The sequence below is a fragment of the Heterodontus francisci genome, chromosome 27 (genome assembly GCF_036365525.1).
Source record: "Heterodontus francisci isolate sHetFra1 chromosome 27, sHetFra1.hap1, whole genome shotgun sequence".
NCBI lineage: Eukaryota > Metazoa > Chordata > Chondrichthyes > Heterodontiformes > Heterodontidae > Heterodontus > Heterodontus francisci.
In genome coordinates this window covers 25440948-25955708 of record NC_090397.1, presented here as the reverse complement: position 1 = coordinate 25955708, position 514761 = coordinate 25440948, and the positions used below count along the sequence as shown (strand labels likewise).

Here is a 514761-nt window from a genome sequence, read left to right as displayed (position 1 = left end):
TGGATCTTGAAATGGACCAGCTGCAAGCTCTGCCACTTCCACAACTGCATGGGTGGCCTGTCCCTAAGCACTTTCTAGCACATGTACTAGCATCAGAGAATCTGGTTGTGTGCAATCCTGAGATACAATATTATCTGTCTCTTTAACTATGCCTCTGCTGCTAGGCACTGCCTCACCATGGATACTGATCAACTTAACAGATTTAATGGTGACAATGAGATCATTGAAGTCCTACTTCATGTTAACTGATTCTCAAACCTGTTAACCCAAGGAAAACATAGTCTCCTCTTATCTGAAAAGTTAAGGACAGCAGCCTAAGCATTTGCAGGAGATGCACGAGCTGTCCGTATGGTCCCTGAAAAGAATAAGACTTGCATTTATATCGCGCTTTTCACAACCACCGGGTGTCTCAAAGTGCTTTACAGCCAATGAATTCCTTTTAAAGTGCAGTCACAAGCCTGAAGGAAAAAACAACAGACAATTTGCACACAGCAAACTACCACAAATAGCAATGTGATAATGATCAGATAATCTGTTTTTGCACTTGATTGAGGGATAAATATTGGCCAGGACACCGGTGATAACTCCCCTGTTGTTCTTCAAGATAGTGCCATGGGATCTTTTTACATTCACCCGAGCAGGCAGATGGGGCTGTGTTTTAACGCCTTGTCTAAAAGGCAACACCTCCAACAGTGCAGTACCGAGGGAATTAAGGGTGTCAGCCTTGATTTTTGTGCTCGTGTCCTGGCATAGGACTTGAACCCAGAATCTTGTGACTCAAAGGTAAGAGTGCTACCAACTGAGCCACAAGCAGCTGTCTCTGGAGTGTGTACACACACTCCATGGTGGACTACATTATTACAAAACCTTGTTGGAAGATAACGCACCTGCAATTAGTGGACTTTGTACAAGCAGCCACATGGTCCCCAGTGACTGCACCAGTGCTTGATTCTCAGAAAGCATCCTTTTAAAAACAAGTCCCGCAAGGTCCAGACACATCAGCTGATGCAGGATGTGAGCTGGCCCTCTGAACAGCAGGCTCCCATTCCTAGTCAACCTCTACCAACTGTTTTAAAACATAGAAAACATAGAAAAATAAGAGCAGGAGTAGGCTATTTGGCACTTCGAGCCTGCACCACCATTCAAAACTATCATGGCTGATCATCCTTTAGCCTGTTTCTTACCCACTGCACTCCGAGATAACTCACTCTAAACCCCATGGGGTGGATGTATTTAACTGTTGCTTGGGAAGGACGGAGTGGGTGATGTCCTGCTCAGAAAGAGCCACGATGAAATAAACAATGAATTGGAGGAATTAAGAAGATAAAAAGTCAACTGTTAAACTGAACCACAAGAATATGGAGACTTGTACCACTGACAAAATGGAGTAGCATCCAAGTCACCCCTCCTGTAGTGACAATACACACCTCTGTCTGCTAAGGATGAAACTCGGTAACCTTGTTTGAAAATAGCTCTAGAGAGCACCCATTGAAATTGAAAGGAGCACCCTTGCATATTGATAACTCCTATCACCATGAAATGAACTAACAAAGGGTTCTGGAGACAGACTGACTCACAGCCCAAACCAAAGTGCTAATCAGACATAATAGATAGCCATGGTTTCCATATCCTGGACCATTGTGTGGTTACAGCAGGGGAGAGTGCCCTCTGTTACCTGGCAGAAACTCAAATGTGTTGGATTTTTACCTTAAAAGCTAGCCCTCTGCAAAGCGAGAAGAGATCAAGTCAAGACCACAGAAAGCCAATTTCCAGCCGGAGGCAGAGAGAAATCCAGCTAAACAAGAACTGAATAACTACTACAGCAGTGAAATTACAAAGTGACTTTGAGACACATCCATCTCTGAAGGCAAATCAAATTGACACGACCAACTTTGTGCTGTGTTTTAACCACTGGAACTCTACAACACCTCAGCAACTTCATGAATGCAAATATCCAGGCCTGCACCTTTTTTTAAAAAAAATACTTTTCTCCTGAGAAGATTCAACAATATTCTGTAAACCACAAACTCTTATCACTGTAGGCTCTAACTGCATCCTACTCTTTTCTCTATTGATCTATTCTTGTGTACGCCTGTGTGTGTGAATGTGTGAGTGGGTTAAGGTTGTAACTATTTTGGGAATTGCTTAAAATAAATTGTTACGATCAGGTGAGGGGTCAAAAGGTTCCCCTCTTGTTCCTCTCCTTGTTTTGACCACAACAGGGTTTATTTCTGTTAAACAGTGGATGTGCTTACCAATTCGGTGAGTGTTTAACCCTTTATGTGCTATGATCATAAAAGAACCAATCGGACAGGTTTTCTTGAGTTTAAACAAGAAAGAGGTTAGTTTATTGCACTTAAAGTCAAAACCCAATCTAAGTAAAAATAATAAACTACACTCCAACTTTCTCTCTCAAGAATAGTTTGGTTGAATTAGAGTCCAGAATAAATAAAAGAATATACAGTCTGTTGAGTCTGGTAATTCAGTTGTCTTCCAGTTGAATTCATGGTCCTGAAGTATAAGATTGGTAAAAGTGGCCACCTGGTTCAGGGCGGTAACAGTGATGTAGATGGCTTTTTCCCTGGAGTCTCTGCAGCAATGATAGACTTGTCTGTAGAGAAGGTTCAAAACTTACAGTATTACCTGGAGAGAGATAGACAGACAGCCCCACAGGAGTACTGCACTCATTAGCTCTCAAAGCCTGTCAGATATGTCCAAAAGAAACACCAAGTTTTCACAGAGATGGAGAGACTGTCACACAATTGTCTCAGTGTATTCTCTTTCTCACTTTAATGAGATCCAAGTCTAAGAAGTTCAACCACTCTTGTGTCTTATTGTTTCAATTATTGCCCCCTGGAGGTTCGTATCCACGAGGGTTACTGTTCCAAGATGGATTTGAATGTCTTGCTTAATGAAGGCGATACTAGATAATTAATTTAACTGCTCAAGCCATTGTTCTGGATGCGGGCTTGTTCAGACTTGCGTCTCCACATTGATACCTTGGAATCTGAGGTATTTCAATGCAAATTATGGTGGCTATCTTAGCTGCTGTCTTTTTAAAAGTTGAATTTAGGAATCCAGCATTCCTTTAAAAAATCTAATGTAGGTTTCCAACCGATGAATTAAAAAGCATCAGTCAGCATAGCACGTTTTCATGACAAAACAGTTAACTTCCTTTTTTTTTTAACTTACGAGAAAACATGTAAGTTATCTATTAATTTTTTCCATAAAAACATTCAGGGACTAATGCACTGTTTTTAAAAGCACGATTGCGATCATTCGAGAGGTGAAATGTGGAAGCCATCCGCACCACTTACCCCCCTGTCTGTAATAGTGACAACATGGGATAAAGTGCTAGCAAGCTTGATCATCTTGGGGCCTGGTTTGTCCTCCTGTGACATACACACACCTAGATAAAGAAGAATTAGAGTGGTTACAATGGTGTCCTCATAAGAAGCCTTTACATATGGTTTTCAGTAGACAAAGTGACATAGTAAAGTGCTTCCATATGTATTTTGTTACCATTGAGTGAATCAGAAAATAGGATGAGAAGGAAGAGCAGGAGAAGACCATCAAAGAAATTTCCTTTTTGTTCTTTTGACCTACTTAAAACCTATTACATTTCTAACCTTTCCCAGTTCTGATGAAAGATCGTCCTGAAATGTTAACTCAGTTTTTCTCTCCACAGATGCTGCCAGACCTGTTGAGTATTTCCAGCATTTTCTGTTTACATTTCTGAGTTCCAGCATCCACAGTATTTTGCTTTTGTATCAGGAAACTTCTTATATTGCTTCCAAGTGCACATTAGTGTGTTCATACCATTCAATGTTAGAGCCACCTTGCCATATTCTTTGACCAGTTCACCTGAAGATGTTTGTCCTGAAGAGCACTACTCTGCTGTGCCTCATTTCCTCCAGGAGAATCTCCATGGCTTAATTGGAGAAACTGGTTATTTTTTAACCTGCTGATCCGCTTGCAGAAATATTCAGAAGAAGCTAGCTTGCAAATAAGTAAACTAAGATAACTGTCAGTAAGTAGCTGGAGATTCTCCTTACCAACTGTGGGAAAGCTCCCAGTAATAATAATTTTCAATGCTGGATGTTATTATAATGACTCTGATCTTGAAAGGTAACAAAGGGAAAAATTAACGAAGGGTTAGTGCTCTTCCTGCTCTGATTTCTAGTTGAACAGATGCCTGATAGGAAAATCTGTGCTAGTGTACCTCATTATCTCTTCCAACTTGTGATAACTTGGCCTTGTCCATCTTAAATTTAATTGGCCATAGTTCTGCTACTTGCAAATTTTATCTGTGTCCTTCTGTAGTTTTTGGCTACCTCTTCAAATGACTGCTCCTAGCTTAGTATTATCTGTAATTTGGATCATTTTATATTTTATTTCTGAACATAGGCTTTTTTATGTAGACGAAGACTAATATGGACTCCAGTACCAATTCTACAGAAGCTCCACTCAGTCTGTCTCCTCGGCCTGACATCATTCTCCTGGCTAGTACCTGCTGCTTCCTCTCTTTCAACAGGTTTCTGATCCTTTCCAGGAATTACCAAGGATATCAAACTTCTCATTTTTAAAATAACTTGTGTTTATGTTTTGCATTTCTGTTCCTTATATTAAAAAGATGGAAGACCCTTTAAAATTAGCGAACATATCTCAGATATTACCTTAGTTTCACTGCTGAGGGAGATTGGCATAATTTCAAAAATCCCTTTAGTGCAGTTTTAAAAACTGGTGCTAGATACAGCCTCAGGAACACAAAATATTACTTATTTGTAATGCAACTGGGTTAATTCATACCAGCTTCATGACTCATTATCCTCTATTTTAGAAAATGGAACAATTGTTGAAGACTGCTATCTTCAGGTCTGAGAACTCAGCATGCATGTAAGACATAGAGCTAATTTTAAATGTATGTGTCTCCATTTTGCAAAAGGTAAAATTAGCCGTTCACAATCTTGCTACTATTAGTTCCTGCTCTAGCTCTGCTTTTCACAACTCTGTCAAGATCACACTGTATACTTACATTGGAATTCTGCATAAAGTGCTCTACGCTAAGCTGCTTGTATACTCAGGGCAGAATAGGTGGAACTGGTGATAATGAGGGACTGAAGAAATCAATCCCACTTCAAGTGGAAATGTTTTAGTGAAATAGTTGCCACTCTATCAGCATTTGCTGTCATTACTGCACTGAAATTGAGCAACTTCTGGGGAGAGAAATTAGTTAGTGTAGCACGTCTTCTGGCGGAGCTAAACAGACAATGTCGATTCCCTGGGCAAGCACCATTGCATACTATACGACCGTACGAATTAGGAAAAGTAGGCCATTCGGCCCCTCGAGCCTGCTTCGCCATGCAATAAGATCGTGACTGATCTGTTTCTGACTCAAATTCCACACTTCCATCTACCCCTGATACTCTTAGGTTCTTGTTAGGCAAGGAAATCAATCTACCTCTGCCTTAAAAATATTCAATGACCCCACCCCTACCACTTCTGAGGCAGAGAATTCCAACCCTCTGAGAGAAAAAATCTCTCCTTATCTCTATCCTAAAAGGATGACCCCTAATTTTAAAACCGTGTCCCCTAGTTCTATACTCAGCCACAAGAGGAAACATCCTTTCCACATCCACCTTGTCAAGACCGTTCAGGATTTTATATACTTCACTAAAGTCTCCCCTCACTCTTCTAAACTACAGTGAAAACAAGCCCAGTCTGTCCAACGTTTCCTCATAAGCCAACTTGCTCATTCCAGGTATCAATCTAGTAAACCTCCTCTGAACCGTCTCCAACGCATATACATCCTTCCTTAAATAAGGAGACCATAGGAAGATAGGAACAAGAGTAGGCCATTCAGCCCCTCGAGCCTGTCCCGCCAATCAACGAGATCATGGCTGATCCGCGGCCTAACTCCATATACCTGCCTTTGGCCCATATCCCTTAATATCTTTGCTTAACAAAAATCTATCTGTCTCAGATTTAAAATTAACACCTGTTCTAGCTTCAACTGCTGTTTGTCATAGAGAGATAGCACTGAAACAGGCCCTTTGGCCCACTGAGTCTGTGCCAACCAACAACTACCCATTCATACTAATCCTACATTAATCCCATATTCCCTACCACATCCCCGCCATTCTCCTACCACCTACCTACACTAGGGACAATTTACAATGGCCAATTCACCTATCAACCTGCAAGTCTTCGGCTGTGGGAGGAAACCAGAGCACCCGGTGGAAACCCACACGGTCACAGGGGAACTTGCAAACTCCGCACAGGCAGTACCCAGAACTGAACCCGGGTTGCTGGAGCTGTGAGGCTGCAGTGCTAACCACTGCGCCACTGTGCTGCCTCTAACCTCTACCACCCTTTGCGTGACAAAGTGCTTCCTAACATCTCTCCTGAACGGTCTGGTCCTAATTTTTAGACTATGCCCCTTAGTTTTAGAATCTCCAACCAGTGGAAATAGTTTATCTTTATCTAGCCTGTCTTTTCCTGTTAATATCTTGAAGACTTCAATCCGATCACCCCTTAACCTTCTAAATTCTAGCGAAAACAGGCCTAATTTGTGTAATCTCTCCTCGTAACTTAACCCCTGTAGTCCAGGTATCTTTCTTGTAAACCTACATTGCACTCCCTCCAAGGCCAATATATCCCTCCTTAGGTGTGGTGCCAAGAACTGCTCACAGTATTCCAAGTGGGGCCTGACCAGGATTTTGTACAGCTGCAGCATAACCTCTTTGTCTTTATACTCCAATCCTCCAGATATAAAGGCTAGCATTCCATTAGCCTTTTTGATTATTTTCTGCACTTGTTCGTGACATTTTAAAGATCTATGCACCTGAACCCCCAAGTCTCTTTGGACATCCACTGTACTTAACCTCTTCCCATTTAGAAAGTACCCTGCTCTATCCTTTTTTGGTCCAAAATGGATAACCTCACACTTGCCCGCATTGAAATCCATCTGCCACAGTTTTACTCACTCACCTAGTCTGTCAATATCTCTGCAATCTAGATGGTCTACAATGCCGCCTAACTTTGTATCATCTGCAAATTTGGATATATGACTTACTATGCCATCATCCAAGTCGTTAATGAATAATGTGAATAATTGAGGCCCCAACACAGACCCCTGAGGGACACCACTAGTTACATCCTGCCAATCGGAGTACTTACCCATTATCCCCACTCTGTCGCCTACCACTAAACCAACTTTCTAACCATGTCAATAATTTGCCCTCAACTCTGTGGGCTTCTACCTTAGTTAACAGTCTCTTATGTGGGACTTTATCAAATGCCTTCTGGAAGTCCATATAAATAACATCCATGGACATTCCCCTGTCCACTACCTTAGTCACCTCTTCAAAAAATTCAATGAGATTTGTCAGGCATAACCTTCCCGCCATGAATCCATGCTGGCTGTCCCTGATAACTGACATTTTTCCAGGTGTTCAGTCACCCTATCCTTGATTATAGACTCCAGCAACTTGCCCACCACAGATGTCAGGCTAACTGGTCTGCAATTTGCTTGGTTCCCCCTTTCACCCTTCTTAAAAAGTGGAGTGACATGTGCAACTTTCCAATCCAGAGGGACCACTCCTGAATCTAGGGAACTCTGAAAGACTATAGTTATGGCATCGACAATGTGCTCCCCTACTTCCTTTAACACCCTCGGATGGAAACCGTCAGGTCCTGGGGATTTCTCACTCCTTAGTTCCATTAATTTCCTTATTATTGATGATTTACTTACGTTAATTGTATTAAGTCCCTGTCCCCTATAGGCTATTAATTTTTTCGGGACTTCTGGCAAGTTATCCTCCTTTTCAACTGTAACTATTGAGGCAAAGTAATTGTTCAACATGTCTGCCATTTCCCCATTATCAATGACAATATCTCCAGTTTCAGCTTTTAGTGGGCCTACATTGCTCTTGACCACCCGTTTTCCCTTTATGTAACTATGAAATTTCTTCTTATTGATTTTGATGTCCCTTGCAAGTTTCCTTTCATAATCTCTTTTAGTAGCTCTTATAAGCTGCTTTGTGACCCTTTGCTGGTCTTTGTATCCATTCCATTTGGCCGGAAATGTGCTGCGTTTTGCATTTTTGTAAGCCATTTCTTTTTGTTTTATGCTATCCCTAATCTCTTTAGTTGTCCATGACTGTTTTTTCTGTGAAGTGGAGCTTTTTCCTCTCGTGGAAAATACTCGCTCAGTATTTCGTTAAATGTTTCTTTAAATATTCTCCACTGTTCTTCAGTTTGACCCATTAACAGATCTACCCAGTTTACCATGGACAGTCTCTGTCTCATCCCGGTAAAGTCAGCCTTACCTGAGTCTAAAATTCTAGTCGCTGAGTCGTTCTTTTCACTTTCAAACGCTACCTTGAATTCGATCATGTTGTGCTCACTATTTGATAAATGTTCACGCACAGTTGGGCTACTAATTAAATTTGGCTCATTACTCATAACTAAATCTAATATTGCCTGTCCCCTTGTTACATCTCGGACATATTGCTGTGGGAAACTATCCCAGACACATTCCAGAAATTCACTGCCTTTCTGACAGGTGCTAGTTTGCCTCTCCCAATCTATGTGTAAGTTAAAATCCCCCATTAATGCTACTCTGCCTTTGTTACACGCTTGCCTAATTTGTGCATTTATACAATCCAACACCTCAGAACTGCTACCAGGGGGTCTACACACAACACCCATTACAGTTTTAGATCCTTTTCTGTTCCTCAATTCCACCCATAAGGTCTCCACTGGATGCTTTCCCCTCATTATATCCTCCCTCACCAATGAGGTGATATTATTTCTAACCAGTAAGGCTACTCCACTCCCTCTGCCATTTTCCCTGTCCCTCCTGTAAACTTTATAACCAGGTATATTTAGTTCCCAGTCCCGACCATCCTGCAGCCACGTCTCCACAATGGCCACCACATCATAACTTTCCATTTGAATTTGCGCCTGCAGATCATCTAGTTTATTTCTTACACAACGTGCATTTGTAGATAGAACTCTTATTTGGGCTATACTCCCTAACCTTTCCCTCGACACTGATGCTTTATTCGCCTGTTTATTTTATCTCTCTTCTGGTTTAACCAGTATACTACTTGCAGTTTGGTAACAATCAGCCTCACCACTAACCTGCACTCCTACCTTCTCCTTTAACTTCCTGTTTTTCCATGTAACTGAACCCCCCCCCCCCGCCCCCCCCACTATTTAGTTTAAAGCCCTATCTACAGCCCTAGTTATACGATTCGCCAGGACTCTGGTCCCACCATGATTCAAGTGGAGCTGGTCCCATCGGAACAGCTCCCTCTTTCCCCAGTACTGGTGCCAATCTCCCACGAATTCGAATCCATTTCTCCCACACCAATCTTTGAGCCACGCATTTACCTCTTTAATCTTATTGACCGTTTGCCAATTTGCTTGTGGCTCAGGTAGTAATCCGGAGATTATTACCTTTTTGGTTCTGCTTTTTAATTTAGCCCCTAGCTGCTCATATTCCCTCAGCAGAACCTCTAACCTCGTTCTACCTATATCGTTGGTACCTACGTGGACCACGACAACTGGATCTTTCCCCTCCCACTCCAAGTTCCTCTGCAGCCCAGATGAGATATCCCGAACCCTGGCATCAGGTAGGCAACAAAGCCTTCGGGACTCTCGATCCTGACCACAGAGGACAGTGTCTATGCCCCTAACTATACTATCCCCGATTACGACTACATTTCTCTTTTCTCTCCCCACTTGAATGGCTCCCTGTACCACGGTGCTGTGGTCAGTTTGTTCATCCTCCCTGCAATCTCTGTTCTCGTCCACACAGGGAGCAAGAATCTCGAACCTGTTGGACAAGGACAGTGGCTGAGGCTCCTGCAGAGCTCCATCCTGAATCCCTCTACCTGCCTCACTCATAGTCACACTCTCCTGTCCCTGACCACTGGTCGAGTTCACGATAGTTAATCTCAGGGGTGCGACAGCCTCCTGAAACACAGCGTCCAGGTAACTCTCCCCCTCCCTGATGCATCGCAGTGTCCGAAGCTCAGACTCCAGCTCATCAACTCTGAGCCGGAGTTCCTCGAGCAGCCAACGCTTGTTACAGATATGTTCACTAGGAACCACAATGGGGTCCGCCAGCTCCCACATCATGCAGGTACAACACATCGCCTGGCCCTGCATCTCTATTTTATTTAATTAGATTTTAATTTGTTTTTTTAAATTTACGAACTGGTCTCTAGTTTTTAATCTGTAAAATATTTCTCCTATTCACCTTTAATCTGAAATCAACTTAGAATAGGGTAATTCAAATTAGCAGTTACTTACCAAGCAATGAACTTATGGTTTTCCTGTGACTCTTTGTTTTATTTTTCACCCTGTTTTTACTCCCTTCAATTACCCAAAAATTAGATTTACACTAGGTACCTTGATCCCCCCTCCCCCCTGCCCAAAAAAAAACACTACCTACTATATTAAAAAGAACTGTAGACCTTTCTCTTTACTTTAGTTACGAAACCAACTATTTAGAGTTATTCCCTAACAGTTGTTACTCACCAACCAATCACCTTGCAGCTTTCCTGTGATGTCACTGTTGACTTTTTTTTTTCAAAACACCGGCGTGCCTGGACTGCTCCCGGACGGTAAGTGGTTCGCTGAGTGAACTCCCACTCTGTCTCCCAGTCTCTTTGTGCTCCGGCTCCGCTCTTGCTGTGTCCCGCTCACTGAATGAACTCTCTCTCTCTCTCTCCCGGTCTCTTTGTGCTCTGGCTCCGCCCTCGCTGTGTCCCGCTCGCTGAATGAACTCTCTCTCTGTCTCTTGGTCTCTTTGTGCTCCAGCTCCGCTCTCGTGGTGTCCCGCTCGCTGAATCTGCACCCTGTATTCAAGATGTGGTCTCATCAATGCCCTGTATAACTGAAGCATAACATCCTTTTATTTTCAATTCCTCTCATAATAAAGGATAGCATTCCATTTGCCTTCTTTATTACTTACTGTACCTGCATACTAACTTTTTGTGACTCATACAATAGAACACCTAGATCCCTCTGAACCTCAGAATTCTGCAGCTGCTCTCCATTTAAGTAATACTGTGCTTTTTTATTTTTCCTGCCAAAGTGAATAACTTCATATTTTCCCGCCTGATAATCCATCTGCCAGATTTTTGCCCATTCGCTCAACCTATCTATATCGGTCTGCAACCTCCTTATGTCCTCTTCAGAACATATTTTCCTACCTATCTTTGTGTCATTTGCAAATTTAGCTACCATGTCATCGCTCCCATCATCTAAGTCATTGATATAAATTGTAAAAAGTTGAGACCCCGACACAGACCCTGTGGGATGCCGCTCATCACATCCTGCCGATCAGAAAAGGACCCATTTATACATACTCTCTGTTTTCCTCCTGCTTTGCACAATAACCTTTTATGTGGCACCTTGTCGAATGCCTTCTAGAAATCGAAGTACAGTACGTCAACGGGCTCCCCTTTATCCACAGCGCATGATGCTCCTTCAAAGAACTCCAATAAATTGGTTAAACATGATTTCCCTTTCATAAAACCATGATGACTATTTTCGATTACCTTGAGTTTTTCTAAGTGCCCAGCTATAGCCTCCTTCATGATTGGTTCTAGCAGATGTCAAGCTAACTGGCCTATAGTTAGTTAACTGTTTTCTGCCTCCTGCCCCCACCCCCCACCGAGGGGGTTATAACAGAGGGGTTATATTTGCTACTTTCCAGTCAGATGGAATCTTTCCAGAATCCAGCGAATTTTGAAAAGTTAACACCAATATATCTACAACCCGTTAGCCACCTCTTTTAAGACCCTAGGATGAAGCCCATCAGGACCCGGGACTTGTCAGCCTGTAGCTCCATCACTTTGCTCAGTACTGCTTCCCTGGTGCTTGTAATTTCACCAAGTTCCTCTCTTCCTTCCAGCTCCTGATTTACAGCTATTACTGAAATGTTTTTGTATCCTCTATAGTGAAGACAGAAACAAAATATTAGTTCATTTCATGCGCCATTTCCTTATGATCTGCTATTAACTCCCCTTTCTCATTCTCGAGAGGACCAACACTCACTTTACTTACTCTTTTCCTTTTTAAATACCTGTAGAAACTCTTGCTATCCGTTTTCACTTTTCTAGCTAGCTTCCTCTCATACTCATTGACGTTGAAGAAACCCACAGGCAGGTACACAAGTAGCAGCCTGCTGTGCAATGCGAACAAATTTCTCCCTATGCGGACTAAAGTGGACATCGAGAAGTTGCTGTCAGTGATTCTACAATTCACCAGAAGGTGCGCTGTTGAATTGATGAGGACTTCCATTCTTACCCTGTTAGTCTGGCTGTAAAAACCCTGAAAAAGTTGCACCTTGTTGAATGAGGTGTAATTGGGTTTTTCAAAGCATTACTAGCTTTATAATTACTGTTAAATACCCTTACTGATACTCAGAAGCTAATTTTAAATTTGTGGAATGTTAGGTTTCTCCATAACTATAAAAAAAAATCCATGTTTTTCAAAATTAAAAAGTGTTTTTCTTTGTTTCAGTTTCTATCTGAATCGAATCATAATTTATTTTGCTATCTGAATATTACTTGAAGAAAAATCTTCTCTATTTCATTTACAGTTTATTATCTCTATCTGGCTAATACCAAAACTGAAAAGGGCAAGAAATGTTTTGACAACTTTCTAACTGTCGGACAGTAGATAAAACAACAGATTGGGCTGTATTTTGCAGTCAGTGGTGAAAACATAGCATTCACTGCTGACTCAAAGAAATATCTAGATCTCTGTGGTGTGGATTTCCCCTTTCTGACAGCAGTTTAATTTTGGTGTCAAGTCAACGTGTCTAGGCATGCAGCAGCAGTGATGTCAGCAAGCAGGTAAGCAGCCAATCACATTGACACATTCACACACAACAACTCAGATCAATGTTCAACGGTTGCTTGGCTTTATGTAATGGATCATTAGTTCTCAAAAGTCATATAAAAAATGACTTTCATTTATATACTGCCTTGCATGTCCCCAAGATATGGCAAAGCACTTCACAGCCATTGAAATATTGATGTTTTGTAGGCAAATGCGACAATCTAATTTGTGCACATAAGATTCAGCAGACAACAATGTGATGGGGTTGCTTGAGAGCTAAATATTGATCAGGACAACTTCCTATTCTATTATTTTTCTTTGAAAAAATCCCATGGGATTTTTCGCATCCATCTGAATCGGCAGATGTGATGCCAGTTTAATGGCTCATCTGAAAAATGGCACTTCCAAAATTGCAGCATTCCATCAATACTGCATTTAAGTGTCAGCCTGGATTAAATCTTAAATCCTGAAGTGGGGGTTGAATGCACAACTTTCTGACTTCAAATAAATTAACTGAGCCAAGTTATTTTAACATTATGGTACTTCAACTATTCCATTTATTCAAATTATACTTTAGGCTATGTAATTTTTTGCATTATTTCTTCATATATGCTTAAGTTATTCTCATTATTTTTATATTGTTTCAAATATATTATAATTGAAGCTCTTCCTATAACTCTAAGATGTAAGCAAAACATAAATCTGAATTCCCATATATGAGCTTTTTGAGAGATTCCATTTGTAGTGCCTGACACAAAACAACTAACTGTGATGTCATGCTGAATGATGATTTTTAATTTATCAGTTGGAAACCTAAATTAAACTTTTAAAAAGAAAGCTGCTAATATGGCAATTTGCATTAAAATACCTCACATTCCAAGGTATCGAGGTTGAGCCACGTGTCTGAATGGCCCTCATCTAGAACAATGGCTTGAGCAGTTTGAATGCTACCTGGTATTTCCTTCATTAGCAAGATATTCAAAGCCATCTTGGAACATTAACACGAGTGAAGATGAACCACAAGGGGTAAATATTGAAACAGTAAGACCTGAGAGAGTTTGGAATTCTTAGACTTGGATTTCATTAAAGTGCAAAAGAGAATATGCGGGGACAATCATGTGACAGTCTCTCCAACTGTGTGAAAACTTGGAGTTTCTTTTGGACACATCAAACAAGCTTCTGAGTTTTAACCAGTACAGGACCCAAGGGGGTTGGTCTCGGTCTCTCTCTCTCTCTCTCTCACTGGTCAGGCAACACTAAGTTTTGAATCTTGTCTGCAGACTGCAAAACATCCAAGTCTATCATTGCTGCAGACAGAGACTCTAGGGAGAAAGCCATCTACATCACTGTCTGCAAGAAAACCCTGAACTTGATGGCCACCTCTACCAGCCAGGAACATCAAGACCATAAATTCAGTCAGAAGACAGCAGAATTACTAGACTCCACAGACTATATATTCTCATTTGTTCTGGACTCTAATCCAGCCAATCTATTCTTCTTCACTCTGTAACCTATTTGTGTGAGATTCTCGTGTGTGTGTGTGTATGTGAAAGTTGGAGCGTAGTTTATCATTTGTACTTAGATCAGATTTTGATTTTAAGTGCAATAAACTAACCTCTCTCTCTCTTGTTTAATGTCAAGTAAACCTGTCCGATTAGTTCTTTTATGATCATAGCACATAAAGGGTTAAACACTCACTGAATTGTTAAGCAGAAATAAACCCTGTTGTGGTCAAACAGGGAGAAGGACACGAGGAGGGCCTTTGGACCTCTCCTCACCTGATCATAACAGAAATTTGGGGGCTTGTATCTGGGATCAAAACCCAAAGGCAAACAAGAAATTGGAAGTGAGAAACCAAATTGATCCTCAGCAAAAATCATACAACTTCAATGCAGGTTTTCTTGTGCTTTTCACTGCTAGAGTACTAAAATGTCTACAGTTGAGGCCAGTACCTTCCTAGACCAGAGTGAAGTAACTTGTAACAGGTTAAAAGTTGAGTTGAGGAATGTAGCTGTGTCGTTAGGGATTACTATCTGTCGAAAAGCTAGGAAACCGGAAATCCTAAAACATGTGGCCAACCATTTTGCACTTGAACCTGAAGACCTGGAAACAGGTTTAGAGTCAGAAACAGGCATGGTAACATTAGCTAAGATACCGCTAGAACAGAGGAGACTAGAAATAGAATTTCAAGAAAAAGAAAGAGCTTTCCAGAAGGAGAAAGAAGAGTGTTTCAGGAAAGGGAAAAAGAGCTTTCTAAAGGGAGTTAAGGTAGCTGAAACAAACTAGGGGAAGACTCAATGCACCCAGTGAAGGCACCACTATTGAGGGAACTACCCCGAGCTCAGGAATAAGTGCTAGAAAAGGAGCCATGATGGAAAGCACAGCAGGTCAGGCTATGGCTTTAACTGCAGTAGTAAGACCCAGTAAACATACGCTGTGAGTGCGGGAAAACATAACAAAAGCCCTGAGAGTTGCCAGGATTTTGTGCCCCAAGGAAAAGCGACCCCGTACCCATCGAGTGATACAAGCAAGTCCATGGTCCTACTTAGGGATACAGTGACCACCCAATTCCTTCTACTGGGAAAAGGCATAACCTTTCCCCCAGAGAGTGTATTGAATGCTAGAGTGCTAGTAAACAGTATCGGAAAAAAGTATATGCCCATACCTTTATATCGGGTGCACCTGGAGTGCGAACTTGTTTCGGGACTGGTAACTGTGGGAATTGTCCCTAGTTTACCTGTGGATGGGGTCGACCTGCTCCTGGGTATTGATCTGGCAGGGGCAAAGGTGGTAGCTTCCCCAGTGGTTTTAGAGAGACCAAAAGAGGTCAAGGAGACAGCAGTTGCAGGAGAAGGTCCCTGGCATTTTTCCTGACTGTGTGGTGACTTGGTCCATGGTTAAACAAGCTTCGTCAGAAGAGACTGAACAGGCACTGCAGACAGGGAAGTTAGAGGGCCCAAAGGATGTGTTAAACAGGTCTTCCTTGGTTGAGGCTCAGCAAGCAGACCCAGGGTTAGTAATGTTAGCACAGACTGCCCAAACTGAAGCTGAAGCAGAGGGAGTCCCAGAGTGCTACTATTGAAAGAATGAGGTGCTGATGTGGAAGTGGAGAGCTCCTCACAGACCTGCAGAAGGAGAGTGGACAGTGGTTCACCAGATAGTGGTGCTGCCGAGGCACAGTAAAGCAGTACTAAGAATAGCCCACAAACCTCCAATGACTGGGCGTGTTACTCTTTGGAAAAACCCAGGCCTGCAAAAGACAGCATTTTGACTCGCCACAACTCTGCAAAGATGTGGTGGAGTTCTGTAAAACTTGCCACACGTTCTAGGTTGTGGGGAAGCACCAACCTGCAATAAAACCAGTACCCCTTATTCCTATACTGGCTTTTGGGGAACCCTGCAGCAGAGTGATGATGGATTGTGTGAGACCCCTGCTGAAAACAAAAGGGGGCTACCAGTATCTTCTCGCCTTTATGGATGTGGTTACCTGATTCCCAGAGGTCATTCCACTAAGAACTATCTCGGTCAAGGTAGTGGTGGAGGGGCTAACCCAATTCTTCACCAGTTTTAGGCTGCCTGCTGAGCTCCAGTCAGATCAAAGCTCGAATTTCATGTCTGGTATCTTTCAAAATGTCATAGGTAATCTGGGCATATCCCAGCTAAAGTTCTCAGCCTACCAGCCACAGTCACAAGGGGCTTTGGAATGATACTACCAGACCCTCGACAATGATCAAGGCATTCTGCTGTGCATACCCCCATGATTGGGACAAAGGGCTGGAATTTCTCCTATTTGCCATCAGGGGCTCAGCCGATGAATCCACTGGCTTTAGGCCCTTTGAATTAGTTTATGGACATGAGTTGAGAGGTCCTCTTAACTAATCAAGGAGAGGTTTTTGGGACACAGGGATGAGCCTTCCATGTTGGACTACATCTCCATGTTCCGGGAGCGGCTTATGAGAGCCAGTGCAGTGGCTCAGGAGCACCTAAAAACCTCCTGGACAGTAGTTGTAGAGGCAGGCAGATAAACATGCCAAGGCAAGAACATTTCAGCCTGGAGACCATGTGCTAGTACTACTCTCTATACAGGGTGAACCCCTGAAAGCCCAGTCGCCCCTATAGAGTAGTAAAGAGAATTGGTAGGGTGAACTATTTAATTGACACCTCAGATCATAGAAAAAAATAAAGGCCACATTAATATGTTAAAGCAATATCACAGCCAAGAAGGGAACCAACAAGCCTGGTCTGTCAGGCAGTTAGGGGAAAGTAGGACAAAAAGGACACTGGGGATGAGTTAGAGGGAGGCCTGGAGGATTCCCAAATCGAACCCCCTACTGTCCAGTTAGCCAACACCGAAATGTTAGGAAAACTAGACACTGTACTCTCCTATTTAAATGCAAAACAAAGAGAAGCCTTAACAAGGCTACTCATAGCATTTAAAGAAATCTGCAGGGACAAACAAGGGTACACAACCCTAACCCTACACAATGTTGATATAGGCGAAAACCCTCCCATACAACAGAAGGCCTATCGCCTAGGTCCCGGAAAACTGACCCAGGTTCGGGAGGAATTTCGGTATGTGCTGGAAAACAAGCTGATTGAGCCCAGCCAGACCAGCTGGAGTTTCCAGTTATGCTGGGGCCCAAGCCCGATGACTCAACAATGTTCTGTATTAATTACAGGAAAGTTAATGTAGTGACCAGAGCTGACACCTACCCAATTTCTCACCTGGAAGACCGTATTGATAGAGTAGGAAATGCCACCTACATAACCAATATAGACTTGCTGAAAGGATACTGGCAGGTTCCCTTGACACCCCAAGCCAAAGAGATCTCCGCTTTTGTCACCCTAGATGGCTTATTTCCGTGTCGAGTGATGCCCTTTGGATTAAGGAATGATCCAGCCACATTCCAAAGGCTGATGAACCTGATAGAGACTGGCCTACCCAACTGTGCAGTCTACCTCATGATTTGTTGGTGTGCAGTGACACCTGGGGGGGACCACCTGGACCAATTGTAAGCCCTCTTCCGAAGGTTACAGTCAGCTGGCCTAGTGGTAAATCTGGCAAAAAGTGAGTTTTCTAAAGCTCAAGTAACCTACTTCTTGTAGGTCTGGGCCGAGTACTGCCCAGAGCAGCTAAAGTACAGGCACTGATGGATTTTCCCATCTCCATGACCAACGGGGAAATAATATGATTTTTGGGGATGTGTGGGTTTTACTGCAGGTTTGTCCCAAACTTCAGCACTTTAGCTGCCCCACTGACAGGCTTACTGCAGAAAAGAGCAAAGGTAGTGTGGTCAGAGAGGTGCCAAACAGCTTTTGAGAGGCTAAAAGCCATCTTAACCAATAGACTGGTATTCGCCGCTCCAAATTTTAATAAACCATTTTAAGTGGCAGTTGATGCTAATAAGCTAGGGGTAGGTGACTTCCTGTTCCAAGATGATGTCAGGCATTGAGACACCAAAAAATTAAACCAGCACCAAAAGAGGTATTCCACTGTGGAAAAGGAAACACTCAATGTTGCTAGCTCTCCAGCAGGTTTATGTTCAAAATGGATATAGGGAGACTATAGTCTATACCCGCCATAATCCTTTAACCTTTGTGGGGAAATTCAAAAATCAAAATGCAAATCTATTTCAATGGAGCCTGCTTTTGCAACCCTACCACTTAAAAATTACCCACATTGCAGGAAAAAACAATATGCTAGCTGATGTGTTGTCCAGAGTCTAACTCAACGCAGAATCATCTCAGTTAAAAATTAAAGCAGAGCATAGCTATGGCAGTCTGAGATTAAGAAGTGAGAGTTTGAGAATAAAAGTGTGTGTACAGTTCTTTTTAAGCTACGACCTTATAATGAAATGCTCCTGTCGTCACATTTCATTCTGCGCGATGTGGAAGTGTCATCAATGTGCTATGCTGAATGATGCTTTTTAATTCATTGATCGGAAACCTAAATTAAACTTTAAAAAAGAAAGCTGGAAACCTAAATTCTACTTTTAAAAGGAAAGCAGCTAAGATGGCCACCACAAATTGCATTGAAATACTTCACTTTCCAAGGTATTGAGATGGAGATGCATGGATGAATAGCCCTCATTCGGAACAATGGCTTGAGCTGTTCGAATGCTGCCTGGTATCTCTTTCATTAGTAAGACATTCAAAGCCATCTTAGAACATTATCACTAGTGGAGATGAACCTCAGGGGGTAAACATTGAAACAATAAGACCTGAGAGAGATTGGAGCTCTTGGACTTGGATTCATTAAAGTGCAAAAGAGAATATGCTGGGACAATCATGTGACAGTCTCTCCATCTGTGTGAAAACTTGGAGTTTCTTTTTGACACATCAAACAAGCTTCTGAGTTTTAACCAGTACAGGACCCAAGGATGTTACAGGCGACACTGTAAGTTTCAAAGCTTGTCTGCAGGCTCCAAAATATCCAAGTCTATCATTGCTGCAGGCAGAGAGTCCAGGGAGAAAGCCATCTAAATCACTGTCTCCAAGAAAACCCTGAACCAGGTGACCACCTCAACCAGCCAGGAACTTCAGGACCACAAATTCATCTGGAAGACAACTGAATTACAAGACTCCACAGACCGTATATTCTCTTATTTCTTCTGGACTTTAATCCAACCAATCTGTTTGTCTTCACTCTGTAACCTATTTGTGTGTATGTGATTCTAGTGTGTGTGCATGCAAGTTGGAGTGTAATTTATTACTTTTACTTAGATTGTGTTTTGACTTTAAGTACAATAAACTAACCTCTTGTATGAACTCAAGAAAGCCTGTTTGGTTTTTTTATGACCATAGCACATAAAGGGTTAAACACTCACTGAATTGTTAAGCACATACACTGTTTAACAGAAATAAACCCTGTTGCAGTTAAACAAGGAGAGGGACACGAGGGGAGCCTTGTGACCCCTCCTCACCTGATCGTAACAGTAATGAAAGATTCATTATGTTCCAGTGTCATTTCTGAAAATCCAAAGAAACTTTAAGGCTAGTCCTTGTTATAACATCTCATGCATAATGCAAACATCTACAGTGAAAAACCAAACATCTGGCATGATCAGCTGTTACTTTCTATCCCAAATAGATCGATCGTGTAAGAAATGGGGTGAATTTAAGAAATGGCAAAACAACTGCATGTTTATTGGTATTAATTGAATGAATAATTAATGCTGTATTTCTATGGTTAGTGGAGGGACAGTTTATACTTTTATTTAGTCCAATGTAATCTAACTCCCAGTAATCATTTTGTTAAAAAAACACAATGTTATGTTAAATTTAGTTTCCTTTTGCCTTCAAGCATTTTTTATGCACAAGATACATTTTTGCTTGGAATGGCCTCTTCATCCAATCACCATGACATTGATGGATTTTTCCACAGCTTTGCCAGAGTAAATGGTAACATCTGTTCTGAGAAGGAATGAATCATCTCTTAAAAATACAAATAAAGTTTTCCCAGCAACTGCCCGCCACAGAGAACTGTAATACAACAAAATTCAATGTTAATTATAATAATCTTTAAATGTTTAGTGTCTTCCATGATTAAAGGTCATTTTTCTTTCCACAATACATAGATTTGAAAAGAAGCTGCTGCTGTGTTGATGAACAAAAAGGAAGTGGATAAAAAGAATGTGATTGAAGGTTATAGTTAAACCAATATTCCAAAGGACACAATAACTCCTTACTGTTGAGATTGGTAGATTTGGGGAAGGGGTAGACAAGAGTACATAATGGAGGGCCATTCACTAAGGCAGAATTATGAAATTGTGGTTTGATAGTTTGAATTATGACTCATTTCATAATTTACATTTGTTAAACAATAGTTCCACACCGTACATTTTTTCCAAGTATATGTACAACCTTTTGGTTTGGTGGTAATGTACTGTGTGGTGTAGTACATGGTCATACAGGTCAAGAAGGCTCCAGAATCAATCCCTGATCTTTGCATGGTTACTTGCGCTTAGCTGGTGTCAAATGTGCCAGTGGTAAATCGGTTTTAGTTTCCTTGGGCTACGGTAAAATCAATCAGGTTTCCTAAAATTAGCAGAAGATTTTGATTCACCAGTTTAAGAAGTCTAACTTCAACCCATGAATCTTATTCATACTTATAAAGCAAATCTGATATTTCCCACATTACATATCTATTCTTTGTTATTCAATTTAAACCTTTTGAAAAGACCTTTTTCAACACTTTTTTGTCCTGACTGATAAAAAAAAAATTCACAATGCTTGAAGAATTTCTTGTTAGTCAATTAGTAACTCTACAATTACTGTGATGTCCATCCAAATGCTATTACCTGAAATGATTTCTGACACCATGTTTATTTTTGAAGTATTTTTAGGTTCTTGTCAATACATTTATTTTAAGCAGGAAAATCAATTGTAGTAAAATGAGGTATGCAACCTTCATTGATTTATTCTGTGCACTGCCACTAGCATTGAACCTGCTAAATACAGCTTCTGCAATAAGAGTATCAATATTTTTGCGATAATGTGAAATATGTCAGTTATTAGTCATGTATAATGGATTAACTTTGTTATAAACAGTATATTACTTTGTTTGTACATATTGTATTTTAATATTTGTATTTTAGTTTCCAGTGCTTGTTAGCATCTTTTCATCTCTAAACCTTGGGTTTGAATTTATTGCAGATAGATGACATAGAAATTCATTGTTCGTTGAATACATCAGAACTAAAATGAGTTTTGGCTGTTTAAACCCAATTCTTAATTGGCAAGTGTCAGCACAAAACTGCCCGCAAACAAGCACTCATTTAGATGCACAAAAGGTATGTGGGAAATAGAAACATTCATTCTGGTGTAATGGAAATGCACTTTGGAGATGGGATAAAAGCACATGATTATGGCAAAAAACAGATATACACAGCATTGAGGCTGTTCAGTAGTTGGCCAAGGACTACTTGAGGCTGATACTTCATATTCAAAGTAGAAAATATTCCATTTATTAGGATTGGCATCTCGCAACATGAAGCAGATAAAGATTCACTAAATGAAAATAATTAAATGGGTTAGGTGATTCTAAAAGCCATAGTTTATGCATTTGTGTTGGTAAAATCCCACCTGATTGTCATTGTTTATCCAGAACGATGGGACTGAAATTTGCCGGCCCCTTGCGTACGCAGGTCGCGGCACTGGGGCCGGTAAAAGCCTGCAAGGAGAGGCCCGCCTCAACCCACGGCGTCAAGGAGAGCCCGCCGCATATTACCAGTGGCGGGGGGACCTTAGTTCAGCACCCCGCCCCCCCCCTCCCCCCCCCCCCCCACCCCAGCCACCTGGCAGTGGGCCCTTCATCAGCATATGCAAATTAACACTAAAGAGATGCAAATAAACTTACCTGCAGATGGTGGCCATCCCATGCCGATTTTACAGCCACCGTTAGTACTCAGCGCACATTCGGAACTCCTGGAGACGTGGAGGAGCTGGGAAAACAATTTTGATTGGATGTGGGGATGGTGGGAAGGGGTTGAAGCGCAAACGTTTGAAGGTTGGGGGGAAAGTTTGGGTAGGTAAAAAGGCAAGTGTTGGTCATTTTGGGCAATGAAAGGACCATTGGGCGGGTTGGGGAAGGGCCTCCATATCTTCATTATTCCTTAATAATAAATTACATTTATGTACCTTTAAATATTGAAATTAACTGTCAGGGCTTAAAGCCCTTTAAAAGTGGCGCCGGACGCCATTGCCGGGGACGTGACAGCCGCCCCCTCTACATCGTCAGGGACGGCCGCTCCACCCCCTCTATTTAAATGAGCCCCAATGTGTAATATCACGGGGGCTCCTCAGCAGCACATGTATCGGAAGGCTGCCAAGTTCAAAGCATGCCACCGTGGAGCGCAGCACCCGATTAAAATTCAGCCCCTGGTCTAATAATGTAAAACATATAATCCAAATGGATTTTTTTTTTCATTTTTAAGTAACTTGTTTCTCTTCAAAATTGAAAATTCAACACAATTATGTAAATATAACCTGCTAGCATAATAGTAATATGTCAAACAATTCATTTCCTTATGAGAAAATGGAAAGATGCTGCTTTTTTCTTCAAAGACTTTTGAAACACCATTCATTTTGGCTCCTGTTTTTAATTAGTTCTTGGGATGTGGGCATCATTGGCCAGGCCAGCATTTATTGCCCATTCCTAATTGCCCTTGAGAAGGTGGTGGTGAGCTGCCTTCTTGAACTGCTGCAGTCCATGTGGTGTGGGTACACACACAATGTTTTCTGTAGTGGTTTGAAACAACTGAGCGGCTTGCTGTGCTGTTTCGGAATGTAGGTAAGAATCAACCACATTGCTGTGGATCTAGAGTCATGTGTAGACCAGACTGGGTAAGGATAGCAGACTTCCTCCCCTGAAGGACATTAGTGAACCAGATGGATTTTTACAACAATCTGGTAATTTCATGATCTGTATTAATGAGACTAGTATTATATTCCAGATTTATTAATTGAATTTAAATCCACCCAGCTGTTGTGGTGGAATTTGAGCTCATGTCTCCAGAGTCTGGGCCTCTGAGTTATGAGTCCACTAACAGTACCACTGTGCTACCATGCCCCAAAAGGATATAGAATTGCACTTAGACTTGGATTCCTGCACTAGATTGCAACCTTAATTATCCTACCCACTCCACCCCCACTGGCCACCATGTGGAAGCATAATTGTAACCATGGCAGTATGATGTCGTGAATATGTGTCGAAACAATTGGAAGAGAAGCCCTCAAATGTCACATTTGGTCCACAACACTGGCAGTATTGTTTTAATTTGCTAACTGGTTTGAAATTCTCTCTTTATCATATTAAACAAACAGAGCATAATAACAAATGATTGTGTTCCATAAGTGAAACCTAAAAACTGTATTCCAAATATTATCATTGTTTGATTTTAGGAAGAAAAAATAGTCCAGACAATTAAAATATTCACATTTTCTTCAAAGCAATATTATAGGACACAACTAAATAAATCTACCAATGTAATAAAATGTTCTGCTGGCCATGTAGTAGGGATCAATATCCATTGTAAGTGACATCTGCCTTCCTAACAATCATTGATACCTGATGGCTTAGTGAGGGACATCTGTTCAATTGGATGCAGAAATGAGTTTCTGATGCTGCATTTATAATCAGAAAGCAAAGGCACGTCCTCTTTGGTTGCATTATTAAGGATTTCTCTATGTTTTACTGATTTCAAAAATATGTAGGATTAATAATATTGAGTGGCATAAATTGCAGTTCATTCTGAGGAAACAGCAAGCCCTTTAAGGTAAAATTCCTTTTAATAATCAATTTCATGGTAATTCACTTAAGTGAGGTCAGGTGCAAAATAATTTTCTTTGGTACCAGATCTTGCAGTGTCATGACTTCGCCATAAACTGTAGATGCAAATGGCAAAAACACTCAAGCTTATTCCAAGAGTTGTCCCATCTGCTCCAAGTTGACCTGAAGTCACCTGCCACCACAAGAACAGCAACACTGGCTGTGGCAGTGAAGGTCGCCACCACCTTTAACTTTTCTGCCTCTGAATCTTTTGAAGTTGCCAAGGGACAAAAAGACTTGCATTTATATAGCCCCATTCACAACTTCAGGACTTCACAGATGTTGCGGTGTATTTTATGAATCACCACCCGAAGACTCGGAAGTCGGGTTCTCATGCACGAGGGAGGCCATAGTCACATTGCTTGCATCACAATATATGATTTATTTTGAGACAAACAATATTGGTAGTCATTTCCCATTATTCCAACCACAAAATGTTCCAGGCTTCGTTTTAGCATACGCCTGCATTCTGCCTAACTGAGTCCTAATCTGTTTCTGCTAGTAAGGTAACTTCTTTATCTAATAATCGTTCTAATTGTGGCTGGCTCAAGCTTCCTGTGTGAAATTTAGTCATCGGTGTGTTATTCAGTATTTTTGCAATGCTAAGCTTATTAAGTTAGCCTTTTCGTTCCCACATCACAGCTAATGAAGTGTAGTCACTGTTGTAATGTAGGTAATATGGTAGCCAATTTGCAGCACACCATCACCTTCTCGAGGGCAATTAGGAATGGGCAATAAATGCTGGCCTAGCCAGCGACGCCCACACCCCATGAAAGAATTTTTTAAAAACACAACTTTCCAGAAACAACATGATCATTATGACCAGATTATCTGCTTTTTTTAGTGATGTTGATTGAGGGATAAATATTGGCCAAAACACCGGGGATAAGTCTGCTGCTGTTCTTCAAAATAATGCCGGGGACCTTTTACATCCACTTAAGAGAGCAGATGGGGCTTCGCTTTAACATCCAAAAGATAGCAACAGTGCAGCATTCCCTCAGTATCTCTGGAGTAGGACTTGAACCCATAACTTTCTGACTTAGAGGAGAAACTACAATCAACTGAGCCATTGAAAAGCAAAGTTTTTACTTTAAAAGTAGTTCAAGAGGGTCTGCTGAAAGCTCAGAACTTACTACAACCAAAATATAACTGCATGTGTTTAGCTAAATTTCTATTGGCATACAAAGTACAACCATTTAAGATAAAAACAGAAAGTGCTGGAAATACTCAGCAGATCTGACAGCATCTGTGGAGAGAGAAACATTGTTAACGTTTCAAGTCAGTGACCTTTCATCAGAACAGTCACAGACCTGAAAGTTAACTCGATTTCTCTCTCCACAGATGCTGCCAGACCTGCTGAGTATTTCCAGCACTCTGTTTTTATTTCAGATTTCCAGCATCCCAGTATTTTGCTTTTACACTATTTAAGGGGTAGTTGTTGACTTACTGACTATATTTCAGAAGCACAAAGAAATAGATGTATCCTTCTTTTGTACAAAAGCTATCGTCTATGAAAAAGTGCATGTAATGTTGGGACCACACCATCCATGTGCCTAATTGTTCTCATTTCAGAACTTTGTTCGTTGTCATTTTTAGAACCAAAATGAAGGTACCCGAGAGAAAGGGAGATCAAAAACAATTGGACAGTCATGGCAATATAACCCAGCTCTAACTAGGCCAGAAACTGTTTCTGTCTTACCTAACTCTTCAAGGTCCTTTCAATTGAATACAAGATGAAAATATCACATATTGTTTTTGTGTAGTTTACTTCTTTTATCTGGGTGCTGGATCTAAAAAACATAAACTTCTTGTCCAACATCCAGTACAGAATGAGCAGAAATTTCTTCCATTTAAATATTGGAAAGACAGAAGCAGTTGTCTTCAGTCTCTTCCCTAGCCACCAACCCCATCCCTCTCCCTGGCAACAGTCTCCAGGCTTGACTATACCTACATACTTTGACCTCCCACATTCTGCCCTCTAAACTTGAGGCCACTTCAATTGCAGTTGCCTGTGTCTTTCCTCACACCAAGTCCTATTCAACCATCTCCCCTGTGCTCACTGACCTACATTGACTCCCTGTTTGTTTAAAATCCCTCCATGTCTTCACCCCTCCTGATCTCTGTTATCTCCTACAGCCCCACACCCTCCAAGATACCTGCGCTCCTCTAATTCCAGCCACTTTCGCATCCCTGGTTTTAATTGCTCCGCCAATGGTGACTGTACCTTCAACTGCCAAGGTCCTAAGCTCTGGAATTCCCTCTCTAAACCTCTCCGCGCTGCTTCCTCTCTTTTCTCCTTTAAGACACTCTTTAAAGCCTAACTGTTTGTCATCTATTCTAATATTGCCTTAGTGACTCAGTGTCAAATTTATAACACTCCTGTGACAGCCCTGAGATGTTTTATTACATTAAAGGTGCTTTATAAATATACATTGTTGTTGTTTATTGTCTGTTTTAAATTACCATAGTTACCCATGACACATTACTTAACTAAACCCTCACCCATCTATATAGTTTCTCGGTGACATCATCCACAGCTTCCATATGTATGCTAACAACACCCAATTCTATCTCTTCACCAGCCCCTCAACCCGTCCACTTTCTCAGTTATTAGACTGCTTCCTGGCATTCAGTCATGGATGAGCTGCAATTGTTTTCTGGCTAAACACCAGTAAGACCAAAGCTACAAACTCTGGACCTATGCCACCGATTCCATCTCCCTCCCTCACCACTGTCTCAAGGTGAACTAGATCAGTTGTAACCTGGGCAACCCATTTAACCATGATCAGAATTTCTGATCACAATCTCTCCCTCACAATCTTCCACTTCTGTAACATTGACCCCACTGCACACACCTTAGCTCAACTGCCCATGAATCCTTCAACCACACACGTCACTTCCTGACTTGACTACTCCGATGCTCTGCTGAGCATCCCTCTATTGTCCATGCTCTGTAAACTTCAGCTCATTCAAAACTGTGTTGCCCTCAGCCAAATTCACCCATGTTTTCACTGATACAATGGCTTCCTGTCCCCAATACCTCATAATTTAAATTCTCATCCATGTATTTAAATTTCTTCTTTCACAACTTACCAAGATCTGTACATTGTCTTAGGCTTTTGCCATTCTTGCCCTTGTCCTGCAAATTGATCTACCTATGGCGTAGTGTCTTCAAGAAGTTAATTTCATACTGCTCTTTATTATACACAGCTCAGCAAACAATCTCAAAATTGTAGGAACCAAAAGTGTAGACCCAGAATATAAACCCCGCCACGTATTGCTGTGCATGGTTAGACATGTTCAAAGCACATTGCATACTTTAGCATTGACATCCATATATCATACAGTTGGCTCTACTTGTACCACTTGCACCAACCTGGCCAGCACTAACTCACACTATGGCTGGAATTTTATGCCCCTTTCCCCCGCGCCCCCTCAAAGAGCGGGATGGTGGTGCGGTGGAGTGGGGGGGGCATACAATGGAGCAGAAGGCTTGGGGGGGCCCTTCCCGACCCGCTCCTGCCTCTGCCGCAACTTTACATAGGGCGGCGGCAGCAAAAAAGCAGCCCACCCACCCCAGGATAATCAAGGAACTGGCACTTAAGGGCCTCCGCCCACTGCCACGGGGATTTTACCCTTGGATGGCGGGCAGCCCAGGCCCAAGAAAGCCGTCTGTTAAAAATAGGCGATTTTCCGATGGCCTGAAGGGGGGGGGGGGGGGGGAATCCTCCTGATCAGGCACCCCGTGCCCGATGGAGGGCTGCCCCTGATGCCCCAACAACCCCCTACACCAAATACACCCCCCTTCCCCCTAGTCAACCACCGTTGCTCGCTGGGGCCAGACCAATTGCCCCCGGCGGGCCCTCAAAAACTTACCCGTTCTCCGGGGCTCCCTGGCATCTTCCATCTTCAGCTGGGGTTGCAGTCCCAGCTGTCGCTCCCAGTGGCGCTGCTGGGACAGAGAGCTACTGGCCCGCTGACTGGCCAGCACCTCCATTAGGTGAGACTTCCTGCCTCAATGAGGTGGAGGACCCGCCTCAGACCGGTTAAAGGCTTGGGGATTGCAAAATGCAGTCCAGTTTCCCAGGCCAGCAGTGGCGGATTCACCACCGACTTTTCAGTTAGTGGACGGCTCCTGTCCACCGAGGGTAAAATTCTGGCCTTTGAGGTGGAATTAATCTGCGGGAGAAATTTACCTTTGTCAAATTTGTAAAGGAATTTATGCCTTTGTTCCTACAATATTATTGGAATTGGATGTGTTTAGTGTTTTAATCAGAACCACAGTAAGCTTTCGTTCTTCATAAGTTTCTTTGTTTTGCAAACTTAAAAATGGAATGCAATTTTGGAACAGGATGAATTTGATTATTCCCTTACTCAAGAAATCATAACACATTTGAACCAGTGGTTGGCGCTCAAAACCCATGAAGGTAACAACTTAGGAAAGCTCTCAGTACGAATGCTTTTTCAAGCAAAGTATTTATCAATATTCACCAGGGGCTTAATATTACCCGCGCTGTTTATGACAATCCTGTTTGATTTCTAGTGCACAAGTACATCAAAGGACAATGGAAGCATTCTTTTCAGCCGTCTATTTATCTCTAAATTACAATATTGTTTATTGCATTCAGTTTTTTTGTTAACATAACTTACTTCATACATCTTCCTACATCGGGTATGATTGCAGTCAGCTTTCAATTCCCTATCATTCGTGCTGTTAAATAATAGAGATAAATATCGCGGCAGTTTTGAGGCTTTCCGAAACTCAACAAAAACTGATGCCAATTCTTGTCACCATTGTATATTCAGTAATAAAAACAGAAAATGCTGGGTACACTTGGCAAGGTCAGGTAACATCTGTGGTGAAAACTGACAAGTTAACATTTCAGATATGGGCCCTTCGTCAAAACTGCCACAGATGCTGTCTGACCCACTGAGTGTTTCCAGCATTTTCTGTTTTAATAGATTTCCAGCGTCTGATGATTTTTTTTTGCTCTTTGAAAATTCCATTCTGTTCATTTGGCCTATTGCCAGTGCGCGGATCCTTATGTTTCTTTTTATGTGTATCGGTCCAAATGAAACACAGCTATGAAATAACATCAGATTGAAGTGTTTAAAATGTTAAAAGGATTGGCGAGGGTAGATACAGAGGAACTATATCCTCTGTTGGAGGAATCAAGAACCGGGGGACATAATACAATTAGAGTGAGCCCCTTCAGGAGGGAGATCAGGAAGCACTTTTTCATACAAAGGGTAACAGAAATCTTGAATTCTCTGTCCCAAAATGCTGCGGATGTGGGTCAATGGAAGCTTTCAAGGCTGATGAAAGCTTCTTGTTACTCTCTTATACTGTGACACTCCATCAAGGATCTGCACTAAGAAAGTCAGCAGTGCAACCACTACATTCTATAATAAAAGCAAAATACTGTGGATGCTGTAAGAAGAAGGGTCACTGACCCGAAATGTTAACTCTGCTTCTCTTTCCACAGATGCTGCCAGATCTGCTGAGTGGTTCCAGCATTTCTTGTTTTTATTACAACCACTACATTCTGTTATTTCACAACAATTTGGGTAATAGTGTCTAGTAAACTGGCAGTAACGGAGGTTAATATTTTGAAAGCCACTTGTTTTATCACTATTATTCTTGGCCATGTGAGCCGCATGGAAGATGGCAGGATCCCCAAAGACACATTGTACAGCGAGCTCGCCACTGGTATCAGACCCACCGGCCGTCCATGTCTCCGTTATAAAGACGTCTGCAAACGTGACATGAAATCGTGTGACATTGATCACAAGTCGTGGGAGTCAGTTGCCAGCATTCGCCAGAGCTGGCGGGCAGCCATAAAGACAGGGCTAAATTGTGGCGAGTCGAAGAGACTTAGTAGTTGGCAGGAAAAAAGACAGAGGCGCAAGGGGAGAGCCAACTGTGCAACAGCCCCAACAAACAAATTTCTCTGCAGCACCTGTGGAAGAGCCTGTCACTCCAGAATTGGCCTTTATAGCCACTCCAGGCGCTGCTTCACAAACCACTGACCACCTCCAGGCGCGTATCCATTGTCTCTCGAGATAAGGAGGCCCAAAAGAAAGAAAGAAAGAATTCACTAGTTTTAAGTTTCTTAACTAATATATCTACATTTTGTTTCAAAAACATTTGGAATCAATAACTTACTTTCAGGATGTCGCCTCCCTGCAGGAAATTCGGCCAAGAAGCATCACCATCTGGAGGTGTGCAACAAGTACAGGTGCAAAGTTGCTGAGGTAAGTTCATGAGAAAAGGAGGGGATGGTGGTTAAATGTACAAATAGGAGCTGGAAGAAAGAGGGATAAAACAGTGCCCCAAAGGCACTGGAACCGGACCCAAAGTGGAACAGAGGAACAACACCAGACAGAAATATAGGAACTGCATATAGGAAAAGATAAACAAATTTCAGAAAGGAACAGGGGAACATTCACACAGACAGGAACACCGATAGGAACATATGAAAAACACAGACAAAAGAAAAGGAACAACACTCAGACAGAAACAGAGGGATAGTCGGCCAGAAACAGAGGGACACTCAGACAGAAGCAGAAACAATATTCAGAAAGGAAGAGTGGAGCAACACAAAGGAAGGAACGTAGGAGTTAAACCTAACTAGGAATAAAAAAGTTACTCTCAGACAGATACAACACTTCTAGACAGGAACCCACATAGAATTTTCAGGCAGGAAGAACACCGGTGGGAACATGGGAGTTACAGTTAGATAGGGACAGAATAACAACATTTAACAACTTGTATTTATGGTGCCTTTAATGCAACAAAATGTCCCAAAGCACTTCACAGAGACTTTATCAAACAAAATATAACACCAATCCACATAAGGAGATTTTGGGACACATGATCAAATCATTTGGTCAAAGGGGTAGGTTTTAAGGAGCGTCTTAAAAGAGAAAAAGTGAAGTAGAGGGGTTTAGGAAGAGAATTCTAAAGCTTAGAGCCGAGGCAGCAGAAGTCAAGGCCACTAATGGTGGAGCAATTAAAATCGGGGATGCTCAAGAGGTCAGAATTAAAGGGGAGCAGATGACTCGGAGGGTTGTGCGACTGGAGGAGATTATAGGGATTATGAAGGGCATGGCCGTGAAGGGGTTTGAAAGCAGGGATGAGGATTTTAAAAGTGAGGCATTACTTAACCAGGAGCTAATGTAAGTCAGTGAGCATGGGGTGATGGGTGACTTGGTGCGAGTTAGGGCACGGGCAGCAGAGGTTTGGATGACTTCAAGTTTATGGAGGGTGGAATGTGGGAGGCCAGCCAGGAGAGCATTAGAATAGTCAACTCTAAAAGTAACAAAGGCATGGAAGGGGTTTCAGCAGCAGTTGAGCTAAGGCAGGGGTCGAGTCAGGTGATGTTACGGAGGTGGAAATAAGCAGGCTTAGTGATGGCCCAGATATGTTGTCGGAAGCTCATTTGGGGTCAAATACAACACAGAGGTTGCAAACAGCCTGGTTCAGCCTCAGACAATTGTTATGGTGAGGGATGGAGTCTGTGGCTAGGAACAGAGTTTGTGGCAGGGACCAAAAAAAATGGCTTCAATCTTCCTAATATCTAATTGGAGGGAAATATCTGCTCATCCAGTACTGGATGTTAGATAACCAGTCTGACAATTTAAAGACAGTGGAGGTGTTGAGAGAGGTGGTGGTGAGGTCGAGCTGGTTGTCATCATTTGTACAGGTGGAAACTAATGTTGTGCTTTCAGATGATGTTGCCAAGGGGCAGTTTGTAGATTAGAAATCTGAGGGGGCTAAGGATAGATCCTTGGGATTCAAACAGAAATAGAAGAGTAAATACATAGATAAGAACAACATGTTCATAAAAGTTGCACTTAGACAGGAACAATGGAGTTAAACCTATACAGGAACAATAGATGCATTCCCACACAGGAAAAGAGTAACAATCGTCTCACCTTCTGCTACTCTGAATAGCTACTCCTTACCCTTTACTCTTACTCTCTTTTTTCTAATAGAAATAGAGGTGTAATACCTAGATAAGAACAAATGAAAAAACCCCAGATAGGTTCATAGCAGTTACACTAAGACAGGAACAATAGAGTTATCTTTTGGGCCTCCTTATCTCGAGAGACAATGGATACGCGCCTGGAGGTGGTCAGTGGTTTGTGAAGCAGCGCCTGGAGTGGCTATAAAGGCCAATTCTGGAGTGACAGGCTCTTCCACAGGTGCTGCAGAGAAATTTGTTTGTTGGGGCTGTTGCACAGTTGGCTCACCCCTTGCGCCTCTGTCTTTTTTCCTGCCAACTACTAAGTCTCTTCGACTCGCCACAATTTAGCCCTGTCTTTATGGCTGCCCGCCAGCTCTGGCGAATGCTGGCAACTGACTCCCACGACTTGTGATCAATGTCACACGATTTCATGTCGCGTTTGCAGACGTCTTTATAACGGAGACATGGACGGCCGGTGGGTCTGATACCAGTGGCGAGCTCGCTGTACAATGTGTCTTTGGGGATCCTGCCATCTTCCATGCGGCTCACATGGCCAAGCCATCTCAAGCGCCGCTGACTCAGTAGTGTGTATAAGCTGGGGATGTTGGCCGCTTCAAGGACTTCTGTGTTGGAGATATAGTCCTGCCACCTGATGCCAAGTATTCTCCGAAGGCAGCGAAGATGGAATGAATTGAGACGTCGCTCTTGGCTGGCATACGTTGTCCAGGCCTCGCTGCCGTAGAGCAAGGTACTGAGGACACAGGCCTGATACACTCGGACTTTTGTGTTCCGTGTCAGTGCGCCATTTTCCCACACTCTCTTGGCCAGTCTGAACATAGCAGTGGAAGCCTTACCCATGCGCTTGTTGATTTCTGCATCTAGAGACAGGTTACTGGTGATAGTTGAGCCTAGGTAGGTGAACTCTTGAACCACTTCCAGAGCGTGGTCGCCAATATTGATGGATGGAGCATTTCTGACATCCTGCCCCATGATGTTCGTTTTCTTGAGGCTGATGGTTAGGCCAAATTCATTGCAGGCAGACGCAAACCTGTCGATGAGACTCTGCAGGCATTCTTCAGTGTGAGATGTTAAAGCAGCATCGTCAGCAAAGAGGAGTTCTCTGATGAGGACTTTCCGTACTTTGGACTTCGCTCTTAGATGGGCAAGGTTGAACAACCTGCCCCCTGATCTTGTGTGGAGGAAAATTCCTTCTTCAGAGGATTTGAACGCATGTGAAAGCAGCAGGGAGAAGAAAATCCCAAAAAGTGTGGGTGCGAGAACACAGCCCTGTTTCACACCACTCAGGATAGGAAAGGGCTCTGATGAGGAGCCACCATGTTGAATTGTGCCTTTCATATTGTCATGGAATGAGGTGATGATACTTAGTAGCTTTGGTGGACATCCGATCTTTTCTAGTAGTCTGAAGAGACCACGTCTGCTGACGAGGTCAAAGGCTTTGGTGAGATCAATGAAAGCAATGTAGAGGGGCATCTGTTGTTCACGGCATTTCTCCTGTATCTGACGAAGGGAGAACAGGAGAAAGGGAGAAGGGAGTTATACCCATACAGGAACAACGGATGCATTCCCACACAGGAAAATAGTAGGATATAGGAGTTTCACCTGGACAGAGACAACCCTGAAACACAAAAATAGCAACAGAATCTAGGCAGGAATAACACCAACTCATAAAGTGGAACAAATAACAATCAGATAGAGGGATTTACACTTAGACAGGAATAGCACCCTGAAAGGAAAAGGTGAGTCACACTCCAAAGGTAAAATTAGGAACATGAAAAGAGAATGATACCCAAATAGGAAAAAAACATCCCAGCAGTGACAAAGGCAATGGTCTGGATTTTGCTGTGATAATGATGGCGAAAATGTCAGAATAACATGGAAATCCAGAAGCTGCTGTCAGTGAGTTCACCATAGGGTGCACTGTAGAGATTCCCACAGATTGTCAACTCTCTTACAATCATGAGTTGACAAGAACATCTACTATACCACTGTCGGTCTTGCTGTAAAAACCCTGGAAAGGTTACTCCATGTTGTCAGAGGTCTTACTGGCCTTTTAATGGCATACTAACTTCCTAATTACTGCTAATTACTGCTAAACACCTGTACTAGCCCTGAAAAGATAATTTTATATTCATGGAATGTCAAAGTTCTCCACAATGATTAAGAATTCCATATATTTTTTTAAAAAATAACAGGCTGTTTATCTTTATTTTAGCTCTGTGAATACAGTCATATATTTATTTCACTCTCTGAGAATTGAAGTTAAAAGTGAAGGATTTTAAGTGGTTTGCTGTGTGTGAATACTTCCATTTGCTTGGTTGCCTACCTGCTTGCTGACATCACTGCTGCTGCATGCCATGACATCTCCTTGCATTGGCATCATATTTAAATGGCCATCCAAAAGGGAAAATTCCACCAGAGAGATCATGAGATCTTTGTTGACAGCTTTGCTGGCCTTGCCACTGCCCAAAAAATCTAGGTTAGTATATGTGCGTTTGAATGTATATATGTGTATGTGTGTGCATGTGAGCTTGAATTGAATAAATTTATGTTGTAAATTGTGAGGAATGTTGAATTGAATGCAGTGTCAGCTGCCTCTAAGTCAGACAGTTGTGGATCCCCCTCAAGGACCCGAGCACAAAAATCCAGAATGGCCTGGAGTGCAGTACAGAGGGAGTGTTGCACTGTCAGAGGTGTTGCCTTTCGGATGAGATATTAAACCAAGGCCCTGTTTTCCAACTAAAATAAAAGCAAAGTACTGCAGATGCTGGAAATCTGAAATAAAAACAGGAACAAGAAATGCTGGAAATACTCAGCAGGTCTGGCAGCATCTGTGGAGAGAGACGCAGAGTTAACGTTTCAGTTCTGTGACCTGATGTTCTGATGAAGGGTCACTGACCTGAAATGTTAACTCTGCTTTTCTCTTCACTGATGCTGTCAGACCTGCTGAGTAATTCCAGCATTTTCTGTTTTTGTCCCTGTCTGCCCTCTCAGGTGGATGTAAAAGATCCCATGGCACTACTTTGAAGAAGAGCAGGGGAGTTATCTCAGGTGACCTGGCCAACATGTATCCCTCAATCAACATCACAAAACAGATTATCTGGTCATTATCTTGCTGTTTGTGGGAGCTTGCTGTGCGCATACAGGCTGCCGCATTTCCTACAACAGTGACTACACTTCAAAACCACTTCATTGGCTGTAAAGTGGTCATGAAAGACGCTATATAAATGCAAGTTTTTTGTCCAATTATTTTTGTAATAAGGATTTATGGGGAAATCATTTTAAATGCAGTATGTAAATGAGTATGTTGAAACAGGAAATATACTAATGTTTTGCGGTTATGCAACATTTAGTGAATTAAAACTTTGATGCATTTGCATGCTACCATAGCTTTTCAGTTTAAAAAAAACATTTGATCCAAAAGAATTTGTTCATATGATTCTGCCAGAAAAGTTATTTTCATACCGCCCGCATATACATATCTCTGCAAAAGATCTCAAAATTGTTGGAGCCAACAATGTACCACCAGGATATAAACCTCTCCCATGCATTGTGCAGGTTTAGGCGTGTCGGAAGCACGTCGTATACTTTGGCATTGAAATCATGTTGATAAACCAGTTGAACATCCCTGCGATGGTTAATGATGTTAATGCGGAAGAACCAAACTTTAGACCAAAGCACGTAATCAAATCTATCTAAGTTAAACCAACTTTGGACAATGTGTTGTGCAGCCCTAAAATAACGAAATTAATATACTAGCTTAAATCGTTTTTGCTACAGATGATACACGACAACAGTTGGCCAATGCAGGGTTTCTCGCCATTAACTTCAGAACAAAAAGCCTGAGGAGTGAATTAATAAATGTACGCACTTTATGGATAGGGCGAATGATTTTTTAAATTATTCAGTGCGGGATTAGTTTATGCACTATCTAAAGAGAAGTGTAAATCTCGGGACAGTGCCCTGCAAAAATCCGAACATTGCCAGACTACAGTTTCACACAACGATTAAAGAGAATCGGAAACCTTTGCACAATTGGCACCATCGATTCCAAAAATTGTCCTAAAAGGATTCCAACTATAAATCTATCATAAATACTACACGGCGCTTTTACAACTCATTCAGTTGCAATCAATAACTACGGCCAACAATTGTACCTGACAACAGACTGTTCCTGCAAATAATCAATTAACAATATACTAGCAAGGGAGCGGCGAGTCTTTTTGACTACTTTTTTTGACTCATTACTTAGAGACTACCAGCCTCATTTAAACAAAAACTGTATTTCTTATCATTTGCACTTCTTTTTGAATACTTTTTTTCCGGTTTTCACGCAAGCATATAGAGGCAACATAATGAGTAAATAGATGTTTGTAAATTATTCTTCTTATCCCAAATTCAGACTTTAGTCGTCTGTGCTCTAAGAACACAAAGTAACAAATCAGCTATTTTTTGAAAATCGTACTTTCCCTCTAGCTATCGACCATTTATTCCCTCTGTATGCATTAATTTCCACTATATTTACTGTCGTTCGTGCCATTTTGCCTGTTGTGATCCATTTCACTTGCATCTGTAAAAAAAAATCAACTGTTCGTTAAGAATCCTTATTAAATGGAAAGATGTTTTCGATAGGCTTCCAATCGACTCACAGAATGGAATCAGTCCAAGAAATAAATCCAGATTCGCAAGGTACACGTAATCTAAATACAGCTTCAAAAGTAGTTTAAATTGACCTCGGACTTTTGGTGGGATAGTGGCCAAAACTGTAATGTTATAACATCAACCAGACCCAGTTTTAGTTTATTAAAGTGGAACTCGATGAGATCGAGAGTTCTCATGAAAGGTCAACGACCTGAAACATTAACTCTGTTTCTCTCTTTCCACAGATGCTGCCGGACCTGCTGAGTATTTCCAGCATTTTCTGTTTTTATTTCAGATTTCCAGCATCCGCAGTATTTTGCTTTTGTGTCGATGAGATTAATAATTTGGAATCATACATCATTTACAAAAAGTGTGGTCAGATATTTTGTTTATCAGAAATGTATTTGCTTCTGTTTATCTCGGAATAATTCCGCCTGCCCCAGTTCTTTCTCGTAAGCGACGTTTGGATGAATGTGGTATTTCCTTGTAGCCACTGGGATAACCCAAAGCCTGTAACCGGAAGTGGATTGGTCCTTTCAGCCTAACTTCATTCTTCACATAAATAATAATCATTCTTAACATACTCGACATTATTTTACTCTCACGAGAGCACAGAGTCACAGAGATTGCATCATGTCGAAAACGTAGCCTGAAAAGCATTAGTGAATCGAAAATATGTTACTTTTATTCGTTTTAGTACATTTGAAAGAAAAGCACATAGTGCAATGATAACTTGCTAGTGTCGATATAGGGTTCGCATGCTGTGTCAAATTATCTGGCGTTGTTTGGAGAAATTGAAAGAATCATTGCATTTCTGCAAACAGCTTTGAGATCTTAATTTCTTGTCGAGTGATCTTTCTATGAAAACAAAGTTTCAATTGTATAGAATGGACAGTGCATGTATGCTGTGCTGTGTCTAGATACGATTTTCTGTAATTTCTCTCAAAGCGGCATGCACAATGTAATCTGTTTCATGTCGGAAATATAGTGCGGTTTCACATCCTCTCTTTAAATTTCCCCGAAATCCCCCCTCCGCCTCCGCCAGTGAGGAAAATGCCTGTGCTCCTCCTTTGTGAGCTGGGTTAGTTGGGATTTTTGGTGCAGATACAGCTCAGTGCCGCCGTTGCCCTGCTCCTCCTCCTCCTCCTCCTCCTCTCCCTGCTCGCAGACGTTTTCTTGTGTTTGTTATGAAGTGACATCACTCGTGCACACACTAACCCGAGCCGGGGAGTGCAGCCGCTCACTGCTTCAGGGCTCGGCTGCGAGACGCCGTGGAAACGAAAGCTTCAGGAATATGGCGTCCATAGGAGACTTCGATCCCCTCCACACCAACATCCCGGCCACCAAAGTGGAGATCACCATCTCCTGCAGGTAATGTACATCCTACAACTCCCCCACTCTTTAGTAACAGGCGAGGAAATAGGCTCCAGCATATTGAGCAGAAAGTGCTATTTGCGATTCACTTTCACACCCACCCTTAGCGGTGGCTGTCAGCCCATATACTGATAATGACTTGGAGAAAGTCAAGTTAACTATAAGCAAGCGGGCTTCGTTCCTTTCTTCATAACATGTGCGAGTATTTGACGTATCTTTGTGCCTATCTGAACGATTGTTTAATGAGGTTAAAGATCTCAATCTGAGTTCTGGAAAGTTGACAGGAAAGTATGTCTGAGATTACAGGGGGAAAATGTTAACTTTACCGCATCTGCTGTTGTAATCTGCGATATTGCTTTTAAGACTGTTTATGATTTGTCTCATGTCTGAGAAAACTGGAAGTACACGAGTGCCACTCTGCTTCAAAGTGTACACCTCCTTGCTGTTAAATTACCGAAGCACGATGTGTGGAGATTATGATACACTGGTTGGCAAGAAGCAGGAGGAATTTCCTGGTTCAATGTGTTAACTCCTGCAGTGCCGGCTTCACAAAAATATTTTGTTCATTGTGCAACACAAAGTAGCGGAATCTTTTTAAACAAAGTGAAAACCGACGATTGAAACTATTTTTCAAGTCTGTTCCAATGCACAGGGGCAGGTTTGTGGAATCGGATAGGGATGTACATCCAGTGTTTAAACCTTCCGTCATCAGCATGTTGCCTCCTAGGAAACAAAGGTGATAGGCACCTCTTTACCTGCTGTGACGTTACATGCACTGGTTAAAAAGAACTATCTAAACTAATTATGTACACATTCCATCTTTTAAGGAAAACAAATCTAATTTTGGACTTTTGGGGTATCCCTGATGTGGATGGATGTGTACCAAATACCTCAATCTGTCCTCTCTCCGCCCCCTCTCCTCCCCACCCCCGTCATTGCCAGTTGTGTGTTTTAAAGCAATCCTCCAACATATACATTTTGATTTCACTCCATAAATAAACCAGTGTGTTGCCAGTCACAATTCAGAAACAATAGGCCACTTGTGTATGCTCTATCTTCTCCTTCCCAAACAGCAACTTAAACCAGTCTGGCAATTGAAGATTGGCAGCATGTTCCCAGATTTATGTAACACGTTGGACACTTTACCCCAGGAACATGTTTAACTAATGCTGGGGTGCCAGTAAGAATGTGACCAGATCTTGGCTTCAGCTTCGATGCTTCCTTACTCTGTTAATGATTGCATGGCAGTCGCCTAGATTGGCAAGAGCAGCTTATTTTTCAGTCCAGGCTCTGAGACCATGCAAGTTGAAATATGCAACCCTCTGGGTATAAGCTCGTCATGAGCTTTCCCCCTTTCCCCCAGCTATACATTTTCTGCTATTTGCAGTATCACAGCCACAGATGAGCAATCCCAAGATAGTACCTCTTTCTCTTAGTTAAGAAACTATCATCAATCCGGAAAGCAGCTCACCACCACCTTCTCAAGGGAAATTCGGGGTGGGCAACAAATGCTGGCCTAGCCAACGACGCCCACATCCCGTGAATGAATAAAATAAATAAATAAATAAATCTTGGCTGAATTAAGTGCTATTGCTTTCCCATTACAATCAGAGCTTCTGTGAGTAGCGGAGTGGCAACTTGCTTTTTTAATGCTTGTTTTAAACATCACCTCTGCTTTTTAAGAAGCATGTTTAGAATTTTTCTCACCCCTAGTTGACCCTTCTCAACTGTTTTTACTGTCTCAGTTGTACTCCCAATACAATTACTGTACATATTTTATGGTTGACTCTTGGATGTTAATGTTTCCTCTGATTTTTTTCTCTCGCTCTGCTTTGGAGAACTGCCTAGCATCTGGTAACCACCTGCCCAAATCAGGCTGGCAACTTGTTGATGTGGCAGACTACAGGCACCAGCCTATATAGGCCATTCTAATGACAGCATGCCTTGGAGTTCCAATGCATTAGTGACATTAATAATGTATTCAAACATTTAACCATCCAGCATCCTGTATTTTGGGTTAATTTTCATTTTTTCTCTTCAAAGGAAAATTTGATAGTATCATAATTAAATTCGTCCAGTTGATAAATTTTTTAGTGAAGAAGTTAATGCAAGTACAAATATAATTTTTTTTTGCGAAAATACCTAACGCAGAAATCTCACCTACTGGGGGTTAATTTTGAGACAATGTACAATTAAACATATTTACAGTACAGAACAAGAGAATGTTACTTAAATTTTAATGATGTAAATATCTCACTAACATTGTGCAACAATTATTGATGCACAATAATGCTCCAGTCCAGTTATTGTTGCAAGATAGGCTAGACTGGGTGTAAAATATCAATGTATGGGATAATGTACGAACATACATACATATAGACATATGAATTAGGAACAGGAGTTGGCCACTTGGCCCCTCGAGCTTGCTCCACCATTCAACAAGATCATGGCTAATCTGATTGTAACCTTAACTTCACATTCCTGCCGACCCCCAATAACGTTTCACCCCCTTGCTTATCAAGAATCTATCTACCTCTGCCTTAAAAATATTCAAAGACTCTGCTTCATTGCCTTTTGAGGAAGAGAGTTCCAAAGACTCATGACCCCCTGAGAGAAAGCATTTCTCCTCATTTCTGTCTTAAATGGGCGACCCCTTATTTTTAAATCGTGACCCCTAGTTCTAGATTCTCCCACAAGAGGAAACATCCTTTCCACATCCACCCTGTCAAGACCCCTCAGAATCTTATATGTTTCTATCAAGTCACTTCTTACTCTTCTAAACTCCAGCGGATACAAGACTAGCCTGTCCAACCTTTCCTCATAAGACAACCCACCCATTCCAGGTATTAGTCTAGTAAACCTTCTCTGAACTGCTTCCAACACATTTACATCCTTAAATAAGGAGACCAATATTGTACACAGTACTCCAGATGTGGTCTCACCAATGCCCTGAATAGCTGAAGTAAAACCTGCCTACTTTTGTATTCAATTCCCCTCTCAAGTGGTTAGCACCGCAGCCTCACAGCTCCAACAACTCGGGTTCGGTTCTGGGTACTGCCTGTGCGGAGTTTGCAAGTTCTCCCTGTGACCGCGTGGGTTTCCTCTGGGTGCTCTGGTTTCCTCCCACATGCCAAAGACTTGCAGATTGATAGGTAAATTGGCCATTGTAAAAAAATTGCCCCTCGTGTAGGTAGGTGGTAAGAGAATTGAGGGAAGGTGGGGATGTGAGAGGGGAAATGGGATTAATGTATAAATGGGTGGTTGATGGCCGGTGCAGACTCAGTGGGCCAAAGGGCCTGTTTCGGTGCTGTATCACTGTATGACTCTATGACTCAATAAACGATAACATTCTATTAACTTTCCTATTACTTGCTGTACCGGCATATTAACCTTTTGTGATTCATGCACCAGGACACCCAGATTCCTCTGCATTTCAGAGCTCTGCAATGTCTCACCATTTAGAAAATATGCTTCTTTTTCATTCTTCCTGCCAAAATGGAGAGTTTCACATTTTCTCACATTATACTCCATTTGCCAGGTCTTTGCCTACTCACTTAACCTATCTCTATCCCTTTGTAGGCTCCTTATGTCTTCTTCACAACTTATTTTCCTACCTCTCTTTGTGTCATCAGCAAATTTAGTAACTATACCTTTGGTCCCTTCATCCAAGTCATTTATATAAATTGTAAAAAGTTGAGGCCCCAGCACTGATCCCTGTGGCACTCGTTACATCTTGCCAACCAGAAAATGACCCATTTATGACTACTCTCTGTTTGTTTCCTGTTAGCTAACCAATCTTCTATCCATGCCAATATATTACCTCTACACCATGTGCTTTTATTTTCCGCAATAACCTTTGATGTGGCACCTTATTAAATGCCTTCTGGAAATCTAAGGACGGTACATCCAGCAGTTCCCCTTTATCCACAGCACATGTTACTTCTTCAAAGAACTCCAATAAATTGGTTAAACATGATTTCCCTTTCACAAGACCATGTTGACTTTGCCTGATTACCTTGAATTTTTCTAAGTGTCCTCCTATAACGTCTTTAATAATAGTTTCTAACATTTTCCCTAATACAGATGTTAAGCTAACCGGCCCGTAGTTTCCTGCTTTCTGTCTGCCTCCTTTTTGAATAAAGGAGTTATATTTGCCATTTTCCAATCTGATCGAACCTTCCCCGAATCTAGGGAATTTTGGAAAATTAAAACCAACGTATCAACTATCTCAGTAGTCACTTCTTTTAACACTCTAGGATGAAGTCCATCAGGACCCAATGACTTGTCAGCCCACAGCTCCAACAATTTCCTCAGTACCACTTCCCTGGTGATTGTAATTTTCTTGAGTTCCTCCCTCACTTCCATTTCCTGATTTACAGCTATTTCTGGGATGTTACTTGCATCCTCTATGGTGAAGACTGTTGCTAAATACCTGTTCAATTCATCTGCAATCTCCTTATTTTCCATTATTCCATTATCACTGGGCCAACAAACAATGAAGTCATATAACAGGAGAGGCAGCTCTGAAGGAACTGTGATTGCTTAGAAAAAAATGATGTGCAGTGCTGTAGCTAGGATTTCATCAGCCTGACTAAATGACATAAGGCTCTTAAAATTACTTCATTGTTTTCTGTCAAACTTATCATGCTATTATGACCACCTGTTTTCTGGAGAAGATGTGAATGCTAGACACATGGTTGACTCAATACATTGGACGTGTGATGCTATTGAGTGGTGAATATGGGTTTGTGTATGTGGTTTGCCATTACAATGTATTGCCATGCTGGTATGGATGGACACTGACCAAAAGTCACGGAGCAACTCATCTGTCTGGCTTCTTGTTCAGAATTGGCACATTGCTAAGAAAAAGAAAGTGAGAAATAATCCGAAAATCAAGACTAATATCTACTTAAAAAAATACTTTTTGTCATCAATGACTATTCCCTATGTAAATTTCAAGGAATATTTCAACAAGGTATGAAATAGATTAGGTATGATAGAAATGGTATGACTAGATTCTTATTGAAAACTGTTGTTTGAATCAATCTAGTTTGGTTTACACTGGAGACTGTAACTCACATTAGCTTTTGTAGTTCATGCCCAATCAATTTGTATCTTGATCAGGACACTGTAATAACACCCTGCTGTTAATTGAAAAATGCCATGGAATCTCAAATGTAAAATGAATAGGCTGACAAGGCCATAGTAAGCACCCTGACCAAAGGCCAACATCTCCAGCACCCCAGCACTCTCTCAGTTTTATTTTATTGAGGTTCTGTAGTTTCACAGCAGAATAACTAATTTGCAAATCAGAATATGCTCTACAAAGTTTCTCACTGTATTATCAGCATGTGCCTTATACTTCTAATCACTCCATTTTTAGATATCCATACATGCTCTTTGACTATTTACAGCAGACAAGTGTCAGTATAAAAATAATTCCTTTAGCCACAGTTGGATCATTTGCCTTGCATTACTGTGTGCAGCATTGGAATGAAAGAAAGACGACAACAGTACTTACACTGACTGTTTTATTGCTAGTAATCAACTGTAGATTATCTGTCACTCGTGACAGTTTCTGCGGTTTCATATATTGTATATAAAGGTAATTAGGAGTAGCACTAGCAGGTCAGAAAAATCATGAGCTCACTGCCTGTGATTTTTCATTCGTTATGGAGTGGAAGTATGGGCAATGTGCGTGTGATCTAATGATGTGCACTAGGGGTATGCGAGGCCCCTCTCTATGTATAAACCAAACGTGGAGGCATGTTAACCTTAAGATGGCCAGTAAGCAGTACTCCGTCTGGCAATTGGAGTTGGTTTTGTTACTGACATTCAGGCTGATCTGATGTACTCAGTGATTCAGAAAAACTTTGTTTTCGTGATGTGAGCAACATCATGTGTGTTCACATCTTTGTTTGTGAAAGAGAGAAATTAAGCAATTAAGGTGATGCAAGATAAATTGCCAATTCTGGCTGCAGTGAAGTTGGGGTAAATCAAAGACCAAATAGAACATTTAAGCACATGGAGGGGGATGGGAAAGGGCATGGTTGCAAAGGAATCTTAAGCTGTGACGAAAGTAAGTGCAGAACTGTGTACTTTCAGAAGCTATGCTGAAAGTGTGGGTCGGAAGGTGAAAGGGACATACGGTATAAAGCACGTTTTATATTACTGCTGATATAGCATAGCAGTTTAGTCCAGCTTCTCTTTAAGAATTGTGACATTTTGTATATGCTTCACTTGCTAAAATGACTGTAAATATGCTCAGTAACTCAATTCAAAGCCTGAATTTAAGGTGGTGTGTTGATGTTTCTGTCTGGAAACAAGTTGGTGGTGCAGGAAAGGTACAGAGGAAATCTAGGATTGGTGTGAGTCGTAAGGGTAACGATCTTTGTAGGGACAAAAATTCGAGAAGATACAGCTTCTGGATTGTTGGGTGTGTGAGGAATGCTTGCAATGAGCATAGCAAGAATTGCTATAAACTTGTATCACATTGGTAGAAGTTTGTTTGTGTTGCAAGTTTATCCTTTCTATATTCCAGGCTGAATTTGGAGCACAGGCAGCAACATTGGAACAACTGCACATGCATGATCTTGTGCATGTGCAGTCGCTCGAAAGTCATTTTGAGTGTGAGCTTACCCAAACATCAAGGGAAAGTTGATATATGCTACAGATATGAGCATCACATTTCTCTTCTTTATGGAGCACAGATTGCCTGTGGAGACATCAAAATGACCATTTATCTTTAGCCATTAGCAGTGTTTTGTGTCTAAAGTAGCAAGCTAAATCATCTTGAGTTGTGGTGTTCTTTCAGAGTCATGTGCTCCATCTTGTTTATCCACAGAAATGCCTTAGATGGTGAGCTTGCCATGAGAACCCTTCAAAGTATAAATAGAATAGCAGATATTTAGAATGAGAGAAATATAGCCAGTGAATACAGTAATTAAACTCATTTTTCTTCCTGAACATAAGTAATGTAATAGAAGTGCATATTGTTTCCTTGACCCTTCCCTGTTCTCTTGGTTGTCTTTGGTTCTCTTTTGATGATGAAACAATATTGTATGTTGAATTGACAAATATTAGAAAATATTTGTCAGTTCCGAAGAAGGGTCACTGACCCGAAACGTTAACTCTGCTTCTCTTTCCACAGATGCTGCCAGACCTGCTGAGTGAATCCAGCATTTCTTGTTTTTGTTTCAGATTTCCAGCATCCGCAGTATTTTGCTTTTATTGTATGTTGAATTGTTCATTTTCCATAATTAAAGTAATATTTTCATGGAAACAAATTTCTTTGTGAGCAACAAAAACTTAAGTTCCCTCTCTCGCTTCTTCTAATGGAGTTTCCTTTTTCAACATAACTAATTCTATACTCCACTGGAAAAATCTAATTGTAATCCTGCTTGTATTCATGCCAACTTTGAGAAAAGGAATTAAATCTCCTTTCTTCCCCTCAAGCTGTGGCACTTAAAATTGTCAGTACTCACTTAGTGACTTTACTGCCTGTGTTCCAATGAAATAACTGGTACCTCATTTTCAGTTACTCCTTGAGTGAATGAATTTTCATTTTAGTCTAGTGATTGTTTTGTACCTAATCAACATAAATGAAAATGCTCATTGTCTTCATGAAAAGTGCTCAACGGATCTTAATTTTTAATTGGTGGAAAGTGAATATCTGTGTCATTTTATTTATATTGATATCATTTCTAAGTGCTGAAATAGATTTTTCATGAAGATAGTGAAATTTCATGTCTTTTCTGAAATTAGCCATTATTAGCCACTAACCCTGCATTGACAAAACTGAAATCAGGACTGACCCGAAGGCTCATTTGGGTAAATGCACTGTGTGCTGTGAAACTAAGGCATGTAGATCAGGAAGGTTACCTTTATGATCTATAGTGTCTGTTTACTTCAATAATTTCAGTCAGCATTGTGGAGTGATGGGTTACTACAAATTGCTCCTGCTTCTAGATTGTTGCTGCTTCATTGCAAAGATTTCTTAACTTTGACATTATTTTCCTTTCTGGTTCTCTTACCTCTTCTCGAGAACAAGGGGAAGAATCAGCCACAGTTTGCTTTTGATCACTGTTATTCTGCTCCACCGCAGTAAAGTGTATGGACGAGGGGATTTGCATTAACTTCTCTAAGCACCCTCAGATGGTAGGTTCTTTTAATGTGCAAATTTGGTTCCTGTGATGTACATAGAACCCTGATTGCTATTGTAGGACAGAGCTGGTCGGAGCATGGGCAGTGCGCTCTGACCAGTTTTAAATGTGATGCAGCTGAAGAGGTCCCAAAAAGGCAAGTTTAAAATTATTTCTGTTGGGGCTACAGACGGAGCAGGAACATTTCTCTTGACTGCCACCTCCTGAGGTCCCTCCCTGACTACTGGACATGCCGTGCAGCTGGCTGTCCACTTGATATCCCACCAGCTTGAATCTGGAGAGCTGAATGGGGACATCCGTTTGCTGTGGGCTGCTTGCTGGTTCTATTTAAATGAGGCTTGGGCCTCAGAATGGCCCCTGCCTCTTTGCTGCCGGAAGAGGTGGGCAACCGGAACATTCTGTCAGTTGGCTGGCTAAAAGTTAAAATCTCTCCCAAGGTGAGGATACGATTAAAAATGGCCATAATACACCCCCTGGTTCAAATACACACTCAGTAGTCTCATGATACCCACTGCCTAGACCTAAACAGAAGAGTGGTGGAGTACTACACAATTCCTGACACCCGTGGAACCATATCCAACACAAACAAACATCTACAGGATTGGAGAGGAGATTAATATCAAAGAATGAAACAGTAAGAGCTTTAGCTAAATTAACCCAGTAGAAAGAATGCTTTTTTAGTTATAAAAGCATTTTTTTTTGTCTATTAGAATGTAATTTATAGTACATTCTAATTCATCTCAACATGGTTCTCCATTTAAGTCTTCATAGATGCAGAATCAAATATCCTATTTATGCTACTACATTTATTCCCAGAAGAAAGCTGTATTGAGGTCATACTAGTATAATATGGTAATGTTAACCCAATCAAGTCAAGTGTACAATATGAACATTGCCCAACCCAGTCAGTTTTTAAGCAGTGGTATCCACAGTTTTTAAGAGCAAGAGGTAAACACGCTGGGAGCTACATTAAATTGAATTCAGCCTTAAAAGTGTTTTTTAAAAATGTGCAACAGTGTAGAATTTTCTGCTGTTAGAATAAAGAAAACCTGCAGAAGTTAGAATAGTTGAATATGTTCCCAGTTTGTCACTATAATGTTTGCTCGGTGAAAGTAATCTGCAGTATGCCATTTTTAAATATTCATTTTGTTCTGATTCTTTGAGCTTTCATCAGCTCCAGTAAACATTACAGTTGACTGCTGATTCAATGAAGCCGCTGTAAATCAAGTTTATGCAAGTTACAGTCTATAGTTATTGACATGTTTTGATGTACATACACAGTACACGGCAGCAGGCCTTGTGTCTTAATTTTGCTTGGGTTTCTGTATTTCAACTTTAAGTAGACTGATTTTTTTTTATTTCAACAATAGTATATATGTGTACACTGTGCCAAAGATTTGCGGCTACTGTTGAGTCCTTTGACTCACTAGGTTATCTTCAATTTTCCACGATAATACATGTGCAAGAACATCATTATTACATTCTAGATGTTGAACATTTTTATTTTGATGAAGCCAGACATATTTTTGTGTTTAAAAAGGAAATCTTGCCATCAGGACCCTGTTTTAAATTTTAACTACAAAGAGTATTATTCATTTTTGTTTTGTTTCATCTGTTTTAGTAATTTTGTAAAATATTTTTCTTTGAAGCGATATCCTGTGACATCAGCAGTATTGCCTTGGAGGCTCTACTGAACCTGGCAGTATGAGAGAGCTGAATTAACACACACAGTTGATGTCAAATCATCCTTGAGTTAATGATGGTCTCCACTAATTTTAGCAGACAGCCTTGGTAACTCCTTCAATCTAATATCTTCAATTATGAAAGCAGCACAAGACACATTCAAGAGTTGCACAGAAAAAAAGCAAACGGTGTATACGTTAATTGAAATTCTAGGTACCTGCTTGATAGAACTTGATCTTGAATCTCCTTATTTAAAAAGGGCAGTAGTCATGCCTTTTCAGTGGGAGCAGTACTATTAGAGATGCAACAGTGCTCACAACTGACCTTGAAGAAAGATGCCCACAAAAGTCTAGCAATCTCCATTGCACAGATTTTCCCTTTCCTGACGTCAGCTTGAATCTGGCAGCAAGTCAAGGGGATCTCCAGCTGCCCAGCAACAGTGATGATATCAAGCAGGGTAAGCAGCCAATCACATTGAGGTATTCTCACAGACAGCAAACAAGGAAGTAAAATGCACTGATTCATATTTGAATATCATTTTACACATTGTGAAATAAATTATTGGAACATACAAATGGGATTAAGATAGAAGCTTAAATGTCATAAACCTTTAAAAAGTTATTCTTATATATGTTTTTTCTCATAATGGAGAAATTTGACATTCCACAAATATATAACAAGTTTTACGGGGCTGTAGAAGTTATTCAGCAGTAATTATGAACTCGGTCCACTGTTTAAAAACCCAGTTGCATCTCATTCAACAAGGTGTAACTTTTTCAAGGGATTTTCCAGTGAAACTAATGGCATAAGAGTGGAAGTTCTCATTCAGTGATTTTTAATTGATTGTAGTCTGCAGGGACTTAACAGCCAACCCTATGGAGAAGTGTACATTCACTGACAGGCATTTCTGGATTTTCATGTTTAACTGCTCATGTGTGGGCTCCAGAAGTTGCTGTCAGTTTCAGAGGAGTAATGGTAGTGAACGCTGATGGTTTCGCTGTTGTTATCTCAGGATCTGGGCCAACGACTTGCTGTTATTTGATGGATCTTCTTTCAAATGAGACATGAAACTGAGGCCTAGTCTGTTCTCTCAGGTGGACATAAAAAACCCCATGGCACTATTTCAAAGATGGGCAGGGGAATTTTCCCCAGTGTCCTGACCAATATTCATTCCCCAATCAACAGCACTAAAACAGATTAACTGGTTACTTTCACTTAGCTGTTTGTGGGAGCTTGCTGTGTGAAAATTGGCAGCTGTGTTTCCTATATTACCGCAATGACTGCACTTTAGAAGTACTTCATTTGCTGTAAAATGCCTTGGGGCATCCTGAAGTTGTGAAAGGCACTGGATAAATACAAGTCTTTTTTCTATATAGCTCTTTTAATGTTGTAAAATGTCCTAAGACACTTGACATGGGAGTAATCAGATAAGAATTGACACTGAGCCATAGAAGGAGATATTAGGGTGGGTGACCAAAAGCTTAGTCATAAAGTAGGTTTCAGGGAGTGTTTTAAAGGAGAAGTGAGAGGTGGAGAGGTTTAGTGAAGGAATTCCAGAACATAGGGCCTAGGCAGCTGCAGGCACAGCTGCCAATGGTAGGGTGCAAGGAATAGGGGTTGCATAAGTTGAGAATTGGAGGGCTAGAGGAGTTTACAAAGATAGGGAGGGGCAAGGGCACGGTGGAGGGATTTGAACACAAGGATGAGAATTTTAAAACCTCATTGCTGGGCTGAGAGCCAATGCAGATCAGTGAGCACAGGGTGATGGGTGAATGGGACTTGATGCAGGTTAGGGTACGGGCAGCAGAGTTTTGGATGAGCTCACCTTTATGGAGGGTGGCAGATGCGGAGCACTGGAATGGTTGAATTGAGCAGCACTGGCATGGGTGAGGGTTTCAGCAACAGATAAGCTGAGGCAGGGACAGAGATGGTTGATGTAATGAAGGTGGAATTAGGTGGTCTTTGTGATGGAGACAATAGAGGGTCAGAAGCTCAGCTCAGGGTCAAATGGGCCTGAGGTTGCAAATGGATTGGTTCAGCTTGCGACAGTGGCCAAGTCAGATGGAATCGATGGTGAGGGACTTGAAGACAATGGCTTCGGTCTTCCCAGCGTTTAATTGGAAGAAGTTGTGACTCTTCAGGACTGGATGTCAGATAAGCAGCGATGACTCAGAGGCGGTGAAGGGGACGAGGCCAGTGGTGGTGAGGTAGAACTGGATTTCATTACCGTATGCATGAAACATTAAGTCATGTTTTTGGAAGACATTGCCAAGGGGTGGCATGTAGATAAGAAATAGGAGGGGACCAAGGATAAATTCTTGGCGAACTACAGAGGTAACAGCACAGGTGTGGGAAGGGAAACCATCGCAGTAGATTCCCTGGCTACAACAAGATAGGCAAGAGTGGGATCAGGTGAGGGCAGTCTCACTCAACTAATCAATGGAGGAGAGGCTTTACTCATTAATTAAAATTATTTGTTCATTACTAGTTGACTACATAATGATCACTAATCTTCAAAAAGTTATTTAAAATATAAGGTGCATTGAGATGTTTCAATGTTTAAAATGCTATGTAAATACAAGTATAATAGTTTATCAGTTCACAAGATAATTTGAGATGAGGAAGACCATTCAGGCATAGTTTTTCCACTCAGAAACATAATGAAGTTCCCTCATTTCAGCATCCTTTTTTTTTAAAGATTTAAGTGCTTTTTGCTTCCACCACTCATCTTAGAAGTCTATTCCATCTTCTTCTTTGGCCTCCTTGTCTCGAGAGACAATGGGTAAGCGCCTAGAGGTGGTTAGTGGTTTGTGAAGCAGCGCCTGGAGTGGCTATAAAGGCCAGTTCTAGAGTGACAGACTCTTCCACAGGCAGATAAAATTGGTTGTCGGGGCTGTTACACAGTTGGCTCTCTCCTTGCACTTCTGTCTTTTTTCCTGCCAGCTGCTAAGTCTCTTCAACTCGCCACTCTTTAGCCCTGCCTTAATGGCTGTCTGCCAGCTCTGGCAATCACTGGCAACTGACTCCCACAACTTATGGTCAATGTCACAGGACCTCATTTCATGTTTGCAGACGTCTTTAAAGCAGAGACATGGGCGGCCGGTGGGTCTGATACCAGTGGCGAGCTCGCTGTACAATGTGTCCTTGAGGATCCTGCCATCTTCCATGTGGCTCACATGGCCAAGCCATCTCAGGTGCCGCTGGCTTATGGTGTATATGCTGGGGATTTTGGCCAACTCGAGGACTTCTGCGTTGGAGATATGGTCCTGCCACCTGATGCCAAGGATTCTCCGGAGGCAGCGAAGATGGAATGAGTTGAGAGGTCGCTCTTGGCTGATATACGTTGTCCTGGCCTCGCTGCCGTAGAGCAAGGTACTGTGGACACAGTGCCGTTTCCTGCTTCCGCCCCGAACTAGAAAACTTCATTAACTTTGCTTCCAATTTCCACCCTTCTCTCACCTTTACATGGTCCATCTCTGACACTTCCCTTCCCTTCCTCGACTTCTCTGTCTCCATCTCTGGGGATAGGTTGTCTACCAATATCCATTATATGCCCACCAACTCCCACAGCTACCTCGACTACACTTCTTCACACCCTACCTCCTGTAAGGACTCCATTCCATTCTCCCAGTTTCTCTGGCTCCGACGCATCTGCTCTGATGATGCTACCTTCCATGACGGTGCTTCTGATATGACCTCCTTTTTCCTCAACCGAGGATTTCCCCCCACTGTGGTTGACAGGGCCCTCAACCGTGTCCGACCCATTCCCCGCACCTCTACCCTCACCCCTTCCCCTCCCTCCCAGAACCGTGACAGGGTTCCCCTTGTCCTCACTTTTCATCCCACCAGCCTCCATATCCAAAGGATCATCCCCCGCCATTTTCGCCACCTCCAGTGTGATGCCACTACCAGTCGCATCTTCCCCTCCCTTCCCCTGTCAGCATTCCGAAGGAATCGTTCCCTCCGCGACACCATGGTCCACTCCTCCATTACCCCCACCACCTCGTCCTCGTCCCAGGGCACCTTCCCCTGCAATCGCAGGAGGTGTAATACCTGCCCATTTACCTCCTCTCTCCTCACTATCCCAGGCCCCAAACACTCCTTTCAGGTGAAGCAGCGATTTACTTGTACTTCTTTCAATGTAGTATACTGTATTCGCTGCTCACAGTGTGGTCTCCTCTACATTGGGGAGACCAAGCGCAGACTGGGTGACCGCTTTGCGGAACATCTCCGCTCAGTCCGCAAGCAGGACCCTGAGCTTCCGGTTGCTTGCCATTTCAACACTCCCCCCTGCTCTCATGCTCACATCTCTGTCCTGGGAATGCTGCAGTGTTCCAGTGAACATCAACGCAAGCTCGAGGAACAGCATCTCATCTACCGATTAGGCACACTACAGCCTGCCGGACTGAACATTGAGTTCAATAATTTCAGAGCATGACACCCCCCATTTTACTTTCATTTTTAGTTATTTTTTCTTCCTTTTTTTTACATTCTTTTTTTACATTTTTTACAATCTTTTTTTGCATTTATTTCATTTCATCTTAGTTTGTTCAGTTTGCTTACCCACTGTTTTTTTCAGGTTTTTTTTCAGGTTTGCACTTGCTGCTGTTCAATATTCAGTGTATTTACACCTAATCTGTACTAATGCTTTGTCTTTCAACACACCATTAACATATTGTTTGCCTTTGCTCCGTGACTTTTTGGTCAGCTATGTGGCCTGGTCCAATCTGCACCTTCTCCTTTGTTATCTCTTGCCCCACCCCCACCTCACTTGCTTATAATCTGTGACTTTTCTAATATTTGTCAGTTCCGAAGAAGGGTCACTGACCCGAAACGTTAACTCTGCTTCTCTTTCCACAGATGCTGCCAGACCTGCTGAGTGATTCCAGCATTTCTTGTTTTTATTACTGTGGACACAGGCTTGAAACACCCGAACTTTTGTGTTCTGTGTCAGTGTGCCATTTTCCCACACCCTCTTGGCCAGTCTGGACATAGCAGCGGACGCCTTTCCCATGCGCTTGTCGATTTCTGCATCGAGAGACAGGTTACGGATGATAGTTGAGCTTAGGTAGGCGAACTCGTGAACCACTTCCAGAGCGTGGTCGCCGATATTGATGGATGGAGCATTTCTGACGTCCTGTCCCATGATGAAGTCTATTCCATATATTGATCATTTTGTGTGTAAAGATTTTCCTGATGTCAATACTAGAACGACCTTTAACAAGTATGAATTTATGCCCCCTTGTCCTACCTTCATTATTTAGCTTAAAGTAGCATTACGGATTTGACTTTTCTATTCCCTTAACTATCTTGTATGAGAGCATGGGCAGAATTTTTGGGTCCTGCTGATGTCGGGAATGCAGGCGGATGGGGCCCAAAGATTATGAGGCTAGCTGGTGTGCCAACTTCCCAACCCCATTCCCAACGCAGCCGCTTTGGCCAACGTGGGTTTGGTGCCCAGGAAGGCCACCCACCCCCACGAGGCAGGCAGCCAGTTAGGCTCATTAACAGCCTTGTCAAAGATAAGTTAAGGAGGCCAACTGTGATTTTCCAATTGGTCTCCAGTTTCCTGACGCGACGGAGAGGGGTGCTGATCAACTACCTGGAGGGGGGCACCCAGTGGCAGGCTGAGGTGCCAGTGCTCCAGGCAGGCGTATAGGCCCTCCCTGCCTGCCTGGGTGTGGGTGCAGCCAAAGGCCACCCTGTAGAGGGGCTCCCCCACCCAACAATGGTGGTCTGGCTGCTTTTTCTGTATTTTATTTAACATTTTTAAAAAGTGGCTGAAAGGGCACCTTCTTGTTGAAACACCTTCTCAGTTACTTACCTTTTACTGCAGCCGTGTGAAGCTGAAAGGCCTCTGGCCCTCCAGCTTCAAGAGCCTGCCTGCCACTCTTAATTGGACAAGGAACCTATCTTCCTGCCAATTAAGGGCTCACGTGACAATCTTAACTTCAACGAGTTTCCCATCGGAGGCAGTTGTGGGACCCGAAAATAGTCCCGACTCTTGTTTCCTGTCTCTGTGGGGAAAATTCAGCCCCATCTCTCAGATAGCTCTTTTCTGGGTTAAAAGACCTAATTTTCCCAGCCTTTCCTCCTAACTTAAACCTGCAGCCCAAGGCTTTAGCCTTGTGGCACTTCTGTGTCCTATCTTCAGTGCTTGAATGGCTTCCTTGCGTCTTCACAGCCAGAACTGTTTACATTATTCAAGGAGTGGTCTGATCAGAGCACTGTAGATTTCGACCACAGCCTCCTCTGAACTTTATTCCACTGCTTTGGCTATGTAGTTTTGCATTTTTTGGCTTTGCTGATGCTTTACATTAGTTGGACATATGAGCATCAAGTCTAAGACTCGCAAGTCTCTTTTGATTTCAACACCACTCATGGAGTACATTTTTTTTCTTCCCACGTGCAGTCTTTTGTATTTGTATACTTTAAATTTTAATTTGCTGCTCACTTATGTATTTTGTCTGTTTCTTTTTGTCATTTCAAAGCAGTTTCCTCCGATTCTATTATCCCCCCCACCCCCTAGTTTGGTATCATCTGCAAATTTGACCACTTTGCATTATGTTTTTGAATCCAGGCCATTTCCATAATTAGAAATAAGAATGGTCCCAACACTAATGCACTCTGATCCACTCCACTCAATATCCCCCCTCCCCCCTCCCCTGCCCTAACTCCTTTAGTAGGTATTCACTGTTGTCTACCCTTCAGCTAATTTCTAATCCATTCTCAGAGTTTACCTCAAATCCCTAATGCTTTGAGTTTAATAGCCCTTTGTATGCAGCTTTGTCAAACGTCTTTTGCAAATCTGGAAACACTATGCCTTAGGGTTTTCCACAGTTAGAGGAATGTTATTTTCCTGAAGCTGTCAAGGAGGTTGTATGATCCCCTCTGAATCTACATTGACTGTTGTTTACCAGGTTATTATGGTACAGATAATCCTCAAGTTTACTCCTGATAATTGAATCCATTTTTTTATACAGAAATGGAAGCAAGACAAATTAATCTGCAATAGTTAATTATGTCCATTTTCTTCTTTTTGAACATAGGCATCATGTTAGGCTATTTCTAATCAATAGCACTTTACCAGTGTCCATATGTTTTGGTGCTTCTCAACGCTCTCTAGTCCCCCCCAACACACATATCACTTCTCTCAGGACTCTGATGAAAGGTCATCGATCTGAAACGTTAACTTTGTTTCTCTTTCCCCAGATGCTGCCTGACCTGCTTAGCATTTTCCGTTTTTATTACAGATTTCCAGCATCTGCAGTATTTTGTTTTTGTATACTTCCATAATACTTAGGCTGTGAAGTACTGTGAAAATTCCTGAGGTCGTGAAATGCACAATATAAATGCAAGTTCTTTTCTTCAAAGGGATTAGTAGTACTTGTTAATTAGATGTTGATTCGTGCATTACTGTTTGGGCATGGTGAATTTAATCAAATTAACTGTGGAATAGGTTTTTCTTGGTTGTTGTTTTGTTTAATGATTGTAATTATTTTGTCATAGTTGGTGTTATAATTGTTACTACTTTGTTTAATAATTTTCGAAATAAAAATACAACCTTCACAGGCATGCGGACAACAGTAGCCGAGAGAATTTGCAAACAATCTGCTCCCAGACCTCTGTCAGTGTTGCTCTGAGGCAGTAGATGGGAAGTTTGTGAAAGTGACATGTAATTGGCTATTCTGATTTTTTTCTTCCTTCTTTGCAGAGAAACTTCTACTTTCTGCTTGATGTTACTTCATTGGGTAATATGAACTTAGAGTTTGGGGATTGGAAACAGAAGGCAAACCTATATCCTAGTATTTCATTACACATTGGTGCTCACAGGCTCAGCATTACAGTAACACTCCAATAAAGAATTTTAATAAATTTGTAGACTATGGGACCTGTTTCCTCACTGGGTATACCATTTTACTATTAATAAATCTAGGTAGCTGTGACTCTGCGTTGTTGCCCAGCAGCTGTTTGGCCCAGTTTCCCAGTCTGCATGTGGTAAAGTCACAGATGCCATAGTTTAATATTGTGTCTCTTATATAAAAATTGTGTGATGGGAGTAGTTTGAGAGATCATTACCCAGACACTTGCAAAATTGCTTTTTTATTTAAAAAAAATGAGTAACGTGAGCATCTCTCTCATCTACATAATCATAGGTTTTATAGATATATTATATATATATATATAGAGAGAGAGAGCGAGAGAGAGCACATAACTCATTAGGTCTGTAGGAAAGGACATTGAGGGTGCACTTGCATTTCTGGCATACTGTCAGTATGAGAGATTTCGCTTTACACTTATGCTATACTTGCAGCATAAATGCAGCCTACATTCAAAATTTGGGCCTTATCTGAAACTGGAGCAAAGTGGAGTGAGAAACTGAACCTATGAAATTGCCTGAAGTATTTTTTCAACATCCTTGTGGCTGTCATTACTTTTCAATAATTAAATTATTCTTTCTGAAACTGAAAGATGTGTGCGAGTGGTGTCCGAGTGGTCTGTGTTGCTGCCATACTTATTATTTTAGCATAAAGAATCTGTACTTGCGAATTGAGGAAGTAATATTAAAATTTGCTCTTGTCACCAATTTGGGATTTATGGCAAATTGTGACGAGGGTTGTGAAAGACTAAAGGAGGCCATTGATAAGCTGAAGGGGTGGGCACATGGGGGATGCAGAAAATTCTGAAGTTACAGATTTTGGATGGAAGACTAGGACAAGGAATAACACCCTAAGTGGTAATATTTTCAATGGAATAGAGGGATCTTGGTGTCCAGATATATCATCATTAAAAGTGGAAGCACACATTGACTAAAAGAAGGCAAATAGAACTTCTAGTTTTCTATCTGGAAGCATGGAATACAAGAGCAAGAAGCTAATATTGAATGTGTACAAAACATTAGTTAGACCGCCGTTGGATGTTTATGCGCAACTTTGGCCACTTCATTGTAGATGAGGATATCAAAGAATGAAACGGATGTAGTGTGGTTTCACTAAAGATGAGCGGTTACAGTTATGAAGAGACACTTAAGAAATCAGGGCTTTTTCATTAGTGGTGAGAACAATAAGGTTAAAGATCACTAAAGATTCCCCCCTGCCCCAGCCCTGAAGTCACATCTTTCTCCAGTTTCACTCCCCTCATTTGTCCATGAGACCCACCTCCTACTCCCTTGATCCTATTCCCACTAAATTGTTGACCACCCAATTTCCCTTCCTGGCTTCCATGTTAGCTGATGTTGTTAACTGTTCTTTTTCTTCAAGTGTTGACCTGCTCTCCTTTTAAATCTCCCGTCATCGTCCCTCTCCTCAAAAGAAAAACCCTTGACCCCATCATCCATGCGAACTACCACCCCATCTCCAATCTCCCTTTCCTCTCAATTGTTTGAACGTGTTGCCACCTCCCAAATTCATACTCATCTTTCCTGGGACTCCATGTTTGAATCCCTTCACCCCTGCCACAGTACTGAAGTAACTGTTATCAAAGTTGCAAACAACATCTTATGTGACTGTGACAAAGGTAAACCAATCCTGCTTGTCCTTCTCGACCTGTCTGCAGCCTTTGACATGGTTAACCACACCATCCTCCTCCAGCACCTGTCCCCTGTTGTCCAGAGGGGTGGGGACTGCTGTCACCTGGTTCCAGTCTTACCTATCTAATCATAGCCAGAGTATCACTGACAATGGCTTCTCTTCTTGCTCCCATACAGTTACCTCTGGTGTGCTCCAGGAATCTATTCTTCGCCTCCTCCTATTTCTCATCTATATGCTGCCCCTTGGCAGCATCATCGCAAGCACAGCATTAATTTTCACATGTACGCTGACGACACCCAGCTCTACCTCACCATCACTTCTCTCGACTCCTCCACTGTTGCTAAATTATCTGATGTACTGGATGAGCATACATTTCTTCCAAGTAAACATTGGGAAGACTGAAGCTATTGTTTTCAGTTCACGCTCTAAACACTGTTCCCTAGCTACCAACTCCATCCCTCTCCCTGGCAACCGCTGGGGACTAAACTGGAGTGTTCGAACCTTGGTGTCGCATTTGACTCCAGGATGAGCTTTCAACCATATAGTCGCACCATCACTAAGACTGCCCATTTCCACCTCTGTAACATTGCCTGGCTTTGCCTCTGCCTCGGCTCATCTGCTACTGAAACCCTCATTCATCCCTTTGTTACCTCTAGACTTGACTATTCCAAAGCACTCCTGTCTGGCCCCCCACATTCTATCCTCTGTAAACTTGAGGTCATCCAAAACTCTGCTGCATGTGTCCTAACTAGCACCAAGTCTCCATTCACCTATCATCCTGTGCTCGCTGCCCTACATTTACTCCCAGTCAAGCATGATCTTAATTTTAAAATTTTCTTTTTTTTTTAAACCCTACCATGGCCTTGCCCCTCCTCCCTGTAATCTCCTCCAGCCCCACAACCCTCCGAGATAACTGCACTCCTCCAATTCTGGCCTCTTGACTATCCCTGATTTTAATTGATCTACCATCACCGGCTGTGCCTTCAGTTGCGTAGGCTGTAAGCTGTGAAATTCCCTCCCTACACCTCTCTGACTCTTGACCTCACTTTCCTCCTTTAAGATATTCCTTAAAAAGTACCTCTTTGACCAAGCTTTTGGTCATCTGCCCTAATATCTCCTTATGTGGTCTGGTGTCATACTTTGTTTTATACTGTTCTTGTGAAGTGCTTTAGGACGTTTTATTACATTAAAGGTGCTATATAAATATTAGTTGTTGTTAGCCGATGGAGCTCTTCAAGACTACTAGGGCCATGATAAAGTATGTAGAAGTTGTTGCATAGAAATATTGTTTTGCTGATCTGCAGGTGAGATGCAAATTTAAGATAATTTTAAAAAACTTGAAAGTAAGTAAAAAAAAATTCTTTCTGCAGAGGGTGGCTAAAATGTGGAATTCTCTGCCAGAAATGGTAATAAATTCTTAGTTTCTTGAAAACTAGTATTATTAAAATGCAAAGGGTACAAGGAGAAAAGTAGAGCTTTGACTAGCTGGGGTATATTTTCAACTTTACCAGCTGGGCGCCAAACATCACTTAGACAGAGTGTAGAGAGCAAAATCAAATGGGAAGTAATTAGGAAGGGGGAGGGTGTGATCAATAGGGAGGCGGAAATCAAGAGAGTGTTTTTTTCCCCAAAAATATACTTTATTCATAAAAATCTGTAAAAAATACATTACAAAACCGTTCCAAGTTGACGTTCCAGAAAGTGCAAAATAAATCAGTTTTCTTCAATACAGAACATGAGTTGCCTCACAACCCTTCCATTCCATTTTACATGCAATGTACTTTTGCATTACACAGCAAAACCATATTTTGGTGTATACACCCCAAGGGGTTTTACGCAGGTTCCAGCCCATCGGTTCACTATGCTGGGAGGACCTTACACAGTGGTCTTTCCCCATTGAGCCTTTGCGGAGGCTGCCCCAAGCTTTAGTGCATCTTTCAGCATGTAGTCCTGGACCTTGGAATGTGCCGGTCTGCAACACTCGGTCGTGGACAACTCTTTGCATTGGAAGACCAGCAAGTTTCGGGCAGACCAAAGAGCATCTTTCACCGAGTTGATGATCCTCTAGCAGCAGTTGATGTTTATCTTGGCATACGTCCCTGGCAACAGACCATAGAGCACAGACTTCTGTGTTACAGATCTGCTTGGGATGAACCTCAACAAAAAACACTGCCTCTCTTTCCACACTTGCTTTGCAAAAGCACATTCCAAAGGAGGTGGGCAACGGTCTCCACGAAGCATGACTGGCCACCCTTTTTTTAGTTTTACTTTGTATTTTTTTATTTGTATTTCATTTTATTTTAGTTTGTTTCATCATTACACCTTTTCTTTCCCATGTGCCTGCCCACTTTTTTTCATTTCCTTTCATTTTTTTTCATGTTTTTGCTTGTAGCTAGGGCTTTCATTATTCTGTCATTTTATGCCCTCTCTGCACTAATGCTTTGTATTTCACCACACCATTAACACACTCTTTGCCTTTGTCCCAGGACCTCCTTGTCAGTTATTCTCTGTGACCCTCTGTCCTATCAACACCTTCCCATTTGTTCTCTTTTGCCCCACCCCTACTTTATTTGCTTAAAACCTATTACATTTCTAACCTTTGCCAGTTCTGATGAAAGGTCACTGACCTGAAACGTTAACTTTGCTTCTCTCTCTACTGATGCTGCCAGACCTGCTGAGTATTTCCATAACTTTTTGTGTTTTATTTCAGATTTCCAACATCTGCAGTATTTTGCTTTTTTCCACATTCAAGTGAGTTTTTTTAAAGACAGATTTGCCTTTTTGGTGGTGCCCTACTGCACAGAAGGGCGGTGCTCGCTGCCTTTTGGAGAGACCAATTTTGCAAAGGTTGCAGGGGGGCGGGGGAGGGGGTGCGGCTCAAACAGACAATAGGCCCTGAATTTGCATACAGAAAGGGCTTATCCCCTCTTTCAGGTTCAAGCCCTGGACCCCTCTTTTTTTCCATCTGTACTAATATGGGAGGTGGTGCTTTTCCATCGTGGAATTTACACCTTTCATGGAAAACTGGATAGAATCAAAGAATTTCATTCCCAAAGCATCTGTACAATTCCCACAAAGCATATCACTGAAATTCAATTTAACTCAATCAGATCAGAAAATTCTCTTCTAAAGCATTGCATTAATGCAGTGCATATAATGTAATAAGGAGGACTGCATTCCAGTAATGCATCCCACACATTTTTCTATCTACTAATTGAATTGGGTAGAAAGTCCAGTGGGCTGTGCTGTGTGCACAGTTTCATTTGTGTTCAAACCATGCAATGCTTTATACTAAAGTGCTATAGAGGAAAATCTGTCCAAATTTTTGTTACAAGGCCTTACATCCCTGTTATTATAAAACAATGTATCCTTTGATTCACTGTGCACAATCCATTGGGGATCTGCTAATACGATAGAGAAAATTTACAGAGAGCTAATGCTGCATTTAGCTTACACTGATGCTGCCAATGGTAGATCTAAATTTAGTGGTAGTGCTGTAAGTTGAATGAGGTGATGCTGAGACCCACTTAAGGAGATGGTTTAGTTGTCAGTGTCGGAAGACGAGCAGTAAAAGGGCTAAAATGGAGGGAATTAAATTAGGACAGTTCTAAGTGGTGGTCTTGCAGTGCTTTCATTGCATCTGCTAGCCATCATTTTGATGTTGCCCTTGTCCTAATGAACAGGAAAATTGGTCTGAAGAACTAACATGTGTAGAACAATTGGAATCAAGTAATTCTGAGTGGTTTCCTTTTAACAGCATATCAAAGCCCAGAGATAGTATTGAACCTGTTAAAAGTCTAATGTTGGTATTACTGCCATCAAATCAAAGGTCCCCTCAATCCATTATTTTGACATGCAGTGTAATATAAATTTAGGGTATTCTAATAAGTTGCTCTGTCTTTTAATGGTCTTGCTGCAAGATGCCCTACAACCCTACAAACCAGAAACTGCAGCCCTGCGGTTTTCTACCTCTAGAGTACCCACATCTATTGCAGCAATGCCATCCCATTTTACTTCTCTCCAAGTCCTCAAGAAGATATTGTTTTGAACACACCATAGTCAAGCTGCACTCTAATTTTGAATGAACTAACTAGGGCTACTTATAGAAATTGGACAAAGGCATAAAGAATAGCACATACTTATATAAAATTAAAGCAATTATGGCCAGATCTATTAAAACAACACTTTGCTCCTGACTGCAGTCAATGTAGTAGGACTCTTTGCCTAAGATCTGTAACACATTCTAGCAATTATTTCAGTTACCTTGCACCCAGAAGCAGCTTAGCTCTCTGCTTTTTTAGTTCAGTTTACCTCCCTTTGTCTCACAGGCACTGCCTTAAATGGTCACCTGCCTGGAATACATATTAATGGCTGAGTGTTTCCTTTGCCAGCCACGTTTCCAGATTGGAAGATGTGGAGTTGGATGTTGTTCACATCATTGAAACAAGGTCTTCCTGCATTAGCATGTTAATGTTCCTTGGGAGCTAAAGTCAATAACCACCTTCTGAAATTTAGGCACACAGAAGCTGTGTGGCCATTTTGGACCTTCCCTGCTATAGCTTAACATTTGCACTAGCACAATGTATTCATTTATATTGATACACAAAGCTGATTCTGCTTTTATACAGTGACAATACCCACACCAAGTCTCCCTCTACATAGAAAGAACAGTCTTTAGACCTACTGTCGCCATATCCCTTGAAAACCAGGGGCATCTTGAACTGCCAGATATTTTTATGCATGACTACACATTTTAGACATGGAAATGTTTCTCAGGAAAGTATTCAAGTAGTTCTTTAAATTTGATAAATGAGTAGTATGTCTAAAATAGATTTGCTGCAATAGAATAGCCTTTGTTATTGTATTGATTGCAATCAGGCAAATTAACAGCAACCAGGTTCCTTTTAAAAGTCCCTTCAGTTTCTTACAGTGGAAATAAAAGCAAAAGAGCTCTTCTGCTTTTGTGCTTAGCCCACAATTTTCAAGGTGGGTATTCTGAAGGAACCACTGATATGAATTCCCTCCCTTCTGTGGTCTGACCCCATTTCCCAGGCATTGTGTCCTTAAGGGACAGACTGGATGGGTTCAGTATTGCTTCTGTCACTGTATTTGACCTGGAGACAGCTTGTGGGACTAACTTCTTTGAGGATGCAGGCCATTCTAAAAATCCATTAAAAACAATAAATAAGTATATAGAGAGGAAGGAAAAGATAAACAATAATTAAAAAAAACAAGCACAAGTTTTTAATAATTTTCTAGAATTTCCTAGTGTGCCAGGAATGTTTTCTGAAGTATTATGCTGAAATACTATCATCATAGTTGTTACACTGTCAACATAAAGCAATTCACAAACTTTCTTTCCGTTCAGCGGGAAATTCAGCAATTGGATTTTAAATGCCTATGCTGTCGGCTGCTAATGATTTTACCTGCCTCTCACTACAGGGAGTCATTGTAATTCAGCATTGTAAAAAACAGCCTCCTTACAAAACAAATTCCAATGTAAGCAGAGTGGTTACCTGATGGAACTGGGATTTTGGTACTCAGAAGTTTTTTTTGTATATTAATTGAGAATTGGATGTAACTGGTAGCAACTGTGAAAGGACAGATCTCTCATGCATTTTGCAGGAAATGCAGAAGACAAAATTGTGTCATCAGCCCAAGTTAATTAGAGTCTGTCTAATAACCATGCAGTTTGGAGCTGATTTTGCACTTGTATCTATGGTAAGCTAATGGCGGGGTCTTTTTATGTTGAACATCCTATGGAAATAATCTTCACTACCCTTTTATCTACCTGATCTTCTTCATTGACCAAATTGTTTCTGCTTTTTGGCTAATTTGGATAATCCTTCAGAATACCCACTAAATCAAAGTTGTGAGTTAATGCCAATATTTAGTTGTAAGGGTGGGATTTGGCACTCTGCTGCACTCAGTCTGAGCCTGGCTGAGCTGTGGATGTATTTGGCACGTAGCTGGGATGTCAGTATGAGAGGCCAACTTTCTGAGACTATCCATTCTGGCCAATCATATAATCAAACACGATGGCCGGAATTTTATGTCGTCCCAGCGGGTCGGATGGTGGCATGGAGGCGGCGTAAAATTGAGCGGCAGGCTCCGGGAGGCCTAACTGCCCCAATTCCACCTCCAACCAAGTTTACGGAGGTCTGGCGGGGGGGCGGGGTGGGGGGTGAGAAGCCGCCCACCCGCCCGCGGCCAATCAAGGCCCTTAAGTGGCCATTTAACGGCCACTTAAAGGCCCACACCCGCCTCCACGGGTATTTTACCCGTGGCTAGCAGGTGTGCCGGGGACGGGAAAGGCTGCCCAGCTATAGCTGCCGGCCTTTCCAGACCCTGGGGGGGGGGAGGGGGGCCTGGCAATCAGGCACAGGGTGCGGATTGAGGGCCACCCCCGCCTCCCAACCCAACCCCGGGATCCAAGACGCTTCCCTCCCCCCAAATGACCACCCTAGCCTCACCAGGGCACGACCGATTCCCCTGGTGAGGCAACCCAAACTTACCTTCAGTACCGGTTCCTTGGTATCCTCCTCGGCTGGTTGGGCTGCAGTCCCAGCAGTGGCCACCGCTCCCGGTGGCGCTGCTGAGACTAAGAGCTGGCAGCCCACTGGCTCACTGAGATGGGACCTCCTCCCTCAAGTGGGTGTAAGTCCCGCCTCGGGTCAATTAAAGCCTGGGGATCCATAAAATACGGGACGGATCCCAGGCTGGGCGGAAGCGGGTTCGGCACCAACATTTACGTCGGAGTCCGGCTCCCGTCCGCCTACTGTAAAATTCTGGCCTATATTTGGTATCTCTTTAAGATAGTTGTGAAAGGCTGCTTTCACGAACATCATTTGGTGAACAGATGTGCTATGTGTGTTTCTTTGAGTGATCAGTAGAATCACTAAATCAGTACTCCACTTGAAGTGGTAACAACAACAACTTTTATTCATATAGCGCCTTTAATGTAATAAAATGTCTCGGGCACTTCACAGGACCACTAGAAACAAAATTTAATATCAAGCCACATCAGGAGACATCGGGACACTTGACCAAAATCTCAGTCAAAGAGTTAGTTTTTCAGAAGTTTCTTAAAGGAGAGGCAATAAAAGTAAACCTTTCATCCAATTGGTAAAATTTCTGTATTTTAATTTTATATCTGATTTAGCACAAAGGGTAAATATGTATTAGAAATCACTAGTTAAAATGAAGCAGTCCTTCTTTGCTGAACTAGGATGGAGTCCATCGTCCACTTGTCAGTGAGAATATGGGGAAATGTTTTGATCTACAGGTGTGGCAGAATGTGGAAGCTTTGTGTTGAATTGAACACAGTTCTTCAGCTGAGCACTAACCAGTGTTTTATGAAGGTTTAGCATAACTTCTTGGCTTTTGTATTCTATTCTTCTTCAATTTCCTGCTGAACAGAAAATAGGTTTGTGAATTACTTTGTGTTGACAGTGTAACAGCAATGATGATAATATTTCAGCATAATACTTCAGGAAACATGGATCCCATATGCTTTTTTAACAGCCTTCACAACTTGTCCTGCCTCCTTTCAAAGATTTGTACACGTACACATCCAGGCCTCACTGTTTCTGCACCCTCTTTAAAATTGTACCATTTAGTTCATATTGTCTCTGCTCATCCTTCTTGCCAGCATGTATCACTTCCCACTTCTGTGTTAAATTTCATCTGCTATGTGTCTGCCCATTTCAGCAGTCTGTCTTTGTCTACTTGAAGTCTGTTACTATCCTCCTCAATGTTTGCCACATTTGAGTTTATCATCCGCAGACTTTGGAATTATACTGTCTATACCCAAGTACAGATCATTAATATATGTCAAAGAGCAGTGGGCCTAATACTGATCACTGGGGAACTCCACTGTATACCTCCCTTCAGACTGAAAAACAATGTTCACCACTACTCTCTGCTTTCTGTTCCTTAGCCAATTTTGTATCCATGCTGCCACTGTCCCTTTAATCCCATCAGCTTTAATTTTGCTAAATAGTCTAGCATGTGGTAACATAGAAAATAGGAGCAGGAGTAGGCCTTTCGGCCCATTGGGCCTGCTCTGCCATTCAAAAAAAATCATGGCTGATCGTCGAATTCAGTACCCTGTTCCCGCTTTCTCCCCATATCCCTTGATCCCTTTGGCATTAAGAAATATATCTGTCTCCTTCTTGAATATATTTAATGACATGGCCTCCATTGCCTTCTACAGTAGAGAATTCCACAGGTTCACCACTCTGTGAGTGAAGAAATTTCTCCTCATCTCGGTTCGAAATGGCATACCCCGTATCCTGAGACTGTGACCCCTGGTTCTGGACTCCCCAGCCATCGGGAACATCCTCCCTGCATCTAGCCTGTCTAGTCCTGTTAGAATTTTATAGGTTTCTATGAGATCCCCTCTCATTCTTCTAAACTCTAGTGAATATAGGCCTAGTCGACCCAATCTCTCCTCATACGTCAATCCTGCCATCCCAGGAATCAACCTAGTAAATCTTCTTTGCACTCCCTCCATGGCAAGAACATCCTTCCTCAGATAAGGAGACCAAAACTGCACACAATACTCCAGATGTGGTCTCACCAAGGCCCTGTATAACTGCAGTAAGACATCCTTGTTCCTGTACTCAAATCCTCTTGCAATGAAGGCCAGTATACCATTTGCCTTCCTAACTGCTTGCTGCATCTGAATGCTTGCTTTCAGCGACTGGTGTACAAGGACACCCAGGTCTCGTTGCACCTCCCCTTTCCCAATCTATCACTATTCAGATAATCTGCCTTTCTGTTTTTACAACCAAAGTGGATAACCTCACATTTATCCATGCTATACTGCATCTGCCATGCATTTGCCCACTCACCTGAATTGTCCAAATCACATTGGAGCCTCTTTGCATCCTCCTCACAGCTCACATTCCCCCTAGCTTTGTGTTGTCTGCAAACTTGGAAATGTTACATTTAGTTCCCTCACCCAAGTCATTAATATATATTGTGAATAGCTGGGGCCCAAGCACTGATCCCTGCAGTACCCCACTAGTCACTGCCTGCCACCTGGAAAAAGACCCGTTTATTCCTGCTCTCTGTTTCCTGTCTGTCAACCAATTCTCAATCCATGCCAGTATATTACTCCCAATTCCATGTGCTTTAACTTTGCACACTAACCTGTTATGTGAACCTTATCAAAAGTATTCTGAAAATCCAAATACACCGGATCCACAGGTTCTCCCTTATCTATTCTAGTTACATCCTCAAAAAACTCTAGTAGATTGTTAAGCATGATTTCCCTTTCATACCTGGTACTTTGTCAAATGCCTTTTGAAAGTTCATATACATGTCAACAATACTCCCCTCATCAACCCATCAAAGAACACAATCAAGTTAGTTGAACACGATTTGCATTTAACAGATCTATTTCATTTATTAGCCCATACTTTTTCCAAATGCCAATTAATTTTGGTCTGGATTATAGGGCCCAATTTTAACACTGTGTAAGTGGGTGCGATTTGATTGTGTTAAAAATTGGCTCTAAAAGTTTCCTTTCCACCTGTGGTTGCTGGGTTACCCCTCTCCCCTTTATTTTTGAACAGAGGAGTAACATTTGCACTCCTTCAATCCTATGGCACCAGTCCCATATCTAAGGAGGATTTGAAGATTGTGGCCAGAGCCTTTGTAATTTCTACTCTTTCTTCCCCGAGTAACCCAGGATGCATCCTATCTGGATCAAGTGGCTTTTGACTATGAGAACTCCCAACTTTTTAAGTACCTCCTCTGTATCTATTTTTTATTCTATCAAATATCTCTACAGCCTCCTCCTTAATTGCTACGTTGGCACCATCCTCTTCTTGCCTCCCCAAGAATATCTCTTTTCTGGTCCCTAACTGACTCCACCCTTTCTTTGACTACCTTTTTACTATTTATTTGTTTATAAAAGAATTTTGGGATCCCTTTTATGTTAACTGCTAATCTATTCTCATTCTTTCTTTTTGTCTCTCATTTCCTCTTTTAGATCTCCTCGGTACTTTCAGCTTGGTTCACTACTGTATTATGAAGCTTACAGTTGTCATACGCCTCCTTATTCTGTTTCATTTTAACCTCTACATCTTTAGTCATCCAGAGAGCTTTAAGCCTTTCCTTCCCCGCTCCCCCCCCCACGTAGTAATGTGTCTACTCTGCACCTGAATCATCTCCTCCTTGAAGGCCTTGCATTGTTCAATTACTGTTTTGACTACCAATTTTTGATTCTGATCTACCTGGTCCAGATCTCTTTTCTACTTAACTACTCCAGTTAAGTATTTTTACACTTGATTGTACCTTGTCCTTTTCAATAATTATTTTAAGCTATTATGATCACTGCTACCCGAATGCTGTCCCACTGAAATATGCTCCACCTGTCCCACTTCATTCTCCAGAACTAGATTCAGCTTCCCTCCATGTTTGGCTGGAAACATTCTGATCAAGAAAGTTCTGTTGTACACATTTCAAGAATTCATCCCTCTCTTTGACCTTTACACTTAACTATTGTCTTGCAGGCCCCCACCTGCCAAGAATGAAGCACTCATATTTTGTCACATGAACACTGATTTTTAAACTGTTACTGGAGTAAAGAAAGAACTTGTTTAAAAAAACCCACCAGAGCCTTGACTGGAAATACATTTGCATAGTAAGAGACAGTATCTGGAAAGGACAAAGGGGCCACTCCCTGCTCCAGTTTAATCCACAATTGACTTTTGATTACCAGACGTTGAAGGTGGAGAGGCTAGCATTCCAGGTTAACTGCTAAGATGGCCGAATACACAAACAGATGTGGTCAGGCCAGTTTAGTCACATGACATGCAGTTTTTTGAATTTGAACTTGCCACAGAGAATTTGAACTCAGAAAGCTGCTTCTCCTGGACTGTAAAGACCTCTCTCCTGTCTGCTCCCATCTCTTTCTCATGGAACTGAAGACCCATTGAAGACACATGAACCCCAAGAGAGAAAAGTCTCCAACAGTGAACAAGGTTTAAGAAGAATACTGGGCCCTAACGAAAAGCAAAAATTACCTACAAGCAGGAACTACCTACAAAAGGACTACAGTGAGCTCGAAGCATAGTAACAAGAAACTCTTCTGATATTGCCTCAAACCTCTCCACTTTATTTTTCTTCTCTTTTCTGTCTCTATTTGCCTGTGTGTATCACATATGCATGCTAGCTTGGGGCGCAGCCTGTATCCGTGGGCGTTGACTGAATTAAAGTTTAAATTTTTAATAAATTTCACTTTTCTTCTTTAAACCTGAGAAAACCTGGTTGTGCTCATTTCTTTGCCTTATAATTGGAAAGGATTCACCAAGGGGGAGCTCAAATCATGTAACGCTATCCTAGTCTATATTAGGATAATTGATGTCCCCCATTATCAATAGTCTGTAGTTCTGCAAAGGTTTTGACTCATAGGTGACTTAGTCTGCTTATGGAAACTGCCTTTTTGCTGTCATCACAAGTTAAGGAAGCCTGAATTGTAGAAATCATCTTTACTTGGACAGCAAAACAGCTCAGTGAGTATATTGGTCTCTGTGTAGAACAGTGCTTCAGGTAGCAATTGAAGTCGCTGATCAGGATAATGATACAACGCAAATTAGATCCTGTTAATGGTGAATGGCTGGAACACAAAAAGTGTGGAGTCTGTTTTCCTCGGAAAAAAATATAGTGGATTTTTATTAAATAAAAATTAATTCTTTTGCTTTTTCTGTTTGTCTCTTAACTCTCTCCCAGAATCCCACCTGCATTTTTTATTCTCTATCCCATTTCATATAAATGATTTAAATATACTTTATATTTCCTGTTTTTTACTTCTTGGTTTGGACTCTGTGGGCTGAATTTTCAAAATGGGGTCAGGATCCTGATGCCCCATTGATTTCTGGGTCCCGACCTCCATGCCTCAGCTACGTTGCTAATGCGTTGTGCTCTTTAATGTCCTAATTGGGCAAAAGTCAAGCTCTGTGCCCATTAATGGCACTGAACATCTGCAGGAGATGTCTGCAGAGCATGAGCAGCAAAGGCAGGCAGCAGCCATGATGGGGTCTGCTGCTGCCTTACTGATGAGAGCAAACACCTCCATGGAAGGCCCACGGAATATAAAGGTGTGGTAGCGCTTCCGAAATAAAAATAAACGTCCTGCGCTGGGCCCAGTGCAAGCTTCCCGTAGGCCCAAAACATTTCATCTCCCACCAAAAATGTTTGCTGCCTGCCTGAATTGAGCCCAACAGCTGGCATTAGACTGGTTAGGCTCATTGAAAACTGCTGTGCGGCCCCCACACCATAGCCCCTTAACTAGCTCCTCCATGAGCTCAAAGGGCTATTAGTTGGGGGTGAGCGCTTTCCCCGTGACCTCCCCCCACCCTCACATTGAAGATTGTGGACTGTCCCAGAGGCAACCCCGGGACTGAGATTTTCGAATCACATCCGCACTGGCTTCCGACCCCGTGGCCCTTTAAAAATGTGGCTCTGTGTGTCTCAGTGAGGATACTTAAAGTCTGTTCACAAATGCCACAGATTCCCTATAGAGGGCACCAGACTGAAACAGACACTGGATTAGTGGAAATCTCTGCTAACAAGTCTACAAATACTCTGGGCAGCTGTGCACGAGGTGAATGACAAAAGTTGTTGCTTCGCTGCTGAGAGCAAAATCTGGGTCAGTGTATAAAATGCCCTATTATGGACTGTACCCAATTCTTTCCTAGTTCCCCAGGAAGGCAGCCAACCACAGGCAAGGTTCTAGAAAATTTCCTCCTGCCTCCAAAGGTTAATCCAACTAAATTCCAGGATATAAATCCAACATTGTCATGTACCCCTGTGATTCTGACCTGTTGCATTTTACCGGAGATGTACCCATGTCCCCAGTAGTTTATGTTGGCAGGCAGGTAAATACAGATTGGTAAGCAGTAACTATTGGAACCCTTCTATTTTCAAGAAGCATTTAACTTTGAAGGTATTTGAATCCAAACTTTGCAGGCAGTTGCCAACCCATACTTAAAATATAAGACAACTCTACCACAATCTGTGTCACGGTCTGGCTGGCTGGTATCAAAGCTGGGATAAATTGAGCCTCATTTACTACCTGCTCAATTAAGAATGACTCACAGTTGGCTAGGGTGGCAGAACTGTCAGAAGCTGCACTACCAGTAAAAGATGAGGTAGCTTGAAGGATATATTTGTGCCCCTTAAAGAACATTTTCAATCGTTATTTTTAATTATATTTCAGAGGACAAAAGCAAAATACTGCAGATGCTGGAAATCTGAAATAAAAACAGAAACTGATGGAAAAACTCAGCAGGCCAGGCAGCATTTGTGGGGAGAGAAACAGAGTTAATATTTCAGGTTGATGGCCTTTCATCAGATGTTAACTTTGTTTCTCTCTCCAAAAGTGCTGCCTATTCTTTTTTATTCTTTCATGGTATGTGAGCGTCGCTGGCTAGGCCAGCATTTGTTGCCCATCTCTAATTGCCCTTGAGAAGGTGGTGGTGAGTTACCTTCTTGAATCACTGCAGTCCATGTGGTGTAGGTACACCCACAGTCCTGTTAGGAAGGGAGTTCCAGGTTTTTGACCCAGCAACAGTGAAGTAACGACGATATAGTTTCAAGTCAGGATGGTGTGCGACTTGAAGGGGAACTTGCAGATGGTGGTGTTTCCATACGTCTGCTGCCCTTGTCCTTCTAGGTGCTAGAGATCACAGGTTTGGGATGTACTGTTGAAGGAGGCTTAGCAAGTTGCTGCAGTACATCTTGTATATGGTACACATTGTTGCCATTGTGCGCCGGTGGGGAGTGAATGTTTAAGGTGGTGGATTGGGTGCTGATCAAGTGGGTGGCTTTGTCCTGGATGGTGTCAAGCTTCTTGAGTATTGTTGGAGCTGCACTTATCCAGGCAAGTGGAAAGTATTCCATCACACTCCTGACTTGTTCCTTGTAGATGGCTTTGGGGAGTCAGGAGTTGGTTTACTCGTCACAGAATTCCCAGCTTCTGACCTGCTCTTATAGCCACAGTATTTATATGGCTGGTGCAGTTAAGTTTCTGGTCACCGGTAACCGCAAGATGTTGATAGTGGGGGATTCAGCGATGATAATGTTGTTGAACGTCAAAGGGAGATGGTTAGATTCTCTCTTGTTGGAGATTGTCATTACCTGGCGGGAGTGTTTCCAGCATTTTCTGTTTTAATTTTATATTTCAGAGTGGTTGCTAAAATAAATATGTTAATGCATGACGCTCACAATCTATTTTTCACACATGAGACAGGCTGCATAATACGTGAATGGCACAAATATGTGAATTTTATGCAGTGTGAGGGAAAAAAACATGTTCCATTTGGACCATATTTTTTTCCTATAGTGTCAGAAGAATCTGCTGTTGACTATTCATCTATGTTTATCAGTGTGCTGAGGATTTCTCTGCTTCATAATAGCCTCATGAAACACAGTGGACAAGGTGGGAAAAAAGCGAGTTCTTTACTCATTTACTTTTAAAATGTCAAGCATTAAGAATGTAGCAGAATTATACAGCTGTCCAGAATAATCAAAAGTTTAGTAAAATTTCAAATGGTGACCACTGATATAATCGACATGAAGAGTGCATTCATTTGAGTTTTGTGTCCCAGGGCCTGATTATGGCAGAGATCTCTGTTGCAGCAGGAGAGGCGATGAGGTGCTGGTCAGAATTCCTACGTGCCCTAATGGTCTTGCTCCCTACACGGGAGAAAAGCTGCATTGGCAGCTGTGTAGAATTATTCAAATGAACTGAAGTAAAGATGTTGGGGGAATCCGTGCATTGGATTAGTCGTGAGTTACAGTGCATCATCCGTCTCCTTTTTTTAATTACCAAACAAAGCAATAACTTTGGGAAAACTATTGTGTATTTTGGCGAAAAAAATCTACTGGATATGAGATGTGGCAGTGAGAACTGTAATATAATAAAGAATGCCAATAATGTTTTTTTAAAGATTGGTTCGAGAGCCACTACACCAAGGATAACCTTCTCATTTAAGGTTGCTGTTCCCTTTTCATGCAGGAGTCCACACACACATTCTCTCATAATCAAGACTTTAGTATCCTAAATAAGAAATCTACTAATTTAGGGATAATCTAGCACAGTGTGAGGTGATGCCTTTTTGCAGAAGGGATAGGGTGAGGCAAAATAGACTTAATGGCACAGTTCTAAAGAGTGTGCAGGAACAGAGGGACCTGGGGGTGCATGTGCATCGACATATTGAGAGAGTGGTTAATAAAACATATGGGATCTTGGGCTTCATAAATAGAGGCATTGAGTACAAAAGCAGGGAAGTTATGCTGAATCTTTATAAAGCTCTGGTTCGGCCCCAGCTAGAGTATTGTGTCCAGTTCTGGTCACCTCTACTTTAGGAAGGATGTGAGGGTCCTTGAGAGGGTGAAGATTTACCAGAATAGTTCCAGGGATGGGGGATTTTAGTTAGTTACAAGGTTCTTTTGGAAAAGCTGGGATTGTTCTCAATCTCAATCAAAGGAGATTGAGGGGACATTTGATAGATGTGTACAAGATTATGACTGGTTTAGATAAGTTATACAAGGAAAACTGTTCCCATTAACTGATCGTACAAGGACGAGGGAACACAGATTGCAGGCTTTGGCAAGAGATGTCGGGGGAATGTGAGGAAGAACTTCTTAACACAGTGAGTGGTAATGACCTGGAACCCACTGCCTACAAGGGTGGTGGAAGCAGAAACAACCAATGATTTTAAAAGGAAATTGGATGGGCACTTGAAGGAAATAATCGTGCAGGGCTATGGGGATCGAGCGGGGGAGTGGGACTGACTGAATTGCTCCTCGGAGAGCCGGTATGGACTAGATGGGTCGATTGTCCTCCTTCTGTGCGTAAATGACTCTATGATATGCTCTTGAGAGGCCGATAGAGTTAAATTCCCATTTAATTGGATGACCTTTGCCCTATTTTGGATCTCAGAAAATTGCATGGATTCCTGTAGCCAGAGAAGTCCAAGTTGGTTATATATCCTTACACTATGTCACCAGAGCATTCCATAGACTGGCTAGTGACCATAAATCAAATGATACACATTTTCACAGTGATTCTGCTCTCTGTCAGCAGTATCTCAAATGTCACCTTTGCCTCTACAAAGTTTTTGCTTTCAGCCATTTCCCACACTCCAAGTTTCGATAGAGCTGTATCCACATTCGCAGCATATTCATGTGTATTTGTATGGAGATAACTGGCCATTCCAAGCTTCCAAATGAGATTCTTCCAAATGAATGGTTCAGTAAGTAGTCGATACCTTCCAATGGTTGGGCTTTTGATCAAACATGAGAAGTCTCAACTGATCGCCCCCACACCGACATTGTGTTTTATCGGCTGCATAGTTTTGCATTACTGGATTAGTAATATAGAGGCCAGGACTAATAAGCCAGAGAATGTGAGTTTGGGTCCCACCCTGACAGTTTGTGAAATTGAGTTAATTAAAAAAAATCTGGAAATAAAAAATTGCTATTAGTAAAAGTGACTACAAAGCTGTCAGATTGACTTTAAAATCCAACTGGTTTACTAATGTCCTTTGGAGAAGGAAATGTGCTGTCCTTACCTGGTCTGGTTAATATGTCACTCCAGTCCCACACCAATGTGGTTGATTGTTAACTGCCCTCTGAAGTAGCCTAGCAAGCTACTCAAAATGAGTATATCAAATCTGCTACAGTCCCTACCGAACAGTATTGTGGGAGCACCTTCACCACACAGAATGCAGTGGTTCATGGAGAAGGTCCACCACCATCTTTTCAGGACAATTAGGGATCAATAATATATGCTGGCCTTGCCCACATCCCGAGAATGAATAACAAACAGTTTTCCTGAATTGCAGTTGTGGTATTTGGGATTAATACCCTTGCCCCCTTAGAGGAAGGCACTGCGCAGATTTAGTTCTGGATAAATTGCTACATTGATGATATCTTTCACACAATGTGCCTTGGGAAGGAGGAGATGACAATGAGGGGTTCAAGATGGCAATCATGGAGGCAGCGATGGGGTGGGTTCATGAGAGATGGCCAGCTGCTGCCCATGGTTTTAATGTTGAACCAGGAGGCAGTGTACTGTATTTTTAAGAAACAGCTGTTGGGTTATTACCTCCAGCAGTCCCTTTTTTACTGGGGTTTGATGCCTATTTCAGGCATGGGACCTGGATGCCTCATTTGTAGCCTATGCCAACATGGCAGGCACCCCACTTCTGGCTCAGAGTAATGGCGCCAACTTCGGTGACAGTGAGAGGGAGCCAACAGAAGGGATCAGAACACTGCAGGAAAGACATCTAAAACAATCAACACATAAGATTTAGGCCTTCAGACTCTGATGGAAGAAATATAAAGAAAGAGAGAGGCTCTCATGAAAGCAAACCCCGAAGGAAAGTTTTGCAAGAGCCATGTGAAGGAGGTGGCATTGGCAGTAAATGTCACTTCTGTCATCCCCAGAGCAGCAGACAAGCGCAGGATGAAGTTCAATGGCCTCACCAGGACATGCAAGTTAAGAGAAATGCCACTGTCTCCTTTTTCTCTTGAGCAGTATAAGAATCATTACACTGATCACCCCCTACTTGTAGGTGGAGCACAAGGCTTCCTTCACATAGCACCATGTTTCATATGCTCTCTAACTCTTCTAATTACAGCATGGATTGTCAAGTCTCTTCATAAGCCCGATTTGCATTCAGCTTCTTATAATTCCATCCTGTCGTGTAATAGGGTTCTACGAGCATATACATGCTATTTGGGTGAAATTCCTCATATGTTAGTCTTCACCTAATACACTCATTCTGTTAAAGTAAGTTAACACACAATCCTTGTGAAAGGTTGATGGCCCCAAGTGACATAGCTGTGATATAAAAGAGCTAATCTTCTGTGAGAAGCAAGCCTTTAAACTACCGAGCAGATGCCCTGCTTCAGGTATGGGAGATAGAAAGATTGGTTAGCAAGTTGCGGGTGAGTGTGTGCCAACCTTGACTATCACCAGCTGCAGATCTTGAACGCACCAAGTTGGCAGAGAATTCCTGACCATTTACTGCCACCTCAGTCTCTCGGGTTATGCAAACCCATTCTTAGCTCTGTCATTGTTTCTGACTGATCCATCACGGCAACATAGAGCAGACGAGGATGACCTCATGGGTGAAGAAAAGGAGGGAAAGCATTTCTTTCTTGTAGATAATGTCAACTCCAGTGGAAATGATGAAGATGTTGAAGACAACCAGGAAACCTCACAGTTCCTAGGAATGGGAACCGGAGCCACGGATCAGTGGATGGGGTAGCTGTTGAACAGGCAGATACTGAGTGCAGAGAGTCTGTGAGGAAGGTTAGACAGTTGACAGGGCAAAGTTGCAGCCAGTATGATTGGTTGAAGTGTGTCTATTTTAACGCAAGAAGTGTCAGGAATAAGGGTGATGAACTTAGAGCATGGATCAGTACTTGGAGCTACGATGTTGTGGCCATTACGGAGACGTGGATATCACAGGGGCAGGAATGGATGTTGGATGTTCCGGGGTTTAGATGTTCCAAAAGGAATAGGGAGGGAGGTAAAAGAGGTGGGGAGTGGCATTGTTAATCAGGGATAGTCTCACAGCTGCAGAAAGGGAGGTCGTCGAGGAGCAGTCACTTTGTTGGGAGTTTTCTATAGACCCCCCAATAGCAACAGAGACACGGAGGAACAGATTGGGAGGCAGATTTTGGAAAGGTGCAGAAGTAACAGGGTTGTTGTCATGGGGGACTTCAACTTCCCTAATATTGATTGGAACCTCCTTAGTGCAAATAGTTTGGATGGAGCAGTTTTTGTCAGGTGTGTCCAGGAAAGTTTCCTGACTCAATATGTAGATAGGCCGACTAGAGGGGAGACTATGTTGGACTTGGTGCTTGGCAACGAACCAGGCCAGGTGGCAGATCTCTCGGTGGGAGAGCATTTCGGTGATAGTGATCACAACTCCCTGACCTTTACTATAGTCATGGAGAGGGACAGGAGCAGACGGGATGGGAAAATATTTAATTGGGGGAGGGGGAAATAAAATGCTATTAGGCAGGAACTGGGGAGCATAAATTGGGAACAGATGTTCTCAGGGAAATGCATGACAGAAATGTGGAGGTTGTTTAGGGAGCACTTGCTGCGACTGCTGGATAGGTTTGTCCCGATGAGGCAGGGAAGGGATGGTAGGGTGAAAGAACCTTGGATGACAAGAGATGTGGAACAGCTAGTCAAGAGGAAGAAGGAAGCTTACTTAAGGTTGAGGAAGCAAGGATCAGACAGGGCTCTAGAGGGTTACAAGGTAGCCAGGAAGGAACTGAAGAATGGACTTAGGAGAGCTAGAAGGGAACATGAAAAAGTCTTGGCGGGTAGGATTAAGGAAAATCCCAAGGCGTTCTGCACTTATGTGAGGAACAAGAGGATGGCCAGAGTGAGGGTAGGGCCGATCAGGGATAGTGGAGGGACCTTGTGCCTGGAGTCAGAGGAGGTAGGAGAGGTCCTAAATGAATACTTTGCTTCAGTATTCACTAGTGAGAGGGACCTGGTCGTTTGTGAGGACAGCGTGGAACAGGCTGATATGCTCGAACAGGTTGAGGTTAAGAGGGAGGATGTGCTGGAAATTCTGAATGATATGAGGACAGATAAGTCCCTGGGGCCAGACGGGATATACCCAAGGATATTACGGGAAGCGAGGGAAGAGATTGCTGCGCCTTTGGCGATGATCTTTGCGTCTTCACTGTCCACTGGAGTAGTACCGGATGATTGGAGGGTGACAAATGTTGTTCCCTTGTTCAAGAAAGGGAATAGGGATAACCCTGGGAATTATAGACCAGTCAGTCTTACGTTGGTAGTGGGCAAATTATTGGAGAGGATTCTGAGAGACAGGATTTATGATTATTTGGAAAAGCATGGTTTGATTAGAGACAGTCAGCATGGCTTTGTGAGGGGCAGGTCATGCTTCACAAGCCTTATTGAATTCTTTGAAGATGTGACAAAACACATTGATGAAGGAAGAGCAGTGGATGTGGTGTATATGGATTTGAGCAAGGCATTTGATAAGGTTCCCCATGGTAGGCTCATTCAGAAAGTAAGGAGGCATGGGATTCAGGGAAAGTTGGCTGTCTGGATACAAAATTGGCTGGCCCATAGAAGTCAGAGGGTGGTAGTAGATGGAAAGTATTCAGCATGGAGCTCGGTGACCAGTGGTGTTCCACAAGGATCTGTTCTGGGACCTCTGCTCTTTGTGATTTTTATAAATGACTTGGATGAGGAAGTGGAAGGCTGGGTTAGCAAGTTTGCCGATGACACGAAGGTTGCTGGAGTTGTGGATAGTGTGGAAGGCTGTTGTAGGTTGCAACGGGACATTGACAGGATGCAGAGCTGGGTTGAGAAGTGGCAGATGGAGTTCAACCTGGAAAAGTGTGAAGTGATTCATTTTGGAAGGTCGAATTTGAATGCAGAATACAGGCTTAAAGACAGGATTCTTGGTAGTGTGGAGGAACAGAGGGATCTTGGGGTCCATGTCCATAGATCGCTCAAAGTTGCCAACCAAGTTGATAGGGTTGTTAAGAAGGCGTATGGTGTGTTGGCTTTCATTAACAGGGGGATTGAGTTTAAGAGCTGCGAGGTTATGCTGCAGCTCTATAAGGCCCTGGTTCGACCACACTTGGAATATTGTGTTCAGTTCTGGTCGCCTCATTATAGGAAGGATGTGGAAGCTTTAGAGAGGGTGCAGAGGAGATTTACCAGGATGCTGCCTGGACTGGAGGGCATGTCCTATGAAGAAAGATTGAGGGAGCTAGGGCTTTTCTCATTGGAGCGAAGAATGATGAGAGGTGACTTGATAGAGGGGTACAAGATGATGAGAGGCATAGATAGAGTGGATAGTAAGAGACTTTTTCCCAGGGTGGAAAGGGCTATCACCAGGGGGCATAATTTTAAGGTGATTGGAGGAAGGTTTCGGGGAGATGTCAGAGGTAGGTTCCTTACACAGAGAGTGGTGGGTGTGTGGAATGCGCTGCCAGCGGTGGTAGTAGAAGCAGATACGTTAGGGGCATTTAAGCGACTCTTGGATAGGTACATGGATGATAGTAGAATGAAGGGTAGGTAGTTAGTTTGATCTTAGAGTAGGTTAAAGGTTCGGCACAACATCGTGGGCCGAAGGGCCTGTACTGCACTGTTCTATGTTCTATGTTCCTCTAACCATAACCTCTCCCATCAATCTCAACCCAAACACCCTACATTTCACCCCTGCATGACTTGCCTTCTCAGTAATATTCACCACTTTAGATACTTTCACTTGGTAGGCTTTATTTAGATAGTCTAACTGAGGAATTGGCAGCAAGTCTGACATACTTGGTGACACACATTTACATCTGATTGATGAAATTTACCATATTGATTTGCTCAATGATAGGTGATACCTGGGCATTGAGTAGTGGGGACTTTCAGTTTGCATTGAAAAATTGTGTATAAAGGGATGCATCATTGAACCTGTAGTATTCACTCTGCTGTTGCAGGACTATGCTACCCAGAGTGCAGTGTGACAACCCATGTCAATTGACAACCAGGCAGAAATATACAAGTGAACAAAAGTGAAGAATGAGCAGCAGGAAAAGAACAATCATTACTTAATCCAATTTAACCCATTACACCAAAATTCTGAACTAAAGCTGAGGGTTTTTAGGTTGCTATGGGAGACTGATGTTTGCAATGGAGCCAAAGGGGATGTTTACAGAGTGCTTCAGTGCTGAGTTGAGCTATTCTGGTCAGAGATTCATCTGTGGTTCAAGGTGAACAATCAAATTCTTAAAGTCCTGGTCATTGACAATGGGCTGGAGTAGGTCCTCAGGTAAAGTCACACGATGGGCCATAATGTGCTGTGGCAGGGCATCAATCTATCTGTCACAGATGCAGTTGTCCATGATAGCATTGGTAGGGTGACCACTGCACAGTCCTATGGAGATGAAGCCCTGTCTTCACACTGAGGACACCCTCCATCGTGCTGTGTGACACTATCACCATGCTAAATGGGAGATATTCACAACAATCTCGCAGCTCAAAAATGGACATCCATGAGGTGCTGTGGCAAATCTGTCACCCTTGTTCAATACAGAATGTAAAGACATTCCTATTAACTGCAGGCCAGTCAGTTTAACAGTAGTGGTGGGTAAGTTTTTAAAAACACTAATGGGGGGAAAAAATGGGCAATTGAAGAGTTTTGAGTTAATAAAGAAGAGTACTACAGATTTGTAAAAAAAGAGATCATGTTTGACTAATCTAATTGAACTTCTTGATGAAGTAACAGAGAAGATTGATGACGGGAATGCGGTGGATGTTGTCTCTGTGGATTTTGGGAAAGTGTTTGACAAAGTACCACATAAAAGGCTGTAAATAAAATGGGGGCTCAAGGAATAGGAGATTCAGTGTTCACTGGATTATAAAATTGGCTAAAGGACAGAAAACAGCGAGTTGTGGTAAATGGTTGTTTTTCAGACTGGAGGATGGTTGACAGCGGTGTTCCCCAAGGGTCAGTGTTAGGACCACTGCTTTTTTGCTATATATAAATGATGGATATTGGAATACAGTGTTAAATTTCAAAAGGCTGCTTAGACAGCACCTTCCAAACCCGCGACCTCTACCAACTAGAAGGACAAGGGCAGCACATACATGGGAACACTACCACCTGCAAGTTCCCCTCCAAGTCACACACCATCCTGACTTGGAACTATATCGCCGTTCCTTCACTGTCGCTGGGTCAAAATCCTGGAGCTCCCTTCCTAACAGCACTGTGGGTGTACCTACCCAACATGGACTGCAGCGGTTCAAGAAGGCAGCTCACCACCACCTTCTCAAGGGCAATTAGGGATGGGCAATAAATGCTGGCCTGGCCAGCAATGCCCACATCCCATGAATGAATTTAAAAAAAATTTTTGCTGATATACGAATCTTGGTGGTATGGCAAACAGCGAGGATGATTGCAACAGGACATATTTAGGCTAGCAGAATGGATAGACGAGTGGTAGGTGGAATTTAATACAGAAAAATGTGAGGTGATGCATCTTGGCAGAAGGGATAGGGAAAGGCAATATATGCTTACTGGCACAGTTCTTGAGAGTAATGGGTCAGAGGGACCAGGGGATTCATGGCCTCAACTATTTACAATCTATATTAATGACTTGGATGAACGGACTGATTGTAGCTAAATTTGCTGGTGATACGAAGATAGGTAGGAAAGCAAGTTACAGAGGAGGATACAAAGAGTAAGGTGAGAGTGACTGCCCTTGACATCAAGGCAGCATTTGACCGTGTATGGCATCAAGGAGCACTGGCAAAACTGAAGTCAATGGGAATCGAGGAAAACTCTCTGCTGGTTGGAGTCATACCTAGCGCACAGGAAGATGGTTGTAGTTGTTGCAGGTCAATCATCTGCACTCTAGGACATCACTGCAGGAGTTCCTCAGGTTAGTGTCCTAGGCCAAACCATCTTCAGCTGCTTCATCAATGACCTTCCTTCAATCATAAGGTCAGAAGTGGGGATGTTCGCTGATGATTGCACAATGTTCAGCACTATTCGTGACTCCTCAGATTCTGAAGCAGTCCATGTAGAAATGCAGCAAGACCTGGACAATATCCAGGCTTGGGCTGGTAAGTGACAAGTAACATTTGCGCCACACAAGTGGCAGGCAATGACCATCTCCAACAAGAGAGAATTTAACTATCTTCCCTTGACATTCAAGGGCATTACCATCGCTGAATCCCCCATATCAACATCCTAGGGGCTACCGTTGACCAGAAACTGAACTGGAGTAGCCATATAAATACTGTGGCTACAAGAGCAGGTCAGAGGCTAGGAATACTATGGCGAGTAACCTGCTTCCTGACTCCCCAAAGTCTGTCCACCAGCTACAAGGTACAAGTCAGGAGTGTGATGGAATATTCTCCACTTACCTGGATCGGTGCAGCTCCAGCAACACTCAAGAAGGTCGACACCATCCAGGACAAAGCAGCCCACTTGATTGGCACCCCATCCACAATCATTCACTCCCTCCATCACTGATGCACAGTGGCAGCAGTGTGTGCCATCTACAAGATGCACTGCAGCAACGCACCAAGGCTCCTTAGACAGCACCTTCCAAACCCACGACCTCGACCAACTGGAAGGACAAGGGCAGCAAATGCATGGGAACACCACCACCAGAAAGTTCCCCTCGAAGTCCCACACCATCCTGACTTGAAACTATATCGCTGTTCCTTCACTGTCGCTGGGTCAAAATCCTGGAACTCCCTTCCTAACAGCACTGTGGGTGTACCTACCTCACATGGACTGCAGCGGTTCAAGAAGGCAGCTCACCACTACCTTCTCAAGGGCAATTAGGGATGGGCAATAAATGCTGGCCCACATTGCATGATTGAATAAAAAAAAATAGTTTAAGTGAATGGGCAAAAATTTGCAGATGGAGTATAATGTGGGAAAATGTGAGGTTGTCCACTTTGGCAGGAAGAATAGAAAAGCAGAATATTATTTGCATGGAGAGAGACTGCAGAGTGCTGTGGTACAGAGGGACCTGGGTGTCCTTGTACATGAATTGCAAAAGTCAGCATGCAGGTACAGCAAGTAATTAGGAAGACAAATGGAATATTGACCTTTATTGCCAAGGGTTGGAATATAAAATTAGGGAAGTTTTGCTACTACTGCGAGGGCATTGGTGAGACCTCGCTTAGAGTACTGTGTACAGTTTTGGTCACCTTATTTAAGAAGGGACATATTTATATTGGAAACAGTTTGGAGAAGGTTCACTAGGCTGATACCTGGGATGAAAGGTTGAGCAGGTTGGGTTTATACTCATTGGAGTTTTGAAGACTGATTGAAATATATAGGATTCTGAAGGAGTTTGACAGGGTAGATGTTGAGAGGATGTTTCCCCTCATGGGGGAATCTAGAAATAGGGCTCCCAGCTTCAAATTAAGGGGGGTCTCCCATTTAAGATGGAGATGAGGAGGAATTTCTTCTCTCAGGATGTTAGTGTTTGGAATTCTCTTCCTTAGCGAGCAGTGGAGACTGAGTCATATTCAAGGCTGAGTTAGACTGATTTTTGATCTACAAGGGAGTCAAGGATTATAGGAGCAGGCAGGAAAGTGCAGTTAAGGTCACAATCCGGTCAGCCATGATCTCGTGGAATGGTGGAGCAGGCTCGAGGGGCCGAATGGCCACCTCCTGCTCCTATTTTTTACGTTCTTATAGATCTTTGAAGGTGGCAGGACATATTGGGAGATTCGTTAAAAGAATATGGGATTTTGGGCTTCATAAATAGAGGTATTGGGTACAAAAGCAGGAAGTTATGCTGAACCATTATAAAGCTCTGGTTCGGCTACAACTAGAGTATTGTGTCCAGTTCTGGTCACTGCACTTTTGGAAGGATATGAATGTCTTTGAGAGGGTGCAGAGGAAATTTACAAGAATGGCTCCAGGGATGAAGGAATTTAGCTACAAGGTTAGATTGGAGAAGCTGGGGTTGTTCTCATTAGAGCAGAGGAGGTTGACAAGATTATGTATACAAGATTATGACAGATTTAGATAAGGTAGACAAAGAAAAGCTGTTCTCATTAGCTGATGGTACAAGGACTAGGAGACATAGAGTTAAGGTTTTGGGCAAGAGATACAGGGGGAATGTGTCCTGGAACTCGCTGCCTATGATGATGGTGGAAATGGAGACAGACAATGATTTCAAAAGAAATTGGATAAGCACTTGAGGGAAATAATCTTGCAGGGCTACAGGGATAGAACAAGGGAATGGCACTGACTGGATTGCTCTACAGAGAGCCAACATGGACTTGATATGCCAAATGGCCTCCTCCTAGCCATAATGGCTCTATGTCTGTTTTAACAGTAACATAATTGTATTTCATTACAATCTGTAACCTCATGGCCCGACATATTCATCAATCTACAATTAACATCAAGCCAGCGGACCAACACTGGTTCAATGAGGAGAGTAGAAAAGCATACCAGGAGCAGCACCAAGCATACGTAAAAATGAGGTGCCAACCTGGTGAGGCTATAACACAAAAGCACACTCACCAAACAGTGGAAATAGCAAGCTATAGGCTGAGCTAAGCGTTCCGACAATTAGTGGATCAGATCAAAGCTCTGCAGTCCTGCCACATCCATTTGTGAATGGTGTTGGATAATTAAACAACTAACCGAAGTAGGAGGCCCCCTAAATGTTCCCGTCCTCAATGATGGTGGAACCCAGCACATGAGTGCAAAAGACAAGGCTGAAGCATTTTCAACCATCTTTAGCCAGAAGTGCAGAGTGGATGATCAGTCTCACCATCACAGAAGTCAGTCGTCAAGAAATTCCATTTACTCCACATGATATCAAGAAATTGCTGAGTGCATTGGATACAGCAAAGGTAGTTGGCCTCAATAACATTGCGGCTGCAGTGTTGGAGACTTGTGCTCCTGAACTAACCAAGTCCCTAGCTAAGCTGTTCCAGTACAGCTGCACCATTGACATTTACCCAACAAAATGGAAAATTGTCCAGGTACGTCCTGTTCACAAGAAGCAAGACAAATCCAAACCGTCTAAGTTTTGCCCTTTCACTGAACTCCCAATCATTAGCAAAGTGATGGGCGGTGTGTTGACAGTGCTATGAAGCAACACTAAGTCACCAATAACCTGCACAGTTTGGGTTCCGCCAGGATCACTAAGCCTTATTACCTGTTACAACCTTGGTCCAAACATGGACAAAAGAGCTAAATTCAAAGGTGTAGTGCAAGTGACTGCACTTGACATCAAAACAGCATTTGACCTACTGTGGCATCAATGATTTTAAAATAAATTAGATAAGCACTTGAAGTCAATGGCAATCGGGGGAAACTGGCTAGAGTCATACCTAGCACAAAGGAAGATGGTTGTGGTTGTTGGAGGCCAACCATCTTAGCCACAGGACATCACTGCAAGAGTTTGTCAGGGTGGTGTCCTAGGCCCAACCATCTTCAGCTACTTCCCTGCATCATAAGGTCAGAAGTCAGAATGTTCATTGATGATTGCCTAGTATTCAATTCCACTTGCAACTCTTCAGGTAATGAAGTGGACTGTGCTTGCATGCAGCAAGATCTGGACAACATTCGGGATTGGGCTGATAAGTGATAAGTAACATTCATACCACAAATGTCAGGCAATGCCCATCTCCAAAAAAAAGAAAGTCTAGCCATCTTCCCTTGACATTCAATGGCATTACCATCGTCACATCCCCCACTATCAACATCCTAGGGGACACTGTTGACCAGAAACGTACTTGGACCAGCCATATAAATACGGTGGCTACAAGAGCAGGTCAGAGGCTGGGTATTCTGTAGTGAGTGTCTTACCTCATGATTCCCCATATCCTTTCCATAATATACAAGGCATAAGTCAGGAGTGTGATGGAATACTCATCACTTGCCTGGATGAGTGCGGCTCCAACAGCACTTGAAGCTCCACATCATCCAGAGTAAAGAAGCCTGCTTGGTTGGTACTCCATCTGCTACCCTAAACATTCACTCCCTGCACCACTGGCGCACTGTGGTTGCAGTGTGTACCATCTATAAGATGCACTGCAGCAATTCGCCAAGGCTTCTTTGATAGTACCTCCCAAACCCACAGTCTCTTCCACCTAGAAGAACAAAGGCAGCAATCGCATGGGAACCCCACCACCTCCAAGTTCCCCTCCAAGTCGCAAGTTATCCTGACTTGGAAATATAGTGGCATTCCTTCATCGTCACTGGGTCAAATTCCTTGAACTGCCTAACAACACTACCTTCATCACTTGGAATGCAGTAGTTCAAAAATGTGGCTTATCACCGCTTTCTTAAGGGCAGTTAGAGATGGGCAATAGATATAGCCTTGCCAATGATGTCCACATTCTGTGAATGAATAAGAATAAAGAAAATCTAACAGTGAATGCCGTTAGTTAGACTTGCACATCTAGATTTTTAAATTTTTTGCATGTCAAGTTGCTGAAAGTGCGATACGATCATAAAACTCTTCTTTTAATCTAATACTATCCTTAACTTCTCTGGTTAGCTGCAGTTGTGCCACTTTTCCAGTGGAGTTTTTATTCTTCAAGGGAATGCATATTCTCTGACAATGATGAATTATTCCTGTAAATTATTGCATTGCTTATCTATTGTCATATCTTTTAATCTAATTTCACAATCCACCTCAGCCAACTTGCCTGTCATACCTCCTTAATTGCCTTTAAATTTGGACTGAACAATATCACTCCTTTCCCAGAGAATCCTTTACTCTTATTAACATTTATCAAGTTAGAAGGATGCTAAGACTGAAACGGACAAGACTTAACTTTCTGTGGTGAGTTTAATTTTGTATCTACTGCATAAATTGAGCAACTTCACGTCATTCAATACATTACAATGGTGAGGCAACCAGTGAGATGCCATTTTCGTGAAGCTAAAGCGGAGCAGTGCAACTTGGCAGCAACTTTTGGATATTTGAGTTTACCCAAACATCAGGCTGCCCGTCCAGTTCGCAAAAAAAGCCAGAACCATTGTTCAGTGCAAAGTGCAGACCTCCTAACCATCCCTGCTCCCCCCACCCCCCATCCCACCCCTGATGCAGCTTACTCCTTTCTTAGAATCCTACTTAGAATACTGAATGGAAAGTTCCCAAAAATTTGTCACGAGGTTCTCCTTGGCACTTTGTCTGTCTGCTGAAGAGGTTGGAAATTCCACCAGAAGACTGCAGAGCTGGGAGGAAACCCAGAAATACTAAGTTGGAACCCTCACTTATTGCCTTTTGTTGGGGAGATGGTGCCTTTAATTTGAAAAATACTCTTTTCTATGGGGGAGTCTAGGCTGTGATACTGGCCTAGATCCCTGGATGCTCTCTACACCTTCCCAGGAATCAGGGATGTGCATCTGGTTTGGCCAGGTGTACCTCTGCCAACAAAACACTGCTTCCTTACGGAGGATAGATTATTCAGTCACTGTAACAATAAGTGGCATTAATAACTATCCTCTACATGGCATAAATATTTGTCTTTATAAAACATTGTAATCTCCATTAACACATGGGAATATGAGATTATTGCTATCACAGAGACATGGTCGAGGGAAGGGCAGGACTGGCAACTCAATATTCCAGGATATAGAATCTTCAGGTGTGACTGGGGGTGGGGGGTGGGTGTAAAAGAGGAGGTGGTATTGCACTATTGATCAAGGAGTCAGGTACTGCAGTAAGGAGGAATGATATTTTAGATGGTTCCTCAAATGATAGTCAGCATGACTTTGTCAGGGGGAGATCATGTCTAACAAACTTGATTGAATTTTTTGAGGAGGTGACTAGATGTGTAGATGAGGGTAAAGCAGTTGATGTACATTAGAACATTAGAACATTACATTAGAACATTAGAACATTACAGCGCAGTACAGGCCCTTCGGCCCTCGATGTTGCGCCGACCTGTGAAACCATCTGACCTACACTATTCCATTTTCATCCATGTGTCTATCCAATGTCCACTTAAATGCCCTTAAAGTTGGCGAATCTACTACTGCTGCAGGCAGGGCGTTCCACGCCCTTACTACTCTCTGAGTAAAGAAACTACCTCTCACATCTGTCCTATATCTATCACCCCTCAACTTGAAGCTATGTCCCCTCGTGTTTGCCATCACCATCCGAGGAAAAAGACGCTCACTATCCACCCTATCTAACCCTCTGATTATCTTATATGTCTCTATTAAGTCACCTCTCCTCCTCCTTCTCTCCAACGAAAACAACCTCAAGTCCCTCAGCCTTTCCTCGTAAGACCTTCCCTCCATACCAGGCAACATCCTAGTAAATCTCCTCTGCACCCTTTCCATAGCTTCCACATCCTTCCTATAATGCGGTGACCAGAACTGCACGCAATACTCCAGGTGCGGTCTCACCAGAGTTTTGTACAGCTGCAGCATGACCTCGTGGCTCCGAAACTCGACCCCCCTACTAATAAAAGCTAACACACCATATGCCTTCTTAACAGCCCTATTAACCTGGTTAGCAACCTTCAGGGATTTATGCACCTGGACACCAAGATCTCTCTGTTCATCTACACTACCAAGAATCTTCCCATTAGCCCAGTACTCTGCATTCCTGTTACTCCTTCCAAAGTGAATCACCTCACACTTTTCCGCATTAAACTCCATTTGCCATCTCTCAGCCCAGCTCTGCAGCCTATCTATGTCTCTCTGTACCCTACAACATTCTTCGGCACTATCCACAACTCCACCGACCTTAGTGTCATCTGCAAATTTACTAACCCACCCTTCTACACCCTCTTCCAGGTCATTTATAAAAATGACAAACAGCAGTGGCCCCAAAACAGATCCTTGCGGTACACCACTAGTAACTAAACTCCAGGATGAACATTTGCCATCAACCACCACCCTCTGTCTTCTTTCAGCTAGCCAATTTCTGATCCAAAGCTTTAAATCACCTTCAACCCCATACTTCCGTATTTTCTGCAATAGCCTACCGTGGGGAACCTTATCAAACGCCTTACTGAAATCCATGTAATCTACATGGACCTCAGTAAGGCTTTTGATAAGGTCCCGCATGGGAGATTAGCCAAGAAAGTAAGAGCCCATGGGATCCAGGGCAATTTGGCAAAGTGGATCCAAAATTGGCTTATTGGCAGGAGGCAGAGGGTGATGGTAGAGGTTGTTTTTGCGATTAGAAGCCTGTGACCAGTGGTGTACTGAAGGGATCGGTGCTGGGACCCTTGCTGTTTGTAGTGTACATTAATGATTTAGACGTGAATATAGGAGGTATGATCGGTAAGTTCGGAGATGACGCGAAAATTGGTGGTGTCGTAAATAGTGAGGAAGAAAGCCTTAGCTTACAGAACGATATAGATGGGCTGGTAAGATGGGCAGAGCAGTGGCAAATGGAATTTAATCCTGAGAAGTGTGAGGTGATGCATTTTGGGAGGACTAACTAGGCAAGGGAATATACAATGGGTGGTAGGACCCTAGGAAGTACAGAGGGTCAGAGGGACCTTGGTGTACTTGTCCATAGATTACTGAAGGTAGCAGCACAGGTAGATGAGATGGTTAGGAAGGCATATGGGACACTTGCCTTTATTAGCCAAGGCATAGAATATAAGAGCAGGGAGTTTATGATGGAGCTGTATAAAACGCTAGTTAGGCCATAGCTGGAGTACTGTGTTCAGTTTTGGTCACCGCACTTAAGAAGGATGTGATTTCACTGGAGAGGGTGCAGAGGAGATTCACCATGATGTTGCCTGGGCTGGAGCATTTCAGCTATGAAGAGAGACTGGATAGGCTAGGGTTGTTTTCCTTAGAGCAGCAAAGGCTGAGGAGAGACCTGATAGAGGTATACAAAATTATGAGGGGCATTGATAGGGTAGATAGGAAGAAACTTTTTCCCTTAGTGGAGGTGTCAATAACCAGGGGCTTGCTTTAAGATAAGGGGCAGGAGGTTTAGAGGGGATTTGAGGAAATTTTTTTTAACCCAGAGGGTGGTTGGAATCTGAAACACACTGCCTGAAAGGGTGGTAAAGGCAGGTACCCTCACACATTTAAGAAATTTTTGGGTGAGCACTTGAAACAGCATAGCATACAAGGCCACGGGTGAAGTGCTGGAAAATGGGATTAGAATAGTTAGGTGCTTGATGGCTGGCACGATGGGCCTGTTTCTGTGCTGTATAACTCTGACTCTATGACTCCACCTCAATATAAGCAGTGCCCTGGGAGCTCTGCACGTAAGAAGGCAAGGAAAATCCAGAGCAGTGGAAGTATGTCAACTCTAGTTCATCACAAACACACGTACACACACACGCATACATACACGCAAGCACTGCATGACTCACTGGGGCACTAAATTCCATTGTCTTTCTCCCTATGAAACAGGATAAGCAGTGCTAAAGATCTGTGTTACTGTTCCTATAGCCTTCAGCCACAATTCTCCATCAAAGTGAAATAGCACAATTGAAGAAGACTCTCTTAAAATTGCATTCCTTTCTCGACTCTCCAATTTTGTTACATTTATTATTCATGGGACTTGGATTGATAGGCATCCCTTGTGAGTGAACCTGGACAATGAATGTCTCTGCACTGTTCACTGTTCACCAGAGCTTAGCCTGATCCTGCTCTCACTCTATGTCAACACACTGGCAAGGGTTGAAACCTAGGCACTCTGAGAGTAAGTAATTTTAATTTCCCTCTTGAGATTGGTGATGGGCAGAGACCGGGGATCTGTATGGCTCAGTGACATCATGTAAATGTATTTATTTTGGTAATTTATTTCCTCTTCTCAGAAGCCACTGATTCATGCTAGCAGTGGGGAATCATGGCTATCAACTTCCCTCCGATCCCTCACTCAAATACCTGTGCTACATCTGTGAGCCTCGATAGTGAGTGCAAGTGGAGGGCATCACTATTCAACTGATTTTGTCCTCATCTGAAGTCCACACACATATGTTCCAGCTGGGTAGTGATTAAGATTAGGAACCTTGGCTGCTTTTTTTTTTACAGCATCCCTTGTCCAGGGGCACTGAGTTCCAATTGTCGCACTCCAATTGCTGACTTGGATGAGATGAGCTTACAGCACAGACTGGGAGCTGGAGATTGAATTTATGGTCTGTTTGCTTTACACTGTAGTTTACTCGAATGTGACAACTGGAGCAGCTCTGGTTCAATTTTTAACTTTCTATTTTCCATTGCTTCCCCATCAAAGATAAATCTACCATTGCAGATTGTAAAGAAGAAATCTTTTTAAAAACTGTTGTAATGTTTCTCCTTTATTTGTCATAGGAAAAATAGGCCATGGGCTGTGTCACCTCTGTTGAGTGGAGAAGAACTAATAAAGCATAAGCATAATGAAGACATAGGGAGAAAGTTTTATTTCATTGCATGGGTGGCAATATGGCAAAATGCTCCCCTTGCCCATTATAGAGCCCACCCTGTTTTCATTTTGGCAAAATCCATAGAATAAAAATTGATGCGTTACATAACAGATGAATGATCGACTTTTGTCACATTGCCACCCATGTGGTGAAGATAAAAAAATTTACTCTATGGTCACATGGGTTCCTTCTGTGACGGGACAGAAATTGATATTGATGTTCCTATTTGCACCTGTTCACTTTTACATCGATGTTATGTATGGAGTATATCTTCTTCAAAAAAGTACCACACCAGGGCAATCCACTTTCATTCATTTTATACAACATACCACAGGTTGATTGCCTATTGATCCAGAAAAAGTCTCAGTTGTGCCTACCTCTTTTTACCTTCTTGAATTATTGTACTCACAGGCAGTCATCTTTAGTTCTTTTACATATTCTACCATGCGAGAAAGCCTTTCGGACAAGTCCAGCTTTGCAGCTACACTCTTGCCATGTCTTATTTGAGACTCCCCAATGTAAATTCCGCCTCAGTAGTTAAAGGCAGTAATTTATGTCTCTCTTTATCTTCCTTCGTCTATCTTCCACCTTCAATATCTTTGACCAGTATGTATTACTCCACAGTCCCTCCTGTGCTGAACATTTCTGAGGCAGTGTTCTGTCCTAGTTATGCTCATACAAAGCAGGCACTATATCCTCTCCAATGGCTTCCCTCCTTCTGCTACCAGTCACCTTCAGAGTATACCAGGGATTAACCTATGATTCCCTCCTATCATCATCTACACTCTACCTCTTGACAATATCCAGAAGCATAGGGTCAACCACTGCAGGAAGGATGATAACACCGAGCTCTACCTCTCTGCCTCCTCCTTTGATTCAAATGATGGCACTACACTCTCCAGCTGAGCTTAAGATATGGATGAGTCAAAAATTCTTCCAGTATGAAATTGGGAAAAGCAAAGCCAACCTTTTAGTTTTCCTTTTGGCCTTGACCCCATTTCTCTTGAGCTGTCACCTCAGACTGACTTGGAAGATATGTAATCTATGTACTACTGGATCAACAACACAGCTTCCTCCCACACATCTGCTCAATTACCAAGGCAACATTCTTTCACTACTGCACTACCTATCTCTTCTCCTCTGTCACCCAAAATCATAATGGGCACTAAATGCTTGGGCTGGGAGTCATCACCCTCCTGGCATCATGGGGGCATAAGAACAGGGGAAGGTTGCCAAGCCACCTGAACTATTGCATTCTCTGATGATCTCCTACTTGGCCACCTTGTCTTAATCCACTGCAGTCCTCAACTAATCTAAAAGATTCACATACCAGTAGTGAGCTGCACAGTCCTATTGTCTCCAACTCCACAGGCCCCATAGAGTTTACTTCAAAATCCTCACTTTCAATTCACTCTCTGTTGTCTTGCCTCACCCCATCTTTGATCTCCTATCTTACAGTCCCATATACACCTACCGCTTCTCTCATATCAAGTTCTCCTTGTGCCCCCTTACTGTGTTCCACCACTTGTAGTCAATTCTTCAGACATTATGGGCTGAATTTTTGGGTCCTGCTGGGGATGGGAACAAAGGTGAGCAGGGGCCGAAAATGCTGCTGGCAGTCGGCCTGCCAGGTTCCTGATGCTGGCCATTTTCACCAGCGTGGGAGGGGAGGGTGGCTGCACGATCCCATCCGATCCATTATGAAGGTCAATTAAGATGGCTTAAGAGCTCATTAAGAGCTTGTTAAAGGGGATGTTGTGATTTTCACAAGGGTACACAGGCTGCACGTGCTGTTTGGGGGAGATCAGCTGCATGGAGGTGGATGCACAATGGGGAGCCAGTTGTGACTGCCCAGGAAATTAGCTTGGTCCGATAAAAGGCTCAACAGTGCAAGAGGGACTCGGCCATTGGGAAATATGTGTTTTTGGTGCAGCACAGGTGGAGGAGAGAATGGGCAATAAATTCTTGGGCTCCTGGCATCGTGGGGCATAAGAACAGGGGCAAGGTTTCCAAGCACAATTGGGGTGCCACCTGAGCACAAGGAAGGCAGCAGCTGCCAATGGGGATACAACTCTCAGATTTTGGGTCTAGTAGCATAAGGAGCAACACCCTTCACAGGAAGGGCTCAGCCCCAGACATCAGGAGGGCAGGGGAGAGGGACATGGGGGCAGGAAGGACACGGAGGCCATACCCTCTGCATAGGATCTACTGCTGAAGACAGCTACCTGGAGGTGATCAAGAACCAGTGCCACAGGAGACTGCGACTCGTCTGGCAGATGGTCATAGACATCTGTGCCCTCATTATTGAAGGCCTCATACCTTGCAGCACTGGTCACTATGCCCGCCAGTGGCCCTCAAAGTCACTGTGGTCTTGAACTTGTTTGCTTCAGGCTTCTTCCAACATTCAGCTGCAGACCTTGGTGGCATCTCGCAAATGGCAGCACATCACTGCATCTCGCAGATCCCTGATGCCCTATTTGCCAGACCTGGAGTCAATTCATGACCGATGGGACCTTGCAGTCACAGAGGGCAGTGGGTTTCATTGCTTTCACTGGATTCCCCCAGGTGTAGGGCATCATCGATTGCACCCAAGTGGCCATCCAGGCATGCTGCGATTGCCCATCAGATTCATCAAGAGGAAGGGCTTCCACTCCCTCAACATTCAGCTGGTCTGAGACCACAAGAAGAGCCTGCTTCATATGTGCACATGCTTTTCTGGCAGTTACCATGGTTCCTTCATTCCCCGACGGCCCAAGCGGCCGCAGATCTTCACTCCAATCCCCAAAGTCCGTGGATGGATACTAGGGGACAAGTGATATCCCTTGAAGAGTTAGCTACTCACCCCTCTATGAGAGCCCCAGGTACAGGCGCTGATGTGATACAACCAAAGCCATCTGCTCACCAGGACCACCACTGAACAGGCCATTGGGCTTCTGAAGATGTGGTTCCGGTGCTTGGACTTTTTCCAAGGGGCACTGCCCACAGTTGCCTTTGCCTCTCTTGCCTCCTCCTGCTCTCTAGTGCTGTGTTCCTCACCCAATGTCACCCTATCTAATTTTGCACGAGGACCCACCTAGGTGACTGTATCTGCGCTGGTGGATGGTCCGTTTCTTCGGAGCATTTCTGCGTTTCTCGGCCTGATGATGATGAGGGAGAAGGTCTCCTTGGCTCAACGTCTGCAATTGTGGAAGGCATGAGAAAAGATCATGTGAGAGAGCCTTGTAGAGCAGAAGCCTCTGCAGTGCTGAGGCTTCCCAATGGAACTCTGTTTGGCATGCTCTCGGATGGGTGGAGTACAATGCAAACCCTTAATGACCACATTGCCCTCTCTAATTTGCACCATAGCTGACTTTCCCATAGTCTGTGATCCTGGCTATTTCCATCACTTCCTTCTCTATGGGTATCATGACTTGAAGGTAGAGGACACCGCCACCTGTTGGGCCTTCTCTCGGGCATTATGTGCCCATTTCTCCCGCAAGGACAAAAGAGAGCGAGGTAAGGCACTGCCATCCTTCATGGCCAATGCCAGATGCTCCTATTATTAGGAGGTGCATGTATCAGTGCTTATAGGTCCTCAGCAGCTCTTTGGCTCTGAGCCATTCTGAGGGGTTAGTAAGTGGCCTGTGCACACAACCCTCCCAAGTTCAAGAAAGGATGCGCCTTGAGACTCCTCAGCTTGTGTGTCTGCTGGAGGGTGAATACCCAGAGACCTATCCTGAAGATTGGAGGTAGCACTCGCTTTACCAGAGTGTTTCAGGTCATTGAACCACTTCCTACACTAGATCCAAGTTTTTCTCACCACGCTTCTTCTGCTGGCTGTGGCAGCAATGTCCATGCTTGTTTTACCTGGATGGGTAGCCACCTCCTGCCACCCTTCAGGAAGAGAATCTCCCTCGACTCCCTCATGGCCTCCAGCATGACCACCAGGTCCACATCTGGGAATTGAGGGGCTCCCCTGCCTCGGGTTCCAGGCCTCAGGCTGTGCTGTGATGTTGTGGAATTCAAGTCTCCTCTCCAGTCTGCTGTTAACAGCGCTCAAAAGGCAGCCATAGCAAAAGCTGCCATGGTCAGTTTAAATTGAGCCTGCACAGCCGCTAATTGGCTGTCAAACCTGTCTCTATAGCAATTAAGGTGGTGCACCCATCAAACTCGGGATCATTGTTTGCCCCCCGGGGGCCGGTTTGGGACCTGGAAATGGTCTCGAATTCCGTTTCCCGCCTCAAGCATTGAAAATCCAGGCCTATGTTGCTGTCCTTTGGAACAGTTTGTTTAGTTCATTCCATCTTGCCAACATCCATTTCTGCATTCAAGAACTTTCTGAAAACACTTCTTTTCAACTGTGCCTTTTCGTTGCCCACCTGAGCTTTCTTCAGTTTTCTCTTTTGCTCCCTCAGCTTAGTGCCATTTTTGTCCTTTTAATGTAAATCACCTTGAAATATCTTCCCCATGAAAATGCAAGTCGAGTTTCTTGACATTTTGTATCTCATGATTTCTTGAACATTAAATGTTTTGGACGCCACCTTGTTAATTACAAACTAATTAAGCTTTATTTTTGAGCCTCTAAGAATAACCAATTTAAAATAGAGGCAAAATATTACGACTTTTAGCTCTAGCATCAGGCAGGAGAATTGGTGAGCTCCAGATCATAGTAGTTGAAACTGCAAACCCCTTACATCTGGCTTCAGCTAATTGCCAGAATCTTACCAAAAATTGAATGGATTTTCCAGTAATCATACTTTCTCTTTATCAAGAGTCACATAGTATGTTGGCATGAGGAACACCTATGTATGCATTCTTATTGGAAAGGTCCAAAATCCTTAGAAATCCTTGCAACTGTTGTGGCCTGTGGGAATCAATCTCTGTGACAGCTTGTACATTGATTCATGGAGTGTATTTTTTTTAACTAACTTGTAGATTGAGTGCTGGCGTTAAAGAACATTTCACTAGAGTACATAGCCAAAGATTTGCCATTTAGGTTTGTAAAATATATATAAGATGGATGTGGTATTGTATGCTTTTATGAGAGGTTCTTATTTTGACTTAACTCTAAAAAGACGCAATTTGGAAATGCTAATGTTTGCATCATTTTTGGTACCAGACAAATTAGTCCTGCCTTTTGAAGTGGCAATACTGCATGTGGAATAACATCTACTTATTTTAAAGAGTGCCGGTGAGCTGAACACTTGCTGACCATATGGCCAGTTTTTGCAATAACCAGCTTGAGATTCTTTCCAAAATTAGGTGGGCAGAACACAGACAGCTGGTGTAAGCAGTTCCAATACATTACAAAATATGACCCATTCAGTCGTTTTCACTTGAGTCATTTCCCACTCGCCGGTGTTTTCCTCAGCTATATCTATGCTCAGCTCTCTTACCGATTTGGCAATTGTAATTGCAGGAAATCAATTAGTGGAATATACACTGTTCTTGCTTTCAAAGTAATTTCAGCAAAAGTTCATGCTTTTCCTTGTTTTTGATTTTTTAAATTAAAATACACATTTGAACTTTCAACGCTTTCACAAATAGTTTCCTGGTTGTGGGGGTGGGGGTGGTGGAGGTAGAGCTGGAGAGTGGCTTACAGAAACTTACGACATTTGCTGATAGGCTAATCTGGAGGCACAAGCTGTGAGCTTTCTTTTCAACTCTTGCAGCGATGGAGGCTCAGAAACCTCCATGGACTCAGGATACAGATATTTACAGAGAATGTACAACACAGAAACAGGCCATTTGGCACAATTGGTCTCTGCATCTAAGATAGGCACAGCTCACCAGTGAGAAACATTGTCGGAGGCATTTTGGGTACACAAACTGTATCGGTAAAATTAACATTTCTTTTGTAAATTTGATAATTTTTTATGCCTATTTTGTTACATCTTTATTTCCAATGTGAAGTTCTCACCTAAAAGGAGAGATAAAGATAGTGGTTGAAAAGAGTTTTTTTAAAAACTGAGCAATTTCTTTGGCTTCCCTCTACTATTTGCTAGTTTTTGTATACTGCTCATTCTGCACTGGTTGTTTTCCTCCATTTTTACTAGTTTTTATTGGAAGTTTATGCATCTGTTTTGCCACCTTGGTACATTCTGATTTGTCACTGCTATTATAGATACAAAACTTTAACCAATCAAACACAAACATTTGCATGAGTTGCTGGGGCCATTTTCAGCTCAGTCCGTTGGGTGGGACTGGGGCAATGGTGAGACTAAAATCAGAGTGTTGCACTTACCGCTCTGCTTCCGCGCGCCACCATTTTATGCAGGGCTGTTACAAAGTGGGGGGGGGAGGGGTGGTGTGGGGGCCAGGCAGTCACCTAAATCAGGTGGCAGCCTCATTAACTTATGCAAATTGGGATGCTGTGACATACATAGGATCCAGATTGCAATTTCGAGGTAGAGATGGATGCAGTAAGTGGTAATGAGCAGAATAACCACTGGTCCTCAGGTGCCTCACTGGAGGCTGCTCACAAGATGGCCCAGAAAATATATTTTTTGTTGGGGCCATGAGGAGCAAGGGTTTTGTTACCTGGAAACATGAACAATCAACTAGCCCACTGCCAGAGCAGCCAAGGAACTCTTGTTGTCACTTCTTCCCCTGCTCCAACTGTTGACTGGCTCAACTTGGGAGCCAGCAGATTACTGCTCTCAAGCAACCAATGAGATTTATTTTTATTTGCTCTTGGGATGTGAGCATTGCTGTGAAGGCCAGCATTTATTGCCCATCACTAATTGCCCTTGAGGAGGTGGTGGTTGGCTGCCTTTGTGCACCGCTGTAGTTCATGTGGCGTAGGCACACCAATTGTGCTGTCAGGAAGGCAGATCCAGGATTTTGACCCAGCAACAGTGAAGCAACAGTGATATCGTTCCAAGTCAGGATGGTGTGTGACTTGGAGGTGGTGGTGTTCCCTTACATCTGCTGCCCTTGTCCTTCTAGTTGGTAGAGGTCGCGGGTTTGGAAGGTGCCGTTGAAGGAGAGTTGCTGCAGTGCATCTTGTATATAATAAACACTGCAGCCATAGTATGCCAGTGGTGGAGAGAGTGAATGTTTAAGGTGGTGGGTGGGGTGACAATCAAGCAGGCTGCTTTGTCCTGGGTCATGTTGATTATCTTGAGTGTTGTTAGAGCTGCACTCATCTAGGCCAGTGAAGAGTATTCCATCTCACTCCTGACTTGTGCATTGTAGATGGTGAACAAGCTTTGGGCAGTCAGGGGGTGTATTACTTGCTGCACAATTTCCAGCCTCTGACCTAATTTTTTAGCTAGAGTATTTATATGGCTGGTCCAGTTTAGCTTCTGTTCAATGGTGACCCCAGGGATGTTGATAGTGTGGGTTTCAGCAGTGGTAATGCCATTGAATGTCAAAGGGTGGTGATTAGACTTACTCTTGCTGGAGATGGTCATTGCCTGGCACTTGTGTGGTACGAATGTTACTTGTCACTTAACAGCCCAAGTCTGAATTTTCCCCAGGCCTTGCTGCATTGAAACATATAAGATTCTGAGGGGGGCGTGGTAGTGTAGTTGCTGAGAGGATGTTTCCCCTCTTGGGGGAATCTAGAACTATGGGGCATAGTTTCACAATAAAGGGTCTCCCATTTAAGATGGAGATGAGGAGGAATTTCTTCTCTGAGGGTCATTAATCTTTGGAATTCTCTACCCAGAGAGCAGTGGAGGCTGAGTCATTGAATATATTTAAGGCTGAGTTAGACAGATTTTTGATCGACAAGGGAGTCAAGGGTTATGGGGGGCAGGCAGGAAAGTGGAGTTAAGGCCACAATCAGATCAGCCATGATCTTATTGAATGGCGGAGCAGGCTGGAGGGGCCAAATGGCCACCTCCTGCTCTTATTTCTTATGTTCTTATGCGGACACGGAATGCTTCATTATTTGAAGAGCTGTGAATGGAACTGACCACTGTGCAATCATCAATGAACATTTCCATTCCTGATGTTATGATGAAGGGAAGCTCATTGATGAAACAGCTGAAGATGGTTGGGCATAGGACATTGCCCTTGAGAACTTCTGTAGCGATATCCTGGGACTGAGATGATTAGCCAGCAACAACCACAACCACCTTCCTTTGTGCTAGTTATGACTCCACTGGAGAGTTTTTCCCTTGATTCCCATTAACTTCTGTTTTATTAGGGCTCCTTGATGTCACACTTGGTCTAATGCTGCTTTGATGTCAAGGGCAATCACTCTCATCTCACCTCTTGAATTAAGCTCCTTTGTCTTGACTTGGACCAAGGTTTTTATGAGGTCTGGCAGAACCCAAACTGATCCTCAGTGAGCAGTTAATGTTTTTAGTTTTAGTTTTAGAGATACAGCACTGAAACAGGCCCTTCGGCCCACCGAGTCTGTGCCGACCATCAACCACCCATTTATACTAATCCTACACTAATCCCATATTCCTACCACATCCCCACCTGTCCCTATATTTCCCTACCACCGACCTATACTAGAGGCAATTTATAATGGCCAATTTACCTACCAACCTGCAAGTCTTTTGGCTTGTGGGAGGAAACCGGAGCACACGGAGAAAACCCACGCAGACACAGGGAGAACTTGCAAACTCCACACAGGCAGTACCCAGAATTGAACCCGGGTCGCTGGAGCTGTGAGGCTGCGGTGCTAACCACTGCGCCACTGTGCCGCCCAAGTATTGCTTGATAGTAGTGTTGATGCCACCTTCCATTACTTTGCTGATAATTGAGAGTAGACTGATGGGCGATAATTGATGGGATTCATTTTGTTCTGATTTTTGTGGACAGAACATAACTGGGATTTTTTTTACTCTGTCAGGTAGATGCCAATGCTGTAGTTGTACTGGATCAGCTTGGCTAGGGGTGCAGCAAGTTCTGCAGCAAAGGTTGGGGCCCATAGCCTTTGCTGTGTCCAGCACCTTCAGCCATTGGTTGAAGACTGGCAACTGTGATGGTGGAGATCTCAAGAGCAGGCCAAATTTGACCATCCACTCGGCACTTCTGGCTGAAGATGGTTGCACGTGCTTCAGTCTTGTCTTTTGCACGGATGTGCTGGACTCTGCGATCATTGAGGATTGGGATGTTCATGGAGTCTCCTCCTACCATTATTTGTTTAATTGTCCACCACCATTCACGACTGGCTGTGGCAGAACTGCAGAGCTTTGATCTTATCTGTTGATAGTGCGATTGCTTAGCTCTCTCTGTAGCATAATGCTTCTGCTGTTTAGCATGAATGTAGTTCTGTGTTGTAGCTTCACCAGGCTGGCAACTCATTTTTAGGTACACCTGGTGCTGCTTCTGACATGCTCATCTATGCTCCTCATTGAATGGGGGTTGATTGTCTGGCTTGATGGTAATGGTAGAGTGAGGGATATGCTGGATGATGAGATCACAGATTGTGGTGGATACAATTCTGTATGGCAAAGGAATATGACAGAGCAAATAGGGTGTACAAAATATCCTCAATATGTAACTTATTTACAAATGCAGCAAGACCTGGACAATATCCAGGCTTGGGCTGATAAGTGGCAAGTAACATTCGCGCCACACAAGTGTCAGACAATGACCATCTCCAACAAGAGAGAATCTAACCATCTCCCCTTGACATTCAATGGCATTACCATCGCTGAATCCCCTACTATCAACATCCTAGGGGCTACCATTGACCAGAAACTGAACTGGAGTAGCCATATAAAGACCGTGGCTCCAAGAGCAGGTCAGAGGCTAGGAATCCTGAGGTGAGTAACTCACCTCCTGACTCCCCAAAGCCTGTCCACCATCTACAAGGCACAAGTCAGGAGTGTGATGGAATACTCTCCACTTGCCTGGATGGGTGCAGCTCCAACAACACTCAAGAAGCTCGACACCATCCAGGACAAAGTAGCCTGCTTGATTGGCACCCCATCTACAAACATTCACACCCTCCACCACCGACGCACAGTGGCAGCAGTGTGTACCATCTACAAGATGCACTGCAGAAATGCACCAAGGCTCCTTAGACAGCACCTTCCAAACCCGCGACCTCTACCAACTAGAAGGACAAGGGCAGCGAAAGCATGGTAACACCACCACCTGCAAGTTCCCCTTGAAGTCACACACCACCCTGACTTGGAACTATAGCGCCTTTCCTTCACTGTCGCTGGGTCAAAATCCTGGAATTCCCTTCCTAACAGCACTGTGGGTATACCAACCCCAAATGGACTGCAGCGGTTCAAGAAGGCAGCTCACCACCACCTTCTCAAGGGCAATTAGGGATGGGCAATAAATGCTGGCCCAGCTAGCGACGCCCACATCCCTGAATAAATAAAAAAAAATGTACTAGTCACACAGAGGCTGAATTTAGTGCGGCTGTTTGGAGCGTAAATGGTGGCATTGGGGGCCGGAGAATTGTATCAGAACCGTCTGCCCGTAAATCCAACGTCATAACGTCGGTTCCAGATTTAGTCAGTGTGGGAAACCATGGTTTCAGGTGGTTTGCAGTATTGCCGCCCCAATGCGACGGGAATGCATTTTAAATTGTAGAACACTTCGTGTTAACACATTAGCATCTAATTCATTGTGAATCAATGGGGGGCTTGGAACTGAGTGGACGATGGATGGCCCTCGTGCCTTTGGATCCCCAGCCGTTGAAAGCTGGTGGCACCAAGGTGAGGTCTCAATGCCGCGACAGATAGGCAGCCATGACCAGTACTGCAGAGGGGAAGAGGGGGGAGCAGAAGCCATTGTCGGCCTACAATGCTGTGTGCTCTGCATTGTGGGGGGTGTTGGTCTTGGTGGGTGGGGGGGGCTTGGTTTCAGGAGGGAGTATCGGGTGAGCAGGATCTCTGGTGGGAGTGCCAGGTGAGCAGGGTCTTGGGTGGGAGTGCCAGGTGAGCAGGATCTCGAGTGGGACTACTGGGTGAGCAGGGTCTCAGGTAGTCTGCAAGGGGTCGGGGGGGTGGTGGGGCTTGTTTTGGGTGGTTATATTGGAAGATCAAACTGTTGCGTGAGAGGGTTGGGAGGGTTGGATGCTATGCTGCTGGGTGAGAGGGTCGGCTATCATCAAGGGTGGGCACTGAGGGCCATTAGGGAGTCTTCCGGGAGAAGTAGCAAAGGTGCAGCTGCCAAGGCAGGTTCCTCTCTGCATCGGCAGCACTCTGGAACTGGTCCTGGCATGGGTTTCATACACCATGTCTTTGTGGATCCCTGTGGCGTGATGCACTGCATCCGACAGAGGGAGGGCCAGGAGGCAGCTGCGCCTGCCCATGAAGCTCCGCGATGACAGCAGCAGCAGCCGGCCATGTCAAGAAGGGCCCGCCTGCGCTAGAAAGTGTGTTGGGACTTGAATAAGCTACCTCCAGATGTCCAAGCGGCATTGTCAGCGAACACTACAACTCTCCAGGTAGGTCATCACTGATTTTGCTCCTTGCTGCAGGACAAGTTGCGACCTATGGAATTTGGTGGTCACCTTATACCCCTGGCCTTGAAGATTACCATGGCACTTAACCTTTATGCGTCTGGATCATTCCAAGGATCCACCGGGGTCTCCCAGGCAGCAGCCCACCGCTGCATCTAGGAGGTGATCAATGCTCTGTTCAAGAGGGCAGTGCTACCGGACGAACCCTGAAAGTCAGGCAGAGAGGGTCATTGGATTCATGCCATCGCTGGATTCCCCCAAGTACAAGGTGTGATAGATTGTACACATGTGGCCATCAAGACACCAACGGAGCAGCCAGCCACCTTCATCAACAGGAAAGGCTTTCTTTCCATCAATGTTCATTTGGTCTGCAACCAACAAAAGTGTTTCCTGCAGGTGTGTGTCCAGTTCCTGCGAAGCAGTCATGATGCCTACATATTTCAACAGTGTCAGGTGTCACAGCCTTGCAGACCTCCCTGCTTGCCTTCAGGGTTCTCAGAAACAAAAGCTACCCATTGAAAGCATGGCTACTGACGCCTGCGAGGAACTCTCGCATTGCAGTGGAGGAGAGGTACAACACTTGCCATGGCTCCACCCGAGCAACCATCGAGCTGGCCATTAGGCTGCTAAAGATGAGATTCCATTGCCTAGATTGATCCGGTGGAGCCCTGCAGTATACCCCAGCTATTGCTGTTGTCTCCTGTGCTCTGCACAATTTAACACTGCAGAGCGGGGAGGCCTTACATGACAAGGACATGATTGAACAACACTCCTTCACCGACAAAGGATGCGGAGGAGGGAGCAAAAGCACTGGATGTTGAAGCCCTTGCACTGGAGGCCAGGCAGATCGAGCGACGGGCCAAGGAGGCAAGAGACAATCTCAGATTTACCTGCTTCCAGCCACCATGATGGCCACTTACAGTAAAAACAATGAAGACTCACCTGAATGCATGCAGTCTTGTCGCCTCCTTTCTACTTGCCTTCCATGCCTAGTGGCCAGCTGAACCACACGCTATGGTTCATGGGAGACCCTATGCAAATGAAGGCTGTGCCTACATTGGCATCCACTAAGGGGAAGTCAGCAGCTCACAGTTAATACATGGTAGAATACTCACTTTTCCACAGTGACAGTTATTTGCAAAAACAAAAGAACTTTATGAGAAAGCAAATGTCAAATTGACGCGCCCGTGGAGCCCCAAGTGTCTTTAGGTGGTTTCCTTTATACGTTTGAAAGTGCGTCTTTGAGGTGTGACCCTAGCACTAGCAGCTGGGCTGGAGGCAGGCTGCTGATCATGCTGCCCTTTGGCCTGCGACTTCGGGGGCTGCCCTCTGGCTGCCTGAGGCCTGGAGGGCCCCAGCTGCCTGAGGGTCTCTTGCACTGTTGCAGGATTCTCCTCTGATGTTGCACTGCTGGAGCCAGGCTCACTGGAGGAGGGGCTGAGGAGGTGTTGTCCATACTCGGAGTGCTATGAGGAGAGCTCACAGCTGTGGGGGTCAGCCTCTCCTCCTCCCTTCCAAGGCTCACTTGAACCTCCCTGCTGACGAGAGAAGGACGAGGAGCTGGAGATGACTCCAGGAGCCTCGTCCTTCGCTCCCCTTGGCACTGCTGTGTAGAGCTCCTCCATGGATTTGGCTCCCCATAAGGGTTGCTAACCTCTCGATGGCATGGCAGCACTCATGACATGGATGGACTCCTCCATCAACCGCGCATGGCTGCGCATGGCCTCTGGTATCTCCGCCAGAGTTGCCTTATCTCTCTCTGCAACTCCAGCATGCCCTGTGCTCGCGACACCAGAGGCTCGTCATGAGTCTGGGGCTCAGCATGGGCCTGGCCACTAACAGTCCTCTGACTGTTAGACGCCTCAGCTGTCTCAACCAGCTGCTCAGGCATGTGCACAGTGCATTCACCAGCTTGTGACCCCGATTCTACAGCCAAGTGGAAACCCACCGAGATGAAAGTATCTGCACAGGTTGAAGGTGTAGGAGAGTCATGGTACAGTGCATCTTCTGTCTGTGGATCCTCCTCAGAGGTGTAATTATGTCCCCCTTCTTCTGGAGTCTCCTGCAGACACTGACCTGCATAAGAGAACACAAACATCTGTCACAAAGGCAAAATACTGTGGATGCTGGAAATCTGAAAAAAAAGAAAGCGTTGAAAATACTCAGCAGGTCTGGCAGCATCTGTGGAGAGAGAAGCAGAGTTAACGGTCGGGATTTTATGCTGATGACAAGGATCTCGATATCCAGTAAAAAGCGACACCGAGAACTCCGGGTCACCTTTTCTCTGGAAGGCCTGCCGGATCTAGTGCCAGTTAGGCACTCAAGTGGAGAGCAGCGGGACTTCAAAAGGGTCAAGGACCCCATCGCCGGAAGTCCCACACTCGGAGAGCTGCTGGCCAATCAGAGGCCGGCAGCTCTTCCACTAGCAGTGCCACGCGAAGGCAGTGGCTGCTGCGTGAGGAGCACCTATCGGAAGCCCAGAGGACAGGCACTGGACCCAGGCTCTGGATAGATCAGGACAGGAGGGGTCTTGCAGGGTGTGGGTCGTGGGGGAAGAGGATGAAGGTGGGCTGGTAGCAAGGGCAAGGTGGTGGCTTCCAGCGGGCCGCCCCCTTCCTGATGTCGGGTCCCTTGTTCAGGCCCTAAGTGCCTTTTAACGAGGAACCCGCCCCACCCGCCGCTGGAGCTGGGAAGCAGCCTGCATGGTTTTTCATGCCTTGTTTCCTGTGTGGTGACAGGGCCGCCTGTTGTACGGCTAATTGTGGCAACAGCAGTATGAGGCCCTTAATTGGGGATTAATTGCCAGTTAAGGGCCTCAATTGGCGGTGGGGCAGGAAGGCTGTTCACAGACCTTCCCGCCCTGGACTAAATTTTGGCAGAGGCGGGATTGTGGCGGGAACCCATCCCCCCCACTCCCCGCTGCCCCCCCCCCCCCCCAGCATCCCACCAAATTATATGCTCTCCCCTCCTCCAAACTTGCCACGGGAGAGAGCATAAAATTCCCCCCATTATTTCAGGTCAGTGACCTTTCTGTTTCTGTGTTTCTCTCTCCACAGATTGCTGCTAGACCTGCCAAGTATTTCCAGTGCTTTCTGTTTTTATTACAAACATCTGTGGGTTAGGCTGTGCAGATCTTGACATGCCAACCATGCGCGATGTGGGTCTACAGAAGTGTGGTCAATGTCGAATGAAGACAATCCTCACTCTCTTGTATGAAGATTCCAGTCTCACCATCTGCTGTTGAATGGCTGCCCTGGGCCCAGTGAGCTCCAGCACCTCCCCCTCAGCTGTGGAAAGAGGCTGGCTATCTGCTATTCCTCCACCAGTCCGTGAGGCCTCACTGGCGTTACGAGCCTGTTTGTCCTGCAAGTGGAAAGAGGAGCAGAGTAAGACTTTGCAGGAAGAGCAAGAGAACAGTTCTGTTAGTGGCAGCCTCTCATCCCCTGCTGGGGTTTCCTATCTGGCACCTCGCCATGTCGGCTCTCGGGATGTCTTTGGGCTGATGTGTGAAATGAGATGGCCTGTGGCCGAGATGCATCCATGCATTTGCCACGATGTGGTGATGCCTATCCCACTTTGCCATCGCCTTTGTGGTGACTCCTTCCCCATGTCACGCTGCCTCCCATGTAACCACATGCAAGCCCCAAAATGGAGAGAGGTGTAGAGCACTCACCTTGGCAGAATGAAGTAGGTCATTGACTCTCTTCCTGCACTGGACCCAGTTGCATTGGGTGAGTTCACAGCTGCTGACCTGACATGGTCCCTCTCAGCTTCCGGAGAACTCATGGCCTTTTGAGGCATTGGTCAGCACTACAGCAACAGAGGGACTCCAGACAGGGGTTGGTCCGGGGACGAGGAAATCAGCAGCACAGCAGTACAGCAGTAGCACATTGACTCCAGGCAGGGGGGGTTGGTAACACAGTATTACAGCAGCAGGGGGACTCCAGACAGGGGCAGGGGGAGGGGGGGTGGTGGTGAATCAGCAGCACAGCACTGTAGCAGCACAGGGACTCTAGACAGGGGGGTTAATAGCACAGCAGCAGCAAAGGCAAAGCTGCATCAAAGGTAAAGCAGCAGCAAAGTTAGTAAGTTTAAGCAGCACTGGCAGCTCTTTAAAGATGGTGCCAGTACCTGCACCATCTCCACTGACGACGCCATTGGCGCCTCACCGCCCGCCACCATCACATAATTGGACGGGCCCCACGCCTTCATTATAATTGGCTGCATGATTGCAGCAGGCCGCCCGCACACGTGACGAGCAGCGCTGGCGCCCACTTCCAGGTCCACCGCCAGGACCTGCAATGGGTTCACTAAATTCATCCCAGGGAGTCAAGATCATGTTTAGTTTTTTGGTAATGCGGGCTTAAAGAATGGGGGACAATAGGACACGGTGCATAGCCATAATTCAGACTTCATTTTAAAGTTATATGTTCTGTCCTTATTTTATATTTGCTTATTTGTATTTACATTGAAGAATTTAGAAAGCAGTAACATTGTATACAAGGGTTTTTTGCCACGCAGGTTGTGGAACTGGAAGATGCAAAACTGAGGCACTGCAGTGCCTCCACTGGCTAAAGGATGTGATTACAGTGTGAACATTTTCCGTAAGCAGTTTCCAATATAAATATAAAATAAAAAACAAGAAATGCTGGAAATACTCAGCAGGTCTGGCAGCATCTGTGGAGAGAGAAGCACAGTTAACGTTTCAGGTCAGTAACCCTTCTTCAGAAGTAGCAGATATTAGAAATGTGAAAGGTTATAAGCAAGTAAAGTGCGGGTGGGGCAAGAGATAACAAAGGAGAAGGTGTAGATAGGACAAGGTCGCAGAATAGCTGACCAGAAGGTCATGGAGCAAAGGTAAACAATATATTAATGGTGTGCTGAAAGACAAAGCATTAGTACAGATAGGGTGTTAACAGCCGCAAGTACAAACATGAAGAAAACAGTGGGTAAGCAAACTGAACAATCTCTTGCCCCACCCCCGCTCTACTTGCTTCTAACCTTTCACATTTCTAATATTTGCCAGTTCTGAAGAAGGTTCACTGGCCTGAAACGTTAACTCTGTTTCTCTCTCCGCAAATGCTGCCAGACCTGCCGAGTATTTCCAGCATTTCTTGTTTTTATTTCAGATTTCCAGCATCTGCAGTATTTTGCTTTTATTCCAATATAAATATGCTCATTGGAATTTATTATGGAAAAGTTGATACACACGTGATCAAAAACAGGAAGCACGGCTTTGTAGACTTCAAGTGAATACAGATATAAGATTTTGAATATATTTTGGATAATATGCAGTGAAGAATCTTTGAATGTGTTACCACTATGTGCAGTAAGTGGAACAGAGGTGGTGTAATGTCATTGAAAAGTTAATAATGTTTATAGGATACAGCATATACCTTTTAGGTCCTTTATAGGATTGGTATGCTAGTTTTTTTTAAGAGAAACAAAATTATCTGGAAAACTTTCAAACGCTGTATAATATGACAAAATTAAAAATATTTGTAATAATAACTTTCACTTATTTTAGTTTTTGTTACTGATGTGAACAGCCCATTAATAAAGCGGCTGTTTTATTATTGTCATGGTAAAGCTCCACTGACCACCTCCAGGCGCGTATCCATTGTCTCTCGAGATAAGGAGGCCCAAAAGAAAGAAAGAAAGAAAGAAAGAAAAGGTCCAAAACCGTGGGAAATATTTTTATTAAATGATCTGAAGCAGTGTCTGTAATGAAAAGATTTTCATACAATTTTGTGTTGCTTAAATTGCCAAATTCTAAGTAATATTTTTGCTTTCTAATGGTAGTAGCACACCCAATTTTACCCGCTAAACCCAGATGTTCTAAAATAGTTCCTGTACATTTGATGGATACCATAGTAAAATACAAAATGTTCTATAAAGGACTAGGACAATACCCTTAAAGGGCATTGAGATCAATATATTGTGATTCAGTGGCATGTTACAAACATTTCCCTGCAAATATTGACACAATCCCCGAGGGATACTCTGCAAAATTGGTACTCCTGGAGATTCCTGTCTTATCTTCTCAAAGGCAGTGTTAACTAGCGAAAGGAAAACAGTGTTAGCACGGCAGAAATTTTTTAATATTAATTAGTAGACTCCCATGGTGTAGTTCACAGGAAGTCAGAGGATATATATTATGTGAAGAATGAGTTATTGAGATGCTTTATCGAGTAGTAATAAAATTAATTGTTTTGAAAATTGGGATAACACCATGTGTTCATTTTTTTATGTAACTGTAGATTTAGGAAAAGAATGCTGGTAATTGTGCAGGAAAATATATTAATATATAGTGTATATAGTTTTATATAAAGAATATGTTATGCAAAATAGTTTATATAACGTGTCTAAAGTATTAAACATAATTTAATTGGCCACAATATTTGCAGGAAGGGAGTGGCATGCGTGTTTGTTTGGAGAAACCCCAGAAATGCCAGGAACACGGAGGTCCTGCTGAATTTAATGGCAGGACCTCATGATCATTTCTGTACTCTTTCTCACCCTCTAGTCGACCAGATGAACAGGCCTGGCTGCTGGGCGGGAAAGCCACTGGTAGAAAGCCGCAGTCGGGAACAGTTCGGGATGATCCCTGGAAACCCGGAATCATCGCAAATTGATGTGGGGGTCAGGACGGGAGGGGGGTGGTGGGGGGGTGGTGGTGGGGAGGGGGAGGTCGAACTGGCAATCAGGAGGCAGGGCACCATGAAACATTGCGTGTTGATGGGGCACAGGGATGGTGGTTTGGAGTTGCACCAGCAATCTGGATTCAGGGAAACATCACGGGTTCTGGGGGCGTACTCAGATCAGTAATCATGGGGGAGAGGTGGGAAATATCATGGGTTTGGAGATTGCATGGTGGGGGAAAATGAATTCATAACTGGGGCGGGAGGGAAACCAAGAAACATTGTGGGTTTGGAGTGGGGCTATGGCCAATTGTGGCAGAAGGTTTGCTTGAGGAGTTGGGGGAAAACACTCCTGCTTCCCCTGGCCCACAAGTAGTGATGTAAAAATAAATACTTCCTTACTGGATTCAACTGTTTCCACCTCCCTTTAGCTGCAGGTTTCATGAGCCCTGGGAATGTTGGCCAGCCGGCATTCAATTTAAATGGCTGCCAAAATATCAGGAACGGAACCTCATTTAAATATTGCAATGGTGGACCTGTTTCTTCAGAGTTGCTCACCACAATGTCCAGGAGATTAATTGTACCATTAGTTGTGCCATTCTGTTAATAAGGTTTTCAAAGTTGCAAAGTCGTTGATTCGAATATTCTCAGTTTTGCTAAATAAAGTATATTTGGCACATATTTATATTAAAGGCAAAAGAAATCTTACCTTATTTTGTAAAAGCAGTACGTCACTGGTTAAATTTTATGCAATGCAACTCAAAAACAAATTACGGAACATAAAACTAGAAAGTTGCATCCAAAATTAGGTAGAAAAGTGTATAAATATTGCTTAGATGTTAGACAACACTTCTGCAATATAAAAGTTAATAAAAATACCCTTTCTAAGTTTGTGAACTTTGTGCTGCTGACTACACAAAGGTACTTCTATGTAATTGTCCCTACTCAACTCTAGAGAAATCAAGATGCTAAATGAAGAATAAACAATGTTGTTGCATGTTGTAATATATTCTAGAGGTTTACAAAGTTATCCAAGCACTGAAATTGTGATACAGCTTTGACCACGCCAGATATCTTTTACATTTTCTTTCACAGCTTTCTATCGTGCTTCTTTAAGTGGTGGCTGGTGAACTTTATGACAGGTGAAGTACAGCTATACATACCTATCAAAGCCAACATGTTGCCATGGCTATGAGCCTTTCCTGTGTAATTCCACCACCAGCCTCAATTTTAGTTGTTTCAATATTGTGAGAATTGTATGTTTGAAAGCATCCAAGTAAGTGTCTTTCTGAAAGAATGTACATAAGAACTCTTTTACATTTAGCCACAATCCCCTTGAAATCTCTTAATGTTACTTAAAGACAGTGTTACGTGCTGAAAGCTATAAATTGATGAAGGGATCAAAACAGCAGCAGTAGGTTCTAGCAACAGAATTCCATCTAATTTTACTAGCCATAATCCAATACTGTGGCTTCAATTTTGGCAACTATAATTGAATTTGCAGTGTAAAAGGTGGTTCTGCACTTCTGCATAGCGACAGCAACATTGACCCCACCCCTCCCCCGCTCACCTATGCGCACATTTTCAGGTGAGGCAGTGCTTTACTTGCCTCAGCTGTCAAACCACTTCTGTCTGGTCTCTTTGTCAAAGGGTGACACTTTTTTTTCTTTGCTGTTCTCATTATGTCAACCACATTTTGCCAATCCACTGAGAATTGTGGGCTGGATTTTATTAGCGTGCCACGCTCCGCGATGGCGCACTGTGAGAGTGGTGGCCTTCCGACATGGAAGTGCTGCCGCACAGCCTCTGTGATATTACGCGCGGGGGCTGATTTAAATTGTGGGGGGGGCCACATCCGATGAAGTAGAGGGGACAGCCGCCGTGTCCCCGGCAATGCCGTCCGGCACCACCGTGCAGGCATCGTCACCATTTTTAAAGGACTTTAAGCCGTTCGCAGAGATTTTAATTTTTAAAGTTACAGTAATCCTGATTTTTTTTTAAAATAAACAATTATGGTATGGAGGCGCCTTTAAAGTTGGTGTGAGACTGCCGCCGCCTGCAGGTAGGTCAATTTACATCTCACTATTCTTCATTTAAATATTTCGATGAAGGCCCTGCTGCTTGGCAGCGGTGGGGGGGGCCGCACTGAGGTCCCCCTGCTGCTAGTATTATGCGGAGGGCCCTTCTCGACGTTGGGGTCGAGGCTGGTCTCTCCCCGCTGAATTTTACGGGCCCCCCCCCGCCGCGACACAGGGCATCGAGGGACTGGTAAAATTCAGCCCCATATATTTGGATAAAAGTGTATTTTATAATTTTATGAGGTGTGGCCAAGGCATTTATATGATTAGCTGATGGGAAGAGTGTTGCACTGAAAAGCCATGTAACGTTTTACATAGTATTTACAGCACAGAAACAGGCCATTCGGTTCAGCAGGTCCCTGCTGGTGTTAAAGCTGCACATGAACCTGCTCCCACCCTTCTTCATCTAACCCCATCAACGTATCCTTCTATTCCTTTCTCCCTCATGTGCCTATCTAGCTTCTCCATGAATGTATCTGTACTGTTAGCCTCAATTACTCATTGTGGTAGTGAGTCCACATTCTAACCAGTCTCTGGGTAAGGTTTTTCTATTGAATTCCCTGTTGGATATTTATTTATGGCCCCTGATTCTGGTCTCGCCTGCAAAAGGTAACATTATCTCTATGTCTGACCTATCAAACCATTTCAGAATCTTGAAGACCTCTATCAGGTTATCCCTCAGTCTTCTCTTTTAAAAAATCAAGAAGAACCCCAACTTATTTAATCTTTCCTGATAAGTTTAACATCTCAGTTCCGGTATCATTCCAGCACATCTTTTTTGCACCTTTTCCAGTGCATCTGTATCCTTTTTATAATATAGAAACCAGAATGGTTCACAGTCCTCTAAGTGTGGTCTAGAATCACAGAATGGTTACAGCATTGAAAGAGACCATTCAGCCCATTGAACCTGTGCTGGCTCTCAACAAGAGTACTTTAGTTGGTCCCACTCCCCCATCCTATCCCTCTAGCCCTGCAAATATTTTTCCTTTTATGTGCTTATCTAATTCCCTTTTGAAAACCATGATTGAATCTGCCTCCACTACACTCTCAGGCAGTGTATTCCGGATCGTTAACACTCGCTGCATAAAAAAAGCTTTCCCTCATGTCGTCATTGGTTCTCCTGCCAAACACTTTAAATCTGTGTCCTCTGGTTCTCGACCCTTCTGCCAGTGGGAACAGTTTCTCTTTAACTACTCTGTCCAGGTCCCTCATGATTTTGAACACCTGTATCAAATCTCCTCTCAATCTTCTCTATGGAGAACAATCCCAGCTTCTTCAATCTTCACTGTCCGCCTGCTACTTCATATGTTGCATGGGCAATTTTAAAATTCCCTCAACTGAAGTCAACATTTACTTTGCGAGAATCCATAACTGCTGTAGACAGAAACTGACTGTGTAAGCTCCTGTTGACAGATGAAATGTTTACTTTATAATTGCTGCACTGACTGCACTCTCAGAGGAATAGCAGTCTCACCAGCATGATCATATGGTTATGTGGCAAATAATTCTGGCTAGTTGAACAACTGGAGAGATTGACTTATTAAAATAAAGGTTACAACCTTTGATGCATTGAGACAAAGCACCACAGAAATGGGCCATTCGGCCCAACTGGCCCATTCTAGCATTTATGCTCCACACGAGCCTCCTCCTACCAATGTTCCTTCTAATTTCCCTTCGCTACATGTGGCCTGTTTCTTGCACTACTACACGGCCACGCTCATCTTAAAAGGACTGTTGCTTGTATTCCATCTGTTTGTCCCCTGCACGGCACATTCCCAATTGCTGTATGGCTGTGCACTAGCGCAGCTCAGAGGGAACATTGCTTCCCATCCCTTTGTCATATGTCATATTCAACTAAGGTGCAAGTAGATCCAATCTGAATGGATTGTTCTTCTAACACATTCACATTATACATTTGAAAGTTGTCATGATCAAGGAAGGAATTCTTGATTCAAGTTATGCATGAATTGGTGATGAAACACTTCAACTGTTGTAAAAGCTGAAATTTGGACACGATGACCATCCTTGCTTCATACAAATTCTGACAAGTGTATGAAAATATACTCCAAGGTGATTCTGAAATACAGCTTTGAATGCTGAATTTATAGAATCTGATGATGGGATTGAACAGGCTCACAATCAAGAACAATACTTCTGTTTTCTGGCCATTGAAACAGATTAAACAAAATCTGACATGACTATGTAATTCAAGGATTGTGAGTAATCATTAGCACAATTAGAATGGAATTACCGTAATAAAATAAACAAAAGCCAGTTGATATATGAAAATCAATCTTTTTTGTATTTCTTTTTGTTTCAGACAGATCTAACTATCATCCTTGAGAACACAAACACAGTGCATTTTGCTCACTTTCATTCAAAATATTTCCAGGTCAAGGAATGAAAACTAAGTGCTTGTTATTTTGCAGTTTGTAATGTGTGCTATTTTTAATAAGTGGGGGATGTTGACATGAGGTAGAAAGAAAGTAACCTGATCATTGAAGGATTCATGTCAGCCAAAGCCGAAGTGGTATGAATAAAGAAAACTGAGTCGTCTTCAAGAGATATCCAATGGTAGTCCATTTTATCATTAAGCATTTGCTTCATTAGAAGTAAAACCTTTATTTTGTAAAAATATAATTACATTAAATTTAAATGAGTTATATGTTAATGCCTAATTGATATTGTATCCATGCACTTATTCCAAAATGGTTAACGGTACCAGTGTATAGGCCAATGGTATGGGAAATTCAATATAATTGATGACTATAGCAGGAAGTACGGTTGGCACATCTTTAATACCAGCTGTCAACTATATGTTTGTGACAAGAGTGTTCAGTTTTTCGTTGTACTTAACTAATTACTGAAGTTGTATCTATAGAAGAACACATTTTGTTGCTATTAGCATTGGCTGCGTAGTATCACTTTCACTGCTGTATCAAAAAAAAAAATCAAGAAGCTTATGGGCTCAAGTTCTATTCCAGAGACTTAATGTAGGCTGACACTTTAGTGCCTTACTGAGGGAGTCATGCATTGTCCCAGGTGGCATGTTTTGAATGAGGTGGTAAACTGGGGCATCATTTGCACTATCTGGTGAACATAGGAGAACCCATCAGCATTATTCAAAGGAGAGCAGGGTAGTTTTGCTATTACGTTGGTCAACATTCATCCTTCAACCGACATCACTAGAGTAGAGTATTTGATCATTGTTGTTGGTGGGACCTTACTGTGTGCAAATTGGCTCTCATGTTTCCCTGTATTGCAACAGTGTTTCAAAAGTACTTAGTTGGCTTTGAAAGGCTTTGGGATTTCCTGGGGCTATATAAGTTCTTTTTTTTAATATGGTTTTGAGGTAATATGGATACACCTTGATTAAAATAAAATCACAAAAATATTGGTGATAAACAGTAGATTAGTCAACACATGAAAAAGAAAGACTGGTTAATATTTCTGGTTGAAACCACTCAAAATGTCTTTCTGTTTTAGAAGCTAACTGACCAGCTGTACCTCCACTTGAACAGTTGCATCTGCCTGTTTAGATGGAAGATAAAGGTCACAGGAAACTATTTGAAGCAAAGCAATGAGTTCTCTGTGTTCTGGCCAACATTCTTTTCTCAACTTACACCACCAAAATCAGATTAGTGTCATTTATCTCATGCGCCATTTGTCAGACTTTGCCTTAAGCAAACTGGCAGCCACGTTTGCTTCGTTAACAACAGTGGCTACAGTTGCAATTAATTGGACTTAAAACACTCAGGAGTATCCCAAAAACACGATCAAGTACTATACAATGCAATTTCTTCTATCTGTTCTTTCTGGCATTTTGTGCTTTTACTAATGGAATGCCCACAGAAAGACAATGTTTCCCTCAGTGTACTTTAGTAGTTATATATTGCAGGATCTGAAGCTTATGAAGCTAAATCTAATAATAGAAATGCACAACTATCGATTTAACTGTGACAGGTAGCTTTATAATAGGAAATGTCTAATAGGTGCCACCCAGAGGCATGACAGAATTATGACGCCCACATGTATTACATGCATAGCATATTTAATGCAATGTAGATAATTTCATATTACCAGCTTTTATGGTTTATCTTTGAATCATTGAGATAATCTGTCCTGCTCTGTTAGAAGTGAGAGATCTCTGTTGTTACATTGTCCGTCTGTCTCTGAAAACTAATTTTTTATCTCATTAACTTCTCTTCTTTGGACTTCTGCTCATCTGATTTTGGGGTCCTTTAAAAGAAATGAATGTGCTGGGAACTGTATGTTTTGTTCAGCATTGACTTCTTTTATCTCAATAATTTAAAATGCCATATTGGATTTCCAGCATACTTCACAATTGACATCCTATTATCAAACTGTCAGTATCTTTTCAGAATGAACAGAAGAAACCTTCATGCATTTGACTTTGTTCACAATGAGTCACATTGATAAATATTAACTAACTAGACTCTGAACCCTTACACTGGGCCATTTGGGATTTTAACGATGGCTTCAGTACTGGCCTAAATTCTGAATATTGCAACTATCTTTGAAAATGTAATTAGTGATCATTATTGTATAAATATGTTAGTATGTAACTGTAAAAAAGTTAACATACTAAATTGCATTTGTTGCATTGAATTTTATTCAGAAAATGCCAGGTATATGTGAAGCTGTAAATGAAAAAAATAAGTGATAAAGTTCAATTCTAGACTCCAGTTGCCTTTTGCAAATAGTGGGCAAACTACCATACATTATTGTATTCACCCATTTAAAACATGAACTGCAGTGGTTCAAGAAGGCAGCTTACCACTAAGGGAAGCTAGTGACAGGGAATAAATACTTGCCTTGCTAGTGACATCCATATCCCCAGAATCAATATTAAAAAAGAATCACTATTCAGTGAAGGTTCATCTTACTGGATAATTATAATAAACATTATAGAAACAATTAAATATTGCAATGCACTATTCTGTAATTATGTAATTACAAACATAGACTGTGAATATGGATTTTTATACATTGTCATTTGGCATCATTATACATAGTTAATTATGTTTATAAAAAACAGTAAGCATAATCTGTATGGGACCAGGTGCCAGATTTGATTAGAATATTGCTATTTTACCTGTAGACTTTGGTTTGAATCTGTGCCAAACTAATAAGAGTCTCTGAGTCGTAAGCAAAATTAGTTTGAGCAGTTTCATCTGGGATTCCAGTGATAAAAGCCCACAGCATAATGTTACATTTCTAGTTGCTTAATTGACCAGAATAGATAGGAATTTCTAGCAACCAGAAAAATGGTCATTAGACTCAACAAGATCATCCATTCCTTTATATCGATCTACTTGACCTGCTAGCCTGCTCACCATATTCCATTTGTCTCTAGTAACATGTTAGTTAACTTTCTGTACCTAATTATATGGTTTGCTTCATGGTGTTCACTGGCATCTCATCACCGAAGTCTATTGCACTTTAAATAAAACGGTTCTGCCTGACTTTTGTTTTTACAAATAACTTCCCAATTTTTATTTTGCCCCTGATGCTTGAAATTTTTGCCATAGTGAATGGTTTGCTGAGATCAGTTTCGTCAAGCTCAAAAATCTCACTCAGATAGTGTAGGGAAAAACATGCTTTGTGAGGCAATGTAGGAGTCCTGTGAAAATATTTTTGATCACAAGATCAGATGGTGTGCCTTTATGAGGAGCTCCATCTCATAGTTTTTCTGACAATTGGCAAACCTTGCCCATGGCAAAACTGAGTTCAAATATATGAGATTATAATTTGAAATAGGATTCCAATTATATGTGTTCCAACCTATACTAGGAAAGCTGCTGGGCTGTTACATATTTTTTCTTAGAGTGCAAATATCAAACATGAACTTGTGTTTAATGATATATTTTGTTTCCCTGCAGGAATCTTTTGGACAGAGATACATTTTCTAAGTCAGACCCAAGTAAGTAACTGGATATTTTTGAGTTTCAATTGTTTGCATGATTTTACATAGATATTGATCTGTCTGAGTCCGTAATCAATATTCTATAGTAGCAACAATACTCTGTAAACCACTTCTCAGTTGTTGTAAACCACAAGCTAGGTTAATGCATTTTTTCCCTCTTAAATAATTATTTTTAAGAAGGTTTATATTTTTACTTCGTACTGCACTTAAGTACTTTACCTAAACTGAAAAAATACTGGATTATTTATTCTGTGATTTTCATTCTTTATTCCTGTTATTTGATGAGGTATCACATGGTAGGCTCTTAGGAGATGTGGGGTCAAGTGGAGTCAGGGGACAAATAGCTAAATGGATAGCAAATTGGCTAATAAATGGAAATCTGAAAATAGGGGTAAAGGGTAGTTATTAAAATTGGAGAAAGGTAGAAAGCAGTGTTTCTCAAGGATCAGTGCTGGGACCATCGTTATTCACAATTTACATTAATGATTTGGACTTAGGAACAAGTATCTCAATATCACAATTTGCAGATGATACCTAAGTGGTGGGTATAGCTAACACTGAGGAGGAATGCAACATAATACAAGATGGCATTAAAAAACTTGCAGACTGAACAGTTAAATGGTAAATGAACTTTAACAGATAAATGTGAAGTGATGCATTTTGATAGGAAAAACAGAAACATCATCAACACTGTAGAAAATAAGGAACTGCAGAAGAGCAAAGGGATCTCGGGAGACAGGTGAACAAATCATTGCCGGTCAGCAAAGCAACTAGAAATGCTGACAAAGCACTGAGATTTATTTTCAGGGCTATACAATTTGAAAGTAGTGAAGTTATGTTAAACTAGTAGTTGACCCTAACATATAAACATATAACATTCTTAAGGGTCTTGACGTTGTGGATGCAGAGAGGCTGTTGCTCTGATTGGAAAGTCTAGAGTTGGCGTCATGATCTCAGGATAAGGGGTTCACCATTTAGGACTGAGATGAAGAGAAGTTTCTTCACTCAGAGAGTTGTGAATCTTTAGAATTTGATGAGTATATTCAAGACTGAGCTTGATAGATTTTTGGGCACTAAGGGAATCGAGGGATATGGGGCAGAGTGAGAAAGTAAAATTGATGTAGGAGTTCAGCCATGATCTTATTGACTGGCGGAGCAGGCTCGAGGGATCTTAAGGCCTACTTCTGCTCCTATTTCTTATATTCTATTGTTCTTGCAATTGAGCAGCACTGAGGAGGTGCTGTTGGAGATTTCATTCTTTGAATGAGTTATTAAGCTGAGGAGGCACTACAGCAGATGTTAAAATTCTTATGTATTATTTGTACCAGGGAGTTGTCTGTCTTGGCCAATATTCCTCCCTCAACCAACACCTCCGGAAAAGGTTAACTGGTCATATTTTATACCTTTGTTGTAGATTTCCCTCCTCTTTTGGCCTATTATTGATGTTTGGCTTTGGTACATCTCTCAGAGTAATTGTGTTCATACCTGCAGGTTCAATCTCATTTGACGTTTGATTTTCTCCCTTTCCTCTCCTCTGCCTGTCTAATTTAAAGGATTCTTGATAACTGCCTCAGTGTTCTGCATCAGACTTATTGTTCTTGCTTTATTTACTTCTGCCCCCATTTTGTTCCTTGTTTCTTTGCAGGTTTCGGTTTTAACTCATTTTTCTTTTGTTTTTGCTTTCGGATGGCAGCTATTCATCATTGTGCCGTTCACACCTCCTTTAGACACATCTTTTGTATTTTTACTTGTCTCATTACCACTCTCTTTGGCCTTGCACCGTCAACTCTCTTGTCATTTAATCTCTCCTGTCTTCCACCATATCAAAGACCTTCCTTTTCTTATTGCCACTTCCCCTCTTTCACTTGCTTAAAACCTGTTACGTTTCTAACTTTTCACAGTTCTGATAAAGGTCATTGACCTGAACCGTTAACTCAGGCAGTGCAGGGGGTCGTCACCCTGCTAGCATTGCATGGGCATGAGGAGGGGGTAAGGCTTTCAAACACAATTGTGAGGCCACCTGAGCACAAGGAAGGCAGCAGCTGGCAATGGGAACACGACTCTCAGATTTTGGGTCCAGTGGCGATGAGGGGCAACATCCGCCACAGGAAGAACAGAGCCCCAGTCATCAGGAGTGCAGAGGAGAGGGACGAGCTGCAGGAAGGCAAGGGAGGCCAAACCTTCAACATAGGCTGTACTGCCAAAGACAGAGCTACACTAGATGACTGAGAACGAGTGCTGCAGGAGACTGCGACTCTCCGGGCAGATGTCACATACATCTGTGTCCTCATCACGGAAGACCTCACACCCGCAGCACTGCTCGCCATACCTGCCAGTAGCTGGCCAAGTCACTGTAGCCTTGAACTTCTTTGCCTGTAGCTTTTTCCAAGGATCAGCTGTGGACCTCGGCGGCATCGCGCAAATGGCTGCACACCACGGCATCTCACAGGTCACTGATGTCCTATTTGCAAAAGCTAGGCAGTATATTCAGTTTAGACAGTTTAGACAGATGGCAGCTCGCAGGCACAGAGAGCAGTGGGTTTTGCCTTCATTGCTGGATTTCTTCAGGTGCAGGGCATCATCGATTGCACCCATGTGGCCATCAAGGCACCCAGGAAGCGGCCAGTGAGATTCATCAACAGGAAAGCCTTCTACTCACTCAACGTTCAGTTGGTCTGGGACAGCAAGAGCTTCCTGCATGCATGCACTTTCTTTCCTGGCAGCTGCTATGACTCCTTCATTCTCTAGCAATCCAGGCTGCTGGAGCTCTTCACTCTACAACACCCGCCCCCACCCACAAACTCAGTGGATGGATGCTAGGTGACAAGGGTTATCCCTTGAAGAGATGGCTACTCACCCATGTATGAGAACCTGTGACAGAGGCGTGCAACTGAAGCCATCTGCTCGCTAGGACAGCCATTGAGCATGTCATTGGGCTTCAGAAGATGCGGTTCCAGTGCCTGGACCAGTTGGATGGTGCCCTGCAGTACACTCCTGTAAGGATTTTCTTTAGTCTATGCCAGCATTTATTGCCCGTACCTAATTGCCCTTGAGAAGAGTCTCACGCATTGTGATGATCGGAGGAGGAAGAAGATGAGGAGGAAGATTCAGAACAGAGAGGTGTCCCTGTTGCACAGGGAGTTGGCCGGGCCCAGCACAGGCCACGAGGGTCTTGTCAGGGATCATCTGATTCAGGCTCGTTTCAGCTTGAGCCCCTCTGACCCAGGAGGAATGCCATGGTCTGGAACTCACCTTTGAACTGCCTGTGAGAACATTTCTACTGAGGTGGAGCCTGGAACAGATTAACTCTTATCGCCAATGAAGGATGCACATCTGCCCAGAGGTTTCAGTGTCACTGTTCACGGACCCTTGCTCCACTTCACCACTTCATCCTTCTTTTCTTGTCCCAGTATTAATAAAAGGAAATTCACATGTCTGGCTTCATGTGCCAATATTTACATGTTGCTCAAAAATACAAAACGTGCACAGGTACAGCTGAAAGAAACCCCAGTGAACCACTCAGTTCTCTGCCCGGCATGGTGGCCTCCATCTCTTGGCCACTTCTACATGGTGCGCCCCTTGTGACCTTGGATGAGGTGAAGGCATCCTGCTCACTTGTCTCTGCCTGCAGCTAAGATGCACATGGCGGTCGTCCTCGTCGTGGAGGTGCCAGTGGGGCACCTCCAGAGGCTGCTGCACCTGCGTCATTGCAGGGGTAGCCTCTGTCACTGGGCCCTGCTGTACAGATGTTCTTTCAATCAGAGGGGCCAAAAGGCGGATGATGATGATGGCACCCTGTGAGGAGTGGCACCCTCATCCTTCTCGGTGTCTGCCTCAGCCGTTGGCTGACGCTCTGGATGACTGGAGGGGAGCACCAGTTGGGGCACAACTGGCATCCCCTCCAAACATCTCTGTGCCATCAACGCCACTGACCAGTCAAGGCTACATAGTGCGACTTGCATTCTGTGAATGTCAGTGTGCAGTTCCTGCACGCACTCCGAGTGCTGCCACACATGACTCTCAATGGAGGAGCTCATGCTGAGCCATGATGGTGCACATGAGCTGAATGGACTCCTCCATTCTCAGCCCATGACCTCGCACTGCCTTGTGGGAGCACATCTGTTTCTGCTGGTCTAGGTAGAGCCTCCTTTACTGCGAGTCCTGAGGCTCTGCATCTATGCCCAGCTGAGCATGGCTGTGTCTGTCCTCCATCCTCCAAGGGGAGCCCACAGCTGCCTCTGCCTCTGTCAGCTCCACCTGCTCACTTGTGACGTGATCATCAACCAGTGTCAATCTATCTAAGCATGTGCGAGGACCCACCGATGTGAGTGTCTCTGCGCTGGTGGAGGGTGTACTTGTAAGATGTGATGGTGCTTGTTCTGAGGTCTGCTCTGGCAATGCTGAACCCAGTGATGGTCTAGGAATTGGTCTTTGCGTCTCCACTTCAGAGCCTATGGGAGGCACAAGAAGAGATCATGAGAACTAGCCTTGGAGAGCAGAAGCTTCTGCAGTCTGCGGTTTCTAAATGCAGCTGAGTCTTCGGCTTGCTGTCATATGGGCTGGACTACAATGCACTCCCTTAGTCTATGCATTCCATTTTTAATGATTCCAGGAAATTATAGGCCGGTGAGCCTTACGTCAGTGGTAGGGAAATTATTAGAGAGGATTCTTCGGGACAGGATTTACTCCCATTTGGAAACAAGCGAACTTATTAGCGAGAGGCAGCATGGTTTTGTGAAGGGGAGGTCGTGTCTCACTAATTTGATTGAGTTTTTTGAGGAAGTGACGAAGATGATTGATGAAGGAAGGGCAGTGGATGTTGTCTATGTGGACTTCAGTAAAGCCTTTGACAAGGTCCCTCATGGCAGACTGGTACAAAACGTGAAGTCACACGGGATCAGAGGTGAGCTGGCAAGATGGATACAGAACTGGCTCGGTCATAGAAGACAGAGGGTAGCAGTGGAAGAGTGCTTTTCTGAATGGAGGGCTGTGACTAGTGGTGTTCTGCAGGGATCAGTGCTGGGACCTTTGCTGTTTGTAGTATATATAAATGATTTGGAGGAAAATGTAGCTGGTCTGATTAGTAAGTTTGCGGACGACACAAAGGTTGGTGGAGTTGCGGATAGTGATGAGGATTGTCAGAGGATACAGCAGGATCTAGATCGGTTGGAGACTTGGGCGGAGAAATGGCAGATGGAGTTTAATCCGGACAAATGTGAGGTAATGCATTTTGGAAGGTCTAATGCAGGTGGGAAGTATACAATAAATGGCAGAACCCTTAGGAGTATTGACAGGCAGAGAGATCTGGGCGTACAGGTCCACAGGTCACTGAAAGTGGCAACGCAGGTGGATAAGGTAGTCAAGAAGGCATACGGCATGCTTGCCTTCATCGGTTGGGGCATAGAGTATAAAAATTGGCAAGTCATGCTGCAGCTGTACAGAACTTTAGTTAGGCCACACTTAGAATATTGTGTGCAATTCTGGTCGCCACACTACCAGAAGGACATGGAGGCTTTGGAGAGGGTACAGAAGAGGTTTACCAGGATGTTGCCTGGTCTGGAGGGCATTAGCTATGAGGAGAGGTTGGATAAACTCTGATTGTTTTCACTGGAACGACGGAGGTCGAGGGGCGACCTGATAGAGGTTTACAAAGTTATGAGCGGCATGGACAGAGTGGATCGTCAGAATCTTTTTCCCACGGTGGAAGAGTCAGTTACTAGGGGACATAGGTTTAAGGTGCGAGGGGCAAAGTTTAGAGGGGATGTGTGAGGCAAGTTCTTTACACAGAGGGTGGTGAGTGCCTGGAACTTGCTGCCGGGGGAGGTGGTGGAAGTAGGTACGATAGCGACGTTTAAGAGGCATCTTGACAAATACATGAATAGGGTGGGAATAGAGGGATATGGGCCCCGGAAGTGCAGAAGGTTTTAGTTTAGGCAGGCATCAAGATCGGCGCAGGCTTGGAGGGCCGAACGGCCTGTTCCTGTGCTATACTGTTCTTTGTTTGTTCTTTAATTCTCCTTCTTCACCAGGGGTGTCCATCTCACCTTCCCAGACTTCCTCAAGGTCAGCGACCCTGGCGATCTTCATGGCTCCCTCTTCCATGCTGGTGATAATGTATAAGAAGGGAACCCCTCCTCCTGTCTGGGCTTTTTCTTGGGCGTTGTGAGCCCGTTTCTCCTGCAAGGACAAAAGAGAGGCCAATACCAATGGCTCATTTTCATAAGAAGCTGCATGTATCAGTGCTGGCAGGTCCCCGACAGCACTATGTCTCTGAGCTATGTTGAGGAGTTAGTAAGTGCCCTGGTCTCTCATTCCTGTCATGTTCAGGAGCAGCATGCACCCTCCGGCTCCTCAGCTGGTGTGTCTACCGGAGGCTGAATACCCCAGAGGCCTGCCCTGAGGGTCTGGCGTTGCACTCACCTTGCCAGAGATAAGTCTTTGAACCTCTTCTGGTACTTCTGGACCCACACCGTCGGCTCACTGTGTCCACCACCTCAATCTAGGCTGGCTAGGTCTGGGAGGATGGCCTCTTCCTGCCTCCCTCCAGAAAGAGTACCCTCCTGCTCTCCCTCACTGCCTTGAGGAGGATCGCCCGATTAGCATCCACCAAAGTGAGGGCCAGCTCTGTCTTGGGTTCCAGCCGTCTGCCTCTCCATTAGTAACTATCACAACAGTTGATTCAGTGAAACGGCAGACACAATAATGACTGCCATGGTGGATTTAAATTGGGTCCGCTCGTTTTCTGTCCCACCTCCGTCCCTGCCCTTGCAGCCGCTAATTGGCCACCCAACACGTCCTACAGCCAATTAACAGTCTACCCCTGTGAAAATTGGAGGCTATGACTCCTTCCCCCCTGGGGCAAAGGGGAGCATCAGGACACGGAAACAGTCCCTATGTCCGTTTCCTGCCTTTGGAAGGAAAATCCTTCCCCTTGTTCCTGATGCTGCCCACTGAGACATTTGGTGAGAGGAACTCTCCTTGGTTGGAAAATCAAGTCTGTTGGCAAATCTTCTTGTGGCACAGGCTGTTGAGTTGCTCTTGTCCCCGGCTGATTCACAGCATCAGCAATGACTCCACCCGGCCTGCTGAGCGCATGGCTCATTCAGAAGTTAGCTGGGAAATTCAGCAGCCTGGAAATTTGCATGGGGTTGGCTTAGTCCTGGATCTATGCTGAATGCGAAGGAAGTGAATGCCACATCTGAACACCTGACACTGGCAGGCTAAAACTGAGTGATGCCCATATATTGTGAAGTGACTCCAAGTAAATGTCATTCATTTTGAAAACTGCAGCCACATTTTGCAAAATGAAACATGTCATGTACTCTACTCTGTCTACTATATAAGCTGCAAATTAATTTAACAGTTTAACTTAATTTAGGTTTTGTTTTGTGGCGTTTATTTCAGCTTTCTTTCATAATATGCTGACATTTGACGTGGTGAAAGATAAATTTTCAAAAACTCTGTTCTTGGTAAAAAGTCGTGCTCTATATGAATCAGAGAATCAGTAATGGGATCTCTAATGAGGGGTAAATCAGGAACATTGCAAATGTGGCATACTGTACTTTATAACTGAATAACTGATCTGTGCCTCCATCAAGTGAGATTCTCTGCGATAAACAGTCTCTGAAAAATGTACTCTCTTATCCTGCAATAATTGTTTTTGGTCGCTGCAACTTTCCACCTTCTAGAATTTCCTCGTGTATACAGAGTCTGTAGGAATGATCTATTAAACAATACTTTAATTGGTTTATATTTTCAGTCATCTTGGATTTAATGAAGTAGAACAAGTCAATTGCAACCCTTTAAAGATATCACATTCTTAGGATATAGGTAATTTTAGGCAAATTCTGCCCTGCCTAATCACAGATTCTGACACATGAGAATATGTTTGAGGTTCCAAATTTCTGTGCAGAATGTTAGAAAAATCCTAACTAAGAATTCTGAAGTTCGTGACAGCAGCTACTTGTGCTAATTTTAAGATCCTCTATTTGGTGGTTAAAAGAGTGAATGCAACAGAAATTGGAAGAACAAACTTTTATTTGAGATTTTAATGAGGGAATCACCTGGAAGTACAAGGTCTGATCGGGCTTTATTAGGTTATGTTTGACCAGTTTTTTTGATCTGGTAGATAAGGTTGAGGCAGTGGGTATTTATTTTAGAAATATGGTAAGAAAGATTTGGAAGGTAGAGTAATGGCACCAACGGTTGACTTCTATCCAAATTAATGACGCAGATTTTGCTGGAGTGAGGCATCTTGATGAGTGCCGTGTTAGACTTGCTTGTGCATGTTTAGGTTTTAAAAATTTTTGCCCATAAAGTTGCTGGAACTGCAAGCTGATAATAGTATGACAAGGGCAGCAGGGTATCTGCAACCTTGGTGAACAATGCGATGAACACTGTATTTCCTGAACCAATGAGATTTAAGGTTTGAGCAATAAACAAAAAGGAGGGTGAATTAGAGTGAGTGAATTTAATGTCCAAATAAGGTACAGAAGTGAGAAAGATTGGACTAAGAGAGAAAAAACACAGACAGTAAGGAAATGTAAGAATTTATTTTTTAATTTAAGATTTAGCATTTTTAAAATCTCCAACAACAACTCACAGCCTGAAGGAATGAGACTCCACACTTTTAATTGTTCATTTTCTGGGCAAGAGAGCTTAATTGGTAATCACTAATAATTATCAGTCATGCTGTTAAGGGTACTTACGCTGTTACTAGACTTAACCTTATGTGGGGAGTTTAATGGGAAATTAGCAACTTCATGAAAATCATGGGGCGTTGAAGGATGAGATGCCATTTTCGCGAAGCTAATGGTATAATGGTGCAAATCGTCTAGCAAACTGTGGCGATTTGTAATTTATGATGTATATCTTTCTTCACCACAGGGTTGCTGGCTGATTTGCAAATTAATGACGGAGAGCATTGGTTGTGTGCCATTTTTTTCCTGGCAAGTTCTGGGCCAATATGTTACAATTTATCTTGAATGGACTGTACCTTCTTACATAATCAAAAACTTAATTTCATGGTCTTAATAAAGCTGGATTTTCAGTAATTCATTATGCACTCTGAGGGCCCATTTAGAACAGCATATAGCCCAGTTCAAGGATACTATCATCAGTTACACTATTAAAAGCACTTACCTTTCCATTAGCAAATAAATCAGTTCCCTTACATGCAGATTAAAGTTAGATGCCACCTATTATATATCTTTGTAGTACCATGTAACTTCAGACCTTACCACCTGCATTATTCAGACTTTGGGACAAAACCACTTGGACTTTATTGCTTGTGCTCTATTTAGTCTGTTTTAGGAACTGATTTTAAACAATCTTGTTTTCCAGCTTTCTACTCGTACCATTTTATATTCTCCTTTAAATATTTAATCAGTATATATTTGACTGTTGTAATTGATTTAGCATTGATTACCACTTATGGCAATGCATTCTGCATTCTAATAATTTGGTGTGAAAAAGCTTCATTTTATCGCCCCCTTTATGTAATTAATGCTTACCTTAAGTTCATAGCCTCTTGTCTTTGATTATTCTACAAATGGAAATAATCTATTTTATCTTGTTCTTAGCTTGTCTATCCCTTTAAATCATTAATTCTGTCCTTAATCTTCTGAATTCATGAGAATACAGCCTGACTTTCTCTAGGCATTTCTTGTAACTTAAACCCATCATTCCTAGTATCAGCCTAATAAATTTGCATGGCATTGCACTACCTCCAGGGGTATTATATCCTTCCTATGGCGAGGAGCCGAAACATTACACAATATTACAGATGTTGCCTAATCATTGCTTTGTACAGTCTTGTCATGCAGGCCCCCACCTACCAAGAATGAGGCACATATATTTCGCCACATGGACATTAAATTTTAAAATTGTTGCTGGGAAGAAAGGAAGACCTAATACAAGGGGTTGCCAGGCTTCTGGCTAGAAAGACATGTTTTTCATGCTAGCAGATAGTGTTGGAACAAAGGAACCAGTCCCTGCTCCAATGTAATCCACAATGGACTTTTGATTACCAGACGTTGAGGGTGGTGGAGCTCGCATTCCAGGTTAACTGCTAAGATGGCCGTATACACAAACAGACGTGATCAGACCAGTTTAGTCACATGACTAACTGGCTGTTGGAGGTTTAATTTGAACTTGCCACAGAGCTTTGAACTGGCAGAAAGCTGTTTGCTCCTGGACTGACGACCTCTCGTGGATGACTTGCCGCAGACTCTCCTGTCGGCTTCCATCTCTTTCTCACAGAACTGAAAACCACTGAAGACATGTGAACCCAAAGAGAGAAAAGTCTCCTACAGTGAACAAGGTTTAAGATGAATACTGGGCCCCAACGAAAAGCAAGATCTACCTACAAGCAAGTACTGCAGCGAGTTCGAAGCACAGTAACAAAGAACCCTCTTCAGAGATTGCCTCAAACCTCTCCACTTTATTTTTCTTCTGGTCTTTTCTGTCTTTATTTGCATGTGCATATTGCGTGCGCATGCTAGTGTCGGGTGCGGCATGTATCCGTAGGTGTTAACCGAATTAGAGTTTTAAGTTTTAATAAATTTCACTTCTGTTCTGTAAACCTAAGAAAGCCTGTTTGTACTCATTTCTTTGCCTTATAATTGGAAAGCAGTGAATAAGGATTCACCAAGGGGGAGCTCAAAACAAGATATGTCTAAAAACAAAGCCCTGTTACAGTAAGACCAGGTGAAGGCTGAAAGCGAACCCCTAGATCTCTTTCTCACCTGGTTGTAACAAGTCTCATAATGGTTTCTTTGCTTTTATATTCAATACCCCTTGATACCACTCTCTAAATTCTATTTGCCGCCTTATTGGCTTTTTTTAAACTTGTCCATCCATTATTTATTCTTGTTCTGAAAACGTATTGACCTCACATCTTGTTGTATTAAATTGCAGGGAAGGCGGTGGAGTAGTGGTATTGTCACTGGACTAGTAACCCAGAGACCCAGGGTATTGCTCTGGGAACAGGGTTCAAATCCCACCACAGCAGAAGGTGGAATTTGAATTCAATTAATAAATCTAGAATTAAAAAGCTAGTCTAATGATGGCCATGAAACCATTGTTGATTGTTGTAAAAACCCTTCTGGTTCACTAATGTCCTTTAGGGAAGGTAATCTGCTGTCCTTACCTGGTCTGGCCTACATGTGACTCCAGACTCACAGCAATATGGTTGACTCTTACAAACCCTCTGAAATGGCCTAGCAAGCCACTCAGTTGTATCTAACCGCTACGAAGTCAATAGCACTGTGGGTGTACCTATCCCGCATGGACTGCAGCGGTTCAAGAAGGCAGCTCACCACCACCTTCTCAAGGGCAATTAGGGATGGGCAATAAATGCTGGCCTGGCCAGCGACGCTCACATCCCATGAATGAATTAAAAAAAAATTACCATTTCTACTAGCCTGTTTATGTCCTCCTGTGGTCTTTGCATTCTTCCTGGCTGTTTGGCATCATCAGCAAACTTTGATATTCACCACTTTATGTCTAACTCTGGATTTTATTTATTTTTTTATTTCTATATAATATTAAACATAAAATATAAATAAAAAATAAAAATAAATAAAATAAAATGAAAGTGTTGCCATTATTTCTTATTGAAGTTTCTATGTGAAGCATTAACATGCTGAATTTCAAATCTAGACAAACAAGCAAAAGCAGGGGTAAAAACCACGAGGGAGTGAAAAAGACACTCTGCCATTGAAGAAAAAAAGTCAAAGTCAAGTGCAAAAGGGAGAAAATACTTCTCATGTACACCATCCTTTTTCTGAGTTCTCTTGCTGATTTCTTGCAATAATGTGAATCAAAATATTTCACACTGATATTTTCAATAACTTTCTTGGTATGTTCACACCTGTATTTAGGATGTACTGGAAACTATCCAAAGTACAGGAAAATGTAAGATAAATTGTCTACAGGAGAAATCTAATTGTGTTTTGAGAACATTGCTAACATGGCATTGATATTTTCACTTCAGCTATTATATGGGTTCTCTGAGTGACACTGTTTCAACGCAACCTGTAGCAAGTTTTGTGTAGCTTTGCTCTGCTGATTTATATGTATTCGTCATTTAGGTTAAGAGATCCAAATATTTTACTCCAAAGACTATGTTCAATGGTCATAAACAATTCCTGAATAGTAAGCGACACAAAAATGTATCTTCTGTCAAACCTAACTAGTGTCTAGTTATCCACTTACATTCTATCAGGAATACCTTTGAAGGAGGCTACAAGCCAATTCCTGAATTTGATCTAAAATGGACTTCAATAAAGAGCAGGTTCTGAGTGGAAATAAGAGCCACTTTTGATAATTTTATGATGAAACCTAACCTCGCTGCTTGAAGTCTTTTCAGCTAATATCTTTATTTCTTCAGGCACTTTAGTGGTTGAACCCTTAGGAATTCGTCATCCAGAAATGGATAATATGGCACATCAGGACCCCTCCTGGGCGATACTATTTTTGAAAGTCTATCAATAGTCACTGCGTGGAAGCCTTGCTGTGAAAGACAAAGGAATATTACTGTTACCTCGTGTTTCCAAAAGGATTCCAAAACGTTCTGGAAATAATGGTCTAGCGAGAATGAGGAACTTAAAAAAGATCAGTATAAGTAAAGAAATAGTACTGGAGAAATTATTAGGACTAAGTGAGTGAAAAAAATCCCCTAGAACTGACGACATGCATCCTAAGGATTTAAAATAGGCAGCTGCAGAAATAGTGGATGCATTAGTTTTGATCGTCCAGAATTCCTTAGAGTTTAGAATAATTGGAAGGCAGCAAGCATAACCCCACTATTTAAGAAAGGAGGAAGAGAGCAAACAGGGAACTATAGTCCAGTTAGCCTGACATCAGTAGTAGGCACAATGCTGGAATCTATTATTAAGAACGTGGCAACAGGGCACTTAGAAATCATAATATGATTAAGCAGAGTCAACATGGATTTATGAAAGAGAAATCATGTTTGTGAAATTTGTTCAGAGCTTTTGAGGATGCAGCTGGTAAGATTGATAAGGGGAATGAGTGGATGAAGTGTATTTGGATTTTCAGAAAACGTTTTATAAGGTGCCACATAAGAGATTATTACACAAAAATGGACTCACGGGATTGGGGGTAATATTAGCATGGATTGAGGATTGGTTAATGGACACAAAACAGAGTAGGAATAACCGGGACATTTTGGGGTTGGCAGGCTATAACTAGCGGGGTACTGCAAGGATCTATACTTGGGCCTCAGCTATTTACAATCTATATTAATTATTTAGATGAGGGGACTGAGTGTAATGTATCCAAGATTGCTGACAATACAAAGTTAGGTGAGTAAGTAAGTGGTGAGGAGGACATAAAGAAGCTGCAGAGGGATTATAAACAGGTTAGGTGAGTGGGTAAGAACATGGCAGATGGTATGTGGTGAACTGTGAAGTTATCCACTTTGGTAGGAAAAATAAAAAAGCAGAATTTTTTTGAATGGTGAGGGACCTACGTGTCCTTGTACATGAATCACAGAGTTAACATGCAGGTACAACAAGGAATTAGGAAAGCAAATGGAATGTTAGCCATTGGTACAAAGGGATTGGAGTATAAGAGTGAAGACGTCTTACTGCACTTATATATGCCATTGGTAAGGCCACAACTGGAGTACTGGGCTGGATACTGTTGCTGGTGGGTCTCCTGGCACCAGGCCAAAAAGGTGAGGGGAACCCTACTTTGGCCTTTCGGAGCCCCCCCCCCTCTCACCACGGTGCGATTTAAAGGCACTCAGGCACTTAAGTGATTGGCGCCAGGATCCCCGTCCCTTTAAAGACGGGGGATCCCATTTCTGGGAGCTGCCAGGCAAACAGAAGGCGGGCAGCTCAGTCGTATTGGCAGCGCCACTGGAAGGAGTGGTCACTGCTGGGACTACAAGAGGCCTTGGATCCAGGCCCAGTGCTGGAGCTCAGACCCAAGACAGGTGTGGTGGAGTCGCTGGGGCCAGACCAGGAGGCCCTGGAGAGGTGGGGGGGTGGGGGGCGATTATTGCAGGGGGAGGAGGTGTTCACATAGGTGGACTATTTCCCAGTGGGAGGCCTCCGTGGGCCACAGATTATCCATGGAGGAGGCCCCCTACAAGCGCAACACTCTGCATGGCGGAGCCCCCTCCCCGCCAGTGACGCAGGAAGAGGCCCTTAAGTGGCTGGTAATAGACCATTTAAGAGCCTCAATTGGCCTCTGGGCTGGAAGGCTATCGTTGGCCCATCCCGCCCTGACTAAATTCCGGTGCGATGGGAAGGCAATGGGCCCTCTGTCCCCCTGCCGCCTCCTATTGAAATTTTGTGGCCCCGCCTCTGAACCCGTCTCCGGAGGGCCCATTAAATTCAGCCCATTGTTTGCAGTTTGTTCTCTTTATGTAAGGAAGGACATACTTGCCCTGGAGGGAGTGCAATGAAGGTTCAATAGACTGGTTCCTGGGATGAGGGGATTGTTCTATGAAGAGAGATTGAGTAGGCTAGGCCTATATTCCCTGGAGTTTAGAAGAATGAGAGATGATCTAATTGAAATATATAAAATTCTTAACGGGCTTGACAGGGTAGATTCTGCAAAAATGTTTCCCCTGGCTGGGGTATCTGCACGAAAGGGTCGGCCATTTAGGATTGAGATGAGGATAAATTTTTCACACTAAGTGTTGTGAATCTTTGGAATTCTCTACCCCAGTGACATGTGGATGCTCAGTCATTGAGTATATTCAAGACAGAAGTTGATAAATTTTTGGGTACTAAGGGAATCAAGGGATATGGAGAGAGTGCAGAAAGGAATGGTGAAGCAGGCTCGAAGGGCCAAATGGCCTACTCCAGCTCCTATTCTTAAGTGAGTGCAAGACATTTATTCTAAGAAGTAGGAATTATTATAACAATGAATATTTGCATTCTCATATTGTGGAAAAAGGACAAATTTCTTAAACAATATTTTGCCAATACTGTTTTTAAAAAAAGAGCTGTTTCCCTACAGAGAAGGAAGAAAATTCTTTGGCCTGGTTACCCAGGCCCACTTTTCCACATCTTTTCTGGTTGTTGTGTGGCATTGGCAAAAGGTTATTAGCAGATAACTTGACCACCATCTTCGCCAGGGAATGTTGATGTGTTGTGCATAGGACATAGGACATAGATCACTCTGGGAGTGCACTAGCACTTGTGAACGACACTGTGGAAAACCAGCGCAATGGCAGCCACCAATGTGCCATTAGTAGAATTTCAAAAGTCTTGCTTATTGCGCGCATTTCCCTTAACAGGGTAACACTTATTTCCTACAGGTAGTAGATAAGTTGTAATGTAACTTGTATTTTTTTTGAAAGATAGAAGAAGGTGATTATTTTCAACTGGCTATTTGTAAGTAAACCGGAACAGAAATTTTCTTAAATAATTGATTTTTTTTCAAGCACCATCTGAAGTAAGTGATGTTTATCAAAACATTGATTTCAGTTAGTGAGGTAGATTTGAGACAAATGAACAAAATTGTTCTGGATATTTTGAAGTTTAAATTTAAATAGTTCAACTCAAAGTTAACAAGGCTGGGTATGAGCTAATTACAGATATTGTTAATTTTCGAAGATGAATTATTGGGGAGCTGGAGGAGAGTTGGCCAGGCCCACAGGTCGGTATTGGGGAGTGGGTGAAGATCTGACACGAGTCATATGCTGCTATCAGTGAGTGGCAGGGTAGGCTGGCAGTGCTAGAAGAGCATGGCAGCTGGAAGGACCCAGTGGGATAACAGACCAAAGCACCACAGAAACCAAGACAGTTTCCTAATTTGAAAGATCAGTGGTAGAATGTGTTAAGACAGTAAAAAATGTACAAAAGTTTAAAATGCCTTCAAGAAAATTGTAGAGGAAGCTGCAAGATGTGCAAGGCCCCTATTCAGTAAGATTCAGTCTGGTGCATCTTTGACCCATAGTGTCACATATTTTGGAGGCACAAATCAGGAATGTGAGGACATAGTGTTAAGTTTATGTGGATAGATACACTGTAATTGTGACAGATGTGATGGAACAGCCTGGCGACACAGTAAATATTAGTTCCTGTAAGAACAGGAAGCATACACTGTTGTATGATTGCCTTTAAGAGTGATGTCCCATTAAGATCTTAGTATGCTAATGAGCTGAGTACCAGGATGTAATCATGTGACTCGAAGCCAGGGTCACTCTGCAACTGTGAGATCCAGAGTAAGGTTCTGTAAATAGTTAGCTCTGTACTGTATACAAAATCTTTTCGAGATCTTCAACCAATAGGACTCCACGCATCTCATTTATGTTGCATCAGACAGCATAAAATAACTCATTACATGGTGGCAGCTGTGGTGAGAAGACAAAGTCTAATGTTGAAGATCACGGTTAAAACAGCTCTGAAAATGACCTTTCCTACAGCCAGTAGAGAGAAAGTTCAAGAAAAATACTGGCTCAAACAGTGAAAAATGAAAAACTTACCTCAAGCTGTAGAAGACAAAGCACAGAATGACAGGCTGCAAGTACATGGGGTGAGTCATTGTGCCATCGGGTGGGGATGCAGCTTTAAAAAAAAAGCTTCAAAGTCCTTCAAAAGATCGTCGTATTTCAAAAGCTCCATGTAGAAAAAAAATGGGGAAGACACGACTCCTTTTCCAATCTGATTGAGGTTGTGCCATTAAGGGTGCGCCTGTTAGAAAAAACATGGGAAAACCCAGATCACTGCAGAGCCTTCACGCAGCCAAAGTTTTGGTTGGTCCCACTCACTGTGACGTTGTCCTGTATTTCAAGACCTGTGGAAGGCGTATGGTGCAAAAGGACACTGAGCTTGCCTGTGCAAGAAATTTGGCTCCAAAGATGTGGCCAGAGGTCACAGCAGGACACAAACAAGCAGATGACAGGCGCAGTAATAGGGCAACAGCAGCAAGGAAAACGCCGGAGACCAGCATAAACGCAAGCCGATACGTGAGGTCAAGTGCGAAACAGACCTGAGACAAGGCTTAGAGAGAAGCAATTCTCAGCCAGAAGACGAGAAGGTGTTTCACATTGTGAAATAGACGCATCATGTTGATGAAGTCAAACAACTGGAAGCTTTTGCTACCATTAACATCACGTGCCCAAAGAAGGCTGGCAAACATACACTCATGGTCAAGATTGACACCGGCGCTAGTGCAAATATCCTACCAGTCCAAATATTCAAAGATATGTACCGAAGTCATTGGAAATCAATGATACAACCGACAACTGCCAAGTTATCTGCATACAACGGGTCACCCATTCCTTGCAGTGGCACAGTAACAATGCAATGCAGCTATGGCAAGTTGACATGGAAACCACAAACATTCTACCTTGTAGACACGAGCGGACCAGCAGTGGCAGGACTACCTGTGTGTAAGGAACTCAACATCATGACCATCCATGAGATCACCAAGGTACCCATTACAGTAGAAGAGACCAAGGGTACCCACATTGAGTCAGCCCATGACCTACAACAAATGTACCGCACAGGTTCGATGCCATAGGAGATTTCAAAGGCGATGCCATACTGCACCTCAGAGAGGATGTAATTCCATCAATCGACACCCCCCCCCCCGGAAAGTGCAGCGTGCACATACAAGAGAAACTTAAGTGCGAGTTAGATGACATGGAACGCAGAGGCATCATCCGTCATGTGCATCATCACACAGACAGGTGCACCTCAATCACGTGTGTACTGTAGAAGGATGGAGCAATCAGGGTATGTCAAGATCTGCGGCATCCAAACCTCTCCCTAAAGAGATCCCCCACAAGATTGCGCCATTAGAGGAATTGAATCTCAAGTTCACAGGAGCCAAATTCTTCTCCAACTTGGATGCTAAACATGGATATTGGTCAGCACACCTAGCTAAGGAATCTCAAGAAGTCGCCACCATCAGGACACCATTTGAAAGATACTGCTTCCAGAGACTTCCCTTGAGCTTATCTGTCAGTCAAAATCTGTTTCAGCAGCATATGGACATAATTAAAGAAAACACACCTGGCTGCATATGCATTGCTGATGATATTGTGGTAATGGGCAAAACCAAAGAAGAGCATGATTGAAATCTTAATTCACTGATGGCAGTTGCTCATCATGAAGAGCTCATTTTTAACAGCAAGAAGTGCCAGGTGAATGTAAGTCAGATCAATTTCTTTGGCTCCATCTATTCAAGTCGCGAATCCGTCCTGACCCAGGCAAAGTTGAAGATGTAAGGCATATGCCTACCCCACAATACAAGAAAGACCTCCACAGATGTCTTGGATTTTTCATCTTTTTGGCACTATACATCTCCAAATTTTTCTGACAAAGCATCATCACTGAGAGAGCTCTTCAAGAAAGACGTACCATATGTCTGGCAGGAGGACCATCAGCATATGTTTGTCTCTCAAGCAAGCATTGTCAGCAGAAACCTGTACCTTGCAGTACTATGATCCAAGGAAGAAGGCAATCCTGGAAGCCGATGCCTCACAAAAAGGGCTAGGAGCGTGCATTCTGCTGTTGGCAAACCAATTGCATTCGGGTACAAATGTTTATCTTCAGCAGAATCCAATTACTCAAACATAGAGCGTGGAACACTTGCTCTGATGTTTGGGATCACAAAGTTCCACACCTAACTGTTCGGCAAGCAGTTCATGGTGGAAACTGACTGCAAACCACGGGAGATGATCTGGCACAAACCATTGACAAGCGCACCACCTCAACAACAGCGGCTGTTAGTGAAGTTACAGGGGTACAACTTTGTGTCTGCTACAAACCAGGTACCAAAATGGTCACCTCGGATACGTTGCGCAGATTGCCAAACTCGAGCAAGAATGAAGAAGTTTCACTGGATCTACAAGTAGACAGCATGGACATTGAGTGGAAGATGTGATTAAAATCAATTTATTGCATTTTGGTCAGCACAAATGTGGCCAACTACAATCATAAACAGCAAATGATCCACAACTGAAGGCATTGTGGAAAGTCATCATAGAAGGTTGGCCTGACACGTTAAAAGAGGTGCCAGAAACCCTCAGATGCTTTTGGCTTTGTAGAGATGAACTCGGTATCTCAAGAGGCATCACCTTCAAGGGAAAACAAGTGATTGTGCCCAAAGCTCTTGTCACAACTTCACCAAGGCCATATGGGCAAAGAGTGAACAAAATGACTGGCACGAGACACTGTTTATTGACCATGGATAAACATTGACATCGAAAAGTTAGTGAGGATGTGTGAGGCATGCCAGAGCCACAAGCCACAACAACGTAAAGAACCTTTACACCCTCACGAGATTCCATCAGTTCCTTTGTCCAAAATTGCCACTGGCTTGTTTTCCATTAATGGAGCCGACTTTATCTTAGTCACTGATTATTTCTCCAAATTTCCAATTGTCAGACAAGTAAAAGACACTTCAAGTGTGGTCCTCGCAGACACAGTGAGTGTCATCTTCAGTCTATTTGGTGCACCTGAAGAAATCATTTCATACAGTGGGCCACAGTATACGGATAAACCTTTCAGGGATATGTGCGCCTAATGAGGCGTAAATCATATGACGTCCTCACCACATTACCCTAGATCTAATGGTCTTGCCGAGCGAATAGTTTGCACGGGTAAGTCACTCATCCTGAAGTGTACGACAACGAAACAAGATCTTCGTGTTTCCATGCTCCATCTCAGAGCTACACCTATGGATATGGGTTTACCGTCACCAGCAGAGATCATGTTTGGCAGACAAGTGTGAACAATTCTGCCAAGCCATCACCTGTTTAAATTCTCTGAGATGCAGGAGACACTGCTCGAAAAATAACGGAGAATGAAGATGGTGCAAGACCGACACGCAGGGGTGGAACTACCTCAGCTACACATAGAACAAAGGTCAGTGTTGTACACTCCACAATGAGAACATGGCTTCCTGCAGAGGTATCCACAAAATTTTCAGTGAGCCTAGGTCCTACGAGATTACAACACCTACCAGAGCGGTGTTGAGAAGGAACCGTAGACAACTAAGAGAAGTGTGCCATACCCCAATTACGCACAGTGGACTTGAAAAAACGCACACGGATGATGAGGGTGTGATGGAACAACAGGACAACAACCAACACATTGACAACATGCCTGCAAACCCAAAACAGCCAAGGATAACATCCCCAGAAGGTTATACCATAACCAGATCTAGAAGAGCTGTTAAATCACTGAAACGATACGTGGACTATTAAGCTTCTGCATGTGTAAAGTTCATACTCTCTATACCTCTGTAAATAATTTTAATATCTAATTTTGTGTCTTTTTACTTATAGCATTCGAGACATCTTTGGAAAGAAAGGGGGTGTTGTATGATTGCCTTAAGAGTGATGTCCCTTTAAGATCTTAATATGCTAATGAGCTGAATACTATGATGTAATCATGTAACTTGAAGCTAGGGTCACTCTGCAACTGTAACACCCACAGTAAGATTTTGTAAATAGTTAGTTCTGTACTGTATACAATCGTTTTTAGCTGTTAATAAACCTATTAGAGATCTTCAACCAACTGGACTCCATGCATCTCACTGAATGTTGCATCAGACAACATAGAAGAACTCATTACATACACTACACAAGATTTTTAATAGAGTTCAGATGAAAAGACATGACGATGGTGCATAAGCAACATACCAATATGTATTTATTTCTGTGATTGCAGTTCTTATTGATCACTTATTTTTTGTAACTGTAGTATGAAGGAGACAAACTCTCCTGTACTCATCTACCTGTAGTGAATGAGGAAAACACTATTTATTTACACACCTGTGGCTGAAAACTTCTGCTTTTTACAGTGTGGGAGTGTGATGGGAGGATGGTAAATTTGGCTTGATCCCAGCTTTCCCCACGCGTTTTGGCAAATCCTTGTTTGGGGTGTTGGAGTGGGCATGGCCAGGGGGGTGGACTCCTGGCTTGGTGGAATACACCAAGTGAAAGCAGATGTACCAAATTTAGGGCCCATTTCAAGTATGTTGTCACTTCAAAGAAATTAGAAAACCAGCAACAGTTCAGACAGAATTAACAGTTCACATATATAAAATGGGATGTCTGAGATGTTGCCCAAGTGATGCATGTTTAGCCAGGGTCACCTCCAGAGGTCATGGGCAGACACTCAGGCCCAAAATGTCGGGCTGTAGATTTCCAGTCCCCTGTTTAAAAAAAAATGTTCTCTGTATACAGTGCTATGGGAGATGTGCTAGTAGTTTACATATAATTGTATATAACAATGTAATTATATAAATTCATATTTTAGATTTACCCACACATTTGTATAAATACATATATTTTCAACTTTAGTATGCACAATTCTATATTCATACTCCATGTGATCTAGTGCACCCTTAAATCTATTTCTAATCACATAACATATGCAGAGCTACAATTTTTATCTTTATACCTGCAGTCCATAAACAGTAGATTTTGTTTCTGATCTACCTACTTTATTTATTTTTGTATTCCAGTGGTTTTCTTTTTATCAGTGACTAGAGACTTAATCTGCTTCTTTGGTATTTAAGATAGTTATTCCTACTCATTCAAACCTTTCATATGTATTTGCTGAATTGATGTGCTTTAAATATAATATTCCTATGAAGAACCAATTTCTTTCATAAAATGAACAACAAAATTAACCATAATCTAGAAACCCTAATTTCTTGTCAGCTATCTCAGCAAAGTATGGGAATGTATGTATGCAGCAATTTGTCATTTTGTTTTCTTTTTACATCGTGTGTACCAGATGTAGAGCTAGTGTACGTCATTCTGTGATGATTAATTGTAATTAACCTTCGTATCTGTGCATTTTTTTTCCCTGCAGTTTGTGTTTTGTATTTGCAAGGAATTGGGAACAAAGAGTGGAGAGAGGTATGTAAGCAATAATGCAACTGACAGTAAATGATACATTTTAAAAATTAAAAGTGGAATAAAATTTAGTGTCAAAGCGACGACTAGAAACATTAAATGAAAGTAAATAGGTTAAACCTTTAGGAGAAACTCTGAGAGGGCAGTATTGGTTAGCTTGTAGCAGTGAGTGGAAGCATTAAAAGTAGCTGGTTGATTGTTATTTATAATCTTATGAGCGATAAAACATACTGCATGAGGCTTTTTGCCATTCCATCCCCCAATCTTTGCTGCAGTGGGATCTCTGCCCATGCCTGTGATGTACCACTGATTCTGGACATATTTCCAGCTCAGTGGTCATTTACATGTGGGAAATTAGCTCCCTGGTTTGCCATGCTTCCCACTATTTTCAATGTTCCAATACCAAGTGTCGGGCTCCCTAATGGCCTCAATGGGTCTGTTCCCTTGAAGACAGCTCCTCCGACACTCAGTTGCTTCTCACCTCTGCCTTCCCAAGATCTGATGCGGGGGGTGTTGGTGGGGGGGGAGGGGGTGTGCGGCAGGGGGAATCAGTGGAAAGGGTAGTCCTAAAAATCTTCAGTGTAAGGAAATTTCTCCTAACTTCCTCTTTGTTCTTTTAGCATTATTAGATTTCTGTCCTTTTGTTATAGGTATTGGCTGTGGCTCAGTGGTAACATTCTTGCCGCTCAGTCACAAGGTTGTGAGTTTAAGTCCTATTGCTGAGACCTGAGCATAAAACTTTAGGCAACACTCCAGTACAGTTCTGAGGGAGTTCCATCTTTTGGATGAAACTTTAAACAATGCCCTGTCTTGCTGTGTCAGCTGGCTGTAAAAGATCTCACAATATTATTCAAAGAAGAGCAGAGCAGTTCTCTCCGGTGTCCTGGCCAACATTTATCCATCAATCAACACCTCTAAAACAGATGATCTGGTCATTATCACACTGCTGTTTTGGGACCTTGCAGTGTGCATTAAAATAGTGACCACATTGTAAAGCGCTTTGAGAGGTGCAGGGGTCGTGAAAGGCGCTATATAAAATTCAAACATTTCGTTCTTTTCTTTTCCTGGATGTCCAACTAGTGGAAATAACTGTTCCTTACTTATCTTGTCAAAACTCTCTGGCCTAGAGTTTCCGCTCAGTTGTGCCTTTTTTGCCGCAATTCGCCCGAAATCGCAAATCCAGTGCAAAAGACCACGGAACTTTAAGTGCAAATTATGTTCCAGTTCAGGGTAACTCAAGTTTCTACGATCTTTTGCACTAGTTGAAAGGAGTTTGTGTTAGAAGCCAGCCCTAATCACAAAACTGGCTGTGATTCATATCAAATTAATTGTGAGTTTCTTAACCTGGAGTTAAATATTCAATTTTCAATTACCCTCTACACCATTTGTAATTATGCATGAGTTTTTCATAATTGATGTTTAACAAAACACTTGTTTAACACTAAAATAAAATCAAAATATTGCAGATGCTGGAAATCTGAAAAAAAAAACAAAAAGTGCTGGAAAAACTCAGCAGGTGGAGAGAGACATAGAGTTAACATTTCAGGTCTGTGACCTTTCATCAGAACTGGCAACGGTTAGAAAACCTAATTCTAATGTCCTAGGCCCAACCATCTTCAGCTGCTTCATCAATGACCTTCCTTGAATCATGAGGTCAGAAGTGGGGATGTTTGCTGATGATTGCATAATGTTCAGCACCATTCGCGACTCCTCAAATACTGAAGCAGTCTGTGTAGAAATGCAGCAAGACCTGGACAATATCCAGGCTTGGGCTGATAAGTGGCAAGTAAAATTTGCACCACACAAGTGCCAGGCAAGACCATCTCCAACACGAGAGAATTTAACCATCTCCCCTTGACATTCAATGGCATTACCATCACTGAATCCCCCACTATCAACATCCTAGGGGTTACCATTGACCAGAAACTGAACTGGAGTAGCCATATAAAGACCATGGCTACAAGAGCAGGTCAGAGGCTAGGAATCCTGTGGCAAGTAACTCACCTTCTGACTCCTCAAAGCCTGTCCACCATCTACAAGGCACAAGTCAGGAGTGTGATGGAATACTCTCCACTTGCCTGGATGGGTGCAGCTCCAACAACACTCAAGAAGCTCGACACCATTCAGGACAAAGCAGCCCGCTTGATTGGCACCCAATCTACAAACATTCACTCCCTCCACCACCGACGCACAGTGGCAGCAGTGTGTACCATCTACAAGATGCACTGCAGCAACGCACCAAGGCTCCTTAGACAGCATCTTCGAAACCCGCGACCTCCACCACCTCAAAGGACAAGTGCAGCAGATTCATGGGAACATCACCAGCTGCAAGTCCCCGTCCAAGTCACACAACATCCTGATTTGGAACTATATCACCGTTCCTTCACTGTCACTGGGTCAAAATCCTGGAACTCCCTTCCTAACAGCACTGTGGGTGTACCTACCTCACATGGACTGCCGCGGTTCAAGAAGGCAACTCACCGCCACCTTCTCAAGGGCAGTTAGGGATGGGCCATAAATGCTGGCATAGCCAGTGACGCCCACTTCCCATGAATGAATAAAAAAAACGTTCTGATGAAAGGTCACTGACCTGAAACGTTAACTTTGCTTCTCTTTCCACAGATGCTGCCAGACCTGCTGAGTTCTTCCAGTACCTTTTGCTTTTGTACTTGTTTAACATTATTGTCCGTGAAACTGATGTGGACTATGAGCATTTCTTGGAATGAATATTTATTAGTATTACATCATTTTATGATTGTGTCTACTCTTTCACTAACAATGGAGAGTGGAAACTATGGCTTAAAATTTCTAATTTGGGCATTTAAATTCAGTATATGTTTTTCATTCACTGCATTTATGTACGAATCCAACTTATACTACTTGACAAATTTGCCTTATTGACTATAAAAGATAAATGGTGCTTTAAATTAAATATTTTTATTTTTCACAGTATGGAAGAACAGAAGCTATTGACAATACTTTGAACCCGGATTTTGTGAGGAAATTCCTTCTGGATTACTTCTTTGAAGAACGCCAGAATCTCCGATTTGATCTGTACGTACATATGCTTTAATGATCGAAAGCTAGAAAGTAATATTTATTTCACTGATAAAGATGATTTGCATTTGCTTTTATTTTATTCAACAACAAAAAATTCAAAATAACTAACGTGGTTGAATATCTTTAACCTACTTTAAACAAACTACATCGAACAAAAATTTACATTGCTACAGTACAACTCATGGGATATTGACAAAAATTGTGGCAGATCCATTTATAGAACACTTTTGGAGCAATCTGCTAAGCAGGTGAAACTTTAAAAAATATGCAAATTTTGACCATCTGATTTCTAGGTATTGCATTTAATTTATTGAGACTTTCAACCTAGTTTCATATTGCTATTTAGAATGGGTATATATTTAATGAGCTCCACAGCTCATTAAAATAATCAAACGGACCAATATACATCTCAATTCTTAACTATAGTGCATCTATTCTCTAATGTGAATTATACGCTCATTTGTTCTGTTCATGCCGACTTTGATTGCTTTTAACCATAATTTATTTTACTTGCAAAGTAATTAATTTCAAGAGTATCCAATTCAAGTGTGCCTGTATTAATGCTGTTCGATATGAGACAACATCAGTTTTTCTTTTGGAGTGTGTTGGAAATAGAGGAATTATCCAAAATGAAATGCAGGCCTTCCAATCTCAATAACCAATAATATGCAAACATATAACTATATCTTAGTGTTCCATATGATAGCACCTGTTTGTGGGGGTTTATCTTGTTATGTAGATAATGGGTTTATGCTAGTTAAATTTTGCAATCTTGAATCTTACCATGTAATTCAACATGTGTTGTCACATTGCAAAAGCTTTGTGATATAAGAAAGAACATCCTCATGAATTCTAATTCTAATGAATTTCTTGTGAAGAGCTAATACTCTGTAGACAAGTATGGCAGCCAACTACACATAGCAAGGTTCCGCAAACAGCAATCAAGTTAAATGACAGGTTTTATTTGTGGCATTATTTGAGATACGAATGTTAACGAGGAAATCGGACAAACTCCTTGCTCATCTTCCAATTGTCCCATTGGAATTTTAAATTCCATTCTAACAAAGAGATGGAGCCTAATTTAACCTCTCTTCCAAAAGATAACACTACACTGAAGTGTTTGCCTAGATTATGTGGGCAGGTCCTGCAGTAGAGCTTGAACCCGAGGCCTGCTAACTCAAGAGACAAGAGTGCCAGCAGGTAACAAAGCTGGCACCTGATAATTAGACAGTAGAACAGGAAACTTGGATGCAGAATAGATTTCTGATTGATCTATTTTTTAAAATTCAGAACGGTACTTAGATCTGAATGACACAAAGTTGCATTTAGGATTTACTTTTGCATATTTTTTCACTTTACCAATGGGCCTTTTGAAGGTTTTTTTTTCTGTTATTTTGAAAGCATTCTATTGAGGGAGTCTTTCTTCATCAAATTTCATATAAATTTAAAACTTGTTTGCAGAAATGAGGTAGACATCAATGAAAAACTTAATGCTAATAAATGTTGGTGTTCAAATCTGTTTATACATTTACTGCATACTCAGGAAAGGGTTAACTCCATATCTCAAGCATAAATGACGTGCTGTTTTCTTTAGTGTAATTACTTGCCCTGAAAACTTCTGTCATTTAATAGCATATACCCTTTTTCCCTTTTGGGCCTCCTTATCTCGAGAAACAATGGATACGCGCCTGGAGGTGGTCAGTGGTTTGTGAAGCAGCGCCTGGAGTGGCTATAAAGGCCAATTCTGGAGTGACAGGCTCTTCCACAGGTGCTGCAGAGAAATTTGTTTGTCGGGGCTGTTGCACAGTTGGCTCTCCCCTTGCGCCTCTGTCTTTTTTCCTGCCAACTACTAAGTCTCTTCGACTCGCCACAATTTAGCCCTGTCTTTATGGCTGCCCGCCAGCTCTGGCGAATGCTGGCAACTGACTCCCACGACTTGTGATCAATGTCACACGATTTCATGTCGCGTTTGCAGACGTCTTTATAGCGGAGACATGGACGGCCGGTGGGTCTGATACCAGTGGCGAACTCGCTGTACAATGTGTCTTCGGGGATCCTGCCATCTTCCATGCGGCTCACATGGCCAAGCCATCTCAAGCGCCGCTGACTCAGTAGTGTGTATAAGCTGGGGATGTTGGCCGCTTCAAGGACTTCTGTGTTGGAGATATAGTCCTGCCACCTGATGCCAAGTATTCTCCGGAGGCAGCGAAGATGGAATGAATTGAGACGTCGCTCTTGGCTGGCATACGTTGTCCAGGCCTCGCTGCCATAGAGCAAGGTACTGAGGACATACCAAGCATGAATAAATGCATGAAGGCAATCTGGCATCATCAGTAGAGTAAAACTAGTTTCCAGGTTACAGGCCTCCATTGTGCAAGCAATTCATACTTTTAGTCTTACTTACAGCACACATTATTCTTCTGTAGATTTTGTCCTGTAAAATGATCAGCTCTTTTCCTTTGTTCTTATATTGGGGAAAATATTACAAAGCACATGAGTAAACATAGGACGAATGAGATCCAAAGTTACGTGACACTTACGGGGGGGAGATTTTTTACTTTCAATGTGTGGGAGCAGGGGTCTGGTAGCGCGTGGGAAAACCACAAGTATGGGTTTCTCCGCATGCATCTTTTGGCCCTGACAAGTTCCTGGCTCGGAAGTCAGCCTGATGGACAGTCTTGGCTTCCAGTTTGGTGGGGAGCATGCTGGAATAGACCACTGGACCAGGTATGTCCGATCCTTGAAGGGGGGTTCCGATCCCTGAACCCGGGCTGTGTTGGTCTCTGACTCCGGGATGGGGGCGTTCAATCCCAAAGTGGAGGGGGTCCAATCACTGACCCCTAATGGGGTTGCGGGGGGGAATGTCCGAACTCCAACCCCTGATTGGGGATCTTTAAGGTTGGTCTGATGCCAGAGGCGTCCAATCCTAGGTGTTTGTCCAATCACCGACCATAGGGTTGGGCGGGGGTGGTGGTGGTGGTGTGTGACAGGCACAATTCTGGGGGATTGTGGGGTGGTGGGGTTTGTTTGGGGCTGTTCTGGTGGTTGGGGAGCTTGAGTGGCCAGGCAGAAGCACTCCTGCTCTTCCAGGTCTACAAGGAGTGCTTGGAAAGCATTGCCTTCTCCCCAAGGCAGGCTTCACTTCACTGCAGCTTCTGGCCTAATACCCTGGAAACCTGGCTGCCACAATTAAACCAGGTTTAACCCAAGGCTTCCAACCTCATTATTGTATTTAAAATGCCAGCTTGCCTTCTGGGAGCAGTTTGGCTACCTGTCCTGTATCCTGCCTTAGTAAAGCCTGCAACACGGTGGTTTGGAGCTGGTTTCCTTACGCACTATGAATATTTTTGCATTTAACCACAACTAGCACCCAATTTCAACTGCTCACCATGTTAAAATTCCCTCCTATATTCTATTTCTCATTTAGTGAAATAGATATCTGATTGCCTCGTAATATTTGTTGTTTGCAACTGGTGGGAAAAGCGAGGCATTTTCAACACTTCTGAGTATAAGTTTATATGCCAGTTGAAGTACTAAGATTTTTCTTGGGGATTCTTAAACATGTGCTTTCATTTTCAAATCAGACATTTCCCAGCTCCCAGGATTTATTTTGTGCAGGTAACCTTTCCCTTAAAATTATGAGTATGCTATATTCGTCTATGAAGTGGAAACTGAAAGAAGTATCTGTTTGATGGGAATGTATTTTATAATTGGGTTGGACAAATCTCCAGACTTTTGAAGAAATTGAGTTAAAAGCCTATCTTTTGTACAAATATATATCTTTCCCATATTTGTGTTATGAATGAACAAATATATACAGTGGTGCAGTTCAACTCATGGGGTACTGACAAAAATTGAGAATATTGTGGCAGATTTATTCTTAGGGCATTTTTTAGTGAAATCTGTTAGTCAATAGAAGCCTTTTTTATACAAAATATGCAAATATTGGCCATCTGGTTTCTCACTAATACATTTAATTCATTGAAACTTATGTAATTTTACACCTGTCTAGCCAGACCAATGCAGTAGACAAGGTAGATGGGAGAAAATTACAAGGGTGCACTGACTCCCACAGCTACCTCAACTACACTTCCTCAAACCCTGGCTCCTGTAAGGATTCCATTCCACTTTTCCAGTTTCTCCGTCTTCGATGCATCTGTTCTGATGATGCAGCCTTCCCCAACAACGTTTCTGATATGTCTTCCTTTTTCCTCAACCGAGGATGCACCCCCACTGTGGTTGACAGGGCCCTCAACCATGTCCGGCCCATTTCCTGCACTTCTGCCCTCACCCATTCCCCTCCCTCCCAGAATCACGGCAGGGTTCCCCTTGTCCTCACTTTCTACCCCACCAGCCTCCACATTCAAAGGATCATCTTCCACCATTTCCACAACCTCCAGCATGATGCCACCATCAAACATATCTTCCCCTGCCCTACCCTATCAGCGTTCCAAAGGGATCATTCCCTCTGCGACACTCTGGTCCACTCCTCCATCATTTCATCACCTTCCCACGGCACCTTCCCATGCAATTGCAGGAGGTGCAATACCTGACCTTTTACTTCCTCTCTCCTCACCATCCAAGGCCCAAAACCCTCTTTCCAGGTGAAGCAATGATTTACTTGTACCTCTTTCAATTTAGTATACTGTATTCGTTGCTCACAATGATGTCTCCTCTACTTTGGGAAGGCTCAATGTAGATTGAGCGACCGCTCTGTGGAACACCTCTGTTCAGTTCACAAGCATGACCCTGAGCTTCCGGTTGCTTGCCATTTTAATTCACCAACTTGCTCTCACACCCACATTTCTGTCCTTGGCCTGCTGCAACGTTCCAGTGAAGTTCAACGCAAGCTTGAGGAACAGCACCTCATCTTCCGATTAGGCACTCTACCGCCATCTGAACTCAGTACTGAGTTCAATAATTTCAGACGATGAGCCCCATGATTTATTTATTATTTATATATATTTTTATTCTTTTATTTTATATTAATAAGAAGGCTAATGGTATGTTAGCCTTTATCGCAAGAGGATTTGAGTACAGGAGTAGTGAAGTCTTGCTTCAATTGTATAGAACCTTGGTTAGAATGCACCTGGAGTACTGTGTGCAGTTTTGGTCACCTTACTTTAGGAAGGAACTTATTGCCAGAGAGGGAGTGCAACAAAGGTTCACCAGGCTTGTTCCTAGGATGGTGGAACTGTCCCATGAAGAGAGATTGGGGAAACAAGAGAGGGCACAGTTTTAGACTCAGTTTTAGGAAATGAGATGGGCAGGTGGAAGGAGAGGCAGTGGGAGAGTCTTTTGGTGGTAGTGATCATAATTCAGTCAGTTTTAACATAATTATGGAATAGGACAGAGATAGAACAGGAGTTAGAGTTCTCAATTGGGGCAAGGCCAATTTTACTAAACTGAGGAGTGATTTAATGAAAATGGACTGGAAACAGCTGCTTGGAGGTAAATCAGTGTCAGAACAGTGGGAGGCATTCAAAGGGGAGATTCAAGGGGTTCAGGGTAAACATGTTCCCACAAAGAAAAAGGGTGAGGCGGCCAACACTAGAGCCCCATGGATGTCAAGGAGCCTAGAGAGTAGGATAAGGGAGAAAAAGAAAGCTTATGTCCGACACTGAGAACTCAATACTACAGAAAGCCGAGAGAAGTATAGAAAGTGGAGGGGTGAAATCAAAAAGGAAATTAGGAAAGCAAAGAGAAGGCGTGAAAGAATATTGGCAAATAAAATCAAGGTGAACTGAAAGATGTTTTATCAATACATTCAGAGTAAGAGGATAACTAAGGAGAGGGTAGGGCCCATAAAAGACCAAAAAGGTAACCTATATGTAGGAGTGGAAGATATTGATATGGTTCTTAATGAATACTTTGCATCTGTCTTCACAAAAGAGGGGGAAGATGCAGATATTGTAGTTAAGGAGGAAGAGTGTGAAGTATTGGATGTGATAAACAGAGGGAGAGATAAAGTGTTAATGGGATTAGCATCCTTGAAAGTTGATAAATCACCATGGCCAGATGAAATATATCCTAGGCTGTTAGAAGAAGCAAGAGAGGAAATAGCAGAGGGTCTGACCATCATTTACCAGTCCTCACTGGATACAGGTATGGTGCTGGCAGATTGGAGAATTGCTAATGTTGTACCTCTGTTTAAAAAGGGAGCAAAGGATAGACCGAATATTTATGGGCCAGTCAGTCTAACCTCAGGAGTGGGCAAATTATTGGAACCTATTCTGAGAGACAGGATAAACTGTCACTTAGAAAGGCACAGGTTAATCAAGGATAGTCAGCATGGATTTGTTAAGGGAAGATCAGGTTTGACCAACTTGATCAAATTTTTTGTAGAAGTAACAAGGAAGATAGATGAGGGTAGTGCAGTTGATGTGGTCTACATGGATTTTAGCAAGGCTTTTGACAAGGTCCCACATGGCAGACTGGTTAAGAAAAAATCCCATGGGATCCAGGGAAATGCAGCAAGGTGGATACAAAATTGGCTCAGTGGCAGGAAACAAAGGGTAATTGTTGATGGCTGTTTTAGCGACTGGAGGGCTGTTTCCAGTGGCATTCTGCAGGGCTCAGTACTGGGTCCCCTGCTTTTTGTGTGTATATTAACAATTTGGATGTAAATGTAGGGGGCATGATCAAGAAGTTTGTGGACGACACAAAGATTAGCCGTGTAGTAGATAGCGAGGAAGATAGCTGTCGGCTGCAGGAAGATATTGATGGTCTGGTCAGATGGGCAGAAAAGTGGCAAATGGAATTCAACTTGGAGAAGTGTGACATGATGCATTTGGGGAGGTCAAACAAGGCTAAGGAATACATGATTAATGGGAAAATACTGAGAAGTGTAGAGGAAGTGAGGGACCTTGGAGTGAATGTCCACAGACCCCTGAAGGTAGCATGACAGGTCAATAAGGTGGTTAAGAAGACATATGGAATTCTTTCCTCTGTTAGCCGAGGTATAGAATACAAGAGCAGGGAGGTTATGCTGGAACTATATAACTCATTTGTTAGCCACAACTTGAGTACTGTGTGCAGTTCTGGTCACCTCATTACAGAAAGGATGTAATTGCACAAGAGAGGGTACAGAGGAGATTTACAAGGATGTTGCTAGGACTGGAAAAATGCAGCTATGAGGAAAGATTGGATAGGCTGGGGTTGTTCTCCTTGGAACAGAGAAGGCTGAGGGGAGATCTGATTGAAGTGTACAAAATTTTGAGGGGCCTGGATCGAGTTGAGGTGAGGGATCTATTCACCTTAGCAGAGAGGTCAGTGACGAGGGGGCATAGATTTAAAGTGATTGGTAGAAAAATTAGAGGGGAGATGAGGAAAAACATTTTCACCCAGAGGGTGGTGATGGTCTGGAACTCACTGCCTGAAGAGGTAGTTGAGGCAGAGATTCTCAATTCATTCAAAAGGAGTCTGGATATGCACCTCAAGTGCGTAAGCTACAGGGCTACGAACCAAATGCTGGAAGGTGGGATTAGAATAGGTGGATCGTTTTTCGGCTGGCACAGACACGATGGGCCAAATGGACCCTTTCTGTGCCTTAAACTTTCTATGATTCTACTGTATTCTAAACTTGGCCTATATTCTCTAGAGTTTCAAAGAATGAGAGGTGATCTCATTGAAACCTACAAAATACTTAAAAGGATAGACAGGGTAGATGCAGGTAAGATGTTTCCTCTGGTTGGGGAGTCTAGAACCAGGGGACACAATTTCAAAATAACGAGGAAGCCACTTTGGACAGAGATGAGGAGAAATTTCTTTACTCAGAGGGTTGTGAGTCTTTGGAATTCTCTACCCCGAGGGCTGTGGAAGCTCAGTCATTGAGTATGTTTAAAGTAGAGATTGGCAGATTTCTAAATACCAATGACATAAGGGGATATGAGGATAGTGTGGGAAAAAGGCATTGAAGTGAATGATCAGCCATGATCGTATTGAATGGCGGGGCAGGCTCGATGAGCTGAATGGCCTACTCGTGCTCCTATGTTCCTTTGTTCCTATTATGACTTATTTTTTAACCATGTGCTAGTCTTAAACTTGTTTTTCATGTTTTTGCTTTCAGACAGCTGTTCATTATTCTGTCATTAGCACTCTCTCTGGACTCTATCTTTTACGGCAACTATTTAGCACTCTATTTGCCGTCTATTCCATGACATCTCTCCTGCCCTCCATCCTATCACAGACCTTCCCTTTTGTTCTTCTTTCCCCCCAACCCCCTTTCATTTGCTCAAAGACTGTTACATTTCTAACTTTTGCCAGTTCTGATGAAAGATCAGAGACCTGAAACGTTAACTCTGTTTCTCTCTCCACAGATGCCGCCAGACCTGCTGAGTATTTCCAGCACATTCTGTTCTCAGGATCATGTGCAATGTTGGTTTTACACCCTGCCCACATGATCTATAAAAATTATCAAAGATTTAAAAGATTGGTACCTCAGCCTTTACATTTTGCAGAGCTCTTCAAATGTTTTTCCTAGAATATGTAGCGATAGAAAGACTTATTGGTATAAATATCAATGAAGGCATCCTCAGCATTTAAAAATTCCTTGATGATCTTGCATTAATAGCTGAAACAGGGGTATACATACAAAAAATTAGCTATCAATCAGAAATGTTAAATATGTATATATCAATAAACCAAAAACGAAGGGCAGAGTTTTCACAAAAGGGGAGCGTGGTTTCTGGTGTGGGTGAAGAGGGGAGGGGTGGTGAGTCCTCCAGAATTGCTGGTGTGTCAGAAACCCAACATGATCTTGCTCACTTCCACCTGTAACTGCCGTGTGTTTGGAGGCACGTGAGAAACCTTTGTGGAGATGTCAGGTCAGCCATTTAAATATGTAAAGAGGCAATTAATTCTGAAGTTAACCCAGAATTCTGGCTTTAATAGCTAGTGCATGGGTTTCCTGAGATGTGTGAAACTTGCCAGGGTCAACAAGGTGAGAGCACAGCAGGGACAAAAACAAGAAATACTGGAAACACTCAGCAGGTCCGGCAGCATTTGCGGAGAGAGAAGCAGAGCCAACGTTTCAGGTCAGTGACTCTTCACCAGAACGAGCACAGCAGGGATTGATGGTTTTGTGGAATTGATAGGCTGGAAAACCTTTAAAGACTGAAACTGCACAACTGCTTCCTTGCCTAGATGAAAGGCTTTTGCTCACAGGACATGTTCCGAGAGTGTGCTTTCACTGCTTTACAGGTGATCTCCAACATTTTGGAAGTAATTTCTGCTGTCTTGGACTTTACTCACCTTGGTCTGCACTTCCCTGCTATTAGCCTTCACTGTAGCATGGGAGCAGCTTATTCAGCTCTACCTTGGACCTCTGATGAGGAACAGGAGGAACAGCAGGAGCTGCCTTTCCTCTGCCATATGCTGCTCCACAGGACATAGCGGATGGACCCAGCGCTCCAGCTTGAAGAAGGAGATTTCCCCCCCCACCAACATATATACAGACAGAGGATCAGCTTTCTTGATGTAACTGAGCAACAGTGTCCCAGGAGGCTCAGGCTTTCACAGCAGCCTCCTGGAACAACACCCCCTCTCCAAGTGGCCAGGTGAGCTCGCATTGCCAGTGGCCTCGAGCTCCTTCCAGGGATATTCTTCTGATATCTGCAGGATTTCACAATCTGCTGCCCACAAATGCATCTCCTAGGTGACTGATGCCTTGGTTGCCAGGACTGCCACTTAGGTCCAATTTGCTAATGATGACGCCAGTTAGAACCAGAGAGCTTTTGCATTTGCTGCAGTGGCTGGATTCCCACAGGTACAGGGAGTCATAGATCCCACACGTGGCAATCAAGGCACCCTCAGCTCATCCAGCAGTCTTTGTCAATTGGAAGGGATTCCACTTCATTAATGTTCAGCTGGTTATGTAACCATTGGAAGGTTTTCATGCTTGTCTGTTCACGATACCCTGGAAACTGCCATGATGCTTTCTGATTGTACCAGTCACATCTCCCACAGGTCTTTGCACCTCCAAGCAGATGAAGGTTTCCCTCCAAGGATGTGACTGATGACACCAGTGAGGAGCCCTACCACTGATGATGAAGAAAGATGCAGCTGGAGTAACATGAGCACAAGAGTGCTCATAGTGCAAGCCATTGGGTTGCTGAAGATGTGATTTAAGTGCCTAGACAGATCTGGGGGCACCCTTTGGTATGTACCAGTAAGGGTGTCCAGGATGGTGGTGATCTGTATCTTGCTCAATATCGTGGTGTAGAGAGGACTCGTGCTACAGGTGGAGGAAGGTGAGGACCGCTCTGCATTCTCAGAGCAGGAGGAGGAGGTGGAGCAGGAGCCTGAGGTGGCCAGGGTCCCTGCAGCTGCTCACCTAGCTGCCAGAGAAACCGCAATGGACTCACCCAGGCACGGTTCAGATAACCTGCATGTATAAAGCATTATGGCACAACAATGCTGAATCCACTGCCCCCCCATACCACCCTCAACACACATCAAAAATCCCTCTATCTCATTCACACCCTTTGCTTGTCTTCCACTCTGGTCATGCCATTCATCTGAAGGGTAATGTGCATTTGGAAAGTGGGGGGCAACAATGGAGTTGACTGGACAATGGAGAGTTAAAATAAAGTGCATGGTTCTTTACATTGTCCAATACATTAAGACAGTGACATTATTATAATCACCCAAGTGAATTCGCTTGTGCAACTAAAAAGTCTTTATATTCCTTTTCCTATTACTTCTATGTAGTGCTACCCCATGGCTTCAGCAGAGCTAGAGGTACACTCCTCGTTGCCCTGCGGTAACAGCAGGTGGTTGTCCTCTGGGTTTTGGGGCCAGAAGACTGCCCCACCTGAACCTGCGCAGGGACAGACTTGGCAAACAAGGCTGGAGCCAGTACGTGGGGCTCTGACTGAGGAGGGTGGGTGGGGCCAGGGAAGATAAGTGGGAGCACCTTGAGCGGAGTTCCCACTTCCATGTGCCCTTTCTCCAGCATCCCTCTCAGGGCCACCTGCACTTCCCTGCTAGCCAAGAACTGGAGAGCACTTCACTGCATTTCAGTGAGGGGCTGAATGGTCAAGGTGAGCCGTCCCTCCATCCTATTTAAATGAGCAAACTAAAGGTGGAATTTAATGGACTCCCGGAGATGGGCTAGGGGCAGGGGGCCGATAGAAACGCAGTGAATGCAGGGGCGGTGGTCCTGTTGCCTTCCCGTCGCACTTCAATTATGTTGGGGGTGGGAAAGGCCGAAGATGGCCTTCCCACCCAGAGGCCAATTGAGGCGTTTAAGGAGCCAATCACTAGCCACTTAAGGGCCTCTTCCTGCTGCCGCTGGAATTACACCAGCGGCCGGGGCAGGCCTCCGCCACATAGGGTGGTCACCCAGTAAAACAAGATGGCCTCCCTGCGGTCTTGGTTGTCGGAGGGTTCCTCCATGGGTAATCTGTGGCCTTTGGAGGGCCTCCGGCAACACAGGATGACCTTCTGCTAACCATCACTCCGCCATGCCCCGTCCTCAACGACCACCCTCCCATTCCCCTCCTCGTGTTCTGCCAGACTGTCTCCAGTGACACCGCCTCACTTATCTTGGACTGAGCTTGGGTCAAGGGCTCCATCTCTGGGCCTGGTCCCAGACCTGGTGCAGTACTGGCAATGGCCACTGTTCCCAGTGGCACTGCTGATACTACAGAACTGTTAGCCCTCTGACTGGCAGCTCAGAGAGGCGGGATCCCCTGTCCTTAAAGGGATGGGAACCCCGGCAACAGGTAGTTAATTGCCCGAGTGCCGTCGAATTGCACTGGGGCGGGGTTGCTTGAAGGGCCGAGGTGGGGTTCCCTCGCCTTTTCGGCCCATTGGCGGGACCCCCGCTGGCTTCACTAAATTCAGCCCTAAAGGCCGGATTTTAAGGAACCCTCGACATTGGGATCCGTCGCGGGGGCGGGGTGTCTGAAGATGACCCCGGATGAGGCCCGCCACGGCCCTCAATGCCAGCAGGGCCCGGCCCGACCTTCTCAGAGGCAGCAAGGCGCCAAGGCAGCCTGCCCGCTGCAGGCCGACGGGACCATAATTTGAATATTCAAATCAATTAAAATAATTAATTTAAATAAACTTACCTCGACTCCAGATGTCCCGCTGCGATCTTCGGCCCTGCAGCCGACATTCCCGTGCCTTTGGTTCCCCATCCTGGGAGACGAGATGCAATACTGATGGGGAGGAGGTAACTTTCTCAGTCAGGGGGTGGGGGAATGAGGTCAAATTAACATCATGGGTGTAGGGGTTGGTGGGGAGGGCTGTAGTTTAAGGTTTGTGCAGTTTTGGGGGGAAGGTCAGATGGTAAAGGTAATTAATTTAATTGTTATGTGGGGGTGGGAGAGGAGCAAAAGAGATGTATTTATTTAATTTCATTGAATCTTTCTTTAAATATTTAAAAATGCTGGTAGGGCGAGCAGCCCTTTAAAAGTGGCGTTAGCGCCTGCGCTAAGGCAGCTGACGCCATTGTTGGGGATGGACAGCCCGCACCCTCCACGTGATTGGGTGGGGGCAGCCCGCCCTGGATATTTAATAAGCTGCTGTGCTTGGAATTGCAGCGGCTCGTTGGCATGCAGCCCTTTTTCTGCCCGGCGCTAAAGTCGTGGGCGGGCTTAAAATATTCAGCCCTAAGTGTGCAGGCCTTTGGTGAGGGCAGGCATGCACTGTTTGCCTGTCGCTTCTGATACTTCATGGAGGTGGACATCAGTGCAAAGTCCTGAGACATCATGGGATGAAAATTTGCCTTGTGGGTGGGGAACAGGAGCCGGAATTGTTTCTGGGTCCCAAACCCGCCCCGAGGGAGGAAACAGTCACTGACCTGGAATTTTGACCAGGGCGCCCCCTTAATTGGCATGCAGACAGGTTCCTTGTCCAATTAAGGGCCGTAGGCTGTCTCTTAATACTGGAGGGCCAATCAGAGGCCTTCCAGCTTCAGAGGAGCACCTGGCTACAATAAAAAGTAAGTAACCGAGAGAACACTTCAACAAGAAAGTTTCCTCTCAGCCACTTTTTAAAAACTTTAATTAAAAAATGCTAAAAGCAGCCATGTCACCACTGTGGTGTGTGTTGAGGGAAGCCCCTCCACACGTTGGCCTTTGGCTGCATCCTCATCTCGCCAGGCAGGGAGGGCCTGTAGGATTTCCTGGAGCGTTGGCACTCCCAGCCTGATCTGGGTTCCCTCCTTCAGGCAGTAAACCTGCCAGACATCGTGTCAGGAAACTGGAGGCTGACTGGAAAATCCCAGTTGGCCTCCTTAACCCTTAGTTAACACGGCTCTTAACGAGCCTAATTGCCTCCCCCCCCTCCCAGCTTTGTGGGGGCGGGTAGCCTTCCCAGGCCCTGAAACCTGCATTGGCCCAAACGGCCGGCATCAGGATTGGGATTGGGATGCAGTACACCAGCTGACCTCATAATTTTCAGGCCCCATCTTGGTCTGTTCCCTCATGTTTGAGACAAACTCCTCCAATCTCTCTCCAAGGATGTACAGTGCCTCTGGAAATGCTGACCGAAAGTCAATCATTTTCTGTTGTTGCTTTGTGTATGACCCCTAAGAGTCAGCATCTGCATCCAGTTGAGCAGAGCTTAGGGTATCCTGAGCCTTCTGACAGGAACTCTGCACTGCTATCTCTGACTCCAACACCTGCTCCTGCTCACTGTGATGTGACAACCTAGCTATCTCTCTCGGAGTGCCCACCAAGGTATGTGTATCTGCGCTGGTGGAGGGTGGAGGACGCGCATGCACACATATGATGATACTTTTTCAGAGTCCATGACTTCCTCTGAGGACTCCTCGGCCTCCTCGGCCTCCTCCAACTCTATGCCACGCTTGAATGATTTTGGGAGATGAAGGATGTGAATTAGAACTGACATGGGGCAAGTGTTCAAAGTCATCGTTTGCAGATGTTCATATTTCAGTTTGTGGTGACAGAAAATTGACATTAGTGATTGTAATGTACCATGTGGCAATGTGCGGTGTAATTTTGTCATCAGGTATCTGGGAGACCCCCATCTCTCCATCGCCAATGGACCGACACTCTGGCACCCTGCTGATCTCATGGCCAACTCCTTTACAGTGTTCAGCTAGGCTATCAACCAACCCCCTCCCCACTCCCCGTCCCCCCAACCCCCACAGGCATTCTGTCTCTCTCCAGAGTTCTGCATTCTCTTTTTCTAGGACAGAAAGCTGGGAGTTATGAGTGTGAGAAACGGATTGTGTCCAGAGGATGGGATGACAACATTTGTGGAGGGTGACAGTGGGGGGATGGGTGTGAGAGGATGGTGAATGTCTGTGTTGGCTGTTCAGATGGGGATGTTCAAGAGTTGCCTTCGGAGAGGAATGAATAGAGCTCAAGGTGTTTTGTTCTGAAAAGTGCCGTGCAGTAGAATGGGGAGGCTGTCCCAGATGAGGGAACTGAAGCTCTTGCTGCCCGGATTCCAGCTGGGAGGAGCTGCACACCTGCTGCTCACTTCCATCTAAGCCTGTTTAGTGTTTGAGGCTGGCCTATTCCTCTTGTCGTAGGGAGCAATACTTCTCTGTGGGCCCTCACAGTCAGTGGCATGACTTCCAGCGAAGTATCAGAGAACAGGGGTAGGTGGGACAGTCTTCCCACGTTGTGCTTCCATTCTCGAGGTTGATGAAGCCTCAAAAATCAATCTGCAACGGAGCCATTCTGACCCCTGCCGTGATCCGTCTAAATTGAATGTTTTGGACTAACAGGTGCAGGTCATCTTCACGTCAGCACTCTGTGATTGGTCGGGAAATCTAGAAGTGGGATGCTAATACCCTGGTTAAGTTAAAGTTTCAGGCAGTGTGTTCCAGATCATTCCTACCCTCCAGGTGAAAATAAATCCTCTTCATTTCTCCTCTAATTCTTCTACCAATTACTTTAAATTGATGCCCCCTGGTTATTGACCTCTCTGCTAAGAGAAGTAGGTTCTTCCTATCCACTCTATCTAGGCCCCTCATAATTTTTTACACCTCATTAAATCTCCCCTCAGTCACCTCTGTTACGAAGAAAACAGCTCCAGCCTATCCAACCTTTCCTTATAGCTAAAATTGTGTATTCCTGGCAACATCCTTGTAAATCCCCTCTGTACCCTCTCTAGTGTGATCACACCCTTCCTGTAATGCGGTGACCAGAACTGTATGCAGCACTCTAGCTGCGGCCTAGCTAGTGTTTTATACCGTTCAAGCATAACCTTCCTGCTCTTACATACAATGTCTCGGCTAATAAAGGAAGATATCCTGTATGCAGCCCTAACCACTTTATCAATTTGCCCTGCTATTTTCAGGGATCTGTGGACACACACTCCAATGTCCCTCTGATCCTCTACAAGTCTCAGTCTCCTACAATTTATTGTGCATTCCTTGGCCTTGTTTCTCCTTCCCAAATGCATTACCTCATATTTCTCCAGATTGAATTCCATTTGCCACTTTTCTGCCCATCTGACCAGTCCATTGTTATCTTCCTGCACTCTAGTTTTCTTCCTCACTATCAATCACACAACCAGTTTTTGTATCATATGCAAACTTCTTAATCATGCCCCTACCGTCTAAATTGATATATACCACAAAAAGCAAGGGACCTAATACTGAGCCCTGTGGAACGCTACTGGAAACAGCCTTCCAGTCACAAAATCGCCCGTCGACTGTTACCCTTTGCTTCTTGTCACTGACCCAATTTTGGATCCAACTTGTCGCTTTCCTTTGGATCTTATGGGATCTTACTTTTCTCAGTAGTCTGTCATGTGACACCTTGTCAAAAGCCTTGCTAAAATCCTTGTCTTCTTTGGCCTCCTTGTCTCGGGAAACAATGGGTAAGCGCCTGGAGGTGGTCAGTGGTTTGTGGAGCAGCGCCTGGAGTGGCCAATACTAGAGTGACAGACTCTTCCACAGGTGCTGCAGAGAAAATTGGTTGTCGAGGCTGTTACATAGTTGGCTCTCCCCTTGCGCTTCTGTCTTTTTTCCTGCCAGCTGCTAAGTCTCTTCGACTCGCCACACTTTAGCCCCGCCTTTATGGCTGCCCGCCAGCTCTGGCGATCGCTGGCAACTGACTCCCACGACTTGTGATCAATATCACAGGACTTCATGTCACATTTGCAGACGTCTTTAAAGCGGAGACATGGACGACCGGTGGGTCTGATACCAGTGGCAAGCTCGCTGTACAATGTGTCCTTGGGGATCCTGCCATCTTCCATGCGGCTCACATGGCCAAGCCATCTCAAGCGCCGCTGACTCAGTAGTGTGTATAAGCTGGGGATGTTGGCCGCCTCGAGGACTTCTGTGTTGGAGATACGGTCCTGCCACCTGATGCCAAGGATTCTCTGGAGGCAGCGAAGATGGAATGAATTGAGACGTCGCTCTTGGCTGACATACGTTGTCCAGGCCTCGCTGCCGTAGAGCAAGGTACTGAGGACATAGGCTTGATACACTCGGACTTTTGTGTTCCGTGTCAGTGCGCCATTTTCCCACACTCTCTTGGCCAGTCTGGACATAGCAGTGGAAGCCTTTCCCATGCGCTTGTTGATTTCTGCATCTAGAGACAGGTTACTGGTGATAGTTGAGCCTAGGTAGGTGAACTCTTGAACCACTTCCAGAGCGTGGTCGCCGATATTGATGGATGGAGCATTTCTGACGTCGTGTCCCATGATGTTCATTTTCTTGAGGCTGATGGTTAGGCCAAATTCTTTGCAGGCAGCTGCAAACCTGTCAATGAGTCTCTGCAGACATTCTTCAGTGTGAGATGTTAATGCAGCATCGTCAGCAAAGAGGAGTTCCCTGATGAGGACTTTCTGTACTTTGGTCTTCACTGTTAGACGGGCAAGGTTGAACAACCTGCCACCTGATCTTGTGTGGAGGAAAATTCCTTCTTCAGAGGACTTGAACACATGTGAGAGCAGCAGGGAGAAGAAAATCCCAAACAGTGTGGGTGCGAGAACACAGCCCTGTTTCACCCCACTCAGGATAGGAAAGGGGTCTGATGAGGCGCCACTATGTGCCTTTCATATTGTCATGGAATGAGGTGATGATACTTAGTAACTTTGGTGGACATCCAATCTTTTCTAGTAATCTGAAGACTACTAGAAGTGGGCGGCACAGTGGCGCAGTGGTTAGCACCGCAGCCTCACAGCTCCAGCGACCCGGGTTCAATTCTGGGTACTGCTTGTGTGGAGTTTGCAAGTTCTCACTGTGTCTGCGTGGGTTTCCTCCGGGTGCTCCGGTTTCCTCCCACTTGCCAAAGACTTGCAGGTTGATAGGTAAATTGGCCATTATAAATTGCCACTAGTATAGGTAGGTGGTAGAGAAATATAGGGGCAGGTGGGGATGTGGTGGGAATATGGGATTAGAGTAAGATTAGTATAAATGGGTGGTTGATGGTCGGCACAGACTTGGTGGGCCGAAGGGCCTGTATCAGTGCTGTATCTCTAAATCTAAGAAATCTAAGAGACCACGTCTGCTGACGAGGTCAAATGCTTTGGTGAGATCAATGAAAGCAACGTAGAGGGGCATCTGTTGTTCACGGCATTTCTCCTGTCGCTGACGAAGGGAGAACAGCATGTCAATGGTCGATCTCTTTGCTCAAAAGCCACACTGTGCCTCAGGATAGACACGCTCAGCCAGCTTCTGGAGCCTGTTTAAAGCGACTCGAGCGAAGACGTTCCCCACTATGCTGAACAGGGAGATTCCATGGTAGTTGTTGCAGTCACCGTGGTCACCTTTGTTTTTATAGAGGGTGATGATATTGGCATCACGCATGTCCTGTGGTACTGCTCCCTCGTCCCAGCACAGGCAAAGCAGATCGTAGAGTGCTGAGAGTATAGCAGGCTTGGCACTCTTGATTATTTCAGGGGTAATGCCGTCCTTCTCAGGGGCTTTTCCGCTGGCTACAGAATCAATGGCATCACTGAGTTCCGATTTTGTAGGCTGTACGTCCAGCTCATCCATGACTGGCAGAGGCTGGGCTGCATTGAGGGTGTGATGTAGACCACATCAAATGCGCTACCCTCATCGACCCTCCTTGTTACCTCCTCAGAAATTCAGTTGTTAGTCAGACATGACTTTCCCTTAACAAATCCATGCTAACAGTCCTTGATTAAACTCGCTTAAATGACTATTTTACCATCCCTCAGAATTTATATCCATTTATATAACACATCTAACATAGAAAAAGCATCATAAGATGCTTCACAGAGGCAGAAGAAAAAGTAACATGGATGTCATGGAGATATTAGGAGCGTTTTTTAAGGGGGCTCAAAGGAGAAGAGAAAGAGGAATTCCAGAACAAGCAACATGGATAAAGGGGACCTGTAGATGTGGTGTACTTGGATTTCCAAAATGCATTCAATAAGGTGTCTCATCAGGGCAGTAATAGTAGGGAATTTTAACTACCTCAATATTAACTGGGATAGCTTTAGTGTGAAAGGAATTGAGGGAACAGAATTCTTAAAGTGCATTCAGGAGAACTTTTTTGGCCAGTATATAGCAAGTCCAACAAGAGAGTGTGTGGTTCTGGATTTAGTTTTATGAAATGAAGCTGGGCAGGTGGAAGGAGTGACAGTGTGAGAGCATTTTGGGGGTACTGATCATAATTCAGTTAGTTTTAACATAATTATGGAAAAGGACAAAGATAGAATAGGAATTAAAGTTCTAAATTGGGGCAAGGCCAATTTTACTAAGCTGAGGAGTGATTTAGCGAAAGTGGACTGGAAACAGCTACTCAAAGGTAAATCGGTGTCTGAGCAGTGGGAGGCATTCAAAGGGTGGATTCAAGGGGTTCAGAGCAAACATGTTCCCACAAAGAGAAAGGGTGGGATGGCCAAATCTGAGCCCCATGGATGTCAAGGAGCTTACAGGGTAAGAAAAGGCAGAAAAGGAAAGCTTACGTCAGACACCGAGAACTCAATACTGTAGAAAACCGAGAGGAGTATAAAAATTGCAGGAGTGAAATCAAAAAGGAAATTAGGAAAGCAAAGAGAGGGCATGAAAGAATCACAGAATTGTTACAGCGTAGAACATGGCCCATCATGTCTGAAACGGCTCTCTGAATGAGCTTAGTGCCATTCCCCTACCTTCTCCCCGAAACCCTGCACAGGGAATATTGGCAAGTAAGATCAAAAGACCAAAAAGGTAATCTATGCATAGAGGCAGAAGGTATGGGTATGGTTCTCAATGAATACTTTGCATCTGTCTTAACAAAATAGGGGGGACAATGCAGGCAGTGTAGTTAAAGAGGAGGAGTGTGAAATATTGGCTGTGATAAACACAGGGAGAGAGGAAATATTAAGGGGATTAGCATCCTTGAAAATGAATAAATCACCAGGGCCAGATGAAACATACCTTATGCTATTAAAAGAAGGCAGGGAAGAAATAGCGGATGATCTGACCATTATTTTCCAATCCTTCGTGGATGCAGGTGTGGTGCTGGAGGATTGGAGGACTGCTAACCTTGTACCTTTGTTTAAAAAGTGAGTGTGGGATGGACTGAATAATTGCAAGCCAGTCAGTCTAACCTCGGTAGTGGGCAAATTATTGGAATCAATTTTGAGAGACAGGATAAATTGTCATTTAAAAAGGTATGGAGTAATCAAGGACAGACAGCATGGATTTGTTACGGGAAGATCGTGTCTGACTAACTTGATTGAATTTTTTTGAGGTGGTAACAAGGAGGATTGATGAGGATAGTGCAGTTGATGTGGCCTACATGGGTTGTAGCAAGGCTTTTGACAAGGTCCCACATGGAAGACTGGTTAAAAAAAATAAAAGCCCATGGGATCCAGGGGAATGTAGCAAGCTGGATGCAAAATTGGCTCAGTGGCAGGAAACAAAGGGTAATGGTTGACGGGCTTTTTTGCCACTGGAGGGCTGTTTCTATTGGGTTTCTACAAGGCTAAGTACCAGGTCCCCTCCTTTTTAATGATTTGGACTTTGTCGTGCAGATCCTCCCCTCCCACCCCACCCAACCTGCCAAGAATGAGGCACATTAATTTTGTCATATGAACATTGATTTGAAAACTGTTGCTGAAGTGAAGAAAGGAATTGTTTAAAAAAAATCACCAGGCCCTTGGCTGGAAAGACATTTTCATATTAACATTCAGTGCTATTGGAGACAAAGGGGTTATTTCCCTCATCCAATTTAACCCACAATGGACTTTGAGCACCAGACATTGAAGGTGACGGAGCTCAAATTTCAGGATGAGTGCTGGGATGGCCGAATGCACAAACAGACATGGTCAGATCAGCTGGTCACATGACTAGCCTGCTTGGCAACCTGTTTTTTCTGAATTCTACAAACAGTTTGAACTGAGAGACTGCAGTATGCTCCTGGACTGAAGAAGACCTCTCCTATCTGGCTCTCCCTCTCTTTCTCACGGAACTCCAAATCCACTGAAGACTCATGAACGTCAAGGGAGAAAGGTCTTATACGGTGAACAAGGTTTAAGAAGAATACTGGGCCCCATTGAAGAGCAAGATTTACCTACAATCAAGGACTGTGCAGCGAGCTCGATGAACTGTAACAAAAACTCTCTTCAGAGATTGCCTCAAACTTTTCCACTTTATGTTCTTCTGCTCTTTTCTGTCTCTATCTGCATGTGTGTACTGCATATGCATGCTTGTGTGGGCGCGTCGTGTATCCATAGGCATTAACCGAATTAGAGTTTAAGTTTAATAAATTACAACCTTCCTTCTTTAAACCTAAGAAAACCTGTTTGTGCTGATTTCTTTGCCTTATAATTGGAAAGCAGTGAGCAAGGATTCACTAAGGGGGAGCTAAAAAACAACAGTGTGTTTAAAATAAAACCCTGTAATGGTAATACCAGGTGAAGGCTGAAAGGGAACCCTAGACCCCTTTCTCACCTGGTCGTAACAGACTTAAATGTAGGAGGCGTGATCAAGAACTTTTGCAGACGACACAGAAATAGTTGACAGTGAGGAGGGAAGCTGTAGACTGCAGGAAGATATCAATGGACTGGTCAGGTGGGATGAAAAGTGGCAAATGGAATTCAACCTGGAGAAGTGTGAGGTGATGCATTTGGTTGAGGTCAAATAAGGCAAAGAAATACAGAATAAATGAGAGGATACTGAGAAGTGTAGAGGACGTGAGCGACCTTAAAGTGCATATCCAGAGATTCCTGAAGGTGGCAGGATAGGTCGATAAAGTAGTTACAAAGGCATGTGGAATACTTTCCTTTCTTAGCTGAAACATATAATATAAGGTCAGGGAGGTTATGTCAAAGCTGTATAAAATACTAGTTAGGCTACAACTTGAGTACTGCTTGCAGTTCTGGTCACCTCATTACAGAAAGGATGTAATTGTGTAATTGCACTAGAGAGGGTACAGAGAAGATTTATGAAGATGTTGCCAGGACTGGGAAATTGCAGCTATGAGGAAAGATTGGATAGGCTGGTGTTGTTTTCCCTGGAACAGAGGAGGCTGAGGGGATTTTTGATTGAGGTATACAAGATTGTAAGGGGCCTAGATAAAGTGGATGGGAAGGAACTATTTCCTTTAGCAGAGATGTAAGTGACTGTAGGGCATAGATTTAAAGTGATTGGTAGAAGGATTAGAGAGGAGATGAGGAAACATTTTTTTCACCCAGAGGGTGGTGGGGGTCTGGACTCACTACCTGTAATGATAGTAGAAGCAGAAACCCTCAACTCATTTAAAAGATGTCTGGATATGCACATGAAGTCCCGTAACCTCCAAGAATATGGACCAAGTGCTTGAAAATGGGATTAGGATGGGTGGCTCGTTTTCCGGCCGGCACGGACATGATTGGCAGAGTGGCCTTCTTCTGTGTAGTAATGATTCTATAACAGGTTACTACACAAAATAAGAGTTCATGGTGTCGGGAGTGACATATTGGCATGGATAGAGGATTGGTTAGCTAAAAGTAAGCAGAGGGTAGAGATAAATGGGTCATTTTTGGGTTGGCAGGATGTAGCGAGTGGAGTGCCACAGAGATCAATGCGTGGACCTCAACTATTTAAAATCTACATCAATGACTTGGCTGAAGTGACCAAATGTAGCTAAATTTGCAGATGACACAAAGATAGATAGGAAGGTAAGTTATCAAAAGGAAATAAAGAACTGGATTTTGTGTTGCCCTATGAGGCGGGATTAGAGGTGGGAGAGCAAGGAGTATCGCTATGGGTGGAGGGCCCGTCACCTGCCTGTCGCCCAGTGATCTTCTTGGGGGCAGGATAGACTTCTGACAGCCTTCCTGCCCGGAGGCCAATTGAGGTCCTTAAGTAACCTATTAATGGCCTGAAACTTTGATTTAACAAGACTGGAGGATTTCTCCGGGGAGGCGCGAAAAGGCAGAGGCGGGGTTCCTGCCACCTTTTCGGTCCAGTGCTGGGAACCCTGCCTCCAGCACAAAATCCAGCCCAAAGAGTCTACAAAGGGATATAGACAGGTTAAGTGAGTGGGCAAAAGTTTGGCAGATGGAGTATAATGTGGGAAATTGTGAACTTGTCCACTTTGGCAGGAAGAATAGAAAAGCAGAATATTTTTAAAGAGAGACACTTCAGAACTCTGCGGTATGGAGGGTTCTGGTATATGAATCACAAAAGGTTAGTATGCAGGTACAGCATGTGATTAGGAAAGCTAATAGAATATTAGCATTTATTGTGAGGGGAGTTGAATACAAAAGTAGGGAGGTTATGCTTCAGCTATCCAAGGCATTGGTGAGACCACATCTAGAGTACTGTGTACAGTATTGGTCTCCTTATTTAAGGAAGGATGTAAATGTGTTGGAAGCAGTTCAGAGAAGGTTTACTAGACTAATACCTGGAATGGGCGGGTTGTCTTATGAGGAAAGATTGGACAGGCTAGGCTTGTATCCGCTGGAGTTTAGAGGTGACTTGATTGATATAGGATTCTGAGGGGTCTTGACAGGGTGGATGTGGAAAGGATGTTTCCTCTTGTGGGAGAATCTAGAAGTAGGGGTCACTATTTAAAAATAAGGGGTCGCCCATTTAAGACAGAGAAGAAGAAAAATGTTTTCTCTCAGAGGGTTATGAGTCTTTGGAACTCTCTTCCTCAAAAGACAGTAGAAGCAGAGTGTCTAAATATTTTTAAGGCAGAGGTAGATAGATTCTTGATAAGCAAGGGGGTGAAGGGTTATTGGGGGTAGGCAGGAATGTGGAGATGTGGTTACAATCAGATCAGCCATGATCTTATCAAATGGCGAAGCAGGCTCGAGGAGCCAAATGGCCTACTCCTGCTCCTAATTCATATGTTTGTATGTAATATCGGGCCTAAGCAGCTGAAGACACAGCCACCCATGGTGGGGCAAAGGAAGGAGGCAACATACAAGAGGCCCAAGTCAGAGAAACAGTGAGTGAGGGAAGGTTGTATTGCTGGAGGAGATTACAAAGCTGTGGAGAGGCTTCACAGTAATAGCATAGATTGCATTGAAAGAAAATACAATAGAGCATATCTGTTTTAATCAAGACTCTGAAATGTTTTTGGAAGAAGTACCCAAAAGGACAGGCATTGTGTTCTGTGTAAGGAAGTTTGAGTAGTGGAAGTGCATTCATTATGGTGGAATCCATATATAGAGAGAGACAGGATGTTAGCTTTACCTAGCTTATTCTGTATTGTATGGGCTTCAACTTTTAACTGTATACTCTTACTCTTTGAATAATTGAGCTCGGTGTACAAATCATTGGAGAGCTTCATTAGAGGAATTTCATATTTTTGCTTTTCAAAAATGAGTTACACAAGTTGGTGTGCCTTTTTTGTGCAGTCTGGACAAAGTGTGCTGTGGTTTCGTCTAGATAATGGAAAAACAATAATTAGCACATTTATTGTTCACAGTAAATCTGTATACTGTGTAAAGGAATGGCATAGTCCTTGAATCCACAATGTTAGTGAAACCTGAGTTTTAAAACATCTCTCAATTACAGCTAGTGTGTTTCATCTGTCCAGAATTTTTAAAAAAAGGTTACAAGTAGCTAAAAATTATGGTTATCAAAGTTGACCTTTTCTATGAATGATTACTTACAGAAATACTCTGTGAATAAAAAACATCTTGTCTTGCTCTCTCGCATAGACAATTGTGAATCTAAAATGAAACAGCTTTTCTTTATAAGGACGCTGGCTTCTGGTGGAGTGTAAATGAGTTGCAGATTCATTATCGTGCCTATTGTGCTTCTGCTCCAGACAAATTTATACTCCACTGATTTTAATTAAGGCTTTTTAGTTATTGCATTAATTAGCTCTATCAATATTAAGATAACTTGGCTTTATAATTAGTATTTGTCTATATTTTAGACAGAGATACAGGCTGGAATTTTACGCCGGGGCGAAGGCCTTGCCTGCCAGCCTGAAGTTGGGAGTGAGCCTGCCTCTGCCGGGCCTGGAAGCCATGGCCCAGGCCCTTAATTGGCCTCAGGCGGGACTTCTGCCCCTATGAGGCAAGAAGTCCTGCCTCCAAGAGCTGCTGACCAATGAGCAGGCCGGCAGTTCTTCAGTTCCAGCAGCGCCACCGGAAGCAGTGGCCACCACTGGGACTGCACCCAGCGAGAAGTGCAGCAATGGAGGAGGCCCCGGAATTGAGATCAGTGTCTAAGGCCTCGCCGGGGACAATCGACTGGGCCCCAGCAAGGCGGTGGGGGGTGTGTGGTTGAGGTGCTCTATCAGAAGCAGCATGTGCCATGGGAGGAGGCCCTCCAAGGGGCACAGGATGCCCGATTAGGAGGACCCCTCCTCCGAACCAGGCCTGAAAGGAGGCCCCTAGGGTTTACCTGGCAGTCTCCCCATGTGGCTGAGGGTCCACTCACCACTGGTAAAATGCCAGCGGCAGCGGGAGGAAGCCCTTAAGTGGCAATTAATTGGCCACTTTAAGATCTTAATTGGCCTGGGGCAGGCGGACTGTGGTCAACCCTTCTGCCGCCCATAAAATTGCAGCAGGGGCGGTAGGTGACAGGAAAGGCACCCCCGCCTCCCATTCAATTTTGCACCCTTCCCCACCTCCAGCCCACTCCCGTGGGGGTGTAAAATTCTGGCCACAATTTTTCCACTTGGATGGATGATGTAGTTGTGCATTAAAGCAGCCTTTAGAAGTGTTCTACTGAACAACAACAACAACTTAGATTTATCTAGCACCTCTAATATAATAAAACATCCCAAGGTCTTCACAGGAGCATTATAAAACTAAATATAACACAGCCACATAAGGAGAGTTAAGTCAGTTGACCAAAAGCTTGGTCAAAGAGGTAGGTTTTAAGGAATGTCTTAAAGGAGGAAAGGGAGGTAGAGAGGTGAAAAAATTTAGGGAGGGCATTCCAGAGCTTCAGGCCTAGGCAAATGAAGGCATGGCCTCCAATGGCGGAGCAAATAAAATTGGGGATGCTCAGGAGGTCAGAATTAGAAGACTGCAGATATCTCAGAGGGTTGTAGGGCCGAAAGAGATTACAGAGATAGGGTGAGCTGAGGCCTTGGAGGGATTTCAAAACAACGATGAGAATTTTAAAATCAAGGTGCTGCTTGACTGGGAGCCCGTGTAGGTTAGCGAGCACAGGGCCGTTAGATGACTGGAATTTAGTGCAAGTTAAGACATGGGCAGCAGAGTTTGTATGATCTCAAGTTAATGGAGGGTAGAATGTGGGAGACCAGCCAGGAGTGCATTAGAATAGGCAAGTCGAGAGGTAATGAAGGCATGAATGAGGGTTTCAGCATGAATGAGGGTTTCAGCAGCAGATGAGTTGAGAGAGGGGAGAAGTCAGGCGATGTTATGGCGGCAGTCTTAGTGATGGTGCGAATATGAAGTCGGAAGCTTATCTCGGGATCACATGTGACACCAAGATTGCGAACAGACTGACTTAATCTCAGTCTGTTGCCAGGGAAAGGGATGAAATTGATAGCTAGGGAATGGAGTTTGGATTGGGGACCGAAAACAATGGTTTCAGTCTTCCCTATATTTAATTGGAGGAGATTTCAGCCCATCCAGTACTGGATGTCAAATAAACAGATTGGTAATTTAGCAACAGCGGAGGAGTCAAGAGAGGTGGTGGTGAGGTAGAGCTGGGTGTCATCAGCATACAGGTGAAAAGTAATGCTGTGCTTTTAGCTGAAGCCGCCGAGGGGCAGCATGTAGACGAGAAATAGGAGGGGACCAAGAATAGATACTTGGGGGGCACCAGAGGTAATTGTGTGGGAGCGGGAAGAGAAGCCATTGCAAATGATACTCTGGCTATGATTAGATAGCTAAGAATGGAACCAGGCAAGAGCAGTCTCACCCAGATGGATGACAGTGGAGAAGTGTTGGAGGAGGATGGTATGGTCAACCATATCAAAGGCTGCAGACAGATCGAGAAGGACGAAGAGGGAAAGTTTATCTTTGTAACAGTCACATAGGATGCCATTTGAGACTTTGATAAGAGCTGTTTTAGTACTGTGGCAGGGCGGAAACTTGATTGGAGGAATTCAAACCTGGAATTCCGGGAAAGATGGGAACAGATTTGGAAGGTGACAACACATTCAAGAACTTTGAACTATAAGGAAGTAATTTTCAGACTAAAGCGTGGCTACCCGACCAGACCCGATGACAAGTGTTGGGTTCGGGTCGGGTCTCTCTTCCGGGTCCAGCATTTGGGCTCGGGTCGGGTCGAGCTGGACGTGGACAGCGCTGCCTTGCTCCGGGAAGTAATCTTCAAATGAACATTCAGGATGCCAAGGCACTCTGCAGTAAAGCCTGGCTACCTGACCAAACCCAACTACATGTGTCAGGTTCGGGTTGCGTCGGGCATTAAAAAAAATTAAAGGACTTGGGCCCTGGCCGGGTTCAGGTTAGCTGTTGTCTGTTCGGGCCTAGGTCGGATTTTAATTTTATACCCAAGCCAGGCTTTATTTCAGACAGCACCAAATAATAGTGATCAAAGTTGACAAGTCAACTTCAGTAGATTACTAAATTTTGTATGTGAAAGACCAACTAGAGCCCTGATTTTAGCTCTGGCACATTTGGAATGGGCGGGATGTGATGCAGGTGTCTAACACTCAATATTTTAAGTCCTGGGCCTCATTTAATAGTTCTGCTCTGTCTCCTGCCCAAAATTGGCTTGAGTGACATTGCAATTGGCAGGCAGAAGCAGGAATTGGGTTGGAAACTAGACACCACTGGAGACCAAAGGAGCCAGTGCTTGGAAAGGTAAGTCAGGCAGGGGTGGGATTCATGGCTGATCACAGCCAGATGAGTTTGGAGGGTAAAAGCTTGTTGGCACTTGCTGTCAAGGTTTAGATGTGAATAATGGCCTCTTGGCTGAAGTTGGGATGGCAGCTAGAGCCATGATACCAGACACTAGTAAGGAATCAGTACCTAAAAGAGAAATGATGTGTGAAGAAAACTGGTCAGAAAGGAAAAATTTACCCACACAACAGAACATAACTTGATTTCAGAATGACAGCATTGTTTGTAAAACACAGTTCTGAATTATCTATTTTAAAATGATCATTGTTAATGCTGTGATATTACAACGTAATCATTTTAACATAGTTAAATCAGAACTGAATTAACTATCACAGAAATACTTGAGTTGGTCTTCATAAAGCATTAATACATTAGTATTGAACTTCAAGGATTATTTGGAGTATGAGAAAATCTGAAGCAGATTTCAGCTGTTCTTTTATTCTTTCAAATTTACCTTTTATATCATGCACTGTAGATTTGAGGCCTGGAATAGTAAATTCATAATTTTGTTGTTTTCAGGTATGACGTTGATTCGAAGAGTTCGAATTTATCTGAACATGTAAGTTTTCTTTTGTTTTTCGCCTTTGATGATACTTTGGAGCTACAAGCCTTAAACCATAATATGGGAAAGTTAAACTTGAATTGCAAAGTTTAATTTGTCTGATAACAGTAAGATTGCCTCAAGTGTTGCTTCCAACCAGTAATACTCCAGCTTATTAATATACTTCAAGCATTGGTATTGGTATTGTCTTTTGAACTTAGCCTGTATAATTACAGTAATTACAATCAAAATGCGTCTTGAGTGAATTTTGTTGGGTTAGCTGCTGGGTCCCTGGAATATAAAATAAACAATGACCAAAATGTGAATTAGGATTGGTTTCACACATTTTCTTGAGTGAACATGCACTGTTTTTTAGGATCTATAAAGGTAATTAAGAATGTCATTTCATTAATCAGTTTCTCAGTATAGAAGTAAATCACTAAAAGTCAGCATGCAGGTACAGCAAATAATTAGGATGGCAAGTGGAATGTTGGCCTTTATTGCAAGGGGGAATGAAGTACAACTGTATGGGGCATTGGTGAGACCGCACCTAGAGTACTGTGTATGGTTTTGGTCACCTTATTTAAGGAGGGATACACTTGCATTGGAAGCAGTTCATTGAAGGCCACTAGGTTGATTCCTGGGATGAGGGGTTTGGCTTATGAGGAAAGGTTGAGCAGATTGGACCTATACTCACTGGAGTTTAGAAGATTGAGGGGTGATCGTATTGAAACGTTTAAGATTCTGAGGGGGCTTGACAGGGTAAATGCTGAGAGGATGTTTCCCTTGTGGGGGAATCTAGAAGTAGGGTGCCCAGTTTCAAATTAAGGGGTCTCCCATTTAAGAAGGAGATGAGGAGGAATTTCTTTTCTCAGAGGGTCATTAGTGTTTGGAATTCTCTTCCCCAGACAGCAGCGGAGGCTGCGTCTTGAATATATTTAAGACTGAGTTAGAGAGTTTTTCGATTGACTAGGGAATCAGGGGTTATGGGGGGCAGGCAGGAAAGTGGAGTTAAGGCTACAATCAGATCAGCCATGATCTTATTGAAAGGCATAGCAGGCTCGAGGGGCCAAATTGTCTACTCCTGCTCTTATTTCTTATGTTCTTAAATATCACTATTTTCAATAAGTTTTTAGATCTCTCAAAGCTGTGCTATTCAATATCATTTACCCAGAATTATCCTTACTGTCCAAAGGCTCTCTTCCATTGCAACATGACAGAAAAATATTATGTCAAGCAGATAATATCATGGATACAGCAAGAACCGGAGGGGATATGCCATCACGGTATCCTGGACAAATTAGCAAGCTGTAAGGAGTTTAGAGAAAGACAGTGGTAATGAATAGGGTTAATTGAATTAGTTTACATTTGGAGTCTGCCCTTTTTCTCATCGACATGCTGCCTGCCCCCTGGTGATGTTCACTGCTGATTTTCAAATATACTTGGGTGACTCCCACCTCTCTAACACCTCTCTCGAACCCACCACTGCCTCTATGTTGTCAGACTGCTTGTCCGACATCCAGTCTTGAATGAACTCTAATTTATTCCAGTTGAGCATTTGGGAAGACTAGGGCCATTGTTTTTGACTCTTGCCACAGTCTCTGCATCTTTGCAACAAACTTCATCTCCTTCCTCAGCCATTGTCTTAGGTTGAACTGTGATTGTACACAATCTTGGTGTTCTATTTAACCCTGAGCAGAGCATCTGACACCATGATTCCCCACTTCCCCCTTTCCCTGTCTTTTGTACTTGCTTCAAATCTGTTACATCTCTAACTTTTGCTAGTTCTGATGAAAGATAATTGTCCTAAAACATTAGCTCTGTTTCCCTCTCCACAAAATCTATCTGACCTGCTACATATTTCCAGCTTCTTAAATTTTTATGACACCATATCCTTCTCATTACAAAGACTGCCAACTTTTGACTCCATCAAATTGCTTGCCTCTGCCTCTACTTTGGTCCATCTGCACGTGGCACCCCTCATCCATGCCTTTGTTAGCTCCAGACTTAATTATTCTGTTGTGTTTGCCTGGTCTCAAGTCCTCCACACACATGCCGTCCCACACCCCTGCTCACCCATCACTTCTGTCCTCATTGATGTACATTGGCTCATGGTTCCCTGATGCCTGCAATTGAAAACTGTCATCCTCGATTCATGGCCCTGCCCCACCTTGTCTCTGAAACCTCCTCCAGCCCTGCAACTCTCTCTCAAAATCTCTGTTAATCTGATTTGTGAACTCCTCTCCATTTACCCGACCATTGTTGGCTGTGCCTTCAGCTGCTTCGTCACCATACTTTGGAATTTATGTCCTTTATACCCTCCCTTTATCCTTTCCGGCTCTCCACCTCCCTATCCTTTAAGACCCTTTGTCAAACCACCTCTAATAATTGCTTCTTTGACTCAACACCTATTTATTTCAGAGTACACCTCTGTGAAACATCTGGTGTGTTTTTCTACACTAAAGGTGCTATACAAATGCACATTGTCATTGCTCAGTGGGTAACACTCTTGCCTCTTGAGTCAGGTGGTTGCGGGTTCCAGTTGCACTCCATAGAACCATAGAAAAGTTATGGCACAGAAGGAGGCCACTCAGCCCATGTGTCTGCGCCAGCTGATAAAACTAGCCACCCATTCTAATTCCACCTTCCAGCACCTGGTCCATAGCCTTGCAGGTTACAGCACTTCAGGTGCAGGTCCAGCTACCTTTTAAATGAGTTGAGGATTTCTGCCTCCACTACTGATCCAGGCAGCGAATTCCAGACACCCACCACCCTCTGGGTGAAAAGGTTTTTCCTTACATCCCCTCTAATCCTTCTACCAATCACCTTAAATCTGTGCTCTCTGGTAATTGACCTCTCCGTTAGGGGAAATAGGTCCTTCCTGTCAACTCTTTCTAAGCCCCTCCAGGGACTTGAGCACAGAAGTCTAAGCTGACACGTCATTGCAGTACTGGGGGAGTGCTGCACTGTTGGAGGTGCCGTCTTTCTAATGAGACATTATACTGAGGTCCTGTGTGCCTTTCGGGTGGCTGCAAAAGATACCGTTGCACTATTTGAAGAAGAGCAGGGGTGTTCTCTCTAGTGTCAACCAACATCACTTAAAAAAAATAAAAATAATCTGGTCATTATCTCATTACTGTGTGTGAAAGCTTGCCATGCGCAAATTGGCAACTGAGTTTTTTTATATATATGTATTAAAATGGTAATTACACTTCAAAAGTACTTCATTGACTGTAATACACTTTGGAATGTCCTAAAGTTGTGAAAGTTGCTATATAAATCCCAGTTCTTGCTTTCCCTTGTGTTTTCTTTTGTTCCTGAGCAATGTCACTTGAGATCAATTTAATCCTATTAATAGCAAATGAGTTGTCAGAAACACACCAAATGTGATAATTGTATCAGCAGTTCAGTAAGGAACTAGAATCAATGTCTCTTAAAATTTCTTTCTAAAACAAAGATGAGCAGGATTTTTTTTCCCCCTGTTGACTTTGTATCCTTTAAAGAGAAATTTAGTGATATTACTGGAGATCTGGAACCTTGCTGAATTATATCTGAAAAAAAATCAGTGAATTTTCCTGATGATGCCTTTATAAATTTTACCACCTCTCTGCAGTTCAGTTAATTTATTGAGAATTGTTTTATTGATATGTTTCACCTCTTGTTCTACTATGTACTAAGTCTGATTTCCCTATCCCTACGAACAAAATGGTTACTTCTGACTTTTAAACTTTCTTCATATGGAGGCCAAAGATCACTTCTAAGGTTTGAACCAGCAATTGTGTGCCCCCAGTATGGAACCTCGTTCAGTGGGGGTGTACGGCGAACAATGGTACTGCATTAATTTACTTCTATTGAGGCTTTGTGCTGACATCAGATTGCAAAATTTGCCTTTAAGTTTTCACAGTGTATGAGATGGAGCTTCATGCTGCAGCAAAGTCCGACAGCAATTGTTGCAATATTATTTCAACAGTCTATATTTATTTTTCAAAAATCAGAACATATCAAGTAATGTAACAGTAAAAGTGCATGAGTAAGAAAAGCAAGTATGTCCATGCTGTTTGCCTGCATAAATAGGAAGCAGGAGGCAGAGGGTGATGGTCGAGGGTTGTTATTGCGAGTGGAAGCCTGCGACCGGTGGTGTACCACAGGGATCAGTGCTGGGACTCTTGCTGTTTGTAGTATACATTAATGATTTAGACATGAATATAGGAGGTATGATCAGTAAGTTTGCAGATGACACGAATATTGGTGGTGTCATAAATAGTGAGGAGGAAAGCCTTAGATTACAGGACGATATAGATGGGCTGGTAAGATGGGTGGAGCAGTGACAAATGGAATTTAATCCTGAGAAGTGTGAAGTGATGCATTTTGGGAGGACGAACAAGGCAATAGAATATACAATGGACGGTAGGAGCTTAGGAAGCACAAAGGGTCAGAGGGACATGGTGTACTTGTCCATAGATCACTGAAGGGAGCAGCACAGGTCGATAAGGCGATTAGGAAGGCATATAGGATACTTGCCATATATTAGCCGAGGCATAAAATATAAGAGCAGGGAGGTTATGAAAGAGCTGTATAAAACGCTAGTTAGGCCACAGCTGGAGTACTGTGTACAGTTCTGGGCACCACACTGTGGTGTGATTGCACTGGAGAGGTTGCAGAGGAGATTCACCAGGATGTTGCATGGGTTGGAGCATTTCAGATATGAAGAGAGACTGGATAGGCTAGGGTAGTTTTCTTTAGAGCAGAGAAGGCTGAGGGGGGAACCTGACTGAGGTATACAAAATTATGATGGGCATTGATAGGTTAGATAGGAAGCAACTTTTTCCCTTAGCGGAGGGGGCAATAACCAAGGGGCATAGATTTAAAGTAAGGGGCAGGAGGTTTAGAGGGGATTTGAGAAAAAAATTTTCAACCAGAGGGTGGTTGGAATCTAGAACACACTGCCTGAAGGGGTGGTAGAGGCAGGAACCCTCCCAACATTTAGGAAGTGTTTAGATGAGCACTTGAAACATCATAGCATGCAAGGCTACGGGCCAAGTGCTGGAAAATGGGATTAGAATAGATAGGTGCTTGATGGCCGGCATAGACACGAAGGGCCGAAGGGCCTGTTTCTGTTCTGTATAACTCTATTACTATGATAATCGATTGCATTGCAAAAGTAGTTAAAAAGTCAAATGCTGTGCGATATTTTGACATATATTGCTATATAATTTTTATTTTATTTATTTAGAAATACAGCACTGAAACAGGCCCTTCAGCCCACCGAGTCTGTGCCAACCAACAACCACCCATTTATACTAACCCTACAGTAATCCCATATTCCCTACCACCTACCTACACTAGGGACAATTTACAATGGCCAATTTACCTATCACCTGCAAGTCTTTGGCTGTGGGAGGAAACCGGAGCACCCGGCGGAAACCCACGCAGACACAGGGAGAACTTACAAACTCCACACAGGTAGTACCCAGAATCGAACCCGGGTCCCTGGAGCTGCGAGGCTGCGATGCTAACCACTGCACCACTGTGCCGCCCGAAAGTTCAATTATTTTTTAATAGAAGGAAAAGTACGAACAGAAGACGAATTTAGCTTGTTGACCATGAATTGGGGATTATCGCATTGTATGTGATCCTTCTCCCTGGGCTTATTGATGACATATGTGATGATGTATATATCCACTCTTGTTATTTTAGTGCACTAGAATCATGGTGACAGCAAGTTGGGCTCCTAATAAGTCATCTTGGGTGTTCCTGATTTAAAAAAGACAAGCAAGGGGTTTATAAAACCCAATGGCCTGAAATTTTGAATTCGGTGGCCTTCTGACAAGGATGTGCCGCTGAAGAACCCCCGCGATATTAAGTGCGTGGGCTCATTTAAATGGAGGGGGTGGAGTGGCTGCCCCTGATGACGTTTCAGATCGGGAAAAACTTTCAGAGAGGAGAAATGTAGCTTTGTGAACCTATGTGCACAAATGAGTGCTGAACTGCCATGTGTTGACTAGGATAAATAGATGTCGAGAACACAAAGGGGTACAAGGACTGACCCAAGGGCAACCTGAGCACACACAACTCATCAGAGTATTTTCTTTAGCCAGCAAGAAACAGATCAAAAGTTGACCTGCTTAGCTCTGAGATAATTAACTTATTCTTTCAAGTCCTGAAGCTTGTTTGCATAAGAAAGACTTTGGGACAGTTTTCAACTAATGATGGGTCAATTTTGGGATGGTAAATATAACATCTTAATATGGGATTTGGGGGTTGGGAGTTTCAGAAAAAAGACAAGCAAATTTTGGAGCCAAGAAGTAGGCCATCTTAAAATAAAAATCTATTTCACCAGACAGTACAATACTAATTTCCAAGGGTGATACTGAGGTTTTACAATGCAATTGTTGGATAACACTTGGACTGTTACGCTAATTCTGGTCACTAGTCAAGCAACAGTTTGAATAGTTGTCCTCACAGAATCATACCTTGCAGCTAATGTCCCAGAGCCCCTCCATCACCACCCCTTGGTTATGTCCTGTCCCACCGGCAGGGTGGTACATAGTCAGGAGGAAGTGTCCTTGGGAGACCTCAACATTGACTGCAGACCTCATGAAGTCTCGTGGCATTAGAACAAACATGGGCAAGGAAACCTCCTGCTGATTACCCCCTACTGCCCTCACTTAACTGATGAATCAGTGCTCCTCCACGTTGAACACCGCTTGGAAGAGGCACTGAGAATAGCAAGGGCACAGAATATACTCGAGGCGGGGGTCTTCAATGCCCATCATGTTCGGTTGCACCACGACTGACCGAGCTGTCCGAATCCTGAAGGGACATATCTGCCAATCTGCCAGTCTCGGTGTGCAACAGGTGGTGAGAGAACCAACCTGAGGGAAAAAGCTACTTGACCTTGTCCTCAACAAACTTCCTGTCACAGATTCAGGTGTCATGACCGAATTGGTAGGAGTGACCACTGCACAGTCCTTGTGGAGACGAAGTCCTGTCTTCACACTGAGGACTCCCTCCATCATATTGTGTAGCACTACCACCCTGCTAAATGGGATAGATTCAGAACCGATCTAGCAGCTCAAAACTGGGCATCAATAAGGTGCTATGGGCCATCAGCAGCAGAAGAATTTTATTTAATCATAACCTGTAACCTCATGGCTTGGCATATCCCTAACTCTACCATTGCCAGCAAGCCAGGGGTCCAACCCTGGTTCAATGAGGAGTGTAGGACAACGTGGCAGGAGCAGCACCAGGCATGCCTAAAAATGAGGTATCAACTGATGAAGCTGCGCCACAGGACTACAAACATTCTAAACAGAAGCAGCATGCTATAGACAGAGATAAGCAAGTTCACAACCAACAGATCAGATCAAAGTTCTGCAGTCCTGCCACATCCAATCATGAAGGGTGGTGGACAATTAAATATCTAATGGGAGGAGCAGGTTCCACGAGCATCCCCATCTGAATGGTGTGGGAGCCCAGCATTTGAGTGCAACAGACAAAGCTGAAGCGTTTGCCACCATCTTCAACCAGAAGTGCTGAGTAAATTAGATCCCCAGCATCACAGCTGCCCGTCTTTAGCCAATTTGTTTCATTCCATGTAATATCAAGAAACAGCTGAGTGCACCGGCCACAGTAAAGGCTATGAGGCCTGACAACAACCCAGCTGTAATGCTGAAGACTTGTGTGCCAGAGCTAGTTGCGCCCCTAAACAAGCTGTTACAGTTGTTATGGTCAAGTGAGGAGGGGTTAAAGGCCTTCCTTCTTTTCCCTATCCTTGTTAGATCGCAACAGGTTTAATTCTTTTTTAAAGTGGATGTATTGGCCAATTCAGTCGGTGTTTGATTACTTACTTGCTATGATCGTAACAAGAATCAATCGAACAGGTTTTCTTGAGTTAACAAAGGAAGAGGTTAACTTGATTTTACCTAAACTGAACTACTAAAATAATAATGTGCTGTTACATGGGTTTTATTTTTGTACTAAAATCTTAGAATTCTGGGTGTTTTAAAAAACTGAAAAAAAGGATTTTCAGTGGCCATGGACACCTGCAAATAGCTGAAATTTTTGGATGTTGATTTTGTATACAAGCATAGGAAAAGCAAATCGTTTCAAGGAAGCCAGACAGGAGTTTTTGACCACCTCAGAGCAACACTTTGAATGACAGGGGAGACACTGTGTCTGGTCATGTGATCAGTTCAGGAAGGTTTACTTACATTTTTCGACCCTTTTTAAAAAAAAACAGTGAGTTAGACAAAGAGCAGGCATTTGAAATTTGGTTTCTGACCTGTCTGGAGATCAAAGTGGAAGACACAGAAAAGACCTCTCCCTGTAAAGGAAACTTGTATCTCTTGAAAAGAAACCCTGTATTTGAAAGGTGGCAGATTCCTATTGCCTCCTGTCTCTGAAGAATTCCTGCATCCACTGTGGTTCCTGTTTCTTCCTGCGTTTTGGGAAATCCTGGAACCTGAAGAAAGCTTCTACTGCTTTACTGCTCATGTTAGAGTCCAGTGGCTTCTCCTCTGCTGCAGAGAAAAACACCAGCTTAAAAACCACAGATGGGGAGGGGCTTGTCACATGACAGTCACTCAGTGATTCAAACATAGCATTTAGCAGTATTTCTCTGCTTGCTGAGAGAACAGGTAGTTCCTTTAAACTTCCTGGGTCTTGGTTCTTGCTGGGGACTGAGCAAACATTTTGTTTCTCTCCTAACAGTCCTTTGCAATGTAGGATACAGTGTAGCAAGCTAGGTGATCATCTTAAGCTGAAAGGATGACTTTGCTGGCAGTTTGTCTTTTAAAAATGTCTTTTAAAAATATAAATTCAGATCTCTAGTCAGTGGATTAAAGAGAAATATCATTCAACAAAGCACATTGGCGTAACACAGTACAGTTACAACACTGGCATCTACCTGACAAAACGGAAAACTGCCCAGTTATGTCCTACAAAATGCACGACAAATCCAATCTGACCAATTACTACACCATCAGTCGACTCTCAATCATCAGGAAAGTGATAGACATGTTGTTGATATCGGCACTAACTCAGCAATACCAACTCACTGATGTTCAGTTTGCGTTCCACCAGGAACACTCAGCTCCAGACCTCATTACAGCCTTGATCCAAACATGGACAAAAGAGCTGGATTTCAGAGGTGAGGTGAGAGTGACAGCCCTTGACATCAAGGCAGCATTTGATTGAGTGTGGCATCAATGAGCCCAGCAAAATTGAACTCAGTAGGGATCAGGGGGAAAAGTCTCCACTGGTTGGAGTCATACCGAGCGTAAAGGAATAAAAGCAAAATACTGCGGATGCTGGAAATCTGAAATAAAAACAGAAGTGCTGGAATACTCAGCAGGTCTGGCAGCATCTGTGGAGAGAGAAGGAGAGTTAACATTTCAGGTCTGTGACCTTTCATCAGAACCTTCCTGATGAAAGGTCACAGACCAGAAACATCAACTTTAGCATAAAGGAAGATGGTTGTGTTTGTTGGAGGCCAATCATCCCAGCCCCAGGACATTGTTGCAGGAGTTCCTCAGGGTAGTGTTCTAGGCCCAGCCATCTTCAACTGCTTCATCAATGACCTTCGCTCCATCATAATGTCAGAAGTGGGAATGTTCGCTGATGATTGCACAGTGTTCAGCACCATTCATAACTCCTCAGTTAGTGAAGCAGTCTGTGCATGCATGCAGCAAGACCTGGACAACATTCAGGCTTGGGCTGTTAAGTTTCAAGTAACATTTGTGCCATATAAGTGCCAGGCAATGACCATCTCAGCAAGAGAAAATCTGATCATCTTCCTTGTTATTCAATGGCATTACCATCGCTGAACCCCTGCCCCCTCCCCCACCACCATTAACATCTTGGGGGTTAGCATTGACCAGAAACTTAACTGGACCAGCTACATAAATACTGTGGCTACAAGAGCAGATCAGAGGCTGGGTTGTCTGCAGTGAGTAACTTACCTCCTGACTCCCCAAGGCCTTTCCACCATCTACAAGGCACAAATCAGGAGTGTGATGGAACACTCTCCACTTGCCTGGATGAGTGCAGCTCCAACAACACTTAGGAAGCTTGACACCATCCAGATCAATGCAGCCCATTCAATTGGCGCCACACCCACCATGTTAAACATTCACTCCTTTCACCACCGATGCACAGTGACAGCAGTATGTAGTATATACAAGAGGCACTGCAGCAACTCACCAAGGCTTCAACATACGAACATATGAACATACGAATTAGGAGCAGGAGTAGGCCACTTGGCCCTTCGAGCCTGTTCCACCAGTCAATATGTTCATGGCTGAACTGATTACTCCACATTTCCACCTACCCCTGATAACCTTCCACCCCTTTGCTTATCAAGAATCTATCTACCTCTGCCTTAAAAATATTCAAAGACTCTGCTTCCACCGCCTTTTGAGGAAGAGAATTCCAAAGACTCACGACCCTCTGAGAGAAAAAATTTCTTCTCATCTTTAAACAGTGACCACTAGTTCTAGATTCTCCCACAAGGGGAAACATCCTTTCCACATCCACCCTGTCAAGGCCCCTCAGGATCTTATATGTTTCAGTCAAGTGACCTCTTACTCTTCTAAATTCCAGTGGATACAAGCATAGCTTGTCCAACCTTCCCTTGTAAGACAGCCCACCTATTCCAGATATTTTATTTTTTTATTTAGAGGTACAGCACTGAAACAGACCCTTTGGCCCATTGAGTCTGTGCTGACCATCAACCACCCATTTATACTAATCCTACATTAATCCCATATTCCTACCACATCCCCACCTTCCCTCAATTCCCCTACCACCTACCTACACTAGGGGCAATTTACAATGGCCAATTTACCTATCAACCTGCAAGTCTTTGGCTGTGGGAGGAGACTGGAGTACCCAGTGGAAACCCACTCAGTCACAGGGAGAACTTGCAAACTCCGCACAGGCAGTACCCAAAATTGAACCTGGGTCCCTGGAGCTGTGAGGCTGCGGTGCTAACTACTGCACCACTGTGCCACCCTATATTAGTCTAGTAAACCTTCTCTGTACTGCCTACAATGCATTTACATCCTTCCTTAAATAAGGAGACCAGTACTGTACACAGTACTCCAGATTTGGTCTCACCAGTGCCCTGTATAGCTGAAGCATAACATCCCTACTTTCGTATTCAATTCCCCTCGCAATAAATGATAACATTCTATTAGCTTTCCTAATTACGTGCTGTACCTGCATACTAACCTTTTGCGATTCATGCACTAGGACACCCAGATGCCTCTGTATTTCAGAGCTCTGCAATCTCTCACCATTTACATGATATGCTTTTTTATTCTTCCTGCCAAAGTGGACAATTTCACACTTTCCCACATTATACTCCATTTGCCAGGTCTTTGCCCACTCACTTAACCTCCTTATGTCCTCTTCACAAGTTACTTTCCTACCTATCTTTGTGTCATCAGCAAATTTAGCAACCATACCTTTGGTCCCTTCATCCGAGTCATTTATATAAATCGTAAAAAGTTGAGGCCCCAGCACAGATCGCTGTGGCACATCAGTCGTTGCATCTTGCCAACCAGCAAATGACTCACTTATGCCTACTCTCTGTTTCCTGTTAGCTAGCTAATCTTTTATCCATGTCAATATGTTTCCCCCTACACTATGAGCTTTTATTTTCTCCCATAACCTTTGATGTGGCACCTTATCAAATGCCTTCTGGAAATCTACGTACAATACATCCACCAGTTCCCCTTTATCCACAGCACATGTAACTCCGTCAAAGAACTCCAATAAATTGGTTAAACATGATTTCCCTTTCACAAAACCATGTTGACTCTGCCCTATTACCTTGAATTTTTCCAAATGCCCAGCTATAACGTCTTTAATAATAGCTTCTAACATTTTCCCTAAGACAGATGTTAAGTTAACTGGCCTGTAGTTTCCTGCTTTCTGTCTCCCTCCCTTTTTGAATAAAGGTGTTACATTCGCTATTTTCCAATCTAATGGAACCTTCCCCGAATCTAGGGAAATTTGGAAAATTAAAACTAATACATCAACTATCTCACCAGCCACTTCTTTTAACACCATAGGATGAAGTCCATCAGGACCCGGAGACTTGTCAGCCTGCAGCTCCAACAATATCCTCAGTACCACTTCCCTGGTGATTGTAATTTTCTTGACTTCCTCCCTCCCTTCCATGTCCTGACTTACAGCTAATACTGGGATCTTACTTGTATCCTCAATAGTGAAGACCGATGCAAAATATCTGTTCAATTCATCTGCCATCTCCTTCCAAACCTGCAACCTCTATCACCTAGACGTATATAGGCAGCTGGTGCATGGGAAAACCATCATCTGAAAGTTCTCCTCCAAGTCACACGCCATTCTGATTTGGAAATATATCGCCGTTTCTTCACTGTCACTGGGTCAAAATCCTGGAATTCCTTCCCTAACTCTGCTGCTTCCCGGAGTGGTCCCCCAACACAGACCCTCCTGAATTTTTCCAGATCTTTGCCGCACTGTTTTTTCATGCATAGTACATCCCAAGTGCCCTCAGGCCTCAAGTCACCCATCGAGTCCCTTTTTCATCCTCCCACACATTTCCAAATCCCTCCCTCCAATTTCTATCACCCAATGTGCATCTCCAAGAGGATACACAATTTTCACTTTGTCCCTGAGCAACACCATGAGAGATCTAGTTGTAATAAATGTACGTTTTAAACACTGTGTTTGTGCTGAACTTATCTTCACCATTGTGTTTTCTTCTTTCACCCTTTTTTTTAAAAAGGTATGTGTTCAACTTTACTGAGGTCAAAGCACTGGGGGAGGTGTCTCTGACTAGTGATGCAGGTTACAGATTGGACCAGTGAGGACCTGGGGACATTGTGAGCATTGGGTGGCAGTGTGTTCTTAATTGTGGGGGATTTGGAACTATGGGCATCTAGGAACATAAGGACCCTAGGAGTGGCTGCATAGACATGACTTCACATGGCTTAGGCAAGTTTAAAGTGACATTTTCAGTCATAGTTCGGGCATGACTTTAGTAAACTTGGTAAAAATGTTCCAACTTAAATATTTTGGTCAGATAGTTATAAAATAAGAAAATGCATGAATTTGCATTTAATTTTTAAATTTCATGAATTAGTATATTGAAATTGCATCATTTTAACACTATTTGGAGCAGGCAGCATAGATCATGCGGGGACAGATACCAAAAGATACATTTTCCAAACTTTCCCTCCTGACTGAGCTTTGGGAGTTTGGGCAAGAAGGTCAGTAGGCCTCACAGGATTTTCCTTCCACTAAAATACATGGATGGAAAAGGAAAATCCTGTTTTGTACTCCTGGTGGATAAAGCTCCATGCTGAGAGTGCAAAATCATAAAATATACCTTCAGCAAGATATCAAAGCAAGACATAGAAAATGAGGTATCGCTTAAGTTTGTAGTTATGAAACAGGCCCTCTTAAAATGCATCCAATTATTTTGGTGCTTCAGCAATTACCACCATTGTACCCTCTCTCAGCTTTATTAGCAACAGATACATTAGCACATTTATATTAAATCATTTTATTAATGTTTTAACAATGGTTCATACTTCATAGGAAAAGAACTTGTTGGGATACTTTGAGGTGGGAAAAAGAGGCATATTGCCACAGGTTGGATCAAGTATGGGAACAAGAAGCATGTCCTTGGTAGGTAAAAAGGAGAGACTGCATGTCAGCGATTTTGGGAAGTGGAAAAAAGATCATCTGGAGGCAAAAGAGAGACCAGGCTGCAGGTCTGAGAAGTAGCAAGGAAAATACATCATGCTACAAGTCTGGGTGCTGAGGAGGACGAATCTGGGAAGTGGGAAGTAGAGATAAGTGCCACAATTCTTGGAGCTGGATGAAAGGGCCAACATGTTCTATAGTGCGAAGTGGGAACCTGTTGAAGGGTTTGGCGAATGGGGATATTTTCCATTTACTTTGTAGAGGTATTTAAATTATTTGGCGAATTCTTAGAACCTGTACATTATTAACGGATGTGCTATATTGATTATTAATCATGGCTGATTTATAGCAAAACTCTTGCCAACATAGGACATTTTTAGTTACATTTAGGAAAAAACTTTTTTTTTGTCATTTGTTTAAATATGATTTTTATTTTTACATGGAACTAGAAACCTTAAGGTCTCTTTCATTTTTATTTGCTTGCCCTTTCTATCTTTCTATCTTTCAATCTGTGGAGCTTGATATGTGATTTTTAGCACCTGTAACATTGAGTATATGTTCCTTACAAGTGTACCCATTATCTCTTCCTGTTGTTGCAGGGAACTATCATCGTGTGGTTCTTTAATTGAAGCTAGGGTATCCCTCTGCTCATCTCTCCGTACTTTCAAGTTCTGGAGGGGGTAGATAACAGAAGGCAATGCCAGACAGCTTTTTGCACCTTTTCTTGAGTGGACATACAGTGTTCCCTTTCAGGATGCTCACTGCCCATAAAGTACAGCTAATAAAGTACTTCTTGAAGTGTAGATAGTGCTGTGTTGTAGGAAATGTGGAAGCCAATTTGCGCAAAGCAAGGTTCCACAAACAGCAATGAGATGACAATTTAATTTTTTTTTAGTGATGTTGGTTGATGCATCTGCATTTCATAAGCACATAAATTATCCACAGGAGCTGAAAATTCTCAGCAGCTAAAGCCCAGGTGAAATCTCTAATTCGTGCTGAAACAGATGGCTAGGTCTGACAGGGGAAATTCCTTGCAGGCGTTTCTAACATTAAGTGATTCATTTAATATATAAATTTAAATAATTTTATGGATTGGTCAGTTTTGTTTGTTACGTTAGAAACCTTTGTTGAATTTGTGCAAGGCTTGTTTTAATCTCCCACTGTACATTCAGGGAACGTCATTGGAAACCTCTGAGTTAATTGCTAAAAATGGCCATTTGTGCTCTTTGTCCCGGCAATCTGCTGATCCTACACCAACCTTACTGTGGAAGATCAGGAGAAACCCTGTAGAAATTCCAGGCACCTGTTTTTAGTACTAAACTCGTAAGGCATTTTTGAAAAATATTGATTTAATTGGTTCTCATTCCATGGTAACTAATAATAATTACAATCGATTTTCAAATTTATTTTTCTGAATTTCAGGACTTTCTGGGTCAAGCATTCTGCACTTTGGGAGAGATAGTTGGTTCACAGGGAAGCAGACTGGAAAAACCTCTTGTGTAAGTAAAACATAGTTTATATTTGTGGCAAAAAGACTCCGTTGTTCTGCGAAGTCGTTCAGTTGAGCCTTGTACAATGTTTATAGATGGTCAGTTTTAGATTCACATGAGATGTTGAAATACACCAGGTGCAAAATTTGGATTCAGAGAACCTGTTTTTTGGGTACTGTGTGTCCTAGGAGGTTCAAAATGGTGTCTGTGGTGAGCACATACACTTCTGGTGCAAGTTGTAGATGATTCCCTTGGAATACAGTATAACTTGGAAAATGAGCAGAGGGCACACAGAGCAGGGTCAGCTGCTGGAAGAAGGAGGGGAGAAGGGCCCTCAGTAGGAGACTACATCTGCCTAGGGAACAATTCTGCTACCTGAATCTCAGCGAGGAACAGTGTGTCTATGCTTTAGTCAGGACGTCCTCACCAAAATCTGCCACCTGCTGCAGCCGTAACTGCAATCTCAGAGCAAGGCGAGGACAACTTTGCCAATGGCTGTTCAGGAGACCATGGCCATGAACCTATATGCGTTGGGCTCCTTCCGCACTGGAGCTGGAGATATTTGTCAAATCTCACAGTTTGCTGTTCACTGTTATGTAAGGGATGTCACTGAGGCATTCAAAGACAGCTGACTACACTTCATTCTCTCTTGTCAGAGAACAGCAAGCGGAGCGAGCATGCAACTTCTTGAAGATTGCAGGTTTCTGCATGGTGCAGGATGTCTTTGATTGCACACATGTTTGCTTTGCTGGTGCCACATGTTAACTTTGCCCTCTACCAGGACCGAAAGGGATTCCACTCCCTCATCGCCCAGCTGGTGAGTCATGATTGGCAGTGAATCATGCACGTCAATGCCTGGTAATTTGGTAGCAGGCTTGATCTCTTTATTCTATGCCAGTTGAATTTGAGCCACCACAGCTAACCAAAGGGTGGTGATTGGGCAACAAGGGCTATCCATTGACAACATGGCTGATCACTCAGATGCGTAACCCATGCAACCTTGTGCAGCGTGCATACAGTGAAAGCCATGGTGCCACACAAAATGTGATGGAGCAGAACATTACGGTGCTGAAACATACAAATTAGGAGCAGGAATAGGCCACTCGGCCCTTCGTGCCTGCTGCGCCATTCAATAAGTTCATGGCTGAACTGATTACTCCACATTTCCACCCACCCCAATAACCTTTCACCCCCTTGCTTATCAAGAATCTATCTACCTCTGCCTTATAAATATTCAAAGACTCTGCTTCCACTGCCTTTTGAGGAAGGGAATTCCAAGGACTCACAATGCTCTGAGAGCAAACATCTCTTCTCATCTCTGTCTTAAATGGGCAACCCCTTATTTTTAAACAGTAACCACCAGTTCTAGATTCTCCCACAAGGGGAAACATCCTTTCCACATCCACCCTGTCAAGACCCCTTAGGATCTTATATGTTTCAATCAAGTCGCCTCTTACTCTTCTAAATTCCAGCAGATGCAAGCCTAACCTGCCTATTCCAGGGCAGCACAGTGGTGCAGTGGTTAGCACCGCAGCCTCACAGCTCCAGGGACCCGGGTTCGATTCTGGGTACTGCCTGTGTGGAGTTTGCAAGTTCTCCCTGTGTCTGCGTGGGTTTTCGCCGGGTGCTCCGGTTTCCTCCCACATCCAAAAGAGTTGCAGGTGATAGGTAAATTGGCCGTTGTAAATTACCCCTAGTGTAGGGAGGTGATAGGGAATATGGGATTACTGTAGGGTTAGTATAAATGGGTGGTTGTTGGTCGGCACAGACTCGGTGGGCCGAAGGGCCTGTTTCAGTGCTGTATCTCTAAATTTAAAAAAAATTAAAAAAACTATTAGTCCAGTAAATCTTCTCTGTACTGCCTCCAGCGCATTTACATCCTTCCTTAAATAAGTACTGTACACAGTACTCCAGATGATTCCACTGCTTGGAGCACTCTAAAGGAGCCCTGTGTTGCTTGGCAGAGCCGGTGTCAAGATTCATGGTGGTCTGCTACATGCAGCACAACCTGACCATCACAAGGGGACAGCCCTTGCCACCAGCCATATGGCGAGCATGTGAGGAGGAAAAGGATGAGTGTGACGGGAGAAGGCAACCTATAAAGCTACTTTCTGCTCAGGCTGTCCGTGAAAAATGTGTTCATGTGTGAAACCAGTAAGCACAAACCCAATTCAGGGGAGACAATGGTGTAGTGGTGATGTCACTGGACTAGTAATCCAGAGGCCCAGGCTAATGCCTTGGGGGCATGGGTTCAAATCCCACCATGGTAGCTGGTGGAATTTAAATTCAATTAATGAGTAAAATAAATTTTGGTATTGAAAATTGGTCCCAGTAATGGTTGACTCTTAAACTGTCCTCTGAAATGGCCTAGCAAGCCACTTCATTCAAGGGTAATTAGGGATGGCCAACAGATGCTGGCCTTGCCAGTGATGCCCACATCCCATGAAAGAATAACAAAAATATCCCCATTTACCAACAGTCCCACACCTTGCCTTCCCTCTGTTGCTGGCCATTAGCATCTGCTTCACCACAATGCAAAAATAAAAGCCACCATGTAATAAACATTCCAATCCAAATTTATAAATGAAATCATGCCATATTGCATATAAAAGGCAACAAATCATGTTTGTTTATTCTCTTATTGCCTTTGCTTGCCCTAGTGCTCCTACAAACTGCTGCCCCAGTGGCTGTAGGAAGGCTGCTGACTTTCAGAGGAGGAGACTGCAGATGGCCTTGAAGCATGATCTCGAGCAGCTCTGGGCCTATAATGCCTGGCTGCAGACTGTAACATCCTGGCATGAGTGGCAACAATCTAGGCAGGCTGCTAACAGCATGGTCAGTGGCAGAGTGACAGAGGTGGGAGGACTGTCTTCCTCAGAGAGGGCAGCAGGCTCGTGCTCCATGGATCCAATGACACTCTTCTGGGGCAGTGCCTCAGCAATCCTAGTAATCTGTTGACAGACAGATTACTGTGACACCCTGTAAGTGTCTTTGCACACTGTAATTAACAGCCATGATGACAACAGTCTGAGCTTCCACTGCAGATGTTGGGTGGCTGCTGATTGTGCTGCAATGGAAGGTGCAACATCAGCTATCAGATGCTGCATCATGCTTGAGTCCACAGGTGTGCAAATGGAGTGGTCACCACTTCTATGCTGGAAAGCCTGGCCTTCATGTTCTAGCAAAGCCCTGTGCAAAGTTGTTGCTGGATTCCTCCATGCTCTTTGACATTGACCAAAGCTTTCTAGCATCACCAAGTATCTTGTTGCACATACCCATCATCCCACATCTATAGGCTGCTCCATTGTAATGCTCATCTGAGTCCTCTGCAGTGGAACCTGTGTGTGACCGCACTCTGCGCTGAGCTGGCTACCTGCACTATCCTTGTTCCTTGCCCTGGGTGCTGCCCATTCATGCCTGGTGTCTCACCAGATGCAGATGCAGCCTCAAATCTATTCTCTAAAATACAATCGCAATGTCAATATCTAAGATAATGGCTGCAAGTGTGAATTCAAGTGCTGGTGCTCTGTCTTCATCATCACTTGTCTTCTTGGTGTTCCTCCACTGCTTGGCCAGGTTGGGTATCTGAATGGAAAACGCACAAGGTAAGGTCGTGGTACTGGAAAGAGTGGAAATTATGAGGTGCGTGTTTAGTTTAGTTTAGTGATACAGCACTGAAACAGGCCCTTCGGCCCACCGAGTCTGTGCCGACCATCAACCACCCATTTATACTAATCCTACATTCCTACCACATCCCCACCTTCCCTATATTCCCCTACCTATACTGGGGGCAATTTATAATGGCCAAGTTACCTATCAACCTGCAAGTCTTTGGCTGTGGGAGGAAACTGGAGCACCCGGCAGAAACCCACGCAGTCACAGGGAGAACTTGCAAACTCCACACAGACAGTACCCAGAATTGAACCCGGGTCGCTGGAGCTGTGAGGCTGCGGTGCTAACCTTTGACTATGTGTTTGGCGGGCTGCAGTTTTCCATGTGGATGGATAACGTCTCTTCTCCTTTCCGTCTCCTCCCCCAAGACCTCTAATGCCTGAAAACCTTGGAGGCCTCTGCCTCCCCTGTTGTTCCATTTCTCACTCATTCCCGGTTCAGATTCTCTTCAACCACGACTCCCAGGATATGCTCCAGCCGCAATGCACATCTGGCTTTAACCAGTTCAGGCTCGCGCCACTCATGATATTGACCCCCTGCAGATGTGCCCAGCCAGTGAAGAGCATGGTTGGTATTGGCTGGCTGCAGAGATTATTCAAGTGATCAGGAAGCACAAAGTTGGCATTCTGTCTGCATTTCAATCAATGGACACTGATTAATCGCGCATCGTGATCCTTGTGTCTGTTTTCATGGCTTTCCAATTTAACCCCCAAATGTCAAAGAAATGCCCATCCTGTTAGCAGACCTGTTGCAAAGCACAGCAAAACTGTCCTGGATGGCACCTGATGAAAAGGCAAGGGAGCTAAGCTCAGATGATCTTAAATTTCAACTGGTGTTAAATAAATTTAAAACAGACAAATATTAAGAAATTCTTTAGTCATAGAGTGATAAATGCTTAGAACAATGTATCAGGCAGGACAATGGAATCAGAAATATTGGAGAACTTTTACAATGCAGCTGGGTGCGAGAAAAGGAGCGTTACTGTACAAAAGACTTGTTGGGCCAAATTTATTTTCTTGTTATTATTGTCCTGTAGTCTCTAGGCACTGTCCTTTATTTTACATTAAAACTCCAATCCAATTAAATTTTAACAAAATGCTAAATGCTAGCTTCTGAGAATTGTTATCATTCATCTACTTATTTCATTGAATACTACAAAGATTAGAACATTGATAATAAAGCACTATGCATTGTCACTCCTGCAAAATACAAAGTTTTTATTAAATACAATAGGGCCAATATTAGCTTGTCTGGCACAAGGAGTCCACTGTAGTCCTAAAATAGTGATGCTGCATTTATCACTCCATTCTTGCTCGGATTTTGCCCTCTGCCATATTTCCGGGGCCTTCCTGAATCAGGCAGAAGATTTATTGCTATTTTCAAATACATACATAGGACCCTGATGAAATTTCAAAGGGCAAATGTGTGTGCTCTACCCAGACTGCCCAACCATATCAGGCTGGGAAACAGAATAGGCCCCAAAAGCTTAGTAACAGAATTGTTTCTCTGGGGTCAGGAGGAACAGGACTGCTCCCCCTGTGGCATGGCTTCTCCCATTGTCGGTGATTGAACACCACCACCCCCTCCCCTCCTTTCCCAGATCTACCTGCCTGCTGCCCAGCTTGTCCTCCAGGTCACCTGATATTGTGTCAGCCTGGAGCTTGTGATCTGCAAAGGGTTGGCCATTTAGGGTGTGCAGCTCGCGAGCTGCACGCAAACGAGGGCCAGCCATCGAAGTAGGACGGGTCTCAAGCCAACAGGAGTTGGTTCCACATTTGCAGTTATAATCTACCCTGATGTGTGGGATGCACATGTCAAAATAACTTTTATCGAGACATCCACAAACACAAGTGGGAGTAAACAAAATACTTTGCTTCCCATTTTATTAAAACTTAGAGAAACGCATGTTGTTCTCCCAAATTAATATACTGCTGACAAATCACAAGAATGCCCAGCTTTCAAATATACAATTTGTGGGAATGTGATTTTGTTAGCAAGGGTGGAAAAAATTAGCAGCCTGTCATGATGCACCTACAATGATAATCCTTTAATTCTTGTCAAGCAGTTAAATGGCCATTTTACGAGCATCAAAGCTTGTTAATCCATCTATGAAGTGTAGAAATTCTGAAGGAAATGTCTGAACTCCTGCAGAGATAAAGGCTGATGTGGCTGTCTAAACTTTGGTAAGCTTAGTAATAATGGACTGATGTAAGTACAATTTGGTGGGGGATCACAGTTCCCTGGTATGCAAAAAAGGTGGGAAATGTGGCAATAGTTGGAATTGTCTACAGGATTTGGACGTCATGGCTGGAGACCCAGAAGCTGCTGAATGTTTTAAAGAAGAAAACGAAAGGTAAGGCAGGATCATATCATGAAGTAACAACATAAAATATAAATGAACATGAAGAAAAGTAATAGCTGCTAAAGATATATGGAAAAATGCTTTTAGACATTGATATTGGAAAGTGGCTCATTAACTGCTTGAGAAATATTGAGAAGCAGGGGTAGAAAAATTAGCAGCTGGTCATGACGCACTTTCAATAATGATCACGTAATTCTTCTCAGTCTGTTGCAGCAACCTCATGATGTTGTTTCTGCTGACAAAACTGCATTCTCAGAAAGCATATGTTTCAAAACTGTGACATCCCTCAATTTTATTATTGGTAAAATGAACATTTATTCTTCAAGTGGTGGTAAATAGGGTCGCTAATCTTTGTAACTCCATAAATTGTGATACTCTTATTTAGAACAATGGAGTCAAGAAAAAGGTTTGTGAAATTTGGTTATCTGGCTGGATGATTTAGATCTGCATACCCAATCAAACAGTCAGATCTTGAATCAAACTTCCTAATATTTCAAGGGCTTGCATTGATGCTTTTATTTATGTGAATGTTGATTGATGAAAGAGTCTTACATAACACTACATTATGGTCTCTCTGTACTCCTTACTTCATTAGCTGCCTGCATCTCTGCAACTGTCTTCGCCAGTATGGGATTGATGAGTGGGTGGGAAGGCAGAGGTCTTACACTGATCAATCGACTGGTGATTCAGCAAACCAGCTGATCAGGTTAGGTAGGTTATTACGGAGCAATTCAGGGGAAGTCACATGCTAAGTAAGGTGAAACGCAAACCAAACAATTGGTGGTTTGGAAAGGGGTCCTGGGCATATTTGGGACTATGAGTGCTGCCTTGAGACATGAAATTGCAGGGAGCTCGGTGATGGCTTCAAATTTATGGAGCTTGATGTTGTATGCCACCCCCCACCTACTATAAACGATTGGACTGCAGAAAGCTTGTGTGATAGAATGTTCTCTAATGCTGGTACTCCCATCTCTATTGCAAAGCGCTATTTTTCTAAAGGGCAAGGAACAACTGCATTCAAGTTATTTTACATACGAACATACGAATTAGGAGCAGGAGTAGGCCACTCGGCCCCTCGAGCCTGCTTAGCCATTCAATAAGTTCATGGCTGATCTGATTGTAACCTCAACTTCACATTCCCACCTACCCCTGATAACCATTCACCCCCTTGCTTATCAAGAATCTATCTACTTCTGCCTTAAAAATATTTAGACACTCTGCTTCCACTGTCTTTTGAGGAAGAGAATTCCAAAGACTCACAACCCTCTGAGAGAAAAAAATCTCCTCATCTTTTTCTTAAATGGGCAAGCCCTTATTTTTAAACAGTGACCCCTACTTCTAGATTCTCCCGCAAGGGGAAACATCCTTTTCACATCCACCCTGAAAAGACCCCTCAGGATCTATATGTTTCAATCAAGTTGCCTCTTACTCTTCTAAACTCCAGCGGATACAAGCCGAGCCTGTCCAACCTTTCTTCATAAGACAACCTGCCCATTCCAGGCATTAGTTTAGTAAATCTTCTCTGAAGCTGCTTCCAATGCATTTATATCCTTCCTTAAATAAGGAGACCAATACTGTACACAGTACTGCAGATGTGGTCTCACCAATGCCCTGTATAACTGAAGCATAACCTTCCTACTTTTGTACTCAATTCCCCTTGCAATAAATGATAACATTCTATTAGCTTTCCTAATTACTTGCTGAACCTGATAACTAAGCTTTTACAATTCATGCACTAGGACACCCAGCCCTCTCTGCATCTCAAAGCTCTGCAATCTCTCACTATTTAGATAATATGCTTTTTTAAAATTCTTCCTGCCAAAATGGACAATTTCACATTTTCCCACATTATACTCCATTTGCCAGATCTTTGGCCACTCACTTAACCTATCAATATCCCTTTGTAGCCTCCTTATGTCCTCTCCACAACTTACTTTCCTACCTATCTTTGTGTCAGCAGCAACTTTAGCAACCATACTTTTTGTCCCTTCGTCCAAGTCATTTATATAAGTTGTAAAAAGCACTGATCCCTGTGGAACACCAGTCATTACATCTTGCCAACCAGAAAATGACCCATTTATGCCTACTGTCTGTTTCCTGTTAGCTAGCCAATGTTCTATCCATGCCAATATGTTACCTCCTATACAATGAGCTTTTATTTTCCACAATAACCTTTGATGGCACCTTATCAAATGTCTTCTGGAAATCTAAGTACAGTACATCCACCGGTTCCCCTTTATCCACTGCACATGTGACTTCTTCAAAGAACTCCAAGAAATTGGTTAAACATGATTTCCCTTTCACAAAACCATGTTGACTCCGCCTGATTACCTTGATTTTTTCTAAGTGGCCTATTAAAACGTCTTTAATAATAACTTCTAACATTTTCCCTATGATAAATGGTAAGCTAACTGGCCTGTAGTTTCCTGCTTTCTGTCTCCCTCCCTTATTGAATAAAGGTGTTACATTCGCTATTTTCCAATCTAGGGAATTTTGGAAAATTAAAACCAATGCTTCAACTACCTCAGTAGCCACTTCTTTTTAGGACCCGAGGACAAACAATGTTCCCTATCATTAAAAAAAAAGTGATACTTTTCTCTTTGTAATAAAGAAAGGTTTTGAACATGTTGAGACAACACCAAAGCTGGGTAGGGGGTTGAGGGGTGGGTGGGCGGGATGGGGGGGTTGCCATGCTCATACTCAGCTGCTGGGGAGTTAGTGCCAAGTCCACGTCTAGTCTGTAACTGCATGATGACATCACCTTCAAAGTGGCCTGTCTATTTATGGCTCTGCCCACCTCTTGCTACCTGGCAGAAATGCAAACTCTGATGGATGTAAGCTCATTTGAAAAGTAAAATTACATTCCACTCTCACACCTTACTATTCCTCTCCCTTGCACCTTGTGGTTACTCCTACCTTTATGTTTAACCTTGGTCCTGAAGCAGCTGCATGCCACAGGTCTGCTCATTTTCTGTAAGTGGATAATTGTAAAAAATGTTCTTCTCCATTGTTTGAGGTTCCACCTTTCAATTAAAGCTTTAAACTGAGCCCTTGTCTACATTCTCAGGTGGATATAAAAGAGCCCATGCCACTATTCGGAGAGCAGGGGAGTTCTCCCTATGTCCTGGCCAATATTTATCTCTCAAACAACGTCAGTAAAAACAGATTCTGTTTGTGGGAGGTTGCTGTGCATAAATTGTCCACAGTGTTTCCCTACATTAAAACCAGCGACTACAATTTAAGAAGTACTACGTTGGGTGTGAAGCACTTTGGGATGTTCTGAGGTGTTAAAAGTGCTATATAAATGTAAGTTTTTTTCCCTCCTCCCCACAGTAGGCGCTCTCAGCCTGTCTCTTCACCTCCTCACATTCTAAGCTTACTGATCTGAATTTTGCGATAGTAATGACAGCAAAACCGCCAACATTCGCTGTCATTACTCCTCTGAAACTGACAGCAATACCTGAAGTCCGCACATGCACAAACGTGGAAATCTACACGTTGTTGTCAGTGATTCAATGTTACTCCAGAGGATGTGCCCTTGAGGTTTCCCCCAGGCGGCAATCAATTAGAAATCATTAAACTGATGAGAACTTGCACTCTTATGGTGGTAATCCCACTGTAAAAATTCTTGAAAAAGTTACACCTTGTTGAAATAAATGTAATTGAGTTTTTAATCGGGTACTAAGTTCATAAGTACTGTTAAACAGTGTCACTGGCCCTGAAAGAGAAATTTTATATTTGTTGAATGTCAAATGTCTCCATTATGATAAAAAAATTTCACATATATTTTAAAGTTTTTAAAAGTTTATGATATTTCAGTTTCTACTTTAATCCAGCGTGTATGTCCCAGTCACTTATTTTGCTATGTATAAAATTTAGAAATTGAAGCCAGGATGTTGTGATGCCCCCTGAGGCAGGGTCAGGGGATGTGCACGGTAAAGGCCTGCTCGGGTCTGCAAAAAAAACCCCAACCCAAGCCCGACAGAATCACATTCGACCCCGAGCCTGACCCGGCCCGAGTCCTTCCATTTTTTCCCGAGCCCAACCCGATCCAACCATCAGTTAACTTACCTTCCGTTTTTCACTTTGTTGCTGATCTGCACAAACTTAAAATAACTGTAACAAAACCACCTTTCTAGTGCAAAAATTAAATTAACAGTGGAGCCATTTACCTGTGATAGAGCGTGTCTGACCCGAGCCCGAATGCCGGACCCGGAGGTGCAACCTGACCCAAACCCGACAGAACCCGACACATGTTGTCGGGTCCCGTCGGGTTCAGGTCAGGTAGCAGGCCTTTATGGCATGGAGTATCGCGATGAGTGGCAGGTGGGAGCGGCGGAGTGGAGAACCTGTCACCTCTCGGTCGCCCAATGATCCTTACCGGGGCGGGAAAGGCTGACAATGGCCTTCCCAAACATAGACCAATTGAGGTCCTTAATTGGCCTATTAAGGGCCTCTTCCTGCCACCGCTGTGATCTTACCGGGGGTCAGGGGGCCTCCGCCATGCGGGGAGGGTGCCTTGTAAAACGTGGCGCCCTCCCTGGGGGCTTGGGGTGGGAACATTTCCTCCTTTGTGGCCCGAGGATGACCCCAATCGGGAATAACTTTACTCCCTGGGACCCCCCCCCTTCCCCTGGACTGCTCGACCACCTCCCCACCCCCCCTTGCCGGGGCTTTCCGGACTGGCCCCGGCGACCCCGCCTCACCTACCTCTGTTGCGGGATTCCAGCACTGGGCCTGGGTCCGAGGCCTCTGCAGTACTGGCAGTGGCCACCGCTCCCAGTAGTGCTGCTGATACCGCTGAGCTGCTGGCCAATTGCTGAGCTGCTGGCCGTCTGATTGGCTGGCAGCTCTTGGAGTCTCTTGGAGAATTTAAAGGGACGGGGGTCCTGCTGCCTGAAACTTTGATTTAAAAAGACATGAGGATCGCTTCGGAGGTGGGGGGGGGGGGGGCGGGGGGGGTGGTGGGATGGCGGTGGCACCAAAAGGCAGAGGCAGCGTTCCCCACACCTTTATGGCGTGGCGCTGGGAGCCATGCCTCCAGCACAAAATCCAGCCCTAAAAGTGAAAGTGCTTTTTACTTTCTGGTTTCCTGTCTGAGATTGGCTGCTTACATGACATCACCATCGCTGGATTCCTGGAGATCCCCTTAACTTGGCACCAGATTTAAGCTGACTTCAGGAAAGGGGAAGTCTGCACCATAGGGATCGCTAGAACTTTGTGGGCAGCATTCTTCGAGGTCAGTGGTGAACACTGTTGCTTCGTTGCTGACCGCATAATCCAGCCATCTTCTTTATTAGGAGTAGTGGAATTATGGTGAAGAATATAGTGATAATGCCTTCAAAGAGCTTCAGCTGAGACTGCTCAGAAAATTTGAGGACACCTTCAGCCAAAGGGGCGGGATTAAAGGCACCTTTTAAGGTTGTTGCTTGGATTTGTAACTCTTGTACATTGCATTGAAGGAGTTTGCCTTCAGGAAGTACGTTCACCTGAGAGCAGCATGACACCAAGATTAAAAACTGATGTGGATGCCATTGTTTTGTTCCCTTTGATGATACTGGTAAAATGTTTAGTGTTTTCAAAAAATGGCCAACAGTAAGAAAATGTTTACATTTAGAGAATTATGAATATACTGAAAGTAGAAGCAGTAAACAACACTCTAAGTGGGGCTAATTAGTAGGTTAGATAACGGGATTTTGTCTTGTTAAAAACAGGAAAAGATTTTTTAAAATTTCATTTACTTTATGCATTGGGTGGAATTTGTCTATTGATGAAAACAAATATTGCTAGCGTTGGGAAATACAATTTTTTTCAAATAATTTTTTTACCCTATGTCAGCATGGCTATAGCAAGGGCTGGTATTGCATGACTTAGATACAGTTGTAAACTCCTTATCTGCTCTGTAGTGTGCCTGAAGAGACCAGTACTTTTCACACCATAACATTCTGTTTCCTCTCTGGAACTCTCTGTGGCCTTTTGTATTTGTATTGCCTAATTAGAGAGAATTTATAGCTTTTTTTTAAATAGTTGGTTCATATCCAGTGAAAACTGATTTGAAACAATACAAACAACAATTTTCAGTGAGAGAATTCATCGTATTTGTCTATGCTAGATTTGAAGCAAGGTCCCAGAGGTGAAAAGACAGTGTGCTCATTTCTCCCAACACATAGGCCTTTAATATGTTTTTTAAAAGCATAGTCCAATCCAATCCAGAAAAACTGTCCTGACACATGGTCAGGTGGCAACCTGTGAATACAAATGAGTCCCAGTTTTCAGAGAATCGTACAGCACAGAGGGAGCACATTTGGCCCATCGTGCTGGTGCCAGCTCCTTGAAAGTCTGAATTTTTTTTTGTACCATGCCTCCAGTTGAACACCTCAGTCGAAATATTAAACTGTCCTTTCTCTTTTGGATGGACCTGATTTGTATTCCCAGCATTTTCTGGGTGGAATTTTACACTGTCCCCTGCAGCCAGTTTGGAGTTGAGGAGAGCATAAATCGGGTGGGATGGTGGCGGGGTGGTAGTGTGGAAACCCCGCCATCATTCTGCCTCCACCAAAAGTTAGTCCAGAGGGGGAAGGCCTGTGAATGGCCTTTCCACCCCGATACCAATTGAGGCCCTTAACTGGGTAATTAACCCCCCAATTAAGGGCCTCTTCCCACCGCAGCCGCAATTACCTGTGTGGTGGGCGGCCCTGTTGCCACATCGGAAGCATGGCATGAAAAACCATGTGGACTGTTTCCTGGCTCCGGGGAGGGGGGTGTCCCTCGTTCAAAATCATTTAGTGCCTGAACGAGGGACCTGGCATCGGCAACATGTGGATCTCAGCTTTGGATTCCCCTGAGCTCGAGATCCCTGCCCCTTCTGTTTTGAATTCAGTTTTATATTTTAATCCTTTTTTTGTTCTAGTGCGTGTAGTATTTTGCCCATGATTTATTGCAAGTAACAAGATTTCACTCTATTATGCATCCAATCGTTCTCCATGGTCCTTTCTTTTAAAAGGAGTTTGTTACTTTGGAGTACAGTTGGAGAATTTTCTCTCATAGAAAGCTGAGAAACAATGCAGTACTAAAATGCCTATTCTTTCTAGTTTTATCAGGCAATACAGAACCCTTGTTGCTAGGCCTATCCTTTCTAACCTGTCTTATCCATTTATTCTGTGAACCTACGTTTTGGATTTTCAACCATTTTGGCCTTTACATTTTATGTCCATTAATTTCTTCACCCACCAGGAACATATATCAAGATGTCACAGGCATGTTATCTGTGATTTTTCCATCAATTATGGACAGGAACCTCTTGATTTTCCAAAATCTGCTCCTAGCAGGTGTAGCACAGTCCTAGGAGTGTGCATGTGGAAAATTGGCCTTCTCAGCCATCCATATGGGCCTAACATTCACGGGAGATAGCAGAGTAGACTTCAGTTATGTGCTCCTGTCTTTCTTTGGCTGGACTCCGACCTCTATCATGGTATAGTATGATCACTGGCATGATAACACATTGTCTTGAATACCCTAGGTGATCTTGTGGGAATCAAAATCAGAATTGGCTGGGTTAGGCACTTTAAAAATCAAATAAGATTAAGAAATTCGTCTACCATTAAAAGTCTTTCAAATATCCTGACACATCTTACTTAAATCTGACTACCATAACTCACATCTGTCTGCCACAGTTTAAATCTGTTTTGTACTTTAATGAATGGCTAACCAACCAGGACATGTTTATTTACTTATTCCAATTTGTTCAAATATCCTGATTATTTCTACGACCAATTAACACTAAAATTGCCAATCAAATTGTTCATTTTTTTCAAACTACATTAGACCCCACAACCACAATGACTTGAATTACCTGAAATTCTTTTGCACTACTTTCTAGTTACATTTTCTTTCCTGACACAAGTTGAGACATAGAGCTAAAAAATGTTAACCTAATAATTGGAAAATAAAATTACAACAAAGATAAAAGCACTGAAGTAATCTGTAAAATTTGTCATTTAATAGAAATGTTCATTTAAAAAAAAAACTTACAATTATTATTATTCAAGACAAATCAACAATGAGTTATATATCAGTGAGTATTTGATTAGTGATTGTTTGAAAAGGGGGAATAAAAACATACAAATGATAAAAAGTCAAAGTATTGAAAATAAGAATGCACAGGCTATTGTATCATCAAATCTGGCTGCTTTGTAATCAGAGTTATCTGGACAATATGTTGCAAGTTTTGATATTTTACAGTTTTTTGGCTGCTGGTCAGTCAGTTTGCCAAGGCAATGATTTGAAGGTTTTTGAACATCTGCAATCTATTGCAGTCATTGCTTTAGTAGCTCTGCTTTTGGCTGTCATTTAACTGGTTATCTCAATAGTCTGTATCATTTCTGAAAATAGCATCTACAAGATCAGTGAAATGTTAAGATTTGTACATATGTTTATCTTTAGGCAATATAATATTGAGCTACCTCTAGGCTAGTACTTGGTTGACTTTGGGCTACAAACATATTTTAATTTCTGGCAACCTTGAGTGTGAGCAATAATGCCATCCATGATTTTTCTTATGTTTTAATCCACAAATGCAGTTTTTAATAGTTTTAATGGATCAGGGTGGGGATGGATGAGGTGGTGGAGGGTGGAGGGGGAGAACAGCCTGAATGTTGTTGGTGTCCAGGGGTCCAAGAATTCTTAATGTGGCTCTGGCGGTTTTATACCTTTCTTTTATATTAATTATTGCAATGCTGCCTTTTCAACAACAACAACAACTTACATTTATATAATACCTTTAAGGTAAGAAAACATCCAAAGGCGCTTCACAGGAACATTATAAAACAAAATATGACTCCGAACCACAGAAGGCGATATTAGGTCACTTGACCAAAAGCTTGGTCAATGAGGTAGGTTTGAAGGAAGAAAGTGAGGAGGAGAGGCAGAGAGATGTGGGGAGGGTATTCCAGAGCTTAGGGCCTACGCAACTGAAGGCATGGCCACCAGTGGAGGAGCAATTAAAATTGGGGATTCTCAATGTTAATTGTCTATTAATTGTTTAATTATGTGCAGATGGAAGGTATTAATTGGGGTCTTAACTTGAGTATACATAAGGAAACACTTACTGAGACTAGTGGAGGTTAGAGTGAGGAGCTACTCGTTTGGAATCCTTTTACTCTGTATAATAAATGTGAAATTGAGTAAAGATAGGCTCCAGCATCATCCTTCCACAACAAGCTTTCTGGAATTTAACACTCAAGAGGCCAGAATTAGAGGAGTGCAGATATCCCAAAGGACTGTGGATCTGGAGGAAATCAGAGAAAGGGAGGGGCATGGAAAATGGACAGATTTGAAAACAAGGATGAGAATTTTAAAATCGAGACACTGTTTGACTGAGAGCCAATGTAGGTCAGTGAGCATGGGGTGATAGGGGAATGAGACTTGGTGCGAGTTAAGACAGGGGCAGCAGAGTTTTGGATGGCCTTCAGTTTATGGAGGATAGAATGTGGGAGACCAGCCAGGAGTGCATTGGAATAGTCATGTCCAGAGGTAATGAAGGCATGAATGAGGATTTCAGTAGCACATAAGCTGAGACAGGGGCAAAGTCAGGCAATGTTATGGAGTTGGAAATAAAATGGTGCGAATATCACGTTGGAAGCTCATCTCGGGGTCAGATGTGACACCAATGTTGCGAATAGACTGACTTAATCTCAGACTGTTGCCAGGGCGAGGGATGGAGTCGGTAGCCAGGGAACGGAGTTTGGAGCAGGAACCGAAAACAATGATTGTACCTGCGCTGATTTGACACCAGCTTAAGTAGGTAGTATTTAACATCATTGTCCCCTAAAATGTAAAGGCCCCCAAACCCTTTGCACATGGCCTCCGCCAGGCAATTGCTGCCCCTGTATGCAATGTAATTACACCAGTGTAATGTGATGTCGAAGAGTCGAAGAGACTTAGTAGTTGGCAGGAAAAAAGACAGAGGCGCAAGGGGAGAGCCAACTGTGCAACAGCCCCGACAAACAAATTTCTCTGCAGCACCTGTGGAAGAGCCTGTCACTCTAGAATTGGCCTTTATAGCCACTCCAGGTGCTGATTCACAAACCACTGACCACCTCCAGGCACGTATCCATTGTCTCTCGAGATAAGGAGGCCCAAAAGAAAATGTGATGTAATTAACTTTACATGAACTTGTCCCAGTAGGACAAGAGGCAGTATTTTGAAAAATCAGTAGTGACAGCTGGTAAGATTTATGATTTCCTTTCTCCAAGCATTCCTTTTTGAAAGTATTGTTTCATTTTCTTCATGTGTAGCTTTATAAATAATTATATACCTTTTTTGAATCCCTTTTAAAGTGATGGTACTCTTCAACTTTGCAAACAACATGGAAATTACAGGGTCAAGTATCTTACTGGAGCCATGGATATCACTGTATAAAAACACCTGCACATATATTGATGTAGCTTTACTCATTTATAACAATACTACTAGCAAATAGTTATTTTCTTGGTTATTTTGTATATTCTTTCAGCTGTCCAAGTAGTTTTTAAAAAAATATTAGCTATTTTGACAATGAGCATCATGCAACTTGCTAAACTTACTGTATATATTATAGAGTAAATGTTACAAATGTATGCACCCAGCATGGAACCTCATTCACATTGAGCATCAATCAGGAAATCAATATACATTAAATCCACAGCTGGTGAGTTGAGGTTAGAGTACTTCTAATGCATACCATGTAAGGAAGGATTTGAAGTTATATAGTATCTTTTGTGTACTGAAAACATCCTAAAGCACTTCACAGACAATGAATTACTTTTTGATGTATAGTCATGGTTGTTATCTAATTAACTATGGTATCCAGTTTTCACACAGCAAGGTCCCACATACAGCAATAAGATAAATGACCAGTTAATTTGTATTGGTGGTGGTTGAAGGATTAACGTGGGGCAGGGCAAGTTCCGTGCTCTTCTCCAAGTCATGTCATGGGAACTTTTACGTCCACCTGAACTGACACTCATCTACATTTGAAAGACGGCACCGACAACAATGTAGCTTTGTCTCAGTACTGCACTGGTGTCGCCCCAGAGTGTGCGCTCAAGTTCGAGAGTAGGATTTAAACCCACAACATTTTGACTCAGAGGCACGACAGCTACTACTGAGGCAAATTGGCAGTATGGGTAGACAATTTTAACTCATTTGTCTAAGGAAAAATTATAATCCACATCCCATCAAATTACCCAACGGAGCTATGAATGATTTTTTATTTACCTTCATTACTCTACCTGCATGACGAAGCTCTTACTGACATGTATCCAAAGTTGCTCATTTTTAACTGATGTCCCTTGTTCCATTGCCCTATCTGGCCTTCAAATAGTGCTCTGGCTTTGTCATATCTGAATCATTTAATATTACATAGGATTACATATAATATACAGCACAGAACAGGCCATTCAGCACAACTAGTTTGTGTTGGTGTTTATACTCCACACAAGCCCCCTTCCATTTCTCCTCATCTCAGCCTTTCAGCTTATTTTATGCATCAATTCTCAATTGCTTCCTTTCAAGGCTAAAGTCTACCTATATTGTCAGTTTTTCCAGTATTTCCTGATAACTCAATTCTCTGTCCCAAGGATCAAGCTTATTGCTCTTAGCTGCCAAGACTGGAAGCAGTACCCAAGGTGTGGGTCTGACCAACACACTAAGCACATCGTCCGCTGATGTCATACTGTAATAATTTAACGGAAAATTGTCTACTCTCTAAAATTTGAAGATTCTTAATTTGAATTATCTGTTAATTTGTATTGAAATGGTGCCAAAAACCTCTGTGCTGTTTGTCTAAATTGTTTAATCAAGTTAGTAGATAAATTGAATTACTTTTCCTAGGTAAAAGAGATTTCAAACTGATGGGACTAGATTATAATTCAGCACAGACTGTCATACAAACACACTGGTTCATTGATGTCCTTCAGGGAAGGAAATCTGCTGTCCTTACCTAATTTGGCCTACAAGTGGCTTCAGACCCACAGCAATATGGTGGACTTGGACCTGCCCTCTGAAATGGCCTAGCAAGCCACTCAGTTGTATTAAACTGCTAAAGAAAAGTTGAACAAGAATAAATCTGGATGGACCACTCGGCATCGACCCAGGTATCAAAAGCGAAAAAAGCACACCATACCCAGTCGACCCTGCAAAGTCCTTCTCACTAACATTTGGGGATCTATGCCAAAATTGGGAGTGTTGTCCCATTGACTAGTCAAACGACATGGTCAAATTCACAGAATCATACCTTACAGTCAACATTTCAGACTCCTCCTTTACCATACCTGGGTATGTCCTGTCCCAGTGGACAGACCCACCAGAGGTGACGGCACAGTGGTATATAGTTGGGATGGAGTGACCTTGAGAGTCCTCAACATTGATTTCAGACCCCATGAAACCTCATGGCATCCGATCAAACATGGGGAAGGAAACCTCCTGCTGATTACCACGTAACAACCTCCTTCAGCTGATGAATCAGTACTCCTCCATTTTGAACACCACTTGGAAGATGCACTGAGGGTAGCACGTACTCTGGCTGGGGACTTCAATTTCCATCCAACAGAATGTACTCTGGATGGGGACTTCAATGTCCATCCAAGAGTGGCCCGATAGCACCAGTACTGATTGAGCTGGCTGAATCCTGAAGGACATATCTGCCAGACTGGGTCTGTCGTAGGTGATGAGGGAAAAACCTACTTGACCTCATCCTCACCAATCTACCTGTCGCAGATGCCAGTGTCCATGAGAGTATGGGTAGGAGTGCCCACTACACAGTCTTTGCGGAGACAAAGTTCTGTTTTCACACTGAGGTCATGATACTATTGTGTGGCACTACCACTTTGCTAAATGGAATAGATTCAGAACCGATCTAGTAGCTCAAAACTGGACATCCATGTGCAGCTGTGGACCATCAGCAGAATTGTATTCAGCAATAATCTGTAACCTCATGGCCTGTTATATCCAGAACATTGCCAATACCATCAAGCCGTGGACCAATCCTGGTTCAGTGAGGAGTGTAGGAGAGCATGCCAGGAAGAGCACCAGGCATATCTAAAATGCCAATCTAGTGAAGCTACAATACAGGACTACATGCATGCAAAACAGCAAAAGCAGCATGCTTTAGACCAGGGGTGTCTAACCTTTTTGCGTGAGGGGCTGCATTATAATTTTTGTCTTGCATAGGGGGCCTGTAAGAAAATTTCAGAAAGATAAAGGGATTATAAATTTATTTTACTATTAATCAAAACCACAAGAAAGATGCATTTTTGTGAACAAGCTTTAAATGAGAAGACTAATTTATTAACTTACGTTCTCATCACTATGTTGAACACTGATTTAGTGAGATACCTGGCATTGTTTTTGCTTGCAGAAGTAGTCAATGTCTGCTTGCACGCTTGATGTAGCGATGCAGAGCATTCTGGAAAGATGTCCATTTGTTAGAAATGATCTTGAACCCTCTTTGTGTCTCCATCTGTCTGCGTGTCTCCATCTCTCTGTGTGTCTCCATCTCTCTGTGTGTCTCCATCTCTCTGTGTGTCCCCCTTTCTCTGTCTCCTTCTCTCTCTGTCTATGGGCTGAATTTTACTAGCCCCCTGACATTAGAGGTCATGGCAAGGGGCCTGGAAATTTCTTCCAGGAGAGGCCCGCCACGACCCCCGAAGCTATGAATGCCCTGCCGCAATTTATTGGCGGCGGGTGAGGCCTCAATGCAGCCCTCCTGTTGCTTGGCAGTGGGGCCTTCATTTTAATATGCAAATGATATTACAATTAAAGAAAACCGCTCCAATTGGGTGTGGGAGGGGTTGAGGGTCAAAGGTGCTGAAGTTGTGGGGTGAAAGTTCATCATTTAAAAATCGGTTTTCTTGGGGGATGGGTTATTTTATTTATTGATAACTCAGTGTGGGGGGGAGGCGTTTTGGAAAGGGGATTGAAAGTATCACTGAAATTTTATTTGTCATTTCAGGGCGGCGGCACCTTTAAAAATTTAAATCTACCTGAACGGCTTGAAACTCTTTAAAAATGGAGCTGGCGCCTGTGCGGTGGTGCTGGACGCCGTTGCCGGAAACGAGGTGGCTGCTCCCTCTATGTCATCGGGGACAGCCACTGCGCCGCCTCCATTTAAATGGGCCCTGCGTAAAAATATCACACGGGCTCAGCGATGGCGGATCCGTGTGGGCAAACCACCCATATCAGAGCATGCTGCCATGATTAATGGCATGCTCATAAAATTCAGTCCTCTGTCTCCCCTCTGTCTCTGTGTCCCCCTCTCTCTGTGCCACGCCCCCCCCCCCTCTTCTGTTCTGTACCACCACCCAGCACCACCACCCCCCGCCCCCCACTCCCAGAGCCCGGTTAACCATCACCCTGCTCCCAGGTCAGGGCCTGGGCCCTGCTGCCTCCTCAGGCAGCTCTTCCTTGGTGATGGAAGCGGAGATGAAGAGCCTGGCGCCCGACCCAGACCAGGTCTGTACACAGGCAGAGCAAGTGCTGGGCCTGGAGCCCAAGCTCAAGGCCGGGAAAGCCGCACTGGGAATGGATTTCGAGCAGGAAGTGCTTGCAGACGTGCAGCTCAGCCCGGGCGTGCCATCTTACTAAAGGAGCCAGAACATAAGGGACTGAAGAGTTTCCGTCATCTTGATAAAGGAGGACATGCGCAGTGAGGTATCTCCACCACTTCAGTAAAGGAGCTGCAGTCGTTGTTAGTCACTGAAGGTTTTGGCGGGCTGGACGAAGCCAGTGGCAGATAGACAATGGATATACATCCTTGGTGGGGTGGATTCTGGCCCACGGGCTGTATGTTGGATAACCCTGCTTTACGCAGAGCTAAGTGATCCCACATCCAACAAATCAGATTAAGCTCTGCAGTCCTGCCACATCCACTTGCGAATGATGATGGACAATTCAACAACTAATGGGAGGAGGAGGCTCCACAAACATTCCCATTCTCAATGATGGGGGATCCCAGCATGTCAGTGCAAAATACAAGGGTGAAGCATTTGCAACCATCTTCAGCCAGAAGTGCCGAGTGGATGATCTATCTCAGCCTCCACCTGAGGTTACCAACATCACAGAAGCCAGTCTTCAGTCAATTTGATTCACTCCACGTGATATAGAAACATAGAAAATAAGAGCAAGAGTAGACCATTCGGTCCTTCAAGCCTGCTCTGTCATTCATTAAGACCATCCAACTCAGTAGCCTGTTCCCGCTTTCACCCCATACCCTTTGATCCCTTTAGACCCAAGAGCTATATCTAGCTCCTTCTTGAAAACATACAATGTTTTGGCCTCAACTGCTTTCTGTGGTAGCGAATTTCACAGGCTCACCACTCTCTGGGTGAAGAAATTTTTCCTCATCTCAGTCCTGAAAGGTTTACCTGTATCCTTAGACTATGACCCTTGGTTCTGGACTCCCCCACCATTGGGAACATCCTTCCTGCATCTACCTTGTCAAGAAACGGCTGAAGGCACTGGATACAGAAAAGGCTAAGGGCCCTGACTACATCCTGGCTGTAGTGCTGAAGACTTGTGCTTCATAACTGGCCTTGCCCCTATCTGAGCTGTTCCAGTACAGCTACAACACTGGCATCTATCCGACAATGTGGAAAATTGCCCAGGTATGTTCTGTCCACAAAAAGCAGGACAAATCCAATAATCGCCCCATCAGTCTACTCTCAATCATCAGCAAAGTGATGGAAGGTGTCCTTGATGGTGCTATCAAGCGGCACTTACTCAACAATAACCCGCTGACCGCTGCTCAGTTTGGGTTCTGAAAGGGCCACTTTGCTCCAGACCTCATTCCAGCCTTGGTCCAAACAGGACAAAAGCTGAGTTCCAGAGGTGAGGTGAAAGTGACTGCTCTTGACATCAAGGCAGCTTTTGATTGAGTGTTGCATCAAGGAGTGCTCGTAAAATTGAAGTCAATGGAAAGCAAGGTGAACAATTCTCCACTGGTTGGAGTCATACATGGCACAAAGGAAGATGGTCGTGGTTGTTGGACGCCATTTATATGAATCTCTGTGCATTGCTGCAGGAGTTCTTCAGGGTAGTGTCCTAGCCCCAACCACCTTCAGCTACTTCATCAATGACTTTTCCTCCATCATAAGTTCAGAAGTGGGGATGTTTGCTGATGATTGCACAATGTGCAGTACCATTCAGATACTGAAGCAGTCTGTGCCCGTATGCAGCAAGACCTGGACAACATTTACGCTTTGCCTGATAGTGACAAGTAACATTGGTGCCACACAAGTGCCAGGCAATGACCATCTCTAACAAGAGAGAATCTAACCATCTCCCCCTGATGTTCAATGACATTTCCATTTTTGAATTCCTACCATCAACACCTGGGTTACCATTGACAGGAAACACAACTGGTCTAGCCATACAAATACTGAGGCTAGACGAGCAGATCAGAGGCTCGGAATTCTGCGACAAGTAACTCACTCCTGACTCACCAAAGCCTGTCCACCATCTACATGGCATAAGTCAGGAGTGTGATGTAATACTCTCCACGTGCCCAGATAAGTGCTGCTCCGACAACACTCAAGAAGCTTGACACCATCCAGGACAAAGCAGCTTGCTTGATTATCACCCCATTCACCACTTTAAACATTCACTCCTTCCACCACCGATGGACTGTGGCAGCCAGGTCCCTGTCATCAGGCCCTGACTGCACTATAATCCCAAGGACTGTGTGGGGAAGCTGTCATGTCTTCCTGTCAGCCCAACTTGACGACAAGTGAATCCGGGGCTTGAATAGGCTTCGCGAGGTAAGTTACTTAAAATCAAAAATGTTGTTACCTTGTGGGCCAAGAGGAGCAGGAGTGCTTCTCCGGGCCCTACAAAATAACCTTAGGCCTCCCTTGCCCTGGCCTTCTCTGCCCCTCCCCTTCTTTGTCTGCCTTCCTGATTGCCTTCTTAACTACTTACATGACTGCTGTGAATCATTGTCGGGTCCCTAGTAGCGGTTTCCACTCCCTGCCATGTTTGGGTAGGAGACTGATGTGGACCATGGAGATGAAGACCAGGTGGTCAGTTTCCCTGCTTGCAAAGATGTTAAAAATCTGGCCTTTTGCTCTTCAACCTAATTTTTTTTTGGAAGAAATTTTCAGTTAATCAACTTTTATAGGAATGACATCTATTGAGATGTTTCCAAATTGCCCTCTTTTGATGGGAGGAGACACCTAGTGAGATAATTGTTGCATTGAATATTTGTAACTTGTGTGAAATAGTTCAAGGAAGAAACGTGGGATTGGATTTTATGGCCCCCCACCCCCCCCACCGAGCTGGGATTGGAGGTGGGAGGTCATGGGGTATGATGACAGGTGGTGGGGGGAACAGCAGGCCACCCCATCGCCCAGCGTTCTTCTTTGGTGGGGGGGGGAAGAATAGGTCGACGGGGTGGCCACTGCCTTCCACCCCGCTGTTACCCCCCCCCCCCCCCCCGTGCGGGGAGGACGTCTTGTAAAACGTGGTACTGCCCCCCCCCCCGTGGACGGGTGGTGGTGGGGTCCCTCTATGGGCAATTTGTGGCCCACGGAGGACCCCCACCGGGAACCAATTCACCCCCCTCTGGACAGCCCTCCCCCTAGACCACAAGACCACCCCTCAGTCCTCCCTCACCAGGGCCTTCCAGACTGGCCCCGGCAACCATGCCTCACTTAACCTTTGGTCTGGGGTTCCAGTGCTGGGCCTGGGTCTGAGGCCTCTGCAGTACCGGCAATGGCCACTGCTCCTGGTGGCGCTGATGATACCACTAAGCTGATGACCCAGTGATTGGCTGGCAGCACATGGAGCAGTTCCTGAAATTTGCATTTAAAATCACCGGAGGATCGCTCTGGGTGGCGGGGTGGGGGGGTGGTTGGTATGCGGGGGTTGCAAAAATGCAGAGGCGGAAATTCCCCCCTGCCTTTTCGGCTTGCCATTGGGTGCCCCACCTCCTACACTAAATCCAGCCCGTGGTGGGGAGTTCCCACTGCTAATGCAATGCTGTCTGTGTTTGCTGTCATTTGAAAATGATGAGTATAACACTGAGGTATCAATATGCATATCTCCTCAAACATTGCTGCCCTAGGAAACCCTAAATTGAATTTAAAAAAAATTCAAAATACATTGAATTATTGCTACAGATGGCAAAATAATAAAAAAAAATGATGTGAACATATCAATTCTAATTATTTGGAATGATCATTATGAGCATCTCTGGTTTTTCCAGGCTGTATGAAGTATACATCACAGCTGTGCTCTGGAAATAATGAAATGTCCATCATTTTTCACACTGAAATAGAAAGATTAGGAATAGATTAAAATGTAGGTGTCTGATTCATGTTCTGTTGATATCAAGTAAAGATAATGGGGAAAAAATGTGTTTGTGCATTAATGGAAAAACCCACATGAGTTGCCGGGGTAGCAGCATGGGGCATTGTCTGCCCTTGGGGAATCAATGTAGTCTGCAAAGCAGTGCCACACGAACAAATTCCTCCCCCCAATAAATTACCATTTCGGGTGCAATCGGTCACAAGTTGCGCTCATTTTGGGAAGTGTTTGTTTTCTTGTGTTTCTGTTCAAACTCACTTGCATATTGCTGAACACAAAATCTTCCATGAATCTGTGCATTGGCAATGGTTTTAAACCACAATTTAAAAAAAAAAATTGCTTTAAAAATATTCCATGATATATTTAATTGTGGCAACTTGGTGCAGTTTGATTACTATCTTTGATTAAAAGTGGGTTTATCGCAAAATAGCATTTTTAATATACTGTCAATCCACCACCTGTAAGTAACCTGATTTTAAATGACTGAAAACTATTAAAAAAACATTCAGAACTATTTGTTAGTTATATTGTGGTACAATGTCAGTTTCTTAGTAATTTTTTTTTTAATTCTGAAGGTTTTAAAATGTTACTATTCGTGTCCTTGCGCCCAAATGTTCCAGCTTAATTTTTGCAGCATCCTCAAAGGCTTGCAAGTGAGCACAGTTAGCAGAAACTCCCAATGGTTATTAATTATGGGTACTTGCCAGTTTTTATGAGCTGGGCCAGCATCGAGTGTAATGTTTTTTATACTAGCGCTTAAGATTGTGGAAGCTTGATTTTATGCTGAACATAATTTTCATGTAAAATTCTGCAATCTTTGCACTGATTACACTGATTTTGGGCAAATTGTACTAAAAAAAACAGTGCTATTGGGTGGAGGCGCTATCCCAATAGGATTTAACTGTATGAATGATACTGTACATTGTCTGTAATAATTTACAGTAACATTGTGATATACATTTGTTCTGGAAAAGTTTTGATCTTTTGCCAGAAGAATAAACTCTCTTTTTAATGAAAAATGATAATGTTCCTTTCATTCCAGCACCATTTGTGTGTGAGGGAGAAAATGCATATAGTTTTGTATCGTGCTGAGCATATCACAAGTGAAGCATGTTCAGATAATGTAACTAGACATTTTCATGTATTATTTACATTCTGGATCTTCCTTACAACAGTTTGCTTTCTTATTTACTGAAAGTAAAATTTATAGAGAGGTCACAAAAGATATCAATGATAAACTTGTCAGGTTATGTCACTGTCAATGTTTTTTTAAACTTTTTAATTTCTTAATGTCTTTTATATAGTTTTAAGCCTCAATTTTTGTGCTTGCGGCTGGATCCATCCATAGCAGGCAGGTCTGTGCTGGTCGTGTAAAAGGTGGCTTTGTTGGATTTTGTGAGACCAGCACATATTTTTGTTTAATACACTCCCTACATATGAGAAAGGAATGCAGGGAGTCATGCTAGCAACTTGATTGGGAAAGGTATGACATCTGGTGACTCAGCAGCTCTTAAAGTGCTGCTGCTCACTATTAAAGCAGAGGCTAGTTTTTATTTGCTGAAGCCTGCTAAAGACAAAGAGAAAAATTGCCGCTTGCTGGGGTCAACAATCAATGCGGGGGAGAAGTGTCTGGAGGAAGAGATGTGCAGTAAGTTCCCCCCCCCACCCCTTCTTTAATGACAATACATTGGAGACCCTGTTGCAGGAGGTGTGACAAAGGAAGGCTATTGAAGCAGAAGGTGACAAACCTATGAAAAGTCAAGTGCACGTTCCTTGAACAAGTTAATGCAATTTCCCAGACCACCTTGGCAGTGGATACAAAAGAAGTTTTCAGGCATCGTTGAGCAGGTTATTGCCGAGTAAATGTTGCTTTATAGCACTGTCAGTGACACTTTCCATCACTTTGCTGATGACTGAAAGTAAACTTATGCGATCCTAATTGGCTGGAGTGGATTTGTCCTGCTTTTTGTGAACAGCTCATACCTGGCCTGTTTTTCATTATGTCTGCTAGATCCCAGTGTTGTAGCTGTACTGGAACTTTGCTAGTTCTGGAGTACAAGTCTTTAGCACGACAGCTGAATATTGTCAGGGCACATAGCCTTTTCTGTATCTAGTGCACTCAACCATTTCTTTCTATCACACGGCGTGTGTTGAATTGGCTGCGATGTTGGGGACTTCAGGCGGAGGCTAAGATGGATCATCCACTTGGCACTTCAGCCTGAAGATGGTTGAAAATGCTTCAGCCTTGTCTTTTGCACTCACGTGCTGGACACTTGCCATCGTTGAGGATGGGAATGTTCATGGGACCTCCTCCTCCCATTAGTTGTTTAATTGTCCATCACCATTTGCAATTGGATGTGGCAGGACTGCATAGCTTTGGTCAGATCTGTTGGTTGTGGGATTGCTTAGCTTTGTCTATAGTGTGCTGTTCCTGCTGTTTCGCATATATTTAGTCTTGTGTTGTAGCTTTCCCAGGTTAACACCTCATTTTTATGTATGCCTGGTGCTGCTCCTGGCATGCTCTTCTACAGTGCTCATTGAACCAGGGTTAATCCCCTGGCTTGATGGTAATGGTAGAGTGAGGAATATGTTGGCCGTGAGGTTACGGATTGTGGTGAAATACTGCTGCTGATGGCCTACAGCTGCTCATGGATGTCTAGTTTTGAGCTGCTAGATCTGTTCTGAATCTATCCCATTTAACATGGTGGTAGGACCATGCAACACATTCGTGGGTATCCTCAGTGTGAGGATGGAATTTCATCTCCAGGAATACTGTGTGGTGATCACTCCTACTAATACTGTCATGGACTCCTGAATCTGCAAGAAGTAGATTGGTGAGGACAAGGTCAAATAGGTTTTTCCGTCATGTTGGTTCTCTCACCACCTACTGCAGGCCAAATCTGGCAGCTATATCCTTCAGGACTTGGCCAGCTCGGTCAGTGGTGGTAATGCCAAGCCACACTTGGTGATAGACATTGAATTCTCCCACCCAGAGTACATCTGTGTACCCTTGCTACCCTCAGTGCTTCTTCCAAGTAGTGTTCAACATGGAGGAGTACTGATTCATCAGCTGAGTTAGGGTGGTATGTGGTTCCCAGCAGGAGGTTTCCTCCCCTGTGTTTGACCGGTTGCCATGAGACTTCATGGGGTCCAGTGTCAATGAAAAGGACTTCCAAGCCCACTCCCTCCTGAATATATACCACTGTGCTGCCACCTCGAGTGGGTTTGTCCTGCCATTGGTACAGTACATTCTCAGGGAGGGTGATGAAGGAGCCTAGGATGCTGGCTGAAAGGTATGATTCTGTATCATTATGCCAGACTGTTGCTTGATTAGTCTCTGGGACAGCTCTTCCAATTTTGACACAATTCCCCAAATACCTAGCTCGATGATGGGTTGTCCTTCCAGTTTTATTGTTGTTACAGTTTCTTGTAGCATTTTGTTAACAACAGAATGGCTTGTTAGGCCATTTCAGAGGGCAGCTAAGAATGAACAACATCGCAGTGGGTTGGATTGGCATCCTTCCATCTATGAAAGATGATGGATATACAGCAAACAATCCATTTAGGCAGGGTATCTTCTCCTGGTACACCTTTGCTGATGGCTGTGAAGGCCAATCCTTGAGAAGCAGGTTCTGCCACAAGTGTCACCATGAAACTGCCAAGTGTTAAGACCGAGGCAGAAGGTGTGCACTGTATTTTCTGCTCCCCCTTCTCCATGGGTCACAACATATATTTTAAAAATGTTTACCCAGTTACCGATACTGTCAATCATATACTATCCTCTTTATCCCAGAATAAAATACACCAACCATAAACAACAAAATTATCAGTTTATTATAAAGCAAGACTTATCCAGTAAAGAAGCAACGCATTAACACACAGATTGAAATATGGAAGTTCCTTTTTTAACCCCCCCCCCCCCACACACTCTCTCTCACACACACACACACACACACACACACTGGAAAACATAAAGAAATTCTCTCTGCAGAGGTCTGTTACAAAAAAAGAAGACAAAGAAAGAATACTTTGGCCAAATACTTGCTAATTCTTGAAGAAAAAAAGAGAAGATTTGGAAAGATATCCGTTGTCCCTTTTAGTCTGGCATCTGTGTATACGGTGAGGGTCACTGGGATCTTTTCAGAAACAGTTTGTTCTAGAGATGTCAAGAAACGGTTTGGTAGGCTTTCCAGGAGAAATGCGGAATCAGGGGCTTCCACTATCACACTCTGGTTTTGCAGGGTTTTTTCAAAGACAGGAGGAAAGAAGAGCTGACACAGTGGACCTCTCAGCGTCTCTTAGAGAAGTGCAGGAAAGATGAGCTGGGGGTTTAGTCCTTGGCAAGTTGATCTTCAACTTCTTTCAACACAGTCCATACCCCAACTGAACGAAAACAACATCTCAGAAGCGAAACCCCAAACAGCAGGTCAGAACCTCCTCACCACTATAAATCTTAACATGTCACTTCTCTGTAATCATCTCCCCCAGGTCACCAAGGCTTCTGTTGTTTATTTATTTTAAGGCATGAGACATTCAATAATGGTTGTTTTCAAACACAAGATCTCAGTGTCCTTTCAGTGAATTGTCAACAACAAAACAAAGTCCAGCATCTATGAAATCTTCAGCATTCCAAAATCGAAACCATTTCCACCATTTAAATATGAGTCCTCAAAAAAATTTAACAAAAAATGGAAGCATTTCGTAACACAAGTGATGCTGTGAGTTATTGTTTTTGACATTGGTGCCTGTTGCTAAGCTGCTGCAGCAACCGGTCGTCATGGTAGTGCACACCAGTCCAAAGGATGTGTCGCCATTTCCTTCTTTCACCAGCCTGTGACTCCCAGGTGTGATAGTGACATTTAGGGCCTTCATGTCACGCTTGCAAGCATCCTTAAAGCAGAGCTTTGGGTGCCCCACAGCTACATCACCATAAAGAAGGTTCTTGGGTAAGTGACTGTCTTCCATCTGGGGACGTGTCCGATCCACCAAAGCAGCCTCTGTTTTATTAGTGCCAACACACTTGGGAGCTCTGCCTTTGAGAGGATTTCCGCATTTGTGATTTTGTCCTTCCAGGATATACCCATAATGTGCTGCAGACAGCGAAGATGGAAATTATTGAGCTTCTTTTCCTGGTAGCTGTAAGTCGCCCATGTTTCACAGCCATACAGCAACGTGTTGAGAACACAGGACTTATAAACCATCAGCTTGGTCCTAAGGGTCAGCTTGGTGTTATCACATGCTGTGCATCAAGGGACAGATAGTCACAGTGGACACAAGATAACAGAATTTGCTAACCACTTCCAGTGGGGTGTTATTTAGTGTGATCAGTTGGGGGGGGGAGATGTAACACCTTGTCCCATGACCCTGGTGTTCTTGAAGCTTATAGTCAAGGAGAACAAGTTAAAGGCATGGGAGAGACAGTCCATGAGTCTTTGTAGCTGAGTTTCTGTGTGAGTGACTAGTGCAGCATCATTAGCATAGAGGACTTCTCTGATCAGGATGTGATGTGTTTTTGTCTTCACTTTCAACCTTGATAGATTGTAGAGTTTGCCATCTGACCCAGTGTGCAAGTAGACTCCTTCCATATCTGCAGGGAAGGTGAAGGTCAGGAGCATGGAAAAGAAGATCCCAAACAGTTGTGGGTATGGAGTCACATATAGACCAGACTGGGTAAGGATGTCAAATTTCCTTCTCTAAAGGCCATTGGTGAACCAGATGGGTTTTTACAATAATCATGGTCACCATTACTGATACTAGCTTTTTATTCCAGATTTTAATTTATTTAATTGAATTAAAATTTCCCATTTACTGTGGTGAGATTTGAGCTCATGTCTCCAGTCCATTAGTCCACGCCTCTGGATTACTAGTCCAGTGTATTACAAACCAATCATATATTGGATGAATTCAGATGATAACCTAAATCATTAGAATACATTTTGGTTTATCAATGTTATCTGAACATCAACATGTTTAAGTCCTTTGAACGCGCTCCAGTCCTACTTTATGTAATATATCTTCAGATCGAGTTGTGGGAGAACTTTATTTTCACTAGCGGTATATGTCATGGTGGATATTGATGAATTGCCAGTTCCTGGTATTGAATAAAATAATTTGACTGAAAGTACTATTGTATTATTTGATTTGAATTACACTGATATTAGGTTTTATTTCACTGCATGTTACAGGTAAAACAGCATATCCTGTATATATTACAGCACTGCTTTGTCTTCATTGATTTAAACTGCATTGTACACGAGAATTGTTTCCATGGCAATACGGCCGAACTGAAAATGCCACAACCTAAATGAGCATTGGAGTGAAACACTGCAGAATTAAGTGGAAAAAAATAAAGAATTGTTAACTGGTCAGGCAGAACTGGCATTTTAATGAATATATCAGGACTAAATTTAAGTGGGTGGGAGAGATTAGCATGATATCAGTTTCAAGTCTTGAAAGCTGTAAAGCTGTCATTGGTGGTATTTTATTCTTGTTATGCAGAACCACAGAGACAATGCTCTGTATCTGAAGTTTACTGCTCCCTGTTTCAGAAAAAAATAATTTGGTTATGTTTCGACTGAGAACTGCGCAGTGTATGTTCAGATAAGTTTAGAGAGACTGGAGAATGAAATATGAGTGATTACTGGCAATTGCTGAGAAACCTATCAGTTCAATTTATTGGAGTCTCTTCCTTTTTTGGGAAACGGGTGTGGGGAAGACATTATGGAGTAGACTGCTGGCTGTTGCAGGGAATTTTCTTGGCAGACATAAAGACCCTGAAAGTCCACGGGATTCCATCCATCTCCCACTGTAACTCTGGATTTCTGCCACTTTTGGGATTTTCTGGCATGCCGAGTAAGGGACCCGCTGTAATTAGAGAGGCTGGTGTGCCCAGTGAGATGGGGCATGGAAGTCTCCTTGTGGGTATATTGATGCAAGTGGGGCCATTGAAAAACAAAAATGCAGATAGGGTATAAAGAGAAATATGGGTGTCGGGGTTGGATGGGAGGGTGGCAGGGTGGTTGCCCCACACAACACTTTTCTAGCTGCATGATGCAGGCAGTTCCTGGAGATTTGCCTGCAATGGCACTGATGCTGCTGCTCACCTGTCCCAAGAAAATTAGGTGCCCTCGAACTGACCCTACAAACCAATCCCAGCCTTATCGCTGGATTTGGACCCAAAGGATTTTTAGGGCACATTTGTTTTTGTGGGATGGTTGTGAGCTTTTCTCAGAATCATGTTTGGTGTTCATTTTTGGAATGCCAGGGAAAGGAAAGGTGCAGAGCTTTTGGTTTTCTACAAAAATAAATAATTTCTTTCATGCCAAGGTGTAGCAGTTCTCAACCTTTCTGCTGCTGAGGCCACCTTCCTGTGTTACCAAAATTCCAGGGACCCCCTAAAACACAAGTATTTTTTTCTGTATAAAAATTAGTTATACAATTAAAAATAACATTATTTTTGTTTTACTTAATGCAAAACTTATTGCTGATGCTGAGTAACAATTCTCATTCTTATGCCAATATTCAAATCTAACATCACATAGCATCCTTCGCTAATAAAAGCACATTTTTAAAGGTCTTCAATCATGCAAATAGTAACACCAAAGTAATGCTTGCAATCTGGCTATAACCTTTACAGATCAGATAAATTAAATTCTTCCCCCAATCCCCGCCATCCCTAACCGAGCTCTCTTTCACACCTGTCACAATGAGGCAGGGGTGGCTGTCGGAAATTACGCCAGATGATTTACACCTTCAAAGTTGGTACTTTCACCTTCCTCCACTGTGGTTGATTAGTCGCCAGACAGACTCCGTCCATTTGAACTTGTGTTGAGACGTAAATATCTTTAACAGTATTGAACACCTTTTCATGTACTCTAGAGGTATCAAAACACTTCACAGAGTAAGTTACCTTCAGAATGCAGTGACCCTATTTCGGTAGGCAACTCATTCAGACAAATGCAGGGATTTCTTCCAGATAGTAAGCAGTTAATTTATGGGTACAAATGTATTTTTTTCTACATGTTCTCTGGATGTTTTTGGCGGACACTTGAAACTATATTGTGGATTCTTAGTTGAGAACTCCTGCTGTATAAGATGGGGTGGTGGATGGCCGGTGTAGGGGCAAGTGGGTCTGGTAATGTTGCACTGTTTTAGTTTAGCACTGAATAAATATTTACCGGTGCTCATGTTTGTGAGGCAGCATAGCATTTCCTTATTTAATGTCATGAAACCTCAGATGTGTAAATCTGACCCTGGATGACGCACTCAAATTTAAAAAAAGAACAATAATTTGGAATCTGATCAGACTTTAAATGCTTTGACTTCTTATTTCAGTTCTCCGGTTACCCCATACGCAGGATTCAATATCTACACATGTACGAACAACAATTTTATAATCGCTTTAACATAGTAAAAGGTCCAAAATCTACACACAACATTGCCATGTCCTTGCCCAAAATCTGTTTCTAAATAATTGTGTTAGGACCAAGTGCAAAAGGTGTCTAGGGGTCTGCTACTATCTTCACCTGGTCTTATTGTAACAGGGTTTAATTTTAAACAGACTGTGTTTTGAGCTCCCCTTTTTATGAATCCTTGTTCACAGTTTTCCAATTATAAGACAAAGAAACCAATTCACACAGGCTTTCTCAGGTTTAAAGAAGAAAGATGAAATTTATTAAACCTTAAATGTAAACTCTAATACAGTTAACACCTACACTAACATGCACACGTGATGCACACCTGCACATAGGGACAGAAAAAAGCAGAAGAAAAGATAAGTAGAACAGTTTGAGGCAACATCTTGTTACTGTTTCTTGAGCACACTGTAGTCCTTGATTGAAGATATGGTCTTGCCTTTCGTTGGGGCCCAGTAGTCTTCTTAAAACTTTGTTCATGTAGGAAACGTTTCTCTCTTTGAGTTTCACGTGTTTTCACAAGATTCAGTTCCATGGGAAGGAGATGGAGACAGGCAGACAGGAGAAGAGATGTTCTCAGTCCATGAGCACATGGCGTTCTGAGTTCAAAATCTGTTTTTCCAGTTTGAGACTCCCCTAGTTGGCCAGCAGGTGGTCACGTGTCCGACTGGTTTGACCAGGTCTCTTTCCGTGTACTGGGGGGCAGGGACTGGATCCCTTTGTTTCCACGTTGTCTGGTACTACGCAAATGTCTTTCCAGTCAGGAACTTGCAATTTTTAAGTTTTAATGTTCGTGTGGCGAAATAATGTGTGCCTCAGTCTTGTCAGGTGGGGGGTTTGCCTCACAATTGTATCAGGTTTTTATCAGGAGCCAGCGAAATAATAAATAGAACTTCAAGAAAATATGCTGGGGAGATTGCAGTTTACACAAAAGAAAGGCATGTTATCCATATCTGAGAGTCTTTGACTCAAAATTGGTAACACCAACATTTTAACTACCTGCCTAAGAAATGAACTGTGCTGTCAAACGTCTGATGACTAGTGCATGTACCAGATGCTTTGCTTCATAAGGTATTCATAAAAATACAACAGAAGCAATTGCTATTGTTTTATCAAGTATTTTACGTTAAATTCTCATTGTATAACAGAATTAGATCTTAATTGTGTTTGATTAAGCTTTGTGGAATGTACATTGTCATTGTAGTGATGTAACAACAACAACTTGCATTTATGTACTGCTTTTTACTTGTTAAAAGCATCCAACATGCTTCACAGTGGCATAAGAAAAATGGATGCTAAGGCAAAGTGGGAGGGAAGAGTGGGTGCTTGGTCAAAGAGGTGAGTTTTAACAAGAGGCTTGCAGGTGAAGATGGACAGTTTTAGGGAGGGTATTTCAGAGACTGAAGCCCAGGTGGCTGAAAGCATGACTGTCTATGGTAGGGTCAGTAGGGTGGGATGAGGGTTAGTGAGGAGAGGTAACAGCAGCCCAAAGTGAGAAAAATAGTATGTTGGAAGGAGGCCCAGGGAGGGGTGGTTTATCAGGCTGGGAACGATTACAAAGATTGGTCAGAGAGGGGTAGGGTCATGGAGGGATTTAAATACATGGATGCGTATTTTAAAACTGATGAGTTGAGTGAATGGGAGCCACTGTAACTATATCTTGTTTAAATTAACATGGATCCTTATTATATATGATTTTAATCAACATGTAAGCAATTTTAGCAATAATTTGTATGTCATGTCTCTCGCAGGCTGTCAATTTCACAGTGCGTATTTGGAGTTTTCAGATTACATTCACTGATCTCACTGTCAACAGGGAGTTGTAGTCAAAATGAACACAGGGCAGAGATAAAGCTATGATACTGTAGCTCTAATGTTTCAACCCATTCTCCCTTTGAGCATAATTTTGTGCTGCGGGTGCAGTTCTGATTAATTTACCCCTTAGTTTTTAATGGAGGCTGGGTGCTTGTTGTGCAGTGCATCATATGTTCTGCACTGAGTACTAAATGTATTTAAATTTAAAAACAGTCCTTCTGACTTCACCAGTTTGAATTTGTTCTATGGAAGCCAAGTCAAGATCCCCAAATCAAACACCAGGATCAAAATAAAAGTTCCTGAAATGTGTCACGCTTACTCTCCTAACAAACTCTCCCACAAAGGCCTGCTACCCGACCCGAACCCGACGGGACCTGACGATGTGTCGGGTTTGGGTTGGGTCGGGCCGCTCTTCCAGGTCCGGACTTCGGGCTCTGATCGGGTTGGGCCGGGTCCGGGTCGGACACACACAGCAAGAATTGCAGGTAAGTGTTAAAAGTTAAAAACTTACCTGAGCTGGGAGTCCGGGACGTCAAAGAAGGAAACTCTGAGTCTGCTCACTGAGCCTCTCTTTGTCGTCATCATGCTCATGCTGCAGCTTCCTGTAGATTCGGAATCGCAAGGTAAGTAAAGGGAACATTCCGGTGGTCGGGTCGGTCGGGAGTGGGGGGAAAATGGAGGGACTTGGGCCGGGTCGGGCTCAGGTCCGATGTGGTTCCGTCAGGTTTAGGTTGAGTTTTGTTTTGTGACTTGAGCAAGCCTTTACCACAAACCATATCCAAAGTTCTTCATACACAGTTTCATACTTGAGATCATTTAATTGAGGAAGCAGTTGTAGGAGTTGAAATCATTTATTTAGTACAGAATTGGAGTGCCAGCAGCAACATTGGAACAAATGTATGTGCCCACAAGATTTGCACAGGCAGAAGTCAGGAAGTTTATTACCAAGTGCTTTAAAATTGACAAAGATGTAGTGAAGTTATTAGTTAAATGTTTTGAAAAGAAAAATTGCACATATGTTATTTAATCTGACATGTAGAAATGTAATATTGAGGTGTTAAGTCATAACCTTCAAATTTCTGAAATGAGATGAACTACTGAATAAATCGAAATATCCGTGTTACTTGAGGTATCAGAAATGAAAACACGTCCGGGGAGAATTTAAACCTGAAAATGTGTTAGTGTTAATTTTACAGTTTAAGGATGCTTTGTAAAAAAATGCCAGAATAGAAATTTTTAAAAGTAAAAGACTTCATTATTTATTTAATAAGTGAAACATGCAATATTTAGCTATTGCCTGACTGCATTGTAAGTGTCAGTAGAAAGCAATGAATCTCTACCCATCCCTGATAGACATTCAAGATGCGTCTGTGATTATTTGAAACTATGTCAAACAGGCATAGAGTTAGCTCAAAATGGCAAATAATAATGTTGACTATACATCAATTTTGGACTAAATTGCAGTGTAGTACAATCTGAAAACTGGAGCCAGCACAATACATTTACACTCAAAACTGAGTTAAAGCTCTGTATGTTGGTATCTTGTTTATCACATTATTAAATTGTTTTTCATATCATGGAATGATTTCAGCACAGAAGGAAGCCATTCGGCTCACCGTGTCTGTGATTTAAGGAAATTATTAACTTGTTCAGGAGGGTGTACAAAAATCCATGCAGTATAAATACTCAATTAATTCCAATTAATCAATTAGATTAGACTTGTATCCACTTGAATGTAGAAGATTAAGGGGTGATCTAATTGACAAATTAAAAATGATTAAAGGATTTGATAGTGTAGATAGTGCTGGGATAGTCTAAAACAAAGGGGCATAACCTTAAAATGAGATATAGGCCATTCAGGGATGACGTCGTAAAGTATTTCTTCCCACAAAGGGTAGTGGAAATCTGGAACTCTCTTCCCCCAAAAAGCTGTTGAGCCTGGGTCAATCAAAACTGAGATTGATAGAGTTTTGTTTGGCAAGGATGTTCAGGGTTATGGAATTAAAGTGGATAAATGGAGTTGTGATCAGCCATGATCTAATTGAACGATGGAACCGAATTGAGGGGCTGAATAGCCTACTCCTGTTCCTGTGTCCCTACTTTTACTTTTATAGTGGAGAGTTGTAATATTCTGTGTCCATATCATTTATGAATTATTTATGAGGTATTAATACTAAACTATTACTATAACTTAAGACTTTGATTGCTGTGAGCTGATATGTCTCCTTAATTAATTTTGGATTTTATATTGGAAACATCTTTACTTTTACTTTTTTAAATCAACACAATTTTAATGATTTAATTCAGCAAATATTAAAGATGTTCAATGGCTCATAAATGTCAATTTCAAAATACATTGGGAACCCCTATGTCGTGCTCTTGTCTCTGGGGAAAGTGACAGCATTTGGATGCAGTACCTGTTATGGCTCTAGGTGGCCCTGAGATAGGGGTTTCAATGTAATTAAATGCTCCACCTGTGCTTTGTTTGTGAACTAGCATGACAGGCTCCGCAGGACAGGCTCCGCAGGACAGGATCAAACCCAATGCTGTGTTTCAACAGAATGGAAGCAACAAGGACTGATAAAATAAATATCAGAAGCAACTAAATCTATTGCAAAAATGCATTTTTTGATTTTGGGGAGGATATATTATGAAGCATTTTTAGTTGTAAAACTTTAAATTATCAGCCGTTGTGCCTTATCCCAGAACCTCAATCCATCCTTACCACCTCAATATCCTCCATTTGTGAACTGCCCTCTGGCTCCCTCCTACAACCCTGGAACAGCTATCGCTTTTCCTTTGCCTCCTTCCAAAATGTTTATCTCAGGTTGCCCCTTGATTTATGTGGCCTTATTGTCTCAGTCTTAATTGGGCTTTTGTAGATCTTTAGGACCTTTCAAAACAGCTCCCACAAAGCCAATCTCCATTGACTGCCACTATCCTGGCCTCATAATGTATCCAACCCATAGATGATTAGAGATCATCGAGAATTCTCACCAAATCTGATGAAAACTGACATTTTAGCTTTGACAGCAGGGCAGAGTGAAGCTTCCTTGGCATGATCATAGCTGTTAGCACCATGTCAATCATTGTCGATCAGTGAGATTGTCAGCCTCCCTCCTACTCATTCTCCTCCCTGCTCAAAGAAAAACCCTTCCCAGTTGTCCATACTCTCTGAAAAACGAAGAACAAGCATTTTAACAATCAGTTGCTGGCTTGAGCAGGACTCAATAACAAAAACTCTTTCCCCTTCTTCCCTGTTATTGTAGGTTTTTGCCCCCACAATCCCCTGGATGAGGGAGTTTACTGGCTTTAGCTTCCACCTTCCTCCACTGAAATATATTTCTGACTGTGCCCTCTCCCATACGTCCCCACCCACCCCACCCCGCAAAGTTTACCAGTCTTGCCCTTCCATCCTATTTCCCTCCCCATCCCATTTCCTGTTCTCCTTTACCTAACTTCCTCCTTTCCCCTTCCTTCCCCTCTCTCTGCTCTCATTCTTCTTCCTCTCCTCTCTCCCCTTCCTCACTCTCCTTTCACTTAGTACTTCACTTGACACCACACTTGTTGCCACAGGACATTGACTTGTTACACAAAAGAATCATGAGAACATTAAAAAGAACATTAAATATCAAAATTAAGTCCATTGGTGAAGTGAAAAAATCCAAGTAGTGTAAAAGAAAACTCCAACAGGGCCTAAAACAAATAAAAGGTTCCACTGACAAACTCTGACATTGTTAACCAAACAAATTGCTACGTAATGCGTTTTTCATCCTGGATTGTTGATAGCTGTGCTGCATGTTCCACTGTTTCAATTTATCATTAGTAGTTCCTTTAAGGGACAATACACTCAATACTCTTGAGTATAATTCGGTCTTTTAGGCTCTGTGTGCTTCCTATTTTCTTCGTTATAAAGCAACATTGGCATTGGAATTTGGAGGAGGCTGAACAACTGCCTTACCCTCCTAGATGTTTGATGATGAATGCAGATGGACAATTATTAGAGAAGGAAAGGAAAATATTATCGGTATATAGCTGTCATCATTTCTCACATATTTTATGATATCGGAATTCCTCAGCTAATTTATTGCTGCATATATCACTGCCAGTTACCTATAACATATATGTAATTAATGTTTTTAACACTCATCACTACACTTGGCCCCAAGGTGTTTCACTGCATATTAACTGACATTCTGCATAACATTTTCAGTCAATCATATGCATCCCATAATATAGGAAATAATAATCCAATCAAATTTCTATATGGAATCGAGTCGAGGGTACAGCTGATACCAAGAATCCTGAAAACAAAGCTGTAATGATGTAAGTTTCATTTTTGCAAGACAATTGAGCCGTGCAGGATGCAAATACTGGCCACAGAATCAACCCTGTATTTTTACAGGTCTATCTCTGATCCACTCTTCCATCCAGTGAGGTTTGACACTGGGGAGTAAAGATTCAATTACAGCCAGTTTGTAATCATAAATGTGTGACTATAGGCTTAAGCACTCTTGAATTTTAATTAAGTTGGCCATCCACCACCAGATCTGGTTTGTTCATCTGAAGCAGTATTATTTCTCTTTAAGCAAGCTTTATTATTCCAGGATTGAGGCACTACATTTCCATTCCTACCTGCCTTAGCATATTCTTCAATTGATGTATCTAAATCTCTATCCATGGCCCAATTTTCTTTATTTATATTCTGTCTCTTGGTAACCTCATCCATAAACTTTGAAGCTAGCTGTCATAAGCATGTCAATGACACCCAACTTTACCATTCCCCCACTCATGCCTCATATATTATAGCATAATCATATTTAGTACCATTGCATTGCCATGTTTCAAGAAGATGTCCAAGTGATGAAAGCATTTCTGGCTAAATTCGCTGATCTAGTGCTCCCAGCGGGGAGCCATGTTCAAAGGAAATGTGGGTTGGAGAATTGACAGTTTAGTGCTGTAATCCTATCTGCAACCTACACTCAATTAGACTGTGGCTTCCCATTGGGAGCATGCAGTTGCCGAATTTACCAGTGATTTTATGACATGGGATCTAAAGGACAATTGAATTTGTGGCACAATATTTTTGAAGTTCTAATGTGGGGGAGGTGCAATTCCACAGCTTTATAAAGCTGAATAGTACAATGCAGTTTCATACCAATAATCACTGAACACTTGAGCTCCCTATTTCTTGGACAGTGATGGTACATATATGGGAAAATCCAAGAAAACAAAGGGGGACAAATTAACTAATACAGATGGGAGTCTTACCTGCGACAAAAACAAGATTTAGACACATGATGGGCCTGACAATAAATAATGGTGAGGATAATGGCGCTCATCATTATTTATGCACAAATGGTACAGCAGTTACAGGTGAGGGGCGGATGCACGGTTAAACGCGGATATCCAAAAGTTGCTGTTGGAGATGCTTTGCAAAAGTAGCACATGGCAGTCTGCCTCATCATTGAAATGCCCATATTTGCATGGTAGATACAAACTAAACTAATTCCAGAAAGTTTATTTATTTAGAGATACAGCACTGAAACAGGCCCGTTGGCCCACCAAGTCTGTGCCGACCATCAACCACCCATTTATACGAATCCTACATTAATCCCATATTCCTACCACATCCCCACCATCTACCTATACTAGGGGCAATTTATAATGGCCAATTTACTTATCAACCTGCAAGTTTTTGGCTGTGTGAGGAAACCAGAGCACCTGGCGAAAACCCACGCAGTCACAGGGAGAACTTGCAAACTCCGCACAGGCAGCACCCAGAATTGAACCCAGGTCGCTGGAGCTGTGAGGCTGCAGTGCTAACCACTGTGCTGCCCAAAGTTGTCAAGTAATTACAAGTTTAAACACCCCACTAACGATGTGATGTGTGTTAATTACTGCCAATCAATCTCCAACATACCTTGGACATACTATTTCCTCCAACTAACTGTGAGCAAGGCCATAGGAAATTCACCAACAGCTGTACTCACCAAAAGCTGCAAGAAATAAAAAATACAAATCAAAAATTAGCATTTAAAATGAATTAAAGCAGAGATGAAAAATGAGTAACTGTTTTGAGCTGCATTATTCCCTAAGCAAATAGTTTTGATATTCCACAAATAACCTGTCAGGTGTTATTTGGATTAGAAGTACACAGAACGAGAAGGGAAAAAAAGCCTTGAATCCAATTGAAAATTGTATCTGTCCCAAGAAAATACTGGCAGCCGCAATGATAAAAGTAGTGACTAATGGCTATTGTTCTTCTGCTACACACAGAAATAGCTTTTACTGTGTGGAAAGTGAGAAAGATTGGGATTTACAGAGCAGGGAAGTTAAATCTCTGTAATATTTTTATTTGATAAACTTAGATGGAAACTCATATTGCAAGACTTCCAAGCATAGAACATCCAGCAGCTTGCCAAAACTTCTGCGAATTACATCTTTCAGAATTGGAACTGAAAATTCTTGGTGCCTGCCAATCAAATACTGGAGGGGTGAAATAAAAACAGAAAGAAACGGACCCGAAATGTTAACTCTGCTTCTCTCTCCACAAATGCTGCCTGACCTGCTGAGTATTTCCAGCGCTTTCTGTTTTTATTTCAGGTTTCCAGCATCTGCAGTATTTTGCTTTTATTTTAAGGTACTGGCGGGGTCCTCATCTCAGGTAGCCAGTATCAAAGCTGCTATTTTCTGGATTATATTAGCATTTCATATGAACAGAACAAGACACAGGTACAATAGTGAAGACATTTTCTAAATTGTGCTTGTTAGTTGTGGTGAAGATCTTGTGAGAACGATGTTGAAAAGATTTGCAACTTGTATTCAATTGCAAATCTGTCTTATAATGTTTCCAAATATGTGTCCAATTATAGAGGGTATTTGTAAACTCACAACGGCCAAACGACATACTGAATTTTGGGATGGCACCACATTCTCTCCATTTCCTGATGTCTTGGTCAATGTCCTTCTCTGAAGCAATACAACAAAAACAGATCTATTGGTCATTTATTTTGTCACTGCTTGTATGGTCATGCTGTCTTCTAAATGGCTGCTGTATTTGCCTGCACAAGTTACTGCAAAGTAATTCATGTATGTGAAGTGCAATGAGATGCTGCTGAGAAAAGTGATAGACTTTTCATTTAATATGATGTCCTATCTTTCTTATTTATATACATTTTGCACTGTCAGTATTCAAATGCTGTGATGTTTGTATCTATAGTCTGAGTTGCATGTTTGTTACATGAGCACTTTTTAACATTGGACTCTTGTTTTCACAATAACAGTGGTGCAGTGGTTAGCACCGCAGCCTCACAGCTCCAGCGACCCGGGTTCAATTCTGGGTACTGCCTGTGTGGAGTTTGCAAGTTCTCCCTGTGTCTGCGTGGGTTTTCTCCGGGTGCTCCGGTTTCCTCCCACAGCCAAAAGACTTGCAGGTTGGTAGGTAAATTGGCCATTATAAATTGCCACTGGTATAGGTAGGTGGTAGGGACAAGTGGGGATGTGGTAGGAATATGGGATTAGTGTAGGATTAGAATAAATGGGTGGTTGATGGTCGGCACAGACTCGGTGGGCCGAAGGGTCTGTTTCAGTGCTGTATCTCTAAACTAAACTAAACTAAGTAATTGAAATGTGCTATCTCTTTGTTAAAACTATTGATTTATGTGTAGTCAAAGTAGAAAGCAGGCTGCAAGAAAAGTGTCCAATTATGATGGTAACAATAGCAATAAATTATCTTTTTGTAGTGATTGCAATGGGGGAAAATACCATGAGGTATTTCGTGTGATCAGAAATAGATCGGTGATTTCAGCTGTGTTGCACACAGAGATCCGGCAGATACAGTTGAGAAGGCAGAATCGTTCAGGAGTCTGTTGACATTATGTTAATCCATGAAAGAGCAGTTCATTATGTAAGGTTATTACTCATTACACATGGCTGTAAGTGCATGTCAGAGTTGATTAAAGGTTTACAGTAGATATGTGCTTAGTCCACTATTTCAGTAAACCTCATAAAATAACCTCGATGATCCTAATCGTAGTCAGCAGAAATAAAGCTGCCAATCTAAGGAAATGTAAAGTGGGCCTGAAGGGAAGGAAAGAAGCACTTCTTCAATATTGAGGATTTCTCTAACTTCATAGCTTTTAGCAAAAATCAAATTTAAACCCCCTACACTCTAGCAGTGTGGATTTACATTAAAGTGAAGTCAGACTGCCATCTATAAAGATTCCTTGTCATCACAATATGTTAAAAAAATTAATGTTAATTAACTGAGAGCAAGTCCGGTGCCACTGCTCAAGGGAGACAGCCAAGAATGTTGCTGGAGGACTCTTTCGTGGAGCTTCAGGAAACAAATTGAGCAGTTAAGAGCGATAATGGCTGTCTGCAGAGCTATCACTGTACTGGGTATTGATGTTGCACATGTGCAGAAGGCAGAAAGGCCATGCATATGGAGAAGTTACTTCCGATTTCATATGGCAAAACTTTGTTCTTGTTACCCCACAGGAGAAGTCTTGATAATGTTCAGCTGCTCATTTATTTTGCTTTAATATATAAGTAGCTCCTTTTCTTTTTTCTTACTTCCCCTTTCCTTTTGTTCTAACACACACGAAAGCCAGCCAGGTAAGTGGTCTCTACAGGGCTATGTCAATTCTACCAGCTAGAATATCAGATCGCAGAATATTATACCCAGAAAACAGACTTTTTCTTACACTCACAGATATTTTATATGTTATATTCAATCTATGTCATTTGCATCATGTGTGACGTATAGTACATAAGCTGAAGGGCACAAACTTATGACTCCCTGTTTTAACCAACAGTTTTCTTTAAATTTCAAGCACAACTGGTTAATCTTGAGGGAGTGTAAAGAATACCTCCTACCATGAAGTAAGAGATCATGTGAGAGAGACTTGAAGCTGAAGGCAGCGTGTCTTTGGAGGAATCACTCAAACTAGTGTGAAGATGTACATAGTTATGCAATAATAAATATTAATGTTTTAACTACTCTAGTCTACAGAATATCTCGAAGCTAGACTAGCAAAGGTGGTAGCCTACCAAACAAACACAATATGGTGATCAGTGGTGAGATCGAGACCAGTGGGGGTTCTATGTTACATCCAGAAGAAGAATTTGAAAGAATTTAAAGAGGACAGGCTTGAAAAAAGCACCAAAACTGCAGGACTCGAAAAGAGGCTGTAGAAAAGCTCCAGAGTTCCAGACTCAGAGAGTTGGGGAATCGACGGCAGAAATCCAGTCTGGCGAGCGCAGGCTTCAAGTGGGAGAACCAAACAAAGTTCCAGGATCTGGTGATCAACCCTGTAAGAGGGTAAAAAATTCGTCCCATAACGGTACTAGGCAGGCAGCACCAGGAAAGTCTTTGGTGAGGGCTGATTCGAGGTCAGCGCCCACCATTACACGTGGCATCCGGAGCGGGAGAAGAAAGCAAGCAACGAGGCTGCAAATACTGGATTCTCTACAAGAAGAGAGTTAAAGGAGTAGAGCAATAACACTATAAAACGGAGTTTAATATAAGGAAGGAAGTAATCCTAAGTCTAGTGGCCAGATTTTAAAGACAGAAACGGAGGCCATAGCGGGAATCAGCGCAAGCTGAAAAAACACGGGAAACATCTGATGCTGGAGGCAAGTGCACAAAAGTGAAAGTAAAACAAATTGAAGCAATGGAGCTTAAATTCACAATTCCAGAGAGATTTAGACACATGGAAGGACCAAATCACACCTAATATGGTCACACTGGAGAAAAAGGTTTCTCAGATACGGACTTGCTTGCAATTTGGACAGCCAGTCTGAAGTAGAACAAGTTAACTCTATTATATTCTGTTGGGGCTATTGCAGATGATGTTATTGCAAGACAAGGTATTAAAGAGACCCATCTGTCAAATTTGAAAAAAAATTAAAAGCTTTTGAGTCTTATTTCATCTTGCAGAGTGTCTCCTGACAATGCAGAGCCTGTGCGGAGCAATTGCCACCATCATCAATGCGTCTGACAATTTGCCACCTTGCCAATATGGTCCGTGCATGTGTGCGTCAACGTCTCCACGTAATGATGTCCAAGTGTTACTTCACCCCTCAATGACTGCGATCGATGCCTTCATCCCTTCCAACAATACCCTGCTCACTCCCGCAATCGACGCCTCAATCGCCACTTCTCTTCCCGCTGCTTCTCTTCCCCGCTCCCTCCCACCATTCTCTCCTGCTCCCACCTTCTCACCGCCCCCAACTCTTCATGGCTCCATTCACTGCTCCCAACTCTTCGCCTTATCCTGCTGCTAGCATCCTGCTCGATCCACCCCCACCAACCCCCTCGCCGCTTCTCCGGGCAGGGAATGGTGAGCAGACAGGCGCGGGACAGAATGGCGGGGTGGAGCGATGAGTGGTCGGGAGCAGTGAGAAGGCGGGTGGGGTGGGATGGAGCAGTGAGGAGGCAGGTGCGGGAGGAAGTGGGGAAGAGAAGTTGCGATCGCAGGAAACTGCGGTGATTAAGGCGGCAGTTGCAGAAGGGAGTGGGTAACAGAAGTGGTGATCGCGAGAGGGAGCGGGGTATTGCTGGGGGGGGGGGGCTGGTGTGGAGATGGAGATCGTGACTATTGAGGGGTAAGAAGACTTGGGTTCAATTCATTTTTTGTGTCTAATTGAGCAGCGCCATTTTTACTACTGGCAGCTGCCTGAGATGTCGCACACAGTGATGTTTCTGTTGATGAGGCTGTATTTGCGCATGTGCCAGTACTGCGCCACCTAGCGGCTGCATTGTCAGCAAACGCAGCCTTCGACTTGCGAGCAATAAGATTTTAGAAAGAGCAAGATTCAATAGAAGGGTCCAGAAATCGGGCGAAACAGTTGATGATTTCATCAGTGACCTACATAGGCTTGGTGAAGGATGTGAATATGGAGATTTTAAAGCAGAATTGATAAGAAAGGTGGCATTGCTGATGAATCCCTATCAGATTTATTGCTGTCTAAAGAAGACCTTGACAAAGCTATTCAGCTGCTGAGACAAGCAGAGGCGCGGAAGAACAACAGAGCAATCCTGAGAAGTGAAGAAAGACCTTGGTTCAGGAAACCTTCAGCAATTGTACAGTTCCTTAACCAGCAGACTGTGAAAGAGGCATCAGAAAAGAAAGGTACAGTGGGGACAGAAAGTGAAAGACACCATTAAATCCTGCCGGCGCTGTGGCACCAACAATGTCTTGCAAACAAAGCAGAATGCTTCCACTTAAGAAAACAGGGCATTTTGGTAACATGTGCCAAAGTAAAATCTCTACTGCCACAAGTTCAAAAGAAAAAGCATTCAAGCACAGAGTGGTTAACAAAGTTAAACAACCTCCTTCAGGAAAGCAATCAATGATCCTAATCAGGCAATTTGGTCTGCAGATATATATGTCACTAATTTTAAATTGGACACCGGAGCAAGTGTAATGTTCTTATCAGACAAAAAGCCGTGGTTATCAACACATTTTCTGCAACCAACAGAAACTCAGTTACATGACCCAGGAGGGGTTGAACTTGAAGTAAATGGGAAGCTACAGGCAACACAAAAAGATAAGAAATAGGAGCAGGAGTAGACCATACTGAACCTGCTCCACCTTTCAAAACAATCATGGCTGATCTTAGGATTCAACTCCACTTTCCCGCCTGCTCGCCCTTGATTCCTCGAGAGACCAAAAATCTATCTCAGCCTTAAATGTATTCAACAATTGAGCATCCACAACCCTCTGGGGTAGAGAATTCCAAAGATTCACAACCCTTTGAGTGTAGTAATTTCTCCTCAGTCCTAAATGATCAGATAATGTCCGATAATGGACCACAATTTGCAAATGATTACTACAAAAACTTTGCAGAAATCAGTGGATTTGTGCATATTACAAGTTCCCCTAGGTATCCACAATCTCTTAGAGAAGCTGAATGAGCAGTAAGAACAATTAAAGCACTGCTAGAGAAAAATCAGGACTTCCAATCAGCACTTCTGAACAACAGAACTACTCCATTGTTGTAGCACTATCCGAAATGTTAATGAGAAGGAAACATAGGACGCAACGTCCAATTTTACCTAAGAAATTACTTCCAGGGATATAAATCCAGGATTATCAGAGAGTTCAAGACAGAGAAGAGTCTTATCGGAAGAAACAAGCCTATAATTATAACAAGAAATACCGTACCAGGAACCTACTGAAGTTGTCAGAAGGGCAAAAGGTATGGGTACAAAACCAAAACAGAGAAGGGGTGGTTCTTCAGAAAGAGGAAAATCAACAGCAATCTTATTTACTAGAACTTCAGAAGGTACGAAACGAAGAAACAGAAGTAATTAGTTTAGTTTAGTGATACAGCACTGAAACAGGCCCTTCGGCCCATTGAGTCTGTGTCGACCATCAACCACCCATTTATACTAATCCTACACTAATTCCATATTCCTACCTGATCCCCACCTGTCCCTATATTTCCCTACCTATCTATACTAGGGGCAATTGCTAATGGCCAATTTACCTATCAATCTGCAAGTCTTTGGCATGTGGGAGGAAACCGGAGCACCCGGAGGAAACCCACGCAGACACAGGGAGAACTTGCAAACTCCACACAGGCAGTACCCAGAATTGAACCCGGGTCACTGGAGCTGTGAGGCTGCGGTGCTAACCACTGCGCCACCCCTTATTTCTATTCATCAAAGACGTCAATCAATCATATATTTGGACAAATCAGATGTCTCACCTGAAATTCAGAAAGCTCGGGATACTACAAACCTCAAGGAAGACCGTTCAAGTCGAGAAACAAGAGTTTAGAGAAAGACTAGCAATCTTCCACACCTGATGATAAGAAGATGAGGGAGAGTTGTGAAGCCTCCTGACAGACTGAATCTATGAAGTCAGTGACTTGGGGGAGGAGATAGGGTAGTATGTAAATAAAAAGTGATTGTTTGTAAATATATATTGGGATAAAGACTTGGGGGGAGATGTAGAATAAAGGTCTGAAAGGTTAATCTGAAGAGAGTGTAAAGATACCTCCTACCATGATGATGTCAGAGATCATGTGAAAGAGCCTTGAATCTGGAGGCAGTGTGGCTTTGGAGGAGTCACTCAGCCTAGTGTGAAGATGTACATAGTTAGAACATGAATATTTATTATTGTATAACTACTCTAGAGTACAGAATCTCTCTAAGCTGGACTAACAAAGATGGCAGCGTATCAAACAAATATACAGCACCTGCTGTATGTCCTACATGGCCAGAGGCTTAAAGTATTATGTTTTGAGCAAAAATAATATAAATTTATGATTCATTTTAACAGTTTTCCAAAACTAACTGATCACAGCAGCTCCTTACTTAGAATTTTAAATGGGCAGACTGTTCCATCTGCTTAGAGTCTGAGCTTTTATGATGACAACTGAGAAGAAATGTAATACTCGCATTGATTTGCCTGTCTTCTTTACCAAAGATCTATAATGCTACTTACTGCAACTAAAAGCTTTTTCCTAATAATTTAGGAATTTTAGTGAGAAATGTCGGATTGATTTCCAAGAGTACACAGTTAAATTTATAAGTAATATTTCCAATGAATTATTTTGTGTGTTTTACATTACAAAACGTATTTTTTATGTTATTTCTGAGGTCACAGATGTAGAAAAATGGCATTTGAATGCATTTTCAAAATGATTTTGAGTAATTTCGTTGGTGGTTCTTTCTGCTTGTCAGTTGTTTGCTCATTTCTCACTGGTTATTTTCCACATATTTACTGCTTGTTTATTTGTAAGGTTTTCGACCCGTTCAGTAATACTTCAAGCATTCACCATCACTCTGTTGACAGCTCTGGCTTGTTTTGTTTTTATGAATGGTGCTGACCAGTAACCATTTTGACCTATTAGGTATAGTTTGGCAGGCTTCAAGAAGCCAGCGTCTCACCAAAGAAAGAAAGAAAAAAAGACTTGCATTTATGTAAAAGCAAAATACTGCGGCAAGGTCACAGACCTGAAATGTTAACTCTGTTTCTCTCTCCACAGATGCTGCCAGGCCTGCTATGTATTTCCAGCACTTTCTGGTTTTTCTTCTTTTTTCTTCTTTTGGGCCTCCTTATCTCGAGAGACAATGGATACGCGCCTGGAGGTGGTCAGTGGTTTGTGAAGCAGCGCCTGGAGTGGCTATAAAGGTCAATTCTAGAGTGACAGGCTCTTCCACAGGTACTGCAGAGAAATTTGTTTGTCGGGGCTGTTGCACAGTTGGCTCTCCCCTTGCGCCTCTGTCTTTTTTCCTGCCAACTACTCAGTCTCTTTGACTCGCCACATTTTAGCCCTGTCTTTATGGCTGCCCGCCAGCTCTGGCGAACGCTGGCAACTGACTCCCACGACTTGTGATCAATGTCACAGGATTTCATGTCACGTTTGCAGACGTCTTTAAAGCGGAGACATGGACGGCCGGTGGGTCTGATATCAGTGGCGAGCTCGCTGTACAATGTGTCTTTGGGGATCCTGCCATCTTCCATGCGGCTCACATGGCCAAGCCATCTCAAGCGCCGCTGACTCAGTAGTGTGTCCAAGCTGGGGATGTTGGCCGCCTCGAGGACTTCTGTGTTGGAGATACGGTCCTGCCACCTGATACCAAGGATTCTCCGGAGGCAGCGAAGATGGAATGAATTGAGACGTCGCTCTTGGCTGACATATGTTGTCCAGGCCTCGCTGCCATAGAGCAAGGTACTGAGGACACAGGCCTGATACACTCGGACTTTTGTGTTCCGTGTCAGTGCGCCATTTTCCCACACTCTCTCGGGCAGTCTGGACATAGCAGTGGAAGCCTTACCCATGCGCTTGTTGATTTCTGCATCTAGAGACAGGTTACTGGTGATAGTTGAGCCTAGGTAGGTGAACTCTTGAACCACTTCCAGAGCGTGGTCGCCAATATTGATGGATGGAGCATTTCTGACGTCCTGCCCCATGATGTTCGTTTTCTTGAGGCTGATGGTTAGGCCAAATTCATTGCAGGCAGCCGCAAACCTGTCGATGAGACTCTGCAGGCACTCTTCAGTGTGAGATGTTAAAGCAGCATCGTCAGCAAAGAGGAGTTCCCTGATGAAGACTTTCCGTACTTTGGACTTCGCTCTTAGACGGGCAAGGTTGAACAACCTGCCACCTGATCTTGTGTGGAGGAAAATTCCTTCTTCAGAGGACTTGAACGCATGTGAAAGCAGCAGGGAGAAGAAAATCCCAAAAAGTGTGGGTGTGAGAACACAGCCCTGTTTCACGCTTCTGGTTTTATTTGCATTTATATAGCACCTTTCGTGATCACCAAATGACTCAAAGTGCTTTGCAGCTTTACAATGTAGTACTTTTTGAAGTGCTATTACTGTTGTAATACAGGAAATGTAGCAGCCACTATGCGCACAGCAAACTCCCATAAACAGCAACGTGATAATATCCTTTTTTTAAATTCATTCATGGGATATAGGCGTCACTGGCAGGCCAGCATTTATTGCCCATCCCTAATTGCCCTTGAGAAGGTGGAGGTGAGCTGCCTTCTTGAACCGCTGCAGTCCATGTGGGGTAGATACACCCACAGTGCTGTTAGGAAGGAGTTCCAGGATTTTGACCCAGCGACAATGAAGGAACGGCGATATAGTTCCAATTCAGGATGGTGTGTGACTAGGAGGGGAACTTGCAGGTGGTGGTGTTCCCATGTATTTGCTGCCCTTGTCCTTCTAGTTGGTAGAGGTCACGGATTTGGAAGGTGCTGTCTATGGAGCCTTGCTGCATGACTGCAGTGCATCTTGTAGATGGTACACACTGCTGCCACTGTGTGTCTGTGGTGGAGGGAGTGAATGTTTGTAAATGGTGTGCCAATCAAGCGGGCTGCATTGTCCTGGATGGTGTCGAGCTTCTTGAGTGTTGTTGGAGCTGCACCCATCCAGGCAAGTGGGGAGTATTCCATCACACTCCTGACTTGTGCCTTGTAGATGGTGGACAGGCTTTGGGGAATCAGGAGGTGAGTTACTCGCCTCAGGATTCCTAGGCTCTGACCTGCTCTTGTAGCCACAGTATTTATATGGCTACTCCAGTTCAGTTTCTGGTCAATGGTAGCCCCTAGGATGTTGATAGTGGGGGATCCAGCGATGGTAATGCCGTTGAATGTCAAGGAGAGATGGTTAGATTCTCTCTTGTTGGAGATGGTCATTGCCTGGCACTTGTGTGGCGCGAATGTTACTTGCCACTTATCAGCCCAAGCCTGGATATTGTCCAGGTCTTGCTGCATTTCTACACGGACTGCTTCAGTATCTGAGGAGTCACGAATGGTGCTGAACATTGTGCAATCATCAGTGAACATCCCCACTTCTGACCTTATGATTGAAGGAAGGTCATTGATGAAGCAACTGAAGATGGTTGGGCCTAGGACACTACCCTGAGGAACTCCTGCAGTGATGCTGGAGCTCAAATGATTGACCTCCAACAACCACAACCATCTTCCTTTGTGCTAGATATGACTCCAGCCAGCGGAGGGTTTTCCCCCTGATTCCCATTGACCTCAGTTTTGCTGGGGCTCCTTGATGCCATACTTGGTCAAATGCTGCTTTGATGTCAAGGGCAGTCACTCTCCCCTCACCTCTTGAGTTCAGCTCTTTTGTCCATGTTTGAACCAAGGCTGTAATGAGGCCAGGAGCTTAGTGGCCCTGGCGGAACCCAAACTGAGCATCACTGAGCAGGTTATTGCTAAGCAAGTGCTGCTTGATGGCACTGTTGATGACACCTTCCATCACTTTACTGATGATTGAGAGTAGGTTGATGGGGCGGTAATTGGCTGGGTTGGACTTGTCCTGCTTTTTGTGTACAGAACATACCTGGGCAATTTTCCACATTGCAGGGTAGATGCCAGTGCTGTAGCTGTACTGGAACTGCTTGGCTCGGGGCGCGGCAAGTTCTGGAGCACAGGTCTTCAGTACTATTGCTGGAATATTGTGAGGGCCCATAGCTTTTGCATATCCAGTGCCTTCAGTTGTTTCTTGATATCATGCGGAGTGAATCGAATTGGCTGAAGTCTGGCATCTATGATGCTGGGGACTTCAGGAGGAGGCCGAGATGGATCATCAACTCGGCACTTCTGGTTGAAGATTGTTGCAAATGCTTCAGCCTTATCTTACACACTGATGTGCTGGACTCCCCTATCATTGAGGATGGGGATATTTGTGGAGCCACCTCCTCCAGTTAGTTGTTTAATTGTCCACCACCATTCACGGCTGGATGTGGCAGGACTGCAGAGCTTAGATCTGATCCGTTGGTTATGGGATCGTTTAGCTCTGTCTATCGCATGCTGCTTACGCAGTTTGGCATGCAAGTAGTCCTGGGTTGGAGTTTCACCAGGTTGACACCTCATTTTGAGGTATGCCTGGTGCTGCTCCTGGCATGCCCTCCTGCACTCTTCATTGAACCAGGGTTGGTCTCCTGGCTTGATGGTAATGGTAGAGTGGGGGATATGCCGGGCCATGAGGTTACAGATTGTGGTTGAGTACAATTCTGCTGCTGCAGATGCTGGCCCACAGCGCCTCATGGATGCCCAGTTTTGCATTGCTAGATCTGCTCGAAATCTATCCCATTTAGCACGGTGATAGTGCCACACAACACGATGGACAGTTTCCTCAATGTGAAGGCGGGACTTTGTCTCCACAAGGACTGTGCGGTGGTCACTCCTACAAATACTGTCATGGACAGAAGCATCTGAAGCAGGCAGATTGGTGAGGACAAGGTCAGGTATGTTTTTCCCTCGTGTTGGTTCCCCCACCACCTGCCGCAGACCCAGTCTAGCAGCTATGTTCTTTAGGACTCAGCCAGCTCGGTCAGTAGTGGTGCTACCGAGCCACTTTTGGTGATGGATATTGAAGTCCCCCACCCAGAGTACATTTTGTGCCCTTGCCACCCTGAGTGCTTCCTCCAAGTGGTGTTCAACATGGAGGAGTACTGAGTCATCAGCTGAGGGAGGGCGGTAGGTGATAATCAGTAGGAGGTTATCTTGCCCATGTTTGACCTGATGCCATGAGACTTCATGGGGGTCTGGAGTCGATGTTGAGGACTCCCAGGGCAACTCCCTCCCTACTGTATACCACTGTGCCACCACCTCTTGTGGGTCTGTACTGCCGGTGGGACAGGACATACCCGAGGATGGTGATGGCAGTGTCTGGGACATTGTCTGTAAGGTATGATTCCGTGAGTATGACTATGTCAAGCTGTTGCTTGACTAGTCTGTGGGACAGCTCTCCCAACTTTGGCACAAGCCGCCAGATGTTAGTAAGGGGGACTTTGCAGGGTCGACAGGGCTGGGTTTGCCGTCGTCGTTTCCGGTGCCTCGGTCGATGCTGGGTGGTCTGTCCAGTTTCATTCCTTTTTATTGACCATAGTGGTTAGGTACAACTGAATGGCTTGCTAGGCCATTTCAGAGGGCATGTAAGAGTTAACCACATTGCTGTGGGTCTGGAGTCACATGTAGGCCAGACCAGGTGAGGACAGCAGATTTCCTTCCCTAAAGGACATTAGTGAACCAGATGGGCTTTTACAACAATCGACAATGGTTTCATGGCCATCATTAGACTAGCTTTTAATTCCAGATTTATTAATTAAATTCACATTCCACCTTCTGCCGTGGCGGGATTCGAACCCATATCCCCAGAGAAATACCCTGGGCCTCTGGGTTACTAGTCCAGTGATAATACCACTCCGCCACCGCCTACCCCTGATAATCTTTTTTTTGTGATGTTGATTGAGGGATAAATATTGGCCAGGTCACCAGGGATAACTCCTCTGCTCTTAGAACCATAGAAAGATTACAGCACAGAAGGAGGCCATTCAGCCCATCGTGTCCGTGCTGGCTGAAAAAACTAGCAGCCCAATCTAATCCCACCATCCAGCACCTGGTCCATAGCCTTGCCGGTTACAGCATTTCAGGTGCATGTCCAGGTACCTTTTAAAAGAATAGAGGGTTTCTGCCTCCACCACCATCCCTGGTAGTGAATTTCAGACACCCGCCGCCCTCTGGTTTTTCCTCATGTCCCCTCTAATCTTTCTACCAATCACCTTAAATCTGTGCCCCCTGGTAATTGACCTCTCCGCTAAGGGAAACAGGTCCTTCCTGTCTACTCTGCTTAGGCCTCTCATAATTTTGTACCCCTCAGCCTCCTCTGTTCCAAGGAACACAACCCTAGTCTATCCAATCTTTCTTCACAGCTGCAACTTTCGAGTCCTTTGAAATAGCCCTCTTCTTTGAAATAGTGCATGGGATGTTTTACATCCACCATGGTAATGGTCTCTTTCTGTTGTCACGGAACTGTATATTTTTTCTCTTCTGTTTGAAACAGTGTGCCTTTAAGACTCTGTTAAAAACAGTGTACCTGTAAGACAGAGAGAGAAGTTTTAGATTTCTGAGAACAGTGCGTCACAGCTGCACTTCTTACCTAGGCAATGGGAGGAGAGTGAGGAGGTCACATTGTATAATGTTTCAATATGACAGTGTCAAAACTAGCTAAAACCAGTTTAGAGAGACATCAGCGAAGCTTGCTTACTGGAGGAAAGAGCTGTCTATTTCTCTACAATGAGCTACAAACCATGTTAATTGCCTCAGGAGGAAAAACCATTTGAAGAGACTATTTGTATTGTTGGAGTAAAGTTTCGACTGAGGGACTGTCGGTTTTAAAATCTGAGTGGACCTATTGCTATACTCCGTGTTTAAAGAACTGTTTGATGCCTGCTGTAGCCGAAATGCTTTGAATGCCAATCCAAAAGTCTGTTTCATCAAAGCCGCATGGTGACTTCGAGTGACATTTGATTATTTTTACACTAGGATACCTCACTCATCAGGAACGTAACCCACAAAGACTAACAACCCAGTAATTTATTTCTTCTTAAGAAACAGCTAATTTTTAAAACATAATTTTTTAAAAGAAACTATTAACCATTGATTTTTGAGTGTATATGTGTGAATGGCCCCCCATTAGGTTAAAATAAGAAGTTATAAGGTCTTTAGACATAGGTTTAACTTTATAGTGTTTAAGACGTAGTTTTTGATAAATAGTTAATTTGTTGTTGCCTAAAGATACCTGGTTTGGTCTGTTTTATTCTGGGGATTACTAGTGTTTAATTTGGCTGTTTTCTGGTTGGGTGGGAAAACTTTAATAATATGCTGCGACCTGCGGAGTGATGGGACCTAATTGATAGTGCATTGCTCCTGCCTCGGTCCTAACATTTTAATTGGGCATCTCGTCTGGGATCAGATTAATTGGGGCTCGCGTTTGGAATCATATTAATTGCTTGTCTCTGGGATAACATATAAATTCGGGTCTTGCATCTGGCATCATATTAATTGCTTGTCTCTGGGATCATATTAATTGGAGACTCGATTGTCAGGATCCAAATCTGATGCCAATTATGAAAAAAAATAAAAGGAACCAGGTTTCTAGTGTAATAAGGTCCAGTCTATACTATCAGAATGGCATTAGCAGTTGCAACAGAATTTCTGGGAAAGGAGAATGTGTTCCTCAGTGACTTGACAACTTTAACTAAGAATAAATTTAAAGAATTGGTGGCAAAATTGAGGTTAGAATTGAAGATAGGCAGAGCTCATGAAGTTTATGCCATGCTTCCTGAAGAGGCTTCTGCAGATTATGAGATGGCAAAAAAGGCGATTCTCGCTGTGTATGAGTTAGTCCCTGAAGCAGACGTTTCAGAACTTATGGAGATTGGCTGGGCAGATATATGTAGAATTTGAGAGGGTGAAGCAAATTAATTTTGACCGTTGGATTCGGGCATTAAAGATGGAAACCAGATATGAGAACCTTTGAGAATTGATTCTCTTCGAAGAGTTTAAAAACTCCATTCCTTCAGTAGTGAGAACTCATATAGAGAACCTGAAAGTTTTGAAAGCTAGGCAAGCAGTGGAAATTGCTGATGATTTTGGGCTTCTGAATAAGCCAAAACCTTTTGTCCGTCACCCCCATAAACCTGAGAAGGATAGAAAGTGGGAGAATGAAAGGAAGGCAAGTAACTGGGGACAAGAAGTAACAGCTGGGAATGCCCCTGGATCACCTCCTCAAGCCAGAAAGGAAGGGTAGAAGTGAGGGTAGAAGTGAGGTTTGCAAGCTGAAGTATTATCATTGCCACAAAATGGGTTATTTTCATTCAGAATGCTGGAAATTGCGAGGGAAACCCATAGGACCTGTTAGCGTACGCAAAGCTAATGCAGAGGAAAAGACTCTGAGTGAGAGTTTAGCAGACCAGGCTATAACTTTAACGGCAGCTGTAAAACCAGATACTAAAACTAAAGTGAGTGTAGAGGTTAAGAATAAGATACCTGAAAGTTACAATGAATTTTTGTCAAAGGGGAAAGTAACTCCATATCCTGTAAGTGAGGCAGGAAAACCTATCATACTCAGGGACACAGGAGCAACCCAAACACTCTTGCTGGGGAAAGATATAACCTTTCCACCAGAGCGTGCCTTTCACGCTAAAGTTTTAGTTAATGGATCTGGCGGGGTGTATATACCCGTACTTTTATATAAAGTATGCCTAGAGAGTGACTTAATATCTGAGATGGTAACTGTAGTAGTTGTCCACAGTTTGCCAGTAGAGGAAATTGATCTACTCCTAGGAAACGATTTGGCCGGATCAAAATTATCAGTTTTTCCTATAATTACAGAGGAACCAAGTGAAGTTAGGGAAATGGAACTATCACAGGAACAAGTTCCAGGAATATTTCCTGCGTGTGTAGTCACCCGAGAAATGGCTAAACAAGATCCATTGCCGGAGGTAAAAGTGGCACCACAAATAGATAGCCGAGTATCTGAAACCTTATTTGGGGATTTAGATAATCCAAATGAGATGTTTAACAGATCTTCTATAACTGCAGCACAGCAAGCTGATCCAGGCACCCTGTGCCCAACAGAGGGCCGCCCCCAATGCCCCAACCACCCCCAACACCCAACACGCCCCCCACCCCCACCCCCCCCCCCCCCCCCCGTCCCCCAGTCGACCACCCGTGCCTCGCGGGGCCCAACCAATCACCCCCAGCGAGGCCCCAAAACTTACCTTTTCCTGGGGCCGTCCTTCATCTTCCTTCCGATGGCTGGGTTGCAGGCCCAGCAGTGGCCACCGTTCCCGGTGGCACTGCTGGGACAGAGAGGCGGGACTTCCTGCCTCAATGAGGGTGAAGTCCTGCCTCACCAATTAAAGGCCTGGGGACCGCAAAATGTGGGCTGGATCCCCAGACCCGGTGGAGGTGGGTTCGTCACCGACTTTTCAGTCAGTGGACGGCTCCCGTCTGCCGAGGGTAAAATTCAGCCCCATGTGTCTTACGAGACACATTGGAAGGATACTGTCAAATCCCTTTGACACCCCAAGGTAAGGAAAAGTCAATTTTTGTTACACTGGATGGGGATTTTCACTATACAGCTTAATGGGTACTCGAGAAACTTCTCAAAGAGTAGTGAACCCAGTCGTGGCCAGTGTTCTTAGCTGTGCAGTTCACCTGGCTAAGGTGATGGACTATAGGGACACTTGGAAACAACATGAAACAAATGGGAGAATATTTCGGGGAAAACAATGTTATTGACGTTTTGTCATGAATTTAACCATGTTAAATTTTATGGAGGCGATGGTACAAAGAAATTGCTGTAAATTATCAGTAAAGTGAATGAGGGCATGAATGTGGAAAATGTTGGTGTTTTTTTCCCAGTTTCTTTTTTTTTGTGCATTGTAATGAAACGCATTTTAAGATTGGCGTTTCACTGTGGAATCCCACCTCCAAAATGCATTTTTAAAAATGTTGCATTATAACCGAGTATGGTTGAAAAGGTCCAAATGCATTAATTAAGGGATGAATAAAAGAACTGTTCTATGTTTAGCCACATACCCCTTGGATTCTCTTAATGTTAACTAAAGACAGTGTTACATGCAGAAAACCATAAGATGATAGAGGGGTCAGCGTTACTAGATTCTGACAACAAAATCCCATCCAACTTCATGGGCCATAATCCAGATTTTGGCACTTACAAATGAATATGCTGTGTTAAAAGCAATTCTGTACATCTCCTTGATGTCAACTCCCCATTCATGCATGCACATTAAGGGCTGGATTTTATGAACCCCACCGAGGCAGGGTCAGAGGCGGAGGGGTGGTGCCCATAGAATTGCGACGGGTGGCGGGCGCCAGAGGCGCCAACTGATTCTGCCGGGGTGGCGGGGGGGGGGGGGGGGGGGTTGGGGGTTAGGCCTACGACAGCCTTCCTGCCCAGAGGCCAATTGAGGCCCTTAAATGGCCTATTAAAGGCCACTTAAGGGCCTCTTCCTGCCGCCGTTAGAATCTAACCAGTATTACGGCCGAGGTGGGAGGAGTGCATGATTTATTCAAGTACTACTTCTCTCCAGGTCACATCCTATATTTAAATTTTCCCACTTACTGATTTGGTCAATTATATACACTATTTTTCCCAGAATAAAATGCACCAACCACGTTTCTTTAATAAACAACAAAATTATCAGTTCATTACAAAACAAGTCTTAAACAGTAATGAAGCAAAGTATGAACACACAGATTGAAATATAAAACCTCCTTTTTTGCCTTAGCCCCACACACACACACATGCACATACACCGGATAAACGGAAAAATAAAAGGGATTTTTGTTTTAGAGCTCTGTTACAAAACGAAAGACAGAAAAACCACTTTGGCTGAATACTTGCTCATTCATGAAGAAAAAAGATAAGATATGGAAAGATGTCCTTTGTTTTGGTTTTGGTATCCCAAATGCGTATAGACAGCTGTTACTGGGATCTTCCTAGAACAGTTCTTTCCAGGTGATGTTGAAGATCAGTTTGGGTAGGTGTTCCAAGAAATGCAGCAACCGAGGTTTCAGCTAGGCCTTTCAGCAGAAATGCGGCAACAGGCGTTTCAGTTTCCACACATTCAATACGTAGGGTTTCTTCGAATACAGGAGGAGAGAACTTACACACTGGATATGCAGGGTTTCTTTCCAAGGGAGAGAAAGAGATGAGCTGGGTTTCATTGGCAGGCAAAAACCAACTGTCTTCCAAGCAGTTTATGCTCCAAATGTATTTTTAAAACTATTGTGCATATCACAACTCATTGTCCAAAGCGAAACCATAAACAATGTCACAAGAGAAAAGTCTCCTGACCTCTATAAATCTTGACCTGTCACTTCTCTGTAAACATCTCCCCAAGTCAAAATAACCGGCTCCCTGCTGGTATTTTATCTGAAAACAGTTGCCTTCCAGTAAGAGTTTGTTTACAAACCAAGTCCAGGAACCTTCTGGTGACCTCTTTTTTTAAAAAACAAAACAAAACGTTCAGCATCTCTACAAGCTTCCAGATGAAGCAATCTCCATAATTCAACTATAAGTCCTTAAAAAAATATTTTACAAAAAATAGAAATGCTTTTGTAACACCAGTGGCGGGGGGTGGGGTGGGGGGAGTACCTCCACAATGGGGAGAGGGTGACTTGTTAAACAAGACACATCCCCTGTGGGCTTGTGGCATATCCCTCCTCCGTGGGCAATCTGTGGCTCAAGGAGGACCTCCACTGGCAAAACCTACAACTCCATGGACCCCCCCCTTCCCTTGGCCCTAATGCCCACCCTTCAACCTGCCCTCGCTCGGCCTTCCAGACTGGCCCTGGTGACCCCGTCTCACTTACCTGAGGTCTGAGGTTCCAACACTGGGCCTGGGTCCAAGGCCTCTGCAGTACCGGCAGTGGCCACAGCTCCTGGTGGTGCTGCCGATACTACTGAGCTGATTGGCCAGCAGCTCCTTGAGGTGGGATCCCCGCCTTTAAAGGGACAGAGATCCTGGCATAGGACACTAAGGCTTGAAAACACTGGAGGATTGCTCCGGGGATGGTGGGGTATGGGCAGGAAAAAGCCAAGTTGGAGTTCCCTCCACCTTTTTGGCCCGGTGCTGGGGCCCCACCTCCTCAACAATGTCCAGCCCTAAGATTCTAGGTGAGGCAATGTCTCATGTGCCTTACTTGTCAGAGCAGCAGCCTGTTGCTTGCATTGGGTGGGTAGCCGGTTAGACGGCTTGCCATTGACATTCATCGCCAGCATGGCAATGCCTCACCCCTGGTGTTTGAAATGAGGTCAGCACTGAAAGAAAATGCTGCGGGAATTTCTAGGCCAATATATGTGATACCTAGTCAAATTGTGTTATGAAATAAGTCAGGATTGAAAAAAAATGGTGTCAATGTTGCCAAAAAAGTGATAAATGTTTAGAATAATCTGGTATGCAGGCTAGTAAAGCAGAAGATATTGAGTTGTTCAGTATCCAGTTGGATTCTGGGCACTGCCAGGTGAACTTTGACTGTCTTTTTCATTTGTCACTGTTGTTTGATATGTTAGATGCCTGGAGGGAGCAGATATTTATTTGAAGGATGTGTATATTATATAAAAATGACTTGCATTTAACAAGCACATTTCACAACTCAGGAAGCCCCAAAGCACCTTACAGCCAATGAAGTACTTTTGAATATAGTCACTTTTGTAATGTAGAAAACACATGTTAATTGTATTTATATGTATATGAATGTATGTGTGTGTATATATATATATATATATATATACATATATAATGTTTGAATATATATAAGCCTGTTTGTGTATATGAAAATATATTCAAACTAACATTCTGCTTTTATTAGGCTCTGCTGATAGCATGCGATATGCAGCATGAACTGAGAGGAGTGAGAGAGAAGAGTACCAACACAATTGAAGGGAGAGGGAGAAGAATACCAGCTTGAATTGATTAGAGAGGGTGTGAATAGTGCAAGCTTGATTTGAATAGGAAGGTGGGAGGGGATGGGGGAGAGACGGGTGCCAGTAGAAACTGTAGGGTAGGGGAAGATGAAACAAATGCCAGCATGATTCAAGAGAAAATTGAGGAGCGCCAGTGCTTCCACAAATAATAATGAGATGAATGACATTTTTAGTGATGTTGGTTGAGTGTGTAATATAGGCCAATATCCTGGGAGAACTCCCTGCTGCTCTGTAAAAGTGCCATGGGGTCTATAACATCTACCTGAACAGCCAAGCATAGACTGGGCTTGGTTTAACATTTCATCAGAAGAATGATGCCTCAGCAATGCAGCACACTCTGAGTATGGCACTGAAGTGTCAGCCTTGATTTCTTGTAAAGTCCCGAAGTAGGGCTTTAGCCATAACTTTCTGATTTAGAAGCCAAAGTGTAACCAACTGAACACAGCTGATTCTTGAGAGGAAGAAGAATGCTAGTGTGATCTGGGGGTTTGAGGGGAGTAAAGAACCCCACTCTCCTGCAGGAGAAGAGTGATTCTGTCACAGTAACAAGTATATAAACAATTTATCAGTTTTATAATTTAAGAGTACCAATGCATACCTACAATAGTCCATGCTTTCTTTGCAGAAAATGAAGGAAATCACCATCATTCTTTCCACAATCTTCAGCTGTTTAAGTGATGAATTTCTGGGTATACCTGCGTTTTAACTTAGGACATGATTGTACCCCACTGTCGTTTGAGTGTAACTCCATTTCATAGGCCTATATGTTTTTGAGTTGTCAGCTTTTTTGTTTTGAGACTGTCATCCTTTGCTGGCTTTCTAGATTGGTATGTAGGTACTTTCATGCTTGTTTTACATTAAGTGATGTTCTATTTTGGAAACTTTTTGGGTTCAGTGTTGCTTTCGTTTTGGTATTAAATTGCCTGTATAAATTGGTCAATAAGGTTCTGTCCCGCCACAGTCTGCCTGCTTCAATGGGTGCTTGGAGCTCAGGGTCATTGCCCGAAAGGTGGACTGATACACCGCACCAAACAACATGAAAAAAGGAAAGAAGGTACCAGCCCTTCGCTTTGCAAGCTGGAACGTCAGAACTATGTGTCCTGGCCTGTCGGAAGACCTTACACAAATCAACGATTCTCGGAAGACCGCCATCATTAACAACGAGCTCAGTAGACTCAATGTGGACATTGCAGCACTTCAGGAGACTCGCCTCCCCGCGAGTGGCTCTCTAGCAGAGCAAGACTACACCTTCTTCTGGCAGGGCAGGGATCCTGAAGAACCAAGACAGCATGGAGTGGGCTTCGCCATCAGAAACTCCTTGCTCAGCATGATAGAGCCTCCCTCAAATGGCTCGGAACGCATACTGTCCATCCGACTGCTCACCACCTCTGGTCCAGTACACCTACTCAGCATCTATGCTCCAACACTCTGTTCCGCACCTGAAGCTAAAGACCAGTTCTATGAACAACTCCATAACATCATTAGCAGCATCCCCAACACCGAACACCTATTCCTGCTGGGGGACTTTAATGCCAGGGTTGGGGCCGACCATGACTCATGGCCCTCCTGCCTTGGGCGCTATGGCGTTGGAAGGATGAATGAGAACGGGCAGAGACTGCTTGAGTTGTGTACCTATCATAACCTCTGCATCACCAACTCGTTCTTTCACACTAAACCCTGTCACCAGGTTTCATGGAGGCACCCAAGATCACGTCGTTGGTACCAGCTAGACCTCATTGTCACAAGGCGAGCCGCCATAAACAGTGTTCAAATCACACGCAGCTTCCACAGTGCGGACTGCGACACCGACCACTCCCTGGTGTGCAGCAAGGTTAGACTCAGACCAAAGAAGTTGCATCATTCCAAGCAGAAGGGCCACCCGCGCATCAACACGAGCAGAATTTCTCACCCACAGCTGTTACAAAAATTTCTAAATTCACTTGTAACAGCCCTTCAAAACACTCCCACAGGGGATGCTGAGACCAAGTGGGCCCACATCAGAGACGCCATCTATGAGTCAGCTTTGACCACCTACGGCAAAAGTGCGAAGAGAAATGCAGACTGGTTTCAATCTCATAATGAAGAGCTGGAACCTGTCATAGCCGCTAAGCGCATTGCACTTTTGAACTACAAGAAAGCCCCCAGCGATTTAACATCCGCAGCACTTAAAGCAGCCAGAAGTACTGCACAAAGAACAGCTAGGCGTTGCGCAAACGACTACTGGCAACACCTATGCAGTCATATTCAGCTGGCCTCAGACACCGGAAACATCAGAGGAATGTATGATGGCATGAAGAGAGCTCTTGGGCCAACCATCAAGAAGATCACCCCCCTCAAATCTAAATCGGGGGACATAATCACTGACCAACGCAAACAGATGGACCGCTGGGTTGAGCACTACCTAGAACTGTACTCCAGGGAGAATGCTGTCACTGAGACTGCCCTCAATGCAGCCCAGCCTCTACCAGTCATGGATGAGCTGGACATACAGCCAACCAAATCGGAACTCAGTGATGCCATTGATTCCCTAGCCAGCGGAAAAGCCCCTGGGAAGGACAGCATTACCCCTGAAATAATCAAGAGTGCCAAGCCTGCTATACTCTCAGCACTACATGAACTGCTATGCCTGTGCTGGGACGAGGGAGCAGTACCCCAGGACATGCGCGATGCCAACATCATCACCCTCTATAAAAACAAAGGTGACCGCGGTGACTGCAACAACTACCGTGGAATCTCCCTGCTCAGCATAGTGGGGAAAGTCTTTGCTCGAGTCGCTCTGAACAGGCTCCAGAAGCTGGCCGAGCGCGTCTACCCTGAGGCACAGTGTGGCTTTCGTGCAGAGAGATCGACTATTGACATGCTGTTCTCCCTTCGTCAGATACAGGAGAAATGCCGTGAACAACAGATGCCCCTCTACATTGCTTTCATTGATCTCACCAAAGCCTTTGACCTCGTCAGCAGACGTGGTCTCTTCAGACTACTAGAAAAGATCGGATGTCCACCAAAGCTACTAAGTATCATCACCTCATTCCATGACAATATGAAAGGCACAATTCAACATGGTGGCTCCTCATCAGAGCCCTTTCCTATCCTGAGTGGTGTGAAACAGGGCTGTGTTCTCGCACCCACACTTTTTGGGATTTTCTTCTCCCTGCTGCTTTCACATGCGTTCAAATCCTCTGAAGAAGGAATTTTCCTCCACACAAGATCAGGGGGCAGGTTGTTCAACCTTGCCCGTCTAAGAGCGAAGTCCAAAGTACGGAAAGTCCTCATCAGAGAACTCCTCTTTGCTGACGATGCTGCTTTAACATCTCACACTGAAGAATGCCTGCAGAGTCTCATCGACAGGTTTGCGTCTGCCTGCAATGAATTTGGCCTAACCATCAGCCTCAAGAAAACGAACATCATGGGGCAGGATGTCAGAAATGCTCCATCCATCAATATTGGCGACCACGCTCTGGAAGTGGTTCAAGAGTTCACCTACCTAGGCTCAACTATCACCAGTAGCCTGTCTCTAGATGCAGAAATCAACAAGCGCATGGGTAAGGCTTCCACTGCTATGTTCAGACTGGCCAAGAGAGTGTGGGAAAATGGCGCACTGACACGGAACACAAAAGTCCGAGTGTATCAGGCCTGTGTCCTCAGTACCTTGCTCTACGGCAGCGAGGCCTGGACAACGTATGCCAGCCAAGAGCGACGTCTCAATTCATTCCATCTTCGCTGCCTTCGGAGAATACTTGGCATCAGGTGGCAGGACTATATCTCCAACACAGAAGTCCTTGAAGCGGCCAACATCCCCAGCTTATACACACTACTGAGTCAGCGGCGCTTGAGATGGCTTGGCCATGTGAGCCGCATGGAAGATGGCAGGATCCCCAAAGACACATTGTACAGCGAGCTCGCCACTGGTATCAGACCCACCGGCCGTCCATGTCTCCGTTATAAAGACGTCTGCAAACGCGACATGAAATCGTGTGACATTGATCACAAGTCGTGGGAGTCAGTTGCCAGCATTCGCCAGAGCTGGCGGGCAGCCATAAAGACAGGGCTAAATTGTGGCGAGTCGAAGAGACTTAGTAGTTGGCAGGAAAAAAGACAGAGGCGCAAGGGGAGAGCCAACTGTGCAACAGCCCCAACAAACAAATTTCTCTGCAGCACCTGTGGAAGAGCCTGTCACTCCAGAATTGGCCTTTATAGCCACTCCAGGCGCTGCTTCACAAACCACTGACCACCTCCAGGCGCGTATCCATTGTCTCTCGAGATAAGGAGGCCCAAAAGAAATTGGATGTAAAAATCAATGACATAAAGATATCGATGTATAACTGTCCTTCAGTAAGAATGGATCTACCCCACTAAGGATTCTGGCCCCCCAAGCAATACAGAAAAAATTGTTTGAGTTAAATTTACTATACAGTGAAAACTCTGTTATTCAACATAATGCAGCCTTCCTTCCCACCCCTCTGTCACAAATTGCATATTGGAAATGAATAAGACGTCCCAAAATGTTGTTCAAACATGTTTGACACAGCAATACCCAAGCACAAGAATGAAGGCAAGCACTATGCAAATCATTACAATTGAATTGACTCTTTCTTGGGTTGTGAAGCCGTTTTATGTCAAACAGAAAAAAATTGATGTTGATGGGCAGTGCAATGAGACGGATATATCTGCTGCTCTTGGCAGGTGGGTAGGTCTTTCCTCATGACAACTGCTGTAAACTTTGTAGGATGTGCAAACGCCTGGCAGGATGCATGCATGATTTAAACAAGGAAAGATAAACAATATCAATTTCCCTTGCCCCCTTGAGGCACCATGGTATCACATGGCAGGACTCCATCTAGTGGGCCAGCTGGGAACTGATAAACTGATGCCAGGCAGGCGAGAGAAAAAGCCACACACCTCCCTCATGGTTTGAATGTTTGAGAGTTGAGATGTCAACTGCTGAGTTGCCAGGTCACTCTACGTACCAGTAACATGTTCTGATACAATATGATTGTTAAAAATATTAGCATTTCACACAAAGATTTGGTAGCGTTTGTTATCTTTTGATAAATTGAGCCAGTTGTTGATCACAACACACACAATGCAAAATCAGCATTGCTAACTAAGCTGCCTTATTTTCAATACTTCTATCATAATTCACAATGGTAAGTGTAGACAGCTTAAATGTGAGTTAACTTAACCATTGCCCCCCCCCCCTTTCGTTTTAGAAATATTTCTTTTGAAGCATGAGGTTCTGCATCATAGCACCAGATGAACGTAGTGCTTAGATGCTAAAATCGCTGCTGGGTTGCTTCAACCACAATAGAAAATGCAAGAAAGTACTTTGATACTAATAGTAGTTACAGTATTTTATTGGTTCTTCACTTTTACATATGAACAGGCAAAACAAGGAGGTGAAAAATTCACCAGATGATCAAGCCTATCACCTCTAGACATGGTGCAACAACAGACACTATTGACCCATCTCCTGAGAGACTGTGGGTTCCTGTTGGTCTGAGCAAGTGTGGATAAAAGTCACGTTTTCCACTACCCATTGAAAATATGCCATGAGGGTGCTTTTTGGTGATGTACAGAATGCCTTTCAATTGTAATCAGATTTGAGAAGTTACCTTTTAAATTTGACATTATTATAAATAGAAAAACAACTAGTTACTGCTTAAGGTAGGATAAAACATTTGAATATTTCTCTTATTTTGTTAAATACTTGGTAGTTATTTCATAGCAGTTTCATTTTTGATAGACGGAAGAACCCTATAGGGCCTGTTGTACTTAGAAGATGAGTCGAAAAAGTAAGTATTGAGTTTCATCAGGATTACAGAGTAGCATTTGGTACTGTGCATGCTCAGAAAGCTTTGGCAAAGGTCTTAGCTCCGCAAGGGGAATATTTGTTCAGAATGTTGAATTGGCATTGGGAAAAATGTGCCAAGATTAAAATTTTCTTGTACGTTGGCTGCGATATTACTAGGCTGCTGCAGCTCATTGCTTCCTGTGGCTAAAGTGTGCAATCAGTCCTGTGGAAAACAGATAGTGATACCATGCTGAGTATTGTATTGTTTAAAAGCATTGTGCAGCAGCTTTTTTATAGCCCTTAACAGGATCATGCTGATGAGCACCTCCTGACTTATTTGCATTGTAAGTGCCAAAGGTAATGTTATAATTAGATGTGTGTTTACATTTTGTTTCTACATTGCTAATCATTTAAAATACATAATAGTAATTGTTATGTCATTTTACAAATAATGTGTACTCATTAATTAATATTGCATGATGTGGCTGGCCTGGTTAATAGGGTAAAAAGTAGTAAAGCAAAAAAGAATGAAAAGTTACAAATAAGAAGGAGGAGATTAGAAAGAATTCTTTTTGCAAAAATCTGAATAGGGACTACTTTCCAAGTGGCAAAAGAAGGCAAATCAATCAGAAGATTTAACAGGAAATTAAATAAACCTGAAGAAAAATATTAAAGGGTATAGGGGAAAAGCACTGATACCAGTATAGACAAGGTGGTATAATATCTTGCATTCTTTAAATTAAAAAGAGAAATTAATTCCCCTTTCACCCAGTGTCTCTCTTTTTGCTTCACGCTTCCTTGTTTTCATTGCCAAGTGTTCACTCTGTAAATGAGTAGTTTTCTCAGCTGTGCATTGTAGATATGACTTATTAACTGTTGCCATATCCAGCCCTATGTGTGGAGATGCAGTCATTCCCATGTGAATGATTATGGGTCTCCTTGGCATTGTGCTCATTGCCATGATTGGAAATCTGCCTGGGTTCAGATCCTAAATCTGCGATTGGAAGATTTCCATCAATAAAAAATTAGGTATCTGTCTATATTGTGCAAAATGATGTATAGTCAGGGTCTGAACTACAAATATGATGGGGTCACCTTTAACTCTCCTGCCTGCTGGAAACCAAGCAGTGTTGATGGGGGAGGGGGGAATTAAATGGAGCAGAGGACTTTGTAACCCTTTTCTGCCTCAATCTGACCAACAACAAATTCAAATTGCAGGTAACAAAGGCATCCATCCCTAGCCAGTGGGGTCCTTTTAAAATATTGTACTCCAATAGTTGCATTTGTAAAAACTATGGTAACTGTGTGTGTTTAGTTTTCTTCTATTAAAGCAATTCGGTAAACATTCAATGTTTTTGTTTTCTTGTGTTGCTGAGAGTAGATATTAATGTGATCTGTTTCTGTCCCATTATCTCTCTTATTGCAGTAATAATATAGTTTTGAGTATATTTGGATCTGATCTTTTGAGTATTCATTCTGTCACAGAAGTTTGCCGTATGTCAGAATGGCAAGAAACTTAGAACTCCTTACTTTTTAGGTTACTGTGCGACAAATGGCACTCTGCAAATGGCCTAATGACGTTTCTGTTATTTTATGTTGCCAGGGCTTTATTTTGACTGTTTTTTGCATTTGATGAGGTTGTTTTACTCTTCTCCGGTATGAAGCGCAAATAAATATTTCTGTGGCAAGGAGGGTTTTAAACATTTGGATTGCTAGTAATAGTGGCAGTGCAGTGACTGGAATTTGATTTAGAATGTCTTCTATACTCATGCATGTTAATTTAGAAGGCTAGCAAAAGCTGGTCAAAAGCATCAAAAAAAGGTGACAACTGAAAAACAGGCCTCAGTGTAATTTTGTACCATGTATTAGGTGGGTGGTGGGATGGAATTTGAACCCTACTAAACTATTGGAAACCAGGCTGGTTGGCAGTTAAAATGCCCAGGGTTACTTCTCCGTTAGAAAGCCACCCAGATTGGGTTGTTTCCAATTTTAAGTGAGGCCTCTTCCCACAGCCAATGGGGTGCTAATTTAGATATGCTAATTGAGGCCCAATGATTTCAGTGGGCCCCGGCAAGCAATTTTACCTTCGGTTTGAGCAGGGAGGCTGCCATGAAGACAGGTGAAGAAGTTCGGGAATGAGAAGACACCATCCAGGTAAGTTGCGAAGGATGGGTCTGGTCACATTGCCGCGGAATGCTCCATCCAGTTGGACCGTGCCGTACCACCTATCCTTCGTGGAAACGTTTCTGCGGAAAAACACCTTTGACCACCAATCCATCAGGCAGTGGTCTGCACGGAATGTCCTCAAGGCCCTACGGGAAAAGGAGACGGTGGATCCAATCGGATGGTTCCCCGAGCAGACTGCCAAAGTCATTTGGCAGAATGCCTCATCATCAGAACTTTCAAACAAGCACCAAGATGTAGCTTGGCTGGTGGTGGGAAGAGCCCTCTCTGTCAGATCCTTCCTGCACGCTCGGAGTCTCACACCCTCCGCACAATGCCCTCGAGGTGGCTGTGGTGGGGAAGAGACGGTTGCCCACCTCTTTCTGGAATGTGTCTTTGCAAAACAGGTGTGGAAAGAGATGCAGTGGTTTTTGTCGAGGTTCATTCCAAGCAGCTCTGTAACACAGGAGTCAGTGCTCTATGGGCTGTTCCCAGGGACGCACACCGAGACAAACATCAACTGCAGCTGGAGGACTATCAATTCGGTGAAAGATGCTCTTTGGTCTGCCCGAAACTTGCTGGTCTTCCAGCGCAAAGAGTTGTCCACGACCGAATGTGGCAGACTGGCACATTCTAAGGTCCAGGACTACGTGTTGAGGGACGCACTAAAGTTTGGGGCAGCCGCAGCAAAGGCTCAATGGGGAAAGACCACAGTGTAAGGTCCCCCACCAAGGTGAACTGAGGGGCTGGATCCATGGAAAACCCCTCGAACTGTATTCAGAAATATTTGTTTGCCGTAAAATGTACATGGCATGTAAAATGAAATGGAAGGGTTGTGAGTCAACTCACTCCTGTATTGAAGAAAACTGATCTCCTTTGCACTCCTTGTATTGTTTGACTTGGTGCTGTTTGGAACTGTTTTGTAATGTATTTTTTACAGATTTTTATGAATAAAGTATATTTTGAAAATTAAAAAAAAGCTTCTCACTTGCTGCCTGCCCATTCCATGTAGGAAATGGACCAACCAAATTGATTTGGCCTCAAATTGGCATGGTTTCCTGGCAGTTAAAATCACTCCCCCTCCCCCTCCGCCCCATTACACATTTAAAACTGTTTACCTAAAATTACTGTATAAAAAGTTAAAATTTATGCCGTTACCTGAGGACATTGACTAGGGTGGAAACCGTAAGTAAGCAGAAGACTGCCTTAATAAGATTAAATTGAATCAAAAAACAAACCGTTCATAGACAGTATAATTGAATTATAATAATCAATTTTAGTAACACTTCATTTGATTGTTATGTTGAGTTGATCATCATATAGACACCTCAAAGCTTTCATGCAGAAACATGCTCCACCACTAGGATAGAGCAACAGGACTGTATTTATGCATTTTATGTACAGAAAAAACACAGCACAATGCTAAAAGCAGTAAACAACATAAAAATTAATCAAAAGTGGTTAAAGCAGTAGCAGAATAAAGAATGTTTTCAAGTTTCCTCTGCTGTTTGGTTATTTCCAGAGGACAAAGAGCAGGGTGTCTAATCATTAAATTTACACCAGTCCACATCACTGTTTTGATCTTATTTCACTTATAATGTCTCTGATAATGTCCGTGAGCTCATTATAAGTTTTAGTGTGTCCCAGGTTCGATAGCATATTGATTTCATTGAGCGATATTCCAGTTGATAGTATGATGTAATCACCTGGCAAAGGTGCACAGAAATTTTTTCAGTAAATGCTTTGGTCATTCAGAGCTGTAAACCCATATTTATGGAATCAGTCCACAATGCGTGCTTTTGAAACAGCTCCCAAAGCATTAATATCCTTGTGTACTGCATCCAGTAGAATTACATGCCCAGCAACATTCTGTACAATCACTGTGTGATCAGAACAGATGCTTTCAATTATTTTGCTGTAAGGGAAGTAAAGGGAGTGTATCTTGAAAGCTTGTATGATCCCCTAGTATGGTGACAGTGCAAAGTCTGTTGTGCCTGTGGATAGAAACACCATTTGTTTGTTGCAAGGACTCAACTGTTCTAAGGCTGTAAAATGAGCAATTTTTCCATCTGTAAATCAAGGTGTACTGAAGTTGTTCAGGCATTTCTGTTAGTTCTGTGGTCAAACTGTAAGTTGTGAACCTTGTGATAACATGGAGGATTTGCAGATTTGTCAATGACTGCAGGATGGCACTTAGCTGTCCCAGATCTGTTGCAACAGAACTCCACTGTGACTGCTTCACTTTTTTCCTCATGATTGGAATGTCTTTGAATATTAGTGTTGAATGCGATCATTCTCTGCTTTCCAGTTTCTGTGAAAAAAAGCTTTCCCATAGCAATTTTTAAAATTCATTTGTGGGATGTGGGAGTCACTGGCTCAGCCAGTATTTATTGCTGACTTGCTGGGCCATTTCAGACCACATGCTGTGGGCCTGGAGTCTTTTCCTAAAGGACATTAGTGAATCAGATGGATTTTTACAACAATTTCATTGTCATCATTACACAAGTTTTTAATTCCAGATTTATTAATTGAACTCAAATTTCACCATCTGCCATGGTGGGATTCAAACCTGTGTCCCCACAGCATTAGTCTGGGTTCTGGGTCCAGTGACATTACCACTGTGCCATTGCCTCTCCTGTTGTAAAAGTGGTTTCTTTACAAGTAGTGTGCCATTCATACATACCATGTGATGAGGGAGTGTAGGTATGTACTCTCAGCATCAATGCCCTAACTTTAACAATCTGATTTTGGTTATTCATCCAATCATTATTGTTTATTATCACATTTAACAGTGCAGATTGTGAGATTTGAAAGCATTTTGACAGAACTCTGACTAGTAATGTGTATTGTCTCCATGGCATGCAGAATTCTAGCTGTGCATGTGTAGTAGATAACGAGTTCGTAAAAGAATTTCAAATTTGTCCAGGCTGGTATTCGCTCAGAAGAAAAGTAAAACAGATGGTAAATTGCTGAAGTTGCTTTTACCTCCAAGGCAGGTCACTTCATTTCTACTTGCCTCGAATAGACATAGCTATGAGTTGAGAAATTTCTGCTAGTGCAACATCAAAGGCAAACATTTCACAACTTGATCCTTTCAATTGAACCTCGTTCAGACACACTAGCATAAATGAGTTAAGTTTTGGAAAGTAAGATTTGGTCTGTAAAGCCAATTACTATAAACAGTGATCTTTAAAAGTGAATTATTCTGCAGCTGTTTACACGATTTATCCCTGAATAAGGCAAAAACTTCACAGTTTACATTATTTTTTAATATACAAGAACCAAAATATTTACAAAAGTCAGCAAAGACCAAACTAATAATTCAGGCTATAGTCTAATAATTCAAATAAACTTCAAGCTCTCAACATAGAAATAAATGTTTTCCTTGAGTTACAGCATTTATTATGGACAGCTCTGAGTAAGAATGAGCATTTTATGCAGAATTGGTTAATTCTAGGGGTTACCTATGTTACAGGTGTTAATTTTGTCTGTACATATTTAGCTGGGAAAACTGAGAAAATGGTGTAAACCATCTTCATCAAATTGCTGGAGTATTTTGACTGTCTCACCTACTCCCTGTCTTTGAGCTATTTGCGACTCATTACTTTTAGATCTTTATGATTGGCAGTTTTCATTCCCGATTGGTAGAATGCTTATCTGTTTGGTTGTGATTTGTTGCTGATCTGTAAATGTGAGATTTTAGCCAATGAGATTTAAGTGTGACATGGAAATTTGCATGAGTTACGGTGTGATGGTGAAGAGTGACACAGGAATTGTGATGAATAACCAGAAAAACAGACAATACTAATTTTTGCAGCATGGTATTAAACTGTTCACTGTCCCACTATGATGACTCTTGCTACAGCTGTCTGTAACTGAAACAAAGATATGAGGGTGTTCAGGGATCAAATAAAACATTTTTGAATTTATTCTTCAAAAATATCAATCCAGAGGAATTTATGAAACAAAACAAGAACACAGATGTTTATTTTCTTTCTTTTTTGTCTAACAGTGGAATTCCTGGAAAGAAATGCGGAGCAATTATTCTAACAGCGGAAGAATTGAGCAATTGCCATGTAAGAACAAACTATTCACCTTCTTCCAAATTAAGTGCTATATAATTATTACAGTAGAGGTGCCATCAAAGTTTAGTTTGTTACCCATTAGAATTTAGATCTTTGTGCAATATAAATCTGCTTCTGTTAACTAAATAAGAAATTGTCTCTAATAAACAGATCTCCACATTTTGCTATGTTCCTTCCAGTGACTATAACTATTAAATATTAGCAGGTATTATTATTTATTTAGCAATGAGTGGATTCAGTACATAATGGACAAGCCTATGTCCCATTGCAAGCATGGGCCTTTGTTCCTTAATACTCCAATGATTTTCCATTATTCTGAGAAGTCTTCATCCATCTGCTTCCACTGGTGGGGGAATCTCAAACTAGGGGACATAGTTGCAGAATAAAGGGGCACATGTTTAAAACTGAGATGTGAAGGAATTTCTTCTCTCAGAGGGTGGTGAATCTCTGGAATTCTCAACCTCAGCGAGTTGTGGAGGCTAGGTCACTAAATGTATTTAAGGAGGAGGTACTTAGATTTTTGAAATCTCAGGGAGTCAAGGGGTATGCGGAGTAGACCTGAAAGAGGAGTTGAGGCCTGGGACAGATCAGCCATGATCTTATTGAATGGCGGGGCAGGCTTGAGGGGCTGAATGGCCTACTCCTGCTCCTATTTCTTATGTTCTTATCAGGGATACGAAGACACCATGCACATTTGAAACGTGCAAGAATTGTGAAAGACTGTTAAAGAGCAGAGAAAGGAACTGGGAGCATAAAAAAACCATAATGGAACATAAAAATTACATTTTCTTATACTCTCCCTTTCAGCCTAGCAGACCCTTCTATTGAGAACACAATCCTTACACAAATTTATCTATTATAAAAAGTACAGACTTACTGTTCTTCATGCTTAAATGTTTCATGAAGTCAGAATGAAGATTTTTGGTTTCGGGTCAATTGTGTTAGTGGTACTTTATTCCCAGTCTTTTTGTGACATGCGTTTACACAAATGTTTGCAGGTAAAAAAAACATATTTTCTAATGCTGTTCAAAAGTCTGTTTTAGTGGGTCCCTAGCAAATTTTCTGGGTTTTTTTATTCACAAACTAAAGAGGCAATTTAAGCAAAGATATCAAGATGCCACTGGTATTGCAGCATAAAATAATTAGTAACTCCCAAAATATGGTTATTAGCATGCCCATTAACTCATATCAGGCACCAAGTTATTGCCAGGAGGAATATATCATCCAATTAGTAGTTTTGCACAGACATTGGTTTTCCACCACCTGCTGATCACAGTGGAGCTGAAGTGGCTTAAAATATCATCATAGCCTTGCATTATTTCAGGAAATTACAATGTGCAAAGAATAAGGCATATCATTTCTGATTTATTCGAGTTATGCTGTTATCAAATTACATTGGGTCACACTAATCTCTCTGAAATTCAAACCACTTACTACCAGAGGAAATTTATAAAACCTGTACTTAGGCTTATAGACCATTAACTTTTATTTGAAAATGGCAAGAAGATCTATGATGTGACATAAAATGGGACTTACAGTTTTCCTCGTTTGGGAATAAAACCAGTAGGAAATAAGAAATAAGCAGTATTAAAAACAGACTACAGAATACACATGATTAATATTAATATATAATTATTGAGATGCTATACATAATGTCTAGCTTTAAAACTATTTATTGCTACATTAGCAGTGCCATAGTATGTCATTTGATGTATTGATACACTGGGTAAGATTCAGGTCGCAAATTTAAATTGACTTCCCCTGTATTATACATGGATTTTCTGTCTTTCTCATTGCTGAATTATCTTGGCTTACGATGTCTTGCATTGAAACAATAGTTTATGTACAGCATAATGCTGATTCATTAAGTTATGTGCAAGACAGGCATTTCTTTTCTGAATGAGTTGCATCTACCAAGGAGCTCAGTAACTGATTGCAAAGGTATTTAAGAAAGGTGAATTGGTCAACATAGGAGGGTCAATTTAGAACCTTCAAGAAAGGGCAGGCCAGAGTAGTACCACACCAGTGAGAAATATAGAAACCAAAGAATCAATGTGTATATGAAATACTAATTAAAAAAAGCTATTTTGTATAGAGCTTTCAAATGTGTATTCTTTTTGAGTTGGTTAAATAAATTCTACTGTAAATATGTTATTTTAATGTTATTTATCGATTGGCTTATTTACACCTTTTGCTTGGCTTAATAGTTATATTAGATAGAAGATTTGGGCCGGAATATTACATGGTGGCGGAGGGCCCGCTCACCAGCTTAAAAATTGGGGCCAAGCCTACTTCTGCCAGGCCTGGAAGCCATGCAGTAATTTTATGTGGCCCAGGCCCTTAATTGTTTCAGGTACGACTTCCGTCCTGTTGAGGCAGGAAGTCCCGCTTCCAATGGTTGCTGGCCAATCGGAGTGTTGGTAGCTCTACAGCCCCAGCAGCACCACCGGGAGCAGTGGCTATTGCTGGGACTGCAGCCACCCAGAAGAGGAACATTGACGTCCGCCTCCATAAAGGCAAATGGAGTTTCGGGCCTCACTGGCGACAGTTGGCTGGGCCCTGGCAAGGGCGGCGGGGGTCATTCAGGAGGGCGATGGGAGGTGCTCCAGCTTGTGCTGCTGGGGGGAGGGGGGCCCTCTGTGGGGCACAGGGTGCCTGATCAGGAGGCCCACGCCCACCCCTATCCCCTTTTCCCCAGGCCCGCAAGGAGGCCATCTGGTAATACCTGGGGGCCTCGTCAGGTGCTGAAATTCCCTGCTGCTGCTGGTACAATACCAGCAGTGGCAGGAGGAGGCCCTTAAATGGCAGTTAATTGGCCACTTCCAGGCCTCAATTGGCCTGGGGCAGGTGGGCTGTTTTCCATCTACCCCAGCTGCTGGTCAAATGGCAGTGGGGGCGGATAGGCGATGGGAATGGCACCCCCTGCCTCCCACTCGGTTTTACGCAAACAACCCCCCCCCACCAGCTCCAGCCCGCTCCCAATGGGGGCAGGGGTGTGTAAAATTCCAGCCATGATGTTGTGATGCTTTATGGCTTTTCATAAAAATACTGAGGAGGCATAGGTTCATTCAGGTAGAGAATGTAATTAACCAGTTTTTATTTTTATATAATCAGAGAGCTAAACAAGTCAATGCTTTAGCAAATGCTTGTGAGACATTCAAAACAGAATTGTATATTTTTCAAAAACCATGCTGTTCAGTGCTCATGCATTAATTGTTCACTTCTATTACTTCTGTATTTTTATATTTTTTGCTGACACACTGGTAATTGTTGCTTTTCACCTGGCCCTGTTTGCAAACCTATCACTTAATCCTCAGCAGTATCAAAGCAATATCTAGTAGCCTTAACAGCTTGCATAGTGGCTTTTTGATTGCTTCCTTTCACACTTGATCCTTTCCCTCCTCCCTCAGGATGTTGTGGCAATGCAGTTTTGTGCCAACAAATTAGATAAAAAAGATTTCTTTGGAAAGTCAGACCCGTTCCTTGTATTTTATAGAAGCAATGAGGATGGAACGTAAGTGATATATTAATGATTTTTTTTTACAGTAGATTGATTCCCAGATATTGATCATGCAAGTGGTGTTAACTTCTAGTAATAAGTTTATTTTGCCTCAGAATTTGAAGGAAATTACTTCAGGCTCTCAATCTTTACTTCATAGCAGCTTGTTTATAGCACTCGGTGATGGATGCAATCTGTAAAAGCTGTATTTCTAAGTTGGGTAAATAGATGTGAATGCCACATAATGGTTTGACCTGTTCTGCAATTTTCTGATACAGAATATGGGTACGACAGGACAGGTTATAAATCACCAATTTTATTCTGTTCTCCCTTTTTGCCATTTTCCATGACTTTTCATTAATAATTGAAGAATGTTTTCCCGTCGTGTTTCAGTGACTTACAAATTGCTCCACATTTTATGACTATTTTGTCAAAACAGCTGTTCTGGAAATTGTGATTTATTATAATTTGTGGGGGATGAATATATTTCATTCGTATATAATAAAGGGTCTATTCCTCTGCTGAAAGATTGTCATTGTTTAGAAATTAACAAATATATTGGAAGCTCTAACTGCAAGATCTACTCAAAATTGACTGGCTTGCATAATTCACATGAATGATTTATTCCAAAGCTATGGTATAATTTCATAATAAATCAGAAAAGTGGGATAATTAATGTTTTTTACAGGTCTGAGAGAATTCAACACAAATTAAGTTACAATAGAGCAATTTTAAACATGAATGATTATATACCCATAAATGAAAAGCCATTTCATTCAGTGTAACTCCTCAGCCAGACACCACGCCTCTCATTAGTACCTAATGGCTGGAACTTTATGGCCCCCCAACGAGCGGGCTGGTGGCGGAGGAGGGGAGGGCGTAAAATTGAGTGGGAGGTGGGGGGCCATTCCCGCCACCTCCCCGCCCCTGCTGCAATTTTATGCGGGGTGGCGGCGGCAATAAATGGCCCGCCCACCCCAGGCCAATTAGGACCCATAAGTGGCCAATTAACTGCCACTTAAGGGCCTCCTCCTGCTGCCACTGGCGAATGGCAAAGGCCCCAAGAACACCGCCAGGTAAAACCTGATGGTTTTCTTGTGGGCTGGAGGGGAGGGTGTCCCTCCTGATCGGGCACCTTGTGCCCCACAGAGGGTCAGCCCGAAGCCCCAACCGCCGCCACGGCACAACAACACCTCCACATCCTCCCACCGACCCCCACCCCCCTCGGCCCTTGCCTACTCGGCGAGGCTCCAAACATTTATCTTCATCTGGGGTTGTCCTTCACCTTGCTTGCGACAGCTGGGTGTAGTGCCAGCAGTGGCCACTGCTTCTGGTGGCACTGCTTGGACTAAGAGCTGCTGATTGGCTGGCAGCGACATTAGGCAGGACCTCCTGTCTCAAGGAGGTAGATGTCCCCCCGCCAAGGCCAATTAAGTGACTGGGGAGAGAATAATCCCAACATGGCTCCCCAGGCCTGGTGGAGGTGGGCTTACACCCGACTTTTCAGCCAGTGGGCGGGGCCTCCCACCCAACATAAAATTCCGTCCAATGTATTTGCTGTTTCAGGCAATTACTTACCCACCTCCAGTTTTTATCCAGTGCCTTGAGCTTGTTGCTTCGTTGCTAATGTTTCGGAGACCCCGACTCACCAAAAACAATTTGTTCAATGCCTTCCTCACGGACCTCTCAAGCTTCAAGCAACACTAACTCCAATTCATCCAACATTTTGCCACCAACATTCTCTTCCACACTAAATCCTACTCACCATCACCTATATCCTTGCTGACCCTGTCACTCAATGCACCAAATTCAAAATCTGAGTCCTTGCATATAAATTCTACCCATGGGTTTGTCCTCCCCTACTTTTACAACCTCTTCTAGCCTTATGTCCAGTCTGCATCCTTCCATCCTCCAACTTTGACCAGCCTTGCACGTCAACTTTCTTTCTTCTCTATTAGTAGCATACCTTTCATTTGCCTCTGCCCTATTCTTTGAGACTCACTGCCTAAAACCATCATCTTTTCTACTTCTCTCTCCCTCTCTATTTCTCTCTTCCTGCCTTTAAAATCATTCTCAAACCATATTTTTCAACCTTGATTTGGGGCACCTCTCCTAACTCTTCTATTACTAGTGAGTATCCATTCCTCCAATGTGCACTACGTCAAGACTTTAAAGGCAGTAAATAAATGTAAGCTGTTGTTTTATGCGGCATTTTATAAAAGGTTTTCTGGAAGTCCTGTTGCACTGTATCATAGGACTTTCTGACATGCATTCTTTTGAGATGTCACTTGCTCTCTCACTTTTCTGATGGGATTTTGGTAATAATAGTTTCTGAAACAACAATCCTCATACTAGGAAACAATTGAATCAGTTACATGGTTCTACTCAGTGAGATCACTTATTTTATAATATTAACATGTCAGGACTCTTTGGATACATTTGCCGGAAGAGCAGACTGATACCTACTAAATAAATATCATATCAAAGTGTCCTTATCATACATCATCTGTGTAACAATCTGTGAACATTAAACACATAGGCAGGAATTTTACAGTGGGCAGACGGGAGCTGGACTCCGACGTAAATGTCGGTACCGCACCCGCTTCAGCCCAGCCTGGGGCTCCGTCCCGTATTTTACGGATCCCCAGTCTTTAATTGGCCCGAGGCGGGACTTCCACCCACTGAGGGAGGAGGTCCCGCCTCAGTGAGTAGCCAGCCAATCAGATGGACCGGCAGCTCTTAGTATCAGCAGCGCCACCGGGAGCAGTGGCCACTGCCAGCCGAGGAGGATACCAAGGAACCGGTACTGAAGGTAAGTTTGGGCTGCCTCACCAGGGGAATCGGTCGTGCCCTGGTGAGGCTGGGGTGGTTGTTTGGGGGGAGGAGGGCGTCTTGGATCCTGGGGTTGGGTTGGGAGGTGGGGCGACCCTCAATCGGGCACCCTGTGCCCGATTGCCAGGCCCCCCCCAGGGTGCGGAAAGGCCGACATCTATAGCTGGGCGGCCTTTCACGTCCCCGGCACACCCACTTGCCACAGGTAAAATACCCGTGGACGCGGGCGTGGGCCCTTAAGTGGCCACTTAAGGATCTTGATTGGCCTTGGGTGGGCAGGCCACTTCTCACCCCCCACCGGACCTCCGTAAACCTGGTCAGAGGCGAAATTGGGGCGGTTAGGCCTCGTGGAGCCTGCCGCTCAATTTTACGCCGCCCCCACACCACCATTCGACCCGCTGGGGCGCTGTAAAATTCCGGCCATGAAATTTGCTCCAGCTCCAAACATGGGATGTACTCAAATAAAAACAAAACAGTGCAGATGCTGGAAATCTGAAACAAAAAGTGCTGGAAATACTCAGCAGGCCTGGCAGCATCTGTGGAGAGAGAAGCAGAGTTAACGTTTCAGGTCTGTGAATGTTAACTTGGCTTCTCTCGACACAAATGCTGCTAAACCTGCTGAGTATTTCCAGCACTTTTCGTTTTTGTTTTGGATGGGATATACTCAGCTTGCTTAGGAACTAATGCAATTTATTCCCATATGTTTCAGAGAAGCAAACTTTATTAGTTCTGCTACTGGGCTGGAAGCAATGGAATTTTTAATTTCAGTATTCATTTATACCTATCTTAACCAAAAGCATTAAAATTTAATGTCCTTGTTGTAATGTTACAGTCCATGGGCAAGATATATGTAGTTAGTATCTGGAAAGGTAAGTAATTCCTGCTTAAAACTATTATAATTGAGGCTTGGGTATCCATGAAGACACTTTGGGCTGGATTTTCAAAGCACTTTGGGGGTGAGCTCAGGTGCGGCATGAATTGAAGATTGCGTTCCTGAAGGCATTTCTGGATCCGGATGCCTCTGGAACGTGCTGTAATTTTCAAAGAGAGGGTGGGTTTGGGGTCCTGAAAACCCGCTCGCCTCCAATTAACTGCCTGTTAAACTCCTTGAGGAGCTTGTTAATGGGATGGGGAGAGCCAGTAGGGAATTTTCAAAGAGGGGAGCGGGAGGAGAGAGCGGTCTGGTGCAAGTATTAGAATTAGAATTAGAACATTACAGTGCAGTACAGGCCCTTCGGCCCTCGATGTTGCGCCGACCCGTGAAACCATCTGACCTACACTATTCCATTTTCATCCATATGTCTATCCAATGACCACTTAAATGCCCTTAAAGTTGGCGAGTCTACTACTGTTGCAGGCAGGGCGTTCCACGCCCCTACTACTCTCTGAGTAAAGAAACTACCCCTGACATCTGTCCTATATCTATCACCCCTCAACTTAAAGCTATGTCCCCTCGTGTTTGCCATCACCATCCGAGGAAAAAGACTCTCACTATCCACCCTATCTAACCCTCTGATTATCTTATATGTCTCTATTAAGTCACCTCTCCTCCTCCTTCTCTCCAACGAAAACAACCTCAAGTCCCTCAGCCTTTCCTTGTAAGACCTTCCCTCCATATCAGGCAACATCCTAGTAAATCTCCTCTGCACCCTTTCCATAGCTTCCACATCCTTCCTATAATGCGGTGACCAGAACTGCACGCAATACTCCAGGTGCGGTCTCACCAGAGTTTTGTACAGCTGCAGCATGACCTCGTGGCTCCGAAACTCGATCCCCCTACTAATAAAAGCTAACTCACCATATGCCTTCTTAACAGCCCTATTAACCTGGGTAGCAACCTTCAGGGATTTATGCACCTGGACACCAAGATCTTTCTGTTCATCTACACTACCAAGAATCTTCCCATTAGCCCAGTACTCTGCATTGCTGTTACTCCTTCCAAAGTGAATCACCTCGCACTTTTCCGCATTAAACTCCATTTGCCATCTCTCAGCCCAGCTCTGCAGCCTATCTATGTTCCTCTGAACCCTACAACATCCTTCGGCACTATCCACAACTCCACCGACCTTAGTGTCATCCGCAAATTTACTAACCCACCCTTCTACACCCTCTTCCAGGTCATTTATAAAAATGACAAACAGCAGTGGCCCCAAAACAGATCCTTGCGGTACACCACTAGTAACTAAACTCCAGGATGAACATTTGCCATCAACCACCACCCTCTGTCTTCTTTCAGCTAGCCAATTTCTGATCCAAAGCTCTAAATCACCTTCAACCCCATACTTCCGTATTTTCTGCAATAGCCTACCATGGGGAACCTTATCAAACGCCTTACTGAAATCCATATACACCGCATCAACTGCTTTACCCTCATCCACCTGTTTGGTCACCTTCTCGAAAAACTCAATAAGGTTTGTGAGGCACGACCTACCCGTCACAAAACCGTGCTGACTATTGCTAATGAACTTATTCTTTTCAAGATGATTATAAATCCTGTCTCTTATAACCTTTTCCAACATTTTACCCACAACCAAAGTAAGGCTCACAGGTCTATAATTACCAGGGCTGTCTCTACTCCCCTTCTTGAACAAGGGGACAACATTTGCTATCCTCCAGTCTTCCGGCACTATTCCTGTCGACAATGACGACATAAAGATCGAGGACAAAGGCTCTGCAATCTCCTCCCTAGCTTCCCAGAGAATCCTAGGATAAATCCCATCTGGCCCAGGGGACTTATCTATTTTAACACTTTCCAAAATTGATAACACCTCCTCCTTGTGAACCTCAATCCCATCTAGCCTAGTAGCCTGAATCTCAGTATTCTCCTCGACAACATTTTCTTTCTCTACTGTAAATACTGACGCAAAATATTCATTTAACACTTCCCCTACCTCCTCTGATTCCACACACAACTTCCCACTACTATCCTTGATTGGCCCTAATCTAACTCTAGTCATTCTTTTATTCCTGATATACCTATAGAAAGCCTTAGGGTTTTCCCTGATCCTATCCGCCAATGACTTCTCGTGTCCTCTCCTTGCTCTTCTTAGCTCTCCCTTTAGATCCTTCCTGGCTAGCTTGTAACTCTCAAGCGCCCTAACTGAGCCTTCACGTCTCATCCTAACATAAGCCTTCTTCTTTCTCTTGACAAGCGCTTCAACTTCTTTAGTAAACCACGGCTCCCTCACTCGACAACTTCCTCCCTGCCTCACAGGTACATACTTATCAAGGACACACAGTAGCAACTAACAGTGATTAGTTGTTGGGAGCAATGCCGACAAATCATCAATGCCATCAAACATTGTTTGATGTTGTTAGTTAAATCACAGAAATTGAGAAAAAGTGTGATTGAAACAGCGCTTGACCTTTTGGCCACTTATTTGCACCATAATGCTGCTGGCCCTTTGATCTACTGCCTGCACCATTCTGCAGAGCAATGGCAAGCCCTGTGATGGCTGCTGTCTGCCTTTCAACATTACAATCTGGAACCGCTTCCTGCCTTCATGCCAGTCCTGGTGCTGCTGATGGTGCACCACACTCACCCCCAGGCCAGTTAGATCATTTACATTTGAAAACAGCTTTGCGTCAGCCTTGCTAAAGCAGTATGGAGTCGGGACCCGGAAATTCTCTGGCTGTCGGAGTCTCGACCTCAGAATGAAAATCCAACCCTCAGAATAAAATAGATGGTTACTTTACACATATTAATGGATTCTATGAGAAAGAAAACCTATATTTGCTTTAAGAAATTTTACAATAAACCCAAAATAAAACATATGGTTCCCAGCAAAGAAATGGTTGTCTCTTCCATAAAATATATCTATATGTCTGAAAGCTAAGTGGGGGTGGTGGAAGACTGACACTTTATTTATTCATTCTGGTTCAACATCTTGTCATTTTTATCTACTGTGATATCACAGTTACAATTAATGGATGAGGTGGTGATCTCCGAGACTCAATTCTTGATTTGTGCTCCCGTCACTCTATAGCAGGAGCACTAATTCATAAAACCTACCCTGTGATCCATTGGGATTAACTTTTCCAAGCAATAAAGCAAACACACACAAAAAAGCAAAAATAGATCAAATTCTTATTGCTATTTCACTTCTACTACTTCAGACTAAGTTTCTATATATATATTTTTAGGTTTACCATTTGTCACAAGACAGAAGTTGTAAAGAACACATTAAATCCAGTGTGGCAAGCCTTCACAATCCCTGTACGTGCTCTCTGCAATGGGGACTTTGACAGGTAGGAGGAATCAGTGCATATCCGTTTGCAAATTTAGCTGGTTACCAAGGATACTTGACAATAATTAGAGGCTTTTTAAAGGTGACATATATATTGAGTTTGCATAAATATTAAGCATTGACACAGCATTATTGTCTGTTGACAGGCATCTTCCTGACTATTCATGTATATTCAATATTGTACAGACCTGAATATTTCAGATCTGCCAAATGTAAGCTCTTCAGTTTGAGACACTGTCAATCTTTAATTTTATGTGTCAAAAATACTGCTAATAAATATTTGGAATATCTTGAAAAGATAGTGGAAGAAAGTAACACTTTATTTATTCACCAATTTTCTTGATGCCTTTTCTTTCTGGGATGTGTTTCCATAGATATCAGAGCCGAGAAATTCATTGGATTTGCGCCTGTTTACTGGGTGCTAAACTGGTGCCTAAGCCTCCAATAGGGTGTGCAGGAAAAGCATGCTCCTTAAACACCAGATGCACACAGCCACCCTGTATTTGTACTGGCAATGGTTTAGGCATCAGGACTTGTGCCTGAAATAGGCTTTAAGCCATTTGTGTATGCAAATAAGGGGGCGAACATCTGCTTAATGACCCCTCTACCATATTGCCTTGTCCTGAGGCAGTCAGCAGGGGCATCGGCTCCATTCAGGAAAAACAGACCTGCATGAAGCCTACCAGAAATGCTGCAACATAGTCAGGACTGGGAATTTTATATACCAGGTTATATAAGGTCTACAGGAAAGATGGGCCAAATAGTAAAAGGAGGAGGACTAGCCTGAATGATTAAGGATGAAATCAAATTGATGATGAGAGGATATAATGAGAGATAAACAGGCAGTGGAGACTTTATGGGCAGAATTAAGAAACAGAAAAGGACTTCAGACTGTAGTGTGTGTTAGGTACTGGCTGTGAAGTGGTAGAATGTATAAATGTAGAATTTGACAAGCATGAAACAAAGACGGGGTAGTTTTAATTGGGGATTTTAAATTTTATATAAATGTGGCCAAACAGGTGATTCTAAAACAGACGGCTGTAGCCCATCACCAGAAACATAACTTTGTTAAAAATGCTTACCTGAACATGTAGCCAGGAGGAGCAGCAGTGCTCCTCCCAACTACACATTAAAATGATTTGCCACTCCCCTCCCTCATCCCGACCACTGCTACCTTCCCTTTCAGTCACCTCCTTTCCTATCAGCTCTATCTAATGGTCTCAGTTCAGGACTTAACTCATTGCTGCTGACGTCAATGCAGCAACTTGATATTTGTGACTTTGGGCTTGATTTTCAATCACCCGTAAGTGCGGGCAGGGGCGCAGATCGAAAATTGTGGTCCTGGAAGGCGTCATTGGAGCCCGATACCTCCAGAACGCGACACGATTTTCAAAGTGGGGGCACGTTGTGGGGGAGCTGTAAACCTGCACGCTTTTGATTAAGTAGTTGTTGAGCTCATTAAAAGGTTTCAGAGGAGCAGTTTTAAATTTTCATTTGGGAGGCACAGGGAAAACGCAGTGTCCGGGACATGTCAGGGTGCAGTTGTGAATACTGCGGGGAACCATGAAGGCTAATGGATGCGCTGGTTGACAAACTGAAGTGGAGAATAATGCTCAGCTGCTCAGCCAGAGGCAGAGCATTGCCATCGCTGGAGCTGAGAGGCTTGCATTTGTGAGCAATGAGTGGTAGGACTCTTGAGAGGGACGTGAGGCTGCTGGCAACACTTCGGCAGCAGAGATTGGCAGAGGAATCCCTGATGAACGTACGAGCACCAGCTGAGGGATTTGACATAGGAGCAGACTACTCTGACATTAGACAGAGTAGCGAGGAGGAGCTTCAGCAGATGCATCCTCCTGGTCAGAAGGAGGCCAGAGGAGCAGAGCGAGAGGCTGCAAGGGGAAGAAAGTGCTACCCAAGACATCGACTGTACCGCCCAAGAGTCAGCAGTCTGCAAATGACAGAACGCCAGTGCCATGGGAGACTGTGCCTATCCAGGCAGATGGTTTCGGACATCGGGCCTCTGATCCGCAATGACCCGAGGCCTCACGACCCCCACGGCAGTCCCTACCTGCATCCGTAAAGGTCACCATCACCCTGAATTTTTATGCTTCTGGGTCATTCCAGGAATCAGCTGTGGACCTGGGTGGCATCTCACAGTTGACAGCTCATCACGCCATCAGGCAGGTCATGGATGCCCTATTTCACAGGGCAGGGAATACATCCATTTCAAGACAGATGGGCCAGCACTGACACAGCGGGCTTTGGGCTTCGCCATCATCGATGGATTCCCTCAGGTCCAGGGGTCATTGATTGCAGCCACTAAGCCATGATTGCACCGACACAGCAGCCAGTCAGATTCCTGAACAGAAAAGGCTTCCACTCACTGAATGTCCAGCTGGTCTGTGACCATAGGAAGTACATCTTGTAGGTGTGCGCTCAGTTCCTGAGCAGCTGTCATGATTCCTTCATCCTTCGAGTGTGAGGTGCCGCATCTCTTCAGTCCCATATCCAGACTCCATGGGTGGCTGCTGGAAGATGAGGGTTATCAGCTGAGGAGGTGGCTCCTGACACCCAGACTCAGATGCAGAGAGGCGCTACAATCAGAGCCATCTCCTAACACGAAGCTGCATTGAACGGGACCATCGGCATCTTGAATATGTGCCTCTGTTGCCTTGACTGGCAGGTGGTGCCCTCTAGTAAGAGCCAGTTAGGGTGTCTCGTGTTGTGGTCATCTGCTGCATAACATGGGATGATACAAAGAGGCCTGGAGACAGATGATAAGGAGGACCTGGAACACCACTATTCCTCGGAGGAGAACAGAAAGGAGGAAGAAGAACAGGAGGATGAAGGGGGTGCTCCAGAGGAGTCTGGCGCTCAGGCATTGAAGGAATACCGCTGAGGCCATCCCAGATCTCACGGCAATTGGCAGGCTGGCATGGCTGCAAGGGCCACGCTAATTCAACAGTGTTTCACTTGAGCGCTTCCAGCCCTTATGACAGAATCCCATTGCCCAGCAGCACAACAGCTCATGCCAATGTCATGCTGGAATAAGTGAGGGAGGGCACCCTCATAAATCATTCTCTTCTCATCCTGCAGGATAGGAAAGTGCACAACCTTCCGGAAATGTCTGGGATGGGTGGCTGTATGCCAAACCTCCACAATCTGACCCCGATGGAAAACCCAAAACTATTGAAAATGGAGTCTCCACCGCCAACATTCTCCCACATCACAGACCATGGCACCACAGCAAAACTAGGCACTCCTCTCCTTTCGGCCCCTGCCCCCTTTTGACATCAAGCAATAATAATACACAAGTCTGGTCGAAAGCACAAGCAATTATAAATACAGGAAAAGTCAATGAACAAACAAATTGGGAAAACATCACCCAGGTGAACCGTAAAGTGCATCTAATGGTGTGGCGCCTTATGTTCCCATCCACTTCTACGGGGTGCTCCCCCTGTGGCTGAGGATAAGGTGGAGTGGGCCTGCTCCCTTGTCTCTGCCTGTGGCTGAAATGCCCATGGTTTCTGTCCTCGTCTTGGAGGTGCCTGTGGGGGCTACTTCACAGGCTGCTGCATCTGCGCCATTGCAGAGGTAGCCTCTGTCACAGGGCCTTGTGGCACCGATGGTTCATCAGTCAGAGGGACTGAGAAGATGAGGGATAATGCCAATGCCCCCTGAAGGCTGGCCCCCTCATCGGCCTCTTTGACTCCTTCAGCTCCTTTGCATGCTGGGTGAGGCCACTGGCTGGAATGCAGCTGGCATCCACTCCATGCATCCCAGCACCATTGATGACACTGAGTGGCCCATGCTGCAGAGAGTCTCACTCCTTCTGTGCATATCAGCACGCTGCTCCTGCATCCACTCAGAGTGATGCTAAATATGGCTCTCCATGAGGGTGGCCCCTGTCTCAATGGAGCAGCTCATGCCCTCAAAATCCTGAGCCATAACGGTCCACATGTACAGCATGGACTTCTCCATTGTCTGTCCATGGCTCCGCAATGCCTCAGGGATCTCCGACATTCGGGAACTCATCTGTCTCTGATACTCCAGAAAAACCCTCCTTGTTTTTGCCAGCAAAGCATGACTATGCCTGTCCTCTGTCCTCTGAGGAGGACTGCACACAGCTGACTCTGCCTCACTCTCCTCCTCCTCCTGCTTACTTGTGATGTGCTGCTCACCCTGTGCTCCCCGTTCTAATCTTGATTGAGACCCAACCGAGGTGAGTGTGCCTGCGCTGGTGGCTGGTACGGAGGAATGATGTGATGGTGCAGGCTTCTGGATCATCTTTCCCTGCTGAGTCGGCCAACGACAACTGGGTTGGGGCACTCTGCTCCCACTCCGCTACTGGCCCTGTGGGAAACATAAGAAGGTGGTGGTGAGAATTCAGGCTATTCAGCAGGTGACGCAGCAGAATGAATCCCATAGATGACAGTGGTTGTACTGCCACAACGTGCATTGGGAAGGAGTTTCTGCCATGCTCTTCACCTTTTCTTTATTCATTCATGGGATGTGGACGTCACTGGCATTCATTGCCCATCCCTAATTGCCCTTGAGAAGGTGGTGGTGAGCTGTCTTCTTGAACCGCTGCAGTCCATGTGAGGTAGGTACACCCACAGTGCTGTTAGGAAGGGAGTTCCAGGATTTTGACCCAGTGACAGTGAAGGAACGGCAATATAGTTCCAAGTCAGGATGGTGCGTGACTTGGAGGGAAACTTGCAGGTGGTGATGTTCCCAGGCATCTGCTGCTCTTGTCCTTCAAGGTGGTAGAGGTTGCGGGTTTGGAAGGTCTTGTCTAAGGAGCCTTGGTGCATTGCTGCAGTGTATCTTGCAGATGGTACACACTGCTGCCACTGATGTGCCAGTCAAGCGGGCTGCTTTGTTCTGGATGGTGTCGAGCTTCTTGAGTGTTGTTGGAGCTGCACCCATCCAGGCAAGTGGAGAGTATTCCATCACACTCCTGACTTGTGCCTTGTAGATAGTGGACAGGCTTTGGGGAGTCAGGGAGTGAGTTACTCGCCGCAGGATTCCTAGCCTCTGACCTGCTCTTGTAGCCACAGTATTTATATGGCTACTCCAGTTCAGTTTCTGGTCAATGGTGTTGATAGTGGGGGATTCAGCGATGGTAATGCCATTGAATGTCAAGGTGAGATGGTTAGATTCTCTCTTGTTGGAGATGGTCATTGCCTGGCACTTGCGTGGCGCAAATGTTACTTGCCACATATCAGCCCAAGCCTGGATATTGTCCAGGTCTTGCTGCATTTCTACACGGACTGCTTCAGTATCTGAGGAGTCACGAATGGTGCTGAACATTGTGCAATCATCAGTGAACATCCCCACTTCTGACCTTACGATTGAAGGAAGGTCACTGATGAAGCAGCTGAAGATGATTGGGCCTAGGACACTACCCTGAGGAACTCCTGCAGTGATGGCCTGGAGCTCAGATGATTGACCTCCAACAACCACAACCATCCTCCTTTGCGCGAGGTATGACTCCAACCAGTAGAGAGTTTTCCCCCTGATTCCCATTGACTCTAGTTTTGCTAGGGCACCTTGATGCCATACTCGGTAAAATGCTGCTTTGATATCAAGGGCAGTCACTCTCACCTCACCTCTTGAGTTCAGCTCTTTTGTCCATGTTTGAACCAAGGCTGTAATGATGTCAGGAGCCGAGTGGCCCTGGCGGAACCCAAACTGAGCATCAAACTGAGATGGTGCTAGTGAGAGTAGGAATGGGAGGATTAGGCAAATGAATGCGTGGCTGAAGAGCTGGTGTCGGCGGGAGGGCTTCAGCTACTTGGATCATTGGGATCTCGTCTGGTGCAGAGGTGACCTGTACAAGAAGGACGGGTTGCATCTAAACTGGAGGGGGACCAATATCCTTGCGGGGAGGTTTGCTAGCACTACTCGAGAGGCTTTAAACTAGTCTTGCAGGGGGGTGGGACCCAAAGTAGTAGTCTCTCAGATGAGATAGTTGAGGCAAATGGAGAGGTTCAAGCAAGCAAGTCCAGTAGGCAGGCCGGGTAGGGGCAGGACAGGGAGCGTGGAAGGTCTGGTAGGCTAAACTGCATTTACTTTAATGCAAGAAGCCTTACAGGTAAGGCAGATGAACTCAGAGCATGGATCGGTACATGGGAATGTGATATTATTGCTATTACGGAAACGTGGTTGACGGATGGGCAGGGCTGGCAGCTTAATGTTCCGGGGTACCTATCTTTCCGGCGTGACAGAGATGGAGGTAAGAGAGGAGGGGGAGTTGCACTATTGATTAGGAAGGACATCACGGCAGTACTTAGAGAAGATATCCCGGGGGGAATGTCCAGCAAGGCCATATGGGTAGAACTTAGAAATAAGAAAGGGATGATCATTTTGATGGGATTATACTTTAGGCCCCCCAATAGTAAGAGGGAAATGGATGAGCATATATGTAGGGAAATCACAGATACGTGTAGGAATTATAGGGTTGTAATAGTAGGTGATTTTAACTTCCCTAATATTGACTGGGACTGCCTTAGTGCTAAGGGATCAGATGGAGAAGAATTTGTTAAGTGTGTCCAGGATAGTTTTCTGAAGCAGTATGTGGATGGCCCTACTAGAGAAGGGGCTACACTCGACCTCCTCTTAGGAAATGAGGATGGGCAGGTGGTTGATGTGTCAGTGGGGGAGCACTTTGGGACCAGTGACCATAACTCTATTAGCTTCAAGATAGTTATGGAAAAGGATAGGACTGGTCCTCAGGTTGAAGTCCTAAATTGGGGGAAGGCTAATTTCGATGGCATCAGACAGGGACTCTCAAATGTTGAATGGGAGAGGCTGTTTACAGGTAAAGGGACGTCTGGCAAGTGGGAGGCTTTTAAAAGTGAGATAGGAAGAGTTCAGGGCCGGAATGTTCCTGTTAGATGGAAGGGCAAGGCTGGCGAGTTTAGGGAACCTTGGTTGACGAGGGATATTGAGGATCTGGTCAGGACAAAGAAGGAGGCATATGTCAGGTATAGGCAGCTGGGATCGAGCGAGTCCCTCGAGGAGTATAGGGGATGTAGGACTACACTTAAGAAGGAAATTAGGAGGGCAAAGAGGGGCCATGAGATTTCCCTGGCAGATAAGATGAAGGAGAATCCTAAAAGATTCTATAAGTATATTAAGAGTAAAAGGGTAGCTAGGGAGAGAGTAGGTCCCCTTCAGGATCAGTGCGGCAATCTATGCGTGGAGCCACAGGAAATGGGCGAGGTCTTAAATGAATATTTCTCGTCCGTATTTACCGTGGAGAAGGTCATGGAAGCTAATGAGTTCAAGGGAGGGAACAGCAATATCCTGGAGCATATTAACATTACAAAGGAGGAGGTGTTGGAGGTTTTGAAGCGCATTAAGGTGGATAAATCCCCAGGGCCTGACCAGGTGTATCCTAGGATGCTATGGAAAGCAAGGGAGGAGATTGCTGGCAGAGATTTTTGTATCATCGTTAGCCAGGGGTGAGGTACCGGAAGACTGGAGGATAGCTAATGTTGTGCCTTTAGTTAAGAAGGGCAGCAGGGATAAGCCAGGGAACTACAGGCCAGTGAGCCTTACATCAGTGGTGTGAAAGTTATTGGAAGGGATTCTGAGAGACAGGATTTATATGCATTTGGAAAGGTATGGTCTGATTCGGGATAGTCCGTGGGAAATCATGTCTCACGAATTTGATTGAGTTTTTCAAGGAGGTAACCAAGAGGATTGACGAGGGCAGGGCGATGGACATTGTCTACATGGACTTTAGCAAGGCCTTTGACAAGATCCTGCATGGTAGGCTGGTCCAGAAGGTTCGAACACATGGGATCCAGAGTGAGCTAGCAAATTGGATACAAAATTGGCTTGGTGATAGGAGGCAGAGGGTGGTAGTGGAGGGTTGTTTTTCAGATTGGTGGCCAGTGACCAGTGGTGTGCCGCAGGGATCAGTGCTGGGCCCTCTGCTGTTTGTCATATATATTAATGACTTGGATGTGAATGTAAGGGGCATGATTATTAGTTTGCAGATGACAGCAAAATTGGTGGTATAGTGGACAGTGAAGAAGGTTGTCTAACGTTACAACAGGATATAGATCAACTGGGAAAGTGGGCAAGGGATTGGCAAATGGAATTTAATGCAGACAAGTGTGAAGTGATGCATTTTGGGAAGTTAAACCAGGGCAGGACATATACAGTGAATGCCAGGGCCCTGGGGAGTGTTGTTGAGCAGAGAGATCATGGGGTGCAAGTACATAGTTCCCTGAAAGTGGCAACACAGGTAGACAGGGTGGTGAAAAAGGCGTCTGGCATGCTTGCCTTCATCGGCCGAGGCATTTAGTACAAGAGTTGGGACGTCATGTTACAGTTGTACATGACGTTGGTTAGGCCACATTTCGAGTACTGTGTGCAGTTCTGGTCCCCGCACTACAGGAAAGATGTGATTAAGCTAGAGAGGGTGCAGAAAAGATTCACAAGGATGTTACCTGGTTTGGAGGGCTTGAGTTATAAAGAGAGATTGGATAGGCTGGGTCTGTTTTCCCTGGAGCAAAGAGGCTGAGAGGGGACATGATAGAGGTATATAAAATTATGAGAGGCATAGATAGGGTAGATAGCCAGAGTCTGTTTCCCATGGTAGGGGTGACTAAAACTAGAGGGCATAGATTTAAGGTGAGAGGGAGGAGGTTTAAAGGGGATCAAAGGGGTAAATTTTCACACAAAGAATAGTGGGTATCTGGAATGAGCTGCCTGAGGAGGTGGTGGAGGCAGGAACAGTAGCGACATTTAAGAGACATCTGGACAGGTACTTGAATGAGCAAGGCATAGAGGGATATGGAATTAATGCAGGCACATGGGATTAGTATAGATAGGCATTATGGTTGGCATGGACGCGATGGGCCGAAGGGCCTGTTTCTATGCTGTACGACTCTATGACTCTATCACTGAGCAGGTCATTGCTAAGCAAGTGCTGCTTGATGGCACTGTTGATGACAACTTCAATCACTTGACTGATGATTGAGAGTAGGCTGATGGGGTGGTAATTGGCTGGGTTGGACTTGTCCTGCTTTTTGTGTACAGGACATAGCTGGGCAATTTTCCACATTGCCGGGTAGATGCCAGTGTTGTAGCTACACTGGAACAGATTGGCTTGGGGTGAGGCAAGTTCTGGAGCACAGGTCTTCAGTACTATTGCTGGAATGTTGTCAGGACCCATAGCCTTTGCAGTATTCAGTGCCTTCAGTCATTTCTTGATATCACGTGAAGTGAACCGAATTGGCTGAAGTCTGGCATCTGTAATGCTGGGGACTTCAGGAGGGGGCCGAGATGGATCATCAACTCGGCACTTCTGGCTGAAGATTGTTACAATGCTGCTGCCTTATCTTTCGCACTGATGTGCTGGGCTCCCCCATCATTGAGGATGGGGATATTTGTGGAGCCACCTCCTCCAGTTAGTTGTTTAATTGTCCACCACCATTCACGACTGGATGTGGCAGGACTGCAGAGCTTAATTCTGATCCGTTGGTTATGGGATCGTTTAGCTCTGTCTGTTGCATGCTGCTTATGCAGTTTGGCACGCAAGTAGTCCTGTGTTGTAGCTTCACCGGGTTGACACCTCATTTTGAGATATGCCTGGTGCTGCTCCTGGCATTCCCTCCTGCACTCTTCATTGAACCAGGGTTGGTCTCTTGGCTTAATGGTAATGGTAGAGTGGGGGATATGCCGGGCCATGAGGTTACAGATTGTGATTGAGTACAATTCTGCTGCTGCTGATGGCCCACAGCGCCTCATGGATTCCCAGTTTTGCATTGCTAGATCTGTTCGAAATCTATCCCATTTAGCACGGTGATAGTGCCGCACAACACGATGGATGGTATCCTCAATGTCAAGGCGGGATTTCGTCTCCACAAGGACTGTGCGGTGGTCACTCCTACCAATACAGTCATGGACAGAAGCATCTGCGGCAGGCAGATTGGTGAGGACAAGGTCAAGTATATTTTTCCCTTGTGTTGGTTCTCCTCCAACCTGCCGCAGACTCAGTTTAGCAGCTATGTCCTTTAGTACTCGGCCAGCTCAGTCAGGAGTGGTGCTACCGAGCCACTCTTGGTGATGGACATTGAAGTCCCCCACCCAGAGTACATTTTGTGCCCTTGCCACCCTCAGTGCTTCCTCCAAGTGGTGTTCAACATGGAGGAGTACTGAGTCATCAGCTGAGGGAGGGCGGTAGGTGGTAATCAGTAGGAGGTTACCTTGCCCATGTTTGACCTGATGCCATGAGACTTCATGGGGTCCAGAGTCAATGTTGAGGACTCCCAGGGCAACTCCCTTCCTACTGTAGATCACTGTCCCGCCACCTCTGCTGGGTCTGTCTTGCCGGTGTGACAGGACGTACCCGAGGATGGCGATGGCAGTGTCTGGGACATTGTCTGTAAGGTATGATTCCGTGAGTATGACTATGTCAGGCTGTTGTTTGACTAGTCTGTGGGACAGCTCTCCCAACTTTGGCGCAAGCCCCCAGATGTGAGTAAGGAGGACTTTGCCAGGTCGACAGGGCTGGGTTTGCCATTGTTGTTTCCGGTGTCTAGGTTGATGCTGGGTGGTCTGTCTGGTTTCATTCCTTTTTATTGACTGTAGTGGTTAGGTACAACTGAGTGGCTTGCTGAGCCATTTCAGAGGGCATGTAAGAGTTAACCACATTGCTGTGGGTCACATGTAGGCCAGACCAGGTAAGGACAGCAGATTTCCTTCCTAAAGGACATTAGTGAACCAGATGGGTTTTTACAACAATCGACAATGGTTTCATGGTCATCATTAGATGAGCTTTTAATTCCAGATTTATTAATTAAATTCAAATTCCACCTTCTGCTGTGGTGGGATTCGAACCCATATCTCCAAGTCAATATCCTGGGTCTCTGGGTTACTAGTCCAGTGATAATACCACTACGCCACCTGAAGATAGAGCTATCAAATGACCTTGCTCTTCTCGGCTTCCTGTCTCACGATCGTTCACAGCCTGATGCGATGGCACTCTTGCGGTTTCCAGCACCGCCTCTTCCATCAGGATTGGATTGTGGAAGTCCGGCACACCGCCACCTGATGAGACATTTCCCAGGAGTTGTGCACTCACTTATCCAGCAAGATCAGGACAGGATAATTTCTGAGTAGGCTGCCCTCCCTCACCTATTCCGGCAAGACATTCACATGAGCTGTTGTGCTCCTGAGTGATGTCCCCTGCTCCATATCTGTGGGTTGTTCACATCTCAGTGATGCAATTGGGCACTTGATACAATGTTATGGAGAACTCAGGCTGCTCAGCTCGGCTGCATGCTGGTGTTTACAGACTTGGAGACCTGTCACCCAGGTGTCACTTGCCACTCACATATCCAGACCTTATCAGGTTATTGAATCTTTTTTACACTGGACCCACATCCTTCTGGTCACTCCTCGACTGCTGACCTCCATTGTCACCTCCATCCAGGCCCTCTTTGTGTCTCTAGGCCTGTTTCTTTTTCCAGGTGCCAGGAACAATATCCCTTTCCTGCCTGCCGCTGCACAGTTAAAGCTTGAAGGGAGGCATCGGAGAGCCTTGGTGCTGCCCGTGGACGCCTGCCCATGCCAGCACTGGCCCTCTGAGCACCCTGCTTCTCCACCTCATCAGTAAATGGCAAGCCCAGTCATGGCTGCCATTCGTCTTTTCAAAGGGCCTTGGTTATTGCTCCTGCCTCCAGGCTGCTATGGCACCATGAACTGGGCGCTATACTAACCTGAGTTAGTTAGCCCCTTTGCATATGAAAATTGCATTCTGTCACTGATGCTGATACGACACAGGGGCGAGACCTGGAAATGATCCAGGTGTCAGGTTCCCAAGCTCAGATTGAAAATCCAACCCATTGTCTTTGACAAGCTGCCTGGGGGTGCCCATTAATTTTTCACAGCTCACCAGTTCAATGATGATGAGGCCTGAGGCCCAATTAATTCAGGTACAGGGATTGTTCGCTCCAGGGTTCTTGGAAGGTTGGAGGATGTTAGAGGTAGGGAGAGACGAGGCTATGGAGGAATTTGAACATGCGATGAGAATTTAAAAATCTGGGCCTTGGAACGGGAGCCAATGTAGATCTGTGAAAACAGGGTGAATGCGACTTGGTCCGAATTAGGATACAGGCAGCATAGTCTTGGATGAGGTTAGGTTTGTAGAGGGTGAAAGATGGGAGGATGGCCAGGAGAGCATTGGAATAGTCGAGTCTGCAGGTAACAAAGGCATGGATGAGTTTTTCAGCAGCAAGTATTCTGAGGCATTAGAGGAGATGGGAAATATCACAGAAGTGGAAGTAGGTGGTTTTGCATGCTCTGACCCATGCCTTCTTCCACGGGTTCACTGTTTGGGGGCTATTTCCCCCAATTCTGTGACCACTTTTGATGCCATACACAATGTCTTTTTGATGAAAATAGTAACAAAGACACAACTGGCAGAAATATGTTTTGTGACCATCCTTTACCGAAGTTATCATAGTTTGGCTTGCCAGATATATTAAGAACTCTGCTTCTCTCATGGTTCCTTCTTCTCTTTCCTTTCAAAGAGTTGGATTTTTCTCCAGCATCTCATCCAAAAGGATGCAAAGATCAAGCAGCAAAGCCTGCTGCCATGTTCCGATCCCAAGTTGAATTTCCCTTCCTCCTCTTCTCTGTTGCCTGTCCCTTCCTTGGAAAATGGGGCCCGGGTTCTGAGCAATCCTTGTCTCATACCTTCATTCCCTAGGACTGCCTGGAGAAAGATGGGCCCAACAAAAACTGAATTTCCCTCCAGTTCGGCTATCAGCATCAAATTTTGCAGGACTCGAACTGAAAGCAAGGCCTACATAAATTGTAACCTAATTCTTCCAGGTTCTTCTCCTCTTTTACTAATCGTTGCCACCTCTTCGCATGCTACAGTGGTGGTCCTGCTACAACATGAACAGATTCTGTTCTCTCCTGGCGGCAGGAATAATGCTGGGAGCTCAGCCGGCATGTTTAATGATAACTGAAAGTTAGAGTCATAACTTTTTGGAGGGACAGGCAGAAATGCCAGCCCACCCTTGCTCTTCTTCAAAAAGCAGTAGGTATACAGGAAAATTACCAATGAAAAGATTTTTATTTTGTGCAGTACACAGGAACAGTAAACTTAATTATCAATACATACCTGATTCATTCTTTTAAATTCTCCTTGCATTCTTTGTTTCTCAGTCTATTTGCATTCCTCCATTCTTTTATTTATTCTTTATAGCTTTGACATTATTTCTTCAACCTCTCCTCCCTGCTGCTACTTCTGTCCCTTTCCACTTTCTCTCACACAGTCCTGTGCCTTTATTTCATTTAATTCTCTTTTGTTGCCCTTTGTCCTTCTCTCGATCAGTCTATTTACTGATTGTGGATTTGTAATTCAGAGATGGCTGCACTTGCTAGTATTTCAGGTTGAAATTCTGTCTGGATGAATAATAATGCTGATAACTAGTGAGGTTCTGTGAGAATCTTGGCTGTCACTTTGAAAATGGGCAACAAACCAGAACCAAGTTTACAAGCTTCCTGGATTTGCATTTGGATTTGCAATTAATATTTAGTGTCTTATACCTTTATAACCACTGTTTAGGCTTCAGCTGGAGTATTGTGGCCAATTTTGCAGACCATCCTTTAGAAAGGGTGTCAAGACTTTGGAGAGAGTGCAGAAGAGATTAAATAGAATGGTACCAGGGATGAAAGACTTCAGTTACATGGAGAGACTATTTAAATTAGGGTTGTCCTCCTTTGAGCAGAGAATGTTAAGAGGAGTTTTGATAGAGGCATTCAAAATCTTGAAGGGTTTTAATAGAGTAAATGAAAGAGAAACTGTTTCCAGTGGCAGAAGGTCAGTAACTAGAGGACACAGAGTTTGGTTAATTAGCAAAAGAACCAGAAGTGACATGAGGAAAGAAAAGCTATCACAGCAAATCATGATTTGGAATGCACTGCCTGAAATAGTAGTGGTAGCAGATTCAATAATAATTTTTAAAAAGGAATTGGATAATCAATTAAGAAAAAATTCACAGGACTATGGGAAAAGAGCAGTGGACTGCGACTAATTGGATAGCTCTTTCAAAGAGCCGGCACAAGCACAATGGGCTGAATGGCCTTCTTCTGTGCTGCACCATTCTATGATTCTGTGCCAAAATACCTTTTGAAAGAAGTTTGACACTACTTTGCCTTTGTGCTGGATGCTGTCTAACTTAGCCGGTGTGAAGTGAACTTTCAAATGTTTCCAGGCAGTGTCCAGCATTACAAGGTGTAAAAATACCATTTATTTTTTAAATGTTGGCAAAGAGCTGACTATTGCATTGGCTCTTCAATTACATTTAAGATTGAACTAGCATTTGGATATCGGTGAGCAGAGCTCTGGTTGTGTGAGCACTCACGCAGAGATTCACTTTGGAGACCAGCGCACTACCATAACTTGTTTTTTCTGGATGTGCTGCCATTCTTAAACTAATACTTGTAATTTATCTGCACTCTTCATTGGGACAAATGTGATAATATAAATCCATGTTCTCTGAGTCATTTTTAATGCTAACTTTGAAATAGAACCCTTGCATGCTAGAACCATACGTGTCAATGCAACAGTTGCGTGACTTAACCAACAAGTTATTTTTCTCATAGCATTGTGGACCATATTTAGAAATCCTATTACTCATTTCACAAGTGACCATTAACAGTTATTAGTGAAAGGAATGATCTGTGAAAGGAATGATCTTTTCCTCTAATTATTTGATGTGTTTGAAAAATGGATCCACAATGACAGCTACAGCATTTACCTTGATTTCCTGATTGATAATTATCTACTTTATAAACTTAGTTTTATTTTAGTGCTAAACACAATATTAAGTTAGATCTTTTGAAAGTGTTCTTTATTTGACCTTATGCGACTGTATTAATGGTTAATTTATAAATATCATGTACAATAAGTATTACCTTTGCTAGATGACAGCTATGAATATTTTCTGGAAAGAGCAATTTACTGATGATCAAAGGAGGTATAATATAAATATATGTCTTGTTTAAATATTGTTGACAGAACTATCAAAGTGGAAGTGTACGACTGGGAGAGAGATGGAAGGTAGGACTGTATTCATTGCTTTTATCTTGAAGACAATGCTTTCTTTCTGGCCATTTTGTTCTAACTTACAGCTCACAAAACCAAAACAAATCAGCTTTCTTTACCAAATTCTTTACCAGAACTGCCAAACCATCTAATGCATAACATTTGTTTCAATAACATAGCAATGTTCCAATGTAGTTAAAACATTAAAACGTTCAACATCCCAAATTAAAGCGATCTGAAATTAAGCACCAAAGCAGAAACATTAAAGAGCTGATTTACTGTGTAGTTATTCGTGGCAAGGAGCCTTGCCTGTTGGGAACGCATATTGGGAAATCACAGGCACGCTGACCATTACCATCCATCTGGTAAATTTAATGGAGCAGGAGTGTGAAATTATAATATTGGCCCCTCAATCACAAAACCAAACTCATATACTTGTATTCTTGCATTCTTTTCTATGTTAGTATTATTCTTTGTTTCTTTTACCATTTACTGTGATTACCTCCTTTGCTAACTAACAAACAAACAATTCGAGCATGAGCGCTGCTTTCTTGAGAATTCTGCTAATGCCGTGGTTGCACTTCACCACGTTAAAAGATATATTACTCGTGCTACACCCCTGATTTTATCTTGAAAATCCTCAAATTTCCTACCATCGATAACATGTTTTTCCTGATACAACCAGATTATACTGTAGCAGGCAAGTGAACAATTGCAGCTGGATCCTGACAGAGACTTACAGACAAAAGTGTGGGATAACTTTTCTTGAGAGGAGACCAGACATATTGCCCTGATTTTGAAAAGTATTTTCAATCAGTAATTGCCTGTTTAGTTGGACCTAATCACTGCTCCTTTAGATATTATTTATCTTCTTGGGTAACATTTACCACATTGATGATTCTCTTAAAAGTTTTAAATGTTTGTTACAATAATGCTCAAGAATTGCTTATTTATAATCTTAAAATTAACAACTCACTAGCTTATGGGTGTAAGTCTGAGCTATTTCATCTTCCACCTTAATTTTTAAAAGATCTGTGCGAGAAAATTGTTCATGGATTTAGCACTGTAAACTCTTAAACAATTTACAGCTGGGAAGCTTTTGCCTTTTTGGGAGGTTTGAAAAATGGTTATTTACTGTGCTGTTCCACTTCCTGTTGCCATAAGTCTATCTGGTCTCATTTTCTGGGTCACATATAGTTGGACGGTACTGACGAAGGTAGAGTAACTTCTCCAAAATATCAGGATTGCCTGCATTCATATTGAGAGTGCTTGATGGTGGGCAGCTTTATTTGTTTGCAGATGTCCATTGAAGGTAACAGTGGTTAGAGTGCCCTTATCTGAAACCACCTCCTAGGCTTTTATTTTTAACGCTGGGGACGATGGCCCATCTGAGACTATCTCTTGTTGCAAAATATTCTTAATTGAGTAAAACCCACTTTAATTCCACTTAAACACTTTCTGTGCTGCTTGCTTATGCAGCTTTTGCATGTTCTAATAATTTGTAAACTACCTTCTGAAGCAAACAATACTGAGAATGAAAAATTAAGCCTATGACATGTGAACATCATATTCACACAAAGTATCTCAGACTTACATGTATGCACTGCAGTGGCGGCTGTTGACTTTTCATACAAGTGAGGCATACGCCTGGTTATGCATGTCTAACCAAGCCCGCTAGTTGTCATGGCAACTGGCCCTTAAAGTGTGCACCTATACCCTGTGTCACAGTCCAAGACATAAGCTGATAAACTGTCTGCCATTTCTGGGCAGTTTTCGCAATGAAACGATTAAAAAAAAATTAACCTAACATCAGCAGTGGGAAAGCTCGAGAGACAATAATCCAAGTGCTGCTTGGAAGAACATGGGTTAATAAATGACAGCCAATGCAGATTTGCTATAGGCAAATAGTGTCTGACTAACTTGATTGAGTTCTTCAATAAACGTTCATGTTATGTATATGCAGTTTCAAAAGGCATTTCATAAGGCAGCACATAATAGACTTGTTAGCAAAATCAAAGCCCGTGGGCGAAAGGAGCAGTGGCAGCATGGATATGAAATTGGCAAAGAGACAGAAAGCAGAGTAGTGATGAATAGTTGTTTTTAACACTGGAGGGAAGAATACTGTAGTGCTCCCACGTTGGATGTAAGGACCACTGTTCTTTTTGATATATATTAATGACCTGGACTTGGGTTTACTAGACTAAGACTATTACCTGGAATGGGCGGGTTGTCTTATGTGGAAAGGTTGAACAGACTAGGCTTGTATCCGCTGGAGTTTAGAAGAGTAAGAGGCGACTTGATTGAAACATATAAGATTCTGAGGGGTCTTGACAGGGTGAAAGTGGAAAGGATTTTTGCCTTGTGGGAACTAGGGGTCACTATTTAAAAATAAGCAGTTGCCCATTTAAGACAGATATGAGGAGAAATTTCTTTTTCCCTCAGAGGGTCAAAGAACAAAGAACAGTACAGCACAGGAACAGGCCATTCGGCCCTCCAAGCCTGCTCCGACCTTGATGCCTGTCTAAACTGAAACCTTCTGCACTTCCGGGGTCCGTATCCCTCTATTCCCATCCTATTCATGTATTTGTCAAGATGCCCCTTAAACATCGCTATTGTACCTGCTTCCACCACCTCCCTTGGCAGCAAGTTCCAGGCACTCATCACCCTCTGTGTAAAAAAACTTGCCTCACACATCCCCTCTAAACTTTGCCCCTTGCACCTTAAACCTCTGTCCCCTAGTAACTGACTCTTCCACCCTGGGAAAAAGCTTCTGACTATCCACTCTGTCCATGCCGCTCATAACTTTGTAAACCTCTATCATGTCGTCCCTCCACCTCCGTCGTTCCAGTGAAAACAATCCGAGTTTATCCAACCTCTCCTCATAGCTAATGCCCTCCAGACCAGGCAACATCCTGGTAAATCTCTTCTGTACCCTCTCCAAAGCCTCCACATCCTTCTGGTAGTGTGGCGACCAGAATTGTATGCAATATTCCAAGTGTGGCCTAACTAAGGTTCTGTACAGCTGCAGCATGACTTGCCAATTTTTATACTCTATGCCCCGACCGATGAAGGCAAGCATGCCGTATGCCTTCTTGACTAGCTTATCCATCTGCGTTGCCACTTTCTGATCTCTCTGCCTGTCAATACTCCTAAGGGTTCTGCCATTTACTGTATATTTCCCACCTCTATTAGACCTTCCAAAATGCATTACCTCACATTTGTCTGGATTAAACTCCATCTGCCATTTCTCTGTCCAAGTCTCCAACCGATCTATATCCTGCTGTATCCTCTGACAATCCTCATCACTATCCGCAGCTCCACCAACCTTTGTGTCGTCCGCAAACTTACTAATCAGACCAGCTACATTTTCCTCCAAATCATTTATATATACTACAAACAGCAAAGGTTCCAGCACTGATCCCTGCGGAACACCACTAGTCGCATACCTCCATTCAGAAAAGCACCCTTCCACTGCTACCCTCTGTTTTCTATGACCAAGCCAGTTCTGTATCCATCTTGCCAGCTCACCTCTGATCCCGTGTGACTTCACCTTTTGCACCAGTCTGCCGTGAGGGACCTTGTCAAAGGCCGTGAGTCTTTGGAACTCTCTTCCTCAAAAGGTGGTGCAAGTGGAGTCTTTGAATATTTTTAAGGCAGAGATAGGGGATGAAAGGTTATTGGGGGTAGGCGGGAATGTGGAGTCGAGGTTACAATCAGATCAGTCATGATCTTATTGAATGACAGAGAAGGCTTGAGGGGCCGAATGGCCTACTCCTGCTCCTGATTCGTATGCTTGTATGTAAGGGCTACTCATTGAAGACATGACTACTGATGCCTTTGAGGACACCTCACATTGCAGCAGAGGAGAGGTACAACACCTGCCATGGGTCCACTTGAGCGAATATCGAGCAGGCCATCGACCTGGATCGATCTGGTGGAGTCCTGCAGTAACCCCAGTGAGGGTCTCAAATATTGTGGTGGTCTGCTGTGCTCTGCATAATCTAGCACTGCAGAGAGGTGAATGCCTTTCATCACGAGGACATGATTGATCAACACTCCTCATCCGACATCCGAGGATGTGGAGAAGGATACCGAGCAAGCAGGATGGGATGATGAAGCCCTTGTAGTCCAGGCGAGGGCCATTGAGAGATACATGAGGGAGGCTTGGAACAATCTCCTACATACCCGGTTTCTGCCACTATGATGCCCATTCCAAGTGAACTCAATAAATACCGCACCGTATTCCGTGTGTTGACTCTTTCCTATCGTAATCTCGCGACTTGCGCCCAGGCTCACTTGGTGCATGCACAGAGCTGAGAAGGTGGCATGTGCAGCCTGCTTCTGCAGTGGCAGCCCATTGAGGGAGTAAGTGTGAAGGTGGTATCTGACAGGGCAGCAGGGAAAGCATGAGCAATTCTCAACAATGAATGTGACTTCCATTTATTTAAAAGTTCACAATATCCAAAAAGTTCTACACACCCGTGAAACCCCAAGTGCATCTAGGTGCTCATCTTCATGCACTTCTGTGAGCTTCTATGTGGTGCTTTCCCTATGCTGACACCTGAGGTGAAGGCAAACTGCTTAACATGCTGCCCCATGGCTTGGGATGACTTTGGCGGGCGTCCTTGGCTGCCTGAGGCCTGGAGGGCCCCAACTGGCTGAGGGGTTCCTGCTCAGGTGCAAGAGCCACCTCAGTCGTTGCAGCTACTGGAACTGGGGTCACTGGCGGAGGGACTAAGGAGTCACTGTCCACGCTCAGAGTGTCCTGAGCGGAGCACCCTGATGTGGAGATCAGCCTCTCCTCCTCCCTTTCAATATTCACTTCAACCTCCCTGCTGACCATTGAAGGACGAGGAACTGGAGACGACTCAATGCACCTTGTCCCCCTCTCGCCTTGCCACTGCTGCGTTGAATTCATGTTGAAGGAGAGGGTATACAGGTTGGTGCACATCTCTAGGATATGGCTCCCCAGGAGGGTTGCCAACATCTAGGAGGAAATTATGCGCTCACATGCCTGAGGCATGGCAGCACTCATCACATGGATGGACTCCTCCATTGTCTGTGCATGACTGCATCTGGCCTCCGGCAGCTCTGCCAGATGTTCCCTTACCTCTCTGCCACTCCAAAGGCTTGTCATCAGTCTACCATGGACCAGGCCTCCCACAGTCTGCCGACAGTCAGTGGCCTGGGCTGTCACAGCCTCTGTCAGTTGCTCGGGCGCCTGTGGTGTGTTGTCATCTTTTGTGACCCTGCATCTAAGCCCGAGTGCATACCCACCGAGGTGAGAGTATTTGCACTGCTGGAGGGTGCGGGGGAACAGTGTGAGGATTCTTCCTCCTCATCCTCAGAGGGTGACGGGATTCCAACAACATCAGCAGATGATCTTCCCTCCAAGCTGCCACCACCTGCATGAGAAAACACAAACGTTTAGGGGTTCTGCTGTGTGGATCTGCCCATGCCAACCATGTGGGAAGTGGTTCTCTAGAAGGGCAGTGGCGGGCAGATGAACACAATGCCTCTTCTCTCTTGGGTGGATACTCCAGTCTCCCTGTCTGCTTTGGAATGGCCGCCCTGGGAACCAGCTAATTCCAGGGCCTCCTCCTGTGCTGGGATCAGTTCTCGGATGTCTGGGATCCTACCTCCAGTCTTCTCCCTTTCCCTAGTGTGGGCCATTTTCTCCCACATGGACCAGCAGATCATTAGTTCTGGTGGCAGCCTTTGGCCCTGATGGGGGCTCCTGAATGCCTCCTCATGTCTGCTCCCAAATGACGTTCGGGGGTGGGGTGGTGGGCGGGAGGCAACCTAGGACAGAAGGCCGGCTGACTTGGAGATGCAGCCATGCATCTGACATGATCTGCTGTTGCCTCAGCCCCTTGCTACCCACTTTGCTGCCACTCCCTCACCATGTCGCGCTTCCTCCCGCGGGACCACATGAAGCCTCAAAGATGAGATGAGTATGGAGGACTCACGTTGGCAGAGTGAAAGAGGTCACTGACCCTCTTGCAGTACTGGAGTTCCGGGGGGTGATCCCACAGCTGCTGACCTGCTCCATCTGTGATCTCCATCCAGGCTTGCTTGGTCAGGTGTGAAGGTCTCTTCCTGCCTTCCTTTGGGAAGAGGAGTTCCGCCTTTCCCTTCCAGCGCCGAGGAGAATCCACAGGAAGTCATTGCTGAACTGTGGTGCCACCCGGTGACTTCCGCCTGACGTGGTCCCTCTTGGATTCCTGTCAATTCCTGGCCTTATGATGCCTTGGTCAACAGCACAGGGTCTATAGCTGGAGTGGTGGGGGGGGCATCAGCAACACGGACTCCAGCTGGTTGGTGAGGGGGCGGAGGGGCGGAGGTATTTAGCAGCACAGGGTTTCCAGTCAGCAGCACAGCAATGCAAAGGCAAAGCAACAGCAAATTCACTAAGTGAAGCAGCAGTTTAAGTGGTGCTTTAAATATGATGCCAGCATCTGCGTTCATTGGCATCTTGACGCCCACCCCCATCCTCCAATGGGACGAGTCCTGCGCCTTCTGCATTCAAATGGACCGGCTGCTGCATGATCGCACTTGGTTGGCCACAGGTGACGAGCCGTGAAGCCACCCTCTTCCAGTGCCTCCACCGAGAGTAGCGACAGGCTGACAAAATTCAGCCCGGTGCGTGCAAGATAGCATTGGAGATGAAATAAATCAAATCCATATTATCAATAGCCAAGAACATCAGCAAACCTGTTCGTCTTGGCAGAATTATGGCTGAGTGGGATCTCAGTCTGCCACTTTGGCCTCAACATGACCCTGTCTGAAATTGCAGGGATGAAATTATTGGAGTATTCAAAGCGGGTGACCTGCCTGACTGCACTTGGGTGGGGGACCAGAGATGAACAAGATAAAATGTTTTATTATTCTCTACAAGGAGCCTTTGCCCACTATTTTGAAGTTAATACAATCCCCCTTGATTACTTGTGTACATTTATATTTTAAAGCTTTTAGTCTGCTCACAACAATCGCCTGGTCTTCCCATTTAGTCATAGAGTTATACAGCACAGAAACAGGTCCTTTGGCCCATCGTGTTTGTGCCGGCCATCAAACACCTAACTATTCTAATCCCATTTTCCAGCACTTGGCCCATAGCCTTGTATGCTATGGCATTTCAAGTGCTCATCTAAATACTTCTTAAATGTTGTGAGAGTTCCTGCCTCTACAACCGCTTCAGGTAGTGTGTTCCAGATTCCAACCACCCTCTGAGTGAAAATATTTTTCCTCAAATCCCCTCTGAATCTCCTGCCCCTTACGTTGAATCTATGCTCCCTCGTTATTGATCCCTCCGCTAAGGGAAAAAGTTTCTTCCTATCTAACCTATCGATGCCCCTCATAATCTTGTACACCTCAATCATGTCCCCCCTCAGCCTTCTCTGCTCTAAGAAAAACAACCCTAACCTATTCAGTCTCTCTTCATAGCTGAAATACTCCAGCCCAGGCAACATCCTGGTGAATCTCCTCTGCACCCTCTCCAGTGCAATCACATCCTTCCTATATTGTGCTGCCCAGAACTGTACACAGTACTCCAGCTGTGGCCTAACTAGCATTTTATACAGCTCCATCATAACCTCCCTGCTCTTATATTCTATGCCTCGGCTAATAAAGGCAAGTATCCCATATGCCTTCCTAACCACCTAATCTACCTGTGCTGCTGCTTTCAGTGATCTGTGGACAAATACACCAAGGTCCCTCTGACCCTCTGCACTTCCTAGGGTCCTACCATGCATTGTATATTCCCTTGCCTTGTTAATCCTCCCAAAATGCATCACCTCACACTTCTCAGGATTAAATTCCATTTGCCACTGCTCCGCCCATCTTACAAGCCCATCTATATCATCCTGTAATCTAAGGCTTTCTTCCTCATTATTTACGACACCACTAATTTTCGTGTCATCTGTGAACTTACTTATCATGCCTTCTATATTCACGTCTAAATCATTAATGTATACTACAAACAGCAAGGGTCCCAGCACCGATCCCTGCGGTACACCACTGGTCACAGACTTCCACTCGCAAAAACAACCCTTGACCATCACCCTCTGCCTCCTGCCACTAAGCCAATTTTGGATCCACTTTGCCAAATTGCCCTGGATCCCATAGGCTCTAACCTTCTTAACCAACCTCCCATGCGGGACCTTATCAAAAGCCTTACTGAAGTCCATGTAGACTACATCAACTGCTTTACCCTCATCTACACACCTAGTCACCGCCTCAAAAAATTAAATCAAGTTAGTTACAAACGATCTCCCCCATGACAAAGCCATGCTGACTATCCCTGATCAATCCCTGCCTCTCCAAATGGGGATTAATCCTGTCCCTCAGAATTTTTTCCAATAGTTTCCCAACCACTGACATTAGACTCACCAGCCTGTAATTACCTGGTTTGTCCCTGCTACCCTTCTTGAATAAAGGTACTGCATTCGCTATCCTCCAATCCTCTGGTACCTCTCCTGTGGCCAGAGAGGATTTGAAAATTTGTGACAGAGGCCCTGCAGCTTGGGATACTTCTCATCTGGGCTTGGGGATTTATCCACTTTTAAGCCCGCTAATAGAGCTAATACTTCCTCCCTTTCAATGCTAATATGTTCAAGTGTATTACAGTCCCCCTCCCTGATCTCTACACCTACATCGTCCTTCTCCATAGTGAAAACAGATGAAAAGTAATCATTTAAAACCTCACCTATGTCCTGCGGCTTCACACACAGATTGTCACTTTGGTCCCTGATGGGCCCCACTCTTTCCCTGGTTATCCTCTTGCCCTTCTTTCTTTCTTTTGGGCCTCCTTATCTCGAGAGACAATGGATACGCGCCTGGAGGTGGTCAGTGGTTTGTGAAGCAGCGCCTGGAGTGGCTATAAAGGCCAATTCTGGAGTGACAGGCTCTTCCACAGGTGCTGCAGAGAAATTTGTTTGTTGGGGCTGTTGCACAGTTGCCCTTAATATACTTATAAAACACCATAGGGTTTTCCTTTATCTTGCCCGCCAGTGTTTTTTCATGTCCCCTCTTCGCTCACCTAATTACTTTTTTAAGTACCCCTCTACACTTTCTATACTCCTCTAGTGCCTCCGCTGTTTTCAGTGCTCTGAATCTGCCATAAGCCTCCTTTATTTTCCTGATCCAATCCTCTATATCCCTTGACATCCAGGTTTCCCTGGACTTGTTGGTCCTACCCTTCACCTTAACGGGTACATGTTGGCTCTGAACTCTCACTGTTTCCTCTTTGAATGACTCCCACTGGCCTGATGTAGACTTTCCTACAAGTAGCTGCTCCCAGTCCACTTCGGCCAGATTCTGTTTTATCATATGGAAATCGGCCTTCCCCCAATTCAGTGCCTTTATTTCCGGTCTGTTTTTGTCCTTTTCCATAACTACTTTAAATTTTCGAGTCATGGTTACTATCCCCGAAATGCTCCCCCACTGACACTTCTACCACTTGACTGGCTTCATTCCCTAGGATTAGGTCCAGTACTGCCCCTTCTCTTGTAGGACTTTCTATGTACTGGCTCAAAAAGCTCTCCTGTATGCATTTTAAGAATTCTGTCCCCTTTAAGCCTTCTGCACTAAGACTATCCCAGTTAATATTGGGGAAGTTGAAATCCCCTACTATAATCATTATTATTATTACTATTATTATTGCCCTATTATTTTTACACCTCTCTGAGATTTGCCTACATATCTGCTCCTCTGTCTCTCCCTGACTGTTTGGAGGCCTATAGTGCACTCCCAGCCAAGTGATTGCCCCCTTTTTGTTTTTAAGTTCTACCCATATGGCCTCATTTGAGGAACCTTCTAAGATATCATCCCACCTTACTGCAGTAATTGACTCCTTGATCAACAGTGCAATGCCACCTCCTCTTTTACCCCCTCCCCTGTCTCACTTGAAGAGTCTATACCCTGGAATATTGAGCTGCCAATCCTGCCCCCCCCCCCCAACCATGTCTCTGTGATAGCAATAATATCATAATCCCATGTGCTAATCAATGCCCTCAATTCATCTTCCTTACTAGTAAAACCCCTTGCATTAAAATAGATGCCATCCAGCCTTGCATGTTTCACTTGTGCCTTAACCAGTCTATATTTGCTCTGGCTTCCAGACTGACTCAGTTTCTCTTCTATATTTGACTGTGCATCACCCCCTACTGTACCTCCACTCTGTATCTCATCCCCCTGCCAAATTAGTTTAAACCCCCCCAACAGCACTAGAAAACCTCCCAGCAAGGATGTTGGTCCTGTTCCAGTTCAGGTTCAACCTGCCCAAGTTGTACAGGTCCCACCTTTGCCAGAAACAGACCCAGTGATCCAGGAAACTAAAGCCCTCCCTCCTGCACCATCTCCTCAGCCACGCATTCATCTGCTCTATCCTCCTATTCCTATACTCACTAGCACGTGGCACTGGGAGTAATCCAGAGATTACAACCTTTGAGGTCCTGCTTTTTAATCTGCTACCTAGCTCCCTAAATTCTTGTTGCAGAACCTCATCCCTCTTTCTAACTATGTCGTTGCTACCAATATGTACCATGACCTCTGACTGTTCACCCTTCCCCTTCAGAATGTCCTGCAGCCACTCCGTGACATCCTTGACCCTAGCACCAGGGAGTCAACACAGCATCCTGGAGTCATGTTTGCGGCCACACAAACCCCTATCTGTACCCCTTACGATAGAATCCCCTATCGCTATAGCTCTCCGAATCCTTTTCCTCCCCTCCTTTGCAGCTGAGCCACCCGTGGTGCCACAGACTTGGCTCTTGCTGCATTCCCCTGAGAAGCTGTCTCCTCCAACAGTATCCAAAGTGGAAAATCTGTTAGAAAGGGAGATGGAGACCTGCATGACCTGCCTGGTGGTCACCCATTCCCTTTCTGCCTGAGCAGTCTTTACCTGCGGTGTGACCACCTCCTTGTACGTGCTATCCACGATGATCACAGCTTTGCAGATGCTCCACAGTGTCTCCAGCCGCCGCTCCAGATCTGAAATGCGGATCTCGGGTAGCTGCAGCTGGAGACACTTCCTGCACACGTGGTTGCCCTGGGCACTGGAAGTGTCCCTGACTTCCCACATTGCACAGGAGGAGCACTCCATGCTGTTGAGCTGCCCTGCCATGACTTACCCGTAATTTATCCCCTTAAATTACCCAAAAATGTAATTATTTACACCACAGACCTTGATTCCGTAAAAAAAACCACTACCTACTATATTTTAAAAAACTGTAGACCTTTCCCTTTACTTTTAGTTACTTACCCAGCTATTTAGAGTTATTCCCTAACAGCAATTACTCACCAACCAATCGCCTGTAGCTTTCCTGTGACGTCACTGCTCACTTTGTTTTCAAACTCCGGTGCATCTGGACTGCTCTCCGCTGCTTCCCGGAAGGTAAGTATTTAAGCAATAACTGTTCAGCTGTATGGAGGAGTTGCTGGATTTCCTGCCCCACACATCTCTTTATACACCAAACTGTCTCTCATCTCTCCACTTGTGTCAGTAATTGACCAATAATTAGACCCAAGCCATGGTCTCTGGCAAAGTTCATCTGCTGGGTGGTGCCCTGTCTTTGCCCACCTGATGAATAGAGTCATTTGAATAAATGTCTGACAACAGGCAGGGCTTGTGCAGGATTCTTCAGTATTAAAGTTGCATTGGGGTCCTTTGTACATTGTAGGACCCTGATTTGCATAAATTAATCAGGCTCCCACTTATTTTGGGTATCTATTTCCCAACCCAGTCCAAAATCATGACAAACTCACAAGAAATGTGATGGTAAGTGTCAGACTGTGGTTTTGGTTTTGCTATCACCCCAATCCTATTGAAAAACACAGTGCTACCAAGACCAGGATTTGCCCCAAGGCGCATGAAACCAAGATCTGGCATCTACCAACGGTGCGTTTCCTGCCCATGTTGTGACAAACAATATCATTCAGGAATCTGCTTAAATGGCGACATACAGTGGCAGGGGATTGTTTCAGCATCATTTACAAGTCACTCAAGAAAATGATGCTGCTAGGTACTGAACTCCCAATATGCTGCATTCCAGTGTGGCATTTCTTGAGATTCAGTTCATGACTAGAAAAGGAAATGATAAATGGAGACCAACTGTTTTTTTTTCACAGGGATGGAGGGACAACTGGAAGCTTTTATATTATCAGAGTCTCATTGGTGGGTGTTTTAGATCACATCAACCATCTATTCTTTGCCATGGATGGTGTATGGTGATGGGCGATCTAAGAAAGAAGAGGGGAAAAATAGCTAGAGTCACATTAGCAAAAAGAAATGTCCATAGAATATTTAAGGAATATGGATACAAATGTGTCACTCTAAGAATTTCGAAAAAGTCATAAATTGTGAGAAGTATGACGGAATTTGAATATTTGTCTGTTGTTTCTCCTGTTTTTGTTTCATTTAAATAGCATTTTAAACCACTTAGCTCAAAACTGGGGCTATTCAGTCGAGCTTACACAGTCATTATAAAGCATCATGTTTGCTTGGAAGTGTGATGTCTGCTTTATTACCAGAGCATCTCTTTGAAGAGGACAAAGTGCTTTAACTTGTGGGTATCTGGATAACAGGGTTGCTAAGAGGTAATGCACCACAAGAACGTTTCCTATAAAACCCAGCCAGTCAGGCTGTGGGAAGAAGGACGCATGCTTTTAATCAGAAAAATCAATTAAGTTAAGGTTGCTTTGAATTAAGTGTGAATCGAATGTGCACAAATCTCTGTTGTAAGTGCAGCGGTCTCAAATGACCTTCCTTCAATCATAAGGTCAGAAGTGGGGATGTTCACTGATGATTGCACAATGTTCAGCACCATTCGTGACTCCTCAGATACTGAAGCAGTCCGTGTAGAAATACAGCAAGACCTGGACAATATCCAGGCTTGGGCTGATATGTGGCAAGTAACATTTGCGCCACACAAGTGCCAGGCAATGACCATCTCCAACAAGAGAGAAGGTAACCATCTCCCCTTGACATTCAACAGCATTACCATCACTGAATCCCCCACTATCAACATTCTAAGGGGCTACCATTGACCAGAAACTGAACTGGAGTAGCCATATAAATACCGTGGCTACAAGAGCAGTCAGAGGCTAGGAATCCTGAGGCGAGTAACTCACCTCCTGACTCCCCAAAGCCTGTCCACCATCTACCAGGCACAAGTCAGGAGTGTGATGGAATACTCTCCACTTGCCTGGATGGGTGCAGCTCCAACAACACTCAAGAAGCTCGACACCATCCAGGACAAAGCAGCCCGCTTGATTGGCACCCCATCTACAAAGATGCACTCCCTCACCATCGACGCACAGTGGCAGTAGTGTGTACCATCTACAAGATGCACTGCAGCAATGCACCAAGGCTCCTCAGACAGCACCTTCCAAACCAGCGACCTCTACCAACTGGAGGGACAAGGGCAGCAAATACATGGGAACACCACCATCTGCAAGTTCCCCTCCAAGTCACACACTATCCTGACTTGGAACTATATCGCCGTTCCTTCATTGTCGCTGGGTCAAAATCCTGGAACTCCCTTCCTAACAGCACTGTGGGTATATCTACCCCAAATGGACTGCAGCGGTTCAAGAAGGCAGCTCACCACCACCTTCTCAAGGGCAATTAGGGATGGGCAATAAATGCTGGCCTGGCCAGTGACGCCCATATCTCATGAATGAATTAAAAAAAAATGTTACAACCCAAGCAATGCATATTAAATGTGTTCATGGATGATCCCTGTAGTTATCCTTGTGTCTGTGTTTATCGCTTGTAAAGATTTTTCATATTGCTTTGCTGATTACCTTCATCTAAGGGACTAGCTTTCAAAGTGTTCTTCAAAGGAATTACGGCCCCAATTTTATTATTGGCAAAGCTGTTGGAGGCCAACCTGCAAGGCCATCTGCTGCCTCCTACATTGGAAGTCAGCAGCCTTCCACCAGCCATGCTGCAGCCACTGGGGTAGCATTGTGTAGGAGCACTAGGACAACAAAGGCACGAGAGTGATTAGTTGACATTTGTATGCAATATGGCATAGAATGATTTATAAATTTGGTTTGGATGTTTATTTTATGGTGGCTTTTATTTTTGCATTGTGCCAAGCAGATGCTGTGTTGGCCAGTAACACAGGAAAGGTCAGGTTTGGGACCGTTCATGAGTGGGGAATTGGGGTTGCATTTACTGGTATCACGGTCAACTGCAGACATGCACGCCAGAAAGGGGCTGTGGTGGTTACCTCCTGCATTCCTCCTTATCAGCTGCTCACTGTATAGCTGGCAGCAAGGGCTGTGCCCTCATAATGGTGCGGTTGTGCAGTATGCAGCAGATCATCATGAATCGTGACATATGCTCTACCAAGTTCCTACAGGGCTCCTCTAGGCAGTCCAGGTAGTGAAAGCGTTGTTACAACATGCCAATGGTGTGCTCGATCACATTTTGTCTCGCAGCATGGCTCTCGCCATACCTATGCTGCCCACGTGTGTGTGGGCTGCGTACTGGAGTCAGGAGCCATGTCTTCAACAGATAGCACTTGTCGGCCAGTGACTACCCTCTGGTTTGTCATCATGGCTCAAATGCAGATGGCACAGAATGAAGGAATCATGACTGCAGCCAGGGTACTGAAGATTGTGGTGCGTATGATTTCAGACAAGCTGGATATTGAGGGAGTGGTATGCCTTTCGTTGCGGTGCAACTCAGAGTTGATATGCAGTGTCCACAGAGTGACGTGCATGCAGTCGGTGGTACCCTGCGCCATTGTAATCCCCATGAAGCTGTGTGCTCATTCCACCTATTTGTCTCTCGCAAAAGAGAATGACATGTATTCAACTCTCTTGTAATACAGAGCCTCAGTAACCTGCATTATGGAGCAGCGCACGGCAAACTGGGAAATGTTACAAATATTGCTCCAGACTGGAAGGAGCCAGACACATAAAAGTTCATGGTCACAGTCACCTTCACAGACAGTGGCAATGCCGACATCCCCCTTCTCTGAGGCTGATGTTGTGGCTGAACCAGTTGGTAGATTTCAGTGAGGACGTCCTCAGTGCAGCAAAGGTGACAGACACACTGGGCAGAATTTTATCCGGCCAGTACGAGCAAGATTGGAGACATGGGGGGCCGAAAAATCGGGGTTGACGCACTCTTCTGGAAACCTGAAGACGGGAACACGGTTCTGGATTTTGTTGGCGGCTGGAAAGATCCAAAATGCACTGCAATTTGAATTGGTGAACAACTAGTTAGAATGCATTTACATTGAATTGAAAACAATTTTTTGCAGGCTTTTAAATTTAGTCAAAAGTACATGGGGATCATGTGCCTTCAGATCCCTGGCTGTTTAAAGGTGGCGGCAGTGACGCGAGATGGCGTGGGAAGGCAGCCATGGGGAACATTGGATAAAGGAAGAGGGGGGTGCAGAGGCCATTGTTGGCCTGTGGTGCTGGACTTTCTGCACAGGCGGGCTCTCTCTTGTGTGAGGAAAAGTACAACTGCCAAGAATGAGGCATATTAATTTTGTCATATGGAACATTAATTTTAAACTCTTACTGGACTGAAAACATTGCTGCACCTACATTCCAAAAAGACAGTGGCTGGAAACATTTGCATTCTAAAAGACAGTTTCCTAGAGAAGACAATGGAACTACTCCCTGATTCAATTAACCAAATGGATTTTGGATCACAAGACACTGAATGTGTGCAAGCCAGCATTCCAGCCCCCTACTGAGGATGTCTACTAAGATTGAAAGAATCCACAAAACCTCACCGGGGAGGTTGTTCCAGGAAAAGAGCTAGTCACATGACTGACCCCCAGACCAGGTTTGGTTTGAATTGTGTTCACAGAGCAGTTTGAAGTCAGACTGGAACTGACCTTGAAGAGAGAACAACTCTCCCTCTCTCTCACGAAAAGAAGAAACTGCCACTGGATTTCAAGAAGACAGAAAACCATCGAAACAAGTTTGACAGTGTGTACTGGGCCCCAACGCAACGGCAAGATCGAACTGCAATCAAAGACTTTACATCAAACTCAAAAGACAGTAAATGAACTCCAGCTATTGCTTCAAACATTTCCCCTTGATTCTTTTCCCTTTTCGATCTCTATCTGTGTTTGTGTTCATTGCGTATGCATGCTAGCGTGGTTGCATCGTGTATTTTTAGTAGTTTAAACTGAATTAGAGTTTTAAGGTTAATGAACTTACACATTTCTTGTTTAAATCTAAGAAAACCTGTCTGGCTGATTTCTTTGCCATTACAATTGTAGAGCAGTGAACAAGGATTCACTGAGGGGAAGCTAAAAACACAGTGTTTTAAAAATTAAAGCCTGTTACGATCAAACCAAGAAAAGGCTGAGAGGGAACCCCTAGACTCCTTTCTCACCTGGCCGAAACACTTGGGTACAAGGGTCGGGTGGGTGCAGTCTCAGGTGCTGGGCTGTCTGCAAGGGTGAGCTCTGAGGGGCATTAGTATGTATTCAGAGCGCAGTAGCAACAGGAAGGTCCCAAGCAAACTTATCTCTGCAAGAACAGCAAACGGGAGGAGTACAAATCAGCTGGCATGCATCTCATACACCCCATCTTTGTGGATCCCTGTGCTACACAGCAGCGGCTCAGAGGGAGGGAGGGCCATGATCTGGATGGGCCCGCCCGTGAAGCTCCAGTAGGAGAATGGCAGCAGCCGACCATGCTACGAAAGGACCAACAGGGTTGGAGAGCGTACCAGACTCACCTCAGCTACCTCCAAATGTCCGAGCGGAAGTGCCATCGAAGACTGTGGCTCTCCAGGGAGGCTGTCACTGACCTATGTGCCATCCTGCAGGATGAGCTGTGACCCATGGGCTTCGTTGGACACCCAGTGCCTGTGGCCCTGATGATTACCATGGTGCTCATGTTCTACATCTCTGGCTCATTCCAGGGATCCACCAGGGACATTAGTGGGGTGTCCCAGGCAGCAGCCCATTGCTGCATCAAGGAGGTGACCAATGCCTTGTTCAAGAGGGCCAGCAACTATGTGCAGTACCAGACCGACCCTGACAGTCAGACAGAGAGGGCCATTTTCAGAAAACAATGCAAAGGCCACAGTTAATACACCTGTGAATCCCCAAGTGCATCCTAGGTGCTTATCTTTACATGTTTCTGTCTGCTTCTACGTGGTGCAATCCCTGCACTGACACCTGAGGTGGAGGCAGGCTGCTGATCGAGCTGTCCCTTGGCCTGGGATGATTTTGGCAGGTGTCCTCTGGCTGACTGAGGCCTGGGGGGCCCTGGGTGGCTGAGGGTTTCCTGCACAGGTGCAGGAGGCTCTTCAGTCATCACAGTTACTGGAGCTGGGGTCACTGCAGAGAGGCTGAGGAGCTGCTGTCCACACTCAGAATGCCCTGAGGGGAGCCTCCAGATGTGGGGGGTCAGCCTCTCCTCCTCCCTTTCAAGGCTCACCTGAATGTCCCTGCTGACCGTAGAGGGACGAGGAACTGGAAAAGACTCCAGATGACTCGTCCTTCTCTCGCTTTGCCATTGCTATGTAGAGCTCATGGCCAAGGTGTTGGTGTGCAGATCTGCGCACATCTGTGGGATCATCTGGCTCTCCATGAGATCTGCCAACCTCTCGATAAAGGAAGCCATGTGCTCACACCCCTGAGAAATAGCAGCACTCATGGCATCGTCTACTCATGGCCATGCAATGCCTCTGGCAGCTCCGCCAGATGTTCCTTTACTTCTTTCTGCAACTCCAGCATGTTCTGTGCTGCCGACTCCAGAGGCTCGTCATCAACCTAGGGCCCAGCAAGGGCCTGGCCTCCCAAAGTCCTCCAACTGTTAGTGGCCTTGGCTATCACAGCCTCTGGTCAGCTGCTCAGGTGTGTGTGTGGTGCTCACATCAGCCTGTGACCCTGAATCTAATCCCGAGCGCATACCCACTGACAGAAAGTATCTGGGCTGGTGGAGAGTGCAGGGGAATGATGTGATGTTGCATTTTCTGACTGTTCCTCCTCCTCCTCCTCAAGAGTTCAACAGCAAGCCCCCATCCCAGAGGCTGTGCTTGCCTCCAACGTGCCATGACCTGCGTGAGAGAACACAAGCATTTGTGGGTTAGGTGGTTCAGATCTCGTCATGCCAACCATGCATGATGTGGATCTCCAGAGGTGTAATGGAAGACACATGAGCACAATGTCTCTTCAGTCTCTTGTGCAGACCCTCCGGTCTCCATTTCTTAAATGGTAAGAGATTAGAAAGTATAGATGTACAAAGGGATCTGGGCGCCCTTGTCAATAAATCACTGAAAGCTAACATGCAGGTGCAAGAGCAGTTAAGAAGGCTAATGGTATGTTAGCCTTTATCGCAAGAGGATTTGAGTACAGGAGTAGTGAAGTCTTGCTTCAATTGTATAGAACCTTGGTTAGACTGCACTTGGAGTACTGTGTGCAGTTTTGGTCCCCTTACCTTAGGAAAGATATTATTGCCATAGAGGGAGTGCAATGAAGGTTCACCAGAACTGTTCCCGGGATGGTGGGACTGTCCTATGAAGAGAGATTGGGGAAACTGGGCCTGTATTCTCTAGAGTTTCAAAGAATGAGAGGTGATCTGATTGAAACCTACAAAATACTTAAAGGGATAGCTAGGGAGACGCAGGTAAGATGTTTCCCCTGATAGGGAAGTCTAACACCTGGGGACACAATTTCAAAATAAGGACAGAGATGAGGAGAAATTTCTTTCCTCAGAGGGTTGTGAATCTTTGGAATTCTCTATCCCACAGGGCTGTGGAAGCTCAGTCATTGAGTATGTTTAAAGCATAGATTGACAGATTTCTAAATACAAATGACATAAGGGGATATGAGGATAATGTGGGGAAAAAGGCATTGAAGTGGATGGTCAGCCTTGATTATATTGAATGGTGGGGCAGGCTTGATGGGCTGAATGGCCTACTCCTGCTCCTATGTTCCTACCTCCTCCTCTTCACACCTCTCCCCTTTGGGGACTTCTGGTCTCAGTTAACTTTACAATAGATGGAGTCATTCAGCAAATGGATAATATTAGCCATGCAAGACATTTTATAATGGACTAAACTATGAAGTGGGTTTATTTACCATAAAATAAATTGAATGCATGGTTGGGTAGGCAGAGTTGCGGGAGCATTAGATTTTGTCAAACACTGGTACATTATGTTAGTTGCAGAAAGTTTTACATTATAGTCTGGAATTTAACGATGAGGCGGTGGTCCTGCTCACTGGCTCGAAAGCCAGGAGCATGCCCACCTCCGCCAGCCCTGGAAGCCATACTGCTATTTTGCGTGGCTCAGACAATTAATTGCCTAAGGTTGGGGCTTCTGCTCCTCTGAGGCAGAATATCCCGACTCCAAGAGCTGCTGGCTAATCAGAAGGCCGGCAGCTCTTCGGTCCCAGCAGTGCCACCAGGAGTGGTGGCCATTGCTGGGACTGCACCCAGCGAGAAGAGCCACGGTATAGGTAAGTGGGGTCATGCCTGTGCTGCGAGGGAGAAGCCCTCTGTGCAGCACAGGGTGCCCGATCAGGACGGCCCCCACCAGCCTTCAAGGAGGCCACCAGGTATTACTGGGTGGCCTCCTCAGGTAGCGAAGTGCCCATCCACCGCTGGTAAAATTCAGGAAGAGGTCCTGAAATGGCCATTAATTAGCCACTTAACGGCCTCAATTGGCCTAAGTTTGGATGGGCTGCCTGCCATCTCCTCCACCACTGGTAAGATACCAGCGGGGAGTATGTATGCGACGGGTACAGCGCCCTCGCCATCCCATCTGATTTATGCCCCCTCGCCTCCCAGCCTGCCACGGTGTCTGCAGCATGTCTGCGAATCTTACAAGGTAGACATTCTGTTGATGAATTTACCAACAAAGGCTTAATCAGTTTGGAATGGGCTACTACTCCTTGATGGGAAATGTATTTTTGATGGAAAAGTATAGGGGATGCTGAAATCTTTTGAGGAAAAGTAATGAGCTGAACATGTATGCAATGACAGGGATTGTTACTTGCTCAACTAACAGACTACAGCAAAATATGGCATAGCTGCAATCTTTCATGGGATGTCCTGTGGTCCTGTGCATTACAATTACACTGAGTATCCTTTTGTGGATCAGGCTATGAACCAATTCCCCTATCATAATGGGGGGGCCTTAGTAATTAGAGGTGAGAGTAGCTGCCCTTGGCATCAAGAGAGCCTTCAACCAATGACGGCACCAAGGAGCCTTAGCAAGATTGAGGTCAATGGGGATTGGGGGGGTGGGTCAAATAAAAAACTCCCTACAGGAGCTGAAATCGTACCTGACACACAAAAGATGGTTGTGGTTATGAGGCCAGGCATCACACCACCATAGCATCACTGCAAGATTTCATCAGGGAAATATCTTCAGTCCAACCATCTACAGTTGATTTTCTCCATCATAAGATCGGGAGTGGAGCAGTTTGGCAACAAGTCCATAGAAGTCAACTTAATTCACAGCTCTTCTAGTAATATTGCCGCTCTTACTACGAAAAGCACAAATGTTGTGGGAACACTGTCATCTCCAAGTCACACATCATCCTGATTTTTACATTGATTGCTGTTGATTTATCATCGCTGGATTAATGTCCAGCATTCCTACCTAACACCATTGCAGGATATCATAACCACAAGGACTGCTGCAGTTTAAATAGAAGGCTCACTGCTACTATCTTAGAGGAACTAGGGTTGGGTGATAAATGTGGCCATGCCACCTTCACCCGCATTCACATAGGTCTTGGAGACTATCTTTCTTGTTCATTTTCTGAACATATCTACCGTGCAAACCTAGGTACACAATATAATATGGTTTTCCATGGTTCACTTTGTTGACACTTCTTCACATCAACAATATTGTTCAGTCTGCAGCAGTCATGTTTGCAGTTCCCAACAGCAACATTTATGCAATCATATCAGTGGATTTATGTAGGCAGAGGTCTCCTGGCAGAGCCTTCCTTTCCCATCCAGTAAACATCATCTGGCTTTGGCTCTGGACCTCACATGTTGGTCACAGGAGTATAATATATTAAAGGACAGTTCCCAGCATCAGTCTTGCCTGCATTTGATAGCAGTGACTGATAAGTTCCTGACAGAATGGCTGGCCCATGTGGGTTTAGGGCAAGTAGACATGAGAACTTTTTACCTGGCACATCAATTAATTGGAGCTAAGTTTAATAACGCTACCCCGGAACAGTTCCAGACTTATTAATGGGAAAGCCTGTGTATGTGGTCAGATCATGTTATGGTGGTTCAGTATATTAACAAGCGGGTGGGAGCTGGTTCATTTCCACAGTCAAAATGCTATTCACTATCTGGGTCGTTAACTTGGTCATAAGGTTACGCTGTTGGCTCAGCATTTAAGCAGCATACATAATATAATGGCAGACATTCTCGGCCACCACATTGTTCACCCTTGTGAGTGGAAAATTTACCTAGGCTGGAATTTTACAGTGGGCGGGGGTGGGGGGGGGGGCGGGGCCCGACCACCTGCCAAAAAGTCAGTGGCGAGCCCGCCTCCTCTGGGTCTGGGGATCCAGACCGGAGTTTTCTCTCCCAACGCCCTTAATTGGTCTTGGGCGGGACTTCCACCTCATTGAGGCAGGAAGTCCCGCCTAATGGAGCTGCTGGCCAATCAGCGGGCTGGCAGCTGTTAGTCCCAGATGCGCCACCCAGAGCGGTGGCCACTTCTGGGACTACACCCAGCCTCAGGAGGAACATGACGGAGGCCCCGGAAAAAAAGTAAGTTTTTGGGGCCTCGCCGGGACAATTGATAGGGCCCCGGTGAGGGAAGGCGGGTTGGTTAGGGGGGTGGGGGGGGCATGTGTGTTGCGGGCAGTTCGAGTTTCGGGTGTGGCCCTCCATGGGGCACAGGGTGCCCGATCAGGAGTGCCCCCCAGCCCGCCAGAAGGCTGCCTAGTTTCATCAGGCAGGTTTTCTGAGGACTCAGCTGCCCGAAAGCCAAGGGTAAAATACCTGTGGCAGCGTGCGGATGCCCTTAAGTGGGAGTTAATTGGCCACTTAAGGGCCTTGATTGGCCTGGGGCATGTGGGCCTTTTCTCACCGCTGCCGCCCTTCGTAAATTGGCAGCAGTAGCAGGAGTGGGTTGGGAAGGCCCCCCCAGCCTTCCACTCCACTTTAGGCCCACCCGCCCGCCCCCAGCAACCAGCCCTAGAGTTTAGTTCAGGACATTTTGAGGAATCAGAGGCATCTGGAGATAGATATGTTTGCTTCATCTCAAGGACAGGAGCTGCTTTAGTCTTTGGCCCTGGAAGTTAAGGTTTCTGTATGCATTCTCTCTCTTTCCCCCAAGGTAGTCCAAAAGATACACACAGGTGAAGAGAAAGTCAAGCTGACAACTCCTTATTAGCTCTGAAACAAGGATTTTTAGATATCGTGGCAGAGAGCAGAGGCAGGATCCCCTCTCTTGCAGGATGGATCTCCTTGCATAGTTGGGAGGGGGATATTAGGTGGGTGGGAGGAAAGAGAGAGTAAAATATTGCATTTGAGCCTGGAGACATTATGATTGATGATCTGATAATTTAATAACATGAAATTATTGTAGATTAGCCATGTTTGATATAAACATTCTGACAGGACAGACCTTCGATTCATGCATAATTATTAACCTTGTTTCCCAGGTCCTCTTGGGTCAGGAAAATGTTCTGTTGTTTTATCCTCTTCAGTGGCGCAGTGGTTAGCACCGCAGCCTCACAGCTCCAGCGACCCGGGTTCAATTCTGGGTACTGCCTGTGTGGAGTTTGCAAGTTCTCCCTGTGTCTGCGTGGGTTTTCTCCGGGTGCTCCGGTTTCCTCCCACATGCCAAAGACTTGCAGGTTGATAGGTAAATTGGCCATTAGCAATTGCCCCTAGTATAGGAAGGTGGTAGGGAAATATTGGGACAGGTGGGGATGTGGTAGGAATATGGAATTAGTGTAGGATTAGTATAATTGGATGGTTGATGGTCGGCACAGACTCGGTGGGCCGAAGGACCTGTTTCAGTGCTGTATCTCTAAACTAAACTAAACAAAAAAAAAAGTCAGAAATGGAACATTGGTCCAGATTTTGCTGCCAAAATTACGGCAAGTTAAAGGTGCACACCGTAATGAGTGTGTATAAAATCCAGCAATTTCCAGCTTGGAAAATACATGTTAGCCATTGGATGGGATCTTGCTGTTGATCTCTCCATGAGTTTCAAGAATTGTGCCATAAATACAAATTAAACTCACTTCAGAAAGTGTGGTCTGGTATTTCATGACATAAGGACCTTGTTATTGATAGGATTTATATTCCTGCAATGCCTCTTAACCTTGGAGGCCCTGAAAGAGAACCAATTGAAACTGTGGAGTCTCATTCTTGCAGGTAGTAAATTGTTCCTTGAAGGTTTAAAAATTTCTAATGTAAATTTATGAATTTTTTCTTATTTTTCCTTTCTGCCTCTTTTTTTCTCTTACTCGCAATCCAATCTTTCTTTCTTTCCTTCCCTTTATTTCTCTTTCTATATCTTGACATAAATTCACCATTTTCCTTCTTTGTTATTGGCTCTGGTTCTTTCTCTATTTTTAAATTCCATTGGTTAAGGAGATAGACCATTGTACCTGTCAATCACCAAGGTCCCAGATGGCCAATTACATATCAATTCACACTTGAGGCAATTTGCAGTGCAAAAAAGTTTTGAGCTGAAGGTTGAGGGAAAAAATTGAAAAATTAATTGGGAACGCCATGAGATGCCCTGCTCCAGCAAATTCTGGCCCATTTCCCTGTGGAGATACTTTCAGAACTCCAAGTTCTAAAGAATTAATCATACCCTTTATCAGTGATACTTTCCCATTTAAGTGTAGAAACCCCAAATGATCAATTGACTTTGACAATTCGCATTCTAATTTAGATGTTTTATATGATCAAGTTACAAAACTTACTGATTCTCAGATTCAAACTGACTTGAGAGAAAATTCTGTTTTTAAAACCTTTTGCAGTTCTTCTCAATAATTGCTCTTTGCTTGCAATCAAATAAATACAGCAGACTGATCTTTACAAGCTGAACCAAAAGAAATTTACACACAGAGGACCACAAATCACATAATAAAGTGTGTGAAATTCTCCAAAGTGAATCCCCATCTGTTACAGCACAGCTTGAAATCTCCAGTGATTGCCATGTTGGCAAATGAAAGCACCTGTAAATAAAAGTGATCTTTTTGCCCTCATACATTCTAGCTATTTTCATTACCTTGCTACATACATCACTATAAACCGGTATATTTTTAATTTGATATTACAGAATTATCCATTTTTGTTTTTCATTGATCAGTTTTGAAAGTAATTTTCTGACATTTTTAGGTAGTTACATGAAGGATTTTATTGCCAATTATGCCATGCAATCTATGAGAATGCATCTAATTTGCATTTGCTACCTGTTTAGAATACACACTTTACTGATATTTAATTATATGATTTTGAAAGGTGCTTCTCAAAAAAAAATCTTGTTTGACAAAATCAAATGGCTAGAGAAAACTCGCTATATTGCTCTCTTATGTCAAGGTGTAACAAATGGAAATGCCCAATCCTTACATCATGTCGGTTATCCCCACAAAGAACTGAGCCATCAAGTTTATCATTCACACTGTTGAAGCATTTCTTGCCCCTAATTCATGGCCAATAGTAAATTATTCCGTACAATTTGTAGTGTTTGTTTGCGTTTATTGGTTATATGGCTGTTTCTGCTATGTGACCAAAAGTTTGACATCACATTATGTTTTTGATGTGCAGCCATGATTTTATTGGAGAATTCACCACAAATTACAGAGAACTTTCCAGGGGACAGTCACAGTTCAATGTGTATGAGGTAAGTTCTTGCTTTTTGTTTTCTGATTAAAATAATTGGATTGGAAAAGATATTGCGCTGGTCCCAATTGTGATTTTTTTTAACTTCATGTTGAATAATTATGATGATAATTAATATTACGAAGTAATAAGAACTTTTCGGTGCAGGAGAAACATTCATTTTTGATTAACCCACATATCTGCTGCTTTATTATAATCTTCAATTCCTTATTTTTCCAGAAAGGCTTGCTCAAAACTGCATGTTCAACCATTTATGCTGTGTACTGCAATAGCCTCTAATAGTTTATTTCACAAGTCTATTATCTTGTTGGATCAAAAGATTTCACCCAGCTTCCTTTCTGATTACTGACGTTCTCTATTTTTATTTCTGTTCTTGGTATTTGGACCCTTTTCTACATTTTGCTTGAACCAGCTTCATCAATTCCCTTCATGATCTTGAATGCTTCTGTTAAATCCCCTTGAAATTTCCTCTTCCTGCCCACGAAATGCCCAATTTCCTTAACATTTCTTCAGAACTTATATTTATCATAGTTGGAATTATCTTTATTTGTTAACCTTTGTGCAGTGGCAGTGATATACTTTATATTCCCCCTTGTTGTGCTTCTGATAATCTTCAGTCTGTGCCCTTTGTAACAGATGCACCAACCAATGGAAACAATCTTTCACAATTGACCCTCTCAAAACCTTCAGAATTTTGAAAACCTTAGCATCCTCCCTTAACTTATGCTATTCCAGTGGAGAACAGCCCCAACTTGCAACAGTCTTGGCAGAGACTGCTGCTGTTGTTGTTGAATCACCTGATTTACAGTGAGCAAGTTCTATACCACTGGAGTGAGAAACTCTGAGCTGTTTTGAAAATCTCAATTTACAGGTTGATTTTCCCTGAGCCTTCCCTGATAACTGATGAGGGCGAGGTAGCTTCATCTAGCATGGGCTGACCTTCATCTAGCATGGGCTGAATGAGGCACTCAGGTCATTGTTGGCTGCTGGAAGTGGCATTTGTTTTGGTGTTGGAATGTTGCTTCTTCCAGAGGCACCAATGAAAATGTGGGTCATTTTCCTTTTCCTTTGTAGTAAATCTGAGCAGTCAGCATTCCCCAAATACAGGGCAGAGAAAATTATGTGATCAGTGATGAGACCCACTACATCAGATCTCCACCCTCATTGCACTGCCTGAGATAAGGTTGCCAACACTGATTTCATCACATGTTTATAACACATGTCATAACACATATCATGCTGCCTGTGTCTGGGCCGCCATTGTCAGCACGACTGTAAAGACAGGTGGTGAGTTTTGGCACAGTGTAGGTTAAAGTAATCCCTATTTTGGCAAGTACTGAGCTCTAGTCTTTAAAAAAAACCCTTTTTTTTTACTTAAGAGTCATGGTTTTTGACTTACCTTGAGGTAGTTGCTTAGTAGTTGGTTAATCTTATGTTGATAGAAGTGGAGAAATCAACTGGGAGAATGGTACACACAGTAATCCATAGAGTGACACATGAGGAAGCCTGGAGGATGAGTTATGTACTTCCAGACATTGCCAGTTAGATAGGTTTTGCATATTTCATGAGGTAAAAGTGCTGTTATTCCCTCAGCTTTACACCAAGGTCATTAAATATCTATCCAAGCAGAAGTTCTCTGCAATGTGTCTGCACCTGTGGTGTAATCCTTTTCACAATAGACAGTTTGCAGGATGTAGTTCAGCCTTTACCAGGGAATGAAACTGATGAAGTTATCGCCATCCAATGTGACATACTTCCAATGATTTTGAAAAAGCTGACTTTGTCCAATCTAATCAGTAAGTGGAGAATATTTTATATGTAGAAAGTGGTCATTTTTACATACAATTCTGCAGTCAATAGCAGAGAAAATTATTGATTTTTGCAACAATAACTGAATATTTGGATTCATCTTTCAATGAAGTAGAAAAGGAATGCTTTTAAAGAATGAACTTGCATTTACACAGCCACTCGTTCACATTTTCAGCAGGTACCAAAGCACTTCACAACCATTGAATTACTTTTGAATGTAGACACTGTAGGCAAACACAGCAGTGAATTCTGCCCCTCCACCTCACCCACTTGGAGCACTGGATCACAAAATCAGGGGCTGAATTTTACCAGCCCTTCGGGGATGTGCGGGGATCCGGAAAGGCTGGCAAAATTGTGTGCCATTTTGCCAGTGGTGGGAAAGGTAGCAGGCAGTCTGCTCGCCTGGAACCTAATGGAGCCACTTAAGTGCCTCTTAAGGGCTTCTTTCTGCCTCCACTGGCATTTTACCCACTGCTGTGAGGCCTGCTGCCATGCAGGGAGACCTAGGTAGCCTCCCAGTGGGCTACGGTGGGGAGGCCTCCTTCTTGGGCACTCTGTGGCCCACGGAGGGGCACCCTGGCAGCAACGACCACTTCTGTGGCAACGGTGCCACCTGCCCTCCATGACCACACCCCCTCACTGGGGCCTGCCAGACTGGCCCCGGGGCCCCCAGACTCCACTTACCTGACGTTGAGGGAATGCGGCCATCAGTGCCCCCTCATCCACCAGTTGCAACCCCAGCAGTGGCCACCACTAGTGGTGGCTTTGCTGAGCTGCCAGCCCTCTGATTGGGCCAGCAGCTCTTCGGGTGGGCCACCATCCTTCATAGGGATGGTAGCCACTCCATTGGCTGCTGTCAGCAAAATGTGGCCCTGGATACCACTGCCTGCTGAAGAGGGGTTCCCCGCACTCACCCGCTTTTCGCCAAGGCAGTGGGATCCCTGCTGTCTATGTAAAATCCAGCCCCACCATTTTACATTACAAATTGTAAAAAACAAAAATGTTATTTGCAAAAGGCTAAAAAGCTTAAATGAAGACCCTGTCTGATAGTTTTTGATGGTTCAGAGAGATACTCAGGATCATGTAAAGCAGGCAGTTCTCCTAATGGCAAGTCTCTTCTCAACCAGCACCATTAAAGTGCCAAATCATTGCTCTTTGTGGGGTCTTGCTATTGCAAGTTTTTGTACTGTGATTGTTGTATTTCCCATTTATAATCATTGCACGTAAGAGTAACTTGTTGTATATGTCATGCCGAGAGACATGTGGTGAGGTTGTTTCCCTCTTTCTTGATAATAGTAACGAAATTTGTATGTGACAATGCTTGCATTCCAGCTCCCAGTAATGGGTAAGCATGCTGATATTAACCTAGTGAAAGCAAAACTATTTTTGAAAATAGTTGTCCAATGTTACACTACATATTAACAAGTAATAAAAAGCGGTGCTTTGTTTAAGCTATATCCAGTTTATATAATTAATATACTCGTCGATATCCCATGGTGTTGCACACAGGAAATCAAGACCAATTCTAGACTTCACATGTAGTGGGAATGGAGGACAAGGAAAGATTAGATGTAATTCGGTCTCCATTTACATTGTGCTGTTCTTATTTATATCTAGATATCTTGCCACTATAAATTCCTGTGTTAGCATTTATAATGATAACTGTCAGTATCAATTTGTCATACTGTAATTATATCCTCCAACCAGCAATGGTGTTGCAATGCCTGCACTAGATAGAGAGCATAATTATAGTGTGACAAGTTTATACAGATGGTTTCCATTAAAATATGGATATAAAGGTTTCGAATGGGGAAAGTTTTAAATACTAGTTTATTGTCTGTGACATTGTACATGGAAGTCAAGGGCAAATGTCATTTTCAGGTGAAGTGGGGTTAGTGGACATGGAATAATTGGCCATGGGTGATGTCCATCCCCTGTTATAAGCCCCGACCAATATTCTGTTCCATTGACTTGATATAGGGTGGCTAATGTGACACTGCCTGTCTTGTACTACTATCCATGAAGAATTTCTACCTTAAATGAAACTGTGAATAATTTTATTATTTCTAGTTCAATAGGAAATCTCATGTTAGTTTAGGAAGCAGAGAATTAGAGCCTTTAGAGCACAAGTTTCTCTGTAGTATTCGAGTTCCTTGCAGGCTGAGGAGTTGGAAGATGTAAAACTAAGGCACTGCACCATCACTACTGGCAGGAAGGTGTTATTGAAGCATAGCAGGTCTGCATAGGCAGTTTCTATTATAGATGTCAAAATAGGAATTTATAATGGACAAAGTTGAAAGGAAGCACACGCAGACATAAGCCAGTTAACATATTACCAGTTGATATTCCATAACATTTTACATAGGAAGTCACGATCGAGTGTATTCTTCAGGGAAGAAGGGTTAAAAGTTAGGGGATGATTGGTTGTAGACATAATTCAGACAGCATTTTAAATGTATAAATTTTGTCCTAATTTTGTATAATACTTCGATTTAATATTATTATTTATAGTTAAATAGCAAAATATTTTGGGAAGTAGAGAAGTAGAATTGGTTGGAGCATAGAAGTTCACGTGCTGTAAAGGCTGAGGGGCTGGGCGATGTAAAACTGAGCTGCTAGACTATCCCCTCTGGTCAGATAGTATAAATACAGCATGGGAAGTTTACGTAGACAGTTTCCATCCTATATATAGCTACAGGAATTTATAATGGGAAAAACTGACAACAGGAAGTGTGTGTGGAGATCTAAGAATTTTAATACATTATTATAAGGTGGATATGCAATAGATTGTCATGAAGATGAAAAAGTTTCAATCCTGGCAAGCATTTGTTTTTCCTTATCAGGAGGTCCAATGTTTTACTAATAATAAATAAATGGTTACTGTCCTTTCATACCCAGTAAAATAACTCAATCCCAAAGTATGCATGTAAGTGGAAACTTTTAATGATATTTTCCATCCTATTTATGTCTGTCATTTACTTTTCAGATAAACAGCCAAACTACACCTTTATGAACTAGTAATTTTATTTTTAACATTACCTTCCCAGTTATTCAATTCTTCTTTCAATAGGAGTTAATTAAATTCAGAAGAAATAGTATTGAGCTGTAATGTAATCTTTCAAATATGGCTACCTGTAATATTTTCTCCAGTTATATCTTGGATTAAATGTGCTGACACGGGTTATCAACAGTTAGTAAATAAACCTTCAAATGCCATATTTCTCCAGAAATATGCTGCTAAATAAATAATGAAATCTTCCTGACCACAAAATCCATCTTTCTGTGGTTTGCAGATCTTCAATCTGCATAGAGCTCCTCAGAAACCTTCTGTCCCTCCATAATGGTCAACTTTAGTAATCTCATCAAGCAAATTTGTTGCAGTCACATTGAATCAAGAATCTGCCTATATATATATATATATCTATATTTATTAAAATTTTATTATAAAATTGTACATCTTGCATGCATAGCTTGTCCATCATACCTCTGGGTCGAACTTCATATGTCAAATTTAATGTTGTATCACACTTCAAAACAAAGTATAAAGAAATAAAAAAAAGTGATCTCTGAGAGCCAGGATTTCTGCAGTCCCTTTATTGGCATCTGTAGCAACTCAGCCAACACTTACTTAGCAGGTGCAGTTTCTTACTTGTCTTCTATATAAACCCAATATTTATTTAACAATTAGACTGCATAACTGTAGAGGGACACAACTACACATTACATGATATAACGTTCCTGATGTAAGAAAATACTTTTAATGCATATAATGCATTCTGATAAATATTATACACTCCCCACTGATTCCATTTGCTTCCCTGGTCATTGTCTTGGAGTGAACCAGGCTGTTTGCACTCTTTGCATCCTATTTGATCCAGCTGAGCTTACAACCCCCACATAATCTGCATCACAAAGACTTTCATCTTCATAACATCGCCTTCATTTGCCCCTGCCTAAGCCTCAGCTTCTGTAATTGAAACCCTTGTTCATGTATTTGTCACTTCCGAACTTTCAATGATCTCTTAGTTGGTTTCCCATCCTCCACACTCTGTAAAATTAAGCTCATCCAAAATTCTGCTGTCCGTACTGTTATGACCAGGTGAGAAAGATGTCTAAAGGTCTCTTTTAGCTGTCACCTGCTCTTATTGTAACAGGATTTAATTTTAAACACACTGTGTTTTGAGCTCCCCTTGGTGAATCTTTGTTCACCACTTTCCAATTATAAGGCAAAGAAATTAGCATAAACAGGCTTTCTTAGGTTTAAAGAAGAAAAGTGAAATTTATTAAAACTTAAACTTAATCTCCAATTTGGTTAACGCCTAAGGATACACGCCACGCCCTACTCTAGCATACATATGCGATACGCACATGCAAATAGAGACAGAAAAGATCATCAGAAAAACAGTGGAGAGGTTTGAGGCAATCTCTGAAGAGGATTTTTTTACTGTGCTACGAGCTCGCTGTAGAGTCCTTGATTGTAAGTAGTCTTGCTTTTTGTTGGGGCCCAGTATTCTTCTTAAACCTTGTTCACTGTAGGAGACTTTTCTCTCTTGGGGTTCATGTGTCTTCAGTGGCTTCCAAAGCTGGTGAGAGCGAGATGAGAGCAGACAGCAGAGAGGTCTTTTCAGTTCTGGAGCAAACAGCTTTCTGAGTTTTACAACTCTGTGGCAAGTTCAAATTCAAAAAACTCCAACCGTGAGTTAGTCATGTGAGTAAACTGGTCTGACCAGGTCTTCTGTGTATTGGAGAAGCAGGAACTGGTTTCTTTGTTGCAACACTGTCTGCTAGTATGAAAAAAGGTCTTTCTGGCGAGGGGCCTGGCAATTCCTCTTTTCTTCCCAGCAGCAATTTTAAGTTTCAATGTTCATGTGGCGAAATAATGTGTGCCTCATTCTTGGCAGGTGGGGGTCTGCATGACAGTATCCTACCTTGCACCGGGGCTGGCTCAAGCATCAAGCCCTTGCTTACTGACCTATGCTGGCTCCTGGTTCCCCAATGCCTCCAATTTAAAATTCTCATCTTTTGACTTTAAATTCCTGATGGCCTCATTCATCCCTAACCCAATACCTCTACCAACTCCAGAAGACCCCCAAACTCTCTGCTCCTCAGACTGGCCTTTTGTGCATCACCCAGTATTGGCAGATGAGCCTTCATCCACCTTAGATTTAAGCTCTGGAATTCCCTCTCCAACCCTCCATGCCTCCACAACCTTTAAAGCCCTCCTTAAACCCACCTCTTTGACTGAGCTTTTGGTCACACCTCCGAATATCTCCTTCTTTGGCTCGGTGTCCATCTTTGTCTGATTTCATTGTTGCAATGCTTTTCTATATTAATAGTACTACATAAGTGTGAGTAGTCTTTTAAATTCAAGTTTAGTAATTGTTTGGTTATATGCAAATTTATTAGGAAGCAGACACTGAACCATTTAAACTGCTCAAAATACTTCTGAATTTTTTAAAACAATATCATAAAGTAATACAATGCCAACCTTTGGAAAAAATCCATAAAGCTGATGTGCCAGGATCAGAAAAGGTCCTTAATTTTTTTTGTTTACAAAAACAACTGCATTCTTTGAGATTGAAAAGAAAATTGAGGTTCCTTTTCTGTTGCTGTAAATGTTATTTGGGTATCACAAAGTATATCAGAAACAGGAAGCCCAGCCCATTTGTTTAAACCAAGTCAAATGTCATTTTTTCTAGAAAGGAAATTCAGCAAGTGCATGTTCCCAAGACAGACCCTCCCTATGTTGTAGTGTGAGCTGAATATTGGACTATAACCTTACACCATCATTTTCCACACTACACTCTCACCATGTGATGCTTTATTCTTGGAAAACAACCAAGCATAAATCTTGAAATCTGCTTTTGAATACTTTGGTGAATCATCAGTCATTACCTTGGAAACCTTTTGCAGAACCTTTAACAAAATCTGGCACTATATACTTATTAAACAAATTGCCTCCCATCAAAGCATTGTTCATGGCTAGATAGCTTTCTTTCAATTGCTGGATCTGACTGATAGTTCATTTTCGATTAATTCAAGAATCCCCAGGGTTCTGTTCTCTCTCTCTCTCTCTTTCTACATATCAATGTCCTCATCCACTCATGATCAAATACTATATATACTATATACTGTATAAGTGCAGGAATAAGGTGCATAAAAGAGTGAGTGTGTTGGATAGTACTAGAGAAGGAAGTAGTACCATATTAGATAGAAGCGGACAAAGAAGGACTATGAGGAATACAAAGACAGGTTTAGAATGCATGTATGTAAACGCACAAAATGTGGTAAATAAGATGGGTAGGCTACAAACACAAATAGTCATGTGGGAATATGATGTAGTTGCAATAATGGAAACATGGTTTAAAAATGGTGAGGACTGAGCACTTAATAATCATGGATACAAAGTGTTCAGATAAGATAAAAATATAGGGATGGAAAAAAGGGAAGTGGGGTGGCAATACTGATTAGGAAAGACATTGTAGTTGTTGGAAAGAGAAGATGTCCTTGACTGGGCAAAGACAGAAACCATTTGGTTAGAGTTGAGCAGCAAAAAGGGGATTATCACGCTACTAGGGGTATTCTATAGGCCTCCATATAGTGAGAGAGCTAGAGGAGCAAATCTGTAGGGAAATCACAGAGATGTGCAAAAACTGTAGAGTGGTGATATTGGGGGACTTTACTTACCAAATATTGATTGGGATAATATTAGAGTAAAGGGAACGGAGGGGGAGGAATTTCTGAAATATGTTCTGGAAAATTTCCTTGACCAGTATGTTGTCAGTCCAACTAGGAAGGAGGCATTGCTGGATCTGGCGCAGGGAAATGAGGTGGGCCAAGTGGACCAGGTGTCTGTGGGAGAACATTTGGGTAAGAGTGATCATTGTATCATAAGGTTTAAATTAGCAATGGAGGAGAGCAAGGAACAGTCTTAGGTAGAACTTCTAAATTGGAAGAAAGCTAACTTCAATGGGACGAGAGGGAATCTAGCTAGGGTAAAATGGAACCAAAGACTGACAGGAAAAACTGTAATGGAGCAATGGGTGATCTTTAAGGAGGAGATGCTTCAGGTACAGGCTACGGACATTCCAACAAGGGCAAAAGGTAAGGAAACTAAAGCCAGGGCTCCTAGGATGATGAGGGAGATAGAGAATATTATGAAACAATAAAAGAGGGTGTATGCTGCATGTTAGGTGAATTTTTCAAGGGAGAATTGGTGAAGTGAAGAGGAAAATATGACTGCCAAAGAAGAATATGAGAATAGAATGGAAGTTTACATAAAAAGGAACCCAAAAACCTTCTACCAACAAATAGTGAGTGGGTAGTAGTACTGCAGGGTGGGGCCTATTAGGGACAAAGAGGTTGATATATGCTTAGTGGTGCAGGGCTGGAAGACTTAATGAGTACTTAGCATCTGTGTTTACTGAGGAAGAGGATGCTGACAAAATATCGGTAGAAGTGGACATGGTAAAGGTAATGAATGAGGTGAAAATTGATAGGCAGGATGTACCAGAAAGGCTGGCTATGGTTAGAGTAGATAAGTCACCTGGTCTGGATGGCTTGCAGCCCAAGTTGCTAAAGGAAGTGAGAGTGGAGATAGCGAAAGGGCTTGCCATAATCTTCCTTAGATACAAGGGAGGTGTCAAAGGATTGGAGAGTGACAAATGTGACACCCTTGAAAAGAATTCCTAGTAACTACAGGCTGGCTAGTTTAACATCTGTGATGCATACGCTTTTAGAAACAATCATTAGGGGAAAAAAAATCAACAGGCACTTGGAGAGGTTTGAGTTAATTAAGGGTAGCCAGCATGGATTTGTAAAAGGCAGATCGTGCAATTGAATTTTTTGATGAAGTAACAGAAAAGGTTGATGAAAGGAAGGCATTGGATGTTGTCTATGTGGATTTTGAGAAAGCCTCTGACAAAGCACCACATAAAAGGCTGATTATCAAAATTGAGGCTCATGGATTAGGGGGGGGGGGTCACTGTCCAATTGGATAAAAAAAATTGGCTTAAGGACAGAAAACAGCAAGTCGTGGTAAATGTTTGTTTTTCAGACTGGAGGATGGTAGTGGTGTTCCTCAAAGTTCAGTGCTCGGACCACTGCTTTTGTGAAATATATATAAATGACTTGGATATTGGAATATAGGGTAAAATTTCAAAATTTGCCAATGAAACCAAAGTTGGAGGTGTGGCAGACTGCGAGGATGATACCAGTTGACTGGCAGAATGATCAGACAAGTGGCAGATGGAATTTAATACAGAGAAATGTAAGGTGATGCATTTTGGCAAAAGAAGACTTGTGCTTCAGCAGACAATGTGGAAAATTGCCTAGTTATGTCCTGTCCTCAAAAAAACAGGACAAATCCCCATCAGTCTACTATTGATCATCAACAAAGTGATGGAAGGTTTTGTTGATAGTGCTATCAAGCAGCACTATTATGCCAATGTGTTTTGTTGAGTGATAATTTTCTTTGGTCTTTTTCTTTCTTCTTCTTTGGGCCTCCTTATCTCGAGAGACAATGGATACGCGCCTGGAGGTGGTCAGTGGTTTGTGAAGCAGCGCCTGGAGTGGCTATAAAGGCCAATTCTGGAGTGTACTGGTTGGAGATCTGAATTTATATTTTTAAAAGACATTTTAAAAAGATAAGCTGCCAGTAAAGTCATCCTTTCAGTTTAAGATGATCACCTAATTTGCAACACTGTATCCTACATTGCAAAGGACTGTGAGGAGAGAGATGAAATGTCTGCTAATTCCCAGCAAGAACCACGAACGAGGAAGTTTAAAGGAACTGCCTGTTCTCTAAGCAAGCAGAGCAATACTGCTAACTGCTATGCTTGAATGACTGCATGATAGTCACGTGACAAGCCCCTCCATCTTTGGGTTTAAGCTGGTGTTTTCTCTGCAACAGGGCAGAAGCAACTGGACTCTGACATGAGCAGACCCTAAGTAGGGGTCCCTCTCTCTCTCTCTCTCTCTCTCTCTGTCTCCATTCCAGCTTGAAAGCTTTCAAATCATGCTTGTTGACTTTGCATACTCTGGCTACAATCAGAAACCCCATTGGCATAAATCATCTGCATTGCTATCTCCAAGAGACTCACCAAACCAGCCATTTACCTCTTCAAACTAAAAGCCTCAGGACCACTGAATTCAGCTAGAAGCCAGCCGAATCACCAAACTTCACAGACTGTATACATTTTTTTATGGACTCTAACTCAACCAATTTACTTTTCCCCATTCTGTAACCTATTTGTGTATGTGTAAACCTCTAGTGTGTATGTGAGAGTGAAAGTTGGCATGTTGTGTATTATTTTTATTAGTTCGGTTTAGGTACAATAAAGTTAACCTTTTTCTTTGTTAACTCAAGAAAACCTGTCTGATTGTTTTTTTGTTCTGATCATAGCAAGTAAATAATCAAACACCAACTGAATTGGCCAATACATCCACTTTAAGAAAAAAGTAAACCTATTGTGGTCAAACAGGGAGAGCGAAAAGAGGGAAGCCCTTCAACTCTTCCTCATTTGGCAGCAACAGGCACTTATTTGACAATAACCTGCTCACCAATGATGAATTTGGGTTCCTCCAGGGTCACTTGGCTGCAGACCGTGTTACAGCCTTGGTCAAAACATGGACATAAGAGCTGAATTCAAGAGGTGAGATGAGTGACTGCCCTTGACATCAAGGCAGCATTTGACCAAGTGTTGCATCAAGGAGTCCTAACAAAATTGAAGTCTATGGGAATCAGGGTGAAAATTCTTCACTGTTTGGAGCCATATCTAGCACAAAGGAAGATTGTTGTGGTTGTTGAAAGCCCCAGTATATCGCTGCAGAAGTTCCTCAGGGTAGTGTCCTAGGCCCAACCATCTTCAGCTGCTTCATCATTGACCTTCCCTCCATCATAAGGTCAGAAATGGGGGTGTTTGCTTATGATTGAACAATGTTCAGCACCATTCACAACTCCTCAGATACTGAAGCAGTCTTTGTCCACATGCAGCAAGACCTGGACCACATTCAGGCTTGGGCTGATAAGTGGCAAGTAAGACTCACACCACACAAGTATCAGGCAATGACCATCTCCAACAAAAGACAATCAAACCATCGGCCCATGACATTCAATGGCATTACCGTCACTAAATCCCTCACCATCAACATCCTGGGGTTACCATTGTCCAGAAACTTAACTGGGCCAGTCACATAAATGCTGTGGCTACATGAGCAGGTCAGAAGCTAGGAATTCTGCGGTGAGTAACTCACCTTCTGACTCCCCAAAAGCCTGTCCACAAGCTACAAGGCAGGAGGCAGCATCTCGCCAAGCCTGCTTCGACAGCACCTTCCAAACCTACGGCCTCTACCACCTAGAAGGACAAGAGCAGTAGATATATGGGAATATCGCCATCTGCAAGTCCCCCTCAAAGCCACACACCATCCTGACTTGGACCTATATCGCCATTCCTTCACTGTCACTGAGTCAAAAACCTGTAACTCCCTTCCTAACAGCACTGTGGTTGTACCTACCAGATAGACTGCAGCCATCAAAATGGTGGCTCACCACCACCTTCTCAAGGATAATTAGGGATGGGCGACAAATACTGGCCTTGCCAGCGACACTCATATCCATGAAAAAAAGGATAGGGAGAGGCAATATAGACTATATGGTACAGCTCTAAAAGGTGTACAGGGACTGAGAGACCTAGGGGTTCATGTGCATAGATCTTTAAAGGTGGCCGGACATAATGAAAGAGTAGTTACCAAAGCATATGGGATCTTGGGCTTCATAAATAAAGGCATTGAGTACAAATACAGGGACATTTTGCTGAACCTTTATAAATCTCTTATTAGGCCACAACAGAGTATTGCGTCCCTTTCTGGTCACTACACTTCGGGAAGGATGTGAGGGTCCTTGAGAGGGTGCAGAGGAGATTTACTGGAATGGTTCCATGGATGAGGTATTTTAGCTACAAGGTTAGGTTGGAGAAGCTGGGATGGTTCTCCTTGGAGCAAAAGCGATTGAGGGACATTTGATGGAGGTGTACAAGATTATGACAGGTTTAGATAAGGTAGACAAAGAAAAGCTGTTCCCATTAGCTGATGGCACAAGGACTAGAGGACACAGATTTAAGGTTTTGGTCAAGAGATGCAGGAGGAATGTGAGGAAGATCTTTTTTACGCAGCGAGTGGTGATGACCTGGAACTCGCTGCCCACGAGGGTGGTGGAAGTGGAGACAATGAATGATTTCAAAAGGAAATTAGATGGGCAACTGGTGGAATTAAACTTGTAGGTCTATGGAGATAGAGCGGAGGAATGGCACTGATTGGATTGTTCTACAGAGAGCCGGCATGGACTTGATGAGCCAAATGGCCTCTTCCTGTGCCTATATGGCTCTATGTACATTCATTGACTTTCTTCAGATTGGATGCCTTTAGTGCTCATGACCTCCAGCCCTTTTACAGTGCAACAACTATGTAATTGCATCTTGATTGCTTCAATGCCCTTCAATGCTAATGAAAATATTTGGCTCTATTTTGTTGGCCTGCCACTGGGAGTGACGGTGGGCATAAAAAAATGGCGGCTGGCATGCATGGGCTGCATGCTGCCATGCTGCCACAATCTGGAGCCCAGTGGTTCATTACCATATGCAGGGCGGCCCCCCAATCATGTGGCCCCGGCGACGCTGTAAACGGTGACAACGTCACTGCGCAGGCACAGGCACCACTTTTAAAGGGCTGCCAGCCCTGTGTACAGAATGCAGAGCTCCCCCGCCCCCTCACCACTACACTAAAATTGCAAAGTTGACCCCTTCTCTCTCAACTGCACAAAGTGCAGAGTTCACCCCTTCCCCCCACCCCACACTAAAAATGCAGAGTTCACCATGTTCCCCGACCACTACTCTACAGATGCAGGGTTCCCCCCTTCCCCACCTCAGTGGTGCCAGCTTTCCCTAGATGGGAAAGTGAAGGCACGTGAGTGCAGCCTGTCGCGCTGAAGATCCGGAACCGAAGGTAAGATCACAGGGAATTCCAATTAAATTAATGCAGAAAAGTCATTTTAAATATTTAAATCAGAGTCCTGTCGCAGAGTGGCGGAGGGCCTGCCATGGAGTTTGCCTGCTGCCGGAAGGATCGGGCCCGGCAATCCCGGTGTTGGGTTCCGTGGTGAGCTGCTGTTGCTCCGATCTTCCAGCGGCCCCCAGCCACGGACCCCGACGTCGAGTGCAGAACAAAATCCAGCTCATTGTTTCTATTATAACTTTTCTTGTCTTTCTCTATCTTTATCATTGCTACTATGGTGCCTGAACTTATGAACTGTTCTTAATGCATTTAAAATCCAAGCTTGGCATCCCCTAATCACTACTTCCTGATTTTCCTCATTTTTTTTTGTTATTTTCATTTATTTTATTTATTGGGCGTGCACTGCATTCTGGACCTTGACTCTTTTATTTGGTTTCTTAATTGGAGTAAAATTGATCAGAAATGTGAAGAATTGAAATCTTCCCACTTAACCCTTGTCTTCCTGCAACAAAAGAATTGTAAATTCATGTCATTACAGTTCAGATATCCATGAGATCTGTGATGATTTTTTTTCTAGAATCTCCAGCTTTATCTTTTCAACTTTACTCGCAAGGTAAAGGTTTGGTTTTTGAAAACTTTTTGTTGAATTTCATTTTTTACTCTTTAGCCTATTTACACGATGAGAGTTTATGTAGCCTCTATTTCAGTAGTCATGTTGCGGACACAGAGCAGCACCAGGCACACCTAAAAATGAGGTGCCAACCTGGTGAAGCTACAACACAGGACTACATGCCTGCTAAACAACAGAAGCAACGTGCTATAGACAGAGCTAAGGGGTCGCATAACCAATGGATCATGTCAAAGCTCTGCAGTCCTGCCACATCCAGTCATAAATGATGGTGGACAATTGAACAACAAACTGGAGGAACAGGCTCTATGAACATCCCCATCCTCAATGATGGCCGAGCCCAGCATATCAATGAAAAAGACAAGTATGAGGCATTGTGAACCATTGTTATGGCATCATTGTCAGATTTGGGTGGTTCCCACTTTTCAACTCCTACCTGACTGTCAAAGATTGTCAAATAAACAGAGAGTGACAGGTTTTCTTGTAGGTTTGAAACAGAAAATCAATTATTTATTGATCAATACGCCTTAACCCGAGATTGTCACAACTGCATCCATTCCGCATTTGCTTGCACACACACACACACACACACATACACAAGAAGAGACAGATAGAGAGGAAAAATGGGTAAGCGATTATAAGTGGCGGATCACGGTAAACCTGTTGAAATCTCTTGGAAATCATGTTCTCATTGATTGCAGGCCTAAGGTGTTTGTAGATTTCTCTCTTGGTTGAAAGTTCAGTTGGAGACAGTGGATCTCTTCTAATTCACTGCTGAGTAAGGTGTGGATGTAGAATTCTACAGCAGGCCACATGCCTTCTGGTTTGCTGGAAAACAAGCTTCTTGGATGCTGCTTTCTGGGTACCTCTCTTTCTCTCTCTAGGCTGCCTTTTAAGATACTGATGTGTTACATTGTGCCTCCTGGTAGATGTTTTGGTCTGTCCCCCATGTTGATCGCACAATGGCCCAGGATGTGGCTACTTCACACCTTCTTTGTTTCATAAGAACCCATTCAATTCTAGAATATTTTAGGATAGGTGTATGATGGGTGCAACTGACCCCTCTTAGCTTTGAAGATTTTTCTTTGTCCCTGTCAGACAGTGTGAATATACAATGGCGAAGTCCTTTTTCTTCAGCGGCCATTTTGTAGCACATTGCTCACTTTTTAAAAGACAAAGTCGGTTTTTATAACTCTTCAGTTTTTGTCCATAATCTTTCATTGTCGCACTTGTTGTACGCTTGACACCATCTTCAGCTGGAAGTGCCAACTGGATGTTCCATCTCGGCCTCCTCCTGAAGTTCCCAGTAACACAGATACCAGTCTTCAGCCAATTTGATACAGTCCATGTGATATCAAAAAATGGCTGAGCACACTGGATAAAGCAAAAGTATGGATCCCGATAACACCCTGGCTGTAGTGCTGAAGCATTCCAGAACTAGCTGTGTTCCTAGCCAAGATGTTCCAGTACAGCTACAACACTGGCATCTACCAGACAAGAGTGGAAGACTGCCCAGGTACGTCCACAAAGAGCAGGACAAATCCAATCCAGCCAATTACCACCCCATCAGTCTACTCTCAACCATCAGCAAAGTGATGGAAGGTGTCATCGACATTGTTATCAAGTGGCACTTCTTCCCAACAACCTGCTCGTCGATGCTGCGGGGTTCCGCCAGGACCACTGAGTTCTTGGACAAACATGGACAAAAGAGCTGAATTCCAGAGGTGAGATGACAATGACTGCCCTTTACATCAAGGCAGCATTTGACCTAGTGTGGTATTAAGGAACCCAAGCAAAATTGAAGTCTATGGAAATTGGGGAAAAGTCTCCACTAGTTGGAGTCATACCTAGCACAAAGGAAGATGGTTGTGGTTGTTGGAGGCCAATCATCTCAGCCCTAGGACATCGCTACAGGAGTTCCTCAGGGTAGTGTCCTAGGCTCAAACATCTGCAGGTGCTTCATCAGTGACCTTTCCTCCATCACAAGGTCAGTAGTGGGGATGTAGGTTGATGATTACACAGTGTTCAGTACCATTCACAACTCCTCAGCTAATGAAACAGTCTGTGCCCGCATACAGCAAAACCTGGACAGCATTCAGGCTTGGCCTGATAAGTGGCAAGTAACATTTATGCCACACATGTGCCAAGCAATGACCATCTCAAACGAGAGAGAATCTAACGATCTCCCCTTGATGTTCAATGGCATTACCATCGCTGAATCCCCCACTATCAACATCCTGGGTGTTACCAATGACCAGAAATGTAACTGGACTAGCCATATAAATACTGTGGCTACAAGAGTAGATCAGAGGCTAGGAATTCTGTGGTGAGTAACTCACCTCCTGACACCCCACAGTCTGTCCACCATCTCCAGGAGTAGGATGGAATACTCCCCACTTGCTTGGATGAGTGCAGCTCCAACAAAACACAAGAACCTCAACACCATCCAGGACAAAGCAGCCTGCTTGATTTGCATTCTGTCCACCACCTTAATTATTCACTCCCTTCACCAGCAGCGCACAGTGGCAGCAGTGTGCACCATCCACGAGATGCACTGCAGCAATGCGGCAAGACTCCTTTGCCAGCACCTTTGAAACCCATGACCTCTACTAGCTAGAAGGACAAGGGCAGAAGTTACATGAGAACACCACCACCAGCAGGTTCCCCACCAAGTCACACACCATTGGGACTTGGAAGTATTTCACTGTTCTATCATTGTCACTGGGTCAAATTCCTGGAACTCCCTCCCTACCAGCAGTGTTGGTGTACCTCTACCACATGGTCTGCAGCGGTTCAAAAAGGCAGCTCACCACTACTTGCTCAAGGGCAATTAGGGATGGCCAATAAATGTGTGCTTGCCAGTGCTGCCCACATCCTATGAATGAATAAAAAAAAAGCACAGTTGCTGGTCAAATTTCTCTTCACAAGCATAGACAATTAGAATGAATTGTCGGAATATCATGGGCAATGTGTACCCGAATCTAACATCAGCATTTCAGCTATGAAGAGAGACTGAAAAGGCTGGGTTTGTTTTCCTTAGAGTAGAGAAGGCTGAGGGGGGACCTGATTGGGGTATACAAAATTATGAGGGTCATTGATGGGTTAGATAGGAAGAAACTTTTTCCCATAGTGGAAGTGTCAGTAACCAGGGGGCATAGATTTAAGGTAAGGGGCAGGAGGTGTAGAGGGGATTTGAGGAAAATTGTTTTCACCCAGAGGGTGGTTGGAATCTGGAACGCACTGTCTGAAGAGGCAGGAACCCTCACAACATTTACGAAGCATTTAGATGAGCACTTGAAACGCCACTGCATACAAGGCTACGGGCCAAGTGCTGGAAAATGGGATTAGCATAGTTAGGTACTTGATGGCTGGCACAGACACGATGGGCCGAAGGGCCTGTTTCTGTGCTGTATAACTCTATGACTCTAAATTTCAGATATCTGCTCCCAGTGAGCATGCACATAAAGCTTCCTGCTGAGGCACAGACTCCAAAAATTATCTGTGAGATATTATCTCATAATTTTCCAGGCTTTTATGCTCATGTTTCTTATCCTCTATTTATATATACCATTGCTACTTTTGTTTTATAATCTTGTCCAATTGAAAAGTCAGAGTACAATAAATATCAGGCATTTTGTACAGTTTCTGAAAGGTAATATATTTTGCAACTCAATCAGAATTTCTCTATGGTTCTTTATTATTATACTAATATTATGATCCAAATGGAATGGTGTTACTATATTTGTTGTTATTAAGCCAGACCCTTTATTTATGTTTGTTTCAGTATAAATACACTTAGTTGTGTTGGGTGGGAGGAGGTACAGGAGACCAGTTAGAGTTGCAATGTTGGTGGAGGCAGGAAGAAGAAATGTTAATTGTTGAGGAGACATTTCATGCAGGATGTGGACATTTTGTGCAATGAAAAAACTTTATAGCTGCCGTTCTGAAAGTCTTTAAACTTGAAACAGAGACTTTAAACTCTGCAAAAAGCAACAATAATCACAGCTCTTTTGAAAGATTGTAATAGCATGAAGTTTTGTAGCTATAGAATATTGTAGATCTTTTTGATACACCTGAAGTTTTAATAGGTCTAGCTAGCTTACTGTTTTCATTTTCATCTGGATGGATAGTTGAGAATAATGCTACTGAGTCTATGGCAGTTGTATTTTTATCCTTCTTACCATTATTTTTTTAATGACCCTTGCCCATAATGCACATTGTTGTTGATTGGCCATCTCTCTAGAGCTAAGCATGTGCTCCTAATAATTTTACTGAAGAAATTGTTGTACGATTGCTTTTAAGAGTGATGTCCCTTTAAGATCTTTGTATGCTAATGAGCTCAGTACCTGGACATAGTCACGTGACTCAAAGGTAAAGGCACTCTGCAACTGTAACAGCCAGAGTGAGGTTCTGTAAATAGTTAGCTCTGGACTGTATAATAGTTTAGCTGTAATAAATCTGTTTGAGATCTTCAACCAACTGGACTCCATGCATCTCATTTATGTTGCATCAGACAACATAGAAGAACTCATTATGCAAATATTCACATTTTAGTTTGTTTTGCTTATCTTATGCATGATTTCTTTGCCGATTGGTGCTCTTCTATCATTCAGCTTTGCCTTCTACTTTTAGTTGACCCTTCTGTGATTCATTTTCATTCTTTCATTCAGTCATAAGGATTTCGGACATTGTTGGAAGTCTGGGTTTAAATTCAACTTAAAAAGTGTTATTTTATGCCATCAACAATTTTTAGGTCCCTTTCTATTCCTTCAGTGCTGCCATTTTCCCCTGTTGAATTTAAGTGGGATTGCTGGAGAAAATTGTCTCTTATGTTTTACTGAGTGATCGCCACAACTAAATTGCTGAGATTAATGCAATTTTTTTCATAAAAATGCAAAATTATAGCATAAACACAGTCATTTAAACAAAAAGAGGTGGTGTAAATGTGAGAACAACTCAAATCAGTCAGATTACCAGGCCTGTTTCTTTTTATCTCCCCTTTTATAAAATAATTCTAAATATCCTACATCATCACATTTGCTAAGAGGAGTTAAGCAAACTGCAGACTGTTTTAAACCAGTTTAATATTTTGTATAGTAATTTTTACATTTATGCCGTTTCAAATTGTTTTCTTTATGAATAAATTTGTTCTGCAGTTTAATCTGTGCATAGAATTTAGTGTTGTGATTTTTTTTGCTTTCTGACACTCAGTGTGGAGTCACACCACCTATCGCGACTGATCACAGTAACAAGTGATATTCATGCTCTGCATGAAGTGACACCACCTTTAACAGCTGGTCGCTGTAATAACAGATAGTCCTTGCAATCAGTATGGCATCACATCACCTGCAACACTTGATAGCAGCCATCGCTGATACTTCCTGTGGAGCTTCATTATATATAAAGCTGCTGTCTCGACACTCTGCATGGAGGCTTGCTGTTACCTCTGAAGGCTGTAGAATCTAGCCCCGTTCCAGGACTTGAACACATAATCTGAACTAACACTTAGGTAGACATTAAAGATCTCCTGGCATTGTTTGAAGAAAAGCAGGGAATTCTGTAGGTGTCCTGGCCATTAATGAAAATTTTGTCAGCTGCTGAATCTTGCAGACTTCTGTGCCTGAATTCCCCACAGGCACGCTGGGGGCTGGATTTAGTGGAGCCAGTGGGTCTCCCTGCACGAGCTAAAAAGGCGGTGGGAAACCCGCCTCGGCCATTTGGAGCCATCCCGGGCTCTATTTAACAACGCCCAGGCAATGAACTGCCCAACGACGGGGTCCCGTTCTTTAAAGACAGGGATCCCGCATCCCAGAGCTGCTGGCCAATGAGAGGACCACTCATTGTGGTGGCCGGGAGTGGTGGCCACGACTGGCACAATAGGAGGTCTGGGTACTAGGCCCAGTGCTGGAGACCGGGACCCCAGGTAAGTGAGGTGGAGTCACCGGGGCCTGCTGGATCGGCCCAGGCGATTGGGGTAGGGAGGGTGGGTGATGAGTGCAGGCGGAGGGGGTGTTAAGGGAGGTACGTTGTTTTCTGCCAGGTCCCTCGTGGGTCTCAAATTGCCAATGGAGGAAGCCCCCAGGAGGTTGCCTCGTTTTACTGGACAACTGGACTCCCCCTGTAACGGGGCTTAATGCCAGTGGTGGGGGGAAGAGGCCTTTAAGTGGCAGGTACTAGCTCTCATAAGGGCCTCAGTTGGCCTCTTGGTGAGATCGCCACTGTCGGCCTATCCCACCCTGACTTAATTGTGGTGCGACGGAAAGGCGACAGGCCCTCATCCCCCCCCCTCCTGTCGTAATTCTATGGCCCCACACACCTACCTCCTAGGACGATCCGGCAGAGACGACAGCAAACTGGACGCTACGTCCAGATTCCTAATAGAAACTGTAAAAGATGCCAAACTGCATGACGTCTTCAGCAAACCTGCAGACGGAGCGCAGCGTAGATACACATGGTCAAGATCGGACGAATCTGCCCATTCCAGGATTGACTTCCTGTTTGTGTCCCGTGCTGTCATGGTCCGTTCCACTGACATCAAGCCGGTGTTTTTCTCCGACCACTGCCTCTTACTGACCGACTGTCACTTACAGGATGACCAGCGGGTTGGCAGGGGGACATGGAAGCTCAATGCTACACTGCTAACCCCAGAGAACGTTGAGGAACTCAAAAGGGATTACAAAGTTTGGAGGACCGTGAAACCCCTCTTTGAGTCTCCAGTTCACTGGTGGGAAGCGATCAAGGAGAACATCAAGAGGTTCTTTATCCTCAAAGGTGTTCACAGGGTGAGGGTGAGAGAGAGACAGAGGGAAATATCCAGACTCCAGAAAAGTATGCAAAATCTGCTCCGGCTGCAGTTGATGACGGTCGAGGTCAAGGAGGACCTCTAAGAGGTGAAGAGCCAGCAGGCCTCGCTCTTTGCCACGGAGGCCTCCAAGATCATCTTCCGGTCCAGAGTCCGCTCCATCGAACAGGATGAGACGTGCTCGCGTTACTTCTTCCAAAAGGTACAGAGAGTGAGCTCTGTTATCAGCAGCCTGAAGGAAGAAGATGGCTCGCTAACGTCTTCGCAGTCCGACATACTAAGGATCAGCAAATCCTTTTATGCTGGGCTGTATGACGTGAAGCCCACAGACAGTAGAGCCTCCCAGTCCTTCCTGTCATCTATCACAGAGGTCTTAGATGACAGCATGAGGGAGAGACTGGCCAAGCCACTAACTCTGGACGAGCTGACAAAGGCCGTTGAGTCCTTCGAGACGAGTAAAACTCCCGGAAGCGATAGCTTACCAGTCGGGTTGTATTCGGCCCTGTGGGACTGGGTCAGCCCGGACCTGCTGGAAGTATACGAGAGTATGCTCCTGGCCGGCAGCATGTCAGAATCCATGAGGAAAGGCATCATCACCCTCATCGACAAGCGGAAGGGGGAGAGGGCAGAAATCAGAAATTGGCGGCCCATCTCACTGCTTAATGGACATGGATCAAACTGCTCTACACAAACATCTGTAGCGCAGTCTCAATCAATGGGTGGGAATCGGAAAGTTTCCCGATCCAATCTGGAGTCAGACAGGGCTGTCCTCTCTCCCCTGTCTTGTTTGTTTGCTGTATTGAACCCTTTGCTGAGTCTATTAGGAAGGATGCGAGCATAAGAGGGGTGTCAATCTCCCTGTACATGGACGGCAAGATTCTGTCCAAAGTCATAGCCAGTCGAGTCAAGTCTGCTTTGGAGTTGGTGATCCACCCTGATCAGACCTGCACTGTACCCAGCAGAAAGATCTCCGATAGTCTCGCGCTACTCAGGGATACGATCGCCTCTGTACAGGACAGTAGGGTGGACACCTGCCTCATCAGACTGGACCAGGAGAAGGCCTTTGACAGGATATCACACACCTACATGATGGACGTGCTTTCCAAAATGGGGTTTGGGGAGGGAATCTGCAATTGGATCAAACTGCTCTACACAAACATCAGTAGCGCAGTCTCAATCAACGGGTAGGAATCGGAATGTTTCCCGATCCAATCTGGAGTCAGACAGGGCTGTCCTCTCTCCCCTGTCTTGTTTGTTTGCTGTATTGAACCCTTTGCTGAGTCTATTAGGAAGGATGCGAGCATAAGAGTGGTGTCAATCCCAGGCAGTGGAGGCACTCAGGTTAAAACCTCCCTGTACATGGATGACGTCGCCGTCTTCTGCTCAGATCCGCTGTCTGTGCGCAGACTGATGAGCATCTGCAACCAGTTCGAACTGGCCTCGGGAGCCAAAGTTAACCACGGCAAGAGCGAGGCCATGTTTTTTGGGAACTGGGCTGACCAATCCTTTGTCCCCTTCACCGTCAGGTCAGACTACCTGAAGATGCTGGGGATATGGTTCGGAAGGGCCAGGGCGTGCACCAAAACCTGGGAGGAACGAGTAGCCAGGGTATAACACAAACTGAGCATGTGGGAGTAGCGATCTCTCTCCATTATGGGTAGGAACCTGGTCCTCAGGTACGAGGCGCTCACGTTGTTGCTGTACGTGGCGCAGGTCTGGCCCATACCCCACTCCTGTGCTGTGGCGGTCACCTGAGCCATTTTCCGCTTCATCTGGGGATCCAAAATGGACCGGGTCCGGAGGGACACGATGTTCAAACCTCTGGATAAGGGCGGGAAAAATGTACCCAACGTCGCCCTCATCCTGATGACTACCTTCTTGTGCGGCTGCATCAAGCTGTGTGTAGACCTCCAGTACGCAAACTCCAAGTGTCACTACGTGCTGAGGTTCTATCTGTCCCCGGTGTTGCGAAGGATGGGCCTGGTCACATTGCCGTGGAACGCTCCATGCAGTTGGACCGTGTCGTACCACCTATCCTTCGTGGAGCAGTTTCTGCGGAAAAATTCCTTTGACCACCGATCCATCAGGCAGTGGTCTGAACGGAATGTCCTCAAGGCCCTACGGGAAAAGGAGATGGTGGATCCTGTCAGATAGTTCCCCGAGCAGACCGCCAAAGTCATTTGGCGGAATCTCTCATCACCAGAACTTTCAAACAAGCACCAAAATGTAGCTTGGCTGGTGATGAGAAGAGCCCTCCCCGTCAGATCCTTCCTGCACACCCAGAGCCTCAACCCCTCTGCACAATGCCCTCGCGGTGGCTGTGGTGGGGAAGAGACGGTTGCCCACCTCCTCCTGGAATGTGTCTTTGCAAAGCAGGTGTGGAAAGAGATGCAGTGGTTTTTGTCGAGGTTCATCCCAAGCAGCTCTGTAACACAGGAGTCTGTGCTCTACGGGCTGTTCCCAGGGACGCACACCGAGATAAACATCAACTGCTGCTGGAGGACTATCAATTCGTTGAAAGACGCCCTTTGGTCTGCCCGGAACTTGCTGGTCTTCCAGCGCAAAGAGTTGTCCACGACCGAATATTGCAGATTGGCACATTCCAAGGTCCAGGACTACGTGCTGAGGGACGCACTAAAGCTTGGGGCAGCCGCAGCAAAGGCTCAATGGGGAAAGACCACTGTGTAAGGTCCCCCCACCAAGCTGAACTGAGGGGCTGGATCCATGGAAAACCCCTCGAACTGTATCGGGAACATTTTTGTTTGCTGTAAAATGTATATAGCACGAGAAATGAAATGGAAGTGTTGTGAGGCAACTCATGATTGTATTGAAGGAAACTACCTCCTTTGCACTGTTTGTAATTTTTGACTTGGTGCTGTTTGGAACTGTTTTGCCATGGATTTTGTACAGATTTTTATGAATAAAGTATATTTTGGAAATAAAAAAAAAGTCTACAGGGCGCCCATTAAATCCAGACCTGGTTGTGCAAAGCTCCGAGTCAGAAATGCTAAATGGCAAAGTTTATACTGCTGTTTCCTTGGTTTCAGCAGCTGTGGAATCTTTCACCCACATTTTGTGGTGTTAATGATGCCGGAACTGTCAACATTATGCCACTGAAACAGGCAGCAACTTCCAGAGTTTGGAGATGCGCCGAATAATGTGTAAATCCAGAAGTTGCTGTCTGTGAGTGTATGATCCTCTATAGGGTGCACAGTAGATGTTTCCCCAAAGTGCAGTCTCCCTTGAAATCATGATTTAGCAAGAACTTCCACTTCTGCACTGCTTTTCTCACTGTAAAAACCTTTGAAAAAGTTCCACCTTGTTGAATGAAGTGTAACTGGGTTTTTAATGACGTATTGAACGCTAAACGTCCTCACTGGCCCTGAGAAACTAATTTTATATTTTTAAAATGTCAAATTTCTCCATAATAATAAAAATTCCACATTTTTACAAGCATATTTTTTCTTTTTTCAGAAGTTTGTTTATCTTTTAGCTTCTATCTTAATATAGTCACATATTGATTGAGCACACTTTGGAAGTGTGCCACCTCTTATATTGGATTCGGGTTACTTCACAGTCATCTGGGGCACATGCAGGTGTATGTAAAACAACAAGTAAAATATTGAAGTAGCGTTTCTTCGCTGGTTGTTTGATCTTTTTGTTATGTTGGTCTCCCCCAGCTCTCTAATTGTCACATGATAACTCGCTCAGCCACTCGTGGCGCTAACAGGCAGGAAGGACCCTTAAGAAGTTCTATTTAAAAGGTTCATCCACTACATGCAAATTTGTTGCTGGTTTGTCCGTTTAGGCTGCTGGTTCATGTCTGGGCAATTTTTGGCCTGCTTTCTGACTTACAAAATTATGATTTCTGAGATGATGTTTTTGCTGTTTTGTGCTGTTTTTGGCTGCCTTTATAACAGTTCTACAGCCGTCATGGATGGTCTGGTAGGACTGCCTTTGATGCTGGAGTAAAAGAGAGAGTACCGAGGAAGACACGACGAGAGAGCAGCCAGGCAAAGAGAAAGGAGGGCACTGCACCAGAGGCCATGACCATAGTGGGGCTTCAGGGAGCACTTCTACCTGAACTTTTCTTGAGGAGCAATGTTGCAGGTGCCTGCCCTTCACAAAGGAAGCTGTCACAACTTGAACCTTGAATCGAGGCATTGACAGCAGTGTCTTGGTCACTGTGGCCTTTAACTTCTATGCAATAGGCTCCTTCCAGCTGCAGCAGGTGACATCAGCAACTACTCCCACTTTCCAGTCCACCATCAAGTCACCAAGGTGCTCTAGACTAAAAGAAACACCTACACCTCTTTCCCCATAGAGTTCTAGAGTCATATTCATAGTCATTGAGTCATAGAGTTATACAGCCCAGAAACAGGCCCTTCGGCCCATCGTGTCTGTGCCAGCCATCAAGCACTTATCCTAATCCCATTTTCCAGCACCTGGCCTGTAACCTTGTATTCCATGGCGTTTCAAGTGCTCATCTAAATACTTCTTAAATGCTGTGAGGGTTCCTGCCTCTAGCACCCCTTCAGACAGTGCGTTCCAGATTCCAACCACCCTCTGGGTGAAAACATTTTTCCTCAAATCCCCTCTAAACCTCCTGCCCCTTACCTTAAATCTATGCCCCCTGGTTATTGACCCCTCCGCTAAGGGAAAAAATTTCTTCCTATCTATCCGATCAATGCCCCTCATAATTTTAAAGTGAAGCAAGGCGAGAAGCTTCACCTGCATTGCAGGCTTCCCCAGAGTCTAAGGTGCCTTAGACTGCACCCACATTGTCTTGCGTGCACCCATCACTAGCCTGCTATTTTGTCTAAATAAAAAGGGAGTTCATTCCCTTGATGTCCAGCTTCTTTGCGACACAACAACAAATCATGCTGATCTGTGCATACGATCTTAGCAGCAGTCTTGATGCATTCGGTCTTTGCTAGTCCTTTGTGCCACCTTTATTCCAACCAGGCCAAGACGTCACAAGCTGGCTACTGGGTGACAAGGGCTATCCCCTTCATACTAGGCTCATGATGCTGATCAAAAATCTCGGCACAGACCAGAAACATCATCGCATGCCCGTTTTAGGGCGCAATCGCATTTCTCGGCGGTAAGTTTTTTTGAACACATAAAGAATGGAACACAAAACCATTAAACAATACCTCATGTGATGTGTCTAAACTTGACAAGTTACCAATGTGGTGTCTCAAGATAGTGAGGGTGTTCTTGTTGGATTAAATTTTAAAATTGAAATTCATAAATTATAAAAAAAATACTCATCTCACAATCCAACAATGTTATTTGCAGAGCTTTGTTGAATACTGAATTTCTTCCAGCTCAAGGGAATAACATTTTGTGTTTCACAGCTCAATAGTGATAACTCTGAACTTTGATAGTTGTTATCACATTATTCCCTGATTGTAATAATTACAATAGATAACAGAAAATTGAATGATTACTACCTATTTGACATTGGACACAGATGGCTACATTTGCTGGAAAATGATTGTTCAGTAATACTCAGTAATCTGGTTCTCATCAAGGCTTCATATATCACAGCAGGATGTGTGTCAGCCGACGCTCAATTGGTAGCACTCTTGCCTCTGAGTCAGTAAATTGTGAGCATAAAAATCCAGGCTGACACTTCAGTGTAGTACTGAGGGAGTGCTGCACTTTCGGAGGTCCTTTCTTTTGGATGAGATGTTAAAGTGAGACTCAGTTGGCTGTAAAAGATCACGTAACACTGTTTCGAAGAAGAACAGGGGAGATATCCCTGGTGTCCTGGCCAATATCTATCATTCTATCAACATCACTAAAAAACAGATCATTATCACATTGCTGTTTGTGGGTGCTTGCTGTGTGAAAATTGGCTGCTGCATTTTCCATGTTACAATAGTGACTACACTTCAAAAAGTACTGCATTAGCTGTAAAGCTCTTTAGGAGGTCCGGTGGTCATGAAAGGTACTATAGAAGTGCAAATGTTTCTTTCTACATTACTGGCTTATCCATATGGTAATTGTTCAAAGATCCTGCTGTTTTTAATGTTATAACCTAAAAATATTGCAACATTCCTAACTTGAAAAGGTTAAAAGTATGTTATCTTTAATATCCTGAATATTTTGTTAATATGTTACACTTATATTGGGTATCTTCTAACTGATAGGAACTATTTAAGTGAAATTTATTTTAGCAGTCATGTTGTAGAAGTACAGTCTACTCTTAATGCAAAGTCACTAAATTATGCCATGTGTTAAATCAGTGGTGGTTAGTTAGCTTAGAAGGCTAGAGTGTGGTGTAGAAGAGTGCCAACATTGCGGGTTAAATCCCTATACTGGCTGAGGTGTTTCTTGGGGTCTGCCTCCTTGCCTTGCCCCATCGTGACATCATGACATAAACCATAATTAGCAACCTCAGATAATGAGGACACTACATAGAGAGATACATAAACTTTTTTGTAACGGTTTTGCTGTGTTATTTATATTGTTTAATTCAAGTTACATTTTTGAAGCACAAAAAGCAACTTTGAATTGTCAGGAGCAAACTGAACTTAAGCATTCACCAAGTTTCTGAAACCTTCTCACTAGCTTATTGGTCTTCCCAGTCCTCCTATGTAGATACCTTACTGCTTGTCATTGCTATTTACAACATGGTTTCAGACTAGCATTGAACCCTATTGTCTAGATCTAAAATCAGTAGATCATCCCTTTCGGGGAACAAAACAAAACTGTTCAGCCTCAGATTAACTACAGGAATTATTATTACACAGTGATACCTTAGATCCAACTCCTAAGAGAGAAGACTTCTACCAAGGAGTTTGAAATGCTTTGTGTTCTTTCTGGTAAGCCAGGAAAACAAACTAGTAAAGAATGGGGAGAGGAGAAGCGAGAGACTCAAGAGGGGGTGGGGAGGTAATATTGTAATTATCAGTAAAGAGGAGGCACTATTACTTCCAATAGGTGTACCTATCAAGGCAGGGATTGCCGTTTCCTTTGAGTCAGGCCCAGAGGCAGTATATTCATTGACACTGTGAGCAGAGGCTGTTTTCTGTTGTGACCACCCAGTACCTATTCAGCATAATCCTCCCTTGCAAATCTGTGATCCATGTTTTTCAGGTTAATTTTATAGACTCACTGCACTTTAGTTGGCCATGGTGCAGCAACAAAGTTGCTGATTATGACTTAACAGCAAGCATGTGTACACAAACTTGTGCATCGCAATTAAGTTATGCTCTGGAATCTGCTGGCAATAGAAGGTCTCCACAGCATTTATTAATCATATGCTCACTTGGTGTAGTTTGCATCCAAGGGCAATACTATCAATTAAATATTATCCAGCAGATTTAGAAGATCCAGAAATATGCAGTGTGCTGTAAAAGACGAGTAGATTTTATGAATTTGCACTCCCCGTGCAGAGACTGATCCTGTAATATCTGTGCTGATATGTAATGGGGAGTAGTAAGCTGTAAACAAAAATTGGCTGAAGTCATCCAGTTGCCAAACCATGTACTCACTTTATACTATGTTGTAGTGTATATGCATTTGGTTTCACAGGTTAATATTAATTTTCGTCAACTTGAGATACTTAATTTCAGTCAGATATCATTGGTTAGCATAGGCTGCAAAGTAAAGCTCGGGTTGTAGCGTGATGGTGAGTGAAATTGTGAGGTATTTCGGACAAGATTACATGTAGAACCCACTATAGTAATACACGTTTGTGGAATACATCTTGTTACATAATTCTTACTGCAATTACTTATTCATTTGGAAGTTTCTTATTTCCTTTCTTTGAGGTCCCCTGTCAGTTGCACTGTGTAATGTGTAATGGTGACCTCACCTTTAAGGAACTGTATCTTTAAGAGATCAACTGATGACTTCATCAGACATATATAAGGAGGAGATATCATTTTGAGAGACACACTCAACATATGGTTTTACAGAGAGCAATCATACACCAGTGAGGAAAAACCTGGACCTGAATTGTGCAATGTAGATAAGTAAGATAATTAATAATGCTTGTGTTGAATCCGAATATAAAGCCTGCATCTATCATTAATGAAGACTTAAAATACAACACAACACTACAATTTCTGCCGAGGAGGAGAAAAAAAAGAAAAAATGAGGCACAGAAGGATCCAAGGACAGAAAGCAAACACAGAAAAAAAATGTCGAGAGAAAACCAGGACTGGATCAGAGAGAAAACTAGGACTGGATCAGAGAGAAAACCTGGGCTGGAACTGAAATTGTATTTTTGCAGGTACACAGAAATAAGGAAAATAAATGTGAAGTAGGCATAATGTAATTATTAAAAGAGGTGCAAACCTGAACACATGAGCCATTTTAAGGAAAAAAGGGTTTACAAGAAGGTAAACTACACAGACAACAAAGGAACGTCCAGAAGACTTGCATTGACGATACCAGATTTTTTAATAAAAACACCATGTGTCTGCAACAACTGTCTTTCCAGCCTTTACAGAGACAGAGAGCAACCCAGGTCACAATGGAGCAAATGGCTAGCAATATGCGAATGCCTAATGGTGGCACTTGATATCAATACACCAGGAAAAAAGAGGGCGTTACTCCTACACTATGCTGGATAAAAAGTCGATGCACTCACTGACATCGGAACCGATGATTATGACAGCGAAAAATGCTCTAATATGATATTTTCAACCGAGGGCAAATCCTCATTACGAAATTTCTGTTTTCAGGCAAGCAAAGCAAGGTAAGCGTGAGACCCTTGATCACTGCGTGATGAGGCTCAGAAGTCTGAGCCAGAATTGCAACTTCACAGATATGGAGAAAGAAATCATTTCCCAGATCATCATGACCTGCCAATCACCAAGATTAAGAAGGCAAGCTCTTAGAGAGGGCAAATTGTTAAACTTGCAAAGGTTACTCAATATTGGCAGAACAATGAAAGGCAGCAAAAGAAAGGCCAAAGTCTTAGAAGGAGAAGAGGCAAATAACATAAGACGAGAATTTCCTGAGGCCGGGTCAGGTTTGTCAACAGAATCTGTGAATGTTACAAGAGGAAGGTTTCACCAGAGAAACACACCAAACAGAGGAAACTCAGAGAAAGGTCTGAAGCATTTCAAGGAAGGCCAAGGCAGAGATTACAGTCACCTCACGTTTGAACATGCAATCATTGCGGTGGTGTAGATCCTCACTACAAAACATGTCCTGCGAGAGGAAAGAAGTGAAAAGCCTGTGGAAAAATGGGACATTTCGTAAGAATATGCAGGTTGAAGTCTGCAGAAGACGTTAATAGAGTTGAATACCAGAAGGAAGATTACATCTTTTCAGCACAAGAGAAGATTTTTGTTGCTTGCAATCACAAGTACCGACCCCTGCCTATGTGCGATGTGTTCATAGGCAATTCGACAATTTCTGCAGTAAATAACTCAGGAGTAACAGTCAACAGAATGGATGCCCCGGCATTCCATGAGTTACAGAGAAAACAGAAACTGCAATTGAACAAGTCAATATCTAAAATCTTTTCCTGCGGATCAATTACCCCTCTACCAGTCCTAGGGATGATCCAAGTTACTCACAAATCCTCCCATGGGTCCACATGTAAGACTGACTTCCATGTTGTAGGCACAAGCAAGGAAAATCTGCTACATTTCAAAACTGCCAGTGAATTGAAGCTGATCACGATCAACACTATCAGAGGGCAGAATTCCCTGACAAAAGCAGACATCCTGAAGAAGTACCCACTGCCACAATTTACACCTACTCAACCTTACACGCTCTCAACAGAGAGCTTGAGGGATAGAGAAGAGTGAAAAACAGAGGATTAAGACGCGTGCAGACCAATGAATACACACAAAAGCAAGATAAAAGGAGACAATCTCCCAGTTCGGCATGAGAAAGCATCGAAAATTAGCTCACCATTTGACCCAAGAGTACTTACGGTAGTTCAGAGAAAAGGAAGCATGATCAGAGCAAAGAGAGCAAACTACATAGTGAGAGAAATGTAACCTCCTTCAAAAGAGTCAATACTAAAACAATTCCAGAAGAAGGTGACGAGGACGACTTTGATGACTTCACGCTTGCAACCACTTGAGAAGCAGCTCTGCGAAATCAAGCACAGCTGAGATTGATGCTGCAAGATCCACAGAAATTAGCGAGACCTCATCGATTAGCTGCCCAATTTAAAGACTATGTCATGCATCAACTGGACCCAGCTGGGAACAAAGTCTGCTTTAAGGGTGATGTGCCTGAAACCTACTCCCCACCAAGTTTCAAACTTTAGTCCAGCTGAGTTTTGTTCAATGTAATTTTGCAATTGTAAATTTTTTAAAGAAAAGGGGGAACTTTAAATTTAAAAGGGAGTAATGTAATGTAATGGTTCCTCACCTTTATGAAACTGTACCTTTAAGAGATCAGGCCACTGATGCAACTGATGACATCATCAGCCATATATAAGGAGGAGAGGAGGAGACATCATGTTAAGAGACACACTCAATACATGGCTTTACAGAGAGCAGACACACACCAGTGAGGAAAAACCTGGACCTGAATTGTGCAATGTAGATAAGTAAGGCAATAAATAGTGTTTGTGTTGAATCTAAATATAAAGCCTGCGTCTATCTTTAATGAAGACTTAAGAAAACACAGCACAACACTACACACTCTTACCAATTTGAAAAATTAATCTTTTCCAATTGCAGTTTTCTGACGTTGGGTCCTATAGCTCTTTTCAACACTTACCCTGGGCTTTAACTCTTGCCTTACATCTCAGGGACTAAAGCTAGACAAAATATGCAAAGTGCACTCTGCCCAAAGTACTGCATATTTTGAGAAAAATTTGCTCTAAATCTCTAACTTTGTTTGTCTACATGTTTAACATCCTATCTTTTTTTGTGATACATGTTTTTAATGGAGGAGATTGAAATTTGTGCATCTTAAACCTGAATGATAAAACTCCATTCTTGGTTTGGGTAGATTTAAAAGTATACATTTTTGAATTGCATGTTTCTGGCAGAGTTCCTGGGCTTGCGGGAGCATCTGTTGAGAAATCATACGCAAATGTCCATATTTATAATGCCTATACAAATCTGTCATGTCGTAATTGCACCCTGCCACCAATAAAGGCACTATAGCAACAGCACAGACAGGGCGATATATTTGCACTGTAACAAATTTACTGAGGCAATTTCCATTATAACTGTGGGCATTAGAATATATAAGAGAAATGTAAAAATAAGGGCAAACTTTAAAATGGGGTCTTAATTATGTCTCTGTTCCCCAGTTCAATTATCCCTTGCCTCTAACCCTGCTGCGCCTGAAGACTACACTTGGTCTTAACTCCCCATTGCATGGAAAACATGCAGGCTTTCTGTATAATTTGCTATTGCCATGATTTTTGGTCATGCCTTTCTGTCAACATTTCAAATCAAAACTGCATATGTAAACATTTAGATGGAAGTCCTGATGTGTGTAACTCTGGCAGTAGGTGGTGACTGTGGCCATATCACAGGCAATTTACTAGTCTTTTTTAATGGAAAATTTACAACTCGATTAGACATTGTGAGAACAATGGTTACATATTGAATTATTCAACATTGAGGAAGAACTTTATTTATGGGATGTATATGAGAACAAAAAGCAAATTAAGTGAATTCAGTTGGTGCCAGCCAAAGCGTGTGTATCAGATTTTTTGCACAGCAACCAGAGAGTTTGGTAATCAGAAGTATTATGTGGTATTCTAATGATGATCATGTCATGTACAACTGATAAAATAACATATTCAGTTGTGAGTAATGTGGTCCTGGGAAGTGACACTCACCAGATACTGTTTGCAACCTGCATTTCACTGGGCTGACCTTGAATGATAATACAAGCTTAGCTCATTTTCCTAGAGCTTAACTTAGGGAGTGCAGAGAGTGGGAATCAGAGGCCTCAATATTGGGCATCAGCAGATAGTGTGAGACTGTTGCCGTTTTTTTGTGAAGTTTCATCAGCAGGGATACAAAAGCCCTTTGAAAGTCTGGCTCTTGGAAGAAAAGCAAGTGGAGGTGCAATAGTAAAAGGGATGCCCTACTAAAAGCAAAGGGCTACCCTGTAACATTTTTATTTAAGACTTCCCTGAAGCATTAGAGCCCCTTTGCTATTTTATTATTACTCTTCATAAACATACAAAAAAGGTTTGGCAAATGTGTTTTCATAAAAATAATGACCCCAATAAAAGTGTGTGTGGGTAGTTTGGTATTTCAGTGCTCGAGGATGTTTTACATTGTTATATTTTACATTGTTGTTCATTGGCACCCCGGTGGGTTGAGAGTTGTGATAGTGAGTTTGTAGCCACAAGCACCAACTAGCACATTCCCAGTTACAGCCCTCCTGTTAGAGCAAGGTGCCAAGCAGAGGCTAACACTAGGGAAAGTGAAAGAATGAGTTAGACCAGGATATAGGAACATCGGGAAAGGAATAAGTTGTTCAGCTTCTTGAACCTGTTCTGCCATTCAGTTAGGCCATGGCTGAGCTGCACTGCAATTTCAGGAAATGCAAACCAAGTTTATGCAACTTGTCCATCTAACTTAAGCCGAGGCCCTTCAAATAAAGGCCAACATTTGATTAGCCTTTTTGATGACTTTTTGTACCTGTACGATAACTTTTAGTGTTTTGTGTAATTCCCTGCATTGAGTTCCATCTGCATGGTTTTTGTGATTGACTATCTATGTAACTGCCTGCTCCCATCTGCAAAGCTTACTGTACATTCTAACTTACTGTCATTTACAAACCTGGTTATACAAATCTCCATTCCTTCATCCAGATTATTAAATGTGGTGAAAAGGTGAAATCCCAGTACAGATCCCTGGGGAACACCACTTGGTACATCCTGCCAATCAAAGAATTAACGTTTTAACCCAACTTTCTGTCTCCCAGTTCCCAACAAATACCAACCCATATCACAAGGTTGTCTCCAATTTTGTTTCCTCTCATTTTTTTCTAATAATTTCCTCTGCGGTACCTTATCAAATGCCTTCTAGAAGTACATATAGCCAAAATTCCCTTGACACTTCCCTATCCGCCATGTTAGTGACCACCTCAAAAAAGAATTCAACTAGGATTCAGCGGACACAAGTCCATACTGAGTCCCTTTGATTAGCTGATACTTGTCCAAGTGTTCACTCACTCTGTCTCTGATGATAGATTCCAGTAACCTTCTCACAATTGATGTTAAATTGACAGGGCTGCAGTTATCTGGTTTCTCTATTCCTTCTTAAATAATGGAGTGATATTTGCAATTTTCCAACCCAAAGGCCCAATTCCTGATTCTAGAGAGGTTTGGAAAACTATGATTAATGCATCTACAATTCCCTCATCTATTTCTTTTAATACAGGATGGAAACCATCTGCTCCTGAAGATTTATCTATCTTAAGTACCTTAATTTCTGCTATTACCTTCTTTTTGCTTACATTAAATCCACTAAGTTTCTCTCCTTATCCTACTTTAGATCCTATTGTTCTCTGATATTTTGTCCTTTCTCCACAATGAAAAATGTTACAAAGCACTCATTTAACAAGTCTGCCATTTCCTTATTATCCATTATATTTTCACCCTCATCTGTCTTTAATGGACTCATATTCCCTATTCTCCATTGTCAAACTCTTGCTCTTGCTATGTTTATAAACATTTTTGCTTTTAGCTTGCAATATTTTTTTCATATTCTGTTTTTGCACATTATTGCTTCCTTTGAGTCCCTTTGTTGCTTTTCTTGGCTTTCTCATTCTGCTGGATTTCCACTTTTCATTGGAATTGTGTAAGACTTTTCTTTCAGCTTGATACTGTCTCTTACCTCATTATTGACCATGGCTGCCTAATTACACAAGTTGAGCCTTTGCTTTTTAGGGGTCCGCTCAGGTTTGCATCTTACATCTTATTTGAATACTTCACACTGTTTGTAGGTTTACCCATTAACAGTTCAGCCCCATTCATTGTGCTTAGCTAAATTGCCATTTTCTTGCACTGTCTTGCAATTGATGCAATTGATACAATCGACAATTAATATTATTTTTCTACATTTTTATGCATTTTAATTAAGTTAATTAACAACATTCATGAATAGAAATGACAATTAAATGACTTTACCTTTTAGGTGCTAAATCCAAAGAAGAAAGCAAAAAAGAAAAAATACATTAATTCTGGAACAGTAAGTACTTGTGTATTTGATGGCTACATAAAAATGATTCAATTGTCTCTATAGGAACTGTGGTACACTGACAGGAGACAATTTACGGAGTTGATTTTATCTACACATGGATATCTATTTTAAGCTTTATATTCTGAAGTGAATAATATGACCATAATTTTATGTTTTCATCTTTTAGTTCACTGCTTTTTGTCTCCTTTGCTGCAGGTACAGTATATTAATGCAGATTGTGAGTTGATGCATGTGTGTGCATTTGACAGTTTAAAGTACATAAAAATTCTTAATTTGTACTGAGTTTTTTTTGAATTTAGTGTCTTTCAGCATTTCGTTTTCTTACTCTTTGCTTGGGTTCTGCATTACAGCGTCGCAATAGGGTATTCTTAACACCAAATTTGTTTTGATAAATGTTATGAATCTTATCTTGTGTAAGACAATCTTTGTTAGATCAAACCCTCTTAAGTTCAAGCTTTTGTACTGTAATTTTTATTCTGGTCTATTGAGAGCAAATTCCTTGTTGACCTCCCTATTGGAAAAATGGCTTGTACATTCTTCTGTTCACTTACACATTAGCTAAACAATATTATGTGTAACAGTACGTAAGGATTGCTAATATACTTATTTCAAAAAAGTAACAAAAAAGTGTGTTTGTGTCCCTGGAATATTTGAGTGGAAATGCAATACCTTCCTATTGCAGGCATCTAAGGGGGAATTTTCCAATTTTTCATTCCCGTTGGAGAGCCTTGCCCATTAGCACTCATAAGCATCTGGGCATGATTTTTCAACCATGTAGCATAATGATCAGAATATCATGTGACGGGTGCCTGAATTTCCGATATATACTCTCAGCAGATGAGGCAATCTGCTAGGGGCTCACAATCATACAATTTACTCCTCCACAATCATTACAAACCACCAGAAGATAGGTGCAAAGTAATATTCTCTCTGTTGTGTCCACACAAAGGCCTAAGCCCTTATAATGTGGGGTCCGGTAAAATGCCGCGGGAAGAGGCCCGCCTCGACCTGCGACATCGAGAAGAGCCCGCCACATATTACCGGCGGCGGCAGGACCTCAATGCAGCCACCCCCGCTGCATGGCGGCAGCACCACAATTAGCGTATGGTAAACGGTGCTTACCTTTACTGATAATGCAGCCTGCCACCTCTCCATTGAACATTTTTCGGTGGCCGTCACGTGCTGTCCCGTTCACGATTGGAAAAGCTGGCGGGTCAACAGAGGCAGAAGGTTTCATGGCAGAAGGTACGTTTCTTTTCAAGGGTCTCACTCTACAAACCTGAAGGGGGGCATTACAGGGGTCTCACTCTGCATACTGGAAGGGAGGGGGAGGGATACATAGGGGTCTCACTCTGCATTCTTAAAGGGAAGGGGTCTGGGATTACTGGTGGGAAAGCTGTGCTGGCATGAAGGGAGGTACTGTGTACCATCCCTCCATTAACAGTGTACGCTGTGTGTTTGCTCGTGTTTGTGAGGGAGCAATGGCACACTAGGCACCCTCTGTGTGGGGAGGGTGCCAGAAAGGGCAGGAATATTAAGGTTGTATTGATGGTGGGGGCAATCGATTCAGCTGGTAGGATCTTGATGTGGTCATGCTGTGCCACTCTGAGTGTTGGCCACGATGGGCAATGCCATGGCACGCCACATAGTTGATCCAGGAAAGCAGCTGATGTACCCATAACACCAATCCCTGCCCTCTTAGGAACCATAGAATACATGAAGGAATCAACTTTATTTATCACATGGAAATAGGTATGGCTCATCCTACATTGTGTGATCCTCTGCTTGTGAGGATCTGTACACGCCAGAGGCAATATCAACAGGCAGGTGCGATCCACGTAGAGGCCCCTGGTCGTGAGCAGCAGCCCCCAAGGGGAGCCTGCCATTACGTTTGCCATGCATCTACAGTCTCCACATGACATGCCATCGGATGTCAGAGCGCCAGTGACGGAGGAGATTGCGCCTTTAAAGAGGGGGGTGACATGTCTCTGTGCCCTGCTCAAGGATGATCTGCAGCCCATGGGCTCTGGTGGACATCCCATGCCTTTGTTCCTCATAGAGGCAGCAGTTCTCAAGCCTGACCCTTCTGCACCTTTTTTAGGGGCCCACCAGAGACCTTTCTAGGGTCACAGAGTCAGCAGTGCACCGCTGCATCAGGGAGGTCACCAGTGCCCTGCGCCGGAGGGCCAGTGAGGATGTCCGCTTCAGGACGGACTCTCACAGCCAGGCCCAGAGGGCCATTGGTTCTGGCACCATTGCTGGAGAACCATAGGTTGTAATGTTCATAGACTGCACTCATGTGGCCTTCAGGCCTTCTGCCAGGCTACCACCTGCAGACGTCACCATTAAAGGAGCCCTCTCAATCTAGGTGAAGCTGGTTTGTTTTCACCGGAGATGCTTCATGAAAATCTGTGCCCACTTCTCAGGCAGCTGCCATGACACCTGGGCCTGTACCAGTCCCGGCTGCCTCTGCTGTTCACCGAACTGGCTCAGTTGGAGGGGTGGCTTCTTGGAGATAAGGGCTGTCCTTTGCAGACATGGCTCCCGACATCAGTGAGAGACCCGACCACAGCTGCAGAGGAGAGATACAACGCCAGCCACTGAGCTACATGCGCCACATGGAGCAGGAGATCGGCATGCTGAAAGAGCGCCTCCAATGCCTGTATGGAAAAGGTGATGCCCTGTACTACGGGCTGAAAAGGCCAGCTCCTTCCTTTGCTGCTCTGCACAACTACGCACCCAATAGGGGCCAGGCCTGGCATGATGAGGAGAGATGTCAACAGGATTCCTCCTCAGACTATAAGGACACTGTGGATCTACAACATGAAAGGCGCATGGGGGGAAGATGGTACCCAGGCTCTGTACGCAGGGCTAGCAGTGAGGTAGGGATGTACGGAAGTGGCTTATCAGACAAAGGCTGTCTGCTGCATTGGAACCAACATGAGCTCTGCAGCCCACATATCACCCTCGCTCAGCTGCTCTGCAGCATCCCTGTGTAAATCATTAGAGGCAGCAGCTGACTGAGCCAATGTCCATGTCACTGCATCCATGGAGATGCTCATGCGCAATGGTGGCATGGCAATGATGTTATTGCATACATTGGTTCTCCTGAAGGGCCAACGGTGCAAAGGGATGTGACATTGGCGCTACATGCTGGCACACATCATTCACACAGAGAAAAGCCACACATGTTGGAACATTTAATGAAAGACATATTTACATTGCTGTGACACCTGTGCATTCCCATTTGGGTCAGTGTGTTCTCTGTAAACCTCTAATACCTTTTGTGGTCTATTTAAGTCCCACATCCTGGAATGTGCAAATTTACGATTATTCAACCAGGTGTGGCACGCCTACAAGAAGGAATGTTACACTTGAGTGGGAGACGAGGATCGCAACTTCACAGGGACACTGGGACACAGCAGGGTAAGTATGTGGCAGCAAAGTGGAAAGTACTGGGGTAACTCAGCAGGTCAGGCAGCATCTGTGGAGAGAGAAGCAGAGTTAACTTTCAGGTCTGTGAACTTGGTCAAGTTAACTCTGCTTCTCTCTCCAGAGATGCTGCCTGACCTGCTGGATTTCTCCAGCACTTTCTGCTTTGCTGCCAGATTGACAGCAGCCCCACTCTTCAGCAGTCAGGTAAATATTCTTTGACAGCTGTCAGGAAGCATGTGCTGAGGTGCTTAAATTAGGGCCCCAGCATCTGCTGCACAGCTGTCAAAAACTCTTGCTGCGCCAAATGTCCCTCCTCTCCCAACGTAATATGGGCAGGGAGGGGGGGCGGGTGGTGGTGCAGCGCATGGCCTCTATGGAAACGAGCCCCCGCAATATTAATATCGCGGGGGCTCGGCGGCAGCCGGCGAATGCGAGCGTGCCGTCGAGTTCAAAGGGCGCCACCGTGGAGCATGGCGTCCCCGTAAAATTCAGCCCTAAATGTGTGTGAACATACGATAATGTTGGGCAGAAAAAGACCAACTGGTTCATCTTATATCATTATGTTCATGATGTCTTATGCCTCACAGTACAGCCATTCACTGCCCACCTGGAGCCATGTAATTTCCTAGGAGAGGCAAAAAACAGAGCCCAATCAGGAAAAGAAAGTCTGAAAATTTCCTTTCCGACCCCTTCAGACAACTGAAATTAGTCCTGGCGACCATTTTACCCCCACTTATTTTACAGGACACCTATCTCTTGGACAACATGATCTCCACCCAACAGAAATAGGTCCAACTGTCTCTTGAAGCAATACATCAAATCATTGTTCACTGCATTAGGCGCTAACCTGTTCCACAGGTCTTCTATTCTGTGGGAAAAGAAAAACTACCAAACAGCAAACCTACTTTTGCTCTTATATAACTTATAAGCCTGATCCCTTGTTCCCCACCCCCAATATATACAGTTGAAATAATTTGGCCATGTAAACACAATCTAGTCCCTTCATTAGTTTATAAACCTTGATCAAATTGCTCCTGTGTCTAAGCTTCTCTAAAGTATACACAGCAGATCCAATGCATCGAGAACAACTTTCTGCCAATTCTTAATCCAGCACAGCAGGTTATCGTTGATTCCACAAGATTTTATCTTTTAGAGTAACCTCTTGTGATGTCCTTTATCAAAGGCTTTCTGAAAGTCAAGGTAGATAATGGCTACTGGTTTGCCTCATCTACTAAGTAACTTCTGCCAAAAAAAACATTCAGATTAGTAAATCATGACCTCTTTTCCAGAAGCTGTAATGAGCATTCCTGATGATATCTGTTATTATATAGATTATCTTTTATGATACCTTTCAGCATCTTGTGTATCATTGAAGTCAACCTCTCGTTGAGTCCTCTCGTTACCCAACTCTGCCTTATCAGCCTTTTTAAAAATTGGAACCATATTTCTGCCCTTCTAGTCTGAGGTAACAGACCTCAACTCTCGCAAGCTATTACAGATGTGGGTATGGGGCTTGCATGGTATCTGCCCCATTTCTTTAATGACCCTTGGATGGATCTCACCTTGGCCAGCAGCCCAATTGATTATAAAGCTCCTTATTCTGTCTAAGGCAGTATGCCATTTATTTTAATATTAACACTATTACTGTTAACTGCACATTAGGATAGCACATTAAATGTTTTGGGTGACACGTTAAATCGATCTATCAGAAAAAAATTCAAGTGTCATGATTTTGTGATTGGTGCAAGTAAGAAACTACTGATTTGCTGAAGTATAGATCAGTAAAGGTCACATTGAGAAAGGCAACCAATTGAATTGCTGCAATTTAAACCAATAGAATTGCTTGATTTGGAATTTGATTTCTGGAATAGTTACAGCAAAAACATATATATAACATTTATGACAAAGAAAATGTAATAATTTGTGTTGAAATCATTATACATACTCATAAAGTGAATCATTTAAAATTAGAAATGCAATAACTCTCCCCAACAGAAATCTGCCTCTGCTTAGTGAGCTGTCCTAGAGTTTGAAATTTCACTTGATTCTTGAGCTCCTGTGGATAAATTGTGTGTGTGAGAAATGCATCATAGGAATTGTTATTTCTTCTCTGCTTTGTGTGAAACTTAATTACCCAGAGTGCATTATAACAGCCCTTGTCAAATGACAACCAGGCAGAAAATGTAGAACTAATAATAGTGATCAATAAGTGAAAAGAAAAAAAACAGTGCTTCTTGAAGTTTATGACATTGAAAAAATCTGAGCTAAAGGTGTTATTTTGGGTCAAGGTTTACTTTGTGCCGTTGAGTTGGGAGTGGTGTGCTGGGCTGGAAGGAGATACGTATAACTATGAGCCTTATGAACTTTGCTGAACTCAAGTCAGTCAGCCGGGCCCAACCTTTGACAAATGACCACCTGATCAACATCTTTTGTGGTTGGGAGACATCGCTGGTTCTGTGCTGTACCAGCAAGAACTATTGTTCCAAAAGGGGAAGTATAGGAGTATAAGAGCATTTATAATCATGTAAATTACTATGAATAAGGTTTTACAGGAATGAACAAATAAATAAAAGTACTTGCATCTTGATTAACTACTACAAATCCACCATGGGAGGCAGGGCGAAAATGATATATATTGTATTCTATGAATACCTCAGATGAGAGACTTTGGGAAGGGAAAAACGACTTGCACCTAAGCCAATTTTAGAAACTTTGAAGTCCATTATTTTAAAATTGATACATCCATGAGACCTGTGGCTGCATTTTGAAATGCCAGTGGGGGCGGGAGCGAGTGTGTGTGTGATTTGAAAATCGCATTCTCGGAGGCTCGCACTGGCTCCTGCCACCTCTGCAACGCGAAGCGATTTTTAAAGGAATGCCGGGAGGGAGGGGATGGGAGGGGAAGCCCACATGCCTCCAATTAATTGTCTGTTGAGCTCACTGAGGAGCTCATTGAAAGGCTTGTTAGGAGCTGTTTGTAAGTTTCAATAGGAGGGCACGGGGAAAATGCCATGTCTGGAACACGGCAGTGTGTAGAAGTCATGAACACAGTGGGGGGGGGGGTAGGGGCCATGAGGGCTATTGGAAGGGCTGCTTCACATTTGTAGAAGTGTTGAATAAAGCTCAGTTGCTCAAACAGGGCCACAGAGTAGCCATCACTGTAGCTGAAAGACTTTCATTCATGAGTGGTGAGCGGTAGGAACATGGAGAGGGACGTGAGGCCTCTGGGATTGGCAGAGGAAAGGCAGGTGAATGCACAAACCCCACCTGAGGGAGTTGAGATTGAAACAGGCTACTCTGACATTGGACAGGGCAGCCTGGATGAGCTACGGCAGATACAATGCCGTGGACAGCAGGAGGCCAGAGGAGCACAGGGAGAGTCTACTAGGAGAAGAAGGCACTTCCCAAGACATCGGGTTCACTGCCCAAGGCGTCAAGTTTACAGCCCAAGAGTCAGCTACGTGCAAATGACAGAGCGCCAATGCTGTAGGAGGCTGTGCCTGTCGAGGCAGGTGGTCGCAGACATTTGTGCTCTGATCCACAATGACCTTGTGTCACCCGTGGCAATCCCTTACCTGCAGCCGTCAAGGTCACCATGGCATTGAATTTTTATGCAACTGGGTTGTTTGAGGGATCAGTTGCAGACCTAGGTGGCATCTCACAGTCGTCAGCATCATGCCATCAGACAGATCATGGATGCCATATTCTGGAGGGCGGAGGGCTACATCCACTTTGACACAGATGGGCCTGTGCAGGCACAGAGGACATTGGGATTTGACACCATGGATGGATTCCCTCAGGCCCAGGGGGACATTGATTGCACCTATGTAGCCATGAAGGCACCGACAGACCAGCCAGTCAGATTCCTGATCAAAAAGGGCTACCACTCATTGAATGTCCAGCTGGTCTGTGACCACAGGAGGTGAATCTTGCAGGTCTGTGCCCCATACCCAGGCAGCTGTCATGACTCCTTTATGCTGCTGGAGTCCCAGGCGCCAGAGCTCTTCAGGCCCACATCCAGACAGATGACCCCAAAACTCGCCTTGCAGTATAGAGAGTAATCATTCCACAATGACCCATATCTGAGGAATCCTATTGCCAGCCATGATCATGGAGAATGAGGTTTCCACCGCCAACATTCTCCAACATCATAGAGCTTGGAAATACAGCAATCCCAATCACCCGACTACCCTCCCACCAACCCCACAAAACTCCATCCCCCTTTGACATGAAACATCAATGACACACATATCAGGTTGAACAAATAAACAAGTGATATTGAAAAGAAAACAAAAGAGCAGACAAATTTGGATGACAGCACCCAGATGACCCATTAAGTGACATTATTGGCGTGGTGTCTTTGTTTCCCGACCGCTTTTATGGGGTGCTCTCTCTTTGGCATAGAATGAGGTGGAGGCAGCCTGCTCCCTAGTCTCTGCCTCCGTCTGAGGTACTCGTTTCTTCCCTCCTCTTCTTGGAGGTGCCCATGGAGGATCTTCCACAGGCTGCCACACCTGCGTCCTTGCAGGGGCTGCCTCTGTCACAGGGTCTTGCAGCACAGATGGTTCCAGAGTCGGAGGGGGAAAGGGCTGGAGGGTGACGCTAGTGCCCTCTGAGAGGTGGCCCTTTCATCTGTTGCTTCAACTGCCTCAGCCTTCTCCTGGCGCCCTTGGATGCTGGTTGAGGCCACCAATTGGGACGCAGCTGGTATCCACTCTGAGAATTTCTGCGCCATCTGTGACATTAAGTGGTCAATTCTACAGAGTTTTACTCTTTCTGTGCATATCAGTGTGCTGCTCCTGCACCCACTCAGAGTGGGGCTGCATATGGCTCTTCAAGAGGTTGCCCAAGCTTTCATTGGAGGAGCTCATGCAATCAAAACCCGAGTCATGACAGAGCACATGCACTGCATGGATTCCTTCATTGTCTGCCCATAGCTCCTCAGGGCACTCTGACAAACAGGAACTTATCTGCCTCTGATTCTCAAGGAACACCCTCCTTATTTGTGACATCTGAAGCCCAGCATCTTCGCCCAGTGGAGCATTGCTGTGTCTGTCCTCTGTCCTCCGAGGGAGACTGCCCACAGTTGACTGTGCTTCACGCTCTTCCTTCTGCACACACGTAATGTGAGGTTCACCCAGTGTTCCCCATTCTACGCTACTTTGGGGCCCAACCAAGATGAGTAGGACTGCACTGGTGGAAGGTGCAGAGGAATGAAATGACTGCGCTTGCCCTTTCACTCCCTTGTGGCTCCATCTCTTCAGCAAATGGCGCACCCCCATCATGGGCTGTTACTGAATCCCGCCTCCAGGCTGCTCTCAGCACTGCTTATTGGGTGCCAAACCTGCCCCCGAGTCAATTAGGCCTTTTGCGTTTAAAAATAGTGCATGTCAGCAAGGGATCAGGACCCAGAAATGTTCCTGGCATCAGGTTCCTGACCCCGGAATGAAAATTCAGGCCCAGGTCCCTGTGAGCTCTGTCATGGACCATCTACAAGTTCAAGAAAAGATAAGCTTATAGAAATACAGATATCAAGTATTTTTTGGTACTCTAAATACTTTTATCTGCATTTTAAAAAAAGATCTGTGCAGGGGACAGAACATAAAATATAAGGTAGGGATGTTGTGGGATATAGAATGCAATGTATCGGCAGCTTATTATTTGATCATTTTCTTTTTAAAATTGCTAGCAAATCATATTTGAAGTAAAGCTAAGAAAACTTTGCCAAAATTATAATCTCAAACTTCATTAAAGTCTGGCAAAATAAAAATCAGGGTAATATTAGTCTTGTGTGATAGTGCGAGGCAGAAGATAATGAATCAACAGCCCAGCCTGCCTGATTTTCAGCCTTGGTTCAGTGGTCGCAGTCCCACCCCTGAGTCAGAAAGTTGTGGGTTCATGTCCTGTTCCAAAGATTTGAACACATAATGCAGGCTGAGGGAATGCTGCACTGTCAGAGGTGCTGTCTTTCAGACAAGACATCGAACCTTTTGCTGTGCGCAAATTGGCTGCTACATTTCCTACATTGCAAAAAGTGACTACACTTCAGAAGTACTTCACTGGCTGTACAGCATTTTATTTATTTAGAGATACAGCACTGAAACAGGCCCTTCGGCCCACCGAGTCTGTGCCGACCATCAACCACCCATTTATAGTAATCCTACACTAATCCCATATTCCTACCACATCCCCACATCCCCACATCCCCACATTCCCCTACCACACTAGGGGCAATTTATAATGGCGAATTTACCTATCAACCTGCAAGTCTTTGGCTGTGGGAGGAAACCAGTGCACCCGACGAAAACCCATGAGGTCACAGGGAGAACTTGCAAACTCCACACAGGCAGTACCCAGAACTGAACCCGGGTCGCTGGAGCTGTGAGGCTGCGGTGCTAACCACTGCGCCACTGTGCCACCCAAACATTTTGAGACATCCTGAAGTCATGAAAGACACTGTATAAATGCAAGCTCTTTCTCTTTCTCTTCTTTCCCATTGACTTCAGTGAAGTCAGGCATGTTGTAAGGTGGGCTGCAATTCGCCATCGCCCATTTGTGTTACTGCCCAAGATAATATCACCCCCAATTAGTTCAAAGATAGAATATAACATACTGTAGCACTACGTTAAGAATTTTCCCTCATAAGAATTCGAGTTTTGTAGGCAACTAAATGTACTAACTGATATTAAAGTAAGAAAAAACTGGAGCAGCTACTTTAACTGAAATAGAAAGACAAAAAAAAAGGTTCTTAAAACGAACAGTAACCATTCTAGAGCACCACTTCATAATATAATATGTATTCCCACGTTAATTTAAAAAATCCTGCTTAAACTGTCACTTTTGCTTCATTGTACTCCGTGAGTTCGCCACAAGGGTGTTGTAGAGGGCTTAGCGTTCGTTTTCGACTTACATTGTAATGCTTTCTCATGAGACAAAGCAGTTGCTTTTCTTGTTTTTTTCTAGGTTACGTTGCTTTCTTTTGCAGTTGAAACTGAGAGCACTTTCCTTGATTACATCAGAGGAGGGTGAGTATTTAAGTTGTTCCAAATAATCTTGCTCTTGCGCACATCTTAAATGTTAATGCAACACTTTAAATCTGTATATATTACCATTTAATGATTGACTTAAACCAGGAAAATCCTTTCAGATAACCATTATGATTTACCCCAATATCTGATTTCTGCTGCTATTGATCAAGAATGCAAAATCAAACTATCAAAAATAAGCCAAACAAATCAGGTTTGTTATTTTCCTATCTGCTCTACTTATCCCCAATTTAGTAATGAAAACATTGATAAACCTAGCCTTAAATTTATCCATTATAAACAATCTATCCACTCTTTCTGGGACATGAAGTTTGAGTTCTGCTCCATTGCCTGGGCTAGCAATTTAAAGCATGTTGTTACTGATATATGTCAGCAGGCACAGGAGCATGGATTACCCATGATCAACATCACAGAAGTTAAATTTAGAATTTATATCTGTTTAATTATTATTTGTTATTTGCACTTGATTGAACTTATAGAGTCTGGAATGATTGAAGTAAATGATCTGGACAAAAATACCAGAGAATATTTTCCATTCTGCACATTGGTGTCATCTTTGTTCATGGAAACACTAATACGTTTTCAGGTTCAACACCGCGAGTGTATATTGAAGCATTGGCCATTATGGCTTTCTTTAGCTTCCCAATCACAATGATATACGTTATCATCAATGCTTTGCAAGGAACTAAGTTCTTCAGGAAACGAATATGTGGACCATATTAATTGCAAACGGCCTGATTTTCTTTCATCCAGTGGACCAAACAAACTGATTATTAGACCTAATAATAGAGTAAAATAAAAACTATGAAATAAACTTGTTTCTTTAAATATATCCATAGATTCCCAATTCCTTAAGTGAGAAATTAATTTCATATCTTCATTTGGAAGCGGGGCGGGGAGAGGTGGGTGAACCTTCCAAATGATTTACTCATGTGAAACTATGGTGCAGGTTTTGTAAATTGGTGTTTCCAGTGCAGAACTTTGCACAATAGAAGGGTACATCAAGAATTCATGCGCGCTGCCCTACGCAGATAAATTTTGGAAATGCAGTTCTGTGCGGGAACTGCTAATTTAAAGAATGTTTAGAAATACGATGGCTGCTGTAAATTTGAAATGAAAACAGAAAATTCTGGAAACACTTAGCAGGTCGGGCAGCATCTGTGGAGAGTGAACAGAGTTAATGGTTCACGTCGATGACCTTTCATCAGAACTGGACGATGTTAGAGATGTAACAGCTTTTAAGCAGTGTAAAGGATGCCAGGAAGGAACAAAAGGAAAAAGTCTGGAATAGGGTGGAGGACAGGAGTGATTTTATGATAAGGAATACGGTGCAAGGCAAAAGGAGATGGCAATGGGACAAATATGGAAATGAAAGATAGATCCAGAGGAGAAGTAAATGGTTATAGAATGCCCAAATAGGAGCAGTGGTTAAGATCTAAAGTTGTCAATCTCAATGCTAAGGCCGGAAGGTTGTAAAGTACCTATTAGAAAGGAGATGTGACTTTGGAAGCGTATTTTAGCAACTGTGACAATGATTGGTAAGCTAAATGAAGGGTTCTTTATTCCAGAATAACAGAATTACAGGAGAGCTGTTTACTACATGTGCTACCTGCTGACTAACACTGCTCCATACTGTGTCACATGCTAGCTTGCATCACTTCCTGTGGTGATGTATACTGAACTATTTACATATTCAGTAGTATGTTAACTCATATTCAAGCAGTTAAAGCAATATCACAATTGCTCCTGCATTGAATTTCACATTGTTCTGGTGAGCTCTACCCCTAACTCCCACCGAATTTTGGCAATAAACAGTGCTTACAGAAAAGGGGGAAGGTGGTTTCTATGCTATGCATGAATCCCTCCAGAAAGTGCAGCCAATATAATTTTAGCTGTTGCCATGCACCGATCTCAGTTTGTGCCCAATTATTAATTGTGAAAACGTGGGAACACTTAACTTGACACTCTTCCATCAACCACAAGCCTATTTCTTAATTTGCTCAGACAGCTGTACAACAAGGAGATTGCATTCTCTATCTGCATGACTTCCATCTGGTAAGCTTGCACCTTCCCATTAACCTTCCTGCCGCAGAACTTTCAAGTTATCTTAAGTAAATGGGCAAGCATTCGCAGCATTCTTGTCTGTGAATATTGTCCCACTGCACAGATACCAAAATTCTGAGAATGGCGAACACTAATTGTTCAGTGATAAACCAATTTTGCCACAACAAAAGTGCAGTGTCCCTTAAGGAACTTAGCCACATGTCCTCCCACCCCTGTGCTCCGTTGTGTTAATCTGCTTTCTGGGAACACTGTGCTAATTCTTCATGTGTATGGGGTAATTAAAATGAAAAGGGGGGTGGTATGCAAATCTTGCAAAATAAGGTGAGACCAGCTCCTCACACTGTTCACACAGGTGTGCCTGCAGTCCCAAATTTGCTGTCTTTGCTAAATTTGGGTATTGTGTGGAAAAAGAATTGTAAAGAAATATGCAGTTCTTGGAATGAAGGATGTGAAGGGATGGTTACTCAAATATATATTGCCTATCAACTTCGAAGTTAAAAACATGTTAACTGTTTGCAAAAAATGCTGTTGCATAAAATTGTTTTCTGCTGAGATTTATGTTTCGTGCCAGTGAACTATACCTTGCAATCCCAGTTCAAATTAAAAGTACATTGAAAACCAGTCAAGCAAAGTGCAATATTATGCCTTAATAGATGTTAACCTTCAAGTGAAATTTTGGTGGTGACAGTGAAGACCATTTAAAACAATTATGAGGAGAGATTTTATCTGCTGCTCCGTCACAAGCAATTATATGGATTGATTTGTTTAATTTATGTCGCAGAAACCTGGGAAAAGTATTGTGCTAAATGGAAATCATTTTTTATTTGCATATTCAATAGATTTAGGAACAACGGATAGGTTATCTCCTTTATTTGGTATGTGTTTGCTGTACAGTGGTTTGTGCTTGTCCGCCATCATGTATGGATGAATAACAATGGAATAATATGATTTAACTTCAGCTGTTTCTTCATTTACTTGTTGAAATACAAATTTTGAGCTTGAATAATACACAGCATGCATTCCAGTTTCTACTGTTAAATTGTCATTAGTGATTAAAATGAGAAGATAAACAAAGCGTTCATCTTGTAAATTGTCTTGTTCCAGGCAGAGGCCATCTGACTGTATTAAATTAAATAATAACAGCATCTTAAAGACCTGGTAATTAGCATAAAAAGGGGACATATCATTTTTGAATCCATTGATTCATTTAACCAGAATTTAGTTCTCAAAGACCCGAGTAAGAGTGTACCCTTGGTCCACAGACCAGGAAAGGCAACTATGTGAATTGTTTACAAAGTAAGGGTGATGAAAAAGCAATCAAATTTGTTAGGTTGGGAGGCTAAATTAAAGATTAGGGCAAACCAAAGATGGTTCGATCAATTTATGGAACTTGGAGAAGGATCTACACAAAATATGTATGAGGTGCTGAGGTTGTTTTATTTTTTCTTTCATGGGATGTGATAATCGCTGGTAAGGCCAGCATTTGTTGCCCATATCTAATTGCCCTTGACAACTGAGTGGCTTGCTAGGCCATTTCAGATGGCCGTTAAGAGTCAACCGCATTGCTGTGGGTCTAGAATCACATGTAGGCCAGACCAGGTAAGGCCGGCAGATTTCCTTCCCTAAAGGACATTAGTGAACCAAATGGGTTTTTAACAGCAATCAATGATCGTCTCATGGAACCATTACTGAGACTAGCTTTCAATTCTAGATTTTTATTAATTAATTGAATTTAAATTCCACTAGCTGCCGTGTCCCTGGGGCATTAGTCTGGGCCTCTGGATTACTAGTTTAGTGGCATTACCGTTACACCACCATCTCCCCCAGCATTCATTGTTGATAGGCTTTCTTTATATATTTTTCATAACATTTGATATTGTTTTCACTGGTGGTGTACTATTTAAAATCTTTGGTTATAACTTGCAACGCCTCATTTTTCATCTGTGACTTGCTGCTGGCTGCACTGCTAATTGCCACATTGCATTTCTGACATCAAGGTTAGGTAGGGTTGGGAGAGCTGACACTGGGACACCAGCCAGATCTTGAGTTTACAAAATCTGTTTGTTTAACCCCATAATTAGATGAAAGATATGTTCATCAGTTTTTCCAGTTTAGGTGCTTGAGAAATGTGAAAGCTTTTCTTTTCACGTGAGTTATGGCTGACTGGTTTTCTGCTGTTAACACTTTTTAATCTGTGAACCACAACAGGAGGAAACTGTCCATAAGGTGCTATTTTTATAGATGGATGTTAAAATATTAAATAAATACTTAATATAGAAAGTGAAAGATTCATTAATGACTGATTGGCTGAAACACCTATAGGTGTACTAAAAATAAGGGCAGAAGTAGAAGTTAAGATGTTGGAAGCTGCAATATACATTGGATGTGAATCGGGTTTGTTTAACAGCTTGCAGAAAGGATCATCATCATCGGCAATCCCTCATGTTGAGGATGATTCTTTCTTGCAGATGGCTGGGTGAAAGGGAGATGTCAGTGTTGGGCTGTGGGTGCACAAATGACTTATGAGCCCAATCTTAGCCTTGCAGGCTCTCCAACAGTGAGGACATCGGTTGTCGGCCGGTAGCAGTGGTGGGGGATTGTTGGCTTGTGCAGCTGCCCTGTCTTTCCGTGTCTGTCGCTGTTCTTTTTCTGTGACTGCTCTTACTGATTGGTAGGTCTTGACAACATTTTTGATGGTAGATTGCCATTTTGGTCGCAATTGGGCATCGGCTTCCCATGTGATAATGTTAGTAGAGCAGGCCTTCATGGAGATTGTCTTTGAAACGTTTCCTTTGGCGCCTGTGTGAATGGGCTCCCTGGTGTAGCTCTGAGTAAAGCACCTGTTTGGGCAGTCTTGAGTTGGGCATTCTGATGACATGTCTCATCCATCTCAGCTGATGTGAGATTATCATGGCCTCTGTACGGCATATCTGTGTCTTGGAGGACTCTCATGTTTGTTCTTTTGTCCTCCTACTTGATTTGCAAGATCCTTCTAAGTCAGCATTGATGATGTTGTTCTAGGGTCTTAATATGGCGTCTGTAAGTTGTCCAAACTTCAACGCCATAGAGAAGTGTGAAGAGAACTGATGGGTTTGAGTTTAGTGTTGGGTCTGATATCACCATTCTTGAAAACCTGAGCACATAATTTAGCATAGGCTGAGCTCACACATTGGATTCAGTGGTGTACCTCTTCATCAATATCAGTTTTTTGGGATAGACAGCTTCCAAGATGTGGAAAGTGAGGGACATTTTCCACTTCATCAGGAATGTCAATGGAAGGTGTTTGTTAGATACATTTTGAGCTGAATTTTACTTCGCTGGCAGGAGCAGGAATGGAGGGGTGGGGAGGGGTGCGTAAAATTGGGAAGGGACGTGCTCACCCAGAAACCTGACATTGTGACATTGGTTTCGGATTTTGTCAGTTGCGGGAAAGGTCCAAGGCAGCATTGCTGCTATGACATGGCGGTTCTGCAATTACAATTGCTGAACAGCTGTATAGCATGTATTTGCATCAGCCTTACTTGGATTTATGGGGCGTTTCCAATTTAGTGAATGGTGCACAGGGATCACATGGCTTCAGATCCCCAGTCATTTAAAGGTGGTGGCACCAAAGCGAGGCCTCAGGATGGCAGCCATGGGGAGTGTTGGATGAATGCAGGAAGGGGAACAGGGCGGTGCGGATTCAGTCGTCGAGGCAAGAGTGAGCTCAGAAGGGTTGCAGCTCTTATGGCAAGAGTGGGCTTTCTCTCAGATGTTGGTCTCTGCAAGGGTGGGCACTGAGAGACATTAAAGGGGAGAGGCAAGGGGAAGGTTCCAAAGGCAAAATCCTCTCTCCAGAGAAAGCACACAGGCGGGGGAGCAACCAGCTGGCGTGGGTCTGTTATGCCCAGTCTTTGTAGATCCCGCACTGTGCAGCAGAGACTCAAGAGGGAGGCAGGGGCAGGCAGTGGCTGGGCAAGCTGGTGAAGATCAACTAGGTGAGCCACAGCAGTCGGCTGCCCCACATAGGGCTTATCTGCAGCAGAGAATGTACCAGACTCGCCTCAGCTACCTCCAATGGTCCAACCGGGAGTGTCGGTGTAGACTGTGGCTCTCCAGGGCGGCTGTCACTCACCATGCTGCAGGATGTGCTGTGACCCTTGGGCTTTGGTGGACATACACTGCCCATGGGCCTGAAGATTACCCTGGCACTTTCCAGGAATCCAGTAGGGACATGTGTGGAGCATCCTAGGCAGCAGCCCACCATTGAATCAAGGAGGTGATCAATGCCCTGTTCAAGAAGGCCAGTGACTATGTGTGGTACCAGACCAATCCTGACAATCAGGCAATTGGGGCCATTACTGGATTCCCCCAGGCGCAAGGTGTGATAGATTGCACGCATGTGACCATCAAGACTCCCATGGAGTAGCCAGTGGCCTTCATCAACAAGAAGGGCTTCCATTCCATCAGTAGACAACTGGTCTGTGACCACCAGAAGTGTTTCCTGCAGGTGTGTGCCCATTTCCTGGGAAGCAGCCATGCACTGACATATTTAGGCAGTCCCAGGTGCCACAACTTCTGTGCCCCCTGCTCGCCTTCAGGCTGGATTCTCAAGGACAAGGGCTACCCATTGAAGACATGGCTACTAATGACTGCAGCAGAGGAGAGGTACAACACTTGCCACGGCTCCACCCGAGCGCCCATCGAGCAGGCCATTGGGCTGCTTCTGGTGCCTGGATTGATCAGGTGAAGGCCTGCAGTATGTCCCAGTGAGGGTCTCATGTTTCACGGTGGTCTGCTGTGCTCTGTACTATGTAGCACTGCAGAGGGGGGAGGCCTTGCATCAAGAGGACATGATTGAATGCCACTCCTCATCTGACGAGGAGGATGTGGAAGAGGATGCTGAGCAGGCAGCCCTTGTATAGGAGGTGAGGGCCATTGAGAGATGCACAAGGGAGGCTCAGGACAATCTCATGCACACCTAGTTTCTGCCACCATGATCCCCATAACAAGTGAACTCAATAAATACCTCACTGTATTCCATGTGTCACCTTTTATCTCACTCCTGCTCCTTGTGGCCATATGCACATAGATGAGAAGGTGACCATATGCAGCCTGCCCCTGCACTGGCAGCTCATTGAGGGAGCAAGGGTGAAGTTGGCATCTGACAGGGCAGCAGGAAAAGCATGAGAGATTCTCAATAATGAAAGTGACCTCCATTTATTTAAATGTTCACAATACCCAATAACAAAGCCAAGTTGCAGACCCATGAAACCCCAAGAGCATCTCGGTGCTCTTCTTCAGGAGCTTCCATGAGCTTCTACGAAGTGCTCCCCCTGCGACGACACCTGAGGTGAAGCCAGACTGCTTAACACGCTGCCCCGTATCCTGGGATGACTTTAGCAGGTGTCCTCTGGCTGCCTGAGGCCTGGAGGGCCCCGCTAACTGAGGGTTTCCTGCATAGGTGCAGGAGCTTCCTCAGTTGTTGCAGCTACTGGAGCTGGGCTCACTGGCGGGGGGCTGAGGGGAGCACCCAGAGGTGGTCAGCCCCTCTTCCTCCCTTTCAAGGGTCACTTGGACCTCCCTGCTGACTATAGAAGAACAAAGACCTGGAGAAGACTCCAGGTGCCTTGTCCCCCTCTTGCCTTGCCATTGGCTGCATTGAACTCATGGCCAAGACAACCGTGTGCAGGTCTGCGCTCATCTCTGGGATCTGGCTCTCCATGAGGGTCACCGACTTCTCAATGCAGGAAGCCATGCGCTCACATGCCTGAGACATGACAGCACCCATGTCATGGATGGGCTCCGCCATCATCTGCGCATGACTGTGCATTGCCTCTGGCAGCTCCATCACATGTTCCCTTACCTCTGTCCGGTACTCCAGCATGTCTGCATTGCTGACACCATGGCTCATCATCAGGCTGGGCATAGCATGGGCCAGACCTCCCACAGTCTTCAGATTATCAGTGGCCTCACCAGTAACGGCCTCTGTCAGCTGCTCGGAGACGGGTGTAGTGCTCTCACCAGCTTGTGACCCTGCATTTAAGCCTGAGCGCATACCCACCAAGGCGAAAGTATCTGCGCTGGTGGAGGGTTCAGGGGAATGGTATGACTGTGCACCCTCTGAGGATTCTTCCTCTTCATCCTCAGAGGGTGATGGGATTCCAATGGCTCCAACAATCTTCCTTCCAAGGTGCCACAAGCTGAAAGAGAAAACACAAACATTTAGGGGTTCTGCTGTGTGGATCGGCCCATGCCAACCATGCATGATGTGGTTCTCTAGAAGGGCAGTGATTGGCAGATGAACACAATCCCTCCTCACTCTCTTGAGCGGACACTCCAGTCTCTCTATTTGCTATGGATTGGCTGTCCCAGGAATCCACTAGTTCCAGGGCCACCTCCTCTGCCAGGGTCAGTTCTCGGACGTCAGAGATGCCACCTCCATTCTTTGCCCTTTCCCTGGTGGTGTGGGCCATTTTTTCCTGTGAGCAGAAAGAGAGACACTGTTAGTCTTCCCATGGAGACCAGCAGATCACTTGTTCTGGTGGCTGCCCTTTGGCCCCTGATGGGGGCTCCAGAATGCACCTTCTCACGCCTGCTCTCAAGGGATGTACAGAGGCCAAGCTAGGACAGAAGGCCGGCTGTCTTGGAGATGCAACCGTGTATTTGATATGAGTTGTTGTTTCAGCCCCTTGCTACCCACTTTGCAACCACTCCCTGATCATGTCACACTTCCTCCTGGACCACATGCAAGCCCCAAAGATGAGAGGAGTATGGAGGACTCAGCATGACGGACCGAAAGAGGTCAGTGACTCTCTTGCGGCACTGGACCCAGTTTTGGAGGGTGACACCATAACTGCTGACGATCTCTGCGATCTCCATCCAGGCCTGCTTAATCAGGTGGGAGGGTCTCTTCCTGCTGTCCCTGGGGAAGAAGAACTCCTGCCTTTCCCTTCCAGCCTGGAGGAGAATCTACAGGGAGGTCTTGCTGAACCATGGGGCCACCCAGTGTCTTGCACCTGACGTGTTCCCTCTTGACTCCCGGTCAGCTCCTGGCCTGATGAGGCCTTGGTCAGCTGGACAGCAGCACAGGGTCTGCAGTCAGCAGCACAGCAGCACAAAGGCAAAGCAGCAGAAAACTCACGAAGTGAAGCAGCAGTGCAATCTAAAGGCCTGCTCGGATATAAAATTGAAACCCGACCCAGGCCCGACCCGACCACATCCAACCCGAACCCGACCCGGGCCCGAGTCCTTTAATTTTTTTCTGCGCCCAACCCGACCCGCCTACCGTAATAAAGTTAATGATATCAAGCAGGTTATTGTGCTGTACCTTGTCCAAATGTTGTGATCCTGTTCATCTGTTCCGGCAGCAGGCTATTTCTGCAGAGTTGTACAGATGAAGGTGGGAATCTGAGCTTGATCTCGTCACCAGGAACCAACAGTGTGCCCCTCCCTCCTCCAACTTCCACACACGAGCATTCATAGTGCAATGTAGTGTGGAATCACTTTTGGATGCATGGAAGCTACAGCATGAGCGCGATGCCATCATAGAGATGCTCACTTGCTCACTGCAGAGTCCAGACTGCCCTTTTCCTGCCTTGACCTGAATGTTCAATTGAAGATTATTTCCCAGAATACTGTCCATGTCCAGCCCGACCCGACCTGATAATTGGAAGCAGAAGCCAACTCTGTAGTATACGGGTCTTAAAGGGTTAATGTTTGAGACCGTGAGAGTAACTCCTCCTGCTGCAGTGATGATGATGTAATAGTCACACGGGTATTAGGCTTGGAAGAAGCTCGAAGCATCATAGAGATGCTAGCTGGACAGGCTTAATGAGAGTGTAAATAGTTATGTATATAATATAAACAAGTTACTATTTAGCCATACAAAGACTCAGACATCTGTTAACAACGCTCAAACTACGTTAACAACAATAAGCAACAAACTCTATTTGGCAATAGTTCTAATCGCACACACTTATTTTCCACCGTGAAATTCTCATTAGTTAATAAACTGAAATTTTTTTAAAAAGGGTTGATTAGTGACTTGCACAGTTCTGCCCTGGGGACGTGTGCTGAGTCTTTGCTGTCCATGTTAATCTCTTCCATAGGATATTGACATTAGACTATCTAAGTTAATGAATGATACCAAATTCAGTGAAAAAGAGGAAGGAGATACACTGACTTAATAATGGCAAATTGTATTTAATTGAGTAGATTCTCCACTCTTCATTAATTTAGGCAAAAAGTCACTGCAAGTATTAATTGGCTTCTTCTGAGTTATTTTGTTCACTTTACCAGAATTTGTGCACAGATATTGGCACTGTATTGGGTCCTATTGAGTAGCAATGACCAGACCATACAGTTCCAGATATAACATGAAATAAGCTGAAGCAGGTATTGATTATGTCCGTAAATCAGATACTAAAACTATACAAACATACAAAAAGGGTGAGAAAAGACCATCAAGTCCATCCTTTAACAGTGCAATCTCATACATTGTCCATCTGCTTGCTCACAATGCTATCTTCTGAGAGAAGAAAACTGTCTGAATCCCAAAGTCAATCAAGTAATCTCCAGGAGATTGCAGTTGCTCACAATTCATCACAATCACCACCAACATGCAAATTATCTCAAGCTCCCTTTTAAAGAACTGTTGTGACACCTTACCACATCTTGGCAATTTGTTTCAAATTCTGTAATTTCTCTGGAAATAGTTTCTGCCATCTAACCTGATGCTCTGCATATAGAATTTATAGGCGTGGTCTCTAACTTGATTGAAACAAGTATCTTTTTCATTTAAAAACTTAAATTATATCCGTTTAAGCCTGTGTTTCTTCAAAGTAAATAGCCCTAACTCTTGGAATCTATGCTCATAACTGACATTGAACGGAATTTTTTGCTTGTCGGATGGGAGGTGTCCACCGACCGAAAAGTCGGTGGCAGTCCCTCCTCCTCCGGGCCTGGGAATCCAGACCGGATTTTATGGTCCCCAGGCCCTTAATTGGTCTTAGGCGGGACTTCCACCTCAGTGAGGCAGGAAGTCCCGCCTAATGGAGCTGCCAGCCAATAAGTGGGTCGGCAGGTCTTAGTGCCAACAGCACCACCAGGAGCAGTGGCCACTGCTGGGACTACACCCAGCTTCAAGATGAAGAGGAAGGACGGCCTGCAAAAGAAGTCGGTATTTGGGGTCTTGCTGGGGGTGATCGGTCAGGCCCTGGTGACGCAAGGGGAGTCTATTGGGGGGGGGCAGGGGGCGGGTTGGGTGCCCAGTCAGGAGGGCCCACCCCCCCCAGGTCATCAGAAGACCGCTTACTTTTGTCAGGTGGCTTTTCTCAAGCCTGGAGCGCACGCCTCCCCATGGTAAAATCCCGTGACTGTGGCTGGAGGCCCTTAAGTGGCTGTCAATTGGCCAGTTAAGGGCCTTAATTGGCCTGGGTGGGGGGGGGTGGGGTGCAGGCTGTTAACCGTCACCGCCGCCCCATGTAAAATGGGGGAGCGGATTGGGAAGGGCCCCCGAGCCTCCCACTCCATTTTATGCCCCCCCATTCCCATCAGCATGCTCTTTGGTGGGGGTGGGGGGGTGGGTTGTGGGGCATAAAACTCCGGCCATTGTTAAGATTCAGTATCATATTGGTCACCCTAGTCTACTCCCTCTGAAGATCCTCAATGGTCTTAAGCATGTATGGTGACAAAAACAGACGCAGTGGGCTGAATTTTCAATAGCCCGTGGCGGTGGGGCTGGAGGCTGGGAGGACCGAAAGTGGAAGAGAAATCCTGGCAGGCCAGCTCCATGCCACACTCCCACCTTCCTGGGATTATTGAGGAATTGCATTCAAATTGGGAATGGATACCTGCCCGGCCGCAGTGCGCCACCAGTTAATCCCCTTAAGCGGTTGTGCCCCTACTGTGGGAGCTTTTCCCCAATCTCTGAAGGCCTTGAAACTCCTGGCATCCTTATTCACCTGATCCATGGCCAGCGACCAGGAATGGAGGTTACCCTCGCGCCTCCCTTCAAACTTTAGCAGTTCCCACCTCTGACAGTGGGGCTGCCAATCTTTCACTGTTAGCCCTCCGGACTCGGGAGCCTGCCCTCCGTCCTTAATTGGACTGGGCTCCCGCAGGCAGCCACATAATTGGCCGCTTCCTCAAAAATCGCCCTCTGGGTTGCAACGCCAGCATGTGCGGGTTCTCAGCCCTCATTTTCTCCTGTCGGTGGAATTGGGGCCCACAAATGAAAATACAGCTTTGTGGGGGCAGTTTGCCTTTTTAGGTGTAAAGCAGTTCTACTCTGGTTTGAATTGCTTTAAGGTTTGCCAGTATCTCAGCTGCTAATAACACACAGTTTTCATGTCTAATCTTACATGCATAATGATTCACAATTCCAGCTGGTTTCAGGAATTACGCCACCGGCAGGAGATGAAAATTGTATACCAGTCAAATCCAAAGGGAAAGGAATAATTAAAGAGAAGTGTCACAAGGAAGGAGACAAAGATCTGGAAAGCTTCTGGAGAGCATTAAAAGGCACCACAACCCAACAGCAAGCTTTGCCAAGGGTAAAGGGGCATGGGAGTAAGAAACTGCAGGCCAGAATGAAGGGAAATAGATCGTAGGTGCTAGTATGAATTTGTAGACAAATGGCCATACTCTCCTCTTTGATGGCAGCTGAACTCTACTTGATGCTACATCAGATCCCTACAAGCAGAGTTTAGCTCTGTGGCACTCAACACCATCAATCTATAGGTCAGCACTACAGCGTGTCTGCAAAAAGGTGCAGGGTGCAGTCAAGTTTCACGTTGTCCATTACCGTATCCGCACATGTTAAAGTTGTGTGCTAAGTGTTAGTCACTGGTATCCTTCCAGCAGATGCCACAGCTTGGCATCTTCTTCTCTGCTGTTTCAAATTTTGAGAAAGCAGGTTACTTCAGTCATTCCCAGGTGGGTTTGCCAGGGCCTGCATAAATGATTGGTGTCATCTTGACAGGAGCAGCCAAACAGGCACCACTGGCTTCCCATCACCTCGGTATGCCTATGTTTATGGAGTACCATGTGAAGCATTACATGAAATGATTGGGAGGCCTCTGAACAACCTTCCAGCATTCACATCTCATTGTGATACAGCCAGGAGGTCTGATAGTAAGGCTGTTGTTGGGTAAAGTAACATCCACTAACACCGCCAGCCAAAGTTAGATTTGTTCACTTTACGGATGTTGAGATGAGAGTTCTGGTGTGAGCAAGAGGGTTTCAGATCATCCCTCAGGCAGCCTGACTGGCCTGGCATCCTTCTGCTGTTGTCCTTTGCCTCTGAGTGTATCACCTCAAAGGAATCCCAGTGAGAAACTATCTGCTATCAGTGCAAAATAAATAAATAATACAACGTCCTTTATGAAAGCCCAACTGCCGTCAGGGAACAAAATAAAAAGAAGGCTTTTAAAATGTTTAACGTACTTACTTTGAAAGTGCATGGGGCTTTTAATTGCCCTTCTGCTTATAGATTCATCTGAGGTCTTGTCTGCTGCCAAATTTCACACAGGTGCTGGGGGTTCAGCCTAGCTTGCCCTAGGCCACAAATAGCACAAAGCCCTAAAATACCCCCTCTTAATATGGTAATGCAGCTCTGGCCTGTTTCTGGTGAGGGCTTTAGATTGATGCCCACCCTTAGCCTGGCTTAAATGTCGGACGTGGCTCTGAGCAGGAATTTGGCAGTTTTGCCGTATTTTAGTTTCTGATCCATCTCACTGCTGCTTGAAATTTAGGCAGTAGCGAGATGAAAATCACCTCCAGTGGTCCAGGTACGGGCATACCAGAACGTTATACAGCTTAAGTATAGTACCTTGCATTTTATCCTCAGTGGTCTCAATACAACATAAAATCCTATTTGCTTTCCCTGTATTCACCTCATATTACCTGAGCACCTTCATGAGTTATTTATAAAATTAGGTTACTCACAGGTGGACTAGATACTGATTAAAATTACTTATTTTTTTGTGATGTCGTAGCAACTACAGGCCAGTTAGTTTAACATCAGTAGTGTGTAAGATTTTAGAAACAATAATCAGGGAAAACATCAACAACACTTGGAGAGGTTTGAGTTTATTAAGGATAGCCAGCACAGATTTGTAAAAGGAAGATCATGCTTGACTAATCTAATTGAATTTTTTGATGAAGTAACGGAGAAGATTGATGAAGGGAATGCGGTGGATGTTGTCTATATGGATTTTAATAAAGTACCACATTAAAGGCTTGTTAACAAAATTGAGGTTCATGTAATAAGAGAATCAGTGTCCAACTGGATAAAAAAAATTGGTTTAAAGATAGAAAACAGCGAGTTGTGGTAAATGGTTGCTTTTCAGACTGGAGGATGGTAGACAGTGGTGTTCCCCAAGGTTCAGTGCTGGGACCACTGCTTTTTTTGCTATATTTAAATGAGTTGAATCTTGGAATACAGAGTAGAATTGCAAAATTTACCCATGATACCAAACGTGGAAGAGTGGCAAATAGTGAGGATGATACGAACTGCTTGCAATGGGTCATAGATCGGCTAGCAGAATGGACGGACAAGTGGCAGATGGGATTTAATAGAAAGAAGTGTGAGGTGATGCATTTTGACAGAAGGGTTGGGTGATATGCTTAATGGTACAGTTCTAGAGAGGGACCTAGAGGTGCATGTGTCTCGATCTTTGACGGTGACAGGACATATTGGGAGAGTAGTTAGCAAAGCATATGTGATCTTGGATTTCATAAATAGAGACATTGAGTACAAAAGCAGGGATGTTGTGCTGAACCTTTAGAAAGCTGTGTTTAGGCCCCCAACTAGATTATTGTGTCCAGTTCTGGTCACCACACTTTAGGAAAGATGTGAGGGTCCTTGAAAAGGAGCAGAAGAGATTTACCAGAATGGATCCAGGGATAGGGGATTTTAGTTACAAGGGGCTGGATTTTGTGCTGGAGGCGGGGCTGTCGGTGCTGGGCCAAAAATCCAGGAGGAACCTCGTCTCTGCCTTTTTGTGCCCCCTTTAAAGGGATGGGAATCCCACCTCTGATGTGCTGGCAGCCTAGCAGTATTGGCAGCACCACTCAGACCCAGGCCCAGCGGTGAAATCTGGGAACAGAAGTAGGTGAGGCGAGGTTGCCGGGGCCAGTCTGGAAGGCCCCAGCAATGGGGATTGGGTGGGGGGGGAGGGGGGGAGTGGTGATCATTCAATCCAGGGGTGTAAAGTTGTTCCTGGTGGGATCCTCCATGGGCTACAAATTGCCCACGGAGGAGGGACCCCCCCAAGCCTGCAGAGACCGCGCCTCATTTTACAAGGCGTCCTCCCCGCTTGGCGGAGGCCCCTCCCCTGCTGGCAAGATCCCAGTGGTTGAAGGAAGAGGCACTTAATTGGCCGTTAATAGACCACATAAAGGCCTCAATTGGCCTCTGGGTGGGAAGGCCGTTGTCGGCCTATCTCTCCCCCGGGAAGATCGCTGGGCGACAGGGAGGCGACGGACCTTTGGACCTGCTGCCCTACCCCACCCCCCACCCAACCTATCGTAATACTTTGTGTCCCCTGCCTCTGATCCCACTTTGTGGGGTGGGGGGGGGGGGGTGGGGGGAGGGTGCCGTAAAATCTCTGTCAAGGTTAGGTTGGAAAAGCTGGGGCTGTTCTCCCTGCAGCAAAAGAGATTGAGGGGAGATTGATAGAGGTGCTCAAGATTATGACAGGCTTAGATAAGTTAGACAAGGAAAAGTTTTCACATTAACTGATGGTACAAGGACTAAGGGACACAGATCGAAGATATTGGACAAGAGATGCAGGGGTATGGGAGGAAGAACTTTCTTATGCAACAAATGGTATTGACCTGGAACTCGCTGCCCATGAGAGTGATGGAATAAGACCTGAAAACGAGCATAGAGTGGGGACAATCAATGATTTTAAAAGGAAATTGGATGGGCACTTCAAAGAAATAGACTTGCAGGGCTACGGGGATTGAGCAGGGGACCGATTGAATTGCTTTGTGAAGAGCAGGCATGGACTTGATGGGCCCAATGGCTTCCTTCTATGCTGTAAATGACTCTATAATCAGGTTCCTGAGTCCAGATGATTACTGTTAATGAGTAGTGCTATTAATTTGGTACAACTTATTATACCTTTTTTATAAATTTTCTGTAAGAAAATCACAAAGGTTTCATGGGGAAGAAATTGGGATCTGTAGCGCCCATTCCTTAGACCCTCTGCAGCTTCCTAATGCTGAAGAATGGTGACTGAGATGTGTGAGGTGGGTAATGGGGGTTGAGTGAATTGAGCAGTGGATGAGCCTAGTGATTGGTAGGATATATCATTTCAAAATGAACTCACTCACTTTGACGACTCGTGTCAGCACTTTAAACTTCTTGCACGGCATTCATGTTCTTTGAGCAACATTGACCTCCACTGCTACTTGTTCCCACTGCCTCCTGAGCTTACGTCCAGAGGGCCTCCTGAACCCCTGCAGCTGCAGGACATCTATCTTTCTTTCCACCTCTTCCCGCAAGATCTTCAGTGCATTGCCTGAAAACCTTGGTGCTCACTCTCGCAAGTTCAACCATTGTTCAAAGAATCACAGTCCATTGACTTTTAACAAAGCTCCCACAACTTCTTGCAGCCTCAGTACACCTCCCCTTTAAGACCTGCAGGATGCCTGTAAGTAGCTGTAGCTACTTACTTTATCGGGCTGATGCTGCAGCCAATAAACTGTGCAGAGAGCAAGCAGCACCATCTTACAGTGCTGCCTGTAGCACAATGAATGGGAGTGGGTTAATTGCACTCTATGATCTCTATGCTCGTTTTCAGGTCTTATCCAAGTTCTCCTCCCATATGTCTTTGGTAAATGAATTCTTTGTAATTGCTTTCATTATTGGCACAGTGGGCAGAGACTGGATTCCCAAGCCAGAGGGACTGACGTTCAGCATGCAAATTTCACTGGTTTTTGGCCAGTTCATTGATGGCAGATTGTATGGCAGCTGCATATTCTATCAGAGGACAAGATCTGTAACTTGCAGAATCAGTCCCATTCCACAGAAGTACACTCGCTGTCAGTAAATAATGGAAAATACACTTCCACACAATCACCTGGCAAAAGACTGGATAAAGTAATCGAAAGTCGGGGGGAAGAAAGGTTATACTTCTGCCCGAAGAAAATGAAACAAGTTATTGAAAAAATATTGAAGCTTACTGATGCCTTTCAACCCTTGGAATGAAACTGCATTGGGGAATGTTGTTGTACATCGATCAGTGTACATAGGAAGCTATTATTAACATCATGCTAATGATGAATCTCTAATTTGTGTCTGCTATATAGAGGATACTGAGAGAAGAATTACTAGATCAGTAATTTTCTCAAGTTAACTCAATGTTGTCTGTGTGATATACATTCATTAATACAGAGCACTTTAATCACAGCAAAGTGTCTCAAAGAAATTCACACAATGAATTAATCAGGCCTGATTTCATATGCCTACTGTCCCGACAGTATAGACCTGGGGTGTAGGCGGTCTTCTAGAGTGGGGGTGGTGGGAGACACACCTAGAATGGCAGCAGATTGGAGTATGTTAATTGTATTTAATTGTATGCATATGGTGGACATTAACTGGGGATTCACTTGTGCTCCTATAAATAGGAACAGGCTGAGGCTGTGGGAGTTGGGTTAGCTGGTGCATGTTTGTAATGTGTGTCTCTGTAAGTAAATGCTTATAAAAATGTGCAAAGATTGGCTCAAGTTCTATCCTTCATGGCCCAGCTTTCTGGAATATAACAGAGTATTTTTGTGGGAGGGGCACATGTGCTTTGCCACACAAAAACAAATGAAAACTTTTGGTCATTTTTTGGAATGGCCATGCAGCAGTTGCATTGTGCTGCCAAAGTTGTGTTGGGAGTCCAGCATAGAAACTGACCACATTTCTGCTCTTCCAGACCAATGAGCTGCCTCAGAGCACCTCATCGGTGCTTGTAGCTCACTGGTTGCTTGCTGATGGAGTCTGACCACAAAGCTGGCTTAGACATCTTGCTGCTGTGATCAGTGGTGGCAGGGGTGTGTGGGGAGTCACTGGCCGCACACCTGTTTACCACAGGAATTCAAAGTTGGCCGCAATTACTTTGGTTTGCCAGATCTTGCAAGTGTACTGCTTCTATCAGTCATGTCTAGGAGAAATACGTAATGATAATTTTAAATATAAGGGATGATTCCCTGTTAGAACACTGCTGGTGAGGTGAGGCTGTTGCAGGAAGTGCTTAAGGAGATATTTCACACCCATTGAGCTGAAACTTAATGGCTGCCACCTTTGATTTTCCAGTCAGTGTTCCCTGCAAACACCAATCTTTGGTTTGATAAAATCAGCCCTATAATTACTTTTGCTTTGCTGTTTGAGCTCTTTTGTGAGCTTTAAAGATTTTTTAATAGACAGTGCTTTGATCCTCCTTATCAGATTATGTGAGTTCCCTTTTAACTTTCATGAGTGAATTGTTAAACGTCATGAAAAGATTCTGAGCTGTTGATGGATCTGTTGAGCATTTCCAGCATTTTGGCTCAGTGGAGTAGACTTTGCATTTATTTGTGCCAGATGTGAGAGCAGAACAAGTGCAACAGCACTGGAAAATCAGACATGGTGGCCTTAGGCATGTTTTGCAGTCAGTTCCTTCATCATGTGATTTTCTGGCCAGCTGGATTTTGTGTGCTAGAATGCTCATGTAAAGCTTCTTCTTGACTGCACCCAGGACACATCTTCACACAGCGTGAATGCATTTGAAGAATGCAGCGGCGTACCTGATTCACAGACCCATTTTTCCGCCCACTCCACCTACATGAAATAATGGACCACTGAATCGTGCACTCCTCTGAATTCCCAAAATGTGTAAAAGCTCTGCCCTGTGTGCATGAAAGGAAAAGCTTAACTATTTCTACTATAGTCTCCTTAAAGCCCAAGAATGCTGACAAAAAATATTGAAATAAATATGTGCTGCAATTTTGCAGCTAATTCACTACAGTCCCACAGATCTGTGGAAGAACCAGCTTTAGGACATTCATGATGCGACTGAATCTCTTATCTATTTGTCCTGGTTTGTCTTTCTCGGATGCAAAATGGGTGAACTCACACTTCTCTGTATAAAACTCCATCAGCCTCAGTTTTATTCACATTCTCAGTCTGTCTGTCTCCCTGGGTAACTTCATGCTACTACACAATTTACTGCTAACTTAGTGTCTTCTGCAAACTTGTATATACAGCTCTCTATTCTGTAATCCATTATTAATGTATCTGGTGAAAAGCTGAGTTCCTCGTACAGATCCTGAGGGAACACCAGTTGTCACATTCTGCCAATCAGAGAATGAACCCTTTATCCTTATTCTCTGTACCTTGCCTCCAAACCAATTACTTACCCATGTCTCAAAGCTATGTCCAATTCCTATTGTTGCTAATAATCTCTTGTGTGGAACCTTGTCAACTGCCTTTTAGAAGTACATATAGACAACATCTACAGACACTTCCCTGTCCAGTGTGCTAGTGATCTCTTCAACAAAATTCTATTAAATTAGTCAGATATGACCAACCTTTCACAAATCCATGCTGGTCACCTGGTACTTTTCCAAGTGCTCAGTTGCTCTGCCTATGATGATAGATTCCAGTAATTTCCCCACAATCGATGTTCAACTGACACATCCACAGTTACCTGATTTCTCTTTCCTTCCCTTCTTAATTGATGGAATGACACTTGCAATTTTCCAATCCAAAGACATATTTCCTGAATCTAGAGTGTTTTGGAAATGATTGAAGGAGGCTTGATGCCTGCTTTGCCCCTGCCCACCTGATTCTTGCACCTAATTGAAATCACAATTCAACTATTGGTCAAACAGCAGATGCCATGAAGAGAGTAATGCTGGGCAGTGGATTACGTTTGCAGCAAGATTATATTTTTAGTTGTTGGACAACCCATCAGAGTGGGCTAGCAGACTCATTCCTTATTTTTGTAATGGCACGTGAATAGATATCCTACTGATAGCACCGAGTGCCTCTCATCGTACTTTAAGTTCTGTATATTTTGGTATGTGATATTGCCACTGGACTAGTAACCCAGAGACCCAAGGTGTTGCTTTGGGGATATGGGTTTGAATCCCACCACGGCAGAAGGTGGAATTTGAATTCAATTAATAAATTGGCAATTAAAAGCTAGTCTAAAGATGGTAATGAAACCATTGTCGATTGTCATAAAAACCCATCCGGTTCAGTAATGTCCTTTAGGGAAGGAAATCTGCTGTCCTTACCTGGTCTGGCCTACATGTGACTCCAGACCCACAGCAATGTGTTTGACTCTGAAATGCCCTCTGAAGCGGCCTAGCAAGCCATTCAGTTGTATCAAATGGTTACAAAGCCAATAAGGAATGAAACCAGATGGACCTCGGCACTGAAAACGACAACGGCCAACCCAGCACTGTCAACCCTGCAAAGTCCTTCTTACTAACATCTGGGGGCTTGTGCCAAAGGTGGGAGAGCTGTCCCACAGACTAGTCAAGCAACAGCCTGACATAATCATACCTTACAGACAATGTCCCAAACACCACCATCACCATTCCCGGGTATGTCCTGTTCCACCGGCAGGACAGACCCAGCAGAGATGGCGGCACAGTGGTATACAGTCAGGAGGGAATTGCCCTGGGAGTCCTCAACATCGACTCCAGACCCCATGAAGTCTCATGGCAGCAGGTCAAACATGGGCAAGGAAACCTCCTGCTGATTACCACCGACCAGCACCCCCTCAGCTAACGAATCAGTACTTCTCCATGTTGAACACCACTTGGAGGAAGCACTGAGGGTGGCAAGGGCGCAGAATGTACTCTGGGTGGGGGACTTCAAGTCCATCACCAAGAGTGGCTCGGTAGCACCATTACTGACTGAGTCCGAAAGGACATAGCTGCTAGACTGGGTCTGCGGCAGGTGGTGAGGGAACCAATAAGAGGGAAAAACATACTTGACCTCGTCCTCACCAATCTGCTTGTCGCAGCTGCATCTGTCCATGACAGTATTGGTAGAAGTGACCACCGTCTTTGTGGAGACGACGTCCCATCTTCACATTGAGCATACCCTCCATCGTGTTGTGTGGCACTATCACCGTGCTAAATTGGATAGATTTCAAACATATCTAGCAACGCAACTGGGCATCCATGAGGCGCTGTGGGCCATCAGCAGCAGCAGAATTGTACTCAACCACAATCTGTAACCTCATGGCCCGGCATATTCCCCACTGTACCATTACTATCAAGCCAGGGGATCCACCCTGGTTCAATAAAGAGTGCGGGAGGGTGTTACAACCAGGTGAGAAAGAGGTCGAGGGATTCTCTATCAGCCTTTTCCTGGTTTGAACATAGCAGGGTTTAATATTTAAAAACACATGTTTTAGCTTCCTCTCAGTGAATCCTTGTTCATGCTCTCCAATTGTAGTGGCAAAGAAGTCAACCAGACAGGTTTTCTTAGATTTAAACAAAGAAGTTGTAAGTTTATTAACCTTAAAAGTCTAATTCAGTTAAAACTACTATGAATATGTGACGCAACCACGCTAGCATGTATATGCGATGAACACACACGCAGATAGAAACAGAAAAGGAGCAAGAGTGAAGGGGAAAGGTTTGAAGCAATAGCTGGAGTTCATTTACTGTCTTTTGAATTCGATGTAGAGTCTTTGATTGCAGTTAAATCTTGCCATTTCGTTGGGGCCCAGTGCACACTTTCAAACTTGTTTTGATGTAGGAGTCTTCTCTTTTGAGGTGTAAGTGACTTCAGTGGATCTGGAAATTCCTGAGAGAGAGGGAGCCAGGGAGAGACCTTCCTTCTCTCTTGTCTTCAAATTGCAGCTTGACTCAAACTGTTCTATGAACACAATTCAAAATCAAACCTGCACCAGCAGGTTAGTTATGTGAACAGTTTTTTTTTAACCAACTCTCCTGCGTTTTTGTGAATTCATCATCTTAGCAGACACTCTCAGTGTGGGGTGGGGGGCGGAATGGAATTCTGGTTTGTTACACATTCAATGTCTGGTGATCAAAATCCATTTGGCTTAATTAGATCAGGGAGTAGTTCCATTCTCTCTACAGGCAACTGTCTCTTAGAATGCAAATGTTTCCAGCCACTGCTGTGATCTCTTTAAATAAGTCATCTTTTTAGTCCAGCAACTATTTAAAATTAATGCTTGATATGATGAAATTAATATGCCTCCTTTATGGCAGGTGGGGTCTTCACGACAGAGGGCATGCCAGGAGCAGCACCAGGCATACCTCAAAGTGAGGTGTCAACCTGGTGAAGCTAAACCCAGGACTACTTGCGTGCCAAACAGCATAAGCAGCATGCGATAGGGTTAGGTGATCCCACAACCAACGGATCAGAGCTAAGCTCTGCAGTCCTATCACGTCCAGTTGTGAATGGTGGTGGACAATTAAAGAACTAACTGGAGAAGGTCGATCCATAAATATCCCAATCCTCAATGATGGGGGAGCCCAGTACATCACTGCAAAAGATGAGGCTGAAGCATTTGCAACAATCTTCAGCCAGAAGTGCCGAGTGGATGATCCATCTCGGCTTCCTGCTGAAGTCCCCAGCAACACAGTTGCCAGTCTTCAGCCCATTTGATTCACTCCATGTGATATCAAGAAATGACTGAAGCCACTGGATACTGCAAAGGCTATGGGCCCTGACAACATTCCGGCAATACTACTGAAGACCTGTGCTCCAGCTGCTGTTCCAGTACAGCTACAACACTGGCATCTACCAGGCAATATGGAAAGTTATCCAAGTATGTCCTATATACAAAAAGCAGGACAAATCCAACTCAGCCAATTATCGCCCATCAGTCGATTCTCGATCATCAGTACAGTGATGGAAGGTGTCATTGCCATTGCTATCATGCTTAACAATAACCTGTTCACTGATGCTCAATTTGGGTTCCACCAGGGCCACTGAGCTCCTGGCCTCATTACAGCCTTGGTGCAAACATGGACAAAAGAGCTGAACTCAAGAAGTGAGGTGAGAGTGACTGCCTTTGACATCAAGGCAGCATTTGACCGAGTATGGCATCAAGGAGCCCTAGCAAAACTGGAGTCAATGGGAATCAGGGGGAAAACCCTCCGCTGGTTGGAGTCATAACTAGCGCAAAGGAAGATGGTTGTGGTTGTTGGAGATCAATCATCTCAGCTTCAGGACATCACCGTAGGAGTTCCTCAGGGTAGTGTCCTAGCCCCAACCATTTTCAGCTGCTTCATCAATGACCTTCCTTCAATTATAAGGTCAGAAGTGCGTATGTTCACTGATGATTGCAAAATGTGACTCCTCAGATACTGAAGCAGTCCATATAGAATTGCAGCAAGACCTGGACAATATCCAGGCTTGATCTGATAAGTGGCAAGTAACATTCATGCCACACATGTGCCAGGCAATGACTTCCTCAAACAAGAGAGATTCTAACCATCTCCCCTTGACATTCAATGGCATTACCATCGCTGAATCCCCCACTATCAACATCCTGGGGGTTACCATTGACCAGAAACTGAACTGGAATAGCCATATAAATACCACGGCTACAAGAGCAGGTCAGAGGATAGGAATCCTGCAGCGAATAACTCACCCTCTGACTCCCCAAAGTGAATCCACCGTCTAGAAGGCACAAGTCAGGAGTGTGATGGAATACTCTCCACTTGCCTGGATGGGGACAGCTCCAACAACACTCAAGAAGCTCGACACCATCCAGGACAAAGCAGCCCACTTGTTTGGCACCCCATCTACAAACATTCACTCCCTCCACCACTGACGCACAGTGGCAGCAGTGTGTACCATCTACAAGATGTACTATAGCAATGTACCAAGGCTCCTTAGACAGCACCTTCTAAACCCGTGACCTCTGCCACATAGAAGGACAAGGGCAGCAGATGCATGGTAACACCACCACCTGCTAGTTCCCCTCCAACGCACACGCCATCCTGATTTGGAACTATATCGCCGCCGTTCCTTCACTGTCGCTGGGTCAAAATCCTGGAATTCCCTTCCTAACAGCAGCGGTTCAGGAAGGTGGCTCACCACCACCTTCTCAAGGGCAATTAGGGATGGACAATAAATGCTGTCCGAGCCAGCGACGCCCACATCCCATGAATGAATTTTTAAAAATTGCCCGCTGTGGAGTAAAGCAGTTTCCGAATTGAATCGAGCATTGCCCTGTTTTATGCTTGATCTACCTTTTGAGAGATTGAAGGGGTACAGGTGCATAAGAGAATAAGGCATAGAGAAGTCATCTAGGACACAAGAGTTTCATTGTTACCCTCCCAGATCCTGCTAATATGTTAGTAGATAAAGGGAAGTGGGAGTCAACTCCTGTAAGAAGCAAGTGATCAGACTGATTAAGAGAGCCTACTAAACCTGAGTAGATATCTGCAGCAAATCCAAATTCGTAGTATTCATCAAGCACAAGGCAGCAGTGCCTAAAACACTGCAGTACTACAAGCACCATGGATCACATTATCTGACCCGACATTTAAAACTACATTTTTCCCCCATTAGCCATATCTGCACCAGATTAAATGGGCAGGGTCTCAAGCTAGTTAAAGAACAATTTAGGACAGTTAACAGGAAAAACTTAGTGCAAGAAGTTGTCAACACTTGGAATGGTACACCAGGTAGGGTGGTGGAGCCAAATCATGTGGATTCAGTGTAAAGTTGATGTAACGGGGCTGCGAAGTTTTAAGTTGTCAATTTTTCTTTCTGGATGAATTTGCTAAAATTAGTCAAATGGCATTCCTTATTTGAATATATCCTGTGCTCTGTCGACACTCATACTGAAGACCAACACTACTGGAAATGCTAATGTAAGGTTTAACTAGTCAAAACAAAGTCAGACTAGTTCCTGGAAGCCCGCTGTTTTCCATGTTCCTGTCATCTGTATTATTCTGTCCCCCCTCAAAACAAAAGTGTAATCTGAGTAAATTTAACAATTCTATAGCTCAAATATTCCCAATACAAAGAATGGAATTTTAAAAAGTACTATTTTAATTAATTTTTGGAGAAAAATATTCAGCAGAAATAAAATGTCTTTGAATGTCTCTTATTTTTAAGTGTGTAATGGGGATTTAGGCACTAACACATTGAGCACTGCAGGGATGCTTCAGAGGAGACATTATTAGAATTGAAAGACAACAAGCTTTTAAGGTTTTGTAAAAAATAAATTGATATTGCTTGAACTTTGAAATTCCTGCAGTTTGAAAGTTAATGGTGGTTGTGCCACTGGCACATTTTTCCCCTTGGACCACATCAAAGAAGGGAAGGGATAAAATATAAGGTCACACCCATACTTTTCAGTTTATTGGAAAAGGAATGTGATTGAAAATCTTTCACATATCATGATTTCAAACATATATTTGATTCTCTGACATTATCTGCTCTTTTGTTGCTCTTCTGTTATGATCTATGCACCAATCCTAATAACCCTTGTGGGATTTAGGCCATGTATATGACATTTTCATGCTTGTCTGCCAGGAAACTTTAAGGAACTCGGGCATGACACTAAAATCCCATATGGTTTTAGCACAAGCAGGCTGAAAACCAGCAGAGAAATAATTACAGAGTAATGGAAGGGAATAACAAAGCAAATATGAGTTTCGGAATATTATGTAATCCTTTTTTCTCGTATTGATATAGGGCTATGGAGAGTGGGTAAGGCAATGGGATTATTCTTGGATTGCTGTCGGGAAGAGCTAGCATAGACAAATTGGACACAAAACTGATCAACGGCAGTAGTGCAGAACAGGCCGACAGTGAATTGGCAGCCCGTTATATACCTTGTTATACACCAGATGCTGTGAGACCTAGGCTGCTGATTCACTGTCAGCTTATTTTGTGCTGCTGATGTTGACAAATTTCACTGTCCGTTGGGCCAAAAGACCTCCTGCACTGGTTTTAGGAATTTCTATTGTTCTCCTTGAGCATTGTCAGCCTTGGCTCAGTTGACAGCACTCTTGTCTCTGAGTCACAAGATTCCAGGTTCAACCCCCCACTCCAGGCCTTGAGCACAAAAATCAAAGCTGGCACTCCAGTGCAGTACTGAGGTTGTGCTGCACTGTTGGGGGTGCTGTCTTTTGGTTGAAACTGAGGCCATATCTGTCTGCTCGGGTGGAAGTAAAAGATCCCATGGTACTATTTCGAAGAAGAGCAGCAGAGCTATTCCTGGTGTCCTGGCCAATACTCATTCTTCAATCAACATCACAACAACAGATTATCTGGTCATTATCACATTGCTGTTTATAGGAGTTTGCTGTGCACATACTGGCTGCTGCGTTTCCTGCATTACAACAGTGCCTGCACTTCAAAAAGTTTTTCATTGACTGTAAAGTGCGTTGAGACGTCTGGTCTTTGTGTAAAGTGCATATTAGTGCAAGTCTTTCTTTCCTTCTTAAAATTGAACTGGCAGTCTAGCCCTTTTTTTAATGTTTTATCTGATTGTTTTCTTACAAATTTTGTCTGACTTTTAGGTCCACTTGGATGTCAAGGTCTGGATTTTTCACTTTGATACAAACTCTTGTCAGCAAATCTATCTGGGTGAGTTGCAGAGAATGGCTGCAACGAGCCCTGGGGAACCTGCTGCAACAGAGCGTAGCTGGTGTCCTCTGAACACTTAAAAAAAATCTAAATGCCTAAGTACATGCATCAATTGCATAGGCTTTCTAGGTTTTTACAGTTTAAATATCCTCTACCAGTGTTGCTATTGCACAAGTAATAGAAAATACATGGATGAAGTATTTTTCTCATTTGCATACCATTACAATATGCCGACCCTTGCACCAGTTGATGTATTGTACATCTCCTGTCACTTCTGGCGGAAAATTCTGGGAGCAGTGGGGGAGAGCGGGAAGCAGTTGGAGCAGCTCCTAAGGATTTTGCTAACCCAGTTGTTCAAGTTACAATGGCGAACAGCCTGGGCTCATGCCTATAAATTTTAAAATACCTTCATCTCAGTATATTAAATAATTTTACCACGCATCTCTGTCAGGCATGTTTTATCCCATCAAACTGCTTTTTGTAACTGAAAAGGCTGTGCAAGGAAGCAAAGGCCTAGATTTTGTGGTCCCAAATTTTATATTATGTGCAACAGTCTGCTGGAGTCATTTTTAACAATTGTTCAAAGAGATATGACATCTTATCCTTAGGGCAACTTAAACAACAGATTTTTTAAATAAGTCTGAAATGTCAAATGGTTTGAAATTATTGTAGAAAGTTGCAGTCTTTAAACCAATGATGAACATTTCAGTATTGGTCATTAAACTAAGTTGTTAGTAAAATATTAGGAGTGTTACTGTTGCTGCTTGCTGCCAAACATAAACATTTCACAGTTTTGAATCCCTGCACTTTACTATGTTATATTTTTCATAAATGTCAGTTATAATCTCAGAAAACAGCAATTTAGTTTTTGTTAGGTGTTGCAAGTGCAATTTAAGCACAGCGTCCTAATATTTCCAAATGATTTTTTCTATTATTTAACAATTTCAGAAAGCTCTTCAGTAATATTGTACTTCAACATTTTATTAATTCATAGAAGTCGGGTAGAGGGTCCTCACATGTCAAGTGCTCCCTCAGAAAAATTAATGAGACAGTTCATTGTCGATATTTGCTGCAATCAGTCTTGCCTAATAACCTCACAGTGTCTAATATTGACTAGCAAATGGTGAAAATATGTGCTTGTGCTTTTTTAAGCAGTTTCATGCTGCCTAAGCAATGTGACAACTACAGATCTGAAGGTAAATTCTCCAACATTGGAGCCTTGCTCATTGGAGCAACGATCAGAAAATCACATGGACATAGTTACAAGATCATGAGATAATTACAAAGGAGGATGGCTATTCAGCGCATCTTGATTTATCAATCCAGAGAGATCCGAATGGCACTCTGTTGTAGCATCCAGCTGATTCCATGGGCTGAATTTTTAGGCCCTGATGGGGGCGGGCATATAATTTAGCACCGCCGGCTGACATTGCCAGTTCCCTGGCTCCATCCTCCCCTGGACCATTTTCCTGCAGGCAGGATGGGGGGAGCAGCAGGGCAACCCACCCACAAGGGCAGGTAGCCAACTGACCTAGTTGAAGGCCCATTAAGGCCAATTGTTGGATGCCGAGTGCAATGTTCCAGTCAGCCTCCACTTTCCCGGAGGTGTCAGGGAATAGTGCAGCTGCTTGGAGGTAGCCTCCTGGCGGCAGACTGGCAGAGGGGGCAGTGCTCCAGGCAAGTTTAGAGGCCCTGGCATCAGCTGAAGCTGCAGGCTGCCCTGTGGAGGGGCTCTCCCTCCACAACGGTGGCCCAGCCGCAGAGGCCTTTTTAAAGTGCTTAGAGCCCTAAATAACAATTGAAATTGTTAAAGAGTCAATGAATTTAAAGTTAATAAAAATAATTAAAAAAATCTTTCCAGGCCCTCTCCCACCCGTCCAACCAATAGCATTACATGTCATTCTTGCCCTTCCACCCCAAAGTACTTACCTTGAATATATGAACTTCCCGTCCCCCCTGCAAAGTTCAGTACCTTTTGCCTTTACCCCTTCCCATCACCCCCCAGACCAATCAAGTAAGTTTGACCGCGCTCCCCCCCACCGGCACTGATAAACTTACCTCCTCCCACCTTCCCACACATGTCGCGTCTCTTTTCCCCGGATGGGGATTCGAAGGCATGTCAGTGCTTTGGGAGGCGATGAAAACTTCATTAACTAAGGTATGTAAATTAATTTGAATATTTAAATGCTGGGCCTGTCGCCGAGCAGCAGGTGGGGCCGCCACGAGGCCTTGCCGCCGCCGTCAAGAACGGGATGGGCCCTGCTGGCGCGAGGTTGGTGGCGGGCCTCATCCGGGGCAATCTTCATGCCCCCTCCGCCAAATATCCCGACGTCGAGGCCCCTATAAAATTCAGCCCAAAAGGTTAGTACGCAGGTACAGCAAGTGCTTAGGAAGGCAAATGGAATGTTGCCATTTATTGAAAGGGAAATCGAATGTAAAAGTAGGGATGTTTTACTGCAGCTGTACAGATCTTGGTGAGAGCAGAGCTGGGGTACCATGTACAGTTTTGGTCTCCTTATTTGAAAAAGGATATAATTGCATTAGAAGCAATTCAGAAAAGGTTCACTTGAGTAATTCTAGGGATGAAGGGCTCACCTTGGGCCTATACCCGTTGGAGTTTAGAAGAATGAGAGGATAGGTTTTTGATAGACAAGGAAGTCAGGGTTATGGGGAGCAGACAGGAAAGTGGAGTTGAGACCACACCCTGATCAGCCACAGTCTTATCGAATGGCAGAACAGGCTTGAAGGGCCTAATGGCCTACTCCTGCTCCGAAGTCCTGTATACTTATGTTCCTATTTTTCCTTGTGTTCTTTAATTCTACTCCCACAGTTTAATTTAAACTAATATTTTGGATTAACTTCTTCTATACCCTTAACAGGGTTATATACCTTTATAAGATCAAAGGCCAATGAAAACATAAAGATTTTCAATGTGAAAAATCATTTCCAGTCACTGGTATGAAAAATGTAACAAATGTTGCAGGATAAGGTTCCGCTTAAGATGGACCATAATTTTAGTCCATGTTCATTTAACATACAATTTCCACCTTTGCTAATACAATAAGGTGAAATCAAATCAAAAAGTATCTTAAATGCTGTACAAAAGCAAAATACTGCAGATTCTGGAACATGCGAACATATAAACATACGAATTAGGAGCAGGAGTAGGCCACTCGGTCCCTCGAGCCTGCTCTGCCATTCAACAAGATCATGGCTGATCTGATTGTAACCTCAACTCCACATTCCCACCTACCCCCGATAACCATTCACCCCCTTGCTTATCAAGAATCTATCTACCTCTGCTTTAAAAATATTTAAAGACTTTCCTTCCACTGCCTTTTGAGGAAGAGGGTTCCAAAGACTTACGACCCTCTGAGAGAAAATATTTCTCCTCATCTCTGTCTTAAATGGCAACCTCTTATTTTTAAATAGTGACCCCTCGTTCTAAATTCTCCCACAAGGAGAAACATCCTTTCCACATCCAACCTGTAAAGACCCCTCAGGATCTTATGTTTCAATCAAGTCACCTCTTACTCTTCTAAACTCCAGCGGATACAAGCACAGCTTGTCCAACCTTTCCTCATAAGACAACCCACCCATTCCAGGTATTAGTCTAGTAAACCTTCTCTGAACTGCTTCCAATGCATTTACATCCTACCTTAAATAAGGACACCAATATTGTACACAGTACTCCAGATGTGGCCTCACTAATGCCCTGTATAACTGAAGCATAACCTCCCTACTTTTGTATTCAATTCCCCTCACAATAAACGATAACATTCTATTTGCTTTCCTATTACTTGCTGAATCTGCATACTAACCTTTTGCAATTCATGCACTAGGACACCCAGATCCCTCTGCATCTCGGAGCTCTGCAATCTCTCACCATTTAGATAATATTCTTCCTGTCAAAATGGACAATTTCACATTTTCCCACATTATACTCCATTTTCCCACTCACTTAACCTATCTATATCCCTTTGTAGCCTCTTTACTTTCCTACTTATCTTTGTGTCATCAGTAAATTTAGCAACCATACTTTCGGTCCCTTCATCCAAGTCATTTATATAAATTGAAAAAAGTGGAGGCCCCAGCACTGATCCCAGTGGCACACCACTCGTTGCATCTTGCCAACCAGAAAATGACTCATTTATGCCTACTCTCTATTTCCTGTTAGCTAGCCAATCTTCTATCCATGCCAATATGTTACACCCTATACCATGAGCTTTTATTTTCCGCAATAACCTTTGATGTGGGTCCTCATCAAATGCTTCTGGAAATCTAAGTACAGTACATCCACCGGTTCTTCTTTATCCACAGCACGTTACTTCTTCAAACAACCCCAATAAATTGGTTAAATATGATTTCCCTTTCACAAAACCATGTTGACTCTGCCTTGAATTTTTCTAAGTGTGCTGCTATAATTTCTTTAATAATAGCTTCTAACATTTTCCCTAAGACAGATATTAAGCTAACTGCTTTCTGTCTCCCTTTTTAATAAAGGAGTTACATTGGCTATTTTCCAATCTAATGGAACCCTCCCCAAATCTAAGGAATTTTAGAAAATTAAAACCAATGCATCAACTATCTCAGTAGCCACTTCTTTTAAGACCCTAGGATGAAGTCCAGCAGGACCCGGGGACTTGTCAGCCTGCAGCTCCAACAATTTGCTCAGTACCACTTCCCTGGTGATTGTAACTTTCTTGAGTTCCTCTCTTCCTTCCATTTCCTGATTTGCAGCTATTTCTGGCATGTTACTTATATCCTTTAGAGTGAAGACCGATGCAAAATACCTGTTCAATTCATCTGCCATCTCCTCATTTTCCCTTATTAATTCCTCAGACTCTCTTTCTATAGGACCAATGCTCGCTTTGTAACTTTTTTCTTTTTTAAATATCCACTTAAACTCCTACTATCTGTTTTCATATTTCTAGCTAGGTTTCTCTCATACTCTAATTTTTCCCTCCTTATCAATCTTTTCGTCATTCCTTGCTGTTTTTTTATATTCTATGCAATCTTCTGATCTGCCACCCATCTTTGCGTAATTATATACTTTTTCTTTAAATTTGATACTATCTTTAACTTTTTTAGTTAACCACGGATAGTGGGTCCACCCCTTGGAATTTTTCTTTCCTGTTGGAATGTATCTATTGTGTATTCTGACATATCCCCTTAAGTGTCTGCCACTGCATCTCTATTGACCTATCCCTTAACCTAATTTGCCAGTTCACTTTAGCTGGCTCTGCTTTCATGCCCTCATAACTGCCCTTATTTAAGATTAAAATATTAATCTTGGACCCACTCTTCTCTCCCTCAAACTGAATGTAAAATTCTATTATATTATGATTGCTGCTGCCTAGGGGCACCTTCACTACGTGGTCATCAATTAATCCTATCTCGTTGCACAATACCTGGTCTAATATAGTTTGCTGTCTGGCTCCAGAATGAGCTGTTCTAAGAAACTATCCCTAAAACATTCTATGTACTTCTCATCTAGGCTACCTTTGCCCATCTGATTTTTCCAGTCTATATGTAGATTAAAATCCTCTGTGATTATCGCTGTACCTTTCTGACAAGCTCCCATTATTTCTTCCTTTATACTTTGTCCTACCATGTGGTTACTGTTAGTGGCCTGTATACCACTCCCACGAGTGACTTCTTGCCTTTTATCATTTCTCATCTCTACCCAAACTGCTTCTACATCCTGGTTTCCTGAACTTAGGTCATCTCTCTTTAATGTGCTAATACCATCATTAAATAACAGAGCCACCCCTCCACCTTTTCCTAGCTTCCTCTCCTTCCGAAATGTCATGTACCCTTCAATATTCAGTTCCCAACCTATGTCATCCTGCAGCCATGTCTCTGTAATGGCTATCAGCACCAATAGAAATAAATAAGTATGATCTATCAGTTCATCTGTTTTGTTTCGAATGCTACGTGCATTCAGATACAGAGCCTTTAGTTTTGTCCTTTTATTATTTTTGTAACGTCTACCTTGACTGCTGATTTACTCTTAGATTTATACTTTCTATCCCTTCCTGTCACGGTGTGTTTATCATTTCCCATATGAATACCTTTCTGTCTTGCTTTGTCTGTACTCTTTGATTTACCACGTCTTCCCAAATTTGATCCCATGTTCGCACTATTTAGTTTAAAACCTTTTCTACTTCACTAGTTATGCGGCTTGAGAGAACACCAGCCCCAGCATGGTTCAGGTGTAGACCGTCCCAACGGTACAACCCTCATTTTTCCCAGTGCTGGTGCCAGTGCCCCACAAATCAGGACCCACTTCTACCATACCAGTCTTTGAGCCATGCATTCATTTCTCTAGTCTTATTTGCCCTATGCCAATTTGCACGTGGCTCAGGCAATAATCCATAGATGATTACGTTTGAGGTTCTGTTTCTTAATTTGATGCCTTGCTCCTCATATTGACTATGCAGAACCTCCTTCCTTGTTCTGCCTATGTCATTGGTACCTACGTGGACCGGGGTGACTGGATCCTCCCACTCCCACTGTAAGTTCCTCTGCAGCCCTGAGCAAATGTCCCAAATCCTGGCACCGGGCAGGCAACACAGCCTTCTGGACTCCCGCTCTTTGCTGCACAGAATACTGTCAATCCCCATTCACTATACTGTCCCCTACTACCACTACATTCCTTTTTGCTCCCCCCACTTGAAAGGCTTCCTCTACCATGGTGCCATGGTCAGTTAGCTCATCTACCTGCAGCCCCCACTCTCATCCAAACAAGCTGAAAGAATCGCAAACCAGTTGGACAATAGCAAAGGCTGAGGCCCCTGCATTCCTGCCCTCTGGGGCCCCTTACCTGCCTCAGCTGCAGCCACACTCTCTGGTCCCTAACCACTGACCAAATCAGAAAACCCTATCCTAAGCAATGTGACTGCCTCCTGGTACAAAGTGTCCAGGTAACTTTCTGCCTCCCTGATGTGTCGCAGTGTCTTCAGCTCGGCCTCCAGCTCAAAGCACCTCGATTTGCAAACACTTACTCCAGACGTGTTTGCCCTGGATTATACTGGCATCCAGGAGCTCCCACATGCTGCAGCTATGACACATCACCTGTCCTGCCATCCAAAATGTGTTCTAATTATCTATTTAATTATTTTATTCAATTATTTATTTTTCTTTTTATATATATATATATATATATATTATTAATCTTACCGCCAGTTCCCATACTATTTTAAACCTTAGGAACAGAATAGACTTTAAGCACTTACCAGATACTCACCAAACAGCTAGAGTACGAACCAAATCCTACAGGGTGGAAAAGTTAGAAAAAGCAAAGGAGCACCTTCTTCCCCTCCTCACCCAACTCCCTCAACTCACCGAACTCCCAACACTCTGTTCAAGTCGCACTGAAATAAAAACAGAAAATGCTGGAAATACTCACCAGGTCAGGCAGCATTTAGGGGAGAGAAACAGAGTTAATGTTTCAGTTCTGATAAAAGGTCATCAACATTAACTCTGTTTCTCTCTCCACAGATGCTGTCAGATCTGCTGAGTAGTTCCAGCATTTTCTGTTTTTATTATCTTAAATGCTGTAACTTAAAAAACACTTCTGTTTAGTTAAGGTTAACAAAACAAAATGATCATTATTTTGTTTTGGCTGAAGCTATTGGAAATGTTAAAAGAATTTATCAGAAAGTTGGTAATTGTCAAACCATGCAGTCTTCCTGTATTTTCTTTATGGCATAAATTACTCTTAATAATTTAATTTGATGAAGGTCAAGTTTCCAAATGAGTGTTATCTTGTGAAGGAGTGTAGGGAAGTTCCATAAAGAGTAATCAACACTTGGAATAAACTGCTTGGAAGTGTTGTGGAGGCAAAAACCTTAGGACTATTTAAAAGCAATTTCAATGGGGTTCTATAGGTTTTTCTTGCTGGATAGATGAGCTAAGATGGGCAGAATGGCCTACTTCACTCTGTTCCTGTCACTACTCCTTTTGGGTTGAAAAACAGGTGGTAGTAGGAACAAAGTAGTGTCTGCAATGGAAGTGCCAAGTTCCTGTCCGTTCTGATTTTTAACCTTGATTCAGAGCATACACCCAGAAACAGAAAATAACCACTAGAATATATGCTAATGGGGATCACTTGACATACTTAAGGCTCTGAATGCTATTTTTGCCTCCACCTGTCTGATTACTATCATTTTCTCTTCTTACCTATCAAAAATAGGTAGTAAAAGTTAAGAGGCAGCAATTTTTACCATCCATTAAAGGCATCCTCAGCTGCACTTGGAAAGGATGTAGGCTTGACAACAATTTTTATTGCAGTTGCCTGTGGATTTCAAGCCTTAAAGGTTCCATATTTATCCTTGCTGTTGTAAACACTAAAAATATGCCTTCTATCGTAAAGTGGTGCTTCCTTTCACTCCCAGTGCTTCTAACCTTTCATGATAAAGTGCTGTTGCAGGCCTTTCTAATTTGGCCAGATCACCAAATTACTGCCCCCAGAGCAGTGAACTCCCTATGATGGAATGCATTTGGCACTAGAATTTAACCAATTACATTTTAATGAGGACTCTGAAACAAAATGCTTTGGGTCATAGGAACATAGGAGCAAGAATAGACCATTCCACCCTTCGAGCCTATTCTACCATTCTATTAGATTATGGCTTATCTGTACCTTATGTCATTTATCTGCCTTTTCTCCACATCCTTACCCAATAAAAACCTACCACATCCTTACCCAATAAAAACCTATCAGTCTCAGTCTTTAAAATTTCAATTGACCCAGCATCTGAAGACTTTTGGGAGAGAGTTCCAAATTTCCTCTCCATTTCATGTGGAAAAAAATGCGTCTTGATTTCACTCCTAATTAACCCTAGCTCTAATTTTATGATACACAGACAGAAAATGCTGGAAATACTCAGCATCTGTGAAGAGAAAATCAGACTTAACGCTATTGTTCGATGACCTTTCATCAGAATGTAGATTCCAACTGAAATTTCACCCTTCGTATTTCGAATCCACCCACGATTACAGATATCTCTTAGACATTCAGCATTCCACTTGGATTCCAACTGGAATTCCACCCTTCGGGCTGGATTTTGTTCTCCTCCTGACGTCGGGCTTCACGGTGGGGGCGAGGGGTGGGGGGAGTGGGGAAGATTGGAGTGACGGCGGCCCAGCACAGCACAGCACCCGATGCTGGGATTGCCGGGCCCGATCTTCCCAGCAGTGGGTAAGCTCCATGGCGGGCACTCCGCCACTCTGTGATGGGACCCAACTTTACATATTTAAATTACCTGCTTGCAGTCCTCAGCGATCTTACCTGCAGTTCTTGATCTTCAGTGCGACAGGCGGCACTCATGCGCCTTCACTTTCCCGTCCAGGGAAAGCTTTTGCCATCAAGGTGCAAAGGGGGGCGATTGGGTGAACTGTGCAGTTTCTTTGCAGAGCTGGCAGCCCTTTAAAAATGGTGCCCTGCAAATGATAATGAGCCACTGGGCTCAAGATAGCGGCGGCATGGCGGCGTGCGGCCCGTGTATGCCGGCCGCCATCTTTTAACGCCAGCCGCCACTCCTGGCATCGGGACTACAAAATCCAGCCCTTTGTGTTTTGGATGCACCCACGATTACAGATATCTCTTAGACATTCAGCATTCAGTTCTGATGAAAGATCATCAACCTGAAATGTTAACTCTGCTTTTCTCTCCACAAGTGCTGCCTGACCTGCTGAGTATTTGAAGCATTTTCCATTTGTATTTCAGATTTCCAGCATCTGCAACATTTTGCTTTTTTAATTAGTGTCTAATCTTATGCTCCCCGCTGACTCTTCTGGGCAGGCTTTGTGGATAAGTCTTCAAGTCTCCTTTGTTGAGCTGGTTTTCCAAGTGTCTCCCATCTATGTATTTTCCTTGTATTTCGTGCTGTAGAGGCAAAATGTGCAAAGGTTACCCTAACATTGATCAGTATAAGTAAATGATGGGGTTGTGTTATAAATGGGATTCACATAACACACACTGGAGTGCTGTCTAAACTTTCTGAATCAATATTTTAGGTTTAAACCCAAATTCCTTGGAACATTGGGATTTAAAAATCTTTCATTTTGAGCTTCACTTTACCCCATGGAAAATGGATACTTGTCTTAAGAGAACTACTTAACTTTTGTCATAATTCCCTATTTCTAAAAGAGTGTGGTCATCATCGCTTCTCAGTACATTACATGTGCATTCTATATATGAAATTAATTTGATTTCAGCATGTTATTTCACAGAAGATTTATAGGGCTTAGAACAAGTTGTAATTTGCATGCATGTCTGATTTATAGATTTTTTTTAAATAAATGGCAACAATCATGCAGCTGATCAGCAGACAAACCTGTCCAGCATACAGGACAAAATTAGAACTGTTTTTTTGCAAATTCACAAGCTTTCTACATCCCTATTCAAATACATTCTTATAAAAAATGTCCTTACAAAAGTGAAAATGAATCTCTTGATATTACGCCATCAGTAGACCAGGCGCAAAATCAAGAAATGTGTACACTATCTGAACAAATGTTGAAAGTATAGTCACATTGTATGGTAGCAATTATGAAGCAGAATAGATCGCTGTACATATGAACAATGTCATAAGAACACAGTGTAGGGAACCACACAAAAACTCTACAAAACATCGATAAAGCAAAACTTGAATTCTTGGGCTAGTTTTCTAATTGGTCCTCTTGTCAGGTATTAGTTGGGTAGTCTGCTTTTAGCACCCATTCACCTGTTTGCATGTTGGCCTGACAGTAAGCTTCATTGACATCGTGTGCACAGACAGACTCCTGGCCCATAATGAGCTTGACTTTAGGAACCCACCGGACAAGTTGTGGGAAGTCACTCACACATAAGCAGCCATTTAGCAGTGATGATGGGTACATTCAAAGGACTGCAGCTACAAGAGGTAAGTGACCAGATACGGGGATAAAATTATTGGTAGCAATTACAAAGGCTGCTAATATTTTTAATATGAATACATCAGCCTTTGCAAATATTACTTTGGCAACAAATTGCCTGGCAAACTCCAATGGCTGGTGCATTAAACGTGGAAGCAGGAAAACAAATGGCCTGGTGATAGTGTGCTTCATCATTTCAGTCCCATGACCATGCAGCTTGTACTGACTTCCTGGTCTGTTTTCAAGTCTTGTCTCCCATTGTGGCTTGTTTTTCCCTTATTTAAAGCTGTCCTATTGTTGTCTGAAGCAATGAAAATGTGTGGGTTCAAATTACAGAGAAGGCTGGGATGTACTAATTGGCATGAGACATGATGATGTTCATAAAGGTTTTTATGAACATAAAGGTTTACATTTTGGGGTGGAAACTGTGACGTCAGAATGATCAGAGGAATGGGCTATTTAAGGAAGATAGATATTGAGTAAATACAGTTGTATGTCATTTTTACCAGAAAATGAATCACTGCCTCCTATTACATTGCCACCTGGCAGTACACACCACAGCTACTGGATGTCACAGTGACAGGTGATCACGTGTAATTCCTGGGCCTCAATTAATTGGGAAGAATTAAAATTATTTGGCTAGGTAAATTTGTTGATAATGTGGCCAAATAAATTACTCTATGAAAGCAGAATCAACTGAAGTATTCAAAAAAAGGACACTTTGTTCACTTAGTAGAGAGGAGGAGGGGTACAGTCTTGGTGTCAAGGCAAGCGGAAGATAAGAGTGGCATGACCTGAACAGTGGGATGAACCAGTATGATTCCAACTCAACAGCCAAGTTCATGGCACCACGGAGGGCTCTGCTGCACAGCAGGGGAAGAAAAGGGGTGGAAGAGCAATAGTGATAGGGGATTCTATCGTAAGGGGTGCAGATAGGCATTTCTGTGGCCGCAAACGAGACTCCAGGATGGTATGTTGCCTCCCTGGTGCTAGGGTCAAGGATATCTCGGAGCGGCTGCAGGACATTCTGAAAGGAAAGGGTGAGCAGCCAGAGGTCGTGGTCAATATTGGTACTAATGACATAGGCAGGAAGAGAGATGAGGTCCTGCAAAGTGAATATGGGGAGTTAGGCAGAAGGTTAAAAAGCAGGACCTCTAGGGTTGTAATCTCAGGATTACTCCCTGTGCCATGTGCTAGTGATGGTAGGAATCGGAGGATAAGGCACATGAATGCGTGGCTGAAGAGTTGGTGTAGGCGGGAGGGCTTCAGCTACTTGGATCATTGGGATCTCTTCTTGTGCAGAGGTGACCTGTACAAGAGGGACAGGTTGCATCTGAACTGGAAGAGGATGAATATCCTTGCGGGGAGGTTTGCTACTTGGGAGGGTTTAAACTAGTCTTGCAGGGGGGTGGGACCCAAAGTAGTAGTCTCTTCAATGAGATATTTGAGGCAAATGTAGAGGTGAAAGCAAGCGAGTCCAGTAGACAGCCCGGGCAGGGGCAGGATAGGGAGCGTGGAAGGTCTGGTAGGCTAAACTGCATTTACTTTAATGCAAGAAGCCTTACAAGTAAGGCAGAGGAACTCAGAGCATGGATCGGTACATGGGATTGTGATATTATAGCTATTACAGAAACGTGGTTGAGGGATGGGCAGGACTGGCAGCTCATTGTTCCGGGGTAACAATGCTTCCGGTGTGACAGAGGTGGAGGTAAGAGAGGAGGGGGAGTTGCACTATTGATTAGAGAGGATATCACGGCAGTACTTGAAGAGGATATCCCGGGGGGAACGTCCAGCGAGGCCATATGGGTAGAACTTAGAAATAAGAAAGGGGTGATCACTTTGATGGGATTATACTATAGGCCCCCCAATAGTCAGAGGGAATTGGAGGAGCATATATCTAGAGAAATCACAGATACGTGTAGGTATTATAGGGTTGTAATAGTAGGTGATTTTAACTTCCCTAATATTGATTGGGACAGCTTTAGTGCTAAGGGATCAGATGGGGAAGAATTTATTAAGTGTGTCCAGGATAGTTTTCTGAAGCAGTATGTGGATGGCCCTACTAGAGAAGGGGCTACACTCGACCTCCTCTTAGGAAATGAGGCTGGGCAGGCGGTTGATGTGTCAGTGGGGGAGTACTTTGGGACCAGTGACCATAACTCTATTAGCTTCAAGATAGTTATGGAAAAGGATAGGACTGGTCCTCAAGTTGAAGTCCTAAATTGGGGGAAGGCTAATTCCGATGGCATCAGACAGGAAGTCTCAAAAGTTGAATGGGAGAGGCTGTTTACAAGTGAAGGGACGTCTGGCAAGTGGGAGGCTTTTAAAAGTGCGATAGGAAGAGTTCAGGGCCGGCATGTTCCTGTTAGATTGAAGGGCAGGGCTGCTAGTTTAGGGAACTTTGGTTGACGAGGGATATTGAGGGTCTGGTCAGGACAAAGAGGAGGCATAGGTCAGGTATAGGCAGCTGGGATCAAGCGAGTCCCTCGAGGAGTATAGGGGATGTAGGAGTACACTTAAGAAGGAAGTTAGGAGGACGAAAAGGGGCCTTGAGATTTCCCTGGCAGATAAGATAAAGGAGAATCCTAAAAGATTCTATAAATATATTAAAAGTAAAATGGTAGCGAGGGAATGAGTAGGTCCCCTTAAGGATCAGTGTGGTAATGTATGTGTGGAGCCACGGGAAATGGGCGCGGTCTTAATTGAATACTTCTCCTCTGTATTTACCGTGGAGAAGGTCATGGAAGCTAGTGAGTTCAAGGGAGGGAACAGCGATATCCTGGAGTATATCAACATTACAAAGGAAGAGATGTTGGAGGTTCTGAAGCTCATTAAGGTGGATAAATCCCCAGGGCCTGACCAGGTGTATCCTAGGATGCTATGGGAAGCAAGGGAGGAGATTGCTGCGGCCCTGGCAGAGATTTTTGTATCATCGTTAGCCATGGGTGAGTAACCGGAAGACTGGAGGATAGCTAATGTTGTGCCTTTGTTTAAGAAGGGCAGCAGGGATAAGCCAGGAAACTACAGGCCAGTGAGCCTTACATCAGTGGTGTGAAAGTTATTGGAAGGGATTCTGAGAGACAGGATTTAAATGCATTTGGAAAGGCATGGTCTGATTAGGGATAGTCAGCATGGCTTTGTGCGTGGGAAATCATATCTCACGACTTTGATTGAGTTTTTTGAGGAGGTGACCAAGAGGATTGACGAGGGCAGGGTGGTGGATGTTGTCTACATGGACTTTAGCAAGGCCTTTGACAAGGTCCCGCATGGTAGGCTGGTCCAGAAGGTTCGAACACATGGGATCCAGGGTGAGCTAGCCAATTGGATACAAAATTGGCTTGGTGATGGGAGGCAGAGGGTAGTGGAGGGTTGTTTTTCAGATTGGAGGCCGGTGACCAGTGATGTGCCGCAGGGATCGGTGCTGGGCCCTCTGTTGTTTGTCATACATATTAATGACTTGGATGTGAATGTAGGGGGCATGATTAGTAAGTTTGCAGATGACACCAAAATTGGTGGTATAGTGGACACTGAAGAAGGTTGGCTAAGGTTACAACAGGATATAGGTCAACTGGGAAAGTGGACAAGGGATTGGCAAATGGAATTTAAGGCAGACAAGTGCAAAGTGATGCATTTTGGGAAGTTAAACCAGGACAGTGAATGGCAGGGCCCTGGGGAGTGTTGTTGAGCAGAGAGACCTTGGGGTGCAAGTACATAGTTCCCTAAAAGTGGCAACACAGGTAAACAGGGTGGTGAAGAAGGTGTATGGCATGCTTGCCTTCATCGGCCGAGGCATTGAGTACAAGAGTTGGGACGTCATGTTACAGTTGTACATAACATTGGTTCGGCCGCATTTGGAGTACTGTGTGCAGTTCTGGTTGCTGCACGACAGGAAAGATGTGATTAAGCTAGAGACGGTGCAGAAAAGATTCACAAGGATGTTGCCTGGTTTGGAGGGCTTGAGTTATAAAGAGAGATTGGATAGGCTGGGTCTGTTTTCCCTGGAGCAAAGGAGGCTGAGAGGGGACATGATAGAGGTATATAAAATTATGAGAGGCATAGATAGGGTAGATAGCCAGAGTCTGTTTCCCATTGTAGGGGTGACTAAAACTAGAGGGCATAGATTTAAGGTGAGAGGGAGGAGGTTTAAAGGGGATCAAAGGGGTAAATTTTTCACACAAAGAATAGTGGGTATCTGGAATGAGCTGTCAGAGGAGGTGGTGGAGGCAGGAACAGTAGCAACATTTAAGAGACATCTGGACAGGTACTTGAATGAGCAAGGCATAGAGGGATATGGAATTAGTGCAGGCAGGTGGGATTAGTATAGATAGGCATTATGGTCGGCATGGACGCAATGGGCTGAAGGGCTTGTTTCTATGCTGTATGACTCTATGACTCATCCTAATTCTTATATGTTTTTAATACCGTGACTAAAGGTTTGTTCTTTATCGTTTAATTACCACAAGATATCTTCAGCACACTTTAACATTTTTAAGGTACTGCATATTTATAAAGTAAATTGGTACCACTGAGTGACAAAAAGTAAATTTTGTGCTCCATTCTATTTAATAATCGCAGTACTAAAATCCTTGTACCTTTGTTGTGATCAGCTTTGTCTCTAAATTATTTTCTTTTCTTTACATTTTGTTTCATTCTTGTTACATAAACTGAGCAATTTTAATTCTTATAAATTCATGCGCCCACATTTATAATGGACACGACCAATGTAAACTTGTCACACTATAGTTACAGATCCTGGCAGTATATCCTGCTGTATCAGTTTCTCCTAAAAACATGAACATAGGAATTTATAATGTGAAAGGTTGATAGGACATGTATGTAAATGTAAGACTTTTAATATAATGTAGATTAAACACCACTTGCTTTTGTTTTTAGGACACAAATCAATTTCACAGTGGCCATTGATTTTACTGCATCAAATGGTAAGTAGAATAATTCTCTGTATTCAAATTCAAATCTGAGTTTACTTTCTATTTTAATTGGGAATATGTTTTATAAATCAGTTAATTAACATATTTGTCCAAAGCTTCAATATTAGAAATGTCATTTTTCTTTGTTATCTATCACCGAAGACTATTGTTCAATAACATTCATTGACAACAATTCACATAATTAGCATAATATAGAAATTAATGTGTGTTTATTAGGAATGCTTCATAAAATCATATGAGCAGTTTTGTATTGTGTTTGTTTTGTGCCTTTGCTGTCAGTTCCCTGAAAAGACAACTTTTGAACATGCTAAACATTGGAGTAGTGACATTTGTCAGTTTGAATCCAGCTAATGTTTGAATTATCTCCATCTGGAATAAATACATAAGAGCCCGATTGCAAATTATTACCTAGCAGATAGCACAGTTTAAAAAGCTTACTGTGGTGGAGTAAAGAGGTAGCAAGGAATTTAGAAAAATGGCATGATGATAACTGAGAGAAATTCTTGTAGACTTTTGTATTTTGCGTGGTCCCCGACCAGTGTGTATTGTGAGGTGGGCGGGGGTTTGGGGGGGTGTTGGTGGTCCAGTTTCCCCTTTGGGGTGGAGGAGGGTGTCTGATCTCTGTTCCGAGGAGGTCCAGTCACAGGGTGGGGGGGGGGTGGGTTCTGATGGCAGGGAGGGTAGCAGGTAAGCTTGGCAGGCTGAGATAAAGCACTCCTGCTTCTCTTGGCACACAAGCAGTGCTGTAAAGGCACTTACCCTTTCCAATAATCCATCCGCACCGCTCTTTAGCAGCTCGGTTCCCAAGGCCTGGAAAACTCAACCAGCCGGGCTTAAACTTGGAAGTCAGGTTGAGTACGAAGCATGCTGTCACGTTATAATATTTAAATAGACAACCTGCCTCCTAGGAGTGGGTTGTTTGCCTGCCCCCAGTCCTGGCTCTGTTAAAACTGGAAATAGGCAAGTTTGGGTCGTATTTGAGATTTTAAAAATGTTAACATCCACACAACCCTAAACCAGTCTCATTGTGTTCAAATACATTGTGGTGGGGTGGATGGGGGGAGAATTTTAACCTCTAGGAATTTGTGGGTTTGGGTGCTACTGACAATGCTGCACCAACTTGCAGGTTAGCTGCAAGAAACATCAACAAGCAGAGATCTGAGCCCATAACAGCACGACGTTCCCTAATGCAGGTGACAAGCATCAAGGGGACTGCGATTCTGCACACGAGCTATGCATAAGGCTCATTAGGGCCCTTACTTCAATGTAAATGAGGCAGCTCGTCATATAATACAGCTGGAGTATTTGAGCAGCGCTCTGTCCATGCAGTACCCTATTGGAACCAATGCTGAAGAGGAAATCACCATTAAAATAAAGAAAAAGCTTGGTCACCTCTATCCTTTGCTCCCAGCACCTCTGACTGATCACTGCGTCCTGCTGCACCCCCACCGTGCTTCTGGTGCCTGATGATGTGGCCCTAAAGCTGGCATGCTGTGAGAGATACACCTCGAGTGCCAGAAAATTATGCTAATAGACTGCATGCTACTTGATGTGGGAGGCTTATTTTGTTCTTATGCATGCAACACTTATATTCAGGGCTGTAATGCTGACCCCAATCAATCCAAGTCTCTGAAGATAATCAGTCACCTTTTTATTTGTAAGCTTTGTGTCATCATTAAATTTCAATCCAAAATTTAGATCGTTGTGCTCTGCCAGTTGCGGTCTCTTGAGCTTTGTTGATTTTAATCCCTCCACAGTTGGCAGCTATGTATTCAGCTGCCTGGGCCCTAAGCTCTGAAATTCTCTTCCTAAACCTCTCCATCTCTCTACCTCTCTTTCTTCCTTTAAGATGTTCCTTAAAACATTCATCATTCACCAAACTTTAGGTCATCTGCTCTGTTATCTCCGATGTGGCTCAATGTCATATCTTCTTTTATAATGCAAAAGCAAAATACTGCGGATGCTGGAAATCTGAAATAAAAAAAAAACAGAAAGCGCTGGAAATGCTCAGCAGGTCTGGCAGCATCTGTGGAGAGAAAAACAAGAGTTAACGTTTCAAGTTTGTGACCTTTCAGCAGAACTGTTCAGGTGTCCAACATGTCTTCAATACAAAGGATGTTCACCATTGTTGCATGATCTATCCTGTTATGTGGAAACCTCAGATTAATTTTAACATGAATTATATGTGGAGTAATGCATTTTGGAGCAGATAACAATAATAGTGAGTAACAGGAAAAGGTCTTCACTGGCAGGGGCTGAAAAGGAAAAGGCTTTGGGAGTGACCCTTGATAATAGATATGACAAATGATCCATTAATAAGGTGAATTGGGCATTAAATTGCAAATCAAATATATTACAGACAATATACAAGTCAGTCCTGACGTATGGCATGCAGTGATGGTCATCATATCTCAAGAAGGTACATTTAGCTAAAACAGGACCAGACATATCAGGTTTTGTTGCCAATGCCAATAGTTATATTTTAAGATTTAATTAATACTTAGGTTACAATAACAAGCACTTGGATTAGTGTTGATTTCAACAAAATCTTTTAAAAATCCAAAGTTGCACAGTGATAATTGTACTATTCTGTGCATTGTGGGTGGATCTCGCACTCAATGGGACAGGCCGAGCAGATGGGTAGTGGGTCTGAAGGAATATTATTGCTGGTCTTGACCCTTGTGGCATCCTATATTGCTTCCAAAAATAGTTACAGTAGCAGAACCCGAAGGTCTGCCACTCAGACCATATCCTACCTAGCATTCTCCCAGGAGAGAGGAGCAGAGTTTTGTTTTCAAATTCCATTCAGTTCAGTTTTTGTTATTTGGTAAAATGTCATTTAGGACCCTAAACAAGGTTTCCACCAAATTCTGCCAAAGATACACCAGCGAAGCAGGACAAGCCCCAAGGAAATTCTCGGCTACCTAATTATAATTTTGTTTTATATGTCTGTCTAACAAGGATGTTCTCTCACAGTTGGTGGAGAGGCGGGTAGTCGTTAAATGTTGCATTTAGACCCAAGGTCATTCTGCTAATTGAAAGACAATGACTGTTAAATCAGTATCTCCCAACCTCAGTGTCAAATGTTTTGATTACTATCGAATAATTGACTGGCGCAATGCACCCACTGGCCGAGCTAATCCCTCCAGCGAGAGGCACAGTACTGAGGACAGGACCTTATTAACATGTCGCTGTTGAGCAGCAGGCACCTCACTGCCATTCGCCGGTTCTGGACCATCACGAGTATGACCTACCCAGCAGGAAGGTAGGTTTAGTTCATTATTCTTATGGAGCTAAGAGGAGCCCACCTGCTCCTACTGGCCCCACAGAAATAATTTTAACACGTATCTTTTTTGTCCTCTTCTGCTGTACCACTGGGCATTATTGAGTAGAGTATCCACAACACACACTAAGCCCAGTAGGCTATTAAAATGTCAGAAGGACCCCAATTTTGATTGATTAATGAGGCTGCCACTTGATTAGGCGGGTACCTCGGCCACCCAGTGGACGGCCCCAGGAAAGATGGGGGTGGAGCAGGAGCAGAACTGTTATTCTGCCACCTGTATTTTATCTTCCTTACTGCCATGTTTTTGTGGATGGAGGGAATTAAAATCTCCCCTATCGAGTTTATATCACAAAATGGAGGAAAAGCATTAAATGATTTCTAATTTGGTTAGTCCTACCCCATGTGATATGTCTGTTATAGTTTGAGTTTACTTCCTAAATTTTTTTCTAGGTCTCAACAAAAAAGTCTTGCAGAAGCAGCCTGAGTCTTCAATGAATTGAAGTCTGTGCCCTGATACCTGCTGTGTCCAAGATAGCATGTGTAGGATTAACCCTTTTCTTTGTTGTATCTGCCACAGGAGATTGAAGGCTCTCCACCATGTCCTCCTGCCTTCTCCATCAGGCCAAAGTGGACAGGCTCAAAAGTCAGATTTAATTACAAATCAAATCCACAGAAACAGTGAGACATAGAAAAATATAAAAGTACAACAGTTAACACAGTAAGGGAATCGGTCCAGTAGGGGTTATAAATAGTTTGTTTTCTATTGTATTTCTTGCACATCTTGACAAGTGGACTCCTGGATGAAAGTCTCTTGTAGATGTGAAGTTACATGTGGATGATGTGAATGACTGATCCATGAAGTTCAGAATTCCAGATTGAATTCTAGATGTTGAAAGAAATCTCTCGTATGTATTTCACACCAAAGTCTCCTGTGGACAGAGCTGTCAATCAACCAAGATTTGAAACATACTGAAGAGTAATGTTGCATAAACTGACTGATGTGCAGGTGTTCATACCTAGGACTTGTTAATTAACACCCAAAATGTGGAGATGATATAGCCACATTTAAAATAAGAGAAGAAATATCAAATAAACTAATCAACCTCAGAGGATGAAAGGTTTGGACGGATTGCATCCATGCATTTTAAAACAAGCTAGGAAAGAGATAGCCGAAACACTGGGCTGAATTTTATGGGCCCTCGAGACGGGTTCGGAGGCAGGGGGACCCATAGCATTGTGACGGGTGGCAGGGGGCAGAGGACCCGTCACCTTCCTGTCACACAGCAATTTTGGGGCGACAGAGGCCGACGACGGCCTTTCCGTCCAGAGGCCAATTGAGGCCCTTAAGTAGCCTATTAACAGCCACTTAAGGGCCTGTCCCTGCTGCTGTTGGGATTTAACTAGTGAATGGGTGTCCTCTGCCACATGGGGTGGTCGACCTCCCTGTGGGCTTGGTGGGAGGGGCCCTCCTCCGTGGGCAATCTATGGCCCACGGAGGGCCCCTGCTGAGAAAACCTGCACCTCGCTAAACCACCCTCCAACTGCACTAAATGCCCAACCCCCTGCACCCCTCACCAGGGCCTGCCGGTCTGGCCCCAGCGACCCCACCTTATTCATCCCAGGCTCCAGTGCTGGGCCTGGGTCCAAGGCCTCGCAGTACTGGCAGTGGCCATCGTTCCCGGTGGTGTTGCCAATACTATTGAGCTGTCAGCCCTCTGATTGGCTGGCAGCTCTTGGAGGCAGGATCCATGGCTTTAAAGGGACGGGTTCCAAGCACCGGGCTGTTAATTGGCTGGCACTGTAGAATCGCACCTGGGGGAGCTCCAAATGGCCGAGGCAAGGATCCCCTCGCCTTTTCGGCCTGGCACCAGGAGCTTCACCTTCAGCACAAAATTCATCCCGCTATTAGAAATATTTTGTAATTTGTTAGGAAAAGGTCAAGGGCCAAAGAAGTAGTGGATATCTAATTAATACTTATATTTAAGAAGGGACATGTGGCCAATGTAAGACATATGGGATTCTGGGCTTTATAAATAGAGGCATAGAGTACAAAAACAAAAGTTATGGTGAACATTTATAAAACAGTGGTTTGGCCTCAACTGGAGGTTGGGTATCACACTTTAGGAAGGATGTGAAGGCATTGGAGGGGGTTCCAGGGATGAGGAATTTCAGTTATGTGGATAGATTGATGAAGATAGGGCTGTTCTCCTTGGAGAAGAGAAGGTTGAGAGGAAATTTAGTAGAGGTGTTCAAAATCATGAAGGGTCTGGACAGAGTATATAGGGAGAAACTGTTCCCATCGGCGGAAGGGTTGACAACCAAAGGACACCGATTTAAAGTGATAGGCGAAAGAACCAGAGGCGACCTGAAGGAAAACGTTTTTACTCAGTGAGTGGTTAGAATCTGGAATGCACTGCCTGAGACTGTGGTGGATGTAGATTCAATCATGGCCTTCAAATGGGAATTGGATAATTATCTGATCAGTAAAGATTTGCAGGGCTACTGGGAAAAGGAAGGGGAGTGTGACCAGCTGAGACTCTCTCACAAAGAGCCAGCATTGACACATGAGGGCGGTGGGGGTCTGGAACTCACTGCCTGAAGGGGTGGTGGAGGTAGAAACCCTCAATTCATTTCAAGAGTGTCTGGATGTGCACCTGAAGTGCTGCAATCTGCAGGGCTACGGACCAAATGCTGGAAAGTGGGATTAGGCTGGGTGGCTGTTTTTTCCCGGCCGGCACAGGCACTATGAGGCAAGTGGCCTCTTTCTATGCTGTAAACTTTCTATGATTCTAAATTACCAGAGACATTAATAAACTTGAAGAATGAGCATATAAATGGAAAACAAATGGCAACATAAATAAGTGTGAGATATTCTATTTTGGTAAGAAAATAAGGAGGTCGCATATTACGTGGAAAATAAGAAACTAAATGGGGTAGAGGAGCCAAGGAATCTGGGAATACAAATACACAAATTACTAAAATTTGTGTAGGGGTCAATAAGGCTATAACAATAGCAAACCAAGCACTATGGTTTATTTCTAGAGGGTTAGAATTGAAAAGTAGAGACGTTATGCTAAACTTGTATTGAACCTTGGTTAGACGAGACAGGGTGGAATTTTATGCTCTTCCTTGTGGTGGGTTTGGAAGCGGGAGAGCATAAAATCAGGTGGGGTGGGGGTGGGAATCCCGCCATCATCCCGCCTCTGCCAATGTTTAGCCTGCGACGGGAAGGTCTGTGAACAGAATGTGGAACACGCTACCACATGGAGTAATTGAGGTGAATAGTATAGATACATTTAAGGGGAATTCAATTAAGCACACGAGGGAGAAGGGAATAGAGGGTTATGCTGATGGAGTTAGATGAGGAAAAGCAGAAGGAGGCTCAGGAGTATAAAGGCAGGCATGGCCTGGTTTTGCACTGTATATTCTATGTAAAACAAAGCCTCGGTATCCTGACATTTACAGACTGAACAGCCTGATCTGGATTCTGATCTTCATTTTGAAATTTGGTCAGGAAAGACAGCTCCCATTTTAACTCTGACTATTTTTAAAACTCTGCTCGGGACTTGAAGACAAAAGAGAATCCCTGATTTGACACCGGATGAAAATGTAGCTTATATCACATGACCTCCCCCCTTGCGGGGGTGATCTTTTGGGGTAGCCTTGAAGAGAAGAGGAAGTCAGCATCCACTGTGAGTCTTATAGGCTTCAGTACCACTAAAGGGGGCTGGTGCAGTTCTAGCCTCATGGGAGACACAGAAGCATTTATTTTTGGCTGGAAGTGGGTCAGCATTATTATCTGGATATGTTTATGAAGATGAATGATGAGGTTTGTGTGCCAGAAGCTGTACGTTATATATCAGTGGACTTTATATTTATTATGAATTTGTGCTGCTGTGTCATGGCTTGGCTGGTAGTTACAACTAAGCAACAGTCCTGGTCTCCCCATAGTCCGCTGTGGAGGGAGTTGGTAAGAGGATGGCTCCTTTAGTACCAAGCAACAGATGGAAGAACAGGGATATTAAGTGTGGGTATGAAGAATGATGGAGGAATAGGAGGAGGTAGCTGGATAAAGCAATTGTACCCTTAGTTGTGGGGTGGGGCAGACTTTCTACTGTGTGGTCAGTTAGCAGGTGTCTGTTGCTCAGGAGATGACAGGCTGAATGACTTCAGCAGGTGTCAAAGGGGCTTGTCATTCCTTCCTTTTGTCTCCAAATAAATCATATTATAAAAGGGCAGGTGTTACAGTACTAATCACTGCCTCTGTCACTAAATGTAAAATGGTAATCATATTCTGCAACAGTATCCTCACACACCAGTCGCAGACTTACTAAGCCTTGCTCTATCAGCTCAAGAGCATGCCAGGTGTTGTCTCTCCTTTTTCTCCAACTCATGCCTCTTCATGTTGGCACTGCCACTTCACTTTCTTCCTTCTCATGCATGATCGAGTTTTAATGGTCATATACAAACTGTACCTTGATGAAACAGAAACCCAAGCAGTTCATTAATGACATAGGATTGTGTGCAGGAGCTCATAGAGCCAGATGGGTACTATCCATGAAGTACTAATCTTGCCATTTTGAAATAAAGTTGTGCAGCACTCTCATTCTGCTGCTAATTGCCCATGGGGAAGTGATGATATTTTACACCTAGCAAACAATATATCAGTTACCTGCCTGATACATCTGTAAACTGCAGATTGACTGCTGTTGCAGTCTCTTGTGCACCTTGGAATTAGGCAGAAGCATAAATATTCTGGACAGTAGTGACTTTGATAGCTACTGTCAGTGCTGTCCCTGTGTTGAAGATTTGCGGGACGTCAGATTCTACAGCGATCACAACTCTAACACTGACTCCCTAGTGAAGCAAAGTCTTTGCAAGGCTTTTAACTAGTGTGTCGGTTACCCTACCCCATCTCACCTCCATGAAAATGGTCCAAGGGCAGGATGGGGCTGGCGAAGCCGCAGGCAGGCCGATGGCACCAATTCTAGCTCCTGCCCTCCTCTGATCCCAGCCGTGGCAGTTCCTGGGAGGCTGGAAAATCAGACAGAAATCACCCAAGAATGTCTGACAGTCCACAGTAGGTGTGTTAGATACAACTATGTGGGTCAGAGTGGATGAAGGGAGCCCACCCTGTTGCAATCAGAAAGTTGCCCTGCACCTTTCTTTCACCCTCCCCTTCTTCTAAAAAAACAAAAAAACACAAGTTTGTCATTGGATTTCCCATTTTGAGAGTTATAATTGCAGCAGGAAAAAATCTGGCAACCAAAACTCTTGGCTAAAAAGCTAAAGAAAAACACAGACCAAAATTAACACTCACTGAAAGCTAAAGAAAATGGCACCTTTAGATTCCGAAGATTGCAATTGTAGTGGAATGGACAGAGATCAGTCAAGAGTGATTTCTGTCTGATTTTCCAGCCCCCCAGGAACTGCCACGGCTGGGATCAGAGGAGGGCAGGAGCTAGAATTGGTGCCGTCGGCCTGCCTGCGGCTTCGCCAGCCCCATCCTCCCCTTGGACCATTTTCATGGAGGTGAGATGGGGTAGGGTAACCGACACACTCGTTAAAGGCCTATTAAGGACAATTAAAGGAGGCCGACTGGGATTTTCCAGTCAGTCTCCAGGTCCCTGCAGGCCGCAGAAGCCAGTTTAACTGCCTAGAGGTGGCCTCCCAGCATCAGACCAAGGAGCCATGCTCCAGGCAGGTCTAGAGGCCCTCCCTTCCTGCCTGGGTGCTGCAGCAGCTGCAGGCTTCCCCGTGGAGGGGCTTCCCCGTGGAGGGGCTAATCCCCCGGCCACAGTGGTGGCCTGGTGGCAAAAGCCATTTTTTAGTTTAAATTTTAAAATGTTGTGGAGAGGGCACCTTCATTTTGAATCACCCGCTCCCCTACTTACCTACCATTGTAGCATGCTGCTGCTTTCAAGCTGGATTGGCCCTCCAGCTTCGAGAGCTCCCTAGCTGTCCTAAATTGGATGGCGAGCCCGTCCTCTGACCATTAATTGGACACCTTGGAAAATCACAAAGAGCAACTGTTTCCCACACAGTGCTGGCTTCTGACTCACACTTCAGCCTGATGGTGGGGTTCAGAAACCGCAGGGAAAATCTTGCCCACAGTGTCTGTTCAGTGCCAGCACCATCATTGGTGATCAGACAATAAATTAGTAAAATTGTCAATGGTGTTTTCCTTGGTTATGCACGGAATTATTGTATATTGATCATTCTGTCACATTTATCATTAATATTGTGTCAGATGCCTCCACAGTGAAAAAAATACATTTACATTGACATGCAAAAGTAGAAAAAGCAAAATATTGTCGAGACTAGAAATTTGGAATAAAAGCAGTGCATGTTGGAAACACTCCAGGTAAGGCAGCATTTGAAGAGAAGGGAAATATTTTATGTTTATGTTTATGAAAAGGTTAGGTTCATCTGATAAAAGAGCCCTAGACCTAAAATGTTCACCTAACCTTTTTCCTTTTCCCACAGATGCTGATCTGCTGAGTGTTTCCAAAATGATATTTAATATAATAGTAGGTTAATCCATTTCTAAACTTTACAATATAAAAAGAATTCTAAAGCTGTTCCTATTAAAGGCTCTATCAAAGAGCTGTTATATAAAGTTGACATCCTATATTCCACTCTGAAAGTGCATGGATAACATGTCATTGTTTCAGTTCACCTAGTCTTTTGTGATCAAAGTAAGTTGTAATCTTATCAACCTTCTTTTATGCTAGAAGGCATTGAAGAATAAAAGTTTCTCTTGTACATATCAAACTCAAGTCTCTAAGAAGATCAGCATTAGCCTAGAAATAAAAAGTTACAGATATCCTTTCCTTTTATTGTGAAAAAAATCCTGCTCTTTTGCTGCCTTAGGCTTTAGTGCATGTTATATTTACAGATCAGTACTGGAGCAAATAAAGGTGCACAAATTTCATCTATCAACAAATAAATTGCACGTGTGAATGCCAATTCAAGACAAGTGATATATTGCTGTCAACTAAATATGGTCTATACATTTTATTCCACGGGCAACAGTTCAACATAATTGGCTGTGCTGAAAGTTAGAAAGAAACAGGGAATGTGCATTTAAATAGCACCTTTCACAACCTCAGTCTAAGACGCTTCGGAGCCAATGAAGTATTTTTGAAATGTAGTCACTGTTGTAATGGAGGGAAATATAGCAGCCAATTTGTGCACAGCAAGGTACCACAAACAGCAATGAGATAAATTACCACAAAATCTCTTTTAGTAGTGTTGGTGGAGGGGTAAATATAAACTAAGATACTGGAAGGTCCTCCCTGATGTTCCTCAAATTATGTCACAAGATCTTTTACGACCACCTGTGAGGGTAGATCGGGTTGTGATTTAATGACTCATTCAAAACAATTCAGTGTCAGCCTGCGCTCAAGGCTTTGAAGTGAGACTTGAATCCAAAACTTTCTGATTTGGAGGTGATACTGATACCATTGAGCCAAGGTTGACGTGTAAGCCTGGAGGGAACATTTGATCCTCTCCAAATAGTCATTTTCTGATGCAACAATCTCAAGTCCATACTTGTGGCAAAGCTGGCATTAATGTCAATGAAGTTCAGTGAAATAAATTATGGACTAGCAAATCTCCTATGCAGTCTTGTATTTTGGAGGATATTCTGCTTTATGAGGACCAGAAAGACATGTTATGGGTGAAGATTGTATCTCTTATTCAAAGATTTTATCCCCATTCCTACAGATATGTAGCTCTTGTTGAAGTTGTCACTGCAGTACCATTGCCATGGCAGGTTTTCCATTGTCAAGTGTCCAATGACCAACACCTGAACAGGGGGTCATTCGTAATCATCCAGGCCTGGTTAACTGGCTCACTTTGACCACAGTGTCCAAGGTCAGAATGAAAAGATTTGAGCCTTATGGATGATATGGAGTGCAAGGACTGCTTTGTTGATTGCTAGTAGCAGTTTATTGGCTTGGATGTAGAGAACCTGGAACCAAATTGGGGAGTGTGGGGTGAGGTGGAGGCAGGAGGCAGGAACATGGAGGGAATTGGGAAAAGGCATTGATACCAAAGATGCCAGGAAGCGCAAAAAGCAAGGCAGCCTGAATTACACCCAGCTCTGCGTGCAGGGAGAGGCCCAGGACCAGTCTAAACAAACATGTCAGAGGCCTGGGATCAGGTGATGAAAACAACAAGGGTTCTGGGAGCAGGCTGTGAAGGCATCATGGAGCATAAATTCAGGTCGAACTAGAAGGAGGATATTAAGCATGTGCAACTGGTGCAGAAAACCTGAATGGGACCTGATGCATTCAGCGATGCCAGAAAATCTGATAGTGAAGGGCAGGGAACATGTGCACGTGCAGAGATCCAACAAAAATAGGGAAGAAAGCCTCAGATCGCTGAGCACGACCCAAGCCCTAGGTCCCTAAGAGAGGAATGGCCAGTGATGAGAGAAAATGTGAAAGAGATTTCTAACAATGGTTACATTTGAGTGATTTTGCTAAATTGTGTGCATCATTTATATCTTGATTGGTATTTTTAGATGTATATGGTAGAGGTTCTGTGCAACCATAACAGCCACTTTAAATGTATTTACAAACATTTTTGAGCGATTTTATTGGATATTTTTGCAACAGTGGTCTGCTTGGTAACTTTTGCTTATTTGTTTCGTGAATGTAAGTAATGGAGTTCCAAGATTGTGATTGACTGCTAGAAAATTAAATGGAATCATGTTGGTTATGTCCATCATGGAGATAATTCTATGTTGGTCAGGAAACAGGTGAAAAATTTGAACAAGACTAACTGGAAGAGGAGTATGCCAGGAATGTGTCTTGTCTCCAAAACTGTGCAACCTGTACAGTGAAGCTATCTTCAGAGACATAGAAGATCTGTCAGGTTGTGATATTGTTGAGTTGAACGTCAACAATTTGAGATACGCAGATGACACTGCGCTGATTGCCAAGTCAGAAGAGGGACTACAGGAAATTGTGAACAAAATGAAAGCAAGGAGTGTGGAACATAGATTAAGAATGAATGTGAAGAAAACCAAGACAATGGTGATAAGCAGAGACCTAACCCCAGAAGTGAAAACTAAAGTAAATGGGCAAGTCCTGGAACAAGTGAAAAGGTTTACATACCTTGGGCAGATTGTCACAGATGTTGGGAGATCTGATTGTGAGATCCAAAGGAGAATTGAAATATCCAAAACCAGCTTTGTCAGAATGAAGGAGGTGTTAGCATCAAAGAAACTGAACCTGAACCTTAGGAAAAGAATGTTGAAGTGCTACATTTTGCCATCGATGTTGTATGCCTTGGAGATATGGACAACAAACGGACACTATTGATAAGCTGAATGCATTTGAGATGTGGACATATCGGAGGATGTTCCGCATACCCTACACAAACAGGAAGACTAATGAGGAAGTGCTGGAAATGGCTGGAAAAAAGAGGAAATTAGTGCATAACATCAAAGAGAGAAAGATACAATACTTCGGACACATCATTAGAGCAGAAGATAGACAGAGACAATTATTGGAAGGAAAGATTGATGGAAGACATAGGAGAGGGAAGCAGAGGAGAAAATGGATGATAGATATAATGGACTGGATGCAGCTGACCTCTGCGGAATGTGTAAGGACAGCACAGGACAGACAGAAGTGGAGATCCATGACAGTCAACCTTCTGGGAAGAAGATGACACTAACCAACAAATGAACAAACTGGAAGCTCATGATGCAGATCACTGTGATCACTGAGAAGATCCTTCAATCCAAGTGTAGAGTTTCAATCGAGTTTGTAATGAGTGCAATGACAGGCACAGGTTCAGGCAGTATGAATAAGGCACTCATCAGATTGAATTCGATTAGATGCCAGATAGCATTTTCATTAAAGCAGGCTGTGTGGTACTATCCAGTCTGGAGAGATGGTGTCATTTTGTTCTTTTTTTCTTACACACTGACGCAGGTTCAGACTAGTTCTGTCTCCATCATACTGTAGTCTCTGCATATAGTTCTGAGGATGAATAATGATCTTCTGAAATAGGGGTATTTGATATTCAGTTCGCTGATTTCAGCTGGGTTGACAGTAGCAGTGCTACAACTAGTCTTTGGGTTAAGAAGGTTGTTCAGAGTTCCTACACTTCTAATGTGCATTTGTGGACATTGTTAACAGAATTAGGCTCGGCTATGATTTCTACCTCCCCATGGTCAAATGTCCTGCAGTACTTGCTATCAAGACACACACGCGAATAATGGCCATAGAAGTGATGTATCTGAGTGTGACCAGTGCTGTGGAACTGTATCCCAACAAGGAGTCACTTGTTCAGGAGAAGAGAAAAAAAGAACCAGCACAATTGTGGCGAAGATTTTAATAAAACCTCTTAGGTAGTTACAACCAAACAACATTAGCTGAGTTTTGATGAAGTGGCATCAACCTTAACTCTGTCTCTCCCTCCACAGATGCTACCAGACCTACTGAGTATTTCCAACATTTTCTATTTTTATTTCACAGCAGCTGGGTATTCACATTACCAGCAACCCAAAAGTCTGGTTCTGAAACCTTGGCTTTAAAAAAGTGCCAGAATCCCCACCTCAAATGAGCCAAATTTTTATTGTTACATAATTATAAGCCAATTAAAAAATAAAATTTAATTTTGAATCATTATTTCCCTTGGGAAATGCAGAAATGTACTCTGCAAATTATATAGATTACAGGTCTTTTTCAAATAAGTGTAATTACCTTGTCAGTTGTTGTTCTATTTATCTAATTAAAATCAGATGAAATCTTATTTGAATTGCTCTAGTGATTTTAACTGCAACTGTTTGAGAGCACATTTGACTATGTGCAGTCTACTTATGTTATTTAGCGGAGCAAACTCTGGTGAAATTCTTTACTGAACGCTTGCGTTAAAAACTGTTTGCATTGAACAAAGAAAAGGAAAATAGAATGTGTCAGCATAAATGTTTGCAAAAATTATATTCATAGTGTAGATTTTAGTACCTGGTACCTCCAAAGGAGTAAGAGCTTTATAAAAGCACTTAATTAATATTCTTCTTTTGTATAAATGCCCTTGTGTATTCAGGAAGTCAAAAGGTGCTTGACTGAAACTAATTAAATTGTTTCAGTTGACTTGTGCTGTTATTAAAGCTTGTTTCACTGAGAAGTTATTTTAATATGGGTATTTGAATAGAAATACTTTGCATTGAACATGGATGCCTTGCAGTTGCAATGGGCTGAAGTTTCCATCTGAATGGGTGAAAAATCTAACCTTATGTTGAAGTGTCCTACGGTTGGGGCAAGAGTTGAGTCGGGACCATGGAGAGAAAGATGAGTTTGATCTAAAACCAAATAGAACCAATTTGGCTCTTGGAAGCATTAAAGTTGGATGCTGACTCATTGGCTGAAATGTGTGTAGATGACTTTATAAAAAGATAAGATATTTCTGTGATATAAATGGGGCTCTACTCTGCATCGTACAAAAAGTTACAGCAATACTTAATATGAATTTTTAGTTACGATAATGCACTGGGAAGTTAAAATAGAGCTTTGTTACTTATTTAAATCCATCACAACATAGTTGGCAAGGCTAAAATTATTGTGCGTCCTGAGCTGCCCTGAGAAAGTAGTAGTGGTCCTTCCTTTTGATTCGCTACAGTCTGTCTGGTGCAGGTGCTCCTACAATGCCATTTGGTAGTGTATCATTCTTTGCAGCAGGTTGATACAAATGAGTAACTATCTAGTCTACTTCAGAGGGATGTTTAGAGTCAACCACATTGATGTGAGACTGGAGTTACATATAGGTGAGACCTGGTTAAAAGGCAGGTTTACTTCCCGGAAGTATATTAGTGAATCTGTTGGGTTTTCACAACGATGCAACAACTTCATGGTCGCTTTTCTTTCATTTGTTCATGGGATGTGGACATCGCAGACTAGGCTAGCATTTATTGCCCATCCCTAATTGCCCTTGAGAAGGTGGGTGGTGAGCTGTCTTCTTGAACTCCTGCAGTCCTTGGGATGTAAGTACACCGACAGTGCTGTTAAAAAGGGAGTTCCAGGATTTTGATCCAGCGTCAGTGAAGGAACGCCAATATATTTCCAAGTCAGGATGGTGCGTGGCTTGGAGGGGAAATTGCAGGCGGTGGTGTTCGCATGTGTTTGCTGGCCTTGTCCTTCTAGTTGGCAGAGGTTGTGGACAGGACATGTCTGGTCAATTTTCCACATTGCCAGTATTGTAGCTGTACTGGGACAGCCTAGCTAGGGGTGCAGCAAGTTCTGGAGTACAGGTCTTTAGTACTATTGCCAGGATGTGGTCATGACCTGTAGCCTTTGCAGTATCCAGTACCTTCAGCCGTTTCTTGATATGTGGAGTGAATTGGATTGGATGAAGACTGGCTTCGGTGATGCTGGGGATTTCAGGAGGAGTCTGAGCTGGATCATCCACTCGGCAATTCTGGCTGAAGATGGATGTAAATGCTTTATCCTTGCCTTTTGCACTGATGTGCTGGTCTCCCCCATCGTTAAGAATGGGGATTTTTGTGGAGCCTCCTCCTGTTAGTTGTTTAATTGTCCACCACCATTCATGACTGGACGTGGCAGGACTGCAGAGCTAAGATCTGATCCAAGAGGGTTTTTAGTTTAGACAGGCATCATGATCGGCGCAGGCTTGGAGGGCTGAATGGCCTGTTCCTGTGCTGTACTGTTCTTTGTTCTTGTTCTTTGTTCTTTGTTGGTTGTGGGATCGCTTAGCCCTGTTAATCGCATGCTGCTTCAGCTGTTTGGTATGCAAGTAGTCCTGTGTTGTAACTTCAGCAGGCTGACACCTCATTTTGAGGTATGCCTGGTGCTGCTCCTGGCATACCCTCCTGCACTCTTCATTGAATCAGGGTTGGTCCCCCTGGCTTGATGGTAATGGCAGAGTGCGGGATATGCCAGGCCATGAGGTTACAGATTGTGGTTGAATGCAATTCTGTTGCTGCTGATGGCCCACAGCATTTCATGGATGCCCAGTTTTCAGTTTCTAGATCTGTTTGAAATCTATCCCATTCAGCACAGTGGTCGTGCAACACAACACGATGATGGGTATCCTCAGTATGAAGACGGGCCTTTGTCTCCTCAAGGACTGTACGGTAGTCACTCCTACCAATACTGTCATGGACAGCTGCATCTAAGACAGGTTGATTGGTGAGGATGAGGTCAAGCAGGTTTTTCCCTCTTGTTGGTTTCCACACTACCTGCTGCAGACCCATGCCCTTTAGTGCCAGCTCAGTCAGTAATGGTGCTACCGAACCACTCTTTGTGATGGGCATTGAAGTCCCTCACCCGGAGTACATTCTGTGCTCTTGCTACCCTCAATGCTTCTTCCAGCTGGTGTTCAACAGGGAGAAGCACTGATTCATCAGCCGGGAGGGTGAGGGTGGGGGCGTGGGCGTAGTTGTGGTAGGTGGTAATCAGCAGGAGGTTTCCTTGCCCATGTTTGACTTGATGTCAAGAGACTTCATCCCAAAGACATTCCAAAGACTGGCAGATCGTATCAAACAACATGTCCCTTCCGCTGTTCGCAATGGGCAAGGTACAGGCTGTACCCAACCAGCCCCTGCTTGCAAAACTCAAAATACAGTGCCCGACATTAGATGTGACTCTGTGATTGGACAACATTTGCTAAATAATCCTCAGTGTGCTAAGAATAATGTTGACAACCAATTTAAGATTGTCAGTCGGGCTTGCAGTGTGGCGCATTTGTGTGTACTGGAAGCTACATATATTAATACATAGGGCCCTGTTCTTTGCAGACAGAAAGAACATGTACACACGCCGCACCTGTTTCAGCTAAACAAAATAAGTGACAGCCATTCGCTGGTTCATTCCTCAGGGCAATGCCTTGACCAATCAGAGTTAAGCTGCCTGGTTTTAAATTTCAAACAAAGCTTGGCAGTTAACTGTCAGTCACCATAAACTGGTGCATTCTCCATGGCAACGCTAGACCAGCCAGAGTTCACTTGCCAACCATTCAACACTGTCTTCTCATACGGTATAAAGTTGTTGCTTTCCCTTACATTGTTATTCTTGCAGACTGTGCTGATGAGTGCAAGATGAAAAGCTTCGACAACATGTCTCCATTTTCAGCAATACTACCAAATGATTATTATGGATTCTGCTTCCATCATTTATTCCAATAGAGTATTCCATTTCCTAGCAATCCTCTGTGTTAAAAAATAACAAAAAAAAGTCTAGACTCTTCATTCTTTTTGTAATTAGCTTAAATTTCTGCATTCTGATAAATATGGATTTATTTGCAGCTGATGTATTGACACAAAAACCTTGCCAAGTTTAATACGACTTTCAATACAACTTTTTTGTCTGACCACTTTTGTTTAAATTATACTTTCAAATTATTTTTATTACAGGTCATCCTGCTCAACCTACTTCTCTCCATTATATGAATCCTTATCAACTTAATACTTATGCCATGGCATTAAAAGCTGTAGGAGAAATCATTCAGGACTATGACAGTGACAAGATGTTCCCAGCATTAGGATTTGGTGCCAAGTTGCCTCCAGATGGGAGAATTTCACATGAATTTGCTTTGGTGAGATGATTTTGTTTGCAAGTTTTTTTTTCAATCACGGAAAGTATATATTGATGACTATTAATAAATCATTTCACTTAACTGTTGTCTTGCAAGTTTTACAGACTTTCTGCCAGTTAATGGGTCATTCAATTGGTCACATAACAGTTTGTGGCAGCAGAAATTAAAGATTTATATCAGACATACAGAGCTAAAGATAGCTGTCCATATTGATTGAAGATGACCAGTGTGAAAAATAAGACCATAACCATGACTTAACTATTTTACATTGATTTGATTTGGTGCATGTTAAAGTATCTGCACTTGTTACTGAGCTTACTTGCTCAAAGGGACCACAACAACAGTTGATTTGGGAAATGTCACATTAGTACAGTAAGAGGAGCTTTTAACTTCTATACTAAACTGGATGTATTTCCTGACACGTGGGCTGAATTTAGTCAAGCTAGTGGGGGCCCCAACAGTGGGCCAAAAAGGTGAGGGGAACCCCTCCTCAGCCCTTTGGAGCTCCCCCGGTGCATTTCAATGGTGCGCGGGCATTTAACTGCCCGAAGCAAGGATCCCCATTCCTTTAAGGATGGGGATACTGCCTCCCAGAGTTGCTAGCCAATCAGAGGACCAGCAGCTCAGTAGTATTGACAGTGCCACCAGGACTGGTGGCCACTGCTGGTACTAGAGGAGGCCTGTGAGTAGGCCCAGGGCTGGAGACCCAGACCTCCGGTAAGTGTGGTGGCATTGCCGGGGCCAGCCTGGCAGGCTCTGGCAATGTTGTGGGGTGGGGGGGGATGTTGGGGTGGGTATTCGTAGAGGGGTGGCCTTTGCGAAGCTGTTAAGTGGCTAGTGATTCACCATCTATTCCATTGCATTATCACCCAAAATTATCCCCAAAACTGGGAAAATGTGCCATTTTCCATCGCCGCTGAGCTACCTGATATTGTGCTGGCCTAAATCTGGCAAGCTATATCAGAAAGCCTGTTTGGGATGGGTTGCTTGTTGGTTCTATTTAATTAAGGTTGTTGGGATCGTTGGGCTGCAAGTGCATTTTACCAGTTAGCCATCCAAAAGTTAAAAAGGCCACCACTCCAGAAAGATATCAAGGTAAGGCAGTAAGCAGTAATTTGGTGACACCAAGCTTAAGTTTTAAAGGTCTGTAATTACATAAGGCAGAATTGAGGGGTAAGGGGATACATGGGAAGAATAAATATCAGCCATTTACCAATGAGTGATCTGTACTAATATGCTATGTGTAATAAATAGGAATAGGAGTAGGCCATTCAGCCCCTCTAAGGCCAAAGTATCTTTCCTGAGGGTCGATGCCCAAAACTGAATGTGTTACTTTAGATAGATGCACTGCAGCAACTCACCAAGGCTCGTTCAACAGTAGCTTCCAAACCTGCGACCTTTACCAACTAGAAGGACAAGGGCAGCAGATGCATGGGAACACCACCACCTGCAAGTTCCCCTCCAGGCCACACACTATCCTGACTTGGAACTATATCACTGTTCTTTCACTGTTGCTGGGTCAAAATCGTGGAACTCCCTTCCTAACCACGCCATTGGTGTATCTACCCTCCCCACCCCAAGCACTGCAGCGGTTCAAGAAGGCAGCTCACCACAACCTTTTCAGGGGTAATTAGGGATGGGCAATAATTGCTGGCCTAGCCAGCGATGCCCACATCCCATGAACGAATAAAAAAAAACCTGCAACATAATTTCCTCACCTTTGTATTCCAACCATCTTGAGACAAAGGTCAACATTCCATTAGCTTTTTTTTGCCCCTGTGATTTGTCTACCTGAACTCATATCCTTCATCCTGTCCAGCTCTCAGCCTCTCACCATTAAGAAATTATTCTGATTTGTTTTATTCTGATCCACACTTCCCCACATTAAAATCCATCAGTCACAGTTTGACCCACTCACTCAGTCTGTCTGTGTTCCTTTGTAGCTTCCGATTCCCACCTACTCAGCTTACTGTGCCTTAGTGTCATCTGCAAACCTATACCAATATATACGGTGAAAAGCTGAGGCCCTAGTATGAATCTCTGGAGACCATCACATCGCATCCAATCAGAGAATGTTCCCTTTAGTCCTACTGTCTGTCTCCTGCCTCTCAAACAATTACCAACCAATGTCGTAAGGTTACCTCCAATTCCGTATGCTTTCATTTTTGCCAATAATTTCATGTGCGGAACCTTATCAAGTGCGTTCTGGATGTCCATATAGGAATCATCCCTAGGCACTCACCTACCCACCATGCTAATAATAATAATTTACAATTTTCCAATTCAAAGGGCACAATTCCTGACTCTAGAAAACATTGGAAAATTATGACCAACATATCTGTAGTGTCCTCACCTGTTTCTTTATGGTAGAACAACAACAACTTGTCTTTATATAGCATCTTTAATGTAATAAAAGGTGCTTCACAGGAGCATTATAAAGCAAAATTTGACACCGAGGCACATAAGATGATTTTGGGACAGATGGCTAAAGCTTGGTCAAAGAGCTAGGTTTTAAGGAGTGTCTTAAAGGAGGAAAGCAAGGTGGAGTGACAGAGAGGTTTGGGGTGGGAATTCCAGAGCTTTGAGGCACAACCACCAATGGTGGAGCAATTAAAATTGTGGATGTTCAAGAGCCAGAAGTAGATGAGCGCAGATATCTTGGAGGGTTATGAGGCTGGAGGAGATGACAGAGATAGGGAGAAGGGGGCAAGGCCATGGTGGGTCTTGAAAGCAAGGATGATAATTTTAAAATTGAGGCGCTACTTAATTTGGAGCCAATGTAGGTCAGCGAACACGGGGATGATGGGTGAATGAGACTTGGCACGAGTAGGACATGGGCAGCAGAATTTTGGATGACCTCAAATTTATGGAGGATAGAATGTGGGAGACCAGCCAGGAGTGCGATGGAATAATCAAATCTAGAGGCAACAAAGGCATGAATGAGAGTTTCAGCAGCAGGTGAGCTGAGACAGGGTGGAGTCAGGCGATGTTACGGAGGTGGAAGTAGGTGGTCTTGGTGATGTCATAGATATGTGATCAGAAGTTCAACTCAGGGTCAAATATGACACCACATTTGGGAACAGTCTTGTTCAGCCTCAGGCAGTTGCCAGGGAGAGGGATGGAGTCAGTAGCTAGGGAATGGAGTTTGTAACGGGGTCCAAAGACAATGGCTTTGGTCTTGCCAATATTTCATTGGAGGAAATGTCTGTTCATCCAGTACTGGATGTCGGATAAACAGTCTGATAATGTAGCAACAGTGAAGACACGTCAGATCTTGGAGCTTTGTCTATTTTAAGCCCATTATATTTTCAATTGCCATTTCTTTTAAAACCTGTATTAAATCCACTAAGTTTTTCCCTTGACATGTTTTAGGTTCCCTTGTACTTTTGTTAAGTTGCCCCCTTTCTCCACTGTAAAAATGATACACAATATTCATTTATCAAGTTTTCCATTTCTTATTGTCCATTACAGTCTTGCTTGCATTTGTCTTTATTGGGCCCACATTCCACTTTACCACTCTCAGTCTCTTAATATATTTATAAAAATTGTTGCTGTTAGCTTTTAGGTTTTATTCATTTTTTTGCACTTCTTATTGCTTGATTTGTCTTCATTTGTTACTTTTTGTAGCTTTTCCAGACTGCTGGATTTCCACTTTTCTTTGCATTTGTGTAAGTCTTTTCGCGATACTGAGCTGAATTTTACCAGCCATCCAACATCGAGGGTCATGGCGGAGGGGCCAGAAAATCCTTCGGGGAGCGGCCTTGACACCAGGAAGGCTGTGCTGCATATTACTGGCAGCGGCAAGGCCTCAGGACAGACCCGCCACCCCCTCCCCCCCCACCCACTGCTCGGTGGCAGAGACTTAATCTAAATATGCCACAGACATCCGTCTCACACTGATATTCCGGTTGGTGGCCGGAACTCCTGTGCTTTTGGAGATCTGAGGGGTGACACTGGTGGGGAGTGGGGAGGAGTGAATTTTTCAGGATGTGGTGGGGAAGACGCAAAAAGCAATGTGATTGGTTGCGGGATGATGGGATGGAGTTTAGGATCAAAGGGAATAAAGATTGGGGGGGGGGAAGGTCGTGAGTGAAATCTTACTTTTTTTAGGGAGGATAGGATAAAAAAATCAACGGATTATTCATTGTGTGGGGTGGGGGGGGAGTGGGAGAGGGGATTAGAAGTGTTAATAAAATTTAATTTTAAATTTTTTTACAAACCTGTATCTTTAAACATTTAAATTGCACTGAAGGGCTTGAACCCCTTTAAAAATGGCACTGCGCCTGCCCGGTGGTGCTGGGCGCCATTGCCAGGGACGGAGCGACCACCCCCTCTATGTCATCGGGGGCGGGCGCTCCATCCCCTTCATGCTAATGAACCACTGTGCACTTTTTCAACGTCGAGCTTTTGAAATTCAGCCCAGTTTCTTGCCTCATTTGTTTGCCGTGGTTGTGTAACTACACAAATGGAGTCTTTGCCTTTTAGCGGTGTTTTGCATCATATCACATATATATTTGGATGCCTCCTACCACTTCTGTTCTACGTAGAACAAATGTTGGAGGTAATAATATACCATGTGCAATTTGTAAATCGTTAGGATAAAAGAACACATCAGACCGATTTTCAACTTGAACATGAAGGTTAAATTCCAACACGAATAAGAAGATTAAATTATTTTTCAAATTATTCATTAATTGCTGATCTTGAAATTCATAGAAGTCAGTAGTCCCAGGTTACCAAACATTAATAAAGCTACTAGTTTCATGGCTGGCATCCTAGTTGGTTGTTTTTATTGCATTTCAACTTTTTTTTTATGAGGAAACTGAATGTGTGCTGCTGTATCTGCTTAAAAAACACAGTCACCTGCTGGGTGGGGAATGTGAACGTTTTGCTGCATGATTGACAAACAGACAAGTTATATTGGCCTAAAATGTGTCACTCTATAACTGTGTAGAGGTCATTCCTGAAATCTGAAAGTATCTCCATTTAGAGTAGAAAGACTCAAAGAAGTCTAGTCTTGAGCTGCTGAATATTTTTGCCAAGCTGCTGAATTGGATAACAACATAACCTAAAGCGGTACCAACAAGGGTAACTTATTTCAGTTTCTGAATATTAGAGTAGTTTTTCCAAATAATTGCCATACCAGAAGTTGTCTTTCCATTCCGATTCTTCACTTCAGTCTTGCTAACCTATCAGTTATTCTCTAGGTGGCTAAAGTGTGTTTTTACCTGTCTTCGTTCATAGTATTTGCAGCCATCCCTATCTTTGAAATGGGGTAGCATTAGCATCATTCAGTTGCACGTGGCCCCACGCCAGTCAGGGATCCTGAGGCGATCCAGTAATAAAGTTTATCTCGCAAAATGTAGACATCTCAAACTGAACCTTTGCACTGATCCCCTGTCTGGCACTCCTACTTTATAATTAACTAAGTAGTCATTATCTGACTGCCATAATTAACTTTGGGCTGGATTTTCCTGCAGACTTCAGGATCCTGCCGTCAGGCTGAAATAGGGGTCAGAAGCCCGCACTACATGGGAAACAGTTACTCTTCCCTGAATTGGCAAATCAGCGGCCAGAGTGTGGGTTCACTGTCCAATTAAGGGTGATGCATGGGCTCTTGAAGCTGGAGGGCAGATAGGAGGCCCTCCAGCTCAAAAGCAGCAGCAGGATGCCATGGCAGGTAATTGAGAGAGAGGACGCCTCCATTTTGAGATTCCCCCCTTTCCAGCTTTTTTAACTTCAAATTAAAAAATAGATTCAGCAGTCTGGCCACCATTGCACTGGGAGTGTCAGGTTAGCCCCTCCACAGGGAGGCCTGCAGCTGCTGTGGAACCCAGGCAGACAGGAGGGCCTAGAAGCCTGCCTGGAGCTCTGGCCTCCCAGTCTACTGTTTGGTGGTTGCCACCAGGCAGCTAAACTATCCCTCAGCCACTTAGTTTAGTTTATAGTTTAGTTTAGCAGGGACCTGGAAGCCAACTGGGAAATCCCAGTTAGCCTCCAACAATAGGCTCATTAGGTGACCCGCCGACCCTCCTCCCCAACCCCCCCCCCCCCCCCCCCCAAAAAAAAACAATTTCCAAGCCTGCCCACCTCTGTTCCATCCCCAGCAGGAGCCAAAAATGCAGCCCTGTCTCTGATAGTCAAATTTGGTCAGTACATAGCAAAACTAAAAAGAGAAGGGGTAGTTCTGGACTTAGATTTAGGGAATGAAGCTAGGCAGGTGGAAGGGATATCAGTTGGGGAGTGCTTTGGTGGAAACGATCATAATTCAGTTAGATTTAGGGTAGTTATGGAAAAAGACAAAGATAATCCAGGAATAAATGTTCTCAATTGGGGAGGTTAATTTTACTGAGCTGAGATGTGATTTAGCTTAAGTGGACTGGAAACAGCCCCTTGTAGGTAAATCAGTGTCAGATCAGTTGGAGGTATTCAAGAAAAAGATTGTGAGGATACAGAGCAAATATGTTCCCTTAAAGAAAAAAGGTGGGACTAACAAATCAAGATTCCCTGGATATCAAGAGGTTTAAAGGACTGAGTAAAGAAAAAAAGGGGAACTTATGACAGATACTGAGGGCTCAATACTGCAGAAAACCTAGAGGAGTATAAAAAGTGTAGGGGTAAAATTAAAAGGGAAATTTGGAAAGTAAAGGGAGGGCATGTAAAAGATATTGGCAAGTAAAATCAAGGAAAATCCAAAATTGTTTTATAAATAGATAAACAGCAAGAGAATAACTAAAGAAAGAGTAGGGCCTATTAAGGACCATAAGGGTAACCTATGTGTGGAGGTGGATAATGTGGGTATGGTTCTGAATGAATACTTTGCTTCTGTTTTCACAAAAAAATGGAATGATGCTGACATTTCAATCAGGGAGGACTGTGAAATATTAGATGAAATTAACATAGTGAAAGAGGATGTATTAAGAGGTTTAATATCTTTGAAAGTGGATAACTCCTCAGGCACAGATGAAATGTATCCTATGATGTTAAGGGAAGCAAGAGAAGAAATAGCGAAGGTTCTGACCACCATTTTCCGATCCTCTCTGGCTTCAGGAGTGGTGCCAGAGGACTAGAGGACAGCTAACATTGTACTATTGTTTTAAAAGGGAGAGAGGGATAGACGGAGGAATTACAGGTCAGTCAGCCTAACCTCCGTAGTGGGAAAATTATTGGAAAAAATTCTGAGGGACAGGATAAATCTTTTAGAAAGACATGGATTAATGAAAGAGAGTGAAGACGCTCTGGCAGTTTTCCCAGAATATCGCTGGAAGTCTCTTAGACATGCCCGCTGCTGTCAGGGCACAAGCAGATCACCTGCCTAAAACGTCTCCCCCATCCTACCTCATCACTACCAATAAATGAACGCTGCTAAAAATTGAGGTGGCTTCCTGATGGAACCAGGTTCCCCCACATTTTCTGCCCAAAATTTAGACATTTGCTGGGATTCTACCTTAGACCTGATCAGAATTTGGAACCATTGTCTTTGAGTTTCTTTCTTTAAGTAATTTTGAATTTTTTTCCTTGAAATGCAAAATAAAATTGTAACTTGTTGGTAATTCATAGGCTATGATATATTTTATTTCCCCACCTTTTTTTTGCAGAATGGAAATCCTCATAATCCATATTGTCAAGGAATTGAAGGGGTTATGGAAGCTTATTACCGGAGCCTAAAGTCTGTGCAACTTTATGGACCAACCAACTTTGCTCCTGTAATCAATCATGTAGCAAGGTACTTCAGGAATTTATAAATAGAGGTTAACATATGTATTGAGAAGCTTTTGATGTTGTCTGATGCAACATAAATAAGATGCGTGGAATTCAGTTGGTTGAAGATCTCAAACAGGTTTATTTACAGCTAACAACTGTATAGAGTACACAGCTAACTATTTATAGAACTTGCCTCTTGGTGGTACAGTTACAAAGTGCCTCTGGCTCCAAGTCACATGACTCCATCCCGGTACTTAGCTCATTAGCATACTAAGATCTTAAAGGTACATTATTCTTAAAGGCAATCACACAACATCCCCCTTCTTTCCAAAGATGTCTTGTATGCTAAAAATAAAAACACATGAAATTAGATAACATAACAATTATTTACATAGGTATAAAGATTATGTACTTTACAAGTATAGAGGCTCAAGTCCATATATTGTTTCGGTGGTTTGACAACTCTTCCCAATCTAGTTATGGTATAACCTTCTGGGGATATGGATTTCACCCTTGGCTGTCCTGGGTTTGCAGGCATGTTGTCAATGTGTTGGCTGCCATCCTTTTGATCTGCCACACCCCATCATTGGAGCGTGTTCCCTCGAGTCCGCCATGCGGAATTGGAATACTGCACACCTCTCTCAGTTGGCTTCGGTTCCTTTTCAATACCACTCGGCTAGATGTTGTAATCCTGTAGGACCTAGGCTCACCTCACACTCCGGACACCTCTGCAGGCAACCATGTTTTCATTGTGCGGTGTATGACCCTGACCTTTTGACCTACATGTAGCTGAGGTAGTTCCGCCCCTGCATGTCGGAAATGCACCATCTTCATTCTCCTCTATTTCTCGAGAAATGTCTCCTGCATCTCAAAGAGTTTGGATAGATGATGGCTTGGCAGAGTCGTCCACACTTGGCTGTCGAACATGATCTCTGCTGGTGATGGTAAACCCATATCCATAGGTGCAGCTCTGGGGTGGAGCATGGCAACACAGAAATCTTGTTTCATTGTCCTACACTTTAACATGAGTGGTTTGACTATGTGAACCATTCGCTTGGCGAGACCATTAGATCTAGGGTAATGTTGTGAGGACATTACATGGTTTACGCCCCATTTGGCACACTCTCCCTGAAAGGTTTGCCTGTATACTGTGGCCTATTGTTAGAAATGATTTCTTCAGGTTCATCAAATAGGCATACAGCTGCCACCATGCAGTGAGAAGCTTTTTATGTTGTATGATGCAACATAAATGAAATGCGTGGAGTTCAGTTGATTGAAGATCTCAAACAGGTTTATTTACAGCTAACAACGATACAGAGTAAAGAGCTAACTATTTATAGAACTTGCCTCTTGGTTTTACAGTTACAGAGTGCCTCTGGCTCTGAGTCACATGACTGCGTCCTGGCACTGAGCTCATAGCATACTAAGATCTTAAAGGTATATGACTCTTAAAGGCAATCACACAACATATGTCAACTTTTTCATTAGTATATTGCACAATGTTTTGTCACAAGCATATTTAATTATAACTGATTAAATTTTGCAATTGCACAATTTGAGGGCATTCAAAATATGTTATGTACATTGTATATCTTGCCCCTCCCTCATCATTTTTTTGGTGGGGGGTGAAGGGGGGATGGTAGTATTCATATTAAGTAAGCAGAATGCCACTGGTGCCTTCATTTTGATGATTGACTAATTATGTAATGGTTTGACCGCCACATCTTAATCATGATTCAGGAAGGGTCTTTCAAGTTGTTATGCAGGAAATAGTTCCTGTTTAGTTTTTCTGATTCAATCAGGAAATGGCCCTTTAATTTTTTCATTTGCGATGGTATTTGCTTCCCAGTGTGGTCAGTTTAAAGTTTGTTAGAAATGGATTTAAATAGGCATTAGCGGATCTCAGATGGCATTGTTCATGGGTAGTCTTTGACCTGGAGTGCAGTTTCTTCTATTTATTTACAGTCCCATTTCATCCTAAATATGCCTATGATTTGTGCATCGTTATAACACCGAAGCAGTATTTCACTTGACTGACAAAAATATTAATTTCTTCAGCCCAGAAATTCCTGTGAAGTTGTGATGGTGGCAGATACTTGGCAGGCTGAGATTAAAGCTTGTCCCTTTCCTGTGCCTATGGCCCAGTCCATTTCCTGCCCCACCCTGCCCAGGCTACATGGTTTACCAGCAGAGCCATAAAGGAGATTTTGTGCTTTGATAATGAAAGATGTGTGGCACTTTTTACCTGCCAGTTTATAAAAGCTGCTTAAGGTGCAATTAATGTTGTCTTCCTCTTCCCAAAAAAATTATTCTCAAATATTTACATTATTTCTGTTTACTTGACTTTGGATTTGCAGTTTTTGCTTTCTTAAACATGACACTTATTTATTTAGTCCATCTCTTCTCTCTCAAGTTACTAATATGATTATAAAGGATACATTTTCTTCCTTTTACTGCCCAAGTTGGATTTCTATCTGTGCTGAATCTATTGTCAAGGTAGTACCGGGAAGGCTTTTCTCACCACTGCGTCTCCATTGAACAAGTACTTTGGACAAGTGGCTACTTGTCAAGCTTGGGACTGAAGAAAGAACACAAGAAACAAACTCCAGCTGCCCATGTCCAAGCTCAGTGCCAAACATCACAAATATTCCCCCATGTCACTGGTACAATGCCAGTCCTACTCAGCAACAGAAAAATAAATCTCATTACAAACAATGCAATTTTTCTTCAGAATTTGTACTTAATGGCTCAAACTACATAAGAGGCCGAAAAAGTGAAATTTATATTATTGATTTTTTTTCTGCTACTATTTGTGAACATCCCACCGGTTTTCAGGTAACATTGGTTGTGTGTACTGCAGATATTGTGATTTCACAGGAAAATGGTAAAAAAAAACCAACTGCCATGAAACATCACTCCCATTAATAGAGAATTTGTCAACTGTATTGGTGTAGTGGTTCTGTTGCCACACTAGTAATTCCTCTGAATTCTGGACTAATCATCCAGGAAATATGAGTTCAAATTTCACCATGGTGTTGATGAATTTAAATTCAGTTCTATAAAAGAATCTGTTGTAAAAATCCAACTGGTTCGTCTTCTGCCCCACCAGAGGTGGGGGCACAGTGGTATGCAGTCAGAATAAGTGGTACTGGAAGTCTTCAACATTGACTCATTAAATACTGCCATCTTTACTTGAAATTTCAAATATGTCAGTTGTTATCTTATTAAAATGTGATCTCATGTTTCAGATTACTGTGACAAATGTTTCTTTGAAGAGTGCACTTTAGTGAAAATAACTAACGACTGCAATCAGCTAACTTAAAGTGGTAATATCAATCTACATCACACAAAGTGCTTTCTATTGATAGATGCTTTCCCCAGTACTCTACCACATTCCCAGATATTAGTTGTCTATATGGAAATGACAATATATTCTTTTAAATGCTATGCATTTAGTCATTTTTTATGCAGTCTGCTGTACTTGAGATCGTCCTGTTGCATATTTTGGAATCCTTTTAGTTCCATGCTTGCTGTAAGTGGTTTAGAGTAATGAGCAAAGCATATAAATGGAGAAATTACTGTTTGGCTCATAGTGTAAAAGCACTTATGTGTTTTTATAGCATTTTTCAGTTATTCTAAATGGGCCAAAGCATCCATTAAAATAGTAAGTAGTTTCTAGGCTTCAGTGTCTTTTGAGGTTCCAACCTATTATTCTTGTCCTTATTGCAGGTATGCTGCCTCCGTGAAGGATGGTTCACAATATTTTGTCCTTCTTATTTTAACTGATGGAGTCATCTCGGATATGGCACAGACAAAAGAATCCATTGTCAATGTAAGTTTTCTGTCACTTGTCAAGTATTTGTTAACTATTTTGGAGTAATGTTGTATCCGCAAATGCAGCCACTAAAAGTAAAATGACAAGCAAAGGGCTTGACTCAATAGTGGGTACACAAGCAGAGTGGTTATGTTACTAGACTAGTAACCCAGAGGCCCTGATTAATGATCTGGAGACATGTGTTCAAAAATTTAATTTCAGTAAATTTGGAATTAAAAAAAGTTTGTATCAGTAAGGGTAACCTTGAAAGTACAGGATTGTTGTAAAAACCCATCTAGTTCACGAAGGTCCTTTAGAGAAGGAAACCCACCATCGTTACCCAGTTTAATCTATATGTGACTCCAGGCCCTCAACAATGTGGTTGACTCTTAACTGCCGTCTAAAATGGCCGAACAAACCACTCATTTTTATTTAAGATGTTGGTTCGCTACCACCTTCTCAAGGAAAATTAGGGGTGGGCAATAAATCAACCCATATCCCGAGAATATGTTTTTTAAAAATCCAAAAACAATTCCTTAAATGTAGAAGGTGCATGGCATTTGCCAAAAATGTTTGAGACAGTATGGGCTGGATTTTATTCTGGTGATGGGTGTGTTGTCGGTGGGCCAGAAGGCAGGTGTTTGGGATGGAAATGCAATACTGTACCAATGTGCCTCCTGGCTTGCTGTAGTCATGTAACCTCCACCACGAGGTACTCTGACTAGGGGCAGCCATTACAGCCAGATTCATTAAAGACTAAGTCCACACCAGACTGGTGTCCTGTGAGCTCGTAACATGGTGTCAGAAGGAAATGCTGTTGAGAAGCACAGCTACGGAACAAAGGAATGGTCATAACTGCTAAAAGCCGCTGAAAGCCACAGGAAGCTACAGAAAAGGAACAAAGAAACAGCTGAAAGCACAGGGTAAGACAATGGCTGCAAAATTTCCTCTGCCTGCGCCAATCGAAATGAAAGATGATATGAAACAGAACTGGCAGTTCTTCCACTCTCAGTGGCGAAATTGCAACAGATTTAATTAACAAACCCGAGTGGCTGCGAGTAGCTACACTTTTATCAATGTTGGGAAGAGACTGTTACAAAGTGTATTCCACCCTAAATCTCTCTGAAGAACAAAAAAGCAGACAGCAGAAATTTTGAAAGCTTTGAAGGCACACTTTGAAGCCCAAGTGAACGTAACCTATGAACGGTGTGTGTTCCATATTAGGACCCAAGGTGAAAACGAGTCCATTGATCAATATGTGACTGCATTAACACAGCTCACAGAATCTTGTGAACTTATGCAACTAAAAGATGATCTAATTAAAGACAGGATTGTATTAGGCATAAGATATCCCACAGTGAGCGCACGCCTACTGAGAGTAGAGAAACACACTTACCGAAGCCATGGAAAGTAGTCCAGTACAAAGACTAATGTCAAGCCACACCCAAACTACTCTTCCAAGAGCAAAAAAGCTACTGAAGCCAGAACTAGTAACAGGTGTGAGTGACAAAATCAAGGTGAAATGGCAGAAAGCCAAAGTTTAGTTTGACAAAACTGCCAAACCGTTGGCAGAATTGAGCATTGGAGAGCCAGTAAGGGTACAAACCTTCAATACTCTCAACAAGAGTCAGCCCAAGTGGCAACTTGGGACCTGTGTAGAGTAGTTGTCACTTCAATCGTATGCGGTGGAAGTGAACAACCAGATATACTGTTGCAACCTTAAACACATACGCATAACTGGAGAAGCTGTTACGTCATAGCAGGCGGCCAATCAGGAAGATAAGAACTCACTAACTGCACAGACCACGGATCAACCATCAACCCCAGAGGTCCACAGCACCCCAAGAATGGAAATGGAACAGCAACAGTTACCGCAGCAACACGTGACAAGGGAACGACACTCGTCAGAGAAGGAAAATCAACCAGATGATCAACCAACGACAACGCGCACGCGCAGCATTAAGAGACCGGCATTATTTAATGACTATGTGTACAATGTATGTGCAGAGACTGACAAGACTGACAAACTACTAATGCATGAGAACAGTTGTGCGCATAGTGGATAACTTGGGCAACTCACAATGTCAATGATAATGCATGCAATTTTTTTTGTATGAAAAGGGGGATGTTTGGGAGAGAAATGCAATACTGTACAATGTGCAATGTGCCTCCTGGTTTGCTGTAGTCATGTGACATCTACCATGAGGTACTCTGACCGGGGGCAGCCATTTTCATTAAAGACAGAGCTCACACCAGACTGGTGCCCGTTGAGCTTGTAACAGCGGGGAGGGGACCTCTGTTGCAATTTCACGGCGGGCAGCCAATTAACTGTCGACCATCAGCAGCGGCATGCCTTTAAGGGATGAGCCCCCGCCTCCAGAACTACCAGCCAAAGTGAAGGCTGGCAGCTCTGCAGTACAGGCAGTGATGGGTACTGCCGGTACTGCAGAGGCCTGCAGTGCTGAAGGTGGAGGAGACCTCGGGACACAGGGAAGTGGAGTCGGGCTCACCAGGGCCAGTCAGGCAGGCCATGGAAACGAGGTGGGAGTGGGTCTTATCGGGTGGGGGGGGGGTTGTGGAGGGGCCATCATTGCTGGGGGTGGCCCTCCAGGGGCCATGGATTGCCCCCAAATTAGGGACACCGTCCCCGAGCCTGCTAGGAGGCCACCAGGTGGCAGGACCTTCCATCTTCCATAAAATTGGAGCGGAGGCGGGAAGAGGCCCTTAAGTGGCCTGGGGCGGGAAGACTGTCCTCGGCCTTCCCCACCACAGACAAACTGGCAGGGGCCCAGACAACATCGGGCACGCCACCCCTTGCCATTTTGTGTTCCTGCCCCGCCTCTGTTCCTGCCTCCAAGGGCAGGATAAAATTGTCATGAGGCAAGTTTCCTTTGGGCCGATATGGAATATCCATATTAGCTAATCCCAGATGTAAATTAGCAAGAGACAAGGATAAATAACTCCAAAACGTCAGTAATCAAGGACTTGACAAAAACATTCTCAGTTTTAAAAAATAATAAAATCCTGCCCTATGCATATTTATTTCAGTGGGATTGGGTGTGGCTTCGGTTTTACCTGGCGGCCTCCTGTGGGACCTAAGGCACCTGCCGGCCGCTGGTAAAATACTAGCGGCAGTGGGAGGCCCTTAAATGGCAGTTAATTGGCCTCTTAAGGGCCTTGATTGGCCTGGGGCGAGCGGGACGTTTCTCGCTGCCGTCGCCCATGGTAAAATTGCAGCAGGGGCGGGAAAGCATCGGGAATGGCACCTCCTGCCTCCCACTCAATTTGACGAGTCCCCCCACCACCAGCCCGCTCCTGTGGGGGAGTGTAAAATTCCGGCCTTAATGTATTAAAAAATTCGGCATTTTTATCAGAATGGAAACTAATAAGTTGAATTTTCCAGGGCTAGAGAGGTTTTTTGGCAGTATTTATGACTTAGTATGCAGTTAAAAACCAAGCTACACCTTAATAACAAGGCGTAACTTTTTTGGGGACTTTTAACGGTGATATTACAGTGTAAAATGCGATGTTCTCATCAGTGCATTGATTTCTAATTGATTGCAGTCTGGGGATTTGCAGTCAGTTCCACTGGAAATGTAAATGCATAGGATTGTATACTGGATTGTAAAAGCCTTTTATAAATATATAAAAAGGCCAAGAGTGCGAAAGTAAAGGTTGGTCCTTTAGAGGCAGAGGCAGGCGAAATTATCATGGGGTAATGAGGAAATGACAGAGACGTTAAACAAATATTTTATGTCTGTCTTCATATTAGAATTCGCAAATTACATATCAGAAATAGAGGGTAACCAAGGGGCGAATAAGAATGAGGAACTTAAAGTAATTGATATCCGCAGGAAAAAAAAGTATTAAAGAAACTTAATGACTAAAAGCCGACAAATTCCCTGGACCTGATGGTCTACACCCTAGGGTTCTAAAAGAGGTAACTGCAGAGATATTGAATGCACTGGTTATGATTTTCTAAAATTCCCTAGATTCTAGAATGGTCTCAGCGGATTGGAAGTTAGCAAATATAACCACTATTCAAGAAAGGAAGGAGAGCGAAAACAGCAAACTACAGGCCAGTTAGCTTGACATCAGTCATTGGGAAAATGCTGGAATCTATTACTGAAGTCTTAACAATGCACTTAGAAAAGTATTGTATGATCAGACAGAGTCATTATGGTTTTACAAAAGGGAAATCGTGTTTGACAAATTTATTAGAGTTTTTGAGGATATAACTAGTAGGATAGATAAAGAGGGGTCAGTAGCATACTTGGATTTCCAAAAGGCATTCGATAAGGTGCCACACAATAGGTTAATACGCAAGATAAGGGGTCATGGAGTTGGAGATAATATATTAGCATGGATAGAGGATTAGTTAACGGACTGGAAGCAGAGAATAGGGATAAATGGGACATTTTCAAGTTGGCAGGCTATAAGTAGTGGAGGGCCACAAGAATCAGTGCTGGGGCCTCAACTATTTACAATCTATATTAATGACTTAAACAACAATACAGTGAGTAATATATCCAAGTTCACAGAATCACAGAATTGTTACAGTGCAGAAGGAGGTCATTCGGCCCATCCTGTCCACACTGGCTCTCTGAAAGAGTAATTTCCTTAGTTCCATTCCTCTGTCTTCTCCCCATAACCCTGCACATTCTTCCTTTTCATATAACTGTCTAATTCCCTTTTGAATGCTTCAATTGAACCTGTCTCCACCACACTCTCAGGCAGCGCATTCCAGACCTTAACCACTCACTACGTGAAAAAGTTTTTCCTCATGTCACTTTTGCTTCTCTTACCAAACACTTTAAATCTGTGCCCTCTCGTTCTCTATCCTTTCACGAGTGGGAACAGTTTCTCTATCTACTCCGTCCAGACCCCTCATGATTTTGAATACCTCTATCAAATCACCTCTCAGCATTCTCTTCTCCAAGGAAAAGAGTCCTAACTTCTCCAATCTATCTTCATAACTGAAATTCCTCATCCCTGGAACCATTCTTGTGAATCTCTTCTGTACTCTCTCCAATGCCCTGACCTCTTTCCTCAAGTACCGCGCCCAGAATTGGACACAATACTCCAGCTGAGGCCGAACTAGTATCTTACACAAGTTCAACATAACTTCCTTGCTCTTGTATTCTATGCCTCTATTAATGAAGCCCAGGACACTGTATGCTTTATTAACTGCTCTCTCAATCTTTCCTGCCACCTTTAATGAATTAGGCACATATACACCTAGGTCCCTCTGATCCTGCACCCGCTTTAGAATTGTGCCCTTTATTCCATATTGTCTCTGCATGTTCTTCCTATCAAAATGAATCACTTCACATTTCTCTGCATTCGACTTCACCTGCCACCTGTCAGCCCATTCCACCAACTTTTCTATGTCCTTTTTAAGTTCAACACTATCCTCCTCGCAGTTCACAATGCTTCCAAGTTTCATATCATCTGCAAACTTTGATATTGTGCCCTGTACACCAAGGTCTAGGTAATTAATATATATCAGGAAAAGCAAGGGCACTAACCTGATCCTTGGGGAACTCCACTACAAACCTTCCTCCAGCCAGAAAAACCTCCATTAACCACTACTCTTTGTTTCCTGTCACACAGCCAATTTCGTATCCATGTTGTTACTGTTCCTTTTATTCCATGAACTACAGGTTTGCTCACAAGTCTGTTGTGTGGCACTGTATCAAATGCCTTTTGAAAGTCCATGTACATCACATCAACAGCATTGCCCTCATCAACCCTCTTTGTTACCTTCACAAAAAACTCCAGCAAGTTAGTTAAACATGATTTTCCCTTAATAAATCCATGCTGGATTTCCTTAATTAACTCGCATTTGTCCATGTGACTATTGATTTTGTCTCGAATTATTTTTTCTAGAAGTTTTCCCACCACCAAAGTTAAACTGACTGGCCTGTAGTTGCTGGGCTTATCTCTGCACCCTTTTTTGAACAAGGGTGCAATGCTTGCAATTCTCCAGTCCTCTGGCACCACCCCTGAGTCTAAGGAAGACTGAAAAATTATGGTCAGTGCCTCTGCGATTTCCACCCTCACTTCCCTCAGTATCCTTGGATGCATCTCATCCAGCCCTGGTTCTTTATCCACTTTCAGTTCAGACAGCCTATCTAATACTACCTCTTTATCAATTTTAAACCCCTGTAGTGTTTGACTTACCTCCTCTTTTAACATTGCCTGGGTTGCATCTTCTTTCTTGGTAAAGACAGATGCAAAGCATGCATTTAATACCTCAGCTATGCCCTCTGCCTCCATGTGTAAATCCCCTTTCTGGTCTCTAATCGGCCCCACTCCTCCTTTTACCACCCTTTTACTATTTATATGCCAATAGAAAACTTTGGGATTTCCTTTAATGCTAGCTGCCAGTATCTTCTCATGCTCTCTCTTTGCTTCTCTTATTTGCATTTTCACTTCCCCTCTTGTCCTTCTATATTCAGCCTGGTTCTCAATAGTATTTTCTACCTGGCATCTGTCATAAGCACACTTTTTCTTCTTTATCTTAATCTCTTTTGTCATCCAGGGAGCTCTGGAATTGTTTGCTCTACTTTTCCCCTTCAAGGGAACATACCTTGACTGTGCCCGAATTATCTCCTCTTTGAAGGTAGCCCATTGTTCAACTACTGGTTTTCCTGCCAGCTTTTGACTCCAATTTATTTGCCCCAGCTCCATTCTTACCCTTTGAAGTTGGCATTCCCCCAGTTAATTATTCCTACCCTGGATTGCTCCTTGTCCTTTTCCGTAGTCAACCTAAACCTTATGATACAATGATCACTATCCTCTAAATGCTCTCCTACGGATACTTGATCCACTTGGCCCACCTTATTCCCAAGAACCAGGTCTATCAGTATCTCCTTTCTTGCTGGACTAGCAACATATTGTTGTAGAAAATTTTCTTGAACACACTCTAGGAACTCTTGTCCTTCACTGCCCTTTGCACTACTATTATCCCAGTCTATGTTTGGATAACTAAAGTCCCCATTGAAACTACCCTATAATTTTTGCACCTCTCTGTAATTTCCTCACAAGTGTGTTGCTCCATGTCCTTCCCACTAGCTGGTGGCCTATAGACAATAACGAGCAATGTAACTGTACCTTTTTCGTTCCTTAGTTCCAGCCGAATTGATTCTGTCCTCGACCGCTCTGGGACATCCTTTTTTCTCAGCACTGCAATGTTCTCAATCAATACTGTCACCCCTCCCCCTTTTTTCCTTTTCCTATCTTTCCTGAACACCTTGCATCCAGGAATATTTAACACCCAGTTCTGCCCTTCTTTGAGCCAGATCTCTGTTATAGCCACAACATATTAATTTCACAAGGAAATCTGCGCCTATACCTCACCAGTCTTACACTTCGTGTATTCACATACTTGCACATTAACCCTGATTCAGATTTTATTACTTTCTCCCTTACTTTGACCCCAGCTAATAATGTACTATTCCCTGCTCTCATGCTCTCTATCTCCCCCAGTATTCTGTGCACCTTGGTATTCCTCTCTAATACTTGCTCCTGGTTCCCACACCCCTGTCTAGTTACCAGTTTTGCTTCTCTCCAATTTGAGCTCCCTCTCAGGTTCCCACCCCCCTGACAATTTAGTTTAAACCCTCCCCAACAGCACTAGCAAATCTTCCTGCGAGGATATTTGTCCCAGTCCTGCGAAGATGCAACCCATCCATCTTGTACAGGGCCCACCTGCCCCAGAACTGGTCCCAATGTCTTAGAAATCTGATGCCCTCCCTCCTATACCAGTTGTCCAGCCAAGTGTTCAATTGCTCAATTCTCCTATTCCTATGCTGACATGCACGTGGGACTGGGAGTCATCTTGAGATTACTGATTTTGAGGTCTTGCTTTTTAAAAAATTAATTCATGGGATGTGGGCGTCGCTGACTAGGCCAGCATTTATTGCCCATCCCTAATTGCCCTTGAGAAGGTGGTGGTGAGCTGCCTTCTTGAACCGCTGCAGTCCATGGTGCACCCACAGTGCTGTTAGGAAGGGAGTTCCAGGATTTTGACCCAGCGACAGTGAAGGAATGGCGATATAGTTCCAAGTCAGGATGGTGTGTGACTTGGAGGGGAACTTGCAGGTGGTGGTGTTCCCTTGCATTTACTGCCCTTGTCCTTCTAGTTGGTAGAGGTCACAGGTTTGGAAGATGCTGTCTAAGGAACCTTGGTGCATTGCTGTAGTGCATCTTGTAGATGGTACACACTGCTGCCACTGTGCGTCGGTGCAGGAGGGAGTGAATGTTTGTAGATGGGGTGCCAATTAAGCGGGCTGCTTTGTCCTGGATGGTGTCGAGCTTCTTAAGTGTTGTTGGAGCTGCACCCATCCAGGCAAGTGGAGAGTATTCCATCACACTCCTGACTTGTGCCTTGTAGATGGTGGACAGGCTTTGGGGAGTCAGGAGGTGAGTTACTCGCCGCAGGATTCCTAGTCTCTGACCTGCTCTTGTAGCCATGGTATTTATATGGCTACTCCAGTTCAGTTTCTGGTCAATGGTAACCCCTAGGAAGTTGATTTTGGGGCATTCAGTGATGGTAATGCCATTGAATGTCAAGGGGAAATGGTTAGATTCTCTCTTGTTGGAGATGGTCATTGCCTGGCACTTGTGTGGTGCGCATGTTACTTGCCACTTATCAGCCCAAGCCTGGATATTGTCCAGGTCTTGCAGCGTTTCTGCATGAACTGCTTCAGTATCTGAGGAGTCGTGAATGGTGCTGAACATTGTGCAATCATCAGTGAACATCCCCACTTCTGACCTTGTGATTGAAGGAAGGTCATTGATGAAGCAGCTGAAGATGGTTGGGCCTAGGACACTACCCTGAGGAATTCCTGCAGTGATGTCCTGGAGCTGAGATGATTGACCTCCAACAACTACAACCATCTTTCTTTGCGCTGACTATGACTCCAACCAGTGGAGAGCTTTCTCCCGGATTCCCATTGACTTCAGTTTTGCTAGGGCTCCTTGATGCCATACTTGGATCCCAAACTGAGTGTCACTGAGCAGGTTATTGCTAAGCAAATGCCGCTTGATAGCACTGTCGGTGACACCTTCCATCACTTTACTGATGATTGAGAGTCAACTGATGGGGCGGTAATTGGCTAGGTTGGACTTGTCCCGCTTTTTGTGTACAGGGCATACCTGGGCAATTTGCAACATTGCTGGGTGGATGCCTGTGTTGTAGCTGTACTGGAACAGCTTGGCTAAAATCTACTTTCAGGACCTCATCTCCCTTCTTACCTATGTCATTGGTACCAATGTGGACCACGACCTCTGGCTGTTCACGCTCCCCCAGAAGAATGTCCTGCAGCCTTTCTGTGACATCCTTGACCCTGGCAGTAGGGAGGCAACACAGCATGCTGGAGTCACGTTTAGGACTGCAGAAACGCCTGTCTGTTTCTCTAACTAATGAATCCCCTATCACTACTGCTCTTCCACTCCTCTTCCTCCCCTCTTGTGCAGCTGAGCCACTTGTGGTGCCACAAACCTAGCTCTGACTGCACTCCTCTGAGGAACCCATCACCCTCACCAGTATCCAAAATGGAAAGCCGATTAACGAGTGAGATCATATCAGGGGACTCCTGTACTACCTGCCTGGTTCTCTTAGACTGCTTGATGGTCACCCATTCCCTATCTGCGTGCATGCTCCTAGTCTGTGGTCTGACCACCTCCCTAAATGTGCTATCCACAAAGTTTGCTGACAGTACAAAGCTAGATGGGAATGTAAGCTTTGAGGAGCACACAAAGAGGCTGCAAAGAGATAGAGACAGGTTCGGTAAGTGGGCAACAAGGTGGCAGATGGAATATAATGTAGGGACGTGTGAGCTTATTCACTTTGGTAATAAGAATAGAAAAGCAGGATATTTTTTAAAAGGCATGAAACTTTTAAATTTTGATGTTCAAAAAGACTTGGGCGTATTCGTACAAGGAACTCAGAAAGTTAGCATTCAGGTACAGCAAGCAATTAGGAAGGCAAATGGCATGTTGGCTTTCATTATAAGGGGACTGGAGTACAAAGACAAGGAAATCTTACTACAAATTAATGGGCTTTGGTGAGACCACACCTGGAGTACTGTGTGCACTTTTGATCTCTATATTTAAGGAAGGCTATACTTGCCTTGCAGGCAGGACAGGAAAGGTTCTCTAGGTTGGTTCCTGGTGTGAGAGAGTTGTCCTATGATGAGAGTCTGAGTAAATTGGGCCATACTCTCTGTAGTTTAGAAGAATCAGAGGTGATCTAATTGAAACATACAAGATTCTGAAGGGCTTGACAGGGTAGTCACTGACAGGTTGTTTCCCTTGGTTGGAGAGTCTAGAACGTGGGGCCACAGTCTCAGGATAAGGGGTCAATCATTTAGGACTGAGATGAGGAGCAATTTCTTCAATCAGATGGTTGCGGATCTTTGGATTTCACTACTCCAGAGGGTTATGGATGCTCCATTATTGAATATATTCAAGCCTGGTACAGATAGATTTTGAGGGCTGAATTTTCAAAGTAGAGGCGGGAAACAGGAGCCTGGTCTGGTTTTTGGTCTGAAATCTGCCACCTCTGGGAAGCTGATCCAGATTGCAAGTTTCAAGTGGAAAAGCCTTAATTGGTATGGAGAGGGTTTCCTGTCCTCTTAGAGCTGGTGGGATTGAAAATGGCAGTGGGTCAGATCAAGTCTGGGGCTCAGGTAGACTTCCACAGCAGCCATCAGTGAGGCTGCTGGTTGTCATGAGGGAGAGTCCTGCCTTCCATAGCACCAGAGGGAAGCGAGATGTCACAGGGAGCTAGGGGCCTGACCCTGGGGGCAGGCAGACCTTCACTTCATCGATGCCCACCTGGATCTAATGCCGCAGGCCGTTAGGGAGAGGGGAGGTCCTCTTCCCAGAGGGTGGCAGAAGGAGGCCACCTTGTCGTGCAGCAGGGGCATCTCTTTGTTCAGTGTTATCCCCCTCTGCCCTCTCTTCCTCCTCCTCTCTTACCTCCTGCTCCTCCTTTGAGGAGCTGTCTCCTTCCAGGGCCTCACTGTCCTCAAGGTCCACACCTCTCTGTAGGGGCATGTTTTGGAGAGTACAGCAGACCACCACAAATACCAAGGCCTTTGCAGGAGGGTATTGGAGGGTGCCACCAATGGCCTGCTCAATGGTTGTCTTGCTGAGCAGGGACATTGTTTGTTTCACCTCTGTGCCTCTGTCTGGTGCTCCCGTAGAGGGGTGAGTAGCCATCTCCTCAAGGGATTTCCCTTGTTCCCTTGGATCCATCCACACACTTTGGAGGTTAGAGAGAAGACCTGAAGCAGGGGATGAAGGAATCATAGCAGCTGCCAGGAAAGTGAATGCACACATGGAGAAAGCTCTTGTTGTGGTAGCGGGCCAGTTGGACGTTGAGAGTGGAAGTCCTTCCTGTTGATGGATCTCACTGGCTGGTCGCTGGTTGCCTTGATGGCCACATGGGTACAATTGATAGTGCCCTGCATCTGAAAGAATCCATCAATGACATCAAAGCCCAATTCCCTCTGTTCCAGCGCAGGCCCATCTGTGTCAAAGTGGGTGTAGTTCCTGCCCTCCTGAAAAGGGCATCAGTGACCTGCTTGCTGGCCTAATGAGATGCCGACTGTGAGATGCCACCTAGGTCCACAGCTGATCCTTGGAATGACCTGATTGCATAGAAGTTCAGAGCACCTGAGACCTTGGTGGCTGCAGGTTGGGGACTGCCAGGGGGGCCATGAGGCCTCAGGTCATTGTGGATCAGAATACACAGGACTGAGACCATCTGGCTGGATAGGCGTAACCTCCTACAGTACTGGAGCTCTGTCATTTGCAGGTAGCTGACTCTGGGGCTGTGCATCTGATTTCCTGGGTAGTGCCTTCATCCCCTTGCAGTCCTCCAATGTGCTCCTCTGGCCTTCTGCTGCCCAGGAGGGTATATATGCTACAGTTCATCCTGCCTGCTTTGTCCAATGTCAGAGTTGCCTGTTCCCATTGGACCTCCGTCAGCTGGGCCTTTAATGTTCTCCAGGCGTTCCTGTGCCAAACCTAGCTGCCACGGTAATGCCAGCGGTCTAACTTCCCTATCCGGACTCATATTAATCTCCAATGTAACATTTAACTCCTACTTCTGCAACTATATCCTCAGTGAGACACATCTGAGGCAGCTAAGCTTCATTCGCTGCCTCTGCTTTAAGTTAAACAGGCATTTTCATTGCCCTCATCTCTCTCCACAATCTCACGTCCTCACTCCCCTGCCATGTTTCCCCCATGGCGTTTTCCCCATTCCCATCATTTCAAAGTAGCTCCCTGTTCCTGACAAGCCTGTTAATGAGCTATTTAATGATCCTGGGCCTTATAAATAGAGACAATAGAGTTCAAACGAAAATGGTGGAAGATGGAGTATAATATGGGAAAATGTGAGGTTATTCACTTTGGTAGGAAAAAATAGAAAAAAACAAATATTTTTTAAATGATGAGAAGCTATTAAGTACTGGTACTAACATGTCAATACGGCAAGGAATTAAGAAGGCAAATGGTATGTTGGCCTATATTGCAGTGGGGTTGGAGTACAAGAGTAAGGAAATCTTGCTGCAGTTGTAGAGGCATTGATGAGCCAACACCTGGAGTACTTTGTGCAGTTTTAATCTCCATATCTAAGGAAGGATATATTTGCCTTAAAGGCGGTGCAACAAGTATTCACTAGATTGATTCCTGGGATGAGAGGATTTTCCCATGAAGGGAGATTGAATAAACTCCGTCTATATTCCCTAGAATTTTATAACAATGAGAAATGATCTAATTGAAACATATAACATTCTGAGAAGGCTCGACAGGATAGATGCTGAGAGGCTGTTCCCCATGGCTGGAGAGTGTAGAACTGGGTCCGTAGTCTCAGGGTAAAGGGTCGGCTATTTAGGACTGAGGTGAGAAGAAAGTTCTTCACTCAGGAGGTTGTAAGTTTTTGGAATTCTCTACCGCAGAGAACTATGGATGTCGGTGGTTGAGTATATTCAAGACTGATCGATAGATTCTTGAATTCGAAGAGAATTAAGGGATATGGGGATCAGGTGGGAAAGTGGAGTTGAGGTCAAAGATCAGCCATGATCTTACAGAATGGCGGAGAAGGCTAGAGGGGATGTATGACCTATTCCTGCTCTTATGTCTTAATGTTGGATAGGAAATTAGGTAATGTTGTATCTGAGGATTAGTCCTGGGATCAGTGGAAGAGCTGGGGAGGTAAAACAGGGTCTTGTTATTGTATATGTGTGTGTAGGCCACATACTTTTGAATGATGTTACATATTTTGAATGAAAAAGAGACAGAGACCTGGGCTACATCTAGGGTGACTAAATGGGCACTGTAGAAGATGCCATTGGAGGTGATGTATTGTCTTTGTCATGACAAGTATGAACAGAACTGTGAGAGAGGTAGACTGCAGGTTGAAAAATTCAAGGAAGTTTCGAGAGGTCACAAAAGATGGGGATATATAGTGACCTCCATCCATAGTGTCAGAGGATGTTATTTATGACTTTGATCAGTGCAGCCTTAACCCTGTAGACACGTCGGAAGCTGGATTGTTTTATTTTTGTTCATTGACAGGATGTGGGCATTGCTGGCAAGGCCAGCACTTATTGCCCATCTCCAAAGTACCCATGAAAAGGTTGTGGTGAGCCACCATCTTGAATCGCTACAGACCGTGTGGTGCAGGTACACGCACAATGTTGTTCGGTAGGGAGTTCAAGGATTTTGATCCAGCAACGATGAAGCAATGATGATATAGTTCCAAGTCAGGGCGGTGTGTGAATTGGAGGGGAACTTGCAGGTGGTGGTGTTCCCATGTTCCTGCTGCCCTTGTCTTTCTAGGTGGTAGAGATCATGGGTTTGGAAGGTCCTTTTGAAGAAGCCTTCTGAGTTGCTGCAATCCACCTTGTAGATAGTAAACACTGCAGCCACTGTGTGCCGGTGGTGGAGCGACTGAATGTTTAAAGTGACGGATGCGATGCTAATCAAGCTGGCGGTCTTGTCCTGGATGGTGTCGAGCTTCTTGAGTGTTGTTGGAGCTGCACTCATCCAGGCAAGTGGAGATCATTCCATCACACTCCTGACTTGTCTCGATGATGGAAAGGCTCAGGGGAGTCAGGAGCTGAGTCATTTTCCACAGAATACCCAACCACTGACCTGCTTTTGTAGCCACAGTATTTATATGGCTGGTCCAGTTAAGTTTCTAGTCAATGGTGACCCCCAGGATATTGCTGATGGGGAGTTTGATGATGGGAATGCTAGGAAGGTGGTTAGTTTCTCTCTTATTGGAGATGGTCATTGCTTGGTACTTGTGTGATGTGAATGTTGCTAGCCACTTATCAACTGAAACCAGGATGTTGTTCAGTTCTAGCTGCTTGCTGGTATGAGCTGCTTCATCATCTGAGGAGTTGCGAATGGAACTGAACACTATGCAATCATCAGCAAACAACTCCACTTCTGACCTTATGTTGGAGGGAAGATGGTTGGGCCCAGGACATTGTCTACAAGACACCTTCAACAATGTCCGAGGGCTGAGGTGATTGGCCTCCAATAAAACAGCCATCTTCATTTGTGCTTGTTATGATTCCATCCAGTGGAGAGTTTTCTCATGATTCTGATTAACTTCAATTGTACTAGTGCTCCTTGATGCCACACTTGGTCAAGTGCTGCCTTGGTGTCAAGTGCAGTCACTATCATCTCACCTCTTGAATTCAGCTCTTTTGTCCATGCTTGGACCAAGGCTGTAATGGGGACTGGAGCTGAGTGATCCTGGCAGAACCTAAACTGAGCGCCAGTGAACAGGTCATTGGTGAGTAAATGCTGCTTGATTGCACTGTTGATTACACCTTCCATCACCCTGGTGATGATTAATAGTAGACTGGCCAGATTGGATCTGTCCTGCTGTTTGTGGACAGAATAAACATGGGCAATTTTTCATTTTGTTGGGTAGATGCCAATGTTGTACTGCACAGGAACCGCTTGGCTAGAGGAGCATTTAGTCCAAGAGCACAAGTCTTCTCCACTACAGCTGGGGTATTGTAGCCCATTGCCTTTGCTGTATCCAGTACACCTAGTCATTTCTTGGTATCACATGGAGTGAATCGGAGTGACCAAAGACTGGTTTCTATGATGGCGGGAGGTTGAGATGGATCATTAACTCAACAGTTCTGACTGAAGATGGTCTTATCATAACCAAATCAGGGTATGAGGGAAACTGAGGTGTAAGGCAGCAACAGGCCCCAGAAATTCAGCAGAAAGGGATAGCTTTGGAGAACAGGGGGTGGTGGTGGTTTTGTGTTTTTTTTAAGGAGTGTGCGATTACAGTAGTTTTGACAGGGTGCTGACAGAACTAGAGAATACAGATGGTGTTTTTGTAGAGAATGAGGGTGAGAGAGTGAGAGGGAAAACTCAGTTGGTCAGTTGCCTGGACAAAAAGAGACAAGGTATTAAATGGTGGGCTTTACAGATCAGCTGAGTGTGCTAAGAGCTGAGGGTGAGATCCAAGGGAAACTAAGGTGTATGATATGGCTCGGTCAGAAGGAAGGACTGGAAGCTGAGGTGACGAGGATGGGATAAATCAGAGGAAATTGCTGTATGGATGACTTCACTTTTCAACGTGATGAAGCCCAGGAGTTCGTTAAATTTAGCATGTGAGGTAAGGACAGAAGCTGTAGTGTTTAAAGTATGAAGTGCCAACAGCTTTGCTGTTGTTGATTGAAATACATTTTACTTATCTGAATTTAGCATAAGTTATCTTTTTATTGCAATACTGTTGACTCTTATGCTTGGATGTTGGTTTTGCAGCCTAGAAGGTTTAGCAGTGGGTAGTGCTTGGCAGCCTTGACATTTGCTTGATGTGTTTTTTCTTGTTGCTTTGCTGCAGGCAGCTGCCAATTCCAGATCATTTCTTTACACTAGCAGATGTTATGTGCTTCTGGCAAGACAGAGAAACTTAAATAATTCATGAGGCTGGCTTTATAGTTTCAATGCTATTCTCAATGGTGTTGAACTCAAATTCTTTACTATATCAGAAATATATTTTTACAACCTTATTTTTAGCTTTTTGAATGTTATATGACATTTTCCCAATAACTTAGGGCAATGTGGTAATTAATTTGTAGCCAGTAACAGTGGCTTTGAAAAACTGCAACTGGGGTACTGCATAGCGCAATGGGCTAGGCACTGACATGCCACCTCCGATTCAGTGGGAGTGATTTTAACTTTTTGTGTCGGGTATTAACAGGGCAGTAATGGCCTCAGAATGAGGTCAGTAGTCTTCTTCTCCGTTAACCCCGACAGTGCGGCCAGCTGCTGCGTGTCCAAACCACCTGCCTGTTTCAGGCAATAGGCCCTTTATATTATGCAAATCAGGGTCCTACAATCAGTTCCACAGGCAATAGAGGAGAAGAGGTCTAGCTAAGGTATGTTTGAAGTTATTTTTGTGTGGGGCCTGAAGGAGCCCAGGGACCCTTCCACCTCCATGATCACGACCCTTGCCCCCTGCACTTACCTTGCTCCGAGCTGGGGATAGTGGGCAGGCACTAATGCACCATGCTGGCTCGTTGAGACCGGGTTGGGGGGGTGGTGGTGGAGGAGGTGTTGAAATTGATGCCGGTTCTTCGCTGCAGGTGACCAGCTGGTGTGCTCTGCTGGTTAGCTACCAAAATATCCAAATTGTCCTGAGGGGGCGCACAGGATGGTTGATGTGGGAAAGGGACAAAATGTCACACTGTTGCAGTGGGGTGCTCTTGCCATTTTGGGACTCAGGCATACTGTTGGTGCAAAATATAGAGTACACGCATCTTTATTTAGCCTCTAGCTCTGCAACACCGGCCCTAGACGTGCTTAATGCTGATGCTAGGTTCCTGAAATGGGAAGAGCTCCTTTTCCCAGCAAAACATCCCTGTTATTGAAATAATAACAGAAAGTGCTGGAATTACTCAGCAGGTCTGGCAGCATCTGTGGAGAGAGAAGCAGAGTTAACGTTTCAGGTCTGTGACCTTTCATCAGAACTGGCAAAGGTTAGAAAGAATTATATTTTAAACAAGTGAATTGGGGAGGGGGGGGGGTGGTGGATGGTGTTTGGTGGGGAAGAGAACAAAAGGGAAGGCGTGTGATAGGGCTGAGGGCAGGAGACATTAAATATCAAAGCTGTGATGGGACAAAGGCAAAGAGTGTGTTAATGCTTGTGGTAAAAGACAAAGCATTAGTCCAGAGAGAGTGTTAATGGCAGAATAATGAGCAGCTCTGTCCACATGAAAAACAGGCACGTGGTTAAAAATAAACTAAAATTTTTAAAAAATAGAAAAATATAAAAAAAGTCAGTCATGCTGTGAAATTGTTAAACTCAAGTTGAACCTGGTAGGCATTAGAGTGCCTAATTGATAGATCAGGTGCTGCTCCTCGAGCTTGCGTTGATGTTCACTGGAATGCTGCAGCAAGCCAAGGACAGAAATATGGGCATGGGAGCGGGTGTGGGTGGGGAGCGGGTGGGTGGGTGGGTGGTGGGGTGGTGAAGTGACAAACAACTGGAAGCTCGGGGTCATGCCTTCAGACTGAGCGAAGCTATTCTGCAAAGCGGTCACCCAATCTGTGTTTGGTCTCCCCAATGTAGAGGCAACGGCATTGTGAGCAATGAATACAGTATACTAAATTAAAAGAAGTACAAGTAAAGTTCTGCTTCACTTGGAAGGTGTGTTTGGGGCCTTGGATGATGAAGAGAGAGGAGGTAAATGGGCAGGTATTACACCTCCTGTGATTGCAGGGAAGGTGCCGTAGGAAGGGGACGAGGTGTCGGGGGTGATGGAGGAGTGGACCAGGGTATTGTGGAGGAGCGATCCCTTCAGAATGCTGATGGGGAAGGGATGGGAAGATGTGTTTGCGGGTGGCATCACGCTGGAGGTAGGGGAAATGGCAGAGGATGATCCTTTGGATGTGGAGGCTGGTGGGGTGGAAAGTGAGGACAAGGGGAACCCTGTTGCGGTTCTGGGAGGGAGGGGAAGGGGTGAGGGCAGAAGTGCGGGAAATAGGTCAGATACGGTTGAGGGCCCTGTCATCCACAGTGGGGGGGAATCCTCAGTTGAGGAAAAAGGAAGACATGTCAGAAGCGCTGTTGTGGAAGGTTGCATCATCAGAACAGATGTGTCGGAAACAGAGAAACTGGGAGAATAGGATGGAGTCCTTGCATGAAATATGATGTGAGAAAGTGTAGTCAAGGTAGCCATGGGAGTCGGTGGGCTTATAATGAATATTAGTAGACAACCTATCCCCAGAGATGGAGATAGGTAAGTCAAATAAGGGAAGGGAAGTGTCGGAGATAGACCATGTAAAGCTGAGAGAAGGGTGGAAATTGGAAGCGCCATTGGAAGGCGGGGTTTTTGGCAGGGGGTCAGAGAATTGGCTTAGATTCGTCTGCCATGGAACCTAACACCATAATGCCGGTTTCCGATTTTCTCGGAGGTGACGAAGTTCTGCGCGGCACCTCCACCACAATGCAATGGGATCGTGGTTTAAATATGTTAAATACTATTTTGCATGCATTTGTATCTAATTCGCCGCAATCCTGCCAGGCGATAGCAATCTTCTGCATGATGTGTGGCACTCATGTGCCTTCACTTTCCCGTCATTGGAAAACTGGTGCCACGCAAGAGTCATCGAAGTCATTTTAGCATCGGACATTGCCACTAGGCTCAATCTGCAGATGTGAGGGGAGGTTGGAACTGTGTAGGTGGATACTGTTGGGGTGGAAGGGGATTACCCTGCAAGTGAATACTGTTGGGGTGGAAGGGGATTACCCTGCAAGTGAATACTGTTGGGGTGGAAGGGGGGAGCTCTGCAAGTGAATACTGTTGCAGGGGGAGGGCAGAACTCAGCAACTGTATAGGTTGTTTTTATCGATGGTCCAGTGCAGGCACTCAGGTGGTATCGTGATGGTCATGATGTCTCGTACTTATTGAAAAGCTGTGAGAACAACATCAAGTTCATGCCAGAATCCTGCAGAGCCAAAATTAACACAAATCTTTGCCCAGATGGGTGTACTTGACCTTGTGAAGGAAGCCAAAGTTGTAAGGACGATAGAGATAGGTATGATTCACTCTGTTTCCCTGGATCTCCTTGCTGTGATGAAGCATCTCCACTGGAGGCAGGCCTAAGAGGCAGCTGCGGCTCAAGAGTCATAGAGTTATATAGTTATACAGCACAGAAACAGGCCCTTTGGCCCATGTCCGTGCTCGCCATCAAACACTTATCGATTCTAATCCCATTTTCCAGCACTTGGCCCGTAGCCTTGTATGCTATGGCATTTCAAGTGCTCATCTAAATACTTCTTAAATGTTGTGAGGGTTCCTGCCTCTACCACCCCTTCAGGCAGTGTGTTCCAGATTCGAACCACCCTCTGGGTGAAAAAGATTTTCCTCAATTCCCCTCTAAACCTCCTGCCCCTTACCTTAAATCTATGCCCCCTGGTTATTGACAGCTCCGCTAAGGGAAACAGTTTCTTCCTATCTACGCCCCTCATAATTTTGTATACCTCAATCAGGTCCCCCCTCAGCCTCCTCTGCTCTAAGGAAAACAACCCTAGCCTATCCAGTCTCTCTTCATAGCTGAAATGCTCCAGCCCAGGCAACATCCTGGTGAATCTCCTCTGCACCCTCTCCAGTGCAATCACATCCTTCCCATGGTGTGGCGACCAGAACTATACACAGTACTCCAACTGTGGCTTAGGAAGCTCCTAGATGTGAGCAGCAGCAGGCACCAAGGTGAAGAAAAGCCCAGATACACCAGTGAGTCTATAGGACTCGGATGGCATACCTGCAGATGCCTGAGCGCAACTGCCAGAGATGACTGCGGATGTCCAGAGAGGTCATCACACACCTCTACGCACTGCTGAACAATAATTTGCAACCAATGAGTTTTGGTGGTCACCCTATGCCTGTAGCCCTCAAAATTACCGTGGCCCTAAACTTTTATGCTATGGGATCATTCCAGGGATCCACCAGCAACATCTATGGGGTCTTTCAATCTGCAGTGCACCACTGCATCAAGGAAGTGACCAATGCTCCAATCAGGAAGGCCGGTGACTACATATGCTACAGGACAGATCCTGAGAGTCAGGCCGAAAGGGCCATTGGATTTGGGGCCATTGTGGGATTCGCACAGGTCCAGGATGTGATCGATTGCGCACATGTGGCCATCAAAGCTCCCATGGACCTACCAACTGCCTTCATAAATTGAAAGGGGTTTCATTCAATTAATGCCCAACTAGTATGTGACCACAGAAAGCGCTTCCTACAAGTGTGTGCCCATTTCCTGGGCAGCTGCAATGACTCATACATGCTTTGCCAGTCCCGGGTGTCGCCGCTTTTCACTCCTCCTGCTCACCTTCAGGGGTGGATTCTTGGGGATAATGATGACGCGGCTTCCGACGCCTGTAAGGAACCCCAGCAATGATGCGGAAGGGCGTAACAATGCCTGCCATGGCTCCACCTGAGCGACCATTGAGCAGGCCATTGGAATGCTGAAGATGTGGTTCCGGTGCCTCGATAGATCTTGTGGAGTCCTAAAGTATGCACCGTGCAGGGTTGCGCACATGGTTGTAGTCTGCTGCGTTCTACCCAACATCACACAATAGAGGGGGGAGGCCTTGCAAGATGAAGAAATAAGGGAGACAGCCTCCGACGAAGAGGGCACAGCGGGTACACAAGGCCAAGCACGCATGGAAAATCAGAGAGCAGTGATGGAGGTCAGACATGGTGAGCAGTGCACAAGGGAGGAAAGGCAGAGATTAATAACATCGCATTTTCACTATCCATGAATTTCAATAAATATGTTTGCCCACAAAACTCACCATCATGCATGTAGTCCCAAGTCCTCTGCCTCTGTAACATCAATCTCTCCGGCATGAATGGCAGAAACAGACTGAGCTATTGCCCATGTGACATAATTTGTGCAATTAAACATCATGATATTCCGTGCTAATGATGTCAGTGATCACATTGGCAATACTGTAAGGCTTATAACGGAATTAAAGGACACACAATCACTCCATGGTGGAATGTGGTTTTCAGACAATAAAGTCTGATGATTGGCAGGAAAACCCATTGAATTAAAGTAAACATGACATATCTGTCTCACCCATGAATACCCATGTGTGTCAAGGTATCTTTTTAATACGTTTGCATGCGCTCCTTTGCGGTGTTACCTCTGTGCTAGCAGCTGGACTGGAAGCAGACTGCTGATCAGGCTGCCTCTTGGCCTGGGATGACTTTGGTGGTCATCCTCTGTGTGCCTGAGGCCTGGAGGGCCCTGGCTGCCTGAAGGCTTCCTGCACTGGTTCAGGACTGTCCTCAGGCATCGCGGTTGCTGGAGCTGGACTTACTGGCCAGGGGGATGAGGAGCCCGTGTCCACACTCGAATCAGCCGGAGGGGAGACCCCAGATGTGGAGCGCAGCTTCTCCTTCCTCTCAAGGCTCGTTGAAACCTCCCTGCTCTCCAGAGAAGGACTAGGAGTGGAACACTCTCCAGGCTCTTGGTCCTTCTCTCACCCTGCCACTGCTGATTCTAAGTCATGGCCAAGGCGAGGGTTTGCAAGTCACGATGCATCTGTGGAATGTGGCTCTCCATGAGGGTCACCAACCTCTCAATGGATGAAGCCATGCGCTCACATGCCTGGGACATGGCAGCAGTCATGGTGTGGAAGGACTCCTCCATTGTTCGCTCATGGCTTCACATGACCTCTGACGTCTCCACCAGATGTTGCCTTACCTCTCCCTGCAACTCCAACATGCCCTGTGCTATCGACACCAGAGACTCGTCACCAGCCTGGGCCTCAGCATGGGTCTGAACACCCACAGTCCTCCAACTGTCAGAGGCTTCAACTGTCTCAGCCTCAGCCAACTGCTCAGGTGCATGTGTGGTGCTCTCAGCAGCTTGTGACCCTGAATCTAATGCCAATTGGATACCCACCAAGGTGAGAGTATCTGCCCTGTTGGAAGCTGCAAGAGAGTCATGGGACTATGCATCCTCTAAGTGTTGCTCGTCCTCAGAGGTTGTCGTTGTTTTCTCATTGTCTCTAAGCATTTGCGAGTGCCACTCTGCAAGATACAATGTAAAGAGCAGACATTGAGGTGTTATGGTACATATGATGACAGCATTGCATTTCTCTATAATATGTAATTTTGATTCATTCTGTGTTTGTCAATAATCACTCTCTTCAGCTGGGACCCTGAACTCAACATTGGATATTGCATGTGCTCCTTGGCTCCTGGCTAACTCGAGCACCTCCTCTATCACCTGAGACAGAGGCCACAGGTTGGGCACCCCGCTACTGCCTCGCTGCTGTGTGGACCCTCTTTTGAAAGATCAAAGATGCAGTTATTGTTAAGTTCCAAACGTCAATGCTAACATGGGCCCCTCCTCTGCACCTGGGGGATGTCGCTGCTCTCATACTGACACTATCGTTTATGGGTTTCAATTGGGCTAAGATAGGAACGAGGGAGACTGGTCTCATTTATGCAGTAAGTCATCTGCCATCATTACGCTATGACCTTCCTATCATTGGAATGGCTGTGTCAACCGTGGGTTGTGGGCAAGCAGATCGCAGCAAGCCATATAAAAATCATGCAACTTACCTTGGCTGAGCGTAGGAGGTCATTGACCCTCTTCCTACACTGCACCCCATGGGGACTAACCTCCTCTGTGATCTCCGTTCAGGCTTCCTTGGTCAGGTGAGAGGATTTGTTCTTGCCATCACTGGGGAAGAGGATCTGCTGCCTTTTCCTTGCAGCCTGGTGGAGAATCAGCAGGGAGGCATCACTGAACCATGGGGCCACCCATGCTCTGGCATGGTCAGACTGATGCCCGGGGGGGGGCGGCGGGGGATGCTTGCTGTGTTGCAAAATTATGGCAAACCACTGAAGTGTTGCTATTCGATGCAAGGAGAGTAAATGAAGGGCTGTCAGCCTTTTAAAGATGGTGCCAGCACCTGATCCAACATCAGGTGATACTGTTAACTGTGTTGCCAATGCCACCCTCACCACATAATATGGGTGGGGGGGGGGGTGTGTGGAATGGCTGCTGTCATTATGCTGAATGGCCACATAATTAGAGAGATACAGCACTGAAACAGGCCCTTCGGCCCACCGAGTCTGTGCCGACCAACAACCACCCTACAGTAATCCCATATTCCCTATCACCTCCCTACACTAGGAGCAATTTACAACGGTCAATTTACCTATCACCTGCAAGTCTTTGGATGTGGGAGGAAACCGGAGCACCCGGCAAAAACCCACGCAGACACAGGGAGAACTTGCAAGCTCTGCACAGGCAGTACCCAGAATCGAACCCGGGTCCCTGGAGCTGTGAGGCTGCGGTGCTAACCACTGCGCCACTCCTTTGCAGCTGCATGACTGCAAACATCACAGGCGGGACCACTGCCATTCTGCGCACCTACTGCCGTGAGCGGCGGTAGGATAATAAAATCCAGTCCTTTGTAGCTATCTTCCTGGTAGAAGACACAAAAACATTCCATAAAGAGCGACAAATCAAGGGTCTAGAGAAAATGGTGAACTTAGGGATATTACGAGTAAAGAAATAGTACTGGAGAAATTAATGGGACTTAAAACTGGGCGGCACAGTGGCGCAGTGGTTAGCACCACAGCCTCACAGCTCCAGCGACCCGGGTTTGGTTCTGGGTACTACCTGTGCGGAGTTTGCAAGTTCTCCCTGTGACTGTGTGGTTTTCCACCGGGTGCTCTGGTTTCCTTCCACAGCCAAAGACTTGCAGGTTGATAGGTAAATTGGCCATTGTAAATTGCCCCTCATGTAGGTAGGTGGTAGGTGGTGCGAATATGGGATTAATGTAGGATTAGTATAAATGGGTGGTTGTTGGTCAGCACAGACTCAGTGGGCCGAAGGGTCTGTTTCAGTGCTGCATCTCTCTATGACTCTAAAAGTCAACAAATCTCCTGGACATGATGACCTGCATCCTCGGGTTTTAAAAGAGGTGCTTCCAGAGATAGTGGATGCATTGCTTTTGATCTTCCAGAATTTCCTAGATTTTAGAATGGTCCTCACGGTTTGGAAGGTAGCAAGCATAACTCCACTATTCAAGAAAGGAGGGAGAGAGAAAACAGGGAACTATAGGCCAGTTAGCCTGACGTCAGTAGCAGGGAAAGTGCTAGAATCTTTTATTAGGGGTGAAGTACCAGGGCACCATGGAAAATCATAATCTGATTTGGCAAAATCAACACAGATTTATGAAGAGGAAGTCATGCTTGACTAATCCATTTAGAGTTTTTTGAGGTGTTGCTAATAGGGTGGATAAGGGGGAACCTGTGAATGTAGTATATTTGGATTTTCAAAAAGCATTTGATAAGGTACCATACACGAGGTTATGACCTAAAATTAGGGCTCATGGGATTAGGGGTAATATTAGGGGTAATAGCATGGATTGTGGATTGGTTAATGGACAGAAAACCAAAAATAGGAATAAATAGAACATTTTCAAATTGGCAGGCTGTAACTGGTGGGTTACCCAAGGATCAATGCTTGGGCCTCAGCTATTTGCAATCTATATAAATGATTTAGATAGGGGACCAGGTATAATGTAATCAAGTTTTCTAATGATACAAAGCTATGAGGGAAAGTAAGTTTTGAGCAGAACGCAAAGAAGCTGCAGAGGGATAATAGACAGGTTAAGTGAGTCGTCAAGATCTTGGCAGATGGAATATAATGTGGGGACATGTGAAGTTATCCACTTTGGAAGTAAAAATAGAAAAGCGGAATATTTTTTAAATGGTGAGAGACTGGAGAAATGTTGGTATTCAGAGGGAGCTGGGTTTCCTTGAACATGAATCACAGAAAGTTAACATGAAGGTACAGCAAGCAATTAGGAAAACAAATGGAGTGTTAGCCTTTATTAGGATTGGAGTTTTTGAGTGAACAAGTCTAACTGCAATTGTATGTGGCCTTGGTGAGACCACACCTGGTGTACTGCATATACTTTTGGTCTCCTTACCTAAGGAAGGATATATTTGCCTTGGAGAGAGTACAATGAAGGTTTCCTTGACTGAATCCAGGAATGAGGGACTATCCAAGAAGGAAAGATTGACTGGAATAGGCCTATGTTCCCTAGAATTTAGAAGAAATGAGAGATGATTTCATTGAAACATATAAAACTCTTAAAGGGCTTGGTAGGGTGGATGCTGGGAGGATGTTTCCCCTCACTAGGAATTTGAGAACCAGAGGTCACAGTCTGAGAATAAGTGGTCTGCCATTTAGGACTGAGATAAGGAGAAATTTCTTCATTCAAAAGGTTGTGGATCTTTGAAATTCTCTACCCCAGAAGACTGTGGATGCCCAGTCATTGAGTATATTCAAGGCAGAGATCAATAAAGTTTTGGATACTAAGATCTCTGGGGATAGTGCAGGAAGGTGGAGTTGAGGTAGAAAATTAGCCATGATTATCTTGAATGGAAGAGCATTCTTGAAGGGCCGAATGACCTATTCCTGCTCCCATTTCCTATGTTCTTATGCTCATAAGGTTAAAAACTATGTCTATCAACATGTTTATCTTGTTCCTATATGTTCGTGTGTTGTGGAGTTCAAATGACTCAATATCTTTCAAGAATGGTACTTAAAAATTACAATAAATTTTTCAAACAGCTGAATAGCCACAGTGAACACTTGAAGTTTTTTTTAACGTTAAAGGTGCTTTTAGTTGTAAGGTGATGTTATTGCATCATTTCTAGTCTGAGCATATACAGAACAACTACCATCATCTTTAAAGTATTGTACATTCAAAATATATTTACATTATATGTAACTCTTCCTTTGTTGCAATTTATTGTTCTTCACTCTTTAAAGGCTGCTTGTTTCCCAATGTCGATAATTATTGTTGGAGTTGGACCCGCAGAATTTGACGGTAAGGAATAGAAATTATTGAACGTCAAAAAAACAGGATGTTATCTAATAATGTCCAAATGGATTCCATTTGTGTACAAAACTACTAACACAAAGGACCTGAATGCATGACACAGTATTTTTCAATAGAAATGTGTGGGGAGCTACTATTTTAGTGAAGTTAACTTAAAAATGTATTTTTTATTGTTAGAAGCTGCAGGGGATTAACATATCCCAACCAGCATTTAGGCTGTATAATGTATTAGATGCTGATGAGGAAAGTGCAAAGACAATTTAACAGCTTATGGGCTGATAGGATAAAAATGGCAGATAAAATAATTTCTTTTCTTCAGACGACTATCAAAAGCCTTAAGATGATTACAGTTCTCTGTATTTTAGGGATTCTTGTAGGGATGAATCTACTCAGATCCAAATAATCAGTCCTGTATGTAAACAAGTTATGGTTACTTAGGGCTACTTCATATTTTTCTGCTAGCATGTATCTTTCCTAGTGCAAGTTCAAAACATTGAACTTCATTTTGGTACTTCCCACATTTGTCACTTTTTGCTTTGCTACTACAATATTTTAACTAATACGGGTGAACATCAGTTCATATCACTATCATGGTGAATAAAATTTAACAAAACACATGCTTGTGAAATAATGGGCGTAATCTTCAGCACTTATAAAAGTTTCAGGTGTGGAGACCATTTCCAGGTCCCGACCACGCTTGAGTCAGTGGTGCTCTGGCATGGGAGATCTTCCGGGAGTCTCTGCGTTCAGTGTCCAATTAAGAACGGTGGAGCAGAATAGGGAGGTGGGAGGGCCAATGGAAGCACCTGCAGGAATGTTTGACTGGTAGCCCCACCAGAAGAGGTAAGCACTGCTGATGAAGTGGGAAACCTGGCGGGTGCCTCAAAATGGAAGCGCTCACAAAAGTCTCCAAACTCAGTTTCCAAAAACAAGGACCAGGCTGTGAGCGGCCTCTCAGTGGAGAGGGAGCCCCTCCACAACAATGCCTGCAGCCACAATTGAACTTTCTTTGAGCCTTGTGTAGCCTAGATAGCCTCATTTCAATCAGTCTCCAATAACCCTCCACCCTCCCACTGAGAGGCCGCCTCTAAAGCATTGCCAGGTTCCTGACACAGCAGGGGGCCTGTGTGATGCTAGGAAAATTCCAGTACTGTCAGAAAATGGCCCTTTATTGAGGCTTTAATTACGTTGTTTGCCTGCTCAGCTTAATGGAGTGGGTTGCCCATTCCAGTAGCCGCCCGCCCCTGGAAAATTCACCCGGAGGCGGGACCACAATGGGAAGTTGGTTGGATGGGGTTTTACGTAGCTTTTCCAGCCCCTCCCCACCTCCAGACACACCACTGTGAGGCTGGGAAAATTCCGCCCAAAATCCCTAACATTCAGATTACATAAGAACATGAGACATAGGAACAGGAGTAGGCCATAAAGTCCCTTGAACCTGTTCAGCCATTCAGTTAGATCATGGCTGAATTTCTAAAGCAACTCAACTTTCCCACCTTATCCCCATATCTCTTGATTTCCTTAAGGCTCGCGAATCTATCAGTCTCAGTCTTGAATATACTCGATGACTGAGCATTGATAGCCTTCTTGAGGGGAGAATTCAATGATTCAAAACCCTCTGTGTGAAGACATTTCTCCCCATCTCAGTCATAAATAGCCTGTTGTTGTTAGCGTAGTTCAAATGTTGTTTACATATGTCTTGGAGTCTTTGTATGGCTAAATAGTAACTCGTTTATTTTATATACATGACTATTGACACTCACATTAAGCCTGTCCAGCTAGCAGCTCTATGATGCATCTAGCTTCTTCCAAGCCTAATACCCATGTGACTATTACATCACCATCATTACAGTGGGAGAGGGTACTCTTACTGTCTCAAACATTAATCCTTTCAGACCCTTATACTACATAGCCAACCTCTTATCCTGAGACAACGACCCCTAGTTTTAGACCCTGCAGCCTGGGGAACCCACCTCTTGGCATCTATCCAGTCAAGCACTCTGAATTTTATTTGTTTCAATGAAGTCACCTTTCATTCTTCTATACTCAAGAGGATAAAGGCCCATTCTACTCAATTTCTCCTCATAAGACAGTTCTGTCATCCCAGGAATCAATCTAGTGAACCTTCGTTACACTTGCTCTAAAGTAAGTATATCCTTCCTTGAGTAAGGAGACCAAAACTGTACAGATTACAACTACTTTTATCTTCACACTGTCTTCTCTCTGTTCTACTGTTTGGCTGCAAGGTTAAAACATTTGGACCACTACAAAATATATCCTATAGCTTTTCAGGGATCTATTCATTAAACACTACTTCACATCACTTACAAATATCACTAAAAATGGTTTCCAGCATTACCAGTTCCACAGCCCTTCTGCATGATGTCAGACACTATTGTTTAACTCAAAATGTAACTGGCTGTGTGATTGATTTTCATTATCAATGTTTAGCAACATTAATTTATGATTTGCTGAAATAATAAAGTTGCTGTGTAAACAGGATTCACCTAAGTGAGGTTGCACTAAAGTACAGGAAATGAAAGTAGTTGGGGGATCAGGGTTGGGTAATCCAGACACAAATTGCAGATCCCAGACAACTTTGCCAAACAGTCTTCATAATTTGGGCTCAAAAGGTACAAAGCTCTATCCTTGGAATGGACATCAATGGCATCAGAACATCAAAGGCATTCATACTGATTTCAAAGCCATTAAGTTATTTTTTGCATTGGAAGTTTCTGCTTAAATTAACTTTTCAAACAATAGTAAAGTCAGTAATGATTTGCTCGTTGTTCACTGATGCAGGAATATTTTTAAAAATGTATAGAAATTTTACTTGATGGAACTCTGCTCCCATCATGTCAGCATTGAGAAATGTTGCTACATTATTTTAAGTGATAAGATGGTTGTACAGTTTCCCAAGTGTAAGTGTAAATGTTCTGAGAGGTAGGAATGAGAATCAGTCTAGCAAACGATTGCAGTTTAGTTTAGAGAAGCACTGTGTGCAAATATACAGAAGGAAATAAAGCAACAGGCCGAGAACAATCAATATTTTTGTCATCCTGAAGAAACCATTTAATTATCTTTGTTAAAACATATCATACATTTCTTTTGTCCCATTGCATTGCTCATGAATTGAAAGAAAAGTACATTACAAGGGCACATGCATGGAAACTGGCATAGGTTATGCGTTTAGGCTGAACTTCAATGGCTGGAAAGACATAATTTAATATGGAGAAGCTAAAGACTACAAAATGAGAATGAAAAAGAGAGACAAAGCAATAAAATAAAATATATACTTTTTTGATGAATGTGAGTGCACTTGTGCAGAAATTGCCCAAATGCATGCTTCAAATGAATTGTCAGGCAAAGAATTGGAAAACAAAATCGAGCTTCAGGCAAAGGAGCAAAATGAGTTTGAATCTCCAAAAAGACAGGCAGGTCTCTGGAAAGATGCAGTACTGTAGGAACACTGAATACAATAGAGGGTAATGTCTGAGTAACTTTTCTGAATTTAAACAAATTTATAAAATGTTACATGGATTGGTTATCATATAAATGTTTTTATGCTGCTATTTATTTAGCTGGGTCAGGGAAATTATGCACAATATGATTGGTTGACTGCTTATGTTGCTTATATAAGGCAATAAGCAAACCATGATGCCTGTTTTTTTCCGATGTGGTATGTGTGATACTCAAGACTTTTAACTATACAGATGGATAGATAAATTGATTTGAGCTGTGATAGGCTATTCACAAGATAGGCCTTCATGCAATCATTCATGACTTCATCATACATTACTTAGCTATTATATAAATATATATGATGCTCAATTAAACATAGTATTCAAGACTGTTAAAATAGTCACTCTTCAAATACCACCAAAAGTATAGTATTTAATTACTAGAAGTTCAGTTTGGATGTGAAAGTTCCTGATTAATCACCATCTACTAAGATCATTAAATCTCTTGTTAAATGACACTGAATGCCAGATCATTATGCATAGATTACGTAGTATATGCCTCAGTATTTCTCTAATATTTCAAAAATTAAGAAAATATAGTGCCCGATGACTGATACCAGAATCACAGAATTGTTACAGTGCCGAAGGAGGCTATTTGGCCCATCGGGTCTGCACCAGCTCTGAATGAGCAGTTCACCAAATGCCACTCCCCCCCCCCCCCCCCCCCCACTTCTCCCCGTAGCCCTGCACATCCTTCCTTTTCAGATAACAGTCTAATTCCCTTTTGACTGCTTCAATTGAATCTGCCTCCACCACACTCTCAGGCAGTGCATTCCGGACTTCAAAGACTTGCTGTGTGAAAAGGTTTTTCCTCATGTCACTTTTGCTTCTTTTACCAATTACTTTACATCTGTGCCCTCTCATTCTCATTCCCTTCACAAGTGGGAACAGTTTCTCTCTATCTACTCTGTCCAGAACCCTCATGATTCTGAATACCTCTATCAAATCTCCTCTCAGCTTTCTCTTCCCTGAGGAAAACAGTCCTAACTTCTCCAATCTATCTTCATATCTGATGTTTCTAATCTCTGGAACCATTCTTGTTAATTTTTTCTACACCCTTTCTAACGCCCTCACATCTTTCCTAAAGTGCAGCACCCAGAACTGATGCAGTACTCGGGCTTAGGCCGAACTAGTGTCTTAAACAAGTTCAACATAACCTCCTTGCTCTTGTACTCTATGCCCCTATTAATAAAGCCCAGGATACTGTTTGCTTTATTAACCGATCTCTCAACCTGTCCTGCCACCTTCAATGACTTATGCACATATACACCCAGGTCCCTCTGCTCCTGCACCCACTTTAGAATTGTACCCTTTATTTTCTACTGTCTCCCCATGTTCTTCCTACCAAAGTGTGTCACTTCACATTTCTCCACATTGAACTTTGTCTACCATCTATCTGCCCATTCCACCAACTTGTCTTTGGTCCTTTTGAAGTTCTACACTATCTTCCTCACAGTTCACAATGCTTTGCAAAAAGATTTGAGTACAGGAGCAAGGATGTCTTACTGCAGTTATACAGGGCCTTGGTGAGACCACATCTGGAGTATGGTGTGCAGTTTTGGTCTCCTTATCTGAGGAAGGATGTTCTTGCCATGGAGGGAGTGCAAAGAAGATTTACTAGGCTGATTCCTGGGATGGCAGGATTGACGTATGAGGAGAGATTGGGACGCCTAGGCCTATATTCACTACAGTTTAGAAGAATGAGAGGGTATCTCATAGAAACCTATAAAATTCTAACAGGACTAGACAGGCTAGAAGCAGGGTGGATGTTCCCATGGCTGGGGAGCCAGAAGAAGGGTTAAAATCTCAGGATACAGGGTATGCCATTTAGAACTGAGATGAGGAGAAATTTCTTCACTCAGAGGGTGGTGAACCTGTGGAATTCTCTACCACAGAAGGCAATGGAGGCCAAATCATTAAATATATTCAAGAAGGAGATAGATATATTTCTTAATGCCAAAGGGATCAAGGGATATGGGGAGAAAGCGGGAACAGGGTACTGAATTAGGCGATCAGCCATGATCTTTTTTAATTGGCGGAGCAGGCCCGAAGGGCCTACTCCTGCTCCTATTTTCTATGTTTCTATGTAGGTTTACAAGCTTCATATCATCTACAAACTTTGAAATTGTGCCCTGTGCACCAAGGTCTAGGTCATTAATACATATCAGGAAAAGCAAGGGTCCCAACACTGACCCCTGGGAAACTCCACTACAAACCTTACTCCAGCCCAAAAAACATCCATTAACCACTACTCTTTGTTTTCTGTGCTCAGCCATTTTAGTATCCGTATTGCTACTGTCCCGTTTATTCCATGAGTTATAACTTTGCTCACAGGTCCGTTGTGTGGCAGTGTATTAAATGCCTTTTGAAAGTCCATGTACACCACATCAACATCATTGCCCTCATCAACCCTATCAGTTACCCTTCAAAAAACTCCAGCAAGTTAGTTAAGTATGATGATCCTTTAAGAAATCCATATTGTTTTTTTTTAATTAGCCCGCATTTGCCCCTATAATATCATGGCACCCTTAAATTAGGTACCATTGTCTGTACATGGAAGCTGTAGCACCCCAACTTTGTTTGAAATGAGCTTCTTTTATTGACCTCTGTCAAGCACTTGACACTTGAATGACACGTGAACTTGGCATACCAGAAATTGCTGTATTCAGCCTTTGAGTCTGTGTCTTCTGAGGCTCCCCCTATGGCTTAGCAATTTTATTCAGTGAGTAGTTGAGTTATAAAGATCCAAAAGAACCCAGTTTTGATCCCGATCCATAATGTCAGCTGTTTTGGGGAGCAGAGGCAATAAGGCAATAGAACAGACCTTATTGCTCCTGGGTTTGGGAGAGAAAAATCGGTTACTGTTCTTGCTATTGATTTTTATCCAATAGGACATCACTGAGAGGGTACAGAACATTTTCAAGGGGGAGGGGCAACAGCCAGAAGTTGTGGTCCATGTGGGAAGAAAAAGGCATGAAATCTTGCAGTCAGAGTTTCAGGAGCTAGTGAGGAAATTAAAGAGCAGGACCTCAAAGGTAGTAATCTCTGGATTACTCGCAGTGCCACAAGCGAGTGAGTATATGAATAGTCGTATAAGACAGGTTAATGTGTGATGAAGAAATGGTGCAGGTGGGTTTAAGATTCCTGGGGCATTGTCACGAGCTCTGGGGCAGGAGGGACCTGCCCAAAATGCGTTTAACAAAGCTGGGACCAATGTCCTCGCAGGAAGGATAACTAGTACTGTGGGGATGGATTAGACTAATTTGGCAGGGGGAGGTGCACCAGGATGAAATATTAGAGTGGAGAAGCAAGGTGCACAGAGTAAAGAATAGTTCAGAAATAGAAGGGATCAGGCAGGGGGCAAATGCAACACAGTCTAAGATATGTTTGGAGTGCATCTGCATACGTAAGGTGGTAAGTAAGGTTGGGGAACTGAAGGCTCACCAAATGGCACTATTAGAGACCAGGCTTAAAGAGGAGGAAGATTGGGAACAACATTGCTGGCTGCAAAGAATTCAGGAAAGATAGAGAAGAAATAAAAAAGGAGGGAGGGGTGTGTCAGATTTGAGCAAAGGAACTGTTATACCACTGGAGAGGGATGATGTAATTGAGGAGTCAAATGCAGAATATATTTGGTTAGAATTAAAGAACAATTACACTATTACACTAGTGGGTGCATACTATAGGCCACCAAATAATGTGAGAAAGATAGAGGAGCAAATTTGTGGGCAAATTACAGACAGGTGCAAAAGCTACAGGAAGACTTCAGTTATCCTAATATAGACTGGGATAATAGCCATGCAAAAGGCAAAGAGGCTGAGAAATTCCTGAGTTTTGTACAAGAGAACTTTCTTGATCAGTATGTTTGCATCCCAACGAGGAAGGAAGATCTAATTCTGGGGTATGGAGTGGGGCAAGTGGAGCATGTTTCAGATGGGGAGCATTAGAGAATCAGTGATCATAATATCATCAGCTTTATAATGGTTATGGAAAAAGATAAGGAACAATCAAGAGTTAAAAATGCTTAACTGGAGGATGGCTAATTTCAATGAGTGGCAAAGAGATCTGGCTGAGGTAGATTGGAATTTAAAATTGGTAAACAAAACAGTAATAGAACAAAGGGAGGCCTTCAAAGATGAGATGGGTACGGAGTAGACCAATTCCAATGAGGGAGGAAAGAAAGGCATCCAAAGTTAGAATCCCTGGATGACTGAAGGTTTCTGCTTTGGGAGCAGCTGGTGAACTGGGCGCAAATTGCACCCAAAATTACACTAGATTTGAGAAATTTCTCTTTCTCAGGTTTCTGCTGAGATCCATTCTCAAATCGCCAAAAGTAAAATCTGTCATGAAGCAGTGTAATCAGCATTTTAGAAATTAATTTTTTTTTTAAACAATTTTTGTTTTAAAAAAAAAAATTCCTTGATATATTTAAGAGTGGTAATTTGCTGCAGTTTGATTACTACAGCTGAAAATGGAGTTATCACTACAAAATAAGTAATCCAATTTAAATAACTGAAAATTACTTTACAAAACTATTCAGAACCATTTGCTAGTTGTTTTGGTGGACAATTGTCTTTTTTCAGTAAATTAAAAAAAATCAAAAGCTTTTAAAATGCACCTAATGGTGTCCTTGAGCCTAAAATAAAGCTTAATTTTTAGAACCTCCTCGAAGGCCCATGTATGGGCGCAATTAGCAGAAACTCACCATGGTGATTATTTTGACCTGCGAGCGTGGCCAGTTTTGTGGGTGGGGCTGACTTCTAGCACGATGTTCTTCAAACTAGTGGAAAAGATTGCAGAAACTCGATTTGTGTTGGATGTAGTTTGTGCTCAAAATTCTGCGATCTTTTGCACTGGTTTCACTAATTTCTGGAAAATTGCTCTGAAAAATCCACCGCAAGCCAGTGGAAACCCAGGCTACAGAGATTAAACTGAGACAAAGAAGGGAAGATTATAACAAAAGGTTCATGATACAGTAGAGAACCAATCTGAACACAGACAGTACAGAGATCTAAAAAAGAAATGAGGGCAAAGAGAATGTAGAAGAACAGATTAGTTGATAACGTAAAAGGGAACCAAAAAGTCTTTTATAAACATATAAATAGCAGAAGGGTGGTTAAAGGAAGGATGAGGCCTATTAGGGACCAAAAAGATCTTCTTGTAGAGGCAGAGGGCATGAGGTAAAAATTAATAAATAATAGAAACAAAAAATTCTGGAAATACTCAGCGGGTCAGGCAGCAGCTGAGGAGAGAGAAATAGAGTTAATGGGCTGAATTTTATCAGCCCCTCCACCTCGTGGGTCGCGGCAGGGAGGCCTGTAAAATGCTAACAGGAGCAGCCTGCCTCGACCCACGACGCCGGGAAGGGCCCGCCAGATATTACCAGTGGTGGCGAGGCCTCGGTAGGGCTCCCTCACCGCCAAGCAGTGGGACCTTCATTACAATATTAAAATGAAGCTAATTAACATTTAAGTGAACTTACCTGCCGATGGTGACCGTCCCACGCCAATTTTACGGCTCACCGGACACGACTCGCACACCTTCGGAACTCCGAGGCGAGACACTGGTGAGGAGGGGGAGGAATAAAATTATTAGGGCAGGAGGGTGGGGGGAGCAGGGAAAGCATTTATTATTGGTTGCAGGGATGGTGGGAGGGGATTGAGGGTCAAAGGGAACAAATTATGGGGTGGAAAGTTTGGGATATCCATAAACGTTTTTTCTGGGGGGAGAGGGCAATTTATAGATAGATTACCCATGGTGGGGTGGGAGATGGAATTTAAAGTTGAATTAAAATTTTATTTTTATTTCCCGGAGACCGGGCCCTTTAAAAATTTAAATGTCACTGAAGGGTTTGAAGCCCTTTAAAAATGGCGCCAGCGCCTCCATTTAAATAAGCCCCCGTACATAATATCGTGGGCGCTTGGCGGCGGCACTTCCGTGTTGGAAGGCCACCGCTTTCACTGTGCGCCACTGTGGAGCGCAGCGCGCTGATAAAATTCATCCAGTGTTTCAGGTCAATGATCTTTCATCAAATCATCCCTCGGGGATCAGTGTAAGGATCACTGCTCTTTTTGATATATATCAATGACCTGGAATTGGGTATACAGGACATAATTTCAAAGTTTGCAGATGACACAAAGTCTGGAAATGTAGTAAACAATGAGGAGGATAGTAACAGTCTTCAGGAGCTTATAGACTGGTGAAATGGGCAGACACATAGCAGATGAAATTTAACACAGAGAAGTGTCAAGTGATATACTTTGGTAGATAAAATGAGGAGAGACAATATCAACTAAATGGTTCAATTTTAAAGGGTGCAGGAGCAGACAGATTGGGGGCCGAAGTGCACAAATCTTTGAAGGTGGCAGGACAAGTTGAGAAGGTTGTTAAAGGAATAGAGTACAAGATGTTATGCTAAACCTTTATAAAACTCTGGTTAGGCCTCAGCTGGAGTACTGTGTTCAAGTCTGGGCACCACACTTTTAAAAAGAATGTTGAGGCCTTGGAGAGAGCGCAGAAGAGATTTATGTTTAGTTTAGAGATACAGCACTGAAACAGGCCCTTCAGCCCACTGAGTCTGTGCCGACCATCAACCACCCATTTGTACTAATCCTACACTAATCCCATATTTCTACCACATCCCCACCTGTCCCTATATTTCCCTACCACCTACCTATACTAGGGGCAATTTATAATGGCCAATTTACCTACCAACCTGCAAGTCTTTTGGCTTGTGGGAGGAAACCGGAGCACCCGGAGGAAACCCACGCAAACACAGGGAGAACTTGCAAACTCCACACAGGTAGTACCTGGAATTGAACCCGGGTCGCTGGAGCTGTGAGGCTGCAGTGCTAACCACTGTGCCACTGTACTTGAATGGTACCAGGGATGAGGTACTTCAGCTATGTGGAGAGACTAGAGAAGCTAATGATGTCCTTAGAGCAGAGAAGGTTAAGAGGAGATTTGATATAGGTGTCCAAAAAGGGTTTTGATAGAGTAAATAAGGAGAAACCATCTCCAGTAGCGGAAGTGTCATTAACCAGAGGACCCAGATTTAAAGGTGATTCTCAAAAGGACCAGAGGTGATATGAGGAAACGTTTCATTTTACACATCACGTTGTGATCGGGAATGCACTACCTGAAAGGGTGGTGGAAGCGAATTCAGTAATCACATTCCAAAGAGAACTGGATAAACGCTTGAAGGGAAAACATGTACAGGGCTTTTGGGAAAGAACAGGGCAGTGCAATTGAATAGCTCTACCAACGAACCAGCACTTCTGTACTGGACAATGCTTTGATTCCAGTTCATGCTGGTAATACACATGTGTAAACATAAGGTGAGGACAGAATCAGGCTTAGCAGTGTTGACCTTTGCATTTGAATAGCCTCCTGGTGCCCACGATCAATTCACAAACACAAAGCATAGTCACGTGGGCAAAGTACAGTATTCATGGAGACATACAGCAACTTCTGTGAACAAAAGTCTGCGTTGTAAAAGCCTATCCTTACAGTATAATAACTTCAGCTCTAATTCATTCATTAGAGAATTCATTCTCTAATGTTTTTAGCATCATTGAGGGGAAAAACAGGATTTGCGAGCATACTGTTTAAACCATTTCAGCTATATTAGCTGTTCTGTCTTTATTCTGTATTAGAATAATGTGAAAACAAATCTGTATTCTTACATCAATCATGATTTTTTTGCAGCAATGGAGGAATTAGACGGGGATGAGATTAGGATATCATCAAGAGGAAGATACGCTGAGAGAGATATCGTTCAGGTAAGATTTTAAAGATTATGGTATAGAAATGCACAATTACTACATAATTCAATGATTATGTGAACTTTTATTCTAATACACCACACATAAAGTGTGGTGAGTCGAAGAGACTTCGCAGTTGGCAGGAAAAAAGACAGAAGCGCAAGGGGAGAGCCAACTGTGTAACAGCCCCGACAAACAAATTTTTCTGCAGCACCTGTGGAAGAGCCTGTCACTCTCGAATTAGCCTTTATAGTCACTCCAGGTGCTGCTCCACACACCACTGACCACCTCCAGGCGCTTACCCATTGTCTCTCGAGATAAAGAGGCCAAAGACACAGACACTTATACAAAATTTTCTTTATGTAAAAACTGTCTGTATTCATTTGAAAGTCATTACAATAATTTTCCTATTTGATCACTGAATGCACAAGCGAATGCAAATTTTTTTCATTCTGCAAATATAATGAGGCAATAATATAGTATAACACTTGATATTTTATTAAAGCAATTTCTCTTCCCTTCTCCAAATTTTTCTAAGTTTCTTTTTCCATGACCGTACACTCACTGAGATTCTAAAGAGATGAATTGTTCACGGGCTTGTATGACATCCGCTCTGAACTGGCTGTTTGCGGGTGTCATTGAGCAGTACAACTGCTTTTCCAGTCCTTTTTCTGGGATGGGGCTCATTACATACACATGGCAGGCTGTGAGTGGGAGTCCTGCTATCAAGAGGAAACCAATGAAAATGTTGGCTGGAATTTTACACTGGGCGGAAGGCCGCGCCCACTGGCCGAAAAGTCGGTGGTGAGCCCGCCTCCACCGGGCCTGGGGAGCCAGGCCAGGGTTTCTCGCTCCCCAGGCCCTTAATTGGTTTTGGACGAGACTTCTACCGACATGAAACAGGAAGTCCCACCTAATGGAGCTGCCAGCCAATCAGCGGGCCAGCAGTTTTTAGTCCCAGCAGCGCCAGCGGGAGCGGTGGGCACTGCTGGGACTACAACTAGCCGTCGGAGGCAACAGGAAGGACAGCCCAGAACTCAGGTCATTGTCCCTGGCGAAGCCGTAAAAAATCAGCTGAGCCCTGGTGAGGCAAGGGGGTGGGGGGATGTGCCCAATCAGGTGGGCCACCCCCACAGCCCACAAGAAAGCTGCCTGGTTTTACCAGACGGGGTTCTTGGGACTTTTCCATCTGGCTGCGACAGGAGGCCCTTAAGTGGCAGTTGATTGGCCTGGGCGGGCGGACCGTTTTGCACCACTCAAGGTAAAACTGCAGTTGGGGGCGGGATGGGGTCAGGAACGACCTCCTCCCAGCACTCCCCAACCCCTGCCTCCCACTCAATTTTACACCCCCCCTCCCTCACCCCGCCACCAGTCTGTATGTTGGGGGGAGGGGGGGTGGGATGTAAAAGTCCGGCCATTGTTCCAAAAATCCAGGGACTTAGGCTACAAACCTGGCATGGACCCATTCTACCTCACCAATGGTCCTGGGGTGGGTGCTCATGCCAAGTGTTGTGCTCTGAACTCCTCTAGATTTCAACCCAAATTTTTTGGACAAGTTATTTAATTTCTCTCTGACCCACAAAAGCTCATTGGTGTCAGTGCAGGATGATCCCTGGGAGAGTCGGTTGGGGGGTCAGTGGGAAGTGGTGAGGTTAGACCAATTTGCCTGAAACTAAGACACAGATTCTAATTAAATATTCGCAAGAAACTGAATCCTTCATAACTTGATTTTTCTTCTTGTAATTTATTATTCAACAGTAGCATAATAGTAAAATCATAATGAAAAATCCTGTCTAGAAATTCCCCTTGTAATGGGTTGCTTTTTCATTTGGCAGTTAATTTTTCTGTGCTCTAAATTATTAATGGGACAGTATTTTAGCTCTTTCAACTGAGAAACATCGCTTCTCACTGAACTGAGAGAGTATTGTGGTATTTATAGTCCATGAATTCATTTACAGATGCAAAAACAATCTCTTAATTGGAATAACATTAGGATCAGAGCAATAACCATCAATATTAGGAAGCTGGCCTTAACCCTTGAAGAGGGTAAAAGGAAGATTAAGAACACAAGAAATAGGAGCAGAAGTAGACCATCTGGCCCATTGAGCCTGCTCCGCCATTCAATATGATCATGGCTGATCTTGGGCTTCAATTCCACTTTCCTGCCCGCTCCCCATATCCTTTGATTCCCTGCAAGACTAAAAATCTATCTATCCCTGCCTTGAATGTATTCAATGATGGAGCATCCACAACCCTCTGGGGTAGAGAATTCCAAAGATTAACAACCCTTTGAGTGAAGTCATTGCTCCTCATCTTAATCCTAAATGATTGCCCCCTTATCCTGAAACTGTCTTCCTGTGTTCTAGATTCCCTGACCAGTGGGAACAATCTCTCAGCTTCTACCCTATCAAGCCCTTTCAGAATCTTGTATGTTTCAATTAGATCGTCTCTCATTCTTCTAAACTCCAGAGAATATAGGCCCAATTTACTCAGCCTCTCATCATAGGACAACCCCCTCATCCCAGGGACCAATTTAGTAAATCTTCGCTGCACTGCCTCCAGTGCAAGTGTATCCTTTCTTAAATGTGGAGACCAAAACTGCAGACAGTATTTCAGGTGCAGTCTCACCAAAGCCCTGTACAATTTTAGTAAGACTTCTTTATTCCTGTACTCCAATCCCCTTGCAATAAAGTCTAACATGCCACTTGCCTTCCTAATAGCCTGCTGCACCTGCATGTTAACTTTGTGCAAACCTTATACGAGTACCCCCAAGTCTGTCTGAACATCAATACTTACCAGTTTCACATCTTTTAAAAAATATTCTGCTTTTCTATTTTTACGACCAAAGTAAAAGCATACTGACTTGTTCTAATCAAAGTATGCCTTTCCAAGTGCGATGTTAAGACTTCCTTAATAATAGTTTCCAACATCTTCCCAACGACTGGTGTTAGGCTAACTGGCCCTGTTTTCTTTACCTCCTTTCTTGAAAAGCGGTGCAACATTTGCCAACTTCCAATCTGACTGGACCATTCCTGAATCTAAGTAATTCTGGAAAATCATAGCTAGTGCATCCACTATCTCTGCAGCTATCTCTTTCAGAACCCTAGGATGTAGGCCATCTGGTCCCAGATTTTCGTCCCTCAAGTTTCTCCAGTACTTTTTCTCAACTGATTAAAAGCATTTAGGCACCAGAACCAATTAGGCAGATAGGTTAGAAATAGCATGGATTTTATTGCGGATTAATGCAAGGTTTTCACAGTAGTACAGGAAATATCAAAAATGTGCATGATAAAGGAGCATTCATTAACAAGAGTGACAAAGGATAAGGATTTTGGCAAGATTATTACACTTTTATTAAAGATTCACACAACAGGAAGCTGTTGTCAACAAATTTATTCCTAGGATATATTTTGAGGATATTTTACTGGACTGACTTTTATTAGCGTGCCACACGTCGTGGCGGCGCGCTTGAAGTCGGTGGCCTTCAGGTGCGGATGGTGCCGCCGCTGAGCCCCCGCAATATTTCATGCGGGGGTTCATTTAAATGGAGGGGGCGGAGCGGCTGCCCCTGATGATGTAGAGGGTGCAGCCGCTGCATCCCCGGCAATGGCGTCCAGCGCCACCACACAGGCGCCGGTGCCATTTTTAAAGGGGTTCAAGCCCTTACCGGTACTTTAAATATTTAAATCACTCTGTGTGCAAATTAAAATTGAAAACTTTATTAACATATCGAGGCCCCTCCCCCACCCCCCCCCCCATGGCCATTTCATGTTATTTACCAACCAGAAAACCTCTTCTTCCTAATTATCAACTTTGCCCCCAAACTTTGTAACTTCACCCTTCAATCCTTCCCACCATCCCCTCAGCTAATTGAATCAGTTTTCATTGCTCCCCCACCTCTCCCGCCCTGAAATTTTCACTCCTCCCCCCTCCCTACCAGTGTCTTGCCTCGGAACTCTCTACGGTTGCTGGGACAAGGTAAGTAGATGTAAATTTATTTTCCATGATTTAAATATTTATATGAAGGCCCTGCCTCCACGCCGAAGCCTCGCCGCTGCCGGTAAAATGCGGTGAGCCCTTCTCGGCATCAGGGGTCGTGGCGGGCTGTTCCCGTGAGTATTTTATGGACACCCCACCACGACCCCCACATCAAGGGGCTGGTAAAATTCAGTCCACTGTGTCAGTTGTCATTCTAACCATGTATAAATCACTGATGAGACCATTTTTGGAACGATTTAGATTTTCCACATGCCGTTACATACAGTTTTCAACTTAGAACTCAAGTCTGTAAATGGAATTGCCTGTATTTTGTATTATTGGTTTTGGCTTGATGATTGTTACGGACAGATTCCCTCTGAACTGCTTGACCCAACTGCCCTTCCTGCTCCCCATGCTAGGTGGCATTGTAAATGGCTTCCTCTCCTGAGGTTCTGTCGCCTTTTCAAAATCACCATCATTTGTCCCAGTTTTCAAAAAAACACACCTGTGACCCCTCTGTCCTTGCACATCTCTAAACTCTATTTCCTCTGCAAAGCTTTTGAATGTATTGTTTTCCAGAGCCATGTCCATCATTCCTGCAATTCCATGTTTGAATCACTCAAATCAGGTTCCTACCCTTGTCACAGGACTGAACACCCTTAATCAAAGCCACAAATAGCATCCTTGGTGACTATGGTGCATTATTCTTTCTCAACCATCTTGACATCTCTACAACCTCTGACCCAGTTAACCACACTATCCTCCTACAGCTCCTCCCTTCTATTGTCCAGCTGCATGGGCCCTCGCCTGGTTCCATTCTTATCTATCAAATGGTTTCCAGAGCATCAACAGCAATTATTTCTGTTCCAACCCCACCCCAGCCCCATTATCTCTGGAGTCCCTCTCCATTGCCTCTGTATTATTAGACTCCTTGTGAGACATCGGACTGGATTTTAATAGCAGCAAGCTTCAAAAAGTGTGTAGCACACGCACAAAACGTGCGCCATGGAGCCGTCACGATATTTCGCACAGAAGCTCATGAACATGGAGGGGGTGGAAGGCCTGCCCCGATGGTGTAGAGGGGGCGGGTGCTCCTTCCCTGGCAATGGCGTCTGGTGCCACCGTGCAGGCACTGGCGCCATTTTTAAATGGCTTCAAGCCCTTCAGTTGAATTTAAATTTTTAAAGAGACATTCAGTTCACATTAAGTTACAAAAATTAAATAAAAGCTGGAAGCCCCTCTCCCACCCCCACAATGACCACACAGTTTATTTTTGGGCCTATCCCACCAAAAAAAACTTTTCTTCCCAACCAAATTTTCCCACCCGTACTTTATTCCCTTTGACCCTCAACCCCTTCCCACCATCCCCACAACCAATCGCGTTGCCTTTTGCAGCTCGCACCACCCCCCCCCCCCCCCACTCCTCTGAAAAATCCACTCCTCCACCCTCCCCCCTTCCCACCAGTGTCATGCCTCGGATCTCTAAATGGAGATCCGAAGGCACGGGATTTCTGGCCACTGGCTGGAATATCGGTGTGGGACGGCCATCGGGACAAGCTAAATGCTTTTGCTTGTTTTTACATTTATTTAAATATTAAAACGAAGGCTCCGCCGCTGAGCGGCAGGGGCCGCTCGGAGGCCTGGTCGCCGCCGGTAAAATGTGGCAGGGCCTTCCAAGCGTCAAGGCTTGCGGCGGGCCTCTTACGGAAGTATTTTTCGGGCCCCCCTGCCTCAACCCCCGACATCGGGCTGGTAAAATTCAGCCCATCCAGTCCCAGATGCACTGCAATTGCTATTTTTAACTTGAAAAGAGGGAAGCCTCACTACCAGTTGGACTGGTTCAGACTATCCACCTGCTCGGGTGTCCCATTTGACCCTTGCTACCCATATCCTCTCCATCACAAAGATTGCCTATTTCCTATTCGTTACATCTGTGATGTTGAGAATCTCATCATGCCTGTGTCATTTTCAGAATGACCTATTTAATGTTCTCTTACAGAGCCAATTTACTTTGACTCTTCCTCTGATCGCTTCTTCTCATCCAGGCTCCATGAACTAATCATACTATTTATGATTGGCTTCTGTTCTCCACAGTAAAATAGAATTCACTTTTAAAAATGTTATTCCATGGGTGAAAATGTGCCTTGTGAGTCTCACAAGCAGTGCAGTAGAGCTGCACTTGTTAAAATACTTTTGAAAAATAGCAAACTGTCAACTCTGTCAAGTAAATGGAATGTGACTGAATATGGACTGTGTTTTATGTTTATGTAAAAAAGAAGTTAGACATTCACTTACTTATATAACAACTGCAATTGGAAATGGCAGTTACGTGTAATATTCCTAATGAGTGATATTTGCAAATTGGAATTAGTCAATGGTAATAAAAGAAAACAGACCGATTATGACTTGCACGTAAATGTAATGATGTTCTGTTCATACTTCAGATAGATAATTTAGCCACTTAATGGGAATAACTGTTTAAAGTGTTCCATGATGCAATTGTACAATACTTGTACATAATGTCTCTATATGGAAATGGAAAAAAATTACTGCTTTACCCACAAGGTACTTGACAATTTCGAAGATGTCTCCTGTAAGTTTGAAGTGACTGTTCTTCAGGCAGCTCTGGTGTTACTTTTCCACAATGGACCACCACATTGCCTATCTTTTGTAAGGATGTGTTTTGTTCGAATTTCATCAAAGTGAAAACCCTCAATCGTTCTAAAGTATTTGGTGGTAACCTGCAAATAACAGTGTGTCACAATAGAAATGTGATTTTCATTTGCTGTCTGGATCTTTTACCAAAGCCAGATGCTCACCCTGCAGTTTTCCCTTCTTCAGATAAACCTTGTAACAATCTCTAGATGTCCGTTTTGTTCCACAAAATGGTTGAACCACACAGTTTCTCTAATGCGTTACTTATTTACAAGTAATAAGATTTAGAAATTTACATATATTTAGAAATTGTAATCAGTGGATTGTTAGGTCCTATCACTGCACTTTATCATTAGTGTGAACTTCTGTGTTTTTGATTCATTTATAATTTCCTTCAAGTAAACTACAATTGAATTGCCATAACGTATTGAGAACATTAATGCTACATTGCCCGCTTAATCAAATTTTGCCATTAAATTATTTTGATCATATAATACCATTTTTCTACAAAATGTACCTGACTTATCTGCATGCTCTGTTGTATTGTTATCCTATAGTGCCATGTTTGGTAATTGAAGCACTAGCTCTGCTGATTGAGTAAATGCTACACTGCTGCACCTCAGGTGCTGGAGGCACCTCAGTAAGAGAGACTTGTTCGCTTTGTTTACTGCTTTTTAATGGACCTGATTTGTGATTTGTTGTAAAAACTTCTTTCACCAATTGAAAGAGCCGACACCAAAACTGGTGCGGCCACTATGTGAATGACGCGCCCACCTGGAAGGCGCTGGCCAGGGATGTGAAAGGCGACCAGAGTGCCCATGAGGCAGTCGTCGAGTCTCAGGGCCTCAATCCGGCCTCAGTCGTCCTTCTGCCATCACAGCTGGGAGCCGGGAAAGAAGCTCCACCGTGAGCAGGATGGTGACCACGAGCGCAGCGTCAGCCTGAAGGACGCCAACATCGAGGAGGCCGTGCAGGCTGTGGGCTGGCCCGCTCGCCAGGGTCGCAACCCCTGCTGGATGCCTCCCCCCTTCCCCCCCTGCACCACCATACCCCCCTAGCACCCCCTTCCCAGCTCATCCCCCGCACCCCCTTCCCCCCTCGTAACCCCTTCCCCCACCCCCTCCCCCCTCACACCCCCTTCCCAGCTCACCCCCACACCCACTTCCCCCCACCCTCTCCCCCTCACACCCCCTTCCCAGCTCCCCCCTCGCACCCCCGACCCAGCTCACCCCCCTCGCACCCCCTTCCCCCCACCCCCTCACACCCCCTTCCCAGCTCCCCCCTTGCACCCCCTTTCCCTGCACCCCCTCCCCTATCCCCTCCCCCGCACCCCCTTCCCCCCACCTCCTCCCCCGGCATCCACTGCACCCGCTTCCCCCCGCACCCCATCCCCCCTTCCCTCTCCCTCCATGAAATCACACAGTTTACTTGTTAGGGCCCCTGCTCAGGGATAGGAGCTAACAACCCCACTGCCTTGTGGGCGTTTCGGGAGAGGCCAAGGCTAAGGAAGTAAACCCTAACAGAAAATCCGGAGCGGAATCCCGAAGGCAGTCATGTGTCACCTTTGGCATGTTTCCGGCAGTTACTGCAGCCATACCGGTGCCAAACGTCATGCTCTGCACTCCTTTGGACCCCACCAGAAAGGCCGAGAAGGGGGTTTTGATGCTTGGGCAACTCACAACCTCCATACATCCGCCCAGGCATACGCCATGGAGAGGTCACTCCACAGTCGCCTCACAGCGACCAAATCAACACGGAAGGCAGCAGTTACGGGTTATAAGTCCATCTCAATTGGCGTAGAGATTGGGCATCACGGGTTGCCTTTGTCGGTGGGAGAGGTCATCGCATCTCACTGGACATCTACCGCCCGCCTCAAACTAGGCAGCCCCCACTCAGTAAGGTTCTGTCCCACCACAGTCTACCTGCTTCAATGGGTGCTTGGAGCTCCGGGTCATTGCCCAACAAGGAACACCACACCAAACAGCACGACAAAAAAAGGAAAGAAGGTACCAGCCCTTCGTTTTGCAAGTTGTAACGTCAGAACTGTGTCCTGGCCTGTCGGAAGACCTTACACAAATCAACGATTCTCGGAAGACCACCAGCATTAACAACAAGCTCAGTAGACTCAATGTGGACATTACAGCACTTCAGGAGACACGCCTCCCTGCGAGCGGATCTCTACGTGAGCAAAACTACACCTTCTTCTGGCAGGGTAGGGATCCTGAAGAACCAAGACAGCATGGAGTGGACTCCGCCATCAGAAACTCTTTGCTCAGCACGAAGGCTCGGAACACATACTGTCCATCCGACTGCTCACCGCCTCTGGTACAGTACACCTACTCAGCAACTATGCTCCAACATTCTGCTCCCCACCTGAAGTTAAAGACCAGTTCTACAAGGAACTCCATAATATCATTAGTAGCATTCCCAATACTGAACATTTGTTCCTACTGGGGGACTATAATGCCAGGGTTGGGGCTGACCATGACACTCCTGCCTCAGTCATAGTCATAGAAAGATACAGCACAGAAACAGGCCCTTCAGCCCACTGAGGCTGTGCTGTCCATCAACCACCCATTTATACTAATCCTACATTAATCCCACATTCCCTACCACATCCCCACCTTCCTTCAATTCTTCTACCACCTACCTACACCAGGGGCAATTTACAATGACCAATTTACCTATCAACAAAGAACAGTACAGCACAGGAACAGGCCATTTGGCCCTCCAAGCCTGCGCCGATCTTGATGCCTGCCTAAACTAAAACTTTCTGCACTTCCGGGGACCGTGTCCCTCTATTCCCATCCTATTCATGTATTTGTCAAGATGCCTCTTAAATGTCACCATCCTACCTGCTTCCACAACCTCCCCCGGCAGCAAGTTCCAGGCACTCACCACCCTCTGTGTCAAGAACTTGCCTCGCACATCCCCTCTAAATTTTGCCCCTCTCACCTTAAACCTATGTCCCCTAGTAACTGACTCTTCCACCCTGGGAAAAAGCTTCTGACTATCCACTCTGTCCATGCCGCTCATAACTTTGTAAACCTCTATCATGTCACCCCTCCACCTCTGTCGTTTCAGCGAAAACAATCCGAGTTTATCCAAACTCTCCTCATAGCTAATGCCCTCCAGACCAGGCAACATCCTGGTAAACCTCTTCTGTACCCTCTCCAAAGCCTCCACGTCCTTCTGGTAGTGTGGCGACCAGAATTGCACGCAATATTCTAAGTGTGGCCTAACTAAGGTTCTGTACAGCTGCAGCTTGACTTGCCAATTTTTATACTCTATGCCCCGACCGATGAAGGCAAGCATGCCGTATGCCTTCTTGACTAACTTATCCACCAGCGTTGCCACTTTCTGTGGACCTGTACGTCCAGATCTCTCTGCCTGTCAATACTCCTAAGGGTTCTGCCATTTACTGTATACTTCCCACCTGCATTAGATATTCCAAAATGCATTACCTCACATTTGTCCAGATTAAACTCCATCTGCCATTTCTCCGCCCAAGTCTGCAACCGATCTATAGCCTGCTGTATCCTCTGACAATCCTCATCACTACCCGCAACTCCACCAACCTTTGTGTCATCTGCAAACTTACTAATCAGACCAGCTACATTTTCCTCCAAATCATTTATATATACTACAAAGAGCAAAGGTCCCAGCACTGATTCCTGCTTAACACCACTAGTCACATCCCTCCATTCAGAAAAGCACCCTTCCACTGTTACCCTCTGTCTTCTCTGACAGAGCCAGTTCTGTGTCCATCTTGCCAGTTCACCTCTGACCCCATGTGACTTCACCTTTTGTACCAGTCTGCCATGAGGGACCTTGTCAAAGGCTTTACTGAAATCCATATAGATAACATCCACTGCCCTTCCTTCATCAATCATCTTTGTCACTTCCTCAAAAAACTCAATCAAATTAGTGAGACACAACCTCCCCTTCACAAAACCATGCTGCCTCTCGCTAATAAGTTTGTTTGTTTCCAAATGGGAGTAAATCCTGTCCCGAAGAATCATCTCTAATAATTTCCCTACCTGCAAGTTTTTGGCTGTGGGAGGAAACCGGAGCACCTAGTGGAAACCCACGCAGTCACAGGGAGAACTTGCAAACTCAGCATAGGCAGTACCCAGAACTGAACCGGGGTCGCTGGATCCATGAAGCTGCGGTGCTAACCACTGCGCCACTGTGCCGCCCCAAGCCCTTGGCTGCGATGGCATTGGAAGGATGAATGAGAATGGACAGAGACTGCTGGAGTTGTGTACCTATCACAACCTCTGCATCACCAACTTGTTCTTTCATACTAAACCCTGTCACCAGGTTTCATGGAGATCACGTCGTTGGCACCAGCTGGACCTCATCGTCACAAGGCGAGCCTCTATAAACAGTGTCCAAATCACATGCAGCTTCCACAGTGCGGACTGCAACACCACTCCCTGGTGTGCAGCAAGGTTACACTCAAACCAAAGAAGCTGCATCACTCCAAGCAGAAGGGCCGCCCGCGCATCAACACTAACAGAATTTCTTATCCACAGCTGTTACAAAAGTTTCTAAATTCACTTGAAAAAGGCCTTCAAAACACTCCTACAAGGGATGCAGAGACCAAGTGGGCCCACATCAGAGACGCCATTGATAACTCAGCAATGACCACCTATGGCAAATGTGAGAAGCAGAATGCAGATTGGTTTCAATCTCACTTTGAAGAGCTGGAACCTGTCATAGCCGCGAAGCACACTGCACTGTTGAACTACAAGAAAGCCCCCAGCGAGTTAACATCCGTCGGACTTAAAGTAGCCAGAAGCGCTGCACAAAGAATAGCCAGGCGCTGCGCAAATGACGACTGGCAACACCTCTTCTTCTTCTTCTTTGGCCTCCTTATCTTGAGAGACAATGGGTAAGTGCCTGGAGGTGGTCAGTGGTTTGTGATGCAGCGCCTGGAGTGACAGACTCTTCCACAGGTGATGCAGATAAAATTGGTTGTCGGCGCTGTTACACAGTTGGCTCTCCCTTGCGCCTCTGCCTTTTTTCCTGCCAACTGATAAGTCTCTTTGACTCGCCACGCTTTAGTTCCGCCTTTATGGTTGCCCGCCAGCTCTCGTGATCGCTGGCAACTGACTCCCACGACTTGTGATCAATGTCACAGGACTTCATGTCACGTTTGCAGACGTCTTTAAAGTGGAGCCAAGGACGGCCGGTGTGTCTGGTACCAGTGACGTGCTCGCTGTACAATGTGTCTTTGGGGATCCTGCCATCTTCCATGCGGCTCACATGGCCAAGCCATCTCAGGCACCGCTGGCTTAATAGGGTGTATAAGCTGGGGATGTTGGCCTCCTCGAGGACTTCTGTGTTGGAGATACAGTCCTGCCACCTGATGCCAAGGATTCTCCTGAGGCAGCGAAGATGGAATGAATTGAGACGTCGCTCTTGGCTGATATACGTTGTCCAGGCCTCGCTGCCGTAGAGCACAGGCTTGATACACTCGGACTTTTGTGTTCTGTGTCAGTGCACTATTTTCCCACACTCTCTGGGCCAGTCTGGACATAGCAGTGGAAGCTTTTCCCATGCACTTGTTGATTTCTGCATCGAGAGACAGGTTACTGGTGATAGTTGAGCCTAGGTTGGTGAACTCTTGAACCACTTCCAGAGTGTGGTCGCCGATATTTATGGATGGGGCATTTATGACGTTCTGTCCCATGATGTTTGTTTTCTTGAGGCTGATGGTTAGGCCAACTTCGGTGCAGGCAGCCGCAATCCTGTCGATGAGTCTCTGCAGACACTCTTCAGTGTGAGATGTTAATGCAGCGTCAGCAAAGAGGAGTTCCCTGATGAGGACCTTTGCATTTCCCTGAACCACATTCCCTTGACAGCAAATAGTCCCTCTCAATCTTTTCTCCAAGTTATTTTACTTCTGCCATTGCTAATGAATACCCTTTTATTATATACAAATGTTTTATTTACCAAATTACCTTAAACTTACCCACATTAAAATTAATTTGACAAGTTTTCTTTGACTATCATCATATTCCCTTGAAGTAGTCACCTGACCACACTGGTTAGTCTCATCAGCAATTTTACATTGAAGTACTGACCTCCATAGAGTTTTTTAAATGTAACCTGTATGGAACTTAAAGCCGACTTATAGTTCGAGCACTGTCCAGTGACTTTTTACTCATATTTAATGCAATACACAAGCAAAAAAAATGCTCCCTGTAACCAAAAATTGATCTTGTGTGCAAAGTATTGAGGATAGCAGGCCTCCAGGCAAACAGAAATCCTTTACAGGCTACCAGCATACACCACTGATGCTGGAATAACATACAACTCGGGCTGAATAATACAAAGAAAGTAATATTATAAAGAGGTTGATAGGATTGGATGAAGTAGAGTGGGAAGAGGCTTGTGCAGAGCATGAATAACAAAACTGAACAGTTAAGCCAAATAGCCTGTTTGTGTGCTGTAAATTTTAGGTAACCCCACATCAAGGGTAACCACAGAAAATCTAGATATATTTAATTAACTGACCATATTGTTTCAAAAAAATAGACTGTGTATTAAGTGGCAATGGGAATGGTTTCCAACTGATATAAAATAAATGTTTCCAGATCATACATTAATACTAAGCTGGGTGCCACTCCACAAATATCATACTGTTTCGCCTATCTCTAATTATAACAACAACTTTCATTTAGATCGTGCCTTTAATGTGGCAAAATATCCCAAGGTACTTCACAGGAGGGTTATCAAACAAAATTTGTAACCAAGCCATGTAAGGAGATAATCGGATAGGTGACCAAAAGCTTGGTCAAAGAGGTGGGTTTTGTAGAGCAACTTAAATGAGCAGAGAGAGGTAGCGGGGCACAGAGGTTAAGGGAAAGAATTCCAGAACTGAAGGTATAATAGTCAATGAAAACAATAAAAGCTACCACGTCTGAACAGTTCACTTCGGTAATTTTGGAGCATACATCCATGAAAAATAACTTTAGGTGAGACTGTACTCTAATGGACTGAGCACCTAACCAGTTTCCAACATATATAACAGAACAGAGATAGTAAAACCAGAGATCGTAAACTAAATTTATAGCTCCCAAAAATGGGTGCGGGGATTGCAATGTGGGATTAACCTGTACCCATTCCTTCCGATGCAGGCAACATGCCAACTGCCAGCTAATTTTACTGATTGTTGTGTGCAATCAGCACTACCATGTTGTAGAGTGGCTGCATGTCTCTGCAGCCCCAAATTGTGAGAGGCTAGCACCACTTAAAGCTAGCCTGTACCTTTTAAAGGAGAGGTGCATTGTGGTGGAGCTTGTTGTAGAACTCATTCTGACATGGAAAAAGAATTAATAATGGCGCAACATGGGAGCCAGTGGACTTCAAGACTTTTCGCGCTGCACTGGAGGCCTTGATCGTGGAGGCACAGAGGAGAGATTTCATCTATCCACAGCGGGCCCTCCAGACAAACTCTCAGAAGGCAGTGGGAGCAGACAGCTGCAGCGATCAATGTCAGGATTCAAGCCCCAGGACCTGGGATGCAGTATCACATAAAGTTCAATGACCTCACGCGAGTGGTCAAGGTCAGTAAATGCATCTTCAAATGCCATATCCCACAATCTACACCATACCTCCTTCACTCACCCACCAACAATCTATCAATCATGACTCATACCTAACATTCATTGTTTCACCTCACCCCCTTAGCATTGCTGCAAGCCTCATGTCCACATTTCACAATTTGCACACAACCATTCAACCATGATAGTCATATCACCCAAACATATGTACCGAACTCACTGACACACTCTCCTTTCTCTTGCAGAACAAGGTGATGCATAATCAGAGGCAGCAGCCAGCGGAGGACAGGCGTACCTGCAAGTCCCTACTCACCATGGGGGGAGACGGTGCTTGCCATCTTTGGAACAGCCATTGTTGAGGCCATGACCAGCAGCAGGACTGAAATAATATAAGATGAGGGTATCCTCATATCTAATCCTCCTTCTCACGTCCCACTCCCCCCTCATAACAAAACCTCTTCTGATTTACAAGCTGAAGATGGTGCAAGCATGCACCTCTTACTTCCCCCTGCCTCCCTTCACCACAACCCTACCCTTGTGCCTTTCTTCTTTCAGAGACACAAAAACTTCAGGCCTGTCAGGCAGTGATGGAAGAGCAAGAAGATAGTGATGATGAAGAAACACCATCACTTGATCTCACACTTGCAGCCACCAACTTAGATACTGAGACTGTGCATAATTTAGAGGACAGTTAGAGGTGGGATCAGCATGTGGTGAGACACTGGACATGAGTGGCCTGCAGCCAGGGCTGGAAACAAGGGCAGCATAATTGCCAACTCCTCGGAGGGTGAGATCACTCATGAGTTTTGCTGCAGAGGACTCAGATGAGCACTTTGAGGGGGAAGGCTACAGAAGAAGGCTGACGGGTATGCACAATGAAAAACCTGGTGCATTGGCAGGCTTGCCAGAAACCTGCATGCAATGTAAAGGAGCATGGAGGAGTCCAGCATCAACCTTACACAGAGCTTGAAGCCCACATGGACATGGTGGACAACTCCAGTAGCATACTTATGGACACAGCCATGATGCAGTGCTCGATGGCTGATGTCTGAGCTTCCATAGCAGCACAAGCAGAATTCACCCAATGTCTGGGTGCTGAAGTGGTAGCTCATGCTTGTTGCCATCATGACTGCAGATAACAGTGTTCAAAGGGGCTTGCAGGATGTCACAGCAGCCCAGCAATCTGTTTTCTGGCAGATTACTAGGATTGCTGAGGCACCGCCCCGGGAGACTAGCAATGGCTTTCATGGAGCTCAAACCTCTGTCAGGATGACAGCTTTCCTCCTGCCATCCCTGCCACTCCTCCAGTGCCTTTGCTGTTGCCTGTCAGCCAGCCCGCTGAGAATGCTGCCACCCATGCCCAGATGGTACAGTCCAAAACTGGGCCTTCTGGACTCAGAGCTGCACAAGGTCGTCCTCCAAGACCATCTGCAGTCTCCGAACTGAAAGTTGGTGACCTTTCACCAGCCATACTGTGACCACTGGGGTAGCACTGTGTTGGAACGCTAGGCAGCAGCACAAGGAAGACAGACATCAAGAGAATGAACAAAGGTGATTAATTGACATTTGCATGCAATATGGCATGATTTCATTTATAAATTGGTTTGGAATGTTTATTTTGTGCTGGCTTTTATTTTTGCACTGTGGCCAAGATATGATGGCCAGTGACAGAGGAATGGTAAGGTCTCAGACAGTTGGTGAATGGGCAAGTGGGGTTGCATTCACTGGTATCACTGTTCATGGATAGCCTAGCCAGGAAAGGGCTATCTAGGTTGCATACTGTCTTCCTCTTCCTCCTCCTGAGCTATTCACTGTATAGCTGGTAGCAAGGGTTGGTCCCACATGATGGGTTGTGCAGTGCACAGCAGACCACCCACACTGCCGAGTACTGCAGGGCTCCTCCAGGGTGGTTCAGGCAATGGAGTGGTTGTTTCAGCATGCCAAAGGTAGATCTATCACACTCTTTGTGGCAGAATGGCTCACACTGTATGCATGCTTGCGCAGGTGTGCATGGGTTGCATGCCGGAGTCATGAGCCAAGTCATTAGTGGAAAGCCCTTGTTGCCCAGTTGCCACCCTTTGGTTTGCCGTGGTGGCTCAAACGCAGATGCGACAGTGGACTGCCACAGAATAAAGGCATCATGACTGCCGCCAGGATATTGGATATTGACCTGTATGATTCATTGTGTATGGCCACACACCAGCTGAACTTTGAGGGAGTGGAATCCCTTTCGATTGCGGTGCGTCTCAGAGTTTACATGCAGTACCTGCTAAAGCGATGTGTGTGCAGTCAATGGAACCCTACACCATGGGAAAGCCTACAATCTTTGCAAGATGGTGTGCTCACTCCGCCTGCTCTCTGACAAGTGAGAACGAAATGTAATTTGCTGTCTTTGAATACCGAGCCACAGTGACCTCCATTACACAAGAGTGAATGTCAATCTGTGAGATGTTGCAAATATCTCCAGCTCCCGCCTGGAAGGAGTCAGATGCATAAAATTGCATGGCCGTGGTCACCTTCACAGCCACTGGCAAAACCATCCTTGCCCTACTCTGAATTTGTATTTTTGGCTGCAGCAGGTGGCACATTTCAGTCATGATGTCCTTGCTGAACCACAGATGTCGCACACACTGGGCTGGATATAGTTCTCCCCCAGGTGTCGGGGTCCGTGGGTGGGTGGTGGGGGGGTGCGGGGAGGGGGTGGTTGGCTTGAAGATACCTCTGGATGAGGGCCGCCACGCACCATGAAGGCCCGGCCCAATCCTCATGGCGGTGGCAAGGTCTCCTGGTGGCCCCCCCCCCACTGCTCGGCGACGGACCGCCATTTAAATATTTAATTAAGTACTGAATTAATTATACTCACGCCACCGCCTTCTGTCCCGGTGCGATCTTCATGCCACTGGCCGGCACTCTCGCACCTTCGGTTCCCCGTCCAGGGACGTTTTTCAGTGCGGGTGGGGGAGAGTGACGTTAATGTATTTTCATTGCTGGAGGGGATTATGGGAAGAGGTAAAGTTTATAGTTTATGCAATTTTTGGGGGGGGGCGTCAGGTGGACAAGGTAGGTGTTTTGGTGGGGGAGAGGACAAATAATTAATTTTATGGTTATGGGGGAGGTGGGAGGGGGTAAAAATAATATATGTAATTTTTTTGTTTACCTATTGCTTTAAATCTTTACATATAACAGAAGGGTTCAAAGCCCTTTAAAAATGGTGTTAGTGCGCCCCCTCTATGTGATTGGGGGGGCGGGGTGCGGTCTGCCCCGGCCATTCAAATGAGCCGCTGCATGGAAGATTGCGGTGGTCAGTGACATGCAGCTGGCGTCAGCTGGGCGCCGCTTCTTTCACCTGCCGCCAACCTCAGCGGCGGCCACAAAAGATTCTGCCCACTGTTTCTCACAAAAGTTCAGGTAAGAGAATTGCTTCCTTGGCCAATATGGCCTCCAGCTGAGAGCTCTTCTCCCCATCCTCCCATTCCCTCTTCGAGCAGCTTGCCCTGCTCTGCATGCCCTCTGCTCATTCTCCCAGTCATGCTGTATTCCAAGGGGAATGCCTACTATTGCACCCGTGTCTGGGCACGGCTAGTTTTTTCAGAAGCCTTGATGTCACAACCAACTCCTTCAACACCTGCCACACCACTCCCTGTAGACGTCAGCAGCTTTAAAGAACTCTAGAGAGCAGCAAACACTACTATAATTGTAACAACATCCAGTGGAAAGCAATCAGAAACACAGTTGATGATCCCTTTAAATAGTGCTGGTTGGAGATGCTGCTTTCGAACACTTGTTCGACCATGCACGATTAAGAGAGAGCAATAGCTGGAGCAATGAGCTCCAAAGTTGCAGCACTGATGTCAAATCAGTGATGTTACTTTCTGCATCCTTCTGCCGAATGCTCACACCACACCTATTAATGTTCCCAACCAATATGGCATCCGGTGCGACGCTCACCTTTAGTGTATGCATGGGCCGCGGACAACATTTTGGACTTCTGAGGGCTATCATAGCACCCAAAAAATGACTGCTCTGGATCCGGATTTTGCACCCATAGATCCCAGACTAATTTTCCTTTGGCAGTCAGGCTGCGACAAAAGACAAAATAAAACTAATCAGAATGAATCAAAACTGTCAAGAAATATAGATTTCAAACACTCAAAACCATTGAATATAGGAAATAGGCCACCGACAGTCCAGTAGTACCTTTTCTCAGAACATAGACAGCTCTCCTGGAAATACTGACATAAACTGCACCTTCCGATAAAGATACATATAATAAAAGAAAGCATTTTTGCAGTGCCCGTCACAACCTCAGGAAGTCCCCAAATGTTTTACAACCAATGAAGAACTTTTTAAGTGTTGTCGTATACATATAGAGAGAGAGTCTTATAATGTGAAACAAGATATTGCTTTTCCTCCAAGCCCAGCGACAATCACAAGCTGCCATGCTGAAGCTGATGAGCAAGAGGACCAACGGAAATTGGCCCTCTTGCCTTAGCAGCACAAGACTGGTGTGATGGGGATGCCAGTTGTGCCCCAGTAAGCAGTGCACCAGTTGCCAAGAGGATTAAGATTGGACAGCGAGAACACTGTAACCAGGTCTGTAGTCTGTGGTGGGTGGAAAGATGGTAAGAGATTGGGGGTAGGAGTGTGGGGGAGCCAGCAATGACTGCCAGTGGCCCATAGTTTTAATGTGGAGCCAGGAGGAGTACGTTTTTTTACATACCATTTTGCTGGTGGCTTCAAGCTGTTGTTTGCAAGAGAAAACTGCTTATAGCATGCACAACACGTTTTGTGGTCAGTTGCAATCTAATATTTGAAAGGGACCTGAAATGAGTTTTAGGCCACTGATTTACATAGGCAATGGCTTGAACCAACGTGGTACGTGACACTGAATGAGCATGTGTACGCTGCAGGTCATACTGGATCCTTGAGTTCCCATTTTCTACCTGAATCAATTTCGAGACTCACTCATTCTAATGCATGTTTTTAAAATCTTGTAGCCTAAGAAAGTCAGTTGTAGGTGCTTTATGAGGACACCTAGTCATTGTTATGTTGCATCTGTGCAAATATGAATTTTATTTACATTGGCTATTTACTCATGCAGTTCTTATCAGTAAATTATATGGAACGATAAATGATACTGTCAAGAATTGGCTTATAACGTTTCCTGATCAAAATAATCATACACAATTGGATTTGTAAGGAATTTTGTTTTTTTTGGAGGTGCTTAATATAACCACTTGCTGAGATAAGAAAATAATCTTTTTATTTTTCTGGCTAGAATGTGTTCTGGATTATTCACTTTGCAGAAATCATTCGGAAGAAAAATTGTTTATAAACCAAACATTAAATAACGTACTCAGCTTTTATTATCTTCTCAGTAAGTTTGTGTTGTTCTTTAGTGTTTTTGTAGTACAATTTTCAGAATTAAAAATGTGTTTTTCAGTTTGTGCCTTTCCGGGACTATGTTGACAGAACTGGAAACCATGTGCTGAGCATGGCTCGACTTGCAAAGGATGTCTTAGCTGAGATTCCGGAACAGTTTCTCTCCTATATGAAATCGAGAGGAATTAAGCCTTCTCCTGCTCCACCACCGTACACTCCCCCAGGTTATCCTTTGCAGACACAGCTTTAACAGAGACTGATTCCAACATTCCCAGTTATCACTGTTGACCTGAACCATTTAGAGTGGCTGAGTCAGCAGTATTTTTATCAGGTTGGACTACAAAGACTAATGGATGTTGTCAGCTTGCATCAGAAAGCATCACAGAAGTTCTGCTGGGCTTCAGATTGCATGGTGTCAAAGAAAGTGACATCAGGCAAATAGTAGAGAGCGGTTGCATGAAGAAAGCAACTGATGCTTCTAAGGGGGAGGGAAGGTCCTTACCCTCTTACCTGAATCATCTCCTTTGGAACAGTGAAAATTGTGGACTTTTCTAAAGAAAGAAGATTTTTTTTTAAAGTTATGATATGAATGACGAATATTTGTCTGAAAATTAGTTGGAATTGAAGTCCTCAGCTTTTGTAAATAATTGAGAATGCGCAGTTCTTTTTCTTTGAATGTTTACATGTTGATTCTTTTTACAATTGAATCATTTTTATAAGCATATACTTGCTGTAAACACAGTTTTAAATATTGAAATAATTGTGATATGCTAGTTTGCTGCACCTCTGTCAATGATTAACTCAGATGGAGGGGTCTGTTCCACTATACCAGTGATTCTCAAACTGTTGGACACATGATCTGGCCAGCAGGGGTTCAGTGATGGGCCTGACACCTGATCCAGCACTGCTTCCAATTGTAACGCCCAAGCTGTGATTGTCTCCCAGCTAACTCTCAGTCTGTCATCCTTTTCATTCTCTCACCATTCACCTGCCCTACCCATGGGACAGTGCAAATGCTTCACACTGGAAAAAGTAAAAGTGGGAAAAGGAAGAAAAACAGAGAAGTGTTTGGAAAATAGCAAGAATGTTGATAGTGTACGCATTGTAGTCTGATCCATAACATTTTGGGAGCAGGAAGTGAGAATGGTTTGATGGAAAAAGACCCAAAAAAGTTTGAGAATCACTGCACTACACCATGCCAATAGTGTGTATGCCTGTACCTATCAGGTGAATGTGCCAGAAAAGTAATTGCACAAACATGTGGTCTTGTACTTATGAATTCTGTTTATTAAGCTGTTCATTAATTTGTAATATGCTTGTTCAGATCTTGCCCTAGCTGCATGTACAGTTTTTGAAGAGAAATGCACTCTTTTGAGTCGTGTGCTAGATTAAATTCAGTACAAAATGGCCTTAAATTCTCAGTAAATACTACAATGAATTTTTTGCATTATGCCTTTGGATATTGAAAAATGTGACATGTTTTTGAAACTTTTTTTGTGCCAACACTGTAGTTGTATTTTTTTTAATTTTTCCTTTGCAGTGGAAACTTACTGCTTGGTTTATTTACTCTTTTGCCTTTGTATGGAAATTTTAAACATTAGAGTTTCAATAACAAACAAAATATACAGGGTGGATTTGCAGGGCCATGACAGAATAAAAGTGAAAAAATTTGTTCTGTAACTGTAAAACACTTACTGGAAAAATCTTTTTTTTTAATGGAATACCTACATTTCTTAATATATCTATATATACAGCAGAATAAAGGCAAATTGAAAACCTAACATGTTTAGTACCAAAAAATCTAAATTACTTTGACAAATAATTGATAGGCATAAGAAAAAAAAATGAAAATTGTGTTCTCATAATGTGTCAGCATTTATTGAATTTTGTATTCTTCACAGTGTCACTAAATTGCATTTGTGCCACCTGTAGTGGGCCAAATCCCTTTTTGTAATGTTAAAAAATTGTAATTTTTAAAAATTAGCTTTCGATGTGATAAAAACTTTTTGTGCTCAACCTCACTGGGGAAGGTGGAACCAAGTATGCTTCACCACTTTGAGCATTCATAAAAACTAAATTTCTTTGTGACACTTCTCACGCTGGTGCAGACAATTGACAGCTTTGAAGGTGCAGCAGAGGCATCACATCACCAGTCAGTACATCCTGCAAACAGAGGGAAAATTGTAGCAAGTGAGCAGTTTCATATTTGATGTAATGAGAACTTGAGAAGTATTACATTCTCTCCCTGCCCTCAAAAAAATGTGCAAAACTATGGGTGCTGGCAGTCAAACCTACTTATGTAAAGTCAGCATTCTACATAATAACAGATAGCCCTGCCACCTTACTGCAGAGGTATACTTCTAGCATAATACAATATAAATTTGAAAATAAAATACATCATTTCTACTATTCCTATTAAGCCAGCTCTGAGACTAATACGAATTTGGGCCCAATAATTTGGTTGAATTACCTTACTAGGTTTGTGTTACTACAAACTTTTTTTTTTACATATCTTAGTTTTATTTCATTGTTCATAATATTAAATATTTGTAATCAAGTAGGATTTTAGTAATAGTTCTGAAATTAATAGCAATTATGTTTATCTTTATATATATTTCTAAAAAAAACTATTTGAAAAGTTTTAAGAAGTTAGTGTATTATTGACAGTGGCTCATTTATGTTAAAGAGGCATGTAACAATTCAAATCTTGCAATTAAGTACAGTTTGGGTAGTATTGTTGAATAGTGATTTTCAGAATCTATTGTGCTCTGAATGTTTAACACCAAATATATTGCTATATACTTTTTACATGCTATCATACGGACTGTTTTCATGAAATCTTATATTGTCTACTTACAGAAGTATTACATACTATTATTTTAACATGGAGTAAAAAAATGAATTAAATACAGTTAATATATACTTTTGTATGTTATTATGAGTAGACAATCCATTAGCATGAAAGGATTTGTGCACTCGTTATCTTAATGAATGCTAATGCAATAATCATGCAAGCCTTTCTTTTTCATCTTGCTGTCAGTGTATTTTGTCACATAAGATATTCAATCATGTAATATGCCATATCATCATCTCAAAGATGTGAGGAATAAATCACACAATTTCATTCTATATCTGATACTTTTAACAGCTAACTGGATGATTGTTAAACCCTGCAAGTTAGAGAATAATGCTTGCTAAATTCTTGAGTTACTAACATATGTAACAGCAAATCATAATCTATACAAGTTCCCTGAACAGTACAACAATCACTGTGAAGCCATGAAATCTGTGATTTTGAATTGCTAACTGTTGGCAATTACGACTCAGAAATCGAGCAAGAAATTTGGTTTTTACCAAATAGAAAATGCTGGAAATATTCAGCAGGTCGGGCAACATCTGTAGGGAGAGAAAGAGGGTTAATGTTTCAGGTTGATGACCTATTGCTGGACCTAGTTGATGAAGATCATTGACCTGAAGCATTAACTTTCTTTCTCTCTTGACAGATGCTGCCGGGTATTACCAGCATATTCTGTTTTTATTTCAGATTTCCAGCATCTGCAGTAGTTTGTTTTTGTTTAGGACATTACCAGTTTTTTTTTAAATAAGCATAATAGAATTTCTCTAGACCTGCTGAGAAATGCACTTCCTCATCACATTGAACCTCTAGAGTTTGTTTCAGAACTAAATTTACATTCATTCCATAGAATCCATTAAAAGAATCTGATTGCAGAAATTGTGCACAGTAATTCAGATCATGCATGTGTTATGGAATGTTATCAAGAGTCAATTAAAATGAATGGGAAAAATAAAATCTTATAAAGTGCCAACATTTCACTTTTTGTTGGATGAGGGCTTTGTATTATCCCCTTATTAATATATGTGTGGTCTTCAAACTTATACAGTTATGATGAGAGTAGCAAATGTTTCCCCTTTTCGCCCAAACAATGTTGAGTACTCCCTAGTTAGATACAGCACTCGCCGTCTCCTGCCAAATGTTACAAATATCTTCCGTATACAGCCATAATAATGTCCCAGATTGCCCTTTTCTGATTGCTATAATCTACTTGTCAAACTAACACTAATATAGTTCACTATTTCCAGTGTCTAAGATTGTCATTTTCAATTTCAGCCACAATGCCAGACTAGATATTAAGATAATAAGTCAGGATAACATGATAGTAACGATTCATTTAGCTAACCTCTCCAGCATTTTAGCAACGTTGCACATAGTTGGTGATGGGTAATGTGCCCAAAGAATAAACCTGCTTTCATTCATTTTGAAATATTTTTTAAATAGTTCTTACCAACAACATTTTAGAAAAAAATTACAATAAGACGTAGGTGCTGTTTTGTCAACTTTTACAAGAGGAAAGAGAAAACAAAGAGTAAGCAAGCCACTCAAATGGTAGTTGCACTGAAATGAAGCCATCCACCAATTTGTCAGTTGCCTCCTGTTACTGGCTGTGGGAGAAGGAAATTCTATCATGGGCTCAATTTTTGCAGTTGCCTTTTGTTACAAAGTGTCTATCACTGTGCCACTTGGAAAATCTGAGCTAAATGATGTTGGAGTCAGCACAAAGCCTATTTCAGCCGAATAGCAGAAGAGCATCTTAACTGCACCAATGGGTATTTTTCCCCTTAAAATCCTCAATAGCGGTGCCTTAAATTGGTATTGCAACCATATTGGGCAAACATCAGTGAACAGCATGTTTTTACTAATGTGCTATTAATAACTGCACTTTGCCCTACATTGTTCAGATTAGATATGTTAGCAATTTTGTTTGTAAGGAAGTTTTTTTTCTCTTCCCTCAGTTCTAAAATGAAGTTCAACAATTTCTTGGAGCAGTGCTATAAACTCATCATGGATAACATCATCCTGCACATCTTTGTCTTCAAATTTAATAGAATATCATGCACAGTGTTTTACCAGGCAACAGTGCCTCCTAAATCAGCTATCGTATGCTTTTCAGTAAACCCCTCATCTGGTCTCTGGAAAATTATGCTTTGAAATATATTATTGCTTTCTCATGGCAGATATAATCACACTGAATATTTATGTCAATTTTACATTTATTGTTTTAAACTAGACCTTGCGTAGATCCTTTATATGTTATGCTTTGTTTTACTGAGTGAAAATTATATTCTTTGCTATGTTTACAATTCCTGAGAATTCAAATACAATTGTGATAAATCACACAGGGAGTAGACAACATACTTGCAAAACAGCATATATAGGGATTTAATTCCTTTTGGTCTTGCAATGCTTTACACATTAGTGTAAAATTGTTTTGTGTACAATTTTAACAATCATTAACTGGTTTAAAATAAAAAGAAATCAATTTTACTCTAATACATTAAGCAGTACTCTGCAAGAGGAAATTATACCCCTTAAAGTTTGAATATTATTGGGAATTACTGGTTTGTTTTTTGATAACTATCATTTCTATTAAATTCACAAAAGCTGGTCTATAGTCTGTTATTTCTGTTTACTACTTTGTAGTTTTCAACCTATGACCTGTTCGGGAGTAAAATTGATCATGCTATCATTTTTAATGCAACAGGTTATTTTCATTGTGTTATTGCCCTGATTATCCAATCCTTTAAAGCCTTTTCTACACACTGTTACTGTTTAAGTAAATCAATTTGCATGCACTGAGGATTGACTTATTAGGCTGACTGCTCATGATATGACACATACAGCAGTCAGAAGGTCTAGGAAGTAAAAACAAGAAATGCTGGAAATACTCAGCAGGTCTGGCAGCATCTGTGGAGAAAGAAGCAGAGTTAACGTTTCAGGTCAGTGACCCTTCTAGGAAGACTGGGCTTCATTGTAAACCAAGAAAGGTCCTAGCTAAGCTAATGCAGGAATGGTACGCAGCTCGTTCCAAACAACTCTGGATTATAGTCCCGCTACCACAACGTTTTTACATAACCATGAAGAATGAATGTTCCCACATCCAAGCAAGAGTTAGGATTTCAGTGAGTTTTATATATGATTCATTTTGATTGTACTGAATGTGAAATATTTCACAAACAAAGTACAACTAAACCTTCTTGCAAAATACTATTATTCCAGAGTGAGAAAACCAAACAGAAGGTAGCTAGACTCTTAAAATAGTAGTCTGAAGAGACAAATATATTAAGTAATTGTAGCTACAAAGGTAGCTCCCATCTCTTACCCCAGTGACTAAAGTTTCCCTCACAGAGTGAGATGCACCTCTTCAGCAAACATGGGCACAAGGCTCAATCTTTTTGAGTCTTTTGGGCACCATCAGATTCAAGGTTGAACAAATTAACTAGCTTGGAGCACCGGATCACAATTGTTACATTCCATCTATTTGAGCTTGTGCTTTTTTGTAACCTTTCATTTCTTACTTTGTGGATTGTTACTCTGGTTCTTGTGTTGGTAAATCATTACATCTTATGTGGCATTTGGACAGAGTAGTCTTAAAACTTTGCCTAAAATTCCAAATGACTTTCATTGATCTAAAGAAGTAACAGTGTTAAAGATTTACCTGCTCGTATATGTTTCCTTTGTAGAAAGCAGCAAAATCTCTACACATATTACACCTCTATACATGATCCTCAGTTCTCATTCTACTCTGTATTTTGATATTTTGTGTGCATCTCCTCAGTGCAAGGCCCTTATAGAGAAAGAGGAAAAAACAACTGATAATTAGCCAGCTTTCTCATAGGACATTCATAGGACTTAGGAGCAAGAATAGGCCATTCAGCTCCTTGAGCCTGCTTCGTCATTCGATAAAATGATGGCTGATCTGGTTGTGGTCTCAACTCCACTTTCCTGCCTGCCTCCATAACCCTGACTCTCTTGTCTTATCAAATATCTATCTAGATCAGCCTTGAATAAATTCAACGACCCAGCCTCCGCTACTTTCTGGGGAAGAGAATTCCACAGACTAAAGACCTTCTGAGAGAAAAAGATTTCTCCTAATCTCCTTCTTAAAAGGGAGACCTCTTATTCTTAAACTGTCTCTCCTAGTTCTAGTCTCCCCATAAGAGGAAACATCCTCTCGGTGTCCACTCTGTCAAGTCTCCTTAGGATCTGACATGTTTCAATAAGATCACCTCTAATTCTTCTAAACTCCAGTGGATACAGGTCCAACCTGTCCAACCTTTCCTCATAAGATTAACCCCTTCATCCCCAGACTGAGTTGAATGAACCTTCTCTGAACTGCTTCTAATGCAATTATATCTTTTTTCAAATAAGGAGACTAAAATTGTATACAGTACTCCAGATATGGTCTCACAAAGGTCCTGTACAGCTGCAGTAAAACTTCCCTACTTTTATACTTGATTTGCCTTGCAATAAACTAACATTCCATTTGCCTTCTAGTCACTTACTGTACCTACATACTAACTTTGTGATTCATGTATCAGGACACCCAGATCCCTCTGTTCCATCGAGTTCTGCAATCTGTCTCCATTTAAACAGTATACAGCTTTTCTATTCCTCCTGCCGAAGTGGACAAGTTCACATTTTCTCACATTATACTTCATCTGCCAAATTTTTGCCCACTCGCTTAACCTATCTATAATCCCTTTGTATACTCTTTACCTCCTCTTGAAAACTTACTTTCCTTGCTATCTTGGTATCATCGGCATATTTAGCAACTGTACATTTGGTCCCTTCATCCAAGCCATTGATATAGATTGTAAATAGTTGAGGTTCCAGCACTGATCCCTGTGGCACTCCACTAGTTACAGCTTGCCAACTGGAAAAATGACCCATTTATCCCTACTCTTTGCTTCCTGTTAGTTAATCAATCCAATAACCATGCTAATATGTTACCCCCTACACCATGTGTTCTTATCTTGTGCAGTAACCTTTGATGTGGCACCTTATCAAATGACTTTTGGAAATCCAAGTACACCAAATCTACAGGTTCCCCTTTATCCACCTTGCTTGTTACTTCCTCAAAGAATGCTAATGAATTGGTTAAATACGATTTCCCTTTCACAAAACCATGTTGGCTCTGTCTGATCCCATTACAATTTTCTAAGTATCTTGCTATAAACTCCTTAATAATAGATTCCAGCATTTTCCATAATAAAGAATGTTAGGCTAACTGGCCTATAATTTCCTGCTTTCTGTCTCCCTCCTTTCTTGAATAAAGGTGTTGCATTTGCTATTTTCCAATCCGCTGGGACTTTTGGAAGATTATAAGCAAAGCCTCTACTGTCTTTGCAGCCATTTCTTTTAAGACCCTAGAATGCAGGCTATCTGGTCCTGAGGACTTGTCAGCCTTTAGGTCTAATAGTTTTCCCAGCATCTTTTCCCTGGTGATGGTGATTGCTTTAAGTTCCTCCCTCCCTTTCACCTCTTGATTTTCAAGTATCTTTGGGAAGTTTTCTAAGTCTTCTACAGAGAAAACAGACACAAAATACCTATTCAATGCCTCCACCATTTCCTTGTTATTAATTCCCCAGACTCACTCTCTAGAGGATCAACACTAGCTTTAGTTATTCTTTTCCTATTTAAATACGTGTAGAAACTCTTATTATCTGTTTTTATATTACTAGCTAGCTTTGTTTCATACGCTACTTCTCGCTCTTTATTTTTTTTTAATCATTCTTAAAATCTGTCCAATCTTCTGACCCACCACTAATTTTTGCAGATTTCTACAGTGTTTCTTTCAATTTGATACTATCCTTAACTTTCTTATTTAGCCACAGGTGATGCATCCTTCTCAAAGAGTCTTTCTTTCACACTGGGATAAATCTTTGCTGAGATTTATTAAATATCTCCTTAAAATTCTGCCATTGCATCTCTACCTTCCTACCTTTTAACCTAGGCCTGAATTTTATTTGCGTGCCGCACTCCACGGCAGTGCGCTTTGAACTCGGCAACGTGCCCGCAGTCAGTGGCCGCCACCCAGCCTCCATGATATTATGCGCGGGGGCTCATTAGCATCATTGCGACGTGCTGCGCCCCCCCCCCACCCCCATACTACGTGGGAGAGAGGCAGGACATTCGGCGCAGTGAGGATCCTTTTGACAGCTATGCAGCAGGTGCTGGCGCCCTATCTAAAGCGCCCCAGCACCTGCTTCCTGACAGCTGCTCAAAAAAATACTTACCTTACTGTTGAAGAGTGGGGCTGCTGTCAATCGGGCAGCAAAGTAGAAAATGCTGGAGAAACTCAGCAGGTCAGGCAGCATCTGTGGAGAGAGAAGCAGAGTTAACTTGACCAACCCCTTCATCCCAGGAATAAGCCTAGTGAACCTTTTCTGAACTGCCTCCAATGCTAGTCTATCCTTGCTGAAATACGGGGACCAAAACTGTACGCAGTACTCCAGGTGTGTCCTCACCAACACCCTGTACAGTTTAATAAGACTTCCCTATTTTCAAACTCTAACCCCCTAGCAATAAAGGCCAAAATTCCATTTACCTTCCTAATTACTAGCTGCACCTGCATGCTAACCTTTTGTGTTTCATGTACAAGAACACCCAGATCCCTCTGTACTGCACTATTTTGTAGTCTTTCTCCATCTAAATAATAATCTGCCTTTTTATTCTTCCTACCAAAGTGGACGACCTCACACTTTCCCACATTGAACTCCATCTGCCAAGATTTTGCCCACTCACTTAACCTATCTATAATCCCTTTGCAGAGTCTTTGTGTCCTCATCACAACATGCCTTCCCACCAATTTTTGACCACACCAAGAACCGACCTTGGCAGAGGGGTACTTTAGGGTAACCACACAGTTCAGGGAAGCCTCCCTGCTCACTCTCCACCAGGCTGTGCAGCAAGTCCTTTTTCCCAGCAGTGGTAAGAGGCCCTCCTGCCTGAACAAGGCAGCCTGGCTGAAGTTGGCTGAGGAGGTGAGTAGCTGTGGGGCCATCCGGCGTCAAAGGGTCCAATGCTGGAAGAGGATGAACGAGCACTTTCCCAGCCAGCTGAGGCCCTGTAGGCCTCATGCGCACGGGGTATGATGCCAAGGTCATCCACAACCAAAGGGCAATCTGCCAGCGCAGGGGTTGCACCGCGAAGGGACACTCGCAAGCAGAGAACACACTGACACAAATGGGAATGCACAGGTGTCACAGCAATGTAAATACATCTTTTACTAATGTGTGTCCTTTTCTCTGTGTGAATTATATGTGCCAGCATGTAGTGCCAATGTCACATCCCTTTGCACCTTTGGCCCTTCAGGAGAGCCAACGTATTCAATGTCATTGCCATGCCACCATTACTCATGAATATCTCCACGGATGCAGTGACATGAACATTGGCTCAGTCAGCTGCTGTCTCTAATGGTTTACACGGGGATGCTGCAGATGTGGACTGTTGCACAGCAGGTGAGCGAGGATGATGTGTGGTCTGCACAGCTCATGTCAGTTGCTATGGAACAGACAGCCTTTGTCTGATAAGCTACTGCCATACATCCCTAGCTCACTGCTGGCCCTGCGTGCAGAGCCTGGGTGCCATCTGCCCTCCCATGCGCTTTTCCTATTGTAGATCCTCAGCGTCCTCATAGTCTGACAAGGAATCCGGTTGATGTCTCTCCTCATCATGCCAGGCCTGCCCCCTATTGGGTGTGTAGTTGTGCAGAGCACAGCGAGCAGCAAAGAAGGGAGCTGGCCTTTTTGGTCCATAGTACAGGGCATCACAATTTCTATCCAGGCATTAGAAGCACTTTTTCAGCATGCCGATCGTCTGCACAATTGTAACTCTTGTAGCTCAGTGGCTGACGATGTATCTCTCCTCTGCAGCAGTGGTGGGATCTCTCACTGGTGTTGGGAGACATGTCTGCAAGGAATAGCCCTTATCTCCAAGTAGTCACCCCTCCATCTGAGCCAGTTCAGTGAACAGTGGTGGCAGCCGGGACTGGTGCAGGCCCAGGTGTCATGACAGCTGCCCAAGAAGGGGCACACATTTGCATGAAGCATCTCTGGTGAAAACAAACCAGCTTCACCGAGATTGAGAGGATTCCTTTAATGGTAACATCTACAGGTGGTAGCCTGGCGGGTGGCCTGATGGCCACATGGGTACAGTCTAGGAACCCTAAAACCTATGGTTCTCTGGCAATGGTGACGAAGCCGATGGCCCTCTGGGCGTGGCTGTGAGAGTCCGTCCTGAAGCGGACATCCTCACTGGCCCACCGGTGCAGGGCATCGGTGACCTTCCTGATGCAGTGGCGCACTGTGGACTGTGTGACCTACAAAGATCTCCAGTGGGTCCTGGAAATGCTGCATAGGTGCCAAGCTTAAAAAACACTGCCACTATGAGGACCGCAGGCATAAGATGTCCACCGAAGGCATTGGCTGCAGGTCATCGTTAAGCAGGGCACAGAGACATGTCACCACCCTCTCTACATGTTCAATTGCCTCTGACACTGGTGCTCTGATATCCGATGGCATGTCAATGTGGGGCCTGTAGATGTATGGCAATTGTAATGGCGAGCTCCCCTTGGGGGCTGCTGCTCACGACCGGGGGGTCTCTACATGGATCACACCTGCCGGCGCATACGGATCCTCAGCAGCAGAGGATTACACAATGTAGGATGAGCCATACCTATTTCCATATGATAAATAAAGTTGTTTCCTTCATTTATTCGAAGATTCCTAACAGGGCAGGGATTGGTGTTGACGGGTGCATCAGGTGCTTTCATGGAAAACAATGTGGCGTGCCATGGCATTGCCCATCTTGGCTAACACTCAGAGTGGCACAGCACGACCACATCAAGATCCTACCAGCTGCATCGATTGCTCCCACCATCTATATAACCTTAACATTCCGACCCTTTCTGGCACTACCCGCCCCCCCACCCCCGGCCCACACAGGGAGACTAGCGTGCCATTGCTCCTTCACACACACAAATAAACGCAGAGCGTACACTGTTTACGGAGGGAGGGTACACAGTACCTCCCTTCATGCCTGCAGAGCTTTCCCTCCAGTAATTTCACACCCCCTCCCTCCTCCCTTCCAGGCGGCAGTGTGAGACCCCTGTAATCCCCTCCCTCCAGAATGCAGAGCTGAGACTCCTGTTATCCCCCCTCCTCCCTTCCAGTATGCAAAGTCCCTGTAATTCCACCCCCTGCCTTCCAGAATGCAGAGAGAGACCCCTATAAACCTGCCCCCCCTCCCTCCTCCCTTTAAGAATGCAGAGCTGAGACCCCTGTAAATCTGCACTTACTTTCACTGTCCAGCACTCCTACTTCTGATGTCCTGTCTGGTTTTCTGTTCGTGAAGTGTGGAGTGAGTGGCGGCAGGATGCATAATCTGCAGAGGTAAGTAGCCTTTTACATATTCTAATGGGGGTACTACCGCCGAGTGGCAGGTGGCCGCACCTAGGTCCCCCCCCCGCCGCCGGTATTATGCGGCAGGCCCTTCTCGATGTCGCGGGTAAAGACGGTCCTCTTCCCGTAGTGTTTTACCGGCCCCCCGCGCCGTCACCTGCGGTGTCGAGGGGCCAGTAAAATTCAGCCCCTAGTTTTCCAGTTTACTTTAGCTAGGTCTTCCTTCATATCTTTGTAATTACTTTTATTTTGCTTTGAGAACACTAGTCTTAGACCCACACTTCTCCCCTTCAAACTGAATGTGAAATTCTATCATGTTATGATTGCTGTTGCCTAGAGGCTCTTTACCGTGAGGTTATTGATCAATCCTATCTCTTTACACCAGGTCTAAAATAGCATTCTCCCTGGTTGGCTCGAGAACGTACTGTTCTAAGAAACTGTCCTGAATATACTCTATGACCTCATTTTCCAGGCTACCTTTGCCAATCTGATTCGCCCAACCTGCATGTAGATTAAAGTCACCCATGATTATTGTGGTACCTTTCTTACACACCCCACCAGCTCACCACCACCTTCTGAAGAGCAATTAGGGATGGACAATCCTCACATCCCATGAACGAATTTAAAAAAATTATTTTTTCCTGTATACTCTGTCCTACAGTGTAACAACTATTGGAGGGTCTATAAACTACTCCCACAAGTGACCTTTTACCTTTCATATTTCTTATCTCTATTCAAATTGATTCTATATCTTGTTCTTTTGAGCTCAGGTCATCTCTAGCTACTGTACTAATGCCATCCTTAATTAACAGAGCTACCTCACCACCTTTTCCTAGCTTCCTGTCTTTCCCTATATTTGCCACAAAAATGCACTCTGTTCTAGGGCTTAGTTCAATTATCGATTGTGTGTCTGTGACCAATGTAGAATCATGACATGTCTAAAATGTTGTTGATTGGCCCATGATAAATAAGCCATACGTTTTCTCTCCTACCTGCTTATCTTAATTTCCATCTAATTTACTATAGTTGCCACCATTGACAGTGCTGCAAACAAAAGCAGTGAAGGTAACATATTTTACCCAGACTGTACATCTCCGCTTGACACATACAACAGGAGGGCTAGGAGCAGGATATAAGCCTCCTGCTCATGTAGTCAGCAGTACTCACTCCCTATCATTTATTCACAAGCAGTAGAACAGCTATTTCTGTTGGTGGGTTTTCCAAAGATGAGCTTTTAGCATAATTGAGACTTCCTCTTGCTACTTAATGCACTCCTTTTTAAAATCAGCATGCCTTTTGACTCACTGTGAGCATAACCACAAGAGATTGACTGTACCCTATAGTACCACATTAAGATTGGCCTCTGGAAATCCTCAAACTTTAATTAAGGAACAGTCAAAGCAAATTAAGGATGCTCTCTCATGATCACTCATGGCAGTAGCACTTCAAGTACACTCCAGAGCTCTGACATCTCAGATCATCCTTCAAAATAAATCAAGAGCCCACATTTTTCAGTTAAAATCCAACTCAAATACATAGTTATTAAACAACTAATACATTTCAGGATGGTAGGTACCTCAAAAAAAGCAGTAAAATATATTGAGAAAAAGAACCAAAGATTATGAAATATGTCCCTGGTGACCATTAAAATGTAATATCAGAAAAAGCTGATTTAATTAAATGCAGGATTAAACACCACATCTAAACAACAAAAATGAACTGGTGATCTTTCAGCTGTGAAAGGGTTAAGTAGAATTCTGCAATGTATTAGAAAAGCAACTCAGCAGAATATAATTAAGTCAGGATGTGAAAAGACATAGGCAAGCTGTTAGGGTAAAAGGCAAGATTAGGGAGTGAAGGCTGAAAACTGGGATTAGTGCAGGCTTCACAACATGGAATGTTTGACTTACGTGAAACAAAGAGATAATGGACTCAGGCTAGAGACAACTGGAGTGGGCACTGATAAAAACTAGAACAGTGTATTCATTAATGTGTATGAACAATCATCCATTGTTCGACCATATTGCGTGAGAAAAGCAGTATATAAGTTTATATCGTTGTGTGTAACATCAGGGCACTATCTTGGGACTGCCCGAGGTGGGCGCTCCTTGCATAGAGAACAAAGAACAAAGAGCAGTACAGCACAGGAACAGGCCATTCGGCCCTCCAAGCCTGCGCCGATCTTGATGCCTGCCGAAACTAACACCTTCTGCACTTCCGGGGCCCATATCCTTCTATTCCCATCCTATTCATATATTTGTCAATATGTCTCTTAAACGTCGCTATCGTATCTGCTTCCACCACCTCCCCTGGCAGCAAGTTCCAGGCACTCACCACCCTCTGTGTAAAAAACTTGCCTCGCACATCCCCTCTAAACTTTGCCCCTCGCACCTTAAACCTATGTTCCCTAGTAACTGACTCTTCCACCCTGGGAAAAAGCTTCTGACTATCCACTCTGTCCATGCCGCTCATAACTTTGTAAACCTCTATCATGTCGCCCCTCCACCTCCGTCGTTCCAGTGAAAACAATCCGAGTTTTTCCAACCTCTCCTCATAGCTAATGCCCTCCAGACCAGGCAACATCCTGGCAAACCTCTTCTGTACCCTCTCCAAAGCCTCCACGTCCTTCTGGTAGTGTGGCGACCAGAATTGCATGCAATATTCTAAGTGTGGCCTAACTAAGGTTCTGTACAGCTGCAACATGACTTGCCAATTTTTATACTCTATGCCCCGACCGATGAAGGCAAGCATGCCGTATGCCTTCTTGACTACCTTATCCACCTGCGTTGCCACTTTCAGTGATCTGTGGACCTGTACGCCCAGATCTCTCTGCCTGTCAATACTCCTAAGGGTTCTGCCATTTACTGTATACCTCCCACCTGCATTAAATCTTCCAAAATGCATTACCTCACATTTGTCCGGATTAAACTCCATCTGCCATTTCTCCGCCCAAGTCTCCATCCTGCTGTATCCTCTGACAATCCTCATCATTATCCGCAACTCCACCAACCTGTGTCGTCCGCAAACTTACTAATCAGACCAGCTTCATTTTCCTCCAAATCATTTATATATACTACAAACAGCAAAGGTCCCAGCACTCATCCCTGCGGAACACCACTAGTCACATCCCTCCATTCAGAAAAACACCCATCCACTGTTACCCTTTGTCTTCTGTGACTGAGCCAGTTCTGTATCCATCTTGCCAGCTCACCTCTGATCCCGTGTGACTTCACCTTTTGCACCAGTCTGCCATGCGGGACCTTGTTAAAGGCTTTACAAAAGTCTATATAGACAACATCCACCGCCCTTCCCTCATCAATCATCTTCGTCACTTCCTCAAAACACTCAATCAAATTAGGAAGACATGACCTCCCCTTCACAAAATCATGCTGTCTCTCACTAATAAGTTTGTTTGTTTCAAAATGGGAGTAAATCCTGTCCCGAAGAATCATCTCTAATAGTTTCCCTACCACTGACGTAAGGCTCACCGGCCTATAATTTCCTGGATTATCCTTACCACCCTTCTTAAACAAAGGAACAACATTGGCTATTCTCCAGTCCTCTGGGACCTCACCTGTAGCCAATGAGGATGCAAAGATTTCTGTCAAGGCCCCAGCAATTTCTTCCCTTGCCTCCCTCAGTATTCTAGGGTAGATCCCATCAGGTCCTGGGGACTTATCTACCTTAATGCTTTGCAAGACACCCAACACCTCCTCCTTTTTGATAATGAGATGACTGAGACTATCTGCACTCCCTTCCCTAGGCTCATCATCCACCGAGTCCTTCTCCTTGGTGAATACTGATGCAAAGTACTCATTTAGCACCTCACCCATTTCCTCTGGCTCCACACATAGATTACCATCTCTGTCCTTGAGTGGACCAACCCTTTCCCTGGTTACCCTCTTGCTCTTTATATATGTATAAAAAGCCTTGGGATTTTCCTTAATCCTGTTTGCCAATGACTTTTCACGACCCCTTTTAGCCCTCCTAACTCCTTGCTTAAGTTCCTTCCCACTGTCTTTATATTCCTCAAGTGCTTCATCTGTTCCTAGCCTTCCAGCCCGTACAAATGCTTCTTTTTTCTTTATGACTAGGCTCACAATATCCCGTGTTATCCAAGCTTCCCGAAACTTGCCAAACTTGTCTTTCTTCCTCACAGGAACATGCTGGTCCTGGATTCTAATCAGCTGACGTTTGAAAGACACCCACATGTCAGATGTTGATTTACTCTCAAACAGCCGCCCCCAATCTAAATTCTTCAGTTCCTGCCTAATATTGTTATAATTAGCCTTCCCCCAATTTCGCACCTTCACCCGAGGACTACACATATCCTTATCCACAAGTACCTTAAAACTTATGGAATTATGGTCACTGCTCCCGAAATGCTCCCCCACTGAAACTTCGACCACCTGGCCGGGTTCATTCCCCAAAACCAAGTCCAGAATGGCCCCATCCCCAGTTGGACTATCTACATACTGTTTCAAGAAGCCCTCCTGGATGCTCCTCACAAATTCTGCCCCATCCAAGCCCCTAGCACTAAGTGAGTCCCAGTCAATATTGGGGAAGTTAAAATCACCCACCACTACAACCCTGTTACCTTTACATCTCACCAAAATCTGTCTACATATCTGCTCCTCTACCTCCCGCTGGCTGTTGGGAGGTCTGTAGTAAACCCCCAACATCGTGACTGCACCCTTCCTATTCCTGAGCTCCACCCATATTGCCTCGCTGCATGACCTCTCTGAGGTGTCCTCCCGCAGTACAGCTGTGATATTCTCCTTAACCAGTAATGCAACTACCCCACCCCTTTTACATCCCCCTCTATCCTGCCTGAAGCTTCTAAAGCCTGGAACATTTAGCTGCCACTCCTGCCCTTCCCTCAACCAAGTCTCTGTAATAGCAACAACATCATATTTCCAAGTACAAATCCAAGCTCTAAGTTCATCTGCCTTACCTGTTATACTTCTCGCGTTGAAACAAATGCACTTCAGACCACCAGTCCCGCTGTGCTCAGCAACATCTCCCTGCCTGCTCTTCCTCTTAGTCCTACTGCCCTTATTTACTATGTCCTCCTCATTTACTTCACTAGCTGTCCTACTGCTCTGGTTCCCACCGCCCTGCCACACTAGTTTAAACCCTCCCGAATGATGCTAGCAAACCTTGCAGCCAGGATATTAGTGCCCTTCCAGTTTAGATGCAACCCGTCCTTCTTGTACAGGTCCCATCTGTCCCTGAAGAGAGCCCAATGGTCCAGATATCTGAAACCCTCCCTTCTACACCAGCTGCTCAGCCATGTGTTTAGCTGCACTATCTTCCTATTTCTAGCCTCACTGGCACGTGGCACAGGGAGTAATCCAGAGATTACAACCCTGGAGGTCCTGTTTTTTTAACTTACTACCTAACTCCCTAAACTCCCCCTGCAGGACCTCATCACTCTTCCTGCCTATGTCATTGGTACCCATGTGTACCATAACCTCTGGCTGTTCACCCTCCCCCTTCAGAATGCCCTCTGTCCGTTCAGAGACATCCTTGACCCTGGCACCAGGGAGGCAACATACCTTCCTGGAGTCTCTTTCACGTCCACAGAAGCGCCTATCTGTGCCCCTGACTATAGAGTCCCCTATAACTATTGCTCTTCTGCGCTTTGTCCCTCCCTGCTGAACAACAGTGCCAGCCATGGTGCCACTGCTCTGGCTGCGGCTGTTTTCCCCTGATAGGCCATCCCCCCCAACAGTATCCAAAATGGTATACTTGTTAGAGAGGGGGATAGCCACAGGTGATTCCTGCACTGACTGCCTGCCCCTTCTAGCGGTCACCCATCTATCTGCCTACACCTTGGGTGTAACCACTTCTCTAAAATTCCTGTCTATGACGCTTTCTGCCACCTGCATGCTCCTAAGTGCATCCAGTTGCCGCTCCAACCGATCCATGTGGTCTGTGAGGAGCTGCAACTGGGTGCACTTCCTGCAGATGTAGTCGTCCGGAACGCTGGAAACGTCACAGACCTCCCACATCTCACAGGTGAAGCACTTCTCCCCTCTAACTGACATTTCTATCACTAATTAGTTAATTAATATAAAATAAATAAATACTTATTAAATCCTTACTAAATTATGATACACTTCACTATGTGGTCCCTCGTGCTAGATTTCTACTATAAATATTAAATGCTATCTAAATACAGTAAGCTCCTCCCTCTGGTTTAGTTACTCTACTTATTAATTAGTTAATTAGTGTTTTAATCAATTTCTATCAGTTTTATTTTCAAATCCGGTACAGATTCCCTACCAGCCAATCAGGTCACAGCTTTCCTGTGGCGTCACTTTTTCAGTTTTTTTTCCACCCGAGGTAACTTCCTCTGTATACTCACCGCTCTGGAACTCCGCCCTCCGAGTCTGCTCCGAGAATCCCCGAGGTAAGTTTTTTTATATATACTCACCGCTCTGGAACTCCGCCCTCTGAGTCTGCTCCGAGAATCCCCGAGGTAAGTTTTTTTATATACTCACCGCTCTGGAACTCCGCCCTCCGAGAATCCCCGAGGTAAGTTTTTTTATATACTCACCGCTCTGGAACTCCGCCCTCCGAGTCTGCTCCGAGAATCCCCGAGGTAAGTTTTTTTCATATACTCACCGCTCCGGAACTCTGCCCTCCGAGTCTGCTCCGAGAATCCCCGAGGTAAGTTTTTTTATATACTCACCGCTCCGGAACTCCGCCCTCCGAGTCTGCTCCGAGAATCCCCGAGGTAAGTTTTTTTATATACTCACCGCTCCGGAACTCCGCCCTCCGAGTCTGTGTGAATAAATGGTCAAAACCTGTACCTGAGTCTCCTCAAGTGGTGATTTAGTTGTCCCACAACAGCCGTATCAGTATTAAGAATCTGCTTAGTAGCAGCACTTGACCTAATTTTGAAGTCTTGTGTTTCAATCAAGTTTCCTTTTAGCTGCTGCACACTGCAGTACTCCATAATTTAAGTAATTATGCATGTTTTAGATAAAAGTATACCAAGAATGCAGTGCTGAGACCATTTGCAACCTCTGAAAGGTAGTTCAGTAGGTATGTACCTGGACTAGCAATACAGAGGCCTGGACAAATAATCCAGAGAATGTGAGTTCAATTCTCATCATGACACTTTGAGAATTCACACATTCAAGACACAGATTGATAGATTTTTGGATATGGGGATAAGGGGGGAAAGTGGGGTTGAGGTAGATCAGCTGTGACCTTACTGAAGTACAGAGCAGGTTCGAAAGGCTGAATGGCCTACTCCTGCTCTTATGTTTTTATTTTCTCCTCTCTATAGTCTTTTAGCTTTGAGTTATTGATAGAAATTTGTAGGGTGGGTTGGGGAATGGTGGTTTTGGGGAGGTGGGGGGGGTGGGGGGGTGGGGTGGGCGTATGGAAGAAGGTGCTGAAATGCTTGACTGTTCAGGGAGACACCCAACCTCACTTTAATAGGCATACACCAGAACAGCTGCAAATTCCTGCAAGATCCAGATGGGTTGGTTTAAAGCCATGGGATGAAGTTTTCCAGGACTGCTTATCGGGGTGGACCCTCCGCCCATCTGTAAAATGGACATCTGATGTTCGTGGGCCAGGGCCATGACACCTTAAGTGAAGAATTCCCATGGCCCAGCCCTGAAGAGCATTCAATTAGGTCAGTGTATGTGTGTAAGATCTCATCAGGTGTACTTTGCCAACAGGGTTTGATGTTGAGACCACCTCAGGGTCTTGGAACCTTGAAAACGAAGGGCACAATAATCATATAATAATTTTGCATTGCATTGTATAACACTATCATAGTTATAAAGCAGTGTATCACCACAGGAGATCAGCTGGTATGTAATAATACAAAAAGATGGATTGTGGCTTGTAAGACTTTTCTTAGTCTTGACAAGTTTTAGAGTTCTGAGCCAAAAATTACAGAAATAATGAGATCACATTCAAAAGCTTCAGTTAACCATTAACTTCACTACTCTTTTGCAATGCAATACATTCAATATACTGTTGTCAAGCAATAGAATGGACTGAAATATGGAGTTAGTAGGAGCTTATATCCACAAATCACCCACAAATAGTCAGTTCTGCGTTGATTGTAGTCTTCGGTGACTGACCAAATGTTGTTGACTCTACTACCAAAATTCAAAAGTTACTGTAATTTATATAGTTAAAGTTCCATCAGCACATTGAGGGCGGATCCTCACCTTCCGATGTTCTTCTGTTGAACTTGGTTAAGATCAACCAAGTGAGCAATTTTCTGGATACGAAGCCTGAGTTATTCATTTGTTGGCTAGTAATTAGTTGTGCTTATCAAGTCTCAGGAATGCTGGCTGACACACATCTGCTTTTCCAGACCACGAGTTCTTGTTTATAGCCTTTTTAATAACTCTTTGTCCTCTGCTGATAACACAGTCTGGCTCCCATGTGAGAAAATTAGTTCACAAAACATCCCATAGTCCAACAAGCTTAAGCAAAACAGACTGTTTCCCACCAGGCTGCTCCCAATGTCTCCAGTTTGTTTACTCAAGCTTAAACATTTCATATATATCATCATGGTTGGATAGCCTGCGAAAGGCTCAACCATGAGCTATGGTTCTTCTTTCTACAGACTCCATATCCTACAGACTCTCCATAGGAATTAAGTTTGTTTCAAACCATTGGAAACCAATCTTGTAGCTGGCCATGCTCTGAATTGTAAGTGGGAGAGATTCCAAATTTTCCTTGTTTAATTTATATTTTAATAGATTTCAGAACTTATTTATGAATTCTGGGACCAAATGGATAGATTTGCATTTATATCCCTTAATATTAGTTTTTCACATTGTCACAAGTGTGTTTCAGTATGAGTATCACAAAAGGGGGAAATACACAACCTTCAATTCGCAATCTGAAAACTGATAGAAGGGAGGCCATTAGGAATCACAAACAATATTCAACAACAAAGGCAAATTTATATAGCATCTTTAACATAGGAGCCCTAGTTGTAGTGATAGTGTATTTGTCAGTATGTTAAATATAATCATTTAAATATATGTTTATGCTAATTATGCATCTCATCACAGGAAGTGATGCAATACCATGTGATTCAGCTCTCTTGAGCAGTCCGTCAGCACCTGTAAGTTGAAGCAACAAGAAGTCTCCATTAAAGCTCTGCTTTCAAAACCTTTATGCCTGTCCTTCAGCTTCATTTGTATTAGTCTAAAAAGAGAGAATACAATATGATCAAATAAATATTTGACACCAGGCCATATTAGGAGAGTGACCAAAAGCTTGGCCAAAGAGGTAGGTTTTAATAAGCATCTTAAAGGAAAAGCGAGACTCGGAGAGGTTTAGAAAGAGCATTCTAGAATTTGGGGCTGAGACAGCTGGGCGCAGCCGCCAATGGTGGGGCAATGGAAATCAGGGATGCGCAAGATGTCCAATACATTCACTATGAATGTAAGATTTGAGTACTGGGTTTAGAAAATTGGATTTTGCATTAGAGCGTGAGAAATTTTACATCAATATTCGATAAAATGTAAATAATTCTGTACCACCTGTCCTTTACTGAAAAATCGGTAATAGAAATGAATTTAAAGCTATGGTGCTAGTGGGATATCTGAACTACCTGTTCCACTCATTAAACAATTGGTTTCTATTTTTATTATAATTATCTGTTGTTGACTTTATTTTTCATTAATAAAATCTGCAATCTTTATGCTTTTACCCATTTAAATTCTTGTGATTTCATATTCAAGTGAAATTTCAAATTATTAACTATATTATTTTGCAGTAAATGTTCGGCCACTGGTTAGAAATTGCTTTTTCTTTTCAGATCTGCTTAATCTTTTTCTTTACTTTTCTTAGTCTTCCCAATGCATTAAGCTTTACACTGGTGTTTGATAATTATAGCCTGAACTAGGAATGACTGGATGTTCAGCTTTGCTCGTCATAAAATATGAATGAAACAGATGAGGTGCCTTGGATAACAATTACTTGAAAGGTTACTCTCTCATTCCACTTTTTTTATTTCAGACAACTCAACATTTAATTAGAATGTTGTAGTTTTCATTACCCTGGCATTTGTAGTTTCAAGTTTCGTTAGTTATCTGCTCAAATTAATGTTGCTCAGCAACAGATGATTTATTTTCTGCAAGGAACCCATATTAATTGTCCTTTAGCACTGCAGTAATTTACATAACAATACTTATCACTGCCTCTTTGCAGTGTTAAGATGTCTGTGCTTCCTTGTACAACTGAAAGAAGACATGTCACAAACAATAACAACAAAGGAGAAGAAAGTATTCGCACCTAATCTGTACTAATGCTTTGTCTTTCAACACACCATTAACATATTGTTTGCCTGTTCTCCGTGACCTTTTGGTCAGCTATGTGGCCTGGTCCAATCTGCACCTTCTCCTTTGTTATCTCTTGCCCCACCCCCACCTCACTTGTTTATAATCTGTGACTTTTCTAATATTTGTCAGTTCCGAAGAAGGGTCACTGACCCGAAACGTTAACTCTGCTTCTCTTTCCACAGATGCTGCCAGACCTGCTGGATGATTCCAGTATTTCTTGTTTTTGTTGTAGAAGAAAGATTATTGTGTTCTTACTTTAAATGTGTCTGTCACCAACATTGGTATAATTAAAATGTTTCCATTAGGTGACATCTGACCTGTCCATAGCACAAAGAGTTTGATGTGGCCATGGGGTGCACAACATCCCTATGGGCTCATTTCAAATATTTTCACACCATCTGAATGTACAGGATCATTATGTTTCCCAGCCTTCATCCATGTATGAGCATGAGTTATCTACTCAGTTGCCCTTGCCGTGAGCTACCCACGAGTAATGGCGTGTGAGATCTACTAGTAGCAAAGCAATTTTCTACTGCAACAGCATTGAAATTGGTACCAATGACATATTTTGAAATAATAAATATGCAAAATAGTGAAATGATGTCTGGTAGTTTTTTGAAAGCTGAAAGTATTGGGACTGAATTAAATTTCTGCATCAGCCAGGAACAGTTAAGTAGCCTGCCGAAAATGACAAACTAGCACTTATTGACCCATTCTTGCCAAAGTCTGGATCACCATAATTTTGCTGGGGGGCGTTGAAATGGGTGTCCCAGGCTTCCGGTGGGAGCAGGTGGAAGCCTTGTTTGCCCATTCAAATTGCATGCTATGGTGTCAATAAGATGCTAATGCAATGTTGAAGTTCCAATGGGTAGAATGCACACCGCACACACTTGCCCATTGGTACTTGGGGTAGAGCAGCCTTAAAGGGACAACTGCAGGTGGTCTGATCTGGGTTCTGTAAAACTGAAATATAACTTCCTCCTCTTTGTATTCCAGCCCACCTGAGATGAAGACCAACATTCCATTAGCCTCTTCAATTGCTTTTTGTACCTGTCTACTAGCTTTCAATGATTTGTGTATCTGTACTCCCATATTTCTTTGTTCCTCTACAGTTCCTATTTTCTTACCAATTAGAAAATGCTCCAATTTATCTTTCTTATGTCATAAGTGGATGTCCTTTGAATGCCCACATTGAACTCTATTACCATAGTTTTGCCTACTCACTTGATATGCCAATGTTCCTTTGCAACTTTCTGCTCTCATCTGCACTACTTAATGTCCCTTACATCATTTGCAAACTTTAGATATAACTTCCTTCATCCAAGTCATGAATAAATATGGTGAAATGTTGAGGCCCCAGAACAGATCCCTGGGTAACACATCTTGCCAATCAGAATAGATAGTATTTATCTCTACACTCTGTCTCTGTCCTACCTCCCAACTAATTTCCAACCCAAGTCAAATGGCTGCCTCCAATTCCTTGCACTCTCATTTCTGCTAATAATCTTGTGCGGAAACTTATCGAATGCCTTCAGGAGGTCCATATAGATAACATCCATTGACACTCCCTTATCTACATCATTAATGACCTCCTTAAGAAAAAGTTGGCTCTCTCTGATCAGCTCATACTTGCTCAAGTACTGTTGCGACCGAGGTGGGAGGAGTGCACTATTTAATCTAGTTCCACTTCTCCGCAGGTCACAAAATATATTTAAATTTTCGCACTTACCAACATGGTCAATCATATACTCTATTTTGTCCAGAATAAAACACACTAACTAGGTTTCTTTACTAAACAACAAAATTATCAGTTTAATATAAAACAAGTCTTAACCAATAATGAAGTAAAGCATAAAGACACAGATTGAAATTTTAAAGTTCCCTTTTACCTTAGCCCCTCACACTCAAACACACACACACATACACTGATTAACTAGAAAAACATAAAAGGGATTTTCGTTTAGAGTTCTGTTACAGACAAAAAAAAAACCACTTGGGCTGAATACTTGCTCATTCTTGAAGAAAAATCAGATGTGATATGCTGTGTTCCAAAACTGGCATACATCTGTCCTCCGAGTACACGTGGACGGATCACTGGGATCTGTTAGAAAGTTCTTTTCAGATGGTATTGAGAATTAATTTAGCATGCTTTTCTTCCGTGACGCTTCTTCAGCAGGCTTGACTCTTTAAACATTCAGCAAGAATCTGGTCTCTTCCTCTGTGACACTTCTTCAGCAGCAGGCTTGACTAATTTTATCTCATTCCAGAAAGTAAATACTCTGACACTACAACCAAAAGCTTGCGAGTTTGTACACTGTCAGGTGTGCGCTGCTGCTCCCAGGCTTGTCCAATGAAGGCATGCGACTGTCACTTTTCTGCCCACATCTTTCCCCAGTTACCAGGGTTTCTGTTCTATTTTTAACTTGAGTCATGTGACAACCAGTAAACGTTATTGCCAAACAAGTCCCTTCAGTGTCCTCTTGATGACTCTCTTGAAAAAATAACTGGTCCAACATTTCTTCAGTCTGACTATGAATTCCTCAAAAAATATTTTTAAACAAGAAGCAGAAGCACTTTCATAACAGTACCCAGTAACTCTAACACTAATGACAGATTCTAGTAGCTTCTTCATAACTGATATTAAACTGATATTAAGGTCTGCAGTTGCCTGGTTTCTCTCTCCTCCCCATCTTAAATAATGGAGTGACATTAGCAAATTTCAAAGCTAATGAAAGATTATGACCAATTCTGCAATTTCCTCACCTACTTCTTTTAATACCCTGAGGTAGAAAGAATTAGGTCCTGGAGATTTATTTATCTTAAGTCATATTAATTTCACCATTACCATTTTTAAATATTATATTGAATCCATTAGGTTTCTCTCTGATTTATTTTTAGTTACCTTCTATCACTGGTATTTTAACCTTGCTTTCAGCTAACTGAAATTTCTTCTGTTGCTCCTTAGCCTACACCCTTTGACATTTAGCTTCTGCTTATCATATGACCAATTTGCAAGAAATTTTAGAATATTACATATAATTTATGAAGAATGAGTAAAACACAAAAGTTCTGAACAGTAGTCGGGTCAAGGAAAAGGAAGCTTATTAAATCATAGCTAAAACTAAGAATGCCAGCGTCTACTAATGTAGTGAGTTATCATACTATTCCAGAACCTTTGGGAACTAGGTGCAATCCAATCCAGACTGATGCAGTTAGCTCTTAGCATCCTACACAGGTTAAGTGAGTTCCTAAGCAAACTATCTGTAACTGAAAACCTGATTTTATAAATTCATTTCACAGGACGTGGATGTTGCTGGCAAGGACAGCATTTATTGCCAATTCCTATACAAATGAGTGGCTTTCTAGGCCATTTCAAATGCCAGTTAAGAGTCAACCACTTTGCTGTGGGTCTGGAGTCACATATAGGCCAGATGAGAAAGGACGACAGATTTCCTTCCCTAAAGGGAACCAGCAAGCTTTTACAACAATCTGGCAGTTTCGTGGTCACCGTTACTGAAACTAGTCTTATATTCCAGATTTATTTAATTAAATGAATTGAAATTCCCCAGGTTCCATGGTGGAATTTGACTAAAGTCTCCTGATCATTAGTCCAGGCATCTGGATTACTAGTCCAGTAATATAACAACTATGCTACCATAACCCATAAATTTAAACATCGGTAGGAAATCATGTGGGCATTAAACCCTCTTGACCTGGGCAGTGTGTGGTTCTAGAGTTAAGATTACATTCCCCAAGTCAGTTGACTGCCAGAAACTGGCACAAAGCGGCAACTTACTGGTAGGTGGACTGGAATATTGGGCAGCAATAAGCCTGCACAGGGACTGAAGCAATGGTCCTGGCCCTCAACTATGTCATGGAAAGGGGATTTTGAAGGTCTCAGGATCATAGGGAAGAACCCTGGGGCAAGGATGACTTTAACATTCCTTGTACATAGGAGCACTCCTATGGTCCCACAATAACTTGCATTTATATAGCATCTTTAACATGGTAAAACATTCCAAGGCACTTCACAGGAGTGTTAGCAAACAAAATATGACATTGAACCACATTATGACAGATGACCAAAAGTTTGGTCAACGAGGTAGGTTGTAAGGAGTGTCTTAAAGGAGGAAAGCGAGGTAGAGAGACAGAGAGGTTTGGGGAGGGAATTCCAGAGTTTAGGGCCAAGCAGGTGAAGGCACGCCACTAATGGTGGAACAATTAAAGTTGGGGTTGCACAAGAGGCCAGAATTAGAGCAGCACAGAGATCGCGATGGTTTGTACGGCTGGAGGAGGCTACAGAGATAAGGAGGGGTGAGGCCATGCAGGGATTTGAAAAAAAGCTTGAGGATTTTAAATTCAAGCCATAGTTAGACCACCAGCCAGTGTGGGTCAGCAAGCACATAACTGATGATTGAATGAGACTTGGTGCAGTTAAGATACAGGCAGCAGAGTTTTGGATTAGCACATTTATGGAGGGTAGAAGATGGGAGGCCGGTCAGGAAAACATTGTAATAATCAAGTCTAGAGATAATAAACATATGGATGGGGGTTTCAGCAGCAGATGAGCTGAGGTAGGGTCGGAGTCGGGCTAAGTTACAGAGGTGGAGGTGGGTAGGCTTGGTGATGGAGCAGATATATGGTCAGAAACTCATCTTGGTAAAGGCCCGCTACCCAACCCGAGCCCGATGGGACCCGACAACGTGTCAGGTTTGGGTCTGGTCGCTCTTCCAGTTTATTATGTTGGGTTGGGTTGGGCCAGGTCCGGGCTGGACACACACAGTATTAATTGGACTTGGAAGGTTGTTTAAAAAGATGAAGATTGGAGCCATGATGTCAGTGATTGTTTGGTCACGAGTTAAACAGAAACCCATGAAGTGGTGCCCAGACAAGTTGTGCCACATTGTACCAGTATCTGTATTGCTTAAAATAAACACAGCAATTGCTCAAAGGCTCAGAAAATATCATTATACATTACCTAGACTCCTGCTTTACAAGTTGAAATACTTGCTGCAAGTTTATCCAGTGAGCAGCTGAGATGCAGAGACCAGGAAGATCCTGAGTGATTAATTATAATAAAATATACAGTATTTATATAAAAAATATAAAATGATCACTGTCAGGTCTCTGGTCTACACACATACAGTACAAATAAAAGGGATTTTTGGATCAGAGCTCTGTTACAGACAAAAAAACCCAGGCAAATCACTTGCCCACCCCTGAAGAAAACGGATGAGACGCGCTGCACCAAAACTGGCAGACAGTCCAACCTTCAAGCACATGAAGACAAGCCACTGAGACCCCCCCCCCCCCCCCCCCCAGAACAGTTCTCTTCAGGCGGCACTGCGGAGCAACTCTAGAAGGCCCTCCTCAGAGACAGGAGACGAGATGAGACGAATCATCACAGTGGACTTCACAAGGTCTTTTATGGAATTGCTGGAAAGAGAGCTGGGTTGTAGTCTTTTCTCCTTCCTTGACACTTCAGCAGACTTGACTTTATCTCTTTCCAGAAGGTAAAACACACACACGCACTGACACACAACCAGAATGCTCGTCAGTTTTCTGCCCTTCCAGGTGATATGCTGCTACTGGGCTTGTCAAATCAAAGGAGTGCTTGTCTGCCCCTGTTACCAGGATTTCTGTTCCAAGCTTAACCTGAGCCATGTGACAATCAGCAACACTGTTGCCAATCCGGCTCCCTCAGTGTCCTCTTGATGGCTCTCTCTTTTTTAATTTATTCAGCTTAACTATAAATTCCTTTAATAATATTTTTAACAAAAAACAGAATCACTTTCATAACATAAGCAATAAACAACAGAAACCTTGGTGTCCTGGGAAGATGTTTATAGAGAAATGACAGGTCAAGAGTTATAGGGGTTAGGAGGCTTGACTCTTGAGATATTATTTTTGGTTTAACTTTGGACAGTGTGTTGGGGTGTGAACTGTTTTTAAGACAGTTGGAGAAAACCAGCCAAGTGAGCAGCCACCATCAGCTCACCTTCCATCTCTTTGAGAAATTCCTGAGAATCAAGTGTATGAAATAGAAAAGCAGATGTTGCATTTCTTCTCAAAAGCCTTCCAGAAACTCCTGATGCTGCATTTCTCCTGGAAGACTGCCAAATTGATCCTCAACTTCGCCTGAAAAGAACTGCTCTAGAAAGATCTCAGTGACAACCATCTACGGATATTTGGGACACTAGACCAAAAAGCGACAACTGACAACTTTCCACATTTTCTCTTTTTTTCTTCAAGAATTAGCAAGTATTTGGCCAAAGTATTCTTTTTTGCCTTTTTTTTATAACAGACCTCTGCAGAGAGAGTATTTCTATAGTTTTGTCAGTGTGTGGGGAATTTAAAAAGGGAACTTTCATATTTCAATCTGTGTGTTAATGCTTTGCTTCGTTACTGGTTAAGTCTTGTTTTATAATAAACTGATAATTTTGTTGTTTATTAAAGAAACCTGGTTGGTGTATTTTATTCTGGGATAAAGAGTAGAGTTTATGATTGATGGCATTGGTAACTGGGTAAAAATTTAAAAAAATATATGTTGTGACCTGTGGAGAAGTGGAACTAGAAAAGACAATGCACTCCTCCTGCCTCGGCCGTAACACTACCATGATCAAATTTGTAGACTTAGCATTGGAATCAAGATCCAGGACCTTAGATTATGTCATTTGCCAAAAAGAGAATGGTTTTAGTTAAAAACACACGAGACACAAAACATGAGGCATTGAAATCTAAATATTCCTGCCTTAACCAATTGTCATCTATCACTTGATTCTTGTTGCTGAGCTTCCTATCTAGTCCACAATTAGAATGAACAATTATGGCTCTCATCCGCATAGCATTTAGTTTTTTAAATTAAATATGTTAGAATCAATGAAAGCTTAAGATAATTGCAATTTTTGCAAAACTGAATTAAAACATAAAACATAAATAAACTACTTAACTTAATATATATGACACAATGTATCTTATTTCTTGCTGTCTTGATCCTACAAAACAGTTGAGTGTGCCATAGTATCCTGGTCAGTAGCTAAGTATGTTTTTTTAATACTAAATGTTCACATATACTAATCATAGCTGGTGATTTGAGATCTAAAATCAATATGTATTATGTAGCACCTTCAATGTAGAAAAATATCCCAAAGTGCTTCACAAAAATGCAAGGAAGAACAGATACTTAACCAAAGGAAGATTAGGCATGACCAAAAGTTTGGTTAAAGAATTTTTGCTTGACTATCTTACCTCACATGTCATGCAAGCAAACAATCCTTAATGACCCTAGTGTTTTTTTCCCTCTATTCTGGTTGTCCCTGATCAATCCTTTTGCGCCCAACTGTTCTCCACTCACCAACTCAGATTATCCTGGTGGTTTATAACAATTTCCATAAGAACATAAGGAACAGGAATTGGCCATTCAGCCTGTCAAGCCTGTTCCATCATTCAATTCGATCTGTTCCATCATTCAATTCGATCTGATTTATCATGACACATTGTGTTACATATATTAAGTTAAATAGTTTACTTATATATAGTTTTAATTCAATTGAATAAAAAGTATAATTATCTTGTGCAATTGCTGATTCTAATATACTTAATTTACAAGGCTCAATGATATCCTGAAGGCTATCATATCAGGAAATGCATGTGCTGTCACGAATGCCGTAATGTATTCATTCTAACTGTGGACTAGGTAGATGTTCAGCACCAAGAATGCGATGAGTGATGACTGATCTGTATCTTAACTATATTTACCTGCCTTTGCTCCATATCATTTGATACCATTACCCATCAAAAATCTGTCCCCCTTAGTCTTGAAAACTCCAATTTTCCAAGCATTCACAGCCAGTGGGGGAGAGAGTTCCAGATTTCTACTACCCTTTGTGTGAAAAAGTGCTTCCTGATTTCACTCCTAAACTCTACTTTTAAGATTATGTCCACTTGTTCTTAATTCCCCCAGCAAAGGGAATAGTTTCTCAGTATCTAAGCTATCAAATCCTTTAAACATGTTAAATACCTCAATCAGATTACCCCTCAATTTTCTTTCTAACTTCTAAGTTGCCAGTTAGGAAGATAGGAACAGGAGCAGACCATTCAGCTCCTCGAGCTTGTTCTGCCATTCAATTAGATCATGGCAGATCTGTATCTTAATTCCATCTTACCCACATTGGTTCCATAATCCTTAATAAATATTCCTAACAAAAATTTATCAATCTTAATTTTGAAATTTTCAACTGAGCTAGCTTTCACAGCTTTTTGGGGGAGAGAGTTTCAGGTTTCTATTACTCTTTTTAATAATGAAGCAGTCCACACCCAGCAACACTGGGACAACATTTAGGCTTGGGATGATAAGTGTCAAGTAACATTTGTGCCAAGCAAATGCCAGGCAATGACCATCACCAACAAGAGACTCTAACCATCTCCCCTTGATATCCAACAGCATTACCATTGCCAAATCCTCCACCATCAACATCCTGAGGGTTGCCATTGACTATAGGTTTAACTGGAGCAGCCACATAATTACTGTGGTTACAAAAGCAGGTCAGAGGCTGGGAATTCTGTGGCAAGTTATTCACCTCCTGACCCCCCAAAGCTTTTCCACCATCTACAAGATGCAAGACAGGAGTGTGATGGAATACTATCAACTTGCCTGGATGAGTGCAGCTCCAACAACACTCAAGAAACTCAGCCCCATCCAGGATAAAGCAGCCCGCTTGATCAGCACCCCATCTACCACCTTATACATCCACTCTCTCCACCACCAGCACACGGTGGAAGCAGTGTCTACCTTATACAAGATGCACTGCAGCAACTCGCCAAGGCTCCAAACCTGCAACCTCTACCACGTAGAAGGACAAGGATAGAAGATACATGGGAACATCACCACCTGCAAATTCCCTTCCAAGCCACACACCATCCTGACTTGAAACTGTATTGTCGAACCTTCACTATCTCTGGATCAAAATTCTGGAACTCCTTTCCTGCAGCACTATGGGTGTACCTACACCACTTGGACTGCAGCTGTTCAAGAAGGCGGCTCAGCACCACCTTCTCAAGGGAAATTAGGGATTGGGAACAAATTCTGGCCTCGCCAGCGATGTTTACAACCTATGAAAGAATAAGAAAAAACAATGGTAGTGCCACACATCATGATGAAGGGTGTCCTCAGTGTGAAGATAGGACTTCATCTCCACAAGGATTGTGCAGTGGTCACTCCTTGATAGCACTGTTGACGACACCTTCCATCACTTTGCAAATGATTGAGTAGACTGGTGGGGTGGGAATTGGCCAGATTGGATTGGTCCTGCTTTGTTGTGGACAGGACATACCTGGGCAATTTTCCACATTGTCGGGTATGTGTTGTAGCTATTCTGGAACAGCTTAGCTAAGGGCTCAGATAGTTCTGGAGCACAAGTCTTCAGTACTACAGCTGGGATGTTGTCAGGGCCCATAGCCTTTGCTGTATCCAATGCCTTCAGCCTACAAGATGCAGCACATCACGAAGCTTCTTTGATGGCACCTCCCAAACCTGCGATCTCTACACCTAGAAGGACAAGGGCAGAAGATGCATGGGAACACCATCACATCCAATTTCCCCTCCATGTCACACACCATCTTGACTTCAAAATATATCACTGTTCCTTCACTATAGCTAGGTCAAATTCCTGGAACTTCCTACCTAACAGCACTGTGGGAGTACCTTTTCCACATAGACTGCAGCGGTTTGAGATGGCAAGTCATCACCACCTTCTCAAGAGCGATTAGGGATGGGCAATAAATGCTGATCTTGCCAGTGACACCTACATCCCATAAATGAATAAATTTAAAAAAATATGCTTTCTGACATCACCCCGAATGGCCTCACTTTAATTTTAAGGTTATGCCCCCTTGTTCTGGAGGCCTCCACCAGAGGAAATAGTTTTGATAGAGTGGAACTATCAAATATTTTAATCAGCTTAAACACTTCAATTTCATCACTCCTGTACAACTTTAACATAACTTCCATCCCTTTATATCCCAGCCCTCTTGAGATAAGGGCCAACATGTCATCAGCATTTTTAGTTACTTTTTGTACCTGTTCACTAGCTTTTTGTGATTTCTGCATTTGGGCCCCTGAATCTCTCTGCTCCTCTACAGTTTCTAGGTTCTCACCAGTCTCTACTCTGCTTTATTTTTTCTTAAAGAGATGACCTCACACTTCCCCACATTTGAACTCTCAATCTACCACAGTTTTGCCCACATTTAATCTATCAATGTACCTTTGCAACTTACTGCTCCCCTCTACAACAAACTTAGATGTATGGCACTGTATTCCTTCATCAAAGTCATT

At 43.6% G+C, this 514761-nt stretch overlaps 1 protein-coding gene across 3 annotated transcripts; it reads left to right on the top strand.

Moving 5' to 3' along the window:
* Positions 1-37870: 37870 nt before the first annotated feature.
* On the top strand, positions 37871-483271 carry LOC137384709 (copine-8). 3 transcript variants are annotated; one of them, XM_068059014.1, is made up of 20 exons: positions 37871-38193; positions 116467-116507; positions 138329-138375; positions 141323-141426; positions 169135-169174; positions 184277-184353; positions 256703-256766; positions 260186-260289; positions 267250-267354; positions 282409-282450; positions 307192-307267; positions 342614-342667; positions 353078-353139; positions 395579-395625; positions 413310-413491; positions 421090-421217; positions 424925-425027; positions 450891-450948; positions 462189-462262; positions 481895-483271. In XM_068059014.1, the coding sequence occupies exons 1-20, from the start codon at positions 38117-38119 to the stop codon at positions 482081-482083; spliced, it is 1674 nt and encodes a 557-aa protein (XP_067915115.1). In that variant the 5' UTR covers positions 37871-38116; the 3' UTR covers positions 482084-483271. The 3 variants fall into 3 exon arrangements, 2 of the variants coding, with proteins under 2 accessions (XP_067915115.1, XP_067915113.1); XR_010977638.1 differs by lacking the exon at positions 450891-450948 and having other exon boundaries at positions 38036-38193; positions 481895-481979; XM_068059012.1 differs by lacking the exon at positions 267250-267354 and having other exon boundaries at positions 38036-38193.
* Positions 483272-514761: the final 31490 nt, after the last annotated feature.

Excerpts from the sequence above, each read along its gene's own strand:
- LOC137384709 (XM_068059014.1), top strand. The coding sequence starts at position 38,117 with ATGGCGTCCATAGGAGACTTCGATCCCCTCCACACCAACATCCCGGCC. Across the intron at positions 282,451-307,191 it reads GACTGGGAGAGAGATGGAAG|CCATGATTTTATTGGAGAAT; the intron begins GTAGGACTGTAT and ends TTTGATGTGCAG. Across the intron at positions 353,140-395,578 it reads CTTGATTACATCAGAGGAGG|GACACAAATCAATTTCACAG; the intron begins GTGAGTATTTAA and ends TTTTGTTTTTAG.